A 576,716-nucleotide genomic window follows, 5' to 3' on the forward strand; every position below is an offset into this window, starting at 1 on the left:
TTCATTATTTTGATCTCCTCCGGGCAGGCCCGCAACCAGAGGGGGCTAGAGGGGGCCTGGCCTCCTAAATTTTTCGTGGCCCTCCAGACCTCCATACAAAATGCAATTATTAACACAAAAAACACAATTTAGATATTTGTACGAGAACTTTTAATGACTTGGCCCCCCTAACATATTCATGGCCTCTCAAACCTCTGTTGCTGGTTTCGGGCCTGCCTCAGGGTGGTGGTGGTGCGTCCCCAATAAAACATATCTGAAAGGAACGCTGGTGTCTGGACAACCCGAGGAAAATTTGTGGTGAACCAGTGGGTTTCTCTAAACACGGAAGTTACAAAATCACACGTTAGTGAAATTCTTCGCACAATACTAATCACAGTTGGTGGATGTTAAATTACTTTTCTTTATTAAAACAAACTGGCAATATTGTTTGTGTTCAAGATGGCCTCTATGCGATGAATGTTTTGTATGTTAGGTAAATATTATCGTTATTTTTTATGTTTTGCTTTGAAGTGTGATTTTGATAATGACACATCTGCTTATGTTTTACATAATAGATACCGGATGCTATTTTTTACTGTATGATATATTAACGTTTGTTAACGAGACCAGGTAGTATCTGGTGGCTTAGGGTGTTCACCTCTGTATGTAACGTAGCTAATGAATATAATTGCTCTTTTCCTCTACTTTTTTTGTGCTTTAAATGCAGAACAAGTTTGTAGTATATAAAACTTGTCCGAAAGTATTCAAGATATAAAACGTATCTCTGTAAATGAATGTAGGAAAGTTTGAATACCGTGTTGAATTAATAGGAGACATGTTTTAATATTTTCTTACGTACAATTAAATAGTAATGAAAGTATGTAAGAGAGGCAGGAAGAGAAACGCCGGAAAGAAATATTTTGACTGGGTTGCATTGGTTGCGTAAATATATCCAGATTCTGTGTATATCTTGACAACCATTGTATCAGGCACAATGTTTCACCTGTCAAGAAGTGTCAGGGGAGTGGCGTTTTAGTTACAGTGCGATAATACGGAATTTCGCTTTAGTTTTCTGAAATCTATTTTAAAATTAGTTTAAAGTTCCAGGTACAGGACTATATGCGTTGTACTGACAAGTGTCACCCTAAATGAAACACGATTGTCGGATAACAAATTTAAATTAAAGAAACAAACATTGCTAATACATCTTCCACTGCTGTTTGAGTACCGTACTATAGGACTGTGCGAACGAGCAGTAACAGAAGCAATAACGAAATTTCTAGTTAGGTTAGTTGAATTTCATTAGAGATTTTCGTTTGCTAGTTGAATTTCATTAGAGATTTTCGTTTGCTAGTTGTTAATCCACTACTAGGGTTAGGTTCCAAAGTTGGTCGTGGGCCACGTAAATTCAACCAAAATTTTGGGGAAATTTAACCCACTATCTCAGATTTGGATTAAATTTGGTATCGTTATAAAACTTTCTATGCTAGTTGCAAGTATGTAAATTTTATTGAAATTGATCAGCGGTTTTGAAGTTATTGCATTTCAAAGATGTAAAGAAAATCCAGTAAATGTTTAGCAGACAGGGTCCACAAACACGTAAAAAATACAAAATTTACGGGAGGAATGGAAGATTCAAGTACTTAAACGTAATATAACCTAACCAAATCTAACATAAACTAAACTGAACTAACTTAAATTAACCTGAACTAACCTAATATTAATAAAAATAAGCAAAATTCTATCTTTTTTTCGAAAATTATACCGGACTTCTACACTAATATAATCTAACATAAAGTAACCTAACCTAATCGAAAGTGGCCTAAACTAGCCTAATATGAGCAGAAACTACCAAAATTATAACAGTTTTTAGAAAAAATATCTGGACCCCTTCTGCTAAACATTGTCCGAAAATCCATGATTAGCGGTCGCGACATGATATTTTCCCGGTTTGGAAGAACACTAAAACAATCATATTTCGGTTCATATTAATGCCAGAAACATTTTTTTTTTTTTTAATTCAAATTGTCTTGAAATTCTTTACAATCAAAAACATGGAAAGTTTCCTTAGAGCTGATAGAAAATTTATAGTCATTTGAAAGGTAACATTAAAAAAAAAAAAAATTATTGTCCGTTTACCGTAGCTTGGCGCTGTGTTTTGACACAAAACCTGGCCAGCGAATCTTAGCAGTCCTTCCCCTACTTTCCCCTTATAGCAGTGGTAACAGTGGCACTAACTCATCAATTTTAGCATAGTAGGGTTTGGTATTTGCAAGTTGCGTAAATTTCGAAAGAGTTTACTTTTTCTCTAATCAGGACCGTAACTTGTGTGGGGCAGGGGAAGGGCAACTGCTTCACAGGGAGGTTACCCGCCGTTCGAAGGGGCCCATTTGGAGACAAAATTTTCTTAATCCATATACAATACGAACATGAAATTATAAATGAAGCATCAAACAGTTTCACTACATTACATAAAGCAGCGCACAAAAGGTAAATAAAACGAAAGTGAGCCGTGGGCCCTCTTCAGTAAGAAACGTCTATTATTAGGGGCCCTAGAAATAACATTTATTCGCATGGCTTTGAGATTTGTCAATATTGCCCCCTTAATTAATTTGTCATGTATGGAACGGGCCCAGGGGCGTAAGTAACGGCCCCGCAGACCTTGCCGTGAGGGAGGGCCCACAGGCTCCGGGGGCATAAATAGTAAGAGAAAGATAGGAAGAGGGGACCCAAGAATGAGAAAAACAACTTTTTCTAGGAGGCCCAAATACACGTATTAATGCTGTCCCCCCCCCCAAAAAAAAAAAAATAAAATCTAAGTTACGGTGCTGTCTCTAATGTGAATTTATTGGGACAATTCTGCTAATAGTTAACTATATCAGGTTGGTCTCTTTAAACCTTGGGCCGTGGAGAGAAACAATCTTACAGGAGGATAGTGTTGAAATTTTAAGAAGGTGGGGAAAGGAGAGCGAGGATGAGAAAGATGAGAAGAAAGAAAGAAAGAGAATCGAAGAAACACTTCTACATTTACTTCATAATGAATTTAAGCACATATAAACGAAAAAGGGATATTGGAAATTGTGGAAATGTTGGCAACATAATATTCTGAAGGAATATATTTCCCGCCAATTCTGGGGCCTCAGTGTTTGGCCCAATTCTGGCCTTACAGCAGTGGCGGATCCAGGGGGCGATCGTGGCGATTGCACCCCCAGGAAAGGAAACTTACTCATTTTATATATTTAAATAAAACCCAATCCCAGAGTTTGGAGTTCTTAAAAGTAGCTCTAAGTAGCAGTATTAAAACCCACCGTCCCCCCCCCCCCAGGACTCCGTCCTGGATCCGCCCCTGCCTTACAGAAGCTACCATCTAGGCATTCACCTCGTGGGACTGAGGAAAACCTTAATAAGGAATACCGGCTATAGCCGGGTTCATGCCCACGCTCGATCTACCTATTTTAATGACCTTTTTCTGTGTGTGTGTGTGTGTTGCACAGTGTCTAGTAAGGGCACCCAAACAGGGCAAATGTATACAGCTTTAAAATGTTTAAGTGTTAAAATTCGCTTTATACTGTACTTTGAACACGTAATTCAATGGTATTATATTCTTCTTACAGCAGCATGGTTTATTTCCTAATACTTTAAGTCTATGGTCATGGGCGGCGATTAGGGGGGGCAAAGGGAGGCAGTTGCCCCCCCACTTTTTTGAAGTAACCCATCAATGTATATAGTTTCACTTAGAAATGTAAAGTTTTTGTATGTTTACTGGTTCATAGAAAAAATGGGGCCATATATTTGCCATTTCGTGAGTAGGTATTTATTGTCTTCCCGTGGAGTAAAGAAAACTACAGGAATTGCGTTTTAATTGCCACAGAAAATAACCCCAAAATTAACCTATTGGAGCACAACAATTTCAGCATACTTTCACTTCTTACAAGGGCTCGATATATTAGTCAGCCGCTTTGAAACTAATTCAGAGAGCATTTCGCAAAAGAAAAAAGTCTTTCACAAGTTATTTTTTAATTGCACAAAAATTGACAGCTCCTAAAATGTCTTTTCTTTCTAAAGTAAGGGGGAAAAAGCGTAATAAGAAACAACTACTACCTTTTCCATTGTTTTGTAGTGTAATGTATGAATGAAGTGGTGTGTTAGAGGTGTACGAGTGTATATACAATAAAATTTAGTAAATTCAACATAATTCTAGGTTTTAGTGTTATTTTGTAGAACTGGAGTATGGAGTGATTCTGAGTATTGTGTTTTGATGTGCTCCAAGAAAAGTTAAAACTGCACCTAATGGCGAAGAACATGTTTCGGGAAGTTCCAAAAGCAAATATTTCTTTAAATGTCGTAGCATATACTTGTAGTATTTACTCTCTTTCATTTTCTAAGAGTAATAATATACATTTAATAGCATGTGTGGAATTAAAAATTAAGTTGTACATAATCCCTGTTTCAATATTACTTTTGCAAAACAAACATCATTATTAGCGGCACGAGTTGTTCGCATTGCGCGACAAAATGAAATGCGTCAGAATTAAGTAATTTTCAGTTGCTTGGCGTTTTGTGATATTCTATGTGTATTTTCATTGTTTTCTGTTGCGCGATAAAACGCGAAATTTCTAACAATTCGCGATATAATGCGAAATTTTAAACATACGTTTTCATTAATTTGGAAACGCCACTTTTCCGCTGTCGGAACGATAGAACGTGGCATGAACGGTGCATTTTGGGTAATTCGGATAGAGAACATGTTGCAGGGCCTCTTTGGTGGAAAAACTAAAGCACACTTACGTTTGTTACGAAGTGAAAAGGGGCTAGTGTTGTATGTGACTTTTAAAAAATGTGCATAAAGATCATCCTTGAAGCTTTCTTCGCAAAGAGAAGACTCCCAAACTACAGAAATATTTGATGCTTTGGGAAAGCTATTTGATCCTTCTGTAATTGCATGTGGTAGTGAACCAAACGTTGTTGCGTTAACGAAGTTTTTTTTTTTTTTAAAGCTTGGCCTTCATTTAAAAAAATGAAAGCATCTGTTTATGAAGTATTGGAGTTTTGCATTTGGAGTTTTACAAAGTACCCTATGAACTCTTTGACAAGTGATTCGTCTGGAAAGTACAGTGTAATGAATATTTTGCATGGACGAAAGTTCTGAAGTGATGATTGTTTGAAGTTTGTTGTAAACGCACTTACATATGTACGTGTGGCTTCCAACAGGCAATGTCAATTGTGAGAGTTTTCTTTCCCCAAGTATGGACTGGTGATAAGTGGCAAACGTACAACAATGAAGGAAAATGTGGAAATGTGTAACATGCTTATGTTTAATGCTTAAATGTAATTTGTCCTTATGTGTTTCATAAAACAGCAAAACTTTCCTACTCATAGTAAGTTTAGTTACTTATTTACTTTCATTTGATTTAAAAAAATATATAATTTTCTATAAGTGAAATTTACAATGTCAAGTGCAATATTCAGTGTATTTTGTTTTTAGGTTATTAATGGTTTATTTCTGTAGTGATCTATGAATAGAAGGAACAATTATAAAAATGTCGGGGAATATCTTTTTCACAAGAGCTAAAAAATGCAGAAGTTATTTGGAAAATGCGACAAAACGCGAAATATGAAAAACGAAACGCGAAATTTTCAAATTCTTAGTGCGAAAAACTAGTAGGCCTATCCCTAATCATTATTTATTACTATGATTAATATTATCCTTTCCATTTATTTGTTTTGCAAATTTGTTATTCAATAATCTGATTACACAATTTTCCAGACAGAATTTTAAGATGTTCATGAGCAAGGAATCAAATCTCTTCTTACACTTTCGTTGTTTAAGAGTACAAATGGATACTTCCTACTGGCGTTGCTCTTGTCAATTTACTAAATAAAATATAAAATATTATATACGGTATTTTAACTGAAAAAGATAGTATCCTATTAGTTATACAACCTTTCGTCAAACAAAATATTAGAAACAAGCAGGAAAACTAACATTTATATGCAAATATTCAGATCATGTCTTGCCCCCCCACTTTTAACGTCCAACCGCCGCCACTGTCTATGGTTGTTAGTATTTATAATTATTGCATCATACTAATCCTTCTCAAAGTTCAATTAGTATGAAATTCTAGACTTAACAGTTTGCAACATTGCAAATCTTCACCAACAGGCAATATATGGCGAGAATATTTTCACCTATACTCGCATCGAAATTCCCAACCCTTGTTTACAATCAGTACAATATGTTTTTGTCGCCTTATCATGAAAACAATGCTGTCCAGCGAACCTAACGGTCTTCGTTTCCTCTGTTTATTGTTTACAACACAAACTGCCATCTTCCAATATTGCCGGGCGTACAAGGTTTTCGCACACTTTCGAACAAGAACATTTGTACAAAATTGAGTGTGCATTATATGTAAGATTGTATTACATAATAACTAACTCGATTTGTCATAACGTTAATATCTCAGTCATCTCAAAAGCAGCAATTTATGTAGTAATAGCACTTGGTCCATGACTGTGCAGAAATAGGTACATTCAGTTCGGCGATTCATGTGCCTGGCAACCATGAATTAACCATGTAGGGGTGAGAAGCAAGGTTTAGACGCTCGCACTACAATTGTTGTTTGTAAACAATTTTCCATCCTAGAGTGAACGGACAATACATCTAGTTTCACATATACAAAAATTGTGATGGGCCATCCAAGCACTAAGGATATATCCCAGTCATTGTTGCCAACTGATTGCGAAATAAACATTTTCCAATAACTTCCATACGATTTAACATATCCACCCCAAAATTGGTATAAGTGCTCTTCGGTATCCTAGAAACACGTCTGTGAGCATTACCACTCCTCCCAAGGAACCCAGCTATTAGGTTGCCAACCAATTTCAGGGTTCCCTGTCACAGCGTTAGACGTGTCTGTGCCACATTTTGCAGTAACCTTATCACATCTATTTTCAGTATACAAAAATTGTAATGGGCCATCCAAGCCCGGACGAGAAAATTTACAGGTGAGGAGAAAAATACAACAATGTGAACACTATGGGCATTGGCATTTTTAAATGTTAATCAGAATAACTGCCAAAGGAGCAAATATAATAAAGCTTGATAGTATTATAGGCCTACATGTTATGGCACATAAAATAAATCTTCGGATTTGCTGTAATTAAATATTAACATAAAGTACTTTCTGTAAACGTTTTCCACACTGAAGTAACTACTTGCAGAGACTTCGGAGGTAACTGGTACGTTCTGCCAGTAGCAGTTGATATATCAACTTTACATACGATGTGAGTAAACGGAACACAACAGGAATTATTTTTAGCCCAATAATGTTAGGGAGATGGACCATGGAGATGTAGAATATTTACTGATGCATCACCTTCATTGCTATTGACTAACTAAAATCTTCATGCAGACCTGTATGCTTCGCTCCAATCATAATGGACCAGATTTTTCAAAACAATGCACTGCACGTGTTCCCGGAATAGTTTTTGCTCTCAGATATGTTTGTTGAAGTGTGGCACAAACGACAGCCATTTCTTTGTACACAAACAAAAATATGGTGCTAATGATGTTTTCTTCACATCAATGAGACATAAGGGCACATGTATTTATTTGATCAGACAATGGTCTCTGAAAGGGGAACCGACAGAATGGCAGGAGGACGAAACGGCAGGGTTCAAAATGGCAAGAGGACATAAAGGAAAAAAGTATAATTAGAATTCTCGGGTTTTAAACTATTTTTTTCTTGGTAAATGAAGGTTTCAACATAAATTTTCGATTTATTCATTATGTTCCAAAATTCGAACTGCTAATAATATTTCAATTCTGAAGTAAGAATTAAGAGAGTGCCTCCAAGATTTTCGCCGGAAGTTTGGAATGCTCATGCGGCAACTCTAACAATCCTCGCACAAATAACTTATGTGAGGGGTGGAATCATAAGTTTTTCCATTTGGTTGAACACAACCACCTAACGGTATGGAAACTCATACAAAGCCTACAGAAATAGAATTCCCCGTTCAGTCTACCATTTCCTAGTGCGAAAGAGGACAATACCCCGTTAAGGAAACTAAAAAAGTTTATGTTGATCTGCACCATAGATTGAGGAACCTATGTGTGGATTATGACAAACAAAAGATCTCGTGGGGAATTGCTCACAATTTGAAATTAACGACAATGTAAGTAACTAGTCATTCTTATGACTGCAGATTGTTTTTGTAGTCTATTTTCCGGTATATTTTATTATATAAAATTAACGACCGTATAAATAATTAGCCATTCTTTTCTTAAGACTGCAGACTGTTTTTATAGCATATTCTAGGATATGTGTTATAGGATGTTCACGACGCTGTAAGGAACTAGTCATTCTTACGACTGCAAAGTGTGGTTATAGTCTATATTATGATATATTTTATTATATAAAATTAACGACTATGTTGTAGTCATTCTTACGAGCGCAGAGGGTTTTTACTAGTGCTGTCGAAATCGGTTTTTAAAAAACCCAAAACCGCAAATGTCACAAAAATTCGACAGCACTAGTTTCTACAGTATATTCTAGGATATGTGTTATAGGATGTTCACGACACTGTAAGTAACTAGTCGTTCTTACGACTGCAGTGTATTTATAGTCTATATTACGATATATCCTTCCTAACTATATATAAAACTACATGAGCTGACATAAATCATTGAGCACTTCCTGTAGGGCTACAATGATCAGATTTGGCATGATTGTAGGTTTCCGAAACTAATCCACAGGAAAATTGCCAAAAGTGAATATTTTTAATTTTTAGAGGGTCTAAATGGAGATGAAGATATTTCCATTTTATTTAAACGGACGTTTTCTTGGGATGCAAAATCGTATCTTTTAGATAGTTGAAATAGGAAAAGAAACGATAGAATTATGGGTTTAAGAGATGCGAGGTAGGCCGAGCAAAGACTGTGTGGGGACGAAACCCCCGGATGGGGCGATTCAGGAAATACGAAGAGCAAGTTCACGAAATTCATTGTTGATGCAAAGGTCAATAGATAAGAAATGCGAGGCCGTAGGCTGAGCAGACCTGGGGGTCTGGGGGTGGAGCCCCCAGCTAGCCAAAGGCTAGTTTTGTTATATAAAATTAATGACGATGTAAGTAATTGGTCATTCTGACGACGGCAGAGTGTTCCTTATAGTCTGTTCGACGATATCCGTTATTATTGAGAATTAAGAAAGATGTACGTAATTAGTCATTCTTCCAACTACAATCTGTTGTTATAATTTAAAGGATATGTTATAGGAAATTAGAAAAAAAAACTTTGTCATTCCTGTAACTGTAAATGAATTTTATACGTCTTTGCTATGATATGTATTAGTATTGAAGAATAAATAGTAACCATTCTTTCAGTTTTGTACTTACCTTGTTTGCTTTCAACCTATATTTTATTGTAGTTAGAATTGTTATTAGTCCACCAGCGAACGAGTGCGGGCGGCCGATTTTGGAACTAAAATACAAACAACAATGTTTCTAACCGGATCACTTGTAATTAATCTATCACAGTTGTTTTTGCCCTGTTCATAATAAACCACTTCACGCATATGTTCAAGTTAAGACAAACACAATTTCAAAAGTTATGGAAGTTATTTTCAGAACATTTTAAGGGACTGCAAAAAAAAAAAAAAAAAAAAAAAAAAAAAAAAAAAAAAAAAAAAAAGTACATACACTCTCCATATTAATATGACAATAACTTGCGAATAAACTAACCTCAGTGTTGTATAAAGGAACACTGAGGAACTTCGTAGCATTAGAGTGTAAGGAATTCCTAATTCATCTGTTAACGAAACCTCGAAGTTCATCTTTGTGAATCAAAGTTATACTTTGGCAACTGCGCTTTCATTGTTTAAAGCAAGTTCTATTGTGTAGTTTTGAGATAAGGCGTCTTCGAAATTGCTACCAATTTGGACCATGTGATCGATCGATTGACAGTACCTTCAGTAACAAATTTGCATTGAGATCATTTTCGGATGTGCTGCAAAAGATTGGTGAGAGAGAAACTGATAATCTAACCGCCTCCGAAGGAGATTTGGATCCGCCCCTAATTAAGAAGGTAGATAAAGATAACTTTCTCTGATATCTAACGTGTCATTATTTAGCATGGTTTGGTAATTTAAAAATCCAGTATTTCTACCATATTTTGAAAAAAAAAATATTTAAAAGAAATAAACCCAATGTTACATTGAGGCGGTAGGGGAGCGATTAAAATTTAAAGTGGGGAGCCTGACAATTGATTTCTTATAGCTCGTGAAATTCAGAAAAAATGAACTTCATATTAAAAAAGAAATACAAAATACATTTTCAGGGTAACTCTTACATTCATTATGTTGTTATAAAGTTAATGGTACTTTTGAAATTGATTAGAGTGAATAGATATGTATTTAAGTAACAAAACCACTTGCGTAAGTTTTTCAAAATATCAAGTTAGAAGAACGAAGTTTGTCTTCCACTGCTATCTCATAGCTCAAAGATACCGGCGATGAAACAATTGGCCGGAAATCTACGTAGCACATTTTAGTACTTACACTTGAAATAAAAATATAGCTGTTTAAAGACGATTGATTACCTTTGTCTTTGAATTTCATATGTGCACACAGGATTTGTTAAACAAGACCGTACATCTGATATGTTTAAACTATATGCAACTTATGCTCACGGGCTAAACTTAGTCTTCTGAAGTCAATCGACAAATGATTATGTATTACAGACACAAAGACAACACTAGGCTCCCAAGTTTCAAAATTATATTGTGTATGAAAACAGATAATAGAATTAATTCTTTGTCACAAGAGACCTAGGGTCTGAAAGAAATTCAGAGGGAGTTCAAAGGGAATTTCTATACTCATAAATAAAAGTTGTGAATTTATTGTGTATTGAACCAACGATATTTATGCTTACATTACCCATACGCTGATGTTTTATCGATACTTTTATTTCACATTTACCAAAAGGCTGGATTACGATTATAATCCAGAAAGAAAGATACATTGTAATCAGGTTTTACAAGGCAATCCCGAAAGACAAGCTATCCAATCCCGTAGCCCTTTAAAAAATTAATGAAAATTTATTCTGCACTTCCTTTTCCCTCAAAGGGTTCACATTCATCGAAACAATGAAATTAAATTTCTTTAGTTTAACGTCCCATGATTATGCTCTTTATGCTAGAGGAGACAGATGATTAATGAAAGTGAAACATTATAAAATTAATTGTTGGGCTCTCACAGAACCACGTACAACAAAGACACATGGGCTAGCCAATAGACCAACGGAGAGAACTTCCACAGTTCTCGAGTGGAAACGTATCGGAATTCTTTCTTGGCTACAACTCAAGAAAATAATTTAGTTGTCAATCGATAGACCTACATTAAAACAAATACAAGCATCGCGAGCCCTAACTTGATTTAAACTTAGTTACAAAATATTGCGCAAGTATGTAAGCTACCAACCCATAATTAATATTTTAGTCATTACATCTTATTACTGAGTTTTACAGGTTTCTACTGTTTTATAATGAAATCAAATAAAACGTAATCAATTTTTTAAATATAATCTGCTTAATACACGGTAGAAACTCACTTGTATGCTATCTTGTTCTTAAATTGTTAATTTCCATGCATATGCCACTATCCACAATACATCTGCATTACTGCAGGAATAACCCTTACTGCATTCAATAACAACTACCGGTATATAATTTATGGAGTTCTTTATTAAGCGAAACAGATTAGGCTACTTATAACATGTAAACTGCAACTTTTGAAAATCGTTGGATACACTGTAGAGTGACGCTCTCCGTTCCCCTGTCCCACCGCGCTTACCTAGAAACTGATGTAAACACTACGCTAGCGCCCTCCACGAAAAACCGCACTAATATCCTGGTCAGATAATATAAGACCAAGATATCAATTGGAAGATGGTTAGAAAGAAATAAATTTAATAAAAAAGTTAAGATTTGCTAAGTTAAGTTTTAAATTAAGTCTGGATAACCGATATTTGCCTTTTTTACGCTCTTGGTTCAATTTAGCTGTATTTATATGCTTTGGACATTCGAGGTAGAAATGACTAAATCGAGAACCGTTACCTACTAACAAATACAATAGGTGAAACCTTAAAATACCAGCCCTAGGAGTTATGATCTTTGCCAAATTAACTTCCTGCCATTTCGTCCGCTGCCAATTTGTCCTTCTGCCATTCCGTCCGTTGCCATTTTATCCTCCTGTCATTCTGTCCGTTGCCATTTTGTCCTCCTGCCATTCTGTCCTAAATTCTCTCTGAAGGCTAGCTTTTGTCACAACCCAGTTAAAAGCCCCACCAATTCCATCGCATGGGGACTTTCCAAGGCTGGTAGCAAAAAAAAAAAAAAAAAAAAAAAGACCATTTTGCCACCATACCATGGAAATCACTTGCGTGGAAGTATAGATTTAAGAAAGAAGGCTTTGCAGTTTTTATATTGGGCTCCACACCCATCAGTGAAATATTCCACTTTTGTTACGCGAGGAAAATTTTGTTTTAAATCCGACATTACCAGTTTCTGTGTTTGAAAGACGGTTGGTACGTCATGTTCCATATCATCTGAAAGAGTGCAGTAACGTTTGTGATGAATAGCCATAATTAAATGGGGAATCACATTGGAATACAATAATTTCCTTAATTCTAACAATAACTATACTACGTTAGAATAATAGCATAAGACTTTACTTGTTATAGATATACTAGCTGATTCGCCCTCCGTTGTGCGGGGTGGGCAATATTTGGAAAATCTTCATAAATATTCACTAACTCTGACTTTCGGAAGAATTTAGAGCGTTGAACCATGTAGTATTTTTTGTAGTGTCATGGACATTTTCAAAGAAAGAAAGAAAAAGACGAATTTCGCTATTTGAAAATGAGAGCAGAGTGAATACGGGTTTTTTGAGTCCTACGTACAGGTTAGTAGGGTGTCGAACACAGTGTTCTGTATTAATTGAATATATATATTATTTTTTTACGAAATCGGTAGTTCAATAATTAGGGGTATTTGGTCCACACGATTTCGTATATTTGTAATGTCGCACGTAATAATGCAAAGAATGGGCACATACGTCTAACGCTGTGACATTAGTTGGCAACCCTGACAGCTGGGTTGCTTGGGAGGAGTGGTAATGCTCACAGACGTATTTCTAGGATACTGAAGAGTACTTATACCAATTTTGGGGTGGATATGTTAAATCGTATGGAAGTTATTGGAAAATGTTTATTTCGCAATCAGTTGGCAACACTTACTGGGATATCTCCTCAGTGTTTTGGATGGCCCATCACAATTTTTGTATATGTGGAACTAGATGTAATAAGCTTTCAAACAAAAACAAATTCGTTGAAATCCATGATGGGGATTTTGAAATATAAAAGTTTGAAATTTACAAAATGGCGTTCTAGCTTTTTTCTCAAAATGTTACATTTCAAATGACTTTATAAGTTTTCTATCAGCTCTGAGGAAAGTTTTCATGCTTTTAATGGTAAACAACTTCAAGACAATCTGAATTAAAAAACAAATCATGTTTCTGGTATTAATAAGAACCAAAATATGATTGTTTTAGTGTTCTTCCATACGGAGAAATATCGTGTCGGGACTGTTAAAAATAATTTTCTTCTCATTTTTGAAATGCAATAACTTCTGAACCACTGATGCTATTGCAATAAAATTTACACACTTGTAATCAGCATAAAAAGTTTTATAACACTACAAAATTTCATACAAATCCGAGATAGTGGGTTAAAAGCCTTGGTGGAACTGACGTGGAATGACCCTCGTCCGTTTCTTGCAAAATTTACCGGGAAGAAAGGAATAATTTGCTTGTTTGTGTGCTTGGTAATGTATAAGGAGAGCAAAAATTGTGTTTAATTTCTTATATAAATGATTCTAAACATTGCACTATTTGGCCAGCGGAGGGAACTACTTGGCGCAAGGTTACTTCATGGTAGGATTACATGGGAATGTAATGAGGATTTGTTTTTTAAACATGACTGGTAGTAATGAGGAAAATCTATTAAAAGTCATGGCTTGATAAATCTAAAAATAAACTGTAGAAATTGCGGTAAGCAAATAACTGTAAACCAACTTGCAGAAAGTTATACTTTTCAATGTAATGTAACATAACCAACAATGCGGCAAGCTTCTAGAACACAGGTCCCTCTTCCCATTTAGCTGTAATAAAGACAGAAAACAACGTGCCCTGTGGGGCTCTAACCCGCCTTCACTCGCTAATACTCGCTCGGCAATATTATGTTATGGTTGGTGTAAAGGGACAAGCTTTGCCGATAGATGTGACTACAGTCTTGATATCTCTCTCGTGTATTTTTTACCTTTCGCGAAAATTCACGATTTCTCTTACAAATTTCAACGTAGAGACTTCAGATTTTTAGAGAAGGAACTTCTTAACCTATCGAATGCAAAAATCCGTGTCGATTTTTTATTTAGAATGTTTTTCATTGTTGAATGGCTTGATTGCTGAAATGGATATTCAAACCTTCAATAATATAAGATTGCTTCACACCAACCTTAAGTAAATACTAAAATTTGGTACAGAAAGAGAGAATTTATCACACATTTTGCCAAAAACTGGGCGGACGACCAACTTCGGAATAAACGCCTACTACTATGCTCATAGTAAATATTTGCCTAAAAAATTAGTTTGAACTAAAAGAAGTTTGCAAGAATGCTATGTGACGTACTTCAGTTTTGGGAACTTGTCATAGCTCCTACATAGTTATTTTACCAAGCAGATCCAAATCACAGATTAAGGACAATGTTTAGCAGAAGGGGTCCAGCTATTTTTTTTTTTTTTTTTTAAAGAAAATGTTACAATTTCGTTAGTTTCTGTTCACATTAGATTAGTTTAGTTCAGTTAGGTTTAGGTTACTTTGTGAGATTATATAAATATAGAATTTCGTTTATTCCTATTAATATTAGGTTACATTTGGTTAGGTTATGTTAGGTCAAAGTACTTGCATCTTCATTTCTCCCGTAAATTGTGTATTTTTTACGTACTTCTGGACGTCTTCTGCTAAAGATTTACCCAGATTAATAAAGGTCATGTAGCACTTAGTAGGGGTTAACTCCTGTACCGTTGGACCAATTTTACAAAATTTACCAGATGAATTGGAAAATTTATTTTGGTTTGTGAGGTAGAGTGAGTGAAAGTCAGATGAGGGGAATAGCTGAAGTTAAGAAAATATTTATTGTTAGTTGTTTTTGATGTTGTAAGCGGCACTTTATGTAGAGGCGGAAGGGACTATTTGGCAGAGAGGCACACTTGTTGTGATTTTTGGGAAAGGCAATGTGGAAATGGTGCGTAAATAACGAGATTACTACATATCGTGTTGAGTTTATCAAGTCATACAAAACTACGGAGTGTCAGTTGTCGAAATTGTGTGATATTCATTTTGTGCTAAACAGGCGAACAGTTTATCATAACGAATGGAAACTACAGAGAAACAGAATATCTCACCAAATCTAAACTAATCTAACCTAATTTAGTACATGTTGGTACTTTTTTGGATGGCATTTAGTATCTCCCCCAAAACTGTGCAATACATAAAACACGCATTTTATAACATATAAAGTGTTTTTCCACTATCTTCGTTTATGCGTATATCCACTACCGATGACACGCCTGCTCCCTACGGACGCACTCCGTCGCTACCGCTCGGGCCCCTGCTGCTCTCCTGCCCTAACTCGGTTAGATAGCGTTCGTGCTTTTCTGTTTCCACCTAACACAAGTTGGTTCGTGTTCTATGCAGTAGTTTTTATGCCATATGTCCACACTATATTTCGAACAATAATTACTACGAAGTGTGCCAGGTCACAACCTAGTATTTTGAGGGAGAAACTAAATAAGGTTCTTTTTATTTATTTATTTTCTTCTGGTGCGGCTATGCAGCAGTAATGGCCTTAGTAGAACAACAGACTCAGTTCAACATTAGATGGATAACAGAACCATAGTTCAATGTGATTGAGTTTATTTTGGCGGAGGACATTGACGTGTTCCTGTAATCCAGCTCTTGAAACCGAGGTGGCATGTTAATGAACGGTTTATATTGTGAGAAATGTTCTTCCATGGTGATCTGTGCACCTGTCAACTGCACTCGATCAACTTGAATATAGTTCGGTTCCGCTCATCATAACCTTGGTGTTACATAAGAACCCAAACACGAACTAAAACTCTAGTTCGTTAGGATTACGCTAGTGGGTCTTATAAGATTTGTACGGTTAGTGTACGTTCGTCCATTACTTGACACCATAACTCTTGAAATCAGAGTTTGATTTATTTTTTTAAAATTTACTTTATTTTTATTTATTTATTTATTTTACAATAGCTAGAGCAACTGTCCCGGTAGAATTTCTTAATGAAGCCAATCCGTTAATATCTTAACGAGTAACGATAACTTTAATAACGTTGCAATTCATATCCCGACTCGAGGTTACACATCGCACCTGAATATGGCAGCACATCTTCCAGCAATTGACATCTACCGGACGAAATTGAAATTTCTATCTTGTGATCCTTTTTCCTGTCCTTAACAGAGTTTGTATGAATTAATCAAAAAATAGGAAAACCATATTCTGATATGGACTCCCAAATACATATTTATGTTTAAGCTATAGGGTAGTGTGGGGTAATTATGGCAGAGGCCTATAATTTCTGTGTACCGGTACTTTGGTTTTATAGCTCAATCCAGTAGTATAGCAGCTACACATGACAAGCATAATTGTTTAAAAATACTGGTTTGAGTTCCTGTTATAAAATACTACTTTCATCCGCCCCACTGAAATTTCATAACATGGTGTTAGTTTTTAAGCTTGCCATTTTTTTAATATTATGTTTCCAGTCATGTAGGTGGTTTTATCATGTTCCAAAGCACTATAAAAAATGATCACTTAAGTTTTTGTAATATAATTTACCAAGGGTGCTATAATTACTCTATTTTGTTCTGCTATGGGTCAGTCATGAAAAAAGGGGGCAATTATGAGAGCTTTTTCTTTTAGCAAGAATATAACATTTGAAGAAGAAGAAAATATGTCAAAACAATACTTATTAGAACTCTGTTTAAGGTCTGCTGAATTTCGATGTCTTTATAAACGTCTGTGACTTAGCTAGATACCTACATTACAACTGGTTTTTCCAGGTTGATGTAGGGACATGGATTTTTTTCATCGTCTTACCCTAAATAGACATGAACTAGGTCTATTTATAGTAGGAGAGAGTAAAACGGCAGGGAAAATATAGAAATGAGTTTGTAGATATAAAAATTAACTTTTCCTAGTCGTTCCAGACTTAGATTTTCATTGATAAGTCTCTAGTTACGTTATAGTTTTAGTAAGTCTCGTAATATAGCTGACAACATAGGGTTGTATATTGTCCAAAGTATGTGGGGATTGTAAATGTTTAAATGAATTGAGACAAGGTCTGTTTGAGAGTTTTCAAAGATAAATTATTCTTAATTGTTTCTTCAGAATAAAAAAGAATGTAATGGTCGTTTTTATTTTCTGGCGGTTTTAGTGTAATTTCCTTATAAATAAAGAAGAAAACATTTTAAAGCAATGTTTGAAATGGCTAAAACAGGCTACGGTATGATTGCCCAAAAGTCTGTGCAATATAAATACAATAGAAGCTACGAGGCTTTGCCATAACTCCCCCAGAGTTGATCCATTTTTGACAGTTGGGAGTTCAAGAAATAAATCGCACACTTCTCTTACAGAGGTTTGAAATTATTCTTCTTAATTTATGCAAATAATATAGAAGTAGCATAGAATAATTATGATATTTGTCAAAATTAGAACAGAAGGTATTATTTTGGGGTATAAGCAGTTAAGGTTTACGTTTACCTGCCATAATTGCCCCATATCATTCTACATACAGAAGATCATTTACAAAGAGTCATATTTCATCTTCTCTATAAATGATATGATGAATCCGAAGAGTTCAAAAGAGATTGGGGAATTTTAAATACCCCCAAGGGTTTCTACAGAAAATCTCTTTCTCTTATTGCAGAAGTGTGTGATGTTGCAGAAGTAATTTTTGTTCCTTTAAAAGTGATGCTGTTTTAAAAGTAACGATTATTAATCTTTACTATATAATTTTATCGTAATTTATGAACCACATTATAGATCTCTGTGTCTATTCACACTCTTTAATCATATATCCAATTTGTATAAGAAGTGTTAAACAAAATTGTCTTCTTTAATTTTACCCCTAAATGTATTTCGCACAATATAGCAATATGGTCATAAAAAAAAAAAAAAAAAAAAAAAAAAAAAAAAAAAAAAAAACCTATTTTACGGTAAGCGGTGGCCATGTTCATGAGACAGAAGCACATTCGTTCTACGGTTTTGAACTCTATGCATAATCTGATTGTAATTGTGATTTAATCTGTAAAAGTTCTTTTTTACGTAGATGTTAACTTAGCGGACATGGAGATAATCTTTGTCAGAATGTTTCTGCCTTAACTTTGGAATTATGTATAACTTAAATAAAAACAAAATCTGACCCAATCATACACAGATTAGTAATAATAAGTATTTGGTTTGGAGATTTTAATTTTATTTATGATTTTGATGTTTGATGCCAGACTGAATATCTTTACATGTTTAGCGCAAAATTGATGTAAGAAGTATGTATGTGATGTCTTAAGTGACATTTTCTTTATTGATATTTCTATATATGATAACCAACATCGATTACCCGCTTCGCTGGACTAAAATAAACATTTTAAATGCACAACTTCTTATCTCATGTGTTCAGTACTCGTGAAATATGCTATTTTTGTTTTTAGTGGCATGGATTTAAACGGCATTGGAAGTATCGCTGTTCATCGTAGCGATCCTGAAAACTATGGATTCGACACGAAAACCGATCGTTTTCGATCATTGATATATATATATATATATTCCCCCCCTCCTAAGTTGCATGGTTGACATTTTATTTAAACGGCATCGGAAATGTCACTGTTCATCTCAGTGATCCCGAAAATTATGGATTCGGCACAAATATCGGACATTTTTTTTTTATCATTTTTAAATATCTCCCTTTCTTCTAAGTTCCACCGTCAAAGTGAAATGATAAAAATTATCCCAGGCCCGAACTTCATCTATGTTGAAAACTTGATCGAGATCGGTCGGGTGGTTCAAGCGGTGCGAAGTCACAAACAATGTCACTCTCAATTTTATGATATGTATTGCGTATTTTTTTAAAATTTGTGTAGGACTTTTGTTACACTTGCGGCACAGAGTACGTGGGTATAGTTCCTACTGTTCTTCCTTTAGACTGCTGAAAGTATTCGAGATCTAATTCTAACAAGTTTTAGAATAAAATTCAATGAAATAAGTCATTTAAGCAACAAGTTGAAGAAAATGTGAATGAGACTTAGCTCTTTGAACAGTTATATACAATTATTCTTTCCATTTCGATTTACCAATTCATGTATTAATTTGTGAAATCTAAAAATCGCATCATTTGATTATATTACGTGTTTAGAGGAATGGTGACAGCCATGTAGTTAAGTTTATTACAGTAAAATCGTACGTGATTGTACGGAGAGTACGCATAAATAAAGTTTGGTGAAAAATATGAAAAGACTTAACTGTACGATGCTTTTGTCGGAACTACATAATGTATTTAATCATTGTGTTCCTTTTAATATTCATTATTTACTCTATGTGTCCTTACGCCTATCTCACACACACTTATCCACTACGGTAGATGTTTTTCCTGTTTATATAGAAAAAGGACGTCCTATCTAAAGTTATCTCTCTGCTAAAAGACAATATTATTCATGGTTGCATTAATATATAATTTCAGTAGCCTACTGTACTTATTAATTAACACCTATGGCAGATAAATTAAATATGAGCACCGATCTTAAGAGTGAAGATGTACAGCTAATTACAAAGAGGGTAGTAGTTCGCGCACCGCTAATGTAAGTCGACCCGGGCTAGCATCTCGACCCTGTCGCATACTTATCACATTTTCAGTTTCATTGAATTCGCACCGATATGACTGGCTATGAGAAAAATCATGTTGGTTTCTCTGCTTATCATATAAATAATGTACTTTGCAGGGTTAGCAAAAACCATGGTTTTTATTGAAAAAGTCAAAAAACCTTTTTTTTTTTGTTTAAACCAGTTTTTTTTGGTTTAAATAATTTGCTCTGCATATTTATATTACATATGGACAGAAATAAGTTTGTTTCGTCTTGGTATTATTATGCAACTGCAGGGTTATGCTGGAAGGGGTCACACAAGCCTAAAGCGGAATCCAAACCGCTTCCTTCCATTTGGACTCGAAGCCGGGACTAATTGACCACAAATGCGATGAGTCTGTCGATTCACTGCACGAAGGACTCCTGATAAAAATACGTTATACTGATCTTTACATATTTGTTAATATAATTGTCAAGAGTCATTTCAGAACAAAAAGATAAACAGTTGCACAAGTGAAACCATTATACAGAATTATATAAATCGACGAACTCCCGCCTTAGTCATTGAGAAAAGCCTGTTATTACTTTAAATGCAAAGCAAATCCCGTTATTGCTTTGCATGTAAAATTTTAAGGTCAACGTATCATAATCGTATGCTAAAACAGATATTAAATTACAAATTTAGTATGTAATTATCATTCTATAAAATTAAAACAAAGTCCAATCCAAGCTAATGTTGCAAGCTTCGTAGGCAGTCGATAAATTCTGCCAGTGTCTATCAATATATTTAAGATATATTTGCTTCTTTATAAAACAACAGGCATTCAAATTTCAAGCAAGCAGAAATATACAATTTCTCTTCGTTTCATATGTTTAGGCGTAACATCTTTACGTAATATCGAAGTTATCAAGGAGAATACTTTCGCTTAAAGTGACATCCGAACTGCTGCTTAGGATGTCCCTTATGCATATCCAAAAAACGAAATTCGAGATAATCACTGGGCCACCTCTTATATTTTTTCCTTTCCATATAAAATGAATTTGAGCAAAATTTCAGTTTGATACGATAATAATTAGAGGTCGCTCAAGCTCAACAAAGTTTATTAGCTTTTTTCCATTATAAGCCATTCATACAATTACAAAAGAGCCTTACCTGCGCAGGTCTACGTAACCGAATGGAAGAAAACATTTTATTCGTAACACATTTGGTGTAAATACCACTTTTTACACATACACACATTATATACAATACATAATTACACACACTCATACATCCCTAGTGATTTTCTTTACTAAGAGTTTCTGTCTTGCAGTTGGGGAAATTTCGTCTGTGTCTGGGGAAGTTTGTCCCAAAATTGTTGTAATGTCTCGAACAATGCGACTTTGGGCCCAGTCGTTGCACTACCATAAACGCAAATTTTAAATACATTAGCAAGCTTTAATTCCAAAATGTGATGGCGACATGGTAAGTTAAGAAGTTTTTTTCTTTAAAAGACGCTGTAAGTGCGTGCAGGTACCCGATACGTTCCCTGTATTACTCGCAGTTGTGTCAAAACACAGTGCAGTTACTCTGTCGGCAATTTTCCAGTCCTTTAACAATTCAACAACTGCTGTAGCTTGTGCAAGACCAGTGGTTCTTTCTAATTTTGCGGCTCCTAGCACTTTGTCTTCAGTTTTACCAGACAAGTCCCTAACAACCACAGGTAAACGTTCTGTTTTCTTATTGTTGTACTCGTCATCCATTAGTTTGCTGTCCCACTCAACCTGAAGTGGCCCCTCAGGTTGAAATTTGGCTTTCAACATTTCCGCTGATGCTTTACGATGATGTTGCCGACTACGTGAAACTGTTGAGCGGTTTATAGCTAGTTTAGTTGTATCATGTCCTAAGCTCTGTGCAGTAGCAGTTATTAAATACGTTGCTTTCTTACGCTCACTTTAGTTCTATCTAATGTTGCAAACAATTCAGAAGTAAACACACCCTGTCTTGCTCGTTTCTTTGGTGTTACCTTCTGTAGAGTTGGTTGAAAGTTGTGAGTAAAAGTGTCATTAGAAATTGCATTTGATCGTCACCTTCGATTTCATCAGAACAAATACTTGCATCGAAAGTCACCACTGTGTCCTTGCTTTGACGTTCGAGTTCTTTCTGTTTCATTTTGTTAAATTTTTCCTGTCTATCTCTAGATCTCGACTCTCTCACGGCAAGTGTTTTATCCACACCACCCATTGTTCCTGGACGGCCAGGTTGTCGCTGCGCTATGAGGAAGTCTTTGCCTTCTTTATTCTTCATCACATCCAAAGCATTAGCACAAGCGATATCAAACATTTTTTCTAATTCACCTACAAACTGTTTTTCATTATTCACTTGTGTATTAGTTTTCCTACTGGCATTTTTCTTTAATTTGCACCACTTCTCAAATAACTGTTTAACTTTGGTGACCGTGTGCCTCCTCGCACGAATTGGGATGCGTGCTCTTTCCCAAAATTCCTCAACTTCTTGCATTACACAGTGTGAGCTTCTCGTACAGTATTTTTCAATACTGTGATGATAGAGAAACAATTTCAGGACCTGTTTATTGGAAGGGAGTTTGCTACCTAGTATCACGTGGTCTGTGCTGCCCAGCAAGTAAATTTTACTATTATTCCTAGTCGAGTAGGAGGTTTTCTTTTTCTGTTCCATTTCTCACTCAAAGTTAATGCACCGAGATCCTCTCAAAGGTCTTACTGATTGATGGTACACCAAACACCACGATTTACTAACGCATGAGATACAGTAAAGAGAGCCAACGCTTCCTTAACCAAGTTTAAATTCCCAGCTTGCACCTATACGACAACGGTAGTTTGGTTATTTAATAAGAGAAAGACCTTAAAATTGATCTTTAAATATAAATTGGAACAAAATCCTGAACACAGATTAACAAGACGTTAAACAGCAAGGCAATTTGTGCACATCGCACAAGAAATTATTGTCAATGGCTCTTTTCTTTTGTTACAATAGTGCTGCTATCTGTTAGTCATCTCGTGAAGTATATACGAATAGCAACATTCTGTATACCTGATTTCAAAAGGCTTGAGCGACCAGTAAATATTTGAATATTAAAGAAATTTTTGATGTGTAATCTATTCTAACGAAAAAGAAAAGAAATAACGGGTGGCCCGATGATTTTTCCAATTTTCGAAAATAAGGGACACCCTACGCTGCTTTGTTTACACTTGAAAGAAGGGTTGTGGTTCGACCGAGAATTGAACATGGGACACTTTGATTAAAAAGTGAAAAGGAGATAAAACTAATGCAGATTGTTTGATATATGGAAATGTCACCATGAAGTTCACACGATTTAAAGCATTTTTTGTGTGTGTTTAAACTTTTTTTTTTAAAAAAAAAAACAGCTGGTTTAAACCAGCCAACCCTGGTATTTTGTATTATTAATTTTGGTAATTAGCATTACACCTAAGTGAAAAAGTGATGAAATGTATTTTATTTATTTTTATATGTTTATTTACGTGTTTCAAACCACACTTAATTACCTTTTAATTCACTGTTTTTACCTTTCATTAGTCATCATACATATGAAGCTGTGGGAAAATTTCGCTAATAAAGATTTTAAAAAAAAATGCATCTAACATATTTACGAAATAGGAGTATTATTCTTTCAGTCTTCCACCCTGAAGCTTATAGAAATAATCTCATATGCTTAAAGTGTCACAACTTTCATTCATAAGGTTTCAATCGATAAGAAAACTTGATCTCTAGAAAAAAGCTTCGTCATGAATGAGAACATTGTTTTGTTTCAACATTGCTTTGTAAGACTGCAAAATAATATCGATATAATAATCATCATTATTTTCAATAAATGGAAAATGCCAATAAGTGCATAATTTATTTACAGTATAGTTTCTATTTGTAAAGGTACTCAAAATCGTTAAAAGAAGTTTTAGAAAATACATTAAACAAAATTTAAAAAAAAAATGAAAAACGCTGCTTGTCACACATGATTTCATCCAGTTTTTCACTTTTCTTTTTAACCTTAGCTAATACTAATCTACTGTTAAATAAATAAATAAATAAACACGACCTTAGTATGATTACTATTTAATCGTAGGTGGTAAAAAGAGTTCAGAGTGGGGAGACATGTTAGGTCTTACCAACATGTCTTCTTAATTTTAAAATTTCAATTTAAATTAACCAATTTGCAATTTAGAAATACTTAGAATGTCCAAATCACCCTTGCAGTTCTCGCATTTAACCCTTAGAATTAATGGGTATTTTAGGCGAAAAATCAGTATTTTTACCTAGGCAAGTATATTTTGGTTCATAATTGTAATAGGACAATAATTTATACGTCAGTTGATTCGTTTGGGAACATTCTTTCATATTCCGTAAAAATCAAGACTCATATGAGGGTCTCTTAAGGAAGCAATGTTGCCAAAAGTAGGGAAAATTGGCGTATTGTTACGAAAGAATAATGTAAAAAACAAATGACTTTCATGCTGTAGAAAAATAATGGAAAATGTTTGCTGGACTATTGCTAATATATCCTGCAAGTATTGCAAAATTCTAGCAAACATGTACTAAGAAAAAAAAAATAATAATACGTGAAACCGTGATATTATAGGGTTATTTTCGCACATAAATTACGTTGCAATGAATGCTTACGTGTAACTCGAGATATTGTAGCAGGGTAATAATTGATACCTTATTGGATTCGGCAAGTACCATGCTTTCATATTCCGTAACATCGAGACTCATATGAGGTCTCTGAGGAAAGCAGTGTTGCCAAAAGTAGCGAAAAATCACCTATCGTTACGAAAAAACATACATAAAACAAATGGCTGGCAACACTGCAATTACTTATTTCACAGCTTGATAACACTGAAAATAGAAGATAAACATCGCTGTATCGTAAAACGAGTGCTAACTAACTGAAAGTCCTCATGTGTTTTCCTGCTTTGTTTTGCGTAAAAGCTTGTGTGTAAGTAATGAGTCACAGGTTTATTTTTACCTAATCAACAATGACCTTTTTGGCCTGGTGAACCACAAATTCAGGGGGGGGGGGGAGGAGACGGTGGGTACTTGGAATCAAGAGTGATAATGTGTTCCTGCCCGTGAAGGCGAACAAAGAAGGTCTCTTTCCTTCCTTACTTGTTTGTTTTCTATTCGCAAGTGAGAAGGGAGAAAAATAAATTACTTTACACATGTTTTTTCTAAAACCTTCCTTCGACAGATAAGGTTATAGAAGAACTGTAATGGGTTTCTTCTCTTTCGTAGATGAAAGCCAACCACAGGATTTCACGAAAAAATACACATAATATGAATCTAAACACAAATGCATTCAACCTTTGTTGTGAAAAATATCACTACAATTATTTTTTGGGGAGGATAAATTCGTATACCTGGCAACACTGCGCAGAATACTGAAATAGAAGTGCAAGAAAAAATCTACACGTTGACAGAAACCTATTTGATAAGAAGAAACCAACGAAACGTTCGTCCTGCCGTTACAACGTGTGCAAAAAATTCTAGAGTCCATGTCTTCATTTTTTAGACATATTAATTCTGAGGGTTAACAACTAAGAAACACAAATAAAATACACATATAATGTGTGATACACAAAAATGTAGAAAAGTGTACGATTGTAACGTGACTCAGACCCGTGATCTTCGACGTACTGTGTCGATGCGTTAACCACTACGCTACCCAGTTCGCTCCCTGAACAGCTACACATTCCCTCATTCTTGAAATCAGTATTCATTCGCTCAGTGCACATGGTTTGTACAATTCCTCTTGTGCTTATCCACTGTCCACAGTCAGAACACCTCTGATGGTTGGTTGTATTTTACATTACATTGATAAACGGAAGAAACAACCGAATTTAATACATCCAATTCCTCTATAGTTGCGGTTAGGAAATCTTACTTCACAATTCTGAGTGTAGAGGAAACCCTTCATTTAAAAAAAAATAAATAAATAAATAAAAAATAAAAATAAATAAAAAATTAAAAAAAAGTTATCTTCGTTTCTTATTTAAAATGTCAACTTAGCAGTATTTTGCACTAATTAGATACATTATATGAAGAACACATCTTTACTAGAAACGTACCGTACACTGACCTTATAATTTATGTTTCTTTGTAGAAGCTGTATTTTTTAAATGTAATTGTGTATTTAAGGTGCTTTATGCATTCTTTTTCATGGAGTTGATGCGAGGATTTTGTTGGAGAAATTTTTTTTTATATATATTTATATTGCAATGGATACTTTCTCACTAAATTACAGCAATTATTTGCTTTTCTGTTATAAGTACGCATACTTATATTTAAGATAGACCACTGTTTTGTTTAAAATACACTCACTTGAAATTATGTCAATTTTGATTATTGTTTACTATCTTCCATTGCTTTTCAATATTGTTAGCTTGGTGCATATATCCTTAAAATATGACTTAATACAATATATGTACGTGAAGCAATGTCATATTAGAGATTCCAGAGAAACTAATGCAGCCATTTGAGGTTTATCTAAACATTTACAAACTCATAACATAAACGAAGCGCGTACTTAAATTATATTTAAGCAAAAAATCTAGGATTAAATTAATAGAAAAGCCATTTAGTTTATATAAATAGTCAAATCTATAAAAAAAAAAAAAAATCCACCATAACATTTTGTTGTTTTTATTGATGTTTAATGTCCCTTTTCAGAATGGAGGCTATATGAGACGTGACCCTACAGTTTATGATGGGACCTGGACCACTGTAATGCGTTCAAATTTTCATGACATTTTATTTCTGCATCAGCTGATTCATTGACCTACAATTGACAACATTAAAAAATAATTGAAGATGATAATAATGGCCACAATTATAAATAAACGTATTTAAAATAAAATGTGATCTGCTTAAATACTTAAACAGAAAAGTAAGTGATCATTACAGAGAAAACTATATTGCTCATTGCATTAAGACAACTAAGTAACCTTGTGTACGGGAGAATATAATTTAACAATTTATACACAAGTGAAATTTTATGTATTGTGTATCAGGACCGAGTGATTTAGTGACAAAGAATCTTTTAGTAGTATGAGTAAGAAGAGTCGATTATAAATAAAAATTAATTGCAAAATTGATTCTTCTTCCTGCTTCTTATTTCACTAATTATTTGGCCATTCATAAACTTCATAAAGTAACTTACATTCCATTTACTTTTGCAGATGTTTTTGGACTTATCTTTATCCTGGAGAATGTAATTTGTGTCTGTTATCACAAACAAGAGTATGGAAAAGGAGAGGCAGAGGTAAGAAATATACCAACTTCACTGTTGAGATTTTTTTTTTTTTAAACAAAACGATAGAAAAGTAAAAGTGTTTGAGACGTACTGTATATTGTTGAGCAGTTAATCGGTGAAACGTATGAGGTTGTAATCGATTTCTGGCAATTGGAATATCCTAGCGATTTTTAAATATTTCATAAATGCAATTTCGTATGTACTACAAAATTACCCGGAGAAGTTTTAATATTGATCATTCGAATATTTTTTTACGAATATATGCAAAAGTGGGTGGAGAAGTGATAGACACTCTTGATGAAGCATAGTAACAAATTAGGTTCACATATAAAGGGTCATAAAGGTGTTTATTATTTCGGACTGGATGATAAAAAAAAATCTATGGCTTTCTTCATTCGTATTATGTTACTAGTAAATAAATCAAATGTATGTAAATCAAATTACAGTAAGAATAACGGTTTAGTTGCTAATGTTATAAAGATATAGTTTGAATAAGGGCGTCTATCGGTCTTAAAAGAAAAAGTCCAGAAATTACAGAAAGGTCGCGAGAATCAAGAGAAATTCACTTGCGCTCTTGAGATCACGAATTTTTCATTCGTAGAATACAAATCGAGTGAGTTTACAGTCGAGCACATGCCCAATGAAAATCAGTTATATCAGTAAAATACGACTTAAATCTATGATAAACGTCAGTAGATAACCAATCAAATAGAAGGTGACCAAAAAAAGTTCTTGCCATTTTAGAGCAGTGATAAATAAAGAGCACTACAGTGGATTGTACGTACCTTTAGGTTTCGAAGTAATCTCCATCAGCATACAACATGCTTTGCCAACGTTCCTCCATCTGCACAATATCTTAGTGATAAAACTCACTCGAGTGCTCGTGCATGCAAAGAAGTTCGTGAGTGCATTCCGTAGATCTCCTTCATTTGCGAAGGATCTCTCACGAGAGTGTCGTCGAGGAAATGAAACAAGTGTTAATCTGTTGAGGCAAGGCCCAGTGAATATGGTACATGGCACAATGTCCCCCAACCAAGTTGCTGAAGGGTTTTCTGCGTCCTCTTTTCAACATGCGGCTTGGCATGGTCGTGCAGGAACACACAGGTACGTCCTTCTGCAATACATGGTGCACCCTTCTGAACTGCTGAAAGTAGAGGTCAGCATTGGTGGTCTGACCAGATGGAAGGAGCTCATAATGCACCACTTATCGCCATTTCCACCATATAGAGAGCAGAACCTTTCGTGGCTGTAGAGGTGGTCTTGTGTGAGGAACAGAGTTACGTGGCGATAACCAATATCTGGTACGCTTGGGAGTGCCATAGAGGACCCATTTTTCGACGCCAGTGAGCAAGCAATAAAAAGTGGGTGTGTTCAGGTGCCGAGTAAGCAAGGACAAACAGGCTGTCACTCGTTCGTTATTGACTGCCGAGAATATGTGGGGTACTTACTTGCTTAACTTGTATGACATCCCTATCCCATGCAGGTGCAGTCTGTTTCAGCTCGGAAACATGGAATTTCTCTGCAAGTTCATCACACGTTAAACCACTGTCCTCCTCCTCGATGGCAGCTTTCAGGGCCTGATCATCTAACACATGTAGTTGTTAACTGCGAGGTTCATCCGAAAGGCTTACATCTCACATCTGAATCTCCTGAACAAAATTTCTGGGACCAATACCTGGTGGTTCGTTCGTTCACGGCATTCTCCCTTAATGCCTGGAATATGAGGTGAGTTAATGCGGCAGCTGACGGGTCCACTTTAGAAAATCATACAAAAAACACACGTGAACAAGCTGCTTCGATACTTCCATTTCTTTTCGACACTGGACGAGCTATGAATACTGTATGTGCACAGCGTATCTGTATTACTGAAGGTCGATGGTCAGACTAACTCCTGATCGCTCAGACTAACTCCCGATCGCTTGGCAGGCGCGTGCTCATTTCGTTTCCTTTCTGTGAGCGCATGATTAGTGGGACGTCAAAAACGGCAGTAAGTTTTTTTTTTTTTTTTTTTTTTTTTGTAATTAATTCGAATACAATGTGATTAAACAATGGTATTTCTATTTACAAAGGAGGTTATCATTGTAGCATATACGTTTTATGTTGAACATTTGAAGCCGAGCAATGTCGATTTGAAGTATCAACTAGCCAAAATAGTTGGAGCTCTTAGTGTGCCAGCTTGTTTACATCCCTAGTGACTCCGCGTAGAAGGTAGCACAGATCGCTTGAGTACTTGACGTGAAAAAGTTATACCTTAGTGAATCAGTTCATTCTGTTAGCTACGCACATAATTTATGCAGTTGTCAGGTAACCACATAACATGAATCTGGAAAAATTACAAAAAGTGGATAAAAAGTAATGGCAACATTGTTATAAGTCATATCTGGCTTTATACGCAGAAAAACACCTGTTAGATTCCTTCGTTGTACTCGCCTACCATCTCTTATCATCTTCCGCCACAGTGTGGAAGGCTTCTGTCATCGTCAGCGCATCAATCTTTGTCAGTTTCATAATCCTTCCCTCTAAGTGGTTTCTTCAATTTTGATCAACTCATATTGCTATTCTTTCCGAAATATATTGTTATGGCGCTTCTACTTTCCTCCTGTATTTTACAACACTGCTGATTTTGACTGAATAACACACTGCCGTTACCACTCGCCACACTTTCCTTATCAGCTATGGAAATCTTTTAATGTTGAGACACTGTCTTCTGATGTGAGAACAGTGTCGTCAACACTTTTTATCCAACGTATATATTATTCGAGCATACTTGCTTGATGAACAAAAGTAGAGCACAAAGGTGGCTATAGTAGCCCGAAACATATAAAGGACTTTTCAAGTGAATGCAATAAGTACAAGAACAGCTCAGAAGAGTTCAGAAAATTTTCATCGGGACGGGAATCCTTGGAAGATAAATTTAAAACAGAATGACTATTAACAATTAACAGTGATGTCTTAGAAGCAGCGATTGAAGCTGATGCAAGTCATTGTTGCCAGGAACTTGCAAGAAGCTGTAAGATAACTGCTGAAGCTATCTAGTTGCACTTACATCGAATTGGTAAGTGTGGAAGCCGTCCACTTCAACAAATCCATCATGGACAAAATGTTCCTCTTTATTATCCCGTTGCAGTAGAGTTTTATTTCTTTCTTTTTGTAACGATGAGAAATGTGTGTTGCGCTCTAATTCGAAGAGGTAGTATCAGTGGTTGACGTCAAGGAAACCAGCACTATTCACTGTGTTGAGTGGGCAGGTGCCGAAACTGTCCACTATGAACTGCTAACCTATCAATAATTGATTAACGCGGATGAACGCTGTTCCCAGCTATAACGGTTGAGGATATACATCAACAAAGGCAACTTCCACTGGTAAAAAGAAGAGGTATTCTTCGTCTGTAGATCAGTGCTCGCCCTCATACGGCGCGGATGTCTCTGGGAAAGATTGATAATATTGGTAACTTTTAACCCATCCTCCTAATTTTCATATCTCTAGACAGCAATATGTGAGGCAAAGGATTCAGAAACTGGGGTGATCTCGTGAACAGATTTGTACCTTCTTACTCTCCAAATACTCTTCATTCTATCGGAGGAGTATTAAGATAATTGGCAGAAGGTTGTAGACTTCGGGATTGCAATTGCTTCCAATGAATAAATCTGCTGTTGTCACCAAAGTAAACGTGTTTATGTCTCTCTTTCAAACAGGTCTTTTTTTTGGGGGGGGGGGGGTGGGAGGGATGATACTACGAACCATTTTCTCTTTCCACTTTACTGGTTGATGCTTTATATATATAGTTATTGTTGCATCAGCAATATAGCAGTTGTACTACTTTTCATTTCAGACAAGCTGAGAGGGAAACAAAACAAAGTTCCCTTCTCCCCATTTCTTTACAGAAGGGGAATTAAGTTGCTAAATTGGACAAAGAGGGCGCTTCTTTACAGATACAATATCGTGTACAATCTAAATTTTTACCCCAATTCGCATGTACCCGATGCTGGTGAAGGCATTACTTTTCCTTTTTAACCGGTATCACTTCTCTACCAGCAGCTACTCTTTCTAATTTTTGTCTTTAAAAGGTGTAATGATCATTATTTATGTCTAACGGTTAGACTTTAGTCGTATTTCTTAAATAAAATTTCTAGAAATAACAGCTCATTCGTTATAAAGTTAATTTGCGTGATTTTTTTTATTTAAGAGTCGAGAGAGGTTGTGAATCAAACAAATTCTGTTGCAATTTTAGTTTTATTTTTCACTTCTTTTAATGTATGAACGAACATCGGTTTACCAAAGGACCAGACGAGGCAAGTCTTTGGTTTTCTTATCGCTACAAGTTTCACCCTTACTATGTAAGCGCTCTGATACTTTTCCAGTGCTGATTGTATTTGATCTTGAATTGCCTATTAATATGAAATTATTGTATGAATACAGTAAACACCCACTCAATTTCTGACTCTGTCTGTCATCTAACTTACAATTGCAATATCATTTCACAAACCCGACTATACCAAGAAAATGAAACTGCTTATTTAAATTTATTATTTACTAGAAGATGTGTTATTTATCTCACTAATACAGATAAATAAAGTGATGTAGAACTATTATGAAAGTTATAATTAAATCTTCAGATTTATTTAGGTACATTTTGCCTCCGCATGCAGAGGTTGATGCTTGAAAGAGAACCACCAAAATTCACGTTTATCAGATCACGTAGCGTGAGCGTGGTGAGGAGAAACTTGTTTTCATCTATCAGTTTATCTAGATTAATCATAAACAACTGTTTGCAGACAAGGGAGACATGATGAATAAAGATGGTTCTTTTCAAAAATTGGTTATAGTTTTTATAGAAATGGCTGAATACCAATGAGATATTTTGTGTTATTCTTTATTACTTTATACCTTAAAATATATTGTTTCTTTCTTTTATGAGTTTTCTCTCATTCTATTCCATCCAATTTTTGTTGAACTTCCCCTAAAATTTCCCAGTACATTCGGTAAAAAACTTTCTCTAAATAAGGAAATAATACACGCATACTTTATTTTTTAACTTTGTCCTAATTACTGAAAATAAGCTAGTGCCATTCCTCCTCTCAATTCAAACTATTTCTTCCCAGCTTTCTCTTTTGCTCAACTATACTTATTCAATATTCAAAGTTAATTTTTTTGTTGTGTGGAAATATGGAACTAACAGTTACACGTTCTTGCATTTGGTTTTGGAACCAATACTTACCAAATTGTTTTGCCACTCTCCCTTTCCGTATATTGGTTTACTAATTTGACTTTTTTTGTCTTTCATATCCACGTATTAGTAATAAATAGAACCGATATATTACTTGCCTTCCCGTTCTTCATTTCACTGAAAGCCAGTGTTGACTGGTTTAAACCTTGTTTTAAGTGTAAGTGTTCGTAAAATCTTGATGAACACACATTTATGGGTTATCACGTTTCACTCCCGTATATTATTCGTATTATATTCAGACCTAAATTTCCCATTCATTACTCAAAGAGATTATACTACAAAAGCAACTTTTGATTTTTTTTAATGAGTTTATGAATGTTTTTCTGTGATTTTTTTGTATTTTGTTATTATTGTTATACAATTGTAATCAAAGAAAAATTCTAAATATTGTTTCGTTTTAACAATGTTTACTATTAATAAAATATATCGAAATACCGTACTTTTTTGGGGGGAGGGGTCATACAAACCCCACGAGAGGCATTTATTGAAATCAGAAGTATCTTTGGTATCTATGTATAAATAGGTCAGAGCCAAAGTGGACTCAAATCTTTATTCACTTTTCTTACTGATACGCAAGTTAAGTTGTTGTATTTCTTTTACTTGGACTAGTAAAAGTCGTCGTGAACAAACTTGGACCAATACAGTATTTTGAAATTATCCACATAAAATTCTTTATAATGGCTTCAATTGTGCAACTGTTTATCTTTTTGTCCTTCTAAAACGACTCTTGACAATTATATTAACAAGTATGTAAAGATCTGTACAACGTATTTTTATCATGTGTCCGTGAGTGAGTCGGCAGACGTATCGCATTTGTGGCCAATTAGTCCCGGTTTCGAGTTCAAATGAAGGACAATTTCTCTCGGATGTAAGCCGAGAAGCGGTTTGGATTCCGCTTTAAGCTTATGTGACCCCTTCCAACATAACCCGGTTGTTGCATAATAACACCAAGGCGAAACAAACATATATCTGTCCATATGTGATATAAATACATAGAGCAAATTATTTATTAAAAAAAAAAAAAAAATGGTTTCAACAAGAAAACGGGTTTTTGGTTTTTTCAATTTTTTTCATTTTTTTTTTTTTTTTTTTTTTGCCAACCATGCTGAAAGCTCGTTCAGATTAACTCCTCAATATCTCCCATTTTATTTGTTATTGTCATTTACTCTGTTCTCTTTTTAATGGACTTTTTCTTCGTTGACTCATATGCATGTATAGCTTCCGAATGTGTCTGGAGTCCAAAGTAAACGGTATAGGATGTAGGAATAACCTAAGAAAGGACCGAATGTCCTTTATAAAATGAAATAACATGGTGAAAGAATAGATATAGGAAGTTTTCTTTGTGAAAAGAAGTTAGTGTAAAAAGTGCTTGTTTACAGTGAAACTGTAAAAACAGAGAAAGAATGGAAGGAAGGAATAGAGAAAGAAAAACAGAATAAAAAAGAGAAAGTATACTTCCTATATAAGTTCATGGAAATCTTCAAATGGAAAGTTGTATCGTGTGTAAGAAGACTAGCAATTCATAGTAGAGTATAAGGAGTAGAACGGAGCTAACGGTGACATGCAATTTTATTGTATGGTACCTAAGTTTAGTAGTAATATCAGAACAGAATCTAAATTTTAGTAGCAGTAATATTAAAATGATTTTTCCAGCAGTATTCATTCCTAAATTCTTCATTCGCACGCTAATGTTCTGTTCATTGTTTGCTTTCTTTTCGGAACTTTCTTTCTATCTCCACCAGGGTTGGCTGGTTTAAACCAAAAAACGAAAAATGTTCGTCAAAGTGTAAGTTTTCGTAAAATCGTAATGAACAAACATTTGTGGGTTATCACGTTTCACTCCCGTATATTATTCGTATTATATTCAGACCTAAATTCCTCACTCATTACTCAAAAAGATTACACTACAAAAGCAACTTTTTTAAATATAAGTTTATGAATGTTTCTTTTGTGAGTTTTTAGTTTGTTATTGTTGTTATGCAATAGCAATCAAAGGAAAATTCTAATTATTGTTTCGTTTTAATAATGTTTATTGTTGGTAAAATACATCAGAATGCCGTTCTTTTTTTGGGGGGGGGGGGTCATACAAACCCCACGAGAGGCATTTATTGAAATCAGAAGTATCTTTGGTATCTATTTATGTATAAATAGGTCAGAGCCAAAGTGGGTTCAATTAATTCGTACCTTTATTCACTTTTCTTACTGATATGCAAATTAAGTCGTTGTATTTCTTTAACTTGGACTAAATTAAAGCCTGTGACAAACATCTTGGCATTTCAGTTAAACGAATAAGACGCAAGCTCTGACGCGATGTTGCCGAGTGCTAAGGGATGTGGCTATGGCTAAGCAAACGAACTACAGCGCGATCAGGTGCCAGAGGATAGACGTGGATGTGTACAAAATAAACGTGGCAATACCGCTGGACTCTTTTGTTAGCAGCATTTAAAGGGAACTTGGAGCGCCGCCTTCAAATGCCAAGATGTTTGTCACGCCGTTTAGTTCTTCTGTACACTGCAGTATTTTGAAATTGTCAATATGTAATTCTGTATAATGGTTTCACTTGTGCAACCGTTTATCTTTTTGTCCTTCTTAAATGATTCTTAACAATTATATTAACAAGTAGTCCTATGTAAAGATCAGTACAACTTTTTATCAAGCAACAAGATCAGTACGTATTTTTATCAGGAGTCCTTTCTGAGTGCGTCGGCAGACGTATCGTATTTGTGGGCAATTAGTCCCGGTTTCGAGTTCAAGTGGAGGACAATTTCTCTCGGATGTAAGCCGAGAAGCGGTTTGGATTCCGCTTTAAGCTTATGTGACCCCTTCCAGCATAACCTGGTTGTTGTATAATAACACCAAGGCGAAACAAACTTATTTCTGTCCATATGTGATATAAATAATAGAGCAAATTATTTAAACCAATAAAACCTGGTTTAAACAAAAAAAAAAAAAAAAAAAAAAAAAAAAACCGGGTTTAAACAAAAAGAAAAAACGTTTCTTTTTTGTTTTTTCAATAAAAACTATGGTTTTTGCCAACCCTGGTCTCCACTGATTTCATTCCTGATTTATTTCTCTTTCTCTACTCCTAATCCTTTTGTATCTCACGTATGCGTGAAGTACTCTAAATCATTTTGGTATAGGTCTTTTTCCTTCTTTCATTCAACTTTGTTTCCACATTTTCCTTTCCCTTATATTGCTCAGTATTATTTATTTATTTATTTATTTATTTATTTTTTAATTTTTTTTTTACTGTAACTCATTTTTACTCTAGCCTTCTGTCTTTACGATACCATATAGTTTTTTTTTTCTTCAGTTTGCTGCATTCAAAGCTTGAAATGCTTCTTTTAATCATTACTTGCTTCTCAACTTAGATATTTTTGTAGTTCACCAAAGAGTTATTTATTTATTCTCATTGTTTCAACCATTCAGTATTCAATATCTTATATCGTGTTTTTTCTCCTGGCTACATTTCTCAGTACGACAATGACTTTGACTAGCACAGAATTGTGTTCTATGAAGATATAATGGTGTAGTCTATTTCATCTTTTCATTCAAACGAGATTTTAAAATAATCTATTGTGCTGTTATCTTAAGCGAGTTCTGTTGGAAAAAGTGAATTAGTTTCTGTCTTGTCTTGTCTTCCGCAAATCATATTTACCATCCTGTCCTTTCTCACTAGAGCATTCAAAACATCCTTAGCAACTACGCTACGCCCCTTTCTTATATTTATACTCTATTTCTTTTGTCACATATATTTTTTTCCAGTTCTTTCGTGTGCGTAGTGTTTGTATCAAACGAGATTTTTTTTCATGGTTCACACTAACCTTAAAAGTCAAATAAGGTCAGGTGAAGTCAGGGAAATGCCTTAGAATATATTGAAAATCAGGGAAATGTGCTATATTTCATTGAAGAGCGAAGGAATCTTTTTAACTGTCCACAGAAAATATAAAGAGTATCTAAAAGAATTAAAATATTCAAAAATAAGATTACAAGAAAAATGCTTAAAGAATATCTTTAGAAATGAAGAAGTTTGAGAACACCGAAATATATATTAAAACTTCAAGCTTTGAAAGAACAGCAATAAATTAAATCAAAAATTCAAATGCTACAAAATAAACTAGGTTTGTTGGTTGTAGTAATCTAAGAGATAGATTAAATTGATATATATTTACTGGTTTACACGTTTAAAGCCCATATATTAAAGATCTCATTAGTGTATAAATATTGTTTGATACTAGTGTTCTTTTGTATTCCAAATACAGAAAGTTTGATTCAAAATTAGTATTTACACTAAGAAAGTAATTTTGTACTGTTTTTAATAAGTTAAAAGGAGAGCGTTGGACGACTGGGATATTTTTCTAACCTTAACCATAAATGAAATGTTTGCGGTGTTGCGAGTCAGGGAAAATTTACTTTCTCACTCGTGGTAAGTCAGGGAAATCAATATCAAAGTTTTAGTGAGAACTGTGTTCACATTTTCCATCTGCTCCATCATTAATACCCTTCGTCTGTAAATTTCACTGTCCCCTTGTACTCTTTTAGTCAATTTCTTGGATCTCTCTTACACCATTTCGTCCGATTTGTTCTTGAATGGATCAAAACACACTATAGTTTAAGCTTTATACTTTCCCATCTGATTCTATATATTCATGTCAAATATAAATTATTTGCTTCATTTCTGCTTTAAGACTATTTTTTCTTATAACATGGTTTACATTCTGTGGCCCTATTCTCAATCTTGTACTTTTATCCTAATAATTAATGAAACATAATAAAGAAATCGAAAAATTGTGAATTTGTATTAATACATTTGATTGAATTTAGCTTTCCATAGATTCCTATTTCATTTTGTGGGTATAATTTAGCATTTACGAGCAATTATAAGAGAAGGTATTAAGAACAGGTCCGCATAATATGAGTAAAATTATTTTATTTCGTTTTCTTTCCAGGATAAAGTCTGACCTTCGCAATGGTGAACAAAAGTCTCAGGAACATAAGGTAAATGGAACATCTTCCGCGGTTCCGTCCAAACGGAAGAAGCACCGAGAAGGGAAGAGGTGTTCATATCTACAGGACTGGTTAGAAAAATCATACATGTTTCAGCAAGCCGATGATGCTTCTCCAGGTTTTGATCTTGAAACTGCATCAGGAGATACTCAGGAGAAGATTCTTGGACAATCAAAACCTCACCAGTGGTGGCCACGACCATCTGGGTCCTTCGTTGGACAGAGACTGTTTAGTGCACTTTCCGAACCGTCTGGATTACAGAAACACGTTCCTGTATGTGGATACAGCTCGTATCAACCGTCCAGTTCTCCAAATCAACCCCCTTACAATGATATTCCAATGACACATTCCTATTCTTGTAACCCTTATACTTACCCTGTGGAATCTGTTTCTCTTCCTTTTTATCCAATGTATCCTAACCCATCAATGATGGTACAGAACCCATACAAATCATTCCGAACGGGAAATGGTAGTTTACCTATAAATAAGGGTAAGGCGTGGAGGTCTCAGAAGGTATATCCGTTTGTCTTCCCACCATCATGTGAAAGCTCTCAAGTATCGTCTGCTACAAGAAATGTTATGAACTCCATCCAACATAGTGCCTTACAAAGTAACAAGGAACTTCAACATAAAGTGCCTCCGCTGAACGGCATTTCAGAAAAGCAATCTCAAAATAATTCAGCTTCTTCTGCTAGTGGTGCAGCAAACAGTCAAGATTTTACTAGTTTGCCACCAATCTTCATGCCAGCACCTGTTGCTCCAAAACCAGCTCAGCGTCGATTCAGTGACCCAGGTTTGGTTTCAGCGCATGCACCTGTGTCACTTGATTGGCCAAAATATGTTACAAATAAGACTGGATTTCATGGTATGCCATATGAAAGGAAAGTAAGTACAAAATCATCTCTCCCTGAAAATGTCTTAGATATGAGTGATCTAAGTGAAAGAGAAGGAGAGGACTCGAGTAGTGAAAGTTCCAGCACCACTGTTCATTTGGAGGAACAGAATCGTTTGGTCATGGGTTTGTTGGAAGAGATGAATCACTTAAAAGAAATGAACAGAAAACTTTTCCGAGAACTTCACGAAACGCGAACAGAGTTGGAAACACTGAGGCTTCAGACTGCAGGATGGAAACATTTAGGACCTGATTATGAACCTGGAATGCTCACAGGTAAATACCTATAGTTTCGTTATTAAAAACTTAGGATATGTTGGTGTTCTGGTGATCATTTCGAATACCAAGCTCAATGTGTTCTTTACTGTTTTCTTCTTAAAGGAGCAGTTCGACTTACAAATGCATTTTTTTACAATTTATTTCCATTTGTAGAGTTGAAAATTCTAAAAGGAATGACGTTTGTTTGATCGCGATACGTTCAGTCGTTAGCGAGTAACAGAGGAAGAAAGATTTTGTGATGACGTCATAGGTGGTCAAGGAGCGAGAGCAGGCTTACATACTACACAGTGCCAAGCATTTCGTTTGTGAGAGGTGCGGTGGCACGTTCTAAGTGCGGTTTCCTTTTCCAGAATTAATTGCAAAGACTTACAAATATCATCTGCATGTAGAAAATGATATCTGATGGTGGGCTGAACAAACGTTTTTATAATATTATAAAAGTATCCTATAAAGCATAAGTTCAGCGTTATATATATAATAAAAAAAATAAAAAAAAAACTAATATCATGTAAATAGGTGGCAGACCAGATTGCTGCAACACCTAAGTACCTTTTCTTTAATCATTCTTCCGATTCCCAAACATAAGTATGTTCATTTTCACGTTTTGTTGCAATTTTTAACGCTGACCCTATAATTTTGTGCTTCAAGGTATGTACAGGAGCGCAACATATAAGACAAAAATGAAATAACATCTGTAAAGTTTGCCAGAATACGAAAAACACTTCACCGGTTAAATTTCTTTTATTCGCATAGCTGTCCGCGGAACAACTCTCATCACCCGTTTCATCATCATTGTCACATGATACAGAGAAATTAAACGATGAATCAATGTCTTGAGGAACAGTCATCGTCACTGATTCATTCTACAAGCCGGTATATTTCACTCCCTAATTCACATTGTATAGCTTATTTCTAAAGCAGTATCTTCAGAATCATGAGTGACATCGTCTCTATTACCCTCTAATACCTCGTCTTGACTACAACCGTCAATTGCGTCTTGTATGATATTTGTACGTTGGAACTGGACATAGATCGGTGCTTGCTCAATGGCTCGGATTTTAAACCTTTCAATAATGTACTTGGAACAGCATTCTTTCTCAGTTTGCGTGTAAATAATTCTCCTGGCATTAGCCAGAAGTGGATCTAGACGGTAAAAACTCAGGGGGAAGGGGAGTCAGAACCCAGACTATGATAGGTATATCATGTTTACTAAAAACTTTCAGAAATATCTAAATAATAGCTTAAATCAATTTTGTCATTCAAAAACTGGGGGTCCTAGGCCCCCGGCCCAAGCCTTCTCGAAGGCAGGCTCTTCAAGATGCTTGGAACACGAGTACGATTTGGTACATTTTTTCCCCATTGATTTTCTTGAGCCATAATTTATATCGATTTGGTGATTTCTCACGACTTGGAAACGTAAAAAAAGATACTTTATGTTCTCAGCTTTAATTGCACAAGAATTACAACCGAAAACACAGCAGGTGTTAGGCATTTCTACTTCACTTCACAGACACAGCACGCGCTGTAGTAACACGGGGGGGGGGGGGGGACACATTCGGAGAGGCACATTATTTTTACACAGTACTATTATATTTATTATATTGTAGACGTATTGTTTTGGTCTCCTCCGGGGAAATCTCTCAGAGCTCCGGGAGAAAGTGCCACCCTAAAAACATGTCTGGAAGAAACACTGTTTCGCACAACAAACGTAATTACTGCTTTCTCTCTACTCTTTTTTATGCAAATGCTGTAGGAAAAACAACTAACAAAAACGTCCCTCAAGAATTCAACACAGAGCAAGACTGGTAACAAATAATAGCTATCTCTAAGCTATGCACAAATCCAAAACACAATCTATTAAATCCAATGCACTATTAAAGGTTTATCAGCTGCGTACAAGGGATTGGTTGCTGACTCATATTGAGTTTCTCGTGTATCCCACCCGTGACGTCAGCATTTACGATTCATCAAAAACAAATGCCTGTAGAAGCTGAATGAGACGGCCTATCAAGATATAAAAAATACGAGTCTCTTATTTTTTGTTACTCTTTCTATTGCACCAAACTTGTTTTTAACTCGAACTGCTCCTTTAATATAATATCTATGAAGGAAAACAGGATGGGTTGAGTTTCAAATTGGAAGTATACGAACAAACACGTAGAAACCTAAAGACTCAATATAAATGTTGAAGATTGATTAATTTTTCTTTACACTTAAAATTATTGAGAGAATTTTTTTTTTTTTTTAGTAGTGTTTCGAGGGAGAGAAAAAAATATAGAATCGAATAAGCACTCTCCTTGTCGCCGTTGAGTAGGCACATACAGGGGTTTGACAAAAAAATATAAAACGTTTGCAAAAGTGAAAATCATACCTAGTATGGTGTGGAGCCTCCTTTTGCGTCCAAAACAGCTCGGATCCGACGTGGAATGGACGTATACAGCTCCTGAATCGTGGTGTGTGGAATTTTGTATCATTGTTCCTCAAAAACATGCTCCAGTTCCTTAAGGGATGCTGGTGGAGGGTAATGAGACCGGACATGCCTTTCTAACTCAGACCACAATGGCTCAATGATGTTCAGATCTGGTGATTGTAGGACCCAGGGGAGATGTGATAGCTCCTGGTCATGCTCCTCAAACCATGATTTCACCGTTTTTGCTGCGGGACAGGGTGACAAATCATCTTGGTAGATTCATCTTAGCATTCATCATTCCATGCAGGGCTATGATGGGACCTGCAGAAAACCACGATATCATTGCCCATACTGTAACAGAACCACCCCCATGCTTTACAGTTGGGAGCAGACAGTCTGTATCATAGGCCTGCGACGGTGCTCTCCATGCGTAAACACGACCGGTTGTTGGAAGCAAGGTGAAGGTCGATTCATCGAACCACATTACGTGCTTCCACTGCTCATGAGTCCACACCTTGTGGTCCTTGCACCACTGGATACGCCTCTTCGCATTTACTGCTGTGACCAGGGGTTTGGCGATAGCGGCCCTGCCATGAATTTTCATTTTATGAAGTTCCCGTCGCACTGTTTTCGATGAAACCGAGTTCTGTAGGCCGGAATTGAGTTCAGACTTAATTTTCATTGCAGTGGTCTTCTTTTTAGCTGCTACAATCCGTTTTAATGCCCTCTGGTCCCTATCTGACAGGATTGTCTTTCGACCACTGTTGTGCTTTGCAGACGTCATTTGCCCATGAATTGTGTATGCTCTCGTGACATTGGACACAGTGCCTTTCGATAGCCCCACAGCATCATTGAACCAACAAGATCATTGAAAGTGGAGTTCCGCCGTATGGTGTCGCTACTCTCAATTGATAGTAAGCGACATATTATGTAACAGGTTTTGTACACGTTACCATTGTTTGCAATTTCATATTCGTGTTTAAATAACTGGGTGAATTGGGGAAAAACATTTAAGTATTAAATTAGTTCTAAACAAATTTCATTCAGAAGGTCCTATCATAATTATTTTAAAATTGAGTACATGTTTAAATTGCAGAATTTGTAGCTTTGCATTCGTTGAAGAATTTGGTTCTTAAGACAAGCAATATTCACTGATGCGAGCCGCCGAAACCAGTGATAGGAGGATTTTCCCACTTTGTATAGGTAGTTACTGATGTCAGTTAGGGCACCACAATGTGCTCACTCAGTTAAGTGTAGTGGGAAAGACATCACAATGTTTTGAACTCCAAAATTTTGCACGTATAAATAATATGTAGCAATTGTGAAATTAAATGTGCTAAAGATAATCGTAAAATTCTAGCAACATGTTTCTGATTTTCGCAAAATAGAAAAGATCGTAGTATCTGTTTAATTCTTGTTTTAAAACTACATGCAGAAATAAAATATTAAGAAAAGGCAATTATAATAATAATAGTAATAAAATAATTGATACATGTATTAAAGTAAATTACAACGTACGAAACCAGGCAGTCGACAAAATTCCATCATTCTTTCCGCTCTTCCGGCGGCGTTGTCGGATCTCACTCTTGTTTAATGTTAACCACCAGTTAAAATGACAAAGACGTCAGTTTCATGTTTATCGCTACGCGAATCAAGGCAGTTGTATTATATAATAGAAAAGACAATACTAATACAAAAGTACATTTTGATATAATTTTACATTTTGTTGTATTTCGGGTAGCATTTTTTCTCCATACATTCCGTCGTGTCCAGTTACGCGATTTTTATCATTATAGAACATAATTTAATTTGTACCATTACGTATTAAGCAAGAAAATAGTTGAAATGTAATTTCAGCTACATTAGTCCCAAAGCTTGATTTTATATTTGAAATGAATGATTCTTTAATAATTTCACAAATGGGAGAAAAATAAAGAAAAAAACAAGATAATTGCTCTTCCTAGTGGTAGGAGTATTACTACTAAAGACATATAATATATCGAAAACTGGTGAGGGGTACCCGGAATATCCTTCCAGAGAGGTAAAAACTCCGAGTACTGATTTGGAGTCCTTTTCACCATATGTTATTATTCATTACGGAGAACACATGCTATACTATGAGGGCAAAGGCTTCCCTCAATACACTGACTACAATACCGTGGGCAGACGGTAGGTTAATGCTAAAGCGCTGCTGCTGTCTGCTGGTGATTCAGTCTTAGATCATGTGAGTTTACGGCCGCAAACATCGTGTCCAGTGGCGTAAATAGGGGATAGGGGTCTCGATCCCATTCCCCAAGCTTAAGACATAATCTTGTGAATTTGGTGATTATTAAACTAAATTTTGGTAGATGTAAGGTTGGTTTCCTCTTCAGGCCCCTTCCTCAAACAGGATTACCACTAGGCTACTGATCAGGCTTTCTTCCAGAAAATTTTATCCGAGGGAGCAAAATCAAAATGTAAGGGGGCTGTAGATGAACACTTTGATATATTGGCAATTGCAACCATCCGTGTGGGTGGTTGATCTGCTCTGGGGGTGAAAGTGAGGGGGCAAAGTTCTCCTGAAAGTGTGCGTAAAAAAACATTGCTACTGATGGTAGCCGTGGCTTTTCTTGGGATTCTCGTTTCCATCCACTTCCTTCACTCCACCAATTCCTTCATCATCACTGGCTTAGTTATTTGAACTTAGTATAAACCTAAAATTTATATAAGAAAAATGCTTATTATATAACAAGTGAGAAAGGAGATTTGATATATAGTCTAAACCTGCACTTACGTTAAAATGATTCTAATGGTTCCACTCCTAAATCATCGTATTCTTCATATTCCTCACTATCAAGATTAATAATTAACGAGCCATTCACTTCTTCCATTAGACCATATTGCTCTCTGTTCCACATATTGCTCTCTATTTTCTGGATATGACTTACATAAGTCTTCCAGTCTTCCTGAATCACTAATTCAATATCTTCCTTCTTAACAAACACACATATCTTTGAGATTAAACGTTTCATTTTTAACTCTCAGTATGATTTTTTTTACTTTACTCCAAATCAGTACGATTGGGTTTACTTCACAATGGTATGGAGGCAGTCACATTTCATGACCGACAGATTTAGAAAGTTCATCTAATTTATAAATATTTTCATCCAGCATTGAATTTCGTTCTTGCTGCTGCTCTTCGTGGGAAGTTTTTCACTTCTTTCACTGTGGTAGCTCGCGTTATCGAATACAATCAGTGAATGTGGCTGGATGCTGGGAAGCAGTCTTTCAGTAAGCTCTATACTCTAGTATCCATTTCTTCGTGATGATCTATATTTCTTTAGCCGTAAAAAAATCAGTCTAGCATTGAGAACGAAACCGTTTTCGGAACCAACATACCTGGGGCTTTTACACCTGTAGAAAGTTCTTCTTGTTTACTTTGATAAGCTGATTTTATGCGAGTGTCAGTCCGTGCCTTAGATTTTGTGTCCTTTGTTGACCCAGGTTTCATCAGTGTACACGACTGATCTTCCTTGTTCTTTAGCTTTTCTGATAAGATGCAAGTATTTATGCCTTCTTGCAGTGATGTCTTCTCTATCAATAAGTAGAGAACTTCTTTGCAGTCTCATATAAGCGAACTCCCTATTTATTTATTTTTTTATTTTATTTATTTATTTATTTTTTTTCATAATACAGCATGAAGGCAACTTGACCCTGAGGCAGTTCGTGATCATCCTTTAGAACACATAAAATTCTATCGATAGTTGGAAGTTCATTCATCTTGAAGAAAGCATGGACATGTCTTTGAACCGTAGCGCGACAAAAATCGTTATGAATGTCCATCCTTGACATGACATTAGGTCTTGTTTCTCAGGGAATTTTAAAATTTCCGCTGAATCTGATGTACTGTCTTTTTATTTGTCGTATAGCTGAAACGTGAACGAGTGTTGCATCAGTTGTCAACTGAAGTGTTTCACTAATCGAGATCAATTTTGGTCCATTACAGGATCAAAAATATGAATATACATTTAAAACAATTTATCGTTCTCCACTACGTAATATGCCATTTTTATTCATGACACTATGATCTCCGTTGAAAACGCGCTTATAAAGCACTCGCCATAGCGTTAATATAATGTAGTATGCAGATATACCTAGCTATATGCAAAATACTTAAAGAGTTTCTGATAGTTATTTACAAAAGCACTAGAATCACTTCGAAATTATATATATATATATATATATATATATATATATATATATATATATATATATATATATATATATATATATACACTTAGATTTAATACATACCATCACTTACAAATAAATATATACACTAGCATCACATATAAAGAGTTCACACATTCAAAACGAAATGAAATCAATAAATATGCAAACACAACAATTAACAGTGTTCGCAGAGACGATCTCCAATCAGCCAAACACTGTATTTACGAATATTGACCAACTGTATTGTCTTTCATTTAATAGAAAGTTGACAACATAGGGATCCTCTGCTTATAACTAGGTGGGCTCTGTAGAAGTTTCCGACCTTTGCAGGAAAATATTTTAAATGATAGCATTAAAATAATAATGTTAAGTTAAAAATCTAAGCAAGTAGTTCTTGTTGAGTTTGTGAACAACTCTTTCAATTAAGGAGAAAGAGAATCAGATCCGAATAATCTGTGGTTAATCAGATTCGAATAATTAATTATATGTTTTCTAACGTTCCTTTAGGTAAATGGAGGGTATTTTTGACTATATAAAAATGAAATTTTTGTTATGTTGTTGTTCAGCAATACTCAGCGGAGAATGGACTCTGAAGTTCCATTAGGCGGTTAGGCTTTGACATTTATATATTTATTTAGAAAAGATCTGAGTGGGATGGGGAGGGAATAAAAAATCGGCAGCATTTTATGTATATTCTGTAATTAATTACGATAAATATTCAGAAATGCATGTACAAAGCTGTTTTAATTTTCTTAAAAATTATATATATATATTGATGATGTCATATAAAAGATGAAATCATCCGGAAGTTATAATGAAATATGAGTAGGATAGTTATAAAACTATCACAGTATCAAGAAAGTGATTTACAAAAATTAACTAACATTCTAAGCGCTCTAAACTTAATTATTACACAAGGTTCATATATTCATAGGCTCGTAGTTCATTTGTAGCTACTAAGCTATTCAAAAACACAAGCATTCTAAGCATGATGATAATCATAGAAACAATTTTTTTTCTCTCATTTGGACAAAGATAAACATTTCACATTGTACATTTTGAGTGTCTGTGACTCCTTTCTTATAGCACAGAATTCACATCTTACTCTCTTTTCTATAAATTTAGGGCAATGCGCACCGTTAGTCTGCTGCTTGGTACCCTTGCTAAGAGAAAATGAGGACTTCCTCCTCTTTATGGGTTGACTTGTAGTAGGAGATAAGTCTTGCTTTAGTCTCCGTCGTTTTGGTGCTGATGTCTTGCCAGTCGTTAGTAACCCCTCCACCACTTGGCTCTTGAATTGAAAAAGTGGTACCGTTTCGTATAGATCATTGTAGATTATATAAGAGTTCACCAGTATCATTTTAATAAGTGCAAAAAATAGACGATGTCACCCGTTTCTGCTATTTCGATCACCATCATAGATCGAACGCAATATATGAGCTTTGTGTACTCCCCATGTTCATGTTGTAATCTTTCACTACCGTTGGTGCTGACATAGAAACTTTCGTACCATCCTTTTTTTGTACGCTGCATAGTTGTTTCTGTACCATGATAATTGAACAATAAATGGACACATTTGCTATCCTTCTTTTTAAAGTCAGTCAGTCCCTTATCCGAATTTCTGAGATCAAACTCACTTTTCTTCAAAATTTTGTTAGAAGTTAATTTTAGCAGTCTTGAACTATCAGGACATACAGTTCCATATGCGTAGACTTTATTACAGAAGGTTGTTCGCTTTATACCCGGCCATTTTTGACGGGTACTTACTTTAAGAGATATTGTGTCACCAACACCAATCGTGTTCTGTTGGATCCTCAGCATTGAGGACTATCACACGGCATCTCAGCTTTCATTGCAGCAAGCTCCGGCGTAGGACAGGCATGGGAATTTTATCCTACTTCTCGCTGCACACTTTCTATAGATCATTTAGGGTGCGCGGGCGTTGATATTAAAAACTTCGTTTCAACAGTCCAAATGCGAAAAATCCATTGAATTGGCATCTGGGCTTTTCACAGGAATGTCTTCAAACGGATTGACACGAATTCCTAATTCCTCTGCTATTTCCTGATAAAAACGTATTGATGTTCTGGTATGATTCGAAGCCTTGTCCATATGGATCATTACCTGGTTCGCGTCCATTCTATACAATTGTGGGATGTCTTACCGATAGATAGGTGTCAGAATGGATTCTTGAAAGTATCTTTCATTCACGTTCACGTTTTTGTCCACGTTACGTATCAGCAATTTACCCTCATATCCGAATCCCGTAACAGCCATAAAACCACGACGAACAAAGTTGCTGCGGCCTTTGCCGTCAATGTCACGGTATATGGTCGCGCGAATGTAACCATCACCAATGAGATGGACATATTATCCATCCATTGTGACAACTTTCTTCCATTTGGAACCCGCCAGGGACTTTTCATACAGTTTCCTGCAATTCGTCTCACGTTCGGTAATGTGACGCGGCAGCAGATGGTGTACACGGGCCTTCCGCATGGGCCTTCAACCTGAGGCTCTTGCGAATTGTTTTGTTCACAGTTAACGGTGCGAGGTGGAATATGTGGCTCATATCACGTTGTGCGGGGAATTTTCTTGGCACGCCAATCGACGGACCCCTCTTATCACTTCAGATGTCACTTCGTGCAGCCCTTCTTCTTGTGATTTTTTAAATAAGTGAATATTTCGCAAGGGGAGCCTGTTGTGTGTAACGGGGCACCATAGCTTTCGCAGTAGTCACTTGGAGTGTTAACTCATTTTCCCGACACTGTTTCACAATGCGCAGATATGAAAATTTAGTATGGGGAAGGACCATTACATAATCCTCCCAATACCGTTTGATTTTCGGCGCCATTTGATAACACTCACGCAGCTACAAGGTCAAACACAACACTGCTCCCGCCAGCAAACTTATAGTTCCAGCATGATATGCCAGGTGGCAGCAGCGAATCGAAAATGGTCGGATATACAGCGAATAACCTTCTGTAATCTTTAAAAATGAAATGAAATTTTTGAGTTTTACGTTCCACGGTTATGCCGGTTAGGCTAAAGGAGACTGTGATAATGAGAGATGAATGAATGGTGGAATGAAGAAAGTGGGAGGAAACGGGAGAACCCGAGAAAACCCACGCACACGGTGTTTGTCCACCACAAAGTTCACTTGGCGGGAGCAGGGTTTGAACCCGGGACCCTAAACACCAGAAGTGAACGCTCTACCACTGAGCTACCGCGGCCCCTCTGTAATCTTTAGGTGCTCGAAAAGTTCTAACGATGAAAAGTAATTGTCCATTATAATAATGTAATTATTATTATTAAGAAATGAACTCAGATTTTGAACTACGGTGTCCCCTTAAAAAAAATAAATAAAAAAGTGTTTCGTTTTGATTTGTTGTCCAAATTTTGCCTGATAAATGTCAAATTCGTATATATACACACCTGGACATATCGCATTTACACCAAATTTTTTGACCTTTTTATAAGTTTCATCGAATTGTACGGTTTTTACACAGGAGAAACAGTACAATTTCGTTAGTAGGTGAAAATAATCTGAATTCCCTACTGGATACGAAACAAGGACAGAAGCTTGAGAGAACATCCATATTCATAGGGTTTCTGATATTTTTATATCGAAGAATTAATACTTTCATCGTCATTTTCTCGCACCTATAGTCAATAAAGGCATACTTGTGAACTATTTAATATATATCTGTAAAGTATATAATTGACAGACGTACAGATTTCTTGTTTCATGTTTCTAATTTTTACATATGAAGAAGAAAGTATACGCATAATAATACTCAAATAATATGTCGAGTTTGATAAGTAGTGGTGCTTGTGAAAATTTATAAATCGATTTGAAAGCATGAATTGACATTTAAATTAACAAATAAACTGAAACAATAATTTTGTAATGATACTAAACATATACGAATTGGCTACTTGACTGGTGAAATTAGTACAGACATTTCTGTCATGTCATAACGTGTCATATACGCAATATTCTGTTTTAGCCAAGAAAGCAAGACAAGGAAAACTAACCGGGACTAATGGAACTTGAACAAAGAGCTAAATTCTTGAAATATTTACGCTTATGAACTTATTTCTTTATTAGACCTTAGGAAGCATATGAAACGCAATATTTTCGAAGTTCTGCAATAGTTTTGGCAACTATATACATCCAGAACACTATTTCGTGTGATTGAATTGTTGAAAAGAAGAATTTGGTTTAAAGTCTCAAAATAAATATTTCTGCTAAGTTAGAATTCCAATATCCCTCTTGCCCAAAGTCCCGATGGGAGAGCACAATAATAATAATAATAATAATAATAATAATAATCTATCTATTTAAATGCTACAGTAGCAATTAAGAGCGATGAGCTCCAACCTATAACTTTAGCTTTCAAACCTTTGATTTACGGTTATTTGTGATTTCACGTTTATAACAAAGACAAATATTTTTAAAAAGGTGTACTTTAAATAAATTACTTAAAGAGATCTTTTTCACAATGTTTATCCTTTTAAATTATTGTTCAAAGACTTTGCATGTTAATAAGCCTTCTCAGAAATAAATGCAAATAAATTGTGCTGCCATCTCTGGAGTTTTTTAAACTATACGTTTGTAAACGTTTATATGTTTGTGGCAAATCCTTTCGACAGAGATCTCGGAAACTACAGGCTCTAGAAAGATGACGTTTTCACTGATCGATTGCAAATGTTGCGTAGATTGTTCAGCTCTAACTCAATATTTTTAAAAAAAAAACATGGCCATTATTTATTTATTACATTTTTACGGGTACACTGGAAATGTTGACATTAAAAAAAAAAAAAAAAAAAAAAAAACTAAAGCATCATATCCTACCTATCCTACATTCCAACACCATATAATTGTATATAGGAACTGCATATCTCTCAGGTGTTTGTTTCATGGCCAAATTATAATGAAAAACGAAGGATAACCATTTCTCCATCTAATTTGAATCTTTATTGTTTGGAGTGTCTTGCCCAATGAGCACCATATATCACTGACATTCTAATTGTTTGTATGTGTAATGTATTAGCTTATTTTAAAATGTATAAAACGATAATCATGCCTGTTGTTCTGTATGGTTGCGAAATATGGTCTCTTACTCGGAACGAAGAACATAGATTGAAAGTATTTGAGAACAAGATCTGAGACGAATATTCGGAACCAAGAGAAACGGGAATAGGGAATGGCGAAATCTTCATAACGAGGAACTACATAATTTATACGGTTTATCCAACATTGTTAGGGTCATCAAATCTATGAGGCTCAGGTGGGCAGGTCATGTAGCCAGGATGGAAAAAGGAACGAACGCTTTCAAAATCTTAACCGGAAGACCAGCCGGAAAACGACCATTAGGAAGACCTAGGTGCAGATGGGAGTACAATATTAAGATAAATTTCGCAGAAATAGAAATACAAAGTAGAAACTGGATCCAATTGGCTAAGGATAGAAGTTAGTGGAGAGCTTTTGTGAACGCGGCATTGAACCTCTGGGTTCCATAGGCCATAGAGTTACTTAGTTTATGTATTTGCTTATTACATACTGCATGCAAGAAGAAAGAAAACAGATCATACATGAATTAAAAACTGCAACCGGAAGTAGGCTAAAATCTTGCAAACGGTACGAGATATTGAAAAAGTAATCGAAAAAAATCTTCTCTTTACGGTATCTCTTGCCGATTTTTACCAAGACTTCTTTCACTTGTGTCTGCAAAGGGACATGTACAGATGTGAGGAATAACAAGGAGATTCATGCTCATATATGAATGATACGCTGTGTATAGAGCGCAGATTCAGCTAGTAATACAGTAAATAATTTCAATTGTAATACACCACTTTTCAGTTGAGATTACGGTTATTTAATTGCTTAATTTGTTTATTTAAGTTTGAAGTTGCAGTTTATGTTTATTACTTCAACTGTTTGAAAGTGATATTAATACTTCGGACGTTAGTTCGTATCTTTGGAAATCAATTTCAGACAAAGTGGAAAAAGAAGGAAACAATATATAAACACTTCAATTTATAGTAGAAATTTGTGGGTGCATTTAAAACGTCTAAAATTAAGTTTCCAGTGAATAAATCCATCTGACTGCTGTGGATTGTTTGTTTGGAAGGATTAAATCATAAAACTGGAACTTTTAAATCGTAAGTATTGCTGAAATTTAGAAATAATTTTATTTGTTTTTCTTCCTGAAACGATTGTTTGGATATTTGTAAACAGTCATGTCTGTAAGTGTATAACTTAGGAGCTTCATCCCTTTCGTCAACAACTCCGGGAAACAATATCTTAAAAGTTATGTAATATTAAGAAATTTAATTATCACATCAAAATGTGCTCTTTTCCTTTTAAATTCATAGCTGATACCATCAAAGATTAAATTAACACGTAATTAGGGTTATGTGAAACGAATCGATACAGACTTCGGCATTTTGGATGTATTTCATACTAAATAGTGATGTTTGATTATTTCTGTAGCGAGCGTACAAGTATGTTATGCACCATAATGAGTTGTTAAGGTTGTACGAAATAAAAACAACTGCCTTTCAATTAAATCTTCATTATGAGTAAAGTATGCAAGATTTATTCAAAGGCAATAGCATGATGTTATCTTTGTTGAAGTTTGCACGATGTTCGATACCTGGAAGAAGAGCAAATTAAAAATGTATATTAAACGGCATGACAAACATCTTGGCATTTGAAGGTGGCGCTCCAAGTTCCCTTTAAATGATGCTAGCAAATGAGAGGTCTGTGGTATTGCCACGTTTATTTTGTACACATTCACTTCAGTCTATTCCCTGCTACCTGATCGCGCTGTAGTTCGTCTAGTCGCACCCGTTTACCACTTGGCAACGTCGCGTCAGAACTTGCGTTTTATTCGTTTAGCTGAAATGCCAAGATGTTTGTCACATACTTTAGTTTACAAGTTATTTGAATCGCATCACGACGTAATGAATTAAGTAATAAATAAATACGTAATTAAATTTATTAATGTATATTGATGTAAGTTATAAATAATGAATATTAATTTAACAGAAGTGAAGAAAATATATGATGATGGCCTTTGCAAGTTCCACTGAAGTGATTCAATCCTGTCGATTCTGCTTTATTGACTTTATACGAGGGCGAGTCAAAAATTATCTACACTTTTGTCATAACTTTTCTTACATTGCGCACTTTGTCTTCTGTTCTCGCATATTTTATTGTTATACTGTTGTGGTAATGCTGTCAAAGTGTGATCTTAATTCCTCCATTTTTCTTCCTTCTGTTGCAGATATATCATGGCTGCTCCATTAGAAGTTTGCACCAAAGAGGAACAACGAGCAGTGATCCAATTCCTCTGGTCGGAGGGTGTCAAAGGGTCAGGCATTCATCGCTGACTATCATCGCAATATGGGAGAAGTGCACTATCACGTAAAACTTTGTTTTTATGGGTCAAGAAGTTTAAAAGTGGTCGAACAAGTGTAACGCATGAAGAGTGAGCAGGACGACCATCAACCTCCACTACAGATGACAACATTCAGCAAGCTCGAGAGATGGTTCTGGCGAATAGGCAAATCACTATCGATGAGGTAACAGCTGCTTTGAACGTCAGTCATGGCTCTGCCCATCAAATCATCCACGACGAGCTCGGTTTTCGTACTCGTAAAGTCAGATTTAGACGTGCAAAATGCGGTACAAGAGTAGCTTCACGACCAACCAAAAACCTTTTATTTGGAAGGAATACGTAAGCTCGTTGACCGTTGGGCCAAGTGCATTGATAAGGAGGGAGATTACGTAGAAAGATGATGTGCATAGTGTAACCCTAGCTTTATGTAAATAATAACAGATACGCTAAAATTCTGTTATTCTATTTTTTTATTTAGAAATTCTATCAACTAGCTATATTCTACGACACTGTAAGCCAACTCTAATATGTAGAGCTTAATTCAGCAAGCTGTATGTGCCTTACTATCGCATAGAAACTAAACATGCATTGTATCTACTAAACTATTGCATGTAAATAAGGAGCCTGCCTATTATGTTAGAGCAGTTACTATTTTACAAAACAATCAACTATGGAAAATCTACCCTACTACTGTTCTAAAGTACAAGAGTAAATACAATGTACAAGCTAAATTACTTCTACTCCAGAAACTACTACTACTCTCTACTTTGATAATTCTATCTATCTATAAAACTACGATGTATCCATACAACAGTCTACTTACCTCTGACGTCCGTTGAAGGCTGGATCACTCCTTGATTCTTCGGTGTCTCTGGTTTTCGTCTGTAAATAGTAAATATTCTTAATCAGACGTATAATGTTCAATGCTATTTTTGTAAATGTATTATGTTTGAATATGTTAATACAATTGTTCTATTTCAGGAATTTCTATCACAGTTAACTCTTTTATTTATTGTTAATGCTATTTTTTTTTTTTTTTTTTTGGCTCGTTTATACTGTGTTTGTTATATATAATCTCATATTGTTTACAATGGATTTGCGTCTGCTGGTCTGCTGATATTTCGCGCCTTCGCTTACATTATTATGTTTTGTTCAATCACTTCTCATACGACTCGTATTTATTGCTATTCTGCCGACCGGGCGTTATGACCAGACAGTTTCCATTGTGTCAAGCTAGTGCCTAGTAGACATGGATGGCGTTATGGTAGAATTTTGAGACATCTCGATGGCAGTCACGGCTACTCCAGTTCTACGACGCTCGCCTGGTTGCTTGTCACGGGACTGTAACATTATTCATCACACCAAAACGTGGAGCGTTACAAAACCATTCACTTTCGTTAATCATCCATCTCTTTTAGCCTAAAGGATATAACCTTGGATTTTTTTTTTAAGTTAATTTCTCCTGTTCATACTTTTTCGGCGGCTAAAATCTTCGTAATACGTGCCTGCTTCCATTCATTATCGCTATAAGGGAAAAGTATATGGGTACCAGTAAGACGCGAATTTTGGTTACTGGGAGCTGATTTTTTAAAATCAAAAGAAAGTAAGTTATATTCGTAGTGCTAATATGGTGCTCTAATATTTGCAGTCTGGATTATTTGATCTAAAGTAATGTTGTAGTTAGCCCTACAATACTTACCGGCTTATGTAGTACTTTTTAGAAATTCTTGCATAAAATAAAAGATAACTTCTGACCAAAGCATGTACTACTCAATAAATAGTAGTGTTACAGTTTCGGAAATTATGAAGCCAAGGATAATTTGCCGAAACTATAACGCTCTTATTTATTAGATAGTATTGACTTTGGTCAGAAGTTGTCTTTTATCTTATAGTTTAGAAAATTGTAATATATGACAGTGTCAAGCATTGTGAGTAATTATGTTACACCATACATGTATGGTATGTAAAACGTTAACTCTTTACACTAATATACTTTAATATTTGTAGATCTGATTCGCGAAGTGCGAGAAGCTGCGAGGATTCGCGAAGAAGCTTTACTGTCAAGAGTGCGGCTAATGGTTGGCGCGTCTGATGAAGGACGAGGCTCACCGCGCGGTGTGCAGAATTCTCAGCGTTGGGGACACAGTCCACGCCACCAGCAACCACATGAGACAGAGCAGCTGAATGACAATCACAGCGATACTGTAAGTAATACCAGTTACATTTCTGATTATTTAAGTATATATTAGTTTAATTCACTAGTGTGCTAAAACAAATTACACTAGAAGAAAACAGTATTATTAACATTGGTCCGAATTTCAAAACAGGTATGTGATTGTTTCAGTAGTATTTCAGTCTGTTTCATCGTGAGTTAAATGCTGTTTACTTATTGATGTAATTACGTATTAGCTTATAATCCCAAATATTGAATACAGATGTAGGTCCATGTTTATAGAAACGATGTGGAACGCCCGCTAGGAGTGCTGTATTCTCATGGTGAGAATCCGAAGCAGAGCACTCAGGTGGTGAAGGCAGGTGGGTGAAGACTAGCAGACAGTGAAGTGCTTCTATCGTAAAATGCCTTCAAAAGTCACCCCATTCTGGGAGGGTTACGTCTCAGCACTTCCGACATGATACAGCTATAGTGAAATTGCAAAACAGTGTTTCGGTGCAGGGCTTCACCATTTTCAAGAAGGGATTGCCAATGTAATGAAATGCAATAAACGTGCAGCCCCAGAGGAAGTAGGTGTTCGCACAGAGGCAAGAAAACAACATATCCGTCCCAAATGGACAATGGATGCGATTCACCAAGTGCAGCAGATGATCACACATGAGAATCCACCGATACAAAGAGCCGTTGCTAGGACAGTAGGGAGCTCGAAAACAACTGAGGATAATTGCCCAGGATTTACGGCGTAAAGTGAAGTTTAAGCCACATATTCACACACTCACAGCCAAACACATCTGTGAACTCAGGATACATTGGAAACTGCTTTAGGAACGGTTATTTAGCGGGTGACAAGTGGAAATGTGTGGTAATCTTAGATGAGGCCTGGATCTATTTCTCAACTTCCATGTGGGTCCGAACCATGTACTAGCATGCAAAGGATGTAAAGGACTGGGCAAGTTGGGTCCGCCCTTGTTGGGAAATTTTTCCGCGGGGTTTCGTGATGGTTGCCAGTTTTTGCCGCAAAGGAAAACTTCCACTGCAGTAAATTGCGCATAATGTGAAAATTAACGCAGCGTACTATCAACAGCATATTCTAGAGCCATTATATCGGCGGGATATCCCTTTTTTATATGGTGCTGAGATGTCAAAGGTCTTCGTTAAGACAAAGCGTCCAGCCATACGGCTTGTACAACCATGGCGTACATGACTTGCCAAGCGTGTGATACTGGTATCCATGGTATCCGTGCTATCCCATATTCTGATATCCCTGTCAATAGACTTCTGTGCCTTTGGGTTATTCAGCGAGCTGCTTCCTACTGTCATCCGCGCACAGTGCAAGAATTGTGGAAAGTTTGCAAGGGTGAGTGGTTAAAAGTAGATAAGATGTCTCTCAATAGAAGACTTCTCCAATGTAAACTCCTGTATCGGGTAAGCATATATTGCACAACCGTTGGTAAAAACATTGCTTTATACCCTATGGTGACAGTTCCAAAATCGTTTTCATAAACTTGGATCTCTACTTAAAAATTTAGTCAAATGTTTCGGATCTTATATTCTGGAATTTCTTTTTCTCCAGTATGTTTTCCCGAGAAAGTTCTTTATCGGTAACAAATTTAAATAAACTATCCTTAAAAGTCGTATATAAAGCTACATAAAATAAAATGTTGATAGTAAATTAAAAGAATGAAAAGTGCTACTGGACTGAGAATCAAATCAAATATCCGGATTACAGTGCCGGAATGCTCAACCGCTATGCTACTCAGTCCACTTTCTGACCAGCCACAAACACTCATTCTTGAGATACATGGTTAGCCACTCGAATTGCATGGACTGTGCCACAACTTTCAGTGTTAAAGCGCTCACTTTTGGTGCGAGGGTTCTTAATTCGATCCCTTGTCATATCAGATGGATTTTCTCGGGATTCTCTCGTTTCTTGTCAAATTCTTATTCGACCTCTTCTCATTTGTTTACACCTTTGACTTCCATTAATTCTCTGTCTCCTTAAGCTTAAAGAGCGTATTCGTGGTAAATAAATCTGAAAATTTCCATTTTATTTGTATCAGCTTCTATTATGCATAGACAATCCAGTTCCTAAAGTAGTGAAAAACTGTGACGTTGAATTAACTATTATATGACTGATGGAGTAAATAATCCTTTTTTCTCACAGCATATCCTTTATAGATGCGAATTGAATGAAATTCAAAGATTAAATAATGTACGGCTGAATTGTGATTTGAACTATGGTTAACTTGTCAGTACGCGAACTGCTTCACTGTCCAAATTAAGAACTTATAAAAGCTGTTGGACTTCATGGATGAAGAAACGAATTGGAAGAAACAAAATTCTAAACTATTGTCGGTGCTGCAGTTGATGTATATGTTGAATTTTAAAACGAAACTAAAGTTTATTTACTTGTATTTTTGTTACCTTTGTTTTATTATTATGATAAACTTACAAACTAGCTATCACAAAATTTTTATTTGTATTTTTAGAGTTAAAAATATTTCAGTACTCGAAGTACGAACTATGCACGAAATGCTTTGTTTTTGTATTATCAGATATTTAAGCAAGAAATGCAAAAGAAATTGCTAGTATCGTAGTTGTGTTTGTGCTAGTATTGTAGTGTTTTTTCATCAGTTTCAGAGAATCAAACTTAACTCGTTCCTTCGACTGGGATAATAGGATACAAACCAAACCTAGAAAAGCATTTTTTTTTTTTTTTTTTGTTCGAACTAGGTTATAGTTAGATATGTCACGTTATGTTTTATCCGTATGTTTTTCTTCATATTCTTAACTACTTATTCACAATATTACTTCATTTCGTCCTTTTCATGTGTCTTACGAAGTGGTACTCGTATTGCTAGGTTGATGTGACTTTGTTATCCTTACTCTTAAATTTGTTATGCAGCGCTCGAACAGTTTTCTTCTGACCCAAGCGCAAATTCTGAAAACCGTGTGCCCACACATGTTTTGATATTAAATTAGCTAGGCGCAAGACTCGTATTTCCAGTTTAGGGGCCGCGGTGGCTCAGTGGTAGAGCGTTCATCCCTGGTGCTTGGGGTCCCGGGTTCGATCCCAGCCCCCGCCAAGTGAACTTTGTGGTGGATAAACACCGTGTGCGTGGGTTTTCTCGGGGTTCTCCCGTTTCCTCCCACTTTCTTCATTCCACCATTTCATTCATTACTCATCATCACCGTCTCCTTTAGCCTAACCGGCATAACCGTGGACGTAAAACTCAAAGATTTCATTTTTTCGTATTTCCAGTTTCTATGGCGATCAGGTGCTCGGGATTTTTTAAGCCCTGCCCGTATGTATATGGAAAACTCGTGTTGAAGTGAGTAAAGCTCTCAATCAGTGGGTGTGCATCCAATCCCCGATTCTCATTTTTAGATCGGATTTCTGATATTAACAAAATATATTCCTAATACATTTCCTTATGCTTTTTCAAACTAGAGGTGCAGCTTTAAATCAGGATAAGATATTGGTAAAAAAAACTTGATTCACTTTAGAGTTGTATATACATATAAATATAAGAAATTAAGAGGTACTAACCACACTACCACCACTCCAAAAGACATTCGAGAACGGGATAATAAGGCAGGAGTTATCAGTTTAACCTTATACACAAACCAGTGGAAAAGAATCTAGATGATTTCACTTGCTTCCACTATCCCGCTTATTCTTTATACAAATTTGTTGTACTCCCTTGAAGTTTTATTTGGGCAATTAAGAACAGGGAGTGTAACTGCTAAGTATACAAGCTTGCTTTCCATTTTCAACCAAGGAAGAAGTCTGTCAAGATTAGTTTGGATCTTGCAGAAATTGTGCAATCGGTTCTTGCAGTTTTAAAACGTAAATATCCAGTTCTTTTGCACTCTTTGGGCATAGTTATCTTACAACTTTCTCAAGCTTTTTTTTCTTTTCTGTATGTGTAATTTACTCACGTTTTTGTGCTTCTATATGTTTACGTAGCATACTAAGATTCACATTCGTGTTACTTATGTATCTTCCTACTAAAATCTTAAAAAAATCCCATAGATCATCGAAATTTACTGAAGTTTACAAGATCGTGTAACTATCCAGAGGAAAGAAAGAAGGAAAAAACTAAAGAGAGGAAAAAGGGAGACATGAAAAAGTTCTTTCACATTGAAAATAATCGGTTTGAAAATAGTAACACTGTTAAAAAAATGAAGTTTGTCTCCTTTTGACAACCACCTCGTTCGAACATGAAGATGATGATTGATGATTGATTGGAGCATAAGATCCCTAGCACTGAGGCCATATGAAATGGAACCTTAAATTGGAATCCAAACTGCTTCTTGATGTTTTTATCCGAGGCTTGCATACTGGAAATCGAACCCGGACCACTCGTACAGAAAGCATGCGCTTTGTTCACTCGATCGTGTACGAATACTGATATGATTATAATGATGCAAGACTGTAAACTCATGAAATGATTTTAATAATGTGGAAATGGAGTGCAGTTACGACTTTCATTTATGATTTTCAAGTGAACTAGAAAGTTTCTCTGGATGCCTCTGGGAGCAATACAGTACATGTATAATATATATATATATATATATATATATATATATATATGTATGTATGTATGTATGTATGTATCTATTTTTAAATCTTCAAAGTGATGCTCAGTTACACTTGAGACATCATCTGTACATACACCAATATATGCGCCTCAATCTAAGCCATATGCCATCATATACATATTCAATATTTTTTCAGCAGTGCGACTAGTAAGTCAAGATAGTACAGATAAAAGTTCTTCCTTTAAGTCACTACCGTTTTCATATCTCATAAAATAATTGAATAGCTTGACTCTGGCTTCAGTTGACTCATGAAGTTCAATGATAAAAGAAACAAAAAAAATCTTACCATAGAATTTTCCAGACCTCTTACTTCAACATTATCTGCCATTTCAGTAGTTCTTTTCAGTATGATATTGCCCGACATAGGAATTTGTTTCATTTTCTATGCAGTTTGAGCTTTTAAATTTTCACTGACGATATATAGTGCGAGGCTATTTCATACCAACTTTTCATCAACTGGGAACAATTTACATAGAAGAAACTGTATTGTACTTCTATTTTTTTTTTTCATGTACCTTCGTGTTGAAATTATTTCAAAACTTTATTGTGTTTAGGTGAAAATTGTTAAGAATTTTGATACATACCCGGATGTTAGTTTATTGATGTAGATAGTGTGCGCAAGTAGACCTAAAATTGGATCTTAGATCCAGGATGACCTAAGTGATTTAGTTAGATATATGGAAGTGACATTAAATGTCAGATATATATTTAGGAGATACATTAGTTGTGCGAGGAACTCATATGAAGTGATGTTGATGGTCAGATGAATAGATAAAATGTGTGACATTAGTTGTCTCATAGTTTTAATAGTGTTTTATATTTATCAGACTTTCATACTAGAAGCACAAGATCACAATATAATTTCTTGCTCTCCATACCCAGTCACAAATCTGATTCATACTCAAAATCGTTCATAGTAAGTACTACACGCCTCTGGAACAGTTTACCTCAATTAATACACAACGTTTTCACAGTTGCCAAATTTTAAAAAAATCTGTAAATTCCCTTCTCTTAAGTAAAGATAAGGATACTGGTAGTACATGAGACATCTTCGTTTCACCAAATTATTAATAACCCATATATGAACACACAACCAATAAGTAACCTATGTTAATTTGTACAGCTTATATATTCATACTTCTAGTACCGCTATATGCAATATGCAATTTAGGTTTCTCCATGTTATTTTGTTTCCTCTATTGTATATTATTTTCAACTTTTGTTTTGAAGTGTTTAACTATTTTTTTTTACTTAAGTAGTATACTCTTTTTTATGTGGTTCAATACTTTTCTTTTGTAATTGTTAATATTTTCTATGTATTGGTCTTTTATTTATGTATGCACGTGGTTAAGTGCTCGAAGAAGGCTGCAGAGCCTTAACTTCGCCACGTAAAATAAGTCATAAATAAATAAATCAACTCTTGATACGTTTGTTAACAATGTAACTTATGAAGAGATTACACCCTGTTTCATAATTTCGTTCAGTTATCTTCAATGATCGTATGACTTGGGCTGCTTTTCCTTCCAGAGAATGTCGAGTGAATCGTCTATAATTGAACGGTATCCTTATTGTGTAATAACGCGTAAAAAATTTAAAATGGCAGACTTCCATCATTATGTACAGAGAATTAAGAAGATTAATTCTTAGTAACAATTACTTTGAAGTGATCGGATGTTATACAGTCTTCACTATAGTCTCTGCTCTCAGAACTAATTTAAAATACATGTTTTCAAATTATTCTCTTATCCAAATATCTCGACGTAATTGTCCTGATCTCTGTAATATTTTAGTTTTTACTTGTTGCATCAAACTTATATTTTTGTCATATCCCGTTATCATATCTTAAATTTAGCGAGAGTGTGCTTGCTTTTCCGAAAAATTATGCTTTAATAATGGTGCTTGGAACTTCTCAACAATACGAAACTAATACTTTTGTCAGTAATGATCTTACAACTTCATGAACGAGATTCTACAATGCATTACTATGTCATTCGTTACTATTGTCTTATATCCGGCCTGCAAAAGGATCATTTTATGCTGTATGAGCTCGAAAGAGCAAGCAATGAATTGCTTTAGCATACAGTACACTGTATATGTATTTATTACTTCATTATTATAATTCGTATTGGAATCATATATATATATATATATATATATATATATATATATATATGAAAAGTTAACTATTTAATTCAACATTTGCATGAACGTTGTGTTTCTAATGACCTTGTCTTCCAGCATAGTGTTAAAAAAAAAAAAAAAAAAAAAAGGAACTCCCGTGCTACTAGGTAGGTGTATGTACACATACACAAATGATTTGATTACAGCAAATTTATCTTTTTTAACACCTGTTCAACAGTAACTTATATTACATTTACCTAATGTGTATTGTGAGGCACTGTGTAATCGTACAGTCCCTTAAAGATCTTTCTTGTAGCTATATAGTTAGCGAATACGCCTTTGACACGGAAGATATGGATTTGGTTTCTAATGGAACCTCATGTTCGGATTCCACATTAAGCTTTACATCAATGTGTGATGTACGTGGTCTCGGTGAAGAAGAAGAAAAAAAAAACTTTACATGCTAAAGAAACCTATTGTCTGCTACACAAAAACAGTTTTCCTAACCAATGCGTGAAACTACTGTTGCTAAATGACTTTGACAGATGTTTAAATTATAACATATCAGTGCATGTAGTGCTGAAGGGGCTGAAATGCTTCCTTAGTCATTAGAAAACACGAACAGCCAAATAAAAAGAAATTCGTTTATAGAACCTGAGATTAATGTAGACTTCCCTTGATACAAGAGCTAAACTGAAGAGATGTAATCGCGAGGCGTAAACTTAAGTACAACATTCTTAATCGAAACATCAGTTTAAATGCACTAAACTGTTCGAGTTGCCGTTAAAATTAATTATATCACAGTTTTTTCTCTGCTCTTTAATTTTGATCTTATTTTGTCCCTGATAAATGAAGATACATTAGTACATTCACCACCTTACGTATTGTAATAGAATGCAAAAATAAAATTAGAAAACAAAGAGAAAATAACAAGTAACGCATTATCTATTTATAACACTTCTTAAAGCATTTCTTGTATTAAATGATTACTCAACAAAACACTTTGCAATTACTTGAATAATTGGGATGTCTTATAAAAATATAATTTCCATAGTTTTTCGAAAAGAAAGTAGCGGAGCACGAATATGTACACGTATTGCATTTGTTCTCAGAAATGTTCTTGCTCATTTCGTTCACACTGCCACAGAATCATTTTCTACATATTAAAGTACAATCGATTTCCATGATATATATGATATCCCATTCTTTCATAATAAATCTACAATTGTGGGATTTGCTTTACATATAATATCGATACCTCTTGTTTTCCAGCAAGTGTTTTATTTCTTGGAGGATTTGCCTGACGTTGACGACCAAGATATTCTTGAAATACCCTTGTGCACACTTAATTGAAAGTAGAATCCACCGGTAAATCTTAAGTATTATTTTAAAAATGTTATCACGAAGAGCACCACAAATTTTAGCACAAAACACTAAGAAAATTGCATTTATCAGCAGAATGTTTTGTGCACAGAATTTTCTGACACAGTCATCGAAATATGTGCTTACTTGTTATTACAAAGTAAAGATTTAAACGGATTTTTCAAGTGTCTGCTTACGAAAATATCTAATTTCAAGCTCGAATTATTTTGATCTGGTGCTTGCAGCCAATGATGATTTCAGGAGGGGGAGATGAAAGTAGTGGTGCAAGAAAAACTGGTAACCCATGTTGAGCACGATCGGAAATGTGCCTCATGCTCATGGGAGTATTTCGAAGCTCTGAAAGGAATTTGTCCTGCAATCATCACTGCCTGTAACTGTCACTGCATGATATATTAATGCACTAACCGATCACATTTTGCTCTGCAGTGAATAGATCAATATTGTCTTCCTTATTTGCTTTTTGAAACAATTCAGCACAATTTCATCTAAGAATTAACTGTAAAGAATGCATTCTAAATACTTGAATCATTTGGTTACGATTTTATCTTAAAATATTAACACTGGTGTGTTTTTTAATACTCAGTTATAATGGTGAAAAATAACGTGTCGAATGACAGACACATTGTGGTAACCAATAGATATTTAAGAAGACAAACTTTTAATATTATTTTTTTAATCTAAATATAAAATAGTTGCAAGTGTTAATAGCTTAAATAGGGTTGCAGTTTCTCATTTACTTCCATCATATTCACTAGAGTTAAGTATGTAAATTTAAATAAATAGTTAATTTAAATACTAGAAACAAGAAAGTGCAATAATATTACAAAGTGTGCACTATACTCAGGAATACACGAGCCACTCTAATTCGAGATGTTTCAATGAAACGTAAACAAGATTTAACAGAAATGCCTATTTTCATACATTGGACCCAAGAATTAGTGTACTTCTGTTTGTTCTTTGCACTCCTGACAATTAATTAGCTGAAAGGAAAGGAAGTAGAAATTACATCATTGAGAAATGCCATACTGTTCTTACCACACACTATAATAGTTACATAGGTTCCTTATCATTGCTAGGAATTGAAGACTCTGTGTTGTCATTAAATAATATGGACTGTATTATCTTCATAAAGCTTCGTATTGTTCAGCCATTCTTAAGAGTATGGTTATCAGAAACCTGTTAAGAGTATGGCCATCACAGACCATGTTAGCATTTTTTCTAAATGTTTTAAAAATGTATCTATCAAAGGTTAATATCTAGTATGAGGATAAGTAATATTTAAAAGAAAAAAAGAAAGAAAGAAAGAAAAAGTATATAAACCATAAGTGAAGTTTTTTGTAAAAAGTAGTTTTTCAGTGCATCTAAACTGTTGTGTGATTGTACTATACTGTTTCGATAAACATTTTAACTTCCGTTGGTAGCTCAGGGCAATTAACGTTTGACCCTTGTCTCTTCTCAAGAGTGACATCTTGCATTGATAACGTGTGCCCAATTAATCAGGTATGAGTTAAAACTTCTATCTGTTTTCGACTGATTTTCCCCAGTATTCCAGTTTTCATTTTATATCTTCTTTGAAGTAATTTACCATCAAACTGATTCACTGATTTACAATTTTATTGAACTTAGGAAGTAATTATTAACAAGTTAAAATTTGACATAAATGTTGGTAAAAATTATTTAAATGACATACTAAAATCCCACAACTTCTCCGTTCGCCATATTGGAAAATGTCCAAATGTCCGAAGTAATTGAAAGATAATATTTTGTTAAGTGAAATACAAAATTTGGACTGGGCTAAATGTTTGAGAAAGTGTCAATGCAGTCGATCCGAAATCAATTGCGGTCAATGCTGTTGAGAGGGGCGAAACATTATGACGTGTTTAAGGTTGTCGTTCGCCATCTTGGAATCAATTTGTTTATTTTAAATAGCAGAATGGTCGTGTGACATATTAAACATCATCCTCGTTCGAAGAGTAACTCAACGGTAAGGTTATTTTTTAAAAACCTGCAACAGTTTTGAAGTTTGAAATAGATTTAGGATATGTTATGTGTGAAATGCTGTGTGAAGTTTCGAATTAAAGGATAAAGAAAAGAAAAAAGTTTTGTAACATCACACATTACGTATCCTTTAATAACCAGGAAAGGAGAGACCTAACATATAAAAGACAAATACAATCACATGACATGTTCAGCATGCCCACCGTTCTGTTCTACGCATATCCTTAACTGTGAGACCAGTGCTTGTGTACTCTGTGAAGCATAGTTGGTGATATTTGTACATAGGTTGTAATGATTCTCCTTTTCTGGTAGACAATAGCTTTAAAGTGCCCCCAAAGATAGAAATCCAACTGAGTTAGATCGGGGGATCTTGCTGGCCACTCAACTGGTCCATGCCGACCTATCCAGCAACAGGGAAAATGTTCATTCAGCCATCGATTACATTATGGCCATAATGCGGTGGTGCCCCATCTTGTTGCTAATATTGATGTAATCAGCGATGAAATCAACCTTCCTCGTTCAACAAAAGTGGCATAACAGTGTTTTCCAGTATATCTCCATATTATGCAGCATCCAAGCTCCCATCAATGAAAACAGGTCCAATAAGTTTTTCGCCCCATATTCCACACCACACCATTACCTTAGCTGCACCTTACATCTTTAATGCATGTATGCAATTAAGATTTGTATTAGGTCAGTACCGGATATTTTGGTTATTAACCTCACCTGTTACATAGAAATTTGCCTCATCACTAAAAAAAAGTGTTATGAGGAAAGACTTGGTCACGAGCTATCTGGAAAAACGCCTACTCACAAAATTTACTCAACTGTAATTTTAAGGGTGCCACTTTTTCCTTTTTAATATTCTTTGAACACTATTGACTGTAACATTAAGATCACTCGATAGGCGTCGCACACTCTTCGTAGGACTTTTCACCAATACACCCAACACAGCTGCTGATGTGTCTGGTTCAGTTGCATTTCGTGGTCGTCCTAATCAAGGTGAATCATTATTTCCCGTTGCCCTGAATTTGCGGATTAGTTTTCGTACTGCGCTGTCTGTCACCGGTTCGCGATTAGGATGTCGCTCCTCGAAGACGGCTGTTATTATTGCTGAACTGCGTCCTCCAGCCCAAAGGATAATTTCGATTCTTTCCTCTCGAGTTAGCACCCTGTCTTACCTCCAAGAAAAAAAAGTAAAGACAGTCGATTTCTGCCTGTACAATGTTCCACACATAACAAAATTTAAGTCTAAATGATAACATAATCTATTCTAAATCCAATCACAACTTCAAAACCGTTGCAGATTTAAAAAAAAAAAAAAAAAAAAATACCGTAGGATTTCTTGGTACTGGACAAAATGTTCGGTACTAGGCTAATACAAATCTTAATTAGATAGATGCATCAAAGATGTGAGATGCTGGTTAAGGTAATGGTGAGGTGTGGAATATGGGGCGAAAAACTTACTGGATCTGTTTTCATTCATGAGACCTATTGGACCTATTTTTATTGATGGAACCTTGGATGCTGCACAATATGGAGGTACACTTCAAAACACTTTTATACCACTTTTGTTGAACGAGGAAGGGCGATTTCATCAATATTGGCAAGATGAGGCACGGACGCATTATGGTCGAAATATAATCGGTGGCTTAATGAACACTCCCGGTTGCTGGATAGGTCGGCATGGAGCAGTTGAGTGGCCAGCAAAGTCCCCCGACCTAACTCAGTTGGATTTCTATCTTTGGGGCACTTTAAAGCTATTGTTTACCAGTGTAAAATTAATGACATTGGCTACTGAAAAGGAGAATCGTTACGGCCTGTGAACAAATATCACCAACTAAGCTTCGCAGAGTGCACAAACACTGATCTCATGTTTAAGGATATGCATAGAACAGAACGGTGGGCATGTTTTAACATGTCATGTGATTGTAATTTTCTTATGTGTGTTAGCTCTGTCTTTTTCTGGTTATTAAAGAATACGTAATATGAGATGTTACAAAGCTTTTTTTTTTTTTTTTTTTAATTTATACTTTATCCTTTAATTCGAAACTTCGCACAGCATTTCTCACATAATATATAAATCTATTCAAAACTTCAAAACAGTTGTAAGTTTTGGAAAAATAACCTTACCGTTGAGTTTCTCTTCGAACGAGGATGATGTTTAATATGTCACACGACCATTTTGCTATTTAAAATAAACAAATTGATTCCAAGATGGCAGACGACCACCTTAAACACGTCATAATGTTTCGCCCCTCCCAACAGCATTGATCGCAATTGATTTCGGATCGACTGCATTGGCAGTTCCTCAAATATTTAGTCCAAGTCCAGATTTTGTATTTCACTTAACAAAATATTATCTTTCAATTACTTCGGACATTTGGTCATTTTCCAATATGCTGAACGAAGAAGTTGTGGGATTTTAGTATGTCATTTGAATAATTTTTACCAACATTTATGTCAAATTTTAACTTGTTAATAATTACTTCCTAAGTTCAATAAAATTGTAAATCAGTGAATCAGTTTGACGGTAAATTTCGGAATTTTAGAATTTATAGCTAAATATTTCTAAAAGTATGCATTTTATAAAAAAATGTTTCTCTATAAAAAATATTGTGTTATCTATGTTGTATAAAACGACACTAATGCCGTGTGAAAAAGATACAAGTGCGCATTTGAAGTATGCGTCTTTCCGGAACTGATGTCAAAAGGTCCAAGTTCACAAGTCTGCGAGTGTATAGTGCGTAGTGTATGAGGATGTACACTACGTTAGCATACGTGTGTACTTAAAATGGCAGTTCCTCGGAGTAGGAACAATGATAATATCATACCAATAACATTTTAAAAGGAATATTGTATTTTTGTTGAGAATAATTTTGTGAGCTGATCGTATAATAATTTTACTTTATAAATATACAAACTAGTGATTTTATAAGTGCAATATCAAAGTGTTACAAAAATAACAAACGTATTTATGTCATGTTCTCTGAATATCCAATGAAATTTAAAATAGTATAGGAAAAGAAACGAAATATTTTCTTTAATAATGCTATAAAGACATTTTTGCGTAAAGTATTATATGATTTATGCAGCTTAAGTGTGATAATTAGATTATCTGTAATGCAGCTTTTTGCACGTTAATTATAAACTTTAATAGCGTATGAGTTGTAATTTTAAGCTTTAGCATAGAATAATGAATACCTAGATTATTCGTTAGTCTATGGCTACAGTTATAGCTGCAAATGTTAATTCGTAGGTAGATAGGCCTAATTTTCTAGTTTTGATTTTAAATAAACATATATTTTTTTCAAAGCTACAATATTTCCTTGCACTTGGTCTGTGTGACAGATCGCAATATGTCAATTACCGTACATTTTGCATTTTTAACAGCTGACCAAAAGTGAAATATAGGTAAAAGGTTTCTTTCTACACATTTAACAGAGATTTCACAAAGTCCTCTTAATCCATATAATCAAATTACTGTACACACTATGAAACGATTATAAACAAGTAATTCCATCCGTGTTGTTGAACAATGAAAGCCATTACATAACCTACATACTGTATTTTTTTTTTATAAAGCCGTCTCTTAATTTTCAAAAAAAATCTTATTATGATAATAGTTTATTGCGGCTAAACTACCTCAGCTGGCGGCCCTGGATAAGACCCACACGAGCCTCTTTTTCAACGTTGTATTACTACTTATTTGTTCTTTCTTCAGTGACGGTCATTCACTTTGGGTATCTTTTAGTTTCTCTGCCAACCTTGCACAAGTAAGATATCCAGCGTTACTTCGCAAAATCTGGTTGAGCGAGCGAAGGGGGTAAGAAGCCCCGCAGGGCTCGCGGTTCTTTAGGGCTCATGAGCGATGATCACAATTTAGACAAAAGCAAGGTACTCGGTTCTGGAGCCATGAAACGAGTTGGGAAAGATTCGAAATGTCATCTTTCACTTTTTAAAATTCTCATGCCGACATTTCGTCTGATTCTGTTGATTTTCCCGTAAATTCGGGCCGTCATCTGCGTAAGTTAATTTTTTTTTTTTTTTTTAATGGTTCCGGTTACACTTGGATGAGAGGATTTGTTTAATAACTGAGTAACCATTTTCTCAGTGGGAAGCATGTGGGAGAGAGAGCGGTTGTACATCAAGAGAGATGTAGGGCGCCGAAAGCGCGGTGAAGTCATTGCAAGTATACCCTATTGGAATGTATACAATGTATAGGACTTCATTTAAGCAGGATTATATGATAGTAATCTTATTTTTTTATTTATTTATTTATTTATTTTTTTTTGCTATTTTTACCCTATTAATTAGCGTTATCCACCTTGAGTATATGTGATCCTTTTACGTTGATATTTCATAGTGACATAATAGCTTTTTCCTGTACAGTTTCATCCTCATGTTCAACTGCACCACTTATTTCGTTGCCATCCTTGTAAGTAAGATTATGAATATGGAGACACTATTTCGAAGATTTACAGGTAAAATCTATAGATTCACAAAGAAAGAGTAACGTGTAAGGATGTTAATTACTAGCGCAATATGGTAGAAATAGTTCAGTCAGTATGCCTGTAACTGAAGCAATACAGTAGAACTAGCACAATTACAGTGTTATTGTTGTATTATCTGCCGTACAGCAGGCAATTATACACAATATGAGCTATCTAAGATCTGATACATTATGTATTTCCCAAAGTAGTTTTGCGCCAATTATTGTCAATAACGCCCTCCTCAGTACCTTTGGTGTCCTAACGCTCTTGCAAGTTGTCTGCTTTCGTTTGCAATGAAATTCCTAAGTTGTTTTTAGGGACTGAGAAATTAAGTCGCATTGCTTGGAAACTTGGTCCTTTCGTACTAAAGTACTATTTCAAAATAAGGGATAGAAACCGATCTGGCTCATACGCAACAGAGTCACAAGCGCCCTAACCACCAGTGCTACTCTCGTCCCGGTGGATTAATAAATATTCCCTCGCGCAAGTATGCATAATAACAGAATATCGCCTATAGTTTAGTGTTTTCTATGCTGTTTCGAGTTTATTGTGCACATAACACAATATTATATAGTTATTTCCTTTACGCTCCGCTCATGTTAATCTGCGTTTGAAAGATCCGCAATGACAAATATTTGCAGGCACGGCAAAGCTGAAACTGTTGGCATATATGGAAGAAGTACTTAAGTCATTTTATGGTTGCCCCATATTTTCAATCTCTACGATATATTAATCTTTAATATAAATGGAAAATCATTCATCTAAAATATAAATATATAAAGCACTAGTTTATTTTTTCTAGCACGCGAAATGTTCCTTTCGTTTGTTACCTATGTTTCACTGTCTACTACAATCAGGCGCTGAGATCAAGTGTAGATAAAAAGCCAATTTGATGAAGTGTACACTGTCTAGTGTGCACTCCGTTTGTAGTCTTCGATTGTGCATACTCGAAGAGTGCACTTTGAACTTTTGGACAAGGCCTAAGTTTATCTCTTTATGTTCAACCATAACGAAGATATTGCTATTTTTATCTGAGTATTGTTCATTTGGCACTTCCGGCAGCCATTTTCCAATATGGTGGCGAAGGTCACATGGGATTTCAGGAGACTTTTAGTATGTTATTTAGAACATCATTCTCAACATCTGTACCAAGTTTCAGCTTGTTACTAATTTGTTCCTTACTTTTTGGTAATTTGACTGCACTAAAAGTAGTTCTAAAATAAAATTTCAAGTAAATATTCTAAATATTCTTCCAGTCTCCAACAGTCATCTAAATATTCTTCCACTTTTAACGTTCGCTCAAAACTAACACTTTGTGTGAATAAAGTATAAAAAGGAAAGTTTGTATTAATTAACATGGGAGTTTGGTGATGGACTTTGAACGATCGAACCTTGTATCTTGTAACTCCGTTGTTTGCAACGTATAGTTTTGATGACTGTGGCTGTATGTGAAAATGTACGAGTGTAGATACCACTTCGGTGATGGACTGTGAATACTCAAGTTTTGGTGACTGGCTGTACTTGAAGTTGAACGAGTATAGGTACCACTTCGCTGATGGACTGTGAATACTCAGGTCTGAAAAATTACAATTAAATTTGCGTTTGTTATGAGAAGGGCCCCATTGGAGTTCATCGTTGGCTGCAAGTCACGTTTTCCCGATTACCAGAGTCTATGGTGGCAATACAGTTGCATAACGAGGATTATTGCGTTTATGTAAAGTTGGTGTCCCAGCAGATAAACGATTCGTTTTCTACGTACAGCAAATGAATCGTACGATATTTACCTTACAGACGGAATCATTAATTAGTTCAAGTGCCACTTCTGATATAACCGGAGTAAAGATTTTGTGATCTCCCAGTGGAAGTAGCAGATTAAGTGTTACAGCGTGTTCTAGCTGTATGTGAAGTGATACATGATATGGAAAGGGAAAAGTAGCTAGCTCAGTTTTCATTTGTAGTGGAAAATGGAATACGTCTGTATAAAGTGAATTATAAAAGATAGAAACCAATCTCCTACCGGTATTTTTCTGCCGATCGTCTTACTAGGGACTGTCGTTATTGTTAGCATCCATTTGTGGAGACATATATAACCGTGGAGCGTCCTTAAATGACGACTATCTATCAAGAACTTTTACCCTGAACACCGAACTACACATTAGAGTCAGTTGATCATGCGACATTTTACAACGATGAAGACGAAACGTCATTCATGCCCTTTAACAAGTGATAATGAATGTGCATTTCTGAGGGGGGAAAAATCCCATCCTGTTACGGACAATATGTATTAACCGCAATTCAGCTTCAGTGATGACTAGTGTAGAGATCGTTTCCAATAATAAGTGTCGTTTGACTGATCTCACTTTGTCAGGTGCGAAGAATATTACTAGTGATAGAAAATAGGAGCAGGTTGACACAGATTTGAGTGTCGTTCCCTCTTCCCCAATCTATGTATTACGATATCTGTTACCAGTGATATAGAAATGGGTCAGGTTGTGGACTTATATGTTGAGAAACAGTCGCCTTTCCAAAATGAAGAAAAAGATAAAGCTGACTTCGAATTTAGATTATGTGACGAGTGAGTCTATATGGAGAGAAGACGATGTAAAAGTTAATGTGACAGTTGGTTCTAGTACTGAAAGTGTAGAGGAATATTAAAGCGAGTGCAGTTTTCATAGTCCATTGATGTTTAGTCTTTGCAAGTGTTACTGAGGCTGCCCACATTGTTGTCTGTTTTGGTGTTCCTGTTTATTTCATAATGGGTGGTAAAGTTTTTTTGAACTTGTCTGATTTGGAATGTGTAGGGGCAGGTGTGTTAATTTATTTGCCTGTAAAAAAAGTATCAGCTTTTCTCATGTGACACGACTCCTAAGTAGCAAAAGTATTGGTTTGTATATAGATTCCGTTTATTTGCTTAATATATATGCGCTCGCATAGAATCGGCAGAGAAGTCAATAATTTTATCGTAGTGACAGTGTAGCACTCTTTACTAATGAGCCTGATCATCTTATTATACCTAGGGACTTAACTGTGTGTTACACGCAAGAGTCACTAAAAGTCAGTTTCACCCTTGCAGTAGAGCTCAGAGTGTTATTGAACGTTTAGGATTTCATGGTCCATGATGGTGGCAGTGGGATTATTCGATGTTTCACTATAAATCTCAGGATCATCAGATCCGTCTTGCTCGTTGGTATCTGCCGCGAGCATATTTAGATCAGGCCGTCGATATCGATAGTAAGAGAACTGACTTTTAGTGATCATGTGCGGTCTTTCTGATGTTAAAATACGTGCAAGGTATCAGTGTGACTATTGCCCAAAGTACTGGAAACTGAATTTAAGTTTGGTTGGAGAACCGTGTGTTCAAGACGTTTTTCAAGAGAAATAGAACTAGTGGTTCCGGAAAGAGAGGTATTATGCGTCTCTTAATCAGTAGTGGGTGAAATAATTGAAACTGCAGATTTATATATATATATATATATATAAATCATGAGGTGAGACGTGAGAGGCACGAAAAGTTGAAATTATATTATCAGACTTTAAACGAATTATGAACTTAACCTAGTTCTTCTCGAAACATGACGAACATTCATTGTACTAAAGCTAAACTTAACCAATTACAGCAACAGGATATCGCTAGAGTTATCTTGCTAATAAGCGAATGTTCTTCCATCATTATCATCACACACAATGACGCAAGTCATGTTATATTTCTCATATACGGGACAGTCATAATAGTGATAGTACTGATGTACGAGATATTTTACAAGTTTTTTGTGATCAATATCGCCAAGATTTAGCTAGCTACACGTTGGATCCTGTTCCGTTGCAGTGGGAGGCTGATAGTATTCGTGAGGAGCTTAAAATTCCTCAGGGAAATTTTTACGTAACGTTAGAAGTGTATTTCTGTTACTTTTACTTTAACTACTTACGTATGCTTCAAGGATCACGAACTCCCTATAGATTTTACTTTCTCATGTAAGGATGACCAAAATTTAAAAACACATCTTATTTCAGGTCTGTTAAAAGGTTAGAAAAAAATGTAACACAAAATGACAGCTCTAAGAATTTTATTCGAAAGGAAAAGTGATACTCCTCGGCACGTCTTTGAATTGTCTTTCTTAAAGAACCAAAATTTTAACACAGATACATGATGTTACATAGAAGTGGAGAGGAAGAATTAAAAAAAAAGAAAGAAAGAAAAATAAATAAATAAATAAAAGGAATAATAAAATCATGATTAGAATTGCGGTTACTACGTGTAAGATAAAATATTCATAGCTTCCACAGAAGCTCACATCGCTTTACGATAGGCATTCTAACACTATGAGAGAAGGTGTTCTACCACAGCTTCGGCCGTAGTGTATTTGTTCTTTTGTATATAATAATGAAATGATTCTGCTGTTTCGAATTTAATCACGTTACGAAGGCTCCAGGTAAAAGATGAAAGTTAGATATTGGAAATGTAGGAGTTAGAACTGCAAGTGAAGTGCAGCATTTATTTTGCTGCAGTGAAAACTTCCATCCCTATTCACTGAGATTTATGGTTCATTTCCTTTAGCTTACAGGACATAACCACAGAACTGAAACTAAAAATCCACTTCATTTCATTTCAAGGAGCTTTACTATGGAAATACGTTGTCTAATGTAATTAGACAATGTGTCTAATGTTCTTATTAGTCTTTAAAAGATGTAATATTAAAAGAACTTCATATTAAGTATGTAGATAACTCAGATATGTAACTCATACGCTTTTTCTGAACTGTGTATGAATAATGTCTTTTTCTTGTCGGTTTCAGTTCAATGAGGAGTTGTTAGTTGATTATTTTGACTATTGGAAAAGAAGCTCACGATATTAAATATTTAAAAATGCAGTGAAAAGTTTGTTACAAAGGTATAAAAGTTAGGTCAGGTATATTGTGTAAAGTTTGTTCATTAATTTCAAATCAAATTCAATATTTGGGGGAAAAAATGTATGAATCTTAAAATTATGATCATTGGAAACAGTTTTACAAGCAGAAAATGATTTCTTTCTTTTTTTCTTTTCCTATAATAGTTTAATTTTATATTCAGTTATGTTCAGTACAGAGTTTGACTGGAAGCAATATAAGCAGAACATGATACAAATTGGCTATAGTCTTGACACTAGAAAAATTGCTTCCAGGCATCAAGTAATATTATAACAGCCATAAACAGTCAAAACCTTACCTAATAGTAAACTGTTTATATCGGCATTCTTCTGTTCTCTGTAGTTCTGTATGTCGTAAGTTCTATTTTGGTAGTGTATGTGCAACTGTTTCGTCGCAATTCTCTATGTAAAGAATGTAACTGGAAGGTTGAAAGGAAGTTACTTAGATACTCACTGTTGGTAAGCATGAACATTTAGTTGAAACCTGCACTAGTTTCGGTATAATTACTCGTACTATACCACAATTTTCAAGCTCACTTCAACATCAGATTTTGGAGATGTCAGTGGCACATAGCTTTAAAAGGACGTTTCTTGACTCGTGTGTAGTAGAAGTTTTACGTTTATTTGAAACAACCACTTTCCCAAGTGTGTAAATACAAATATAAAATATGTGGATGGTTGGAACATAGTAATTCTAAAAACAAGCATGGAAAGCGATGGAGAGGAAATTACGTACTAGAAAATTGTACAAGCATTTTCAAGCAACTCTAATGTAAAGTATAAATATTTTCACTAAATACGTCAGAAAATAGGGCGGGGAAGAAGTAGGAAGAAAACAAAATTGAAGGGCAGAAGAATAACTGAGATAGTACCCAGTGAGATGCTTGAGTTTTTTTCTCTGTGTTTCGATTTTTAAAATCTGTTTTAAATTTCTGAAATACACATATTTCCTTCTTGGGCCAGCAATATCTTGATTTCGTTCTTCTTTTCAAAATAGTCTTCCGTTTTGCTCCCACCACGTTCATCACACTGTCATTCGATACCCTATTAATCCATCCAATTTTCGATATTCTTCTATAGAACAAAATCTTGAAGGTTTTTTAACAGTTCATGCTCCACATCTATAGAACGCCACACTCCATATGCTTGTATGTCTGTTTAGTTCTTTGTCGATGAGCCTAGTCAGGAGTTTTTAATTTTATTCAATTTATTTAATTTTAATTTTATTCAATGTTATTCTGAATGTTATACCTTTTTTCTCACTTGCTTATCAATGCTTGTTTATTTTTAGCTTCCGAGCAGAATTCCTTTTTCACCATTTCGATTTTCGTTTGTTTTTCTTTCTTTCTTTCGTTCTTTTCTTACACATCTCGTAACTTGTGTTGTGTTCTTGTTGATGTGCAGATTGCTGCTAAGGATCTCGAGCATTCCATTTATGCCAAACTTCTAACTTGTTTCTTAGCCATCTGATAACAGCACGATGTCGTCTGCAAATATAAACGTGTATATTTTTGTCCATGAATAATTAATCTATAGGTAGGCTGTCAGTATACTTAATTTCTTTTGTTACTTCGCCAATGTAAAAATTATACGAAATGGGTGACAGTTTGCTTTCATGCATAACTCCTTTCTGATGTTTTGTTTTAACTCTCCCTCCTACTTTAGGTGTTGCCTTTTTTCTTTGTGCAAGTTATATAGTATTCTTCGCTTGTTACAGTTCATTCCTGGTTTCTTCAGAATTATGAACAATGAAGCACATTCTTCACAAATACTGCGTAACTTCCAGCTCTTTCATCAGTCAATTCTCGTAATTAGATGTTATTTCATTCTTTCTGGTATTCTTTCTGAGACAAAACCTAGTCTTCTGCTAGCACTTTTACTACATAATTCTACTTTGGCTTTCAAAGTTACAGCAGGTGTTTGGCTTCCAGTTTCGTATAACTTGTATCTGTTAAGATTTTTGAAGTATGCATAACTAAACGTATTATTCTGTAATTCTGACATTTCTCAGGACCTGCTGTTTTCTGTATTGGCACTATCGTGCTCTTCTGGAAATCTGGGAACACCTTCCCTTCGTAAGTGTTGTTAATTACATAGGAGTGTGTTGGTTTCGCTTTTATAAAGTACTCCTGAAATATTACCTTGGAATTATAATACATGTGTATAAATGAACAATATAGTTCGAGTAGCTAAAACAAATCTCAGAGACTGAGTAAGGCTATGATTTGATTGCTCTGTCGAAAGAGAAGTGAATGTTTGTTCTTGCCTGATCAGGTTTTGTGCCATTTGAACTGGCTTGGGAAGAAGGCGCAACATTCTGTATTTGAAGTGAATCAACCAATTGAAAACAGATATAAAAATTAATTGGATACGCCCTCCTAGCAGTTGAATATTTTAAATTGTAGAAGTGTGTTGCGTCACACTTTCTCAATATTTCAAATGATATAATACCTTATATTCATTTATTTATTTACTTTTAAATCAATGTAACTCATTATTATTCGAAATAATGGTGGGTGCTTGACAAAAACTAAATAAATAAAAGAAATAACAGTATAACAGATAGTGACAATAAAAATAATGCTTTAGAATAATTGAGCCATCATAGACTATGGGGGTGCACTTTGCGCAATCCGTCTCTTTCTGTGGGACATTAAGAAATCTGGGGGAAGGATTTTTAGAATACTTGCGTGGATTATTTGGTTGAATGTACTGTCATGATGGGCTGTGTGATTTTGGATGTTGTAAATGGTGAATCTGTGTGCAGTAGAAAGAAAATAGACTGAACAGTGGTTTCTTGAAGGGGGTGAGAAAAACGGAACTACCAACAGTTTCTGTGAGGGTACAGGATATCTTAAGGACTCAATTGTCGTAACTAGGTTTGAAAGTAGATAAACCTTCAGCAAACTGAGGCGAATGGAAAAAGTCTTCCTTATATTCGGAGAATTGAGGGTGGGGCAAGTAGATTCATCAAGTTCTAAGTTATTTATTTATTGCATTAATTCGAGTTTTACGGTGGAGGTTATCGAACGCTGTGATAAAGCAGATGTAGATTCTTTAAATGGATAAGAAGTACACCGAAAGGAACATGTGATAAGAGTAGAAACTCTCGAAAAGAAGATATTACATATTATAGATTATGTAAATGTGTACATCAAATCCGGTTTTCAAATCATGACGTCCTCAGTTAGTGAAGTGGCGATTTGGGTGGAGAAGAACGAGGTGAATTTGATGAGCAACTTACTGTTCTGGCTAGCAGAAGTAGTTTTATTGCATGTTATCTATAGATTCTTTTTACGAAAATGTCACGTATCAATTGCATACAGATGAAAGGCAATGAAGAGCAAGGAGGATTTTTCCATGTATCTCTTGATAGGATACATGTAAGGAGTAGCTATTTTACAATGTGAAGTTGTTCATAGCTAGGACGAACTGAGTTGGTTCGATTAGGATGTGTTGAGACTTGCAGATTTGGGAGAGTTTGATATTGTAGTTTTCTTTGAAAGTATTTGGGAAATAGGGTCAACAATTTGTTTGGAAATGAAAGGTAGATTTCCAAGGGTTGGTGATAAGTAAGGGAAAGCTCTTAATGTGAACATTATAACCTGGCGATAGAGAGTAACAGAAAGGACAGGACTTTCAAGATAGATTGGACTTCAGTAAAATTGGGGTAGGTATGGCCTGTGTGGGATCTTAAGGATTATTGAGGCAAGCACATGATACTGAATTGCCAAAAAGTATAGGTGGCAAGACGAGACAGGAAAACACACAGTAGGATCACATGGAATTAAGCCTTTGGGAGCCATTCTCAGTCTATAGAAAAGCATATCTTTCAATGTGTGAGAAAGATATTATGTAGTTTTAAGAGTATTTGTGCTAAAACGGAAAAACCAGAACCTCATCTATACTTTATTCGGGACCTGTATGTGAGTAGTGCAAAGGTGAAATGTTGATATTAAATGATAAACAGAAATAAAGGTAAAACTTCATTAAAATGAAGGTTAGAAATTAAGTAAAAATATGAATAAAAATCAGAGCAAAAATTGTAAAAACGCCAAAGATTGAAATAATCCAAAGATGAAATACAGACATTAAATATATATATATATATATATATATATATATATATATATATATATATATATATATATATATAAATGAAAGTGACTATGTTTGTAACTTAATAACTCTTGAACTACCTGACCAATCTCGATCAAATTTTCAACATAGATGAGGTTCGAGCCTGGGATGGTCTTTATCATTTTACTTAGATGGTGCAACTTGGGGTAGGGGAAGATATATAAAAAGGATGGAAAATTCATTTAAAATCGGAGAATATCACAAAGGACAGACAAGGTGATAGATATTTCTGAACATGTGCTTGGGAGAAAGAAATTCCGAAGCGAGCATGGAAAACAATCAAATAGGAAAATGAAAACATGAACACAATAATAAAAGTAGCTATTAGCTTCTTCGGTGGTACTTTATCACACAAGGAGCGAAAGAAATCGGGAGAAGTAAATAAAAACCCCATTAAATAAAATACTTCATTTCGAATTTTCTTCTGATTATGATCGTGGTCACCATTTTCTGCAGAAAATAATGACTCTTGCTTATTCTATACCCGCTACCTTACTAAAAACTAAAGATTATTCCAATCCATGCGGAAATTGTTCATTGAGAACCTTCATACCTTCATTAGGAGAGATGGCATTTGCAAACCCTACGATAACTACTCTGCGATTCTACTGAAGAAATGCCTGAAACTAGGTGCGAAATGCCTGTATTCCAGATAAGTCTGACTTACATTCCACAGAAAGATAACACATATGTTTTATCATCAAGATAATAGTGATTTGCACTCACTGTCCAGCCTTCATTTTTCTTTGGCCGATCGTAGGTATCTCAGTAACGTTGAACTTCCCCACCTACCTTGAGCGCGGAGTTCGTAATTTCCATGTAACTATTTCAGAATCATTCCCTTAGTCTCTTTTACGTCACTCAGAATAAGATACTCTGTATATTTTTATCGTCCAGGTCAGCTTTTTCTCCGTTTTTTACTTTTTCTATTTTCACCTTGCCTCTTTATCTCCCTATTTGATAAATAAAACCCGGAATTAATGACAAAATGCCACATAGCTGCCATGCCACATAGGTATTTTCAGGAACAGTGCAATTTCACAGTTTAGAAGCAACTTCATGCCATTTTCCATTTTTCTCTTCCGCTGTCATTCCACCCATGAATGATAGCATATCAAAGATATGGCTCGCTGTTATCTGTCCAAATGATCGAAGTGTGGTAATAAATGTACTCTGTTATCGTTGGAATGTGACATGCGGAGTTGGGGATGCTAAGGTGTCTTCAGTTCTTGGAATTTTGAATGACAAAGATAAAGATGATGCTTACTTTAAAGAAATAGTCATGTATGGGCAGTTGTTGTGGGTCGCTGCCGCGCGTGACACATAGCTGCTGGTGGTGTTCATTTCCGTGTTTCAGAATGCCGAAAGTAGGCCTTTCCAGGAAAAAGAAATGGAAAATATTTGAGTTTGGGATAATTTGTTTTCAGCAGATGGTTCTGTACTGTGTTGCAAGTTATGTGTAACTGTGATTCCCCCTGAGAAGCGCTGTTTTGTCACACACCATATAAGCACTGCAAAACACAAATCTGGAAGGACAATGCATATCAGCTAGTAAACATGTTTAAAATCTTGAAATATTCATGAATTTCGCTTCACGTACTAACAGTTTTGCAAATGATTTGTGTGAAGCTCTAATTAACGCGGACATTCCTTTATGGAAGTTAGAAAATATTTCCTTTAGAAATATTCTCGAGAAATACACAAAACAAAAGTTCCAAATAAATCGTCTTTGAGAAAGACTTATATTGATAGCGCTTGCAACGGAACTATCTGCGATATCCGTAAAAGTGTAGGCCGTTCCATTGCCAATGTTGTAATTGGAACTTTGGAAAGGGGAGAAAGCCCACAAACGTAGTTGATTGCATTAGAAGTTCTGAAAAAAGTAAATGGTATGGCAATTACAGAGCTTTTTACAAAATCGCTACTATTCTGTGGCTAGAATGCGTTAAACACGATAGGATACATGAAAAGCGCAGCAAAAGCACTTCAAGTTCTATTCCCGAGTATGCTACATGTTACTTGTCTTGCACATGCACTACATAGAATTGCAGAGGGAGTACTTTCTGATTTTCCCGACGTTGATCTCGAGTCAAATATGAAAATGTATTTCTGTAAGCTCTCTTGCGAATCAGTACCTTTCGTGATTTTTCCCCTTAACTTCCATCACAGCCCGTCTTAACGAGATGAGTGTAGATCTCCATTGTACTAAGAGCTTCGAGTTGATGAGTTGATTTTGAGTTTAACGTCCCGTTCAGCAGCAAGGCTATATGAGACGGGACTAAGAGCTTCGAGTCGATCGCAGGAATCATTGATATTTTTTATGAGAATGATGCGTCTTCAATTAAGGTTACTTAAAGTTTTCTTAACCTATTAGTGCTCACAAACATGTTTAACTCATATTGCTGTAATAAGCCAATATGTGTTTCATGGTGTCTAAATACACTACAAAATGATGTTTTTATTGAAATGACTTCATCCGTAACACAGTGATGGGCTGCCTACAAATATGGGCAATGAACACAAATGAGTAGGTGTTTACCTGTCAGGAAATGTGGGCAAAATGCGATTATATGCGAATGTTTACCTGATACAAATATTGGTAGTGAACAGTGGATTGTGTTATATCGAATATATTTACATAAGAATCAGATACATAAACAATTCAAAAGGAGAAAGCATAATGTCAGTTATATTGAATATAGAAATTTTAAACATAATGCCAAATCAATATTATGAAATAGAAACATTAAGGCAAATAACTTGCCTATATATATATATATATATATATATATATATATATAAAGGGAGAGAAAATATTATATACGTATAAACTTTAATAACTGACGATCTGATAAAGCATTTCGAACATTTTCACATGGAAAAGTAGAAATATAATATATTATATATATATATATATATTTACTATAGTAATATTATACCATATAATAGTGAAAAACAAAGTGCAAGTCTCAGGTTCTACTTTCTACTTTTCCATGTGGAAATGTTCGAAACACTTGATCAGATCTACGTAAATGACTACAACTAGAGAACTAAATGTGCGTCGATGCAAACTTCCAGTTCCTGCAGGTCCTGCACTGGAGTCGTGTATACTACATCCTTCACAAAGCCGCAAAGAAAAAATCTAGTGAGGTGAGGGTCCGGAGACCTTAAATGTCAGGCAATGAGTCGTCCTCAACAATCCAGATACCTGGAAATAATATCGTCCAAAGCTCTCGCGGCAAGGTTTCAGGTTGCAGGTGTATGATCTATGGAAATGCAAACTGTTCCAACATTCCAGATAAATAGTCGCGGTGATTGACACCTCTGAAAAAAAAAAAAAAAAAAAAAAAAAAAAAAAAAAAAAAAAACACGTGGTCATGAAGTAGACCACACCACGCGTTTACTTTTGGACAGTTTCACGGCTTATTTGGGATTTCTCTGAGCCTTATATCCTCATATTGTGTCGATTTACTATCCTGCACAAATGAAAGCACGCTTTGTCCGAGAACATCACATTTGTCAGAAAGTTTGGGTCCTCGTCGATGCGACTCAATCTCAATTGCAAATATTTTGCGCTTTGGCCTGTCGGCAGGTTGAAGCGCATGCAGCAGCTGCAACTTATTCGGCTCCGGAGAAATGGTTGTTGGACCCGTTCCACACTCGTTTTCTTGAACCTCGTGTACCACTGCTGGATGGTCGAACGTGAGAAAGGTGTGCGTCTGTAGCGCGTTCGTAAGTTCCGCTGGACCTAGGTGACAGACCTGGTCTTTATCCATCATTCCACACATTGTGCCATCTCCTGGTGGACGGCCATTTTTGTCAACACCTCATCTGCAAAGATAAAAAAGAAAGAAATTAGATAAGAAAGATTTGTTGGAAATGTTATAGAACAAAGCTTGAGGTGTGTGTGTGTAAACATTATGCTGCAAAACGTATCTTTCGATCTATCCCCATTTCTGACTTACACGGGATCAAAATTGAAAAGATCATTTTGAAACACCCTGTACTATTTAGTAAAGATTATTTATTCTTGTATTTTATTAATTATAATACTGAATATATTTACTGTTAACAGAAGCTATACAACACATGAAATTTAGCTCCGAACTTTCAATAATGAACGAATATCTCGAAAGAATTTTCCCTAGCCATTTGTGCCCATTGCCAACAAATGTGGGCAATGGAAAATAAGCGAGTGCTACAAAATTACTATTAATATGAAATATTTTCTGTTTATGTAAAAATGAAGACTGGTTCTAGTATAATTAAAAAAGTATGTGACACAAGTTCAATAGAAATCTAAGGTGACAATATATTAACTTACCTTTTGCAACTATCCATTGTTCTTTGCTCTTTGACTTCGACATGTCCTAATGAGCAAACATGAAATTCCGCCACGAAAGCAACATGATACGATGAATGTGACCAGGTCCGTGCTGTGTAGTGTAAAAATATTTCTTTTAATAAGTTATGTAATTTAGGATATGAATAACAACCGCCAACAAATTTGGGCAGCGAGCTCTAATGGGTTAAGAAAAATTCCTTGAAAAAGGACCTAGCTTTCATTGTAACACATTTTGCAAAGTTACCGGATACTGTTACCAAGCTTGATGAAAAAAGAAAAAGAAATTGTGACCCTAATTCTGTCGTGAATTGTGTCATATATGCCCTGATTCTAAATATTTATGCAATACACGAGATTATCTGAGATAATTCAACGCAGTAATGCATTTCAAATATATATTATTATCCTTGAACGTATAACTTGTTCGACACTTTAAAATATTGTACATTCAGCTTACTTAAGATGGTTCCTCGTTACATCTATATCTTTCTAGTTACTATAGCAGCAACATTAAAACAAGTAAACAAAACGTCATAGCAACGATAACAAAAGCTGGATATAATACAAAATATTTAAATTATTTCTTTATATAATTTCTTCTTTTTCGTGATAGCTTGTGTCTTTTTAAATAGCTCATTTTTCCCGTAAATACAAATAATACTTAAAAGTACATAAGAACTATACATTATCGTTATAAAATGAAGACTTTATCTACCTCTGTTAAAAACTTCAGTGATCTAAGTGTTGTATCTAGTGACAATTGCGTACAGATTCGGCGAAAGTGTGAACGTGTTGTAAGTGCTAATCCAGTTTTGAAAAAATTGAAAAACTTTGCCAATGTTATGGAAGGTGATGCTAATGTAACTATTGACAGTAATATGAATTCTTTCCAAATTACTTGTTTCCAGCATGCTCCAGTGACATATGTAGATGTGGAAAGATAATTTTCACATTCAAAGCAAATTCTTTCTGACAGGAAACAAAATTTTTCCGTTTAAATATTTTTAAGAAGTTAATAATTTCAGAGAACAAAAATATGAAATAACTTTCTTAAGTGAAAATAAATTGCTAGTGTAGTATAAACCTACTTCATTTTAGTATTTCTTGTTAACTGCTGACGAAACTTCGTGTGAATAAACTGTGATAATATTTTTGCATGTATAGTTTGTTTTATTGTTAGTATTGAAGAATGAAGGATATATTGTTAAATGTCGTCCCTTACGGGTTGCGCAATTAGTAATTTCCAGAAATTTTAAATTGTAAGTACTAAACTGCAAAATGAAACATATCTTCGTAGGATTCATATTTTTTATTCGATTAGTAAACCAATTTACAGGCTATTATAGTTTTTAAATATTTTAGTACCAATTTTTCCCAAAGCCGTTGTTTGTTTTATTTTGCCATTTTACTTACCATTTCTGGGTTTATATTTCTCAATTTTGCCAATTATTTTGGCCTTTTTTATTTTGTCATTTATTGGGACTCTACTGATAAAGCGCTTAGCGAGAGTCAAGGAAATATTGGAATTACATATTGAATGCTAGTTTGAGGTGATGAGCTAGCATAACTGGTTGCTTGCCTCTGGTTTTCTTATGACTTAAGACCTTAACATCATTCATCTGAAGATAGATTGAATAATCAAGATATGCCTTGTTCACGAAACTAGTAACTGGTATGGTAGTGAGCATGAAAATATTAGTGAAAAATCGCACATGTCTAATCACTTGTTAAATCTTTTGAAGCAAGATGAGGAAGATTATTTTGCTCATCTGATAACTCTGGACGAATGTTGAATTTATATATATGATCCTGAGACAAAAGAGACGAGCAAGCAGTGGCGGCTAATGATAGTGTTGCAGCGTTGCGCAACAACCAAAGTTTTTCAAGAAAAAAATATTATTAGCAATAGTAGTAAAGAAATTAAGAATTTTACGTTTTATCACTCCTTTACATACTTAACTTTTCGGGGCCGCGGTGGCTCAGTGGTAGAGCGTTCACCTCTGGTGCATGGGGTCTCGGGTTCAAACCCTGCTCCCGCCAAGTGAACTTTGTGGTGGACAAACACCGTGTGCGTGGGTTTTCTCGGGGTTCTCCCGTTTCCTCTCACTTTCTTCATTCCACCATTACATTCATTTTTCATAATCACCGTCTCCTTTAGCCTAACCGGCATAACCGTGGGACGTAAAACTCAAAGATTTCATTTCATTTCATTTAATTAACTTTTCTTTACTTCTATAGCTGTAAAATCCATTAATCCGTTTTAAAAAACGAGAAAAAATCCGTCAGTCTCAAATGTATGTTGCGTTGCAGCGAGCATACAACGACCAGGTTTCTACAGCACGGACAATTGGAGCGAGTGTTAAGTCTCGTTTCCCCTATCTCCGAAGTTAAAGACCCTGGTCGTTGCAGTGTTCGTGCAACGCGGCACGGTCTCCAGTGAACGAGAAGCCTGTTCGCGCTAGATAAAATTTCTGAATTTTATTTTACTATCAATTAACAAATGAAATTGATTTGTATAATTCATAATTGTATTTAAATTACGGGACTGTGCTGAAGCAAACCAATATAGTAATACAAATTAAAAAAAAAAAAAAGTGACCACAGAATTACAAAATGAGGAGGAAAATATGTAGAACTGCAGAAAATAAATGAAAATAAACACGCATTTACAAGTTCATTATTAGCTTATACAGATAATGAAGGCTTCTTCCACAGTAATTTGTGAAAGAAATAATAATATGTGAATATACAGGGTGAGTCAAAATAAGTGTTACAAGCCAATATCTCGCGAATTATACATCATATAAGAAAAATATTAAGAGACAATGTACAATACAGAGGGGCCTATGGGGGGAGGGGGTAAACGTGAAATTTTCATATGGGAACATAGGTCGAGTGATACCTCGTTCGAAAGAGCTTGAAAAATTGAACAATTTTTGTAGGAAACAATTTTTTATATGGGGCACGGTTTTCAAGATAGACCCCAAAATTGGTCCTGTAGCAGATAAAATTTCCAGTACAATTCAAAATTCCAGTAATCGGAAACGGCTAAGTAGAAAAACATGAAACAAAAAATGAAAAAGGTAAACGCCATAGGCAACGTGGAATGGTGTTGTCGTGGTGCCCCAGGGCCCCATCATGGGGCCCCGGGACCAATTTTAAAATTTCAAATCTGAATATAGGTCGAGTGATACCTTGTTTGATAGATTATGGAAAACCAAACAGCTTAGCAAAAAACTTGTTTTGATTTCGGGCAAGCCTGTTGCAAAATGGCCGCCGGAAATGGTTCCACATTCAGATAGTTAGTGCAGTGTTCAAACTGAGTGTTACAAGCCAATATCCCGCGAATTATTGCATCAAATAAAAAGTGTTAAGAGTCAATGTACAATACAGAAGGCCTAAAAATATGTCGAACACGAGGTTCCATCATCATACTGTAAGTGAATAACAAGTAAAATGTTCAGGGGCAAAATCGACCTATAAGGGTTAACGTAATAATAATAATAATAAGGATACTACTACGAAAAATAATAATAGAACTAGTAATAATAATAATAATAATAATAATAATAATATGAATGAAAATAATAAGACAATGAATAATACTAATACGTATGCGCAAAGAGACGTCGTTCCTCAATCACTACAATCCTATGAGAAAGGGATAGGAAGGTACCTATTAGGCCCTACTTGTAGGCAACATCTCAACATGTGCCCAGTTAGAGTAAGGAAAGCCCGTCAACGTCATTGCCTGGGGAATGGAACCGATGGCCTTCGGAACATAGTACAACGATAACGTTGTATATTGCATTCACACAGGGTACGGGGAATGTGATTTTCATTGTTCTACTGAGAACATTTGAATGTACCTGTGTGTTGTTTGTTCATGCAGTGTGAATAGTATAGTATTTTTTTTTTCTTGTTGAGTAGTAGTGTTCAACGTAAAATCATCATCGATGTTACATTGCCTAGCTGTTAGTGAGTGTGTTAGTGACTTAAAGAAAGTGGCAGTGTGGATATTGTAGGCAGGGGCTGTAGTTGTGTGTTGAACGGTTCAAAAGCGTAGAAAGAACGGATTATCAACTTTGGTGATAAGTTTTCCGTACAAGGAAACGAACGCTATCGCATTAATATTATTAGTTTGGGTAGCGTTTGAATAGAGCAATGGCGGTGTTTGATCATTGTGTAGATATGTTGCTGGTGTTGGGCGAATGTAGATGAAACTATCGTAACGCGGCACGAATGTATGCAATGCGCTATCCCCAACGCCAACAAACATCTCACATGGCATTTCTGCGATTGGAGAGACGTTTGCGGCAACATGGTAGTCTTGTCCGGGGACGAGGTATGGTTCGTTACCGCTCTGCAACCAATGAAGAACGTGCAACAGGAATATTGGCAGCAGTGCATGTAGACCCACATGTTACCACGAGACACCTCGCTCAGGCCACTGGAGTTAGCCAAAGATCTGTAGTGCGCATTTTGCACGAGTACATGTTTCATCCGTATCACATCATCTTACATCAGGAACTATCTGGCAATGATTTTCATGCCAGATTGCAATTTTGTCTATGGTTGGAAGGTATGGAAAACAGACAGCGCAACTTCATATCCACCATCTTGTTTAGCGATGAAGCTACATTTACAAACATAGGACACGTAAACCGACATAATATGCATGATTGGGCTAGGGAAAATCCACTATGGCAGAGACAAGTTGCTCATCAGCATCGGTGGTCTCTTAATGTATGGTGTGGCATCCTTGGTAACCATATCATTGGGCCATATTTTTTTGATGGACGTCTTACTGATGATACCTATGCCGCATTTATCAGTGATGTACTATACCCGGAGTTGTTAGAGAATATTCCTTTCGCTGAACGTATAAGAATGTGGTATCAACATGATGGTGCTCCAGCACACAACGCACGCCAGGTCAGAGCCTTATTGGACCACCGTATGGCGAATAAATGGATTGGGCGTCGAGGTCCTATTCACTGGCCTCCACGATCTCCTGACCTAACCCCACTTGATTTTTTCCTCTGGGGATATGTTAAGGATCGGGTAATGTCCAACGTACCAACAACTACTGATGATATGAAGGCGCGTATCCAAGGTGTGTGTGCATCTATCACCCCAGAGATGCTACATGATGTACGAACATCCCTATGCCGCCGCTTACGGAGGTGTGTGGAGCAGGATGGAGGACATATCGAGCATCATTTGTAACATGGTAAGTGTTGAAATTATTTGCTTTACAGTGATAGAAATTACAATTTTTAACATCGCACATACCCGTAGAATTACTAAACGTTATTCTACTACTTTACAGGATATTAGGTTGTGATAATGCTGTTGTGACAGGCTTGCCTGAAATCAAAACAACTTTTGTAGTAAGCTGTTTGGTATTTCACGATCTATCAAAGAGGTATCACTCGCCCTATGTTGCGATTTGAAAATTCCATGTACACCCCTCCATACAAAAGCGGGGCGAGGGAACTTCTTTAACACAAATTTCAGACTTTCTGTATTGTACATTGACTCTTAACACTTTTCTTATTTGATGCGTAGTTCGGTTGATATTGGCGTGTAATACTCAATTTGAACACTGCACTTTCTATCTGAATGTGGAACCATTTTTGGCGGCCATTTTGAAACAGGCTTGCCCAAAATGAAAACAAACGTTGTACGAAGCTGTTTGGCTTTCCACGATCTATCAAACAAGGTATCACTCAACCTATATTCCCATTTGAAATTTTGAAATGGTCCCGGGGCCCCATGATTAGGGCCCTGGGGACACCACAACATCATCATTCCACATTGCCTATGATGCTTTCGTTTTTCATTTTTTGTTTAATCGTTTCCTACTCATACGTTTCCGATTTATAAGTACTAGAAATTTTATCTGCTACAGGACCAATTTTGGGGTCTATTTTGAAAACGGTGCCCCATATCAAAAATTGTTTCCTACAAAAATTGTTCAATTTTTCAAGCTCTTTCGAACGAGGTATCACTCGACCTATGTTCCCATATGAAAATTTCACGTTTACCCCCCTCCCCCCAAAATGGGGGGCGGGGAAACCTAATGTTTGACTCATTTCTTAGGCCCCTCTGTATTGTACATTGTCTCTTAATATTTTTCTTATATGATGTATAGTTCGCGAGATATTGGCTTGTAACACTTATTTTGACACCCTGTAGAATATCATATTTGAAGAATTACTAATACGATTTCTTAATTTCCAAAGACAGCGAAATACGTTGAACAGCTACCATGCGTGCTTTTGCTTCTGACTAGAAAAAAATCTAGTAAACCTTAGAACCTGAGTTAATGTAATGAAAAATTATATTTCTCATTATCAGAATAAACATTTATGTTAAAAATTGTATATCATCTCCCACTCTTTAGATAGTGTTTTACTATATATATGTAGGCTATATCTTTTATAAAATAAATGTATCATATACTTTTGATAACTTTCCATATGGGACATTGTAGCTCAGTGGTAGAGAGCTTACCTATAGCGCGTCGGTCTCTGGTTCAGTTCCCGCCAAAGTAAGTTTGTGATGTACAATGTATTCGTGGGTTTTCCTGGGATACTCAGTTTCCCTCACATTCTCATTCCACCATCATTCACTTTCCTAAATCATCCGTCTCTCTTAGCCTAAAGGGCATAATCGTCGGATGTTAAACTCAAATATTTAACTTTCCATATAAAATTGTGTGATGGGAAACGCCACAATGAATATGGGACTAGTTAGCAATGCTACTTATTTTGACGTTCTTTGACTTTTGGTTCCTATTACATGCTGTCCCTACATTTTGCAGGTTCCAAAGTTTGATTTACAGAACTATGACATCGATATTCGCCTCATGAAGTATTATGTTCATAGTGCATTGGTTACAACCAAGAGCGATGATTTGGAATGTAGTTTTCCTTTCGCGCACTCGTGCGTGAATATATATGTGGCATTTGTGATCTATGTATTACCTGACCAGGATATTAGTGCGGTTTTTCGTGGAGGGCGCTAGTTTAGTGTTTACATCAGTTTCTAGGTAAGCGCGGTGGGACAGGGGAACGGAGAGCGTCACTCTACAGTGTATCCAACGATTTTCAAAAGTTGCAGTTTACATGTTATAAGTAGCCTAATCTGTTTCGCTTAATAAAGAACTCCATAAATTATATAGTTGTTATTGAATGCAGTAATGGTTATTCCTGCAGTAATGCAGATGTATTGTGGATAATGGCATATGCATGGAAATTAACAATTTAAGAACAAGATAGCATACAAGTGAGTTTCTACCGTGTATTAAGCAGATTATATAAAAAAAAATGATTACGTTTTATTTGATTTCATTATAAAACAGTAGAAACCAGTAAAACTCAGTAATAAGATGTAATGACTAAAATATTAATTATGGGTTGGTAGCTTAGATACTTGCGCAATATCTTGTAACTGTAAGTTTAAATCAAGTTAAGGCTCGCGATGCTTGTATTTGTTTTAATGTAGGTCTATCGATTGACAACTAAATTATTTTCTTGAGTTGTAGCCAAGAAAGAATTCCGATACGTTTCCACTCGAGAACTGTGGAAGTTCTCTCCGTTGGTCTATTGGCTAGCCCATGTGTCTTTGTTGAACGTGGTTCTGTGAGAGCCCAACAATTAATTTTACAATGTTTCACTTTCATTAATCATCTGTCTCCCCTAGCATAAAGAGCATAATCATGGGACGTTAAACTAAAGAAATTTCATTTCATTGTTTCGATTAATGTAAACCCTTTGGGGGAAAAGGAAGTGAAGAAGAAATTTTCCTTAATTTTCCAAAGGGCTACGGGATTGGATAGCTTGTCTTTCGGGATTGCCTTGTAAAACCTGATTACAATGTATCTTTCTTTTAGGATTATAATCGTAATCCAGCCTTTTGGTAAATGTGAAATAAAAGTATCGATAAAACATCAGCGTATGGGTAATGTAAGCATAAATATCGTTGGTTCAATACACAATAAATTCACAACTTTTATTTATGAGTATAGAAATTCCCTTTGAACTCCCTCTGAATTTCTTTCAGACCCTAGGTCTCTTGTGACAAAGAATTAATTCTATTATCTGTTTTCATACACAATATAATTTTGAAACTTGGGAGCCTAGTGTTGTCTTTGTGTCTGTAATACGTAATCATTTGTCGATTGACTTCAGAAGACTGAGTTTAGCCCGTGAGCATAAGTTGCATATAGTTCAAACATATCAGATGTACGGTCTTGTTTAACAAATCCTGTGTGTACATATGAAATTCAAAGACAAAGGTAATCAATCGTCTTTAAACAGCTGTATTTTTATTTCAAGGTAAGTACTAAAATGTGCTACGTAGATTTCCGGCCAATTGTTTCATCGCCGGTATCTTTGAGCAATGAGATAGCAGTGGAATACAAACTTCGTTCTTCTAACTTGATATTTTGAAAAACTTACGCAAGCGGTTTTGTTTCTTAAATACATATCTATTCACTCTAATCAATTTCAAAAGTACCATTAACTTTATAATAACATAATGAATGTCAGAGTTACCCTGAAAATGTATTTTGTATTTCTTTTTTAATATGAAATTAATTTTTTCTGAATTTCACGAGCTATAAGAAATCAATTGTCAGGCTCCCCAGTTTAAATTTTAATCGCTCCCCTACCGCCTCAATGTAACATTGGGTTTATTTCTTATAAATATTTTATTTTTCAAAATATGGTAGAAATACTGGATTTTTAAATTACCAAACCATGCTAAATAATGACAGGTTAGATATCAGAGAAAGTTATCTTTATCTACCTTCTTAATTAGGGGCGGATCCAAATCTCTTTCGGAGGCGGTTAGATTATCAGTTTCTCTCTCACCAGTCTTTTGCAGCACATCCGAAAATGATCTCAATGCAAATTTGTTACTGAAGGTACTGTCAATCGATCGATCACATGGTCCAAATTGGTAGCAATTTCGAAGACGCCTTATCTCAAAACTACACAATAGAACTTGCTTTAAACAATGAAAGCGCAGTTGCCAAAGTATAACTTTGATTCACAAAGATGAACTTCGAGGGTTCGTTAACAGATGAATTAGGAATTCCTTACACACTAATGCTACGAAGTTCTTAGTGTTTCTTTGTACAACACTGAGGTTGGTTTATTCGCAAGTTATTGTCATATTAATATGGAGGGTGTATGTACTTTTTTTTTCAGTCCCTTAAAATGTTCTGAAAATAACTTCCATAACTTTTGAAATTGTGTTTGTCTTAACTTGAACATATGCGTGAAGTGGTTTATTATGAACAGGGCAAAAACAACTGTGATAGATTAATTACAAGTGATCTGGTTAGAAACACTGTTGTTTGTATTTTAGTTCCAAAATCGGCCGCCCGCACTAGTTCGCTGGTGGACTTATACCTCTCGAGTGTGTTTTGAATCAATGTTTTGCTTTTTAGTTGTTAAACTTGCGTTGTGTGTGTTCTAATTCCGTTTCTTACAAATTCTGAATTAATTCTGTAAATAATTCCAAAAGGAGCCATTTTCCCAGCTCTCCGCTGAGGAAAAAAATTTGCAATTAAGGAACTTGGAAGGCCATTGCCTGACTTACACAAGAGTGGCATGTAATTGCAATTTAATTTATCTCAGCTCTGGAGAAGGGCATCAGTTGGTCAGCTCCGGCATTGGAAGAAGCACTTTGAACATGTAAGGACTACAGGCATACTGTAGAACTGCAGAAATGGTGACATCAAGCAGAAAATTGCAGATACGTTGTTATGTTAATTACACTGGGGTTATCATTACACTTGCAATATTAGAAAAGCCAGAGGAGGAATAGAAGCGCAGAGCAGTGTTGCCAACAACCTCTGAAGAAAATAGGCTAGACGACCTTCAGAAATAAGCTTTTTTACGCAAAAATGGCTAGATTTTGAACTGCTAACCTATAATCCATATTGTAGATTTTAAACCCCTTTTTTGTGTGTAGGATTATAAGTGAGTTAGTAAAATTTGAAATGTTGAATTTTATTCCCTGAAGACTAACAAGTAACATATATGACTTTAAATTACAATAAAATCCATCAATAACTCATCTGAGTTCTCAAAGTCAACAGGCATATTATCAGTTGAATTGAAATAAGTCATCATCGATGACGTCTCAGCTAGCCGAGGCGCTGGATCTGGATGCACCATCGTTGGATTGTGGATTGGGTGTGTAGATTGTAATTGTCCCAATTTTCAGTAGTATTTCTTTCGGCAGGACATAGGCCTTACAACGCTTCTAATTTCTCCGTACACCCACACGAATCGTCATGATTGTATTGAGTGTTTTCAAGCTAATTAGATGTCCTATTTTTTTCCTTTAATAAACTAAAACAATTTCCGTGGCTTGAAGAACCGATCAGTTACTAAATTTGTATTAGAAAACTCTCATTCTTGAAACGAAATGCGAAAATTAAAATAATTAAAAAGTAGCAAACGGGGCCGTTACGGAAGCGACATTAAAATTATTTCTGAGTCAACAAACATTAAGTATCTTTAAATTTGTGGGTGGAGAGAAAAGAAGAAGAAGAAGAAACAATAGTTTGTTGCGTAATGAAACACCTTCAGTCAAGAAAAACCAATAATACGGGTCGTATAACGACAAATAGTCTAATATTTTTAAAAAAATTCACACTTGATTTTTTTAAAAAAAAAGTAATTTTGTAATTAATTTAACGGCTAACAAACAAGGCCAAAGTGGCAAAAGTGTTTCATAAAATAAGCTATATTTAAGGCTATAAGCATTTCGTAGATTTGTATGGCTGAGTGCTAGGCTAGATTAAAAGGCTAGATTTAGCCAAAAATAGGCTAAATTGGCATCACTGGCGCAGAGGTTGAAATGAAATGTACACAACAAGCAAAGATTGTATCATTTACCAGGTTACTTCTTTTCTTGGAGCTGAAGAAAAGTAAGCATTTGCTATAGTCAAAAAATGTGTGATTTCTTAGCATTTTCGAGATAGACAGACAAAGAGAAAAAAAGATTTAAAAAATGGGTGGTTCCTGGTGAAAGCAGGTTACCTGGAAACCCGAAGTATCTAGGAGCAAGATTATTTTCTAGATTATCACCCAAGAGTAACAGAATAATATTACATTTTTTGAAATCAAAAATAAGTTTTCATTGTAAAAACATAATCATTCTCAAAATATTCTTTTTGAAAGAGTACGTAAGATTTCTTTTCTTATTTTGTATATTGTTGTAAAGTATTTCGTCTAGAAAAATAATCATAAATTCATATTGACTTACATTGTTTTTATGTGCACATTACCAAATTCCTGGATATCTATGTATATAAAGTTAGTTGCGTATTGTGCTTTACAATATGACAAAATAATAACAGAGAAGTTTTACTGTTTTTGTTGGTCCGGATTTCTTTTTATTAACCGTCAAAGGAAGACATTAAACGTTCTTTCTGTGTACATCATGTATTGTTTCCTACAGTATACAGAGTAGGAAAAAATCAACAACATACGATAGTGCGGACATACAATCGTGATACGTTTTGTGTGACTAAATGGCTGTTATGCGACAAAATGGTTCCGTCACAAGGTCGGGCTTATACACGTTAACTAGGGTTTAGTACCAATGCAATTCATCTCCTGTATGCTCTGGGCAAACAACACTATGTTTGCTTTGCCGAAGCATGTGATTTATCACAGAGCTTTCAATGTAGATTCATGCACACGGTCCAATGGATGAGTGTCTCATTGCACGTATACACACATACAAACGCATGCACACGTATGGGGAGAGAGAGAGAAAAAGAAAGAACTAGGGAGGGAGAGAAACACACACAGGTACAGGGACTGTATATGCGTGACCATGATAGTAGTAGTAGTGGTTGATCTATTAAATTATCATTGTGTAAAATTCAAATTTTGTGCACTAGAATTTAACAGACCAGTGAACAGGTAAATGATTTTATGTTTAGAGTTCATTGTTACCTGCTTGACGTATCTAAATACCGAAAGAAAGAATTTCTGGAAGCTTAGTACTGCATTCCAATTATGTTCAAAGCTCGGAAAGCATTCGCGGCAACATTGTGATTAAAATCAGGCTTGTTCAAATCAGATTCATGAAAAAAGAAAAAGTCTTTACCGAAATCTATTTTGTGAGAGACAGTATTCAATCTGGTTTAAATTATCAACTGTTCATGTAGTAGTAGTTCTGTTTGATCTTTATGCGAAATTAATTTTGAAATAAACTCGCATTAGTTTTAATAATTCTTGGAGAATTCTCAGATTTCTACCATCTTTTAATAAGGACTGACGAAGGAGATGTATTGAAACGAAATAAGAGAGTTTGGTGTATGTTACTTATCCTTGTTACTACTTAGTCAAAAAATTATGTAAAGTGGTTTCTGTTGCCATTGGTACATTTTTCTCTGTTCAGAATATGTAGTTTAACGGTAATGACACCACATTTATTCACATTTATTTAAATAATATTAAATCACGTTGAATAAAGATAGATATTGAATAACCTGAAGGATAAAAAAAAAAATAACATCCTGCATGGTACACTCTTACTCACAAAAGCCTAGACGGTCTTCAGGAGTTTAAGCTCAAAAAATTGTTTTTGCCAGTTACCTTTGCCAATTCCCTCAGGTCTCCGCACGGAAAAATGCATTTTCCCTTCACTCTGTCACAGAGAGTATACGTAAAAGGAATCGACTTTCTAGTTGTTTACATTAAACAAATATATAATTCATATATAAAGAACAGTCATAAGAAAAGACAGGCAAATGTGTTACGAATATCCAAGCCTGTAGAGCAGACATTTCCAGCTAGTTGTTATATGCCGTAGGAACATCTTTACTATCGGAGAAAGAATAGAGATAACAGGTTTAGTGAAAGAAGGAAAGAGACAAGATAGGGAAATGGAATTAAACAAGTGTTAGAAGTGCATAAATGTTTTTGTATTCAGGACTAGGTTTCTGCAAAACCATCAACCACACCATCGATATTATTTTTTGCCTATCATCACTGTCTTTTACATCTTCAGTTTTTCTGTCTCCTATTGTTGTCTTATTGTTGTTTGCTGAAATGGAAGCGATAAACTGAGACTTTAGAGAGCATCCAGTTGAAAATAACTATTGTAGAGGGGACAGGATCAAGGTTGCAAGAAAGAGAGATAAAACCCAATTAAAACATATTATTATAAGGTATAACTAAGTCATAGAAGGTACCTAAATTAAGTATGGAAATTATATCACCGGATGGTCGTTTGTAAGATATTTTAATATTTCCACTTAAATATTCTTTGTAGGCAGCGCATTTACAGGTTTACTTCTATAAATACCAATATAATTCTTCATTTAGAAAATACTCATTTTTATGAGTTCCATAAATTCATTTCCTAAGTGAGAATTTTGCAGCGTTTTGAAAACACAAAATTCGAATGATTATATCATATTGCGTTTGTTATGAACTATTTTTTGAGAGTAGACTAAATAATGTACGTATATGTAAAAGAGATAAAAATGAACTCAAATTGTTAAATACGAGTTACATTGAATATATTCAGGAGGGGGTCTGATAATTTGCGAACGTATCGTAAGAATATTTTGGGCGAATCTTAATGACGTCATATTGGTTTGTTTTTCATAGTCTTCGTTTGATGATGATTTTCTCTGGTATCGAACATAGTAGGTCTATGCAGTGGGATCTAGAGCAGGATATTATTTAATGAGAAAACTAACAGTAACGAGATTTGAATCCCGGACCAACAACAACCGTTATTTCTTGATTTTCTACCGTCTAATGCAAGACAATATTATCACATAGTAAACTGAAGGTACATATTTAAAAGTGTTGAAAAAATATTCCATTTTTGAAGTGCTGAAAATCTCTATGCGTGTTTTTGTACTATTAGTAGTTAGTCAGGATGGAGGGGGGGGGGATGATTTGCGAAGATTTCACTAAGTTCAAACCCCAATTTTGATGACATAATACGGGGAAAAAAGTCGGGACAGGAAACTATTTCACTTGCGCACTAAGCCTCTTAATATATATCAATCACAATTTTAACTCTTTTTTTTTTTTTTAAATTTTTAAAGTACATATTCCGTATGTATGGCTATAGTAAGTTCCCTATAACGGAAAAATCGTCTTTGTATGATTTTAGCAAATCTTTTACAATTAGCCAATCGACCGCAATTATAATTTTTTCTTCCTTCCCAAATTCGAGTTACTTCAAACCCCAACTTTGATGACGCAAAACGTAGGAACCAAAGGTCTGTACAGTAAAATATTTAACAATTTAACGTGTTTACTATATATATTGCGAAGAGTTTGCTTGATATTAAAATTAGCGTTTTAGGATTAATTAGTCTATCTCGTAGAGAAACTGTTTGATTGTATCTACGGGTATACTTTACGGTACTTATATAAATAAAGAATTAAAAATCTTCGTCAGCGTTTTAGTCATCGCAGAATGTTATATGGGATAGTTCGTAATAAAATCTACTGAATAAAAAAACTACCTCTAAAATATGTTCTGAATCATCGAACTATTGGAAGTAATATGATTTTGCTTGTTGCAAAATTTTTCTTCTTTTTTTTTCCAGTTAATATTCAGCATATCCTTAATTCCCGTGTTTGAAGGTAATACAAAAGAATGTTGCCATTGTGTTATCATCATTAAAAAAGGAGGAGGATTGTATGGATCTTAATTGCTTGTATTCGTAAAAATTGCAATTCTTACATAAAATCAAATTTCTCATATCGAAGGTAGTTCAGTTTTATATCGAACCGATTCTAAAGGAAACTCGGGTATAAAAGATTTTAAAAATCTCTTGTCGCCACTACCGACTTTGTATTATTGGACTACCGCCCGACATCGAAGTTTTCATTGAAACAAACTCCGATTCCATCTCTGCCTGAAGGCTTAGTACAGGTTTGTAATGGTGCGCGGATGCCGGTGGTAGTGACTTTTCAATAGATCAGAGCCGCAGATATCCTTTGGATAGGCATCAGGACTTTTCACAGGAATGTCTTGAAATTGAATATAACGAATTCCTAACTCTTGTTCTATTTTCTGATAAATACCGCATATACGTTCTGGCTGTATGGCTTGAAGCCTTGTCTATGGGTCCGCACAAGTGAGGGTATCAATAGAAGATGTCGATCCGAAAAATGGGTAAGATCCCACATAAATCAATCCCGTAACAACCATAAACCCATGCGGGGAACTTCCCTGGCAGTGGGGAGCAAAGTTGCAGTTACCCTTGGCATCACTGTTACGGTATGTCAGAGTGAGGTAGATGTATGCTTTTTCGTTATGATGAGTATCTGCAATTTGGATCCCGTCAGGTGCTTTCCTGAAGACCGTTGTACGTTCTGCAATGTCTCACGGCCACGGGTGGAATACGCGAGTCTTACGAACACACTTCAGGAGTCGCCGCTTACGAAAGGCTCAGAACTGGTCTTTCCCGATTCCGAAAATTGTAGGCCTAACTTAATCTCATTCATGAATATCATTACTTTTTTTTTTTTTTTTTTTTAAACGAATTACCTGAAAGTCGCTCATAAATGTGTTCTTCTGAAATCAAGGCTTATGTAAATTTCTTCCTCTTCCTCCCCAACGATAGATTAATGCCATTGCTCGAAAACCTTACTGCACATTTGCCAAGTTAAATTTATAACAAAATGGTCTTCAAACGTAAACGAAAGTGAACAGTAATTGCTTGAATGCTTAATTGTAAGTGTTATGTGGATTTGGTAATAGTAATATGTAACTAATTTATTTTTTAAGCTGTATAAGAACTGGACAGAGCAGTATGGTACGACAATTCGTAGTAGATTGTCTTATGGTTGGACAGCCAGGGCATTAGGTCCCAGTCGCTATTATGTACGCCTTTCAAGCCTGTAGTCGGTAATATGTAATGAAAGTAACCTTGTTATTGTCTCACAGTATTGGATCAATATCAAAATATGTAGATTTGTTTCCAAATGGAGAATCGTTCAGAAAATAAGTTATTTATTTAACTGTAGGGATCTTATTGTAAGCAGAATTATTACATTCGAAACAAATATCGAACTATACTCTGTTCAAAATAAGAAACGAATTGACATCTAGAGAAAAACTGTTACTCTGTTACCACATCATGAGTACGCCGCTAAGGCTTCCTCTATAACTTTACCGTCTCTAATGAAAAGTTGTTGTAGAGGACACTTCAGCGGCATACTCATTATGAAGCAGCAGAGTAACAGGTTTTGTCTAAATGTCAATTTGTTTCTTATTTTGAAGAGAGTATAGTTATGAATATAAATTAACAGGACTGTAGTTGAGCAATCTTGGTTATTTTGTGTATCGGACAGTTTTGGTAGGCTTTGAGTTTGTAAATTTTAACTCCTGTATATTTTAGTAACCAATGGTACAAAATTATTTTTGGTGTTTCATTCATTAATGGTGAAAGTATTTTAGGAATATTGTAGAGTACGCGTTAATGTGTAGTCTTTCTTGGATATTACAAGAAATCAACTTCCGTCACGATTTTTGGCTAATAAAGTAATATCGAACATAGATAAAACTAAATGTACCTGTAATCCTTTATATCTTGTAGAAACGCCTCAAACAACTGTGAGTGTAGAATTTCTGAGTTTGTCTATTCAGTATCAATTGATATGTAATTGATATATGTTGATCCAATTGATTTATAAAATCATGTTTTCTGTTAGTTTGTATACTGTCTATATAGGTACACTCATATCCAAAATGATTGTCGCATATCTATAACTGTCTTCTTGTAAGAATACAATTTGATAATGATTTTGCAGGGTACTTTTAATACTGATACTATGTGCATAATGGGGATGTGTATATTTGTGGTAAATTTCATAGGAAAAGAATTATAAATACGAAAATTAGAGTGAGTAAAACAAAATGTTGCTAAATGGATACGAAAGTTTTATTTTCGTCTTATTGTTCTTATTTACTGCTCTTTTCACATGCAATTTGCTACATACATGTCTTAGCTGATTATACACATACTAACATTGTAAGACATAGCGGGCGAATTCGTTATCAAGTTATATTCCTACAACAACATATTTATAGAAATGCGACATTAATTTTGGAAATGAGTATACATTTAAATACTATTATCTGTGCGAGTACTTTTTAAATATAGAAACAGGTGAGAGCTTGTTATCGATATATTTGCCCTTTTAAAAATATATTTCGTACACATCTAACACAATTCATTATAACTTGGATACATAATACCACCGTCTAGAGCCAACACTGTCGTCAGCGTTCTCCATCAAAACAGTGCAAAATTTATATGATACGTTTCGCCAACCTATCTCCAACATCCACTCCCGTTATTTAATAATAATAATAATAATAATAATAATAATAATAATAATAATAATAATAATAATAATAATAATAATAATAAACTTTTCTGAAATGTAACATCTTCGTCCTCACTGAGATCAACCCTCCTTGCTTACCCTAGTTGCTGCTGCGTTTGCGTACACTTACGCTGATACAACGAGAGTTAGCTTTCCCTTTAAATTCCTAGCCTCCTGGCTTCTGTATCTCGTAATTGCTTATCTTCTTTGGATAAAATTCCATTATCATCTTTCTCTTTTTCTTCGAATTCTCCACATTACATTTGTCTGTGAAGTAACTTCTTTTTCCTCAAAAGATTCCTCGACACTCTTCACTAATAGTTTTCCATATGGACTGACCTTTGCATTATTTTTACTATATTCTTGATTCCAGGGCTTGTTCTACTGAGATTTCTCATGTTGCCAACATGTTTCAAGTACGAATAATGTCGTTTCTGAATATCATACTGTTAATGGCTTGAAAGCTGTTAATTCCTCCACGAAAATAAAATCAAAATTTATAGACCAAATAAAAATTACAAATCTTACGAACGTTTTATGCCGATTAGTAAACGTAAACAAAAGTACTTCTTGGTCATGATTTTAGCAGTTTTGTTAAAAATTACAAATACGAACGTTTTATGCCGATTAGTAAACGTAATGTACAAAAGTACTTCTTGGTCATGATTTTAGCAGTTTTGTAAAAAGACAATAACAGCTTTCAGATATAAAAAACTGGCACAAATTTTCAGACTGTAGATACTTTCTAAACTTAGTAAATATAAAGAGTAAATATAATTCGTTGAAGTAAATGTTGATAGTAAATATAAAGAGTAACTTCTTAAAATAACAATTTGATGATTTCATTACACCGAATACAATAACTTTGGATACATAATAGCGTACCGTCAGCGTCCTTTATAAACACAGTACAAAATTCATGTGATAATTTCCGCCAGCCTATCTCCAACAAATTTGAATATACTTGGCCTTATTAAACAAATATAAAATCAGTAACTTAATCAGTCAATCATATTCAATATCTTTGAAAGATTGAGGTTTGTTGTCTTTTGACATGAAGTAAAGTGACACATTTACATTTGGCATGCAGTGCAAGTATCATTCCATTCCATTAAGAAGACTATCAGTAGCATCCATCTTCGAGAACTGATGATTATTTTAATTAGCCAAACAAAATATTTTGACACTTCTTGTTTCCTTATATTAGAATTCATATCCTCAATACGTAAGCGAAAGGAACTCCGTATTATAACTTGGCCTGAGAAAGGGATACCTGATTGATACTCCAAGCGGTCAGAATTATGAAAAAAGAAGGAAGAAAAATAACGATTATACTACGTGTATATGTGCTTCAGAGAACTCTGAAGGAGTTCGCAAAGTTTTTGAAGCTTCTGAAAATAATCGGAAACTAAATCACTTGCTTTGGCTCTGAGGTAGTTTCCTTCCAAGAAAGTATAAAGTAAAATTCTCACATGGTTAGATGATTAGTGTTACCGTCTTTAGTGTAGGGGCTCGGGTTCATTCCTGGTGTGAGCCATGTAATTCAGATCCCATTTTAAACTGAACGAAGACCGTTCACGTCTCATAGCCTCGAAATTGAAAAGACTTTAACCAAACCCAAAAGCAACAAACTAATAAAATCATAAAACGAACGTTGTTATTCTTTGTAATGACTCATGTATCCTAATTTTGTATGTTGTGAAGCACGTATACGAGAGTTATTCGTATAATCCCGCACTGTTTTTCTTTCCTCAAAAAAAGCGTCAATTGTAGCTCGGAAACTTCACCGCAGATACATGTGACAATATATATAACACTGGTTTTGGTGCCAAGAAACTGATAATTGTTTAGAACTTAGGATCAGATACTGAGTACAGGAGTGGAAAAAATGTGCAGTGCCTACGTACAGTTTTCGAGATTTTTCGAAATGTAAGAAAACATCAAATTTACAGAAGAAACAGTATTTATGACATTCGTATGGGCTAATAGTCCAAAGTCTCGATCCTATTTCCTTAGATTAACTTAGGATAGGTTAGTTTAGGTCCCGATAGTAACTTAACTAATCTAATCTTACTTACAGGGACCTCAACATGTTAAACTATGTTAGGTTAGGAGACGACGGGATAGAAACTTCGAAAGTTAACCCTTCTTATGTACATAAAAACTTTCTTTTCCGCGACTTTCGTGAATGATGTTTAGTGGGACAATCACGTTGCATTCCCCAGCAGTAGTCAGCTATCATATGTCGATTCCAGCGGCCTTGGTACCTCTCTTCCATTGTTTTTAGGTCCTGGTGGAACCACTCGCCTTGTTCCTCGCTATATGATCCAAGATTCTCTGGGAATTGGTCAAGATGACTGTGGAGGTAGTGCACTTTGATGGATGTATGAAATCCTAAGTTTTTAAAATTCTCTAGGATGTCGTCTACAATTGCAGAGTAGTTAATGGACTTATGATTGCCGAGAAAGTTTTTAGTAACGGTAACAAACGAAGTCCACGCAGGGCGTTCCAAATCGTTCATTGAACCTGAAAAATCAGGATCGTTCATTCATGTTCCTATTTGTGGCCCATCGAAAATTCCCGCTTTTATCTTTTTTATGCTCAGACCAGGAAATTGTGGCATTAGATACGAAAAACAGTAGCCATTTTTATCTAGCGCTTTAACAAATTGTTTCATTAGCCCTAACTTGATGTGCAAGGGGGGCCAATATAATTTTATCTCTTGAAACCAAAGCTGGATTTATGATATTCTGCTTTCCGACTTCCATCGTCTCACGTATGGGCCAATCTTTTTTTTTTTCAGTGTTGCAGCGTAGCACGGCTGTCTCTCAGACAATAAAAACATGGGTATTTTGTGTATTCACTTTGCTGTCCTAATAAGACGTGTACCATTTTTAGATCGACGCAAATGCTCCATTGGTGTTGGTGGTATTTGATTTTGTCCAGCACAAATGCAATATTTTGATATTGTTCCGTTAATTTTGTGGAATGGGCAATGGGAACAGAACAATATCTGTTGCCATTGTGTAAAGGGACACACTTAAGGCTACGTTTAGAGCTATCTATGAACAGACGCCATTCATTTGACTGGTATTCTGCAAGACCCATTTTCAGCATAAGGCCTTCCACATCTGAACAAAAAACAAGATCATTTTCCGAGTGAAAAAACGGTAGCAAATCTTGCTCTCTTGTGCGATAGAATGTCACTTTTGTATCTAATCTCAGCAATTTTTTTCTTCTAATCGGGAAGCCAATACCTCTGCTGATTCTTTAGGTAGTTCAAAATCCCTTATCAAATCATTTAATTCTTCTTGGGTAAAAGGTCTTGCTCTGTAGATGCTATTACTTCGAAATCACTGTCACTACTCACGTCCTGAACGATTTCTTCGCATGATGGTTGCAGGATAGGACAACATGTTGGAATCGATACTTTCTCGGAATGTGGTAGGGGTCTCCTAGCCGATTCTAAGTCGGGATAAATCATTTTTTTCAGGTTAACGCCACGTACCTTAACACAACAGAAGTAATAGTCGTTGACGTGATTTTTAGGTTCTCTCCATTGCATTTGTACTCCGAAGTCATACGGCTTCTTTTACCACTCACCCACTGTCTCAAGTGTTCACAGCACAATTTACAAACACTTTGGGGTATCCACGGCTTGTATTCACTCACAATTTCCAACTTAAAGTACGCAAAATAAGCATAAAAAAAATACAAAATCTGTTATTGGTTTTCTGTACTTTTAAACTGTATATTCCCCAGAAATGTAACAAAACACATTGGGCTCATTCAGACAACTTCTTCGGGATATAGACATGATATTACAATCACTTTCTTCATAGCAATGTTTCCATCAGATAAGAATGCACGCACACGAACGTCCTGATTCCAGCTAACCCGAAAAGAAAGTATTAATCCCAAACTGCACGTAGTAAAAAAGAAAAAAAAAACAAAAAAAAAACGACCATTGTCATTGTTGCCAAGGAACGCCTACAACAAAACCACTAACACTACCTTGGCACCAAAACATTATGTTTCATTTGTTGACCAGTAATGATGTCACAGTGTCATTGCTCACGTAAGTTAGGTGATGATGTGCGAGACGCAATTGAGGTCGCTCATGTTGTGCGATCCATATCGGATTGTAAAATGGTTAATTGAAAGTAGTGATGTCAACCGGCTCAGCTCGAGCCCTGAGCCACCGGCTCCATTGGAATGAGCCAGTGGCTCCGTTCGGTTCGCTCAGGTGAGCCATCGGATCGAGTCGGCTCAGTTGCGTTGAAGCATCAAGCTCAGTTCGGCTTGGCTCAGATGAAACATCCTCTCGAGCCGGTTTGGTTGAGGTGCGCCATCGGCTCGGTAGACGTCATATATGAGCAGTCTTTCTGAGCTCGTCTCTGTGGTGAACAAACCGTGAGCCGACCCATTTAAACGAAATGCACCATTAGAGCAGGCACGTTTCATTCAACACATTCAAATAAATCAAGTTTGGTCGCTAGAGGTTAGATCAGATGTCACTTTTATGGAAGTGACTGTATTTCCGGTTTAGTGGATCTTTCTGTATCTGGTCTCTCCCTAACGAAATCCTTGGTTCGGCTGTGAAGAGGACTCTTACGAAACAAAGTTCTTGTAAAGTCAGGTGTAAATTTCCAACTCGATAAATTTCTTGTATAGCTATCTTGAAGAATTAATGGATTTAAGCAAATGTTTAGTAGTTTTCATCGGTTCAGGTGAGTAGGGCCATCGTTTCCTTGCACCTTCTTTGGTTATGATCCGAGAACTGTAAATCATATCCATAACTTCAAGAGCTTTCTAAGCATACAGAAAACCAACTAAAAAAGTAATGAATTTCCTGGTACCGCTTGTTGAAATCGAGGTAAGCAAGTAGGTATGTCAACCGGCTCGGTTCAACTGAGCCAACAGTTCGAGCTAGCTCGATTGGAATGGGCAATTGGCTCGGTTCGGTTCAGGTGAGCCATCGACTCGGTTCGGCTTGGCTCAGGTGAGAAAACGGCTCGGTTCAGCTCGGCTCAGGCGAGCCATCGGCTTGGGTTGGCTCGGCTCGGTGGTAACAGCCGTGAGCTGAGCCGCTCGAGCTGTTGACAACACTTGAAAAAAAGTTTGTTTAAACTTTGGAAAACGGTTACAGAGCTATGAAATGGCAAGCAGTCTTTATTTTGGTAAATCAACGAAGCAAGCAACAACCTTTTAGTGGTTTGCACGTTCGTTTCCAAGCTGGAAGAATGTCCTTGGAGGATGATGTCCGTCCCAGTCGCCCGTCGGTGAGTCGGAATGAGAAGAATATTACCCATTCCCGTTCATTTATGAAATTTGATCGTCAAACTGGCAGCGCTTGAAATTGCGGGGGAGAGAACCATTTCACTTAATCTTACACGAAGACCTAGAGATGTGCCGTGTATTGGTGAAATTCGTTCCGAGGATTCTGACACAGGACCAGAACAACACTCATGTCACGATCAGCAGGGAACTGGAGGAAATAGCCGCAAACAATCCAATATACCTAGACAGAATGAGTCATGGGTTACGGGTACGACCTCTCTTCAAATTTAGAAATATGTACTCATAGAGTTGTCTCCATTTTGAAGTTTTTGAGAAGAGCAATTATGTACGTGAATACCCACCTTTTCTGTCTATTGTGCAGCATAAACACTGCTCATTAATCTATTTTCTGGGTGCAAATATTTCATCTTCCCTGAAAATTTGACTAAGTAGAAGTAGCTGTTTGGTTTCAGAACCATCTTTCCGGGAGGAATAGAGTAACTAAAGCTGAATCCAAGTATGGCATCAAAATCTAATATTATGTTTTGCATCGTGAATATTGAATGAATTTTATGTGGTAGAAGTTCGTTTAGACAAAAGTGTTGATAATTGCAATATTATAGTAATATGATAGTGATTTAAGATTATATATATATATATATTGCCGAGAAACACATAGGCCAAAATTATAAAATTGATTTGTTGTTAATGCAACATAGTAACGTCGGTCTATAAGTAGTAACTATTCTTTTCAATCCTAATGAGCTAAAAGAAACAAAATATTGAAATAATACACAGTAGAATAATTATATAAATAAACGAAACAATAAAAATGCCATCTAATTCTGTTAACAGATCACGCACTTTTGCGACCTGTTGACAACTGTACACATCAGCTAGATTAGGTGTTAGCACAAAGCAAGAGAATTGTGAGTGCACAAGGCTATCTGTACCAATCAACCACACAAAACTCCGCAAATACGCACACACACATATGCATACACACACATAGTTCCCCCAGCACAGATACACAAATGCAGGAGATGAGCCCTGGATATTGACTGAGGTCTCTTGTTCACACAGTGCCGGTCCAATTACGCAACCACACGGCCACCATCAGTGCTCACATAGCGAATGAGAATACTCATCAGTAACCAGTCTTTGAACATCATACTAGAAATTAAAAGAGTAGTAATTAAAGGAAATTTTGTTTAATATTGAACTAAATAATAATCACCAGTACCTCGAACAATTTCTTCCTGACAATACTTTTCTTTTATCACCATTTGTTTTATCTATTAAACCATCATTATGTAAAACGTCATTCTTTTACTTTGTGTTAATTTCGTGTGTGAAATTAATCGGAGAGAATGATAAATAGCATTTATTTGTTTAAACTTCGCAAATAGAGAAATTAGTTTAATTTGTTACTAACTGGTAAAGTCCAATCAGAAGTTGCATTAAAAAAGTCCGAATGGAATACAAATGTCCATACACCACTAGCTAAAAATATTTTATGGATTTAGAAACGTACAGGTTAATCGCCTTCTCCCTCCACCTCCCACAAAAATTATTGATCCTATTCTCTGCTTTGTTATTCCGATCGCGATTGTTATCTATTATATGTGCACTACGTTTTAATTTTAAGAGCCATTTAACAGGACGACGCCAGAAGGGGGACAAGGAAGTTCTTTATTATGAATTTTAATTTCCAACAGTATGATTAGGCACCATTCTTTTTTGAAGAATTGGCTACACTGTAGATCCGATTCAGTTGAAAACAGAGCTTTCATTGTGCCTAGCGAACAAAATATTAGAGTTGGTTGACCTGTTTTCTTTTGATTGGATCAAGTTCTAATAGAAACAAAGGTAAAACAATGTATATACGTGAATAACCAGTTAAAATATCTGGAGACTGCTCCTCGCACCACTTTTCATAGCACTACCCTAATTAGATCCAAAAGGGCGTCCTTTCAAGTGTTATTTGAGTTTGGGGAATAAGTAATAAAGGAAACTAAATCTGGGGAATAAGGATGATAATCTAAATACTGAAATCCTAGATCATGTAATGCCAGTTGTCTTTGTAGTGCTTCCATGCATTCTCCTGAAGATATATATATATATATATATATATATATATATATATATATATATATATATATATATATATATATATATATATATATATATATATATATATATTGGTCTAGGAATTAATTCGTGCGGGTGGACAAGAGATGGCGCAACGAACGGAGCGTCCCACAGTTCCGTGTATCCACACATGTGTTGCAAACCCCTGTCATCGCGTATCGTTAGTAGTATAGGGCAGTGGATTAAAGCGTCAACAACACCAGTTTGTAGTTAAGTGAACATGGCGCAATTTGTGCCTGATAAAGTGTTTTTGCGGGGTGTCCTGCTGCATTACTTTAACATGCAGAAAAGTGCGACTGAACAGCCAAGGACTTTCACGAGTTTTATTTCTCCGTCCAGAGATGGAGTTAGCATCGCAGTCGGTCTTGCCTCCGCTCGCAAAAACGTGTGTGAGAATGTTTGTTGTTTAATTCGATGTTGCCATCTCAATAATGAAAAAGTGTTAAATACAGTCAAATCAGTTGACAAATAATGAACATAAAGAACATAATTGTTTTATATATACACAATTCTTCTGTATATTTATACGTGTATGTTTGTGTGTATTGGTAAAATAAGTCATAGTTTTCGTCTAATAATAAGAAAACAGTCTATAACATGTCATGAAATCTCAAACACCCTCCAATCGCCCCTTTTTGTTCCAAGCCTCGTTTAGAAAGGAAAACGCCTGTGTGGGCGTTAAGCCATTGTTAAGAACCAGTGATCGAAATAATGAAAATAATTTCAAGATTCTCATCATTATTCGGACCGCCTTGAAGTCTCAGAAAAAGGAAAAAAAAGTACTGAAAGTTTTTGATAAATGGGAATTTCTTGTTTTATCTTCATTCTTGTACATTTTCAGAATACGAAATACCAGTAAATTAAATACATTTAAGTAGAGAAAAGGAAGAAATGAAATGATTACTTGTTCTGTATTGCTTGGTATATAATGTGTTTCTATGGAGTATCTGATACGTTTTATTATTATTATTATTATTATTATTATTATTATTATTATTATTATTTCTCTGTGCACGAAAACGCGTACTAATGAATGCAATATCGCGCTAATACACTTACGTTATTTTTATTTTTGTAAGTAACCCTTTAACTTCTTCCTTCTGTTCCCAATATTTATATATTTTCAACCCATCAAGTCTTTTCTTCTGTTACGAAATAAAATACTAATGTATTTAAAAACAGATTTTGTTCGATTTAGAGATGGAAATTGTACAGTAATTTGGCTGTCCGCAGATGTACATCAAAACCCGATTACCGTACGAAAAAGTGCGATAATTTTAAATCTTGAGCTCTTATTCCTCAATATAGTCCTAAAAACTATTACTGTTTGTAATAAAACGGTAATACTACTTTTTAAAGAAGGAAAACGTTCCGTTTAGCTGATTTTGAGGAAAAAAGAAAACACTACTCAGCCGAGTAAGGAAGTTTAAAATGTCGGGGGAAACCTATTTTATTACGCTTCCCTAACAGATAGATAAAGGAAGTAAGGCATATGTTTACATCTCCCGTGAGTGCAATATTACATAGAATTATTTATTCTTTTATTCATGTTTATTTATACATTATGTTTGGAGGGTTCATTTCACATATACAGTACAAAGAAAATTTATATAGTAACTACTTTATGTACAAAAAGATTCTACCGAAGGCGGACCGTAGTCAGTCAGCGCCGACAAAAGAAATAACTAATATACTTACTTTTTTGTTTGTAATATTGCCTCCTTTTTGTTTTATTGAGGGCTGCAAAATGAATCTTATGTACCTTTGACGCCCCTCAAACTCTATCAGAATTGAGGGAGGGGCACCTCTCTCTTGGTCCTTCATCTTGTTACGCCACTTATCCTGCTGGACAAAATATTTTCTATTTATGTCACTGAATACTTGTCAGAATCATTTTATTGAATAGTTTATTTCCCAATAGTATATGCCACACATAGGCGTAAATTGCGCCCCCACAAGCCTTGCGGCCCAGGGGGCACATAACCAAGGGCTATGGGGACTCTGAGGCTTCAAGTTACGCTACTGTTGCCACATATGTTATAACGTTTAAAATATGGTGGTATGTTTTTAGCTGAATCTAATATAATATCTTATAAATCAGAAAACAATCTTAACAAATCATGAAACTGTTATTCAAAAGAGTACAGTAATGTTAAATATGCCTATATAAAATTTTGTTTATATTATTTATTACGTGAAACCGAATTCAGATATAGTCTTCACCAGAGACGTACGCAGGAATTTATGTCGGGAGGGGTCGAAAGATTTTGGGCGGGTTCAAATACAATTTGAGGCTAAATTATATTAAACTTTGTATTGCCCCTAAAATTAGACTAAATTTACATAAATGTCGGGATATTGGGGGATCCGGACCCACTCCCTGAGTACGTCCCTTGTCTTCACAATCCTGATGTGATGTGATGTGAAATTGGTCATCTCAAAATTTTATCTTGTAGAACACGTTATGCTCTCCTGGTCTGTAGTTTGAATACATGTATCAAGTTCGGATACATGAGAACTTATTTGATTTGATGGGAATTTAATCACTATATATTAAGCACTTATCCAGGTTTTCTTTTCGCGGAGGGGTGACAAGGGGAAGTCTCGTAAGCACGTAATTCTAATGTTTTAAAATATCAATTTGTTTTCAAAATAATAATAATAATAATAATAATATAATGCAACAGTTCTATTCTTGCTTAAACTTTTCCTTACTTTTCATTATAAGAACCAGTTTAGTTTGAACGAACTGTATTGTGGCACAAAGAAAGTCAAACAAATATTTCCGAGAGATATGTAACTAAGGAAAATGTCTGCGATAGCATATAACAAGAATAACAAGAAAACACTGAGTGTATACTTCTATTACATTTAAAGTTGTAAACAGAACAGAAACGAAATTTTAATCCTATTTAAAAGTGTTCTTTTTTATTCCACCAAGGGGCAATGGTATCACGGTATGTTCTTGGACTTAAAAGAAGACAACAACACATTGACCAAAATTTTGACAGACTCGAAGTAATTTGAAACAAAAGAATCTCAAAAACGTAAAAGTATGTTTATTAAAAACGTGCTTCAGTTTCGGAGGGGACATGAGCCCCCAGGTCCCACCTGGATACGTGCCTGTTATATATACTTGCTGTGGTGGAAGCTTCACGTTGATCTGTTTCAATAGTTTGAATGGTTGTTGCCATAATTCATCGATCGATACAGAGAAAAATACATAGCCTTTCATATCACCCCTAAAGATAAAGTATCTGTATGTGCCTCAGAGACGTACGCAGGAATTTATTGTGGAAGGGGTCCAAATCATTTCGGAAGGTCCGAAAACAATTTAAGGTTAAATTATATTAAAATGTGTAAAATTACCCCTAAAGTTAGACTAAATTTAGGAAAAAGTCGGTATTTCGGGGGGGGGGGTCCGGGCCCCCAGTACCCAACCTCTTCGTACGTCCCTGGATAAATGTATGAAGAAATGTTAGAAACTTTAATTGAAAATTCCAGGGGTACCCTGTAGAGATAGTCAATTCTGAAATAGCCCTCGATCAAGCCATGAAAAGTATTTTTTGGAGAAGGTGTACTTGTTAGAAAATGTTTTTTCTGCCTTATTTTATCACACATGTAATTTCGTTTACGTTATGTTGTTCCTCCATGCATCAATATCCAAACTCCCCCAGCAAAAATACAGAATCCGAGACAAAATTCTGGGAAAACCCCTGGTTGGGGCCGGTGCAGGGCCATACACCGTCGTCTGGTTACTCTGGTTTTATATATATCATTTGTTATTTATCAAATTTAATAAAATTTTGAAACGACAATATAACAAAAAAAAAAAAAAAAAAAAAAAAAAAAGCCATAGAAACCTCTTCTGTCGCCTTGAAATACAAAAGCATCAAATACGAATTGAAAGGATGGGATTTCAAGGAAAAAGAATGGCCCAAAAACTTGTCTTGAGAACCAAGTAATTAGAAGAACATGTTTGGTAGCAGCAGTCTATATCTATAGCACTAACCGTGGCGGGGGAGTTCTTTCAATGGTGGTATGCCCATCCTTCTTCTGTTCAACGCGCGATCAGTAACCCTCCCCGTGTAGAAGCTGTCACTCACTCCAAAAAACTCGTCCTATAGAGCGGAGATGTTCATTCTTCCCTGACGTACTTCGCGCTCACTGACCCTACTGGTCGATCTCCCCTTCACACTTCTATCCTCTCTACATAAAGATATACACAAAATACAAATGACAGGAAAAGCAATCGGCAACTGAAGCTCAGCATTCACCGGGCTTGTGACCGCCAAGAATGTGTAACACAGTGATTCTCAAACAATTTACCTCTAGACCCGCTTTAGAAGTCAGTAAAAGTTACGACGTCTCCTCTTTGTATAATACTAATGTCACAAAGTCATTTACGAATGAATATTTTTAAACTTACAAACTCCTTGATATTTTACCGATTTTGGGAGTTGTTACCAAACAGTTTGAGAAACACTGGTACAATGTCTTCTTGGCTGCTTTCCCAGTTACCTGGGGCTAGTCAGACTAGCGATTTCTTTATTTATACTAAAATACAAATAATGGTATGATTGTTTGGTTATTCAGCGCAAGAATACAGTTACTACATTATAAACTACATTTAAAAACTTGGAACTTGGAAATAATGTTAAGTGGTTATTTGAGAGTAACATAAGTACATAAGAGTCTATGTGAATAAAAAATATGTAACAGAATATTTGAGTAAAAATAAAGTGTTGCAATGATAATTTTCATTTTATAAATTATTTACACTATTTAGATCATTCTTAGTTCTCTATTTTGAGTCTTTATATCATATAATAATACCCTAAGTTACTTTATTCAATATTAACAAGTACATCAACATGAACAAATTCAAATACATACACAGCTTAACTATAATACAAAAACAACAAATAAACACACATGGTTATATTTCCTAACCATGATCCAGTAAATCATGGCATTTTCCAGCATTTCGAATAACACGATACAAGCAGTATTATAAAAAATTACAAGAGTAATTAACGAACTGCAAATATACAATAATAGTAACAATAATTATATACACATGCTAAACACGATTATTTAGAACACAAATTCGTTGCAGTAAGTATGTACATTATTACACCTATTTCATCTTTGCTCGATCATTGTCTTTTTTCTTGGCGATCTTGCTTTGAGCACTTAGGATATATTCCGGGTCTCTGCAGGGCATCCCACGTTGTACCATAGAATCTACTATCTCAGGAAGAATACACTCTTTAAAAAACCGTATAAGTTTCGGTAGCATAACATTTTCCCATAATTCTTCATCTCTTCTTACCTCCACAATGTGTAAAGGTGACTTATCATCAATGTATAAAACTAAAAAGCATTTGTCTAATTTTGTAATATTCAACTGGCCCTGAATTTGGTAGTAGTAGTCGCTGTTAGTATTTAGTCCTATAGTTCCGTCTGGAAGGGCTCTAAGAAAAAATGCCCCTTTCTTTTTCTTTATCTCTTCAGTGACATCCTTATTTCTGAGTGAAGGAACACACTTTACTTCCACTAACGCATCATCTTCTACTACATATCCTGAAATATGATTAGGAGGGAATTAATTGATAGACTAGAATGAAAAGATTTTTTTTTTAAAGTAATATAATAATCTGTCTGTCCCTTTTCCATAAACAAAAAGGAAGTGGTTTGGTTTCGTTCAGATTCAGTTAATGCCTCTAATTATAGCACACTGAACAAACAGTACTTATTAGAGTTAAACAATTATTATATTATATCAACAAAGAAGTTGAAAAATATTTCTTACCATCTGGACTAGTAGCTAAGAAACTATACTTAGAATCAATATATAATCCTCGTTTCTCTACTGTCACATTCTTCTCCTCCGCAAACTTTCGTAGAGCAACACCTTCATGATTTCTTCCGTATTCTATTGATGGTGTCGATAGATTTCTCTTGTGTAAAATGTCTTTCACCAACACATGGTACGAAGTGTGATCTTTACGTTTCACAACTTTACCGAACGTGGATGACGTTAGACGGTTGCGGCGATGTTCTTCATAAATCGAATTCCCATGCTGTCCGCGGGAGGATACTTCAATAAAGTACTTTCATCTGAACTGACCTAATATGAAAAATAATGTAAAGTATTCTTGAAACAGGACAGGGTGAACTGAAATTTGTAAGCGATATTGTAAGCACAAATAGCTACTTTTCCTACAAATATTAAAAGGAATGTTTATTAAACATATCCTTCAAAATTATCTTTGTCGAGGTAAAAATATGTTTGCGGAATATGTAAAAACGAAGTTTCGAGACAACCTGGAATCGTAGAGTTGAAACATATTTTATAATTACATGAATCCACAAAACTGATAGGCTCCCAGAAATTCTCGTAATTTTCTCTACTTCTCAATGTGTATCCAACCACACATAAATTATAAGAATTTTAAAAGAATTTCGCTTGACTTCAATTAGTGGAGCATGACAAATCAATTCTGCGATTGACGATTGTCTCTGAAAGAAGAAACAAGTGAGTATCGTTCCACAGTGTGAAACTACGGTAGACTTCCAAACTATACAAATTACATAGTAAAACTGAAAATAGTAGAGACCGGAAGTAGTTGATTTCTACCACTTTTGGTTTAAATAGAAGATTGTTGAAGGAGATTGTACCTATTCTTGGAACGATGAATCGATTCTCAGAAACCTCTTGTCGATACCTCTTACCGTTTTTGAGTTACGACAAATACTGTTGAAACCGGAATTGGCCGATTTGTATAGCTTCCGTTTTAACTTGAAGATTGGTGAAGGAGATAGGACATATTCTTAGGATGCTGAATCGATTTCTGAAAACTGCTTGTCGATAACTCTTACAGTTTTATGTCAATGAAAATCAATATTGAAACCGGAAGTAGTAGTGAATTTCTACCACTTCCGGTTTTAGTGGAAATACAGAAGTCGAAGTGTTTTGTTTCCTTCACACCTTGAATCGATTTCTGAGAACCGTTTGACGCTAGATATTATCGTTTCTGGGTTATGACTATTACTGTTGAAACAGGAAGTGGTAAAAATCGACCACTTTCGGTTTAAGTAGGAGGTTTTTGAAGGAGATGGAATCTGTTCCTGGGATGCTGAATCGATTCCCGAAAACCACTTGTCGATAGTTTTTACCGCTTAAATTGTATGAAAATAGCTCTTACCGTTTTTGCTGTGATACCTGTTGACAGATAGACAGACGGACGGACACAGCCGTTCTAAAGGACTTCAATTTCTTATGCATAGCATAGTTTGGAAATCTAAAATTAATCCAGAAGTTTCAGAGGCATCATTGTGATACAATGATAGCTACGTGATATATATAGAGACGTGCAGATGGACGGGGGTCTTACCCAACCCATCCCAGAAAATTCTGAGCAAATGAAAAAAAAAATACTCCTATTGAAAAATAAATAGCAAATTCCACATTTTAGAAGTTGGAAAAGTCGGATCTCACTGAGGAACGAATTTTTTCTTCTATCATACCACTTTTGTGATGCAATAATCATCAAAGCTGGTAATTGCGCGTCATTTTTTTTTTTTTTTTTTGTTTTGCGAATCACGTTTTTGGACGTTCAAAATTCTCAGCAATTACATTATTTTTTAGTTTCTACCAGGAACGTAGCCAGAGTTCTGATTTGGGGGGGGGGGCATATATACTAAACTAGTAGTATAAATAGCAAACTAGTATTTATATACTAGTTTAAATATTTGGAAGGCAAGTCAAGATTTGGACCCCGTGCTCCCCCTAGCTACATCCTTGGTTTCTACACAACTTTTTTCCGCTGTAGAATTAAATAGTAGCCAGTACCCAAGTGAATTAAATAGCTGCATAAATTGCTTGCTATAGTACAACATGTAAATAAATTCTAGAGAAAAAAATCATTCAAGTCATAGCCTACGATGCGGGAGCTTGCGAATATGATTCCCGACTGGCGTTTTTACCATGCCTTGCAAGAAAGAAAGCGAAACAGATACCCTACTATGGCACCTGAAATGCCCGCGGCTGAGTCAACACTTACAAGTTAGAAACATTTTGGCGGAACAAGACAGGAAAACCAATCCGGCAGGAGGGGGAGTAGAAATGACATGCCAATTCCAATGTGAAAACCCTCTGTGCAGCACAAATGAAAAAAAAAGTCTTATCAGATCCCCTCGTTTGCTTGCTTGCTTCTCAATTCTTGGAATTCTAACCCGAAGCTAGTCAGTCACGTGATGTGCAAAGCAGAGAAATTCTTCGTTCATCTCTTCCCCACCGTACCGTTTACGAGATAGGATGTACTCATAACTGATAGATGACACTTATTATTATTATTATTATTATTATTATTATTATTATTATTATTATTATTCAAACTAATGAAATAAGGAACTTCACACTTACCCGTCCGATTTTCAGATTTTTCACCTCAAATCGTTAGTTTAGGTTAGTTGAAAAAATTATTATTTTCGAAAGAGTTCTTTTATACTAGAAATAATTTAGAGAGAGGAGGGATAGTGTGAAGTTGTCCACCCATGAACAATATCCATATAGTTATACTGCATTATATAACTAGTTGCTCATCAGTTTACGCAGTTCTGAAGCTGCCTATCTCAGTTTTGCAAAAGTAAATATTTTATTTGACAAATATGTTTGAGGACCAAGTGGCATGTAATTATAATCGTACTTCTTCTCTTTAATCAACATCATATTCGTATACATCGCTCATTGTCATGATATGTATCATCATAATTAATTCCACATAATCTCTAGTCCATTAACAATAAATTATTATTATATTGTGCTAAAGATCGAACAAAATGACATGCACAAATTTTATACGTACCATGGAATATTTCAGAACGAAAATGATTCTCACATGTGAATATTATTATATTATTTAATCGTCAACATTATTTATATCTTGCTTACTGTCCGATCCTAATTGACAAATATTATACCTACGTAAACCAAGATTTCGAAGATAGACCCCCCCCCTGGTATGGCGTACGGTTCACGGGTATCCTTGCGAGCCACTGTTCTTAGCACTCTAATTTATTGAAATAACTTACAGTACAATGGTACCCTTATTTGGTTCACAGTGAGAGAGTATTAAATGTAATACAATATTCCGTCCCAGTCTAAATAGTGAGTCAATATATTAGATTGTATATAGAAACTGGTAGGTACTGAGAACAGATGCTAAACAACGAAAACAAAACATAATTAAAAACCAGAGACAAAAATAATGTAAATATACATTAAATAATAAGTAAAACGAATATAAAGAGTTATCTACTAACATACTCCAGTAACACGAAGCTTTATATATATATATATATATATATATATATATATATATATATATATATATATATATATATATATATATATATATATATATATATATATATATATATATATAATCTTACCTTTCATCATGCTGTCTTGAATCTTCAGCGGTTCCTTGTTCTTGATAACATGGAAAAGAATCATCAACAGAAACAACAACTTCAGTTTTGCGACGTTTAGCTGCAGCTCGAGCAGATTTTGAGCGCTTATTTCGTTTTCTGGTTTTTGATAAAGGTCGTTTACGAGCCATTATGTATTTGCAGTATATCAGCTCACGCCTGATTGGTAACACCTTCAACTCGTTAGCTACACTGCGAAATAGGTGATAGTAGGACCTTGTAGTTGTAGAACATCCCGTCGAAAATGCGAGTGGCGCTAGCGTACAGATGTTCCTTTTAAAATATTAACACTTTGTGCATTTATTCTCGAAATACATAAAGTACGTTGGTAGTACATGATGAAGTATAATATCGAGAGGAAGAAGACACTTCAGTGTTTAGAACGATATATAAATGTTGAAGATCGCTGGCCTCTTTCGACAAATATAAGTGATCAAAAAACGGATTTGCGCTGTGGTGTGCAGTTTAGTTGCATTTTTTCATTCTAATATCTAGTTCTTAAGATAATTAAAAACAAATCAAGCTTCAAGAAAAATTTAATACCATTTCATTCTAATCAATAATAATCAGGGAATAACATATTCAAGTTTTGGAACGAAATTTTTATTAATTATTGCTCTAAATTGGAACAAATTTTAATTAATTATTAATTAATTATATAAGCGCATATTGATTATATCAACATAAAATTAATCATTACTACTTTTAAATATATTGCTATAATGTTATATACTCAGATCATTTCGATAAATTGCGTTTTTTAGTAATTCTGAGCAGAGTGCCAACGCCCTGAAAGTCATCGTATTTTGGTGGAAGTGTATGGTGACCATGCTCTAGCTGAGCGAACGTGTCAGAAGTGGTTTGCACGGTTTAGAAGTGGTGATTTCGGCTTGGCAGACCAAGAGCGAGCTGGACAGCCAAAAAAATTTCAAGACGAAGAATTGACAGCATTGTTCGAGCAGGATTCGTGTCAAACGCAGGAACAACTTGCAGCAGCATTAGGCGTTGATCAAACAACAGTCTCCAAACGCTTGAAAGCCATGGGAATGATTCAAAAGATGTCACATTGGGTTCCACATGAATTGAAAGACAGAGACGTTGAAAGACGAAAAACCATTTGCGAATTGCTGCTTCAACGACAGAGCAGAAAGGGGTTTCTGCATCGAATTATTACGGGTGATGAGAAGTGGATCCATTACGAGAACCCTAAACGAAAAAAGGCCTGGGTGAAACCAGGTGAACCAGGTCCATCACAACCAAAACGAGATATTCACTGTGCAAAGGTTATGCTGTGCATATGGTGGGATATGAAAGGTGTGGTGTACTATGACCTGCTGCAACCGGATGAAACTATGAATGGAGAACGTTATCGACGACAATTAATGCGTTTGAAGCAAGCTCTGGCCAGAACACGACCAGAATGGGAGAACAGACATGATAAACTTATTGTTCAACATGATAACGCTCGCCCACATGTCGCAAAACCGGTCAAAACCTGTTTAGAAAATGTCGGATGGGAAGTTTTACCCCACCCGCCGTATTCACCAGACGTTGCTCCTTCGGACTACTACTTGTTCGATTGCATGAACAACGATTTGATTGGACAGCGGTTTACTTCTTCAGAAGATATCGAAACATGGGTCTCTGACTGGATCGCTTCCAAGGATGAGGACTTCTTTCGCCACGGAATCCGTACATTGCCTGACAGATGGGCGAAAGTGGTGGCTAGCGATGGACAATATTTTTCTTAAGGTATTTATGTATTTTGTGTTTGTACTACAGCTTCAATGTGTGCGTACCAACCGCACGAATTAATTCCTAGACCAAATATATATATATATATATATATATATATATATATATATATATATATATATATATATATATATATATCTGGTAAATGTGCCAGTCTTCGATCACCTAACTCATTTTCATATGGTCATAAATCGTTGTTCACTAAATGGAACAACTTAGGAGGATACAACTTGCTCGCATGTGTTCCTAAAGCTATGTTTTATCTATATTTTATTCAAAACTGAGACAACTTATACCATTTATGTAATATTAGTTGGAGAAACACCAATGACTGATTTTTTAGTGTCCGACCACTTTTCGTTAATGTTCGACCGCATACTGTTGAGTCATCGACCACTACTCGGTTAATGTGTTTTTATTTACAGTAGGTAGGCTAATCTTTGTTAATTTACTTATAATACAAAAAGCAGGTGCTTTATTTATTTCCTCTTTACTTTCTGTTCTTATCTTTTTTTTCTGAAGTAAGCAGAAAATGTACTATTACATAAATTTAACATCACACAGACAATACGAGAAATACAATATTCGTATCACATAATATGAAAACATATCCAACTTAATACTAACATTAACATTGACAACTACGAAAGAAAATATACTAAAGTTGAAACCACAATATAGAAGCAAACATATATTACTACTACTCTACGTGCACGTTTCTTATTTTATTGCTGTTACTTTCTCCATGTTATGCTTATTGTTGTGTTACACTTCTAGTAAGATATCTACCATGTGCACAGTTGACCTGGCAACTATTAAATAATGTAAATTTTCATATTCAGTTGATGGTCTTTCCCCTTGTGAAACATTGGTTTCTCCCCTGTCTTTGGTTTCTCGAAGGGCGCCGATTTATCTGTAAATTTGGGGGGACCCATTCAAATGCAGAATGCATATATATGACGATTTTAAGACAAATTGCACTCAAATTATGCCAAATATTGTATATTCATAAAGAAAATAGGGGGCCCACATGAGCTTTGGGGAGGGGACAGGATTGGCGCCCTTGGGTTTCTCCCCTGTTTCTTATTCTATTATGGCTTCTCTCTCTTACAAGCAACAACTTTGACGTTGTATGAACTTAGACCTAGCAAGAACTTACATACATATAAGAGGCAAATCTGAACATTTTTTGTTAAACCCGGGTACAGTGTTCACAAGTAAAATAGGATTGCTCGACCTCATCGTATGCAAGCCCAGCAAGATAAGTACATTTCAGATGGTACCAACGCATACATGAATCGGAGCCCACAGGCTTGTCCTGGTCATCATTGGTAAAGTTATTTATTATTATTATTTCACCATTGTCAGAGCATGGTGCTCCATCACCATAGTCCACTGCTGTAGTCTCAGTTTGGACACTGAAGGTTGGCTCTACTTAATTTTCATCTTTTGCCCTTTTATTGTCTTTTCCTTTCTTTCTCTCCCCTTTCTCGTTTCTTCTTTGTTGTTCTGTTTTTTTATTTCTTCTGTCTTGGCCAGTTGTTCTTTTTCTCGGAGATATGTTCTGAATTCGTCAGAGCTGATGGCTGAAAAGTCTCTCTGCTGTCCACTAGGGTATCAAGGTCTCTTCTTATCTGTGGGGCTTTTTGGCCAAGGTAGATGCTTCCTTAACGTTGGTGTTGTGAAAACATCGGGATATTTTTTTTATGACGTCACTTTCTTGGTGGCTGATTGATCACTAGTTGATGGAGCGAGATCAGTAGTTACAGTGAGACTGTAATTTAGAGGATTTCCTGCAACCGTTGGTGTGAGAGAGTGACTGCTTGTATTTGGAGATGAAGCAAATTCGTAGAATGTTTCACTTCGCATCCAGCCGCTATCTGACCTGCCTATAAAAATCTCTGAAGGAACTGCACTGATGATGTCTTTGGAGGATATATTACATGCGGATATACGACCATCAGGGAGACAATTTCTCCTGCTGCGGAAAAAGTGCAAAGCACTGTTAATGTTTCTTCTTGTCGTGTCATTGCCCTTCACGTTGTACACATTTTTCCATCATTTGGGCCCCAACACTTTTCCTGATTTAGGACACAGTTGAAAGCTGGATTCGTCAGCATTAAATATTCCCTCAGAATCATTCAGGATATTAGATTGCCTCGTTTCTTTCAAGTATTTCTCAAGGTCCTGAAACCACAAGCGAATGTTTTCCTCGGTTACAGCGTATCGCGCCTTCTTCAAAGTTTCGTGAGTTTGGGAAACGATTTGTCTTCTCATATAAGCTCGTACCAGGTTTCACCAGGTCGATTGTCTTTGAACGGCGTTTTACGTTTTCCTGCATCGACAATCTTTTAAACACTGTTCAGAAGATCGTGTTTCTTCTGTGGAAAGTCCCTTTTATTCATATTAATGAGCCAGTTTGCTATTCCGTCTTCTTCTTTCTGTATTAGGTATGGTTCTGGACCCTTCTTCGCTCTTCGGAACTGCGACCATGAAGTTTATCCATCAGCGTTACCCGAGGAACTCCATAGATTGCTAATGCCTTTCGTATGGAGTGCTCTTTTTTTGCGACAAGCCTCCAGAGCTTTTTGTAGATCCTCGTTTGAATAAGCTGGCAGTTTAAGCTTACAAGAGAAGAGAGGGAGATTATATATCGAAGTGGAAGATGGTTTATATATCAATCGAAAACACTAATGACGCCTGTTGCGAAACTAATAAAATTTTTCCGAATACATATACTGTGCGAGTTATATGAATATATAGGGTGTCCAGAAAATCCGTTTCCACCCTTAGAAATCGCAAACGATGATACAGATGCCAAAACAGGAAAACACGTGTTTAATCATTTTAAAAGTACAACGTATCAAAGCAAAAATGTTGTCCCAGGGCCACTCGTAGGGTCCTAGGCGGGATTCAATTCAAAAATTGCAAAATGTAAGGGGATCAAGGAGCATATTGTTGGAAACCTGTTGGGAAATGAAAGAAGACGGAACAAGTATCGACTCTCTAAAATTACCCTGTGCAAAATGGCCTCCGTTCAAAATGTCAGCGAAAACGTAATTGTAAAGTCTATGGCCACCCCAAAGAAACCTGAAACGGTGAGACATGTTAAAACAGGAAAACACGTTTGTCATCATTTCGAAAGTACAATGATTGAAAGTAAAAATATTTGTCCCAGAATCCTCCACAGGGTTCCAGACGGGGTCCTACTCAAAATTTTCAAATGGCAAGCGGGAGTTAAAGTAGCACATCGTTTAAAGCTGTTGTTCAATGAAAGCAGATGGAACAAGTCTGGACGCTCTACAATAACACTGTGCAAACATCTTGCGTTTTAGTTCTTTCCGTAGCCGGGGTTTAGTTCATTTTCACTTTCATTATTGTACTCAACGGAAAGAAAATGCCCGTACTGTGAGATTCTGCTCTTTGGGCCCAGTAATGTCTAAATAAATAAAAAATCTAATAAAAACAAATTAAAAAATAAAGAAAAGAACAGAAAAGACATAACATTTGACATCTTTGAGTATAGAACTGACTAGTTAACATATAATGTACAACCACGAACATAAATAAATAGAGGTTGGAGCCATAAGAAATAAAGACTCTTACCTCTATTTATCTATGTTTATGACTGTACAATAGTGGTACTTATGCTCGTTGTCTGGATTATCAATTATAAAATGATTCAAACAAAAAACAAATCTTGCAGCAGGAACAGTGAATACGTGCAAATGTCTCACAATGTAAACAAGTGCCGATTGCAAAATGGAAAGTGAATGCGCTCAGAGAATCGAAATGAAGATGTACATTTTGACCGATCGCCATTTTGCACAGGGTAATTTTAGAGAGTCGATACTTGTTCCATCTTCTTTCATTTCCCAACAGGTTTCCAACGATATGCTACTTGATCCCGTTACATTTTGCAATTTTTGAGTTGGACCCCGCCTGGTACCCTACGGGTGGCCCTGGAACAACACCTTTCGCTTTGATACATTGTACTTTTAAAATGATCAAACACGTGTTTTCTTGTTTTGGCATTTGTCTCATCGTTTGCGATTTCTAGGGGTGGAAACAGATTTTCTGGACACCCTGTATATTCATATAACTCGCACAGTATATGCATTCGGAAAATTTTTATTACAGTTTCGTAATAGGCGTCATTAGTTCTTTCGATTGGCATATAAACCATCTTCCACTTCGATATATAATCTCCCTCTCTTCCCTTGTTAGGGCTACACAGATTCATTATCTCTGAAAGAAAAAAAAAAAATCTTAAGGAGTTGCAAAGAAAACAGGCGTATTCCAGACGTAAGCTGACAGCAACTATTCCGCTAACAATATTTGAATGCAGTTCCACGACGAAGCGAGAATGGTGTAGTTCAGTATTAATAGTCAGTTACTTGAATTTGAATTTATTTTATGGCCTTTAGATTATGGCTAAAGTTCCGTCCGGGATAGAGTGGGGGAGAGGATGTTGGAAGACAGACGGCCATAGCTTATTTTGTAGGTAACATCCCAGCATTTACTTGCTGTAACTGAGGAAAAACCTCAATCAGGATTGTCGGTCGCTGGGATCAAACCTAGGACCTCCGGAATGCTAAGCCAACGCTCTACGATTTTCTTTTAATGTTTGTCTCAACCGAGACATTCAACCTTAAGGTTCCTCGCGCCAGTTTGGCGTAATTTAATCACGACAGGGACACGAACACAGAAATATCGAGAACAGTTTAAAACGCCCTTGCTCTCCAGAGGGATTCGAACTAAAAGTGGATTGTCGCCTCATGATCCGAAGCCTGACCCCTGAGACTGCTCCATTGAGTGACGGCCATTCGGTAAATATTAGGTTACTAACGGTCAGATTCAGCAGATGCTTATACAAATGTAAATTGATCACTGAATTAATGCTTGACTCAAGGAGTTCTGCGAAAAAATACAAACGCAAAGTATGGTCGGACGCTGAAAAAAAAAGTTAATCCTCGACCAGTACAAATGTATTACCAAAAATAGTGGTCGAACACTAGTAAATGCTTTTGTAAATCATTATAACTTCAGAATTGGTAGCTAGGAACTCATCTTATGAGACGAATCGAAAGTTGTCGTTATTGACGTTTCTACAATTTTTCAGTAGCACTAGTTAACAAAGGATATTTCATAAGTCATTGTCTGACCATTACATTTTATCGATTTATTCTTGAAATCTTACAATTATCACTGAAATGTTATTACTAAAATGTGCTCTACAGTTCCATGCAACAGAATAGTATGTGCATTTCTTACCTGGCGCGATAAAACTACGGAGAAGCACGAAAAACAAGGCGCTGTCGTTCCCATTTGCAACAAATTAAAGCTATCGAAAACTCAGGGAGTCTTCTGTAAGCATACATTTGATTGGCTATTACTAAATGCACGTGCAATATATTTTGAAAGTATCTTTGGAATTGGTTCAGAATAAGCTGCGTTTCAATTACAACGAAAAATCATGCCGTTTTATTGGAAAATAAGCCTAATACACAGTTTTAAAGTGAAAAGTGGTCGGCAACTAGGGGTTGGTCGAAGACTGGCACATCCACCCTATATATATATATATATAGTGTTTTTCGTGGCATTGCTTTCAATTTGTCTTTAAGTTTTGTGAGTAATGTAGAGATTTTCCATTTAATGTCTGATCCTTGGGCAGCTAGTCTATGACTCCCAGAAGAATGTTGCAAACACTTCCAGCAGACTTCTGTCTCTTGAACTTCTTAGGGCGAGGAGAAAATGAATGTTGCCATTCCATTGACTCTTTTTTTCGTTTCAGCATCGTAATGATACAACCATGTTTCGTCTATGATTTTTATTCGTTACAGAAATTGATCGGCATTGCGGTAAAAATGGGAGAAGTCTTCCCTTGATGCCGTCAATCTTTCACTCTTTTGATTTCCTGACAGATTTTTGGAAATCATTGTGCCGGAAGTGCACATATCTAACAGTAAGTCGTTATGAATTATGTTAACGATGTGTTCCAGAGAAATGCCCGCAATCCTTTGCACACGTTTTGCTGAAATTCTGCAAATTTCAAGAGTAATGTCATGAATTTCATCCATGATTTCGGGGACTGCTATTGCTTTTGGACATCCTGGACGTAAAGCATCATCTGTTGAGAAATCATCATGTGTAAACTATGTCACTCACTTCACCACTGCATATGACTGAGGAGAGTGTCGTAGTATTTCACTGATTTCCTCATGAATTTAGATAGGAGTTTAGTGTCTTTCTCAGCACTGAGACTATATAAAATGCAAACAAAGCATTTAACGTGGAATTCGAATCACTGAAATGGGTTCAGATGTCAATATCTCATACTGGGAATCGAATATTTCATATGTAGACGTTACCTTATTTGCTAGTTGCAAATTTTACTTGAAATAAGTTTAATTTGATAATGTGAAAACAACAAAATAATACACGTTGTACTGTAATGTAAGTCAAACATCATATATTATTTTTTTATGCAAAAATACCCGCCCCCCGAAAAATTGCCTCTGCCCCTCCTTTGCCTCCCTAAGAAATTAAAGCTGGCGTCGTCATTGCATCTTAATGCAAGGATAATCCTTGCTTATTCTTCCTAATCTATCCATAGGTCTACTCTATAAGTTTTCCAGCTAAGACTAGATGTAACCCGTGGTGTTTTCCATGCAGCAAAATAGGCTGCCCATCTTAAGCAACTCAATCGGACGGGTGTATATTGGGGTGTTCACGTTGCGTTTTCTCCACATGTCCGTGTGTTTAATTTGTATTGAATCAAATATTTTCTTACCAACAAATTCACGTATTAATTAGTATTCTAATTGTGAATGTTTTGCTAGTTTTATTGTACTAACGAGAAGTTAAAGACATAACACAGACAAAAGAGCATTTTGCATAAATTAGCAGATCGAACATGATATCAAACATTCTTCAATCAGTCGAAATACTTTAACCAGCAATATTATAGTTCTAAATTATAATACTCTGAACATAATATCTTAAGGTGATGCTTACACAGTCAATATAGGAAGCTTCTGTATTATATCAAGAGTCATGAAGCTTCTGTATTATATCAAGAGTCCAGTTTTAAGTAATATATTAGACATTTTAATTAACACACTAATTCATATCTAGAACTAAATGAATAGCCTGAAGGACTGTTGCAATTAAAAGTATTTTCAGCTAAACATTTTTGATGTCAAGATCTAGATTAATCTTTTGTGTTGATTTAGATTTCCTGACTGTTCCAGTGCAAATCAATTTCGACATTCTTGCTTTTTACTTTGCTTCAGCTACAAATAATCCTCAAATCTGACCTAATAGTGAGAGCATGACTTTGTTGTGTGTGGCCTTGGATTTGATTCTCAATATAAGCCAGTTTCGTTGTTCATTATATTGCGGGACATTTTTTCTTTGCTGCTAGCAGCTGACTTTTCATGTCGTAGAGTAAGGTGATAGAAACTCTTTGTGTATGGGAGCATTTTTAACCTTTTCAGGACGGGCAGGGATTTCAAGAAAATCGTAGACCTTTACTTTGGCGGCCCTAGCACCCCTCCTAATTCTTCCATGGGTATGAATTATACCTTGTTGGAAAGCTTATGAAACAAAGATTCTAGTAAGATAACATTTGAGGCTACTGTACCCAACCCGTAGAAGAAGAAGAAGAAGAAAGAAAGAGAAAAAGTGAAAAAAATATTTTTTTCGAAATTTGTGAGAGTCTGGCAACACTGTTTCTAGTCGTACGCTAGAAAAAATATTCTGACCTGTAGTCCAGACATTGATAATAATTATACCAAAAAATGAAGGGCAAAGGTAGAATAGCTAGGTAGAAAAAAAATCGGAAGATAGAATCTAGGTGAATCATCCTGTCCCTATTTTCCCGAGAAATTTTCGTCTACCCTTACGTTGGCAGGCTTGGCGACGCCCCTAAATGTCACACATAAACAAACCATACCTCGTTGGAAACCTTATAGAACAGACATTTCAGCAAAGTAACTTTCGTGTCTCTCGGACCAAACTAGTAAAAGAAGAAGAAGACGAAAAACATTTTTTTTTTCAAAAATACAATTCTTCAGATTTTGTCAGACTGTGGCAACGCTGATATATACCGTACGCAAGCAAAAAAAAATCTCAGATTTACGCCAGACACTGGAAACAATGATATCAAAAAATGAAGGGTTTAGATTCAATAGGAATGAAGGGAAAAATTCTGAACACCGAGCCTACGTGAATCATCCTGTATTTTTTCGATAGATTGTGGTATACGCTAACATTGGCAAGTCTGGTGATGCCCCTAATTGTCACAAGCATATCAGCTATACCTCGTTGGAAACCTTATGAGACACCCATTTCAACAGGGTAACTTTCGTGTCTCTCGAACCAAACTAGTAAAAGAAGAAGACGACGAAAATCAAAATTTTTGCGAAAAAATCTATTTTTTCCGAATTTGTCCGACTATGGCAACACTGGTATCTGTCGTACGCAAGGAAAAAAATTCTTACATTTACGCCAGACATTGGGAACAATGATATTAAAAAATGAAGGGTTTATTTACAATAGGAATGGAGGAAAAAATTCGGAACCCCGAACCTACGTGAATCATCCTGTATTTTGTTCGAGAGATTGTGGTATACGCTAACATTGGCAGGCTTGGCCACGCTCTTAATTGTCACAAACATATCAGCTATACCTCGTTGGAATCCGTATAACACACACATTCCAACAAGGCAAGTTTCGTGTCTCTTGGGCTAAATTAGTAAAAGAAGAAGAAGACGAAAATCAAAATTTTGGTTGGAAAATCCATTTTTTAAAAATTTGTCGTACTATGGCAACGCTGTTATTTCTCGTACGCAAGAAAAAAAAATCTCACATTTACGCCAGACATTGGGGACAATGATATAAAAAAATGAATGGTGTAGGTGCAATAGAAATGGAGGAAAAAATTTGGAGCACCGAATCTGCGTGGATCATCCTGTATTTTTTTTTCGATAGATTGTGGTATACGCTAATATCGGCAGGCTTGGCCACGCTCCTAATTGTCACAAACATATCAGCTGTACCTCGTTGGAAAGCTTATGGAACAAACATTCCAACAAGATAACTTTCGTGTCTGTCGGGCCAAACTAGTAAAGGAAAAAGAAGACAAAAATGAAAATTTTGGGTGGAAAATCAAGTTTTTCGAAATTTGTCGAGCTATGGCAACACTGTTTTTTGTCGTATGCAAGAAAAATAATTCTCACATTTACCCCCGTTATTGTGAATAATTGTGCAAAAAATAAACCGTGTAAGTGCAGTAGGAATGCACTCTTACTAACGGCAGAGAATAAACTCGCATTGGTTCACCTAATATTGTTCGTCGCAAGATCATTGCTTTTCTTTCCTTTTGCTTCGTCAGGAAGATTTTTTTCTAAAACTAAATAACTTGTCAAAGGAGGGAGTTGAAAGAAATGCATATTTACGAACCTTAGATTCAACTGATAGCTACAGCTGACTCTGACCAGGCTAAAAATAGAACGGTGCGTTCTGAGGTGATAACTGTTTTCCTTTCGATCTCTCTCTCTCTCTCTCTCTCTCTCTCTCTCTGTGTGTGTGTGTGTGTATGTCTGTTCAATAAGTTATCTTGTTGGAATGTCTGTTCTATAAGCTTTCCAACGAGATATAGCTGATATGTTTTTGACAATTAGAAGCGTGGCCAAGTCTGCCAATTTTAGCTTATACCACAATCTTTCGAAAACATACAGGATGATTCACGTAGGGTCGGCGTTCCGAATTTTTTTCTTCACTCCTATTCCACCTAAACCCTTCATTTTTCTACATCGTTGTTTCCAATGTCTGGCGCAAATGTGAGAATTATTTTCCTTGCGTACGATAAATAACAGTGTTGCCATAATCCGACAAATTTCGAAAAATTTTAATTTCCCCCAAAAATTTTGACTTTCGTCTTCTTCTTCTTTTACTGGTTTGGCCCGAGACACACAAAAGTTACCTTGTTCAAATGTTTGTTCCATAAGCTTTCCAACGAGGTATAGCTGATATGCTTGTGACAATTAGGAGCGTGGCCAAGCCTGCCGATATTAGCGTATACCACAATCTATCGAAAAAATACAGGATGATTCACGTATGTTCGAGGTTCCGAATTTTTTTCTTCACTCCTATTGAACCTACACCATTCATTTTTTTATATCATTGTTCCCAATGTCTGGCGTAAATGTGAGATTTTTTTTCCTTGCGTACGACAAATAATAGCGTTGCCAAAGTCCGACAAATTTCGAAAAATTTGATTTTCCACCCAAAATTTTGACTTTCGTCGTCTTCCTTTTTTACTGGTTTGGCCCGAGACACACAAAAGTTACCTTGTTCAAATGTTTGTTCCATAAGCTTTCCAACGAGGTATAGCTGATATGCTTGTGACAATTAGGAGCGTCGCCAAGCCTGCCGATATTAGCTTATACCACAATCTATCGAAAAAAATAGAGGATGATTCACGTAGGTTCGAGGTTCCGAATTTTTTTCTTCACTCCTATTGCGCATACACCATTCATTTTTTTATATCGTTGTTCCCAATGTCTGGCCTAAATGTGAGATTTTTTTTCCTTGCGTACGAAAAATAACAGAGTTGCCATAGTCCGACAAATTTCGAAAAATCTGATTTTCCACCCAAAATTTTGACTTTCGTCTTCTTCTTCTTTTACTGGTTTGGCCCGAGACACACAAAAGTTACATTGTTGGAATGGCTAATCTATAAGGTTTTCAACGAGGTATGGTTTGTGTGTCTGTGATAATTACGAATGTCGCTAGGGCTATCAACGTTAGAGTACATTACAGTGGATATTGAATAATATACAGGATGTATCACGTAGGTGTGGGGTTCTGAATTTCTTTTTCCATTTGTATTGAACCGATAGGTTTGACTTTTGTGTATCATTGTCCCAAATATCTGTCGTAAATGTGAGATTTTTTTTTCTTGCGTACGATGAATAACAATGTTGCCAGAGTTCCTCAAATTTGAAATATATTTTTTTGTCTTTATAAGAAAATATACAATAAGAAAAAGGGTAAATTTAATACCCCTTCTATTCACCCCTCTCAAACCCAAAAGTCATGGACTGGGTATGGCTATTTAGTATGTCCATTTGTCTCTATGGATGCCATTTTTTATCCTTGTAGCTCCATCAGGGGGTGTACCTCCCCCCAAATTCTGAAGGGAGAGGGGGAACACTATAAACACCCAACTTTGCCCCCCTCCCCCTTCACGGAGGGACCCATTACATCAATGATATACACAGGATTAGAAAGTTCCATCCTTTCTGAAGAGATACATACCAAAATCATATCTCTAGGTTAATTAGGAGCTGAGCTAGAGAGGTTTGAATTGCTGGCTCAAGGGTTGAGCCGTTCGTCCTGAAAAGGTTAATTAATGTAACAATTAAGATTCCGTCTTGAAAAACTAATTTCGTTTCCCGTCCGAATCATGTCAAGACGAATTTCGGTCTTGAAAGCGAAAAGTAACGTATTTGAAAACCAGTGGGTTGATCACACGTCACCTAGTGGAATTTACTCCACTTAGCCAACTATAATCCTTTGAAGTCTGTAGTAGAGTAGTGAAATTTCTAGAATTGGTTTGCTTCATTTCAGCAACTTATACCGCAGAATGTGATGTTTTGCAGTCCTTTTTTTTTTATTTTTTATTAGGTTACTTTTCTGTTTGTGAAATTTCGTACAGATTGCTGCTCATTCTAGCTTTGGAATTATATAGGTATAACTTAAATAAAAATCTGACCAAAACAAACACTAATTACTAATCAGTGTTATTGTGTAATTGTCTTCATCAGACACATTATGAAAGTACAATCTAAGTATAAAGCGTATATATTTCAGAAAATCAGAAGTTGCTTCTAGCAATCAATAAGGGTCACCCTTTCAGTTTAACAGTTATAAAGTTTTAATTACGTACATTCAACTTATAATTAGGTTCACTTTTTAAAACGTTAACTTTTAATTAGACACACATCTGCTTTACCTTTCGCTCAGATCCTATTACATTACACTGTATTTGGGTCTTTTTGTCTTATTTTCTGTCTTATCTAATGTCTAGTGAAGGCAATGATATGCTGCCGAAAGTGTAACACAATTAGTAATAACATGTGTTTACTTCGATCACATCTTATTTTTAAGTTATATGTAGTTCAGAGCTAGGAGGAGCAGCAATCTTACGAAATTTCAAGAACAGAAAAGTAGCCTAATAAAAAGTTGCAAAATATTGCAGGAAAGAAAAATCAAACATTCTGTGCTTCAAACTGCTGACACGAACTATACCGATTTTGGAAATTTGACTTTACTATGGACCTCGAAAGATTGTAGTTGACCAACTTCAACTAGGTGATGTGATCAAGGCACTGGCTCCCAAATACGTTTCTTTTCACTTTCAAGACCGGAATTTGGACGCCAAACAGGAGACGAAATTCGTCTTTCAAGACAGAATCTTAATTGTTGCACTAATTGTAAAATGCTACGACAATACAATATTTTCACACAATTTTTCCAGTAGCTTATTGTTCTACTATAATTATCAAGTGCCTGCTGCGTATACAACCCAGGCCGTCACAGAAGTGTGGTTGGTTGTAGGCGACTAGGTGTTCTGCTGACTTCATACCAATAAGTTTATATTCCCATTTTTATATCATTTTGTAAAAAAAAAAAAAAAAAAAAAAAAAAAAAAAAAAAAAAAAAGTAGGTCTACTAAAATAAAAAGCCCAACACAGAAGTAATACAGGGCTGTTAAGGAAGGTGGAAATAAAGAATGAATTGCAGGATATTGAATAAAAAATTGAAAATAAAACAAAAATTTTCTTAAACAAGTCTTTTATAAATACACTAAAAAGGAGAAAATAATAAAATGCATTATTATTAACATTTAAAGTAAAATCAAACTATACTAGAAATGTTGGACGGTAGCTCTCGACCTAAGAAGAGCGTCCAGTGATTTTTTTCTTATGTTTCTCCGTTGAACTCCCTCTCCACAAACATACAAAAATCTCTTTTTTTAGTATATTTTATTATTATTATTATTATTATTATTATTATTATTATTATTATTATTATTATTATTATTATTATTATTATTATTATTATTATTATGTTAAACCCAAATCGTTTACATAAATGTAAACTAACTGTTCATTTATTTGTAGGAAAATATTTTATTTATAATTAGTTTGATCTGGATATAACTAAAAAAACGTATTCATTCATTCTGGTTAGATTTAGTGTATGGATGTAGGAAACGTTGAGAATAAAATGAACACCCACTTATGTTTTCAATTTGCTTGTTTCTTCGTTGAAACATTACGAAAGCACATCGTAAGTTCATCAACTTCAGAATTTTGACTGCTTGTGATTTTCCTGCTATGCTGTCAGCAGTTATGTATATAAACAGATTTAACTTGTAGCAGATTTCTAGACTGAAATGTTTGAAATCGTTTATGTTGATTTCGAGAAAAGCTTTTGATAAGTGCACCATTAAGAATGCTGTTTCATGATTACTTCAGTGTTTTCAGGGGTGAAATTTGGTATGATGGCAATATGAGAGTACCGTTTGTACAAGTAAGCTAAAATAGGAAAATGTATGCTTAGGTATAGCACTTTTTTAAAATCTTTGTTTTCCTTCGCTAAAGTTTTGTTTGCATATTCATTTGCGTGCTAAGATACTAGGCGCAGTTTGAAGCGCAAGCTTAGGCGTAAAAGGAATAAAAAGCAAAAGAAATTTGCTTACGTCATTTTCTGCCATGGATCTATAGCGTGTGCTGTGCGCTTTGTAAGTCTTGTCATGCTGAACTTTTACATATTGCCTGAAGTAGCTTGCAAGAGTTAAATATTGACAGGGTGCGGAAGCGTCTTCCCTTTCTGTGTCCGTGCTGTAGGCGCGGATCGGAACGGAACTAATTAAAATTTACAACTTCATTAACATCCATCCCAGAACGTTTCCCTTCCGGCCGCTGTCATAACACACTAAGCCATTTCATCCTCTGCTTGTGGATGTCGAATTGAGAACACGCGAAGCTACTTGGGATATGAGAATGTTGTCATAGCTTATGTATATTTGGGATGATTTTATTACTTCTTTTTGTTATTACATTTGTTCCATTTCAAATTAAAATTTTGTCAATTTTCCTCAACGTCTGTTAATAGAAAATTTCTAGGTAATAGAAGACATTTAGAAACATAAAAAGTTAACTACTGAGGCTTGCGGCGTACTTATGTGGACGGTTAAGTACCACCTACTCGGCACTTGGATGTCAAGTGGTATGGAAATTCTATAAGACCTATTAATGGATTTTTCTGTTCTTGGTTAAAAACGTAGGTTTTAAGTACACTTTTAATTAACATATTGTGCGACGAGTGAGTCATAATGAAGTATCCTTTGAAAGGAATTCTGAAATATTACTCAATGAAAACCTCCAGTTGCAGTTGCAGGCAGCTGGACATGGATGGTTGGTTTTGTTGTTTTCGTCCTTCATTTGAGTTTCCTCAAAAGGAGAAAATTTTCTCAAGTTATAAATCCTTATAATTGGTGTTCGGATTTTTTCCCCGAAACTTTGATTAATTGAACAACAATTAGAGTAAATACACGGAACAGATACGATAAACGCTAAGTAAATACAGTGTTTACATATAGTAAAAAAATAGCGTCTATTCTCGCTTCGCTGGGTTTTACTATCAGAGCTTGGAAAATCTTGCTTGCAAGTACTAGCTAGACCATTTTGCAGTCACAGTGCCAAATGTAAAAAAAGTACTGGCGAGTGGGTTTTTCAAGCCCTATATATATTCCCTCTTAAGATGCACCATCAAAGACAAATCATAAAAACCATTTCAGGGCTGAACCTCATTTATGTTGAAAATTTGATCGAGGTCTGTCCGGTGGTTCAAGAGTGATTAAGTCAGACATGGTCTTTGTCATTTTTATATATAGGCCTATATATTTGCTAAAAAATCAAAGGAGGACGATTTTGTTTTCCGTAGTCGTCAAACTAATTAATAATAAACTTTATAGACTTAAAATGTGTTTCTAGAGACCATTAACTACACTTAAAACAATAGCCGTACAATCAGATTACGTGAAAACCTAATCAATGGCGAAATGCTAGAATTTAATTTATGGATGTGAACATTGGCATGAAGTAAATAAATAATCTAAACTCCCATTTTTGATGCAATAATATCGGCTGAGTTTTTCATAAAATTCCTGGAGCTATAATCGTAAACTATGTATATGAAGTAAACTGCGGCCAAGTACAGAAACATTCTGAGATATACTACTGTCCAGCTGCAAAGTACAATGCAAGATTCATACTTTCGATTATTTATTATCCATTATTTTCAAGAAAGCCATCTTGTATATGCCTAATAAGACATGTAAGGCCAGTTTGCATCTAATTCCTGAGTTCAGGGATCAGCTCACCAACTACTGGCCACTATTCGTATTCTAACAAGCAACGTACAGAACAAGGCACGATCAGATCCGACTCAAACTTCGCCCAGAGAACATATAATAGAAAAGAAGAAAAAATGCCAAATTAGAGCTGCCCCCATCCAGAAACACCGGAGATATGCTCCGCAACATAACGCACCACGCGACAATATGATATAAGGTAAACGTCGCAAGATACCCGTTTATGTCGGAAACGGAAATGATGGCCTGTTTTAGCTTACATTTCTTTACGAATGTATCTTTTCCTTTGCACGGTTTGCTACACTGTTTCACGACGGTCCCAAACAGTCACAATATCAGAGAAAGGCACCAATATCCTCGGAAGGCATAATCTGTCAAAGCGGATGCATTTCCATGCACAGACACTGTTGCAGTTACTTGTCGCGTACCATTTATCGTGGGGTCTTGCCCTATTATTCTGCCCTTCGAATACACGTTTGTTTTGCCCGAGTCTTCTACACTTCGTCCCGTCCATACCATTACACATATGTTTTTCGCGGTTACATCATTGGTTTTCCTTTTGCATTTTACCTTACATTGATATATCATACACCCCGCTTCTCATTTCAATACCTTACGCTATATCCAAGATGACGGCTTTCAAGATGGCCGCCAAGTCAGTGTTATAGCATATCAAATATCTTGATATCCTGGTGCTGCCCATCTTTTCCGTTTCCAACATTAACTGGTATTTTGCGATGTTTACCTTATATCATATTGTCGCGTGGTGCGTTATGTTGCGGAGCATATCTCCGGTGTTTCTGGATGGGTGCAGCTCTAATTTGGCATTTTTTCTTCTTATCTATTATGTGTTCTCTGGGCGAAGTTTGAGTCGGATCTGATCGTGCCTTGTTCTGTACATTGCTTGTAAGTAAAACTCCTCGGCTGGTTGGTTAAAATTTATCTTCGGTCTAAATCCGACAATACATAGGTTCATTTCATTCAAGTTGGAATCACATTGATTACCGTAAACATTTAAATTGGGATTTGAACCTAGTAAAGCGACATGAAAGGAAAGTCGATAACCTGCTGCCTCGCAATAGTGCAGATCGTGTCAGAAACAATGTAAAGCTGTATTAACGCTGCCTTGGGTCTTATTCTGTACTAGCTTTCGCAAAACGCAAAAATCAAGTATAAACGTTATACTTATTATCGCAAACTAAAATGTGTGTTTTGCGTTGCGTGACGCAGACTGTTACGGAAAGAACATCTCTGGCCCTTGAAAAGTGAAGATGTGTTGCTACGTTAGAAGTGACTCAATTTACCAAATCAAAAATATCAGTCGTCTATAGCAATTTTGTAATTCAGGTCTGCAATAATATTCGATTCAGTTGCAATATTAACCTTTTAATTGTCCTCAAAGAAATGATTGGCATGCGAGAAATTTTCGAACTTTTTGGACATCTCTAAAGAAGTTACATAAATCTATAGTCACCTAGAAAAGTAAATCGAATAGAGTTAAGAATATATTTCTATGTAAAATGTATTAATTTCCTTTCTCGATATCTGTAACAGCGGCAGATGTGTTATAATCAAAGAATTAAATAAGCCCAAGTGGGAATAGTTGCCATGTGCATACTGATATTTTAATAATTTAGAGAAAAAACGAAAGACAGGGAAGTTATTTCATCTTGCTTATTAAAAAAAAAAAAAATAATAATGGGGATGAACAGTCATTTCTCATTTTTGTACTGATACGAAAGTTTTTTTAAAGAAAAAAAATGCCTGTAAGCCTTGGCATTTCTTTTTATAAGATTTCTTGTTATGGTTTGATATTCGCAGTTTGAGTTCAAGTAGATATTTTATAATTAAAAGATTACAACTACTAAAACAGCTTTTCATTTACACACACCATAAGCTTCCTAACATAAATTACATATGGAAGGAATTGCGTTTAGCTTGAAATCGTGTAGTTAATTGAAATATTAATATGTATAGCAAGATAACTAAGTTCTTAATCAATGTTTAAGACATCAAAAGTTTTAAAATTGTAATACAAAATTTTATTTATATGGTAGGTAAAATCAATGAAATATGAAATAGTGATTCATGTTAACCGCGTCAGTAGTTATGTTACATTAAAAGAATCGTCTTTGAACTTTGTCAAATTCCATATCTTTTCGCAGTATCATCAAATATACTGAATAGGGTTTCCTAATCATGTATTAATTTGAGGAGTTGGGAAAGCTCTAAAATATATACCTATGTTCTATATTTAATCACGTCAAATAGTTGGTAATTTATGACGACGAGAGCGAATCAACATCATTCATTACTTGAACAGCAGTTCGCGTGAGGATATGTGATCAAAGTTCAATTTTTCTTTGCTTTTTAAGATCGTGCGTGTTTCCCCCGTCCCTCGTCATATTCTCTCTTTACTTGTGTGTCTGTCTCTTCACATTTGGTGTGACAGTTCTGAACACATGTACTGATCCCATTCAGCATTTATGATAGACATTATTTTTTCATTTCAAACCGTCACGGAAAGCACGGTTTGAAGTGAAAGAGAATTGAAAAGTATAGTTAAACATGAAAAACTAAATTTTCAGAGTAATCCAAGAAACATTCTAAAAGGAAAGGACAGTTTTTCTATTGAAGGTTATATATTATATGGAAAGCATATTTTCAAATTTAGCTTTGTATTGTGATTTCTGAAGCTGTAAACCAGTAATCCTAATCATCATTAAAATTCAACTTTGAGTTGAAATCTTTGTGGAAAACTCCTTTATGATGGAAGAAATAGGGATGATTTCGATAAAATCAGTTGATGCATACAATGTGCTCAATAATATTATTTTAGTAATAATAATGTTCTGAAATAAAACATATAATGTTGATATTTTTCTTATTTCTAAATAAAGACATAGGCGAAAGTTATCACATAAAGAAAGAAAGACCAGGTAAATGTGTTTGTTCATTGCAAATAACAACGCAATGATGGAGACACTGTTGACAAATTACAGTGCTTCATGACGTCCGTTGTCTTCAATTTGTCACATTTATTACAGTCAGCTATGAACTCACATGGCCTGGGATCAAATCTCCGACTTCTAATACGAGATGAAAGCGTTCTGCAAATGGGCAATCTTGATTTCCTATAGGTTTGTTGCTAGTAGGCTGCGAATATTTAGGCATTTCAAAAAGGAAACATAGAAAAAAATAGTAAAACAACAACTAAAAAAAGACATATGAAATAGCCAAAATAGACGTAACATACATCAAAAGTACTCAAGAACTATAACATTTGTATATGGTTACTGAGAAAGAAAAGAAGTTAATCACTGAAGAGAAATTAATTGAGTGGAAGGAGTATTACGTTACAGCAACAGTAAGTTGACGATGGCTACTTTAGACAGTTTTCATCTTTATCGAAATATCATTGTAAACTGTAGCGGTTTTGTGAAAAGTCCGGTCATCTTCACGGTACAATACCTTACGGCTGATTCTAAGAATTCCAACACTTTGCACATCTTCAACTACCAGTTGTTAATAATACCGGACCCGCTGCGACTGATACACTTTGAAATTTGGAACACCAACGCCATCTCATGCGCAAAAGGCTAACCACATTTTATACTACGTGATATTTTGTTGCGGTTTTCACTAATGTAATGAGCAATTCTCAAGGAAGGCTGTAACTTATATATTTTAAAAAAAAAATAAGTAATTATTACGCATGTTTCATAGGGAGACACATTTTATAGGTAGTTTGTCTTACCTTTAGTTCAGTTACCTAACTAAATCAGTGGGTAACGATAAAACAAAATAAAAATTTAGGAGAAAAATAACTGACTTCAAAAACATACTAAAAAGCAGAAAATGTTTTTTAAAAAAGGAAACCGATTTCAAAAAAGCTCCAAAAAGCAAACAAATAATAAAGAACTTTTAAAAGAATATGAACCGACTTCAAAAAAGGCACTAAAAGATAAAAAAGTAATAAAAGCGCTAAAAAACAGACGATAATAAATAATACTAATAATAGCGCTTAAAAGCAGAAAATAATTTATAAATATTATCTAAAAATGTTTGAAGTCGTGCCAAGCCAAACGTTAATGACTCGTAAATTTACCATCGAAATATTTTTATATTAGACAATAGTTTGTTTGGCTTGGCCCGACTTCAAAAAATTTATATAGATAATATTCATAAAGTATTTTCTGCTTTCTAGTGCTTTAATTATTTATTTTGCCTTTTAGTGCCTTTTTTGAAGTCGGTTCATTTTTTTTTAAAGGTTCAGTTTTTGATTGAGAGTCCATTTTGTATAGGCGTGTGTACCTATTTTGAACTTTACAAACGTTTGCAGTAAAACTATATAGTTCTGTTATTTTTGAAGATATTCATTTGAAGTAAAAATAATTTGAAAAACAATTGAATATACAACACTTTATGTCCAATACATGTTTAAGCCTCCTACACTACGAATACCTTTGAAAACATTGTTGAAGTTTGGAAAACCGAAATTTACATTTTTAAAATTAAATTTTAAAAGAAAAAATAGACTTATGGTTATTTTTTTCCTAGAGATCCGTAGTGGTATCCTACTTCCTAAAAAGTTACATACCTGAGAACCTGATCCTTTTCTGAGTTTTCAAACATTGAGATTTTTCAAAAATCGGTTATGTTGAACCTGAAATATCTCAAACGGGACACACTGGAAAAATCTCAAATTTTCTCCAAACAGTTGTTATTTGCGTAATAATAAGTGGTTAAAATCTTATCACTGCGACTTGACTAGATTTTGAGTTACGGTTTTCTTTTTTTTTATGTGGCGATATTCGGTTTATTAGCAGTTAAATTATAACTGAACTGATAATTCATTCCGCAACTAAACTACGTATGTGTGTTAGGTATTAGAACATTCTGTTTTATTGTTTATATATATATATATATATATATATATATATATATATATATATATATATATATATATTAATAATATTTTGCTGGGGTAAATTGTTAATAATGTTTTAAAGGAAATAATTAAATCGGTCATTGCAGAAAGGGCACATGTGCTATACTAATCATACAGAACATGTGCTCTTTATGCAATGACCGATTCAATTAAAAAATAAACGATGTTTATATTTATGACAAGAATGATCGATCAGAAAAACGGAAGGACAAATGAGGAAAAGAACATTGTTCTTGTTCACTTGGTCTCCAAATACCCCCAAAACTTGTCTCCAAACCTCAAAAAATTACAAAGTTTGAGGACCACTTAATAAAGTACTAAGGAAACTATCACCAATAGAGTCCACAACTACTACCAATCGAAGTTTCAATAGCAGCGAAAAACTACTGTATATACAGAAAGCAGTCATTTTCTTTCAGCAATGACATTCCAAGAACATAAAAAGACAAGAATTAACAGTTTCATGTATTGGCTTAAAGTGTGAACTGTATAACTAATAACAGGATACTGGGATAGTGTTACTAATGTATTATTTTAATTTAGAAGATAGTTTTTTTTTTTTTTTTTTTTTTTTGAAAATCATTTTTGCACAACACACCACTACTTGTGATTTCGCCACATAAAAAAAAAAAAACTTTAAAACTAGTTAAATCTCAGTGATCAAATTTTAGGTACTTATTACTACGCAAATAAGGACTGTTTTATGAAAATTTGAATTGTTTTTCAAGTATGTCCCTTTAGAAGTATTTGAAGTTGAACATAAGCGATATTCAAAAAATCGCAATGTTTGAGAGCCCATAACAAAAAAGAATCAAGCTCTCAAGTATTTAACTTTTTTAGGAAGTAGTATGCTACGATGCATATCTAAAAAAAAAAAAAAAAAAAAAAAAAGTATCCATAAGTCTAATATTTCTTTTAAAATTTAATTCCAAAAATGACAATTTCAGTTTTTCAAACTTTGACAATGTTTTCAAAGGTATTTATAGTGTAGTAGGCGTAAATGTGCACTGGATATAAAATGTACATTTAATTCTCTTTCAAATGGCGTTTGTTTGGAATCAGTATCTCTAAAAAGATTACGGATCTACAGTGTTTACAGCATTTTCTTTTCTAATGTTACGTAGGCTTAGGCATCTATGCCAAATGTTCGCTCAAAAAATATATTCTTGTTTTCAACTCTCTAAATACAGTATAACTTTGTGTACAAAAGTTAAAATATAATACATTTTGTCAGCAGCCTCTTGATGTGAAATTGGGTGATTTAAAATGGAATGACCCAAAAGCAAAATTATTATTATTATTGGTACAACCCCGAATAACTAATTTTTCCAGTATCTCAAATAAAGTTTTAAGTATAAGGATGTAACAAAATATGTAGCAGGTATAATGATTACAGAAAACTGCACCTAAATACAGAGAATATATACATTATTTTGCATACAGATAGTTTAAATACCATTCAAACAGTTTCTTTTCTTTCTTCTTCCCTTCATTTTAACTTTGAACATCTTTAAACAAACATTCATGTTGTGTTCTTTGTATTTAGAGTGTCATAAGTTTTTACAATTTGGCTTCATTCTTGCTTAAACTTAGACTGGTCTTCTAAAAATGGTCCAATGAAGTCTGTTTGTACGTATTGTTAACGGTATTCCTTACCAAAATCGGGTGGCGGCTTTCAAGTAAAATGATCTTACAAGATTTTATTTGCTCTAGTTCGTATATTATCAAAATATTCTTCCGTATTTCCACCAAAATGGAAAATTATATAGTGGTGGTAATAAAATTTCAAATATTTAAAATTCAAGATTATTTTGTTACTTAAAACTTAACATTTACATAGAGATTTGTCGAAAAAATTAGGATATATTTGATCGGTGCGATTATAATGTCCAATCTTACGTCTGATAGGAAACCATATTTTATAGCGCAACCAATGGATGGAAACAGGTTACAAGCTCCGTAAAATATACTTCTACAGAAAACTGACTGGAGTATCCAGTAAGTCAGGAGGCGATGTTGAACAGGGTCGTTTGAAAATACACCACGGAGAACATGTAATTTCGATTGACTTTTCTTTATGGGTTGAAATTGGGAGATTCTGGACATCTAGCCGCGGAGAAACATCATCAGTATATTTGGGTTAGTGAATGAATTATACTATATCCCGGGGGCCGCGGTGGCTCAGTGGTAGAGCGTTCACCTCTGGTGTTTGGGGTCCCGGGTTCGATCCCAGCCCCCGCCGACAAACACCGTGTGCGTGGGTTTTCTCGGGGTTCTCCCGTTTCCTCCCACTTTCTTCATTCCACCATTTCATTCATCACTCATCATCACCGTCTCCTTTAGCCTAACCGGCATAACCGTGGGACGTAAAACTTAAAGATTTCATTTCATTTATACTATATCCCATTAGTTTGTGGCATTTCGTGCCCATGACACAACGTTGAAAAACCGACCAACAGCTTATTTCTAATAAGTATAGTCCGTGTACCTATGTGCTATGTGTACACAAATGTAATCCTACTATAAGATGTTTCTTGTAACGTTTATAACTCGAGAACGTTACAGAACAAATGTTAGTTTGTATATTTTAATTTAAGTTTTGAAACTGTAGTAGGGAATATTGGCACTTTTAATTGTTAATAATGCATTAAACCTTCAATAACTTTCTGCTAATATTATTGATGATTTAATGCGGAGATGGTCAGAACATGGTTTTTGCACCTCAAACCACTCATACAATTCCAATGGCTGAGTTCAAAAATTTTGTTGAGCTAGGCTAAGTTAATGGATCTTCAATCGAGATATTATTTTTGTGCCATACTATATTTACGACATTTTCTACTGTATTATGTTATCTCACGAGTGTAAATAAATAAAATACATCTTGGGTTAACATTACGCAGAATCCTTCGCACCAAAAGTGAGCGCTCCATTACTACGACACAATATATCTCCTCATCTTACGAATGTACTTTAATGAGGAGCATTGCTGTTTATCTTGTACATTATATTTTGAAGGAAATACAGACCATATTATGACCATTTTCTTTTATTTTAAAACTTACGTGAAAATATTTTCGTAATATTAAATTATCTTTGTTTTATCACCAGGTATCATCGAGTGATAGAGCAGGACGAGGCTCACGTGATTTGGAGGATCTGAAAGTAAGTTTGTTCTGAATTTTAATTGCTTAATTTTCTTTGTACTTCTACTGTAATTTAACAATAGTTTTGGGTAGTAGAAATACAAAGAATGTCTGGTTTTTAGGGGTGAAATTTATATATAAAGAAAAGCGGTATGTGTATTTACTTCTGGATGAATTATCAAATTTCTCAAATTGACTTGCATTGTTCCCCCTTCAAGAGTGAAGTTATGCAACCCAATTATCACTAGTGTTATTTTGGTTGCCTAACACTCTTTAAGTGTATAAGTTATTTATTTGTGTTGCCTAAATTCTGCATTAAGTTATAGTTTTCTATATTGTCTAAATTCAAACTATCAGGCAAGAAGAAACTATTAAACCAAGAAACTACAAAAGTACGACTACATCTAGTTTTTGTTCGGGAAACATCTTACTCAGAAGTTAAGATATTTTGTTAGAATCTTATATTTGTTTTGTTTTATTTGGAATTTAGCGTTCCGTTCATCACCGAGGCTGTATAAGACATGGACCTACTGCTTGACCAAATTTGAACCCCGTGATCACCAACTCGAGTCCCGCGCCCCGAAGGTGTGTACGCTAATCATCCACGAGGAAGTTGTAGAACTTCGGGAATCCCTCTTTGCGCTTCTGTTGGGGCTTTTTGCATTTGTTGTGTCTTTGTAAACTTTTGATTCCACCCACAGCAATGTTTTACCACGTTCATGAGATATTCAATTGTAGGATTCTTTTCCAAATTGTAATCAGTTCTTTTCGAAAACACATTTATTTTTTTTATTAAAAAAACATTTTAAATTGATGAGAGTTATCCAATGAGCTAATTGACCCTTCGTACTACGTTGGCATTTCGTGAGGTTCCCGTGAAAACGACTCAACAGATTTGTTCATGTTTCATAAATAAGCATCTTATTAATGTTACTAGATTTAATATATATAAATAGTATTCCGGAAAATTTGAGAAAAATTGTTTTACTGTTGTAGACAAATTTTGTTTTTATAATTTTCTTCAAATTTGTTGTAACGATTTCTTATAAATAGTTAATGTCCGTATAATAATCACAGGTCGTCACTATTATTAGAAAATTGTAAAATGTAAACGTATACCGAAAACCAATTTTTCGTACGAATGTTTCGAAAAGAAATTAATATGAACTGAAGTGGTCGATATCTAGTTTTACTCAAGATTTACGTTATTCAAGGTCGTATTGGATCAGATATTATCGGAAACTAAGCTAATACATTATGATAATTTGCGATAAACTAGGCTTTCCTTAGAAATGAGGATTCACAAGTGATAACAGAGAAAAAATCGAAAGAAAAACTATGAATATGAAAAGTTGGAATAGAAAAGTAAAAGGCGAAGGATTTTTTAAAAAAGGAAAACTGAAATCTGTAAAAAAAATGCGTTTTTTAGTGAAACGGGAAATGTAATTTTTTTTTCTCGGAAACAAAAAAAAAAAGTTCCGAAAATGGCTGTCCCTCATTAGAACTTCATGAAAATTCAATGGATTTGTACCTTTATTTAGCCATTGATATTTTGATCCAATTACTGTATTCCTCACTTCTGCAAGTAAATCAGTCTCACAGCAATTTTGATTTTATACTTGAGCTTGTTATGATGATCAAGAAATGTAAACAGTGTTTCTTAGACCATGATGTACCAAGTACCTACCACCTTTCACTGTGAATATAATTGATGCCATATTTCTTCATCGCCTTGCCCTTCTAACAAGCTCAGTTGTAAAGTGGCCTACATCGTCAAGTGTTTGTGAACGTGCACATGTTTTTCGAAGACCTTTCCGTTCAGTCAGCGTAGACGAAAAATGTTTACTGAGCTGAAGACATTTTCTTGGAACAGGGCATAGCGTGACTACCTAGACGAAAGGAAAAAGGTGTGTTTGGTGGGCGCCGCAGCGCAAACACACCTGATGTTCATACGCTAAGTGAAGCAGGCTATATATATATATATATATATATATATATATATATATATATATATATATATATATATATATATATATAATATATTCATCTTCCTCTGTTTCTGTCTTTCTCTCACGCTCATACACATATTATACTTATCATTGAGCTTTGCTGGAGAAAAATTCTTTCCTGTAACTTGATATATCATCTTTTGTAAACGTAGATGCCTTTCAAGGTAGTTCTCATATTCCTCAGTTTATTTTGGTTACCTACATCATTGAAATAAAAGAAACAAAAGTTCTTCTTTTTATTATGATTGTAACTCCGTTGGTCGAGCTTTGAAGAAGGCGCGTTTTGGGTTCTATTCATGAACATTTAAACTAAAAATAGCAGGTATTTTTTCTTTGTAAATACTTGGGTGGAATCGGATCTTTTCGACATTAAGTTATCAGTTAATCAAAATACCTGTATTTAAAGAGGATTGCATGGTCTGACTAAACTTCAAGTTATTTCTTATTTGCTTATTTAAAAATAAAATAAAAAAATAAAAAAGAGTTGCCATATTGATAGAGATGAAAAAAGAGGTAACTTTAGTTTATTAGTAATATATATATATAGAGAGAGAGATTGAAGTCAGTAAATGTTCTATTGAATTTAAGGTCTTTTTATCTATATTTTTGTTCAGCAACGAGGCTATCAACACCTTAACGTGGAATTTGAACCGATTCGTTCAGTGTACTTTCACCGAGGATGAAATCTAAAACCGGCACTACACACAAAAGTATACTTACTACCAACTTCTTTTTACTTACTTAAAAACTCGTTTCAGTGGTTTAGAGAGTATCAAATTTTTTGATAATCATTGTGCAATAAAAATACTGTCCTAACGTAGAATTAAAAACAAAGTAGCACGTAACTGAATGAAAAATCAATGAACGCTTAAAATACGTAGATAATAAGTTGGGAATATCTCTGTATGGCATGGAAGGCTTATTTGGTGTATATCATCGCATTGCTTTGTATGGGAATATTGAACTTTCATTTCCAGTCTTTTCGAAAGTAAATCGCACCTACCTTGTATTATCCCGAGCCGCTCATAAATAGAATTACGTACTTTACGTCTGATCACAGAATATTATCCGTGCGTACAGATAAACATCTACACTACTATAGTAGATAAGCACAACTACAGGACATGATTTTTTCCCTGTGGACATGCAATGCATATTTACGTACACTGGTCAGACTTTTTATTAAATGTAATTTCAGTAAGTGAATTCGTAATTGGAAATAATAACATATCTGAGATCTGATACTTAATACTTAGCAGTTGTATAAATTTAAAAAGAAATAGCTAAATTTTGTAGTACACACAGTTTTGGCTAAATCTGTCAGAATATTTGGTTCATGACGGGCTTTTAGTTATAACCATCTTAGCTTTTCAAATATATGAAGCAATAGAATCGTAATATCTTGAGTTTAAAATAAACCATACGCAAGAATTTTAAGCTCGTTGCAATTTATTTCGTAAATTTTCAGTAATCTCAATTTAAACAATGTCACGGTGATCAAAGTGAGGATACTTCATAGAGTTGAAGACAGTACAATTACAAGGTTTCAAAGCATATTGTAGCTGTTTGTGAATATATTAAATGTGATTGTTCCAATTGAGATAATTATGCATATTAAAGCGTAATTTTTACATTGATTGAGGAGATTATAGTATTACGCCATTTGGCGGTTTTTGAGGGAAGTCACATCGGTAAAAAGTATAATTTTATTGCTACAAGCTAGGGAGAGAGAACTTACAAGAATAAACTTTCTTTCCTTAGCTTATAGCAATATTTTATTTTATTTAGCGATGTAACTTTTCTTAAAAGAGTCGCTAATCCGGTATGTGACTTTGAAAAGAACTCTTAGAACCTGTAAAAAGTAAGATTCAATTTCTTTGGGTCCATTTTCAGCTCATTTACCAATTGGAAATAAATCGAAAAAAGATCAGTTTATATGCTAGTTCTCACTGGCCTTTGAGTGTAGTTTCGTAATAGAATCAGCAACATTGCGTAATTCGGTGGAGATACTGTAGATTTTAGTCAGAAATATCAGATCCTCGCAGCGTAAGCGATCATTGTCAATATAATAGTTATCTCTTAACAACAATAATAGCTGTCATTTTAACATTTTGTGTTTGTCGTTGCAAACAGAGAAAATAGAGTAGGAAATTATTGTAAACACTATCTTTTAAAAGTGTGAATTTTGAGAGCTGTCGAATGTGTCATTAAATGCATTGTACACAATGTTGAATATTTCACACTATTATAGTATCTAAAACTACAATTTGATCAACTGAAATCAAAGCTTTTATTCATCCATTCAAAGTGAAAACTAGCCAGTGTACTGCAATTGGTGTTGTGGTATCTAAATATTTGAACGTGTTGAGAAGGATGTTAATAAATCATTGATGACATTAGACCTCATTTCAAAATGAATGATTCGTGAAGCCGAATAATGCATAGATGGTACTTTATCAGCAGACCACAAGAACCTTAATTATACCCTACATCAGTGACAAGCACTTTCCCAACAGATCGTTAGACAACTTTTCTCACACGTCTTTGTGAAAAGGCATGTGATCACGTGAATATATCATCAAGTTTGCAAACAAAGTATCTTTACGTGTGGGCTGAAACCTCTCTTTCTTTCTTTCTTCCTTTTTTTTTATTCGTGATAATGAAAAGCTAGCTCTTTATGTACGATCCTCTTGCTTGCCCTCTTGATCTCTTCGTCTACCTGTGTACACAAAATAAACGAGACGCCAATATTTGCTAACCGACGTGAACGTCTTCAAATTATTTTTCGTCTATCGCATTTAAATATTAGCGGAAGAAACTAAGCAAATTTGTTTTTTTCCTCTTCCTCCCGTCTCTTGTAAACGTTCCTCTCTCTCTCTCGTTTGCCTTCGTGAAGAGAGGAAAATGTGACCAGATAAAAAGGGAGGCGTTCAGAGACGATCGACCGAAGAACTCTTGCTATGTACTTCCGCATTATTGGTAAAAGTTGAGTAAATTTGTACAGCCGATAACTCGTTATGTGGCCCTTCTAACAGCAGGGGCAGAGAGCAAATTTAGTCTTCATGGAATCTTTCTCTGTGTATAGACATTAGCCAACAGGACGTGTGCGGCTATCAACCACATGAATTGAGCTCTTTCTCTCTCTATCTCACTCACAAAGTTTTCCACTCTACCACCACCCGACGCCAGAACAGAATCGACAGTTCAGAAAATATTTGCGTTGAAGATGTATTTAGTCATGTGGATACAGTATCCTTATATAACGGTGCAGAAAAGCTGCGTGGGGCACAGTGGTAGATAGTTCAGTCGTGTTGTGAGTACTGCATATCCATCTATATAATCAAATGTGCATTTTAAAATCATATCATTTCTACATAGTGAGTGTAAAAAATCCCGTTATTAAGTTTATAAAAATTAACATCATGAAGACATTATCTAACTCGCCACAACTTCAATTACTTGTGGGTAAGCTTGTAAACAATATTTCCAGTGGGTCTATATATTTTGTGCTTGTGTGTTTCTGATTGATTCTGTTTTCAGTTTTAAATTGTGGTTTGATGAGCTTATAATGCGTATCGCCAGAGGACTCGTGTGTTGCAAAAATGGTGGCTTTGTATACATGAAGATCTAAGTTTGATTCATATACTTTCCAGTTGTGACTACTTTCACTGGATTTGACATACATTGCCATGTAATTCTTTTGCGTGTGATGCCTTTTCGGAAAAGATATCTTTTTCGTGCGATTATATGAGTGTTAAAATTTATTTTGCCATGTCTTATTTGAGAAAGTATATTCCATCGAACATAATCTGTTATCTACTGAGGATGGTCTTGGTTACAAGATTAGGACCTTGGAATTCTGTAAAAGTAGTTGTCACTTTTTATTGTTTTACTACATGCGAACTGACAAGAATGATAACTTGATAATTAATGAATAGAAAGTAATAATCGTATTTTTTATTAGATCCTGGTAAGATCATATCTTGCAAGGAATATGAAGTGTACGTGGTTATTGTTATTTGTTGAAGTGTAGCGTCCCTTGTTAGCACCGAGGCTATATAAGACGTGGAGATCATGAGTGAGCTGGAGTTTAAGGTGAAATGTGAACTACCGTAATATGTTCAGATTTCAGTACTGTCCTACCAGGAATTGAACTGTGAACAGCATGTACAAAAAAACACGTGCTTTAGCCGCTAGAGCAGAGGGCAGGCCAGAGTGTATGTGGCAGATCAGTACTTCGGGATTTTAGGTATTTTGGTTTAGCATTAAGAAGTTCTGTTAATAGCGAACTTCCTCGTAGAGTAGAATCAAATAGAGAATTCAGAAAAAAAAGATGAGATGGTCAAGAATTCGTTTTTTGAGTGTTATTAAACATATTTCAAGATTTTAAGAAAGCTTTTCGTAATTACGAGTCGTCGTCTTGTATTATCTGTTATAATAGAAAATGAATGTTTTTCGTAGGATAGCATCTTTCGCCCCTTGTAGCAGTGGAACATATGAGAAAATCTAAATGTGACATTATTAAAACTTTTAAAGCTGTGAATTTTAGTAAAATAATAAAATATATTACGTTTGCTAGTGCAGTGTACGCAGCATGTACCTCAAATAGTGTAATAAGTAGGGAAAACAAGAACTGTTATAAATCCCACACAATAAAAATATAAAAATCAGTTGAAAGTTTAAAGTTAATCAAGGAGTGTAGCACGTGAATGGGTATCGTTCTTAACTACCAGTTATTGTGCCCGTGTTCGAATCTTCTTCAAGTATGTTTTTTTTTTTTCCCCTCGGAGGAATAGCTATAAAGTAATATTACAGTTTTGGATCTGGTTTCACCTGTTAGTTATTTTTCGTTCTTTTTTTCTACTCGGACATAGCAACAAACATGATTCTGGATCAAAAGTAAGGGTATTCTAGATTTTTCTTCCTTTAATAAAATATGGAAATAAGCTTAAGTCCGACACCAAATATACACTTAATTAAAAAGAAGGTAACACGTTTTTGCCATTTAACTCAATCAGCATTTGTGTCTGTTCGTCCGTCTGTCTGTTTCGTCACAACTCTCGTAAAACTTACTCGATTTTAATGAAACTTTGTAAATGGTTTCCTCCAGTCTTTGTTGCAAGAATCCATAAAAAATACCCGTGTTGCAAGTCTTCACACACAGAAAACCATTTTATGATAGGAACTACGTAAATGTTATTTGAATTCGATAGAACGTGGTGCATACTTTCTTTAGGATATCCCAATCATTTTCAGTGGTTTCGGTTGAAACTGGTTAATGATAAGTTGGTAAAAGGGGTTAAACTAGCCGAATTACGAAATTTCATTATTGAAATAATGAGATATTAAAATAATTTTCTTTGGTAACTTCACATTTTCTTTAATAACTTTACAAAATTATTCGATTTTGATCCAATATGACGTATATAAAATATGATTTTGTAGTAACATAACTAATATTTCCTCTGAGCTTTCCATGATTGCATCTGGATACAGTTAAAATCAATAAAGAATGAATAATAGGGATGAATTTACCTTACCGATCAAGAAACATGTTTCACGTAACTTTCGTAAACAAATGTTCGGTTTTTGTGGAATATAGAATATGTGTATCTAACGCTTTCCAGTAATCTCCAGCGCTTGGGTATAAAATCAGTGGAGGATAAGAGAACGCATTTAATTCCCTTCCTGTGATTTAAAAAAATTGTTTTACAAAAGCTGTCGTACAAATAATTAGATTTTCATAGTATATCTATAATGAACGTGGACATCTCATGGTTTGATATAAAATGAGTCCAGCTGCAATAAGCCGTAGCATTACTGTCCCGTGTGAATATGTTAATTCAACTGCTTTGTCTTTGAAGACAGATCGGTGACGCAAAGGATGATTCCCTACTTCTTCAATCAGAACTTGATCTTGGGCTGCGGATGTTGCCTGCGATCTTCCACTACCAGGTTTTGACCTAATTCATTCTGTCTCCCTGCTTCGTGTGACGATCCAGCTACTTCCTCACAGTTCTAGAATCACAACCAATATCCAATGTGAGACAACTTCTCACACTTGGTAGCACAATCAATAATTTCGGCTTTTTTGAGTTAAATCTAACGGGACCAGAATCCAGTTTTAGTCGTTGTTCCGTTTCTTCTAATCCTAAATGTCCCATTTTGAAGCAAAAGTGAAGTATCCCGTAAGGGTTATTTAAAATATAAACCATCAGAGCAAATTGTAAATCTCTTTCGTTAAAATGACTATCTAGAGCTATTTTTCGTACTAACACTCATTGAGAATTTTTAAGTCATACAATCCTCCTTGCTTGTCTAGTGGCTAGAGCGTGTGCCTTTGGTGCACGTGGTCTCAGGGTCGATTCCCGAAGCAAAGAACAAAAGTAAATTCTACAATCATTTACTTTCATTAAGCATCTGTCTCCTTGAAACTAATACACATAACAGTGGGATATTAAACTAAAAAGTTCATTCATTTTAGGATATACCTGGAACTTTAAAATGCTCCTGACTTCTTAGAACTTTTGAATGCGTCGCTTGTGTGCTTTGTAACTTGAGTACGTTGCTGGCCACCAATACAATCTAAGAATCAGAGGTTGACTGACCCCCTCCCTCCGAGTCATATGCGTCCCTTTTTTGCAAATTAAAATTCTGATCACCTTAAAAGAGCTTCTAATTTTAGACAACTTTGTTGACACCAATTATACTAGACGAAATACTCCACTGAATGAATGAATGTGAAGACGTGTTAAGATTAAAGTAAGATTTCATATTGATTTTTTTTGTTGAATCATGTCTCATTGTTGTGGGTTTCATTAATTTTATTTCTGTAAAAAAAAAATTACTACTTATATAAATATATTTATTTTTTTCCTTACAAGATGAGAGAGCAAAGCGATATTATCTAAGGCCTTTGAAATGTGTGTCTAACGTGTTTTAACTGTGAACATATTAAAAAAAAACTGGTATGCATTATGTTATTAAAATACTGGTCTGTGAGGAAACAGGGGGAAAATTATTAATTATATTCTATTCGCGTGGCGCTATTACATCTTTCAGTATGTTGAATAAAGAAGTCATGTTCACTATTTACCCTGAATATGATTAATAAACTAGCGTTATTATCGAATGGAAAGAGAGTATGTATCCTGGAACTTTATATTCTATTTGGAAACATTCGTGTGAGATTCGAAAGAAATGTATCTTTTAAGATGGATCACTAGGTGTTCTCAGTGCTATGCTAAACGATGTTTGAATAGTGTGGCGTTGCCAGATAGTGTCGAGTGTTTGCTGATGCCAGATAATAAAGGAAGTAATCATGGAATTCTGCTTGGATACTTACTAGAGAAATTAGTTTTCGACCCTTACCGCAATTCCGCTTCTCGAACTGCAACGCTAGAATCCAGGAATTTTCTTATTGTGACTACTACAGTAAACGTACAAATTTGGCAACAACGCATTATGGCGTTCTGCGCAAGTTTCGTCTCTAAATCTATTTTCTTAAATGTAAATTAATATTTAAATAAAATATGAAACATAACACGAAAAACGGTCAAACAATATATCTATTTCGTAATCAGATCGTTACTTTAAAATACTTTACACATACAAAGAAACATTTCGTAAAACTGATTACTTCTAGTAAGATCTTACAGCACATGCCATCTTGTGTGCTTATTGTAAAACGAATCAAATATTTTCTTTTATTTGTTACATTTTTCGATACCAGGAGACACAGCCAAATGAATCAGTGTCTTGTGCTCTACCTGAAACATTACTCTTATCTTATAGTACAATATTTATAATATGTAACGTTTCATTGCGCAGTAGTTAAGGCAATGAGCTAAACTATGTGCTGACTTCCGGGTGGTGATCCACCTTAACATTTTATGGTTACGAGTTGAGTTGATTTTTAGTTTAGCGTCCCTTTCAGCAGCGAGGCTATATGAGACGTGGACCTACTGATTAACGTGGAATCCGAACCACATGATTTATGGTTACGAGATATAAGCTAAGGAAAATAATGACAATTTGAGAATCAACTTAAAAATAATTGTTACAACGAAGAAGAGGGAAAAATCGAACTACTCAGTCGTAGAGCTGCATGCGGAAGATCTGAGTTGGATTCACAGAAAGTGCTCATTTGGTTCGGGATCCCAAATTAAGCTGTCAGTTCATGTCCGTATAGCTTTAACCCTTTGGGTATCCCATGGTACAACCTGTACCATACGGGGTGTTTCATGGTACATTGCGTTATAACTCTCCTATTTGAGCTTTTTCGTCCGTTTTTTTTTTCAAGTCCAGAGGCATTGTAGATGACATTACGTATGGTTTCACACCTTCCTGCGTCGAGACATAGGAGGTGATGACGTCATAATTCTAAAATATATATTTTCGTGTAATATTTTTTTTGGGGGGGTATGTAAAGTATTTTTGGCGGGCTTATTTTTGCACGTAGAAGATTGAAATTTTGCACAAACATTCAGTCCACCGAGTAGTATTTACCAGATTTTTTTTCAGATTTCTGCGTTAAAACAGGGGGGAACCAGAGGGGCTAAAATTTGACAAAAGGGATATTTTTACCCAAAAAATCCCGTTTTTCTTCATTTTCCCGCCTTAGATACATGATGGAGACACGTGAGTCATACCGTCTGAAAGGCAGTTCTATTCTGAAGAGAATGATGTGCGACAAATGGCCCTAGGGTAATTAGGAAAGTGTCAGGGAATTTTTATCAAAATATACTTCTGTATAAGGGAATTTTAGACATTTTCGGTATAATTTTTTTGCGGACTTATTTTTGCACCTAGAAGATTGAAGTTGTGCAAAAACATTCAGTCCACCGAGTAGTATTTACCAGATCTTTTTCAGATTTCTGCGTTAAAACAAGGGGGTACAGAGGGGCTAAACGTTGAAAGAGGGAAATTTTTACCAAAAATCCCTTTCACGGGATTTTCCCGCCTTGGATACATGATGGTGACAAGTGAATGGTACCGCCTGAAAGGCAGTTCTATTTTGAAGAGAATGATAGGCGACACATGACCCTAGGGTAATTAGGTATGTCTCAGGGAATGTTTAAAAATTTCCCTCTGTATAATGGAATTTGGGACATTGTCGGTATATTTTTTTTGGCGGGCTTACTTTTGCACCTGGAAAATTAGAATTCTGCATAAACATTCAGCCCACCGGGTAGTATTTACCAGATTTTTTCAGATCTCTGCAATAAAACAGGGGGGTCCAGGGGGGGCTAAAAGTTGAAAAAAGGATATTTTTACCCCAAAAATCCCGTTTTCCTCATTTTGCCGCCTTAGATACATGATGGAGACATCTGAGTCATACCGCCTGAAAGGCAGTTCTATTCTGAAGAGAATGATGGGCGAAAGATGACCCTAAGGTAATTAGGGATGCCTCAGGAATTTTTTTTACCTGAGATCATGGTGTTTGACGGTAATTTGGGGCATGGTGGGAATTCCTGATAAAATTTCTCCCGCTCTTGGTATTCAGGATAGAAACTTGAAATTTGGCACACACATTGAGTATACGAAGTACTATTTATCAGATTTTTTCAGATGGCTACGTTCACACCGGGCCGCTCCAGAGGGGCCCAAAGTGCGAGGGAAAAAATTCCCTCCGAAATTTTCCTTTTAACATCACTTTTCCCGCTCTTGGTATATGGTATGATCATGCAAGTGGTACCATTTGAAAGCCAGCTCTATTCTGAAGAGAATGAGGTATGAACCATGATCCTAGGATAAATAGTGACGATGCAGTAGCTGCTTGACTGAAAGTCTAAAAAATAGCCCAAAAACCCCGGATCCGGAAAGTGTTAATGCTGAAAGGAACGCGAAACTCTCAAGCAACCAACCCGTCAATCGTAGAGCTTGTAAGATTGAGGTAAGATGATTGTTTTTCGCTCCGTGAAGGGTTGCAGTTAATCTAAAAACATGCATTGATCAATTTCCACGTAAATCCAAAAATTGATTGAAGTCTCAATTGTGAGTATAAATTTTGACCTCGCAGAACCGTCGTGACCCATAATTAAAATTGGTGGTTTGAGCTTCTAAAAAGTGTGCCTCAAAGTTCCTAATGTAGGCTCGAAAAATCCTTAAGTATATTCTAAAAATCATGAATTAGAATTAACAATTCCCTTAAAAATATTTAATGGGTAAATTTTTAAAAGCAAAATGCAAACTACTGTAGTTGAAATTTCCGTACTGCACAGAAGTTTATGGAAATATTGTTTGCGAAATGCATAAACCCCTTCCCCCAATAGGATACGCATTTCAATCATAGTGAATGATAAAAACCGAAATCAATTCAAATGCTTACTATGTCCAAGATTCATTGTAAACAATTAAAACGTATCCTCGCTTTGGCCATTTTATGAATACAAAATGGGAAATGAAAATATTGTAGCAATTGCCCTTTTCTCCCGTAGAGGCGGAATTTTCGAAAATAGTGGTCACACTTTTTTTTTTTTTTTTTTTTTTTTTTTTTTTTTTTTTTTAGTGAGTTGATATGTCGAGTTCCATTTTGTTATGAAAGGTTCGTGAGATACTCTACTTTTGGCGTAAATCTTTAATCCTCCTTCCCTCGCGTAGGATATGCATTGTAATGACAGTACCATGATAAAAATCCGGCCCAAAGTAACTAAGAAATGATCAGCTGGTGCCTGTTGGCAAACTTGACCACTATTTAGAGAATTGTCAACTGTGCCTAAGTACACAATTTCAGGTGGAAGTGCAACACGAGGGGAAGTTACGGAGTTTGAAGTGAAGTTTGTCATTGAAAATCAACGACAAACAAATTTTGATGCAGCCTTAATCGGCCAGCAACAACTACAGTACAGCTGAGCAGTTTAGAAACACGTAAGAAATAGCCGGGTTGTTTCGGTGAATAATTTGTTAATCAGATGTTCATATCTTCAACCCTGTAAGAAAATTCTTTTTTCGCTTGGGTGCATCAAATTCTGTTTCTCATTACTTCCAATGCTAAACTTCGTATCTTCATTACTGCTTTCTCCATGTACACTTCCACCTGTAATTTTATATTTAGGCTTAGCTGATCAACCTCTAAATTATTGCCAGATTTGGTCAGATTTCTATTGGGCGTCAGCTGACAGTTTCCTTGTAAGTACTAAATATGTTCAAAATTCGTCTCACACGGTTTACCCGTTTTCCTGTTATGATCAGACAGATAACCTTGATGTCACTTCTTTATATTGACCAAGTAATTGTAACTTGGGCACTTTTCTTAAAAGCGGAATTTTTAAAGAGAGTGGAACATGTGTTCACTTTTTAATTTTTTTAAAGTAAAGTTTTATATACACATTCCACCTCCAACATAAGACTAGTGAGATATTCGATTTTTGGCATATCTTTAAATCCCTCTTCCCGCATGATTCACATGTTAATAAATGTAACATGGTAAAAACCCGACTAGAACCAAATGCTAAATACACCGTTACAAAATTAATTGCAAGCGGTTCATCCGTTTTGCTGTGATGATGAAACATAGGTATAATCTCGATGTCATTTTTAAATATTGAGCAAAAGTTATAGAAATTGCCCCTTTTTCCCCTTTAAAGGCGGAAATGATTGTCTTGTACAAAAGTAATAACGCAGGTAAGACGAATGGGGCAGTTCACATCCAAAGTATTTTAGTATCGAATACTACGGCCATTAATTAATATTTCAACAACTAGAGACAAAATTGCAATTAATTTTTTTTTGTTTCAAAACTCTTTATTTCGAAAAATTATTCTAACAAGTATCGCAGCCAATTGCGTAGATGATTTCCAGTAAAAATCATAGTGCATTTTGCAGCAAGTGAATACCTCAAATTGTTACGGATATATGAACAAAATGGTAAAGATTGCTACATTGCTTAAAGTGGCGTATTTTTAGGAACTTTCAAAAATAATTACTTTGCTTCTATAACATTGCAACAACACTTTTTGACTTGTGTAATTTCAACAAGTTGTCGGAGTTTCATAATTTTAAGTAGTGTTCCAGACTTTCCCAGAATTTGTTGTAGAGCTCCAGAACGGTTAGAGATATCAAATTGCTGTAAACAGCATTATGATATTGACAGATATTGAAAATCATCTGTGTGATTGAGTGAGATACTTATGTAAGCAGGTTTTCAAAATAAATGCTTTTGAAAAAAAGAGATTTTTAATCCCTTGTTACTTTGTTCCTATTCAATCGAAATTCGTCATATGATAATAACAGTATTACATATGTACGGCCGTATTGTATAGTACGGCCAACAAGAGATGGTCTCTGACGTTTCTTACCACATGCGGTGCGACATTGCAGCCCCTACTTTGATACCAAGTGTTATCAACCACGATCACTCTGTCTTATACCATTAATTAAATTGCCACTACAGTTGCACTGGAAAAAACCTTGACACGCAAGTAGTGGCAATGTCACTGCGAGCTGTCAGAGACGTTCTCTTACTGGACGCACTTTAAAGTACTTTAGATGTACGTTGTCCAGTTTATCTTACTTGCGTTGTTACTGCTGAGATGCATAGGCGGAACTAGAGGGGGGCCAGGGGAGCCGGCCCTACCCAGAAACAGACCTGCCCCCCCTAGAATTTTTCTACTGGTCGAAAATAATGTTACTAATTTATCTCAATTTTACACATAACAATTTTAGTGATGCTTGCGTTCGACATATTTAATAGTGTCTATATTCGGCCGCCCATCGATTTTTTAAAATATGGTCTGGTGTCTGGATGTAATAAAATCCCTGAACCAATGTGATAGTAAGCAGTATAGCGATCTTTCAAGTTGCACAATATGCGTTTTATTATTATTATTATTATTATTATTATTATTATTATTATTATTCGATAGCTTCATTAATATAAATTACTTTTGTATTGTTTCTAGTAATTAACATTATTGATGTACTAAGATTTTCTTGTTTATATATGTATGATAGACAAGTCTTATTTTATTTATAGGATAGTAATATTTGAATAATTAAGATTCTCAGAGCAAATTATTAAGGTACACTAAAAAAACAACAGAAAGGAAAAGAAGAAGCCGAATTCTTGAACTGCTAAACTCAAGCGATTGTTGCCTTTTCCATTCATGCATGTAATACCCATTCAAAAGTCACTATTCAATATCATTTTTTTGCTTTTCCCTATTTATTATTATTATTTATGAACTGAAGTTTGTGGTTAGATTCTTAAGGTATAAACTGTAACCAGGTGCGCACCCAGAAATTTTTGTTTAAAGTGTCTAAAGTTGGGAGGGGCATAATATTGCAGACACGACGTTATTCTGCACCCGAGGAAACGATAACTAATTTCCAATAGCGGAAGTCATGCACACCACGAACACTTTTTTTTTTTTTTTAATTTTGCTTTTGAGAAATGAGTAGTATATTAGTGTTATGCTAAAGAAAAAAAAAATCTTCCTAATAACCTGATATTTTAGTAGCTACTGTAAAAGTGACATGGATATCGCAGCAATAAAAAAAGGCAGAGCAATTTTAACCGAGTAAGTCATGTCGTCTCTTTGTACGGGGTGGGCATGTACCAAGGGACTTAAATTATTATACCTAGGGACAACCATAAATCTGATGATTGTTAAATTAAACAATGATAAGTACAATACAGAAACCATAGCTTGCTTCTTTATTCTCCAATAGAATAAGAACTTTGTAAATATAAGAAATATGTATAATGTTATATACAACAAATAATATTGCAGTTTTATCACATTATTTGCTAAAATAGCATGCAATGAGTGTGGAACTAGGCATATTGGTTAAAAAAAAAATGTAAGTTTATTAGGGCTACATCAAATAGCTATCATCATATGCAAAGTATTGCCCCTTGATGCATGAAAATTTGTGTCCCTTGGTATTTGCATCTTCCTATTTATAAATAAAAGTAAATTTAACGAAAGGAGTACATAATAAATTAAGGTCATCAGAATGTAGAAGCAATACATAGGTACCTTAAATATGATGGAGCATTTACTTGTTATTTCCACTTATGGGCAGCAAGAAAACTCTCCAAATATCAGCAAGAAAAAAATACTTTGATATATGAAAAACATATAGGGCCTTATGCAGGGTCTTTTTGACGTATGATTAGCGTCATACTAAAGGTCTGACTACAGCAGGAAACATATGTTAGTCGAACTCTTTAGTATGGCACTAATCACGAGTCAAAACGACTCTTCATAAGGCCCATATTGTCTTCCAGTTCACTTGTTTCTCTTTATATGCAATTACTTTATGTTGCCAAAATGAAGTATAGAAAACTGAATTCAATGATAGGAAGATAAAATTGGTACGAAATTCAGGAGGACTGTAGGTGTCATGCCACCTAATACATTGTGCCCTCGAACGCACGACTTTCCCTACTTCACCTATATTCGCAGAACAAAATTAAAGAACTAGATTGTTTTTTATATATAAAAAAGGAAAGAATACAGATATAGTGTAAGATCAAATCTTTAATCCACATTAATAATTTCACTGTTAAAGCAAGAATACATTTTTATTTAAAAAGTGCACAAATGTCTGTCAAGTTGCTAAGATTGCATGCTGTCCAGATCGGATGGACTTTCATGAGTGTGCCCCGGTACAAACAAAACACAATCATTAAAAAAAAAAAAAAATTCTGAGCGTCCGGATCCAGTGGACCCCTCCGTGGGTGCCCTCTGGCTGTAACCATATTTTCCGATGGTTGATACTAACGATCCAACTATAACAGTACGCTAAGAGGCTCATATGTAATCCAGGAATATACAAGAGTTGTCTTATATATGCTGCAAAACGTTGAATATATTGCTTATAAAATCACAAAAATGTGTAGCTAACTGGAATTTAAGCAATTCAGAAATATTAATATTTAAAAATGTTGCAGTGTATGAATGCGTAGCTTAGATTTTATATAGTTAATTATTTTTTATATTTTGAGGTTGTAGACAACACCCACTTAGAATCTTTAAGGGAACTAATTTTAATTTAGACTTTGTTTATATAAGACATGTAGATTTTTAATAGACATGTAAATTATGGTATGTAATAGAAATGTGTACATACTACCAATCTTAGAAATGTTGCTTTTGATAAACGTGGTCTTTCACTACAAATTTAATGTGATTGCTATTGCTGTAGATTTGAAATGTATGATAACCTGACGTAGTGCCATTTGAAAAAAAAAATACTTTATATTGGGTTGACAACACTGTTAACCTGATGATATCGCAGAATATGCCAATGTCCCCCTGTCGATGTTTGTGTGGTACAAAATTTCATCGTTCTTTTCTCTATTACTTTAAAAGTTAAAACGTGTATCAAGATAAATGGTCGACTATATATATATTTAAGTTCAACAGTAAAATTTAAGTTCATAAAGGTTTACTTAACGCATTACTTCGGGGATACTGGGGAATAAAGTTGGCAGGATACTGTATTGCCGTCTGTAAGCCGTATATCTATTCGTAGAGACACGTATTTTGTATTTTCGTATTTTGTTTGATGGGTGAAACGTTAAACTTAAAAAAGAAAGAAAGAAAGAAAAAAGGAATCTTGAACCAAATATAGTTCTTATCGAGAGAATTTTATTTTCGCCTTACACTCATCTTTACCCCCAACCAGGATACTATGAATGAACAGTTAACCGCTCTCGAGCAAAATAAGGAAATAATCAATACAATCCATTTTTACTTCCATTATGAGACCAATCTAGAAAGTCAAAGTAAGGAATGGGAGACGATGAACTTAATAACTGACTCCATAATCCAAGTGGTTTAATTACAGTTGCAGTGTTGTTTATGAAATGGTAAATAATACCAAAATTAGATTTACTTTGAGGTAAAAAATATACATATATGTTATTCATTTACCTTATTTTTCTTGCTGAGTCAACAGTCTTTCGATTGGTTTGACATTGCTCGCTGTTCTGTTTACATTCCTTATAGTTTTTCTTCCTTATATCTTGTATTATTTGGTCGGACTTGGATCCTTTGAAGAAACAGGAAAATAGTTTTTTTTAAATAGTTTTCAAATAACTTTTAGTTAGAGAAATAGGTTTGAGGTCTACATACACTTTAGATTTAACGTTCCCCTGAGCCAGATGTGCTTCCATCAGAAATATTGAAATAAAAGTGGTTGAAATTCGATTATTTGAAGAGAATAATTGTTTGAATATTCGAAAATAATTTTTAACTTAATCAAATAAAGGAATTATGAATAGTTATTCGAACAACTATTTGAAAAACAAATACATTTATAAGACTAATTTCAATATGTTTCAGTTCTTTGATTTTTCTTGTGCTTTTGTGGACAAAAATATGATGAGAAACGAATGTTTTATGTTAATCTGCAACCATTACTTATAATGGCATCTATGTGTACTGAAAATAATGAATTTTCATGTGCGATGTCTGCTAGAGATTGGTATTCACCAAGACGAAGAAAATGTATTACAAAATACTACATCTTATTTAATCTTTCCCAATTTCTCAAAATGGAAACCAATCCTAATTACCTAAAATTTGGATTGTTTTTCAAAAAATACAAATAGCCAAACAATAAATAAATCGTTCCAAGGGTCTTTGCGTAAGTCGAATTTTTACCATATATACCGGGTACCGTCTAATTCGTACAGCTGTAAGTAATTTTCATATATTTAACAATAGTTCTTCGTACATTCCCCACCACTTTTAAAAAAATGATTTTATTGAATAATTTTAAAACAATAAAGAATGTCAAAATTTAGAAAGTAAGATGTAGTTACCATTTGGTATTAAACGAATGGATAATTGCTTCTAGGTTCGTGCTTATAAGGTAAAATCCTAAGTACATAGTTCATGATGCAATCATTATGGGCCACTCAAATTTCTGCCCTATATGAAATGTCTTAAAACAAACAGTTCGTTTAATTAATAGAGTGGGCCGTTTTTTTTTTTTTTTTTTTTTTTTTTTTTAAGAATTTCGATTGGCCGGGTTGCGGAAAACTTGTCTCGTGTTAGTTGTAGTTTACACAGAAAATTTGGATTTTTTTTTTGGTCAACCCCCTCCTTTGCCACACGGGACTTGGATATTTTTATAGCTCCGGCTGTGCAACCCACACCACATTACGAGAAAATTGTTGCACAGCTATAACCTTTGGTTCTTTTTCCTACTGAAGCAATCTGAGACTGAAAATAAAACGCAAGAGAAAAGTGAAATACTATATTGTTCCTATGTGGTTAAAAAGTATAATCAATTAGACGAAGAAATTATATTTATATTTTCAAAACACATTATAAATATACAATAGGTCATGAAAAATTGATGATAAAACTTCCCTTACAGCTCTTAGCTCGTTTCAGCACATACAGTCCGAAACTTAGCAGAACCCAGAACGAGGAGATGGCTGCAAAGCGAGTTCCACTCTCCCACCCACTTGCTTAAGTTTTTTTTTTTTTTTTTTTTTTGTCTTATTTACATTTGATAGTCCTGCTTAGGGTCAAACTTTTGCACTTTTCTTCAATTTGTTCTCTAATTTTGCACTGATAAAGCTCTTTCTTCGATCCGCTTCACACACTAATACTGAAGCTTCTGTAACTACTTTTATCATCCTCTGTACTGCTTGCGTATGGTACGGAAAACATCGAATTTCCTCAGAAGCTGTAGCCGCCGTTCTAATATTTTCTTCTATCTGGCTCGAAGAAAGTTCTCTTCTTAATGGTGGCTCGGTGACATCCGTTGAGAACCAATCGATCATCTCATGATATTTACGTACTTGGGTCTTAGTTTACTTCCGGGACACCGAATTCACGTGTACTTGATCTCTTTCGCTTCTGACACTATTTTATTCTTCTCCATCCTAAAACTTGCATGTCCTGGCTCCTGTCGGTTATCATTGGCAACAATATTTTCCAGATGAGCAAAGTAAGCGTTAAAACTCATCACAATATGCACGATTCTTCTTAATTCCTCTGGAACAAAGGATGCAGATCGATCTAGTAGCCAAAAGTGTCGCGTCCCGTTGGTGAGAGAGGAATTTCGCTTTATTTCAAACCAAACTCGTTCATATACTTTGCTAATATACTATGCAAGCCAACGAAGTGCTTCTTCGGGATTTTCGGTGCTAATATATAATCAGAGAATGCGAGAAACTGTCGTCATCCATCGTGACATGACAATTTGTCCAGGATTTTTGTTCAGAAAGTCTGGTAGACACAAAGCTTCTGAAACGGCTCGGCAAATGTCCGGAAGATATTGCTGATCGTTATTGGACTGTGTATAAAATTACAGTGTTTCCGACTTCTTATAAAACAATACTTTACGTATTATTACTGTCGTTGAATTGAGTTGATTTTAGTTTAGCGTCCCTTTCAGCAGCGAGGCTATATGAGACGTGGATCTACTAATTAACGTGGAATCCGAGGTAAATATATATTTTCGATTATTGCAGAACCGATTTCAAAATTACTTGATATCAGATTACTTGATTAAAATGTTCTGTATAATATAAACGGGTCTAAAAGAAATTGTTCACGATATGCGTGAAAAAAGTTGCAATGTAAAGTTGACAACGTAGTTTTCACGCTATATATGAAGAACATGAACTGAAACATATAAATACAGTTTTTCGTCTAATTGATTACAACTTTTAACCACATAGGAACAATTTCGCGTCTCAGTTTTCTCTGCGTTTTATTTTCAGTCTGAGAATGCTTCAGTGTGGAAAATAATCAAAGGTTGTAGCTGCGCAGCACAATTTTCTGTGTAATGTCGTGCAGGTTGCAACCTGTAGTTATAAAAGTGTTCAAGTCCCATGAGGTTGACCAAAAAATCCAAATTTTCTGTGTAGACTACCACCGACACGAGGCGTTTCCCGCAATCCGGCCAATCGAAATTCAAATCAAAAATAGCTGTGCAGCACAATTTTCTTCGTAGTGTCATGCGGGTTGTATAGCCGCAGCTATAAAAATATTCAAATCCCATGAGGCAAAGAAAGGACTTGACAAGAAAAAAAATCCATTTTTTTGTGTAAGCTACCACTGATACGATGCAACTTTTCCGCAACCCAGTCAATCGAAATTAAAAAAAAAAAAAATCGGCCCACCCTATTAAATTATTACCAATTAATATTCCATACTGGCTCATTTATAAACGTCTGTTTTTAAAACATAAAATACAAGAATAACCTATAATTTTGAGTATTTCAAAGTCTAATAAAGCACCTAATACGGAATATTGCAATTGAACACTGTAGTAATTAATGACATTTATTTATTTCTGTGTTTTAAACAAAGATTAGGTCATTTACCAAACAGAATTTCTAAGAGAAGAAAGAATAATGAGAAAAAAAAAACATATGTAGTTTCCCTTTAGTACTCCCTGTTTGAAGCTAAAATTAGAATAAAGTGGTAGAAAATGAACGTCCCGTATTGTTGTGATCTGTTAAAATTTATTTTATGAACTCTGCGCTTACATGCATGTTATGATAGCTACTAACACTAGATTTTTTTTCCGATTTTTTAAAAATAAACTACCATTTTGCATTACTGAGAGACGGTTTTTTTTTTTTTTTAAATTAAAAGTAAGGAGGTTTTTCTTTCTTGTATTGAACAGTTTCCAATCGACACAGCTTAAGTCGTAAGATTATGTGAAAATTTACGGGAGCGTAACACTTTTTCAAGAAGTACAGTTTTCCACTGAGGTTAGGTTCCAGTATTTGGATACATACAAAACACCAAAATTTCTTACAGAGAAGAACTTTTAGTGAGCATTATTACAGTGTATATATTCATCATGAATGAACGGTTGTATTAGGTTGTCTCTCTTCAAAGCGAGAGTTGACACGTAATTTAAATAGAGTGATATTTATATGTTCACTGCATTTTGAACTAATATTTTGTTGTGTGATGAAGCCAGTTCAAAGTTCCATCATAAAATTTTATTTTATTTTACTATGAGTTATCGAGGTTAGATATAATTATAAGGCCAGCTGCAATTCAAAACAATTATCAATGAAAAATTAGTTATAATTTTGGAAAGAAGTATATCATTGCGTATACCTAAATATACTGTGTCTGTTTGGCGACATGAAACTGAAGATTTTACAGATTGACCAGTTTCGAAATTCAAATAATACGGAAATTACGAGGCGAGAGCGCTAGCAATTTACCCATACCAGTATTAGTTACTTAGATTGGTTCAGTTTAAACTAAAATTTCGAAAGATAAAATAACACAAGCATAGTACTAATTATAAGGGTACACATTTTTTATAACTCCATATTAGTAGTCTTTTCGAAACACTTTCCTATTCTGCAAAACTCATGGGGGGGATGCTATAAACAGTCTTATATTGCTCATCCCAAGTATGAGATTATTCTCTGAAATTTTCAGTTTTAATAGATTGATGAAAAGTATTTCACTTGATTTTTCTGTTTATCTACACGGTTTTGTGGGTCAAATGTTACATGGCTTGGTATTTGTGGTTTATCTCCGGTACTGTGTTTCAGCAGTTCCGACCAAGGCTCTGTAACGGCATTAATTACGTCAAAATTTTGTAAATCACGGATTCATAAATTGTTATTTAAATAGTTCTCATTGTCAATACAAGATATCACCACAAGGGGGCACGGTGATTCAGTAGTAAAGTACTTACCTCTCATACGCAGAGTCTCTGGTTCGATTCCAGGTCATGTGAGTTCATGACAGCGTCGTGCTTGTGGGTTTTCTTGAGGTCCCCACATTATCATTCCACCAATTCTTTCGTAATCATTTACTTCCATTAATCATCCATCGATTTTATCGTAAAAGGTATAATCAAGGAATATTAGAGATTTCATTTCACTTTTGTCTATTTATTTAGGTTCAGTAGCTTTCACTCAGATGTCAATCGAAGAACTTTCATTCTGAAATATGCCATGATTAACTTTAAAAATATACTACGAGTGGGGTGGACAAAAAATATTCAGGTAATTGCATACAACTAGAAAAATGTGTAATCAGTGACAGATAGTTTTACAATCAATGATACTCAAAACGTGAAAAAAACTAACCTTTTAATGCGCTTTCGAATAGATTATATCAACTTGTATATTGTTCCATATCTTCGGAAATATTTTATATGTATTATTAAAACAAAACTGACCAAATCACTAAATAGGAGCTATATATAAAGTAGTCCATGAAAATCAGTTTATCCAAGTTTTATTAATATATAGTTAGTGCTTTGGTCAGTTTGGTTTTAATAATACATGTAGATTATAGTACTTAAACGTATTTTATAGTTTATTTTTTTATTGGGGACAGTGCTCTAGCCACAGTGCTCTACAATTATCATGAGATTATTGAAGTGGAACAGTATCGGAATTGCTGGTATTTAGATGAATAATTGCTAAGGAAAACAAGATAGGTTGGCAGTGTGTTCACTCAGCATTATGAGGATAATTGGAGAATAGTTGAAAGTAGTGTTGTTCACATTTCATGACATTTTCATTTTTTTAATCCAATATATATGAAAATTATTTTCAGTTTCAGAAACCAAAATTGATTTTTCGGTTTCAAAAATCAAAATTTAATTTCGATTTTGAAATAAGCTACCAAAATGCTTTCAAAACCCAAAAATAGCTGGCGATTTTGATCTTCTCTGTTACTAAAATACTTTCGCACAAATCAGAGTGCTTGAATTAGGAGGGACGGTATTTCCTTTCTTTTTCATTCAATTAAGATTATCATTCTTCTAGCTTTCGAAATATATAACCAGTGTTCGAAACGAGAAATGCGAAGTACCATCCCCAATGTGTTTTGCTTGTAAAGATTCAAGTATATCATCCAGTTGAAAACGTCAGTGTTCAATCATTACATAGATATTTTCTATAACCTTGTTTCTAATTTATTCCTTCTGTATTTGTTTAAGCTAGTTCAAGTGAAAACACATGAAAAGCAATAATCGAAATGTTAACGTCGATTTCAGCTGACATAAATAATAATAATAATAATGTTGCCATATTGTACGTATAGAACAGAACAACAAGATTACAAACTATGATTGTTTTTAGGCGGTAAGGAGGCTGCTAAAATTTTGAAAGGGGCATTTGCGTTGAATGCGCTTGGCTAAATAATGTGAAGAATAACACACACACACACACATACATCTTATATATATATATATATATATATATATATATATATATATATATATATATATATATATATATATATATATATATATATATATATATATATGAGAGAGAGTTGTTGTAGTTCTGTTAAATACATCATTGAAAGGTTGAAAGGTTTAAGTTGAAATAAATAAATCAACTTACTGAACAAATTGGCCAGATGTGCAGGCACTACTTCCACACCAAACAGACTATGTATGGTGGGAGACAGAAAAAAACGTAAATTCATAGGAGGGAGAAAAGGGGTTGCAAGCAACCACGCACAGAGAAGTCATGTAAATTTATTAATAAGTCAATTTCATAATATCAGGTGCCAGTTCGCTTTCAAAGCCTGATTTGTTTCTGTTAAATAGTCTTAATTGTCCTCCGTATGTTAAACAACATCGGGTGGAAATTTCGCCACGACTTAAAGACTCTATCAGGGTTGTCAACATATGATAGTTCCACAAATTTGGAAGCTTTAACATTTTTTAAAGATAAATCACTTCATACTCCAGGGTCCGAAATCCTTGGGGAATTGTGATAAATCACTCTCAGTTTATTTTTGAAATAAAATTCTCCCAGTAAGTTACTGTAGTACTTCAAGTGACACTTTGCAAACTAATTACAATAATTCATACGTAATTAATATTATTTTATATGTAATATAACCTCTTTAAATTTTTCTGTACATTACATTACCGTCTATAACATATATTGATGGTATCCTTAATTCGACATATTTTAATAGTTTTGTATGTTCTACTGTGTTGTCACAATCTAGTGCGAATAGTTTTTTTCTTTTTTAATCTACTCTCCTCCCACCCCCTTTGACTGCGATGGTTTCGCAAACTGCCATACCTCTTCCCCGTTTTCCTCCATCAATGTAATTTTCCGTTATCCCCATATTTCCGCTTGAATACATATTTATGTCATATTTCGGTAGATTGTGGAATATTGAGCAACCTGTACTTTCACAAATGTGTGTAGCATTTGCTGTTAATACATATTTTAATACCTTAGAAACTGAATATTTCTTTTTCTTTTTTTAAATCTTAAATTTTTGCTGGTTTTGTTCTTGGTCAAGTATATGTATCCAAGTTTATTTTTATATGTATCCCAAAGTTGAATGCAAGCAATGAAGTGATAACACATTCCTCTTTCTCGCTGAGAAATGATGAATGCAGTGTCACTCCCGATAGTTGGTGATAGCTGAATCATACATAGAAAGTAGTGCTGCATTATCATGCGGGAAATAATAGGAAGAAACACATGATAAGAAGAACAAAACTAGTACTTTTATACAGAGGCAATAACTGACACTTAAAAACTGGGACTCATGGTGCCCCTTGACAGAAGGAGTAAAATTATCTTGATAAGTGTATGTGATTACCACGGACAGCGATGCGTTCTCTGCAACGTACTCCTACGCTGCTCACCAAGTTAGTAATGAACTGTTGTAGTATGGAGTTCCGTTACTCCGCCTGCGTTGTTGATACTGCTGGATGATCCTTGGTGCATCTGGACGTGCTGTCAGATGTCTCTTCATAGCATCCGAAACGTGTGTGATGGGATTCAGGTTGGAGAAGAAGACAGGCCAGTCCGTCCATCGAATATCCTGTACTCCCAAGAGCACTACCCCCTGCGCTGTTCGATGCAATCGCGAAGTATCATCCTTGATAAAAGTTAGCACGATTGCACCTCTGAAAAGACACGTAGAGAAGAGTACAGCGTCAAAGTAACGTTGACCGGTGAGTATACCGTTTTCAAAAATTGGTAGGTCGGTGCTATCCAACATTATACCTTCCCATACAAGAACACCAGATCATCAAAATGATCATGTATTCCTGGGCTCATTGCATGCTTACATCTCCCGCCAGATGAATGTACGTCTAGAATCGCTACTCAAAATGAATTTGCTCTAATCGGAAAAGAGAACGCGATTTCACTCCTCCGCGATCCAGTCCTGATGCTCTTGGCACCACCGCAAACGGTGCCGTCGATATGTGGGTGTCAACGAAATACATTGTAATGGCTATCAGACAAAGAGACCACCCGCATGCAACGACTGCCACTGTGGAGCTAGTCAGCTGTTCAATGTGAAGCACATTTGCTACCAAATTGAATCATTAGTGCTAGCCCGGGAAAACTGTGTTTTTTCAAACACCATTGTACTACAAAACTGTTGTTTTGCCGCGTGATATTTTAACAATTTACATTTTTTCTAGTCTTTAGATCTTAAAAGGAGAAGGCAGACTTTGGTAAGTGAACTTCAGGGCCATTTTTTGCGAAGTGATAGTGCACATTTAAAGAGTTAATATTACAAACTGGGACAGCGCAATGGCTAAAAATAACTGAGAAAAACCGTCTTAAAATTTTCTACTCGCCGCATATATCGTACGAAGCACAAACTTATCAAGTGACGGCGTGGTAGAGTGAGGAAAATATGCGACTCATATGCAAAAGGTCCCGGGTTCGATTCCCGTTCGAGTCAAACTTTGTTTTGCTTTTTACTTCAACCAATAAAGTAGCCATTTGTTTTTTTTTACTTCAACCAATAAAGTAGTCATTTGTAACTATAAATAAATATTAATTCACCATATGCTTATAATGAATAAAACAATAGAAATTTTGAAATCACTTGTAAAATCTTTCAATGTTCCATGTTAACTAGCAAGAAAATTTAATCTATTCCGTAAATATACTGACATCACGAGTTATATTATGGTTACGACAGTCGTGTAATAAATGTTCTTGACGCTTCGTGTCTACATCTGTTAACAGTGTGCGAATTACAAAGCAGCTGAGGGGAAAATTCCCTTTGCTAATACTGGATGTTGCTATAACCAAAGGAGATTTCCCCCTAATTCCTCTTGTAATTCGCACACTGTCAACAGATGTAGATACGAGGCGTCAAGAACATTTTTTACACGACGACTGTGGTAACAATAATATTTACGGAATATATTAAATTTTGTTCGTAGTTAACATGGAACATTGAAAGATTTTACAAGTGATTGAAAATTTCTATTGTTTTAATTCATTATAAACATATGATGAATTAATATTTTACTTATAGTTACAAATGACTACTTTATTCGTTGAAGCAAAAAACAAGAAAATTGACTCGAACGGGAATTGAACCGAGGACCCTTTGCACTTGAGCCGCAGATTCTTCTCGCTCTGCCATGCAGTCACCTGATAAAATTGCGCGTCGTACGATATATATGCTCGAGTAGAAAACTTAAGACAGTTTTTCTCCATTATTTTTGGCCATTGCGCTGTCCCAGTTTGTAATATTAACTCTTTAAATGTGCATTATCACCTCCAAAAAATGGTCCCGAAGTTCATTTACCAAAATCTGCCTTCTCGTTGTTACTTTGTTCATTGAAATTTATAGAGACTAGGTTTGTATGAAATGTGGACTTACAGTTTAAGGTGAAATCATAACAGTCATAATGCGTTTAAATTTCAAGGCTTTCCCACCGCTAATCGAACCCAAGACCACGTGCTCAAAAGGTGCTCGGAGAGCGAGTAGACCAGCAGGACAGCTCTACTTAAATTACCTAGGACAGTACGTAACCTAAACTTTTAAAGTGAACTTCTATCATAATGTAAAGAATTTGGATAAGACTCCTGTTATTTGACTAAGGTCGTCTGTGCCAGCGAAGTGCTAATTTTATTGATTTAAAATATATAACAAAAGAGGAAACTTTTGTGCTGGATTTCCTTTTTTGTATTAATCCTTAAGATACGTTTATTAATTTGATAGTACTGAAACTTCGATAAAATATTAATAGGATAGTGTCTACTGTGGATAATATTAGCTGGTTTTACACTAGAAAAGTCTCTCTCTCTCTCTTTTTTTTTTTAATAAACATAAATAACAGCTTGGTATATTCATAACTAAATCTGTTCCAAGTATTCCTGTATTGTATAACAGCAACTGTATTTCTAAAGTTCCATGATTTTGTAACAGTTACTACTCATAGTAATACACAATACAAAATTTAATTAACAGAAAGCGTTAGTCTTAATGACATGAAAATAAACTTACTGACGTGTCTTTAAGTGAAACATCTCACGCATAAATACAACTTTCCAATTTTTATACATTTTGATGCAAACGTTTATTTTTTATGTTACAAATCTTTTCTGTATTCTAAACCGTTTAGGTTTTTATTTAGATAAGTTGATATCTCAGATTGTATTTTAAAGAAAAGATAAATTCAGTAGAAAATTAATAATGAAGAGAAAATGTTAGTGTAAAATTGTGGCTATCGTACGTCTCTCTGAAGTGCAATGTCTCAAATTCGAGAAACAAATTTTAGATTGGACTCAACAGCGTGAGGCAGTTTATAACGATGATGATCCTGCGGCGAGGACACCAAATTTATATAACAGCATAACTTGTTATATACAGGTCCTCAGTCATATTTTTATCTATATTACATCACTAAATTCACTCAAAAATAATTTATATTGTATTTATCTTTCCGTACTTTATGGTGGCACACAATTATTGAAATAAAAATACACTTCTATGATTGCACATACATACTTTATATGATGGTTCGTGAAGTATTATATCGTTTATTTATAAAACGTTGTTATGACAACTCATCAAATTAACATATTAGAATCAATCTTGATTCTATTTCTTTTTTTCGTATCATCTTGTTCTTCTAACTAGTTAGTGCATAATTTAAAATCACACATTGCCCAGAAGTATAATAAAAGATATTTAGAATTATGCTGAAAATACAAAGATATCGTTACATATGTCGCCCGAAATATAGGACTTTCTTTTATGGAATTTACAAAATAAAAGAATCCTGGACCGTTAAATAATACATATATTAATCACTCGAGTTTCCGAATGCACCTCATATATATGAAAATTACAATTCATATAAATATACATATATCATATTTATTTTTATAACAATATTATTATCATATTTATTTTAAATTTTATCACTGACTTCATTGATTTATACATTTCAACTATGATAAAACACATTCAAAATTTGATTTACAAGTTATTTAATTTTAAGTCCTTTTCGGGTCCATTAAATACTTATTACAAGTTAATAATTATTTACTTGGGCATAATGAAGAAGGTTTTTGAAAAAGATGTATTTGTGATATTCATATGGTTCTTTGTACGAGAAAGGATGAAATATAGAATATAGTTAAACAAAATATAGATTAAGATTGAAATATCGATAATAATCAGAACATAACATAATAATTAACTTCTTATTAAGATCATAAATGTACGAATTGTTCCATTCGTTAATTCATTGAATTATCTTCATAGAATTCAAATGAAGTACAAATAACAAACAAAATAATAATGATATTTTAAAGCGAAATAAAGCAAAAATCAATTAAATACGGTTTTCAAGGACGTTGTAACTTTAGCTTAAGTTACATGACCAACAAATTCATTCAAGTTGCATTGAAAGTCACAAATCGGAATACAGTCTTGCACACCACTTACTTCTACAGTTCTTTGTTTCTTACTTTGAGTATTTGTACCATCTATGAAATGTCTACGAAATCCAATTCGAAAGAAATTAAATCTAATGATTACATGCTTCTTAAGTGTAAGTAATCGTACTACACTTGAATTAGGTTCAGTTACACGATCACTATTACTGTTACTACTAAGGTTAGGTTATGATCTCTTACCGGTAAAATTAGATTCAGTTCTCATTCGTTTTACTGGTGGCGAGATGTCGTGTCTCCTAACATATCTGTACCTATTCTTTACACGATATCCACGGTAGTCTGTCCTGCCACGGTTTCTGTTTCCTCTGTAATTAGGTTTGGTAACATTGCCGGTATACATGAAGTTAACATCACCTCTTACATTGAGATCACACTTAAATTTCACATGGACACTTCGAATTTGATTTCGATTAAGGTTGGTTTGATTCAAGTTAGTACTGTATTGCAACATTGATGGATTTTCAAAATTTTGCAATGTTATGCCGAGATGATTGAAGTTAACGCACTGCACCGCATTCGGTAAAAGCACCATCAGATTGTTCACTATTATCGTTTTGGTCTTTTCATTGAATGAACAATTCAATAAATTCAACTCAGTCGGCCAATCATTACAAACATTGGTAAAAACACGTTTTCTTTCTGAATTTCACGAATACTGGAACAACTTTCCTCCTGCTACATGAACCATTGTCTTGTACAGCGGGGGACACTTCTAAATGGTACACCTTAGCCGTAAATCTCCATATGGCTGTACCATTTAGAAGTGTCCCCCGCTGTACATATCACCAAACGGTTCTATTACCATTACTTCATATCCGGGATTAATATCATGTTGAATATATCGTGAGTACAAGCAATCAATAGCGTTCACTGGACGAAAATAACCACAACTTTTCGCACATTGATGCATACTAAAATCTTCATTACACGCAGTATCAGTAAGACAATCAAAGACATTCGAAGGAAGAGAGAAATTGGGATAATCTGATCCAACCGCAGTATGGTTTTGCGAAAACTCAGTAAATTTCAATGCAAATTCAGGATCTGTATTCTCTACAGTTTCTGTGGAAGGTTCAGGTTCACTTAACGCATTCATGCTAACATGTGATGAAATTTCTTCGGGAACTGACAGATTTTCTTGTAAAACCTTACTGTAATTATTATGTTCAGAGATTACAGTTCCGACAACTTCTGTAGAATTTTGATGTAAACTTTGCTTCCGTTCTTGCTTCCATTGTTTCCATTCGCTGATCCATTTTACTGATTTGTTGATCCATTCGATCAATAATTTTATCCATTTGTTCACCAAGACATCTAATAAAGTCAGCTAGGTCATCCCTATTACCACTTGCTTCAGATATATTTCCACCACTAGAAAGACTCGTTTTGATATTTCTAAAAAAAATTGTGCCACTCCTTATCAATGTATATCCGTATTGATATTTCTTTTATCAAAACTATGTAACCTTAAAGTCAATCTGTACACTTAAATTTTATTGCTTATCAGATTGTCTACTGAACTTCGACGAATCTCCTAAAAGGTCCTTGGCGGCAACCACCAAATTATATAACGATGGTGATCCTGCGCCGAGAACCACCAAATTTACATTACAGCATAACTTGTTATATACAGGTCCTCAGTCATATTTTTATCAATATTATATCACTAAATTCACTCAAAAATAATTTATATTGTATTTATCTTTCCGTACTTTATGGTGGCACACAATTATTGAAATAAAATACACTCCTATGATTGCGCATACATACTTTATATGATAGTTCGTAAACTATTATATCGTTTATTTATAAAACGTTGTTCTGACAACTCATCAAATTAACATATTAGAATCAATTTTGATTCTGTTTCTTTTTTTTCGTATCATCTTCTTCTGACTAGTTAGTGCATAATTTAAAATCACACATTGCCCAGAAATATAATAAAAGATATTTAGAATAACGCTGAAAGTACAAAGATATCGTAACAAGTTGAGGAGCTACATGAATTAGGAGAAAGCCAATTGGATTAAAATTGGGAGATGATGTAATTTCTGTTTATCACCAAAAGTTCTAACCGGCCAGAATTCTTCATAGGCTGTAAAGAGAAAGAATTTAGTTGGTACGTGTTACTTAGCTATTTGTTTTTCGTGATCGAGTAATGTAAAATATAATTACAGGGTGTCCAATATACAATGCAACCCGGAGTTTGGGATAGTAGAACTTTTGAACCTGAAGTGATACACGAATAATGGTTATACCAAAATGAATCCTTGTTCATGCATATATATTTTAAACTAGGAAGCAACGATTGAAGTACACTAGGAACTACACAATGTTACCAAATGTAATCGAAGGTGTTTTTTTTTTTTTTTTTTTTTGCAAAACATGTAAATTGACTCATAACTCATACATATGGATGTTCTGTCGTTAATTTTCAGTTTGTTTAGTTGGAGTAGCTTGGAAAGTATGGAGCAGAAAAAAGAATTTTTCGTTTGCACCGATAACTAATCGGATGAGGCTTATGTAAGGGGGAACTAGGGAAATCGTAGTTTTCATAAATTAACACTCTAAATTGGCAACTTTGCTGATGTTTCAGTGCATCAAAAGGTGTGTTAAGAATCTGTCTACATTATGCAATTCCTGAAAACAATGAAAAACAAACTTTGAAATTACCATGATAAAACGTTTATTTACACGAACCCGGCAACACTGCGACTATCAGAAATGAGTTACCAGCTCTACCACGGATGCTGGGAGTATCCCCTGTTTTGATTCGAACACAGGTTCACACGTTTTACCAGGTTGGCAGCAACTTTACGAAGATTAGAAGTTTTAATGTTCTCAATGGCACTGCTAATGTTCGTTTCCAGGTCTTGAATAGTTCGAGAATTGTTCTTGTATACCTCTTGCTTTAAGTAGCCCCATAGAAATCAATAGCAGTGTTGCCGGGTGCATGTAAGTAAACATTTTATCATGATAATTTCAAAGTTGTTTTTCATTGTTTTCAGGAATTGCATAATGTAGACAGATCCTTAACACACCTTTTGCTGCACTAAAACATCAGCAAAGTTGCCAATTCAGAGTGTTAATTTATGAAAACTACGATTTCCTAGTTCCCCCTTACAGAAGCCTCATCCGATTAGTTATCGGTGGAAACGAAGAATTCTTTTTTCTGCTCCATACTTTTCAAGCTACTCCAACTAAACAAACTGAAAATTAACGACAGAACATCCATACGTATGAGTTATGAGTCAGTTTACATGTTTTGCAAAAAAATTGATTTACCTCTTCGGTTACATCTGGCAACAGTGTGTGGTTCCTAGTGTACTTCAATGGTTGCTTCCTAGTTTAAAAATATATGCATAAACAAGGACTCATTTTGGTATAACCATTATTTGTGTATCACTTCAGGTTCAAAAGTTCTACTATCCCAAACTCCGGGTTGCATTGTATATTGGACACCCTGTATTTTAACGTAAAAACAATAATAAGTCTAGTGTTGTGATACATGACAAGAGTCGAGACGAGAAGTGCATTTTCAAATTCAAGACTGGAAACGTCACAATTTCTCGAGTCATGTGAGCAACACTAGTTCACCCAAGGCGTAAATCTCAAACATTGTTTTAATGTTACGTGATTCACAGTTTAAAAAGAAGTAATTTAAAAGAATTCAAACGATTGTATGAACACACTGAAGAACATTTATCAACGTTTAAAGATACGGAAATTATTATACAATATCCTTTAATAGTAAATATAATTTAAATGTTTGTTTGTCATACTCTTCGTGAACATATCCTGACACGGAAGAATTCTGATAACCCCTCGGTAAAATTAAGAAGAAAATCAGGACGTAAATTTTATACATAAACTTATAAGACGAGAAAATATTTCCAAGAATTGACACGAAATGAAACTTACATATATATATATGAGACGAGACGAGACAATCTTTTTTGTCTCTTTTAGTGGGCAACACTTAAAAAAACCTTATAGAGCATCAGTATGTAAATGTTTTAGTTTATTCTCTCTCTCTCTCTCTCTCTCTCTCTCTCTCTACCGTAATTAGTTTGTCAAGATTAGAACGACAAAGAGAAACTTCGTTTGCTCATGCAAGTAGAATATTTTTTAAGGGGGGGAAAATGGAAAGAGAACAAATTAAAAGAAAAAAGAATACTTGATTAATTCGCAATATTCATAAAGTGGTGTACCTTTCGTTTTCGTGGATCCATTTAATAAAATTGAACAATACATTAAGCAGATTGATATTAGGACGTGAAAAAGTTCTGTCTGTTAATTGAAGAGAATTTTCATTTGCAAAATTGCCTGTTCGGGCAATTGAACTTTAAACAGCAAATTAAAAGATTCTTTTTTTTTTTTTTTTCGAAGCGCAATTTCAGTGGCAGTAGAAAAATTAAGAATCAGATTGGACTTCACTCTCTTTTCCTTTTTTTTTTTTTTTAATCTTTTCCAGTTTGCTTTTTTCTAAATAGAAGTCTGGTTAGTTCACTTTATTAGCCCAGTGAGGTCCGTGTAAATGAAAGAGAAAACGTTGGTGATCCATCACAAGGGGAAACTCGGGGCGGTGAGATTTTGTGTAGTGGGTGGGAAGGCTCATGTTACCACCCTGCAGTCTATTGGCCGCCTCCCTCTGTCAATATTGGTCCATGTAAGTGGATGGATTCATCAGCAATATGGCGGCGATCAGGTTTCGTTGCCTCCATCTCTATCTACTCCTCCTCCTCTTTCCCTTCTTTCTAGGCCTCGATTACTCTCCATTAGCCCCATTCCTGGTTCGTGTTTGCAGACAGTGGGAAGCGGTCAGCCACGACCCACTTCTCTGGACCAAGTAACTCTCTAAACCGACACTGGCGTCGCTAAGGTCTTGTACTGTGACTTCCGGCTATTTTAAGTTACGTTTGTTTTGAGGCTTTCATGTAGTTAGGATGAATATAAAGTCCAAACACTTAATGTAAATTAGTGTGCTCTATTTTACCCTTTAAAAATGTTACACATAGGAGCAAATAAATAGTCATAAAGTAATAAGAATATAAATAGTATATATTAATTTTGTTGATAATCCAATGAGAATCTTATACTTTTGCGTGTCAGTTTTCATTTTTTTCCCCACTCTGTTCAAATTATGTTACGAGATTAATTCCAAAAGTAAGTTTTTTTAAGCAATAGGAATAAATGTTTATTTTCAGAATGTGTACATCATGTTAAATCTTGAACATTTATCTATTTTTATACATAATTACTATATCGATCAATTCATTTTCATAGGGGCTGTGACAGTTTATGTGCGTCCATGTCATACCAAGTCGCCGCCATGTGTTTGAGGAAGCGTTGGACCCCATCTTTCATCTAGTTGTCGATATTGAAACGCTTTTCGGTCAGATGTTCTCAATGGCGGTTTCAAGGTAGCGACCATCAACATCACGTCTCCTAAAAGTTTTCTCCTCACCTTTACTACTAATCTACAGTGTTACTTTTGGAATCTTCATTCCACCATTTCATTCATTTCTCATCACCGTCTTCTTTAGCCTAGCCGGCATAATCGTGGGACGTAAAACTCAAAGATTTCATTTTATTTTTCTTTTGAAATCCTGCCTTTTATTTGGGTGTTTCCACACTTTTGTACCACCCTGTATAATCTGATTGAAATTTACTCGCTTTGGTATTCAAATTACCCAAATTGTTGTGTTTCGGATCCTACCTTAAACTGTAGATCCATGTATAGCCTCAGTGCTTTAAAGGAATGGTAGACTTCAAGGAACAAAGAAGCATCGGTTTTATATATAGGCATTTGTGGAATTTCTTTGTTTAATCATGTTTCATTGCCTGTGTTACATGTAAAAGATATCGAAGAATAATGGTTCAAGCAATAATGAAGATGATCCATTTCTTACTTGTAACTGATCAATTATTTCAATAATATAGGTGGAAACACTTGTATTCCGTCCTGTGGTGAGTTTCCTTCATTTTGTTGAATTAAACCATTCGTCATTTTTTGTATGTTTTTAGTTTTTTTTTTTTTTTTTTTTTGGTACGAGAGTTAAGTGGAAATAAAACTAGTGGTCTACTCTCTCTATCGTTATCTTCAATGCAGTTTTAATTAACGAGTAACTACATTTACAGGGTAAATCACTTATAGTCTGAGCGAGAGAGAAATACTCCCATTCTAAATCTATAATCAAAGGAAAGAGACAATTGAAAAACGTGCTGTTTCGAATGTACGTTCATCTCTCCCTGCACAAACTGAAATCATGGGACAGGAACTATTGCCTGTGTCCTTTGTCTTTGTGTTTGCAGAGGGAGCTTTCTGCTGTGAGAAAAAATACATGTGGGATTCTGGAGTGTTTGTTGTGCTATATCGAGTTGCGCTCATCAATTTTAGACCTACCCGACCTTTTCATTGCCGTATTCAGAATAGAATGGAACACATCATGAGAGAAAGAAAAGAAAGAAATGCCCTGTTTTGACTGAACTCCCAGCCAGGTTGAAATTTGAAACGAGTTACCGTGGTTCGTTGTTCCATTTGTGAGTTTCCAAAAAGCGTGACTTGCAAATAGAGCTTTCAGCTTTTGCCTTCGAAACTAACAGTGTATTAATCCTGAAAACCTGACGGCTGGATAAAAGTCGAAGAAGGGCTATTCTAGTTTAGTAATAGAAAAAAAAAAAAATGTTTTCAGCAAAGATCGAAAATGGTTTATGTCATTTCAAAAACATCCTAAATCTACAGAAGAAAATAAGGTTTAACCTTTTCTTTTAATATGTGTAGAGAAATTTGCCTCTCAATTTGGACATATTTGTTGTAAGTTTAGAATCTGAATTACAAAAGATCACATACATAGTTGAGTAGATAGAAAGCAGAAATCCTTTTCCGTCATGTTAGCGAGTACAATATTGTTTTTCCTCTTTCCCTGAACATCTTTCATATTGAATTGTTACGAGTGAATAGTATTTTCATATTCTCTGATGCAAATACATCTTACACTGATTTCGTGACTGTATGACCAACGGTTCAATATGAATAATAATGTTTCTCCTTCCCCCTCACCTTGTTCTTTTCTCCATATTGAGCTAATGAGTGAGATATTTACTTGTTTTTAGCAGGCATTATTTATATTTCAAATTTTGTTCCTGAATATTACTGTTTTTTTTTTAAAGTAGTAATAATCATATTTACCCCCCTTTCCTTCGGGATGGAATTTCAAAAAATTCTAGATTGTGGAAACCTGTTCCACGTGATGATTTGTCATGACACTAGAATTCACAACTTTTCAATTTCACCTTTTCTTTCGGGTTGAAAGAAAATTATATACAATATAAACCATCCTTTAAAAAAAAATCACGATCCATATAGTATATTTGCGTGATATGCAGTTTCAAAATTTTAATGTGTAAAACTTTTATTTTTATATAGGCTGTGATAAATTTGGCTGATTTCAAACTGTTTATGTTGCTTCTTAGCTATTGGAAGTAGAGAAAATAAGAGCTTAGCCCACTTCAGGCATCACACTTCCATTTATTTTTATGTAGAACTATTTAAATTTATAAACTTAAAACGGATTTACACCGAGAGTAATATTATTAATAACACGTGTTATTAATAGTGTTCCTAATAAAATTTCAAATTCATGTTAAAATGTTAATAGCATTTATGTTCAGATTTTTCGTCTCCGGCGATTCACTGTTCTTCCATCATACTGTCCATCTGTGAAGTCTCTGTTAGTGAACTTTTATTTCTCAGGTACAGCGTGACCAATACAAATCAAGATTGGCGTATGAATACCACAACTATATACTTAGGAGGTTTGCCAAATTGAGTTCAGTTTGGTCGATCAAAACTGAAACCGACAATATCTCAAAAGTAGTGCCCTGATTTGAAAATAGGAGTGGAGGGTAATAGTTCGCAGCAGTATTGATACGAATACATAAACGGGCAACGGGTTCAATCAACAATGTATATGACCACCTTCGAAATAATCGAGCTATTTGCCGGACAATTCTGAACAATCGCTGGATTCCTTTCGACGGATAGAAAACCCGCACATCAGGCAAGACCAGTTCTAAAATGTTAAATCACGAGAACTTGGATAATGTAGGACTCAACAAATGTGGTGTCAATCCGATGATTCTTTCCTGGTATTGCATTTTGAACAGTGTATTTTGATATTAAATATGGATGGTGTCCTGTAGCTACGATAAAATTCCACCTGTACATATTTTGTAAGTGAACACGAAGTATACAGAGAGAACGTATGCTCTTAATATAGCCCGTAAACAGATTTTTCAACTGCAAAGCTTTCTGCTAGTCTGCAGACTTTCGTATATATGATTTCTCCAAAAGGTACTAAATCTCTAAACGCGATTTTCTTAAACTCTGACTTTAACATTGTATGACTAAGTGGTATTTATATGGTGTTAATGTTAAATATGCACTGGTAGAAACGCGTTTAAAATCATCCAGTAGAATTTGATGGATATGACCCAAAGTTGATGCACAAGATGATAATCCCAATGTGACAACTGTGTCTGTATATTTTATATTGTGTTCAAAAACACAGGGTATTCACTTTAGTAGCATGTGTATCAGGCAGCCACATCAGCAACTTTCGAGAAGAGTCTCAGTATACAGTTGTTTAATATATCTCTGAAATACGATATACCATGCTTCTTGTATATATTCGAATAGACGGTCGATGACCGTTACTGGAGCCTGTCTAGCTGTCAGGCCCAGTCACACCATGTTCCACACGTGTTCAACAGCTAGCCAGGGTAGAAGATATATTGCGAGTAGAACATTGAGTTGCTCTGGTGATATGGGGACGTGCATTATCCAGCTAGAAAATAGTGTCTCGTAAAGTTTCCAGATAAGATTCGAGAACAAGATTGACGACATTATTCAATGTTGATACATAAGCTATACTCCCGTGAATTAAGACCATAGGTAAGTAAAATGTAGCATAATGTCCCCCATACTGGAATGTCAGAGGTGGATTCTGTATGCCGACTGTATATTCTATACATCCTATATTTCCTCCCTTATCTCAACGTCTGTGGATGTGCAGAGGTCCGCAACTGAATGCAAGATAAACATGATTCCCATCGTTGGACATCGTCGTTCTCCATTAGCCTTATCTCTCCAGACACCATCAAAGACGTTCTTGGCGATGAGCAGATGCAGGATAAGGGGATTAGAGGGCGCGGGGATATAGACTTGCCAATTGATTGTTTAGTGTTCGTAAGGACACGAAGATTGATTGCATTGTCAGTTACTCCTTCCGTAAGATGACCCCATCAATTTTCCTATCTAGACACATGGACATGTCTGCTGTAGGAACTCATTGCCTTCGATTGTGTACACCAGGGATGAACTACTGACACGCCAAGATGCACACGAGCGACAGTTTCTGCTCAATGACACCCTGCGTGTGGTAGTCCTACTATACAACCATGTGTTCGAAGTCACTTCATTCCACAATGGGTGTTCGCTGAAATCTTTCAGAGTTACAGACAGATTTGATCTACACATAGTGGGTCCACACACACAGGTATGCTCGTCGTTTTGTCTGCCGATCTACCGAGCAGCGTGTTATGTACAGACGCACGCTCATATTATGTGGTACTAACTTCATATGAACGGATCAGTGTATGTAAGAGATCTTAATATACTTTTCGAATAGTGTAATATTATAATCAAAGATGTTGAAGTACGTACTAAGGATGGGCTAAACCGGAAGTGTGGACCTTTACGTTTGGGAGATTTTTTTTTTTATTTTTCCCCATCACTTTGTGTGCCGCTTCAAATCATATAATATAACTGATTCTTAATGTAATTGATTCTTAATTCAAAATTCATTGTATTTATTATTATTGCAGGAAGTTGAAAAGTGTGATGATGAATCCTCATAATCAAAAATTGTATCGAAGGTAGAAATTAAACATAGTCCATAATGCTACGTTGATTAATCCTAATAATTCTAGCAGAAAACTAGTTTGCGTAATTTAGTAATGATCAGTATTTACATAGATATGTTAACATAATACTGTATGAGTTATTGAAGATATGATTTTTCACTTTGTCGTTCGTGAAAACCGTCTCGCCTATATAGACTCAATATTGTAAAAAGTCGAAAAGATGTCAAGCAGTCGCAAGAGACTTGAAAGTAGCTGTTTTAGAGCAAGAATCTTAAACATCGTGCTCTATCCCCTGAACACTTCAGTCATTGTCGTACACTGTGTAGCTACTAATAATGTCTATATAACACATGAACACTAGACACACATACTACGTCTGCAAACTTTCGGAGCGTTAGGGAAAATGTGCATCGTCTTTATATATTGTTGTATAGACAAGGATTTTTCCGAAGGGTACCTGAACACTTTAAGTGATTTTATCGTTACAATAAGAATCTTCTTGAAATATGTACTTATCCCCCTCTACCATGTAAACTAATGATCCTATAAAAAAATGTATAGGACTATTTTCGTAGGAAATTTAATGTAGTTTAATTTTGTACTTAATCTTTTTGCTACATCCCATAGTTTTCCAGAATTTAATAAAAATATATATATATATAAGGCCGCCCTCCACCACCCGCCGACTCCTCATCCTCAAGAAATTCTAGCATGTCGTTGAGGCACTTCTGCTCCCTTCAACACACACAAATGTGCCGAATTCCAAAAATCACAATGTTCTTTTCTAATTAGCGGTTTTTTCTTCGTTGACTGGATTACAGGTGTAGGCCTCTTCATAGAAAGTGTTATATTATGTATGCATTGCTTTCTCTTAATGACTAACTTCCAAATACGAAGGGAAGAGGGGAGAAATGCGAATGAAAGGATAAAATATCTATTACAATCACTATGTTTGTAATGTAACTCATATGATTTGTTTCGCCATTTAGAGAAAGTGAAGATCATACACTACATTAGCATATAGAAATATTTCATACTGCTTAAAAAAGTACAATGTGTAATACACGGAAGACTGATAATCCACTGACAAATGCATATATATACTTGGGTGTGAAATTTCCATTTTATAGCTTTATTTTCTGTAGTTAATGGCAAGAGAAAAATAACAAAAGCAGACCATAATTTTCCCTCACTATAAAGATGGATTTGCAATTGCATGCAATAAAAGACTATTAATGTTAAACATGCATATAGAGTAAGTTTTGTGCTGTGAAAATGGTTTCGCTATGTGCATTTTTGCGGAAAGTTACCGTGTGAAATGCAAATGCTACTTTTGGATTTTTTAAAAATTAAAATCGTTTGAAATGGGCAGTTTACTCGTTGAACACTTAGTTCCCTTCCCATTTTTTTTATATATATAGTAGTGTCGTAAATTTTTGATTGTTTGCTAGTCAGAAGTTCAGTGGCTTCAAAAAAATTGCTGTTCACTATTCTGCTCCTGCAAAGTACTTGTGCAAAGGAAGAGAGATAGAGAAAAGGGGGCAAAAAGAGTTTGTGAAGCAGCCATGCAATTTTTATTTCCGAATTTCACGAGAGAAAGAGGGAATGAGAGAAACGAGGAATGTAGCAGAGATAATTTCTGCGTTAATGCGAGCGGGGAAAAGCAAATATTTGAACTGGTTATTACTCGCCCAGTTCCGAGGTGATGGCTGTTGTAGCCCCCATCCCTTTCTTGAAGCCTCATCCCTCATACGTGCCTGCATACAGCTGTGCCAGCTGATATGTGCATCCAATAGTGCGAGATTTCAAATTCCCCAACTGTATTTGGGGCCCTCTTTCATTTTTTCCATTCTGGTATATGTGTATGTTCGTATACATGTGTATGATGTTGAGAGCTGCAAAACAACACAGCTTAATTCACACGATCCAATCTTGTATACTGTGTTCCCTAAGCAAATCTTGAATGTTGATTTTACTTTAAAAATGTACACATTGGTTTCGTTACTTTTCTCTTTTTCCCATTTTTCTCATATAGCAATTCATAGAAGCATTGAATGAAGACGAGAAAATTACTGAAACGAAATATTTAAATTCATATTTTTACTTGTCAAAATGTGGAAAATATCCAAACCAGATGTAATAATATTTCAACCGGTTAAATTATTTAGTGTGTTTCTTTGCTCACCTCGTATGGTTTTCAATGTTTATGATAATTTTCAGTGACTGCGTAAGGGTGCATGAACGTAAAAAGCTTTGAAAGTTATGTTTTCTAAATACTAACAGAAAAGACCAGTAGTATATACAGGATTTTATTTTCAATTGAGTAAAGTTTAGTTTTACTTTAAAATAATATTGAAAAACACTGCTACTAATAGTTTATATTCCAACTTTCATCCATATATTCATTTCGGAATTTCATTCATGAGAGGCTCGAATCCATGAACCATCTTCCAGGTACACACCTGAGAAAGTATTGTATCATTATTCAGTGTAGCGATTAAACACTTATAATATGTACTACTAGTTCTGATTGCCTCCACACAAACTACTGTCGAAGATCATAGTATTTAGCAGGTACAAGTTTTAAATCTTGTGAGATTTAAGAGTTAATATTAGGAATTTGTCGCGGGAAGCCATTGAACAGTTATGACTTTCGAAATTCTGCTTTCATGCATATGAAATTCCGAATATAAGAATGTAGCCTCTAATACCAATAAATAAGTACTCGCCGATAATTACAAAGAACATTGTAACATGTGAAGAATAGTCAAATTTAACGTATCGAATCGAATTGAATTGAAGAGTATGAACGTATACAACAACATGTGAATCGTGTTTCAAATTGGACTTCATTGTTGTTGAGAATACATGGACAAAAGTATAATTTTCGATTGATTTCAATAGCTTACGTTGCAAAAATGTATTAACATCTTAAAATTATTGACTTTTTTTTAGGTCGTTTTATTTCTACTTCCTCGAAAGGTGTAAAAAGTGTCTTGTTGTTCCGTAATTTTATTTCGTTTTAATATGAAAATATAGTAGAAATCTCAGGAAATTAACATTCAGAACAAAGTAGTTAATATCAGACTGTGCCCACGTATTAATAATAATAATAATAATAATACATTATATTTAATCTCTTAGATATGTTAGATATTCCAGTGTGAACTAGCGTTTAGCTGTATCTGGAATTATGTTCGTAAATATAATGTAATATTTTTCAAAGTACTGATGTACAAGTATTAAAACAGTCCTCACCCGCGAAGAGAACAGCCTGCACTTAGAAGTGTTGTATGCTACATTCGTTGATAACAAAATGGCATCCGATTCGGCGAAGGCTTCTATGATTATCAGTACCTTTAATTCCAGTGGTTTTCATCAAAGTTATTGAAAATATCTATTAAAAAATCCAGTGTAAATTTTCAACTGTTCAGGTGAACAAAAATAGTAAGAATCGAGAAGGAAGTAGGGCAGGAATACAATTTATCGAAAATCATTTCACTCGTCTTTGTTTCGTTATGACATTCTCCTCTTTGAAATATTAGTATATAGAATCTCAAGATACGTTAGAAGTTCGTAATTTGAAGAGAAAGTAAATCGGATTGAGAATTTACTGCAAAGGACTTCAATGACATGAACTACAAAGGAAGCATAAACGATGTAGATTAGAACTACTCGCAAATATAGATAAATAATTACACGGAGGAGTAAGATGACAGTAGTTTATATACATATATGTACAAAAAAGCTGAAATTTTGTACCATGCAAATATCGGTAGGGGGACATTGTTTGCCATACTATGTGATACTACAGGGTTAACAGTGTTGCCAACACAACATAAAGTTGTATTTTTTCAAATGGCACTGCATCAAGTTATTACAAATTTCAAATCTACTGTATGTGTAAAACTAAATCATACAATACCACACATATCATTCAATGTTGCAACGTAAGAACGTTACAGTATCACAAACATCGAAAACTACCCTATTTTGGAGAGGTGTAATAGTAATGCAAGTGAGATAGACGGGATGATGCCATTTAAAGTATCTTAATGTTCAATACTATGATCATTATATGAGGTACTTCGAACAAACAGAAACAGTTACAGGGAATTAAAAAATTTACTTTTTCTAAACGACTTTATTTCGAAATGTGTTCAGGTAAGTATGATATCGAATTACATACATGATTTCCAATATATCATAAAGCCGTTTACATCAATTTAATATCTCAGACTGTTTGGGAGGTATAAAAAGAATGATAAAATTTAATATATTGGCTCTCAGACTGTTTGGGAGATATAAAAAAATGATAAAATTTGATATATTGGCTAAAATGGCGTAATTGTCGGAACTTTCAAAAACTTACTTTTGTATTTACTTTGCTTCTATAACATTGAAACAATACTTTTTCGTAGCTGTAATTATTTCTATAACATTACAACAGTACCTTTTGGTAGGTCTAATTACGAGTTGTCAGAATTGTGTAACTTTAAGCATTGTTGCAAACTTTAACAGTTTTTTCTATATATCCAGAATAGTTTGAGATATCAAATTGCTGTAAACGGCATTGTGATCTTCACATCCATTGGAAATCACCTTTTCAATTAGATTAGGGGGGCGCGGTGGCTCAATGGCAGAGCGTTCACCTCTGGTGCATGGGGTCCCGGGTTCAAACCCTGCTCCCGCCAAGTGAACTTTGTGGTGGACAAACACCGTGTGTGTGGGTTTTCTCAGGGTTCTCCTGTTTCCTTCCACTTTCTTCATTCCACCATTTCATTCATTTCTCATAATCACCGTCTCATTTCTCGTAACATTAGCCTAGCCGGCATAACCGTGGGACGTAAAACTAAAAAAAAACTCATTTCAATTAGATGAGTTACTTATCTAAGCACTTTTCGAAATAAAGGCTTTTGAAAAAAAGTCAAGTTTTCAATCCTGCGTAACTTTGTTCGTATTCATTCTTATTTTTATTATATTTATTATTTTAACCCTTTTTGGTTTCCATTTTTATTTTGCAGCAATTTTCTTGTTTCTTATATTTTTAATGTTCGTTTTAGCATCAGGGCAGTCCATGTTAGAATAGTCTTATTGATCATGACGGGGACAAATAGCCTTCCTGCTGACATTCCCATTCAACTTTACTCTTTCATTTCTTCATTCAGGTATCTTGTTTAGATATATTAATTTCTGACAAATTTGTTTTAAATTTACTAGAAACATAACGACTGAATAAAACTCATTTTGAGGTAAACAGTCTTTTCCAAATTTTCCAAAGAAAATGAATGTACTCTTTATATTACTATATTATAAAATTGTTAACGAATTTTATATTTGTGAAATGTGAATAGTATTATAGATATTTATCAAAAGTTTGTCCAAAATAGAACTCACCTTAGCTCACCAAACCTTTTTCTTTGTAACTTTCGAGAAAATTGTTGTGCCCATTTGTAATCTCAACAGTAAACTACACCTAAATTTTCACAAGAAAAAATATTTATACCATGTTGTAGTTTTTATGAGAGAGTTATTTTAAAACTGTGACAGAATTGTCTGGATCTTTGAGAAAATTGTCCAAACAAAACCCTCTCTCGACAGTTTACACTTTGTGAAATTTTGTGAATGTTTTATTTACGAAATACGAAAAAACTAGCGAGATCTGTTTTCACGAATTCTAGTAAGAAAACAAACCAATTTCAGATTGTTCCAACGAAAGTTGTCTATCATATTGTGAGGTTATTAATAGAATGTTGCTCGTTTTTGAAGTAGAAACAAAATCGCACACTTTCCTCGGGAAAATAGTATCTAAGAAAGTAATAATAATAATACAATAAATTATGAGATGCATGTTTTTAAAAAAAGGCGATATTTTACGGGGGGTTGGCAACACTGATGAAGGTGAGCATGCCCTAGTATTCTGTGATTTAACAAAGATAGAATCTTCCGAGTGGAGTTTAGGGGTGTTCGATAAGGCTGAGGACCTATCGAACTTCGGGACTGAAAATTTATCGAGTTGTCATCGGTTACTCGAAACCTTTCGAGTATTTGAAATTATCGAAGTTTCGGGTATTATCGAAATTTCGAGTATTATCGAAGTTTCGGGTATTATCGAAATTTCGAGTATTATCGAAGTTTCGGGTATTATTGAAATTTCGAGTATTATCGAAATTTCGAGTATTATCGAAGTTTCGGGAATTATCGAAATTTCGAGTATTATCGAAGTTTCGGGTATTATCAAAAGTAGTGATGGACAGTTCGGTTCCTTCACCTCTCCAATGATTCCTTCTTTCAGCCAAACTAGTCAAACAACTTTTTTTTTTTATCTGATAAGTTATTGCAAAGTTGTACTTGTGAGGAGAAAGGAAAGCGTGCACAAAAGGATTGCTTTTTGGTCCCCCCCCCCCACACACAGAAAGCGTTCATTTTTCCCTGAATTTTATCTCTTGTTTGTTATTTGCTAACAACTAGTGTATTAGTGTTGCCAGAGATACGGTCTTAAACGTACAAATAGGGTAATTTGCTCTTTATACGATATAGTATACGCCCAACACCTCAACCATATTAATCACGCACGGTGTTGCTAAAATGTTATAGCAAAATTTTATTTTTAAGCCAAATGTATTATCTTCTGTCGTGTTTGCTTTCTCTTAATGGTCACTAGTTCACACATTGTCGCAATCAGATATGATGATGCTTTGGGCGCAAACTCCTCCTTTAGCCTTTCAGTAAAATAAATGTTAGTCAAATCAGTGGTGATTTCAGGGGTTGTTTAGGAGGAATATTTCCCCACAAACATATCTCTGATCATGTTCACCGTGGCTTACCAGTATTTTTGCTACTTTCACCCTCCGTATATTCAAAATCTCCCGGGGTAGGATTACCATAATTTCTGGATATTTTATAGAATGGTGTGTGTGTTTATTGAGAAGTTAAGAAAAGTCTAATCTTAACTTCCTAAAATGCTTATGCTCATTTTCTATACTTAAAATATATTTTTTTTATATTATTGTCTTAATTATCTTCCTGAGTAAAGTATTCTTGCGAAGAACACCGTATCGTTATTGATTTTTTCATAAATATCAGCACAATACAGAATTGCAAGCCAAGCAATTGACCAAACATAGCGAAATTTCCCAGTCTTCCATTTTCCCTAAAATTTCGGGCATTAGTTAATCCCAGACAATTTTCCGGATCGGGCTTGAATCTAGGACGTATGATAAGACTACGCGGGGGAAACCTTGAAATCATCACTAAGTTTAATGAAGGTGAAAAACGGAAATAAATCTATTTCCTCGACAGTGAATATACAGTGTAGCATATGTTCTATACAGTTGGTTTTTACATTATGATGAATCCACACACTAGCGGATCCAGAAGCGTCGTTTGGTGGAGGCAGATTGCTTCCTGGACGAATAATGTAGGTTTTAAAAACGTAAGAGTTTTGCATCAATTTAGAATAACGTAGGGCATTATTTTATATAGAGTGTTTCAAAACAACACCGCCAACGTTTGGGTTCCCACATTACCTAATTTTAGCGGATACCACCAGATTTTCAGATCTTATATTCGTCCCCCGCTTAATCATCTCTTAATCACGAAAAACCACCCGCTTTTTCGGATTGGAGAAAAATCTAAGACGACTTTGTTGATAAAGTGTTGTTATGTTCAACGTAAACCGCTACATTTCTGTGTCAATCTCAATCGCGAATGGACAGATGACAGAAACAAGATGAACGCAAAAACTGTCAAATTATTACTACTGGTTTTGTACAATATGAAAGACGTATCATGCGTAGAATTTTATGATAAGATTTTATGCCATCGAGATTTTTTAAAGGAAGTTAAAGGGAATGAAAAATGTAAAAAAAAAAAGTTGGCATAATCATACACATTTTGGTTCAACCCATGAATACTAATGTATGATCGCATGGGTGCGTATTTCTTTGATAACATTCTGTCCAGTTCAACTGAACACGTCTATGTTGTTACGTAATCTATATGTTCAACTAGTATTTATATATTCAGAAATGATTGCAAATTGAACCTATGGATCCTTAGCATATTGTTTAGATTAGATTCATTATTAGTATTTTTTCTTTTAAAATGTTTATACTGTATTTCATATATTGTGAAACTGTGGCATTTTCGTATGTTAGTATGATTTCAAGTAGAAATCTTTGAAAATGATCAGAAATTTTATACCAAGACTCCTAAATATGTTTTAGCTTTCATACGATAAAAGTTTAGAAATTATTTTGTATTCCTTAGAGAGAAAACCGTATGAACAACATCTGCCATATAGCGTTTTTTTTTTTTTTTTTTTTGAAAACTTGTCTTAGAGAAATCCTTATTAGAGATATTTTACTGTAATACTTATTTAATACTTACTTTACAACTCGAGACTTACATTTGTTAAACTTAATAAAACATTAAAGGCAGAAACTAAATTTTCTTTACTTTAGTTTTGTTAGAAAAGTACATTGAAAGTGTCACTTAACAAAGGAATCACTAAAAAATGGTCAGAAGGATCGTCAGTATTTCTAATACACAAATTCACATCAGCACTTACGGTTTAGAATCCCCCGCTTTTCTAATTTCAAAATATGGCAACCCTATCCTGAGACCAAGATAAAACAAAAAGTATAGACCAACCTGGGTGCACAAATGCTTCCTTTTGGAGTTATAGGATGCCGAAAACATGAATAAATGAACTTTATAGGTCCATAGCTCCAATACTATAGGATCTACCGTAGTCCGGTTAAGATTTTATTTAGGAACTAGTATGTGTCCTATCCAAATATCCAAGTTTCAGAATGATCCAAATATCCCATATGATCTTTTCGCTGACATTTTCACTTGAGTAACTTGAACACACTTTCCAGTTTCAGCTTGAATTAGCAGTATAACCTTGTTTCCCATGGAAAAATCTGATTACAACCGAAGTGCAATGTAATCGTAATGGGTTTTAAAGACATTGGCTTCTTCTTTCTTAAAAGAAAGAAACAATGATAAGTAGTCTATTGTATGCAGGACACAACAGGAGAGATAGGATCTAATATTTCTTTCAACAACTGCAAAGCAAGTAACTGCACGACCATCTTTCTTTGAAAGTACGTTTGTAACAATATACGAAGCAGCTGAGAGAACTCTTGAGGAAATAATGTTTTCTATTTTTCCTTAAGAAGTGATCGGAAGTTATTTTAATTTGATATGGAAATTGAATCAGAGCCATTGAAATGTAAGTCAGAGGATGTGTTTTTCTCCCCTTTCCCCTTCATCCCTTTTGTCCCTCCCTGGTTCGATCCCCGACCAGGTAAGTTTGTGGTGGACAACATCGTGTCCGTGGGTTTTCTCGGTGTACTCCCGTTTCCTTCCACATTCCCATTCCACCAATTATTTCATCATCATTCACTTGCCTTAATCATACTTCTCCCTTAGCCTAACAGACATAATAGTAGGTCATTAAACTGGAAGATTTCACTTCATTTCATTTTCCTTTAGTCTTCGTTCTGTCATATGTAAAGTTCTCCCTTGTGCATAGCATCATGCCATGAGGGCATGTAGGGAGTGTGCCCTCAGTCGTAGATGAATGTGGTGGTGTCGGCACCACGCTTCGGCCGCATCCGCCCCTCCCAGGTACGCATTGAATCTGAGGTTGGTAAGGCCCAGAGCCGCACGGCATCTTATGCACAAAATCAAATATCGTAAAGTAACCAAGAGCAACAGATACCTGACATATGCATTTAGACCAATCCTCTTTAAAATCGGATAATTCATTCGAAAGTTATCGTAGCTTTCACACGCCTGCGCCCAAAGTAAGAACAAATACTTCAATTCGGGAAAAATCCCCTTGTGGTATGGCAACCAAAACAATAGGTGTCTGGTGAAAGCAAAAGAGAGCATTTTAAAATGAGTTCCATCAAAATCGGACAATCCGTTCGAAAGTTATCGTCGGATGCCACATGCAAACAGACAGACAGGACGGCCTGTAATAGGGAACTTCGCACCCAAAATTCTCAAGGTTTGTTTCACGACAATCTCAAATACTCGAAGGCATTCGAGCGCCGGAGAGTAAATTTTCGAAACGGAAGTTTGATAAGTCTTCAGCCTTATCGAATTTCCTTACCTCTACCTATATCAGTAGTTGTCTCTATACAGAACTTTAAATTAAACCCTCGAAATCATATTAAAATTATTTTTCTGCCTGCTCCGCTATTGGCGCAATCGGCAAAGTGACTATTACTAGACTAATGGTGTCTTGGATTCCAATTCCATTCAGGTGATGCATGTTTTCTCTTCCTCTTTCTCTCTTCTGACAGAATGCTTAAAGCTTATACAGATCTGTGGGGGGAAAAAACTTTTCCTTCACTCCATTGCTAAGGAGAGAAGTTTTAAAATAAACACTCTGCATATATGTAATACATATTATATACAACTATGATAACCTCGAATTCATTGTTTCTTCCGAACACTCCGATAATCCCGAACTTTTCAAAATATTCAAGCGACTCGACAAATGCGATCATATTGATATATTTCTGTATTTGCTGCTTTCAAACAATTCGAGACTCTCGAAGAGTTCGAGTGTCTCGAAGTTGTCTAATGTTTCTTACATTTCGAGTGCCTCGAACACTTCGAGAGTCTCGAACATTTTGGGAGTCCCAAACATTTCAAGAGTCTCGAACATTTCGAGTGTCTCGATCATTTCGGGAGTCTCGAACATTTCGGGAGTCTCAAACATTTCGAGAGTCTCAAACATTTCGGGAGTCTCGATCATTTCGAGAGTCTCGAACATTTCGGGAGTCTCGAAAGTTCGATAATTCGATAAAATTAAAATTCTTTATCGATGAAACGGTTTTGAAATTTTATCGAATTGTTATCGATTACTCGATTATCGGAACAGCCCTAGTGGAGTTTCGCACGTGCGAGTAGCAGTAAGGTGAAATGACGCTCGTAATACAAAATCCCGCCAAATGTAAAGAGAGATTTGTCAATGCGATTTCTGAACGTCAAAGGACAGAATGCAATTGACATCGATCGGGAATTATGTGCAATTTACGGACCGACAGTAATGAGTGAAGGGAAGATCAGGCAATAGGTGCAGAGAGTTTCGGGAAGGACTTTCAGATATTCATGACAATGATCGTAGCGGATGGCCTAGCGTTCAGACAGACGATCTGGTAGAACGCATTAACGAGAAAGTGCGGTCCAATCGCCGGTTTAAAATATTTGAACTCACAGAAGAGTTTCCTGAGTGTCTGCGAAAACAGTGCAACGAATTTTAACTAACAAGCTGAGTTATCACAAACTATGTGCGAGTTGGGTGTCAAAAATGCTACACTGTTACAGTGACGCTTACAAAGAGCAAAGAATGACAACAGCAGGGGTCTAAGCAGCAGTCAGTGCAATGGCGACACTGGTTTCTCCTAAAGAGAAGAAATTCAAACAAACATCAGTTCATAGGATCATGACAAAGTTGTTTTGAGACCGAAAGGTTGTGATTCGTGTGGAATTCTTGGAATCAGGAGAAACAATTACAGCAGATGTGTATTGCCATACACTCAGTGGCGGCGATTGGGCATTAAAAGTGTGTGTGTGTGTGGGGGGGGACAAGACATGATCTGAATATTTGTATATCAATGTTAATATACAAATTTCCCTGGTCGAAACTACATACATTAATAGGCCATTTCAGAAAAGTGGGGGGTAACTGCCCCCCTAATCGCCGCCCATGCATACACTGAATAATCTGCGACGTGCAATCCAAAATTGGCGGAAAGGAGTGCTACGCTCTGCAATTCTTCTGATCCATGACAACACCCAATCACACACAGCTTTCACATTGTTAAGACAGAGATTTGTATGGAAACTATTCAGTTATTTCCTTTACATCCCCAACCTTGTCCCCAGCGATTTCTTGTTTACCTCACTTGATATCGAAGCACTTCAGCGTCAGTGGAGTACTCAAGACATCAGAAATGTCTGGGGGTTCATGGTAATTACGTTGAAGAATATCCAAGTTACGTACTTGTAAATCAATCACAATAAAGTTCTTCTGTCATTTTCTTTTTTTAAAATATCGTATTTATTTAGTTATTTACATATGTCACCTATTGCTCAAAAGTAGATTCCTACTGCTGTGTTTTTCTACCAGGTAACCAAGAAAGTTCGTGCGGTTTCAGTACAAAAAAGAAAAGTTTTTTTTTTTTTAAATGCCGTTTACCTTATGTTTATTCCGCAAAATATCCATCATCCACTTCTACAACCTTCTCCCATCGTTTTACAAGTCTGTAGATGTCATGTTTGTAGGAATCTTTGTGTTGGGACTCGAAAAATTACACCACCGCGTTTTCAACCTCTTCTCGAGTTTTGAATTGTCGATTGCGCATATGGTTGTCCATAGACAAAAAAGATGGTAGTTTAATGTTGCAGTACCTGGTGAATACGTTGGATGTGGCAGAAGTTCCCAGCCGAGAGAAGAAATCACCTCAAGGGTCATATTTGCTGTATGAGGTCTAGCGTTGTCTTGGTGGACAAGAACACCCTTCCTATTCACTAGTGCAGGTTGTTTCTTTGCAAGCTGTTCGGCTGCTCTTTACAATTGTGCTGAGTACACCTCTTTGGTTATGGTTTTACCACTATCCAAGAACTCATTATGCACAATCCCAGCAGTAGTCCACCATACACACAGCATCACCTTCCGCTGATGAAGAGCATGTTTTGCACTTAAAGGCATGGAGTCATTTGACAATAGCCAATGGTACGAGAGTTTTTTTTGTATCGTACATTACCCACTTTTCATCACACGTCAAAATGCGGTCATTGGACAGTTGTTCCTAGTCAGCAAGGAAGAGCAAATTTTCAGTCGTTAGAGACGGTTCGCGGCAGTCAGCACGTGAGGTACCCACTTACTCAGTTTCCACGATTTTCCAAGCTCATGCAAATGCACACGAATGGTTTCATCGCTTACCCCAAATCGTTGAGCGAATTCTTGACACGTTTGACTTAAATCCTCTTCAATTGCTGCCTTGAGTTAGTCCAAATCGAGAGATTTTGGTCTGTCCGATCGAGGTTTCTCGTTAAGTGTCTCATCGCCGGTCGAAAAGGTCTGAAACCACTTTTGAGCTGTCCGTTCATTAATTGTACCTTCTCCAAACGCTGCACATATTTTTCTTGCTGCTTCTGCACCTTTTGTGCCCAACTTAAACTCATACAGTAAAAAAAAGCCCTGATTACTGGGTCCGACACAGACATGGTTCACTGCGAATACTTGGTCTCGAACTGTCGAATGCGACCTGTTATCTACATTAGTCGACGTGCCAATGATTCAGCTTTCAGAAACTGTCACATACTGGTACCCATGACAGCAGAAATGATTACTACCCCACGAAGAATAGCGACAGGTGTAAAAACCGCACGAACTTTCTTGGTTGCCTGGTAAATGAAATGACTTTCGCTACATTATGTGGTTCCTAATGAAATATATATTTATTAAACATGAACAAAATCGTTACAGCCGGTTTTAAGATAATTGTAAAAAAAAAAAAAAAAAAAAAAAAAAAAAAAAAAAAAAAAAAAAAAACCGTCTGAGACAAAGTTCATTCTTACCGGTGAAGTGTCCTTTCTAGATTTTTCCGAGATATGCTGTTGAAAAAATCAAAAAATCCTAATTAGTTCGCTTCGAGAACTCTTTTTTTTTTTTTTTTTTTTTTTTTTTTAAAAAAAGGAGTACTTATTTCCACCAATAAATTCTCTCTTCAGGTTCCTTTCCGTAGGAGTCAATGATCATACTTGGGAGATATTAATTGAATATTTGTGCATGCAATATAAATAAAATTGAATCATTTTTATTTTCACCTTTTTCACCTCCGGTGAAATACCCTTATTTTTTAATGTAGAGACAAAATCGAAATCTCTAGTAAAATCTCATAAACCAAGTTTAAAACAATCTTGATATGTCACCTCTAGGTCTCAGCACAAATATGGATGAATGAGCAGACGGACATATATCTAAAGACATTTTCAGCTTGTGAGAAAATTGTATCCTTTGAATTTCAAATTTGATCATTGTCACGATCAGAAGACTACGTGTAATCGTCGCTCAACAGTAAAAGTACAATGACTTCTGAGCCGAGAAATGACAGCTTTGTTGTACTGCGAAGAAATAAAATAAAAAGAAAAAAGAAATAATGGAGGTGCATAGGACTTCAAAATTGTGGTCGTCTTTTAGTGTATTTACTTATGAATAAATACATGCATGTATTGAAAGCCATTTTCATAATATTTCTGTACCGCATAAATAAACTATTTTTTTGAAGTAATGAAAAGATCAAATTATTTTACTGTAATTCATAAGAATTAAACTGATGTTGTGTCGTAAAATAGGTTCCTCCAAATGAATGCGAATGTGAGAAACAAGTAAAAGTGAATGTTAGAGAAGTAATTCCGTTCTAATTTGATTATTTTAACCTTGAAAATCTTAATTCTGCTTATTCAAAATAAATGAAGTAGAAGACATTATTTTCATGTAGATAGTTCTGAGCTTTTGCACTGAGCTTTTGCATTTTGCACTAAATGATCATATTGAGAACGAATTGTATTCTAAAACGTAGTTATGTTTGAAACGTAAAAGAGAAAACCCTTTGTTTAGTTATGGTTCGAAACGGTTTTAAATTATCTACAAATACTTTATTAGTGTTTGAACTGCAATGCCTGTTTTTATTGCTGGCATCACATGAGCAAAATTGTCTTCAATTATATCACACAAGGTTATATAATCAGACATCATAATGTATTTATTCATTTATTTATATTTTTTATTTTTTTTTATTTGCAGAACCAGCTTCAGCAAGCTTTGGCAGAAAAGAGCCGTACCAATGAACGCTTGGGAAAAGTTGAGGCACAGCTTCAGAATTTAAGGCTTCAGCAAAGGTAAGATGTTTTAATGTCTTATGTACTTATCGATTCAGTAATATGCGAAATGGTGCAGTCTTGAATTATGAAATATAGCTTAAGTTTAATGAAACTTACCTCATTTTCTCTTTCTCCCTTGTTTAATCGAAGTAGCTCTAAAACAAAAAGCAGAATGAAAATATGACGATATAACGCTGTAAAACGTACAAACGAGCGAGATAATTTTTTAACAAAATTCAGTCCTTGCCCCTGATCAATTTTAACGTCAAATACTAAAGAAGATCGATATATCTCAAAGAAAATATTAGCTAGGTTTAATGAAAATCGTCTAATTTTTACAAGAGTTACAGTGGAAGAACGTCTCGGATCACGTTATGTGTATATGCAGAATTTCCTAATTGATTTGAGATTGAATTTACCTCATTTTATCCCTTATCTTTGATTTCAGCCACAAGCAATGGGCTTGATTAGGGAGCCCCAAACTAAATACATACCAAGTTAAAACAAATAGGTTATTTTGTTTACGATTGTAAAATATTCGCACCCCTACCCCGTATGCTATGTGCTAATATTCACACAAAGTTATGCTATGTGATAGAAACTTGCTTACATTCATTTCGATGAAATGGAGTGGTAATTGTTCTGGATATTGTTCTTTATCTGTACCCAATATCTCACAAAGCTCACAAAGCTTGTAGTACTTTCTGAGTTCTATGGCAGCATTCTGAGTTTTCTAAATGTATTTTAGTTTTAAATGTTTTGAAAGAAAAAAATGTTGCTACAGGTTTTATTTTGAATACCTGTGGAACAAGAGTCCCAGAATTTTCGTGACAAGATACGGGACGAGGCTGATTTTTTCCTAATGAAAAGCACATACACTTTTCGATACCAGACACCATTTTCACGACGTCTTTTCGAGAGAAGACAATCTGAACTCCTTGTCTCATAGGCACCCCTACTTTCGAGAAGATATCGTGATATCTACAGTGTATGTTAATGACGAAGCTACAATCGGTAATAGGTGCCTTGTAGTATGCAACTTCTAGTGTGTATTTAAATTAATTAGAGTGTCAGAAATTGACCGGATGATATCTAAAATTCGAAATTGTGAATTTTAAGAAATAGCATATTAATAGGAACAAGGTGTTCGGTAAGTCATATTTTTAAACTCAAAACATTATTATTATTATCACCAATACACTGCAGGTACAAAACGTATACGATATAGTTACCCATAACATCAAGAAATTAATAAGTACCTGCATAGATATCTATGTATTACATTTTTTTTAAATCATGAAGCATCGATTGATTAATAGAGCATTGATGATGTCAGCATTGATGCTGTTTGCCCCTCCATCATAAGCTGGGCCATTAGATACGACAAAGTACCAACTAATGCGTTGAGATTGCGGTGTCTTGAACTACGGAATCAAAGATAATAAATGCAGAAGATGTTAATTAATTTAGACTTTGTTGCAGTGGAGGAATAAGACCGATATCAATGAGGAATTAAGGAGACAAATTTTTGTTTGCGTCATGGTTTCCTTTCCCTTTGCTTGTTATTTTTATCGAACACTCTTGTCATTGTTATCGATACTGTTGTCGAAGTAATTAAAACTTAATGAGAGTGTAATTTTCTTTGTCATACTATGAAAGTTTGTGCTAACTCGCGGAAAATATTTAAAAAAAAAAAAGAGTTTTGAGAGAAATATTTAGTTTAAAAATGACTAACAAATGGAACTTCAGTAGATAATTATACAGTTAGCGGTATTGAAAGTTCGAGACATCTTAAGTAGGCGGGATCCGTCACTGAAATGGGAAATACTCACAGGTATAAATGTTTCTAGATAGGAAAACCATCGGAAAAATAACTTTAGGAAGATCACCAAGAAGTAGAAGAATAATATAAAGAGATCGGAGGAGAATAGAAAAGGTCTATATTGATTGAAATTGCTTAGCACTGGATAGGAATCAATGACAAACTTTTATGTTTTGGGTATGAACCTTCACGTTTTTTAAGTCGAAGAATATGTGGGCTAATTTGAGACAAAGAATGCACTACAAAAAATGGAACTTAGATGGTAATAGTGAAATAAATTATACCATAAAATTATGACGTAGTAATTTTAACCTTTTAGAGTCGGACAACTTCTAGAGAGACGAAAATTTTCTGCAAATACTGCACAATATGTGTGAAAACAATTACTTCGTCGTTGTAACAAATTATTTCTGATAAAGTGTTTTAATCTATATTTGTTCTGTTCTATGGCTCTAACTCAGGCAAGTTGTATCATAGATACATTTAAGCTGACGTTTTCAGTATAAGTAGCTGATTGTTGCAGAAATTAATCAAAACAGGAATTATCTGAACAGAATATATGTTCAAAAAAAAAAAAAAGCTACCTGTTTAGGTTCAAACAAGCACAAAAAACTAGGGGTAAAGTCAGAACTGCATGAGAGGTGATTAAAAAGTTCCCATCGAAAATTTTGAATTGTCTCAACAATACTTGTCATGAATCAGAAAAATTCCAGACCGCAACATTCTTTTCGCCGATTTTGGATTGCATGTCGCAGATAAGACAATGTTTAACAATACACATCTGCTTTGATATCAGCTGCATTCTGCCCTCTTGTATTGAGTAATCGGATCACTGGTCTCACCTCTCATCTCGCGTTTTTCCTAGCAGGACAGTGATTTCAACTTACTGCTACTGCCAGGTACGCAAGTTCACGCTGATAATTGTATCTCTTATCTAGACACATAGTACTAGAGCATGCTTCCCCCCCACGCGCAGCTGCATCAGTGTTGTCAGTTCCACGTTGAAGCAAAACAACTTAAAAAAAAAAAACTCCATCTTGTATGTTGAAAACTAAGTTGGATATCCATGAAAGAGTAAACTGTTGTAACGTCTGCCACAAATCACTAAAGCAACTGTAGGCATAATTGTAGTAAAAATGGTTAAAAGGAAGGCAAAGATTGTGCCTTTCAAAACAAACCAATGAAGAGCGAAATTGTATTTGGTTGAAGATAAAATTCCTGAAAGTTCTCATAAATTTCTGTTATTCAGAAAGGAAGTTTTTGAGTTTCTTTTGAAAAAATGTGCTGGGAGCACGTTGGTTCAGTGGTACAGAGCGCTTACCTCTGGTGCGTGAGGTCCCGGCCTAGTAAGATTGTGTTGGACAACACCGTGTCCGTGGGGTTTTTCGTGTACTCTCGTTTCCTCCCACATTCTCATTCCATTAATTATTCCGTTATCATTCACTTGTCTTAATCACCCGTCTTCCTTAGCCTAACGGCATAAACATGTGACGTTGAACTGAAGAATTCATTTAAAGAATTTCTTGAGGATATGTGGTTCGGGTGGAGAACTAGAATAATTGGGAATGCGGCGTAGGATCGAAACTGCGTAGCATCGAAACTGCGTACGATCGAAAAATTCAGCTCAAAACCTGTTTCGATCCTACGCAGTTTCGATCGTACGCAGTTTCGACCGTACGCAGTTTCGATCCTACGCAGTTTCGATCCTACGCAGTTGCCCTGAAATAATTTAAGTTTTAATCATGCGCTCAAAAAATATATTTCTTTTTTCTCTCTCTTTAATTTGTTTAACCTGTGCAGCTATAAATTAGGGTTATATTCATGGACTCCACACGACCTAAACTGCGTAGGATCGAAACTGCGTACGGTCGAAACTGCGTAGCGTCGAAACTGCGTAGGATCGAAACTGCGTAGCGTCGAAACTGCGTACGGTCGAAACTGCGTAGCGTCGAAACTGCGTACGATCGAAACTGCGTACGGTCGAAACTGCGTAGCGTCGAAACTGCGTAGGATCGAAACTGCGTAGGATCCACACTGCAGGTAGGATGGACAAGTTACAGGCGTATGGATTGAGAATCAATTATGATTTGTAATGATGACTATGTCAGAAGTGTAATACTAACTTTGAAACAGCTTCGACGGAATATAATGTAAAATAGTTATGTAATATGAAGAATTTAAAGTAATGAAGAATATGATGTATAATGAATATTGAAGGATAAGAATAATAATAATGTTTAACGAATATTTCGATTGTAAAGATATTATTTCTAAAGGCTATCAGAAAGTTAGAGAAACAAAAGTCAGATAAAGATTCATATGCTGTTCTGTGTGTACTTGTCTGCGTAATATGAATGAAAATTTATATGATTTTATGTACAGCTTAACGACCTAATCACCAGTTATTCATATGTATGTCAACAACGTTACAATATTGTACTTCGCTTTGGGAGTTTCTCATTTGTACGCTGAACCTCAAATCGATTTATAATTGGAACACGTACCCGTGGGGGTAGGAGCATTTCAATGTATTCCGTTACATTTCACAAAAATATTTTTAACCGTAAAAGATTCGAAATTAAACTACTATTCAAATAGAGAATAAAATTACGAAAGTTTACAATTATTACTGGAAATCAATGCTGTCATCCATTTTGAACATTTTAAAAGAACATAGTTTCTAATGTATTGAAATTTCATTTCTTATGAATAGTTTGAAACGTTGTAAATAGTTGTAAAGAACCTGCAGAAAATTCGTCAAAATCCTCCTACAATGGGGAAGCCGTGTTAGACATGGAGTTAGTGGATGCAGATGGTGGCATTGGAGTTTTGGGCGCGGGTTCTTTCTATACGCCTATTAAACATGGAATTGTATGTGGGTGGGTGGTGAAGTTTTTAAATGTTCGGGTCGTCTGAGCACAGTGTTAACGTCAGAAATTGGGCCCTTGTCTCAAAGGTCCAAAAATGGTGTCCCGAAATTTTGAGCTTGGCTTCATTATATTTTTCTTTTAAGCATGGAGTTATTGGATACATATTGTGGTGTTGGAAAGCTCCGGGACCTGAGACTCCAGAAATGAGATCCCAAAAGTTTGGGTTCAGGTCTCTTTTATTTGCCTATTTAACATGGTGTTGTACTATAGTGTTAGCGTTTGAAAGGTCGGGGTCGATTAACGAAAGCGGTAATGTCAGAAATTGGGCCCTGGCCTCGAAGCTCCAGAAAATGTGGTTCCGAAATGTTGGGCTTGAGTCCACTCTATTTCTCGTTTCAGCATGGAGTTGTTGCATACAGATGGTGACGTTGGAAAGATCCGATTCCCCTCAGCACAGTGGTGGTCAGGAACCGGGCCCCCAACATGGGGCCCCAGAAATGGAGTCCCAATGTTTTGGGCATGAGCCCCTTCTATACGCCTATTAAACATGAATTGTTGTACGAAGGTGAAAAACTTGTATCTTCGTAAAAAAAAAAAAAAAAAAAAAGAAAAGAAAAAAAGAAAAAAAAAACTTGTATCTTCCTTATAATTATTAGATAATAATCTCAGCTCCTAAACACGTATAAAAGATACCGAAGTTATATTTCAGCAAAAAACAATTACCATAAAACATCTCTTTGCATGTGTAATGACTGAAATGTATTATACTTTGCTTTCCTCCCAAATAAATAAATAAATAAATAAACGATTACAGTCGATAAGCGTAAATCTGGCAGAACCTATTTTCCGAAATCTAAAACAAATCACGCAGATTGTTTATTGCTTGTTCGAGATTGTCCACATTACATTTTCGGTCGCGATTGTCCACATCACATTTTCGGTTTTTCATTGTATGTAATTAACTATACCATAACAGAAATTCCCGCTACGAACAAATTACACGTTAGGTATACGCCTATGTGTCTCGTCTCGAGGACTTCCGGGCCGCAGTGGCTTAGTGGCAGAGGGTTCACACATGCTGCGGGGCCCTGGTTCTATACCAACTTGCGCAAAGTGGGGTTTGTGGTGAACAAACACCGTGTATGAGGGTTTTCTCAGAGTTTCCCTTTCCCACAACTCTTTCATTTCACCATTCCATTTATTCTCATCATCGGGGGAAGAGATCGAAGGTGTCCCGTATTATCATGGAAAAAATATGGCAGGCTTTATATATATATATATATATATATATATATATATATATATATATATATATATATATAATTATAAAGTACTATATGAATGAAATTGAGTCGTATATTGTAATGTATGAATGAAAAAGGATATTAAAGTAATTTTTATATAGGGGAAAGTGGGATAGAAATGGGTAACTAAGGTTTGATGTGTTGTCAAAGTCAAGATTGGCAACAAAATGAAATGATGATCAGAACAATTACTCTTGACTTATAATTCGTGAATACTACAAAAATGTGATAGGTTCTGTCTATTCTTTTGCATATATGTTTTTCACAAAAAAGCAAATCACCCGGAAGTACCCTAATGGTGGGGTAAGACCAGGTGTACATGCTAATCGGGTTTCACCCCACATGTATCGAGTATGAAAAACGTGGCATCGCTAAACTAATACAATTTTATGTATGTATTAGTATGTTCATTTGTGTTACGTAAGTCCTCATGAAATGTGCAACAAGGAGTAATAATTACCTATTCAGTCACTAACAATCATTGCAATCCCGTCGACCACTGAAAGAAAAACTACAGTAAACACGATACAAGACGCTGACGGTTGTAGCAACGGAGCGAAATGGCAGTTCCTTCTTTACGTGTTAAAGGCTGCCGAAAACATGAAAAAATGAATTCTAAAGGTCCATAGCTCCAAAACTATGGGATCTACTGTTGTCGAGTCAAGACTTCACTAAGGAACTAGTATGTGCTCTATCCAAAAATACGTGTTTTAGATTCCTAAGGTACTCACGCAACAATTTTTATGGAGGTAGTTGGAGAATACTTTATATCATAGGCCCGTAGTTAAACTCCCTCTATAAAAATTGTTGTGGAAGCACCTCAGGATTCTGACACACGCATTTTTGGATAGGGCACATACTAGTTCTTAAGTTAAGTCTTGACCCGACTGCGGTAGGTCCCATAGTTTTGGAGCTATGGACCTTTAAAATTCCTTTTTTCATGTTTTTGGCAGCCTATAACACGTAAACCGTAGCTTGTAGAGGGATAAATTCTTAAGGTCTTTTGAATTTGGCTAATCAGAGTGCTCCTTTAACCCGCGTATATTCGACGATAACCGTTCGGGATAAAATCTGCTCGCCATGTAGACCTAATTTTATTACAAAATGACGACTGTCTATTTACTTTATTTTATAGTTCTTCCATATTCACTTTCAAATGATCGGCGCCAGTTGCCATCTAATAAAGTTGATGCGTTTGTTGCTTCTAGTACACAACCGCTTTGAAAAAGAAGCAATAAATGCATCAAATGTGGGAGATGAATTTAGAACACCAAAATGGTACATGCCTAGCACATCTTGTGCTGTTAGGGTTTCTTCAGAAACATTTTGTAAAACAATTGAAAACACATCGCGCGGTTTGTATTTTGAAATTTTGCGTATACTTGGATTTGTTTAAGTATTTCTTTCTACTGTGTTTGCCTGTAGCTTCAGTTCATAAGCCTTTATAATTAGATACCCAACATATTTGACAATCACGCAGAAAACAACACCGAAGATTCTACACTTGTGTTAACACACAGGCTGTGTGTCATTTCAACTAGCGGCATTTGACACACAACTCCAAACGGAGAGTGAGTTGTTCTAACCACTTGTTTGTGTTATATTTTAACACAATCGTGCTAACACATAGGCATGTCGTTGAAATAATACAACGATTTTTTACAGTATAGGCACTTCCAGTAGAACTACAAGGATTAAATTTGGCAAAGTTTTTATCCTCCTGGGACTATATAGAAAATTTCCAAAAGTGAATATTTTCCATTTTTAGCAGCTTTAAAGAGACAAAAAACTGTGTAATTTAAATAGACTTTTTGGATGTACAAAATCTCATATTTTAGGTACCGTAATTGAAATCGGAATAAAAACTAGGAATTTTGGTATGTTGGTAGGTTTATGAGGCGCGAGGCCGTAGGATGAGAAATTTTGTATCTGGCGACAAATTCCCACCTACTTAAAACTAAACTGATTATATAAACATTCAATTTTGCCAATTGCCAAGTTCATAAAGAAATTGAAAATCACAGCAACTGGGTAAGTAAGAAAATGCTAATCCAAATGTCAATTGAAAGAAACGGAAGTCTTTTAAGTAAATATTGGCAGCAACGCATTCTAATTTTCCAACTTGGTCAAAAGTTAGCAGGGTTGGAAAAAATACAGTTTTTTAAAAAAAATAACAAAACGCGTGTTTAAAACATGAAAAAAGTGTTTAAAATGTTTTAAAAAACACACAAAAAAGTACATGTTTTAAACATTTTGAACAGTTTAAAATATTATTTTAAACATATTTCAAAATCGTGTAATCACGTATTTATTAAGACTTTTTGCTCTTTCAACCGATCTTTTCATTTATTTTATTCTCATTAAGACTACACAGCAGCGTTTCCCAACCTTTTTTCAACTTGCGGCACACTATGAGTGTAACTTGAATTCTCGCGGCACACTCATAGATTTTATTATATTTCAATATAAAGTACCATGATATCCTTTTCTGTGATTACTGATCTCCTCACAGAGAAGAAAGATTCATCACTGGTTTTCCACCATGGTAAATCATTATGCTTATTTTTTATTCTAATTTTAAAATAGAAAACAATTGCAATGAAATATTGGACTTAGCTTTTTGAAAATACAGGAAGATCACTAAATAACGAACGAACAAACTTTTTTTTTTTTACTTTTAAAACACAAATGTAGGTGTTTGTTTTGTCGAAAGGATTGCATATTTTAAAATTTGAAGTTGCAAAATAGTCTGCAACAATAAAGAAGCAATAATGCTCATAACGTCATAACAATGATAACAAATACCTTTTTCAATATTAAAAATGTACAGAAAAGTAACGCGGGATGAAATTTAAAATTGTAGATTCATATTAGAGGTTCATAGTAATGTGAAATACAAATATACATTTTTCCCTATGTCCTGCAATTTAATTGCTATAAAATTAATAATTGTGTATCGATTTACTCGCGGCACACCAGCGGCCCATTCACGGCACACCAATGTGCCGCGGCACACCGGTTGGGAAACGCTGCTACACAGTGTTGGGTACAGAACATTTCCGTATAGATTAGTAATTTTCAACTTATTTCATATAATGACCCCCTTTATTACACCCTCTTGCCAGTGACTCTCATACAGTAAGTATTTTCTTGGATATAGTAAGCTTTTAAGGTAGATTTTAAAATTTACCAACTATAGAGGTTTCACACAATCTATCAATATACATGGCAAAACAAAAGTCCTCACCATCCTTGTGCGTTGACAACGGGTTGAGGGAGAATGATGAATCTTGGAAGTGGTCTGACACATCAGATGGTGCTATCAAGCATCATGGCGAACATCTGTGCTTAGTATTCGAAATTTCAAATGCAAATGGTGTCATGTTACATGAGGGCTAGAATTTTACCAGAAATGCTGTTGTGCGGTTATTTTAACCATAAAGAAAATCATTTCGAGTTACCGCTTCTAAAAGTTTTGTAGTTATGCCTTTAGGGGCTAAGCTAGCGTTTCGTGGAGGCGGGTGAGATTTTTGTTGCAAAATTTGATTACTATTTCATAACACTGGTGCTAATAAAATTATTTTATAATAATAGGGCTACGTTTTCGAAAAGTAATGTTTGAAGCACACTTCATATTGTGCTAACTTTATATTTTCTGCAAGTCTATGTAATTGGTTGTTTTTTGAGTCAAAAATTTATTGACGAAAGGTAATATTTGGGGCGTTCAGAGCACAATAGATCCAAATCCATTTTCAATAAACTTCAGTTTTCCTCAGCAAATGAATTCTATTTCAAAAAATAATACTTCGCAGTCAAGAATCCAAAACAAATGTAACTAAAACCATGCGAAAAGGCGTGGGATAGTTTCATATGACAGCCGCTAGTAAGGGCGTCAGTGGAACAGGAGGGCAACCATCCTCATCCGCACTCTGCATTTCAGATTTTGGGGACGGTAAGACAGTTTTAGAAATCTTTTGATAAGCAAAGTCCAACAGAATAAGCCTGAGGTAATTACACCGAATAAATACGAAGAACATACAGATGATTAAAACTGGGAAGTTGCTTAGGTCCAATTTCCTGAATTTTAAGCAGGCCCGAAACTCGAAAGTAGAGCCACCTTTGAAATCCTTGGGTAAAAAAAAATATACAAGAAAGCAATATAGGCCTATAGCTCCTTACGGCCAATGATCAAAATCCGTATTTATTCGGTGCAAGGACTTCAATTTTTAAATGTTGGACTTTGCTAAGCAAAATGTTTCTAAATCTGCATTACTGCCCCAAAAATCTGAAATTCAGGGTAGAAGACGGATGATTTCTAAACGAACGCCCCTATCTAGCGGCAATCATACAAAATTCTAGATTCCTTTTTTTCAGGTAGTTTTTCTTTCTTTCATCTCGGATTCGTGGTTGTGAAAATATGACATTTTACGTCGATGTATTCTTTTGGACACATTCTGCATTTATGTAACGTAATTATGCATCATTGACTATGACATTCGGAGCTTGACTTGTTAATCATTCCAACGCTGCAACGTACACAATACAAGTATAATGTTAATATCTTAAATGTATGAGCAAGGAGGGGGAAGGGAAAATTAGCCCTCCTCCCCATTCCGTCAACGCCCTTGTCTAGCGGTTGTCCTATGAAACTCTGGTCCACACGCTTTCCCGTGTTTTTTGTTTCATTTATTTCATACCCTATGCTACGAAGATATTACGTTTGCTGAGCAAAAGTGAACCTTTCTGAAAATGAACTTGGATCCCTTGTGCTCTAAATGTTGAGTTGAAGCCAAATTTATCCTGCAACCCAAGTTTGTTCGAAACATATAAAATTAGTTTGTTTAGTTTGATTGATTACATCTTGCATCAGTAGCAAGGCTATATTAGACAGGGCTTTTTGTTTAAAGTGGGATCTGACCCACTAATTTTGAAATTTTACGTGGGATCGCAGTCAAAATCTATACAGCAAATTCCGACGCCTCGTGTCTCTATCCTCAAAAATTAATGTTAAAAGACTGAATATTGCACCCTGTAGCGTGGTACATACATACAAACAAACAAATTGAGATCAAATTGTCCCAGACCTTGACGTTCAGCACTAACGTTATAATAAGTATCACACTTGGTTAGTTACACGATCGACTGCCATACCTTGCGTTTCTCACCTGGTCTCTTCATACAAGCTATGCCAAGTTGTAAAGTTTCAAAGAAAATTTAGAACTGTGGTGGGGAAGAGGTACGAAATAAAATTTTCATAATCTAATGAAAAAGATATTGTTGATACAAAATTAGTTGTTACCTGAAGTTTCCAGTTGCATCTCAGCAACACCACTGACGTTAGATTCATCAGAAGCAATTTTCGGATCAACATTTTTACCATTTGTTTGGGTTTCCATTTTTACCAAGCATTGCATTTTTAATAATGATTTTCGTTCTTGGAACTAAACCACCCATTTCTTTCTTACACGTTTTGTGACAAACTCGTTTGATCGTTTACTTACCTGATTGAGTTTGAGTTACTCTAATAAATTTGTATCAAATCATGTCCTTCTTTTCTTCAAGCATAATCCATGTTAAACGATTCCATGTTGTACGGAGACAGAACTAACATGTACTGTACAAACGAATGCTTGCGATATTTTAATTTCAGAACCTCAACGTCGCAATGAATACAACACAACAGTTTGTTTCCGTGATAATTATTTTATTTATTTTTTAATATCAGCTCTATAAGTAGTCCAACCTTCGACTACGACACTTTCTCGCAAGTTAACTGAGAAGCATTTAAACAATACAATATACGTTAAAAATAAGGGGGAAAAGAGACAAAATAAATTGTAGATCACCACATTGACCTGCTGTAGCCACGAGAAATCAAACCATTCACATGGGAAGAAAATAGTCTTCTGATTGGGGAGCACTTTTGGACAGTTCTCTTGCTCTGGAAGATTTCTTTTTTTTTTTACGAACATAAAATAAAATGCAAATAAACATATGTTTAAGACAAGTCTTCAAAATAAACGTGTTTAAAACAAAATGTTTAAAACATAAACAAAATTTGTTTTAAACAAAATCAATTGTTAAAAAAAGTTTTAATCATTTGTTTTAAATATTTTGTTTTAAACAAAACAACCCTGGAAGTTAGTAAATTTGGGACGAAGCCCAAAATAGCAAAAACTTGAACTAATTACATGAACCTTCGATTGTGCCACCTGCAAAGTCTATAAAAGAAGTGACAATTCACAGCAACTAGGTAACTAAGAAAATGTTAAGCTAAGTCAATTGAACTTAACGGCAATCTTCTGAACAAGGAATTTGCCAACTTGATCAGAAGTAATGGCTTTTGGGGGGAGGATTCTCCTTTCTCCCTGCTGAGACAAGACTTAGCTTTTTTGGTCCTCCTGAATAAGTCATAGTCCCCCAAGAAAAACTTCCTGGGTACACCCCTGTATGATTATTTAATTATATTTGTCACTATTTTATTTCTCAGTTTCGTATCTATGCACTTTCGATCGTACGCAGTTTCGACCGTACGCAGTTTCGATCGTACGCAGTTTCGACGCTACGCAGTTTCGACCGTACGCAGTTTCGATCGTACGCAGTTTCGACGCTACGCAGTTTCGATCCTACGCAGTTTCGACGCTACGCAGTTTCGGTCGTATACAGTTTTGATCCTACTCCGATTTTTCCCTATATAACTTCAAAAAAAATACTATTACTTAATATTCTGTGATTATAAAATAATTGTTTTTTTATTGTTCGATCATAAGACCTTATCTGTTTTCGATCCTACGCCGGTTTTAGTTTCGATCGTACGCAGTTTCGATTGTACGCAGTTTCGATTGTACGCAGTTTCGATCGTACGCAGTTTCGATCGTACGCAGTTTCGGTCGTACGCAGTTTCGATCGTACGCAGTTTCGATGCTACGCAGTTTCGATCCTACGCATGTAACCCGAATAATTAAGGTTATAAACGTTGAAATTAAATTCATTTTATAATTGTATCGTAGGCTTTAGATTATTCGTCACAGAAGGATCTATTTCTCATATGATCAGAGTGTTCATTTAACGTGTTGAACTATAATAGCATATCCTCAAAGTGCTTGAAATAAATACTGGAGCTGTTATGTAATGGAAAAATCATTGTAAGAGTAGCATACTGCTGATAAAAGGCGGACACGTAGAAAATAAACTGTCAAAAACATGTTTATGAAACAGTTGGACGTATGTTAGTCACGTTCTGTTTTTCAGTAGAATGAAATCATCTTGCAAATAATAATCTTTAAAAGTCAATGTAGAATATATACAAACAGGTTGCTATGCATTACATGTTCATTACAAATTGTGTTCATATTTTGAGAACAAGAAGTTTTCATTTGAAAATAAGAATAGTGGATTGTTAAAAGCACTCCAGTTCCATCAAAATAAGTGCCACCGTAAGTTTTAAACTACTTAATAAGCAAACTTAAAGTTTCGTATAACTGTCAATTCCCGTGTTGTTATGCAACCCACCATACTTTGTAACCGGTTGGGTTGCAGTACACCCAATGAAATTGACCATAGTCGAACTGTTCTGGTCTATATATATATATATATTGTTTTACTATTCCTTTGTCGTGAAAACTACGAGACAGTAAATGGAATATCCAAAATAGTTACGAAATAAGATGGATTAACGAAGGTGCAGTATATTTTCCTTGTTAGCTCCGGCGTAGGCGTATGGGAGCTTTTAATTTCACTCCAGGTGTGTGTGTGTGTGTGTATTAGGGATGGGCAGAGCGGATTCCTGAAATATTCGGTTTCCGGGTAATAAATTATCTGTACTTATTCTGTTCTCCGTTCTAGATCCGGGTACACGGTTCCCGGTTCCGACTCAGGTACCTGATTCTCGGTTCTGGAACTGGGTATCTGATTCTAAGTTCTAGAATCCTCTTGGGTTTTTATCATGACAAGAAATTCCCTTTCATGATTTTCCTGTCTGAAGCCTTAATTAAATGTTAGCCTCGTTGACTTCTGTGCATTTAGGCTGCTAAAACTACCACTAAAAACATCGCCCTTACTGCCTGTAGGAAATTGCACTGACGAATGGGATGGAATTCTATTCCTCTGCTCCAACGTACTTTGTTGCCTTCGAAATTGTGGTTTCGGGCGATGGTCCAGGATACTGTGCTTCCAATAGAACACGCACTGATGGCAAGCCTTAATTAAATGTTAGCCTCGTTGACTTCTGTGCATTTAGGCTGCTAAAACTACCACTAAAAACATCGCCCTTACTGCCTGTAGGAAATTGCACTGACGAATGGGATGGAATTCTATTCCTCTGCTCCAACGTACTTTGTTGCCTTGGAAATTGTGGTTTCGGGCGATGGTCCAGGATACTGTGCTTCCAATAGAACACGCACTGATGGCGGGTAAGTTTATCCTAAGGTGAATACCCTTCAAAATCGGTCTAATATAAAATAAACAACCGCCTGGAGTACGCACCAATTTCACAGCACAAAAAGTCGCGTTCACGTAGGTAACCTGTGGTCAGTTTGAAAATCGTCTGTTTACATTGCGCCCCTTGGCTTTGAGGAAACCAGTGACACTCCCTGATTGATATCATATGTTCAGAAACCTTGTGCCGTTTCTAGTCCTTGATAAAATGGAGCAAGTTCCTTAGAACTTCGGGTGCGAATTACTCGGAAATCAAATTCAGTGGTTTTCTTTTTCCATGTGCAGCTCGGCTCTGTTAGCTTTATCGAATGGACACTAACTTACTTCACTGCACTTTTTAAAATTCTAGCTTCCTGCTTTCTTGGTTTGTTACAATTATTACCGATGTTAATGTTTTTTCTTCTTCTTTTTGTAGAGGTCCTATTAAAGCTTCCTATTTTATTATGTATTCATGAAAGTTAGAATTTAGGACAAAATCATGAGAATATTATTTACCTATACATAGTTTATTTTCCTATTTAGAAAGAAGGACGTTGAAAGAAATTTTATTTATATATATTGTTTAATGAAACTGTCTTTTTAATCTAACGAACTCTGTTTGAACATACTTGTAGCTGAAGTAGTTTAGTAATTTAAAAAATCACAAACTATTATTATCGTTGAATAAGAGAAGATTTATTACTAAAGACCTGATGTTAGGCAAAATGCCTATTCTTTAATATTAAAGATATGGTCAAAAATAACGTTTTAATGTTTATATAGGGGGTTATAGTATCAATTTAAATCAATTTTATTTTTCCTATCCGCCCATCCCTGTCTAAATAATTGCTTTAGTGCCTAATGTTGCCTATTGTATACATTTTCATCAAAGTAAGACTTTATTGGGGGGAAATATTTAATGTGTATTACAAAAAAGGGTTTTACCTCTTTTGAGAAATTTAAGTGTTGTTGGTAGTGATAACATTTCATAAAACTTTTGACTGATATGTGTACTGATAAAGTGTAAAACTGGACTACTGTGTGTATTGATAAAGTGTATAGCATTTGGGCTGTTATGTTTAGTGATAAAATGCTGTTGAGAATGTATTTACCAAATATACATGGAATACATGTTTTCGTTTTTACATATTCAGTAGAAGAAATACAGTACAAACAGGTATGTTTCTGTATTAAAACATTATCAATGACTTGAATTTATTTTGTGATATTGAGTATTTATCGTCACTATTTCAACGAATTACGACGAATTTCAACGAATTTTACTGCCTGTTTTTAAATTTTAAGTTCCTATTTGCCTGTCTATTTTCCAGGTCTTTAATGCCTAAACATTCGGGCTCTACTTATTACTATTATTTTCCTTGAACTTAAAAAAAAAGGTTCATGTTTTGCCCTTCTCTATTAAACATACCACACATACAAAAAAAAATCTTGGTAACTACAACAAAATAATATCTCATTCTGAGATACGTGTGATATTAAGGTCTCTTATATTATACGATTTGTATACGAAATGTAGAAAGTGAGCTAGGTAGTATCTACAGAATACTATTAACAATATTTGTTGAAAAACCTTTTCTTATGAACCAGAAATTTGGCCGCACACTTTATGATGTCATAATTGTTGAATGTTTAAATTTATACGAAAGGTTTTGAGCAATTATTAGTTCATGTAATAGTATTTTGCAAATACTATCTAGCTTACATTCTACGTGTTTGATGTTCTTCATTGGAGTTATTGAATAAATTTTTAAAAATTGAGTGAGCATAGCGAAGGTCCTTATATACAATATTTCCAGGAGTTGTAACATTTTCTCCATCAACATCAAGTAGTGAAATGGAGTATCATATCTTTGGTTTGTTGAACCCATACAAGGAAGATTTGTTGGAAGTTGTGTAAATATAAACGTAGATAAGCACGACTGAGTAGCGTATGTATTACTGTTGATAAGAGAGTATTAGCCTGAGTACTTCGGATAATCTGTAGCTTGCTATTGATATTGTGATATCAACTAAATGTTTTCCTGTGAAATATCATACTGCTCTTTTTTTATGGCGGTTTACCAACTTAAAGTCCTTTATATATATACTAGCATATATTACCCGCTTCGCTGGGTTGAAATGAAAATTTAAATGCACAACTCCATATCTCATGTGTTTAATACCCGTGAAATATGCTTGCAGTAAATGTTAACATTATATCGCCTGTCATTTATGTTAACCCGCCGAGTGACACGGTCATGCGGGTTGCATATAAATACGTTTATTTTTATACCTATGATGAACTAACAAAGGATTTGTACGTATGGACACTTGAATGGTCAATTATCTCAAGACACTGGTAATTAAAAATTAAAGTGATATGATAAAAACCATCTAGGGTCCAAATCCTAATAACCCCCCAAAAATAAAAGAAATTGGTTCAGCCGTATTAGCGTGATGAGGGAACAAAGGATTTGTACGTTCTCTTTTATAATATAGATATATCTTTGCCTAAGACGTAAAATGTCGGATGTCACAAAAGTCAATATTTAGAGGATTAAGGTCGGTAATCCTTTCCGACCTTTTACTCTAAATCTTGAAAATACTACAAACATTATACTACTTTGTATTTGTTGAATTATTGGTAGATGGACTACAAACCTTTTACTACTAAAAGGCCATGTTCTTTGGTCCGATATATGGCCTTCCTTCAATTTGCACCAAAAGTGGACAACCGGCATCTTACGTCTCAGGCTGATATATATATATATATATATATATATATATATATATATATATATATATATATATATATATATATATATATATATATATATATATATATATACTGTCCGTCCATTCGGAAGACACTTTCAAGAACTATTTGATGGATCAGTAGTTCATGGATGGCTCCATTTTGACCAGAATATGGAGGGATCAAAAGTTACGAATCGTGATTGTTGCTGGAGGTGATTCATCTAGTTAATTCTCACATATTTCCATAGACGGTTATTTTAGATGAATTGCCCCTTGGCAAAAACAACCCAGTTATACTTAAAGGTCATGTTGGCTTCATACTGTTCAATTATTTTCAATATTCTAATCTAATTTGTTCATGTGATGTACATGTGACACTGTTACTTTTTCAAACTGAAGTGCGTGGTAAGTAGTGAGAGATAGTATTTGGTGTGTGGTACCATCGTAAGTCTGTGCGTGTGAATTAAATTTTGTTTTGTTTAACTGTGGTCTTGTGCTGAATAAAAATTTTTTAAGTATTAATTCTTATACCGCTGCACGGGCCGAATCACGAGAATACGACTCACCTCAAATGTCAATATTTTGTCATCGCAGATGAAATATCAAACTATCTTAAGAGAATGACAATAATAGCAACTTCAACCGATACAAGCATACTGTACAGGATGGCCCAAAAGTGGGTATACGCCCCCGTATTAATCAAGTATAACATTCTAGTTTATGGATTTATTTACTTCGATTGTTCCGGGTTTAAGTTATAAATAAGAAGACGTTAAGAACAAATAATAAAAATACTAGGTCTGCCTGTTTCATAACAATAAGAAATGATATAAAATACAGTGAGCTTATACCTACTTTTGGGCCACCCTGTATATTAGATTATAATGTTCTGATGGGCCCATAATATAGCAGAAACTGAAAAGATTTGATCCCAGTGTTATATTCTTTAATATTTGTACTTCGAACTTTATTTTATGTGAAATGCCTGGTTTGAAAGTATATCTGCTACTGAAAACTTACGCGTTAGACTATTATCGTGGGTGGGATTATGAAATACCAACAAGTAACACTTATGAAGTTAAAAGGTGTTCAATACGAAATAATTTATTTTTTATTATTTAAGAACTACAAACGAAAGACTGTGAATCAATACGACATAATTTACTGTCGACTTGTTTAGGTGCCACCTACTTCGAAATGTTTACGTAGAAATAATCTTGAATATAGTGAATAAACACTTCCTTTTTGTTTATCACATGAAACCTTCAATTTGCGAGTACAAACAGTGGAGAATATGGGAGGAACCTTTTCTTAAAGTTTTTAGTCCTAGGTTCTTCACCACTATATGGCATTTTATGTAATAGAAGAGAACGCTTACATTCTGCAGATGTATAATAAGATGATTCAGTATCTAAACTAAGTTTAATCTCGTATGTCGTGGGCAACACAGGAACTTCACACAAATGCCGAAACCTTCTGAGATTATCCCAAACAGCATCTGGATGTATTTTCAGTGGAATCTTGAATCGTACTTGAACGTCTACATAGCAATCAGATTCCTCTCTGGTACTAGGTACCATATAACCAAAGGTGTATACCCCATTTCTAAACCGTATTCTCCTATTTGAAAATACCGAATCTGATTCAGCTGCAAGGTTCTGAGTTCGCTGACTGCAGAAGTATTTGTGATTGCTCAAGCAAACGAGAAGCCCTAAAACTTGTACAACGTTACTGAAATGTTTCGTACACTTCGTTGTGGCAACGTGATGACTTCCAGTGAATACTATGTAGACGTCCTGTAACCTGAAATTGTAAACTAGTTCACATACTTCGTTCTCTACGTATGTTTCTGTGTGCGTCTCGGCATTTAAACAACAGTTGAGAATATCAACTACGTCCATTGGAAAATTTCTTTCGCTTCCTAGATGACTTAATATGGTTTCCAAATTCATGATTAGTTTTTCATTCAACTGATTAATTCGCTTTAAACTAACAAGCCTTATAATCTTTCCCTCCAATCTTCTGCTTTTGTAAAGATGAAGTACCTGGTAGAATTGCCCCAATAGTTCAGCAATGAAAAATGTGCTGAATTCAAGTGTGCTGTACTTCCAGTAAATAGCTTTGGTAGTTTTGTATTCTGACTCCAAAGCCTCCAGAAAACTATGGTATTGGACGTATTCATCATCATTCAGTTGTTTTGTATCGCTGACAGAACAGGTAGTGCATTCTTCAAGTAGTCGAATTTGCTTTTGAAGATGATGCTCAATTTTTTTAAAGAAAAGTTTGAAGAGATTCACGGCCACTTTATTTAATCGGTGGCAGACTTGTCTAATTTTGCTGATTTCTCGAAAACTCATCTTGCTTAAAATAGCTTCTAGAAGTTCGTCTGGCAGACATAGAATGTTGTTTTTATCCAACAATAATGATGTTGTACCGTGGTCGGTGGTGAATGTAATCTTGGTGTCGATATCCATCCTAATATGTGTGTTTTATGAAGATAATGAGATGAAAAAATATTTAGTATTCTTATTTCAGACGTTTTAAATCAAATATGTTAAACCGTGGTTGTTTGTGTTAAAGTATTTCGCTTTTGTTTAAGAGCCAACGTATCTTCCTGTCTATATGGAAAGAATCAATCACAGCTCTAAATATTAATTACCACAGATACTGCAAAGTATTGTCAACTATTAATTCATATTGTTTAAAATATGTTCTTAATAGCATTAATAGCATTCTCATGTATATTGTAAAATCAGAAGACTTCTTCAAAACTGATATACAGTAGAGCGTCGATTATCCGAAGTAATTGGGGGACATGGGTGTTCGGAAAACTGGTTTGTTCGGATAATCGAACTGTACTGTACTGTACTGTACTGCACTGTACTAGACTGTACTTCTACAGCCAGTGCCAAACCGACAGAAGTGTGCTGATTGTTGAAACACAGCGATTGGCGGCTTCGCCGGTCAGCAGCGCCTTATGAAGACCCCATTAGAAGCAATGTTCCGCCAGCGGTGGCTCAGTGCGGCGACTACTGTGGGAAACTTGGTTTGGGAGTGAGGGGGATGATGGACGGTAGGGTGGGAGATTAACAGGTGCGAGCGAGTACACAGTTCGGTTAAGCGGTCGTTCGGTTGACCGACGTTCGGATAATCGATGCTCTACTGTATATACAAAGGGTACTATAGCAAGACACGGATGACGTGATATCTGAACTCCAATTTCAGTGGTGGCGCTAGGAGCAACTAGGCGGTCAGAATACCCTCCGCTTTCTGTTTGGGAAGTCGCTGTTGCCACGTTTTCACTCTACTCCTCTTCCGCGCCCCTTCCCTCTTCTTTTTACCTAAACGTCAAAAAGTAGAAGGACGAAAAAGTCTTTTTGCTCAGGATTACAATATTGTGTTGGTAATGGATACAAAATTTGCTTATTTTGTTAAACTATTTTCAGACTACCACGTGTGTGTTAGTATCTAGCTTCCGTGTAGGCATTTGTATGAGTTCTTAACTCGTTTTAGGCCTATATATCGGCACGTTTTCGTTTAGGTACGCATTCTGCCGTTCCATTATTATAATTGATTTACGTAAAATTTCTTGCACTTCGTTAAACGGAAGATAAAAGACTACCAAAGACACTCTATAATGATGCAATAGACTAGGCTTCCTCAATCTATTTATTTTATATATCTGCCCCCTTTTATCTCACCTTCTTGCCTGCGAGTCTCACAATTAATTTCCTGTTTCTAAGTTGTTGTTTTTTTTTTTTTAATTGTTGTTCATCGCTTACGGTAAGTTCTATTTGTATTTTTCTTGTATTTAAATCTGCAAATTTTAACGAATTTCATTCCTCTTTTATTCCAATTGGTTTTAAAACGATCCTCGAAGCTAATTTCTCAATATGCTTTTTTTGTATTTCGAAACAAGTCTACAAATAAAAATATGTCTTATCAAAAGAAGTAGTTAAAAATATTAAAAAAAAATATATATTTTTCCGCTACTAAACCCTAATTACATTTATCATCTACATTTCCCTTCGCACCCTCATATCGGGCCGCGGTGGCTCAGTGGTAAGCAGGTGGCAATAGCCGAGTGGTCTCGGGCGTTCGGCTTCGGATCATAAGGCGCAGTCCACTGGGAGTCCCTCTCAAGAGCATAGTCAGATTTTTAACTGTCCTGGACCTTTCTGTGTCCGTGCCCCTGTAGTGTTTGCATTACGCAGAAATTGCACGAACTGTCCATGGCGAACACTATCCCGGTTGGGACGAACTGTAAAAAAGAAAAAAAAGTGTTAGAGCGTTCACCTATGTGCATGGGGTCCTTGGTTCAATCGCAGCTCGGGCCAAGTGAGCTTTGTGGTAGAAACATCGTGTGCATGTGTCTCCTTGAGGTTCTCTCGACCATTATATATAGCTCCCCCCTCCTACTTCATTCCACCATTTCTCATCATCACCGTCTCATTTAGTCTAGCCGGCATGATCGTAAGTCGTAAACTTAAGATTTCATTTTTTCAACCCTCATATTCTAGCGAGTTCAACGTTGAGAAACCGCGCAATAGACAAAGTGGACAATTTATTATGAAAAAAATGTTCCATGACTGTGTCCTTTAGGCTAAATGAAACGGATGATCAATAAAAGTGAATTATAAAATTACATGTACTTTTGTGCTTTCACTGGAAATCGAACCCGGGACTATGTGCAACAAAGCCACACGCGGTAGCTACTAGACCAGAGCGAAGAGCTATTTTAATATCGAATAATAGGAGTCTATAGTGAAATATGCATGTGACATAATACTCACTAAAGGCGGGATTTTCAAAAAATGTCAACATACTTATTACACTGTTAGAAGGCAATGATGATGAGATTGGGGGAACGAATATTATGTACCGTACATCAAGTAAGTTTTTCGCCATGGTTATTTTTCTTTATTCAATAATAATAATTGTATTTTAATTACGTGTTCATTTGTATCTTACCGACATTTACTCACATAACCATAGTACAGTAATATATATATTCATTCTTTGCAATAACTTATTTATAGTTACGGAGTTCCTTTCTTTCCCCTCTCTTTCTTTGTTGAGAAGGACAAAATGAATCGTACACGTTAAAGGCAAACGTGTCATCTGAGCGCCACGGACTTCGAAGAGAACTGAGAAACACACCACGCACATGGTTTGTTCTTTCGTCGGCAGCCGTCCCGTGTAGGGTATCTTTATGTTAAATGTGGCAATTCATCTCTGTTGATAGTCGTGTTGGGGGTGGGTGGTGTGTTTGCAACTCCTATTGGTTGTCACTTTCTTGTAGTCTGAAAAATAGTGTTGCAAAGTTGAGAACATTTCTCTACGTTGACGGACAATATTATAAAGCAAGCTTACTCTGAATTTCAGAACATATTTGGAGCATTGCATGTCTTTTAAGAAAACATAGCATTTACAAATAATCTTTAAGAATCGAAAAAAGACGATTATTTTCAACAACTATTTTAATTTCATACAAATTTACTACATACAGTATGAGGCATTTCAAATAGTAAGGACAAACTCAATATCTGGCCAACTTTTTTTATTTACCCAAAGTATAATAATCACAACAGAAATTTCAACAATAATAATAACTAATTGAAAGAACGTTTTGTAGAGTTCTTCATTGTGAAGAAAATTTAAATTGCGTCTTTCCCAGAGTAACTCTTTGTTGAGTTCACCATTATCACCCGTAATGCTTCATTAAAATAGTGTATATTGAGCATGTATTGAACGCTAACCAACTTCCTGATACAGCCTGAGACGCCAATTTATACTGAAAACAGAAACAATCAATAACAATATAAGACGAAGTTGAAGGAAGCTGGCCAGTGTCTACACTGAAAAATATCATTTATTTGCTTGATGGAACTTGAGGAAAGCATCTGGAGAAACCTCAGACAGGATAAATAGTCCTCGTAGGGATGGTACCGAGACCGAGACGGCCTTTTATATACCGAGACGAGACCGAGACGGACTTTTATTTACCGAGACGAGACCGAGACCGAGACGGAGCTTTATAAATCGAGACGAGACTTAGGTCAGTATCCAAAGTCTCGGTCTCGTCTCGAATATTGATATAGACAACTATTAAGATTGACATTTACTCAAAATTTCTTTCGTTGCTGTAATAGGTAATATGGGAACAGTTGACTAATATTAAGTGGCGTATTTAGGGGATGGCTATCGGACTGAAGCCCCTCCCGAAATAGATTTGTGATCATTTTTTCGCATTGCACGTACAACACAAATATTTCTTACTCGTTCTCAAACTTCTCCCGAAACAAAATCCACTGCTGATGTGTATAGTCATCTCTGTCTCTCTCTGAATACATACATACATACACACACACACACACACACACACACACATATATATATATATATATATATATATATATATATATATATATATATATATATATATATATATATATATATATATATATATATAGACCAGCGGATCCAGGATATGATCGAGGGAGGGGCTAAACCATAGTTTGACATTTTATCCAGTGTGAAGAAAGAAGTAGGATTGAAGCCCATTTTATACAGTATATAGCTGAGCGTCAAGGGGAGGTATAACCCCTTTAACACTCCCCTTGGATCCTCGCCGTATATCATATCTAATACAGTGAAACCTCTACTAACGGACACCTCTATAAAGCGGACACCTCCCGTAACGGACATATTTTGTAATCCCCAAACACTGTAATAGGAAAAATCATATTGGTAAACCTCTCTAAAACGGACACTCTCTAGTACGGACACGGACAGTATTTTCTGTCTTTTATATGTATTATTTACCTCTGTGTTACGGACACTTTCTCTAGAAACAAGTTCAAAAATATAGTAAAAATACATTTTTAGTAATTCATACATGTGTCATCAAGGAAGCATTGTGACAACATTTTGCCGCCTCAACTGTCTACTCAGCAATCCAGACGAAGCATTATCTGTTTAAGAACATCCTCATGTTCTTTGGTTGCATTTCACTCCCACTCAACCTGGTTTAGATACAAAAGTGATTGACAGTTGCCTGCCGTTTGCGATGACACGTTATTCTACTGTCCTTCTGGAATCTCTGACCAAGGAGAAGAGAAATTTAGTATCTTCTCCCCTCGGGTACGCATATTGTCTAAAAACAGACACTACTGGACTGCAATTAATCCACAAATTGAAGGAACATACTGTAAACGTAGTAAGTAGTGATAAGTGTAAAGTGCAGAAAACTGTAACATCTTATTTCCATGTTGTGTCTAGAACATAGAGTATTGAATGGCAGAGGATAATGCAGGTTCATTATCATTTTGGTAATATTCGTAAATACATGATTCATGCAATTATTTTTTCTAATTGGATATTACATTGTTTATTAATTTACGAAAGGAAATATTGACACCTCTCTAAGGCGGACACCTCTCTATAGCGGACGATTTTTGATTCCCCACGGCTGTCCGCTTTAGAGAGGTTTCACTGTATAAGTAAAAGAAAGAGTTTGTTTGTCTGTGTGTCTGCGTGCCTGTCTTTCTGATTGCCTGTGTGCGGCCTGGGGACTAGACGAGAGTCCAAGAGTTACGAAATTTGGGTGACAACTATCATGTCCCAGGCCTCAGACCAAGAAGAAGCGTTTTTTTTTAATTTTTTTTTTTAATCAGGAGGGGCGTTTACCGGGACATGTAAAAATAGTAGAAAATGACCGATATTAGTGTCGAATACATAGTTATCGCAGTCGCTGAGATCAATGATGATACTTCCATTAGCGATGACTTTCAAAGTCAGCTAGCTACCAGTGCATGCGGGCCGTGGTTCACTTGCGGGGGAGGGGAGTACCGAGACGTAAAAATAATAGAAAATGACCGATATTAGTGTCAAATAGTTTTCGCGTTTTCTAAGATCAATGGTGAAACTCCGATCGCATTAACCTCCAAATTCACCCCCATTCAGCTGTGGGCCGGAATTAACAGGAGGGATACCGAGACATGTAAAAGTAATCCAAAATGGCCGATATTAGTGTCAAATGTATAGTTTTTGCGGTCGCTGAGATCAATGGTGTCACTTCCATTAGCGATGACTTTCAAATTCAGTTACCAGTGCATGCGGGCTGGGGTTCACCTGCTGGGGAGGGGGTACCGATTCATGTAAAAATAATAGAAAATGACCGATATTAGTGTCAAATACATAGTTTTCGTGGTTGCTGAGATAGTGATACTCCCACAGGCCTTGACTTCCAAATACTGGTCCCATGCGAAAAATGGGTATTTCATCAAGTTATATATAATAGTCATATATATTAAAAATGCTGAATTTTTTTAACATGCTGTGTGAAATGTGGAAGGGGAAATTCTTCTAGATACTCTGCAATACCACTAGATAAACACGCAATGTTGCCAACGCAACATAAAGTTGTAAATTCTCAAATTGCACTACGTTTGATACTACATATTTCTGTTCAGTTAATTTAGTTTAGTGCATGGGTTTTCTCGGGGTTCTCCCGTTTCCTCCCACTTTCTTCATTCCACCATTTCATTCATCTCTCATCATCACAGTCTCCTTTAGCCTAACCGGCATAACCGTGGGACGTAAAACTCAAAAATTTCATTTAATTTTTTAATTGAGTTTAACGCCTCTTTCAGCAGGGAGGTTATATGAGACTGAACCTACTGATTAACGTTGAATCTAAACCACATGAGCTCCCGCCAGGAATCTAACGCCATAGGCTAACTGCTTAGCCACGAAAGAGCTCTTCATATTTCTAATTTAGATATTAAATAAAACCATAATACCACATACATTATTCAGTGTAACAAAGGACAATACATATCACTAACATCAACATTTTGGAGATCTCTAATAACTCAAATGGCAGGAACATTATAACATTAGTGTTTAGTAGTTTTAATTACAACAAGTCTCAGTTACATTATTTTAAGCAGTGTTGCGAACTTAAATAAATTGCTAAATATTATTATAAATATAGTGCAAATAACGTAGCTAAAGTGCAAAATGTTTTAAAATTACTCGTAATTTGTTTTATGGTGCAAGAATGTTTTCAAAACACGATGTTTTTCATGGTCTTTGGGCTACTTATAATGTTAATGTCAAAGTTTTCGTTCCAGCAATACATGTAAAAGCAAATTGTATTTGAAATTAAATGCAATTGATAACTTTTCAGTAGCACTAGTTGTTCTCCCTAAGCCTTAAGCCTGGTGTATTTTTTTTTAGATTAAAACACTGCTTTATTAAAATTTTAATTACACCCTAACTGCATTTCATTTGTTATAGTTTGACCACCGACTACCTCAAACTCGATCCATACCACATAGCTATATGCAATTATTCAAAGACTTACAGTTAGTAATACACATTGTGTTGATTTTTGGTTTGTTTTGTTTTAGTTTAACGTCTCACGATTATGCTAAGGCGGCTAAAGGAGACGTGGAGTTACTAATCATAGTGGAATCCGACAAACTTCGGTCGTTGAACATTACCGCCACCGGGAATCGAACTCGGGACCATGCGAACCAAACTCAAGCGTACTAGCCATTACAGCAAATGGGGGTTCTTACATTGTGTTGATTTAAATAATTGAGTCAGTGTTGCCAGATCCGAAGATCAAAAAGGATCGTGTCTGTGCTCCAAAAGTAGAGGATATGAACTATTTGTAGCCCAAATATATAGAAATGAATTATTTGGCAACTAATAACTGGTACTAATGAAATAATGTTTAAAATAGACCGAAATATGTGATGGACATATTGCAAGACGAAATTATGATCGATAGACGAAAACAATTTTAGATTGGATACCACGTAACAAAATCAGGAACCACTGGGGAGTAACCTGGAAAAGAATTACTCAAGATAGATAGTTGTAGAGAAATCTTGGGCAGACTTCATCCAGCAGTGGATTGATGATGCTTGATTATGATGATGGTGATGATTTTATATCGAGATCTCAGAGGTAAACTAAACCAAGTCATAATTTCGTAATTTTACAGGAGAAGCGAAAAACCGATTCCTTAACTAACAAGGCAGGGTACCCAGGTGTAACACACCGATTGTGATAAGATTGCACAGATATAAAGAATATTGAAAAAGAAGCGACACGTATTTTTTTATATCGGCCAACAAGCACATTGAAAGGGTCAAATAGGGGCATAAAAATGGGGTCAAAATGAGATTATGTGGAATATAGCGAGAACGAGAAGAGATATCAGAAAAGTTTGAATGTACGAAATACTACCCATGGTCGACGCAATTCAATGAGGTAGAATGCACCCATGAGAAGAGAGCAGACAGCGTTTGCATCCTTCCTGCGTGTTATCCCATCTTCGTGCATTGAGATAAATCTGCGTCTCTTTCGCATACGGTCAACATATGCATCCAAACAATTTTCTGTTTTCGTTTATTCTTTCTTCCTGCTCCTTATCACCCTTTTTGCTCATTTCCGTAACACATTGTGACAATGTTGTACACTTGATTGGTCCATTTTCGGATATTCTGCTCTCTTCTCATGGGTGCGTTCTACCTCATTGAATTGCGTCGACTATGGGTAGTATTTCGTACATTTAAACTTTTCCGATATCTCTTCTCGTTCTCGCTATATTCCACATAATCTCATTTTGACCCCATTTTTATGCCCCTATTTGACCCTTTCAATGTGCTTGTTGGCCGATATAAAAAAATACGTGTCGCTTCTTTTTCGATGTTCTTTATGTCTGTGCAATCTTATCACAATCGGGCTGTTACACCTGGGTACCCTGCCTTGTAAGATCTATAATATTGTTTTTCAAACTATACTAACCATAAGTAGTTACAAAGTAGTAAGATGGCTTTAGACTTACATTATTACACCACTAGAAAGAACATAGTGTATAAATTTACTAGGTAAGTTAGGGTAAAATTGGATCCAAAATTTAACGAAAGTCATACAGCGAAAAAAAATATTTTTGACTATTTAATACTTCATGTTGCTGCAAAACTACGAAAATGAATACAAAAGAAAACTAGAATATTAAGAATCACTTGTTTTGGCGAGAGAGAGAAAATAGATACAGCTAGCTCGAATTATCTATATACTTATATAATATGTATGTTCATGTTTCGCAAGTAATTTTCAATCAATATAAAATTTCAACGTAATGAACGCACGATTGGTTTTCTCGAATAAAGATCACATGCACCGCTAAGAGCTCAGGAATAAGCTTATTCTATGTTACGGCAGTGGATATACGTATGCGTATGAAACGCATTACAACTTTAGTAACTTGTATAAGAAACAGAATGTACTTAAATTTAGACGCGAACTAAATGACAGTCAAAACAGAATGTATTGGATAATAAATGAGAAATTGTAAAATTTCAATTTCGGTACGATTAAGTACATTCATGCTGCTATGTGTTGCGTTATCCGTTAGAATGTATTGATCAATTCTTGTTCTAAGGAAGGAAATAAACTACTGTATAGTACTGAAGTTAATTTAATAGAGTTTAATTGTATAGGCAGTACTGAGGCCATATAAGAAAGTCTTTTACTGAAAGTGAAATATGGGTTACTATTAGAATTTTATCCCAGATATGATATACCCACTGATGATTGAAACTAGAACCCACGCATGGAAGGCATCAGCATTAGCAAATTAGCTCTGAAGAAGTACAACATACTATAATTCTAAGTCAAGAATAAGGCCGAAAATAAGAAGCAGAAACGACAAACTTTACAATAATAACACTTTTACAATTTTAATTTCACCTATTTTTTTCGAGACTTTCGAGACGAGACCGAGACCGAGATCGAGACAAGCATTTGTTGACCGAGACGAGACCGAGACGGCGATTTTTGACTCGAGACGAGACCGAGACTGAGACAGCTATTTTAAAACCGAGACGAGACCGAGACTTACAAAGTCTCGTCTCGTCTCGTCTCGATACCATCCCTAAGTCCTCGGATTTGTACCTGGGATCATCACATTAAGAAAGAAGATCGCTAACACTAGCCTATATTTTTGATTGATTTCTTTTAATTTGATGTTTAGCGTCTCTTTCAGCAGCGAGACAATATGGGACGTGGACTGCAGGTTAATGAGGAATCCGAACTACATGTGTTCCCACCGATAACCAGTGTTTCCCCCCCCCCTCCCGGAGCTCTGCGAGTGCCTCCCCGGAGGAGACCAAAATAATACGTCTACAATATAATAATAAATAGAAAAGTACCAGCAGTGCCCCCCGGAATACTAAGTGTGCCCCCCCCGGAACATTTTTTTTGAAAGAACGACTGCCGATAACCTCTTAGGCATGAGGTAGCTACTACCCTACATTTGTTCGATAAGCATTTCCCTTTTAAAATCTCGGGTTTTCCTTGCATTCCTGCGAGTAGCATGTTTCCAAGCAGGTTTTCTTAAGGGGAATTCGAAGGAACGAACAAAATCTCGTATAATTATTACAGTTCTATTTTGAAATAAGGATTCATATGCTCATATATATTATTTTAATGAAAAATCATATTTTCGTTGTGAGTGCAGATTGTGGGTAACCCTTTATTATGTAGGACATTCTTTCATTTTAACTTACAAAACCAATAAAAAACAGAGTGGAAGATACATAGCTACTCAGAAACACGAAATTCAAATCAACTTCAATCTTAAATTACTATAAACAGCGTCTTGATTTTGACATAATAAAATCCTATTGTTCGCAAAATCATTCAATTGATGTGTAATATCATGCACTTACTTAAATAACTATTCCAGAGAAGCAATATACTCCATCATGACTAAATGATTGTCTTCTCACATTGTTTAAATAGGTAATGGGTTGACTCGCTGTGGGAGCTTATGTTTTCAATCGTAAGTTAAGCTGCCTCATAATACTAGCTTGCCTTCCCTTGCTATAACGCTCGCTCAGTTCCTCCTTTAGCTAGAAAACAGATCTTGTTGAATCATACTAAGTGAAAATAAAACGTTACCTATAGATTAAGAGGGTTAAAAAAAAGTTTAGGAATCAGTTTTATTCATAACTCACTGTAGAGCACCCTTGTGTTTATGTGGATAGTGTACGCGCCTGCGGCGCGGGAGACCCTGATTCGAATCCCGGCAGGAGCTCACGTGGTTCGGATTAAGTTGTAGGTCTACGTCCCACATGCTCTTGCTGCTGAAACGGACGCTAAACTCAAATAAAAAATCATATCATAACCAATTGTATTTATATTCATTATATATAGATCTCCTCATTGTTCAGCTGACAAAGAAAAGGATATATTTCTCGAGTACGACGCGACTCGACAAAGAAAGGGAAAGAAATAACATGAACACAAGATTTTTTCTTTCTGCATTAATAGCACAATATAATTCTTATAACAACAGTAACTACTAGAGTTCATAAATTTGCAACACTATTTTTAGTTCGCATATTTTCCGTCTTGTCATCTGTGGCGCACTATAAGAAAGTTTTGCAATAAAGTTTTATTTATTTATTTATTTTTCAAAATAATTTCCATTACATTCAATACACCCCTATTCTCCGAAACCAATCGTTAAATCAGATTTGCCCAGCCAAGTTTCACTAGGGTGTAAGGCGCACTCGTTGTCCCAAGCCCTCAGAAGATCGTCATCACTGAAAAGCGCACCTCTTTCAGTCTCATTTTCACATACAGGGACAGTGCAGTCACAGAGAGCAAGGTCTGAACTGTAAGAAGGATGTTCAAGAAATTTCAGTCCTGTAATGGTCAAATATTCGGTGCAGGCTTTCGCACAGTGAGCTGGAACATTGTCATGATGAAGGAAGCAGGTGTCTATTCTTGAATTTGGTCATAGGTTCTTCATAGGTTCGATAACTTTAGGGAGGCACTGTTCAGTGTACTGCTTAGCTGTGACTGTCTTTTGTTGATTTTAACGTCCCGTTCAGCAGCGAGGCTATGAGACGGGGACCTGCTGATGAACGCGGAATCCAAACCACATGATCTCCCGCCGGGAATCGAACCCGGGTCTCTCACACCAAAGGCGCATACGCAAATCACCTAGCCACGAAGGAGCTCGTGACTGTCTTGTGTGTTCAAAACGACACGCTCCACTCTTCCACTCTATTTGAAAAATACAGCTATCATTTTCTTTTTACTGATCTGGATTTTCTGACAGTTACAGGTGTATCCTTATCATCAAAGACCCACACTTTGTTCTGGGTCTTGGTCACCACACCATAATAGTACAGCCGAGTCTCGTTACCTGTCACGATGTTATTTACACATCGAGGTTGTCTCTTATCAAACATTTCCAGTATCTCCCGGCACCATGTCACACGTCGTGTCATCTGTCTTTTAGTCAGACTATGCGGCACCCAGAGACAACAAAGTTTCTTCACGTGCAAATGATCATGCATAATCGAACGATTCATTTAGGTGTAAGGTATCCTCAGTCTGGTGGTTGGTCACTCGCCTGTCTTTGTCAAGTATTTTCCTAACAGCGGTAATGTTTTCCTCCGTAACTTACGTTCGTGGCCTTCTCGCCCTTTCAGCGTCCTCCAGAGTGAAATTTCTCCTTCGGAATTCTCTGTACTACGTGAAAATAGTCGTACGATGTGGACAGATATCACTCAATGCAAGTCATTTCTTCTAAGCATTGGACTACGTTTTAAACTACTCTCGAAGTTACACCACAAAACTGCTCGTATCTCATTTCATGACCAAGATGTCATAGCAAGCACTTTAGACTATCACTGCTAATGAATAACTCAGCCCACCGACTTGGCGCAGCGGTTACTGTGCAAGTATGAACATGTCTCAGCATGCACCAAGAAGCAGATTCCTGCGACACATGGTTGCATCGTATTGCAAAACTTTCCTAGTACCCTTCGTATTACTGATCGTTTACAGGATTATTGAAAAAGAATGGTGCAAAACTAAAGCGTATTTGTTTTGTACTGAAAGCGAGATACAAGAGCAAAATTAGTCGGAAAGAAGAAAAAAGAAGAAGGTCGGATTTTATATTTTTATAGATATTGCAAATGTTAGACGTCCAATCGATAATTCAGTTATTGCCAGACGCATCCCAACATATCTTGGTTACCTGCTCCACTGCATTAGAGGTGGGTCATCTCAAATCTCCTTTTGTACAGAACACCATCTAATAGTTTATGTCACAGTGAGTTCTTTACCAGCTCACTGTCAGGTTGTGGGTTTTTTTCTCGTCTCTTTCCAATGCAGCACAAATTCTATTCACCGTTTTCCTTGATACTTTTGATCCTGTGTCCCTGTGGTCGCCTTTTACATTAACTGTTTAGTAGTAACAGTGTTTACACAATTAGCACTTATAGCAGCTTTGAAGCAAACTACAAACACAGGCTATAAAACTGACAGCCTTCCTTTCTTCTGTCTGACTATTTTGTTTTGTATGTCGTATCAGTACAAAATAAATATGATTTCGTTGTGGACTATTCTTTTTAATACCTCCCCTGTCTTCCATGGAATCACATTGTATTTTCGTTCTATACAGGTTTCCGCCTAATGCAGATTAAACTATAGTGTTAAAACCGAAGTCTAAAAATTATTATATTCTTGGCACATAGACACAGCCAATTTGTTACTCTCTCTTCAGTATCGTGTATTGTTCGTAAAACTTATTCTTATGGGAAGGTTATGTTTTCCTACAGACTATGGCCGCAAGTAAGTGTGTCCTAGTTCACATCCCGAAAACAGAATAATATGTTTAAATGTGTATAATCAGATATTCGTGACAGTTCGTGTGCCAGCTACAGTAAAAAACAAATCAGGGCAAATAAGTTAACAAAATATGGATAGTTCTTTTGTCACTTAGTAAAAGTGACAAGTAGCGTACGTGCAGGAGACCTGAATTCCATTTCCAGTCGGTGGTCATGTGGTTCGAATCTACATAAAGTTGAGGTACGCTCATGCCCAAAATGATTGTCGCATATCTATAACTGCCTTCTTGTAAGAATATAATTTGATAATGATTTTGCAGAGTACTTTTAATACTGATAATATGTGTATAATCGGGAAATGTATATTTGTGGTAAATTTCATGGGAAAAGAATTATAAATACGAAAATAGAATGAGTAAAATAAAATGTTGCTAAATGGACAAGAAAGTTTTATTTTCGTTTTATTGTTCTTATTTACTGCTCTTTTGACATGAAATTTACCATATCCATCTCTTTGCCGATTATACACATACTAACATTGTAAGAAATACCGGATGAATTCGTTATCAAATTATATTCCTACAACAGCATATTTATAGACATGCGACAATAATTTTGGACATGAGTGTACATGTCTCATATCGTCTCGCCGCTAAACAGGGCGCAAAACTCCAAATCAGTCATCTAAAAGCGACAGTTTCGTATGTTTGACAAATGAATTTCGTGATATTTTTACAATAAAAATGTCATGTGTTATGATCTTCTCTTCATAAACTTTCATCTGTTCATTAGCACTTCGATTTACGTAAATAAAGACCAGAAAATGGCTATTACATAGTTAAAATATCTGGGAGGATTCTGGTTCACCACGAAAATCGGTACGTGAGAGTTTCCTCCATCAGAGAATAGAGATACAGAGAACAGAGAATTTCCCCCATCAGAGAATAGAGAGAATGGCATATGCAGGGGAAGGGTGACCATTTTATTCAATCATTGAATGTACAGGCATGGAATTTACTGTATGATACACAAAACACCAACATCTTAAGTCTGAAGAAGTAAAGTACTGTATATAAAATAAAGATTTATTATTATTATTTTACAAGTAGTTCCCTTCCATAAACCATAATAATCACCGAACCTACTCATACAATTTGAATAATTCGTTCATTAGTGGTATAGATCTCATCTCTGGTTCTTGGGGTTCCTAATACAACGATACTTGTATTTTAACATCTTTATTATATCTTTATTTTTATTTATGAGCAAAATGTACTTTTAAAATATGCACAAGCTGTTCAAGAAAGGAAGAAGAAGAATATGAAAAGAGAAATAGAAGTAATTTCTTTTCTGTCGTTATGCGATGATATTTTGTTATGATAGTGATTCGACGATGTGAGTTTAGTTGTCATAGCAACGAAAAGTAAATAATGCATAAGAAAGGATCCATCTCGTGAAAACTACGTGTATAATTTTTTTAAGGTGTGTACGAGTTTAATTTGTTACATACTATAATAAAAAGGTGATATCACCATACAGTGTTTATACGAATTTTGATAAATCAGTAACCTTGTTTATATAAGTGTACAAACTGAGGACCTTGCGTTACGTTATACTAATTCAATCCCAGACCGTTATTATTTAGTGAACAAAGTGATGTCTTTGAGTTTTATTGGAGCTGTCCCGTTTTTCCCCGACATTGTCACTCCACCAATTCTTGCATAATCATCCATTTCTTGTACCTTAAAGATCTAATCTGTTGGACGTAAAACTACAGATTACATTTCATTTCCTGCATTAGTGGAATGATTCGTATTATTATAATTATTATTATTCGGGTGGTTATATCTTCTTGTTATCACTCTTGTACTCCAAGCAAGATGTGCAGAAAACTGATAATTTTGGATCTATCATTATTATTGTTTTTCAAGCATTGTGTTTAAATGTATCAAATTTGATGTTTAGCAGTTCCTTCCATCAGAGAATACAAATATATAATTTACTTTCTCAAATTCAGTATGGTGGATGCAGGAGACGGATGAAAATTTCTGGATATTTAGTCACGAAATGTAAATCGTTAAGGACTGTTTGATACACAAAGTACCAATACATCATTTTCTGCATGAGTTTCAGAAAGTCCGCTATATAATAAAAAAAAAAAAAAAAGGAGAGAGAGAGAGAATAGGAGAATACCTTGATATATTCAAAAGTTAGTGCAGAGTACATTTAATCTACTTCCACGAATTATGAAAATCGAACTCAGGAACAGATGAAGAAAGTCTATTATTTAATTTCTTTGCATGTAAGGTAAAACAAAAATAAACTCTAGTAGACAGTAAAAAGGAACACACACTAGGAATTTCAGTTTCATCCAGTAGATGACATCCGCTGGAGAACTTTTTTGCCATTTAACGGTGAGATATGTACCTTCTGCTACTTTCTAAAAAACATAATTCAAAAAGTAGATTTCGTTCAAAAGTAATTTTGTGGTTACCCGTTAAGATGTTAACGGATTATCTCCTGATCGAACTCGGCTGCCATCTATTGATGAAAAAATAGAATTCGAAAATTCGCTTCCGTTATCGTGTGCACTAACATACAGACGTAAGTCACCGTTACTCGTTAAGATGTTAACGGATTGACTCTCTTAAGGAAATATCTCGAGATAATTGCTTCAGCTATCTATTCCAGAAATAGAATTCATAAATTCTCGTTTATTCAAGAGTTACCGTTTGAAGTAACGGACTGATATAACTTACAGTTACTCGTTAGGATGTTAACGGATTGATTTCGCTAACGAACTCAGCTAAGTTATTGCTGTAGCTATTTATTGCAAGAACAGTATTCACAAATTCGCTTCGGTTCAAAAGTTATCGTGAGGAGTAACAAACGTACATACTGACATTACAGTAAGTCTCACTTGCGTGATCCTAATAAATAAATAAATAAATAACTACTTGGTAAGTTTCTTTTCAAACATCTCTGGCTAACAGAGAGGAGAACATAATTCAAGCACACATGTATGTATACGAATTTTAATGTGTCAAGCCTTATTGATATAGAGAGTGTGATCTCCCCATTCCCGAATTTCAAAAGTTTTTCCCGAAAAATGGGAAAAATTTCACTAGTGTTTTGTCTTCAACTGTTGTGTATAAAGATACAAAAGTTGCTATATTGGTGCGAAAGGAAAATAGGTAACTCAAATATGAAATTAATTCATTTGCACGACTTCCTGAAATTCCATCCAGAAGGATTGCCAAAGTTAATATGGCAGCTGAAGGAAAATAGGAAGACACCTGCTCCTTATAAGGTCCGAAATTTGATATAAGATGGAATTTTATTACTCAGAATACGATTATCTCATCATCTTGCAATGGCAAATTGCATTTTGGAAGCATGTGAATGTTCGTTTATGTTCAACAGTTGGGTGTTAAGTCATAGACGATTTGTTGCTTGAGAGGTCACAAGTCTAAGATTCACTTTCAAGTGAAGGTTCCACTTGATAGAAGAAAAAAATAATTCTATTATTTCAGTTTTCTTTTGAAGGCTCAAAAATGATATATGGAAACTTCTTGATTCAGATATGGTGAATCTCTCATCCACTTGGAGGAATTTAATGTGGAGAACATGTGGGCGAGGGATGTGGCGGAAAATATCGACCCTCGGTATTCTGGTTCATTTTCTATCATAGTTAATTGAGTAAGTGCAACTTATAAATATTTGCACTTAAATTCCGTCAAAAAATTTGATTAACTTCTTATACCTGTTCGTTTCAAGAAACGCGGGTATAAGAAGACCTCTATTAAAAGATTTTTATTCCAGCTCGTATTTTTCACTGTTTCTACATGAAATTTTGGATCTTCCAACAAAAGGCTCAAAATTCAAATGGCATTATTAAAGTTTAATTGCCAAGCTATTTTTAAAGATATCAGAATAATTTAAAAAACCAGTGTGTTCAGCATGAAATGAACTTCAGGTAGGGCCTATACATTGTTTTTTCTATCATGCAAGAGAGTCAGTCAAACTCTTTACTGTAAAAACTCGGAAAAATGTTAATTCAAATCGTTAATTTTGAAGACCATTAATTTTATGAAGGAAAGGAGACTCACAAATGATACGTTATTTCTGTGTTGAATACTTATGCTACCTGCAGTATAAGTTTTAGTCCTGAGAATGCACTGCTTTTTTTTTTTTTTTTTTTTTTTCCTAGAGGTTTTCCAAAATAGCCGAAAGCCTTTTAACGTCAATTTTCTCAGGTCAATGTCTAAAACGGGACTGAATGAAAACAATTGAAAATTTTACAGAATGTTCTTTATACAAATAAGAATATCTCACAGAAATATTATGACTGAGATTAAACTACGTTTCGAGTAATAGAGCAATGAATTTCAGTAAAAACTCTACCCTTCTACATGCTTGTACAGTGCAAGGTAGCAAACTAAGCTTAAATTATTACAATTGACATTGGTCGAATGATATTTAAATCATTACAGACTATAAATGATCGAATATTTCTACTTTTAAATAACAATGGGCAGTGCTAACAATAGGTGAGAGTTCAAATTCTTAAACGTAGCTTGCTGATACATTTTACTGTACTACACTTGCGTACAGTATACACACAATAACGTTTTTTCTATGTATTTATATTTAAAACTTCTTGCGAGCTGCGATTTTCATTAGAGAGTTAAACAAACACGATTTGCGTAGTTAATTTGTGTTGTGTTATGTTGTGTGTTCTACCAGAAGCTGTTGCGAATTCCAATGGAGTCACTTTCGTACTATTTCCTTTGCAGGCATCCAAGCAGTATTATTTTTGGAAAGTTGAAGGGCAGTTCTTGGTCCAGAAGGGTGAAAGAAATGCATCAAAACATCATTGGGATAGGCACAACAACAAAACGAGAAGTTCCCGAGCTTCTCTTCAACGACGTTACACAGAACAGATTCTGACTCCGCAAGATATGTTCAAATACTGTCGAGAGAATATTAGTGGAGTTAAATGTATATTTGTTGTTTTCAGCTGAAATTGAACGAATGGAATCAAAAGTGACTGAGAGCTTTGAATGTTGTTTATCAGTGAAAGGAACAAGAAGCTATCATAGATATGTACCCATATGTGACGATCAAAAAAGATGTTTTGTTACTTCCAAAGGCTCAAACTTTGATAATAATCTTACCTCAATACTTTTCACACGTATCATCTTTTACAAATAATGACTTTGGTGCTTGTATATGTGATGAGAATTGGTGGCTTAGAAAAATTGAAGACATAAGTGAAGATAACAGTGATGTTTTGGTAGATTTCTTTTGCCCTCCTGAAACAAGAACTGCCTTTCAACTTACCATAAATTATACTTCTTGGGTGCCTGCAAAGGAAATAGTACGAAAAGTGACTCGATTGGAACTCTCAACAGTGTCTGGTAGAACACACAACATAACTAATAAACTGTGCAATGAAATATCTTGTTTGTGTGTATACTGTACGCAAGTGTAGTAAAGTAAAATGTATCGGTAAGCTACGTTTAAGAATTAGAACTCTCACCTATTGTTAACACTGCCCATTGTTATTTAAAAGTAGAAATATTTGATCATTTATTGCCTGTAATGATTTAAACATAATTCGACCAATGTCAATTGTAATAATTTCAAGCTTAGTTTGCTACCTTGGCACTGCACGAGCGTGTAGAAGGGTAGAGTTTTTACTGAAATTCACTGCTCTATTACTCAAAATGTAGTTGAGTCTCAGTCATAATTTTTCCGTGAGATATTCATAATTGTAAAAAGAACATTCTGTAAAATTTTCGGTTGTTTTCATTCAGTCCCTTTTTAGATATTGACCTGAGAAAATTGACGTTAAAAGGCTTTCGGCTATTTTGGAAAACCTCTAGAAAAAAGAGAAGTGCATTCTCAGGACTAAAACTTATACTGCAGGTAGCATAAGTATTTAACACAGAAATAATATATCATTAGTGAGTGTCCTTTCCTTCATAAAATTAATGGTCTTCAAAACTAACGATTTGAATTAACATTTTTCCGAGTTTTTACAGTAAATTTCCCAATCGCCATTTTAAAAATAACTGCCAGGAAACATATGGCATATAATTTTTCAGTGTTTTGTGACTTTCTACCTATAGGGAACTCATGACAATAATAATAATAATAATAATAATAATAGCCCTAATAATAATAATAATAATAATAATAAAAAAATGTTAAGCAACAATTTGTTTAAATTAGGCGATTCGAAATGGATTGACCCACATGTAAAACGAAAGCAAACAAGCTACCACTGTCTACCAGTGTTGCAAACTAACACCACTACAGCATCACGAATATAAAAGGCATTCACTGCAGTAAACGTTCCGCTTCTTCAATTTGTTCCATTGCATTATCAAATAAAATGTTCAAATCACTGGCTTCTGCATCAAAACCTAACATTTATTTCCATTTCCTTATCTTCGAGTTCACAACCTTCTACTATATCAGATTCATTTAAAAGTTCTTTCTCAATTGAATTTTCGCGAAGAACACTATTTGCCATTCTTCCAATGCTGCTGCAGATTTCTACAAACCGTCACAGAATAACAAACTGTCAGTTTCCTTAGCTTTGCAGGCATAAGCATGGAACGTTAAACTAAATCAAATCAAACCTATCAAATATGCGTCTTCAGTCAGTGTTGCAGGCGGCTGCTGCTCGAAAATCTACAATTAACATTACTTGATACAGAGTTGCAACAGCGTAGTTCTTTTCCATTACTATTGAAACATGATTTCTCTCTCTCTCTCTCTGTCTGTCTGTGTGTGTGATTATAATATAAAGTAGCATATTTAGGTGTTAACAGGTTTGAAAGAATAAACTAATAAAAGATAAAATACTTAGGTACCAAGGAAATAATCAGAAAAAATAAATACTAATTACTCATAGTGTATAGTTGGTAACACTGCATCACTAATTTCAATGCAGAGTGACCTTGCATGATGTAATACCAAAATTGTTTCAAAGGAAAATAAAATAAATAGTCAAAACACTCGAATGTAACAGCGTATCCATTGAATAGCCCTTAGTACTGCTAAGGAGGGATCTCTGAAGCCCATAACGTTTTGTTTATTTATAAATAGAAAAACGAAACACACACAAAAAAACTAAGGAAGTACGTTTTATGACGCATGGAGTCAAGCCTAACAATATATTTTTTTATTTTTTTTTTATAAAATTACAAATGTTACAAAATGTAAATAATAATAATAATCATAATGTGGTCCTCTCAGCTCTCCCCTTGGTGTTTCTGGGGTTAATTAAATATAAACAAATTTCTGTTCTTGTGAAGACGAAGATACGGCCTTATGTGCATATTTGAACTATATTTTAGCTTTAGGTTATATTTGAACTCAAAGTGATATAAAAGCGTATTTTTGGTGATACTTTAGGTGAGTTTCATATACTGCTAAGAAATACATTTGCCAATATTGGCAACGAGGTTATGGGAACTTCCTTAGAAATGTTTGATTTTGTGTAACATTCGAAGCTGTAACGATAATTGATCCAGCGTAGCATCAACTACTTTGAAAAAGAAAATTGCCACCTCAGCCTGTGTCTGCCTGAATTTCTTTATTGTATGTTGTGTCGGTACCGTATGAGTATTTGCACACTTTACTACTTTTCATGCTAAAATAAACGCTGTTTTTCTGTGTATGGAGTAACACTCTGCTGTGATTGATACTTCAGAGCTTAAAGATAATTTTTCAGAACCAAACATTTTGTAAACGTTTTAATAAATTGCTTATCTTAGGAATTTTTGTTAACTGTCTGTGTGTTAACCGTTAGGAAAAGGTAAACAGTGGTCTGCTAGTTAACTATATTTTGCTACTTACAAAGTACATAGATAAGAATTTCTTCCAGCAAAATAAAAACTGTCAATTATAATTAACAGTAATAATTATTACTGATAACGAATGGCATACTGTTTGGAGCAGTATAAATTAGTTTTTGACGAAAGCTGCGAATGAGAATTTATCTTCAAACTAGTGGAATAGCAATCCTATTATAACTTATTGTATTATTCACTAAGTTATTATTATGCTGTATTATTCACCATGCGAACCGACTTGTTTTCTGACAACAGTTACGGATTTTAAAAAAGAAACTATTGGTTAAATGCAAATCACCTTTTATCGTTCATAATTATAGGATCTTACTTTGAGAATGCTACTGTGCATGCAGTTACCAGGGAATTCATCGCCCTTTGTTCATATCTTTAAAAAAGATAAAATGTGTTATGAGACACCTTAAGATTTTCACTGAATATTGTGGGTAAATATTGAAGAATAGGGAATATTGAAATCTCGTATATTTCATCCAGCGCCTCCTACGCGATATTTGGAGCTCAGAACAAGGCTGGGAAGAGACAGCTCTAATTCTTGTAACCATGCTGGGCAGTAAAATTTTAGTGTTTTTAAAATGAAATAAGTTTCGACATTATATTTTTCAATTATAAATATATAGTTTGTTTTCATTTATTATATTAAGTCAGTAAAGTAATATTTTTTAAACTTCTTTTTAATGTATTCGTAATTGCCTAACATTCTGCGTAATTTAATTTGTCTTTCTTTGTAACAAATATATTGTTTTTATAATGTTACTTTAATTGTTTTTTTATTTCTTAATTCCAGTCCACAAGAATCATGTGCCGGCAGTGTGGATAACAGTAGTCCAGGTAAGTGAAATCAATTTACTACAAACCTTTTAATAAAAAAATATGTATAAAACCAGTTTTGTCGTACGTACCGGTACATTCGGTTTTTCAGTACATCACAAATAACGAAGACAATGATATCAAAGATTGCTCATCGGAAACGAGGACTTTGAAACGTAATGAAAGTCTGTTAGTTTAATTGGTATATAATGAAGGGCGCTCAACACAAGACTTATTACTTGACCAACTTACATTCCGATAAGCCTGAGAAGGGATTCCTTAAATTATCGTCAGAGGTACAAAAACGATAAGACATTTAAACAAATGTCATTATTATTAGCTTCAATCTATAACTAAGTAGCCTTGCGATAACACATCACTGAGCAAATCCATCGATCTTTCTTTAAAACATAATAGTCGATCCCTCGATTGACATAATACAAACATTACTTTAAGATATCAATTTAGTAATAGCATGAAAAAAAAAAAAAAACAGTGGCATCTCTTGACATAATTTTTCGGTAGTTCACAGTCGTTAGAAAATTCTATTCTAGAATTCTTTCAGTATTCTAAATAAGAAAAATTATTAAAAAATCAATGAAAGTAGCCAGATATATATATCGGGTGTTGCAAAATAAGTGTTACAACTCTTGGGAGGTGACTCCTGCCACTGAGACAAGAAAAAAAGTTCTCTTCAACTTTCTGCTATCGGACATAGTTTCAGATCTACAAGGTGCCGAAAGCGTGGGAAAATGACTTTCGGACGCCAATAGTTCGGAAACTATCCAACATAAAGAGAGCGGGTAAAAAATTCACTGAAGAAGTCATACCTGCTCTATTGAATTTTCCATGTTTCACAATCCTACCGTGCACGCGCAAGGGATTCCCCAAAGGAAGGTAGGGAGTCCCGGATAATCTGCCAATTGAAACTTGGTTAAATGTATATGAATTAATAGGCTTTCTACCAGGTAACAATAATTCGTTTGTCTTAAGTCGATATCTGGAACAAATACAAAACGGCGGACACCTTCATGCCCGTTGTGTGTGGTTGCATAATCGCCAGATACGGAAGCTGGCCAACAGTGACGTTCTGAGTATTAATTGTAGCGAATTTGTACTCAAATGCTCTAGAAAGACATCTGGAGTATCGGTAGAGCATAACAGATGAAGTAGGGTGATTCACATGTGTGGAAACACTTAACGAAAAATGCCCAGAAATGCACTCATACTCAATAAACGTGAGTTCAAAGCGTCGGAAATGTAAGGATTAGCGTCAAGAACATGAAAGCCATTGCCAATTCACCAATAATATTCCTTCAAACCGATGCAATATGATGTGCAAGGTTGCATACCAATAAGGATGCAACAAGTGAGGCCAAGTTGAAATTGTAAAATGGACTCACAAAGAAACTGGGTAAACTAAAGGAATGTCACTAGTGGGATCGCATGATCGATATTGAAATGTGGCCAATGTGTGTGTTGATATCAACATGTAGCTAATGAGCAAATGTAAACATGTCGCACTACTGCTGGTACACCATCTTACGTGCGAAAACTAGGAAAATAACGTTGTACATTCTGCTATTACATCTGGTGCACCATTTGGTAGAACGTAACTAGAACACAATTGTATCAATGTCCCTCTTTGTTTGGGACATTGTCCCACAGTCGACACATATGAAAAGAAATCTCTTAATGCATGGTTCAAATTCTGATAGAGTGTGAAAATAACAAACTCGTATCATTTCCCACGTCTTCTGAGACATATGAAGTACTCAAAATATAGGAAAATAACTCCAGAAATTCGTATCTTACACACAGTGCACATGCCAAGGCAAAGACGGAAATGAACCGATTTGGCACATTTAACACTACAGCTGGAACACCATACATATGGAAAATAAAACGACATGAGAAATAGGAAGAAACGTCTTAAAGCTCTGATTGTTTACAACTGTGCAGTAGGAGTAACAAAATGAAACACACAAGTATGTCGGGAGGCTGTACAAGATTGCTTGCCAAACAAAGTGGGTACTCCTCAAAGAAATGAATACAGAGAAAGTGAGGCTCCTTCGAACCTCAGGGCTCGAGCGCTCGCTTTTGCTCGCGTGGTCGCAGTTTCCAATCCTACTTGGGAGCCCACGGCCTCAGATTCAAGACCCGAGTAGTTATTTTCCTATTTTTTGCACGTGGGACGATGTCCCGGCAGTAGTGGGACATGTTGACATTTGCTCATTAGCTACATGTTGATATCAACACACACATTGGCCACATTTCAATATCGATCATACGATCCCACTAGTGACATTCATTTAGTTTACCCAGTTTCTTACTGAGTCCATTGCACAATTTCAACTTGGCCTCAGTTGTTGCATCCTTATTGGTATGCAACCGTGCACATCATATTGCATCTGTTTGAAGGAATATTATTGGTGAATTGGCAATGGCTTTCATGTTCTTTACGCTAATCCTTACATTTCCGACGCTTTGAACTCACGTTTATTGAGTATGAGTGCATCTCTGGGCATTTTTCGTTAAGTGTTTCCACACATGTGAATCACCCTACTTCATCTGTTATGCTCTACCGATACTCCAGATGTCTTTCTAGAGCATTTGAGTACAAATTCGCTACAATTAATACTCAGAACGTCACTGTTGGCCAGCTTCCGTATCTGGCGATTATGCAACCACACACAACGGGCATAAAGGTGTCCGCCGTTTTGTATTTGTTCCAGATATCGACTTAAGACAAACGAATTATTGTTACCTGGTAGAAAGCCTATTAATTCATATGCATTTAACCAAGTTTCATTTGGCAGATTATCCGGGACTCCCTACGTTCCTTTGGGGAATCCCTTGCGCGTGCACGGTAGGATTGTGAAACATGGAAAATTCAATAGAGCAGGTATGACTTCTTCAGTGAATTTTTTACCCGCCCTCTTATGTTGGATAGTTTCCGAACTATTGGCGTCCGAAAGTCATTTTCCCACGCTTTCGGCACCTTGTAGATCTGAAACTATGTCCGATAGCAGAAAATCGAAGAGAACTTTTTTTCTTGTCTCAGTGGCAGGAGTCACCTCCCAAGAGTTGTAACACTTATTTTGCAACACCCGATATATATATACACACACATAATGAAAAGTACCAATTTATAAACAAATGCTCTATTTCATTCGTATATGAAAGTACTTTTCGTATTCTTCTGGGCAATCAACTTGTCAGTAACTCTTCTGAAGTTTATTTATTCATTTTTTTTCCATCTGTTGATACTATAGCTAATGCACTGAGACTATTTTGAGCTACGGTACTTCTTTAAATGCTTTCCTATTCTTTAATATGGTAACTCAACTTTCAAGTTTCTGAAGTCAACTTCGGATTATTTGCTATGATTTTCACGAATTTTCTTGTATGTCATTCTCTTTCTACAGACCCACCATCAATTTCACAATATACTAAATGTAATCTCCATTAGTATCAAGACTGCGAACGTTTGTTATCTCGTATATTTGAAGAGCTCCTTCGTGGCTAAGCGGTAAGCGTAAGTGCCTTTGGTATGGGAGGCTCGGGTTCGATTCTCGGAGGGAGCTTATGTGGTTCGGATTCCACGTTAATCAATAGGTCCCGTCTCATTTAGCCTCGCTGCTGAAAGGGGCGTTAATCTCAAAATCAATTCAACTCGTATATTTGAATTGCCATGTATGCTCTTTAGTAAACTGTTAACAGTATGCACGAAACGTGCAATGTATCAAATTATTATGATACAGGGTTTGTATGATAAGTAATGAGACCAGGTCTGGAAACATTGTTTTATTGATCTGATCTGTACAGGGACTTAAAAGCTTTCGAAGTACTCTCCTCTTGCGTCGATGCACTTCTGCAATCGATGTTTCCACGCTGCAAACGCCCCCTGGAAGTCAGCAGCCGGCATGTCCTTTAGAAATGTGGTCACGGCTGCTTGGATGGCTGTGACGTCTGCAAAACGGGTTCCTTTCAAGCGTGGCTTCAGCTTCGGGAAGAGGAAGAAGTCGGCCGGGCTCACATCTGGGCTGTAGGGTGGTTGTGGAAGGACTTCCACCCCAATCCGGGTCAAAAAGGAGGTCACTAAGAAGGCGGTGTGGGCAGGGGCATTGTCGTGATGCAACTTCCACCGGCTAGCGATCGCCGGTATTTTCCGCTTGACGCTCCTGTGCAGTCTCTCAAGGACTTGTTTGTAGAAGGCGGCGTTGACGGCTTGTCCTTGGGGTACAAACTCCTTGTGGACCACCCCCACATTGTCAAAAAAAACAATCAACATTGTTTTCACCTTTGACTTCGACATTCTGGCCTTCTTGGGGCGCGGGGACTCAGGAGTGTGCCACTCCGCGCTTTGACGTTTCGTTTCAGGGTCGTACTGGAACACCCACGACTCGTCACCTGTTATGACGTCATCTTCAAAGTTAGGGTCACTGTTCATGAGGTTCAACAGTTCCTGACAACAATCAACACGTCGTTGCTTTTGTTCGTCAGTCAACACTCGCGGCACCAGTTTCGCACAGATTTTTCTCATTCCCAATTGTTCCGTCACAATCTTGTGCACTGTTGTGTGGTTCATATCGAGTTCATCAGCAATCAATCTCAACGATAATCGACGGTCTGAGTTCAGGAGATCCCTCACTTTTGCCACAGTTTCGTCCGTAGTTACTGTTGTCGGGCGTCCAGCCCTCTCCAGATCCTCAACGCTTTCCCGGCCGTTCCGGAACGCACTGTGCCAACGAAACACCTGGGCTTTGGATAGGGCTTCCTCTTTGTAGGCCTCCGTGATGAGAGAAAGCGTCTGAGTAGCCGTTTTCCCCAGGCGAACGCAAAATTTGATCGCATAACGCTGTTCGATGGAACCCTCCATGTTTGTTGATTTTCCGCCGTGACAAGAATGTTCACAAGGGCTTTGTCCAAGGCTTGTCCGCGCTCCACTAAGGCTCGGAGCCAACTGACGCGCGGTGCGTTGCTTTGCTCGGACCCCCCCTACATCCTCCATCACCGACAAACCCGCTCCAGCGACACGCACGCCGCGGCGCGGCGAGTCTCATTACTTATCATACAGACCTTGTAGTTGCAGAGGCACCTTTAATTAGGAACGCTTTGTCCATGTACTTTTGCGTTGTTATCTCAAGACACTTCATTACTGTTCCGCCCCTCCAAAGAAAAAAACCTTTCCGTTACAGCTGAACGTGCGTTACTGCAAATCTCAATACTCGCCTTTTTCTATTTTGCATGTGTTAAAGATGAATGTTGGAAAAAATCCATTCCAAAATTTCCATCAGGTTCCCACAATACAGAAGGTAAGATTTTACTATTGTAGCGATATTACCAAGTACAGCATGTTTTGATAAACTATTCGCTTTTCTTACAAACAGTTAGTTTATTTAGATAGAAAAAGCCATAGCCTAAAGAAAAATCAGAGATTATACATATTTAAAAAGTCTTGAAAATAAATTAAAATTTAATTTTATTCTGCATTAACTTAAAAATATCTGGGGAAGGGTTATAAATCTTCCTTCCCCTTGGTACGACCTCGGAAAGCCGTAAGTTTGTTTGTTCCATTAGAGTATTTTCATTACGAGAAATTGAGATGAAAAGAAATGTAGACAACTAAGTGAAAGAATGAGTTATATAATATTACTATATTCTTCTATATAGTTTAAGTTGCAGTTCATTGTTCGATTCTGTTAAAGCGTCACGTTACTGAAAATAAGTCAGCAACAGTGCGGTCAACCAGGGCAGTATTTGTGGGAAGGCAGGGGACAGCTGCCCACAGGGAATCTCCCAACCGTTCTCGGGGGGCCCATTTTAAAACAAAATTTTCTTACTCAATATACGATGCGAACATGAAATTATAAATGAAGCACCAAATAGGTTCACATTTCATAAACAAAACAGCACACACAAGGTAAATAAAACAAAAATGAGTTGTGGGAACATTTCAGAAAAAAAGAAAGAAAAAGAAAAATGTCTACTTTTAGGGGCCCTAGAAATAATATTTATTCGTTTGGCTTTGTGATATGTCTATATTGTCCCCTAAATTCATTTGTCACGTATGGAACGGGCCCAGAGGCGTAACTAACGGCCCCGCAGACCTTGACGTGCGGGAGGGCTCACAGGCTCCAGGGGGCCCATAAAAAGAAAGATTGAAAGAGGGGGCCCAAAAATTAGTAAAAACTTTTCTAGGGGGCTCAAATACGTGTACTAATGCTTGCCCCTCTCAAAGAAAAATCTGTTACGGCGCTGCTGTCAATGCTGCTCGTGCAAATCTTGATTTGAACATCAGGAAACCGCAGTTTCTCCCCACAACTGACCGCGTTTCTCTTGTGTACTACACAGAGCAGCTTATCACGCTCGCTGCTCTGTTGTGAACGTGGTGTGATGATGGAATGCATATACGCAAGGGGTAGAGCAAGCGAAGAATAGAAACGAAACGAGAGTATAAAGATATTCTAAATATTATTAAATATCTTAAGGAGCAACAAACAACCCACGATACTAGGTGGTTCACGTGCTCTTGCGAACTGCGCAAGGCGACACCACTGACAACAACTAAATACTTTTAACACTTTGCCTGATTATTACCAACAAATTTTGTTTAAATACACTTATTCCCCCTCTTATCGTAAACATTGTTTTCTTCGCATATTAATTAGTTTAAATAGCATTATAAGATGTATCCTGAAATCGTAAATTATTCAAATTTAGATAATTAAGCTACGATGGAAATTCCTTAATCTCTGCATACCTTTATGCGAATAGTTGAAAAGCCCAAAGAAGATGGCTGCCGAGCGAGCCACAATCCTTATGTTGCTAGAGAAGCTTGAAACGGCTTTGTATAATATCATCATTAATTTCACATGATAATCAAATTTCTGTCGGAGACTGCTGAGGCTCAGTGGTAGAGTGTTCACCTCTGGTGCATGGGGCCATTGGTTCGATCCCAGCTCGCGCCAAGTGAGCTTTATGGTGGACAAACACCTTGTGCGTGGGTTTTATCGGGATTCTCGCATTTCCTCCCATTTTCTTCATTCCACTATTTCATTCATTTCTCATCCTGACCGTCTCCTATAGCTTAGCTGGCATTACCATGGGACGTAAAACTTAAATATATCATTTCATTTTTGTCTAAAGTACTAGCATTAATCCTAGAGCTTTAGTTTTAGTCAACCTTGCGACGTTGCTGATACACAACACATGATACTGAAAACTGCTGAATAAATAGAGAATGCTGAATTAGAATTTGACATTCTTTTTCCATAGCTCTTTTCGTTCTCGAGACAGAATCAAAGTCTATGAAATACAGGCCACAAAATTGAAAATTAAGAAGTTGTGGTCTGATTCTGAATTTGAAGTTGAATAGCTCTTTTCGTTCTGAAATAAAACCGAGACCATCTCCAGAATAGATTTTCATCGACACCAGTAACAAGTTGGTCATAATTGTAAAAACGGACAGGCAAATCAATGAGTGCCGCAAACATATCGTAAATTGAGACTGCTGACTCCGTCATTTCATTTGAACCTGATTTTTATTTGTCGAAAGCTTTCTTTGTTCTCGAGGTATAGATCGGTTACAGACACTATAAATGATTAAAGTAAAATGCACAAAGTAGATTCTGACGACGCAGCTGACAAGCAGGTCACGACTGTAAAAACAGACGTACACACAGCGAGTGCTGATTCTAAATCTAAACATACCATTACGGACATAAAAGCGAACGTAAAAACAGCTATTTCCATTCCCTGGTGACACCACCGACTGACAGACTACGATATTAAAAATAGAATGAAAATCAAGGGATTCTATTCAATTGTCCATCTCTTTTTCCGTTTTCTGGATCCAAGATCTACGATGAGAGACAAACAGAGTAAATGTAAAGCAACTTTTTTCCATATTGAGCTGGTAAAATGGAGTCATCACTCAAAACAATAAACATGATTTAAAATTTGAAAAACATGTGATATACAGGATGGACCATTTATCTTAAAGCACCGTTTAATTTTTAAAACTAATTGACAGATGTCGATCAAGTATTGAATATCCAAATACCAACAAAATTACATGTAAATTTATATTGACTCTGCAATACCACCCGTTGTCAACCCAACTGTTAGGTTTTTAAATAGGACTGCGTCAGATTATTACGTATTTCAAGTCTACATGCTAAACGAAAACATGCAACACTAAACTTGTTATTCATTATTACAAATATTTGATTTGAGAAAGTGCTTAGATAAGTATCACAACTAATTACACAGATGATTTACAATAAACGTAAAGATTATAATGTCGTTTGTAGCAATTTTATATCTCAACCCATTCCGGATATATGAAAAACATGGGTCGAGATTGCTATATTGCTTAAAATGACGCAGTTGTGGAAAATTGATTTAAAAGTGTTGCTTTTGTTTCCTTCTATAACATCGCAGCAATAGTTTTTGGTAGTTGTAATTACGACAAGTTTTTGCATTTTCCTAATTTTAAGTAGTATTGCGAACTTCAGTAATGGTCATATCTCTGTCTGCTGGAACGAGTTGAGATGACAAGTTGTAAACAACATTGGAAACTATCTACGGGATTGTATGTAATACTTACGTTAGCACTTTTTATCGAAATTAATTTTTTGAAGAGAGTCAAATTTGCATCCAAATACATTATATCATAGTATTCGGCATTAAATATTTCAGATGTGCTTTGACATGTTCTCCCACATACGTTATTACCGTTGTAAATGCCTCCAAAATTTGGATGTTTACGGATGTTTGTGATACTGTAACACTCTTGGTTCGTAACACTGAATAACAAGTGGACTAGTGTTTGTTTTCATTTAACATGGAAATTTTACATGTCATACCGTGACGTAGTGCCATTTTAAACATATATAATTTTATGTTGGGTTGACATTGTTAATCGGTGCTATTGAGGCTACGGTGGCTCAGTGGTAGAGCGTTCACCTCTTGTGTATGGAGTCCTTGGTTCGATCCCAGTTCGCGCCAAGTGAGCTTTGTGGTGGACAAACACCGTGTGCGTTGGTTCTCTCGGGGTTCTCCCGTTTCCTCCCACATTCTTCATTCCAACATTTCATTCATTTCTCATCTCTGTTTCCTTTAGCCTAACCGGTATAATCATGGGACGTAGATCAAAGATTTCATTTCATTTTCGGGTGGTATTGCGGAGCATGTTAAACAATATCTCTGTCAATTTTTGTATTTTACAAAATTTGATAAATTTCTATCAATTAGTTTGAAAGTTACAAGGGCATTTGATTATAAATGGTCCACCCTGTATATATCATAGTCTACCTTTGTCCATCCATTGCTGGATGAAGATCTCTTCAACTCTTCTCCACAACCATCTATCTTGGCCGAATGTTTTCCGCTTTACTCCACATTGCGTCTTGATTTTCTCATATAAGGACAGTTTCCTACCGTTTTATTGTCTCTAGATATCGAGTCAAGAATTGCTTTTGTTTATCGATCATCATTTCTTCTTGCAATATGTCCATCCCACTGCCACTTCAGTGCCTTTATTTTCGTTATAACATCTTTCCCGCCTGTCACCTTTCTGATCCATGTTATTTTTTTCCCCTATCTCTGCGGGTGGGTCCTAACATACATCTCTTCATGCCTCGGCGTAGTCTGCAGATAATGAATGATTTGTTAAGTGTGCACGACTCCAATCCATATGCCAAACAGACAGAATACATTTATTGAAAACTTTACACTCTAGACACATTGATATTTGTTTTTCAGTATCAAGCTATTCCTGTCGAATGCACTCCAGCCTAACTTAATACGTCGTTTTTTTCCCTTTAATTTTGCCATCCATGGATATTGAGATAGACGTAGGAATTTACTTGTTTTAATCCAATATATCAACTTCAGTCCTTACTTCTTGCAAAGTTAATGAACAACACCTTAGCTTTTTTTTTAAGTTTAATTTGCACGAACACTCTGAAGTGTGCAGAAACTAGTAAAGAACAGTATTAGCACTCTGTGTGCGAAAGTTAGATCCAGATGACAAAATACGGTATAACTACGGCGAATCTTTTGAAATACAATGATCAGTGGTTAAATGATGATGCAAGTCTCGATTTAGGAATACATAAAGTAACGTCATGTTCACTGCAACAGGATGCAGGTGATTCATCCAGCAACAACAGTCGTGGATGTCCACAGAAACGTTTTGCAGAATCAAGTGCAAGACCCAAGAGAAGGAAAGTGAAAACTCTTGAGAAAGAGAGATCACATGAAGAAATAGTGGCTGCAGCCCAGAAAAAAGGATTCAGGATACATGATTCAGGAAAAAAAAGGACGTTGCCAGCATAGTGGGAGAGGTGTCATTTGCCTCCACAACGTGCAACGAAGCTCAAAAAAGCACGAAAATTATTCGTGCAAAGTAAATCTGGTATGTCATCTGATGAAGCTCTCTTTCTGATGACAGATTTACAACTGACCTCTAACCATCATAAGGAATTACGTGATAATGCAAGGGCGTACGAAAGTAACCTGTATCCACCATATTGTTTACCGCTTCAAAGTAAAGAGAACTGCCATCCAGGTAACATTACCGTTTCAGATATATCCGCAGCAGTACCTCTACAAGATCTACTTGATCATACAGTTAAACGTTTGTGTAAAGCTCAACAAGACATTTTGACGAGTTTGCCACATTAACGATATAACCTATTAACTAAGTGAAATTGTGATGGTAGTTCCGATCAAAGCCGCTATAAACAAAAATTCATGGTAGGCGAGCGACGAATCTTTGTTTAGCATTTCTCTTGCGCCACTCAAGCTTGTTGCCATTGACAACGAAAAAAGTAGTAGTTTGGCAGAATCCTAGACCTTCATCAGTTCGCTACTATCTACCCCCCCCCACACACACACATATATATATATATATATATATATATATATATATATATATATATCCAAATTTGAAATCGAAATTACCGGAGGAAATCCACGGCTGCAGCATCTGTTGGCCTCAGTGTGTCCCCCGTGTGTCTTGTCAGTAGCCGTGTGGCAGTAGCCGTTGTCCAGTGCAACTTCAATTGTAGAAGACAAACTAAACAAGCACATGCATGAAAATCTGTCAGTTCCTGTTTACAGGCTTTCCACAGGCCCCAAGGAGTGGTAACATGTGCAAGTAAAGTGCTTTCCTCAGTAGATCAGACTGACAGAAGTCCATGGAGTTGGCATCTGGAGGTATGTCCTTAAATGGAATGACCTTGATATCGGTGATTCATTTAGAAATATGTGCATACAAGGAAATGTATGTGACGATGCCTTGTCGTGGTGCAAACACACTTGATTTATTGTATTTGCATATAAATAATAACACATTTTAAGAATAAATAGATGTCAGTATGTGTTACTGATAATACGCAGAGTCAATTTTATAGTTTTTAGGCACCTGATGAATAGTGAAACTTTCATTACAACAGTATCCCTCGATACCCATAAATCCTTTCAAGAAAGTTGTTTTGCAATGGGGTGAATTCTAGACGAGTCGCAATTTTTCGTCGGCTAAAATGTAAGCTATGGCATAAATTTTACCACAATTGGATAGACAATGCAAGCATTATCCAACGTAGCGACGAACTTCCAGTTGTCTTTGCATAAATAGTGTTTGTAGAGGCGTCTGCACTTGGTGTTTCTCTCCTAACGATAGTCATTATTTAGGTAATGCCGTCGGCACCCTCCGGAGATTTCACTTGTCGCGCAGGAGGATTCACAGTTCTCTGAGACCATCACACGTTGTTTAGGGGGTTTTCCTATAGGGCCATTCGATGTAATTTCTGAGACAATAGCTGGAACCTCTGGGGTTTTATAACGCTTAATTATGTTGTTGGTGGTAATCAATTCTGTGGTACATCAGTTTTCTTTGCACTGTTTCTTGAATTTTAAACGTAGTATTAATAAAATGAAACGTTATACATATGTCACATAATGTGTCTGGTGAAGGCGATGCTACATTGCTGGAACTGTTACACAAATATATATTTGTTAATATATATATTTGGTGCTTTGGTCAGTTTTGTTTTATTAATAGTGTGTAATATTTCCAAAGTTACACAGATTCCAGAAAACTTAGCGTGAAACCTGTTACTTTAGTAGCCATGATGCACACACTATACACTTATAGCAAAACAGTACTTCAAGCTCGTAGCTATCTGTTGACCTTTAAAGAAGTCGGTGCAATCGATACTGTTAGCATGGGCGGAAATTGAAATTTGAACACAAATATATGTCTCAATCTTTTGTGTATCGGTAATGATATTTTTTAAAACTTATGTCTCTCGTTTTTTTAAAAGATTCCAAAAGAAATCGTTCTTTGAGCATTTACTTAGGGATGATATAATTTCCTTTAGAACATATGACCCAATAGTGAAATGATAACCAAATCAAATTATAATTGAAAGGAAATATATAATGGGTATCTATATTTAAAATATTGACAGAAAATATGTAAAAATGTATGTTTAAAAACCTTTTGATTAATTTACATTTTTATTAAATGCTGTTATTCAGTTTTCATATTTGGCATTTCTAGAATTACCACTTCCATAGAAAGAAAAGAAAGAAATACGAAGCATGTTCATTTTCTGTCACACATTATAGTGAAGCTAAGAACATTGCTAGTCAATTTTTTCTTTTTTTTTTTTTTTTAATCTTTTGGATCCTATAATAGAAGTGTCAAATTTAAAAGACATTTTTTTTCTGACAAACATTTGTTTTCGCAGCCCAAGAGGATGACCGTCCATTATCAGATCAGGTTCTCGAGTTGGAGAAGGAGAAGCTGCAGCTACGAAGAGAGCTTCAGGAGGCTATTGCAGGCAGACAAGAAACAGAAATGCATGCTTCCAAGTAAGTATGACAATTCTTTTTTGTGTACTAACAAGTGCGTACGATGAAATATCCAATTTCTGTTGTCCCTCTCTCTCTCTCTTTTTTTTTTTTTCTCTGTCTCCCTGGAGAAGTGTTCGTGGGTCTCATTTCGTACAGGTTTGAGTCAATTCAACACAAAATGTGCGTTTTAGTTTGGATACGGCCGTAACTTGTGAAGGGGGCAGGAGGGGCAACTGCCCTCCCAGGGAAGCTCCCCGCCGTTTGAAGGGGGCCCATTTTAAGACAAAATTTTCTTACTAGATATACAATATGAACATGGAATTATAAATGAAGCATCAAACAAGTTCACTACATTACATAAACAAAACAGCACACAAAAGATAAATAAAATAAGTTGTGGGCTCATTTCAGTAAAAAAAATGTCTACTATTGGGTGTCCTAGAAATAATATTTATTCGTATAGCTTTGAGGTTTGTCAATATTGTCTCCTTAATTAAATTGTCATGTATGGAATGGAGCCAGGGGCGTACTAACGGCCCAGCAGACCTTGCGGTGCGGGAGTACCCTCAGGCTCCGGGGGGGGGCATAAAGTGTAACATAAAGATGGAAAGAGGGGGCCCAAGAATTAGAAAAACAATTTTTCTAGGGGGCCCAAATACGCGTATTAATGATCTCCCCCCCCCCCCCCGAAAAAATCTAAGTTACGGCGCTGTATGATACTGATTGATAGAATTGGATTTGAAGATAGAATTGCATTCCTTTTCTATCAAGGAGTGTGTAAGAAAATTGAATGTTAGAAGGGTGTAGAATCTGAAGGGAATTATAAACAACTAAAATTGCAAGGCTATCTGTTTATTAAAAGAAAGAAAAGGCGAATTTCAGCTTTCTAAGTTGAGTGGCTAGTGAAATACTTTTTTTTTTCTTTCTTGGTATAGTGTCATAATCAAAGCAATATGATAACAATCTCAATTGGCATTGAGGTCTAATACAAACCGAAAATCTTTTCATTCTACTTTGCCATTTGGCCATACAGAAAATTGTATTACACACACTATTAAGTTATTTAATTAAAGATACTGTTATAAATATCGACATAAAGGGACTTGTGTCATTCACTTCCCACTTGTTCCACAAATAGAGGCAACCGTAGCCTTGTTGTACGAGACTATATGCACATGTTTTTAATCTTTTCTGACAGAAAAGTGCACTTTTTGCTACTGGCTACACTGGTTTGACGCGTCTGACGTATTTCCGTTTTATATTCTTCATAAGGTGAAACAGAGAATAGAAGGGAGAGACATACGGGGCTTGCCGTTCGCCATATCTACCAAACTGTCATGTGTAGAAGCTTAAACTTTCGCATAAAGTTGTTGCATCCTAGGCTCAAGATTAGACTGGATGTTGCAGATATAAATCCAATAAATTATTTTATTTTATTTTCTTCTGATATTTTCGCCAGATCTCGAGAAACCTATTGATCTCAAATCATGAAATTGTGTTACTTGCATTCAGTATTGAAGAAGGGAAAAAATAAAACAGAGACAGGAAGAGATCAGAAATATTATGCACGGTAAGACAGTGCATAGGCTTAGATAAATTTCCATTTTGCTAAGACACCTCTGATGTGATCGAGAAAAACTGATTTCATTTTTGTTATAATTAATTCTGATCTACTCGAATAGTCTTTTGCTGAGTGAGTCTTTCTTTATTTGTAGTTTAATTAGGCCAGTTGGTATTTAATCCCTAGTTAGTTCAATGGGAACAATCGTACTGCATAGCAGAGCCCTTTCATTTCCTGAATATATTTTCCCAGTATTTTATCTTCGAGATTCTTGTCTTGAGCATGGATAAGCGGCCAATACAAGACTCAAAATGCGTTTGATTTTCCCACTACAAAGATAGAGACTATCTCGGAAAGGTTGTGTTATTTCTATTAGTATTGCCCACGTGGTTTGGGATAGTCTTACCTGGTAAAGATGCCTTGAAAGTGCTGTCTCGTGTCGTAACTCATCAACGAAAATTTTGACTCGTCTCTTCTCGTGGGCAACACTTAATTTCTATGCAATCAATGCAAAAAAGAAATTAAAAAGAACAGTGATTAAGACATATTTGTTATATTTGTTGTAGTGTCAGCATAATCTCTGTAATTTGTCTCCTTGCAATGTTGCAGAAGTAAAAGTGGAAAATATATTAAACATGCTGTATAAATTTCAGTTGTGACAATTAATAAGAATTTTCATCCAACTTTCTTGCATTAGGCTTAAGCCACCATGTTGGAGAGAGTTATTAACGAGCAGACGCGGGACTCGCCTTGAGGGTTGACCGGGGTAATAAAGTAGTCATCTGAATATTACGCGTCCTTTATGACTATAGCAGAAGCGCTGCGCAGATATTGGGTCTCGGCTGATTAATCTCTGATGTTTGCCTTCCATATTAGTTCCGCGAGGCTCAAGAGAGAAGAAGGACAAAGCTCTTATACCGAATTCCCCTCGGCCAAAAGAGGCGAACCAGTCGGAACTCAATTCAGCTTGGGAATTAGAGCAAGTGCTTCGTTTGAAGAGCGTCAGATTGGAACCGACCGTGGGAGACTCAGTTTTCCTACTTGCGTTGGGATTTTTATTCATTACAACAATTTGTAAGAGCTTAATAGTCTTATAAAAGAAAATACACGAAAAAAATTCGATTTATAAATTCTTAATTGATTTGTGTAGCGAACAATGACTGGTTCCATAGATGTGTACTTTTTTTTTTATTTTATTGGAGATAGGAAAGAATAAAAAAAGTCTATCATTGCAATATCTAGAAATGAAAACACCATAGGAAATATGAGTAGACAATATAACTTCTAAATCAACTAATATAATAATTCAGTTACATTAAAGTTACATGAAGAAAAACATCCCGAAGAATGCAATCTTCCTAAGATTGTTCATTACCAGATTAAATTCTCGCAGCTAAAGAACAGTTTTTTTGCCTGTAATACTAGGAGAGCTAATTCAATTTTCGGTAAGAGTAGATATGGTTCTAATCACGTGTTAAACTACTCCTGCTTCTTATATAACCTCAGTGCTTTTAGAAAACATTAAACGAATAAATATAGTCGGATACCGCCTTAAACTGTCGGTCCACGTCTCATATAACCTCGGTACTGAAAAGAGATGCAACACTTCAAACAAAGCAAAACCAAAAGCACAAAATATTGAAAATAGCGTATGGTTTAAAAGTTTTTCATACTTTATATCCGAGTGAATTGAATATTTTCTGCTTATTTATTATAAAAACATAGTTAAACTATAGATATTCTGGACACAGGATATGCGAATAATATTTATACGGGAATTAGTTGAAAAAGTTATCGTGTATTCTTCTGATGCGTCATTGTATGTGGATTTTATTTATTTATTTATTACGGCTGCCAGTTGTGTGAAGTTCTGTTTCTTCTGAATGTCACTGATTGCGGAAGATGTCAATTCTTCACTACATGTTAACCATTCCGCTGATCTGTATATTCTGATTTTTCTATGTATGATCATGAAGGGTTATGAGAGAGAAACTCAGTGACTAGTTTTTGAATAAGGAATGTTGCTTATAATTGCATAACGGTGACAGTGCTAACTGCAAGAGAGGATTACATTTATTTTCTTTGAAATAATAATTTAATACTTCCGTCTGTCTTCATGTGTAGATGTGTTACTGATATGCGTATTTCTGTTTTATTTAGTTATTTATCTTAATTTCCGCTCACCTGTTTTATATCTCCTTTCTTCCATAAAATAAAAATAGGCTTAATAAATCTAAACGTTAGACATTTTTGCAACCATGGAAATTGACAAAGAATGAGAAATGAAAATGAGATTAAAGATAAAATACAAATGCATTTATTTATTCAAAAGAAAGTAAATTCTTATATCTTGATTTATTTGACTTTGGAAGCCTATATTTTCAGATTGCGCCTTTTTTTCCTAAAAAGTGTCTATTATTCGTGAGGAAATAATTTTATATTATAACTATCTGAATTTGAATTTTGTATGAGAGAATACCGCAAACGTTGCATTTGTTTTTTATCGTAAAGCGTCATTATTGTGCCTGAAAAGAGACATGTGATTGGTTTGGTTCTGAGTTTAACACCTCTCTTAGGCACTAAGGCTATCTGATACGTGAGTGTGCACTTCGGATTCGAACCACATGAATCTCATCGGGAATTGAATGCTAGTCATATAACCACATGGTAGATGTTCCAGTGTCTAAATACATATTACATTCAACTAAGTTATTAATAACTACCCTATCTGGCCAAAAGTATCCGGACATCCAGTGATACGAAGTCGGAGAGTCCTGAGGCAGATATTAATAGGGTGTTGGTCCTCCTTTTGCATCTATGACAGCCTGCTTACATCTAGGAAGACTTTCCACAAGTTTTTGATATGAGGCAATATGAATGGACGTCCAGTCGTCCATCATAGCTAAAGTTAGTTCTTGTTGGGAAGATGGTTGTCTTGGCTGCCTACGTAATTTGCATTCCAACTCGTCCCAAAAGGCCTCTATGGGATTGAGATCGGGGCTCTGAGAGGACCAGTCCAATTTTTGAATGCCCCTTTCTCAAACTATGGCTGTACAAGTGTCGATGTGTGACGGGGGCAGTTATCCTGCAAGAGAAATGGGCCCTCCCAGAAATATTGCCATAGAGTTGGGCGAGCAGCATTGTCCAGATACTTCTTAGAGTCCATGTTTCCCACAACACGAACTAAGAGACCCAGTCCAAACCATGAAAAACACCCCTACACCATGACGCTACCACCACCAAACTTTATAGTCGGCACAATGCAGTCATTGCAGAAGTGCTTGCCGGGCATCCGCCACATCCAGACCCGTCCATCGGACTGCCAGATTTCATACCAGGATTTGTCACTCCACAGAACACGTTTCCACATGTCCAACGTCCAATGTCGAGGAGTTTTGCACCATTGCAACCGACGCTTCGCATTTTGGGGACTGATATTTGGCTTGCGCGCGGCTGCACAAGCATGGAATCCCAGGTCTTGTAATTCGCGACGAAAAGTCCTGCTTCTAGCACTAACGACCGATGCACTTTGAAACTCCTGTGTGATTTCTACCAACGAGGACGTGCGATTTTGTTTCACTACACGTTTGAGCGTTCTTTCACTGCGTTGAGTAAATATTTTCGGTCTGCCACTTCGTTTGTTGTTCGTTTCATTGCCTCGACGTTTCCACTTCAAAATTACATCTCCTACGGTGGATTTTGGCCTCAGTAGCATGTCCGCAATTTGACGAACAGATTTTCCACTACGGTGGCATCGTACTTAGCTTTGTAGACTTACTCATTGTAGCATGATCGCATCACTGTGAACTCTCCCACTACTACCGATACTATTCTCGCTTTCAGTCACGCGCCACTTGACGTCACCGACCTGATCTACTTCTTCGGAGGGGTGCTCGGATACTTTTGGCCAGATAGGGTATTATGTGTTCTTCCTTTCAGGACACAACATTTAATGCATTTTATGCAATAACACAAGTACCTGTTACCACAATTTTTTTTTATTTAGTATGTAATGCGTCAAACTTCCGTTGGCCCACACTATATCTAGTGGGGGCGTATGTTCTAAAAACAATCTATCTGGCACGTGGGTCGGATAAAGATGTATATGTACTGAATTTTGTGTCTCTCAATGATAATGCTGTCTATAGTCTTCAGATCTGTCGTTCTAGGTTAATGCTTTTTGTATAATTCATTGGATTGATGTCTTCAGAATTTAATCCTTGTTTATTTTTTGCTAAATTTTATGTACCTACGTTAGATTTCGTAGCAAATATACAGTTTCTTAGACGTAAATAAAGGGTGATCCAGGTTGTCTAGAGCGCCAATAGTGAAAATGCACTGACGCAGATTACTGGGACAGGCAATGTCAGTAGCCCTGCTGACGTCGCCAAGAGCTTTTGCCAGCAAAACCTGTATGAACATGATTCTTTTGTAGGAGACACTCAAACAACTTTTACTCAGAAATTCCATCAACTTTTTTGCGAATGTATGCTGAGACCCAAGTACAACGGAAGTGGAGGCTCATACTTTACGCTTCCCCAACATGAAATGTTCAGCATGACTATTTGACTGACAGATAGGACTTACCGATGCGATGATGTAGTACCTAACAACAGCTGTCGGAAGAAATACTTCCACTCTGCAGAAACGGATAACTCCTCACAACCAGGAGGAAATGATCCTTTGAACTGAAAGGCACTGTGTTGAACAAGTTTTTTGCTCAGGATTGAAGGAGCGCGAAGTAGTGCACGGGCCTCTTCGTCTGAGTTTGACTTGCTTCCGAAATAACCTGTCGAGCTGTCTGAGAGCACATTAGAAAGACTCTATCACGAACGCCCTTTTCTTCTCGTAACTCAGGAAAGTGATCAAGCACCTTTTCCTTCAGACGTGTACGATTAACTGTTATTTGTACATCTTGTAGTGAGATCCTGTAGAGCAAAAATTTTACATCCTGCAGCGATTTCCTCCCATATGAATTCCAAGAGTTCATTTTCAGCTACAACTTCCATATTTGTGACCGCTGGTATTGTAGCTTCCTTCTTTCGTTCCAACTCGTTGTATCGGCGGTTAAATATTATGTAACAATTTCGGTGGTACTTTGCTTCAATTGCAACAAGATCGCTTTCAACAAGACAGGCGACAATTCTGTCTTCACCCAACGCAACTGCTTTGTCATGAATTTCGGTGGTAAGGCTGAGTTTTTGAAAAGAATGATCTAATTTTGCTGTTTCCGCACCACAAAACATACACACATTAGCGTCGCGAAGTGCACTTTCCCGCTTTTTTATTATTATTATTATTATTATTATTATTATTATTATTATTATTATTATTATTTTCATTTTCGGAGCCGATAAACCTTTCAGGTGTCTTTTCTTTGCACGTTCTAGAGCAGATGCTTTGTATAGTACACGACACGTTTGGTGCCATGATGCACGGGTTGCTAGCATTTCAGATGCACTTGGCAATTCCAGGTTTGGATAAGATTCGCTGCCGTAATCTTTGAACTCCTGAACTAGGCGTACAAGTTCTACATACGGTAACTGGGTTGTCCATGGGACAAACCAGTTTCTCTCCTGTGTCTTGACGACATAGCACACATACCTCGCTCTCTTCCATCATTTGCCGTGTATTTTTTCTGTTAAAATATTTTTCATTAAAATATATATATTCTGTTAAAATATGTATACTCCAATATAATACGCTTCAAGACAACCTACAGGTTTTACGCCTAATTATCATTCTTACATTTCCGAACGCTTTTATTTATTCTTCAAAACTTCGATTTAGTTTACATTTCTTGCTAATTTTGAAACACATATGTGCTTATAAAATAAAAGTAACGATTCTATTCTGCTGAAACTGACAATTTAAACAGCTGCTAAACAGCTACGTATCTTCCAATGTGAAAAAAGTAACACTTTACAAAAACTTGAAATGACCAGTACCCTTGTCCCTTGTAAAAAGAAAAATATATTTTCAATTCGATTTGATCAAAAGTTTACTTTTTGATCACGTTTAAGATATAGGTCCATATATAAATTTCAGTCCGAGTGGACAAAGATGATCTCTTGAGGGGGAAGGCGTTTTGGAACTAGCAAAAATATTAAAATGCTTCTAGCACTTTCCGAAAAGGGGGCTAGACCCCTATACCCAGAGAGACCCTTGAGGGATGATCATTTTTCACTCAGACTGAAGTTGTCATTTGGAGCCAAGACTTTAGTATAAAGCCAAAAATGTCTTTAAAATAGACAAAAAATTCGAAAACTACAAGAATATTAATATTTTTGCCTTTTCCGAAAAGGGGGCGTAGCCCTGTATACCCACAGAGACCCTCGAGGGATGATCGTTGTCTACTTGGACTGAAATTGTCATTTGGAGCCAAAACTTTAGTATTAAGCCAAAATATAAACTTTTACACTAATTTGAAATGACTGGGTTCTGGGCCCCCCCACTATAATGCGAACCGAGTAGTGGTTCGGATCCCACTTTAAGCTTAGGATTTATCAGATTTTTCATAGAGAAAAAGTAAGATCTTACGACTTTTATTTCATTAAAAAGCAATTGTAACACACAAAACATAATTACATTTCCGAATAAAATTATGGAATACAGAGTACGAAAGGAATACCATAAGATACCGGTCCATAACGGTAATGTTTAATGGCAAGAATTATTCTTCTGAACGTGTACCATGTACAAGGTAACCAGAAAAGTTCGTCACGTTCTAGAGCAGTGAAGAAAAAGCAATATAGTGGATAGTACGTATCTTTTGGTTTCGAAATAGTCTCAATCAGCATCTAACACCTTTTGCCAACATTCTCGTAGCTGCACAATACCCAACTGATAAAACTAGGCGGTCGTGGATGCAAAAAAGTCTGAATTCGTTCTGTAGGTCTCCCTCACTTGCAAGGATCTCCTAGGAAGGTGGTTGTCGAGGAAATGAAACAGGTGGTATTATTTTTTGCATAAGGTCCGGTGAATATGGTGCATGGCACAATATGTCTAGCCAAGTTTGCATAAGAGATTCTCAGGTCCTCTTCTCACATGTGGCTTGGCATTGTCGTGCAGAAACAGCACACCCTTGCGATTCACTAATGCCGGCTCCTTCCGCCTCAATGCAGAGTGCACTCTTTGCAACTGTTGAGAGTAGACGTCAGCAGAGATAGTATATAAATCTTTCATCTCTCTTCTAATCGTATTAAAATTTTCCTTATCATAAGCTATTATATTGTTTCAGCAAAATCCACAATGATACACTTTTACATGATGCATAATAGTACTTGTAAAAAGAAGTGACTGTCATCATAGATACTCTATCATTATTAATAGATCATTTAGCGAGACTGAGAAGGTTTTCATACACTATGGACCTCAGCCAACTAACCTCTTGAGTTTTAACACGGGTCATCAAATGGAGTCCTTCGTCTCTTTTCATTCGCCTATTGCCTTCATGATACAGTCCTCTCTGAGCTAATGTCCCAACACTTTCTCTTCTACATACCAAATTTAAGTTCTTTTTTCTTCTCCACCTTTCCAAAGGTTCTTGATTCGATTTCCCTTCTACCTATCTAAGTCTTACCATTCTTCTTCACACCTAAATTTGCAACCTTGTATTAGTTTTCATTGCATTTGGTTAATGTTTATGTTTCTGCCCACACGGAACAATTTATTATCTTTTTCCATTTATCCAAATGACATAAAATGTTTCTTCTTCTTCATTGTTTTTTTGCTATTCTTGTTAGCATTTTTTTTAACGTTATCACTACTATATATGTATTATGGTTTTCAATAAGTCATTTATAAAAAAGGGACTTCCGAAATCATACACATCATTTATTAGTATCAGAATTTTCCCATGAAGCTCTCTCTGAATGTTATGCAGCAGAACACAATTTTATACATCTCAATTCCATATTGCTGTAGGATATGAAGGAAAAAGAAGGCAATTATTTTTCCGTACAACAAAAGATACAATATTAAATAGTTCATACAAAAGTTCGTGCGAATGACAGTATCAACTCGAATAGTATTTTTTTAAAAAAAACTTACTTAGATCAAATATATTCTGACTTTCACTGCAATTATGCATTATTTACGTGTTAAGATTTTCAAAATCATAAAGAAAAGATATCCATCCAGGTTGCATTCAATTATCTAACTAATAAAGCGTCGACATAAGACAACAATAATGTAATCAAAACAAAGAAAATACCATCAGCATAATCGCTACATATCATGAACAAAAAATTTTTATCTTCAACTTATGATCCTTCGTATATGTGATTCAGCAGATGGCATCCTGAAATGTATCATATACGAAAATTTTTGTTCACTTCCATGATTCAGAATTACATTATATAAAATTAAACCTCTAACCTCCAACAATTCTTGAGAGGCTGGCCAGATTCTGTCATTTGTAAATAACTATTTCTTATGAGTCCGCTAAATCGTCATTATTTTTGGCTTTCTAGTTTATAATTCATGAAACTATCCGTGAGAATATCAAAACCTAAGAAGTCAGTATTTTTAGTAATCCTAATATTTAACTGGAGCGCTTATAGATGTTACGGGCGCCGGTGAATAACTGTTTCCTCCTGTCTTGTCAGTACTTACTATATTCACTGTCAAGTAATTTTCTGATGTGTAAGGCCAGTAATGCATGTTTTTACATGTGTTACATGCATTATTACTTTCTCCGTGGCGCTGAAATATGTCACTAACATGAGGTAACATCCAAACAGGTCAAAGAGTTGTCAAATCCATTAGTATATAATCCAATATTTCATAATATCACCCTTTACATTTGTTTCTGTAATAAGTGAAAATTCTTCACCCAGACGATATAGTGGAAGGTAACTTATAAGACGCTGATAAAGTACCTCATATATTCAGTAAACATCTATCGTAATTGTGGTGATAGTAATTGTGATAAAAGGCATACAGTGGTGAAAATGTCTAAGAAATACAAACAAATGTTCAAGACAGGTAAGTGTACACCAGATCGCAGTCCAAAGGCTTAAGAAGTATTATAGACGCTAAAGAGACCGATATATCATCAAATGTGATCGATATAGGGATGGCCACAAAGTTCTGGTTCCACGAGAAACTGGTTCTCAGAAGAGATCCGGATTTCAGAACCGTTTCCAGACCTGGATCCGAAAACCCGGTTCCAGAACCGGATGTTAGGAACCGTTTCCAGACCTGGATCGGAAAACCCGGTTCCGGAACCGGATCTTCTAGAACCGAATCCGTTCAGAATCAAAAACCGGTTCCACCAGGAACCGGTTCCGAGCATCCTTAGATCGATACGTAAATCCAGTACTAATATAATATACGAAGATGATTAAGTAAGAGAAAATAATCAGTGGCATTCTATGATAATAACAGATGATAAGTACAGGAAAGGTAAATGATGAAGACACATGACTCCCACATTTTCATTTTTTTTTTATTACTAAATCTGTAAGGCGAAAAATCCAAGATCGATTTGTGGCGAAAGGTTCATAGCTTCAGTGTTGAAACGGGACGTTAAGGGCTTTGTGCAGAGTCGTTTTGACGTACGATTAGCGTCATACTAAAGGCCTGAGTACTGTAGGAAACATATGTTAGTCGAACTCTTTAGTATGGCATTAATCACGTGTCAGAACGACTCTGTATAAAGCCCTAAAAGTCTAAACAAGTCATACTTACATAAAGTCAGTGGAGCTATATGGCTTTCGGCGCGGGAGATCCCTGGTTTGAATTCCTGTGGGTCAAACCTCGGTGGGTCTCGTATAACCTCGATGGTGTTCTAAATTTCGCGCAATTCATTGTTATACACAACCCAAACCCACTCAAATACACCTAAAGTCACCCGAGGTATATGCTTAACACGTAGGCTTTCGGCGCGGGAAACCTCTGGTTTGATTCCCAGTGGGGTTCATGTGATTGGAATCTCTTGTCTCGTATAACCTCGATGCTACAAGGGATCAAACTATGCAATTCATACTCAAATTAACTTCAAGTTCACCGGCGGCGATGGGGATCTGGGTTCGACTCCTGGTACAATCCCACGTTACTATTAAGTCCATGACTGCAATAACCTCGCTGATTGGAAGAAGGCACGCTAAGTTCAATCCAATCCAATTCTGTTTCTAAAGCACAAGTTCTCAGGTGTAGGTGTTTATGAATAACAACCCTAATCATTCAACACTTATTCAGTAAGTACCTTGAAGGCATAATTGTACGACGATAAACTCAAAGATACAAACATACGCCACTTCATCCACTTATAGTTCTGTAGATATCTCTCCAATTCAACACAAATTAGTTGTTTAGTTCATAGTAAAAGCTTATCCTAACTGTACGTACACTGATATGTATTATCATTGTTTAATCACACACAAAATTACATACACAACATAATTTTATCACAGTATCCCACCAACTTATTCCCACATATAGTAGCCGATACAAAAAAAAAAAAAAAAGTTGTGCTGAAAGAAAAGACTTAAAGACTTATGCCACGTGTAACTTTGAAGGTAGTACACATAAACAAACTTTCTTTCTTTAAAGAGTACAAAAAACAAAATCAATCCTTCACACTGTTACATAATTATATCTTCATTTTCACAATATGTATAAAGCACCGAATTTCAAACCTATATTAATTGTCCGGGAAGTAATCCGCCCACCACCTAATGACCCTTCTGGACCCACTAGTTTGTTGGACTCGAGCTTGTGAACCTGTCTTATACATATTTCGTAACTTTCAAATAGAAAACAAATTTCATAAAATAATGAGACTATTAGAGCTAATCTATTGCTTAGTAATGCTGACTGAACCCATAATTTGTGCACTTATTAATTAGAGGATTCTTAGCAAACCTGGAACGGAAAGTAGTTCCAACAACAGTTGTCTTGTATAATCTTCTTTGTGATAGACGTTTCGGAGGAAACAGTTAATTACTAATTAGAAGCATAACAGAAGAAAGTCAATAAAGAAACCAAGGAATATAGTATTTTCATAAAAACATAAAAGAGTTTCATATAAATGACAAAATATTATGTATTATTTATAAAACAATACAAGCTAGCAAACTAATAATGTTTTGTACAGAGACGTATTTGAAGAATAAATAAATACATAACAAACAATTACGCAGTGGGACATGCTAATGCATACGTTTTAATAAGTATTAGTAGTTACTTATCTTTAAGAATGACGGAAATAAAATTATAAAACAATTTTAAAATCGTTTAATTATTTAACGGGTGAAACCATCTAGGATAAGATTTTATTTAGGGCACAAAATTAAACTTTGCAATGTTTTCTCCTATACTCAACAGGTTTAATTGGACAAGAAGTCGTTCTGTAATTTTCTGTACCAGATTTGCAGCTTCTAAATTTCGTGTCATCAATTAAGCAATATGACAAACTTGTACTTATAAAAAGGAGGAGATCTTTTTACCTCACAGTTTTATTGGATATTAATTTCGTTTTGCCACTTACAGAAGTCATGCTTTATACGATCACAAATACAGCAGATACTCATTATTATAAGTACTATACCTTCAGAAGATAATGATATAATAATAGATTTGTTTTAAAGTAAATAGAAGTAAATTACGCAGAAACCATTAAATGAAACGGACGAATACTGACCTTAATATTACGTAAACTGATCTAATACCTTTGAATTAAAGGTATAGTGTGAATATGAAAGTAACATAAAATGCAATTGAGGAGTTCGATGTAATAAAGGCGTAAGTGAGTTTACGCTCTTTTTGCATCAAACGCATTTGTGGCTTTTGCCATGGTTGTTAGTCTCCTGCTAACATTTCAATTCAATATCGGAATAAAATGCTGCATATTACATTGTTTTATGTAAGAAAAACACTATTTAAATTTTCAGCATCGTTTTTCTCCAACTGCATGATTCAGACTTGCATCAAACTCCTCAGTTGTTGGTTTCGGTACAAAATCTCGCCAGGCCAGAACCTCGCGTCCCAAAATCTCGCCATACCCAAAACCTCGCGGTCCTGATCTCACAACACAGAATCTCACCTGGGAAGAAATGTCGCCAATATAAAACCACATCACGACGATTTCTAAGATGTAGAATGTTCTATATACCGTTATATGTATATATTTAGTAATAACACATACCAGTAATTGCATTAGAACTTTTCTTGTCATTATTTTAACGCGTGCTTTGGAAATCTATATACAAGGTGGCCCAAAAGTAGATATACACCCCTGCACTGATCAAGTATAACATTCTAGATTATAGGTGTATTTGCTTCGGCTGTTCCGAGCTTAAAATGTAAGTAAAAAGACATTAAGAACAAATAATGAAGAAACTATGTCTACCTGGTGGATAACAATAAGAAATAATATAAAAAGCAATGTGTTGATCAGTACAGGATTGTATACCTACTTTTGAGCCACCCTGTATATAAAAATGAAAATGACTATGTTTGTGACATCATACCTCTTGAGCCACCCGACTGATTTCGATAAAAAATTTTCAACATAGATTAGGTTCAGGCCTGGGATGTTTTTTTTATAATTTCACTTAGATGATCAGGATGAAGGAAATGCGGGAATGAAGAAAGTGGGAAGAAACGGGAATATCCCCGAGAAAACCCTCACGATGTTTTGTCTCCTCCTCCTTCTTCTCTTCTTCTTATTATTATTATTTGCAATGTGGAATTGCATATTAAGAAACTCATTGGGTAAATTTTAAGGAGAGTGTTCATCCTGCAAGGTTTTGACCAAGTGAGATTTTGGCCCACTTGGTTTTGGGCGGCGACGTTTTGGCCACGCAAGGTTTTGGGCGGCGATGTTTCGGCCGCGAGATTTTGTCGTATCCCGCAATTGTGACCTATCACAAGGAGAAAATATAAAATTTTCTTCTTGTATTATTACATAACACACACTAAGCTAATCTAGCCAAACTATATTTTTTTAACGTTAACGTAGCTAATAAGAAAGACAATAAGACCACTCAGCTTGCATACGTTACTAAGGCTGGAGTCATGGAATTGTACAAAAATCTCAATATGGACAATGTACGTTTATCTTTACCACACGTTTCCTACAGGAAAATGACCTAGTAATGGATATACAGATGGTTATGACCTAGTAATGGAAAACTAAAGTACCTCAAGAAAATCCAACTTAACTTGATTAATACGTTATGGAACAACGATTAACTGTAAAACAGCTCTGATTTGTCGTGGAATTGAAGCATGTAAGTCATGAATGGTTTCCATAGATTCCATTCATATTATTCCTCATACAGCAAGCACAGCACTCAGTTGTTCAGCCTATTGCGACACAGTTCAATACGAATTTTATAACTTGAGCATCTGCGGTTGGGTTGCAATTTCTACGTCGTTGATCACCACCAACAACGCTTTAGCGCGAAGAAAATGGTACCGAGAACATGCAAAATGTATCACTTATGATTAGAAATATGGAATATAGTACGATGAGCCCTCTCTCATCTTATTTCCAACATCATATGTGTATCGGACCCTCAAAGAAGCGTATGCTTCATGTAGTCTCCTTCCTGTCGTTTGTGTTGACTACGAGACGAGGCAAGTTTCGTAACGAGATGCACCTTCCGAGATGAGACAACTTCAATTCTTGTCTCGTAGGCAACCGTACCTACCATGAAACAGAAAGTGGTGGTGGCTCTGTGATGCTATGTCCTGCAATTTCTGGGTATTCCGTAGATTCTGTGTTCACTCTCACAGAACGCGTTATTGTCGTTGTGTATGTGGATATTTTATGTGACCACATACATCCTGTAGTAAAGATGTTTCCTGCCAATAATGTAATTTTTCAAGATGACAATCTACCGATGCACACTACTGGAGTTGCTAACAAACTGTTTCATGAACATTGAGATAAACTACGTTTCCCTGACATTTTTAATCACCAGACCTCAATATTATTGAACACTAGTGATCATGTCTGGCGCTCAGATTTTGGCGAATGAAACTGAGTACTGTATTGTGTGAGGAATGGTATGTACAATGTTTATCTGGAAACAATTCACAACTTACATGCATCTATTCCACAACTAATCAGATCTTCTCTGCGGGTTAACAGTGGTCTCACGTCGTATTAATCAGGTAAGTTACATTTTCTTCGGATGAATTATTATTATTATTACAAGGTCATTTGCTTTTCGAACGCTTGCATTTTAGCTGGTTCTGTGGTTAGTGACAGAGCTTTAGAAATTGTATAATTAGTTATGGATTCTCAGAAGATGCTTTTTAGTTTATTTTCCTTTCAATCTTCGTTATGTTGCCGTGTGATATATTTCTGGACTTGCAGTAGCATTCTTCAAAGTAAGTACCGCAATAAAATGTTTGAAGAAGTCGGTAAGGTTTTCAATGTAATGTCATATCCAAAGAAATAAAGTACAAATGATGAAACGACACGATACAGGGATGTTTTATGTAACATGTGAATTTTCAGAGAACCAATGACTACGTATTATATATGTTGCCTAATCGTTTCAAGAAAATGGGATGCAGCACTTGTCTATCATGTTCCAAATTAGTCATTAATCACTCTTTTTGGTTATTGGATTTTAATTATCCATTAAAAATACTGACCTACTAGGTGTTAAGAATTAGAGTGCATTGCATAACATGTATACACAACCATATATTTATATTTTGTTTGTATCTTTTTGATAATTAGATCTACTTTATACTCGTTCAAAATAGAAAATTCTGTATCGATTAATCTTAGTCATACATGCGTCCAACTGTTTTGCGCATCTTGGTAGTATTTTTTTTTTAATGGAATCAAACATTATTATGTACCCTATGTTATAGTTGGAACACTTGGAACGAAGTAGTGCAAGCAGTTATGCATTAGAAAGATTCCCGACCTGCAGTTCCGTTTACTCAGACATTTGTTACTTACTCAGGCCTAGCTTTGAGTGCACTTGTTAAAGAATTCGTTTCATAAGAGAGGGAATATTTTTCAAATCTGTATATATGTTTTAAGAGACAGTATAATTTCTATTGCTTATATCGAGAAATATGAAAGTTAGAATTTGTTATTTCATTGTTACAGGCTGGAACGATTGGTTGGAATTTTGCGAAAGAAAATCAATACCATGAATGGTCTCTCCATTGACAGCGTTTCTGAGCACCAAGAAGACATGGTTATCAATCAAAACAAAGAAGTAAGTTCTAGGGAATCGGAGACAAACGCTGTTTCCCTTGAGCCGAGCTCTTTGGACAATACAAGTGAGTCGCTCGCAAGTGTTGGCAGCAGTAGTACCAGCACTGATACCAAATCTCCTGGTTCACCTCAGGTGACTATTTTAGGTCCTGTTACAGATCTGTAAATGTTACTGTTGCAAGAGTCATTTCTTGTTAATACAATGCTCTATGAATAGCGTATATGTTACAAGGTTGTCCATTTTTAGCAATGCCATTTCATTTTTTAATTAAATGATTGTAAAATATTTAATGCATTTTGACTTGTTTTTAGATGTACGAGCAAACATATGTCCAATATACCAAAGGTTTGATATTGCAATATGAAATACATTTGTGTATGAATATGCAACGGTGCTTTTAGATCATATAAACCTTGTATAATTACAGGAGTAGACGTAACAGGGTACTGTTAGAAATTTATAATTTAATTAGGCTCATAATGCTGTACGTGTACATTATTCATGACGTTTTTTAAAAAATAATATGTTAATTAATAGTCGAGAATGTGGAGGAGTTATTTATAAATATTTTTTGTCTATTAGTGTCATCGGTGAAGGTTTTGCTTGTGTGTTTTAATCACGCAATTGTGTGTTCTTCGATTGTTTTTACAGGGATTTCGGAAGACTGAATTTCGTTTAATACATTGGGCAATCAGATCATAAAAGATTTGCATTGTTTTATATTTGCAGATGTTCTGACTTCTTAACTCCGGGGTGTATGTTGTATGGTCAGTGTGGCAATATGAAATACATTTGTATATATACTGAAGCCATTTGTAAATTTCAGGAGTGGTAACTATGTTCATATGGTCAGTAACTTGACTTCTAATAATTATTGTGTACGTTACGTATGATTTTATATGTACTTTTCGTGTGCCATAAATATCCATGATATCCAGTTTGTAAACAGTCCACATCAATGAGAATAGACATGAGGAGTAAAAACCAAATTCGCAGTTCATTACTGCATTATAAGAGAGAATTAACAAAGTATATCTTAGCCAAATGATTTTCGAAGTTTGGAAAGATGTTTATGACACATGTGTTTCTTTATAACGAAAAGAACATTGCAGCTGTTTTGTAATGTAATGGAATTCGGTGTAGCTTATTGCGAATATAAAGTATATGAGTAGACTTATTGTCTAAGTGTCAAATTGTGAATGTAGTATGTTCATGAGAGCTGTACTGATAACTGAGAGTATATCCATCAATTGTTCAAAGAATCTGGATGTGCATGCAGCATACACAGACAAATCAATCGCTGCATATGAGGATCAGATTTTATTCTTACATTTTTTACGAGTCGGTGAAATCCTATTCGATAATCTAGATTGGTAGATATTTTACATAATTTTGTGTTCTTTTTATGTAATTATCCTTGTTGCGATATGAGGTAACTAATGAGAATATCGCCACCAATTCAAAATATTGAATATAAGTCATTCATTTTTCAACAACAAAGGAAATGTGAATAATATATTAACTACCTAGGATCTTGTACTAAAATGGTCACCACCTGAATATTCAATTTCAAAAACAGCTACAGTTTATTAATGCTTTTGTTACAGTAGGTAAAACGGCGATATTGCAAGTACTTCAAGCTAATATCCTAGGATTTACAAAATGGAAGCACACGTTTGAGTGGTAGGTTTCTAACCTAGTGTAAGAACAAATATAATCGATAACACAATAAAGAAATCTGCAGCAAATAATAATACACAATCAGGCGTAAGTTTAATAAATATGTTCAGTAAGTATTTAAAACAATGGGCCTATTCTGTGAATTCGCATAACGCAGATGTCCTGTAGAAAAAAAAATTTAAAAAAAAAAATATTAATCGTCCAACAGTGCAAAGCCGTTGTCACGTTTATGGCAAACTCCAACCATTGATATACACACTTCCATGATTGTTTTCATGAAATCACGTTTTGCATTCCACACGTTGAATCCAAAATTTCTTCTCTTGTTGTTGGTAATAAAACTATCTACAATCACCACAAAAATGTCTTTCTTGATGGTACACTTATGTCCAAAATTATTGTCGCATGTCTATAAATATGTTGTTGTAGAAATATAATTTGATAATGAATTCACCCGGTATTTCTTATAATGTTAGTATGTGTATAATCGGCAAAGACATGTATGTGGCAAATTTCAAGTCAAAAGAGCAGTAAATAAGAACAATAAAACGAAAATAAAACTTTCTTGTCCATTTAGCAACATTTTGTTTTACTCATTCTAATTCTCTTCCTATGAAATTTACCACAAATATACTTTTTCCGATTATACGTATATAATCAGTATTAAAAGTACCCTGCAAAATAATTATCAAATTATATTCTTACAAGAAGACAGTTATAGATATGCGACAATCATTTTGGACATGAGTGTACTTCTTCGTAATAGGCTAATTTCTACTCACTCATGACTTCGTTGACGAACATCCCGCTCAGCTTGTTTGGTTCGTACAGCCATATTTGATCTGTCTTCGTGATTTTCATTAATGATTATGATTTGTCTTTGTCTTTGAAATTCTACTAACAATTTCCGTTTCAAAATAACTGTTCTGCTATTAAATTAATTTCTGCAAACATTTGGACGCTGAAGCTGTGATGTTTTTCAAAATCTCAGCCACACTTCTTCGTATGGAAAGTTGCAATCTAAAGTTTGTATGATTGTGATGTCCATCATAATGTGTAAGATTCTGGTCTGCAGACATATCTGACGAAATGGAATATAAATTCTTTATGAGTTACAGGCTTGTGTACATCGTTTGATCTCTCTGAGATTAAACTAGGAGCAAATGACACACTTAGGTCATAGAGACTGATTTCTGTAGCCTTAAAGCCCTGCCCACTGATCAAATGGCTATGCATTGGCCTTTGGTGCACATAGTCCTGGGTTTGGTTCCCGGTGAGAGAGCAAAATTAATTTCACAGTCATTCACTTTCATTAATCATCCTCCTTCTTCTTTAGCCTTAAGGACATAGCCGTGGAACGCTCAGCTAATAATAATAATTTTTCTATTGTTTTAAACCTTGAAATAGCGTTTTGAGGACTTGCGAGCTTGTACAATTCGGAGCAAAAAACCTGCAACATGAGCATGTAAGTTTATTGTAAAACTACTCCTAACAGCCAAGGGAATCAACAAAACGTCTAAGTGGTACGAATCACGCCAGGAGAAACCTCGGCGTCCTCCCCTGCACTTTATTATGGAGCAGAAGACTTCGTAGTTTCACAGTAAACTTACATGCTCATGTTGCAGGTTTTTTTTTTTTTTTTTCTGCGAACTGTACAATCCTCGAGCAAAAACTTTAAGAAACTGTTTGCTCTGTTTATATAATTCCCAGGATACATGGAAATCAGAAGTGGTCACATATAGACACTTCAAGATGACAAAAGGAAAAGCACAACACACACACAAAAGGCTAAGGAATAAATTCATACTTATCAACAAAACAGTAGAAATTATTGCTTTACGTTTCTTATAACTACGATTCTCCTCATTTGTTAAAATTATAAAACTTGAAACATCCTTCGAATCAATTTATATCGTCTGTAGTAGTTCTATACCAATTTCTGGACACATGCAAACAAACAGAATATTAAACGCAAATTTTAATGTAACTACAATGAAGACAATATCGCTAGATGATGGTATTGCTATTGCTAACGAGCATATATGGGCAGATTGTCTATTTACATTATTTTAGTTATTCATTACTATACTCGATACTTAAAAAAGGAAACTTTTTTATCACTTGCAATGAGCTAAAGTCTTATGTGACAATAGATATTGGAGACATGTGTAAGGAGAACAGGGAATACTTTCCAAAACGTTTCTGAGAAAATTGACTATGTTTCTGTTCCTTCAGATATCACATCGTGTCTTCTTTCACAAGGCCTCGGGTGAACTAACGGAAATCATATTTCTCGAAAACGTGCTATAGCGCACGCAGAATACCAATAAATGTCCCCATGCCATAAGCGTCGGTGGACCACCGATGGGCAACTAGCGACATCTCGCTAAAAATTGGCGACCCTGCAGCGACGATCCGCGATGACCCCACTTTCGTTTTGAAAATTATACCACCAGCGGCAGAGATGCGACGAAACGCCAATCAATCACAAAATAACTCCGGTAAAATATGTTAAATCGCCCATATGTGTGATTTGTTAACGTTAAGGTGAGTCTAAAAAGCACAAAAAGAGTACAGCGGGCTGGGCGCGAACCACCAACCTTATGATTACCGGGCGCGTTTTCTTTCGACTTCGCCACGGAGGCGATGAATAAAACCTCGCTTGTAGAGGGATAAATCGTTGAGGTCTTTTTAATTTGGCCGATCAGAGTGCTCCTTTAACAGTGTATATTCGACAATAACAGTTTGAGTTTATTTTAAAACAAAATGACGCGCGTCTATTTACTTTATTTCATAGTTCTCCCATATTCACTTTCTAATGATCGGCGACAGTTGCCATCTAAATGCATACAATATACGTACTCATCCCAAGATTTTTTCACTTATGATGTAGAGGCAGGGATTACTCTTGATCCCCGGATTTTACTTTAGGAACTATTCGTCAGGAAAATATATATATATATATATATATATATATATATATATATATATATATATATATAATAATAACTGCACTCACATGACTGGCGATAGTTCATGTTGGTTCCTTCGCGATTCTCCGCGACGAATCGAGGGAGCGCGGACTAACATGAAGCCCTCGCTTCTGCGCGTGGTAACTTCAGCACCTCGACTCTAGATATCTGTTTCGACTCGACGAAACTCTGCCGCCAGTTTCACACTAGTGCCAATCCTTCGACGCATCACTGTATCGACGATCGGCATTTACCAGCAAATGGACCACTAGTGTTGGCGACATTTACAGCATCGGGGTTCCCACAAAAACAGCTCGTTAATTTTTGATTTGATTTGAGTTCAACATCCCTTTCAGTAGCGAGTGTATACAAAACGTGAACCTACAGCTTAACGTGGAATCTGAACCACATGAGCTCCCACTGGGAATCTAATCCGCGTCTCCCGCGCCTAAGGCGCGTTTGCTAACCGCTTATCCACGAGAGAGCTCTGAAAGAGCTCTTCAGCAGTATTAGTAGCTTCTTAAACTAAATTATGCACTTCATCAGCGTATTGTTGACATGGCGGTATTCACATCAGTTACCCCAAATATTATTAATATATTCGAAAGCTATATTGTAGCAGCTAATCTGTATTTCAATTGCCTTCCCTTTCATTCTGCCGTTAATCGTGGAAGAATTAATATATATGGTTCACAGATGATCAGCGTTCTAGTGCATCCCGCGAAAATTAAAAGTTACTAATTTTCCTCATACCTTCGAATTCTTTCGCAATTTCTCTTTTATCTGCATTCTTATAACCAGGTTTGCCTTAAATTATTGTCACTAGAATAAAAAGACAGTGTAACGACATTCACCATTTTTGTAATTGGATAAATACCAGTTGGTATTGCACCAGTTCTGTTATTTTGGACAAAACTCAGTATTAAAACGAAACAATATGTGTTCATAAAACATTAATGGAAAGAAACTTTTAGAGAACATGAACATTATGCGAAGTCACAAAATAGTAATTTTCTGCATTAATCTGTCAATAGACGTACCATTCCGTGTTTTAAGAAAAGATAGAACAAATTCTGGAAAGAAAAATACTAAAACAATTCAAAATGAGAATTGTTCATGGAGACCAGTTTTATTAATATACACATAGCATTCATCCTTAAGGAAACCTAAGACAGAAAACAACAACAGCATCAAAAATTACAGTCGTGCTTGCTGTAATGAAGTTTTGTATATGAATCTCAGATCTAACATGGGTGTTCATAATCACATTCTAGCATAATTATGAAAAAGCAGTAATATGAAACCGAAGTTGTGTGTGTATATATATATATATGTGTGTGTTAAGTTCGTTAAATATTTCAAGGACCAATTGCATTCTAAATTATCTTCTAAAATTTTGTGTAATTATAAACAAGAGAGTGGAAGAAGTTGTATATATTTTATTAGTACTATTGCTACTATTATTATTATGAAACAGCGTAAAATTGAGTCCGTGTTTAGTTACAGTAATTTCGAAAAACATTACCTACGATTATAACGATTGGTATTTTCTTAAATTGTAAATGAGAAAATTAAGTTAGCACTTACTTTCGGTTCAAACTGCTTTCCAGCTAACACCTAGTGATGACCATGAATTAGTTTTAACATTGAATATTATGTAATAAGTTTTAACAAAGTCATTTTGCTTCACAAGTTTGTTTATTAATAGGTGATTGTGTTGAAATTTAAGTTCAATCTTCACACAAAAGTCTTATCCTCCATGTTTTACTCGGGAACTCTTAGTGCGTAGGTAGTATAGAATAAAAATATGCGTAGGTCATGACTTTACTGTGTACTTGTGTGTTAAAATATTCGATCTAGGATTCAGATCTGAAGTTTTGAAAGGAAACTATTTTAAAACAAAATTGTAATTCCAATATATAAAATCAGGATTTATTATTCTTGCAATAGATTTCCATCAAATAGCCTACATTTTATCCATTTAGAATTGTACTGCATTTAAAGGTAAGTTGTAAGTTCAAGATAAAGCATCTGTGTACAGTGGCGAAGGTTTTTATTATTATTATTATTAATTTATACAATATTGTCGGAAACTGTCGTTCAGTCGTCCATTAAAGTAGTAATTTAATTTTATAAAAGTACATTGCTCTGCAGTGCTTTACCTGAACAGTTAATCTTTATGCTGTTATTATGGTATTATTATGGATTTATTATGGTATTGAAAGATGTATGTGAAACATTAAAAACTTATAAGAAATGATTTCGTCATATTCTAATTAAAGAAATTGAATCCGTGTATTTTCATTCTAGTAATAGTTTTGTCAGTTCTCTTGATAAATACGAAATCTAGTTTTTTTTTCTTTATATTGTTCATGTGCACCGTCATTGACTTTGAAAAGGACTAAAAGAAATATATACTTTTTTAAAATAAGGAATTTTTAGAAATTTTAGAAACCGGTTATTTGTGAAAATTCAAAATTGGATTAAATGCATTCTTCTCTTTAATTGTAAAGCATGTGTTGTCTTCTAATTTGCGTGGGGTGGTGTACGGTGATGTGTATATTGTTACAGTTAACATTATCAAAAGAATTGTATGTATGGTTGTTGTGTAATTAGTTATTATCTTTAGAACAAGAGGAAATCCCAGTATTAGTAATGTAGTATCTAACTCAGTTCGAGGATTTATGTAAATATGTCTTGTGAATACTACATAGTATTTTGTTACATTTTTAAAGAATTTATTTACCTGTATTTCTTTATATATATATTAGAGTATCTTGGTATTTTTCAGTGTATGATCTTTATTGAACTCCGATTACTCACATTTTTATATGTAATTTTAAAATAAAGACAATGGGTAATTGGAGTATATTCATGTAACTCGTGTTTTATTGATTATGCATTTAGGAAATAATAGTCCTCAACAGTCGCATACCAGAAGAGGAGGTCAGCAGTTGACCCCATACAATATTATTTACAATATCTCTATTATTAATTTTTGCAACAGGTTTGACCATTTAAGACATTTATTTTTGAAGGTATATTTCACCTGGTGGTAACTGTATTAATTATTAATTTGGCATGGCCAAAATAATTTTATCAAAAATATGAATAAATTGATTCATAAACATTACGCTGATCACATAATATTTTTTTTTATTATTACAAGAAGGAAGAACAGATGATACAAAGAACCTGCATGAAGTGCAGCACTGAATAACTACAGGAAAGGCAATGGGCCAACAAAAAGAACCTGATTATGGTGTATTTTTTTTAACTGTACCTTATTTTTAGTTATTTTATTGGCATTTTATTTTAGGGTTGTTTGTTTTTGCAGAAACTAGAAATGAAGTCATCGTGCATTATTTGGCGTCATATTTCATCCAGCCTTTCATTTTAAACTTAATTTAAATATTTGCAGCGTTAGCAAACATATTCACGTTCGTTTCCGTATTGAAATAAAATGGGGTCAATAACTGACTCCCGCCATTGGTATATACTAATATAAAAATTAGCATTAGTACGCGACTGTTAAAAATACATTTCGTTCTTTATCAGTATCAGTCGAAAATACCTTTTAATTCCGAGTATGTGTGATGCTTAGATAATTGTAAGTTATAGTTCGCCTATCTACGAGATTTAATTCACGAAGTATTTCACTTTATCTTCCTCAAGCACGCTTTTTATTGTATCTAATATGCTGACAGTGAGTAAAATTGAATTAGGATATACTGTTATTATAATTGTAATTTTTTTGAAATAAACGGCTTTTGATTATTATTTATAAAATGTGCTGCCAAAAATATATGCCAAGCATACCTGTTCTACTTACGTATGTTAGTGTAATCTTACTTTTCTGTAGAATTATTTTCGCAGTAAATATATATAAGTAAAGTAAGATGCAAGTGCCAGAGTCAATTATGCAACATGGAAGGAAACTGTTTAGAATATTTCAATTGTACTATTTTGCGCGTAAATCTTCAGTTTATTTCACTAATCATGGTGATACTTATGACTCAAGAAATTTCCAAATTCGTAATTCTCTTTCCTAAGGGAGTTACTGTTTCTATATGAAACTATTTATTAGTACGTTGAAAATTTAATTAAGTATTCTCTGTATACAAGCTAACTGCAAATGTACGAACTTGTCGGCTACTACAAGCACCTCAGCCTGTTAGTGCATAAAATTTATTTCGAAATTTTAAAGTATACTTTTGGTATAAATTGTCATTCAGAAACTCAAATTGTAAAAATAATGTGCTAGGTTACGTTTAACCTGCTTAGGAGGGGATGGAGAGAATGTCTAATATCTTGGGTAACCTAATACTTGTATCTGCAAAGACCATGATATTACAAAAATGAAATTCATTATAATCGTATGAGCTCTCTGAGCTTCGAACTCAAAGATAATATGAATATAACATAACAAATAATAATAATACTTATAGCATTTTACTTATACCGTGGAAGTCACAACTAAACTGCAGAAATTCAGTTTCTCTTCTTCCCATTCGTTAACCAACATATTGTCACAACATGTGACGAATGAAGTTCCCTCGGGTTTTAGGATTAGGTTTGAATGAATGGACACGCCTAATTTTTTTTTTTTTTTTTTTATGAGTTAACGTGTCATTTCTGAGCGTCCAATATATTGGACGGTATGCACTAAAGGGTTAAAATATTGAGTTCAAAAATCTATACAATGTCTTTTCCTTAAGACTGAACAGACATATATCGTTCACTATAAAAATTAAATACTGACTAAGTTTCAATTACAGTTTGTAATTTGCTTTTCTCACAAACCAGTGAAATATTAAAGATGTCATTTATTTCGTCTGCTGTTGGATATTTGATGAATCGATGTGAAAGCATCGTCGTTTGAATTATTTTGAAATCATATTTGACCTTTTTAAAACATTGTTTCTGTTATTCTTGTATTCTTACTGCTTTGTATTAGAAAAATAACCTTATATGTGGATAATGAAGTGTTCAGGGACATGTCAGTTTTTTCTCGAGTTGGGGTAACAGGACGGAAAATCCTTTTTATTATTTAAAAAAAAAAGAAGACTGGAAAACGATCGATATCGTTCCGGGTTGACCTTGCGAATGAGTAGCGAATTGAACAATACTGACTTATATATTCAAAAAATTTGAAATGAAATGAAATGAAATCTTTAAGTTTTACGTCCCACGATTATGCCGGTAAGGCTAAAGGAGACGGTGATGATGAGAGATGAGTGAAATGGTGGAATGAAGAAAGTGGGAGAAAACGGGAGAACCCCGGGAAAACCCACGAGCACGATGTTTGTCCACCACAAAGTCCACACGGCGCGAGCTGGGATCGAACCAGGGACCCCAAGCACCGGAGGTGAACGCTCTATCACTTTTATTTATTTTTTTTCAATTCATTTTCTCACCAAGAATAGTTTTTTTTTTTTTTTTTTTAAGTTTAACGTCCTATGATTAACCGAAACGGTGAGGACAATAGTGAATGAAATGATGGAATGAAAAAAGTGGAAGGACAGAAAAATTCCGAGAAAACTCACGCACACGGTATTTCTCCACCACAAAGTCCAAAAGCATGTCTGATGCTTTTTACTGCTTTCTTTGTTAAAGAAAAAAGTTGAGGTACAATTATGGCCTCAAATTCATTTTGAATTCTATTTATTTGAATATCCCAACTATAAATCTCTTGCTGTCTGCAGCAAATAAATGTTAATCCTAGCGTTTGTGGACTGTAATAACTGAGGTCTTCGTTTCTTATTAAATAGAACTATGGTGTTTCATATTCAATAATTACTAAAAGAATCGTTTACAACATATTTGTAATCCCGAAGTTCGAATTTTAAATCTGAGTGCTTTTTTCTGTTTATATTATAAAAATGGTTTGTATTATTGACATTCTCTTCTGGTACTTATACTTTGGTGTTATAAGAAATTATGAATAATATTTTATGCAAAGTTATGTTACCTCCAATATTTCAGGAATAAGTAAAACAGAATATGCTTCAGAAATTATTAAGTTTATTTAACCTTTAATGATGTCAATTGTCTACTACTAGAAGTCAATTGCAGTAGAATAAATGAGAATATTGACAGCTTCAGTATTACTGATGCTTGTTTGCCTTTAATGGTGTTGCTTACAAATTTTCTGCAATTATTGTTTCTTTCAGGTCAGCTATTGATTGATAACTCAAAATTGTCACATAGTATATGGGCTCTTAAAATTGAAGTATCTGATATATACTTCGTTAAAGTATTTAAAGAATTGTTTGACTCCAAAAGAAACTTTTTCTTTCCCTCATTTATTAAGTTATTACTACTAAAAAACTAAACCAAGTGCATAGAATGTGTCATTTTTTGGTTGTTACAATCTTCAAGGAAAAATGCTTTTTACTTTTTTTTTTTTTTTTTTTTTTTTTTTTGTTAAGCTTTGTAGCTTCGGTGAGTATTAAAGCCTTACGAACTATACACTCCATATATATATATATATTATCCTTCAGAAATTGCATACAAGTATTGCTGATGATAGAAATGGGATTTGGCTTGGGAAAACATGGTAATATTGATTATAATATTGATTGTAATATAAATAATAATAGCTGTATTTATAATGTATTTTAACTTCTATAAATCCATATTCTGTCTTCTGTAGACATAAAACTCCTTTTATTAGCAAACTAATTTCATAATTTAATGATAATTGTATAGCAAGTTGATAGTTCATACAAGGAACAATCACGTAGTTATACTGAAATTTGGGTACCTTATAACTTTCGTTAAATGTAATTAGATCTTATTCTTGTGTTTTTTGAGGGGAGAATTTGTAATGTCTTAAAAGAATTCTTTACTGGAGATCAAAAGGAATAGAAATGCAGTCTCACATAATATTCTTTTCTAATTCACATAAAAGTAGTAATATTTATTGAAATCTAAGGATATCTATATATATAAAAGAGAACGTACAAATCCTTTGTCCGCTCATCACGCTAATACGGCTGAACCAATTTCTTTTATTTTTGGGGGGTTATTAGGATTTGGACCCTAGATGGTTTTTATCATATCACTTTAATTTTCAATTACCAGTGTCTTGAGATAATTGACCATTCAGGTGTCCATTACGTACAAATCCTTTGTTAGTTCATCATAGGTATAAAAATAAACGTATGTATATGCAACCCGCATGACCGTGTCACTCGGCGGGTTAACATAAATGACAGGCGTTATAATGGTTTTTATCATATCACTTGAAAGCGAAAAAGTAAAAATTATCTAAGTAACAAAGTTTATTGCGTTCGGGGGTGACCGCAGCGAAGCCGGGCGGGTTAACATAAATGACAGGCGATATAATGTTAACATTTACTGCAATCTTCTATGGTTTTTATCATATCACTTGAAAGCGAAAAAGTAAAAATTATCTAAGTAACAAAGTTTATTGCGTTCCGGGGTGACCGCAGCGAAGCGGGGTGAACGCTGCTAGTTATAAATATATTATTTCTAATGCCATAAACTTTTTTCTGCTAACTACAGTTAATTGTTTTGTAGTGTGATATTTGGTCATGTACTAGAATTTACATTACATATGCATAATAAGTAATTCTAATTCTTAACAGACATAAGCAGCATGCATTTGAAATAATTTGAAATTTCCGTCTTGTTTTTGCAGCAATAAAAATTATTTTAATTATTCAACAATGACATAGTAACAAAAAGAAATTCTTGTAAATCTTTATGAGGTTAAGAGTAAAATGTTATTATTTAGATACACTAACTGCATTGTTATTAATATTCATGCTCTTGTAACACACACATACGTAATTGTATAAACATGTCAGTTTGTATGCTCTCTTGATTTATATACTATAAATTCTAGTTCTATATGTATGGAGTAACGTTTTCGAGCACTTGAAGAAATACAAATAATTGAATATTACTAGTTAATATTTAATGTACGTATGTCTTCTTGTAATAACCTAGTATAAAACTTGTACAAAATTTGGTGAGAATCTCAAAAGGTTAATGAATATACTTTGTAAAATATGTAACACTGGTAGCCTTAGTTAAGTGCCTTTTGCATATTGTATTTAAAACTGCACTTGACAATCGTGTTTCTTATGTTATAGAACTAATAAATTTTTCTAAAATAATGTATTGCGTTTTCCTTTTATTATATCTATGAGTGTCACTCAAAATACTATTTACGCGTATCTATGATTAATATTACCAACTGCTATAGTATTAGTACCGTTTACGTACAAAACAAGGATTATTACTTTAATGATAAAGTCGATTTCTTCCCGTCTAATTTAAGCTTAACTGGTATGGTGATTTTGTGTCACATAACTGGTATGGTATGGCTCAGAAAGATCCAGATATTTTTATTAATTTTCTATAATCCAGAGTAACAAACGAGACCCACAATACATTTCCTCATTCTTTATTATTTACTAAACATGAAAAGAAAATATTATTACACACTATATAGGGGATACACAAAAAAATCTAAAAACACTGCATACAGGACACGTAAGTTTGGCCCTCCACTGTACAACACGTCTTGCTGTTGCCGTTCATTTTTTGTTTTCAATGTGTCATGTCGACCTTACTCTTCCGTCAGCAGTAACCAGTTCACCTGTGGGTGTCGTGGTGTGAAAGTGGTGCGGTAAAATGGGCGACCTGACAGACTTCCAAAGAGGCATGATCGTTGGTGTCCGTCTGGTTGGAGCTTCAGTGGCAACAGTGGCGAACATTGTGGGAGTATCGAAAGGCACTGTGTCCAATGTCACGAGGGCATACACAATTCATGGGTAAACGACGTCTGCAAATCACAATAGTGGTCGAAAGACAATCCTGTCAGATAGAGACCGGAGGGCATCAAAACGGATTGTAGCAGCTAAAAAGACCACTGCGATGAAAATTACGTCTGAACTCAATTCCGGCCTACAGAACCCGGTTTCATCGCAAACAGTGCGACGGGAACTTCATAAAATGAAATTCATAGCAGGATCGCTATCGCCAAACCCCTGGTCACAGCATAAATGCGAAGAGGCGTATCCAGTGGTGCAAGGACCACAAGACGTGGACTCATGAGCAGTGGAAACACGTAATGTGGTCCGATGCATCGACCTTCACCATGTTTCCAACAACCGGTCGTGTTTACGTACGGAGAATACCGTCGCAGACCTATGATACAGACTGTCTGCTCCTAACTGTAAAGCATGGGGGTGGTTCTGTTACAGTATGGGCAGTGATATCGTGGTTTTTTGCAGGTCCCAACATAGCCCTGCATGGAATGACGAATGCTAAGGCGTATGAGGCCATTTTGGGGGACCAGGTTTTATCTATGGCCCAAATATTGTTCCCTGGTGGTAATGGCATCTACCAAGATGGTTTGGCACCGTCACGCTGCAAAAACGGTGAAATCATGGTTTGAGGAGCATGACCAGGAGCTATCACACCTCCCTGGGTCCCACAATTACCAGATCTGAACATCATTGAGCCATTGTGGTCTGAGTTTAAAAGGCGTGTTCGGTCTCATTACCCTCCACCAACATCCCTTAAGGAACTGGAGCATGTTTTGGAGGAACAATGGTACAAAATTCCACACACCACGATTCAGGAGCTGTATACGTCCATTCCACGTCGGTTCCAATCTGTTTTGGACACAAAAGGAGGCCCCATACCATACTAGGTATGATCTTCACACTTTTGCAAACTAGATTTTTTTTGTCCAACTCCTGTATATATATATACGAGGGGTAACTGAAAAGTTTTAAGCCTTGAGGAAACTATAAGAACTACAGATTTGGTAATACCTTTATTTTTCAACATAATCCCATTGGACAGCAACACACTTGCTCCAACCGCGCTGCAGTGCTCTTATCCCAGTAGAAAAAAGTTCCTTAGGTTGTGACCACAGAAACTCCCTTCACGGCTGTCATGACGTCATTATCGCTTGCAAAACGTCGTCCTGCAAGAGCCTTTTTTAGATTAGGGAACAAGTGGAAGCCTGAGGGGCCAGATCTGGAGAATAGAGTGGATAAGGAACGAGTTCAAAGCCGTATTCATAAATAGTAGCCATGTCAACTACTGATGTGTGGCCGGGAGCATTGTCATGATGGTAGAGAACGCCTCTGGAGAGCATTTGCGGCCCTTTTTCTTGAATTTGGACTCGAAGTTTTTTTCGAAAGTCACTATAGTATTGTCCTGTGATGGTATGACCCGTTTGCAGGTAATCAATGCATATCACACCTTGGGAATCCCAAAGAATAGAGGCCATCACTTTGTCAGCAAAGGGATCACCTTTGCCTTCTTTGGGGTAGAGGAGGAGTGCTTCCATTGTTTGGATTGTTGTTTTGTTTCTGGGTGTAATGGTGTACCCAACACTCGTCCATAGTGACGAATCGACAGAGAAAGTCGTCCACATCACGTTCTAATAGTTTCAAATTGTCCACGGATAGGAGGTACCGAGTGCGTTTTTGTTCTTGAGTCAGAAGACATTTGAAGATTTGAAAATTACATTTTATTTGTAAAACGGGTAAAGGGATGAAAAACAAAAACACGTTAACTGACACCGGGAGGAAGTAGACATTTATTTGAGGGTATGCTTATCATGGTCGCCATCTTGAAGTTGGTCATCTTGTCTCTCTATCGACTTTTAAAATAGGAAGAGGGTCACGTAATGTTTCAAATATTCGAAGATCTTGAAAAGAATTCAAGTCATTAAAACCTAATGTTCGCTAATGAGAATACTGTAGGTAGCTACTTACGAAAGGTATAATCAGCTTGAAATCATTATCGACTGCAGACAAAATGAAATGGTGATGAGACGACTACAAACCTCAAGGAACTGATGGAAGATGGATGACATATTTTCGATTGGATTATTCGAGTTAGAAGACAAACCTTCATAAGCAGCCACCTATTCATTATGCACTACTATAAAAATAATATACATTTGGTTTTCCTGACTTGATTTAAAAAAAAATAAAATCACGGGATTTTTCGCAGGAGAGGGCAAAGTTTGTCCTCTGGATTTGTATTTTTAATATAGCTATAATAAGCACTGGCGCAAATTGCGGGGGGATGAGGAGGACATGTCCCCCAATCTTGGAACTGGGGGACTGTCCCGCCCAATAATCCGATTTGAAATGTGTTTTTTGGACAGAAATGTGATAATTTGTGTCCGACTGCCATAAAGGAAAGTGAGATGAATTTGAATTCAATGTCCCCCCAGAATAAGCCTCTGCCAGCCTCCCAATGTTGAAGGCAACTCTGCTTCCCTAATTTCCCACAGCATTGTTTTTCAACTTCATAAATATTTTGAACATCGCTATAAAAAAAAATAATAATAATAATAAAAAAAAAACGGAACAGTCTTACCCGTCTCCCTCAATGTTGAAGACAGATTTGCGCCGCTGAAATAAAAGAAAGGATATGCAAAGAAGTCGCACTGAGGCTGATTTATTTGATACCATCTCGGTATTTGCGGTAGTATCACATTACATAATCAGTAAGAACGCCAGGAACTTTTACTTAGTGGGGTGTTCAAAATAAAAGAGGTGTGCACCCAGTATAATGATTATACGTTTTTACACAAACTCAAAGAAAACAATATTTTTATGCCCAGGGGTGTATGTAAGGAAATTTGGGCGGTGTTGGGAGTTTGAACAATACTCCCTGGACGTAATATATATTTCTACAATAGAAGTTGTAAAAAAATATAAACTACTGCAGCAATAAATTCAGAAAACTTTTGCTTATGCCTGGAAACTTAATACAAACTATTCATTTCCTTGTTAGGGAGAGGCCATACCCTCCCTTCTGGAGTCTATGGATGTACTTGTATTGTAATATGCTGTTGTGTGTACTTAACAACTGAGAGTAGCAGAGCCATCTTAACGGTATAATAGCTCTTGGCTGGGGACCCCACAAGCATTGGAGGTTCCACGAGCATAATGGCATGTATTAGGAGCAAAACTTAGTAATGGAGACCACGACATACTTGTTTGCTCTGGAAACTAATATGCTGTTAAAACGGCACTGGTAAATAGATTAAACTGGACAGCAGAGTCAGGGCCGGCCTTAAGCCGATTGGACCGATTTCTCCCAATCGGGCCCCGCGCCTAAGGGGGCCCCGTGCTTGTGCCGTCTAATCTACTCTCCAGTACCATTTTAACAGTATATTAGGCCCCAAAGCAAACAATTGTATTGTGGTCCCTATGTCTATATTTTGCTCCTAATGTATCTAATTAATACATGTCATTCTGGTCGTGAAGCCCCCAATGATTGCGGGGCTCCCGGCCAAGTGGCTATGGGACCGTTAAGATGGCTCTGTTACTCTCGGTTGTCAAGTACATACAACAACATATGGCAATACAGGTACATCCATGGAATACACAAGGGAGACTATGGCCTCTCCCTAGCAAGTAAATGAGTAGTTTGTATTAAGTTTCCGGGCATAAGCAAATATTTTCTGAATTTAATGCTGCAGTAGTTTATTTATTTTTCTTTTACGCTTACAACTTCTGTTGTAAAAATATACATTATATCCAGGGAGTATTCTGCACATTCCCAACACCCTTAATAGTCCCCAAATTTCCTTACACACACCCCTGGGCGTGAAAGTATTGTTTTATTTGAGTTTGTGTAAAAATGTATATCATTATTCTGGGTGCACACCCTCTTTTATTTTGAACACTCCACTAAGTAAAAGTTTCTGGCATTCTTACTGTTTGTCATGTGAATACCGAGATGGTATTAAATAAATCAGCCTCAGTGCGACTTCTTTGCATATCCTTTCTCCTATTATAGCTATATTAAGAATACAAATAAAGAGGACAAACTTTGCCGTCTCCTGCGAAAAATCCCGTGGATGTATTCTTTTTTAATCAAGTCACGAAAACTGAAAGTATATTAGTGCGTACTGGATAGGTGGCTGCTTATGAAGGTTTTTCTTCTAACTTGAATAATCCAATGGAAAATATGTCATTCATCTTCCATCATTTTCTTAAGGTTTATGATCGTCTCATCACAATTTCATTTTGTTTGCAGTCGATAACGATTTCAAGCTGATATACCGGGTGGCGCACGAAAAACCGGCTCGCCACAGACAGCCAGACTCCACATTATCGTCTGTTGTTGCAACAACGTTTGTGTAGTGTGTTGTCAGTTTTCAGTACGAAGGCCGTGAAGACTTTGTTAAGACATATGAGGTAAATCTCAGCGAGATGGATTCTCTACAAGAAAGAATCGCAATAGAATGGAGGCGTACGTGTCTACCGGTTCGTTTAAGGAAACGCAGAACATTTTTGTAAGAAAGTTTCCTGACATTTCTGTACCGACAAAGAGCAGTATACAGGATTTGGTGAAGAAGTGGCGTACTACAGGTGCAGTGCGGAACAAAAAAAAAATCGAGCTCCATCTGTTCATACACCTGTTGTGATCGCAGATATTCAGGTAAGAATGATCCCAAGAGTCCAAAGAAGTCGACACGGAAATTGTCGCAAGTGAATAGGTCTTGCCAACGTGTCTTAAAAGATCTATGGATGAAACCGTAAAAAGTGACATGTGTCCAAGAACTGGGGGAGGAAGATAAGTAAAACCGTGTGAATTACTGCACGTGGTTACTTGAAATGATTCATAATGGAATGTTGGATCCATGCTGTGTCTTCTCTCAACAGGATAAGGCGAACTGTAACACCATGCCAGTCACTACTACGAATTCATGGAAGATTCGCAGAAGAAATTACTGTCAGCAAAGGATTGTGGCCTCCGCGTTCGACGGACCTCACTTGTGACTTTTATTTGTGGGGTAATCTAAAGGTAAAAGTATACACAAATAATCCAAAAACATTAGAAGACTTGAAGGAAAATATTCGTAACAAGATTTTGGCAATTGATGCGGCACAGTTGGGTAAAGTGTACAATAACATGTTAGTGTGCGCACAAAAATGCATTGACTAAGCGGTTAGCGTACGCGCATTTGGCGCGGGAGACCCGGGTTCGATTCTCGGCGGGAACTCATGTGGTTCGGATTCCACGTTAATCAGTAGGTCCACGTCTCATATAGCCTCGCTGCTGAACGGGACGATAAACTCAAAATCAACTCAACTCAAAAATGCATTGAAACACAAAACGGTCATTCTCAACATCTAATGAAAAAGACAAGACAAGATCACTTCAATAAATGAAGTAAGTACAGTAAATGTATTTCACTAACCAAAACTTTGCGCTTTGTATGTATTTTTGTATATGCTCGTGGCGTGCCGGGCCCGTTTTTCGTGTGCCACCCCGTATCTTTCATAAGTAGCTACCTCGATGTTCTCACTAGCGTACAGTAGGTTTTCCTGACTTCAATTCTTTTCAAAAAGATACAACTGTTAAGAAATCTTTGAACCAACGAATTCATATCAATGTGCATTTCATTATGTCTTACAAATATAAACTTATGGAAACATAGATTTCACCATTGTATTTCTCGTAAAATTCAAACCCAATTTGATATATTACATGAACCCCTTCCTATTTAAAAGAGTCCAGCGAGATACAAGATGACTGATGACTTCAAGATAACGGTCATGATACATACCCTCAAATAGATGTCTACTTCCGCCCGGTGTAGGTTAATGTTTTTTTTTTTTTTAATCCCTTTACGTGCTTTACAAATCAAGTGAAATTTTCCAACTTGAAATACGTTGTTATGGCTTATTCTGATCAATCAGATTTTTGGCTAAAGCGGCCGTTTTTATGGACTGAAGCACTTTAAATTTTGCTTACGCTTGTTTCTTGATATTCCACACTTCTCTGCCAAGTTTTTTCAAGAAACTAGATTTCGACATCGATAGGTTTACTTGTAAGACAAGAAAACTAGGCTATGAAATACTGGTACAGAATCTTCTTGAAAAACTGCGAGGCACAAGGGTGAAATATGTATTTTGAAATTCATTCACTGTCTGCATTTCCATTTGAGTTATTTCTCTAAAAAAAAAAAAAAATAGCTGTTATAAGCAATAAGCAAGGTAAGTGTTTCCACCAGAACATTTTGCAGATAGAAAAACGTTATAAAGAGAAATGGGTATAATCACTAGACCAGCAGGGAGAGCGCAATATTATATATATATATATATATATATATATATATATATATATATATATATATATATATATATATATATATATATCCTACAGACCTTAGTGCAAGTTAGTTGTAAACCTGGGGCCCCGTAAAATGTTCCCAATCGGGCCCCGCACCACCTAAGGCCGGCCCTGAGCAGAGTAGACGGCACTAGCGCGGGGCCCGATTGGGAGAAATCGGTCCAATCGGCTTAAAGCCGGCCCTGCTCGGGAGTCCTCTTCAAGGTGTGATACCAATCCCATCTGGAGCATGTCAAGATACGAGTACCCTGTTACACATTTCTGCAAAGAAAATTGTGTTATAAAGTTTCATTCTGCACATGACAGCAAAAACGTTCAACTTTGCCAAACTCTATCCGCTGTTTCCTCTGAATGTGAAGGACAGCCATTGCTTTTGCCTTTGTATAGGCAGCCTATCTCCATGTATTGTATAATGCCAACATTTAATGGAATTCTTGCCGAGTGAATTGACCCCAAACTGTGGTCGAAAGTTGCGCTGAACTTGGAGTATCTAATAGCGAACCTTGTGACTGATACCTCTCTCTACACACTGGGCACGTAGAAAAAGGTAAAGAAAAGGACACAATCTTTTCCGGACACCCTGTAAATAGCAGACACTGTGAAATATTTATATGATTTGAGTTATACAATATATCACATCATGTGATTATTATATCCTGTGGTTAATAAAATATCTAAATTCGATGTAACCTGCATTAAGTGGAAACTCGCATTATCAACATGAGATTGGTAGTCTGTAAGATTTAGTTAATCACGGATTTTCTCTTTGTTTTATGCGGTATATTATAAAAGACGCTAATTTAAGTAGCTAAAAAGTAGTTTATTTCAGAAAATCAAAACTGCTATTTCTCAACATAATCATCTCCCATTTCAACATATTTATTGCAGCAGCCAACAATCATATACAATAATTACCTACATTTTGTTTATAATGATAATGTTCTTGGGAAACTCCTCTTGCCCAGTGCTGTAACTTTGCAAAAATTTATTACATTGAATTCAACTGATTCATTTTAAGTGCCATCAAGCCATTTTTTATTTCCAGGATTGATCGGAAGCAATTGAGTAACTATATGGCTGGTATTGATGTCTTCAACTGTAGTAAGTTTATACACACTGTATTTTCATAAATCTTTAATTTTCATATAAAGAGAACAAGAATAATACTAGGAATAATATCTACTAGAAAAAAATGAGAAGTAGTCCTTTAAGTATTGCTATGCTATAAACTAGCGTTTTTAAAAATCAAGGTTTGAATCTATAAGGCAGAATGAGAAAATTCCCTTCTTTCGTAGATCATATCAGAGTGATTTTAACCATTACCGTACGTAGAAGATAAGCCTGTTCTATCTTTCAGGTAAAGAGAGATAATGACACTGATAAAGGAAGAACGCATAAAACAATCCGTCGAGTAGGATCTGGCGGTTGCAGTGTGGTCGCAGAGGATTACCACAGGAATAATTCTGGTCGGGAAAACTAATACACATGACATTGTAGCCAAGCTGATGGCCAAATTCAAGATGGAAGTGTGGAACATCGATCAAAGATCAGTAAACTGTGGACTTCAACAGATGAGGCAAAGTAGACAATAGTGTTTGCAGTAGTGAGTACAAAGAAGATAAACAGCCGATTTCAACTGTGTCAATCAGTAATGTTCACATTATGCAGCGCAACAAAGGACAAGTGTATATATGGTTGCCATATTACCAGATTTTAGTGGGTACCACCCGATTTTTAGGTCCTATATTTGTCCCCCGCTTAATTATCTCTTAATCACGGAAAACCACCCGCTTTTTTGGATTGGAGAAAAATTTAAGATGACTTTGTTGATAAAGTATTGTTATATTCAATGTAAACCGCTACATTTCTGTGTCAATCGCGATTGAGTTAAATTTGGACTTGCGCTCAGGCTCAGGCTATGAGGTAGTTGTCCAGTGCGCGTGCGCAGAGCCATTTGCTAATAAGAGATTTGCTCTAATTAACAGTGTTTTACCTTTCTTATGATAAAAATTTAGAGATTATTTTGTGTTTCTTAGAGAGAAAACCGTATGAACAATATCTGCGTATATCACTTGCTTTTTTGAAAACTTTCCTTACAGATAGCTATGTTATTGTAGTACTTACTTTTCAATTCGAGACTCACATTTGTTGAACTTAATAAAACATTAATGGCAAAAACTAAATTTGATTTACTTTACTTTCGTTAGAAAAGTTTCGAAGTGTCACTTAACAAAACATTCAGGGAAAAAAATAGTCGGAAGGATTCCAGGTCGTATTTGTAATACACAAGTTCACATCAATACTTACTATTTAGAAAATTTTCTAATTTTAAAATATGGCAACCCTAAGTGTATACTACTCGCAACTCCTGTATCTCCTTAGTGATGATGATTCAATTAATTGAATGGAATTCTGTAAGTATTGCTATGCTGAAAATGAACTAAAAAAAAAAAAAAAGATTTGGATCAATCAATAGTGAATAAGTTCAGCTGTATTTCCGTGATGATCCCAATTTTTCCTATACTTTCCTGTTCATCAATGGTGCAAACCACCATTGTTGAGATCCATCACCAATATTTGTATATGGGAGTGATACAATTTTCCGTTTAACCGATCCTTCCGAAACTCAAGTTATGAAGGAGTGATACTCTGGTTGTGGGATTTGGAAAACCAAAGTCATTGTCGCCATAAGACCTACGGCACCTTAATCGCAGAGACGTGCCAGACATGCTTCAGGATATTGTTATGCCCGTAGTGTGTCCCGTCCGCCAGTTACTAGTTGATGGCCGACACGCTTCCCGAACTTACCATCGATGAATATTTGTTCGTGGGATAATTTGAAGACGATCGTTCATCAGAAGATAATTAGACGTTCATCAGACGTTGACCATTTGCAATATTGTATTCTTGATGAAAGTCTCAGTCAGATTGGGCCAGAAATCCATATTTTGTAAATAGACGTACCTTAACTTTTAAATCCTTCTGAATGACTATCTTCTACTCACTCTCTACATATAATTGGATTTTAGTAAAAGGCTAGTTAAATATTTTCCCTGCATTCTTTTCCTAATTATTTAATGAATACATATCTAATACAAAATCTCATATGTTGAAAATTGTGTTAGGTAAGTCGTACAGTTAAAAACATGTAATAGTAAAAGGGTGTAAGAAGAATATTTTTTATACAGATGAATGTTTGACAAGAACTATATCATCCCTAAAGAACTATAGCACTTTTTAAAGATACGAAACTTTATAATGAACTATTAATAAATGAATGTATTTTGTATTAGAAAACTAGGAACGGATCCTGTTCCTTTGTAAAGAAAGAAACTAAACGGTGAAAGAAAACAAAAAAATAAACGAAGAAAATAATACGCAATGTAGAGGAGAGGAGTCGCTAACATTAATTCTCTTTAACGAGGACGATTACGAAAGATCACTTACTGATTGAAATCATGATTATTCTCCAATAAAGTAACTTCCAATAAATCTTTTGTTATGGTTAATTATTCCATATCGGACTCCCGAAGAAAACTCATCTAAACAACTTATTGACCGTGCCAATAGCGACTACTCTCAATCATGACTCCGTTTTCTTTCAATTAGAAATAGGAAAGAAAGAGAAGAAAATAGAAGGGTAAGAGAAGGAGGTAGGAAAAGAAGAAAGAAAAGAAATAGGGTATTTTAATAAGAAAACAGATTACTGGATGATTCCGGAATTATAGTAAGAAGTCGAGAAAGTCGTTGAAAGATGAATCATTCTAAATGTTATTAACAACTAATCAATTTTGGAATGCTTCGGAATAGACACATGTTCCCTCATACCACCCAGACCTAGCTCCAGGCACCACGATCGTGGGGTTGCCCAGGCCTAGACCTGGAAACGAGAAAGGTGAAATTTAATTCTTTGTAATGTTATTCCAACCGGTGATTGATAACTATCCAGCATCTGAACTCTGTCCTCTAGGATCGACCACACATATGAATTAGCCAAGAGGAAAAAAAAAATCAAACTTATAAACTCAATATAAATTTATGTATCGTATCAATAAGAATCTCAACTTCCTGGAAGAAAGATGTCGTATTTAGGCTTATTCTTGCTATTTTTGCTTCACTCCTCGAGCCGATTTAAACCGTTAGTGACGGTCCTTCATAACCTAGGTTATTTACCTTAACACATATATTAAAACATGACACATATATTACAGATGTTAATATGACAAAGGATATCACTAAAATTACCTAAATTAAATCTATCATGCATTCACACGCTCACTCACTCAGGACAGTGTATATATGTTTAAAGGAAAATCAACTAGCTACAAGGGTACAAATAGTTTATTACATTCATAGTGAAAAGAAAAGACAAACAAATAATCATGAAAAAAAAATATTAAAAGCACAAATTCTTAGTTATATATTAATAGAGTACATAGTGTTATATTCTAGTAAATTTTTATATATTCAATCATATTGACAAATGAAAAAGAAAGAAAGAAAAAAAATAATTACATGTATCATATCTTAGGCATGCTAAAGCAAAATGATGATTTGCGACATACGCAAAAAAAAACTTATTTCACTTAAAAAAAAATTGGACAAAGAGGAAAGAAAAAAAAACTTTTTGGTGTATTAGAACTTATATGAGTCTCTACCTCACGTCGAGATATTAAAATATTAATAATTTCGAGCGTCCAAATCACAACTCACGCACTAGTCGTAGTGTCCAAGACGTTTCGCTCCATTTAACTTAGTTTGTGGTCATTTATATATATCTCTATATGTATATATATATATCTATTGGTTTACAAAACCCTTCGTCGTCTATATTTGGTTTGTAACTGGTAACAGTTTATATCTGCAATCGCACACTGCTACGTCTATACCCATCTAGGGATTTCGAGAAAATAACTTTCACTAGAGGAAGTTTCTCCTCTTAGACGGTCTATTTCCAAATTTATTAATCGAATAATTTCAAGTTATTTATCCAACACTGGGACACTTCACGAGACCTTTCATTAGGATCACTTTCGTATATGTTTATACATGGTTCGGATTAAAAAAAAAAATGATCTTCCACAGGTGTACGGAGTATGATGGTTCAAATTGAGGATAAAAAAAACTGGTCAAGTCACAGGATACATATGAAGGTGAGACGGATTCAAGGTACACTTTCCACAATGGTTTTAGGTTAATTGTTCAGGGATAATATTTGTTATGATGTGGGTTACGTTTAGACCTGCCGATATTTTTTCAATGCATGCCATTATATAAGTACAGAGGTTATCACTTACATTGATTCAGAAGAAAAGGAAAATTACTTAAGTGCACGGCGGTATTCTTAACAACATCTACATCCTTAAATTCGTCGGAAGACTTCTGGTAAACTATAGCAACCAATACACGTCTAGGGGGACAGACACGAGCGCTCTTACATATATTCATAATACATTTAATATCATACTTTTACTTTAAAATCATATTCACATACTAATTACATATACATTTCGACGTATTCATTTCTCTATATATATATATTTATTTATAATCAATGCGCACACATTTAAATTAATCACCCCTACAATAAATTCTAAAAAGGTTGCAACATTGTCCAAGAAAACAAATGACTTCCAACATTACATTTGGAAACAAATTAAATTTTATCTGATACCGCGCGTCTATAAATTTTTAACTTTTATATAATCAATTCGTGTTTAAATCATGAAGGAAAAAAAAACTGTGAGGCAGGCACGTAACACAGAGCATTTCTAGATATAACTAGGTAAATCAAAATACAATTTCTGGGCCCAGGTTAACTAAAAAGTAATTGAAAACCAAAACAGAAAGGAAAGTGACCAACGGATTAAAAAAAAACTTAAGACGAACGACGGTGAAAGAACGTAATCGAAGTGTCGTCAAATACTAAGTCTTTGTTCATTTCAGCGATAGGTCAAAATGTGATGGAGGACCCAATCATTATCTACTCCATTCATGAATCGTGTCTTGCAACGTCTCAGCTGGTAATTTCAGATCAGAGTTGTAAGTTAAATAAATTGTAAGTAACAAGTTCAAAATCTTGGGGGGGGGAGGTTGAAAAAAATTAAAAAAAAAACTTGAAGAAATGAAGACAGAGAGAGAGATAGAGAAGAAGGAAGACGAAGAATAGGGGCGCCAAAGACTTAAGTGAGAAATAACTAACGCTACAAAGTTAGAAGTCGAATTTCGCTCTCAACAAAATCCATAGCCAAAATATTCTTAACATGCCAAAAAGGGTGGTCTACTCAAATACGTAGACTCAAGGGGCGCCCTGCTGCCAAGGATGCAAGTTCTGTGTCCATCAGATCCCAATCCCACAAGAGTTTGCTTGTAAGATTGAAATCCGATCCCCGTATCCGGCCCAGACCAGCAGGATAAAAGGAGAGGGGGAAAGGGACCAGGTAACTGCGTCCCCAATTTTGAAATCTCTAAGAAAAAAAAAAGAAAAAAATATTCGACCCCTTAGAAAAACTAAGAAGGTTCGAGGACAGTAATGAAACTAGAATAGAAGTATTATCTAAGATATCCCTAACTAATGATTTGCCGAAATAAAAAAAAAATTAAATAAACTGAATTTTGGATCGGTGATTTCTATGCCAAACCTCACCGATAGCTACCCTGCGCAGACACGCCACAGTCTGGGATGTCGTTAATTTCCCTCGTCTAATTAAACTAAGAAAAGAAATGAAAATACTTAAAGGGACTAGGGGTCGACATCCGGGTACGCGAAAATAAATTTCAATAACTAATTGTTTTGATTCTGTACCCTATCAGAACTGTCGCCTCCATGAACATTGTAAGCTAGCCCGAGTAGGTAACGTGGGAAAAAAAAAATCTCACGGAGTGGTACATTCTATTTTTAAAACCGACCAGAAAATATAATTCACTACAGCCCTGTTGTATAACTACCACTGTCTTTTCACAATTTATTATTCAATATGTCTAGTCAGCGATTATATGATGCTACCCATTCTATCAGATGGTATTACTATGGTTGATTATTATTATGACACATAAAACTACAAAGTACTACCATAGTCCGACTATATATCGCCCTCCGGTCCGCGTGATATTATGGTGCAGGGGTCAGAACCCGAGATGTTTGTAGCTACACGTATCTATTCAATATCTATATATCAACACGCGACGAAGTATTCACTGGGCTACTATATATTTAACTATATGGGTGTCCTATCTACTATATTCATTTACTATAATATTTATATACTTCATATTCATATTCATAATAATATTCATATAATATTCGTATCATCATTCTTTTCATTCACTACGACGCTATATCTTACGAACACCCTGTTTCCTCTATTTACGCCCAGCCTATATACACATTTCATCATAACACTTTAAAATCTATAATCACTACAAACATTTTCCCATTCCGATCACCGCACGACAACCTCACTCGAACCCAAGACTCTTTTACCACACACACAATACTATGTAATACTTGGTAGCTTTATTAAGAACGAAAGAAAAAAAAATCCTATGTATGTTCACTGAAAATAGAATTATCTGCGATAATGTCTAATGTTTATAAAATTCTGCATCAACAATGAAATTCTACAGCCACGAAGAAAAATGGACATTTAATATATTTTCAAAGCGAAGAACTAGCATCATATCGCCCGACTTCTGTTAAAAATTTACGTATTGTTTATTTATTTAAATATTTCAGGTTCTAGACTATGCAGAATGTTGAAACTTTCAGAATATATTAATTTTGGGTCACTTGACCTAACTGTACATTCATATGGGCTGTGAATTATACCTTCTAGGTTTTATTTCGGAAAGAAAGGTCAATTTCATGAAAACTAAATCACTAAGCACCTCGACGGAAGAATGGCGGTTAGTACTGACTTTTGACACTAGGGCTAGCGACGATATAATCAACCCTTGAACAACGGAATGTGACCTTGTACACGGAATTATTATACTATATTACGTTCACTATTAAATATCGTGTATGAGTTCACTTAATGACGGAATAATAAAGAATTTATCGCATAGTAAATACTACACTGTCCAACACACTCTTTCATCACTTAATTATCACTATCACTGATACTACATTACAAATATACACATACTACTCGAACTACAAGACACATCATGCCACATTCATACTACACACTACATTAATACATGTTATACTAATAAATATACACAGAAATCATTCAGATTTTACCATGTTAAATCGGCTCTATGAAAGGTAACGAAAGGAAAAGAAATGAACAGGGCCAACTGGCCCTTATATTTACTAAATCATATTCTTTTCTCGACCTATTTAATCGATGCCCTGAGGGGACATATCGGAGTATTAGCTAGCAATAGGACCCCTGCCCTGAAGGGGCAGGAACCCGGAACAAACTACATGTTCAACTCATCCCGCTGGAAGCCGGACTCCCAATTTGGGAGTCAGATAGGAGCCCTTACTGAAATTTACACGTGCATTGTGATTACTGGACTGACTACCACAAAATTAAATACCGCCATGTTACTAATAAATAAATACAAAAAGAAATCACATCCACTACATACACGAACACAAACGGTAGTGAGGCAGGCCTTACGTAACTAGAAAAGGAATAATTTTAAGGATAAGAATATTTTAAGGGAGAAAACACCACTCCTCCGAAACTGTTTATAGATTCCTAAGAAAACTCGCAAACTGATGCACTTTACAAACCCTGTCCATAACTAACAATATCTGCACAACATGGCGTCATCTATTTTTTATTTCTTCAGTCCGGTTTTTACTATGAAAAACTAACAAATTATGGCTCCGTAGCTTCCTGCTTGGTAGTTATTCGACTATTATATTAGTTTTACCTTTTACTGCAGTTTTTCTAGCTCATTTTTATCTTTCTGAGCTGGAGATCCGAATCTGGCTGTTGTCAGTGAGATTTTCCGGCGTAGAATGGAATAATTGCGCCCTAATATCATCGCGTGGGTTTATCAGCCAATCAAAACTAAGCATTTTGGCGGTGGGGCTTTGAAGCGAATAAAATTTGGTAAAATCTGGATCAAACTAGATTTTAGAAGGACCTAGGTATCTAAAAGAGAGGTGAAGGGTGGTCCTGAAAATTCTGTCGAATTTTAGATTGGTTATTTGATCTGGAAAGTTCCGTCCAATAGTGGATCTATATTTTCGGATAGCACTGACACCGTAAGAATTGTAATAATCCATTTACATATCCATATACAAAACTTATAACTAATTTAAAATATAAATAAAGGTATTAATTCCCAAAACTATAATTCCTAATGAATTTTTTTTACAGTTCTCCATGCTAATTCGAAATAGAAATAACAAATAAAATTACGGATTATATGAACAGCCAGAAATTTTTTGTTAAACGTCAAGTACAGTCGGTGCAAAAAATTTCGGGCACCCTCCTATTAAAAACATAATTTCACTAGACTGTAATGGCATATTACAACGGAATGTGTTCATTTTATGAAAAGGAGAATGTTTTAGGAGCGAAGCTTTCCGACCACTAAGTAAAATACGATACAACTAGGAATTTATGCTGTACATTGTTTAACATTCAATGCGTGATGTTAAAATAAGCAATTTTGGGATAAAGGCCATACTTAAAATACATCGTAATTTACAAGAATGTAATTTAAAATATATCGTAAATTACAAGAATGTAGTAAACATTTACATAAGCGTTTTCTCAAAACAATATTTTAAAAGGATATTAAACTAGTGCAGCGCATGTGCAAATCCTAATTTCAATAAATTTCAATATGCCATTCGAATTATTTTCCTTTATGCATCATGCACTGAAAAGGTAGAGATGGACGCATTGGAGAAGCATAATGTAACAGACGTAAACTACAGTTCAATACGATTCGTTTGACGGGATACTCCAACCCATCACAAAATATCCTTCAAAGAGTAGGGGGAAGCAAGATATGCACGCGTGCAACTGTCTGTCACTCATGAGCCATCCACCCACGCGTGCATACAATGACATGTCCTTGTCCTGTCATATGACATTTTTTTTAATTGTTCGTGCTGTTTGTGCAGCTGGTATAGAAGACGGTGGATCATTACTAGAACGGGGAAAGTAGCGGAGCTGGAATCCCTTTTTCCCCAGGCACGCTTAGCTCTGTCTCTCCATTAGCTAAATGCGAGGGATTTTTTGTCTCTCTCTTCCTTTGGTACTGAGGACGATAACGGTGGAAAGAACTAACAATGTATGATGGCAAGAAACTTGAAACTCCTCGCGTTCCACCGACGGAGACAATGTGCAAACAATGCATTACCTTCTGCTGAATTAATTATGCTCTACTTACACACTATTTCTCAACTTGGAAACGATGAAACACGAGAGACCAAGATCGAAAAAATAAAAAAATAAAATCTTTTCCTGAAAAATTTATCAAATTTTTAAACCAGATTTTATATATATATATATATCTGTTTTAAGTTGTTACGACTTGGTACAGCACTCTTTTGCTTGGATTCTAATCAACATCTATATGCAAAGTATCCCCCCCCTTATGATATTAGTTCATTAGTTAACTAGCCTTATTTCAAGATGAGAGGAGCAAAAGAAAAATATTTGAAGAATCACTCCAAACGCCGAGTTTAAAATTCGGTTTTAACTTTTTTGAGTGAAGCGATTATGACTATTTAATCTTGTAAAAAATAATAATAAGTTCATTTTTTTCGTTGAAAGTAGAGTTTCGGTGGTAGCTATGGCATTATTACTTATGATATAAGGTGCAACTAAGAGATGAAAGGAAGAATATAAATAGATTTTTAAATTCTAAGATGAAAGGCGTTTTGTGCAAATGTTGAAAATGAAATTGATTTTTTCTCATTCCACGATTATGCCTTTTAGGCTAAGGGAGACAATGATTAAGGCAAATGGAAATGATGGAAGAATTTGTGGAATGACAATGTGCAAGGAAACGAGAGGAAACGGACACGATGTTGTCCACCTAAACTTAATTGCGCGGGGATCAAACACTGACTCTACGCAACAGAGGTAAACGCTCTACCACTGAGTCAACATGACTTCATTGGGTTAAATGGGACAGATGGTTAATGAATGATTATATGAAAGACGTGGGGAAATGAGAATGTAGGAGGAAAACGATATTCTCTGTCCCATGGATATAATATTCTCTGTCACAAACTTACATGGCCTTTGATTGAACCAGAAGTCTCTCACACCAGTAGGGTGCTGTAGCACTTAAGTCACCATGCTCCCATATGGAATATTGAATAAGAACTAAGATATGCATCACATGTGACATGTGAGAGTACTCTACTCTCTACGAAGCAGAAATATGATCACCTATGCAAAAGAACGGAAAGGTGATTGGAATTTTGAAGATGTAGTTGTGAATAAAATTACTTGGATAGAACAGAAAGGTAGTTAGGAAGTATAACAGAGCTGAAAATTATTAGAGACCTTTGGGGGAGAAACAAGGAGAAACTGGTTAAGGTATTGCTCGAGAAAAAAAAATATTCTTTGGTATGTACTGAAAGATGTGGAAAGAAAGTGAAAGAGAAGAAGTAAGATATTACCGGTACAATTGATAGACGATATTAGAGGATAATTCTGACAATAATACGAAGGAGTTTACGAGAGACTGCGGTGTGTGAGAAAGCATTTACATTTGCATGTATTAGAAAATATCTGCCAATTTGGACAGAACATGTATAATGAAAAGACTTCCTTCAATCTTATAGTTCTTTAAAACTAAAAGCAGTGTTAATTTTTATTTGGAGGCGAACCAGTGATTGCCATGGTTCTTTTGTATAATTCGTTCAAAGGTGTTTCCTAAGATGAAGTTATGTATTGAGGAGAAGCGCTAAGAAGTTGATCTGAATTGGGTACCCAAACCAAGTTAAGAAATAAACATTGGAGCTATGTATTTTTTTATTATATTGCGAATGGTACTATAAAATTCCATTGAACTCTACTTCAATAAATTTACCTCTTGAGACTTTCTTGCGATCCAATTGCTTTCACACATGCAATTATGTTTATTGTAAATTGTGCACGAGAAAGGACGGTTTTATTCGTACTAGCTGAAGTGCTTCGTCTCTCGTACGGGAAGAATAAAATTTATCGAACATAATTCAAATATATATATATATATATATATATATATATATATATATATATATATGGTTTTAAGATTCTTGTTAATGCATGTTCGAATTTACTGGAGTTACGTAAATTCACTCACAGTTGCTCCCAAATAACTTCTTAGGAAAATGTCAAATCGTTTTCAAGAAATCCCAATGCGGTGAATGAATCCCAAATCATTATCCAAGCTCCTCATCACTCTATTTGTTTTTCGTTGAGATAACGTTAAGACAATTTCCTACATCCGAAATTAGAAGACTCCCCCAGATTTTTTAAATGAAATTGTTACACAAAATTCTTATATCCCAAAATGAATTTTCCGAAAGTTTCCCAGAGTGTATCTTGCCAATCTCAAAATCAGCCAAATCGATTTGTCGCATGGAATATTCATGTGAACAGGAAGTCCCTTTACTTCCGAACTAAATGCGTGTAACAATGTAAGATGTTAAGATATTTAAAATTTTAACCTATCCTGCTCATGGATATGACAACAATGCTCCTCACGTGAATTGTCACTTGATTGTCCCGTAACTGCCACATGACTACCCACGGAGGAAGGAGAATAAAGTCTATGCATTGACTACTTTTTGTCTCGCCTTTCTGTGTTTAGTGAACAGTGGAAGATACCAGTGACTTCACTTTGGAGAATCTGCTTCTGGTAAGTGTTTGGGTTCATGAACAGAAGTACAACGAAAGTATGCTGCAGACGGTTTCGCAGACGGTTCGGTAAGTAACTACTAAGTCATGAGACTTTGATCACGTGGGAGAAGAAAGTTTTTCGTTTGGGAAGTGTTTCGGATGCCCCACGTTCTGGTCGTCCATCAACCCGAAACGAAACGTGTGCTGAAGTTAGTGCGTCAGTGGTGCGTTCACCCTGCAAGCCGATCAGAAAGCGTTCTGCAGGACGTGGAATTGCAAGAAGCTCATGCAGGTACACATGAAAATGGACTTAGGCCTGCACACATTCAAGCCAATGTCCAACAATGAACTAAACGACAATGACTTATACCGATGGCAGGAAGCATGCAGGATATTGTTGGAGGCCTTCCCCACCATTTCTGTTCGCAAGTGCGTTTTTTCTCAGATCAATGTGCTATTTATCAGAGTTCGCGAGATAGGAACGTCTTCATATAAACAAAGAAAACCCCATAATATTTTATAAAAAAAAGTGGAGAACAATCCTCCGCACGTCATGCTTTGGGGTACAATGACTGAACAACACATCTTTAGTCCGTACTGCTTTGAGGGTTCCGTGACCCAGGTTACTTATCTGAAGATGTTGCATGACTAGGTTCTTCCACGACTGCAGAATCTGGACATCAACAACAAGGTTGTTTACCAACACGATGAAGCTCCCGCGCACTTTTCACTTACTGTTCGTGAACTTCTGGACGCACTTTGACCTGATCAGTGGAGTCCCAAATTCAACAGCTTCTTATCCTTGCCCGCCTCGAAGTCTGGACCTTACAATACAATTCCCGTGGTGTATCATCAAATCAGGAAGAAGTGGTACGTAGAAAGTGATGCTCTGCGGACAAATGTGCTTGAAGTCTTACAGTTTGTAGCGCCGCAGCTGCTAAAGCAAATGAGTAGGAGGACATGGAGATGTAGGGATAATGGGGTGCACATACGAACGAACGTTTTGGACAAATAACAAGTATTATTGAGTATTAATAATGTAGGGATGAAGGGAAGTGCAGGTATAAAGGAACTTTCTGGGCACTCTGTAGTAAACAAATTCCATGGTCATTTCCTCAGCTTTTCCGAAGAAATTGGTAATACTAATGGAAAATATTTTACTCTTCCTACTTACTGTTCGAAGTACTAAGTCTTAAAACTCCGTTTAACCTTTATGTTTAGCCGTTCAGGGCTTATAGAAAATTCAGCTTTCTAGAATGGAAAAAACATTTAAGTGCCCTTTCCATCTAACTGGTATTACATGTTAAGTTTCACAAAATCCCATCTTATTTATTCTATAGTCTGAGAACATTGTATGCAAAATTTCAATTTTCTAAACCCAACGGTTTCAGAGATATGATGAAGAGTAAAAATAGTACAAATTCCTCCGACTAACAGTTTCAGAGATCTGATGAATGGCAAAATATAATCTCAAGCCTCTTCCCTCACTTTCTTAGGAGTCGCATTTCCTAAAACTCCGCCTTATTGCCATCTTAGAGTTCAATAACAACTTTTGAACGAAATTTCAAACTTCTATGCCCAAAAGTTTCGAAGATCTGAAGGGTGAGAAGAAAGGCGCAGTCCATCTTTTATCCCGTCTGGCGAGGTAACAATAGTTCGCGATACATGATATTAGCGCAATGATTGTTTGGAGTAGGTGGTGACAATTAATGAACACTATAACATGGAATATCGTAAAGAATTCACTTGTCATCTCACGTTCTTCACTGTACAGAAACAAATTCTTTCCATAATACAGGTATTTGCTTATCTTGCTTTCTGAGCCGTACTCAACTGATGTGCACCTATCGCTCTATTTTATTCCATTTTCCAAGATGGTACAGATATTGGTGAATGCTTCCTGCATTGCAATTGAATTCCTCTCTGAATATATCCTTTGTTTGACCATTGTTATGCTTTATAACTGCCTTGAATGCTCTATTGTTCCAATAACATACTTATGTTGTTGTTGCTCGAGATGTTGATTGCTTTGTCACCAAATTACGAAAATGTGTTGTGTGGTAAATTAAGTGATGTAATGCTGATTGAAGTGTGAAATTCCCAAATTAGGTTTGTAGGGATACATTATTAAAAGATAACGTTCATTTAGGTGATTGTATGTTTATTAGCAGACACACTTGAATGAATTTTCAACAGCGCCAAAATGCCAATAGTTCTCTTTGAAAAACCTTGCAGAGTTGCAAATTTATATTTCATATCACATATTAAATAGTTCGTTGTATCTATTAGGGAGCGAATATACACACAAAGAACTTTCAGTAAGTCTCACACATGTGTGTATAATATTTTTATTAGTTGCAATGTGATTATGAAATTTTAGGTTAATATACGTTGACCCTTTGGCTTCAAAATAGTAATAATTATTGTTTCCTATTGTTCACAGGTAAGCCACAATGGACACTGAAGTAAACATTAGGACCCAACAACTTAGGCTCCATAATTAACAAGGAGCGTTACTGTTTGTCACTGGATAAGGTACGAGGTGCTCTCCAGACCTAAAGATCGGAGCTGCAAAGTAAGGTAATCGAACTACATCATGGCAATGCAAAGTCATACATAGCCATCATGACATAGCAGAAATTCATGAAAATGGGATGGGAAGCCGTCGCTCAGCCTTCCTATAATCCGAACTTGGCTCCTTCAGATTCCTTCCTGTTTGATCGTCTAAAGGTCTACCTGCAAGGAAAAACAATCGACAGTGACAAGGACTTCATTTCTTGTGTGAAACAATGTTGTAAAAGCCAGCCACCTGAATTTTACCAAAGTGCATTCAGGGGGAGGAAAGAACGTTGGATGGGATGCGTCAGAGCAGATGGAGGCTACATTGAGTGACATGGTCTTGTAGCCAAAGGATCAAGTATGTTCACCTAAAATTGCATCATCTTATTGCAACCATTAACTATATTATAACCATCTGTGCAAAACTTATTGAACCTTCCTTATATATATAGAAGGGCGGTTCAATAAGTTTTGCACAGATCATTATATATATTGGACCCACAAATTTTGATGAGAGCAGTAGTCAAATTGTGCTTCCATCTCTGGTATTACTTGTACGTACACACACAATAAATACCATAGTCACAATAAATATTTCAAATCCAAGTGACACTAGTTTAGTGCTGTGATAAAGCAGTTATTTTCTGGTGCATGTATTTATTTCTTCAACTCTTTGTGGTCTTCAAAAGAAAATGCTGAAAATTAGAATTTTTGCAGGACTTACTACCAGACCATGAGTGATTCCTTTTACCAGAATGCTACGAGTGGATAAAATATACTCCACAAAACTGAAACTACCCCACAACTTCATGCTTACCGAGTATGATGCGATTGACTCGCCGAATCATCATAATTTTTAAAGAGATGTTTAAAATCTAAGATATTATGAATTTCACATTTCTAAAATAATATGTTTTGAATGATTTCTAAAATGTGAAGTGAATTGGAAAATATATTGTACTTTCCATATTGATTTTCAATAGTTCGTGAATGCCACAAAATACTTATTATATAAAATCAACTACCCATTTTGGTTGATCATAACCACTGGCAACTCTTATTATCCATAGTCCTATTAGGTTCCCAATAGTAGTTACTGACTCGATTTCTTCCTAAGGTAGTCAGCGCTTCACAACACAGACATCCTTACGTGATAAAAGGAAACTTTTTTTATTTTTAAATCAGCACCCAAAAATACGTAGGAATTTGTGGTCAACCCTTAGAAAACATTCCAAAAGTTAAAATTCGCAGGCCTGTGTAGCTAATCGTTAAATCTATTTTCGCGAAGATAGCAATTTTCAATTTCCACTTAGCTTAAGTTACGGTATTCTTACAAGTACAGGGTGATCCGGAAGTGGGCGTACCCTCCCTTTAGATTTAGCAGTATAGTGTTAGTTATGGTAGAATGTCTGTACACAGTTACCTTGAAGTCTTAAGAGTCTCAAACATCGGTATGATCATCATCCATGTCGTAAAACAGCTGAATTCTGCGCCAAGTTCTCGCAGATGTTTTGCGGAGATACTCCGGATCACGAGGGTGAAGCGTGTTCCACAGCTGCTCGTAATTCCTGCGTTGTGTGATATCGAATTTTTCTTACTTGTTGCTTTATGAAACCCCAAAGAACATTGTCTGGTGTCTTCAGATCAAGACTTCTTGGAGGCCAGACAAAGGGAGCTGGTGAAGATGCACAACCTCTTCCAATCCAGCGGCCTGGAAACGTCTGATTTAGGTAATTGCGCACGTGAATCACCAAGTGCGCTGGTGTTCCATCCTGAACATGGATAGCAATGTTATCAGACAATGCCAAGCAATGTTACCAGACAATGCCAAGCAATGTTACGAAACAAATGCTGGTAAAACCTAAAACCGTCAGAAAACACCAATTAGGAGTACGCCCACTTACGGACCACCCTGTAGATTGTGCATAAAGGAGTGTGTGTCACCGTTAGGAAAAGATACGATCTATTAACAGTGTAATTTGCTAATACATAGTAGGCCTACATAAATTATACTTTCTTCCAGTAAAATAAAAACTTTCGATTAATACTGCAACAAACGATATACATTTTAGCGCCAGAAAAATGTCTTTATTATTATTATTATTATTATTATTATTATTATTATTATTATTATTATTATTATTATTATTATTATTATTATTATTATTATCTCGAAACCTACATAATGAAGATATACTCACGAGCCTGTTATTTCGCTCTGCTCGGTAGCACCTATTGAATCATATGTCTTATCTTTGAACAATGTTTTAAACATAAATTTTCACAATTATACTTTGCGTATATCAATTAACCATACTAGGTATTATTGCCGTGCTAATGTTCTAATGCAGTGGTTCTTAAACTTTCCGATAACGCGGACCCCCTGTTCATTCTAAAAGTGATCTGCGGACCCCCCTTGCAATGCTATCTGAAACTTCACATGGTATTAAAAAAAAAAACTAATTAGAATTCCACTGACAAGAAAAAGATAAAGAAAAATAATGGAATAAGTAATTTATTATAAAGGTACATAATTGTTTCCTAGCAAACGACATTTCAATTGAAAACAGTAACTTTCAAGACTGATTGTTTTTTCTGAAAGAAAATCCACTTGATAAACAATGTTCTCAAATGTGAGGTCACTAATGTGAGGAACGCCGACAACGTTTGGGAGGTGATTCCTGACACCAAGATAAGACAAAAAGTATAGATCAACCTGGATGCGCAAATGCTTCCTTTCGGAGTTATAGGTTGCCGAAAGCATGAAAAAAAAAAATACTTTTAAAGGTCCATAGCTACAAAACTATGGAAACTACCGTAATTGGATCAAGACTTTACTTAGGGACTAATATGTTCCCTATCCAAAAATACATGTTTCAGAATCCTAAGGTACTCACGCAACAATTTTTATAGAGGGAGTTTCGCTAGGGGCATATCATTTGAAGTATTCGGCAACTACCTCTATAAAAAATGTTTTGGAAGTACCACAGGATTGTGAAAAATGGTTATTTCGATAGGGCACATACTAGTTCCTCAGTAAAATTTTGACCCGACTACGGTAGGTCCCATAGGTTTGGAGCTATGGACTTTTAAAGTTCATTTTTTCGTGTATTCGGGGGCCTATAACTCCGAAAGGAAGCATTTGTGCACCCAGGTTGGCCTATACTTTTTGTCTTATCTTGGTGTCAGGAATCACCTCCCAAACATTGTCGGTGTTGTTTTGAAACACCCTGTATATATAATTGCATTGAAATCTGGAATAAGTTTTGTTACCATCAATCTTAGGTCCGATTCCACATTAAGACGGTTTCGCTTTTTAAGGTTTTAATACTGCAAAGAGCAGAAAAGGTCTGCCCACATAAGTAAGTGGTAGGGAAAGGCATCAAATGTTGGAATGCCTTTTTAGACAACTCTTCATACTCACAACATACACGCAATCAAAAGCTATAAAGTTTACTTTCTTTGAAAACGTTTTTCCATGAAGTATCGCAGGGTATTTCCAATAGCTGTTCTTGTTCTGTGTTAAAGAGATTCATACCTTGTATGTCATGGATTTGGAACACGAAAATATTCTCGAAAACTTGCAGCTAATGCTTTCAAGTGTCTTACAAGTGTTTTGTGCATTTCAGCAGAGAGCTTTTAATCTGAAGAATCAATGAAACCCTTGAGCACTGAAAATGATGAATAGTTATTGTTTTTTACTCGTACTATATACCCATAGCTGCAAATCTTAATCTTAAAACTACTTCTTGCATAACAGCTGAGAGTTCCATTTTATTACTTCACATTTCAAATTTTAGGTGTCGCAGACACCCCTGGCTAAGTCCCGCGGATCCCCAGGTATCCGCTGATCCTACTTTGAAAACCACTGTTCTAATGAAAACCATAATGAGGTCATATTTCAGTATCAGTTTCACTTTAATGAGTGGCATGGTTATCGTACAGCAGCATTTTTTTTAATTACAGAGAAATTCGTTTCCCTCTATGTTCCCAATAAGTTCTTTCAAAATAACACCATCATTTTTTGCTGTGTGTAACTGATTTGCTATTTTGAGAGTGCAAGTTATATATATTTATTAGCAATGATAAATAATTTTACTTATTTAAATTCTCATGAAACCAAGTGAATCAACACAAAAGATCTTATTAGGGAAGTGTTACATCTTAATATCTTAGCGTTACATTTCAGTTCCGGCAGCTAAATTAGTTTCCGTTATGTACTTACTGGTAGTGCTGTTAAAATTTGAATAATCCATTATTCTAAGAATTATTAGGCTAACAAATAATTATTCGAACAATTTTTCGGATAACGAGTAATTACTTGACAATTATTCGAATAACGAATAAATATTCAAATGGTTATTCGGATAACGAATAAATATTCAAATGGTTATTCGGATAACGAATAAATATTCAAATGGTTATTCGGATAACGAATAAATATTCAAATGGTTATTCGGATAACGAATAAATATTCAAATGGTTATTCGGATAACGAATAAATATTCAAATGGTTATTCGGATAACGAATAAATATTCAAATGGTTATTCGGATAACGAATAAATATTCAAATAGTTATTCGGATAGTGAATAAATATTCAAATGATTATTCGGATAACGAACAATTATTCGGAAGAGCGACTGAACATTTATTCGAATAATGAATAATGATGGGGGCATTTATTCGGTTAACAAATAATTATTGGAACAATTATCCAGATAACGAATAACTATTAGAACAATTATCTGAGTAACGAGTGATAATTCGAATTTTGAAAATTAATGTTCGGATATTTGAATATTCGAATAAAACCAGAAAAATATTGGAATAACGAATAACTTTAGCAGTACTAATGCATACTACTTTTTTCCCACCTGCTATGGAAAAAGTTACTATTTTCACCTGCTGCCATCTATCGGCTAGTATTTTCTGTACAAAAACAAAGAAAGACAGAAAGAAAGAGAAATGGAGGTTCTTTTTTCTTTCTTTCTTTGTCAATGAAGACTTCCTTAATTTTTTCTTTCTTTCTCTTTCTATCTTTCTTATTTTTACGACAATGCCGCTTTCCTTTAGCTTTGTGTACACAGAGATCTTTCCCCATGAAAAATTGATATTTACAGAACAAACGTCCTCACTCAATTCGTACAAGAAAACTAAAAGAACGGGAAGTTAACCGAAGGATTTCCTGGAAGTGAATGGTTCTAAGACGATGAAAGGAAAAAAATAAGGCGTTTCTAAGTATTATCCAAAAGGAAGAGCTAGAAGACAAGATAACAGATTTCATGATAATTCTTAACTTCGTTTTATTTATTGCATTATCATGTCAACACCTGTATAACTATGTTGGTTTTCCGTATCATTCACTAAGAGAATACTGACTCTTTGTAGTCATCTAATAGTTAATCACGAGATGCGCAATTTAAAATACACGAAGTTTTTTGAATATACGTGATATGTTTTATATGTTCCTGAAACGGTCTTAACGTGTGTTTATAAATAATAGATAATGAATAATAAAAATTATTATTACTATCCAAACTTTACTACATGAACTCACCTTCTGACATAAAATAACGGGTATTTCCGGTTGACGTGGAAAGTTGAAATTTGGCATTATTGTAGCTTTTCGGGACTAACCCACAGAAAAATTGCCACAAGTGAATATTTTAATATTTAGGGGGTCTAAAAGGGGGATGAAGAAATGACCCGTGTTATTTAAATGAACGTTTTTGGACCTATAATCTCATGTTTTAGATACTTGAAGTTGAAATTAAAACATGAAATTCGATATGTTTGTACGTTTTCTATAGGATTATTTAGCAAAATCACTAAAAATAAAATAAAATAAACTTTAGAGTGGTTTTATGGGGAACTTGAAAAATCTTTCCCATGTTATTTGTATGGGATATCCTCTATACCCCAAAATTATTGGACACTTCTTGTAGGGCTACAATGATGAAATTGGGCATGATTGTATACTTCCGGGAGTAACCAACAAGAAACTGGCCAAAACTGAATATTTGTAGCTTTTAGGGGGTTTAAAGGCGAAATGAAAAATCTCCATATTTTCTTGGGCGTTTTCTTGGGATACATCATCTTATATTTTAGGTAGCTGAAATTCGAAAAGAAACTCGAAATTTGGTAGAATTGTGGGCTTAAGAGGTGCGAGACCGTAGGCCGAGCAAACACGGGGATCTAGGGGGCGGATTCTCCTGCTAGCCAAAGGCTAGTTATATAATATAAAAGGTGAGGCTCATTACTTTTAATAAAAAGTAAATTTTTGTACGAGATACTTAATCCCGTAATGAATCCTTAGATATTATTACAGCAGTAATTTTAATACCTGACAAAGCGCCATTGATTTTATGTTTACCTTATTTTCTACCTGACATCACTGTAATGTTTTTTTTTTTTTTTTTTAAATACTGTGACTCTGGTTAAGCAACTTTATGTTGACGAAATATTTTAATGTAATTTTTTAAGAAGACTTTTTTTTTTTTTTTAATGTGGGAGCCATTCAAGTACATTGGAGTAAATATAACATAACTGTTGGCTGGCATGCAGTATCCATTATCACTGATGGATTTCTGAAGAGGTCCTTCGAAGTTGACATCCACTCTTCCCATTTTGGCAACTTCCACGTCAATACAATCCTTCAGGTCGTACAACGTACAGACCCTATGTTTATATAAACGTTCTTTGAGATAATACATAAAAACAATCACACTTGGACAGGTCATGAAACCGAGGCCGATGAATGCCCCTAAATCTGAAAATAAGATGATCAGGGAAGAGAGGGTGAAGAACAGCATGGATGCCCTAACTGTATAGACTGTTGCCCCATTCTGTTGAAATTACACAAGGCAAATGGGAATACGTTTTCGTCATAATTTAGGTAAGAAGAGATTGTTGTTCATCTCGATATAGAGCTCCGATTTCACGGTAACAGCATTTTTGTTACCATTGTCGAAAAAATAAGAACCTGTAGCATACCAAACCATCACTTTAGAGCTGTGCATCGGTCTTTCGTGTAATCTTTTGGCATTTTTGGAAGCCCAATAATGGCATTCTGTTGATTCTTAATGCCACCGAGATGAGAAAGGGCTTCATTACTCATGAACAAATGGAAGTTGTCATTTTCCTCAAAAATTGCTTCTATCTCAAGTTCAGTCAGTATGCGTAATCCCCGGGCTAATGGCCAATTTATATAGGTGGAAATGTAGGTAAAATATGCCTGACCGTACGAATTCTAATGCCAAGGTCAAACGCATGCCTCCGATCAGATCGATACAGACTTCACAGTACGACTTTTCTGACTTTTTCTAAATTTTTGGAGGTACGTCTCATTCATATAGTCCCTGGCGGTTTTTTTGTTCACTAGTGTACCTCGTGTACGAAGTGCTTTAACTCAACGAAGTTTCGAGTTGGAATAGCTTGACTTCTGTGAATATTGAAGTGGTGACAAAACTCACGCTGAACTGCAATGATAGACTTGTTATTTTTGAAGAAACTCTCATAGGTTAAAACATGGTGTTCTATCGTCCACAGCTCCATGACTTAATCTGAAAAGAAAAGAAATTATAGAAATAAAATAAAATAACAAACAATGAAATGTTTAGAGTTCACGAACCTAATGGTAAGTTTCGCACCTGTCTGTCGCTCACCTAGTGAAGAGTTTAACCATTTCAAAAATGTCCGTCCTGTGTGCAAGCTATGTTAAAAAAAAAAAAAAAAAAAAGGAATACCAGAAGAACCCTTTTTATTTTCTTTATGAACCCTTGTATTGTCTTTATTTATAAATGACCTACGTAAAATTAGGTATTCAAATATACTTTTATACGCAGATGATATTAAATTGTTTAATGTAGTTCATAACGAGTTTGCCCGCCAAGTGGACTTTGTGGTGGACAAACACCGTGTGCGTGGGTTTCCTCGGGTTTCCCCGTTTCCTCCCACTTTCTTCATTCCACCATTTCATTCATTACTCATCATCACCGTCTCCTTTAGCCTAACCGGCATAACCGTGGGACGTAAAACTCAAAGATTTCATTTCATTTTTACATAACGAGTTTGAAAAATGCTTGTTACAACAAGACTTGAATATAGTAAATACGTGGTGTAAAAATAATTTACTAACATTCAAAATTTATGATGCGGATAAAGAAGATTACAATATTTTGTTAGTAAACATTATGTTTATTGTGTAAAAATAGATATATTCGAGATCCGAGATCCGGGAATCACATTTGACAGACAGTTAAAAATTTTTGTCAACACGTAAATTCTATTATATAAGTTGCAAGAAGAACAATACTTTTTTTTTTTTTTAATTTTTAAGTAATTGCTTGTATTTCGAAATAGTATACTAGGAAGACCTAGATTAGAATTCGGATTTGTAACATGGAATAATATTTCTATAACTATAACAAACAGATTTAAATTTATGCAAAAGTGGTTTACCAGATAATTAAAGTTATGCAAAATGTTTTATCAGATTATTAAATTTTAAATTGAAAATGGGTATATTCAAGGCCTTTAAAGATTACTTTAGTAGATACATATTGTTATAATTAGAAACAAATTAAGCTTAATTCAACTGAATTGATTAGATTTAATTAGAGTTAACGTCTATATGAGAAGAGACTTTCATTACTGGTGCTGTATGAGAAGATACCAACCACTTAAAGCAGAACACAAACAGTATCCTGGTTTTTACCCCAAGCATGTATCTTCATCTGGGATCAATCGATTGATTAATTGAGGGTTTAGTGAGGACTAATTAATTGAACACAAACACGTGATGCAATAACAGTAGGCATACACGTGAATCGTAAAAGGCATTGGTGTTCGTAGGTGCACGGCTACACGTGAATTGAATTGCATGAACATTCGCTGTCTGTTTCTGTCCAACACGAGAATCTGAAGAAGTGCCAATTTTAATGATAGAACGAACACGCCTCTGTCCCGGCGGGAGACTCTTCTGGAAGGACTTCTGTACACGAGCCGCCGTTCCGCAGTAGGACGCACCTCCTCAATGGAAAGAATGTAAGTTTGTCCTTCTGGAAGAACGGAAGTCTTCCGGCAGTACGCATTTTAAAATATACAATAAACAATATAAAAGTAGGTTTAGTGTTACTAAAATACTTGATATATTTTAATATTTTGATTGTAAAAGTGAATTGTAGGTATGTCATACACATAATAGATATTAAGTCCATAATTAATAATAATAATAATAATAATAATAATAATAATAATAATAATAATAATAATAATAATAATAATAATAATAATAATAATAATAATAATAATAATAATAATAATAATTATTATTATTATTATTATTATTATTATTATTATTATTATTATTATTATTATTATTATTATTATTATTATTATTATTATTATTATTTTGTTAACATAATTCTTTTTTGCGCTATAACTAGAGCTTATGCTCTTTCCTCCTAGTGAACTTTCTGTCCTACTGGACGTATACAAAGTACTCTAATAGATAAACATGGTAGGGGTTAGGTCCTTACGTCCTGCTGGAAGGACGTTGGTACGTTCTAAGATTAAGAATTGGTGCATTCAGAGCACAAGGCAATCAAATCTAATTAGCAAAGCTGTAAAGGAAAAGAAATATAAAGTTTGTTCGATACGCTTAAGCAGTGGCGGCGATTGGACGTTAAGTGGGGGGGCAAGACATGATCTGAATATTTGTATATCAATGTTAATATACGAATTTCCCTGGTTGAAACTATATACATTAATAGGCCATTTCAGAAAAGTGGGGGGCAACTGCCCTCCTTTGCCCCCCTAATCGCCGCCCATGCGCTTAAGTACAAGATATGATCAAAAGTACGGCGAATGTAGTTGTACAGTGCTATCTATCGATTTTGTATCCATTTCAGCTAGTAAGCCTGGCAACCTAAACCTTTGGTACAGTGAGTGTCGAGTTTGAACGAGTTGTGACATGTTAGTTGGGTTCCAACGGCAGAAGAGTGAAGACGTGTTAAGAGTGTCTGTCGCGCGTTAACATTAAGTTTCGTTCTGAGCTGCAAAAACGTGCCAAAGAACTCACGAAATTCAAAATCAGTGTATGACGATGAAACGGTGGCATTGAAGACTGTTTACAAGCGATATGAGCGATTCAAAAGCGGCAAGGAATCAGTTGAAAACGAGCAACGATAGAGACGTCCTTCAACGTCAAAAGCAGATGAAAACGTGCAAAAAGTGGTACAAATGATTTGTTTAAACAGGCAAATGACTTTTCGAGAGCTTTCCGAAGAACTAAACATCTCGTATGGATCACCTTGCTTTGATCCGCAAGTTTTTAGCCGAAAAAATATTTCTGTCTTTTTACATTCGCTGTGCTCTCCAAATATAGCACCATACGACTTCTGACTCTTTCCAAAAATTAGAACTATGCTTAAAGGTAAATGTTTTCACACCATTCCTGACATTGAGAGGGCCACGACAGAGAAGCTGAACGCCGTTGTAAAAGAAGCCTTCCAGAAATGCTTCGAGTCATAAATTCAACGTTGAGATAAGTGCATTGCTAGCCAAAGACAGTATTTTGAAGAAGATTAAATCATTTTTCATGTAATGTTCTTACTTTGTTTCTGATAAAATTATATTCACCATATTTTTTGATCATACCTCGTATATGGAAAAATTAACTTTTTTTTTACATTATAAGAGTACAATTTCTGGACATAAATATTTTAAGCTCTGAAAGGATCCTCAGATAGGAATTTTAGAGATAAGCTATGACCTAAATGACCAAAAAGGGTATTTATTCCCTTGTGCATTCAAGCACCAATTATAAAACTCATTCTCAAAGAAAAGGAAAAAAGAAAACAAAGCAAGTAAAGAAAACGCATAGAAACAAAGGCAAAAAAGGAAATGAAATCTTTCAGTTTAACGTCCCACAATTATACCCTTTAGGCTAAGGAAGACGAATAATTAAGGCGAGTGAATGATACAAGAATTGGTGGGGAAATAATGTGGGAGGAAACGATAGTACCTTGAGAAAACTCACAGACATGATGTTGTCCACCATTAGAAGCGAAAGAAAAACTGATGAAAGGAAAAGAAAATTAGGAAGGGCTTGCTTGGGTAAAATTTCATCCTTGATTGAACATTCAAATAATGAATTTAACTATTTCAGTCACTCTAAGTAGATCTCGAAGCATCTTCTGTATTTGTTTACCGTAGTAACTGCGAAACAGAATTTTAACATGAATAGAACTTGAAAAATAATATGAAATACAATGGCTAGAAGTGTTTGCATATAATGTAGTACTGAGGAATGCATCACAATCATGTTGTGGCATGTTAATAATATTGGACACATTTGTCACATACTGTAAAAATACAGGGTGATTTTTTTTTAAACTCACGGATTTCATTTGAGTCTAGAATTTCTAACAGAAGTCCAATTTTCATGCAGTTTTTGGCAAATGATCAAGGAAGGATGGGAGAGTTATGGGATCATGTTTACTGGTTTAAATTCATCCTAAGTAATATCGGCCACGCCTCAAAAAAAAAAAAAAAAAAAAATCGCCAGTGTATCTTTCAGTTGGAATCAAGTGCGGTGCGGTATGAAGATTTGAATTTTCTTCGTATATGGAAACCTCGTCAAGGTCAATAAGAATAAGAAATAAGAAAATGGGCCATTGTATTGGGAATTGCGCTGTACAATTCTGTGCTATTGTGTGAATATAATTAGGACACAGTGAGAATAGTTTACTCTTTGGAACAACATGAGTTTATCGTTAAAAGTTTTTGATAAATAGAATCTGTTGTTGCTTTTCAAAGAGCATTTAGAAACAAATTCGCTTCACGTTAAGCCCCAGATAGGAACATAATATACCGTACCTATGGTCGCTAGTGAATAAATTGGAAAAAACAGGATCGCTTCTGAGTGAAACAGGAAAGCATCGGACCCTATAGACAGCTCTTGTGGAAAATGTAATTTATCGACTCCTTAGGTCGCCCCAGAAATATCTCCGTTGTTTGTCGCAAGAAATCGGCTGTAGCTATTCAACATGGGATTTTTGGGTGTTACCGCTAACACTTAATTTGTATTCTCACTAACATTAATATGTATTCTGCAATTTCGCTTCAAAAATTCAAAACCTCATTTCAATTGCAAGGTACACTGGCGAATATTTGCTGTTTTTATTGAGGCGTGGACGACATTACCCCGGATGAATTTAAACCAGTAAACATAGTCCCATAAATCTCCCATCCTTCCTTGATCATTTGCCACAAACGACACGAAAATCGGACCTCAGCTAGATATTCTAGACCCAAATGAAATCCGTGAGTTTTAAAAGAATCACTCTGTATAATATTATCTCACAGTATTATTCTGTAACTATTGGCTGATTCAAGTTTAGCGTTCTTTTTTAGGACAGAGACTATGAGATGTAGAACTACAGTGTAAGGTGAATATGAACCACCGTAATACGTAGAAATTTCAAGGATATCCCACCAGGAAGCTAACCCGGAACATCCTGCGCAAAAGATGCGCTCGCTAGCCACTCAGTGCCGTGCCGTGGAAAATCAGCGCCCGGGGCGAGAGTATACGACGGCGCCCCCATACATATATTCCAGGTAATTTTCCCTTTCTTTTGCCCCTTTTCTCCCGTTTTTCGCCCCCTTACTTCGGCGCCCGAGGCCGTCGCCCCGCTCGCCCCCCCCCCACGGCACGGCCATGTAGCCACTAGACCAGTGAGGAGAGAATTCTAGACAAATTATAAAACTCCCAGTCAAAATTATTACGTCGTATAACAGACAGTCGAATTGCGCAGTGATAAAAAAAAATCTTAAAGATACTGGCAATACATTATTTTATGGTCCTTCTTAAGTATTAGATGACTATGATCATAGATATTTCCATGGGTGATACATAAGTTATCACGGGTACCTCTTGTTTGATTCAACTGAGATATAAATTTGGCCGAATCCACTAATTCTTCTAAATCGTGCAAAGTGATCTAATCAAAATGGGATGTTTTACTATTCGACAGTGGAAGTATGAGCCGGTATGGCATGCCAATAGTAAATTAAGACGCCAAAAATCCAATAGTACAAATTTAGCAAAGAGCAGTGTCACAGTGAAGAGCACGTGGAGTTCCGTTTGATTAACAAACCACCCTGTAGCTGTGTATGGATATCATGCCAGTGTTGGGTAAGTTACTTGTAAAAATGTAACGCGTTACAAGTTACTTTACTTCCTCTTAAAATGTAACGCGTTAGTAACGCGTTACTTGCTCCCAAAAAGTAACTGTTACTTTACTTCGAAAGTAACGCGTTACTAACGCGTTACTTTTAGGTCCGAAATTTTAAAAATTGAAAAAAATTGACTTCAATTTTCCATACTACTATTACTACCGCTATTATTATTATTATTATTATTATTATTATTATTATTATTATTATTATTATTATTATTATTATTATTATTATTATTATTATTATTATTGCACTTTCTGAATTGCTTTATGTAAATGCAAAGACAAATTTTTACTAGATATATGAACATTTTCATATAATGTAACATTGATAAAATGCCATACTGCGTTACTCGTCTGTAGGGATGGACGCGAGCGAGTTTTCTTTGACACTCGATTCGACTAGAAAGAGACATCTTTGACCTCGACCCGAGAACTCGACTCGAAAAATTTCCTCCAACTTAACTCGAATTGGAGCCGAGTTTCGAGTCGACTAGAGCCAAATCCGGTGTGTAGTTTCGAGTACATTCTTCAAGTGTATTACATAAACAGTATAATTATCAATGACACTACTACAACTTATTATTATTATTATTATTATTATTATTATTATTATTATTATTATTATTATTATTATTATTATTATTATTATTATTATTATTATTATTATTATTATTATTATTATTAATTATAACAACACTGTATATAAAATGAAAGATAGGCGGTTTGTATTTGAATACTAAAAAGCTAGTTGATTGCCAACATCGGTAGTCGTGAAGTCTAGGAGTCAAGGACATTGTTCACGAGCTTCTGAATTTGGGTTGAGGGTCTAGGTTGAGTATTCGGGCTCGAGCCGAACACTGTTAAAAGTTACAGGGCACTGGCCAAATATCTTCAAATCTGCTCGGCCCGGATTTAGAATTGTCAACGACTCGAGCAGCTCGGCTCACAGCTCATTCACTATCGACCAGAACCGAGAAGTGAGCCGAACCGAGCAAATGGCTCATCCCTACCGAGCCAGCTCGAGCCATCTTCTCAGTTGAGCCGAGCCGAGCTGAGCTTGTTATAAAAAATCTCTTGTGGTCTCGCTATCGAGACGAGACGAGATGCAAGCAGTGTCCCATCTCGTGAGCAACACTAAACGTATTCCATATTACTGTTTAGCTTACATTGCTCATGGCTTTCGTTTTCCAGTGTAATCAGGCCATGATTTCAAGACGACTTAAAACGAATGAGCCATTTATAAAACTCGACTGGACTCGAAACTCGACACGAAAAACTGAATCGGCTCGGAACTCGACTCGAGGATATTACCCTTGACTTGACTCGAAACTCGACTTGAATTCGAGTCGAGTCGAATTTTAGCTTGACTCGTGCTTATCCCTATGCGTTAAAAAATTGTTGCTTATAATTATTCTGCTAAACTAATTATATAATAATAATAATGTTGTTATGTAAAATTAAAAATAAAGAATACAGAGAAACATTACACTACTCTATAATCAACGGGACTCTAGTATAAGCAAACTGATCTGAAAGAACTCCAATATTATATACCATCAGCAAACTATTGTCTAGTAATAAATCAGTTCTCATCAAAACAGTTTATTCATATTAACCCCTTACTGTAAATCGTTAATTATGGCACCCTAGTTGTTGATAAATATTTTCCGCCGGGCACTTCAGACACTTTACTTTTAAATTCTGTCCACCATCATCCTCAGCTCTTAAGAAAAAAATATTCTTTCAAATGTTCGAACAGTAAAATATTTTCGTTCTCTATCTTTATAAAAACAACACCAATCAAAGTAAAATAGACTACCGGTATCATTGCACTCCTAGTTCATTCACTAAATGTATTGATTTGGAGCTGTCAAAATCTACGACAAAATCTTCCAGGTGCTTGCGATCAGTACACGTGATTTCCCAAAGGCTGTCCTCATCTTCAAAAAACAGCAAGTGGCACTACGAACTTATCTGTTTCTCTGTGTGTCTGTGACTGTCGGTCACTGACATACGTAATTCATGCTCGATTGTTTCATTCTGAGAAATTCATTTACAGGAAAGAAACATTTGTTTCCGAAAAAATATATATATACATATATTGTAGTTACTCATCCGAAATGTAACGCAAAATTTGTAACGCGTTACCGTTACAGTTACTTTGGAAAAAATGTAACGCGTTACTAGGAAACGTTACTTCAAAAGTAACGCGTTACAAGTAACGCGTTAGTTGCGTTACGTTACTTCCCAACACTGTATCATGCAACCAACATTACTCCACTGATATGTGGGTTGCTGACAGGGTGTGTTTCGGAGCACCATAAGAATACATGGGGAACCGATTTTAATGATATCTTGGGATCAACAGGATAGGTCACCTCCATTAACGGTTCCTAACTTTTGACCGTCTACATCAACTTTAGCATACTTTATGGTAATCCATTAAATGATTCTTAAGATTTTTTGTCTCGTGGATGGACATACGGACAGAGTAAATATATAAAGGTGCTTTTAGTCAACCAAACTCTAAAACTAAGCTCTAATACTTTGAAACATACTTGAACCATGCCTATGCATAAGAGTATACTGTTAAGCCAGCTATACACTGTGAGACAAATCCTAGGAAATATCTTAGGATTTATCTTCGGAAAAATGTTACGACATATCTCGTAGGAAATCCTACCTTTTTGTGCCATACACGTGAAGAGTTTTCCTGTCTGATCGAATGACGTTTTTCAATATCATGAAATAGTTCTATTTAATAAAAATACAAAATTGGTGAATTCCTATGCTAACTACACTTCACATCCTACTGATATTGATACCAGGCGCTATTGTTAAATTGCACACACCTAAAAAAAAAAGCATAAAAATCAGAAGATAAATTAGTAAAATGTACATAAGTTGCTTGTTTTCACTTGTTTTATTTTCATTTTATCTCACCTGATATCACTTAAATCGCAATCTTACGAATTTTCTTTCCAAAATAGAGCGTGCTCTGAAGAAGAGAAATTTCATAGGATCGTTTAGAACATAGGAAATGACATGCGATCTGATGCCATACACGTTGAGATTTTGTCTCTAGGACATATCGTAAGAGATTTCCTAGGATTTATCCTATAGTGTATAATAGGCCTTCTTCACACCTGAGCAATGATCTAGTGGTGCATAAATATATCTAAATAAAATCTTGAAAATAAATAGATGTGTATGAAATTTTGTGTCAAAAACGTCTAAACGATCTTTTTATAATTGTTGAATCTCCTATGTGAAAAAATATAGCAAACAGACTGTCTATTGATAACCTTAAGTTCTAGGGAACTATCTTCACTGCTTTACTCAACTTTAAACATATTTTAAACCGTGCTATCTTATTTTAGGTATACATACATTATTTCATCAAGAAAGGCACTCCCTTATAAATTATGTATTGTAGGAGGAAATGCATTCCTGGGTGCTCTTCGTGCAGAATTATTTTACGAGTGTTAAACTCTTATGGGTATAGTAGTATGTTCAGAGTTCGGCCATATGTAGCAAAAACTACAGTGTAAAAAAATTCCAGTCAATCTGCGCTAGGTTGCCACTGAAAAGCGCAAATTTCAAATAATCCAGTCAGCTCAAGGGGCAGAAAAGACGGGTCCACATATCAGCGCGAAGGTGGTTCCCACAGGCGCGTCAGTGACGGTGGGTATACGCGTAAACGAGAATATCACCAAAAAAATTAGCTTTATATACTAGGCGCATCCAGAAAATAAGTTTCCCACGCTTCCCATGGCTAGGAAACCATATGTTGCGCGAAGAGACTGCGTGTACGTGAGGCAGTAAGGTCCTAACATGGCATATGCGCCAGCAGAACTTCCCTAATTCTCTCAGTAGCGTCGTGGCAGTGATTGGAGATTGGCGTTCCTATTCCAGCTCCCGCCGCGTGTGCAGTGCGAGCAGTGATAAAGTTTTTGAATGCACAAGGCATAGCACCGATTGAAATCCATCGTAGAGGGCGCGGTGGCTCAGTGGTAGAGCGTTCACCTCCGGTGCTTGGGGTTCCTGGCTCGATCCCAGATCGCGCCATGTGGACTTTATGGTGGACAAATATCGTGCTCGTGAGTTTTCTCGGAGTTCTCCCGTTTCCTCCCACTTTCTTCATTCCACCATTTCACTCATCTCTCAACATCACCGTCTCCTTTAGCATAACCGGCATAATCGTGGGACGTAAAACTTAAAGATTTCATTTCATTTTTGAAATCCATCGTCAGGTGTATCGTTGAAAAAATGTCAATGCTGACCCTGTGTGCCTTGCTTTGTGCTCTAGGGTCAGTTGCTTCAACACAAAACTTGATCAACAGGCACTCCATGACAGTGGTGTGCAATAAGGAGCGGGAAATCTGCAGGAACTGCTTGCTCATGCTGTTAGGCCCATGGACCTGGCACAGCTAACGATGGATTTCGATTGGTGCTATGTCCTGTGCATTCAAAAACTTTATCACTGCTCGCACTGCACACGCGGCGGGAGCTGGAATAGGAACGTCCATCTTGAACCACTGCCACGATACTACTTTGAGCACTAGGGAAGTTCCGCTAGTGCATGTGCCATGCTAGGACCTTACTCTTTGACGTACAAGTAGTCGCTTCACGCAACATAGCGTTTCCTAGCTATGGGACGTGTGGGAAACTTACTTTCTGGATGTGCCTCGTATATTTCTTCTGTACATTTTAAAAATCTATTCTCGTATGTAAGAAGCAACTACGAAGTTACCTAGCACTGGAACATTGCCTTACATAGCAATTGAGTTCATCATGGCTTTCCATGGGCGGAGTTATGGGGGCATGGGGGCATTGCCCCAACTTTTTGACAAAAATAAAATTCCACCTATAAGATGGCCACCTACCAAGACCTCCGAGATCGACCAAAAGGTCTGCCCCTACTGTTCCCCCAGCTGACAATTCCTAGCTCCGCCTATGTGGCTTCCTTATGCGATGGTTAGAAGTATGCACTTTGGATTGAATTTTGGAGCATTATTTCGCATGTCAGAAGTAAGATTTCCGTGTATTTGATTACTTACACATTATTGTTGTGAAAATGCATAAGATATTTCTGTAAAATTTTACAAATTTGTGTATATGATACCCAAACTAGGATAGCACCTTTTAAGCAACAAACGTCAATTTCCATTATGCTCATTCAATAATGTTATTGCTGGGCAAATGACAGCTCTGTTTTTTTGCGTAGTATTAGCAGATAACAACCTGAGATGTATTTGACTATTACATCCTTCGTGTTCCATAGATACAAATATTTGCAAATGTTAAGATGGAGCTAGGCCTATTTAAGTTTTTTTCTCGAATTGATAGAATAGCCGGACATTTTCATTGTGGTTAAAAATTCGCGCAGAGCGTCATCCGTATTGGTCTTCGCAAAAATTAGCGAATCGCAACGCAACGGAAATAAGCAAGCAATTATACCAACAATGAAGGTTATCGCAGAGTAAAACGCAAATTTTTAGTTGTGTTAGTATAAACTACTATGGAATAGTGTTCCAACACTATTCTCTTCCTCTTTAAACAAGAGGACATCTAGGTCAAAGAGGGGACAAAGTATGTTGTTTATACGGACTTAAAAGTTTTATTAATTTGAAATATTGCAGGATACCAACAACTTAAATTTTAACGAGTCTAGGGGGGTCATTCTTTACCAGTCTTCGCAAAATTATGCGTGCGACAACGCAATACAATAAATAAATAAAATAAAATAAAACGTAATTATAAATATTAAGCCGATTGTCCCAAACTAAATAGCAAATTTTGCGTTAGTAACGCAAATCGTTACGGAATGTGTCCGTAAATATATAAAGCTCATCTGAAAATTTTAAGACAAGTTACAATGTTGAATTTCATTGGAAAGGATACTATAAGCCTACATGAAATCTACTTTTATATGAAATCTAAACCATAGTTGTCTTGAGTCTGAGACTATGCAAATCAACTTTTAATTTCGTTCTTTGTTTGATTATTTTGAAAAGTATATTTAAGAGTAAAGACAATAGCGAACCCAAAAATTTTTCAAAGACGGGCGTTGTAATATGTAGATCTCTGGCTCAACAGAACAAAAAGAAGAAAAAGCAAATATTCGAACTGTCCACCAAAACATCTACGTTCGAAGGCGTGTTAACTTCTACTCTAACTGATTTTGACAAGAAAGACAAACTATCTTCAACTAAACTTTATTTTGACGTTTCTTGTTCCTGACAAACTTAGTAGCAAACTATCCACTTTCTTTTCCGTAGACTATGGTGAGACGTGTTTCTAACAAAGACTACGGTGCTTACTTACAAGTTTACCACTTTCTCCTTCATTATTACAAGTTGCTTCTCTGCAAGAACACAATGGAGTGCTTCCTACTACTTTGCGCACGTGTCCACTTTGTCTATTATAAGAAATACTTAAGTTCTTTTATTATTTCAGCACTTACGGTTGCAGGTGTTTTTTTTTTTCGAAGAAGTTCGTTACAATTTCACTTTCACAAATATGCAACATTCTCATATTTTTGTATTATGTGAAATAATAATAATAATAATAATAATAATAATAATAATAATAATAATAATAATAATAATAATAATAATAATAATAATAATAATAATAATTATTATTATTATTATTATTATTATTATTATTATTATTATTATTCCGTGTGCGTGGGTCTTCTCGCAGTTTTCCCGTTTCCTCCCACTTTTTTCGTTCCACTATTTTATTCATTTCTCATCACCACCGTCTCCTTTAGCCTGGGTGGCATAACGTGGGACGTAAAACTTAAAGATTTAATTTCATTTATTATTATTATTATTATTATTATTATTATTATTATTATTATTATTATTATTATTATTATTATTATTATTATATTTTCTGTCTTCTAGGTCGTTACTGCTAATTAGTGTTGTATTTAAATAATATTATACATTATATATAATTATATGGAGCATAGTTCATTTTTAAAATCGAAAATTGCCATGCTGGATAGATATTTCAGTGACTATTTTTGAGGAACAACATCCACTTATTTTATTTTGATTTCCTAGCAGGGTTGTCCATTCTTCGCTCGGAAAGAACAAAAGATAATAAATATAAAAGTGAAGATTTGAATATTCTATAAATTGACCCTCCTTTTCCCTTTAGAAGAGGAATTATCGAAAGACATGTTTGGTCATTGTTATTCTTATTGAACAGATAGTGTATCGAATGTCTCAGCTTTAACTTAAGATAATCGCCATACTGGGCACTTTCTTAATAAATAAAAAAAGAAAATTAAATATTACAGAAATTTTTCTTCTCCTTTTTCTTCTTAAGAATTGAATTTTAGAAATCCCTTGAAACATGTATTCAATTATTTCTATTTAAGAGTTTATATACGGAATTTCACATCTGCAACAAATTCACAAGTTGGTCATTTACTGAACTAAAAAAAAAATAAATAAATGGAAACTAGCATTTTACGAATTCCCCCTTAGAAAGAAAGATGAGACACATATGCCCCATTTTTAAGTAAAAGTTAATATACAGCATTTCACATCTTCAACTTAAATGATCCTACATTTAGCACTTCCTAACCAAAGAAAAAGAAATTCGAATATTATAGAATGACCCCCTTTCTCCCAGTAAGAGTGAATTTTTAAATGAAACACATATTCTCTTATTTTTAATTAAGAGTTTATAAACTGAACTTCATACCTATAACTTCAACGAATCATCACATTCACCACTTTCTGAATAAAAAACAGGGAGATTTTAATATTAGAGAAATGATATTCAGTTTTCCTCTTGGGACTGAGATTTTAAGCAACTCTGAAACATGTATTTCTAATTAAGAGGGTGGTCCAAAAGTGTGGAAACACCCAAAGCAAATCCAAACTATTCAGAATTAGGGAAAAAAGGGGGAAATGATGATAACAGAAGAGGGGAAAAATCTTTTAAGACATATGACACCAGACTCCATCTTGAAATCCGCCATTTTGAAATGGCAGGAACTTTTTAAAATGGGAACCCTACCGTATGACACATCAAATAGGATTGAACATTTTCCAGGAATTCAATGGTGAAATGTTTTGGCTCTAGGGCCAACCGTTAACCAATTTTCTGCACTTACCTGGAGATAACACTGCGGGTAATGTGTGGCCCACTGACCAATGTTACAGCAATTGTTAAATGTGCCGTCCCTCCTGAGCAATCGTTAAATGTATCTGCTGCTGCCAGTCATCCATTACCTTGCCCAGCATGTCCTCAGGAATGCTTTCACACTATACATTATTCGGCGTAAGCTCTAAACTGCGATAAACAAAGCCACGTGAAACTAAATCTCGCTGATTTGCTGTTGTCCTACCGACGCTTGTACTCCTACGCAAAATAGTTCATGTGATTGCATTATTACTTTTACTATGAAGCTTCATATAAAACTGCTATATTATTATAAATGACAAAAAATATAATACGGATTATCTAATACTACTGCAATCGAGTGTGGCTAATGAAACAATAGAAATAAACAGTAAGCAAGCGCAGTAATTATGGCGCCAACTCAACTGTGGACGGGTGTTCTGCTTTTAAAGTCTGAAAGATGACTGGCATGAATCCCGGTTCCGTGAGTGTTGTGGTGAAACACTAACACGGCAAACCTTTACTCACTAAGCAACAATTGTTTACGAGCGAAATTCAAATACTTTTTTTTTTAATCTTTCGAGTTTCTTTTCTTTCTTTTCTGCTGCTGCTGTAAGTATCTGGATAACACGAGACAGTATTGTCAAAATGCACGTGTATAATTTGCTCCTCCCCGTGGGGAGTGGAGTGATACATCACTAGCCAATCGTATTTGTGACAAGCGGAAGGATACAAATATTTTGTTTATCGGAGTTTAGAGCTTACGCTGAACAATGTATAGTCAATAATCCTGCGTTGAAGGTGGTTAATGTCCCTGATCTTGATAGCACACATAACGGATTTCACGTAGTCGCACAGACAAAAATTCCAATGGAGTGAGGTCTGGATAATGCGGTGGCCATTCCACAGGTCCTTGTCTGCCTATCGATGTCTGTGGGAATTGCTCATCGAGGTACTCACGAGCACATAATCTGAAATTAGGTAGTTCCCTATCATGTTGATAGAACAAAGAGAAAGAGCCCCCTCTAATGCGACGGACGGCAGGATCTCCTACTCAAGCATGTTACGGTAGGTAATTGCATTTAAATTGTTCTCTATGAAGAATGCACCACCACACGGGTACCTCACACACCGCACCACACCATTACTTTGTCAGATCCAACAGGCCGAGAATCGTCGTATCAGTGTGGATTGTTGTGACACGAATATCGGTGATTTAGATTTTGTTTGTTCAACTCGCTTGAAAAAAAAAAGTATCGTTCGAGAACAGCGTGTTATAGGCAAATCGAGGATTCTGCTGATTTGTTCCGCGGTCCACTCACAGAATACGACTCGGCGGTCTGAATCATCCTCAGTTAGATGTTGGAATAGCTGTATCTTGTATGGGTGCCACTTATGCACTGATACGATACGCAAGATGGACGTACGGAATACGCCATCTTTTTGGTCTAGGCGATGGGTACTGCGGGTGGGACTTTTCGCAAATGATGCCAACACAGCAGGGTATGTCACTTCATCCGTCACTGTGCGAAGCTCTCCTGCTTTTGGTTTGTTTTCCACCGACTCGGTTTCCTCAAATTTTGCTATAACATTCCATACTGCACTATTTTCTAGAAAAGAGAGACTGGGTTTGGGAAGATAGATTAGGAGAGTGATGGGAATACCTTCATTACGACGTCTGGGTGTAAAGCTGTCACTCGTCGAAGATCAGGTCTTATACCCAAAGGCTCGGCTCCTTACTCCCTCAAGAACCCTTGTCCGCTTGTCTCGAACCGTTGTCGAAGTTCCCTCTTGTGCATCAGGCTCTTCCACTGGCTAGATGAAACAGCCATCCGCCAGCTCGCTGTCCAACTCTCGCTGCTATTTGATGTATCACACGATAGAGTTCCTATTTAAAAAAAAGTTCCCGCCATTTCAAGATGACGGATTTCAAGATGACGACCGATGGTCCCATATGTCCGAAAATATTTCCCCTTTGTCTGTTATCATCGCTTTTTTCCCTTTTTTCTCAAATTCTGAACGGTTTGGATTTTATTTGGGTGTTTCCACACTTTTGGACCACCCTGTACATACATCGAGTTTAACATCTCCAAATAAAATAAGCCTTTACATTAGACACTTTCTAAATTACGAAGTTGAAAGAAGAATTTGAATGATCCCCCTCTAGCAGCAATATTTTCGAGAATACTTCATTTAGAATGTATTTACCAGATTTCAAATCTCCAAACGAATTCTCGCGTTTGACATTTCCTGAATATAGAAACGGAAATTTGAGTAATATAAAACTGTCCCCACTTTTCCTTTTAAAAGTAGAATTTTGTGAAAATAATAAGACACGTTTTCTTTTCTTTTAAATTTAGAATTATATATATATATATATATATATATATATATATATATATATATATATATATATATATATATATATATATATATATATATATATATATATATAGCGCGAGAGAGAGAGAGAGTATTTCAAAACATCACCCACAACTTTTGGGAGGTGAATCCTGACACCAAAATAAGACAAAACCTGGGTGCACAAATGTTCCCTTTCGGAGTTGTAGGCTGCGGGAAACATGAAAAAATGAACTTTGAAGGTCCATAGTTCCAATAAGTTACTATGAACCTACTGTAGTTGGGTCGAGACTTCACTTAGGAACTAATATAACCGTTATTCAAAACTACATGTTTCATAATCCTAAGGTACAATTTTTACAGAAGCAATTTGACTGTAGGCATATAATTTGAAATACTAACCAGCTACCTCTATAAAAATTGTTGCGGAAGTACCACAGGATTCTGAAACATGAATATTTGGACTACGGTAGGTCCCATAATATTCGAGATGTGGACTTTTAAAATTCATTTTTTCATGTTTTCGGCAGCCTATAACTCCGAAAGGAAGCATTTGTGCACTAAGGTTGGTCTATAGTTTTCGTCTTATTTTGGTATCAGGAATCATCTCCCAAACGTTGTCGATGTTGTTTTACAACACCCTATATATATATATATATATATATATATATATATATATATATATATATATATATATATATATATATATATATATATATATATATATATATATATATATATATATATATACTCGTATTTCTGAATTTCACAGTTCCAGCTTAAACGAATCCTCTTAATAAACAAAAGAAAATTTTAATATTATAGAAATATCCCTTTTTCTCCTCCTTAGAAATTATATTTTCGAAAGGGCTGAATTTCGTGTTTTTTTTTATTTTTAATTTTACTGTTACATACAGAATTTCACACCTCCAATTTGAGTGAATTCTCACATTCGGAACTTTCTGAATAAGGAAATTGAAATTTGATTATTTTCAAGTTACCCCCTTAGAAGCGAAATTTTTGATAAACGCTTCAATACTTATTTCTTTATTTTAATTTATAGTACATAAATGTTCTGAATTTCTCTCCTCCAATTTAAAGAAATCCTCACATTCAGCATTTTACGATAGAAGAAGGTGAAATTTAAATATAAGAGAAATGTCTCTGGTTTCTTCCCTGGGAGTGGAATTTCGGAAAACGTTGAAAGATTTGTTGTTCTACTTTTAATGGAGAATATGTAAACCAAATTTCATACCCCCGTCTCAAATAAATTCTTAAATTCAGCATTTTCTGAATAAGGAAAGAGAAATTTTCTATTATATAAATACTTCCCCTTCACATTATTTTCTCTTAGGGTGAGAATTTTCGAAAACCCTAAAATACGTATTTTTAATGACGAATTTATATGTCCATTTTCATCTCTCTAACTTCTGGGACTCATAAGATACACAATTCTTGGAAGGAAATTTGAGCCCCATTATGATACTTCTTTCAAAGGAAATAATTTCTTATTTCTTGCCTTGGCGACGAAGAAAGTATCTGTCCACGTTTCTTCTTTCTACCTATTGTAGTATGACCTGGGCAATGATAAGGGAATCACTTCTACTATTTTATATAATGGTATGAGACCAGGGCCGTGTAGCTAAAGTTCATATGCTAAACATGTAACATGAAGACGCTCTCTATGTTATTGTTTTATAACGTTATCAATCATCTTTCATTATTATTATTATTATTCTACAACTGATACCTCGAAATGTGGTGTTAAATGAAAATCAAGAAAAAATGGACGAACAGAGTAACAAACGAAGATGTTTTGAAATAGGAGAAAAAGGAACGCTTTTAGCTAGTATCCACAGGAGAAAGACCAATTGCATTGTAAATATCTTGCGAAGAAATTGTCTTCATCATAACGCCACAGAAGGAAATATCAGATGAAAGTAAGGGGGAGGAAGAGGAAGAACACAACTATTTCATTATTGAAGGATAGTAGATAATATTGAGGCTTAAAGAGGGAAACATGAGGGAAACGGGAGGATTGAGGAACGTGAAATTTCCTAATTCTACTCTAAATAATAATAATAATCCCATTCATCCGAGCATTTGCCAACAGCAGAATGCTTTAATAATAATAATAATAATAATAATAATAATAATAATAATAATAATAATAATAATAATAATAATAATAATAATAATAATAATAATAATAATATTAATAATAATAATATTAATAATAATAATAATAATAATAATAATAATAATAATAATAATAATAATAATAATAATAATAATAATAATAATAATAACAACTTCGTAATAAACATGCAAATCAACACTACTTCATTCTCGGCTGTGTACATTCCCAAATCTGGGCTACCCTAGTCTTATTTATACTTCCTGATACCAACAATTTGAATTTGAATGTTTGTGTTTTACGTCTTTAATGCAACTCAGAGATTATGAAGGACTGGAGTTATTATTATCAGAAGCTCGAATTCGATGCAGATTTCGGGTGCGCAGCGCATCATGTACAATATACCTTTGCAGTATAGTTCGTTCGCACTACTCTAGCTCGCATCCAAGAGAGCTGGATTATAGCACCACGAAGCTGCTCCCGTCCCCAACAATATGAAACTTGTGTATTCACGTAGATGTGTACCTAGGTAAATACACATGTGTACCTAGGTAAACACAAGGGCAGATCCTGGGTGGGGGGTGATCGCCCCCCTAGAAGAGGAGACTTTCTTGTTTTATATATATAAACAAAATCCATCCCAGTGTTTGGAGCCCTTAAAAGTAGCATTATGACAACCCACCGCCCCCTCCAGAAGTCGGTCCTGGATCCCCTGATACAACACTATAAAATAAATTGTGACCAAATTAAATTATTCTTGTACATCAACTTCAACACTGCAGATATGTGTTTTAAATGTGAAGGAGATTAATCATGAGAGGAAATTAAACGTTTATTGGCTTGAAAAAGTAACAGAAAATGTTAGAAGGCAGGAAGAAACAGGGACATGCTTCGGTGGTTGGTTGATTAAAGTTTAAGGAAAATGTAGACTAAAGCTACAAAAAGTTTATTTGTGTGGTAAGAGATAACATTGCTTTGGCCTTATTTTCGCAATATAAATTAATATGTGCGAGCAATTGCTAGTAACTTCTATGAATACTAAATTGTGTTTTTCACTCTCAGTTTATTTGAAGATAATGGTGTACCCAACAATTAGACCGTTCGGATTTTTGAGATGTTTCCTCGTTGAGTTCAACTAATTGTTGCTGAATTTCAATAATGCCTCCTGTTTATAGTTTGTTCTAGGACTCTGAAAGTCTGGAATTTAATACAGAACCAAGTAATCTATGAATCTCAACGTGACACGATGTTCAATGCTTATGCTGTAGGACGAATTCAATTACTCCTCAGGATTTTATACAGGGAGCATAGTGCGGGAGTATTTTGTCAGGAGGGATTCCTGAAAGCTTGTAATATGAACTAACAGGATATATACTGTATTCGAGTTGAGTTGATTTTGAGTTTAATATCCCTTTCAGCAGCGAGGCTATATGAGATGGGACCTACTGATTAACGTGGAATCCGAACCACATGAGCTCCCACCGGGAATCGAACCCGGGTCTCTATACTGTATTCGTAGCAACAGATGAAGGAAAATCATAATTTGCTATTTGTGTTTGTTATTATAAGTCCAAGTTGAATAAGACTGTTCTTCCCTGCCTGTCTTTCTGCAAAACATGAAACATTAGGTAGTTTAGAAAGTATTGAACCTTTTGAGAACGAGATGGCGTTAGTGTTCGACATATCAGGATGTATGGGTCGCAGCGGGTCAAGACTAACATAACTTGACAGATGACAGTTGTATCTAGTATCTTTGTAAAAATGTTGAGATTCTTAAAATCATACTGTTAGATGTTACACCGTGAAGATGAGTGAAACTACACTACATTTTACTATTTTGTTTTCGATAAAGGCACATATGCTGCAGAGATCCATGAAGAAACTTGTACTGTATATGAACAAGATACGTTATCAAAAGCAACTGCCAACAGATGGTTCGGTCGGTTTCATTCTGAAAGTTTCGATATGCAAGATACAGTGAGGCACCAATCACAGCTAAAGTGGATGTTATTCTGGCAGACGTTAAGGAAGACTAGCATCTAAACACTCATGACATTGTCGATAACTTCATCACCAAACAATGATAAGCCATTTGGAGAAAGTTGATTACAAAAGCAGCTCGAGGTTTGGGTGTCACATGATCTGAATCAAAAATAGTTACTCGATTATATTTCTATCTGTAAGTGTCTACTGAAACTTGAAGCTGTTGATACGAGTGATGAAAAGTGGGTAACCCACGACTGTGCGAAGCTCCAGAATCTGTGCCAAAGCCCACATTGTCTCCCAGGAAAGTTATGTTGTGCGTTTGGTAGGATTGGAAGGGCATTGTACATTACGAGCTGCTGCCGTTGGGCAAAACAATAAACTTGAATCTGTACTTTCAATAATAAGCGCGAGTGTATCTAGCGATTCAAAATAGCCGGAACTGGTGAACAGAAAAGAGTCATATACCACGCTGACAATGCCAGACTGCAAACACATTTAACAATCCGGCAGAAATTGCGAGAACTTGGATGGAAGGCTTTAGAACATTCGCCATATAACCCGGATCTGTTACCTTTAGACTATCACTTGTTTCGATCTCTGTATAACTCCCTGAATAAGGCCAAATTAGTTACGAAAGAAGCCTTTGAAAAGTATGTGTCGCAACTTTTCGACTAGAAACCACAGACTTTTTATAACGACGCAGTTATGGTGTTGCCAGACTAATGGAAGAAAGTTGTTCAATAAAATGATGCAATGTTGTTTCATAATGTTATATTCAAGTAACAATAAATGTATTCTCAATTTTGACCTTCAAAGGCTCAATCCTTTCTAGATAACCTGATATAAACTTATGTGATGATGATAATGTGAAATTAAAATTTGTTGCACGTATTTTTTATTTTTTTTTTTTAAGAAAATTTTTAAAATGCTAAAAGTTCAAAGCTTCAGCTTTGTATATCTAGAGACACTTATTAAAAGGTGAAAATTGTGAAATACCAATGCAGATACGGGAGTAAGTCAGTTTATTGAAGACAAATAATAAACTGCAAAAATAGAGAACAATGCCCACTTTATTTTTCCACATTAAAAACAAGGGCATTGAAGTATTTCTGATACAGCTTTACAAGATTGAAAAATCCGTCTTGGAAATTGTTTGCCCTGCGTACGGAAAACTCCTTCACGCTGTCTTCAATTTATCACTGGTTCCAAAGTGCCTTCCTCTGAGAGTTTTCTTTAATACCAGAAAGAGATGGTAGTTGCTAGACGCGAGACGAGATTTCTCGGCGGATGGGCAAGGCGCTTCCAACCAAAGGTAGTAAAAAGGTTTTGTGTTGCCGATTCGCATTATCGTCCGAAAGAAGAATGGGAGTTATCAGAAGGCGATGGCGGCTCCTCCGAATAACACATTTCACTCTTCTCACCGGCTGACAATACCGCTGATTATTGATTCTTCCATCCACCATACTTGCCGGACACAGATTGGGCCACTCATCCGAACTTTCTGCTGGCATTACGATAGCACCTGTGCAGGTGCGCCACCAAATGATGATTCTCGAATTGAATCAATGTCTTGTTCGTCCCATTGTTATACGTACTGATTCCAACACATGGGGAAAATCTCATTTTGTGGGAATTTTTGATATTAATAGCTTGAGAAGGGATTAAGGGAATTTTCGTCGAATTTGGCAACACATATATGATTTTTCATATGTACGCTCCATCGACAACAGTAAAATTGTTATGAGCGGGAAGTACACTACTGTACTGAATTGTAAATATGCTTGGAATCACTGTTCTCAAATTTTGTTACCGAAAAAATGCGTACTAGTGCAGAAGTATCTTAACATAAGGCCTATTAGAAACTTAAATAATGCTCTGGTATTTTTCAAAAGAAGATAATTCACGGAAAAGAAGTAAAATGCGAAATGAGAAAGAAACAACTTGGAAAACGTTCCACACAAAATCACTGAAGTATGATGTAAATACTAAATCCTGATAACAAGCTGTACTTGTTTTTCTCATTTTTTTCAATTGACTCTTTGAATTAAGGAAAATACTTATTCATAAACTATTTGATAAACGTGGAAGATCGAAGTTTATGGATGGTTCACGCATATATTGAAGGAAGTGAGTGATATAAAATAGTTTCATTTTTCATATGTTAAAGTTCTCTCTCTCTCTCTCTCTTCAATTTTGTAATAAGTATAGTATAACGTGGAAAATTCAAGAGCAAAATGGGAAATTCTGTCTCTAGAAATGGAATTTTATGTTTTCAGGCTGGCATCACTAGTTGTACGATTTCTCAGAAGAAAAAGGAGAGAAAATTTGTTTTTCTGATTTTATTTCGTATAAAGTTTATTTTAACTGTTAAAGCGAAATGTTATTTATACCAGAGGAACAATATGTTTCACGTTCAATTATTTTTCCAATTTTATAATAAGTATAATGTGAGAAATTGAAGAGTAAAATGGAAAAATCTGCCTCTAGAAATGGGATTTTATAACGTTTCAGGTTGGTATCACTCGTTGTACGATTTCTTAGAAGAAAAAGAAGAGGAAACTTGTTTTCCGATTTCACCTCGTATAAAGTTTCTTTTAACTAGGTTAAAGCGAAATCTTGTTCATACCAGAGGAACAAAGAATGTTTCACGTTCAATTATTTTGATTGTACCTATTTCATGTACATATTTAGTAGAAATATGTTTTGGAAATGCTGCAATAGTATAAGTGTACTATGAAAAAAAAATGTTCACAGAGGAAACATAGATCAATCGACCTGAACAAAATGAGAAGTTGGGGTAAATCCTGATGCGTAATCGATAAGAAAAGTCAATTTTTATGACGTTAAAAAATACTAGTATATCTCAATCTTGGCTAACAAAATCCCGTTCTTGGCTCAACTACTGATCGCCTTACTGACGCAACTTCTTAAGATGAAACTGGAACTAAAATATACGTTCCTTGATCGTTTCGTTGTGATACTAGCTAGGCAACACTATGTTTAATTAGATATAATAATCTACAACTACCATTAACTCTTAAATTTGAATTTAAATATCTATGAATTAACATTTGCAGATGTGTGCGTATTTTTTGTAATGATTGTTGCAGGGTTCTATTAATGACATTTTCTAAAAAAAGAAAAGAAGGTTCTTTTTTCTTTAACGTTTGAAAGAAGTTACCTGTCATCCCGAATAGCACAGGAGGAAAAGAAAAAAAAAGATAGAAACGAGTATCGTATCCGTGTGTACTAGTTGTGGTTTTGACGTTTCAATCAAGAAGAGTAGTTTAAAAAGAGGAAAATATTCATTAGCAACTTCTTAAGTGAATGTTTGTTTTAGATAGTGGCTTTGGCTTGTTCACTTTCGGGCCACCAGGCCACCAGACATTAAGTGGCTACAAGTTGTCATTCCATTTCAACGTAGTTTTTTTTCTCCTCTACTGTTTTTTTATTATTATTTTATTCCTTTTACACACTGAACACTAATTTTATAATAGATGAAGGAGTACTTTATTATCGGTCATTTACGATATTTCTTTTTATACCTACTTAGTTTGTGTGTCTTAAAATCTCTCACTTTGGAAATCTTGCTATGGTATTTTATTTATAGTTTTTTTTTTAAACACTATTTTTTAGCTTCTATGTGTTTTCATCACGGAATACAAGCTGTCTATAAATTTCCGAACTTCTACGTGGCAAAGCTAATCATACTAGGATTTATTGATGTGACAAAGGTAACCGTGTTGCATAGTTTTCCCTAATGTGTGACTAGTATAGAATTTTTCATGAGCTTGCATATGACATGCAATTTGTTTCAGGGAGACTTCAGGAACAGGGCAGGACTAATGAAAGATCTTTCTTCACTAGTGGTTCCATTTTGACTAATTGGTAAACTTGCTCAATTAGAAAGCTATCAAACGCAGACTTGGTTAGTGGATTCTTTTTTTTTTTTTTTTTTTTTAACTTGAACCTATACTAACCTATCTATGCAAACGAATGTAAACAAATTAGGTAATTTTCACACATGAAATTAATTCAAATATATTTTTATAACTAAAAACCCGAAATTTATGCCATTATCAATGACTAACTATTTTTATATTTCTATAACAAGAACATCGATTTAGTGTTTTTAAGCAATAGCTCCTTTTCCTCCCTTCTTTTATCCTTTTTAATTACGGTTGAATACTGCTAAATTTCAATTCAAAAAAAAAAAAAAAAAAAAAGAGCTAGCATGTCGATAGGTATTTTCTCGAGGTTCTCCGTTTCCTCCCATATTCTTATTTCATAATCGGTCACTTTGATAAATCATCCGTTTCCTGTAGCCTAAAGGGTATAACCGTGGATTAAAACTTAAAATTTCATTTAAAAATAGAATTATAGATGGTGATCAATGATAGCTCGTTATTCACAATGTTCAAATTGATAATTACTTGGTCATAGCATGTAGTAACAATGTTTATTATTTGAAATATGCGTTGCAATATTAAAAAGTTTCAGAACTTTTAAAAAATTGACAATATATATTTATATTTTTAACTGGAAGTTATAGTGATATGCTATTCCATAACCAGAAGCGTGCCCTCTGTCGTTTTCAGCAGCTGGCACCAATAACTATGTGTACAAAGGAGCAAATCTCTGGCGTCTGACAGCACCTTATCGCTGTCTTCATGGGATCACATCAATAAGCACAGATTCTCATAAAGAATCCACTCCTTGAGCGAATAGAAAAATATGCATTCAATTCTGACTTAGGAAACTTTTGAATGACCTGTTTTCAAACTGAATTCATGTTGGTGTATGAACCGTCCCCCAATCACGTAGTAATACCTGGCGGCGAAAATCTGTCTTCAACATTGGGGGTACGGATAAGACCGTTCCCATAATCTTTTTTGTTAAAAAGTGATTTTCAAAATATTTATGAAGTTGAAAACCAATTCTGTGGAGGATCAGTTGAGCAAAGTTGTCTTCAACATTGGGAGGCTGGCAGATTTGAGGCTTATTCTGGGAGACATCAATTTCATCTCACTTTCCTTTGTGGCAATCGGACACAAATCATCACATTTCCCCCCCCCCCCAAAAAAAAAACATTTCAAATCGGATTGAGAGGACAGTCTCCCTCAGTTTCAAGATTGAAATGGACATGTCCATCTCATCCCTCCCCGGGATTTGCGCCGGTGGTAATACCGTGTAAAGCAGACAGCGCGCATGTCGTTGGCTGCGAATGACTTCATGTTCTTGAAAACACTCGGCTGTTGCTACGTTAGTAAACAAGGCCATAGGCACAAGTGAATAAGTGACTGGCGAAGTTCAGAGGTACACTAAATGATAACACAGCATAAACTCTACATGCTTTCTAGTTAGCGCGGGTAAACCCAAGTGGGTAGGGCCAAGTCGGCAGTAACAGCATCGTGACTTTTATTGTTAACATTGTTAATTGCTGTCAATTGATAGAATATTCATCATGCGGCGCTCTGATCGGCCTGGATACTGTTTTCCTAGTAGTTAGTAGATGGCAGGAAGGTTTTATCACTTGTGGTGCTATCGTACCAAAGTAAGGAATTCTATTAGGATAAAAATTAGTCGATCTTCGAAAAGCTATACCTTGCTCAACCAGTTTTGTTTAGGTATCAAGAGATTTTGTGAGTATCGCTGGATGAGAAATCTTGAGAGCAAATGTATAAGAAACCTTAACCATTTATCCTTCAAGTACAGATATATCCGCATATTCTTAAATTCAAAATAACACAAATAATTTTGCAATTAAAAATTCTTCACAAAGTCTTTTATTTTATTTTTACTTTTATAAAGTATATTCTCAAACTACAATAGTTTTACGAAAAAAGGGAAAATAGAGTTGTCAAATTAACAATGTGCAAGATGTTTCGGGAAAGTAATTCAGAGATACGGCAGAGCTGTAGTTTCTCTTGACTTAACATTTGTAAATTCCATTGCCTGAAGTTATTAGGCGAATCTCGAATAGGCGAAAGTTGAAGTCACTAACACGATTATAACTAATATCAGTGAGATTTGAAGCAGTGTCCCGGTGGGAATTCTCCCCCTCGAGCTACGAAATTCTCTCCAGTGCGTTTCTGCGAGGGTGATCAACAAGAGTTATCTGTGTTTTCACAGTATTACTTTCATCCCTTGTATATTAGCATTTCCTCCGGGAGAAATCGATTGAAATCATCACTGGCTAATACCTATTGTGCAAGTAAGTGCTTCGGGATTGAGAGAGACCGAGTGGTCATTTTATTTTATTTCTTGAAGGTATGTGCAATGACATGTCAGTAATTCATCGGTGTTATGGAAATCAGAAGATTCCTAGCAGATATGCTTACTCTTCCTCAGTGCCCTTGCGAGTCACCGTGGAATGCGTGGATAAAACGATAATTTGGGAAGCTTTAGCTGCGTGACAACTTGAGTCCATGTGGGAGCACGAATACTAACCAAACAGGATTACAGTTCCGGGTTCTCTTGCACGATCACCTGACACTTGCTCATTACCGAGAATGAATTCGGTGGTGTCAGAACATGAGACGTACAGAGGATGATAGTATTGACCATAACAAATCATTTCTGTCTAGACATAGTGACAGCCGTGGTGTATCCATATACTGTACATGTGCTTGTGTTCGCACTCTCCATGCAGTGCTTCTAGTAGTAATTCAGCGAAATGGGAGTAGTGCATTGTAAATTCGTGACATTTAATCCTGCCCTCCGGCCATATCAGGAAACTTTGCAGAAACCATCTTATAGCACGATAAATCGTGTTTCCATACTGCTAGGTCAACAACGCTTTTTGTTCTTCCCTGCTAGGTTTCTGGACTTATCAAGCACATGTAGGATATAGTGACAGGCAGCCAAGTACCGTTGACAGCCATCGGCGAGCTACATTAAGATCTACAAGTATTGTTTAAAAAATATATATATATACTCCTTGTAGACATTCACCATCTGTACGATCGGTCTTCTTCCTAAAGAGCTACTTATGTGCACGTCTGGAGTTGTTTCATGTAATATTAAGGTGAATACTCTGTTTTAACACCCTGTACAACATGTTTTGGATATTATTTGAGCACCACCCTGGAATCGGTACCATGTTGTTCTTGAATACCAACTTCACATTAGATCCGGGAAAGCCTACAGAGTCTTCTTAATGAATTGCCACCAGTACATATCCTAACTAACTGCTAAATCACAGAATACCACATATGATTCAAAATAAACTTTAAAAATATCGATAAGTACAGAAAGAAATTGGTATTAAGTAAATTAATCATTCCTCGCTTCTACTGTATATCCTCAGGAAAATAAACAAGAAAGAGGAAAAGAAACATCAGAAAATATTCTTATTTTGTAGAAATATTTGCAAAATCTGTATTAGTTAAAGAGCACCAAAAAATAAACGACGAGTTTTCGTGATGTTGAAGTGTATAATATACAGGGTGTTTCAAAACAACACTGACAACGTTGGGAGGTGACTCCTGACACCAAGATAAGACAAAAAGTATAGACTAACCTGGGTGCACAAATGCTTCCTTTTGGAGTTATAGGCTGCCGAAAACATGTAAAAATGAACTTTTAAGGTCCATAGCACCAAAATTATGGGACCTACCGTAGTCGGGTCAATACTTCACTTAAGAACTAATATATGAACAATCCAAAAATACATGTTTCAGAATCCTGCGACACTCATGTAACAATTTTTATAGAAATAGTTTGGCTACGGGCATGTCACTTGAAGTACTCGCCAACTAACTTTATAAAAGTTGTTGCGGAAGTACCACAGGATTCTGAAACATGGATATTTGGATAGGGCATATACTAGTTCCTAAATGAAGTCTTGACACGACTACGGTAGATCCCATAGTATTGAAACTATGGACATTTAATGTTCATTTTTTCATGTTTTCGGCAGCCTATAACTCCGAAAGGAAGCATTTGTGCACCCAGGTTGGTCTATACTTTTCGTCTTATCCTGGTGTCAGGAATCATCTCCCAAACGTTGTCGGTGTTGTTTTGAAACACCCTGTATATCACATTAGCTATATCTGCATCTTCAATGATAAATTATAGCAAGTCTGACTTTGTATTGTTTAAAACTTTCTTCAAACTCAAAACGAACGCACATCGGATTCTAATATTTTCTGCTACTACTATAAGATATAAGCAACTCACATATACCCATATAAGCGACTAAAGCGTACTAACTTACATTTAACTTTAAAAAAATTTAAAAAAAACTGATTTAGAGTTCTTTTCCTCTGAGGTTTAAATATAAAGTAGGTAAGTTTTTATTTTCAAAACTCGTTTTTTTTTTTTTATTTTATTGAATCAATTTTGGATCTCTCTCTCTCTCTCTCTACGCTATAATTTATTTTTTAATCTGACAAATTCTATATATCAATATAGGGTTGCGTATGAGATAGGAGTTGAAGCTGTGTCCTAAAAATGAATTCTTACCTTGGGAAGTGTATCAGTTTCTAATGGAGGACTTGTGTGTTATCTCATATTGCAACATCTTGTATTTTCAGTGTACTTTTAAATATCTTTTCTTATATTTCGGGCAATGTATGATTTTAAAATATGCACTAACCAGTTTGAAGAAGAAGAAAATACGAAAAAGAAAGAGAATCAAAATTGATTCTAATATGATGATCTTGATGAGTTTTTGTTTTAAGGTTGTCATAACAACGTTTTGTAAAATAAATTAGATAATTCAGAAACCATCATATAAATGGATGTATACCTAATCATAAAGGTGTGTATTTGTTTCTATAATTGTGTGCCACAATAAAAGCACGGAAAGCTAAACGTAATCTAGAATGTTTTAAGTGATTTTAGTGATATAATCTAGTTATAATTATGACTGAGGACCTGCGTATAACGAGTTACGTTATAATATTTCACCTTCCAAAAGTCTGTCTCGATTCGTCCGTTAAGTCTGTCGGGGAGGCGGTAATTTTGTCATCAAATATTAACATGAAGGTAATTTCGTCACCGGAAATTATCATGATAATTTCATCACCGGTGTCTTATAGAACATAACACAAATACAACGAACGGATTCGAAAAAGATTTTGAAATTGCTCTCCTTAATCTTCAAGTGAAGCAAAACTACGCAGCAAAATCGACAAAATTACCTACATGCTAATATTTTGGTGACGAAATTAGGATGTCGAAATTTCCGGTGAGGAAATTACCTACATGGTAATATTTTGGTGACAAAATTACCGGTGACGAATTTGCCGTGACAAAATTTCCGGTGAAGAAATTACCTAAGTTTATCTATCGCACTGTACGTCTTTGGATACCAAATTCTGCAATAAAAAATCCTAACTTTATACAAAACTATATGAACGGTAACTACTTTCAGTTGATATGGAAAGTTGAAATTTGGTGTGATTGTAGTTTTCCGGGACTAACTTACAGGAAATTTGCCAAAATTGATTTTTTTTTATTTCTAGGGATTCTAGAGGGGGAATGAAGAAATTCCCGAAGTTTTTAAATTGAACTTTTTTTGAGCTATAATCTGATGTTTTAGGTACTTGGAATTGGAATAAAAACTTGAAATTCGGTATACTTGTACATTTTCGTTAGCATTACCTAAGTAAATCATCAAAAATTTAAATTTCCAACTTTAATGGCGTTTTATGGACAATTGAAAAAAAATCTTCGTCATGATATTTATATGGGATATCTTGTACATCCCAAAATTATTGGACACTTACTGTAGGGCTACAATGATTAAATTTGGCATGATTGTAGCTTTTCGAGACTAACCCACACGGAAATTGCCAGAAGTGAATATTTTTAATTTTTAGAGTGTGTAGCAAGAGTTCAAAATTACGATTAATTCCTGAACTTAAAATTTTTATTAAAACTATAAAATATTGTGGTTGGAAATGAAAGACATTTATCAATCGATAGAACACAACGAGTTGAATAAAATTCTGTGAGTAGTTTTCGGGAAAAAACGAATTTTTATGCCTCTAAAAACTCAATCTCGTTTGTAGCTCATAATAATCGATAGTTTTTTATTTATTGTACTGTAACAGAATATTTATTTAATTCCATACTACCATTATCGAGCAGATTATTGTTAGTCTTTTTTTAACGGCGACACACATAAATCTAAGAATGACACTGCACTAGATGCGCACTCAGAATATTTTGTTGGGGGGAAGGGGGTCTAATACTACAAGCCACTACGTCTATGTAGTATTCAACGGGTATTATTCTGCACCCAAAAAGACGATCAATAATTGTAAAATACTTCCACCTATATTTACCGGAAATATGACAGAATTAGATTGTTTTTATAAGAGAAAGAGTACAGATGAAGTGTAAGATCAAATTTTCTTGCTACATCAATCATTTCCCTGTTAAACAAGTATACACTGAGAAAAAAATGTAGGTGGCGTACTTAAAAAGGTAGGTTACATGCGTAATTCCTTTACTTGAAAAGGTAGGTTACATGCGTAATTCCTTTAGTTTTTGGTCTTAACGTACAGCAGACGTATAACTGAAAACGCATGTTTTATAGTACTTTCCGTATAAGTGTTCCATCTATACATACTTTCTGTATGAAACAATACAGACGGTCAGGATCTCACATACAAATGGGCGTATATAACAAATAGCTGAGGAATGTAACATAAGTATACGCATGTGATATACGGAAAACTGTTAGATGTCAGACATCCTGCAACGGCATGACGTAACACCTAAGGGCCGTGCGTATGTAGCGTATGGATAACGTATGCTCTATACTGATTTCAGTAGTACGCAAGAGGATTCTATATATTTGCACAATATACCGCTGTCCGGAGAACATTTTTCTCAGTGTAGTTTTATCTAGAAAGTGTATAAATGTAGTATGTTGAGTTACGAAGTTCTTTTGGGAGGCCCTCCTGCACAGCACTGACAGTAATGCACATACAATTTGTCTATGTACGAATTCTATTTTGAAACTCTCTCTTATAAAAAATGTACCTGAATTATTTGAACAGTTACTTGGCCTTACTACTTTGTATGGCTAAAATAACTAAGTCTACTGTTACCCACAGAGACGAGAAGTTTTACAAATCTCGTGCATAACACTATTTCACTCAAGTCTTATCTCAAACACTGTTTTAGTGTTACATGGTTCATAGTGTAAAAAACTAAAACATTGGTAAAGTGATTGTTTACGAAGGCAATTGAAGAGCATTTTATCAACGCGCAAAGATACTCAAATCATTATACAATATACTTTAGTAATAAATATGATTTAAACTTTGTTATACCACACCCTTCGTGAGCCTCTTGTAATGCGGAAGAATTCTGATATCTTTTTAAAAAAATTAAGCAAACGAACCAAAAAAAAAAAAAAAAGCATAAGTTTTATACATACGAGGCGAGAGAGGATTCTACGAGAACCTTACTTCTCGTCTCATGCGCAGCAGTAAGTGTTCCAATTTCTCTAATTAGAAGATAAAATTTAATATTATTATGGTAAATTATGTACAGATTGACAATCAGAGGATTCTCAGCTTCCTCTCAGCCAGAGACACTCCCACGAGGAGCTCCACCGGGTCTGGACTGTCCAAAACTTCTCAATAAAAATGTATTTGTTTAACAGAGACATGATTGATGTAGCATGAAAATTTGACCTCACACTTTATCTTTATTCTTTCTTCTATAAAAACAATCTGGTTCTATCATTTTTTCTGAAAATATATGTGGAAGTATTTTAGAATTACTTTTTGTCTTTTCGGGTGCAGAATAATACCCGTTCAATACTACACAGACGTAGTGGTTTGTAGTATTGAACCTCTGTTCCCAAAGCCTGACCCCCCCACACCAACAAAAAATTCTGGGTGCGTACATGCTCTCAGCTAGAAAATCAAAATTTTGTTCTGGTTTGCTTGAAATTACCAGCATTGGACATCTACTTCTAAATTATAAGATTAACAGAATGGGAGCACAAAGAGCATCCTACATCTTTTTTTCTAAAATTAAATGGCAAATTCAATGTACAAAGGAATCAAGTCCACTTTTGGTCTTTTTTTTCTTTATTTATATCGCATCTTTAAGGTTTCTATTTGAAGCTCCTTTCAGAGCTTAAAAGAATCATGACCTGATTATAAATAACCTGCCGTACGTCTTATAATGTAAAAAAAAAAAAAAAAAAAAAAAAAAAAACAACGTTAACTTTTCCATACAATACAAACTTTATATCTCTTTTTCACACAATTTTGGTAATTGCCCTTGATTCCCTGAAAGACCCAAATCTTTATCCGAATGTGGATAAAATTTTCAGAATGAAAGGGGCAAAAACCTTAAGGAAGATACTATATACGCTTCTCACACAGTATGTTCAGTTGAAAAGAAAAAATAAATTGACCTTCGAATTAATTAAAAAATAATCATACAGTACTTCATGCCACTTCCGTCTTGGCTACCTTTTTCTGCATGCATTTGCGGATCACCAGAGTAAAAATTCCCGTTAAAATGGCTTTCACAAGGTATCAATTTTCATTTTAGAAAGAAGACGAATCATGTTACCAACTCTTTAAAAATTTTTCCTTGCTTTTTTCTTTCTCTTTGTCTCTTTTTTTTTCACCATGTCTCTCAATTTCCAATCTTGAAGCTTTCCTATCGATTGAGAAGTAGTAGAAAAAATTTCTCTTTAAAAGCATTCCTTCATACATTTTCCCACCTTAAAGGAGCTAGTTTCTTTTTCACCAATCTAACACAAGGTGGTGCTAGCATAGTAGAAGCACATTCACGAGCGAAGAAAAAAAAAGAAAAAAATGCATTACGGCCGGGACCTACTTATCCACATTATACACTGAGAGAGGGAGAGGGAGAGAGAGAGAGAGAGAGAGAGAGACTAGAAGTTGGTCCGACCGCTGATTGGCTGTTCTGTGATGTGTGCCGCTTATGTTTTGTCGTATTAACCGTAGTTGAAGTGCTTGCTGGCTGATGCAGGTAAATATTTAGATAAGTCAGGACTCGTAATGGCAATCTGCTGGGACACGCTTGTTGACGAAGGTGTGGCTAAAGTCCTGTCTTCTCTTCCCCAATGTTTGCTAAGGAAACACAGGCTAATGGGAAAACAATTCAAAATACGAGTGTTAGAGCCAGTGAAGTGGACCTGGGAATTATGGTAGAAGGTTGTAGGCCGGCATGAAGACGTACGGAGGTTATTATGTTCGTAATTGATCAGAAGGGACACCTTCCTTTCTTATTATTTTCTTTCTAAAAAGAAAATTTTCTATTCACGTGATTCTCCCCTCCTGCAAAGCGCGAATTGCAAAATCATCATAATCGGACATTTTCGAAGGTCATTCCTGCCTCCGCTCCACTCGCTTTTTTCAATTAAGACAAGAACGCAATAACAGGAAGGAATCGTGTCAGTGTTCTATTTAATCAAGCTAATTTCTCGGTCAAATCTGTTGATTGCGTCTCCCTGCCTAATGACAAACGCGCTCCAAATTTAAACCTACTTCACTTGATTGCTTGAACAAGTAAAGAGTTGTAGGCTTTGTCGATTAACTCACTTTCCACCCCCATCCCTACCGAGCCCGCCATTCTGAGCGAACCTTTTCTTTGAACTTATCCTCCCTTGTTTGTAAGACGATAATTGATTGTTGACAATATTGGAAATCCGAAAAAGATTTCTTTCCCACAATCTCACACAGCGCGATGAGAATTTGCGTGGTTGCTTCTATGAGATGTTCGATCTGCATTTCTTTCCTTATGTGTCAGGTGGACCTTATTGAAACAATGTTAATTAGACACCTCGATCATGTAAACGATCCGTTTAAGAAATCATAGCAGTAGAATTTCATATAACCTTATTGTCAATAACTGTTATACAATTCTATCGATCTCGAATAGTCAAGAATATATCTGTCCCTTTTCTTTAGGGTGAATACCTTTTTCTTTTTTTGGATCAAAGGATTAAAAATATTACAATAAAAAATTTCCTTATATCTTCAGAACTACATATAGTGTAGCCAAACCCAAACTATCACTTTCAGTATGATGTGCTTATTCCGTAGAAAAAACGAAAACTTGATTTTGGGGTCGTTCAAAAATTTTGTGGCCTCTTATCCAAAAACTAATTATTGGACAAGACTGCAATCTTTTGATACATTTTTTGATCATTCCTAAAATTCTTGGCCAAGATCACAATCTTTTGATTCACTGTTTTTGGATCATTCCTAAAATTCCTGTCTTTTCTTTCTTCGAAAAGTCCAAACTACAGGTAATTGCTAATGAATTCTGGTAATCTTCAGCAGTGGTGGTTGCAGGACATTTCCTCCGTTGTGAACTTTGAATAAATCGGGGTTGAACATACATTCTGCGAAAACATTGGTAACCCACATTAAACATCGGAGATTTGGTCCCAGGAAAAATTTCGTAGTTTCGAGGAAGGAAGTAGAATTTCAAGTGAGACTCCCACCAAAAATTATCATTGATCTTTAAGTCATGTTTATTCGAACTTTTTAACGTCATTTAGTGACTAAGTACAAAATCTCAAGTTCATAAATAAAGAAAATAAAATAGCTCAAAACTCTTAAAGATAATGTACTGTCTCAGGATAATCCTTTTAAAAAATTCACAACATTATAGTTCACACAGAAATCACAGAAGAAGCCAATCTACGACATTGACTCTATTGGCAAATAACAATCTTGAAAGACTATTAATTTAATTATTTCTTATTTTTATACTTTTTGTGAAATATTGGAAAAATGAAATAAAGAAAATTCCTTTCTATGTTGTTTTCAAGTACACTCATTCATCAACTCTATGGACTTGGAATTTAACGGATCGAGAACAACGGAGAAAATGTATAACCTGTCCATAAATCCTAATTTTAAACTAAAAATGTTGACTCTTCTATACTTGTATTTGCTTCATTTGAATAAAGTACTGTATTTTCCCTCTTTCATAATGTATTGTGGATAGTCTATTAGCCATTAGAGACAAAGTGTCAGAAAGATGTTGAATATAATATGAATAGCTATTATTCAAGTGCTCTCCATTGTCAGGAACTATACATGAAGCAAAATTAGAAATACCGTCCAAACCCACGATAAAATTTTTGTTAATAAGGGAATCTCTGTCACAGGGCTATTATTAAGATCATGGAGAGAGGGGCCAATCATAAACGACAGGTAGTTACAAGTTGAGATTTCTGTAAAAATAGACAACAACTTTACAATGTTGTCACTTTGTAATGCATGTCTAGAAATGTTTGCCAATTGAGGTGGAAGAGGCATAGCAGATACCAGCGGAACACTTACGACGTGCCAACAAGGCAATACTGCTCCTCCAAATGTCAATTCATTTCTTATTTTGTTCTGGCTTATGTCTGTGGAGGAATGGGATCTCAAATTCCTATAGATCGGGGCATAACTTGACATGGTCTTCGTATGGCTTGTAGTCAGGCGCCGTCCCACTATGTCTAACACACGTTCGATATGGATTAGGTCCAGAGACTTAGCAGGTCAGAATAAAAGGTGTATATCAAATTTCGCTCTCTGGGTTGCCCTTGTGGTATTTAAATAAGGTAGGTATAATATTTCCGTTGTAAAGGGTCAAGAGTAATATAAAAGATGACATGATTACTAATGTAATAATCAATACGTTTATATTGATTGAAATTTAAATAATTATTCTAAGATTTCATGTAGAACATTGGGGGAAAACTGTCGAGTTTATATATAGATACTATGCGAGCTATAAAATAATTCTGCAGCAAGCTTAATTTTTTCTGTTTATTAAATACTCTACTCATAGATAGGGGAAGGTCGTCTGGTATCGGACACCATAGCTTTTTTCAGTTTGTCATTCTGAAAATTAGCTATATCAAATTATTTAATGCACAAAATGATACCTTGGTATCTTACACACAACGTGTTAAAGGTGATTTGACAGGTAAAAACTAATAATATATATTTTTGTAAAAAATCAAAGGTAATACAAATTAGCATTCTTAAAAAGTGGAGGGTGGTATCGGACAAACATAAAACTATAGAGAATTGGTCTTTTGAGGTAATTTCATAACAGAATTAATTGCAAATATAAGCTGTTTACTTGCAAGAGTTCTTACACTTAAAATAGAGTTTTATTACGCTTTGAAATACAGCCTAAAATAAGAGTAAAAAATAGATCTTAAAATTCTTAGTCTCATCAAGAGATGTTATTTTTTATTCTGACACAAATCACAATGATAAAACAGTCTGCCTTCAAAATTTTCACATTGTTCAAGTCACATTAGACCAAGTCTTTACACATATTGCGCTGTATCCAATCATCAAAAGACTCCCCGCAGATTATAATGTTTTTCAGCAAGTTTGTAAACCAGTTTTAAAAAATTCTGGTATTCTTAGTGACATTAGACTAGTTAACTATACAAAGCCTTTACATGATCGTATAGTACTTCTTCTTGGTCATATTCTACTAAATGTGCCTTTGTTATCCGAGCAGCGAGACTTAGCTGTTACCTCTTTCCCTTCCGACAGTTTTTGACACGATCTCCTAATGTACTCTAAGGAACACCATATCTAGCACTGGCCACACGTGCTTCTTTGGAAATAAGTTTGTAAATGACCAACTTTATACTTTCTTCATCGCAATTGCCACGTATTTTCCCCATGGTTTTCTGAAAAAGCCAGAAACCATTAAAAAACGTCAAGTTTACTTACCAGTGTTTTGTCCGATACCACCCGATTCCCTTTTGTCCGATACCAGCCGAAAGATTTGCAACTTATGAATGGCTATCTACCGGCTTGTAACAACACGAAGGCAACTATACGCCTAAATTATAATATATACACACCCTAATAAATACTATGATTGCAATAATATATCGATACATTTACTTTGTGACAAGTTGCAGGCATACAAATCTATCTCCGTGCACCTCATTACTCGCAAAAATACAAAAACTTTGAAGCATGAGATACACCGTTCATCGAACAAATCCACTATGGCGTGGGCTTGGCTAGTTCATTTTGATCAACTCACTGTATGCTTGACATGTGCCGCCTTAAGCAGGAAATAACGAAAACTGCTTTTGTCCGATACCACCCGCTGTCCGATACCAGACGACTTTCCCCTAGTATTATGGTGAATCGGCGAAATAGACTATTCCCTGTCGGGCAATATTGTCGCTTGCAAGGTTTTTGTTTCACGTATTTAAAGTGCATTAGTTATAGGTGTATGAAAAACAAAAACATTTTTATGGTAGATACTAGAAATATCAAGCTCCTTAATGCGATCATTATATTTATCGTATTACTGTTCAAGATTTTACAGTAATTGTTCAAATCTTAGCATATCGAAATTGCGCACATCTTCCAATTATTTTTGAAGTTGCATTCTATGTCTGTATTGGTGGCTTTTTAATAGTCTTTGTGTAGAGGCACCACAATGAAAGAAGGTGCCTGCTCCTCCCCTTCTAACTAACGAAAACACTGAGTAAATATTGAGTCATCGTGGTTTGTCTTAACAAGTCTTTTAATTTCACACGCTGTTCTATATATACAAAATTATGAAAGGGTCGAAACTGTTAGCTGAAAAGCATATAGAAAAGCCTAAAACAACATGAACCCAATAGAGACAAAAAATTATAAATGCTTAAGATTTGATGAATGAAAAGACAAGTTACCAATAATGAGAAAACAGATTAGGATTAGGAATTGGATTTCTAAGCTTTCGGTATTCATGGTCATGATAGTCTGTCACACATATAATTAATTATGTCCCTTGGCGATTACACTGCCCAGAGAGGAAGAAAAGAATGGGGAAGGAAGGATATGGCGTGGACCTATTATGTTAGGTGCTATTTTGACATTTGTCTGGTGTGAATAAGAAAAAAACCAGGAGAAACCTCACTCAGAATGGTTGGCCTGAAATTTTTTTTATATCTTTTCGACCGAGTGTCCCTACCGGGAATTGAACCCAGGACCGTTCGTACCAAAGGCGAGAGTTGAGTTGATCTTGAGTTTAATTCCTTTCAGCAGCGAGGCTATATGAGACGGGACCTACAGATTAACGTGGAATCCGAACCACATGAGCTCCCGCCGGGAATCGAACCCAGTTCTTCCACGCCAAAGGCGTGTACGTTAACCGCTTATCCACGAATGAGCTCCAAAGGCGAGAGCGTTAGCAACTACGATAATCCAGTAATGGGAAAACGAAAGCAGTCCGCCGGATGGATTAGCAGTAGGCATTATAATAATTATGTTTGAAATCAGGATCAATTAGACACGAATTATGTTCCCCACGAGAGAAGAATTAAAGTTGTTTCGCCTCGAAAATATATCGTGAAATTGATATCTCGGTCTTGGGAAGCGTATCTGTTTCTAATGGAAAAGCTTTGTCTCATCTTCTTTCATGAACAGTCGTAGATATTAACCTATAGCATAATGTGGGATTCAACTGACAAATTCACACTTAAAATTCAACTGTAATTTTCATCAAATGTGAGAACGCTTTATATTTGGCCTTGATAGATATACAACCTTTAATGTGTAAGGTATTACGCATAGTGGGATCCCAGAAACTATTCTATGTTGAATTATCTTTGAATCAACCTTGAATCAGCAAGAGAGGAATGTATACATGTTTATAGAAATCGTGGTATATTAGAATCGTTATGACACACAATAGTTCAACACTATAACTCTTATTTAAGCTATGCTATCTATTTTCTATAAGCTTCTATAATTTGCTAAAATATTCTTTGTTTTTTAAAAGTGTTAATGTAATCAGTTTTAGCATGGAAACATATTTGTTTCTTCCATATTGTAGACTTATAACATTAAATGGTGACAAATACATTTTTCAGTTGGCAAAATTGCAAAAAGTTTACAAAGTTGTAACTGTAAGATGTCTGTGAAGTTCATTATAATATTATACGAGTGTAATGATTGTGATAGCAGTTAAAGTCTAGTAGTAAAACAAAATTGTGACATCACTAACTTTTCTCCTTCCCATTTCTTGTATTAAGTGATGCTACACTCAAGCTGCATGAATGATCTGTTTATGAAATATGAAGAAAATTATAATATTCGTTTTCGAGAAACTTAAAAGAAAACTCACTCTCAAGAGTGACCTATTGCTTGTTTATTTTATCATGAAACATGATTTATGCCGTATTATAGAGTAGTTATTGATATACTCATTTATGGAACAAAATAACTTGAGAAGTTTTTGAGAAAATCGTTCAGAAAGAACTTACTTCAAGAATAAACTACACGTCCTGAACTTTACTTACAAAAACAACTTACGCCGTATTATGCTGTTGCTAACGGAATATTGAGTTATCAATTATAAACAAAATCGTTGGAGCGGTTTTTGAAGAATGAACAAAGTTTGGATGTCACCCTCCAGTAAAAAAACTCTTTTTGGAAAGTAGGGACAATCTTTGTTTTTTTTAAAAAAAAAAAAAGCTGGAGAATCTTACAAAAACTTTAAAAATTTAGTCTCCCTATGTTGAATGGTATGTCCTCTAGGCAACTGTACTTACATCCGAAAGAACGGACGGCCACAGAGACATTTAAAAATCACTCTTTCAGAATGCAGGGGGTAATGAAACGTGTAATTCTGTTGAAATCTTGAATTTGTTTTTTCACAATCACCACTTTCTTCCCTCCTTTTGTGGCACGAAAGTAAAAAGAAATTCATGTTTTGGTTTTAATATGTACTAGCTATGCAATAATTGCGAATTTCGAACGAAGCGATCGACCTTCATTGATTATTCATAGAATTGTTTAGTGCATCAATTGTTTTCGTGAACGAACACGACATGCAAATAGTTGAATTGGGCATATCAGCGAAAAAACATAATAGCTTTGAAAATTTGTGTTAGTAGAACAAAACTAAAAGGGCTTTATCCTATTTCTAATGCTGAACATTCTATTTTCTTTTGTTTAGAATGAGAATTTGCGCTCTTGTTGCTTTTGGAATAATCCCGTTTTTCGTTGATTACTCCTCAATGGTATATCCAATCGGGATATGTTACCACTTATGACACTCAGCGCTTACTCTCGAATCACTATGACAAGTTTGGTTAAGAACGGATCAGGCATTTTGGAGTAGTATCCGCATAAAAGAACGCCTACGTCGAGTAAAGAGGAGTTTCGCTTCAATTAATGATGTTTTGTAAATATTTAGTTATCTGTATGTAATATATAAATATTTAAACTATTGCATTACATTTGACGTTTATTATGTGAGCTTTTTTTCATTAGGCACTGGAATAGACCCTATAGAAACTGCTACATTATGTTGGGTCAATTCATACAAAGTGATCCAGTAATCCAAGTATTGCATAATCATTTTTCCCTTACTATTACCATATTTGTTGCCAGCACAGAACTGGTTTTTAAAAATATTAATCCCATTCCGTTTGTAAGTGGCGGCCATTTTGTTGAGCTCCGAGTGGAATTATTGACTGCAGACGTTAGCGTATATTGGTATCTTATAACTAAATTATAATGAAGCTGAAATTTATAATGAAGTGGTGAAATATCAAAGTTAATTTTAAAAAATATAATTATAGTGATAATATATTCATTAAGGCTAGTGTAACAACACTGATGAGTGTTCTTACACTTTTTATTATTTTTTAAAAATTTGATTTTTAAATTTTTTTTGCAAAGTTTGAAGGATACCTCTGATGGGATATGGAATAAAAAGTTATTTTTTTCTGACAGAGTATATATTCATATGAGATAAAACTATAGTAAAAATTTCAGCTTTGATATTTGTCTTGAACAAAGTTTTTTTCAAAATGTGAATGAAAAACACATGTTTTCACTACTTCGAGCTACTTGTTTCTTAACTAAATACTTTACCAACTCGAATCATAGAACACATTGTTTTAATTTGTTATTTGTATTTTAACGTTGAATGACTTACACTTTAGAATAAACTTAACAACATTCAAATAAAATTAAATAAAGTTGATAAATATTCAAAAATGAAATATTAATTACCATATGAAGTTCGAAGTGTTTGGGACTGGGAAGGAGCTATTCTTCCTTTCTGCTGCCAGACGAAACCAACGTGTAAATCCAGTTCCTAATTCTAAATTCATACATTACATTCATGTTATTTATGAATCTGCAGAGAAAGGAAATTAATGAATGAGATCGATGCTGTTATTGAAATTATGTTGATAGTCCTGATATTATTTCATGTAATTATTCAAAATTAATTTATCGAAAGTCTTTACAATCAACTGGAGTGATTACAAGAGAACGGAGTACTGGTACAAATAACCTTGATATGAGCGTATTTCATAATAGCGAGGCAATAAAACAAGTATTTACGTATAAAATAAAATTTTGTAGTATTGTTATTTAAGAATATAATTGGCTACGCAAATAGTTTAAATAATATTACTAAATTATCAAAATACACACTTACCTATTTTAGAGATCTTACCTGTTTTCCGAAGATCCAACTTGACAGCCCTTCTCAAGAACTTCACATGACGCTGATAAATAGAACCTCAAAAGAAAATTAAATATATTATATATTAAACAGTAATTTGTTAAAATAATAACTAAAGTGAAACTTATCTAAAAGAATACTGTAGATCCTATGTCTGTTCATATGTAGTTTGCCAATGTTAATATCACATTTGAACACAATATACCGGTATGTTTCATCTAAAGTTCTGTTTCAGCATAATTGTATTTGTATAATTTTCACATGTTTTTTTTTTTTTTTTTTTTGCAGAATATTGTGTATTTTATTTTATTTTGTATTCTGATATTAATTTTTTATATTGTAATTGGTGGTTGTAAACTAATAATCAATTTAATCCTTATATGGGGAAAGATACTTGTTCTTAATCGCTGAACCCTGTTTTGTCATTATTGAAATATATCTCTCTGTCATTTGTAGGGTTACCACCTTTCCTCTGGAGAAATCCAGGACATATCGAGCATTGAAGTCAAGTTAAAAGATAGAGATGCAAAACTAGTCACAATGCATCCCTTTTACACACCCACATGCAAGAGTAGATTCTCAATACTAAAGCATGTTTTTCTTTGTTATTAGCGTAACAAAGTAAAGAGAATAAATGAGAAATTGCACTTTTAAAGAGTGTTTCTCGAGTTGCACTGGAAAAGGAAAAAAAAAAAGGTCATAAATGCTTCTTTTCAAGAGAGCAATTATTTCTTTGTTGAAAAGATTTTTTTCTTATTCCCTTTTAGCATGCAACCTCAGATTTGCTTTCGACCATCTCTTTTACGTATTCTTTTTTTACTTTGTGAATCCAGTTTATCGAAATTAGACATGTATCATACATAAGATGAGATTCAGTTACGTTACACATACACATTGTATGATACATCACTAACGTGCTTACCAACTAACTTCAAATATGATATCAAAGCTCATATTAGTACTTATAAGGTTAACTGCCATTTAAGTTTGCTTATACTAAAATGAATACTTTCTGTTACATTTCGCAGCTTCAAGAAGCAAGTGTTTTGTCATTAAATAGTCATAAACCTTCGAATAAAGTAAAAAACAGTTCATTAATTTAAAAAAAAAACACACACACACAGCGATATTTAAAATTTCTGAAGAAGGAAATTAATGGACAAGAATTATGAAAATATTCGGTAGTGCTTGTTTGAACCACTATGGCTTATGTACTTATTATAATACAGATATGAAATGTATAGTTTTCATATTCCTGGACATTTGGCGTCCGGAGTAGATGTTGGCCCGGACTCCGGACGAATTGTTTAATTTCTGGAATTTCCGGGTCAAAACCCGGACGGCTGTTAACCCTAGTCATTTCCTCCCCTATTCTAACACTTATTGCTTCACATATAAGTTTCTTATGAGTCTTCGAACGGTTTGCAGATGATGTGGTGCTTGTGGCGGAATCTGAAAAGAAAATTTATAAGGTGTTAGAAAACTTGCTGTGAAGAATGTGGGATGAAAATAAATATTAGAAAGACAAAAGCAATGATGATTAGAACGATGCGGTCGGTGTCAAGTATAGAAATAGGAGGAGAGCGAATAGAACAGATTTCTAGTTTTCGATACGTGAGTAGTATTATTAGTGATGATATGAAGTGCGAACGTGAAATAAAAGCAAGAATAAAAATGGCGAAAAAAGGCTTTCGGAGGAAGAAAAGTCCACTTAGTGGGACCTTGAATAAAGAGTTGAGAAAACTACTTATACAATTCTTCGTGTGTAGTATTGTGCTGTATGGAGCAGAAACATGGACATTAGGCAAAAAGGATGCAAAGCGACTGGAACCTTTCGAAATGTAGATGTGGAGAAGAATGGAGAGAATTAGCTGGATCAAGCGGGAAACGAATGAAAGGATGTTAGAAATGGTGGTAAATAAAAGAACAATTTTAAGTATTGCTCAGAAGAGAAAAAGAAACTACTTGCGAAATTGGCTAAGAGAGAACTATATCATGAGGGACGTGTTAGAGGGTATGATGGCAGGATAGATAGGAAGAAGGCGAAGGAGGCTACAATTTTTTTTTTTTGATTGCTCAGACGCGCCTCTTCGGTTTCGGCACCTGAAGATCTAAACCGAAACGGGCTATCATCATTGCAATCTTCTTTCTTTATTTCATCATTCATTTTCCTTTTTTTTTTTTAGAGCGGGGACAAGGACAAGGACAAGGACAAGGACAAGGACGAGGGCGAACCACAACACATTGAACAAAGAAAACAATCAAAACAAAACAAAATAAAATTTAAAGAAAAAAAAACAGCAAATCCTTACTACTAACTACTATTCTCGAATGATTATCAAGTCTTCTTTATCTAATCAAACTTATCTACTCTACGTTCTGTCTCAAGTCGAGCTTAACATTCATCCTATCATAAATATCATCATTCATTGCTTTTTGCCTATACTTATCTCATCCATGCAGTATTCCCTCTTCTTCTTTGTTTCATTTCGTTCAGGTTTCCCTGTATGATTAGGTTTTTCACCTTGTACATAATTTGATTCTCTCCTGTATGTTTTTTATTAATTTACCACACTCTCCTACAAAATCACTAGACACACACTTCACTTATCACTATTAAGCACTGTCCACACTGGTATTTATAATATTGCACTAATACACTATCACACTCCTGTGTGTGAAACACATTTTAACGACTAATTCCACTACACGCATTACACTTGTTTCGTTCCTTTTGTGCATTCGTTAAATATTGTCTATCTCATGTAGGATGATTTTGTTTTCGATATATGTTCCTCGGTTGTTTTACGCATGTCCACGGTCCCCAATACAACGGCTTGGGGTCCAGGACCCACTCGGAGCACTTAGTGCGGGCCCTGGTCAGTTGTGTCCCACCGCCGTGTGCACCGGAACCGAAAGCGGCGCGTACGCAACATGATCGCGGACGGTCACTGTTTTCTTTTACCCGAGTTCATTTGTCTCATTTCTTAATTCTATGAGATATTAATGTGCTGTATATTAGAATGCACGATACAAAACGATACAAAAGGAGGCTACAATTAATGAACGATATCAAAACAAAAATATCGTAGTGAAGACGAAGAGCTTAGCTGAATGCCGTGGAGCATAGAAGCTTCTCAGTTGTGGCAAGTGACCTGCCAATAAATGTAAGAATACCTCTGCTGATGATGATTACACGTACTTCGTTCAAGATCTCAGATCTGGATGGCAACATCCATCTTGGAGACAAGCAACATTCCTTGATGTGTGTTGATATCGAATGCATCATCACAGGACAGGATTTAATAATCGTGCGCCAAACAATAACCAATATATGATATATTTACATGAAATATACCTTATGGAACGAGAATTTGAAAGCGATGCGGAAAGGAGGCGTTGTATGACAACCTTTTGACAACTTTATTGTAGAAAGGTTAAACACAGTAACTGTAATTGGCAGACGCATATATAATGCTATTATTAGACTTCTTGACAATATTGACAAATTATCTCTTTATGAGGCTAAGGACGTTTTTATTTTACTAGGTCTATGTATCTACAATACAACACAAAGTTCTCCTGGTAGCCTTGGAGCTAGATCATAACACTCCTAAACGCAATTGTCTGTATGTTCACACATAACTTTTACAAATGTACACGTTTCTGATTCTTTCTCTTCCTTATCTATTGATAAGTTACAGCTTCTTATTTTCCGCCTACACTGAGAAAAATCCGTTCTCGGAGCAGCGGTATATTTTACAAATATACGAAATCCTCTTGCTTACTACAGAAATCGGTATGGAGCATACGTTATCCATATGCTGCATACGCACTGCCGTTAGATGTCACGTCATGCCGTTGAAGGATGTCTGACATCTAACAGTTTTCCATATATCACATGCTTATATTTATGTTACATTCCTCAGCTATATGTTATATACGTCCATTTGTATGTGAGATCCTGACCGCCTATATTGTTTCATACGGAAAGTACGCATAGATGGAACACTTATACGGAAATTATTATAAAACGTGCGTTTTCAGTTATACGTCCACTGCACCTTAAGTCCAATTGCGCATGTAACCTACCTTTATAAGTACGCCACCTACATTTTTTCTCAGTGTAAGACTATATTATCCGTACAATTACGTCGTATGTTGGAATGTAAGAATTGTTGTATCAGGTTATGTTCTACCCTGGAATTAATAATTGTTACATTAGATTAGTATTCTACAGTCTAGAATAATGTAAGAACTTTACTTCACATTCTATGTTAAAATGTAAGCGCTGTTGCATTAAATTATATTCTACACTACCTGAAATACACGTTCCTAGCACGTGGAGGATAAGGTTTAGGCAATACATGATATTTGAAGTACATAAATTAGTGGAATAAATAAATAAGGAAAAGTAACGCCTTCTGCGTTGCTCCTGTCTATATCAGTAAAATATATAAATAAAGAAGAGTAACGCCTTAGGTCTTGCACCTGTCAATATGAGTCTAATAAGTAAATAAATCTCGAAGAGCAACGTCTTCGTCGTTGTCACTGTAAATTACCGAATCGGCTGCCATGTCTCTTCTTGACTAAACTTGCAGTCAATGTAATCGGAATGTCACTAATCAGCTTAGCGATCCCGAAAACTCGATTCGATTTGATTTAATTTAATTTTAACTTTAGTGTCCCATTCAGCTGCGAGGCTGTATGAGACGTCGACTTGAAACTTAACGTGGGATCCGAACCACATGAGCTCCCGCCGGGAATCGAATCCGGATCTTCCACGCCAAAGGGGCGTACGTTAACCATTTAGCCACGAGGAAGCACAACTATGGATTCGACACTAATATCGGTCATTTTGAGCATATTGTTTTATACATCCTCAACCTTCAAGACGGTAATGACTAAGGCTGAAGTTGAAAAAGCGTTGGAAGTTTTACTATTCATCTCTCGACCACGAAAACTTTGAGTTTGGCCTAATATTAAGTGTCCAAGGTATAAATCGTCTCCCATTATGTAGTATATATATTTTGACCTCCATGATTATGCCCCCGTGCCGAAATTAAAAAAAAATCTTCGTGTAGGATTAGATCAAGTAAATGTCTTTCGACGTACCAAATTTTGTGGCTCTAGGTCACTCTTTTTTTTATAAGAAAAACTGATGACAGATAGACATATGCACAAACACATACATTATTTATTAGTAATACAGATTTGAATATAAGAACGCTGTTTTTACATTATGGTTTTAATAGGTGTTTTTCTCAGTATGATTCGTATTACTTAGAGTAGTTGTTGAATTTACAGACTTCATCACGCGCTATAAACTTCTCAGAAATTTCGATTGACCTTTCGCAGAGAAAATAAAATCATGCCTAATATTTGAGAACCTGCATGAATTCGTTTTACCGTGTGAAATTAATTTAATTTCTGCTCAGGTATTACATTTTGTATAACAATCTGCTGAGCCAATAAATTCAAAAATTCACGGTTAAGTTATAATACCAGCAGCATTATAATTCTTTTTCGACATAACGTAACGTAACGCCTTGCATAACTATAATGATGAATGAGATTTGAATAAGTAAATGATAGATAGAAAGAGAGAGGATCGGAAAGTAAATGTAATTTTGTGTTGATAATGTTCTAAATCATTTACTTTGGAATGTTTCAATGTGGATTATCATCAATCCTTGTGGGATATATATATATATATATATATATATATATATATATATATATATATATATATAGAGAGAGAGAGAGAGAGAGAGAGACTTTTTCTTTGAAATCACTGTGAAGAAGGAATGATAAATCGTCCAAGAGGAGCAAAGTAAAGAAAATGCTGTTGCGTCTTCCGTATCTTCTAGCAGTCACTGAGAAGACAAAATTTTTTGTCTAAACAACCTAATCGCGACCGAGCGTCGCTTGCAAAGAAGACAAAAGATGAACAAAAGTAAAGAAAAAAGTGAGAAAGTAAGCGAAGAGGAAACCATTTAACAAAGAGAGCAAAGAATTTGAAGAAAAGGAAGGAAAGGGTAAGTAGTGGGATAAAAAAAATTGAAGAGAGATAGAAAGACAGAGAGAGACGAAGAATTAAAAAAAAGAACGCCCTGCTTGTTCTTTAAATTTTGCTGCCTTCCAAGTTTCCCCAAGGAACGGAGTAATGAGTTGTAACTCAATTCTATACCACGTGACTTGACTGCTCGGTAACGTCACAGAGAAAACGTGTCGTCCTTTTTTGTTCTTTTTGCCTTATTTTTCTTTTGTATTTCCTTTGGGGGCAAACTCGTTTATTGTGACTTTTCATGTTTTTTTTTTTCGCGGGAGAAGAAAAGTTTTAAAGGAAGTCATGAGTGTATAGTACGACGACGAATGTCAACTTTTCTTTGTACAGAGAAGAATTTTTCTCAAGATAAAATTAAATAATACGTTTTACATTTTTTATTAACTTTTGTCTTTTTTCTATGTTTTTTGGAATCATGTCTTCTTAAATATACTAAAATATCAATATTTAGAAACAAACTTAGCCTGTCTCACCTTTCTTAACCCTATATGGACGACGAAAACAAATTTGTAACGTTTCAACGCATTGTTGTATTGCAAGCCCGAGCATTTTTTTTCATTCGAATCGACGAACGTTTCATATCCGTTACGTTTCGAGGATTATATTTGACAAGTAGCGAAGCCTGGCGTCTTCAGTGTGGATCACAGCTTGATACCGAAAACAATTTTTTTCTTCAACAGGAAAATAATTCCGTCCATAAAGGGTTAAGAGAATTCGTGCCTTTGTGACAGTAGAAACAATATTTACTATAAAAATGTTTATAACCTGAGAGTAAAAATCTGCCCCCCTTTTTTTGTTTGATTAAACAGATAGATACACTCGAACTCATATTACGAACAATTTTATCCACAGAATTGATACGTATAGAGATACTTATAGTTATGTGCTGTTTTATTTTTTTAAAAAAAATTGTTTGATGATTGTTGCAAAATGTATTCATTAATCTAAAGAATCTTCTCCATCTGTGGTAATCGCACAGGTACCGGCGCTACGTACGACTTATGAGCCCCGGTTTCAATTACCGGTGGAAGTGCAGAAAAAATCAATTTCAAAATCATTCACTTTCATTAATTGGCTGATTGTTTAATAGATAGCTATACATTTATATTAAATTTGAACTACGCAGTGACAAATATATTAAACGATGATTATTTGTTATTATTATTGATCATTATTTTAAAACATATTCATTAATATTTTAACATCAGTCCGTTGCTTTCCTTGATCAAATTTAACAACTTCTGCTAGTACACACACATACTCATTCATATTGATGCCTGTACTTCATCTCAGAAATGTATTAAAATAATCAAAAAGGCAGAATTATTGAAGAAATGTCTATGTAGTTCTTTGATGTACCAAACGAGACGGATATCTTGTATGGAGATATGGAAGTACCGAAACCCTATCCGTAGCTGAACCATCAATACAGCTAGTCTACAGCTGTATTGCCTTTATCGAGATTATACATTTTACCGTAAATTTAGAAGGCGCGGTGGCTTAGTGGTAGAGCGTTCACCTCCGGTGCTTGGGGTCACTGGTTCGATCTCAGCTCGCGCTGTGTGAACTTTGTGGTGAACAAACACCGTGCTCGTGGGTTTTGTCGGGGTTCTCCCGTTTCCTCCTACTTTCTTCATTTCATTCATTTTTCATCATCACCGTTCTCTTTAGCCTAACCAACATAACCGAGGGACGTAAAACTTAAAGATTTCATTTTTTTACCCTAAATTTATACTTCCCTGAAAGGGTTTTAATCTTCGAAATTCAGAATTGTTACACGATGTGGAAAATGAAAGATAATAATGTACCCATATACCTATCCTTGTAGATTCACTTTATGTTAGAGCCGCGGTGTCTCAGTGGTAGAGCGTTCACCTCTGGTGCTTGGGGTCCCGGGTTCGATCCCAGCCTCTGCTAAGTGAACTTTGTGGTGGACAAACATCGTGTGCGTGGGTTTACCGGAGTTCTCCCGTTTCCTCCCACTTTCTTCATTCCACCATTTTCATTCATTTCTCATCTTCACCGTCTCCTTTAGCCTAACCGGCATAACCGTGGGACGTAAAACTCAAAGATTTCATTTCATTTTTCACTTTATACTACTATACGGAAACATCTTATAGAATTCATACTCAGGTTATATTCCTGGTCGATGGTCTGTAACATAAATGCAAAATAATCAATTCAAAGAAAAAGAGACAACAGCATATTTGAACACACTCTTCAGTTTGTGTATTACAGTATGATCATACAAAGTAACAGTGACATAGGGTTGTAAGTGAAAGCATTCATAACATACGTAATATAAGAACATCTTTCTGCATGTTTAGAGGATGATCTTAAACGTCATTGTTAAAACGAAAAGAATTATTAAAATTGAAATGAATTTCAATTTCGCGACAGCAATTGAGGTGTCTACGTAAATAGGGCACATAGGAGAAAACTATGTTCGAGTAAACGCTAAAAGAAAGGGGTAATATTGTGTGCTGTCGATAAAATAAGGTTACTGAGTTGGGAAGAACTACATACAAGATACATCCTTTACAATACGTAGTTTCCCGATAACACAGTGTTGTACTGGTATATTAATGAGTAATACTTAGAAATGTATAGTATGTTAAAATATTATGTTCCCTTTTTAAGCAAAACACTTTTGTAGTACAGAACGGTAATTGAAAGCCATTTTAAAGTTTCAAAAACTGTCTTTATTTCTCAAAGTATATGAAAGCTGAAAGTTATGGAGATTGTGAAATCAAATGTTCAAAAAGTCAATATTGTCCTGCTGTATAAAACGGTGCATACTTTTAACATGTTAGACTTTTAATTGATTCACATCGGGACAAAGACACCCTGTAATTCTTACGTTGCGAAAATCTTCAATTTTCTGAATAAGTTGTCAATAAGTAAACACATAAAACTGTCCAAGATAAGTTTTAGAACATAGCAAAGCACTACTGTGTAATGATTTGATGAAAACATATTTCATTAAAGTAAAGGGATCCTTCGTTTTTGAGACAGAGTTTTTATTTCTTCGAAAAGAAATTGTTTAGAAAAGGCTTCCAGTCATGTAAAAGCTATGAATTCGTAATAACTTCAAAGGTGATGGGGTTTCCCTACACTACACTATTGCAGTTAGATAAGGCTTTGGATTACCAATCACCTCCTTTTGTAAAATTTTCTTTCTCATCAGACCAAAGGTTCGGTCGCACTGGAGAAACTATGCCCTGTGACCGGAGAAATTTGAAGCACATCCTTTTAATAAACTCTTTGGAAACAAAAGGGTAAACTTAGTCATCAGAAATTTTCCATTTTGCCCGTTTGTAGCATCAAAAAGGTAACTATAAGTATTATGAAGGAAAGTGACTCTATGTACATGAAGTAAAGAGAATGTGCATAATTTATTTTGTTACATTTACCCTGTAATGGGTGATATTTCTGCAATAACAATAAGATATTAAACAATCTGTAACCTAAGTGTTGGTACTATGTTACATGTGATAACTACTAGTTTCCATTCCTAGCTTATTTCTATCTAGGAAACACTTTTCTGATTTAAACATATATAAAAAAAAAACATTTCTTGATATTTTCTTTTCTAAAACCATAATGTTACTACGATATTCAATATTTTGCTCTTAAGATAGCAATTAGTTGAGTGAATTTCTAAATTTTGTTGTTTTGGCGGAGAAGACATAGGTTGTTTCCTGTCAACGAAATGATTGACATCAAAATATTTTTACCGGATCAAAGATATTTTGTCAATCTTTCAAATGGAAAATTCAGTACTTCATGATATATATTTTTTTTTATCAGAAAGTATTTTTACTTTATCGACAGAATAAAGTCATTCTGACTATTACTAAGGTCTCATTAACACAAAGAACCCTATCACACTATGGTACTTAGCAAATTCATTTAGTTTGATAGTTTCTGGGGTGATTTTGTAAATAGTTATTATGTATCTAATATTAACGATAATAACAATACGTGATGTAGACATAAGTGGGAGTTATGATACATTGGAATTTTATAGGGTGCGAATAAAATTAAAACTTTAAACCAGATACCAACAAAGAAGTGGGTAAATAATAAAATAACAATGTTTCAAGAAAGGACGTGCCATGAGAGGAAAGAGTTGAACTGAAAGCAGCTGAAGAAGTTTAAAGACAGATATTATTATGATGATGAGAGACGGGTGAGAAGAATTTAATGAGGGATTTAATTTTAGACTGAATACATTAAATTATTATTTCTAATTTCTTTTCTGTTTTACTTCCGGACAACGAAAGGAAACAAGGAATTATGGTGATCATGAAATAAATAATAATAATTTAAGATTCGGGATTTACACGTTTCATGGCACTTATATACAGAAAAAGTAATTTCTGAATGTCTATCTTTTCGTCTCAGTGTATATATAGGCTTTTTAGATAACACACCGCTGAGTGTATCTGAACCAAAAATTAAATTTAGGGCTTTCATAAGATCAGGCACGTAGCCAGGATTTCGTGAAGGGGGGGGGGAGTCCGTGACATGACATACTGTGGTCATCACAACAAGGGCTCGATCATTCTAAACTATTTTACTGGAACACATATTCGTTCGTTTAGCCAAGATTTCGCAAGGGGGGAGGCGTGGCATGAATTTCTGAATGCAAAGGAGCTCGATCAATCTAAGCTACTTTACAGAGGACAATAAAATGAGCATATGTTGGTAAGTATTTTAATAACAAACTATGAGAAATCTCGAGCAAAATAATAATAAAAGAAAAGTTGCTGAAAAGATTTTAGTAGTAGGGACCGACGTATATTGCGCCGAGTCAGCAAAAATTTTCTCGATTCTGATTGGCTGAGAGAGGTCACGTGACGTTAGGCCCCGCCCACGCGGGAAATTCAAATTTTCAGGTCACGTGGTATGATGACCCTGCGGGGAAATCCCTCATTCTCTTTTATGACCGGGATTTTTGAAATTTGTTCCCTTTTACGGGTAAGATGTGTGATTCTGATTGGTTGATAGCTGTCACGTGATTTTAGACCCTGCGATATTTGAAATTCGTTCCCTTTTACGGGTAAGATGAGTGTTTATGATTGGCTGATAGAGGTCACGTGATCTTAGGCCCTGGGATTTTTAAAATTCGTTCCCTTTTATGGGTAAGATGAGTGGTTTGGTACCTTGAATTTGATTGGTTGATAGCGGTCACATGATCTTAGACCCTGTGTTTTGAAATTTGGGTATCCTCTTTGATGAGTGCTTTGGTACCTCGATTCTGATTGGTCGACAGAGGTTACATGATCTTAGACCCGCCACACGGTGAACAGGTCACATGGTATGACGTCATGTTTTACCCTTGCGGGGAAATCCATCACTAATTCGTTTCCTTTTACGGGTAAGATAAGTGCTTTGGTACCTTGATTCTGATTGGATGCTAGAGATCACGTGATTTTAGGTCCTAGGATTTTTGAAATTAGGGTATCCTTTCTGATGTATACTTTGGTATCTCGATTCTGATTGGTTGATAGAGGTCACATGATTTTAGACCCGCCACACAGTGAACAGGTTACATGGGAAAACCCCTTACTTATTTGTTTTATTTTATGTGTAAGATGCGTGTTTTGGTACCTCAATTTTGATTGGTGGATAGAAGTCACATGATCTTAGCCCCCCCAGTTCATGAGGGAAATACAGAGCGATATGACGGCGATCCATCCTAGACCGGGATCTTAGAATTTAGTTCCCTTTTTATGGTTATGTGTAAAGTTCCCATGAAGGGTTCAACCTCCTCCTTAAATAACCCTTTTTTGGTATCATGATATTGTACTGAAGTTTACATTAAATATTATCGTTCTCTTTGGCAGATAAGATGATTACCAGCTTTCTTACCTTGATGGAGATCCTGTCCTTGAATTAGTAGCCTATGTCTCTGGAAGTAACAATGGTGAAAGAGGGTTGTCGCTTGTAGATTTCTTATAACACATTGTTGTGAGTTTAAGCGATTTTTTAAACGCTCAGTAAGCGCTTCAATTATGGAAACAGTGTTGCCAGATTTTTCTTACCTAAACTGCTCCGATTCTTTTCGAAACGGTTCCGCAGAGTGCAAGAAATTTTAAACTAAAAATTTTTTCGAACTAAAAAAATTTTAAACAAAAATTTTCAAACAAAAAATTTTCGAACTAAAAATTTTGAAACAAAAAAGTTTCAAACAAAAAATTTTCGAACTAAAAGGAATTTAAAAAATTTTCGAACCCAAAAAAAATTCGAACTAAAAAAAATTAAAAATTTTTCGAAAAATATTTTAAACTAAAAACTTTCGAACTAAATTTTCAAATCAAAATTTTTCGAACTAAAAATTTAAACAAAAAATTTCGAACCAATTTTTAAAAACAAGTTTCGTACTAAAGTTGTAAACCACATTTGAAAGTTTTCAAATCCAAATTTTTTTCGAACTAAATTAAAAACCAAATTTTGGACACTAAAAAATTCTTTAATTATTTTTCGAACAAAATCATGTAAACCAAATCTTGGATATATTTTCCACCTTAAATTTTCAAGATTACCATTTATTTGAAAACAAGTGTTCAGGGTTTCAAGAAATAATAAAACATATTTTTTTTTTCAACTTGTTGTATTTTAACGAAAGGTATGTGCTCTTCTCATACAAGTTTATTAACATAATAAATACAGGATCTAGTTTAATGAATATGTTGGACGTGTCATCATCTTCGAATGTTGTAGACGTATCCTGTAAAGAAAAAGAAGAAACGACGGATTACTTTAAGAATTTCTTTTTTCTGAAACAATAAAAATGAGTCAATATTGATAAGAGAGAAATAAAACTTACTCGTAAATGATGGATCTGTTTAGGCTCATCTTCATCCTCGGGTACATTTCATCCACTGATGGATGTTTACGCACTTTTTCTGGGTACTGCATTTTTCTTGGTGTTGCAGCTTTATGGTCAAGGTTCCTCCTTCGGTACGAGATGACTGCATTTCTTCCACTGATGGTGATGTTGATGATTTATGAACTCTTGTGGGTACTTCATTTTCTTCTTGGTGTTGCTGCTTTGTGGTTAAGGAGTGGAAAAAAAGGAAAAGGAAAAAAGAAATGGCGGCCTTATTGGGTATTTACAGTTTTTTCTTCTTCATCTTCTTTTTCCAGTTCCATCTTCTGTTTTTTAACGTACCCGTACGGAACCGTATCATAAGAATTGAATTCTTTAAATCGACGTTTTGTGTACTGGATACTGTACATTTTTTCTTCTTTGCGTGTGACGATGGTATGGTCTTTGGTCCTGCATATCTTATGGGGGATAGTGATGGTGACTTGTCCACGGCATTGATTTGTAATCATTTCTTTTAGCGTATTGAAATTTAATTGTTGTCCTGCATTGTAATTTAATGTAAATCCTCTAATTTTGCATATGTAACTGGTGACGTTGGTATCCGGATTGTATATTTCTAGGCTGTAATTTTTTGGTCCTCCACTGACAAATGTTTTGATGTATGCTCGTGGTCCGTAAGACTCCATCTCATTCGATAAGCATCCCAAGTACGTTGAAGGTTCAATGGTTGGCTCCCCGGGCTTCTCTGTAAATATTACAGAATCCGTGTCGAAATATAAAACACGTTCCTGCAACATTTCCAGGTACTTGTACAGTTCCAGGCGTGCCTGACATGTTGTAAATGCACCTAACACGACATTGGTGTTTCGGTTTTGAACAGGCACATGTTCATTGTACTCCCAGAACGCATACAACATCGTATCATTGATGGGTACAATTTGATGGAGTTTAATGTCGGGGGAAGTGAGTTTTTCATAAAATTCTTCCGGCCGATCAATAATTGTGGTCTGGCTAAAGTTTGATCTTTGGCAAAGCTTTCCCCATAATGAGTTCAAACAGAGCTTAGATAAACTTCTTCGTGCAGGATTATTTTCAATTTTGGACGGATCCAATGCAATACCTTCACGCTCCAGGACGGTTTGTATGAATTTTGATTTGTCTTCTTCGCTGACACAGGAACTAGGCCAGCCAGACGCTTCCATTTTTGATTTCAAAAACGTATTGATATATTCCGTGAACAAGCCACCTGTTTTCGTGATGGGATCATATTGTTCAATGTCATAATCCCAAATTTCAAAAATTTCCACTGGTTGATATCCTAATTCTACTGCTTTCTGGATTTCATATGATACCCATGTTCCAGTGAGGCATCGCTCCTGGTCGTTGTGCGTACACGTTGCTGTAGGGTCTGGGTTCATTTCTTCGGCACACGCAGCACACAGTGGAAAGAGTAGTTTCTTGTTACATCGGTAAGGCAGGAGACCATGATAAAGATGGCGACTTGGTAATATCGACATTTTGATCAGACCATTGACTTTATTTATTGGTGGTATATTTTCATCACCCTGTAGATAAATTCGTGGATGGCCTACAGGGTATTTAGCACACTTATTTACATAAGGATAAAGCGAGACAATATCGAAATATTTTATTACTTCCCCCACTTTTTCATCGACTTGGTGGTACAATTTCACGCAATTGGTCCTTCCTCCAAAAAAGCTATCTCTTGGATTTAATGGTCTGCGGTTCATGTACGGGTGATTCTTTAGATACGTCGCCATTGCAGGATTTTGTTTTAAGAACTGATTAAATTCGCACTCCCACATTTCATGTACAATGTAGCCCAATTCACGCAGTCTTGCATTTTTGCGTTGCGTTCGTTCATAACGGAATTCCATGGTGTCTTCTGGATTGCTGTAGATGGGCTGATTACGGCCTGTAGTAAAACATACTTTACACCCGTGGTAAAAGCAGCCGGCATGCTCGTAGACGTGCTCCTCTAACGTCTCAGGATCTTGGTAGTAACCATCAACATGGAATCCCGCAATAAACACTTCTTTTTGTCGGGCCGCATGTAAGATTTGTTTTTCTTCGCTTTTTTCAATGTAGGCCAGCCATTGCATTGCAGCGATCGATTGGGTACTTCTCCATCGATATCCATGTGCCGGTAGAATTCCTATGGTGTTGGGTTTAAGGAAATTCCGGCGGAATACTAAATTGGAAGCACTGGCAATCGTGATCGTCTCCAAGAAGGGATTCACTTTGGTTTCTGTTTCAAATGACGTCATAAACGAAACGCATGCTTGCCGCAGTACATTGACATCTTGAATACAATACTTGATAATTTCTTTCTGAAAATCAAACGTATCATTACGATGATCGTTGTACCAATGCATGAACTTGTTTCTGTCTTCGACGGCCATTTCATCTGCACCATAATACTTTGTTTCCGGAAGTGGTCCAATATACGATTGATTCTCCTTGGTGTTGAAGAAATGTGGGAAGTAGCCTTTGGTTGCGGGTAAATTGAACGCTTTTGACAATTTACTTAATGCCATAGGTAGGAAGTTCAACGAGTCAATGAACGTCAGATTATTCAACGTTAAACTCAGTATCTTGGTCCCATTTAATATGACGTCAGGTCTCCATTGGCATTGTTCTACCATAGCCTTTAGGATGAAATGTCCATCGTATCCCTTCGAGTTGTGCGCGACACAGAAAATCCTATTTATATTGGGACGACGTTCCCGCAAGTACTGGAGAAAATCATAAACTGGATCCTCTCCTTGGAAAATATGCTGGCGCTGACCACACGTACTGCAAGACTGCTGGATATTATTGTTTTCAACACATGCATAACATACTTGTTGTGCAACCAATAAATTTGGAATGTGTACATACGTATTATCGCCAATATTCGTGTCCTGCATAGATTCTATATCATAGAATATCAACAAGGCTTTCTTTGCGTGCATGAGTGAAGGAACACCAGGTTTCAAGCATTGGCGATCAGGAAGCATAAAACATTGATGGGATCCCGGAACAATCTTCTTACAAACATTGCAAAAGATCTCATTGCAATCATGCATGCGTTGTCCACTTCGTACAAAGGAATATACTCTGTAACATCTAGTACATTGCTGCACCATTTTGCATACAGGTTCCCCACGATGATATACAATATTACGATGATTGTTAAAACATTCTTCGCCGTAAAATTGACGATTGCAGTCTTTGCATAATATCAGCGTTTGGTTCTTGTCGCATAGAGGTCTCTGTAGACATTTGGAGCATGTTACAGGACAATTTTTTACATGTCTGTTACGCTGATCATACTTTTTATGGCACGCCTCACAGTAGAAATTGGTTGCAAAACAAGCAGTTAAAGATTGAATGATGTCAAAATGGCCAGCCAAACAAAGCAAATTTATGGGAGTGCGATTTTCATCGTTGGGCCCCTCGTACATGATATCATGGCCTGTGAAACTGGTATACACTGTAATTTTATATTCTTTGAGGTATGCCTGGAATTGTCGAATTTCATTTACACTGGCACCATGATCCAAATTCACTCCTGCATTTGCACATAGCGCATCGACTTCTTGGTCCACAATACATTTTCTCTGATGTTGATACTGTGTATATCGTTTTACATCTACATTCTTGTATTTTTTCAGGCCAATAGCAATAACAAGGGCGTACGCCAGGCACCTTGAATCTTGATTTTTTACACGTACAATCCCTCGTTTGCAACGTAATAATTCTTCATTTTGAAGTACTCCTTGCCGCAAACCACCATAGCCACGTGGAATATCCACACGATGGAAATGAACGGTGAATGGTTCGTGCAGGAGAAATGCATTGTTACTTTGTAACACTCTTTCGAATGAGGCCCACATCGTTTCCAGTGTCAAGTTTCGTGCTTGGCGAAAACTCACCCAAAATGGTTTATTCGTGTTGCGTGGTGATATTACTGATAAACCAACCATCGCCTCATCGTCGACATTGGCTAACAAATGGTCCAGCATTGCTTGGAAACTGTTATGTACATACTGTATGATATCGGTTCCTACGGGCGGTGCATTAAATTGAATTTCGAGCATTCTGCCCTCAATGTTAAATCGTCTATAATGACGAGTGATTTCATTGCGAACAGTAAAACCCGATTCGGCCATGTTAATAATAGGAGAAAACAAACAAACAATTACGGTAAAACAAATATGTAATGGAAAAAAGGAATTGAGCAGCGTGAATTTACTACAAAAGAAAAGAAGAAAGAAAAATCTTAATCACCTGATAAACAGGAAATCATAACGTTTATGATAAATTCTTAACTAAACAATTCATGTAAAGGTCCTGAGTTTGATTCCCTGGCGATGGCGTTCAGAATCTCATTATGAAAGCATATGTACTAGAAATCAAAGTTTTTTAAAAAATAATTATGTTACTGAAATGAGTGTTTTATTGCTGTCAAACTCGAGAGCACTACATCAGCATGTAACTGACCTATCATTCTATAGTGATAAAAAGAATGCATGAAATGAATAAATGTTTCATCAGTACTGAGATGTTAGAAAGCACGCGTAAGCATTTTTTTTTTCCCCACTCACAACGACCTTTAAATGATGCGTTTGCAAGTTGAAGAGACTCATCAAACATTAACGATACACATACGTAATTGTCGAAACAAAATCTGTATAGCGTATTTTTTTTTTTTATTATTGTGACTAAGCGGTTAGCGTACATGGTTCGGACGTGGAAGGTCCTGGTTCAAGCCTCGGTGGGGTTTGCTTTTCACATCGGATCGCTGTCAAGCCTTTTTTGAAATTTAATATTCTCATGCGTTATCATACATTCCTGAGTTTGATTCCTGGCGGTGACGTTCAGAATCTCATTATGAAAGCACGTGTACTAGAAATCAAAGTTTTTTAAAAAATAATTATGTTACTGAAATGTGTATTTTATTGCTGTCAAACTCGAAACAATTACATCAGCATGTAACTGACCTACCATTCTATAGCGATAAAAAAAGAATGCATGAATGAATGTTTCAACAGTACTGAGATGTGATAAAGTACGCGTAAGCATTTTTTCTACTCACAACGACCTTTAAATGATGCGTTTGCAAGTTGAAGAGATTCACCAACCATTAACGTTATACATATGTAATTGTCAAAACAAAATCTGTATAGTGTAAATCTTTTAACCAAATATTCATGCACTCTTTTTTATTTAAGCGGTTAGCGTACATGCTTTCTAACGTGGAAGGCTCTGGTTCAATCCTCGGTGTGGTTTGCTTTCACACATCGGATCGCTGTCAAGCCTTTTCTGAAATTTAATATTCTCACGCGTTATCATACATTCTTTTCAAAACTAAGCTAAATGGTTGACGTACACGCCTCTGGCCTTGGTTCAATCCCAGGTGATTGCTCGAATATCACGTTAAGCTGAAGGGGACGTTAATGCTTTCAAAGGGTATCGAACCATATTATTCTCAGGCATAGTTTTTAATATTCTGTAATGCATTCTTTTCAAAACTAAGCGCACACATTTTTCTGGCCATGGCTCAATTCCCGACGGGCGCTCGCTGAAGGGACGCTAAACCATATCATTTATCGTGCTTACTTTTAATGTGTGGGGGTTCCTGATTCGTACTCCCACTTTCCCATTCCACTAATTTCTTCATAGTCTAAATATTTCGTACTAAAAGTAAAACAGTGTATTCGTGATCCGCCCACAAATATGAAATAAAAATGATTTTCGAATCTTGGGTGACAAATAAAATCTCACTGAACTTACCTCAATTCAATGAATAAAAAGTCGGAGCAATGAAGCTTAAATGAAAACACTTTTAAAAGGAGATCTTCTTCACTCGCTAGTTGAGAGCGATGTAGGATTTGAAAAATGAAATTTAGATTTTTATTTAGGTCGCTGTGAAAACGATGTCACCGTCAGCCAATCAGAAACGAGGAAATTTATAAAATGACATCACAACGAACCAATCAAAACGCTCGCTGCTTTTGTCATGAATCACGAACGAAAACGATGTGTAACAATCGATCGTGACGTCATTCAAGTTTCTCAATAGTTACATCATATAGTATCGCAGTTCTGAACCCAAATGCTTTCTGTCAGGATCATGTCACTACATGTCGTAACTGTGACGACATTTCATTTTCCTCATATTCCACACGTGAATGTCAATGTTTGCTTTTTTCATGAATCATGCTGACACGTTCGTAGTAAAACAAAAGTAATGCGATCCGCTGACGTTTGCATTTTTTCAATCATATGTGCTTCTATGTCGTCACACAAAGAAGTCTATCAGCATTTTATTTTAATCCACGAACGGAAGCGTTACACTGTCAGATTTATTTTCTTAAAGTATAAGTGTATCCTTTTCAAGGACCATGGTTCGAAACCCACCAAGCATGATTAAATCCGAATTCATTCATAGCTAAGCGGTTAGGATACACATCTTTGGTTTGAAAGACCTGAGTTCGATTCCTGGAGAAACATTTCTTAGGATTTTTCTAAAACTTGGTTTCAATTTCTAGTTCGAAAATTTTAAAAGTTTAGTTCGATAAAAAGTTTGATTTGAGAAGCGTTACACTGTCAGATTTATTTTCTTAAAGTATATGTGTATCCTTTTCAAGGACCATGGTTCGAAACCCACCAAGATCGATTAAAACCGAATTCATTTAAGCGGTTAGCATACACATCTTTGGTTTGAAAGACCTGAGTTCGATTCCTGAAAAAACATTTCTTAGGATTTTTTCTTAAACTTGGTTTAAATTTCTAGTTCGAAAATTTTAAAAGTTTAGTTCGATAAAAAGTTTGATTTGAAAATTTTTTAGATGTGATTTACATCTTTAGTTCGAAACTTTTGGTTTTAAAAAATGTTTTACTTCGACAAAATTTTGTTTCAATTTTTTTTAGTTCGAAATTTTTTTGGGTTCGAAAATTTTTTGTTTAAAACTTTTTTGTTTCAAAATTTTTTAGTTCGAAATTTTTTTTTGGGTTCGAAAATTTTTTGTTTGAAACTTTTTTGTTTCAAAATTTTTAGTTCGAAAATTTTTTGTTTGAAAATTTTTGTTTAAAATTTTTTTAGTTCGAAAAAATTTTTAGTTTAAAATTTCTTGCACTCTGCGGAACCGTTTCGAAAAGAATCGGAGCAGTTTAGGTAAGAAAAATCTGGCAACACTGTTTCCATAATTGAAGCGCTTACTGAGCGTTTAAAAAATCGCTTAAACTCACAACAATGTGTTATAAGAAATCTACAAGCGACAACCCTCTTTCACCATTGTTACTTCCAGAGACATAGGCTACTAATTCAAGGACAGGATCTCCATCAAGGTAAGAAAGCTGGTAATCATCTTATCTGCCAAAGAGAACGATAATATTTAATGTAAACTTCAGTACAATATCATGATACCAAAAAAGGGTTATTTAAGGAGGAGGTTGAACCCTTCATGGGAACTTTACACATAACCATAAAAAGGGAACTAAATTCTAAGATCCCGGTCTAGGATGGATCGCCGTCATATCGCTCTGTATTTCCCTCATGAACTGGGGGGGGGCTAAGATCATGTGACTTCTATCCACCAATCAAAATTGAGGTACCAAAACACGCATCTTACACATAAACAAATAAGTGAGAGGTTTTCCCATGTAACCTGTTCACTGTGTGGCGGGTCTAAAATCATGTGACCTCTATCAACCAATCAGAATCGAGATACCAAAGTATACATCAGAAAGGATACCCTAATTTCAAAAATCCTAGGACCTAAAATCACGTGATCTCTAGCATCCAATCAGAATCAAGGTACCAAAGCACTTATCTTACCCGTAAAAGGAAACGAATTAGTGATGGATTTCCCCGCAAGGGTAAAACATGACGTCATACCATGTGACCTGTTCACCGTGTGGCGGGTCTAAGATCATGTAACCTCTGTCGACCAATCAGAATCGAGGTACCAAAGCACTCATCAAAGAGGATACCCAAATTTCAAAACACAGGGTCTAAGATCATGTGACCGCTATCAACCAATCAAATTCAAGGTACCAAACCACTCATCTTACCCATAAAAGGGAACGAATTTTAAAAATCCCAGGGCCTAAGATCACGTGACCTCTATCAGCCAATCATAAACACTCATCTTACCCGTAAAAGGGAACGAATTTCAAATATCGCAGGGTCTAAAATCACGTGACAGCTATCAACCAATCAGAATCACACATCTTACCCGTAAAAGGGAACAAATTTCAAAAATCTTGGTGAGGGATTTCCCCGCAGGGTCATCATACCACGTGACCTGAAAATTTGAATTTCCCGCGTGGGCGGGGCCTAACGTCACGTGACCTCTCTCAGCCAATCAGAATCGAGAAAATTTTTGCTGACTCGGCGCAATATACGTCGGTCCCTACTACTATTTTACAATATTTACATCCTTCCTCTCTTCATCCAAATATAACAATTTTCCTTTCATTATGACTCCAACTATTATAAAAAGTACATATTCACTATTATAAAAAGTACATACTCAAGTCTTGTAAAATATATTACAATATCTGCGTTCCTTTCTCTGTTAAATCAAATGTTGACAGAACTTTCTTTCCATATAAATTTTTCGGCGTCGGAGACCCGGGTTCGATTCCCGGCGGGAGCTCATGTGGTTCGGATTCCACGTTAATCAGTAGGTCCACGTCTCATATAGCCTCGCTGCTGAAAGGGACGCTAAACTAAAATCAATCAATCAATCAAATCCATAGAATTTTTTGTTTTTATTATTCCGTCAACTACTGTCTGTTCCAATGACAGATTAAAAGAGCAGTAGAAAATTTGTTTCTGAAATAACATGTTTGATACTGCAAGGATGCGATGACGAAAATTTATGGTCAAAAATGTCCATGTTGTTACACAACGGTACTATACTTTCGGAAGCTTGAAATCTCCCTTGAAATCCCCCTGACTAATAGCAGAAATTCTGAGAATTCCGTAACTCTTCTAGAAATTCTGAGAATTCCGTAACTTTTCTAGAAATTTCAAATTCCCTGACTCTTCCAGGATATCCCGCTCAACCACCATGTATTTCAAGTAACACAAATCTCCTCATAAGAAAGAGTAACCAAAAGCTTCCTGATTTTTAAAAAAATTTTACGCGATACTTCTTTTTCTCATTTCATTTTTTCATCCTTCCTTATTTTTTTCCTTTCTGGTCTCGAAGGGGGGGGGTCCGGACTCTCCGGACCCCCCCTTGGCTACGTGCCTGATAAGATTCTCCAAATTGTCCCTCGAATTTTCTTCACATCTCTTCCAAAAGGGTAGTTCACTAGAAAGTGAAATAAAAATTGGAGATTTTTTTTTACAAAAATGACTCCAACAATTTTGATTACATTTCATAAATCGATACTTCATTAATAACGCTATAATATCGTAGAAGTAATTTTTCTGGCATAATGCTAGAAGAAAAAGGTTACTCTTGGTCAATTTTTTTTTCGATGATATTCTCAAAAATGGCTTAGACAACTTGAACCATATTTAATAAGTAAATGTTTCATTGAAAATTCTGTAATATGGTATAAGTTATTTCTTACAAGAAATCCACAAAAGATTGTTTACTCGTGTGGTGATAGTTGTTTGGCCAATTTCCTCAAAGTTCAGGTAATTTTGTTCATAATTCATATATAAATATTTCATAACAACGCTACAAGTAGTGTAAGTCATTTCCTCTTTTAAAAATCCACGAGAGATAGTTTACTCTTGGGAGTGAGTTTCTTTTCGGATGAACTACGGAAACGTTTAGTATAATTTTGTTCATATATCACTTAAAAAAGTTTCAGTAATCATTGTATCATAACATGATTTAATATTTTAATGAATTGGCAAAAAGAAACTTAAGTGCGTGGGGGGGAAGGGCCACCATTTAGTTGTATTAGCTTAAATAGCACAACCGTTTACTAGCCGCATTCCATGTCGCTGTTTCTAGTCCCCTGAACTACCAACCATACTAGAAAATATTGCTTTAAGTTATACCATGTTTTATTCGTATTTTGGCTTACATAATTAGTTCAAATTATATATGGACTTCGGAGTAACCTAATACTTAACACTCTCACTTCGAAACACACGATCCCGGGATGAAATCTAGTTCTTATTGACATACCGGACGAAGCGAAACAAATTCGAAGTACTGTATGAACAATATGCCGTCAAGCTTAATTTGGAATACTGTAGCATGATTGAAAATTTGGTAAAAGGAAAATTATTATTTATTTTATTATGCTCATAATATTTTGTAAAGACTCATAGCTTAAGTTTGAAAATAAGCTGGTGCTATAGGTCAATCACATAACATCTTGGCTAACGAGGAAGCTTAAACAGTTACATTTAAATTCTTTACACAAAAGAGATTCTTTGATCTAGGAAATGAGTCTCGATACGTCACATTATTGAGTCGGAAAATTAAGTCATCTTCCTACATTAACAGGGCCGCGGTGGCTCGGTTGTAGAACTTTCACCTCTGATGCATGGAGTCCTTGGTTTGATCCCAGCTCGCGCCAAGTGAACTTTGTAGTGGCAAACACCGTGTGCGTGAGTTTTCTAAGGGTTCTCTCGTGTCCTCCTACTTTCTTCATTCCACCATTTCATTCATTTCTCATAATTACTCTCTCTTTTAGCTTGGCCGGCATATGCGTGGGATGTAAAACTTAAAGATGTCATTATTCTTCCTACATTAATGTTACAAGAAATCAACCATTGCTAATTAAGCAAAAGAAATACATCAGACCATCGATATAGGAAGAGAAGATTCGTGGGCCGACACATGTAGAATTAGACTGAATCTGCTTAAGATTGTGGATAGGTTATAATCGAACTACTCCGATTGCGAAGACAGAGATGAGTACAAAACATATAATTTGACTGACAATAAAGTAACGAATAGTCCGATTCATCAGAATAACTTCTCAACTTATATACAATTCCAGAACTCCCAAGAACTTTGAGCACCAGATTTGGGTTGTAGCCTAATCTGACATTCCTTGTTTTATTTATGCTTTCTCGTTTTTATGTTCAATTAGTTTTCAATGTTACTAGACTTAGTAATTTCATGTTCAAGGGAGATACACTCTATCTGCTCCCATATTATAAGTAATTAACATAAATGATCTGACGTGCGAATGGGTTGTATAACACTACCATCTGATTTTTCTCATGTTTGAATAGTACTGTGTATAAGGTTTGCAACCCGAATTAAATTACTGTAATGGGGGTTGCATAACAACAGTGGTTTATAATATCAAGTAGGGCCAGAACCTGACAATTGCTACTAGGATAGTTTAATATCCGAGATAGGAGAGAACTCTTGAACGATTAACTAGACATTGCTCATGTGCTTATGTGTGTATAGATCCGGATTCATCTCATGCTAAAGTGTAGGTCTCATAAAGTATCCACTCTACAGAGATGTGCTAAATACAGGACTGAAAGTGAGACTTCTAAGTACTTAACAAATTTTTATTTTCTTTTACATGCAATAAACAATAAACGTAGTTTATTTGATGCGTGATTCTTTTTAATTCCTTGCACTTCAAATTACGTCAATTTATCTAAAATAACACAAAATAGATATCAACTCCAATATATATAAATTAGTTCATGCAAAGAGGGTTTCAGTTACTTATATGGCGAAATTGAGTTAACAACTGATCTTTGTTCCTATAGGGTACACCTATGTTTCTATGCATAATGGGTTTCACTAGTCTAACATGTCATATTTCATATACAGATGTCAACTTTGATTATCCTAGTACGCAGAATGAGCTTGTTATGCACTTTTTCTTTAGTTTCCTCAGAAGTAAGTTTGTTTGACTGAAGCTCTTTTTGCATTATCTGATTCATATTTTCTATCCATAATTAAAATTCAGAAACCTATCTTATTCAACTTCTTTTAACATATGGGAAACATAAACATGAGTGTTTGTACGTATACAATGATGAGAATTGTACTCAAACTTATCAATTTATTCCAAATTTATAGATAAAAGAATATTTAAAAAAAGATATATTGATAGTGATTTGTACTGTAGTCAGAAATATACAATTATGAGTACTTGATTTCTTTTATATTTAATTTATTCTTTTGAAAATAGTGTATACATAAATCCCAGAACACCCTTCTTAGAAACGGAGGAGATGTCAGTCACTTCGAGTCCAGTATTGTATAAAGTACATAGCGGTAGGAACTCTGTGTTTCCGGTTCATAACCGTCATCTTGAAATCCACAATATTGGATTGAGATCAAATTATTCAAGTGGAGACATGGTTTTATGAAGTACGAAATAATATTAGAAACCTCCCCTGACTTTAATTATATAATTAGATCTTACACACATGTTGTCATTTGAGAATTATGAGCACTGTCACTCAGCAATACTTTATTTTGTTACAGGTTAATAACGATGGCACTGATGAGAGACGAAAGAATAGAAGTGACCCTGATGTCTGAGATACTGAGTTGCCGTCCCATAGCTGCTAGAGATACAGAGCTGCCGTCCCATGGCTGCTATCTTTAACAACCACCATTCACGTAGGTCACCATTTTACATATTACTGTTACATCCCTAAAACTCGAATTCTGCGAAACGTAAATTGTTGAGAACAAGCGCCGTAGTGGAAGGCCTAAAACTAATGATAATGTGATAACATAAATAATTGTGTTGGAAACATCACAGACTCGAACGCACAGTAGAAGTTGTCTATCAGAACAATCAGGGGTCAACCAAACATCAATTGTACGAATTCTGATGCAAATTAGTGTCATCCATTTAAAATATAACTCCAGCATAAACTTTTAGGCAGAGACCTTAATAGAGATGTGCAGCCTTGTACATTGACTTCGGACCAATATGAAAGGGAACTCTAAGAGAATTCTATCTAGTGATGAATATATTTTTTTAATGTCAGTAGGGAAGTTAATCGTCAAAATCATACGTTAGAGTTTGTGGAGGGATGCCTTCAAATTATTTGTTTCAGACCACGCCTTTAGTGGAATAAAACACCCGTCTTATTAGACCTGTATGTTTCGATATCAGCATTGCTTCTGTCGGTATTTGGGAATGTTACAGGAAATAGTTTTTTTTCTTTCCTGCTAAATTAAAATGGAAACTTCCTGTGTTTCGTTGAATAGGGTGGGGTTCTACCATATTATAGTATGGAGGTTTATGAATGAGCCAATATGCATTTCCATGGGGATTGAATTTGGCATAAATAGAATGGTCACTTCGTCATCCAATCTCATTACCCTTGAATTTAGTGTCTGAGCACACCTTATAGTTATAAGGTTTAGGGCAATGTTTTCCAATCTTCCCTATGGCGACACCCTTCAGGTTGCATTTCTGCCCCCCCCCCACATATCAAACGTTCCGGCATAGGTTGTCCTTTATTGCTACAACACGTAAAATCCATTTTTAGCTATTCCTCACTATACAGTCTTATTTTCGCGTTCTTACATTAAGATCAGATGCATCTAGTGCTATTATTGGATGTTACATAAGATTGTAGAAATCGAACATCTCGATCACGCAATTAATACGCTGAATGAAAAGAAGAAAATTTAGTCTTATTTTTATCACAAGTTATTCATTCATTTAATATTTTGAATTTGTAACAATTTCGTGACATTCCTTCAAGCTACGATGATACACCCAAGTGGCAAACCTTAGGTGTAGAATTTGAAAGTTAGGTATATACACCTAATATACGTGTTATGGACGACGGACAAGACAATAAACACGTGATGTAACTGTACACGTACATACACTAGTGTTTATCCCGTATGTTTTCTGCGTAAAGACGTTTGGACAAGAACAGTGCAAATTCCATTGAGTATCAGTGCTCATATTCTGGAATGATAACATATATAAACCTGACTATATAAGTTTATAAGTTTATTCAGAGAAACTTGCAAGTGTTATTTGATCATGCCCCACATGATCCTCTTTTTGTTTAGAAAAATTGATCTTCATCCAATATGGTGGCCATGAATCAGACGTTTTCACAACTATAGAGCCTTTATCGCTATATATTATATAATGATGATCTCATTTCGTGGATTTTGCCCTTCATAGAGTTTCCCTTTCACAGCATTTGACCTTAATGATTTTCTACTCGTGGCTATTCCTCTAATTTAACAGTCTAAAAGCGATGAAATTGACTCTATCTGAATTGAAAAAAGCAAACAAGACGAAAAAGCTCAAAAATATATTTTTTTAAAATTCCTTTCTTAATCTTCAACTGAAACAATGATACTCCATAATCGAAAAATAGTGTATATATTATATTTTAGATATAGAGTTATATACATATGGTTATCTAAAAAGTATTGAGCCCTACAAAGCCAAAATTGAGAATACATTTATTGTAATTTGAAAATAATATGAGGAAACTACATACGCATTTTGTTCTTTAACCTTCTTTTATTTTTCCGGCAATACCATAACTCCGTCGGTTTAATACTTCGGTGGGTTCTGGTTTTTAAACAAAAGTGTCACGTGGTTTTCACAGGTTTTATTTGAAACTAACTTAATACAATTTAGGAAATCCTAAAAAGACTGAAACAAATGTAGTCTGACTTTTCCAGATCCGGGCTGTACAATGGGCTCATTAAAACCACACAGCCTAGTTCTCAGTTTCTGGCGGGTCGTTAAAAATATATGCGGTCTGGCGTTTTGAGCTTCGAATTTGACATCCTTTCTTTTGACTACTTCCAGCCGTTTTCTTTGAATTGTTAGGTGCACTCGCGGTGATAGTCAACAGTACAGCCCCGAGTCCATCGTTGCCTCCGGTAGCAGGAGCTTGTGATGCACGATACCCTTCTAATCCCACCAAATTTATAGTATAACCTTCCTGGAGTTCAGTGCGGCTTTTTTCTATATATGGTGATGCCTCTTTTCGCTTCAACGATGATCTTTATTTCTCGTGGTCAAAGGATTTAGAAATGACTTGAGTTCGTTACGTTTCAGTAAAGATTTGCAGATAAAGATTCGATCGATAAAATGTTTTTGGATCAGATCATTTGGCACTCAAACGTCGAGCTTATTGGGTGTATCATCGTAGCTTGAATGATGTCACGAAATTGTTACAAATTCAAAATATTAAATGAATGAATAACTTGTGATAAAAATAAGACTAAATTTTCTTCTTTTCATTCAGCGTATTAATTGCGTGATCGAGATGTTCGATTTCTACAATCTTATGTAACATCCAATAATAGCACTAGATGCATCTGATCTTAATGTAAGAACGCGAAAATAAGACTGTATAGTGAGGAATAGCTAAAAATGGATTTTACGTGTTGTAGCAATAAAGGACAACCTATGCCGGAACGTTTGATATGTGGGGGGGGGGGCAGAAATGCAACCTGAAGGGTGTCGCCATAGGGAAGATTGGAAAACATTGCCCTAAACCTTATAACTATAAGGTGTGCTCAGACACTAAATTCAAGGGTAATGAGATTGGATGACGAAGTGACCATTCTATTTATGCCAAATTCAATCCCCATGGAAATGCATATTGGCTCATTCATAAACCTCCATACTATAATATGGTAGAACCCCACCCTATTCAACGAAACACAGGAAGTTTCCATCTTAACTTAGCAGGAAAGAAAACACTATTTCCTGTAACATTCCCAAATACCGACAGAATCAATGCTGATATCGAAACATACCGGTCTAATAAGACGGGTGTTTTATTCCACTAAAGGCGTGGTCTGAAACAAACAATTTGTAGGCATCCCTCCACAAACTCTAACGTATGATTCTGACGACTAACTTCCCTACTGACATTAAAAAAATATATTCATCACTAGATAGAATTCTCTTAGAGTTCCCTTTCATATTGGTCCAAAGTCAATGTACAGGGCTGCACATCTCTATTAAGGTCTCTGCCTAAAAGTTTATGTTGGAGTTACATTTTAAGTGGATGACACTAATTTGCATCAGAATGCGTACAATTGATGTTTAATTGACCCCTGATTGTTCTGATAGACAACTTCTACTGTGCGTTTGAGTCTGTGATGTTTCCAATACAATTATTTATGTTATCACATTATCATTAGTTTTAGGCCTTCCACTACGACGCTTGTTCTCAACAATTTACGTTTCGCAGAATTCGAGTTTTAGGGATGCAACAGTACTATGTAAAATGGTGGCCTACGTGAATGGTGGTTGTTAAAGTTAGCAGCTATGGGACGGCAGCTCTGTATCTCTAGCAGCTATGGGACGGCAACTCAGTATCTCAGACATTAAGGTCATTTCTATTCTTTCGTCTCTCGCCATCGTTATTAACTTGTAACAAAGTAAAGTATTGCTGAGTGACAGTGCTCATAAGTCTCAAATGACAACATGTGTGTAAAATCTAATTATATAATTAAAGTCAGGGGAGGTTTCTAGTATTATTTTGTACTTCATAAAACCATGTATCCACTTGAATAATTTGATCTCAATCCAATATTGTAGATTTCAAGATGACGGTCATGAACCGGAAACACAGAGCTCCTACCGCTATGTACTTTATACAATACTGGACTCGAAGTGACTGACATCTCCTCCGTTTCTCGTCCGTAGCCATCTTTTTCTAAATGATCTAACATTGTTCGGTGCTGAATGTTTAGTCGTTGATGATGTCATGACTACTTACACGCCAATCTTGCTAGACTTTTGCCAGAATATCATTCACTTTTTCTGTGATTCGTCACCCACTACGAGGAACATCTTTCACATAGTAAGTTCCACAACGAAATCGACTATACCATCTTTTGGCTGTTGCTTGTTGATAACATATCTTTTGTAATGGGAACTTCGATGTGCAAGGTGCAGAAATTCTTTTATTGTAATTTTAAACAATATTTCAGAGTTTTGCTTTAGTTTCAATCCTTTTTTTAACTGTTTATGCATGACAAGTACTTCTACTGATATATACTGATATATCTGTATTCTATAAAATCTTAACTCATGTGAAATTCGTGCACATTCCAAGCTAAATGCGACATAAAAAATTACGTACATTTATTCATACTCATACACCATTTTGAACGAAATGAGTGATTTTGTCTAACACTAAGACGATGACATGCTTCAGTGCATCACTGTATATGGAAATTGTGCTACAGTTTCCAAACAGATCACTCAGTATTTCTAAAAGGACATGTCTAAACCTCATACTAGTATTGTAGCTTCTCGACTAGTAGTTTTGAAGATATTCAGATGCAAAATTATATTTTTTTTCACGTTTTCGATAGGCTACGTATTACTCTTAAAGTAAGCGATTTCAAGAATATGTTAACTAGAATTTTTTTCTTTTGCTGTGAATGGAGTCACCTCTCAAATGTTAAAAACACATTACTTTAAAAAACACTTTGCATATATGCTTTTATCAGCATTAGTTAAACAATGAAACTTTCACGCAAACTTATTTCCCTCATATAATCATATCAATAAGTTTTATACAAAAATTTAATTTAAAGAATTTCTGCGAAAGGATGTATTTCCTTTTTCTTTCTAATACATAGATCTTTTAGTTACTATTAGTATTTCGTACGCCCTTCCCCACCATATTACACTGAATCTGCTTCCCTGTCATCGAAGTCATTAGCTAAACTGTATATAAGTAAGAATAATAACATGCTTCAGTCCATCACTGTATATAGAAATTAGCGTATTACCACGTTAATTTGAGTTGAACATATTTACTATACGTTAAGTATATGTTTTATTTTCTGAATCACTGTTCCCTTTTTGAAACAATCAACTGTGCTACGGTTTCTAAACAGATCAGTCTGTACTTTTAAAAGGACATTTCTAAAGCTCATTTTCGGGGGGAAAGAAACTTCCTTAATTACTTTTCGTCATTTTCATTAAATTTCGTTGTACGTACAATTAAAACCTCCGTTCCTTTGTCATCCACTCATTTTCCTTTCTTTATTTTCTTGTTATTTCCACCCTCTTTTAACATTTTCTTTCCTTTTCAGCTTTTATCGTTAGTATTCCTTGCATCACTTCTTTGTAAGAAAAAAAAGCTTTAATTAACGACGTTGATATCTAGAGGCGGAAGAGCAAAAGGGTTTTATTTTCATTTGCTTGTTTCTCCGTCTTCATGTCTCCCAGTTACAGATATATCTTCTCTTTCTTTGTGTGACTTTAACAGAAGATTATTGCTTAATAATTATGATATGAAGTTATTATTATTATTATTATTATTATTATTATTATTATTATTATTATTATTATTATTATTATTATTATTATTATTATTATTATTATTATTACAAGTAGTATGTGCCTGCCTCATTGCTAAAAGTATGTCTGTCACTATTAGAAGTTGATGAACAACAGTGATTACAATCTCCTACTTAACAGTGCACCTTTTTGCATATTCAGCATAATTAAATAAAAATTTGTTCCTGTAGGATGTAAATTATAAATTCTTGCAATGAACGACATACATTTTATCGCCATATATATATATTTTTTTTCGATTTTCAATGTCATCTATCAGTTTAAACGAGATATATAGGGTTATTCAAAAAGAAAGAACGGATTTCAAACATTTATTTCTTCCAAACTACAAAAGACAGAAACATGATTCGAACGTTACTTGATTAAGAAAACTTTACAATTTAAACAGCCCGGATAAAAGTTCCAATCACGGCCGCATTGGCGCTGTTGTTTGTTGTTGTTTGTCTGTAGTGAAATGGCGGCGTCACCACAGGAGAAGTCTTTTTGTGTGCTACAATTGGCAAAACTTGAGTCCATTGTTGCAGTTCAGCGAGCATTTCGCCGTCAATTTAATAAACAACCGCCGCATCATAAGGAAATTTACAAGTGGCATCGAAAATTCGTAGAAGATGGTTGCATCTGCAAAGGGAAAAGCACGAGACGGCCACGCACATCGAACGAGAATGTCGAGCGTATTCGTACACTTTACGAAAGGAGCTCAAAGAAATCCACATCACGAGCAAGCAAAGAACTTAACATTCCTCAACCAACGGTATGGCGAGTTCTAAAACATCGTCTGCACATGAAGCCATACAAACTGTGAATTCGATAACTAGAGACCAGCTGATTCGTGTGTGGCAAGAAATGAGCCACCGTTTTGAAATTTGTCGTGTAAGACACGGTGCTCATATTGAATGCACACCATAATTACTAACAATAAATTGTAAACTTTTCTTAATCAAGTAACGTTCGAATCATGTTTCTATCTTTTGTGGTTTGAAAGAAATAAATGTTTGAAATCTGTTCTTTCTTTTTGAATAACCCTGTATGTATGTTTGAAGAAAACTTCAACATTTACCTTTCTTAGCACACGTCTCACAATAACATATGTTTATTAGATGTCAGAAAAAATGTCTGAAATGGGGACATTGTCTCTCGCATGGATGGATACACGGACAGACAGAATATGAGTTGAGTTGAGTTGATTTTGAGTTTAACGTCCCGTTCAGCAGCGAGGCTATACGAGACGTGGACCTACTGATTAACGTGGAATCCTAACCACAAGAACTCCCGCCGGGAATCGAACCCGGGTCAAAGACGCGTACGCTAACCACTTAGCCACGAATGAGCTCCAGACAGAATATATGATTCACAGAATATGCTGTCTGTACGTGTGTCCATCTGTCTGGGAGACAATCTCCCAATTTCAGAAATTTATTCTGTGACATCTAATAAATGTTATTGTGAGATATGTGCTAAGAAAAGTAAACTGTCAAAGTTTTCTTCAAACATGCGAGGGGTGATCCGAAAGTAAGGTTACAAAACCTACAGTGAAACGTGTATATATTATTTCATACAACCAATACAGCCAAGAGATTGTACATACATTAAGGTTGTTTTTCGACCTAGTCTTCATATCGGTTGAGGCACGTGACGCATCGTGAGTTGAGTTTGAAGATTCTGTCCCGGTAAAAATCCTATTCTTGCGTATTCAGCCATGTTGTCACGAAGCGTTTCACCTCCTTATCTAAAGCGAAGCAACGGCCTCCTAGGTGCTCCTTCAAGTCCGGGAACAGGTGAAAGTCCTCCGTGATTCTCCTATTGCCCTGAATCAGCTCCTCCATGTGAGCTGTTCAAATCTGTTAATGCTAGCTGGGTCGCCCACTGCCCTCCTCGTCGGTGATGTTTCCTCTACTCACTTTCATTTATAATTACTCACTTTTATTCATAGTCCTAAGTGTAAGAAACCTAACCACCAAACATTAATTTTAAACCTTTTTATTTAAAAAATACATCTGGTGGCAGTAAACAAGTGATCTTCCATGTTCGGCTTCAGATCGAGTCCCACTGAAAAGTACAGGCCGTTTTTAACTGCCGTCCAATTTTCTTTGCTCGTGTCCGTTCGGATTAGATCACGTAACCACTATAGAAGACTCACAAAGGGGAAAAAGCATGTAGCGTACGTAAAAACGTAGGTTACCTGCGTAAATCCTGTAGTTTCGGAGCTTAACATACAACCATAGGTAGTATCCTGAAGTAAACGTATAACTGAAAACGTATGCTTTATAATACTTTTCGTATAAGTGTTACTTCTAAACATAGTTTACGTATGAAACAAAGAAACGTATATAGGCGGTCAGGATCTCATCTACAGATAGACGTATATAACATATATCTGACGTATGTAATCTATGGAAGACTGTTAGATGCGAGACATTATGCAGCGTCATGGTGTAACATCTAAGCGGGTAAAAGGCAGTACGTATGTAGCATATGGATAACTTATGCTCCGTACATATTTTCGTAGTAAACTTATGGATGTCGTATATTTGTTCAATATACCGCTGTCCGGATAACGGATATTTTTCAGTACGATGAAATTTTTTTTTGGAGATAAGAGAGTTTTAGTTCAGGCGAATGCAAAATAATAATAATAATAATAATAATAATAATAATAATAATAATAATAATAATAATAATAATAATAATAATAATAATAAAAGAACCCGGAAATGAAAAATGTGGTAGAGCATTTAGCATTTTTCACAACTCGCCAGAAATCAAACTGACAATAGCATTCTTGCGACAGTTTAGTGACCAGCGCATTCAAGGCTTGGGTCCCATCCCATTTTTTCAATGGTTCAGAAATAGAAATAATGAATTTATTTGTGTAATATTCACACAAAACAATACTAAATAAACTAACCAATAACTAACTAACCAATAATAAACTAACCTTTTGAGATTGTCTTTGTCCTTGCTTAATGTATTATCTAAGCCAATGAAATTAAAATTGAATTGAAGACATTCTTTCAAAATGAGAAAGATATGGACAACTTGAAGTAATCCACTAAGTGGTATTTCTCATTATTAGATAATTAGGAGGAGAATTATTAGGATTAATTTCTGTTTTCGCAATATTTTAAAATTGTGCAAGATTACGAACGTTACCAATAAGTACCCAAATATTAAAAATTCAAACGACATAACGGATTAATTAACAGAACAGTCGAACAGTACAAAAAAAAAAAGCATTGCTTCATCGTCTGTACATTATCTTGTCCGAGTGTAGAGATGCGAACGAGTCAAATCGAGTCGATACTTAAGCCTGTTTCGACTCGTCTCGAGAAAATGTTGTCTGGACTCGTGTCTCGACTCGAAAATACGTTTCTGTCTCGACTCGTGTCTGGAATCGACAGTTTCTGTCTCGACTCGACTCGAATTCGAGATGAGACGTCTCGACTACCTACCTAATTGTCAACTACCTACCTAATTGTCAGTATGTCCACCTTTGGTACGGATAACAACCGCGACGCGTTTTGGCATGGACGCAATGATCCTTGGTAGGTCGCTGGAGAGAGTTGGCACCACATATGCACACACAGGTCACCTAATTCCCGTTAATTCCGGGGAGGGGCGATGCGCTCTGACGTCACGTTCAATCGCATCCCAGATGTGATCGATTGGGTTCAGATCAGGTGAGTTGGCGATCAGAACATTACTTGTAACTCGCCCCTGTGTTCCTCGAACCACTCTATCACACTCCTGGCCTTGTTACATGGTGAATTATCTTGTCGAAAAATGCCACTACCGTTGGGAAACATGGTCATCATGAAGGGGAGTACGTAGTCTGCAAACAGTGTGCAATACGCCTTGGCCGTCATGGTGCCTTGCTCGAGCTCCAATAGACACATGATGCTCACGTGAATGTTCCCCAGAGCATAATTAACCCGCCGCCAGCTTGTCTCCGTCCCGCAGTACAGGTGTCAAGGAGCTGTTCCCTTGGAACACGACGGATTCGCACCCTCCCATCGTCATGATGAAGAAGGTATAGGGAGTTCATCAGATAATGTAAAACTCTGCCACTACGCTAAGGTCCACGGGCAATGGTCGCGTGTTCATTTCGATCGTAGTTGTCAATGTCGTGAGGTTAACATTCGCATATGGATGGGTCGTCGGCTGCGGAGGCTCATCGTTAGAAGTGTTCAGTGCACTGTGTGTTCAAACACACCTGCACTTTGCCAGCATTGCAAGTTTGATGTTAGTTACGCCACAGTTCGCTGCCTGTCCTGTTTTACCAGTTTGCCCAGCCTAGGACGTTCGACATCTGTAATGAGGTGGGGAGCGCCCAACCCCTCGACGTTTGGACCTCGTTTTCCCTTGGTTTCGCCACTTGTTGAAGACACCCACCAAAGCAGCCTGCAGTTTCAGAAATTCTCGTGCCGTGTGTTTCTGAGTGAATACTTTCTTCAAAATAATATTAAAAATTATAGAAAGATTTTTCGAGACATTCGATTCGAGTCGAGATTTTTACGAGCAGTCTCGACTCGAAAATTCGAGTCGAGAAATACGTTTGTCTCGACTCGTCCCAAATTTTGCAAAGTGTGTCTCGACTCGTCCCGAATTTTGCAAAGTGTGTCTCGACTCGAATTCGAGTCGAGATATGTCTCGACTCGTGCGTATCCCTATCCGAGTGTGAGATTCTTTCATACACACAGGATGTCCAATATACAATGCAGCCCGGAGTCCAATATACATACACCCGGCAACATTGGTATTCATTACGAACTGAATTGTCAATTCTACGGTAGATTCTGGAAATGCCCTCGTTTTGATTTAATGAATAGCAATGTTGCCGGGTGCATGTAAGTAAAAGTTTTATCGTGATAATTTCAAAGTTTCTTTCTCATTGTTTTCAGGAATTGCATAATGTAGATAGATCCTTAGCACACCTTTTGATGCACTGAAACATCAGCACTGTTGCCAATTCAGAATGTTAATTTATGAAATCCACGTTTTCCCATGTAACCCCTGACAGAGGCCTCATCCGATTAGTTATCGGTGGAAATGAAAAATTCTTTTTTCCATTCCATAGTTTCCAAGGTACTCCAACTATACAAACTGAAAATTACAAAAGGAACATCCATACGTATATGAGTCAATAGACGTGACTTGTAAAAAAAAAAAAAAATGATTTACACCTTTGGTTACACACACACACACACACACACACACACACACATATATATATATATATATATATATATATATATACATACATACGGTGTCGGATTTAAGGAGATGCACCGGAGCACGTGCACCTCCCTTTGTTGTAAATGTACTCCATCTAAAATGAGACGCTAGCAATAGTTTAATTCGATTTTCTGAATGTTGAAGAAAAATGATTCACCAAACAAAACAATATAACATTTGTCAAGTAGATAAGAAAACAGAAACCAGGAGGAAAGAATATATTTTCCTCCATATCACTTACTGTACGTGCTTCTTTAAAATACTCGCCTCCGTTCTATGCATCAGCGTTGTCTGGGATAAAGAATATGTCACATGTCACTTTGAAGGGTTTCAGTGTAATGGGTTATTTTGTTAGTCATTGGTGTACCTCCTCTCAGAAAATCCTGAGTCCGGTCCTGTATATATATCCGGACCTCCTGTCGTGCGTAGTCCTAATGTGCATATGATATCCCCCCCCTTTTTTTTTTGGTGATTGTGTGGCCAACTTTAGACCCTTTGTAATAAAGTTCCAAATGAGTATTTTTTTAACGATCACAAACCGTTAAATCCTCTTTTATTTCTATTTTCTCTCAATGTATTTATTATTATTATTATTATTATTATTATTATTATTATTATTATTATTATTATTATTATTAATAATAATAATAATAATAATAATAATAATAATAATAATAATAATAATAATAATAATAATAATAATAATAGTACTAGTAGTACTTCAGATGTTTTGTTTACTTTCCAGGTGCTGCCTGGCGTGATTGAGGGGTCGAAGACATTGCTACGCTGGCGATCGCAAGATCTGTATACTGGGTTCAAATCTCACATAAAATAAGCAGGTTTAGGCCTGCTAATTTCTATAATATTTTATACATAAAATTCGGTTTAAACCTCCTGACGTTTAAGACCTTTCCTCTCTTTTTCACAACACCCTATGGAAGTTGGACGACATTGTCTAATAGTCAATGCTTGGGAGAAAATTATTTGCTTTCGAAAGTGTCTTTCGTTATATCTAGAATGTTAGCTTGTATTTAGGAGAAAAGAATTTTGATTTTAGTTTAGCGTCCTTTTCAGCAGCGAGGCTATATGAGACTTAGACCTACAGTTTAACATAGAACCCGAACCACATGAGTTCCCGCGGGAATCGTATCAGGCCAAAGTTGCGTACGCTAACCACTTCGCCACCTGGGAGCTCTTAGGGGAAAAGAAATTCGTTTCTAAATACATGTTGGAAAAAGCACAATTCTACGTACTGTGGTTCGTCATTTTATCATAATTTTGTTCCTTCGTATAGAAGTCAATCTTAAACAGTGTTTATTCTTCCATTTTCTTCGTTCGAAGAGTTTGGTTCGTTCTCCCATCTGTGTTTTACGAAAGAAATATTTCACGTCATACTCATACGCGAAATGACAAGGAATTCAACCATGTCGTACTTACACGCCATTGACTATCGCCAGACGTTAAGAAGTTTGAACCGCACTGTATATATTATATTTTATTATTTGATATGTATTTATATGAAGTGAATTTGAAATTGATTAACCCCTCGTATATATATATCCTTTCTAAATGCAGTTCAAATTTAATAAAAGTAAAAGCTTTTTCGTATGCAATCTTTTATTACAGAAAAAAGTTCTTTTTCTTTTAAAACTTTGAACAGAGCTGTATTATTATTTTCAGTAATGAAAGATGTGCGAAGTACAAAGTTGATTGCAGTTCGTTTAACTTGTCGTTTTTGAACTTTTCGTTTGATTTCTTTTTTCTACTTTTCCACTTCGTTTTTTCCTATATCGCTCTCTCTCTCTCTCTCTCTCTCTCTCTCTGTTTTGGTCCCTACTAACTGTTGTTACTGTGTCCTATTTCCACGGCTGCTCGTCCATTACAGAACACATAAATAACGAATCACATGGCGATTTGCTGTAGATGTACCGAGCGAGTTTCCTTTATTGTTGACTCTGGACAGTGGCGCCGCGCTGCGGTCAACCGAAAAATCATATCTCTGATTGAAATGATGGCTAATTCGTTTGCACAAGCAGTTGACCATGCCGTGTAAATCCATCGGTTGGTTCTCCTGCCTTGAATCTCTATGGAGGCGTTGCGTTCATTCTTTTTTCTTTTTTTCAGTTTTATTTCGTGTTTTTAGGGGAAAATAAAAAAAATAGATGGGGAAAAAGCAAAAGCGACGATTGAGAAGAAAGAAAAAAATATACAACGTGCTATGTAAAAAATGAAAAACGTAAAGCACAGTACTCGAATCAAGCGTGTAGTTTGGTCTGAACACAATATGGTTGAAAGGCAGAAAGGTTTCGATGTAAGCGAAGTAAATACTTTTTTTTTTTATTCTTCCAGCTAGTAACTGTTTACCGTTTATAGATTTTTACATACACGTATGACAAAAAGAAAGAAAGAAAGAAAAAAAGATTGGAAAACTCGGGGAAAGATTTCATACATTAAATAGAAACATTGGTGGTAGAATATAAGAGTGATAAAAAAAATACTGAAAACAGTTTCATTTCAATTTTTATAATTCCAAATGTACTTCATCCTACCATATTGCTTTCCAAGATCTAATAAAGTCATGTCTGCCCCGTTCTATTTTTTCTACATACTTTCAAACGTTTTTGAAATGAAAGGTCAACATTACAATTTTGTTGTAAAGTACCTATTCAGAAGCAGTGGCGTGCGTGACAAACCGTGCACATATAATATATAGAATATTGTAAACAATATACAGAGTTTTCAAAACAACACCGACAACGTTTGTGAGGTGATTCCTGACACCAAGATAAGACAAAAAGTATAGACCAACCTGGGTACACGAATGCTTCTTTTCGGACTTATAGGTTGCCGAAAACATGTAAAAATGAACTTTAAAGGTCTATAGCTCCAAAACTATGGGACCTACAATAGTCGGGTCAATACTTCACTTAAGAACTAATATGTGAACAATTAAAAAAAAATACATGTTTCAGAATCTTGCGGCACTCACGTAACATTTTTTATAGAGGTAGTTTGGCTACGGGCATATCATTTGAAGTACTGACCAACTACCTCTATAAAAGTTGTTCCGGAAGTACCACAGGATTTTGAAACATGTATTTTTGGATAGCGCACATATTAGTTCTTAAATAAAGTCTTGACCCGACTACGGTAGGTTTCATAGTATTGAAGCTATGGATCTTTAAAATTCATTTTTTGTTGTTTTTGGCAGCCTATAACTCCGAAAAGAAGTATTTGTGCACCGAGGTTGGTCTATACTTTTCGTCTTATGTTGGTGTCAGGAATCACACCCCAAACGTTGTAGATTGTTATTTTGAAACACCCTTTATAGCTTATAGACGCAAAGAAAGTATGTACTAATGAAATGTATGGCAAATTATGTATTTGTTTTTTTATTGTCATATATTTCCTGAACATCTTGGTGTTGAACCTATCAATAACACTAAATGATTTTAATATTTTCATTTTTTAAAAAAATCTACAATATTATTAGTGATATAACCATTAATAGATCTAATATAATCGAACTGAACAAAATGGTTGAAGTGAGTAAAAATCTTCATGCGTAGTTTTTGAGACAGTCGAGAACTTTTTTTGTAAACCTAAATATTGATAACCACGCCATCTATTAAGATTAAGCTGATTCTGAAGTATACTATGATTATGTTTTTTATTATGAGACTAGTAAGACTACAGTAGTCAGTATGGGGGAAAGAAATATAGTCCAAAATTCTTACTAACTATTTAAACTACTACAAGTGAAACTCGTATAATAGTGTCCAAAGATATGTGTTAATTCATAAATGATATTGAGCTGAAAGATATGAAAATGTGTGAGAATAAATTCGTGTGGCAGTCTCGCACCCAGAAATTTGTGTTAAGGAGTGTACGAAGTTTGGGGAGTTCGCCACTAGTAGTCACTATATGTAGGTAGTATTGAATTAGTATTGTTCTACACTCGATAAAACGGTCAGTAATTTTAAAGTATTGTCACCTATATTCTCAGCAAAAATAATAAAACAATTGTTTCTATTAAAAAAAGAGAGAGTACAGATATAATGTAGATTGAACCTCTTAAGGTACCAAATTTCACAGAAGTAAATCCTCACGTTAAGCGGGTTTGCATATCCAGATTCCTAACTATGAAAACATTTACGATCACTCCAACCCCAATCATTTCACAGATTAAACCTGTTGTATATATGTTATTACGACATAAAATTGAATATAATTTATAGAAAAAGACTTTTATGCATTGCAAGAGTTGTAGCGTCCAAATATTCACCACAAACGTATAGCGTATCGACATACACAACAACAACAACAACAACAACAACAACAACAACAACAACAACAACAACAACAACAACAACAACAACAACAACAACAACAACAACAACAAAATGCGTGGAGCAGGAAACCACTTTACATAAAAGTCGAAAGAGGCTCAGTGACGACATACGCACTGGTCGAGCGGTTTGGGTCACTAGCCTATCAATCAGAAGTTTATGTCTTCATACCCTGTAGGAAGTATTCGTTTTTTTAAGTGAGTTCCCACTTTCATAAGAAGATTGAGAACATTTCTTTGAATAAATCTTTGGCAACTACTTCTTTCTCAAATTCGATTAGAAGCGAACATAATATGAATTGCAAATCTAAAATCCACAGCTGAGAACAACATATTAAGTATGCTCAATATTTCATTATTATCCTTTGATTTGTAATGAAAAACTAATTACAAGCATTGATGATTTCAGAAGATTCTCCCTGGGGGATAGTCAATATATAAATGAGAGAAAACTGATAAAACATAATTAGTCCACTTTGAGCATGATCGAAGATAACTTATAGCCACGAAAGGGGAAATTTATGTCGACAGGGTCTCAAATCCTCCCACAGGTCATGCCCTGAAATCATCACTGTTTGAAAGGATTCCTGTAGGAATACTAATGGTTCCAAGTTAATCTGTGAAGTTGCCATATAGTGAAATTTTGATTCCCGTTTGTGGCTGAAAGAGGCTCCGAAGAGTATGCCATCATATACGATTTGTGTCATCCAAAAGCAAGGGCCTGATAACTACTATGATTTGCTGATACTACTCTAAGAACTTCCTACAATTTCGTACTTTAAAACAAACACATTTATCAATTCAAGGCTACAATTTGCATTGTGTCACGTATAAATACGCCTCTTTGTCGTATGTAATTTTACACTCTCATTACTCATAGGAAAGGATAAGGAGAAATTTTTATGAAATCTTGTAGTATCTCTTTCATTATATTTGACAAGATGTAGAACAACATATAAACCTGTGCGGTAACACTTCTCCATTGCTCATCGCCTGAAATGCAAATGAGCAAAATCAGAAGCTCAGGATTTTGAAACGCTTTTTTAACATTTCAACTAAATCATAAAAAATATGAAATTTTGTAAAAAGCAAATATCGACATAGGGACATTCTTTGATCTACTCTGCAATATCACCAGATTAACAATATTGCAAACCTTACACCTATACCACGAATTATGTAAATGAGTAGAAATGGGTGACTCATCTTCACCCAGGACATACTACTATAGGTACAAACGTGAAATTTTTAGAGAATACTTCTTTTGTCACGAAAGGAAGGGATAAGGCAATGTTTCTGAAAATAACCATTCTAAGGAAGGTTCAAAATTTCCCTCACGAATCCCTGGTGTTAGATAGATTAAACTCGGCATACGAACTCTTCATTACCAATAAGGAAAAACATGTTTCAGGCTTTTCGAAAATTCCGCCTCAAATGGGGAAAGGGATACATTTATAAAACACTAAGATTTTTCTTTGTTTAATTAGGAAGTATAATGTGAGCTACTTAAGTTGAAGTTGGGAAGTTCCTAAATAAACTCTTAAATAAAAATAATTGAATACACATTTCAGCGTTTGCGAAAAGTTACTTCTAAGGAAGGTAAAGGGGACATTAAAATTTCCTATTACGGGTATTTATTCATAAATTACTTAATGTAAGGATTCGCTTAGATGTGAGGGAAACACGTATTTAAGCTGTTTTGAAAGTTCCGTTTCTGGAAGGAGAAGGGGAATATGTACAATTATATAAAAGAGTGAGACAGATTCACTGAAAATTCAGACCATGTTAATATATCTAAAACATGCGATTTGAACAGAAAACTCCTTTCGATACGAGAACAACGGATAAAAAAGTTTTTTGTTTTTAAGTGGCTATGCTAAGAGAAGTAAAGGGGATTCAAATGTTTTGCTTAGAATACAGTATCTCTCAAATACCTGAAGGCAGGGAGATGAAACTCAGCATATAAACTTCTCATTGAAAAGTAAGCAGACAAGTCCCTTAGCGTTTTTATTTTTTTAAAGAGTTATTCTCTACTTCTTCCCTCCGCTATTGTCTGTTGTTTCTGATCGCATCGATGGAAGATAGCTGAAAACTTTTAAATGAATTTTAGAACATACTTAGCATCTATAGATAATAACCTCGTGTTAGATTTCAATTACCACTTTGATTAAAGGGCATATTCTAAATTAGTATGAGGTGCAAAATTAACGCGGAGAATAGAATATCAAGTTAGGAAGATGAAAATCTGAGTGTAAACTCATCATTATAAACAAGCGAACACATATCCCAGCATGTTCCAAAATTCCAATTTTAAGGGAAAGAAGGTGCAATTTGCATATTTTGGTCTAGGAATTAATTCGTGCGGTTGGTACGCACACATTGAAGCTGTAGTACAAACACAAAATACATAAATAGCTTAAGAAAAATATTGTCCATCGCTAGCCACCACTTTCGCCCATCTGTCAGGCAATGTACGGATTCCGTGGCGAAAGAAGTCCTCATCCTTGGAAGCGATCCAGTCAGAGACCCATGTTTCGATATCTTCTGAAGAAGTAAACCGCTGTCCAATCAAATCGTTGTTCATGCAATCGAACAAGTAGTAGTCCGAAGGAGCAACGTCTGGTGAATACGGCGGGTGGGGTAAAACTTCCCATCCGACATTTTCTAAATAGGTTTTGACCGGTTTTGCGACATGTGGGCGAGCGTTATCATATTGAACAATAAGTTTATCATGTCTGTTCTCCCATTCTGGTCTGTTCTGGCCAGAGCTTGCTTCAAACGCATTAATTGTCGATAACGTTCTCCATTCATAGTTTCACCCGGTTGCAGCAGCTTATAGTATACCACACCTTTCATATCCCACCATATGCACAGCATAACCTTTGCACAGTGAATATCTCGTTTTGGTTGTGATGGACCTGGTTCACCTGGTTTCACCCAGGCCTTTTTTCGTTTAGGGTTCTCGTAATGGATCCACTTCTCATCACCCGTAATAATTCGATGCAGAAACCCCTTTCTGCTCTGTCGTTGAAGCAGCAATTCGCAAATGGTTTTTCGTCTTTCAACGTCTCTGTCTTTCAATTCATGTGGAACCCAATGTGATATCTTTTGAATCACTCCCATGGCTTTCAATCGTTTGGAGACTGTTGTTTGATCAACGCCTAATGCTGCTGCAAGTTGTTCCTGCGTTTGACACGAATCCTGCTCGAGCAATGCTGTCAATTCTTCGTCTTGAAATTGTTTTGGCTGTCCAGCTCGCTCTTGGTCTGCCAAGCCGAAATCACCACTTCTAAACCGTGCAAACCACTTCTGACACGTTCGCTCAGCTAGAGCATGGTCACCATACACTTCCACCTAAATACGATGACTTTCAGTCGCACTTTTCTGCATGTTAAAGTAATGCAGCAGGACACCCCGCAAAAACACTTTATCAGGCACAAATTGCGCCATGTTCACTTAACTACAAACTGGTGTTGTTGACGCTTTAATCCACTGCCCTATACTACGAACGATACGCGATGACAGGGGTTTGCAACACATGTGTGGATACACGGAACTGTGGGACGCTCCGTTCGTTGCGCCATCTCTTGTCCACCCGCACGAATTAATTCCTAGACCAAATATTTCCCCCACATTTTAATAGACTATTTGTGGTTTGTGATCACATTATGGGAAACGACTCACTCCTTTGAGATTAATCGTGGAACATAGTTGGTTCCTACCTCAATATTTTTTTATCATGTCAGATTAAGGGGCGTATCCTACAGAGATAGAGGAGTTCAAAATTCATGGAAAAAAATGAGTTTTACAGAGGATGTTATGGGTTTTATAATTATACGTTTATCGCAATACGTATCATAAAGAGAGAAGGGGTTCAAATATTTCCCATAAACCTCTTCTCTTTGTGCGAAGAACGGCATTTCAGCTATAGTGCTGGAAAAATGTCTTGAGTCGTGGTTAAAATGCGGACTAAAGCTCACAACCTCGACACACCCACGCATTGAGCCAATAAGGATTGAGCTGTTGCTAATCGAGAGAGCGTTAGCGAAAGGGAGTGGAATTCCTTCAGTCGATAGCAGCTCTTGGAATGAAGACTAAGTGTCAAGTCAATGTGACATATCTATAGTATAGTTATGTTTATCCAATGCGTAGTACGCCAGGATTTCAAATCTACATATAATACGATAACTTACATTTTGTTATTCAGTGTTACAAACTAAAAACGCTACAGTTTCACAAATATCCAAAATTTGGAAGCCTCTACAACAGTAATAACACAACCGAGGTGGGTGGGGTAATGCATATCCAATGTACCTTAGTGACGAATACTATGATCATGATGTGATGTGATCATGATATAGTGAAACCTCTCAATAGCGGACACCAATGGGACATGAAGTTTTGTCCGTTACTGAGAGGTGTCCGTTATAGAGAGGCTACAGAAATTTAATTTCTCATAAGGGTAATTGAATGCAGTAATAGACAGTAAATATATTATGTATGGGCGTAAATACGTAAAATTCAATATGAAAATTGTCTAATTTAGTACAATTTGAATTACTGGGAGGGATGAAGGAGAAATTCATTTCTATTAAATCATAGCCTATTATTGCTGGGCAATGTTTAACGAAAAAGGCATGCTTTTTCCTCTACTACGGTAATAAAACTCATTAGCAAGTGTCCTCTAAAAATCCTCAGTACGATTGCAGAAGAAACATGTGTGTGTGTGTTTGTATACTGGTGCTGCATTTTCGTTGACAGAATGGATGAAAAGGCAAGCTATTGGGGGTGCATATTTATTGACCCAGGCCCAATCACAAAGAATATCCTTTTAGAGAAAATGAAAAATGAAGCCGGGAAAACTTCAACCCAAACTTGTTCCAGTATCATGAGTAAAAGAAAAATGTTCCTTTTCCAAAAAAGTAAGAGAGGTAGCATTGCTCGTTGAAAATGTTATTGTAAAACAAACAATGTTTGTTTTGTTATCTATGAAATTGTCGGTAAAGATGCAAGATCCAGACGAAAAGGATTAAATTTGTTAGGGAAGGGAAGATCTTTCGCATAGAATTCCTGGCCTTACGACTAACCCTGCATGAGTGTTATTGCTTATTGAAAATTTTCTAGGATTTACGCCAGAAAGCAGTTTATTGCGGAAAAAAGTTCAAGTTCAGCTGTTCTGTTTGATGGTTCACCAGGTCTGGATTCATGAGAGATACATATAGGGAAAATACTATTTTGTATACTGTAATATATCGCAGAACCGAGAACAATATCTCTCCGTTATGAAGAGGTTATTCAAACGTTTGGACGGAAAAGGACTGTCCGCGTCCGTATCTGAGAGTGTCCGTAAAAGGGAGGGTTTTTTTCCGTAAGAGAACATATATTTTTGCCGGGACAAAAAAATCTGTCCGTATTATAGAGGTGTCCGTTATTGAGAGGTGTCCGTTAAGGGAGGTTTCACTATACTGTTTTCTCTAGATGTTTTTTTTCAATATACGAAAAGATAACAATGGAGTTTACAGCAATGTAATATCGCAACCGGTTACGGAGATAAGAAACGTCGGTAAAGCTTGCAACACTGCTTAAAATTATGTAATTGGGAGAACTGTTTGTAATTATTATTATAAATCTCTTGCAAGGTATTATCATATAGTTGTAGACTTTAAGTTCATGTCATCTATGTCATTGGTAAGTGGCTAAGGAAAACGGTTATGATGATCATTAACAAAATTATAGAACGAAGAAAGTGTTAGTAAACGGGAGAACTCCGAGGAAACTAACGCACATAGTGCTTGTCTATCATGAAGCTCATTTGGCGCTAGCTGGGATCGAACCAAGAACCACGCATGATTTGGATTAATATATTTTTGAAATAGTTGATAGCTACAGAGAAGTTGTTACTAATAGAATTCAATATTATGTTGTTAATTAATTTGAAACTTTTAATATTTGGCGCTTCCTCAAAATCTTGTATCAGGGTCGCGTCGCATACGGACAAAATCTCGCGGCCGAAACATCGCCGCCCAAAATCTCGCCGTCCAAAACCTCGCGGGACAAAATCTCGCCGGGCCAAAACCTCGCGTGGCCAAAATCTCGCCGCCCAAAACCTCGCGTGGCCAAAACCTTGCGGGACAAAATCTCGCAGGGCCAAAACCTCGCCGCCCAAAACCTCGCGGGACAAAATCTCGCCAGGCCAAAACCTCGCCGCCCAAAATATCGCCGGACCAAAACCTCGCCACCCAAAACATCGCGTGGCCAAAACCTCGCCGCGAATGAAACTTTCCTTTAAAATTTACCCAATGAGTTTCTTAATATGCAATTCCATTACAAATAATAATAATAATAATAATAATAATAATAATAATAATCATCATCATCATCATCATCATCATAAGATACAAAACATCGTGTGCGTGGGCTTTCTCGGGTTATTCCCGTTTCCTTCCACTTTCTTTATTCGATCATTTCCTTCACCCTGGTCATCTACGTCTCCTTTAACCTACATGACATAATCAAGGGAAATCGTAAAAACTCACATATTATTTCATACTTTCATAAATATTATTAGATTTTTGTTAAAGTTTTTGGATGTTCTAAAGTTCACGAAACTACTTTCCTTATGCAGACTTTCTTTCCCTATAACCAGTTTAAAAACATCCCGTCGCCCTACCTTCACATTGAAATTCTCTAATACAGAAATAGAATTTTCATATGGTATCGCGGGACTTTGTCAAATACCCGTGATACTTCTGAAACAGCGTCTTTTATACCGTCACCCTTATCATCTGTTCGAACATTTACAATTTGGTCAGGCGAGATTTTGGGTATGGCGATATTTTGGGGCGCGAGGATTTGGAAGACGAGGTTTTGGCAAGGCGAGGTTTTGGCCCGGCGAGATTTTGGCCCGCGAGGTTTTGGGCGGCGAGGTTTTGGCCAGGTGGGGTTTCGGCCCGGAGAGATTTTGGGCCGCGAGGTTTTGGGAGGCGAGGTTTTGGCCAGGCGTGGTTTTGGTCCGCGAGGTTGTCGCCGCGAGGTTTTGTACCCAAACCGGGTCGCGTATCTCAAGTCCCAACCCATAAATACGACTTTATGTATAGCTATAATTAATCAAGGAATTATTATCAATTTGATGTTTGTATTTCACATCCCTCTATTTCATGTAGTATATTAAAATATACTAAATAAAAAGCTAAAATACGTATTATGTTTTACAGTTTACAATACAGACAGTTTTTTTTAAAAAAAATACACATTTTGTTTTGTAGCTTTTAGACATTTTAAAAAAAACTGTATTAACTCACATAACAAACATTTGAATTATCAAAGGAGTAATTAATATTTACCAGAGCACTGTTAGTGAGAGAGTGTCATGCAACTAGTAAAAGTGATAGGTTTATATTTATATACATACATACATACATCACAATTCTTTACATAGGGCAGGGGGGAGGAGAAAAAGAAGGAAAACAACATATAAATATGAGTGTCTGCATATACATATACACATCTGTACACATAATCTCTACAAAACAAACAATCTATTTAATGTAATAATTAATTACCGTAACTTGCCACTAAACGATCAACAGAGATTTCAAGTAGACAAAAACAGAAAAAACAACAAACTAAACAGTAACACGACGCAAGAGAGTAATAATAATAAACAAATAAATAAAACGCGGAGAGTAAAATATAAGAATATGAGAGAAAACTTGGGAACAAATATTTTAAAAAATAATCATATTTGATTGTATTATAGTCTCTTTTTATATATATAATGAATGAATAATATTTATTTCGTTGTTTAAGGAATAACATAGAACATTATTAGTCATAACTCAAATATAAGGGAATGTACACCAGAAGATAAGCAAGCAAAACTTTCCCTCAGTTCTTAATTGAGACGTACATACACTGTACTAACAGTATACCGTGTGTGTGTGGGCACTGGCACTTATACAGTACATAGATCATATAGCAAAGAAAGAAAGGTACAAAAAAGTACAAACATTTAGGTGTTGACACTATACATATATACTATATGGTAGGTCACACACACAACACCTTAAATAGAAGACAACACTCAATCGAATAATAAAAAAAGTTTCATATATATGTATGCATACATATTGAAATGCATGCACATGCCGTATATACATACTTACTTACTGGGGGAAGAGGGGAAAGAGGAGGAAAGAAATTTATTTGGCAAACATTGTGTTACGAAATACGCGAAATGGTACTTTTGATTTGTTTATCTTTTTTTTTAACTATACAGTTGATATTAGAGGAAAGGAGAGTGAAGGAGAGCGTTTACTTTGTAACATCAATTTGTCTGTTTGCTGGCTGTCTCCCTCCCCCGTCTCCTCATACTTTGTGGTTGACTTTAAGACCACTTGATCCAGTTGACTATATATATATATATATATATATATATATATATATATATATATATATATATATATATATATATATATACTATGAGGTACTTTTTTGCTAATAATTTCATAATATTTACTGCGAACACAGACATACACACTTCTACTTCACACATAATAATGTGGTGTATTATTTTAAATGTGAAGTGTTACAAAAAGAAACACTATAATATAGCTTTCTTAGAGATTAAACATGTAATACCGTAAAACGTGAACTTTGATTATGCTTCTTGAAATTAAAAAAAAATCTGTTTTGTAAAGTCGATTTAATTACAGGGAAGGCTAATTAATGTATAAATATTGAAGTCATGAAAAATGAATAACATGGACCTGAATTAAAATCCTCTTATAAGATTGTCAAAATGATCTATGAGAAAATACTGGATCAAGGTGCCGATTTTGCATGGTTGTTATTGAAATTGAATTATATGAGTAGATGAGGAGATGTAAGTGCATACGGCCTTCAAGTTCGAGATAGATTATTAACAATGACTTGCAGAGAATTGAAAGATTATCTAGCTACCCATCCTCCTAAAATCCCCAATACTGTTAGATCTTATTTGATTTATGTGCTTTTCAATTACCGATGTTACGAAAAAAGGTTCTACTATTTACGAGGACTCAGACCCACTCTGAATCACAGGATCACGCCATCGGTCCAATATTAGAGAATTCAATGTTCTGAAATTGCCTTTTACGTCGGACAACTTTCTATGTTCAACTTGTTTTTCTTCTGAAACTGAAGGAAATCTCTTGGATAGACCAACAGTTTATAGCAACTTTCTCTGTAGTTTGATTTCCTTGTTAAACCTTTTCCCCAGATTTTACTTCTACAATATTTAGAGTGCGTCGGGACCGTAATACGGCAAATTGTGGAGGCGTTAAAATATTAAATAATGCTTTTGATAAAGTGGATACTTTCAAATATTTAGGATCAATATTAACAGACGAAAATCATATTCACGAAGAAATTAAATGTCGACTAAAAGCAGGGAATTCGTGTTACTATTCGGTTCAAAATCTCTTGTCGTCGCGAATTCTGTCGAGGAATTTGAAGCTTAAAATATATAAAACGATAATCATGCCTGTTGTTCTGTATGGTTGCAAAACATGGTCGCTTACTCTGAGGGAAGAACATAGACTGAAAGTATTTGAGAACAGGATCCTGAGAAGAATATTCGGACCCAAGAGGAACGAGAATGGGGAATGGCGGAAGCTTCATAACGAGGAACTACATAGTTTATACGGTTTACCCAACATTGTTAGGGTCGTCAAGTCTAGGAGGCTTAGGTGGGCAGGTCATGTAGCTAGAATGGAAGAAAGTAGAAACGCTTTCAAAGTCTTGACTGGTAGACCCATAGGAAAACGACCATTAGGAAGACCTAGGCGCAGATGGGAGGACAATATTAAGATGGATCTCGCAGAGATAGGAATACAAAGTAGAAACTGGATGCAATTAGCTAAGGATAGAAGTCAGTGGAGAGCTTTTGTGAACGCGGCACTGAACCTCCGGGTTCCATAGGCCATAGAGTTAGTTAGTTAGTTAGTTATATTTAGATAAACCTCCTATTTAATACTGTCCTGTCCCTAGTCCCTTTCCCCACCCATTTAATTCTAATGACCATATAACGTAAGCAGAGGTTAATATGTATTTTCCATCATTACTAAATGGTCTGGCGAGAGTCTGGGGTATGTGATACGTACTCTTGGTTAGGAATTGCTGGGATAGTCTGTTAAGTATATATAAGTTTTATGCAAACAAGAAAGTCTGACAAAAACTTGAAATTTCGGGATGAGACTAGTAGCGGATTCTCGACGCAGAAGAGATTGTGTGAGTTTTGTAGCCATACAAGAATCTTCATTCTCGGAAAGAAAGCTTCAAATTCACTATGAAATGCGAAATGAAAATTATTTAGTATGCTTTTAAACTAGATTAGAGAAATGATTACTACTTTTCGGATATACCACTAGAAGAGTAGTTTATTAACTCAACATATTACAGTATACTTATTATATGCTTCTAGTTTTTTTTTTTTTTTTTTTACTTTTCCTGTTTCTTCCTTTTTATTTTTCGTGATTAGCAGCCGGCTTTCTCTTACCTCTTGTGATGTCGAGAGAAGCAGTGACAACAGCGTTACTTTTTCTCGACTGTACCTGAATCTTATTAGTCGTTCCTTACGGATCCCAAAGAATTCGAATTTTAATGGAGAATATAGGAAAAGATCACTATCATAACTAGAATATTTTACTGAGGGGGAGGAGGTTGGCCTTCTACTTCTGTGAAGTGACCTTTCAATGACCACAGTTTCAGAACATGGTCCAATGATACTCTACAGCAATATTCCGCTATTTATTTCTACTCGTGGCACAGCACGAATTATTTATGACAGTGCGACACACCAAAATGTATTATATGATATTATTAATATAAATGCATAATGAAATTAATCTAGCTCCATACATGAAGTTATTCTATCGTAGAAAATACACTTTTCTATTACTACTAAAATTAATCATTTTACTCATACTTTCAACGTGATACTTATGCCTACTTAACTACCAGAGTTGTTGGAATTTTCTCCAGCCCAAACTAATCCACTGTTTTTTTGCGAAGTAAAATCCACATTACAAAAAACACAATAAAATCTTTAAAAAACACCTTCAAAAACATACTTCAAAACGTGAATTAAAATGATAACCTTAATATGATTATAATTAACTTCTTCAATTGTGTTTCTCAGTACACTTCTAGTTTCAGAAAATTAGCTTTAAATACCTATTTATCAAAAGAAGATCTTCAACTAGAAAAAGTAAGAAAAAATGTTTGGAAATCATGCATAATAAATTTAGTTCTCGTTCGGTCAAATTCGCTGTAACGGTGTTGAGCTGGAATCTGGAACAAAAAGCAAATGCGACTACGTTCTCTTTGTTTTTGTAATACATACTCGCGTATTAGTGCAAATAAAATAATAAAATGTCTTTCTCCATGTGTCAGTTAATTACAAATCGAAAGTTCGTCACTTAAAAGAGGATTTCTCAATACTACATTGGGATAATTACCACATATAAACGAAAAAGAGTTGAATTAGAAGGGAAACAATATCTTCTTTTGTGATAATTACAATGCACAATTTATACTTTTTTTTTGTAATACTATAAATTGAATCAAAGATATAAACACTTCGCTTAAAAAAGAAAATTATTGAATGTCCACTTTTATTTTTTCTCGATACTAGACCTGGATAATTACACACAGTATCGAAAAGTGGTTCAATTAAAAAGGAGACTTAGAAACTTTCGAATTCTTCTTGCGCAGTGGTTCTCAACCTAATTCTTATCACGATCCCCATTTTATCATATCCTCTTGCCAGCAACCCCCTTATAATTTCTGGCTTGTGTAAGCTTGTGTAGGATTTTTAATATATCTATTGCGGTGATCTCACGATATCCATCTATTTCTATAATAGTAGAGTCAATTTCGTCTATATAATGAATACAGTAACAGTTATATATTCCCTACGATGAAAGTGCTGGTTCAAGATGAATATTGAACCCCTTCATTAAGGGAGCCATCAAAGTAGCTGATCTAAGCCCACAACTTCTTGACCAAGTAATACAGAATTATCGTGCGACAGGTCCTTGCAACTGGTTTTCTGTAACGAAGACTTGGACAAGTTCTGGCTGAAGAGGAAAGAAGAATATTCTGGTTTGGTATCTGCTGCTTTAACAATAATAATTCAATTTTCTACATCGTACCAGTGCAAAAGTGATTTTTATTTTATGGTAAGCAATAAAACAGAAATAAGAAATCGCTTATAAGTTGAAAATGACTTGCGTCACGATGGACATTGCCACACTAGTGAAATCACACCATGCTCAAGTTCCTCATTAGCTTTCAATTTTAATTGTATTTCAATATGCAGGTTTTGTCACATTTGTATTTTTCTAGTATTTCAATATGCAGTACTCATTAGTTTCATACCGTCTCTCTTTCATTTAAATTGATTAGTAAAAAACTCTGTTCCTGTTGAAAATGTTTATTAGATGTATTTTGTTGGTTTCTTAACAGTTTAAACATAAAAATATGCCTCTCACAACAATATTCAATATAATATTTAAAAATATTTTCCGGTATTAGATGCTAATTATATTTATCTCTTCCGCTTATCTTCACGATCCCCAGATTGAGAAACCCTGTTCTTGCGTATCTGGTGGAATATATGGCGTATAATACGATTATCGTATGTTACAAAAGTCCATTGATAGTAAAATATATTGTAAGACAGCAAATTGGAAACTGAAAATGAGATTTTAAAAAAATCCAAGATATCAATCCTTCAAAAAAACTTTTAATTTTTTATCGTTAATCCTTTTATTTTCTTTCATTTTTTTAAAATAAAAATGTTAGCATTCAGCTTAGTAATTACTGCTTCAGTACTATTTATCCAAGTATAGTTGATACGTCATTCTCTTCAAAGTAACGCAAGCTTTCAAATGGTATCATGTGGATGAGTGCATGATGTACGAAAAGAGAAATTTGGGATAAAATAGGGAAATTTCCCGCCAAAATTCCTTTTTAGAAATTTGGTGCTCTTTGGAGCGGCCTTGGCTACAGATACTCTAACATAATCTACCTTCAAAAACACTACGGTCTATACGTAACGCGTATACCAAGTTTCATTGTAATAGCTAGAATAGTTACGAGGAAAAAAATATTTCTCGTTCCTTTTTGACAATACAAATGAAATACTATCGAAGAATCGAACCCAGTAACAACAGTCTTATCCTTATAATATACTATGCATTACATACCAACTACACCACCCGATTACCATTCACTAATAAAAACGTAACAAACTCACATAAATAATAGCTGAAACAACAGTGATTTCCCTTGTTTGGCTCAGAACTAAACCATATAAAATTTTCTGGATGTAAGGAGGGGAATGGGGAGAAAGAGGAGAAGGAAAATGTTATAATATTTATTTCTTAATAGAGGTGCATGAACTTATAGATGTAAAGTATCGACAAACAATACTAATGAAGTTTCTGTCCCTTCAGGTTTTGTGAAGCAAAGACAGAAATGTTTTTACGACACAAGGCTTTGTTCCAAGCCCAAACTTAAAGGGACGTCATCATCCTATATCATCGAACGCACAGAGGGTAAAATACATTTTCGCATAACGTTATATCCTCTGAACATAAGATAATAATAATAATAATAATAATAATAATAATAATAATAATAATAATAATAATAATAATAATAATAATAATAATAATAATAATAATAATAATAATAATTTTGTAACAAGCATATAGGTTCTAGATTATGATAATTGATTATATATGTGCGTGGCTCATTGTTTGTGTCAAAAGGGTTAATAAAGCTACATTCCCTCATGTCAGGCTCCTGCCATGAGACCTTGAGGAAAGTTAAAGAAATCTTCAGTAGGACGACTGGCCTTTGAATCCTGAGTGAAAATTGAGTTTTTATTTTTTACTATATTATATTGAATTATCCACCTAAATCGAGATATAAGTGAGTACCAAGTGCAAAAGTATGACCCATGAAATGCGGATGAATCTTCACGGATTCTCTTTGTGCGCCAAGGGAATTCCATAGTTTCAGTGCAAACGTGTACAATAGAACATGATGATTAAGTGGTATTTTGAGGAATACGACTAAATGTACGTACAAAATTTAATAAAACCCAGTTTTGCCCAATAAAACCCACTAGACTGATTAAAAAGAAAAAATAGGTTTTTCACAACCCTGTTATCTGCACAGAAGCGACTGATCCGTGGAGGAATCGTTGACAATACAAGTTTCATCGACGGATTTGAGTCTTTCCCTTTTTGATGTTTTAATTTTAGTCAGCGTCGAGAAGCCCAGTTCACACAAATATGTAGTTGAAAATGACAATAACACATTAACTTCCATATCGGAGGTAGACTTGAGAAAAATGTTCAAATATTTTAGAAAGTCATGTCTGGCATCGAAAGAATTTTCAAACATGCAGCTACCATCACCTTTTGAAACTAGTTGTACGCGTTCTGCAGACTGCAATTGTCAAATATTTTGATAGGTCTCATGATTTTTGAGCTGTAGCACCGGACTACTGTGCTCCTCGTATATATTACGTTTCGAGTTGTCTGTAAGATAAGTTTCTTGGCGTTACAAAACACAAAGATGTTTTCATTAGGCGATGAGACTATTAGTTGTGCTTTCTTTACTTTTAAGATAGCATACAAACAGGGGCGCACCCACATGGGTGTTCAGCGGGTTCGGACTTTCCTCGAAAAAACTTTGTATTCGACATACATTTGTACACTTTCTTAATAAAAGTATACTTTTTTTTATAGCAGAAAAATTATTGGTGTAGCCTGTAATCTGAAGATTTTAACCTTATGTGCTCAGTATGCTTTTCATGTAAGAGCAATCTAGTTTTATCATTTTTTTCTGATCGTATAGATAGCAATACTTACTAATTACGTAGGGCCTATTGCATTTTCAGATGCAGAATAACATCTGTTCAATACTACATAAGTGTAGTATCTTTTAGTGTTAGACCCCATCTATACTTTGGACCAAGAGTGTTATAAAATAGAGGATCAGCCCATACAACAAAATCGTGAAGCCATACGTCACAGCTTCGCCACACCTACTCTGCCCACTCCGCGCCAATAAGATCACAATGTTTCGAGCCAACAATCATGGCAGAAACGAAAGTAGCCAATCAGACGTGCCAGTTTAGACGATGCTCAGTTGTTTTTTTTTAGCTTCATTGAGTTCATATGATGAAGATATGTATGGGCAGATCCTCTATTTTATAACATCCTTGCTTTGGACCTTTCCCAACAAAGACTTTTAGGTGCGTGGCTGCAAACAAATAATATTTATCCTTCAGATGCTCTCTAAAACAAAGTGTGTCGGGTTTGAGCAGATGTTTTCTTTTCTTTTGGATTTTTTCATTCAACTATTTAATACACATTTCTAAAAAAGTTCTTTTTGAGTGGTATTAAGATTAACATTATGAAATAATTCCCGCACTGAGCATGATCCTGTTTAATTTAATGACATTGCACGAAAGCTGTTTATAATAAGATTTTAAGATGTTTTTCAAAATTGCAAATGACAACTAGGGTAAGTAAATTAACGTCCATAGAATTGCTAGACACGTATGAATTATCTGTAATCTCTTATATGCTGTTAAGAGGAGCTACCTTGAAATAGGGAGTCACCCAGCGGAACAGAGGATCTGAAAATAAAACTAAGAAAGATGCAGTCAAAATTAAAAATTTGACATACTAAAATCATTAGTTTCTAGGGAAAATAATACAATAATTGAAAATCATGTTGAGTATCGCTCCTTTCCGAAGCTGATGACCTGCTAAAGCGTCTGTATCAAACTGTCCAATAACCAAGTAAGTGATATCCTTTTACTTCTATTACTGTATTACTAAAATGAATTTCTAGGCAAATATTACTGAAATATTACTGCCCTTATAACATTTATCTAGGGGAGAAAGGTTCTCAAACTTTTCACTGACGTATCACCATATGTAATACAGAGAGTGTTAGTATGTCAATAGTCAAAGTTATTCTGGAAAAGCATAATATCTTTATTCTAGGGGTAAAGTTACGCACCTATTGACTTATTTTGTAACTAAGAAGTTTTGGTTTTACCAAATGAAAGACGATGCCGGGAGAGTTCCTAGGCTGCATCTTTGACTCTGTCACACTTCTCATTTGTATTAGACACAAACAAGATAATATTTTCAACAGCTTTAGAGAAGTCATGCGTACACGGAGAAAAATGCATAATCTAGTCGGCATGTAAATGCTGTTTTTACCAGGTTACGCGCGTCACCACATTAAGTAATGTTGTTTCATCCGTAGTACGATCTACACCACCGTCCAGCGAAAATTTTGTATTGTGGGACCACCATTTCAAATCTAGAATTAACGCCATACCCATTCCGACGGTGGTAACTTAGGTATATAATGTTGTTACTACCTTCCAACGAGTGTCCCCTCTAGGTTCTTTCTAAATCTGTGACTCCCTACCTTACGAGAGTAAGTTTTTAACACGAAATCAATCATGTGAATAAAATTATCCAATCACAGCGAGTCTAGTTCGACGCCGAACCCCAGACTTGGCATGGTGTTCCCACCTGCTGTACTTTTATACATGAAATTACATTACTTAAGGAGCGCACCCGCGTAAATACGATGTATCCACACGGAAATCCTAGTCCTTTTTTTCTCAGTGTATCACCCAACAAGTGACTCGCGTACCGTAGGTTGAGAAATCATGATCTAGAGTATTAAAAATGATTATTCTAACATATCTTGATACTGAAGAGCTTGTGTTTTTTTGCGTTAATATATAACATCAAGGTTATTAAGAACGGGACCCCTACTATTAATGTGGCGGGGCCGAGTCCGGTGCGGTTGGCGAGAGCAAAATCAACTCTCACACTGCAACAGTGCAGGTTGCTCCCCACTACACCATCTCGCCTCCAAGAGAATTGGAATACAGGAACACGCCACCGTCCCCAGCTGCAGTAAGAACTTGTTTTGGAAAAGTAAGCTTTCAAAAAAATGTTTTTGAACATTTTATAAGAACTTTTTGGGGGAGAGGATAGTTGCAGTAATGATGAATTCATTTTCAAAAATTTAGGTAAACTTATTTGATTCAAGACGATACAACAGTAATACGATGCACCTTTTAAATTAAATGTTTAGAGATACACAGTTCTACCTCTTATTTTAGTGTATTTATTGCCAAATAAGGAGGCATTCATATAATTTATAAAATACTGTCGATCGAAGAAAGTCTTTCTTCTCTGATATATCTAAAAACAGCAGCACGAAAGAATAAAATTAAAAAAAAAAAATGGTTGTTATCTTCCACCGTTCATCATGCATCCTCTTCTCACATACATTTCACTTTCCACCCTCCTTCCAGCCCTTATAGAACAACACAAAAGCCCCATCTTCGTCTAACCAACCAGACTGTACGAGGCGATAACCCCGAACCGACTTTGATAATCTCGGCTAATTTGTCCTGCGTGGCAGCGAGGGAGAAGAGCTTATCTGCGCGCGCGCAAACGGAGCACTTGTCCTCTCCTCCATGATGGATTGTCCCTGGGTTGTCATGGTAGATGGTGTTTGCGGGGGTGAGAAGGGGAAGACACGAGGAAAATGGAACGAGAACTAAGTGAGTGGGAGAGTGCGAGTTGCTATGACAACATACAGCCAAAAGTTGTGACACAGACATTACCTGTGATAGTTTTGGTTCCGGAACAGTGCTCCGGATTAGATGATTCAGTGACTTACCTACTAAATACAGTACATAGGATAGTGTTTGTGTGATATATGTTGTGTAGATATGAAATATAATAAAGAGAGAGAGATTGTTGTAATATTCATAATTGTTCCGTACGAAGAGAGAGAGGGGGCGGACGTAAATAGAAACAACAAATAACAATCTGTTTATTTTTTAGATTAAGAATGACTATACACAATTTAATTTATTTGTATTTATGTACTTTTATTTCCCACGTTACAGCCTATAGAGTGGGTTAATGGACGAAGTGAAATGATGAAAATGTTAGCTCAGTGGTAGGGCGTTCATCACTAGTATGAAAAGTCTCTCGTTCGATCCTTGCCCAAACGAGTTTGTTACGGAAAGCATTGTGTTCGTTGATTCTCCAGTCTTCCCTCACTATCTTTTAAGCTTCACTTCATCTCTCTATGCAGCTCATTCATGGCTAAGCAGTTAGCGTACGCGCCTTTGGCATGGGAGATCGGGGTTCGATTCCCCTGCGGAAGCTCATGTGGTTCGAATTCCACGTTAATCAGTAGGCCCACGTCTCATATAGCCTCGCTGTTAAATGGTGTGTTAAACTCAAACTCAACTCAAATTAACTCTGTAATTATATAAGTTCTTTTATCATCCATTCTTTAACTTAGCCTATAGAACATAATGTGAGACTTTAACTAAAAAGAATTATTTTCTATACTAATATATATATATATATATATATATATATATATATATATATATATATATATATATATATATATATATACCAGTTAAATAATAAACACAGAAGCTACTTTATACGTTCTTTTATGATACAGGCTAATATTATTCACAAAACGAACTCAAATATTTTATGACACATAAAAATGGTATGCTACGCTTAAAGTAATTTAAGAAATAATATAACTCAAAAAGAAGACTGAATGGATGTTGGTTAGTACAGGACCATCTCGTCAATTTGAGGAGCCTCGGAAGAAAGTAAAGTGCCGGACCAACGATGCAGATGAGAATTGTGTATCCAGCACGAATAAATTACTTTCCTTCAATATTGACGTCTTCATGTGAATGATAGAGATATCCCTCTATGAATTCATTTCTCGTCGCAAAAATTCTTTCAAGATGACGATCCACCATCTATTTTTAATTTTTGAATGCCCAGAATGAAATGAAATCTTTCACTTTTTACGTCCCACGGTTATGCCAGCTAGGCTACTAAAGGAGACGGTGATGATGAGAAATGAATTAAATGGTGTAATGAAGAAAGTGGGATGAAACGGGAGAAACCCGAGAAAACCCACGCACACAATATTAGTCTACCACAAAGTTCACTTGGCGAGTGCTGGGATCGAACCAAGGTGAACGCTCTGCACCAGAGGTGAACGCTCTACCACTGAGCCACCGCGACTCCTCAATGCTAAGAATGAATTAGAAATAGTAAACTTGTTGCTTTTCCTCGCCCTTACATCCTATGGTAGGCTCAGGACGACGCTCTACTTGCTTCGCCCACTACACATTCCTGAATTAATGGTTGACGTTCGTTCTAAGCGATCAGGAATTTCCGGGTTCAAAACCCTCGGCATGCAATTCTGACCTAGAATTTTCTAGGCGTTTCCCCAGTATCACCAAGTAAATTTCTTTAGCCTCAGATTAACTTGTTTTTTCACTTCGGTTCCTATTATTCTTGCTGTTGTTATTCATTGCTATTTTTTATAGTCCGGTGTACTAATTTCACTTTGTAGGGTGTAGTCTGTGTGAAAGTTTTCTAAATAAGTGAATGTATCAAATGATGCTGATTTTTGTTGGTATTGTACAATTCCATTAAACTGATTAATGCATCTGTGTAGATCACTTCGATACATTTAAGTGTTTTAAGACTTTTTTTTTAAAAAAAAAATTAATTTGGTACCTAGAGTCAACTTAAACAGCAAAATTTCATAATTTTAACAATAGTGTCTATATTGTGACATATATAATATCCTGCATTGGTAATTGAAGTTTTCCTTTATTGGACTTAATGCTAGGTTGTTACTATGTAAATTCGCGCCTATTTTTGGTAATATTTTATACCTAATAAAAATATTTTCCAGATCTTTTGGATAAAGGTGATAATTGTAGAATTAGATTATATGCTTTTCATGATATGAAATGTGATTGTACTAATTCTTATTTATGCACCGTATTAAAAGTGCTGGACCATTTCACCTTAGAATACCCATTGGGGGATGAATTTGGACTTAAAGCGGCATCGAGAGTATCACTATTCATCTCAGCAACTCCGAAAACTATAAATTGGACAGTATTAAAGATCATTTTAAATTATTTTTGCATATCAAACCCTTCACACTTCACCGTTCATCTAAATGCAAATGGAATAGAATTTGGTCTTTAGTGACATCGGAAGTGTCACTATTCATTTCAGCAGCCCTGAAAACTGTGAACAAGATACAAATATAGATTATTTTTACATTTCAACCTTCCTACTCTCACAACCCATGCTGATGGTAGATGAATCTGGATTTAAATGACATTGGCAGCGTCACTATTTACCTCAGCAACCTCAAAAAGTATGGATTCGTTACTACTATCAGTCATTTTCGATCATTTTTACAAGTCATTCACTTTTCATCCTTAACTCTTACTCTTATGCCGATGAAGGGTATACTTAGACTTAAAAAGTATCGAGAGAGTCATTATTAATTTCAGCGACCTGGAGAACTATGGATTGAACACCTGGAGAACTATCAGTCCTTTTGTATCATATTTACACGTTACCTCTCTTCTCATTCCCCTTCTCCCTTTCTTGCCAAAAATTTGATAATAACCTAAATTATGCCAGGGTATACTCATGTACCAAAAAAAAAAAAAAAAAAAATCATCAAAATCAGCGGAGCAATCTAGGAGGACTTAACGACTAAGCATCTTCAAACTTATTTCTCCCTTCAAATTGTTCCACCTAACTTCGTCGCCCTCAATAGCTGGTTTGTCTTGTCCATTCTCTTCTATTTTCAAATGTTAATATCAATAATTATATTTTCTCTGTTCATCCGACTGTCACATTTAATCGTAGCGGTGGATTCGCTACTGTTAGCTCAGTTATCAGGTTGCTTATACAGGGTGTTTTAAAACAACACTGACAACGTTTGGGAGGTGATTCCTGAAACCAAGATAAGGCAAAATGTATAGACCAATCTGGGTGCACAAATGCTTCCTTTCGGAGTTATAAACTGCCGAAAACATGAAAAAATGAACTTTAAAGGTTCATAGCTCCAATACACTGTGGCCTACCATAGTCGAGTCAAGACTTTACAGAGAAACTAATATGTGCCCTATCCAAATATCCATGTTTCAGAGTCCTAAGATACTCACGCGAAAATTTTTAAGGAGGAAGCTTGGCTACGGGCATATAATTCGAAGTAATCGTCATCTACCTCTATAAAAAGTGTTGCGGAAGTACCTCAGGATTCTGAAACATGTATATTTGGATAGGGCACATATTAGTTCCTAAGTGAAGTCTTGACCCGACTACGGTAGGTCCCATAGTATTGGAGCTATGGACCTTTAAAGTTCATTTTTTCATGTTTTCGGCAGCCTATAACTCCCCAGATTTAACCCCTTATTAAAATAAATTTGGTGAATTATTTTAATAAGAAATCATGATTTCATTGCACAAAGTTAAAAGAATTTTGTATTATACAAATTAAGGTTTATTTAGTAATAAAAATTGATCTCTTTGTTCGAAATTCTAAAATGTTTTCTATATACAGGGTGACCCAAAACTTGGTATACAGTACCGTATTGCATTTTATATAATTTCTTATTGTTATCCATCAGGCAGACTTAGTTTCTTTATAATTTGTTCTTAATGTGTTTTTACTCACATCTTAAGCTCGGAAGAGCCGAAGCAAGTAAACGCATAAACTAGAATGTTATACTTGATCAATGCAGGGGTGTATACCTACTTTTGAGCCACCCTGTATATTGTACAAAGATTTTCAGAAGGAAAACACGAAATAGACATATACTTTATAAAACAGTACATATTTTATTATAATTCCCTGTCATAATTGTAAGTGGATATTAACATCTTAAATAAAACACTTAATAGCAAACTAACAGACAATAAAATGAACATAAATTGGATCAACATTTTAGGAAATCATTTAACATATACTATTGAAATTGGGGAAACGTTACTCCAAGGAGATGATTTATAACAGTCAGTGAAGAGCTGTTACACAGTGGCCATGTTCCTTTACATATATGAATTCATAGTTTAAAATAAAAAAAACAACAGATTCTCTCTGCCATTTACAGTCTATGAAGGCCCAGTAGTTCAATAACCATTTATAAGTATAAGTAACATGTCAAAATAATTTATGAAATTGGCTAAGTGTCTCTTATATAATACCTCCTATCCCAGCTTGGATGTACTAGAGTAGAATCACAGAATTGTAAAGTGTGTAATATGGCTGCCATTGTTTCGGATATGTACGCAGTTGAACAGTTTGCAGTCTCTGCTCAAAATCTGGAGAATCCCATGTTTGAGGTGCTTCCCGCCGACAATCTTTACTTCACGTACAACTGATTTGACATAACCACGTAGATAAAAGTCCAAGGGCCAGAAGGAAGGTGATCATGGTGCCCATTCCACTGGACACCGTTTTCGAATCAAAGATGCTTGAAATTATAAATTCATCCAGTGTTACATCTGATGAGCGTAATGTCAATGTCAAGTTTTTTTTATGGAAATGTCTATGTATGGAGATTTTAAAGCCATTTTATATACAAATAAATAGAGATAGAAAAAAAGAGAGAGAGGGTGGTTCAAACAGTGTTGGATTTGGTCCAACGAAAGATGGGTGACCGTTCGTACCTACCAAGTGGTGTTGGCATTGCGGCGTATACTCAGCGTCATGAGGGCAATTGGGTATCTACTTGGAAGAAAGAAGTAGCGGACTTCGTTCTAGAAAGCCAGCATTAATGGCGAGGAGACCCTATGTGCTGACTATACGTCACATAAAAGGCACTAATCACAATCAGGCAAATGGACCATCTGGTATATATATATATATATATATATATATATATATATATATATATATATATATATATATATATATATATATACAAGATAGTCCATTTGCGCCGTACAATAGTGAAATTCGACAACCAACCATACAGTGAAGTAAGCTGGGTTACCTAAATCCGAGGGTCACCTGTTTACAAAAGCACTTTGTCTTATAGAAAATATATCATACATTTAAGAATTATATTGGAGGTATCATGCGAGTCGCTTTCGCCGGCACCAAAGATAACAAACTATATTCATATAGCATATAAGACGTGGAAGTTGTTTAGAAATTATTACTGCTCTAAGAAACATATACATTTAACAACAATCTGCATTTACGATAAATGAGGTAAAAGAAAGAAAGAAAGAAAAAAAGGAAAATAACCCAAATGTCCGAGTCAAGAAAACTGCTAAGATAGATTACGTATTTCAACAACTACTCCATGACGAAAGATCTGTTACATCAATCGTGCGTTATTGTTCATAATTAAGTCTAGCCGAAATTCTGAATAATAAACTAGCAATTAGTAATCAAAGCACTGATCTAATTTCTTCAGTAATTAAACAAAAAATCTTATTTTAGACAATCTAAACTACACCTATAATTTCCTATTAGCAGACGACAGCGAGTTACCATCAAAACCATCACTTAATAAGATATCTTCCATCTAAAATAAATAACCTCTTTCTACATATCTAAATCTTCGATTTCAACTTAATCATGAAATCTCGTCTTTCATTTAACTGTCTTAATGCACATACTTTCCAGATAATAGCATCAAACACATCAGTATGAAAATTTGGAATACGATTAAGTCATATAGAAACCATGTTATCTATTTAAAAAATAAGGTTGCACGTTCGTTATTTGCTGAACGTTCTAAAGTAGCATGCACGCCGAAGAAAATTATAGAGAATACTAGCATACGAACATTTAGAAAATATTCTTAGTTGTTCATTTCCATTCCTTACTGCAAATTCCGTGTGTAGCTTATACCACCACCAACAACTTTATTTGAATCAGTGTTGTCATAGGCAACTGTCGAAATATCATACACAAGTGTCTAAAATTGTACGTTGTTTCATAGGTTGAATTTTAAATAATCTATACTATACTATGTTGAACATTTATGTTCATCCCATTGTAATTATACTAGTATGTGCATACGATATAGGAACTTAAACGATTTGTATTAACACAACGTAGGAAGACAATAAGTTATGCTAAATTACATAAAAATGCACAATATTAAGAATATAATACACAATGGTATTATAGAATAATATAATACACGCACCAAAATTGTATACCTGGACATTAACACAGACACAGACCTCAACGGAAAGCAGATGTTATATTCGTTGTGGCTCGTTTGCTAAGCATCGCTGTTGTCACAGAGACACATGCGTGAATAATTCTTTGTTGTAGAACCTCATAGTTTTCAGGTTCTGCTTTAAACCCTTCCTCCTTAACGTAGCCCGACAAGAAAAAGTCAACAAGCTTTAAATCTGGGGACCGTGTATCCACGCGATAGGACCCCCACAACCAATCCATTGTTCAAGATACACTGCTTCAAGATATTGTCTCATTGCGAGAATTTGATAAGGTAGTGTGTCGTCGTGTTGAAACCAATGATTGATAACCAACAACATCTTGCAACAAATTCTGCAGGTTCAACTCATTTTGAATCAAATTGAAACATAGTTTTCCCGCTAGTCTAGGTTTGAGAAAACCAGACCCAATGAGGTCATCTCCAAGTATACCACACCAAGCATTTACACCCGTCGGTGCTGCGTATTTTGCGCACTCACTCATTGCGGATTTTCAGGTGCCCAGTAATGAATTTTGTGCGTGTTAAGGTTGGAATCATTAGCAAAATAACTCTCATCAGTCCACAGAATATTATTGTATGAAGTCAAAAGTCTCGTCTCGAATATGTATAACTCTTCTACAGAAAGCAAGTCTTGTTCCAAAATCATTTGCATAGAGCTGTTGGTACAGAGAAGCTTCCAGCGTCTTTCTTTCAAAATTCTATGTACTGAAGCTTTACTAACTCCTAGAGTACGACTAGCTCTTCGTTGACTTGCGAAAAAATATAATAGAAACGATAAATTACAGAGCGAAACTAGTCACACGTTATCGTCATTTATACATGTGACATACTATAGATATAAACGTGTGTTCTCTGATGCAAAATTAAACTTCCAGCCAATGTTTTGAGTTTCGTAAATATACCTTACACGAATAAAATGAAGCGAAAAGCGAAAATAGTGAGAAATTGGCGATACTCTTATCTATCCATCACAGTGATTACTGATTGTTTTGTAATGAAGTAATTATAACGGTATCTTGTAATTTACACTCTAGCATGTACATCACGGTGTTGAATCCTACAACATTGCACGGCAAAGACCGTTGAAAGAATGATTCAAACTGATATTATTTATGGTGTTACATACGCTATTAAAAACATTAAACGTGGAAAAGTATCAGGAGAAGATGCAGTTAACATTAGACATACTAAAAGAAGCTAGTGAGAAAGTGAAAAAAAAAACCTAGCACGGCTTTATACTAAGAAGCAAGAAGGTAATGTCCCTGAAAAATGGAAACGTACCTTGATGATATTGTTGCACAAGAAAGGAGACACATATCTGCTGAATTACAGACCCACAATTCTCTTTCCGACAATAAAGTTGTTAGTAGTAGGAAATTAGTGTAGGAAGTTAGGTTAGAAATGTTTAAAAAATAGCACTAGCCAGAAGAAGAAAAGGAGGACGAGAGTTTTTGATGTGGTTAGAAACAGTTGTTGATTTTGAGTTTAGACAGATTGAAGTTTAGTTAATTGATAAATAATAAATGGAACTTGAAAGAAGTTAGATGTAGAGAGAAATTAGATAAAAGCGAATTAGCAGAAAAGAGAAATGATTGATAGAAGTGAAGTAAGGAGTTTGTAAGAGTTGTAATTGTACTTGTGTAAAAGTAACAATAAATAGCTGAAGGCAAGAAACTTATGGAGGCATTGGACGCTGGTATGTTATAAGAGATATGTTTGTAAACTATCTCAGGAGATAATAAATTAGTGGGAACCTAACCTAACAGTTGCTGTGTGAATTAGAGAACTTAACCTAAATAGGGATTAAAGATTATATAAAAGTTATTTACACCTTATCATTTGGCGCAGTCGGTATTAGAACATGGCTTCATTTAGTAATTTTGAGCCATTTGACGTGGAAACTGGACGCATTCAAGTTTACATAGAACGTTTTGAGCAAGTTGCTTTATCTTCGGCTTTACCGGAAGACAGAAAGCTTTCTGCATTTTTAGCGGTGATGGGTATGAAAGCATATGAAGAGCTACGGAATTTATGTACACCTGCAAGGCCAGCTCAGAAGTCGTATTCGAAGTTGAAGGAATTGATGTTATCCGGTGTACATTGATGCTACGGTGTCCAAACAAATGAATTAGCAGAACGTTTTAAATTTCACAATATTCGGCAGTAACCTCATCAGTCTGTAGCACAATTTGTATTAACGTTAAAGAATCAGGCTGCATATTGCAATTTCAATACTTGTCTCGATCATTCTTTACGAGATTAATTTGTGTTCGGCATGAAAAGCAATACCGCCAGAAGACAAATATTAACTTCCAGCAAACTTACATTTCAGCAAGTGCTTGACATAGCGACAGCAGTGGAAAACACAGAAGAGCAGATGTCCATATTTAATAGTTTACCAGATCAGATGACACACGACGTTAATGTACTACAACCTAGAGGGACCGGCAGTAGTAGGAAAATACAAGGAAGATCTACATATACTAATAACAAGGATATTTGGTCTAAGATTATTACGCGTTCACCAACATGTACATCAACATCTTCAGATTACCATTATGAAAACGAGGATAGGAAATTGCTGTGTCGGACTTGCTTGCGAAGGCACGACAAGGAAAAATGTCCAGCATTTGGAAAGAGATGTTTCAAATGTACTGGTTTGCATCATTTCGCTCATGCCTGTGTTGTTGAATCTACAGAGGAGGAGATGAAAAAACTTCAATTTCAAGATTCGGATGTTAAATTTGTTCAAGATGATCTAAGAACAACTCACGAAGACGTAAAGAGTTCAGCAATATTGGAACAAAATAATGTTCAAGATTTGTTTCAAGTATTGACGTTAGATACTTTATATTATCAAGAGCCAGTTAATAAGAATCATGACGTATTATCGGATAGAGTGCAAACTGAAGATAATGCAGAAGCATCTAAAGTTGAACCAGGAACGTCTACTGTTTCATCCAATAATCAAGATATAGCTCGAATGATTAAACTGGAAGTAAACGGTAAACGGAAGAAGAAAGTTTACAAACATAAGTCTAAAGAGAGACACCATCACACAAAGTTGGCTACAAGCAAAAATACTTACAACCGTATAGATGATCAAGAGTCTGAACCTGAGGACGTGAAATGTAACAACGGTAATTTTAGCGACGTAGAAGAAATAATTGATGGAATAAGAAGTAGAAGAGCAAGATGTAAGAAAAATATTACTACGAACAAGCCTGTAATGAATCCAGACCTTGATTTTTTGGAAGACCAAATATTGGGTTGGAAGGAGAATATTTTTAAATATCTTTGTGAAGATTTCGCCTGTTGGATGAACAAAATAAAAACATGGTATACGAGTATGTCACTAATTGAACGACAGATCAGGGAAATCAAGAAGAGACATGCTTCGAAAAGAAAAGAGGAAAATTATTTGGGAGCCCCGGGAAGTGGTGTAAATAACTTTTATATAATCTTTAATCCCTGTTTAGGTTAAGTTCTCTAATTCACACAACAACTGTTAGGTTAGGTTCCCACTAATTTATTATCTCCTGAGATAGTTTACAAACATATCTCTTATAACATACCAGCGTCCAATGCCTCCATAAGTTTCTTGCTTTCAGCTATTTATTGTTACTTTTACACAAGTACAATTACAACTCTTACAAACTCCTTACTTCACTTCTATCAATCATTTCTCTTTTCTGCTAATTCTCTTCTATCTATTTCCTCCCCACATCTAACTTCTTTCAAGTTCCATTTATTATTTATCAATTAACTAAACTTCAATCTGTCTAAACTCAAAATCAACAACTGTTTCTAACCACATCAAAAACTCTCGTCCTCCTTTTCTTCTTCTGGCTAGTGCTATTTTTTAAACATTTCTAACCTAACTTCCTACACTAATTTCCTACTACTAACAAAAGTATGAACAAAAGTACTGACGCGTCGACTAGAAAAACAGATAGACCTCGCCCTACCAAGAGAGCAGACCGGATTTAGAAGTTACCATTGCACAAGGGTCGATATCGAAATAGTAAGGGAACTGCTCCAAAGATCAGACGAGTATACGTTATCTCTATCAAAGTCGTTGCAAAGAGCTATGAAGAAGCCAGTGACACTTTCCTGTTATTTGATTCTACGAAGACTGTGCAAATTGAAAAGGAAATACGACAGGAAGATACAATTTCCCCCAAACTGTTTACAAACATACTTGAAAGTGTATTATGTTTTGATAATTGGGAAAACAAGAAAATAAATATTAATGGGGAATGTCAGATCCATCTACATTTCGCCTATGATATACTCTCTTATCTAACAGCAACACAGAACTTCAGGATATGATAAAAGAGCTAAATCTAAAGAAAGGAAGTTGGGTAAAAATTGATATGGAGAAAACGAAGAAGCTGTTTAACAAGTTCACAATGAAGTCAAAAATAGAAGTGGAAGACACGCAGTTAGAAAAATATAACACCTAACTTTACCTGAGGCAGAAGATCTTTATAGATGGAAAATTTACAGACCTATCAAACTAGATTGGAGTGCATTCGGAAGAAACAACTTTACATTGGAAAGTAAAATACAGATGTGCCTGAAACGGAAAATGTTTAAGGAATGTATTCTACTGTTTTCAAGTATAAATCGGAGATTTGGACACATAAAATCAGGCACTCACCGCCTATAGACTATATAAAGAAGCATGGAAAAACACATTCTCAGTATAACCCGGAAAAAGAGGAAAAGAAATACACGGATCAGAAGGATGACAGGAGTGACGGGTATAATCGCGAAAATAAGTGACCACATCAAATTCACCCAGTACGACAATATCTTGTTGCAATGTATCTTGAACTATGGATTGGTCGTGAGAGTCCTATCGCATGGATACCATGGTCCCCAAATTTAACAACTGTTGATATTTTTCTTGTGGGGCTACATTAAGGAGCAAGGGTTTAAAGCAGAACCTGAAAGCTATAAGGTTCTACAACAAAGAACTATTCACCCATGTGTCTCTGTGACACCAGCGATGCTTCGAAGAGTACATGTCAATAGACAGTCACGTTTAATTCAGTAGGCTTAACGGACAACCTTTTGAACACTTATATTACGAATAATGTCACAAAAAATTTTGTCTTGCTTTATTAGTTTCATTGGTACTTGTCTCTAGAAATAAACCTAAATTACAACTACAGACGTGCAAGTCACTGCAAGCTGGTAGACCCTATGAGATGGAATATAAGTGTCATACAAAAGTATGGCCATTTCTAATGTAGTTATTGTTATTTTAATTGCTGTAATGATTCACTGATATGATTTAACGATTGATTAGCAGTACACGAAACAATAGAATATGTAATTAAGTTTCGTAATTTTGACTTGGTTAGTAATTTGTCAGTGTGAAATGTTTTGTTAATTCAAAATATAGGTCTAAATTATTTTAAACACATTTGAATACACGTTTTGGAAGACAGTTAAATATATATATAGTATAGATATAGTGTTTTTATTCCTGAAGCTTTATTGAATGGTTTATCAGTCGCATTTACACCGAACCGAACAGTAGAGAAGATAAGCGAACGAGCCACAACGAATAAAAACATCTGCTTTCCGTTGAGGTGTGTGTCTGTGCTAATGTCCAGGCATACAATTTTGGTGCGTGTATGTATAATTCTATAATACCAAATTATGTGCATTTTTATGTTATTTAGCATAACTTATTGTCTTCCTACGTTGTGTTAATACAAATCGTTCCTATATCGTGTTCACATACTAGTATAATTACAATGGGATGAACATAAATGTTCAACATAGTATAGTATAGATTATTTAAAATTCAACCTATGAAACAACGTACAATTTTAGACACTTGTGTATGATATTTCGACAGTTGCCTATGACAACACTGATTCAAATAAAGTTGTTGGTGGTGGTATAAGCTACACACGGAATTTGCAGTAAGGAATGGAAATGAACAACTAAGAATATTTTCTAAATGTTCGTATGCTAGTATTCTCTATAATTTTCTTCGGCGTGCATGCTACTTTAGAACGTTCAGCAAATAACGAACGTGCAATCTTATTTTTTAAATAGATAACATGGTTTCTATATGACTTAATCGTATTCCAAATATTCATACTGATGTGTTTGATGCTATTATCTGGAAAGTATGTGGATTAAGACAGTTAAATGAAAGACGAGATTTCATGATTAAGTTGGAATCGAAGATTTAAATATGTAGAAAGCGACTCTCATGATACCTCCAATATAATTATACGTATATTTTTTATACGAAGACAAAGTGCTTTTGTAAGCAGTTGACCCTCGGATTTGGGCAACCCAGCTTACTTCACTGTATGGTTGGTTGTTCAATTTCATTATTGTACGGCGCAAATGGACCACCTGATATACATATACATAATGTTTTATTTCTAGCGGTACGCAACGGTACTAGGTACCAGCACCTTTTAATGAGAACTTCTGTCTTAAAAAGAGGTTTACGAGAAACTTCGAAAATATCAAATACTAAATATTTAATTTTATTGAAAATCAAATTTTTTATTGTTTCCTTTTTCCTTTTTTCTTTCTACGGAAAGTGTTGCAAATCTTTGTTCCTTCTTGAAGTCAGTTAATTGTATTCAGGAACTAGAAATATTTTATCCCTTATATCACTTGCTCTCTGGGACGTCATTGCTCCTACATTTTTTCATTCCTTTTTTGCACGGTAATACAAACCATAAAGGCTCTGAACCGACCAGATTTTTTTCCCTGAAAAGACTGACTTTTACTCAGTTTTCATTTAATGTATAAAATTAATTGTTTTTTATACGTTATTAGGAAGAGGATTAAGTGAAAACATCTCCCAGATTTTTTGCAAAGTGTATCCATTAATTTAGTAGAGGTTTGTAATTCATTTTGATAGCATGATTAGTATTCTGAAGAACATTGTGAATAATTTACCGTTGTATACGTGTTGTTATTGAAACTCAGTATTTGTAGAACTCTTGATGCTTTTTGAAAACAAACAATAGCAGCTTACTTTCGCCCGCTTACAAAAAGAAAAAAAGCAAAAAACAAATCACTAAGAAATATTGATTATTATTACTTTTATTGTATTATAAACTTATCATGTATGAATCATACATTTTAAAGCATCTTTATACAATATATATTGCACGTAAGAGTTTCCTTTTAATTACAAGACTGCAGTGATATGCTACTGAACATCATTATTATTATTGTTAATAATAATAATAATATTCAACTTTATCCTGAAATATATACAAGTTTTTAACCATTATCAATCTGAGATCCAGCGTACCGGCATCTTTATTTTTTGAAATAAAACACTATATATATATATATATATATATATATATATATATATATATATATATATATACTGGGACGGATCCAAGGGGGGCTAAAGGGGCTATAGCTCCCCTTGACGGTCAGGTATACAATGGATAAAGCGGCAAACTATGGTTTAGCCCCTCCCTTGGTCATATCCTATATCCGCCACTATATATATCTATATATAAAAGAGAACGTACAAATCCTTTGTTAGCTCATCACGCTAATACGGCTGAACCAATTTCTTTCATTTTTGGGGGGTTATTAAGATTTGGACCCTAGATGGTTTTTATCATATCACTTTAATTTTCAATTACCAGTGTCTTGAGATAATTGACCATTCAAGTGTCCATAACGTACAAATCCTTTGTTAGCTCATCATAGCTAAATCTAACCGTATTTATATGCAACCCACATGACCGTGTCACTCGGCGGGTTAACATAAATGACAGGCGATATAATGTTAACATTTACTCCATTCTTCTATGGTTTTTATCATATCACTTGAAAGCGAAAAAGTAAAAATTATCTAAGTAACAAAGTTTATTGCGTTCCGGGGTGACCCCAGCGAAGCGGGGTGAACGCTGCTAGTATATTATAATCCTAGATTATGTTGACATGAAAAATGATAAAAACCTAACAGTCTGAAAACCTAACAATTTGTTTATTTGTAGGTTGAATTCAAAAGTAGAAACTGGTAATTTCAGGGTTACTCATTTTGAGTTTCAACAATCTGCCAGATTGACATTTTAGACATGTATTTTTTTTTCGAATGTTCAATATTGGACTTTTGGATTCTAATTTCGTTGGCAAAAGCAACGGTTTTGTAGTTTAGTCATGTTTTGTAACTCACGGAATGCTTCTTCAGTAAGCATGAAGTTGAAATAATACGATTTAGCTTCGGTTCCCGTCTCCTCCCTGACGGCAGCATAACTCTCTCCTAGCTGTTTTGCAACCACTGTCTTTGACACCTTCCAGTTAAGTTGACGTTCTGCGACCCTCTTAATGGTTGATAGTTTCTGGAGTCAGCAGTGCGGAATCTTTTACACCTTGTGAATTCTTCTACGTAGGCAACCGTGTAACCTAGCTGGAATGCTATTTGATTCACTTACTAGTGACGTTTATTCCTTTCACTGAAAACAAGAAAACTTGTTATTGTTTATTATTACTATTACTATTATTATTTGTCACTTTGGCAGTGATTCGTGATGGAGAGAATGTTAAGAGAAGTTATTCATTCATAGGGGTCTCTCGTAGGACATAAAGTTAATGCAATAGGTAATACAAAATGCATATCGCTCTAGAACCTTAGTTTCCGTAAGGAAGGAATGAAGCAGACACCTATGTGGAGAAACCAGAAGTAAAATTAAGTATGAGAAATACGAAATTTATTGTTAAGAACAGTTTTGGTTTCGACTACCCACTTCTGTCTTTCTGACAATTTTGAGATGGTTCAGCACTTAGTAAGCTTTGATGGTAAGTGTTATTCAAGTATAGTTTCTAAGTTGAATTATTGTCAAACAGTACACCAAGATATTTTACGGTTTTAGTGAAATTTACTAATAATGTATTGAACGGTTGAATAGATTAGATAGATCTTGATATGTTTCTTCAGTAGTGGAAACTTTGACCTGTGTTTTCATGTTTTAAACTTAAAGCACTTTAACTGTTTCATTCATGAAAGAATTTATCACCGTGTCCTTGTTAATATTTAATTAATGGATCTTCTTTCCTGCGGAGAAAAATATAGAATTTGCACATTTACAAAATTAAGAAAACAGGAAGGTAATGGAAAATCTGCAAGAAACAGAATACTGTACATAGCGAAATACAGAAATCGTTAAAGCTATGCCAGAATGAAAAAATATGGTAAGTGAGAGAGTCGTCTTGGCACTATAGAAAAACTGAAGCTGTATCTGTAGTAAATGATCGAAATGTGAGGACTTATTAAATAATTAAAGCAGAACACCACGTGTCGTCAATAGTCTTTTTTTTTCAGATTAGATAGTACGGTAAGGGACACTTCTCGATGGTACACTTTTCCCGTAAATTTCTATATAGGTTAACATCCAGAAATGTCCCTTACTGTACAACATACGATTATTTCGAAGTATAATATAATTATTTCGTAATAATTATTTAAGTAAGAAGATGATCGTTGATGCGTAAAGTGCTACGAAGCTTGTATATAGGAAGTAAATAAGGTATGCAAAGTAAGCATATGACCTTTCCTTTAAAAGTATTCTCGAAGATTTAAATTGGGTGCAGCGATAAGAAGATACAGCATTTAGTTTCTCCGATTTTAGGAACCTAAGTACTTTAGATGTTTCCCACTGTGAGATTGTAAACCATCGACAAAGAATGAATATTAAGATCAAAAACCAGAGGTAAAGTAAAGTGTAAGAAGTTTCTCTGATATGTCTTTAAATAACGCTAGCTACATCTGGTGTGATACCTAGTGTATTTCGTTTATTATGGAAACCATTCTGTCTGGAATTGTTATTGATTCAGTTGAAAGTTAATTTTCAGATAAAATATGTGTCATGTTTTCTAGTAGATCAAGTGTCATGTTAGATTATCTATAGGTTAGGGTCGCCGATACCGATCATGAATAAGTGATGTGAAGATGTTTTCTTCATCCTGGTCATTATTATATATAGGTTAATTGTTGAACGGGCAGGTTGTATGAACCTATTTAAGAAGAGAGAGGTTTAGCTTTATCCCATTTCAAATCTATTGCATAAGCACATAATCAAAATTACATTCATCAATTTTTTCTTCTCGTCAGATATTTTGCTCACAGCTGTAACTTCAGCATACACGTCAAGTCATCTTTCGGTAGGCCGGAGATCATGCAACAAATTGATGCCAGTTTCTTCTGTAATAAATATTTAGTGAGTTTCATTGTGGAAAGTGGAACCAACATCACAAATAGAGAAATTTTGTATCACTGGGCAAGTTTGTCATGTATTAAAAACCAATAGGAATACGAAATTAACATTAGATTGCATTACGTCAATCATATCGCACACAGCTCACATGGCAACCCAGAATATTAAAAAAAAATGGGATAAATGATAGTGTCCCAACCTCCGTACAATCCCTTTTCAGACTTTTCCTGTTTGAAAATTTGGAAGTTATTCTACGTGATAAAGACACTTACGGGTAACAAGAACCCCATTACTTGTGTGAGAAAGTGGTGTGCGAAGCAATCCCTACAGTTTTACCATCGTACTTTCATGATCTTGAAGTAACATAGATAAACAAGCAGTGAAGCAGGTGAATCCTACTTCTTGTGTGATATGTTTCTGTGACTAAAGATCCAAAGTTCGATTACTTAAAATTCTATTATCTTATCAAATCGAACAAAATGTTATAGAAGATTGTGCGACTCGTTTTGGTCGAATTTGGATATTATTTGAGAAGAAATTGTCTTTTCAGGGGGAGTAATAAGGGTAAGAGAAGGATAATTGGGTTGGGTTTGAGTTTAGCATTTCGTTCGGCAGCGATGCTACATGAGACGTGAACCTAGAGTTTAACGTGGGATCCGAACAACATGAGCTCCTGCTGGGAATCAAGCCCGGGCCTCTCATACCAAAAGTGCGTACGTTATCCATATAGCCAAGAGGAAAGGAAGACTGCAATTGATGACATTACAACAAAGAGGTTAGAGAAGGACCTTAGTGAGTAGACAGACGATCTTAACTGCAGTAAGTGACATACAAATGTTATAACGAAAATGATTCGATACTGACACTATACCGATTTAAACTGAGATTAATAGTGTCTGAGGTAAAAATTTATTTTTCTAGTTTTGAGGGTTTTTAAAATCTAGTCGTTGTTAAGCTATGCCTAGAGATTGCATCAGAATAGGAGTATGAAAAGGAAATGGCCGTATCACAGTGTATATAGCGTGAACGAATTTGGTTTGTCACAGTCAAACTTCTTTTAAACAGAATAGATGTGTGCCTTAAATTTATGCAACCCACACAACTCTATCAGTAGAAAGGTTGCCTGACAGCCAGGGATTTACAGACACCCTTTCATAGAAACACTACTCTAGGAAAGATAGGCAAAATATAGGTGTCGTATCGGACTAATTAAATGAAAGCTGAATTTCTCAGTATTGGTATTTCAAACTAAGCCTTAAAACACTAAAAGTCCCCATCGATTCCACGCCGGCTTCACTTTCAAAATGGCGTCTAAAGATGGCGGCACAAGAATGCGTTACTCTTTCACATTTGTTTCTATAACTTGAACAAATATACATGGATTTTCATATTCTAAACGCCTAATTACGCAGAGTAAAATGGGTTATTTGATGTTAATTGTTAAATTAAGGTAAATTTTCAAAAGAAATTTTTATCGAGTAAAAATCTTTTATTTGTCCTCTTTTTTTGTTTGTAAATATAAATGTCATCTCAAAATTGTAAATAGTAAATTGTAATTTCAAGTACTTAAAAAAAAAAAAAACTGATATACTTATTCTGAATAGATTTATTTACAATAACGCAGGATGTATTATAAATTATTTAAGATAATAGTTCGTAATTGCATGGAGCTAGAAGTGTAGTTTTTAAGACATCGTCGACAACTTAATCTGGTTCATGAGAAATAACTTTTTGAGCATTAATCCAGGTCATTTCATTGCAGTTTTTGCAGAATTTAGCACAGAATAGCCCATTTTTGCCACTCTATCTCGAAGGTGTTAATCGAAAAACTCAAAAAATCTTATCCTCCCTTGACGTGAGATCTTTATTTAGGTTAGAACGTAGACTTTAAAATTAAGAAAAGGAAAATGAAAGTGAAAAATGTCTAGAAAATGAAAATCCATGTATATTTGTTCAAGATACAGGAATAAATGTGAGAGAGTAGTGCCGCTATCTTTAGATGCCATTTTGAGAGTGAAACCGGCGGGAGATCAGTGGGGACTTTTAGTATGTTTTAATGTTTAGTTTGAAATACCAATACTCAGAAATTCTGCTTTCATTTAATTAGTCCCATATCAAAGCATATCTTTCCTGGGCTACACATTGGGATACCGATTTTGATTGTCGGTATCTTGAAATCAACTGGATGGATCACCTCTACCAATGAACTTGGTTTATAATATTTCACCCACTAGACTTTGGCCAAAATTGATTGTAATACCTCAAGCAGTTCTCGAGATTTTGTGTCTAAAACCAAGTAAATGCAAATACTTTTACTCATTTATATGGTTACGACCTTCGTTTATCTTTTAACCTACCTCAAGTCTATAAGATGGGTAGAAAATACACAATATACAAGTAGGAAGAGAGAAAATAGAACAGATGACTAGCTTTTGGCACTTTAGTAGTGTTCTTTCTAAAAACGATCGTGATACCGATGGCTAAGAAATCGAACCCAAAGAGATGTGAGGATTATAGAACTATTAGTCTCATATCTCATGCAGCTAAAATTCTTCTCCGAATACTGAACAGACGGTTATATGAAAGAACAAATAAAGAAGTTGAGGAGGAGCAGTTCGGGTTCAGAAGAGGCAAGGGCACAAGAGATGCAATTGGATTATTAAGGGCGATCGGTGAAAGATTTATAGAAGAAGGGAAAGAGGTGTATGTTATATCTATTGATCTAGAAGAGGCTTTTGACCGCGTGAATTGGGAATTGTTGTTGGGAGTTCTAACGAAGATAGGGTTGGAATGGAAAGATAGAAGACTTATAAGAAACTTATACATGAACCAACAAGTAAGTGTTAGCATAGGGGAAAAACTGACGGAAGAGAGTACAATTGGAAGGGGAGTTCGACAAGGATGCTACCTATCGCCAACACTATTTAATGTCTATCTAGAAGAGATAGTGAAAAAGAGTTCACATGATGATGATGGTATTTCGGTAGGAGGTAGAATGATTAGATGCATAAGATTTGCAGATGATATGGCGCTTCTTGCAGAATCTGAAAAGAAAATCAATAAAATGTTAGAAAAAATGAGAAAGGGCTTTGAAGAACATGGGATGAAAATAAATGTTAGAAAGACAAAAGCCATGGTGATTAGAACGAAGGGGTCTGTGTCAAATATAAGAGTAGGAGGAGAGAAAATAGAACAAGTGAATAGTTTTCGATATCTGGGTAGTATTCTTAGTAATAACATGAAGTGCGAACGTGAAATAAAAGCAAGGATAGGAATGGCGAAAGAAGCCTTTAGGAAGAAGAAAAGTCTGTTTTGTGGGACCTTGAAGAAAGAGTTGAGAAAAAGACTCATAAAATGCTTCGTATGGAGTGTCGTACTGTATGGGGCGGAAACGTGGACATTACGTAAAGGTGATGAAAATTTGGAAGCCTTCGAAATGTGGGTGTGGAGAAGAATGGAAAGAATTAGTTGGGTCGAGCGCAAAACGAATGAGAGAGTGTTAGAAATGGTGGGTGAGAAAAGAATACTTTTAGATATTATTAGGAAGAGGAAGAGAAACTGGTTGGGACATTGCCTAAGAAGAGATTGTATCATGAGGGACGTCCTAGAGGGTATGGTGTCGGGAAAGAGAGGGAGGGGGCGAAGGAGACTACAATTAATGGATGATATAAAAACAGAAAGATCATACCCGAAGACGAAGAAGTTAGCGGAGGACCGTGGAGCATGGAAGCTTCTCAGCTGCGGCAAGTGACCTGCCAATAAAGGCAGAATACCTATGATGATGATGAGTAGTGTTCTTAGGAGAGACATGAAATGCAAACGTGAAATAAAAGCAAAGATAGGAATGGCGAAAGAAGTAGTTAAGAAGAAGATTTTCTACGTCTTTAAAAAAGTTCGAATTGAGAACGAAAGAAGTGTTAGGAATAGAAGGGAAGAAAAGAACAAATATAGATAGAAAGAAGAAGAGAAACTAGTTGAGAAGAGACTCTGCCATGAGGGATGTGATAGGGGATGAAGAGAGAATGGGAAAAGATGAAACAATTGATGGACACCAGAACAGAAAATTGTTACCTCAAGATGAAGAGATTGATTGAATATTGAATTGATTGAATTTTCCACTTTGCTGCAAGTGATGTGTCAGTAGTAGCAGAATGCCTATGACGATAATGATGATCAGCATATAAGGCTATAGATGAACATAGCCAATATATTACGCATTTAGTAATACTGTCGTGATGCCGATACTAAAACGATTGCAGATAATTACAAGTCACAACAACAGTTATATAAATCGCAATGAAGTTTTGCAAGGCTAATAGTTAATATGATAACTTACTTAAGATTCTTTGCTAACTTCAACCCCAAATTTTTAAGTCTTAGCTAATAACTTAAAGAACATGAATAGTATCAACAAAAGGTCTGGGCCACCGCACTGAACTTTCTCGCTCCAATTCCTTAAACTAAATTATGTTGTGGTGCAGTGCATGAAATATTTTCATATGAACTAGAAACAAAATTCTAAGGCGTTTCCAGAAAACTTCACCAAAAGAAAACTCCTCAAAAGTAACCCATTATAGCTACCCATTATAGATTTTTCCATAAGAAATAACTTGTGCCGTATATTAGGGTTATTAATGAAACATTTGCTTATAAAATAATAACAAATCGCATAAGTGGTATTTTTCAATTTGTCAAAAAAAAAAAAAAAAAAAAAAACTCTTCCCAAGAGTAGACTACTTCTTGTGGGTATTTTCATAGAAGCCATTTATGCAAGATTACAGTATAAGAATAACAATGAAATATTTATTTATGAAAGACGACCAAAATCGTCCATGTCATTTTCGAGACAGTAGTCTGAAAATAAACTACCCTTTGTGAATTTTTTCGTAATAAGTAATTTACACAATATTATAGTGTTATTAATGAAATATTTAAGAAATATGAACAAAATCACCAGAATAGTTTTTGAGAAAATCGTCAAAAAGGAAATATTACCAAGAATAATGTCTTTTCAGGACAAATGAATTATATCATATTGTCAGGTTATTAATAAAAATTTTATTTATGAAATATAAACAAAATCGCCTGAGTAGTTTTTGAGAAAATCATACGCAAGAAAACTTGCCCCCGAGAATAAACTATTATTTCTCGATTTTCCCAGAGAAATTACTTATACTACATGATGGGGTTGTTTTTGGAAAATTGATTTACGAAATATAAACAAAATCCTTCGATCTGTTTTTGGGAAAATCGCAAGTTTTTTTTTAAAAAAATTAACCTTAAGTGTAGTATTCTTATTTTTAGGAATAGGTAGAAAATTCTGAAAATCTCACTTGAGGATCACTTAAAATCTTAAGTTCAAAATTTGGTTGATATACGACCACCGATATGACCTCTGGGTGAGTGTACATCAGGACGAACGGATGAACAGACAGATGTCGGAAAATCACTTTTTCGGTATCTATGGGCCATGAAAGGGTAAATCCGTAGTAATCTCGAATTCGTTTTTTTTTTTTTTTTTGTACCATAACCGAACTTTTTCTCTGCTTTCGTCCCACGGAAATAAAAATGTAGAAAATGAACTATGTAGTATCTACAAAATGCTATTTATTAAACATTTGATAACTGTTTTCAATTCTTTTATAGACCAAAAATTTGAATGGGCAGTATTTGACAACATAATTGTTCGGCACCTGACTTATACATCCTGCAAAATGTCAATCGTTGGTGTACCACCATAGTATTTAGTACATCTTCACGAATTTCAAAATGTTCCAATCTGCGAGTAAAGACATGGTGTCCATACTGGGATACCCAAAGTGACATGCTCATTGACTCCTTAGAATAGGGAACTACGATAAACTCCAAACGTTATGTGCGAACGTTGGGTAGGCTCGACGCACGATTGCCTATTAGGAAGGATTTAGACCATATTCTGCAGCACAACAACGCCCGGCCGCACACGAGTCGCAAAACACAAGAAGAATTGTAGTGTCTAAAGTTCAAGGAGGTTCTACCGTACCCGCCCTACAGCACCTTGCATTTTGCACCTTGTGCCTTGCGACTTCCACCTCCTCCCAAAGATAAAAAGTCATCTTAAGGGGCATCACTTTCGTTCTGATGATGAGGTAAAAGTTGCCATTCAATCTTGGTGTCGACGCAGGAATTCTTCTTCGACGTGTTTGCGTGACCAGTCACGCATTGGTGCAATGAGAAAAATCCGTTATCCGGACAGCGGTATATTGTACAAATGTACGGAATCATCTTGCTTACTACAGAAATCAGTACGGAGCATACGTTATCCGTATGCTACATAGGCGCTGTCCTTAGATGTTACACCATGCCGTTGCAGTATGTCTGAAATCTAACAGTCTCCCTTATATTACATACATACGTATATGTATGTTACCTTCGTCAGCTATATGCTATATACGTCCATTTGTATGTGAGATGCTGACCGCCTATGTTGTTTCATACGGAAAGTACGTACAGATGGAACATTTATACAGAAAATATTATAAAACATGCGTTTACAATTATACGGTTGCTGTACGTTAAGTCCAAAAAAACTACAGGATTTGCAATTGTAACATACGATTTTACGTACGCCACATATATTTTTTTCTCAGTGTGCAGGTGCGTAGAAAGGGATGAGTACTATGTCAAAAAGTGAATAGTGCCTTACACAAAGGACAAACATACTTATCAGATACATAAAGAAGTTTGAAAATCGGTTAACAAATAAAAAAAAAATACAGCCATAGAAACATTATTGAACGTTAAACTAGAAATTTCGTTCCATTTCATTTTTTGTAGTTTTTCATCAAGTTTTCTAACATGAAGTTAGTTTCTGTTATAGATTCTGCAACACGATCTATATGATCTGTATAAGCCTTATGATGTTACCTCAGTCTCTTTTCTCAAAAGAAAGTACCTTAAATGCCCTCAAGCAAACCTTTCATTTTTAGCCTTGAATCTTGTTTCCCCATCTTTCCCTCAAGAAAATAAAATACGTCATATTATAAGAAGATATACTTCTGACGTATTTTGAAATAACGTAAATGAATTGGAATTAAGGAATATTTGTCTTAATAATATTTTTACATTACTATTGTGTATCAATCAGCTGGAAGCACACGGAGAACAATAAAGTAAGTGTGAAATATATCAATGTTACATTTTTTGTTTAGTTATTTTTTTGTTTTAAATATCACTACTACAAATATACGTCCGGTACACTTTGTAATCTCTACGTTTGGAACTGTGATTTCTGTAGTTCTGGAACAGTTCTACCCTAGTTTCACAGTTAGAAGCAAACAGGCAGTGATTTCAAGACACACACACACATATACACATTGAAAGAGAGGGAGAAAGCAATAGCATACGATTCGAGTAAAAGGGATGGCTACTATCTCGCTCGACCAAGCCATCGAGGGGTCCGTCCGTATCCAGTGCTGGGGGGGAGTCTAAATGAGGGAACGTGCCTGTACATACCGGGTGAAGATTTCGTATTCACATGGCATGGCACCACCACCGCATTCCAACTGCATATTGCATAACGCTAACGGTTGAAAAGCCACACAAACAGAACGCATCACTTACACATATCTACAGTATATCACACACACACACACACAAAATTGATATACATATATATAGTATTAAAAATAGCTACAATCATCTAATGTTCCTTTTCCCTTTAAAATACTTCCACATTTCGGGAAGTAACAAACTGGCCCGGCGGGAGGAAAAAAATATATATCAAATGTAATCCATTTTAACCGGAAAGAAAAGAGCGCTTATTTGAAATCAGATGTTAGTAGCCGAAAATAAATTAAGGGAAAAGGAAGCAGTTAGAAGTGGAATTAGTTATCCTGATTTATTTTACGTACGGTTCCTCTCAGCTATTTGAAGAGGAAATGAAAAAAAGGAGAGAGACGAAAAGAAAGAAACGGTCAGGAATAAATGGCTTGTTTTTGTTTGACAAACATAGAGTAAAAGAAATATATATACATAGAGAAAAAAGAGAGGGACAAAATGTGGAAGGAGGGAGGGATAGAAAACAGATGGATAATGTCTTTATATTCTTTTCTCATGAATATTAAGTAATGTAATGATGTTTCTCTGTCAAGAGAGTGTGAGAGAGATTTTTATTCTGCGTTTTGCTTTGTTTATTCAAAAAAGAGAGAGAAAATGATAAACTCTATTTATGTAGTTCTGGTTTTGAATAGAAATAGAGAAACAATTTCCTTCTCGTTTACAATCAATGATCGTTAGTTAAAAAAAAAAAAAAAAAAAAAAAGACGGTAATATTAGGGATATGTAGCATTATACAATCAACTATATAGTAAGGGACCCTCGTAAACCTTCATGCAGTTGAATTTTGGGTAAGTCAAATTTGTAAATTACTTAAGTACCAATTTGTAACAAAAGGCAATGTTTATTATTATATTATTATTATTATTATTATTATTATTATTATTATTATTATTATTATTATTATTATTATTATTATTATTATTATTATTACGAGGGCCGTTCGCAAAGTAACCTCCGATTGATTAAAAATGAAACACAAAGTAAATAGAAAGAATTTATTATATACATCTGAAAACTACTTATTGGTCTATTTTTCAACTTAGTTTCTTCAAACATTCAAGCACTTATCATGTCTCTGCACTTGTTTACAATTAGAAGTTCCATCAGCACAAAAAAATCTTCCGCCTGTGCCTTGAGTCAGCCTGTGACCGCATCTTTTAGCTCCTTATCATCACCAAATCGCTGAGATCCAAGACACAGTCTTGGATATTTGTGGAAATTCATCGAAAAGCTCCGAGATTGTAAAACGTTGATTTTCACAAACGTTTCCATCAATTTTCTGAACGAGTACATCAGAGACCACTGATAGCCTGGCCTGCCACTCCTCACTTCGTCATGAATGTTTGTTCATCCACTTTTAAATGAACGACCCCATTCATAAACAACTCCTTCACTCATTACACTTGTTCCATACACGGCACAAAGTTCCCGATAAATAGCTACTCCCGAATATTGTTTTACCGTAAGAAAACATATAACAACTTGTACCTTGCACTTGGCGGAGTTTTCTATTGCAGCACACATTTTGAAAGGCTACAAAACTGGAACTAATGATCAGACAATCTTTACTCTACTACGACTGGATGCAGACTGATCTACCGCGCACGTCTGTACAAAGATCGTACTGCTGCCTCCACTACTTCACGCACAGTGACCAATCGGAGCGTTACTTTCCGAACGCGCCTCATATTATTATTATTGTACATTATTTATACAGAAAAATATATATTACTATATCGTTGCATAGGCTTACTGCAATGGATATTAAAAAAAAAAAAAACAGCTAACGTATTCATACGCGCTAGTAGTTGTAATTTTCGAGATTCATAACGTAATTGTGAATTGATGGAAGTTGCGTATTACGTAAGTCGAGGATTACTGACTTAGTTTAGATACTCTTGTTTTAAATAGACTAAAATTATTATTTTTCTTATATTTGACATGTGGAGATGTATCTTATTTAACATACACGGCGTGTCATCGCAAATATTACTGCTAATTTACCCTATTCTAAGAATAATTTTGAGACATATGAGGCCCTATTACATATCTATTTTTGTCAACGCAATGCAAAATTTTCGTTTCAGTTTGCAATAACATGTATCACATAACTAACATACATTTTTGCGTTTTGCGTTCATCTTGCGTATTGATACACAAATTATCGTTTAGTACAACTGGACGGAGCGGAAGTTCCGTTTATTTTTTCATCACAAAGTCATCACCAAATGAATAACTTTGCGTTGCGATTGCAGATTTTGCGAAGACTAATACATATCGATGACCCTGACTGTAATTTATTCTTATTTGTTTAATGTATTTATCACTGTCTGAGAACGGGAGAAGACAGTCAAAGAAATGTTATGCAAGTTGTCTTATGGCACACACTGTATTTACTTTTAAGTCACCAATCCAGTTGAGGTATTGCGAAAGAACAAGAAATACCTGAGACAAAAATCAAAGGAGCTAATCAACGCATGAGAAGCAGAGGAACGTAACTCCATTTTCTTAGGTTTACAGGCGAGAGGACAAATATATATACACATGTTTCTAATATATATATATATATATATATATATATATATATATATATATATATATATATATATATATATATATATATATATATATATATATTAGAAACATGTGTTTTTAATAAGATCGTAATTGAGCTACTGGAAGCATGCGAGATTTCTGTTCTGATAAGATATGATGTCCCTCGACGATTACACTGCGCGGGGAGTAGGAGAGGAAGAAAGGAGTGGGGAAGCGGCTTGGGACCTTTATGTTAGGTACCATTCCGGTATTTGCCTGGTGTAAATGAAGAAAACCCACGATAAACCTCACTAAGGATGGCTGGCCTAAAAAAGCTGTTACACCTTTCTGACCGAGTCTTCCCACCGGGAATCGAACCCAGGACGCTTGCATCAAAGGAGAGATTGTTAGCCAAACTGTCAAAATGAGGAGCATTAGAGCTGTCTCTCATTGAGTGCTCTGAGATTTTTATCAAATTAATACGAATTAAAAAGAAATATTAAAGCGTTTCCGAATCAGAAAGGTGTGATGTGTGCTATAGGGTCTAAGAAGGGAAATGATCGATGCAGATCAAGAAAGGCTTAGAAAATCATAATTTAATCAGACACAAAAAATGTTTATACAGTACCACCTTTGACTATTATAACAACAGTTCCGTAAACCTAACTTACATAGGCGCCGACTTTGGGGGGGCAGGGCACTTTTGGCACCCCAATATTTAAAGGTGGGGTCCTCGCCCCCCCCCCCAATATAATCCAGCTGAGGAAGAATTATCAAAGAGGAGCAAGAATTTTTGTCGTAAATTACGTCGTGCCTTTAATTCAATATTAGGAACAGCCTTCTTATTCGATAAAAAGTACCGTTTTCAAATCGGCGTTTAACCTTTTTAGGATTTCCACTTTTTGAGGTAAATTTTAGACTTTCACTCAAACAGCTACTGCTTCCTTACTATTTATCGTAGGATCGTGGTTCATACCTCGTTTTTCTCAGGATAGATCATACTTTCCAACGGTATCACTGTCTTGTCCGTATTATACACCAGAAATAAGAAAATTGAAAAAAGAAACATTAGATTTTTCGAAAAAAATCGAAATTTTTGTGCCCCTCTGGCCCGGGTCTGGGTTCACGTAGGGATCTGAATCTTAAAAAAAAAAATCTTGTTATATACATAATACGTGCGCAAAATTTCGTTCTTGTATCTTGAAAACTGAGGTCGGGAGAAATGTTTGAAAGTCTGAAGATGACCCATCTTTTCATATATGTATATAAATAGAGGAAGTTCGGGTATTATGGAATGGTCGGATAATATGGAATACCTCATTAGCTCGCCTGTGATGTGGTGCTTCCAAGCGGAGAGGAAAGAAACTACTACCTCACGTCCCTATGGTGCTCTACAGTCAGTCTCCATGTGATTGTGACATTCGTTGTGTTGCTAGACGTGAAAATCTGATTTCTTATTCAGGAAAATTTTTACAGATAAGTGGTTTACAAACTGTATTTTCCTATTGAAATGTAATAGAACAACAATTCTTTATTTATTATGACGTTGGATATACAGAGTGGTAGTTTGATAAGCGCCATTATCCTATACGCCTTCGAATGCGTTTAACAGCTCTTTCGTTTCCAAGCTGGCGTGAAGGGCAATATGGAATACCCGCAAGAAAAGCATGGTATTCCGTATTCCGTATGGTATTCCGATTACAAAAATATCTATCGGTATTGGGCAAATAAACATACATTTATGATGACAACAATGCTAAGTGTATTTTTTATTACAGCAAATTGTCTCATGATACTAGGGATGAGCTTGGGTCCAACCTTCATCATGTTTAATGTGAGCACGCAATGACTGTGCCGATCCTGAAGCAAGGTATTATATTTATGACTTTTGCAAATAATCACAATCAGTTATGGCTTGGCATTCAGAATTTTCATATATTGTCACTGTATTCATTGTATGTTCAACAGAAAACTTTTTTCTTTTGCATATAGCATTTGTATTCCATATTACCCGTCTATTTCATATTACCCTCCAAAGTGGTTTCTTTACAAATTACAAATTTTACCCACCCTGTAACGAAACTTCTTTATCAAGATATACATAAATAAAGCCAAATATGTAAGGCGTATACTTGTTTTCCTTTTTGTTTCAATGCGTTATTATTAACTGAGTTACAAGCGAAACAAAAATGGTATTCCATAATACCCGAACTTCCTCTATATATACACCTAGGTATAAAATATTTTTTAAAAATGTACTGCGTCATTCCTATTTAGCCTAGAGTCATGGTTCAAACGCCATTTTCTTCAGTATAATAAGCCCCTTCCAACAGTATCACTCACGTGTCCGTATCATACACCTAAACCAGATAATTAGGGAAAAACTCGGAAGTATTTTTGCAAATCCAACCAAAACATTTTGCCCCTCTGGCCTAGGCCTGGGTTGACGTAGGGATCTCAATTTTTTCTAAAAATACATTGTTATGTACATAATACGCGTGCAAAATTCCAATCTTGTATCTTAAATACAAAGGGCAGAGAAATTGTTGAAAGTCTGAATTTAGGCTCTCTCTTTATACACACACATACGTATATACTTGTTATAAAAATTTACTGCGTCATTACTATTTAGGCTAGAGTCATGGCTTAAACTTTATTTTCTTTCGTATAACAAGCCCTATCCAACGGTGCCACACACATGTACGTATCGTATTCCTGAACCGGAAAAATCGGGAAAACTAAATTTTTTTCTGAAAAAATCAGCCCCTCGGAACATTTGCGGCCCTCGTGCCCGAACTCGGCTTCACATAGAGATCTCAGAAAAATTTGAGAATTATCCAAAGGTAGATACAATTCCAATTTGATATCGTGAAAACTACAGGCGTGAAAAATTTTTGAAATTTTGCCTTAAGAAAAAGTAAAAAGTCACGCCCTTCCGCACCCACTTGGCGCAGCCAAGTTGACCATCTAGTTCCAAAACGCATCTGGGGTGTTCTTTGGTCCATCCTTGACTTGACTAATAAAAGAACGACTTAAGTACCTGTTATAGAACCTAAATAAGAGGTCAAAGACCATAGTACGCCATGGTAACAAGTTACCAATAATCCTAAAATAGTTAATAGAGCACTGAAGCTTCAACAAACACTATGGTAACACTGATGTGAAAAGTGAAGATCAATGTGGTGCAGTGAAGTTCCCAGAGTTTGAACTTGAATTTGTTTTAATGCGTTTACACAAATTTTACTTGGGTCATGAATGTAGCAGCGGAGCGGATGCAGCAGACCGAGATCTGGGGGGAAGGGGGCCTTTATCCAGCAGTTGGTAGAAAACGGCTGAATATGATTATATATTTATTCATTGTTTTGGCCCCCTCAATATTTTCTTCAAGTCGGCGCCTATGGTTTTCTACATATTTAAAATTTTCTTAATGTAATTGGAGTGTCATTTTAATAAGCCTCTAGCGTTCATTCAAATCAACTAAGATTTTTTTCTGTGATATACTATATGCAGTGGTTCGCAAAGGTATATCCAAAATCGAGTAACTGCAAAGCTGTATCCTCTAAGAAAAGCAACAAAAAATCATATAGGCTATCAGTTTCTAAGAGATTCTGCACCGTTCCGGAGATATACACTGTATTCGGGATATTCTCTTGACGGCAGGCGCCCATCATGCAGATGGTGATAATTTTGAACACTTCTAATAACGTTGTGCCCAGTGTGGGCATGCCCCTGACTCCTCCCAAGAGGCGCGTGTTATTTCCAAGATTGCGTTATTTAAATGTTGCTCCTAGCAGTCGTTAAAATTATACCTCCTGCGCCAACCCCTTAACTATGCCTGCTGTGTGCTGATGACTGTTTCCACTGTTTCCAATTTGTTTTTCAGGACCACCGATGGTCTGTTCATCTCTACTATCGCGTCCTGCGACGTGTACCGTCTCTTGTAATTCATCCTGTATATCTATGAAACACACGTATGTGTTGATCATTGTAAACACACGTGTGTATAGACGTTTTCGTTGCCTGTCCCTAGAGGATTTATCTGCTGAAATTTGATATAGGTTTGTGAACAAACGTGTAGGTATATTTGACCGAATAGTTTAAAAAGCACTAGTGTAGCTTATACGTATCATTGAATAATGAGAAAGAATCTTTTCTATGCTACATGCTGTGGTATACATGATTATCTATGGACTTATCAAGGGCGTAAGAACGCTAATAATTAGAGAGGAAGGTGCAAAGAAAGTTTGAAGAATTTGCATTACGTAAAGGTGACTAAAATCGACTGGAAGCCTTCGAAATGTGGGTGTGGAGAAGAATGGAAAGAATTAGTTGGGTCGAGCGGGAAACGAATGAGAGTGTGTTAGAAATGGTGGGTGAGAAAAGAACACTTTTAGATGTTATTAGGAAGAGGAAGAGAAACTGGTTGGGACATTGCCTAAGAAGAGATTGTATCGTGAGAGACGTCCTAGAAGGTATGGTGGCGGGAAAGAGAGGGAGGGGGCGAAGGAGACTACAATTAATGGATGATATTAAAACAGAAAGATCATACGCGAAGACGAAAAGGTTAGCGGAGGACCGTGGAGCATGGAAGCTTCTCAGCTGCGGCAAGTGACCAGCCAATAAAAACAGAATACCTATGATGATGATGTAATAGGAGATCAAATGTGTAGTTATCGACAGTACAACTGGACTTGACGTCTGTTACATGTTGCATTATCTTTTAAAGGTGATTATTTGTTGTTGGATTGTAAAAAAAAAAAAAAAAAAATGCATCTATGATCAAACACTAATACATGAACACAACAGGTTATTACCAAGATAATATCTCGCCAACATATTTTTTTTTTTTTTTTAATTTTTGAGCAAAGATAGGTGATAAGAAAGTATGGTGACTGTGGAAAAAATCGAATTCAAGATTTTGACTACATGTTTCATGGCTCATAGATGCCGAAAAAGTAATTTTTTGACATCTTTCATTTTGACGTACAATTCTAGAGACCATACCGTTCAAGATAAATCAATCAAATTTTAAACTTAAAGTTTTTATGATTCTCCAGGGGAAGGGGTCGAATACAGTATTCTTCTTACCCCCAAAATGAGAATAGTTTATTTAAGTGTAAAAATAAAAAATGAGATTTCCTCAGAAACGGCTGTAGCAATTTTGTTTATATTTCATAAATCAATTTTTGAAAAACAACCTCATCATGTGGTGTAAGTCATTTCCATGTGAAAAATCGAGAAGGGGCAGTTTATTCTTCGGGATGAATTTTTTTGAACGATTTTCTCAAAAAATGATCCAAGCAATTTTGTTCATATTTCATAAATAGAAAGTACAGGCGAACGTACATCACTTTCTCTCTCCAATTCCTTAAACTTAATCATGTTGTATTACAGGTATTAATGCAACATTTTCTTGTGCAATACGAACAAAATTATGTCTTGTCGGAAAATTTCGCACAAAGAAAACTCATGCCAAGAGGTGGACTACCCCATGTAGGTTTTTCCATAATAAAATGATTTACGAAATATATTAGGGTTATTAATGAAATATTTGTATATAAAATAATAAAATTGCAAAAGTTGTGTTTTACAAAACTATCAAAAGACTCATGTCAAGAGTAAAGTACACTCTGTGGACAATCTTATGAAAGATATTTATGCAGATTTACAGGAATATTAATGAAATATTACCAAAATCGCGTGAGTCGTTTTCGAGAAAGTAGTTTGAAAAGAATCTCACCCCAAGAGTAAACTACCTCTTGTAAATGTATTCGTCAGTAGTAATTACGCAGCATTATAGAGTTCTTAATGAAATATTTATGTTATGAAATATGATCAAAATCTCCTGAGTGGTTTTTGGGAAAATCATTCGAAACATGACATATGAACACTATCGCCTGTGTTGTTTTTGAGAAAATGGTCCGAATAAAATCATCACTAAGAATAAACTTCCCCTCGTAACTTTTTCAGGAGAAATGAGTCATTCCATATTGTCAGGTTATTAATGAAATATTCATTTATGAAATATGAACAATACCCCCTAAGCCACACTGAGAAAAAAGTGTATGTGGCGTACGTAAAATCGTATGTTACATTTGTAAATCCTGTAGTTTTTGGACTTAATGTACAGCAAACGTATAATTGAAAACCCATGTTTTATAATACTTTCTGTATAAGTGTTCCATCTGTACGAAACAATATAGGCGGTCAGGATCTCACATACAAATGGACTATATAACATATAGCTGAAGAAGGTAACATACATATAATTATATAATATAAGGAAGACTGTTAGATATCAAACATCCTGCAACTGCATGATGTCACATCTAAGGGCAGTGCCTATGTAACATATGGATAACGTATGTTCCGTACTGATTTCTGTCGTAAGGAAGGGGATTCCGTATATTTATACAGGGACACTTCTGGATGGTACTCCCATATGGAAATTTACGGCAAAAGTGTACACCGCTGTCCGGAGAACGGATTCTTCTCAGTGCACTTTTGAGAAAGTAGTCCGAAAGAACTTCTCTCCAAGAAGAAACAACTAGTCATATATATATATATATATATATATATATATATATATATATATATATATATATATATATATATATATATATTAGGACAAATGAGTTATGCAACATTGGCAAGTTATGTATGAAATATGAACAAAATTGCCTGTGTCATTTTTGTGTAAATCGTCTGAAAAGAAAAACAAGAATAAACTACCTCTTGTACACTTTTTCAGGACAAATCAGTTACGCTATATTGTCTAGTCAGTAATGAAATGTTTATTTATGAAACATGAACGAATCGTTTTTTGAGAAAATCATCCGATAAAATCACTCCTCGATTTCTCCAAGAGATTTGGTTTGTACTGCTATTAAAAAATTGAGTTATGAAATATAAACAAAATTGTTAGAGCCGTTTTCGAGAAATTTTAATTTTCAGCCTTCAGTAGACTTCCCTTAATTATAGGAATAGGAAGAAAGTTCGAAAAAATCCCCTGAAGAATCATATAGCAATAAAAAAAATGGTATCAATACGTTGAACAGACTTCTAAGCAAACGTGCTTCAGGACGAATGGACGAACAGATGTCGAAAAATAACTTTTTTCAGCATGTATGGGACTCGAAACTATCATTAATAAACCATACAATATGGCATAACTCATTTATCCTAAGGCATTGTTTATTCTTGAGAGTGTTTTTTTTTTTTTTTTTTTTTGGAATGATTTTCTCAAAAACGACTGAGGCGTTTTGTTCATATTTCATAAATAAATATATTTTCATTAATAACTGTATAATGATGTGTAAAAAATTATTCCTTATGAAAAATTCACAAGAAATAGTTCACTCTTATGGATGAATTTGTTTTCAAGCTACTTTGTCAAAAACGACTTAGGTGATTTTAGTCATATTTTGTAAATAAATATTTCATTGTTATTCCTATAATGTATAAATCTTTTCCACGAGATAATTACTCTTGGAGTGAGTTTTTTCTTCACAATTTTTTTTAAATGTCGATAATGCGATTTTGTAATTTTATAGATAAATATTTCATTAGTAATTGTAACAAATGGTATAAGTTATTTTTATTGAAACATCTACAAGCGGTAATTTACTTTTGTGGTTGTTTCCTTTCGGTGAAGTTATAAGAAGAAAAGTCTTATACTTTTGTTCATATTTCATAAGAAAATTTTTCTCTAATAACTGCAGAACTACATGATTTAATTTATAGACTTGGAGCGAAAAAGTTTAGAGCGGTGGCCTGTACCTTTTATTTATTTATTTATTTATTTATTTATTTAACTTGTACCCTATCTTAAAATAATGTTTCGACACACTCGGTAAAAATACTATTCCATAATCAACCGGTGGAAGCTCATGTGGCTCGGATTCCACGTTAGTCAGTAGGTCGCGTCTGATTTAACTTCGCTGCTGAAATCGACGTTAAACTCAAAATCAACTCAACTATTCCATAATCAATATAGGTGAATATTATTTTAGATTCTTTATATGAAACTACTAGAGTAAAATGTTACGCTGTTAAACGAAGAGTTAAATTTTACGTATTTGAAACTATTCTAAGGGTTTTTGTCTTGTATAATTAGTCATTATTGCTCTTTATAATTGAGAACAAGTGTGATTTGTATCCTTATGTAACACCAATAGTTTGAAGCAGTGATGATTTCAGAACTTTTCCCTCGTGGTAGAGGGACTTCCATAAGAAGTGAAAGTAGTAGTGCGAAAATATTGACAAACCACATTGAGCACGCTCAGAGATATGCGTCGTGGGGGATTGTCCCTCCCCGGACTATCCCTTGAAATTGACGCTGGTTTGAAGGACAGAAAGTACTTTTAACCTCTGTTCCAAATCACGACCGGGGTTTGAATCTGTAGACCATGACATAAAATCAACTTTTAGGGTATATGTCGTTCCCCACCACACTATTTAGATTAAGAATAACGAAGATGTCAAAATAATAAAGTTACTAAAATAGTTAGACAAAATCAATTGGTTACAGTACAATTTTGCCATTACCATAAGTAGGAGAACACATGCAATGAATCTGTTATTTCTTTGCTTTTGTAATCCATCTAAATAGTATGTACATCTAGGTCTACATTCTCTCTATCGTAACACAGTCATGTAAAAAGATATAAAACCAATCAATCACTATTTCAAATACTATTAATGCTTTGTCCAATACAAAATTTATATTGTATAGGAATAAATCTGTGATCATGTTCAGTTAAGGAAGCTTTTAACATTATTTCGTGTTATTACAATATCCGTACATGACAGAAGACCTAAATGTTGTACACTCGATTCAATATTCTACGTATTACCTTACACAGGAGTTGGTTGTTCAATTTCACAAGTAATAGTGACTCAGCATTTTAACGCGAAATGTTCCCCCCTCCCCCCATGCATAGAGAATAGCAGAGGATTTAATAAGAATTCTCTCTTAGCATAGTATTTGTAATATGAGATGAACGAATACTGGATATGGATGAGGACAAAAGCGCAAAGAAGCAACGCATTCCATATTTCAATGATCAAACTGGCTGCTCCATCCGAAAAATCATTATGCACCACGCACTTCAAAAGTCCTTCTTGTACTGACTCAAGTACTTGATAGCTTCTGGAAAGATGACTACAGAGATTTCAAGTCTTGTGTAGGTAGGCCACGCGCGTTATGCAATCTATTTCAACGAAAAAGAAAGTAAATGCAGTTCAAAGAACATTTCCCAAGCACCATTGCGTACATATACATTGTTCTGAACCTAATTTCACTTATATATATATATATATATATATATATATATATATATATATATATATATATATATATATATATATATATATATATATATATATACACTGGTATATACCATTTGTAAACTATAAATGGGATATGGAGACAAGAAATGCATACACTTTAAAACATTGTGAAGTATTTACTCAGAAATATGTATAGGGATGTCTGAGGGGGGAACCAGACCACCCGCTGCGTTAAGGAATCTAAAAGACGTTGAAATTGGACATTTGATGGACAGACAGGACACTTGAGTATCACGTCACACGCCCCATAAAGCTGACCTCACACGTTACCAGTGAGCAGACAATGAAAATGGGACTTTCAAAGATGAATCGTTGAAGTATCTTTGTTAAGAGGATGAAAGAAGTGGGTTGGTTGGCATATATACATACGTGCCATATACATATAGAAAGAAAGCACAAAATATGAAGGAAAATGTGAAATAAAAATTCAGGTGCACGGTTAAATTTCACAACGTTTTAAAGCAAAAAGAAAACTCTATGCCTTTTGTGTTTGCGAATATATTATGGGAAATAAGGCAGCGTTTGTTTCTAGATTGACTGTCTCGCTTTTGTCTGTCAAAAATGTTGACAAAACACTTTCTGTGTCGTGAAGAATGTTTACCTTTGTAAGAGCGAAAAATAGAAAGAAAGAAAAAAAGAAGAGAGAAATAGTGGAAACAGTTTCAGAACGATTTCTCTATTAAGTTTCAGAATAATCACATTGAACTATTTAAAGATCAAAATACAGCAACAGTTACTACTATTTTATTGGTAAAATAGGTAAACATACATATACTTGATAAAAAAGAAAAGAATAAAAGAAAGGAATGAAATAAATTAAACTGTTCTTAATCTTCTTTTCCTAAACTTTTTCCCCAATTAGCTGGGATCGGTCTTTCGTATCACTGTCCTCCAACTGCTTCTATCTTACGCCATATCCACTATGGCACCACATTGCAGCATTAAGTTCTTCACATAATCGCACCACTTCTTCTTTGGCCGGCCTTGCGCTTGTCTCCCATTCAATTCTATAGCATCCACTCGTTAGTCATTATTTTTTTAATATAAAGTTCCAGATAAAATCATTAAGTAACATTATATGGTAAAGGTATATAATTTCGTAATAAAATTATGTTTTGGGGAAATATCTCTAACACAAACAATGTGCCACGTTAAATACTGTGTTCGAGCATAGCTAAATAAACAAACAGTTTATTAACGTGTATATTCACATCCTTTCTTATGCTAAAGTTATTACAAAAATATTTTGTGTAATATGTAGTAGAAAATGTCGTGATATTAGTCGGTAATTGCATGAGTTTGTTAGGAGGCTGATAATATTCTGTTCATACATCATTGATGCTGCGCAATAAGGTGTTCTGAAGTACGAACTGTACTTGTGGTATTATACCATTTATTTCCTATTCTTCACTGCAACATAACAGAATGCACATATGAAATTAATCACTGACAACAACGAAAGAGACATAATGTTAATCGAAAGCTTAATCGTGCAAGGAGTCCAAAGGATTATTACTAATTAATTAAACATTATTAAAATATAATAGGTTCTTGAGGAGGAGGGGACCTATTATGTAATATGTGTGGGTAAATCTAGGTTTCATTTAGTTAATAGTAATAGCTATTATTATTGTTATTTTAATAGTATTAGTTTGGCAAAATAGGTACCTTTTTCTTTTCGACTACTACACCACTGCTTGTATCCTACGAGTAGAGAATAAGTTCTTATCCTCTCCATTATGGAGATATGCTATAACCTAAAAATTTGCATACTGATAGATTGGTATCTCACTAATATGTGTACTAATTTGTTTCTTTACAGATCCTGTTGAATTGATCTTACAGCCAGAAAATTACATGGCGGCAATATATTGGACAAAATTTAATATCGAGCTATGATTAGGTTTCTCCATATTCCAGAAAGGTTGGCAGAAAGAATACATGAAGAGGTGGTAGCTCCATGTAGTGAGGAATACCCATTTTATGACAGTGAAGCGCTGAAAGATAAAATTCAAATATGATTGCAATTTTTACATGACGACCCAAAAGAAGATCATCTTTCAACGACTACACAGTTAAGTGTGGTGGCAGAAGTTAAGCAGCTAGTACCTGAAGATAGATGTGTGACTATTAATTGATTAGTTAGGAGGTGAACATTAATAGCGGGTCCATTCACACCATATTACATGACATGAAAAATGACAGCACGGTGGATTCCCCGACTGTTGACACCTTTTCAAAATCAACAATGAATGAATGCAATGTACAAAAAACATTTCGGATCTATCCGTAACGACAAGAATACTTTTGTAAACGATTAATAACTAAAGATGAATCTATAGTTACTAGTTCTCCTTTAATGAGAAACAAAGTAGAAATCTACATGCATTTCTTTCTTACCTTTCAAATCTACATTATTTTACTAGGGCTTATATTTAAGCAAAGCAATAGTTTATATATATATATACTGGAATACCGAGAAAGCTAATTAGATTAATTAAGGTATGTTTAAATTAATCCAAAAGTAAAGTCCGCGTAGGAAAATTTTTGTCTACGAGCTTTCACGTCGAGAATGGCCTGAAACAAGGAGATGCTTGTCGCCATTACGAATATCATTCAACTTTGTCCTGGAATACGCTATGAGGAAAATCAAAGATAGCAACCAGGGCCTAGAGTTGAACGGTGTTTACCAGGTTATGGCGTATGCTGATGATGTAAATATACTAGGGAGTGATAGGAGAAGAACAGAAAGAAATGCAGAGGTCTTATTAAACGCTTGCAGGGACATGGGTTTAGAAATAAATACAAAGAAAACTAAATACATGGAATGCGTCGGGACCGTAATACGGCAAATTATGGATGTGTTAATATATTAAATAATACTTTAGATAAAGTAGATACTTTCAAATATCTAGCATCAATATTAACAGACGAAAATAATATTCTCGAAGAAATTAAATGTCGACACGAAGCAGGGAATTATTATTCAGTTCAAAATCTCTTGTCGTGAATCCTATCGAGGAATTGGAAGCTTAAAATATATAATACGATAATCATGCCTGTTGTGCTGTATGGTTGCGAAACATAGTCGCTTACTCAGAGGGAGAACATAGATTGAAAGTATTTGAGAACAAGATCCTGAGATGAATCTTCAGACCCAAGAGGAAAAGGAATGGGGAATGGTGAAACTTCGTAACGAGGAACTACATAATTTATACGGTTTACCAAACAGTGTTAGGGTCATCAAATCTAGGAGGCTTAGGTGGGCAGGTCATGTAGCTAGGATGGAAGAAAGTAGAAACGCTTTCAAAGTCTTGACTGGAAGACCAATCGGAAAATGACCATTAGGAAGACCTAAACGCAGACGGGAGGACAATATTACGATGGATTTCTCAGAAATGGGAATACAAAGTAGAAACTCGATCCAGTTGGCTAAAGATAGAAGTCAGTGGAGAGTTTTTGTGAACGCGGCATTGAACCTCAGGTTCTATAGGTCATAGTGTTAGTTAGAGTTATATATAATATGCAGTTGAAGAGAACGAAATGTTCGCCTCTGGTTCGTTATTTCCAAAAGAAAAAAGAAAGAATAATGAAAACTACAATAATGGTAAACAAAATAGTCGCAGTCTGCAACCACGCGCTTGCCATCGCATAGACAACGATTGGATTCCGGGTCGAAAGAAATCTGAGTCTGCTATTCGTAGAAGTCCATGACTGCATGTTGCACCGTATATACTAGTCATCAGGAAAGTTTTCCCTGCCAAGAACTAATCGAGGTACCGGAAGAGGAGTTTATCAGTGAAAGAGATGACAGAAGAATATGGTGGGTGACAAAGGATTTCATGCTGCAATCAATTTATCGAAAGCCTATACCATCCTTTGCGAGACATGTGAACGTTTATTGTCGTCTACAGTGTGAGGACATTTCTGGATGCTTACGCGAAAAGTTGCAGAACATTTCATCGAGTTCAAGACTGAAACGATCTACATTGATGGTTTCACCTGAGAAAGATATGATGGGTCACTTGCACCATAGACAACCATACCAGTAATAACACCTTCTGTGGATGGACAGGTGGTTTAGGAAATGGTCCTGGATGTTGATGAAGGGTCAACCGTTGTCCTGAACACTTATGACTGTCATAGCAGATTCATTTTTCATCTGAAGCGATATTCGATGCGGGAAACGTTCACACTTATTTCTTACACTCAGAGAACTACACACTTATAGACAACATTCTTGTTAGCCACTGACAACTCACATAGCACCTATGAGTTCAATGCACGGCGTCGACAAACGACAGTAGTGGTGTACGTCTAACTCATCTGCGATTCCACTAACACTTTTCCAAGGGGGGTCTGTTTCACGGTGCTCTTGAGGAGCACATCCGAACATAATATTGGTCGGTACCCACGGGACTCTGTGATGTGTGCCACTGCAACGTGTCACTGCTGTGTCACTGGAACGAAATATCATAAACTAACGGCAAATGATGCTTTAATTCGCTATTCTTAGCGTTTTTTTTTTTTTTTTTTTTTGCTTCCTGTGCTTCCTTCAGAATATCTAGCTTGAATTTCTAAAGAAAAATCACTCGAAATTGTGTGTTCTGTATGCTTCACTTTCGTAGCGCCCTTTTCAACAATGCACTATTTCCTGACACACTGGATAATCCAGTCTGTTCCAATCTGTTTGCTGGACATGTACAGAGTTCGTGAATCCATTCCTGTGTATGTTGCTGAGGCGAATTTCTACCAAATGTCAAAATTAACATTCCATTCGCACCAACAAGACTTGGACCACATAAATATAAAAATCGAAATATAGGTCACATCACACACGGAAACCTCAAATCTACATTTAAATCACTTCAGGTTTTGTGTGTATATATACACCTTAAACTAGAGATGCAATAATAACAGTCTATATATTAAAATGCTAGGTTTATATGTTTGTGGTCAAGAAAAGTTTATATGTTTGTGGACGTATATATGTAGCCAATTCTTTTGAGAATGTTATCACGGAAACTACAAGCTCTAGAAAAATGCCGTTTTCACTTACTTTTTTTTTTTTTTTTTTTTTTTTGCAAAGTTTGTATAGATTGTTCAGTTCTAATTTAGTATTTAAGAAATGGCTGTTATTTCTTTATTACATTTTTTTAGAGATACACTGGAAGTATTGAAAAATTCAAAAAGTAAAACATCATATCCTACGAGTTATACATTCCAACACCACACATGTGTATACGGGGTTAGTATATCTCTCCAGCGTTTGTTTCATGGCCAAATGATAATGAAAAATAAAGGATAACCATTTCTCCGGTCTAAGATGAATCTTTATTGTTTGTAGTGTTTTGCACAATGAACACCATGTGTCACTGACATTATAGTTAATTGTATGTGTAATGTATTTGCTTATTACATACTGCATGCAAGATAAAAGAAAGCACTGATCATACATGAATTAGAAACTTCAACCGGAAGTAGGCTCAAATCTTGCAAACGGTGCGAGATATTGAAAAAAAAAATAATCGAAAAATCTCCCCTTTATGATACCCCTTGCCCAGTGGCGTAGCAGCTGCCCCCGCAACTCCCGCAGTGCGGGGGGGCCACGAAGTCTTGCGATGAATAAAGATTTAAAGAAGTAGAACTTCAACCTTACTTCTGTCGGCTTTACAGCTAGGGCCCCTTCTCTAAACTTTGCGGGGGGGGGGGGCGCAAAAGTGTGCTACGCCACTGCCCTTGCCGATTTTTATCAATACATTGTTCATTTGTGTCTGTAAAGGGACATGTACAGATGTGGTGAGGGATGACAAGGAGATTCATGCTCATATGTGAATGATGCGCTGTGTAGAAAGTCCAGGTTCACCTATTTTAATTATTAAAATACTAGGTTTATATGTTTCTGTTCAAGGAAAGATGCCGGTATATTTGTGTTCAATTTCGTTTACATGTTTGTGGCTAATTCTTTTCGACAATGAGATTTCGGAAACCACAAGCTCTAGAAACGTGTTGTTTTTACTGGTCGAGTGCTCTGTTTCAAATTTTGTGTAGACCTGCCAGTTCTTATTCAAATTTTCAAAATTATTGTTCTGTTATTGTTCTATCGTGCCGTTATTGTTCTGTTCAACATTTTAGGAGCTGTTTTGAGTCAGGGGCCGCGGTGGCGGTCAGAGTGGTAAAGCGTTCACCTCTGGTGCTTGAGGCCCCGGGTTCGATCCCAGCCCCTGCCAAGTGAACTTTGTGGTGGACAAACACCGTGTGTGTGGGTTTTCTCGGGGTTCTCCCGTTTCCTCCCACTTTCTTCATTCCACCATTTCATTCATTTTTCATCATCACCGTCTCCTTTTGCCTAGCAGGCATCACCGTGGAACGTAAAACTCAAAGATTTCATTTCATTTTTTTTTGAGTCAATATGATTAATATTGTAGCTAGGTCGAAGGTAAGGATAATATTGTTGTTAGGCAACCAGTAGAGGAGTTACGTACAGCGGGTTGACGGACATTGCAGGCATTTCGCTTAAATCTGAATGACAAAACCTACTGCATGCTGGCAACTTCAATGGCCTCAAGAGTTGCAATGAGGCGTACTTGTATGGTTGAGTTGATTTTGGGTTTAACGTCCCGTTCAGCAGGCTATATGAGACGTGGACCTACTGATTAACGTGGAATCCGAACCACATGAGCTCCCGCCGGGAATACGTACTTGGAGGGATATGGATTTATAAGAAAAGAATTTCCATTTGATATCATGTCACTTCTACAAATCTGCGAGAAAGTCACTTCAACTTCTATATATTAAATGCTATGTTTGTATGTTTGTTTATAGCAATTCACTCCTTTTGTCAGTTGTACTGTCCTATTCACTTGTGTGTGTAGGGAGATTCATGGTCATAAGAGAATAATGCGCTGAGTAGACAGCGTGGGTTCAGCTAGTAATACTATAAAATACGTTTTTCTACTGCTTTCTGCATGGAAAATTTTGGGCTATTTCCAAAATTTCAATTTAAATGAATAAATAACACATTTTTACCTCTGTTACTTCCTTCCATTATAACATGAAAAAAGAAATTAATGGATTTGATGAAAGAAATTGTCATTCTATAAGGAAGGAAAAGGACAAATGGTGAATGTTGTGGGTTTTCCAGTTCCAACGAGTGATTTGTACTTTCATGGTTTACAGAACGACCAAGTAACATTAAATGACAAAAAAAATCTTTAATTTAAAGGTTAATAACGTTAATAACAACTCTATTGAAAAAGGTAGAGGTTGGATTCTTTCCTTTACTAGACAGTTATTTACTATAGAAAGATAATCTGAAACTTCACTTAGCCAAATGTTTTGAGAAGTAAAATAACATTTTATGTGAAAGTGAAGGACAATTAAGTATTTATATCGCAATTGTAGAAGTCTTTAAAATGAGAAAGGAGAAAGTTGAGTTTTACACTATTTCCAAGGTTTCTATTTCAAATATATTGACTCGATACTACAGCGAAGAAACAAAAGGTTCTGTGAACATTATAATATTAAGTATCGTGCTAGACAGGTTGCCCAAAAGATGAGGCTAGACAGGATTTTCATGGCGATATAGGAGACGAGACACAGTTCTTCCAATGGAAATAGATATATTTTCATAGACTAACCGTCACTGTCAGGATATATTTTCGAGATGAGACAGTCTTAACTTTTGTCTCATGAGCAGGCCAAGTACTAGTTTTATAGCGTACCCAAAATAGAAATTTAGTGTTGCCCTCGAGACGAGACACAAGTTTTACAAATTTATGAGACAAAACGGGATGAGAAAACCTTATTTCTTCTCGTATGTAACACTATAACAATTCAATTCTTTATTTTTTGAGAATAGACAAGAAACATAACAATTCTTGTCTCGTTTCCGAAAGGAGAAATTTCAAGAAATTTCAGTTTAACGTCCCACGTTATACTCTTTGGGCTAAGGAAAGTGAATGATGATAGAAGAATTGGTGGAATGAGAAAGTTGAGGAAACGGCAGTACCTCGAGAAAACCCACGAACACGATGTTGGGCACCAGAGGTAAGCGGTAAACTAACTTGGCCGGGCATGGAACCAGGGACCGCACGCACCAGAGGTAAGCGCTTTACCACTGAAGCACCGTGTCCTCGATTTCATGAGTCCCGTAGAAACACTAGTTCATCAAAGCCTTAAATCTAAAACACTGTTTCAGTGTTTCATGATTCATAATACAAATACTATAAATTGATAAAAAGATTCTACGAGCACAATGAAGAGCATTTATCGATGTTTAAGCATAAAAAAGACATTACATAATGTGCGCTTCTCTTGACGCGGGAGGATTCTGAAAAACTTTAATGAAATTAAGGGAATATAAAGGCATCAATTTTGTATTTAAATTTACAAACCGAGACGAGAAAAGCATTTCAAAACTTTTGCAAACCTTTCAATTTAATGTCCGATGTCTATGCCCCTTCAGCTAAGGGAAACTGATGATTGAGGCATGTAAATGAAGGAAGAATCCGTCAAATGAGAGTGTGGAATTACCCCGAGATATTTAAAATTATGTTTTAAACTATTCAAAACGTTTAAAACATTTTATGTGTGTTTTAAAACATGTTTTAAGCATTTTGAACATCTTTTCCAAGTTTTAAACACATATTTTGTTCTTTCTTTAAAAAAAAAAAATGGTTTTTGAACCCTGCTTCATGCTTTATTGACATAACAGCCAAATTTGTCTTTAGTGGATCATTGTGGAACGCTAATACAATTTTTATTAGTTTCATTTTACTGAGAGAGCAATCACATGATGCAACAGATATGGAAGTGTAATGAAAATTAGAATTGGGGTTGTCAAACTCTTATTGGTTTTAAGACACACGGAAAATATGTATTTCAAGATGCCTTGTGGGAAAAATTTCAGCTATTCTTTAGCCTGCTGTCCGCATATTAGTGAATGAATGATAATCCTGGTATAATTCTCTAACGTCGAGATCATTGAGATACAGTGGTGTTAAATCAGAACATCATTCTTTCAGCCTTTCTTCACTTTCATCTGATTGCTGTTGGACCAAGTCGGCAGCAGAGATCGAGTGGATCAGTGGGTCAAGAATTGTGAGTGTTTCAGTGGGTCATGGGTAAACAAGACGTGACCCACTGCTACCCACCATCCACCTTGACCCACTATGACCCACTACGACCCACCGACTCACTCTGCTCAGTGCATTGTAGACAGAATCTTCTGAACACTGGTGAATTTGTCTACGTTTTACTTTCAAGGCCTTCATTTTTCTTCCTTTTTCATTTGTTTGTGTTTGCTTGCTTGAGATTAGTAGGCCTATATATAAGTGAAGAAAGAACTCTAGGTACTTCTGGATATTGATATTTGTAATTGTACAAGTAGCATAATAGGACATACTACTTGCCTTTCAAAACAGTCGAATTTTAGTTTTTTTTTTTTCTTTATGTTGATCTACTTTTACCTTGGTTTGAGACTTTTAAATTTCATCCTATTTTCCACTGAAAATTATTTAAATTGAAATTAATCGTAGCATGGCCCATGACAAACATTTTACCATATTATATCGTCAAGGTCAGATCCACTGGTATTATAACAAAGCGGTGCTTGAACGAGCAAACTTTGATCAGTGATAATTTCACAACCTTATCTTATTAAAGTGTTAACACTTTAGTCAGTGGAAAGGAGGGCGTGGATCATTTGCCAGAGTTGATGACGGTATGTTTTGGTAGGTCAGAGTGGATCACAGTGGGTGGTGGGTCATGATGGATGACGATGGGTCGTAGGTCATGATGGGTGGTGGATCATGGTTCAAGTTTTCATTGGCCCACACCATCTCTAGTCGCCAGCAGAACACAGGAGCCCAATCTATTATTTAGGTGTCGCGTCTGGGAGAAACGGCCGTACATTTATTGTCACATTTCATCTAGAACTTTATTGAAGAGCGCTTCATTTTAGCTTGTGAAATCAAATATTCAGCACCTACTTCTTCTCCAGGCATGTATCTTCTTCTACAGCGCACTCCTACTGTCACGTTACATTTTCTTCACCTTCCTTCTGCTGCATGTAGAATACGACGTGCTCCAACGGGTTGAGTTTTCAAATTTCAATTGTACTTGATGGGAAATCATATCCTTAGATTACATATATTTTTGGACCCGATCAATCTATTTGAGGACTTCAAACCAGAAATAAAGCATGGTAATGATGTTAAATGAATGGTTGCTTGAAAGAAGACCCACGTGTTATTGGGTATCAAGTGTCAGTCGAGGTGTCACATAGTTCTTCCAGTACATCAATAACATGATGCAATTGACTTGAAAGCACCTTCACAACTTCTGCTTTTGATTAGAAATTAGATTTCTGTGCTTTCGGCAGTTATGCCCATGTTAGCATGTCACTTTCCACTTGCCACTTGATTTGCAGTCAGAAAAGCATAGTTCGGGTTACAAGGGTATATACTAGGGTGGAGTGAAAAATTGAAGTTTGCACATCGGTATTCTAATAGTGCGGGATTATTGCTCCTTAGTAAGTATTTTAAAAATCAATATTTATTTTCGTTGAAATCTATTATCTTTGGGTGCCACCAGCATGGTTAACCTTTTCCTTCCGCAAAATTTTCCAACTTTTAGGTTGGCGAGCAAGGAGACTAGAGGAATGGTTGATATCCTGCCAAATAATTGTCTTAGAAACTTGAGCTAAAAGGAATTGAAATGGAGAGTATGTGTTTTTATTTTGCCAAAGCATTTTACAATACGTAGAGTGAACATATTTCAAATTTTCGTGCTACAAATACAAGGACTGCTATAAATACTGGCAGAAAGGGTGGAATAATACGACGTTTAGAAGAGTCTGTTCAGAGACTTTTGCAATGGTTGGTTTGTCTGCTGCACATAAATGAGCTCCCTTTAAGACATTTGCTAGAATCAATTAATGGTAAGATAACAGGTCCTCATGGATTTTCTGGACAGATTGGAAGATCATCATTAAATTGTGAAAACCAACCAGCTGTGGAATAACATGTAATTGAGAGCCATCTTTCAGCTTTCGTGAATTATAATGATCTCACTGCGGATCAGAAATATTTGTATGAGATTTTCCTGATTCTTTGGCAAAACGCTATTCAGGAAACATTTCGCACGTCAGGTGGGATCCTACAGCAAAAAAAAATTATTCGATTGTATGTAGCTACGCCAAACCCTTCAGAAGAATTAAAAGTGCTCTTTCAGTATGTTGTAAAAGTGTATGCGCCAGTTTGGTTCAGCATAAAACAGAAACGTTTTTGCACAGATGGATCAAGACATTTCTTCAAAATAATTCAGTTATCGCGCTTCCTTCCTGAAAAGTACAAGACTGTCATTGATCCTGTACTTCAAAGAAATGGATACTTTGCACATCCTGAAAACATTCTCCTCTCTATGATGACAGATGAGAAGAAACATATCACAGAACTGGACTTAAGACGAGTCGTTAAGGCAAAAACCTCGCAAATGCCTGGAATCAGAAATTACGACATTCCATTACTCAATTTTGAAGCTGAAGACTACACAGAACTCATAAACTGGACAGATTTGGCTATAACTTGTCCCCCCCCACACACACACACTTATTATGGATCTCACTGCTGCGAATGTTCATAGAATCATTCAAGGTGACACCATAAATATTGAAATTCCGAATATTCCATGCCTTAGCCAAGCTGTAGAACGATGTGTAAAATTGGTGACAGAAGGATCGTCTTGTGTTTGTGGTGTAAGTGCACGAGATGGATACATAAGGGCAAGACTCGAGTCCCGAAGACGTATGCCTGTCTTCAACACAAAGTGAGAGTTTTCTACAGTGTAATGTATGTTGACATGTATCTTCACATATTATTTTGATATGAAGTTTTCCTAGCTCATTTTCAAGAATAGAAAATAATGTATTTTGTCATGTTTTTACATATTATTTGTATATTAAGATTTCCTAGGTTATTTTCAAACTGAGATCAGAAATGTTCATGTCATTACATGACTAGATTTTCGAACTGATTTTCAAACTAAGATAAGAAACAAAAAAGTTGATGTTATGAAACTTGCGTAATATTTGTAATAATTATAAAGATGTTGTATTTGAATATAGCATTTATGTAAGATACCGTACTTAGTTTCATTTTTTCATTCAAATATAATGTAAAAAATATAACTACGTTACAACTAACTTTTCGAGCCCTCTATATCTATAATACTAAAAGGAACTGACTCAGACGAGTGAGGTTTCTGTGATACAATATTGTTATATAACGACTTTTCCGAACAGAAAAAAAATTCCTCATTTCACAATACTGTTAAAAATACATATTTCAGCCAAATTTCAAGTCCGAATAGCACCCAAAGGAAATGACTCAGGAGACTAATATTTCTGTGGCACAGTACTCTAATGGTAAGGCAACTTTTTCTCTCTATTAGAAAACAATAATACGGAAAAAATAATTTTGTCCCTTTTACCAATAGGGTTAAACATATTGGATTTCAGCCAAATTTCAAGTCCCGTGTGGCACCCAAAGGAATTAATTAACGAGACTAATATTTTTGTGATACAGTACTCTAATGGTAAGGCAACTTTTCCGCCCTATTAGAAAAATTAATTCGAAAAAAACTTTTTGACCACTATTTCACTCCACCCTAGTATATACCCCTAGACCTAAATCCAAAAATGGCATTTTCTGGTGTGGTTGATTTTCTCCAAGATTCATTCAGCAATTCTTTAAACTGCAACCTTATTTCTTTGCGGCCAGGGTTATTTATCATACATATTGCTACAACACTGTAAAAATAACTCTTCAATGGCTTAAAAAGCTACCAGCTTAAAAAGCTGAAGATAGTGGGCCGTGTGGTTTGACAGACATATCAATATGATCCCATTCATCTCTGCAAATTTCAACTCTGTACTAAGTTGCAGAGCGATGCATATCCATTTAATATAAGAATTACTTTTCTTCTGTCTTTCTAGGAGTGAAAGGCGTTCTCGGCCACACAGAGAACAGAGTTGCATGTATGTATGTTAACCTCCCAGACATGTAGGCAACTGCTCCTGAAAGCATCCCATCTTCGAACATTGTATCGAACAGTAAATGTTCTAGTTTCTTCTTTTTCTTAAGAAGTCACTACTGGAGCCCCTCTGTAACTTAATAATCTTAACTTCACACTAACAGTTTGATGTTACAAGATTTTTTCTTCGAAATTAAATTTTGTTCCATTACAGGTCCCATTTAATCTTAGCACTTCGCACAATTTGTTCAATTTAGTGAAATCAGCGCATTTTTCTATAACGGGAATTCTTGCAAACATAACCACACGTGAGCTTTCTACAATACTGTCTACGATGCTATGATTGCTTTCTGCATATATATGTATATTGCGGATTTATTTTCTCTTAATTTTGATAAGCCTATTTTGGAGCACCTTATACAAAATTTACTTCAAAATATAATTGAAATGTAAAAGTATTGTCAACGTACGCCTTAAAAACATGTTGCTCAACTCCCTCGGAAAATTATGAACAACTTTTCCCAAAACAAAAGCGATAGCGTTAGACAGAAGGGGAGAGTTAGAAAGATAGTGAGAGAGAGAGTTAGTAAGAAACATAATATGTACGTATCATATCTCAAAGAACAGATTTCCATTAATCGTATAACAAAAAATATTGCAATGCTGCTTACTGCTCTCTCCAGCTACAAAATAATTGACAAGTTTGAAAAGAGCACCGTTGAAAATTTTATTGTATATTTCGACACTTGTGCGCAGCAATTGACTATTGTACTAAAAGCTTCCCGCATATCGAGTTACACTCTAATCGAACTAATGCTGTGCAAATGAGAGTGATTGGCCATCTCTCCACTGGGTCATCTCACCCGGAATTACATTATGCTATATCGTTTACATATTACTTTTTTTATTTAGTGCATATCTTCCAAATAATAAAAGGGAAACGTTTCAGTCTGTGTGTCACGCTTATGCTAATAGTATAGTCAACAATAATGTATAATCCAATTAGATGTCGCCATTTAAATTATCGTTGCCTGTATAATAATTTTCTTAAAGAATTGCATAAATATGGCATGGCATGAAATTTGGTGAACAAATAATAGATATATTGTTTATATACAATATATATATATACAGGATGGTAATAACCTATTTGAACAAACTTCGGGAGCTGATTCCTGACACTGAAACCAGTGAAAAAGTCCTCTGGAACTTTGGTCATTGAGGGATATTTTCGGCTGTATGAGGTACCGAAAGCGTGGGAAAATGAACTTCAGAGGGCTGTAATTAAAAAAAAAAAAAACGCAATGTAGAGAGTGCGGTTTAGAACATTACACTCGAAGTCATACTTGCTCGATTGAAAAAAGTATGTTACAAACCTCCGCAATATGTGTGCAATGGATTCCCCAAAGGAACGTAGGGATTACTTGCCAGATTATAGAGAATATATATATCCAGGGTGGTCATGCATGAATGACGGAAAATTTGGGAGATGAATCTACAGTAAAAATAAGCAAAAAATGTCATATGAACATTGGGTGAATACGGCTTCATTTGGACGCTAGAGGCAACTGAAATGTCACCTTCCGAGGCGGCAATTTGCAATATCACAAGAACGGAGAGAAATATGAATGTCGGGTCAAAAGATATCAAAGGAAACCCCCTCCGAAGTATCCAATTATGCATAAGTGATGGCGAAACACTGGCGGCGCATGGGAGCTACAAAGAAACTGTTAAACACTCTTAGTGATGAAACGTGCAGATCGTACAAAACACGTGTGGAAGATGAGACCCAGTGTACTGTAAAAACAAGAGGTATTGTACTTACCGTGGTCAACATAATGTCGTCCTACAGAAGGCGTTCAATATGCTCTCCTTGTTCTTCGAGACAGACAGTTACATGATAGCGTAAGGATTCTCTGACTGCTGGTAATAACGCTGGCGTAGTGCAGTAGTGTGGCGAATGCAGTTCATACACGCTGGCGAAGAGTTTCAATGTCATGCACGGGCCGTGTATAAATAGGTACACTAGACTATTCACGTAAACCTACAGGGAAAAATCTAGGGTATTCAGGTCGGATGAACGTGGGGGCCATGCTGGTCTGCTACCACGATCTATCCACCTGCGTGGAAATGTTTCGTTCAGATATGCACGAATAGTGTGACATGAATGGGCAGGGACGCCATCATGCATAAACCACATAGACCCATACACTGTCGTGTCTTCAGTGGCATGTCTTCAAGCAGAATAGGTAGGCCCTGGGTCAGAGACTGGAGATACGACATTGATTGCGTTCAATCGCTGTGGTAAGAAATGTTGTCCTACAAGGTTGTCATCAGTAATACAAGCCCACACATGCAATTCTAAACGCTGATGATGCTCCGTCTCTACAATTGCATGTGGGTTGTTGGGTGCCCACCGATGGTTATTGTGGACATGTGTGATGCCATCCCGTATGAATGCCTCATCCGAGAACAACATCTGTGCTAGAACTTTTCTTCGCGTTCATTCACTTTGTTTGTGCCCCCTTGCGCCGCCACTGCTTTGCCATAACTTATGCATAAGTGGATTCTTCGGATGGGGTTTCTTTTGATGTCTTCTTACCCGACATTAATATTTCTCTCCGTTACACAGATACTGTATTCCTGCATTCCGCCTCCCACAGTATCCCGACAGCGTAGCCATTGTTGCCTTTGTTCATTAACATTTATTGCTGCGTGTTCCATGTATCATCCCCTCCTACAATTTTTCAGTGTAAATTGTTCGTTTTTTTTTACCACGTTTCATTCATTTTATTTTTGCCCCCCTCTGGCGCCGCCTCTGTTTCGCCATCACTTGTGCATAATTGGATTCTTCAGATGAAGTTTCCTTTGATATCTTTTGACTGGACATTCGTATTTCTCTCCGTTCTTGCAATATTGCATATTGCAGCCTTGGAAGATGACATTTCAGATGTCTCTAGCGTCCAAACGAAGCCGCATTCACCCAATGTTCATACGACATTTTTTGCTTATTTTTACCTGTAGATTCATCTCCCAAATTTTCCGTCATTGATGCACGGCCACCCTGTATATATATATATGCGGTTTTTTTATTTTTTAAAAATCGTAAATTGCTAATCAAATTGAATGCATCCCAATTTGTATGTTTTGTATCATATTTTTGGTAGTGCGGGAAATATTATAATAATATATTTTCCTATTTTAAGTGGGTAGGAAACAGACTCTCACCCAGAAAACTTTGTTAAGAGGTGTTGAAGCTTTGGGATGGTGAGCAATACTACGAGCCACTACGCCTATGTAATATTGAACGGATATTGTTCTGCACCCGAAAAGACGATAAGTAATTGTAAAATACGGTACTTCTACCTATATTTTCAGAAAAAAATATATAGAACTAGATTGTTTTTATAAGAGAAAGAGTACAGATGAAGTGTAAGATCGCATTTTCATGCTACATCAATTATTTCCATGTTAAAGAAGTTTTGTTGAGAAAGTGTACAAATATATGTTGAGTTAGGAAGTTTTGGGGGTCCAGACCCGTTGACCCCCCTCCATGGATGCGCCCGTGATAGGAAATAACAATCAATAATGGTAATAGAAAGCAACGCAACGGAAAAGCAATTATTATGTCAGCTATTTTTTAAGGTGTTAACTTTGTCCTATAGATTGTCTAAGCTGGTACCTAGTTTTGAATACGTCTGTATCGAATTTTCTAGATATTAAGTGCTGAGTCCGAAAATTAGAATTGAAAAAAAGTCCACAGTACGAACCTTCATTTTAACGATAAAGATGCAATAAGAAAATTTAATGACAAATATTCACTTCTTAACTAATGTAACCAAATCCTACTCGGATCCAGATAATTTCCCCCACTTTTTAAAAAGTTATAAACTGAAACATTACTTTTCTTTCTCCATTTTCAATGGAAAACAAGAGAGTTCAGTAAAAGGAATATTTCTGGACCAATGCTACGAAACAACTAGAGCTTCAAAAGACAGAATGGCAGAAAAATGGGTATTACTAAAGTTCCATTATCTTGCTAGTGATCTTGTTTCCGAAAAGTAAGATGGAATCTTGCAACTCGAAATACGATTAAGGCGCTCTGTTTTCAGATGCAATATAGTACCAAAGCACACAAGGTATTTTTGCAGTCATTCTTATGACCAGTAATATGGTGTGTAGTCCTTAGTGAATTTGTATTTTGAGAATCTAAAATACACAAAAAGGGAAATATTGAGTTCTCGAGTGAGGATAAATATATCAGTGAATACTTACTAGTGTATGTGACATCGAAAGTAAACCTCCCTTAAAGGAAAGACTGTTTTTTTGTTACAAAACAGCTCACTTCGGTAACGAATTATGATCGGAAATGTATTGCATTTTGCGATGGTATACGAGGGTCACTACGAAAGTTTTGAGATGTGAAATAACTTACATACTTGAAATCAATTTAACATTTACATTTTCTCAAAGTATTCACCATTACACTGTACACACTTTTGCATCCTCGAAAACCACTTTTGAAAGCAGTGTTGCCAGTCTTTTTCTTCAAGTGTTGAAAGTTCATTCTCGTAAGCCACTACAGATTCTTCAGGGCTGCAAAATCTCTTCCCAACCATGCGATCTTTGATTCTGGGGAACAGAAAAAAATCACACGGGGCCAGGTCAGGGCTATACGGCGGATGAGTCATAAGTTTGACCTTCGTAGATTCTAAAAACTGAATTGTGATTTGGCCGCGTGTGCGGACGCGTTGTCATGATGAAGCAGGATCCCACGCAATCCAGTTCTTGGACGCCGTTCCCGAAGCTTCTGGAACATTTTTGTTAGGCAAACAGTGGTGTACCATTGAGCAGTAACAGTCCTTTGTTCTTCAAGTGGAACACTTGCAACATGGCCAGATTTGGAGAAGAAAGTTTCGACCATCTTCTTCCCCACACTTCGCGGTCGCTTCACTTTAGTGGGCGGATTTTCGTCTGGAAAGATCCAAACTGTAGATTGGCGTTTATTTTCAGGGTCAAATTGATAGATCCAAGTCTCATCACCAGGAACAATGTCAGAGACGCGTCGAGAATTGTCTCCATCAAATCTTGCAAGCATTTCTTCACAGCATTACACACGTATGCGCTTCTGCTGTTCAGTCAAAGTGTGAGGTACCCAACGAGATGAAACCTTCCTGAACCGAAGATGATCATGAAGAATTTTTGTTACTGCTGACGATCCAATGTTCACTGTAGATTCAATGTCCTTGAAAGTTGTTCGAGGATTTTCTCGAATCATTTGTTCCACAGCGGCAATGTTTTTATCTGACACAGCTGTTGCCGGACGTCCAGCTCTCTCTTCATCTTTAAGCGATGTCCGGCCTCCTCTGAATTCACCAAACCACCGAAAAATTGTAGCACGGGAAGGAGCAAGGTCCCCAGATGCCCCCTGCAAACGGTCAAGGCTTTGTGTCTCGTTCAAACCACTTTTGAAATCATAAAGGATCATTGCCCGAAAATGTTCCCTTTCGAGCTCCATTCTAGATAGCTGAATACTGCTCACATCAACAAACAAGTGAAGGCGATACGGCCATGCCGATAAGCGAGGCGAGTTGAAACTTTCTTCGCTTCTTCGCTCTGGATACCACTACCGAACGCAATTGTTGGAATTCAAATACTGTGCCACAACAATGCGTATCTCAAAACTTTCGTAGTGACCCTCGTATTTCGTTTGCATTACATTTCTATGATTTTGAATCGGAAACTGCGATGCGATACCTCTTTTTATATATATATATATATATTAAGGAAACGCTGACATATGTATAAACAATTAGCATTTTTAATTAAGCATGATTTCAATTGGGACGAAGGCTCGGGTATAACAACTAGTATAATGCAAATCACCAATTTAAAATATTGAACATCACACAAATATCATACATTGTTTAAGTAACAGAACACAATTTATTACTTTAAAGAAAATAATTAGTCCATATTGAACGTGTGAAACTATAATAGAATCACAGGACCAGAGAAGGATAGGTCAAGGACACTTAACACATCTCTTACCCCGGAACGCACAATAAGTACGAGTAGATTTTAAAAAATGGAATTAAATTTACAACCCCTTGCAAAAATAGAAGAAAATGTAGTTTCCTTTCATAAACTGGTATTTTCTTTTACACAAATGAAAACTTTAAAAAAAAAAATGTGAAAAAACTCACCACACCCCTTTGAACTGCAATCATACCATAGTTAGCAAACTGTTCTTTAACAGGTGACCTTCTCTGGGATAGCTTTTACGTGTTCTTTCACGGTGGAGATATCTTTCCCTTCCCTTCCCATCCCAACATAGGCAGGAAAGAGAAAAGAGAAGTGACCAGAAAACGCATACACACAAGACGAAGAAGAAAAACAAAACACTTGAAGAAGCTTGAAAGAAGAATGGCGATCGTGCGCCAGTCAGGAGGAAAACGCTGTGGGTGGTCCCGTCTTGATTGTGAAGCTCCTGCGAAGGTTTTTAGACAGGGGCCAGGTGTCAACAAGGTAAAAGGTAGTAGGAAAAAAGACCTCCGAAACAGAAGTAGGGGTTGTTCCTTTTGCGCTCTTCACACTCCACCCTCAATTCAACAGAGGGCGCAAATATTTCGGATCCAGAAAGAATAGAAAAGGATATATTTGTGTGAGAAGAAAGAAAGAAAGAAAGAAAGACAGTTAACAACGTGGAAGACATATAAAATGCAAATAAACACTTCTACAAAAAGGGTACATGTGATTGATCATAAGTAACATCGTTATTCTCTACATATGAAGTGGTTAGCGTAATATATGTATACAGTGACAACAAAATAGAACCAAACAACGTAATGCTTCATGTGTCTTTCCTTTAAACATTCCTTACTGCTGTGGCAACTAATTGGACAATCTTATTCAATGAATGAAAATCCTTTCTGTCCATGCAGTGTGACAGTTAGTGGCATTGCAGTTTCTTTCTTTGGTAACAGGACGATGTCATGAAGACATTCGTTAAAAAAAAAAAATGACTTGTAGGTAGTATTGAATTGTTTCAGTTGATTCATAGTTCATAAAGAAAATCACTTTAAAGTTACCGTTCACACCACCATTGACATAAATTCATAGACTGAAGTGTAACACACCTTCCCAGCACCAATGCTAAATGAGACTTGCCCTACCCCTTATCTGGGAGTCATCAATTTTGGGTAGTTTTTATTGTAATTCCACTTATTCATGTTAATATGAATAATACAGTAACATAATTAAATTTCCGATGTTCGCACTATTGGGTCTAGGCATTAACTGAGACAGCAACACGGTCAGTGACACTGCAACAACTCAAATTCAACAAAAGTCTAGTGTTGTCAGATCTGGAAATTAAAAACAAGAATTAAACTAGTATGGAACATGTTAGTTTTGGCAAAACAATTGTTCATTGTGAATACAACGTTCAACAAACAAAACTTTTATCTATATATATAAAAGAGAACGTACAAAATCCTTTGTCCGCTCATCACGCTAATACGGCTGAACCAATTTCTTTCATTTTTGGGGGGTTATTAGGATTTGGACCCTAGATGGTTTTTATCATATCACTTTAATTTTTAATTACCAGTGTCTTGAGATAATTGACCATTCAAGTGTCCATAACGTACAAATCCTTTGTTATTAGTTCATCATAGGTAAAAATAAACGTATTTATATGCAACCCGCATGACCGTGTCACTCGGCGGGTTAACATAAATGACAGGCGATATACAGCGGAAAATAGCTTGAATCTTCTGTTTAAAATTTTTTAATTGATTTGCTTATTTTTACAGACACTTTTACAATATGCCAGCACCGGGATGACCGCAGCGAAGCGGGGCGGGTTAACATAAATGACAGGCGATATAATGTTAAGATTTACTGCAATCTTCTATGCGTTCCGGGGTGACCGCAGCGAAGCGGGGTGAACGCTGCTAGTTGTATATATTATATAAAACTAATAATTTGTGATTTCATATACAAAAATAAGGAAGTAGCTGATTTTTAAGAGTTATGGCCTGTAGATAATTAAAATTAGCCGAAAAAGAAGCGTGTCGCCCAATTCAAAATTTTGGTAGCGAGGACACTTAAAAAGTCGCTCAATTCGCTACTTGTAGCCCAATCTGGCAACATTTCTCCTTATATGATTGCACAGTGGGGGAACGCAAGGCAAGGCTTCCGGGTTTAAACCCCTCTGAGCAATATATTATGCAAAAATACAGTAATCATTACTATATTAATATATGTATACAAACACCTGAAATAAACTTGGGAGCTTGACCCTCTTGACGCAATTCTGTGTACGCCAGTGCAGTTGCCAACGACACGAAAAGTTTTTCGCTGAGCTCATTCCCACTACTTTTAATCTTAGGTAATAACTGAAGGACATTCGAAAGTGAGCCACTGCAAATAAACTAACTGGCTATACAAGGCTACAATATTTGTATAAATTTGAGCACAGAATAATTAATACGTCATAAACAGGATACCCAAATTTCTGATCAATAAGAAAATGTTAGGAAACGGTTATTACTTGAATAACAGTATATTGTAGGTACTGCTTGGTTCATCCTTTATATTTATTTTCTTAGTTATCTTTTTAGTATTCACTAGATTAAAAAAAAAATGAGCTTAGCGAAGAGCGTGAAAGCTCTCTCCTTTTGAGAAGGTGTCGTAAAACAGAGATGGCATGAGTCAATGAAAACTTGGCCCATAATCCACTCACCCACCACCCACCGTGACCATCAACCTGCCGTGACCCATTCTTATCCACCATGACCTACTCTGACTCACCACCCACCAAAACCCATCATCATCAATTGTGACCTATGATCGACGCAATCCTCTCCACTGACTAAAGAGTCTGTTCACCATCATTTGTAATAAATAAAACAAGGCTGTGAAATTTTCACTAATCGGAGTTTGAATTTCTATCATCAATCGCTCAAGCACTGCTCTGTTACATTACCGGTGGATCTGACTTTCACGATACAAAATGGTAGTGTTTATCATGGGCCATATTACGATGAATTTTAATTTAATTATCATATATAATCATTTCCTTGTTGAATTACAGACACTTATCATTGTAAAATAGGATGAAATTTGAAAGTCTCAATTCAGGTCCAAGTAGTAAGTCTTATTATTATTATTAAAATTACAAATATCAATATCCAAAAGTGCTTGAAGTTCTTTCGTTACTTAGATATACCCATCTCAGGTACGTAAATAGAAACAAATGAAAAAAGGAAGAAAATGGAGGCCTTGAAAGTAAGACGAAGACAAATTCACCAGTGTTCAGAAGATGCTCTGTACAGTGCACTGAACAGAGTGGGTTGATGGGTGATGGGTCAGAGTGTGTCAGAGTGGCTCGGTGAGTCATCGTGGGTAACGGTGGATGGTGGATTGCATTGGGTCACATCGTGTTGACCCACAAACAAATCTTGACCCACTTGACCCACGACGTACTGACCCACTCCATCTCTGTCGTAAAAGTTATGTCTCTCTTCTCTTGAAAAGGGTAGGCCTGTCCGGGTCTATTCTACGAGTTATGTTTTGTCTCGTATCTCGTCAGGAATAAACTATCTAGTCTCATGAGCTCCCTAACTGCTTATTTAAAGTGAGATCGGAATGGTTACTGCTTTCTTGTATCTGAGAAAATTTTCTTTGCTCTGATTCGAATCCGAAAAACACGTGCGTTAACAATCTGCCGATAAATAGACTTTATTAATATAATATTAGCACTCTTACGAGTGCTACAAGTCACATTTAAGTTCAGTATTTAGATTCTGTGTCAAGTATTCCATAACTAAATTATTAACTAAGCTCCCTTACACTCCAGTCTATGAAGAATTGTGGCGGACCAGTTGGTTTTTGGTTAGGTAATGTGGGTTCAGTTCACGGGCATCCGTGGTTATTGCTTTTCAAATAAATAAATAAATAAATAAATAAATAAATAAATAAATAAATAAATAGGCCTAAATAAAATAAAATAAAACATCTAGTCTGGAGCTGTCTCTCCTTTTATTCTCATAGCCATCGATACTCAACACAAAATTCAATGTTGCCAAAATGGTAAGCACGTTAATCTTAGTTATACACTGGAGCTTAAGGAAACCAGTAGATATAAGAAAAATGAAATATTTTAAGTTTTACGTCCTACTGTTATACCGGCTAGGCTAAAGTATCGGTGATAATGAGAAATGAATGAAATGGTGGAATGAAGAAAGAGGGAGGAAACAGGAGAACTCCAAGAAAACCCACGCACATGGTTTTTGTCCACCACAAAGCTCACGTGGCGCGCGCTGGGATCGAACCACAGACCCCATACGCCAGAGATGAACGCTCTACCACAGAGCCACAGAAGCACCCAGTAGATATAAAGAAAAGCACGCAACGATTTAAGGAATATCTCCAATTAATTCTTAAATTCATAACAGCTAGAAATTCATATAATTAGCTGTTAAATCTCTCACCCTATTCAGAGGAATTATATTGTAATATCTTGTGAAATGGGAAACTGGTATAGACAATACTTAACTTCCATTTCAACATAGTAGTTTCTTCTTTCGTTGTTTAATTGATTTATAGACGGAATCTATGTTTTAAGGTAGAATCCTTTCAAGTGTTGGTCAAGCCACATGGATTTTTTTTTTTTTTTTTTGTAAATCTCGTCTCGTCTTGGTTTTCAAAGAATTATTTCTTTCTCGTCTTGTACCGATTCTAGAAAAGTTTTCTCGTCATGTCTCGAAAATTAGGTACAACATTTATGTTCTTATTTTTTTTTCTTAATTTTATATAAAAGTTATCAGAATCCTTCGGTGTTACAAGATGTCCACGAAGGATGTGATATAATTATTAAAGTGTATTGTGTAATGATAGTATCTTTAAATGTTGATAATTCCCCTTTCATTGTGTTCATACAATCTCTTACCTATTTATAGTTTTTATACTATAATTCATCTAACATTAAAACAGTGTTCATGAAATTTTTCGTCTCGTCTCTATTATTAAAACATACTTCTCTTCTCGTGGACAAGACTATTTGTATCCGAAGTAAGCCTCCATCAAAGATCGAGACCGATATTCCTTGGAACACGTTAGAACATGACAAAGAATGTAGAATAATCAGAGTAATGCATTAAAATAACAATTTTCCATAAATAGAAAGTTTCACTGGCTGTAAATAATGAATTTGAATATAATGAATTGAAACAGAAAAGGAAACTATTGAAACCATCCATTGAAACAGAAAAGGAAACCAGTAAAGGAAGATTTGCATCATACTGTATACAATTAGGAAATTATGCACAAAATGTATTCATTAAGTACACATAATCCAGCAATAAACTGCATAAATATCATCAAATATATGACAGGGTTAAAGTACAGTGGTGTAAGTCTCTATTAAAAGAAAGATTAAGACACAGAAATAAGATATGAATCTGCAAATCGAAAACATGAAGTAAGTCAAAGCTTCATTTAACTACCAACAGATGGCAATGGAAATTCTAGTCATTAAGGAAAGTTCTCTTATTAGCGAAGTGCTGATAATGTTCTGATTAAATTAACCGTGTAAGCCATCTTTATACTTTCTATTTTGCTCTAACAATGAGTATGGTGACAAGTGACAACACTAATAACAGTGTTTTGGCGGGCAGATAATACATGACGACAGTGTATTTTTATCTGCTTTTATCTCAGGCTGGTTATTTTCTAGGTCTCAGATTTCTACATATTTATAGTAAAAAGAGTAGAATTATGTACCAGTAAATATTTACATAAACATTTAAAAGAAGTAATAATAATAATAATAATAATAATAATAATAATAATAATAATAATAATAATAATAATAATAATAATAATATACTGAAGTAATAATGATCCTAAGGAAGAACTTCAATTTCCTCAGTTCTCTACAATTTATATCATCGTCACCATTCATTGGTAACTATTCACTTTGACGTTTTATTTAAACATTTGCCATCATTATCCTGTTTGTCATAACTTATGTATCTTCATACTGAAAAGCAAAGGTTCAGATGAAGGTAGAAAAAAAACTTTATTTTTCTTTCTTGGCTGTATTCAGTATGTCAAAAGAAGTGCTCATGCAAATTTTCGCAACTCAACCGCCATTAGTTTTCACAGAAAATTGTACGCCTGTGTAAGTTTTAATAACTACGCCAGCAGTCTTGAGAACAAGTTCTATAGTTAATAATTTTGGCATTATTCAGCTCTAAAGTTAATTTATTTGGATATTCCGACGCTCTTAAATTCCTAACTATGGATTTCTAAAATATGTTATTTTTTTAAAAATTTTGTCATAAAGAATTATTTCGGAACTTTCTTGAATTGTTAAAACCCTGTATATATTCAGTGCATTATCATTATACTTTGTTTTTTCATTATCTGGTAATTATCTGGTTAGAATACGCACCTTTGGACCAGTCAAGCTTGTGTATTTCGGTTTCCATTTGAAGCTGAAGATCCATGTCTTCGGTCTAAAAAGGGATTTTAAATTCCAAACCAATCTATGTACAGGACTATAGAGTAAAACCTGTCTTCAACTTTATTAATCGAAAACTTATGTTAAACGGAAATATTTGACGATCCCATAAATTTGCTGACGAAACTCGTGTTAAATTCCTTTCATTAAACGGAAACTGTATTACTCGGACAACGAAAATTAAAATAAGCCTCTTAACGGAAAGTTTCAAGTTTTGAAGAGCAGCATTGAGAAATTTTTTAGACATCCTATGAGAGGTTAGATATATTTCAGCAAAATAGACAATGATGTGCAAACCGAAGCAAACACAACAGATATGCATGCTTTAATTGAGAATTATAATTATACGAAAATTTTGAAACGAGAAGAAAAAGTGGAGGAAGAAGAGAAATATGACATTGAGTTGAAAGAAGAGTGTAGACTAAATACTTATCAAGATTTCTGTCAAAAATTTTAATGAGTTGCAACATTTGCCTTACTTCGAAATGACACTGATATGCTTATTGAGTAGACAAGCAGCGATGTGTATAGAAAACCCTCTTTGACTACTGGAATATTTAAGTTAACGTGGGTACAGTATTTTTCTGTTCATTGTAAGTTTTGCTTGTATTAATTCATAATAGAAATAAATATGGAAATTGATTAAGATACGTACAGCATGCTGTTTTATTTCAGTATGTTCATTTTATGGATACATATATATACGTATATTTTGCATAGGTCAGTCTTCGTTAATCCGAAATTTATCCTTAACGGAAATTTTTGCGAGTTCCGTTCGATTCCGCTAAAGATAGGTTTTACTGTATATATATTGAGTAGTTTTGCAAATTTGCAAAGTGTTGGTAATCCTACGATGTAATTCTTGATTGGCAAATGTATCCTTTATATTCAACATCGGATAGAAACGTTGATATAATATTAAGTTAGTGAATGTAATAGAGAAAAGATTTACTAATTTCTGATTTAGGAATTTGGAATTCAAATTCGGCGTCCCAATTTCTGTCGATGCTTCATGGGTAGCAACAGGGGGAGAATATCTGTCACATGCTTTTTAAAATTTTAGTTTTACGTCACACGGTATGCCGGCTAGGCTAAAGAAGACAGTGATGATGAGACATAAATGAAGTGGGAGGAAACAGGAGAACACCGAGAAAACCCACGTACACGGTTTGTCCACCAAAGAGTTCATTTGGCGCGAGCTGGGATCGAGCCAGGAACCCCACACACCAGAGATGAGCGCTCTACCACTGAGCCACCAGGCCCCCACATGTTTTTTTAATAAAATTATACTACTAGACTAATATAAAAAAAGGCCAAACTATTATGTCAGTAGACAGTCTTTCCCCTCCTCCCCCGGCAAATTCTGAAATAACGCTACTGTGTAGCAAGCGAACAAATAAAGATCTTCGTCTTTTAACAGTAAAAAGTTATTTGCTGAAATTTTTAAAAGATAAAAACACGAGATGAAGTTCCTATATGACAATCTACGAGGCCTTTGATTTTTTTTTTTGGTCGTAAGAAAAAAAAATGAAAATGATTGCACTTCCGCTGTATATTTTTTATACCCTAGCTGACTTTAATAGTGTTGTATAGTATTGGGTTCAGTTGTTATATTTATTTGTCTGTCTCATTCTTCTTAACTTCTGTCTTTGATCTTTTAAACGCCCACCCAAGAAGAAAATGTGTTGATGGCCCTTTTTCTCCCTTGAATTTAGGTGTATTAATTCTAAAGATGGTGAAGTTTCTTTTAGAGTCAATTAGCTAAAAAGTGGCAATTTGTTAGTTCCCAACCACACCTGGTCTATGAAAGTTTTTTTACGTGAAAAAAAGAAAAAAAAACGATGTTTCCCTTTTCTTTTCATAAAATTCTGCAACAGCGAGGGAAAAGTTACGAAATCTTGAGATTTTTGCTAATTAACTATAAACCCTCTTTCTTTTTAAAAAATATTTGGGCAGGAAATGACCTATAGTATTACTGATTAGGTTTTCTATTAACATTTCTTGTTTAAGTTGGGAAAATGCGACAACAACAAGGTCAGCTACAAGAAAAGTACAGAGCCATAACAGAAAGCCAAAGGTATATATTTTTGAATACCCCAAACAGGCACGTAGCCAGGATTTCGTGAAGGGGGGGGTCCGTGACATGAAATACTGTGGTCATCACAAAAGGGACTCGATCACTTTAAACTATTTTACTGGAATATATATTGGTTCGTTTAGCCAGGATTTCGTAACGGCGGGGGGGGGGAGTGGCATGAAATTCTGAAGGCCCAGGAGCTCGATCAATCTAAACTACTTTACTATCAACATATATTGTTTTGTTAGGACAATAAAATGAGGATATGTTGGCAAGTATTTTAATAACAAACTATGAAGAAATTTCGAGCAAAATAATAAAAAAAAAAAAAGGATTGAAAAAGATTTTGCAATATTTACGACCTTCTCGTGTTTATTCAAATTTAACAATTTTCCTTTCGTTATGACCTCAATTATTATAAAAATACTGAATACTGTCATGTAAACTATCTTCTAATATAAATAAAATAAAGAGTTTGTTTGTGTGTTTGTCTGTCTGTCTGTCTGTCTGTTTGTGTTCGACCTGGGGACCAGGCGAGTGGACCGAGAGTTACCAAATTTTGGTCAGGGGTACCTTGGCCCAGGCCCCAGATCAAGACGAAGCGTTTTTTTTTTTAATTTTGAAACAGTGGGGTATAAGGTGGAGCGTTTACGGGAACCGGTTTGGGAACCAGACAAATTGTCCGAGAGTTACCAAATTTTAGTCACGAATACCTTGGTCCAGGCTCCAGACCAGAGTTAAACGTTTTCGTCCAAATTCAAACCAGGGGGGTCTCAGAGGGGCGTTTACCGGGACATGTAAAAGTAGTAGAAAATGACCGATATTTATTTAATTATTTAACAATCACCAGATACACCTCAGAGGTCATTTTACATTGAATATCCAACAACAATCACAATGGAAAGGATTTGGGAAGGTATCGACCGTATCGACCAGGGCCTGTTTAGTAGGTGCCATCCCGTCATTTGCCTGGTAGGACTGAGGGAAACTCTGGAAAACCTGTCAGGATGGTAGGCAGCGGGATTCGAAGCCACGACCTCCCGAATGCGAAGCCCAATATAAAGAAATAGCCCAAAATGACCGATATTAGTATCAAATACATAGTTTTCGCGGTCGCTGAGATCAATGGTGATACTCCCACAGGCGTTGACTTCCAAATACAGCCCCTGTGCGAAGCATGCGTATATTCAACTAGTTTTACAATATATGCGTTCCTTTCTCTGTTGAATCAAATGCTAACAAAACTTTCTTTCAACATATTTTTTGTTTTTATTATTCCGTCAACTACTGTCGGTTCCAAATGACAGGTTAAAGGATCAACAGAAAATTGTCCTTGAAATAACATGTTTGATACTGCAAGGATGCGATGACGAAAAGTTATGATTAAAAATGTCCACGCTGTTACACAACGGCACTTATGCTTTCGAAGGCTTGAAATCTCCCTGACTAGTAGCAGGAATTCTGAGAATTCTATAACTTTTCTTGAAATTTCAAATTCCCTGACTCTTCCAGAATACCTCGCTTACCTCGTCACCATATTGCAAGTAATACAAAGCTCCTCATAAGAAAGAGTAAGCAAAAGATTCCTGTAGTTTTCTTTTTAATTTTTAACGCTGATCCTTCTTTTTGTCATTTCATTTTGTTTTATCCTTCCTTAATTTTTTCATTTCTGGTCTCGAAGGGGGGGGTCCGGACCCCCCGGACCCCCCCCCTTGGCTACGTGCCTGCCCCAAAATATAGAGAGAAACATTTTTAACTAACAGAAATATCCAAAGTTCAATTTCCGAAAGCTATACAGTTATACTTTACATTATAACCAGTACTTTATATCACATTTCTTTCTAACTGACAAGTAAATCACCCACACAGCGCAGGGGCCATCAGCTCCTAGGGACTGGATTAGTGTTTCTTACGAGGTGAAAAACTTCTTATCTCGTCTCGAAAATTTGAGAATAGTTAACACTAGAACTACTGTTTCAAACTCGAGATGAGACGACAAAGTTCTCGACTCTCGTGGCCAACACTAGTTCACCCAAGTCTTAGATCTCATAGCACTGTTTTAATGTTTATATAATTCATAATATAAAAATATATAAACTATAAAGTGCTTGTACAAATATAGTAGAGAACATTATTAACGTTTAAAGATACGCAAAACTTTACACAAAATTCTTCAATAATTTCAATAATGAAGAACTTTGTGTAATTAATTTGATTAATAATTCTTCATTAATAAATAATTTTGATTTAAATGCTCTTACTTTCGTGAAGCAAGAGGATTCTGGTTAGGGGTGGGCACGAGCGAGTTCGAGCGAGTTTTCATTGAAACTCGACTCGATTCGAAACAGACATCTTTGAGCTTGACTCGAGAACTAGGCTCGAAAAATTTCATCCAACTCAGCTCGAATTTGACTCGAGTTTCGAGTCGAGTCGAGCCGAAACGAGCCAAATCGAGCTAAATGCTATGTGTAGTTTCAAGTACTTTCTTCAAGTATCCTACATAGACAATATAATTATTACCAATGATACTACTACTACTATAAAATAATAATAATAATAATAATAATAATAATAATAATAATAATAATAATAATAATAATAATAATAATAATAATAATAATAATAATAATAATAATTATTATTATTATTATTATTGTTATTATTATTATTATTATTATTATTATTATTATTATAACAACACCGTGTATAAACATGAAAGATAGGTGGTTTGTATCTGAATACTAAAAACTAGTTGACTGCTGACCTTGATAGTCGTAAAGTTTAGGAGGCAAGGACATCTTTCACGAAGTTCTGGGTTTGAGTTCCGGAGGAGCGAGTATCCGGGCTCGAACCAAAAATCATTAAAAGTTAGAGGGCGCCGGCCATATATTTCAAAACTGCTTGGTCCGGGTTTAGGGTTCTCAACGGCTCGGTTCACAGCTCATTCCCCATCGAGCCGAGCCAACAGCTCACCCATCCAAACCGACACGAGCCGAAACAAACCGAGTTGATGGCTCACCCCAACCGAGCCGGTTCGAGACGATGGCTCACCTGAACCGAGTCGGTGCCTCATCTCAACCAAGCTGGCTCGAGCTGTTCGCTCAGTTGAACCGAGGTAAGCCGGTTAACATCCCTACACGTTGGGCTTCTGCTTCGGCTAAAAACTTTCACTTCTCAGCCTTGGTGGTGAGAACTACAGTATATACTTATGTTAGTGCTCACGACATTTGAGGCTGTCTCGTTATAAAAATCCATTGTCGTCTTGTTAATCGAGACGAGGCGAGATGCGAGCAATGTCTCACCTCGTGAGCAACACTAAAAATATTCCACATTACTGCTTACATTTCTTATAGCTTTCACTTTCCAGTTTAATCAGGCAATGATTTCAAAACGAGTTAAAACGAGCTAAATTCGAGTTGAGTTTCGAGTCGAGTCAAAAGTAATTTTCTCGAGTCGAGTTCCGAGCCGAGTCACTGTTTTGAGGTCGAGTTTCGAGTCGAGTCGAGTTTTAGCTCGACTCGTGCCCATCCCTAATTCTGGTAACTTCTAGATCAGTGGTATGTATAATATATAATGAATTTCTAATAATGTATAATGAACGCGAGGACATAGCCGTGTTTACTAGTAGAATCGAGAGACGCAGTAACAATAATAACTTATCTGAAAAGTGACATGCCTATTTAATTTTGACAAATGAAGGTGACCAACAGCACTTTCGAATACTGGGGTGTACACATCTATTCCTCTTGTGCGAGCCGGAGAAAATGTAAGAAAGAACAATCCCCAAGGTAACTTATGAAGCGATTCTTAACAATCTTCAGGTGGAAAATACACTTTCAGACAAATAAGCACTACCAAATCTTGACATTATTTTTCGACCAAAATCACAAGGGAAAATGTTAGTTAGAAAGTAGCCTGAAGTAATCCTGACCTTCCTGACCTTCCTAACGTTATCTGAAAGAATGGATCAACCTAATCATCATAGAGTTCAAGCTGAGAGTTAGGTTCTTCTTCAATATCCATTGACAATAGATTGTCAAATCGTGTAAGTTTTTTTTAACTGTGTCAAAATTTGAGGATCTTGGATCAAATTCATTTATGATACCTCTATGTCAGTACAGAAGCCACTAAAATTCACATGCTTCTTCTTTAAACTCTAATGTCAGATGACTGAAACTTGAAATTGTGCTAATATATTATTATTTTTCTAAAGCACAGTAGAAATAATACAACTTCTTCTGGAATTCATTGATATGCTTGTATGGGGTCACAAACTAATTTGTCTCTTCCCTGTAATTTTCTGCTAATATCATTTAGACGTCCTGTTATATTTGTCGAGAATGCCAAGTGTAGAAGAAAGTAAGCGCTCCGAGCCTTCTCTTCTAGGTATGTGGTATCTGATGGAGCAAACTGATCAAGAAGCATAAGAGATATCTTTCCACAGGTAAAATATCTCTGAAGACAACGTCCTAAGATCATAAGAAGTGGACCCTTATGATTGTAATAGCTTTGACAAACCTTTTGAAGAGTTCGCTTGCTTTAATGATTTGCCATAAAGAGCTTCTGAATGAACAGTACAGTAAAATAAAGGGCAATTTATACCATTTTCTTTCAAAAGGCCCATTGATCCCTACTTCTCCCTTACATCATCTATCACAATTGATGAACATTTTTCAAAATCTTCAAATTTATCAAAATAATTTTCAACTGCTTTATAAATGTGCCGTGTCATAAAAAGGGTGCTCGTATAACGCCTCTTTACTTGAAAAATATTCCTGAGGCGTGTATTCCTCAATACACCAAAGAGGATATGAAATGATATCTTTAAGTTTTACGTCCCACGTTTATGCCGGCTAGGCTAAAGGAAACTGTGATGATGAGAAATGAATGAAATGGTAGAATGAAGAAAGTGGGAGGAAAGGGGAGAAACCCGAGAAAACCCTACACACGGTGTTTGTACACCACAAAGTTCACTTGACGCGAGCTGGGATCGAACCAAGGATCCCATGCACCAGAGGTGAACGCTCTACCACTGAGCCACAACGACCCTGCCACAAAAGAGAAGAAACGGCATTTATCAATTTTGATTTCCGCATTGTTTTTCCATTTGGATACAATTTCTAATATTCTTCTATGGTCAGTCCGATGAGAAAGCGACATACATTCAAAATGATTCGTTGTTTCTCCATCACCAAGTCCTTTGCTATTACTACTGCGCATTTCATTATAGTTCCACCCAGTGTTGGGTAAGTTACTTGTAAAAATGTAACGCGTTACAAGTTACTTTACTCTATCTTAAAATGTAACGCGTTAGTAACGCGTTACTTGCCCCCAAAAAGTAACTGTTACTTTACTTCAAAAGTAACGCGTTACTAACGCGTTACTTTTAGATCCGAAACTTTAAAAATGTGAAAAAAAAATTATGACTTCAATTTTCCGCACTACTATTACTATTGCTATTATTATTATTATTATTATTATTATTATTATTATTATTATTATTATTATTATTATTATTATTATTATTATTATTATTATTATTATTATTATTATTGCACGTTCTGAATCGCTATATGTAAATGCAAGGACAAATTTTTACTTGATATATGAACATTTTCATATAATGTAACTGATAAAATGCCATACTGCGTTACTCGTAGGGATGGACACGAGCGAGTTTTCTTTGACACTCGATTCTTCTAGAAACAGTCATCTTCGACCCGAAAAATTTCCTCCAACTCGACTCGAATTGGGGTCGAGTTCCGAGTCGACTCGAGCCAAATCCGGTGTGTAGTTTCGAGTACATTCTTCAAGTATATTACATAGACACTATAATTATTATCAATGACACTATTACTACTACAATTATTATTATTATTATTATTATTATTATTATTATTATTATTATTATTATTATTATTATTATTATTATTATTAATTATAACAACACTGTACATAAAAAGAGAGATAGGCGATTTGTATTTGAATACTAAAAACTAGTTGATTGCCAACTTCGGTAGTCGTGAAGTCTAGGAGTCAAGGACATTGTTCACGAGCTTCTGAATTTGGGTTGAGGGTCTAGGTTGAGTATTCGGGCTCGAGCCAAATACTGTTAAAAGTTATAGGGCACTGGCCAAATATCTTCAAAACTGCTCGGTCCGGGTTTAGAATTGTCAACGACTCGAGCGGCACGGCTCACAACTCATTCACTATCGACCCTAACAGAAAAGTGAGCCGAGCCAACAGTTCACCCAACCGACTCTGCTAGAGCCCTTGGCTTAGTTGAGCCGAACCGAGCAAATGGCTCATCCCTACCAGGTCAGTTCGAGCCGATGGTTCACCCCAAGTGAGCCAGCTCGAGCCATCTTCTCAGTTGAGCCGAGCCGAGCTAAGCTTGTTATAAAAAATCTCTTGTGGTCTCGTTATCGAGACGAGACGAGATGCAAGCAGTGTTCCCTCTCGGGAGCAACACTAAAACTATTCCATGGCTTTCATTTTCCAGTGTAATCAGGCCATGATTTCAAGACGACTTAAAACGAACGAGCCATTTATCAAACTTGACTGGACTCGAAACTTGATGCGAAAAACTGAATCGACTCGGAACTCGACTCGAGGATATTACCCTTGACTTGACTCGAAACTCGACTTGAATTCGAGTCGAGTCGAGTTTTAGCTTGACTCGTGTTCATCCCTATGCGTTAGAAAAAATGGTTGCTTATTATTATTCTGATAAACTAATTATATAATAATAACAATGTTTTATGTAAAATTAAAAATAAAGAATATAGAGAAACATTACACTACTCTATAATCAACGGGACTCTAGGATAAGCAAACTGATCTGAAAGAACTGCAATATTACATCCATCAACAAACTATTTTCTAGGAATAAAGTAGGCCTGCTCATCAAAACACAGTTTATTCATATTAACCCCTTACTGTAAATCGTTAATTATGGCACCCTAGTTGTTGATAAATATTTTCCGCCGGGGCACTTCAGACACTTTACTTTTAAATTCTGTCCACCATCATCTTCAGCTCTTAAGAAAAAAGTATTCTTTCAAATGTTCGAACGGTAAAATATTTTCGTTCTCCATCTTTATAAAAAGAACACCAATCAAAGTAAAATAGACTACTGGTATCATTGCACTCACAGTTCACTCACTGAAGATATTGATTTGGAGCTGTCAAAATCTACGACAAAATCTTCCAGGTGCTTGCAATCAGTATACGTGATTTCCCTAAGGCTGTCCTCATCTTCAGAAAACAGCAAGTGGCACTACGAACTTATCTGTTTCTCTGTGTGTCTGTGACTGTCGGTCATTGACATACGTAGTTCATGCTCGATTGTTTCATTCTGAGAAATTCACTTACAGGAAAGAAACGTTTTCGAAAAAAATATATATACATATATTGTAGTTACTCATCCGAAATGTAACGCGGAAAAAGTAACGCAAACTAGGTACGTTACTTAAAAATTTGTAACGCGTTACCGTTACAGTTACTTTGGAAAAAATGTAACGCGTTACTAGGAAACGTTACTTAAAAAGTAACGCGTTACAAGTAACGCGTTACTTGCGTTACGTTACTTCCCAACACTGGTTCCACCACCTGAATGGTTCTTTCGCTTCAGTAAGCTCCAGGGAAAAGTGCATACGAAACATGCAACGCGCAGGTTTCAACCATGTTAATTTTTCTAAACATGTTAGTTTGGTGTTTACATTTTTTTCTTCAAACTTTTAATTAACACTTTTCGAGCCTTGCCATTTTATTTATTGTATTTACTTTTATGTATAATTGAATAATGTATCTTCACATCATACTCCTTAGGCACAGATAAAATCAGGGATATAATGGGGTGTATACGGAAGTATACGGCGTATATCCACCTGAAACTTTTATAGTCCAGCATATACTCATCTTAAATTTACGAAAGAATGAGCGTATATTAGGTGCGTATACGGCAAGTAGTCTTACATATACGCTATACTTTTGAAAGCGACCAAGCGTATACCTACAAAAAATTCCAGCATTACACCACTGGATACAATGTAGATGCATTGTGTAACTTCCCATGTATTTGTGTGTGTGTGTGTGTGTTTGTATGTGAGAAAATATGATTTTCTCACCACTCCTCGCACTAGATTCTCATTTCGTTACCAATATATATATATATAAACTGGTACTAGTATATATAATATATATACCATATAATATATATAAACTGGTACTAGTAAGACAATGATAGTGGTGAGTGTAAATTCTACACATAGTTTCAAAGAAAACGAAGTTTAGTGTAAACTTAAAAATTGATTCTGTACGATAAGTACGCAATCCATCAAGATCATCAAGATGAAACTGGTACTGAAGTATACTCTGGTCACAGTTTTTCATTATGGATTACAGTGGAAGTGGACAGCATGGTTAATGATATATAGCTCAAAATCATATCATATTAACTCTTAAACTTTTTGTTTAACTATAATATGGTGGAAAAATGAGACATTGTAACTTTGTCCTCTAAACTCATTTCTCTTTAAATTAATAAATACAGTAATACACGTAAGTGACGATATTTCCGACAATAAACACTAGAACATTGATTGATTCACATTAAGTTGATTTTTGTACTGTCCTCTTTCTCTTGTAAGTCGTTTCCATTCAAGTAAATAATATATCCAGCGAGGGACATAGATACAACAAAACCTACAACAACAAAACGTATCTAGGCTACTATCGTGGTTTAGTGTCTAACATGCGGAAGTTTGGTACACAGTCTTGCGTTTGATTCCTGATGCGAACGCATTACCGTGGTTCATGTTCTACTTCAAAATGTGATTTGTGTCCACGTTTCATAAATAGACTCCATGCTGAAATATACGCTAAAACTTCAACCAACTTCATTTCCTCCCTTTTTTAAAAGGAATTCAATGTTTAAGTTACCTGAAACGGATGTTAGAAGAGAGGTTTCTCTATAAAATAATCAGTATATAATATTCGAGATACAGAGAGAAAGATCAAATGGCATAGGTATTCTCTAAGCTCTCCTAAAAAAAGGTATTGTCGCTTACGCCCTTTCGTTATAAAGGCGATGACATATCAATCGCCAGATTACATCGATTTGAACAAAATAACATTCTAGAGGGCAAATTATCATGTGTAGTTTAGTTCTAAGAACGCACAGGAAAATCGAGGAAAACGCACTTAAATGTCGCTAAAAGTTACATAGTTTGCTGTCAATAAAATATAATTGATATATATATATATATATATATATATATATATATATATATATATATATATATATATATCGGTATTTTCTCTGAAATTGGCCGTCCGCTTGGTTTTGGTCGACGAAAATGTAAAAATCATCAATTTTTAGGACCGCTTTAAAAGGTTATAATAGAGTAAGGTAGGGATAAGTAGGATATGATAGGGTCGGGTTAGCTTGGGGTTAGGGAAGTTTGGACGCATTTTGTTAAAATTAATATAGGGAACGTTCTCGTCCCTGCGTAAGGATACCAACTGGAGTGTCTCCTTACACCTGCAGCCATATTCAGAATACAAATGTTAGTTGCTTTCCGACAAACCAACCATGCGGTAACCTTACGTGAAGTAGTCTCCTCACACTTGGCTAATAGTTCCATGATTATATATCTGCTTATAATAAAATAAACACACGTTCCGCTCTCATTACATACTATCAAGCACACAAACGAGCAAATTATCAATTTCTTCCAGGTAAATTTGTTTTTCTAGAATCGGACGACCAACTTTGGAACCTAAGTTTTTTTTTTTCGTCTAATTGGAACAAGTCTTTTTATTTCTATAGCTACTGTGTATGCAGGAAAACATCATTGTTAATTAGCGGATTTTTATTTATTACTGTTTCTCTTCTATTGATGATACACAAGCTCCTAACATTGACACATTTACTACATGGAAGAAGTTGGATGAAAATGCCCTTACCTAGGTAGGATTTAAAGGGGATTATGTTGAGTACTAGTGCTTTAAACCATATTCACAAATAAAACTTTTTCAAATATTCAGAACAAATAAAGATAACATGAAAAGTATATTTATATGTGACAAAATTTAATTGAAATAAAATGGTTTTATCTGAAAAATCACTTCGATCACTTAATAATAATCTCTAACATAAATATGTGCATTTTCATGAATAAATTAAAAAAACAACTAATAAATGTTATTGTATGTTGATTTTAATTTACATTAAAAAAAACTGATTAATAGAATCATTACAGTCCTTGCTTTTTGTTTGCAGTGTAACAAAGCAATCATGTAATGAACTGGTAGAATTCAATTATTTAAATTATTATACGAATAAACCGCAGCTAATTCTATGTTGTGAAAGTAAACTTGTGCCACTGCAAACAGTTTGGCGGATTAAACAAATAAATGCTCCAATGATCGAAATAGCCATTCCGATCACTTGGTAATTGTTTAGAAATTTGTTTAGAATGGATAATTATGAAATGTGTTTTGAGAAATAAAGCACGGTTTAAAATCAAACAATAATAGTCATTGATCAAACTTCAGTACGTATGCATCAACAGTTTCATATATTATACGATACGCAGGATATCATGGGATTTGGTATCGTATTACGACATTATTAAAATTTGTTCTCATGAATTTTTATTTACATTTATTATGATTATTATTATTACTAGAGATACGAAAGCATTGTACAAACAAAGAGTCAACAAAGAGTTTATTATTATTGTTATTGAAGATTTTTCAATGCATTATTTATTACCAATTTCAGTGTCACCATAAAAATAGGATAATTTTTACGAAATTTTTAGGCGAAACATGTTTTAAATCACGCCTTCACTTCCTCTTATTGACTAATATTTAGCCAAAGTAGTGGGGATTCTGGAAGAGCCTCGTAGAACATATATACTATATTGTATCAAAATCACATATTTTAAAATGGAATCTGTGGTGGAACATATGCTCTGAAACGCGGGGAGAGGAGAGTAGAATGTAAATTCACTTTATAATTCACTATTGATTTTAAACCCATGATTAGGGACCTTCTGAGGCAAGCAAAACAATCCATTCGATGTACTCTCTGACATCCCATTCTTTGTTTCATTCTTTTATGTCCAGTCATTAGTGATTTATAACCATAGGAGTCTTATCTGAAACATTATATATATAGGATGGGCGGGAATTAACTAATTATTGAAAATTGTTTATAACTGTTTTAATATTTAACCAATTTTCATAAGCCAAAAAACGTTTTATTACTTATAATGGTAGAATTTATTACATGATTTCATTTATGAAATGAAATGAAATCTTTAAGTTTAACGTCCCACGTATCCCGGAATGAAGTATAACAGTCCGTGTTACAAGTATAGAGATGGTGCTAAAGTGTGAAAGGACGCCGTGCATCCGTAGATGCAAAGACCGTAAGAAATTGCCATTCGAGGTTAATGGACACAAGTTCTGTAGCAGATATTAGGAGACGTTATCGCCGCTCAACATCCAGGACAGAGGAAAATGTGCAAACGGTTAGGAAATGTTCACTCAAAGTCTCAGAAATAACAAAGTATCTCGTGAAAGTGGTTTGACACAACACACAATCTAAACTGTTCTGGAGGAAGAGTTGAATTTTCGTCCATGGAAATTACATTACTACTAGTAATTATCGCCAGAAGAGTGTGATTATCGGTCAGAATATGAGGAGATGATACTTGCTTGGTATGCACACTGGTTTGATCTTTTCGTTAATATCCTGTTGTTAGATGAAACCGTGTTTCATGTTGGAACGAAAGAAGAACTTTATCAGACGAAACAAAACACTCTTGATGAATTAGAATACTTAATTGGCCAAGTTCTTGTAAAGGTACTGCTGGAGCACCTACAGAAGTATGTCACAAACATTCCCAATTGCTTACGAAAAATAGTGGAAAATGGTGATGCTTGTGTGAAATTGTAGCAATACATAACAATTCTACAGGAATTAAATGGTTTTAGTTTCGTGAAAATTGGTTAAATATTTACCAAGTTAAAAGGGAGACCAGCACTACAGATTTCTGTGTTTGATTTTTGAAAGTATTTATGAAATTCGGTAAAGTTTCAAGTTTTCAAAATCCGAGCATAGATACAGACCATTACAGTTTTATAAGTAGTTTAGGAAAAACCGTCATATACATCATGAAAAAAATATCCATATTATTCCTTTTATCTTATAAATGTTCGACTCGGTGCCCTTGAATTTTAAACTGTGCGATTTTCTAACTAGGAAACAAGTAACTTTATTTTCTAAGTTATTTAGATGACTATTACTTAACAGTCAATTTACCTGCAATACAGTTTCTTTCTTCTTGTCACTATACAAATATTTCAAAAATAGCTGCTAATAATGATTAAGAATCGTTTTAGATAATATAATAGTAAATGATGACCTTTTTAAAAATGAAATATTAGAAAGAAAGAAAAGAAGAGAGAGATGCATTAGAGCAAAGTTTCGAAACATTTTCCAAAAGAGATTTTAAACATATCTAACCAAGAACGTAATTTGAACGTATTGAAAACTCTCAGAAAAATTTGCTTATTAATCTGAATAACAAATTCATAAAGACGAAAACCTAGCATGTTAAATTATAAAAGCACTAATTTGACGTACAGAAACCAAAATTATGATACTGTACTGTTTAATAAGCAATTAAAAACAGTTTGTAGTTCATTTCGCCTATGTTTCCCCAACATCTATGTTTCCATTCTCTTAGCTTATTGCAAAGAGCATGAGAATGATTTTACTATATCTGAATTCAATTGACAATAAACAACTTTCTTATAAAGTTAACCAAGGAAGTTCTGTCACTTTTCATCTATCACTTTCGAACATCGAAATGTCACCTAAGATGTACCTGGAAGATCAAAAATGGTCTCTATCAGCATCGACGGCCTTCTGCCAACGTTCTGGAAGACCATGGATTCCATCGCGGTAGAACTTGGTGGGCCGTGAAGCGAAGAAGGTATCAAGTGCATTTTGCACCTCTGCTAGGGATTTGAACTGGCGTCCTCTAAAGTGATTGTCCAAGGAATGAAACAGATGATAATCGGACGGTACAATGTCCGGGGAGTGTGGGGAATGCAATAGTGTTTCCCATCCAGGGTGTAGAAGTGTCCTTGGTTATACTAGCCACGTGGGGCTTAGCGTTGTCTTGTAATAGGAGGAGCCCTTTACGATTGAGAAGTGCTGGCTCCAGTTTTTCTTGAACACGGTTCAACTGCTGATAGCACACAGTTGCATTGATGCTCTGACCAGCTGGTAGCAGTTTCCGACTCACGATGCTGCGAGCAGTCTACCAAACACACAGGAGGACCTTCTTCTGGTGCAATGCTGGTTTCGGCTGTTTTGGAACCGGTTCATGGGAAGCTAAAAAGGATGACAGCGCCGTGGAGCTTCGTACAGGCCCACTTCTTATCATATGTCAACACCCTGTGCAGAAATGGCTTCTTCTTCAGACGAGACAGCAAAGAAACACAGATGTCTTTTCGCGTTATCTTCTGGTCCGTAGTCAAATCATGTGGGACCCAGCGACCCAACTTGTAGTGCTCCCCAAGTTGATAGAGGTGCTGCAGAATGGGTTCTTCACTCACACTGAATTGTAGTCCCAGCTCCTCACATATCTGGCCACTGTTCGCCTCAGTTGCTGCCTGAAAATCTTCATTTTGTACGTGTTGGTCTTCCATTACGTGGTGCGTCTTCGAGTGTTTCGTCACTGTCCTTAAACTTGTTAAACCACCGCTGCACTGTCCACGTAGTCACGACACCCTCACCAAAGGCCTGGCATATATTCTACCCCGCTGCAGCGACGTTTGGCCCCAGTTTGAACTCATACAGCATACACACCCTTATGACGCTCTGTGGAGGTCCCATGTTCACTCTATCTTTACGCAAGTTCACGGTGTAACTGAACTGTCACAACCGGGTAGTATGTTGGATATATCCACCCAACAACTGATCTTTGCCTTATCTCCATTCGTATTCAACTCAAGATGTGAGAGCAAATTGAACACAGACTTCCACAAAAAGCGACAGAACTTTCTTGGTACCTTTATAGATCTTTCGTGTTTCCTTTAAACTTATGGCATGGGATACTGCATCCAATTCTACTTGTTAATTATGACACAGAACATTGATCCAATTTTGAGAAGCAACTATATACTTTCAAACATATGAGCGGAGAGCATTCAATGCGTTACGATAGTTCGGAATCTACCTTAAATTGAAGGGGTTAGAGGATGAAGATGGTATGTAACCAATTGTATATACATTTCGAGAAAATTGAGAAAGATTTTACGATTGCATTTATTTGTGATCACTATACATATTAGAAATTTATGTTTCTTCATTCAGACGAGGAATCATTTAATGAGTGTTGTAGCAAGAATAACACATAACATTTTCATTCACCACTATAACACGTCTTTAAAAAAATATGCATGAAACTTTTATCGTCTAACTCCTTTAATTGTAAGTCCATGAGTCATGTAGTCTCGATGCTGAAAAGGGACAAAAAAAAAACTTCAGTAAACAAATTAGAACTTCAACAGGAGGAATTGATAGTTCATATTAAACAATTTAGTTGTTGTAACCACAAGAGATGTAAAAATGTTTTTATGATGACTCACGCAAATTCATTTAAGTCAATACAAATATGTTGTTTTGAAATCTTGGAAAAATATATGCGGAACAAAACACTTTCTACGAAGGTAAACCTTTAGCAGTAAATGTTTCTAGAAATGACTACACGAGTAACTTCTGTTCCCTTCAAAATAAATACTGCCATAGCATGCATTATTTATAGACAACACAATGTGTTAGTTTTTGGTCCACAAACAAGCTTCTAGTTTGTATCTACTATCACAGTCAAAATACTCTCTATTTAAATACAAGTTTTCTTACCTACTTTATTTTGACGAACAAGTTGGAATTTGTCAACAATTTTTGTTATTATGTTTCTTCGTTTATATATTTATTAAAACGTAATTCTGATCTTGAATCACAGGAGTCCTGGCCTCCAGTTTTCATTAACATTTCACAGCTTCTTTTGCACAGAGCATACTTCATATTACGCAAAAAATATTTTTAGAAACTGGAAGCTTTCGAAACGTAGGTGTAAAGAAGAATGAGTTGAGTTGATGTTGAGTTTAACGTCCCGTTCAGCAGCGAGGCTATATGAGACGTGGACCTACTGATTAACGTAGAATTCGAACCACATGAGCTCTAGCGGGGAATAGAACCCGAATCTCTAACCACTTAGCCACGAAGGAGCTCGTGGAGCAGAATGGAGAGAATTAGTTGGGTCGAGCGGAAAACAAATGAGAGGGTGTTAGAAATGGTGAGGGAGAAAAGAACACTTTTAGATATTATTGACAACATATACATGTCTATATAGTGTTTTAATTCAGAATTATTCAATATCTTCTAAACAGCCTTTTGCTTCAAATTAAATATTGTTAGATCGATATTCAGATATATCATCATCATATCCTTTACTTATTAATTCTATTATTTCGACATATTATCATTATAATACATAACTCGTAGAGGCTGTTATAATAAACTCCAAATTATCTTCTCAATAAATCTGGTTACTGATTTATCTACATTAAGATCACAAAACAAAGTATAAATACTTATACAACTGATTTAGTTGTGGTGTTAGATTCGGGATTTATATATTTAACAGGTTCGTATTTTATATAGATACGTTACCAATTAAAATCACAACACTAGGCTTGTGTATAGCCCGCTCCCCCAGTTCTTTGCCACCGGAACTGGAAGAGTCACTACTACTACTACTACTACTATTACTACTACTACTACTACTGCTACTACTGCTACTACTATTACTACTACTACTATTACTACTACTACTATTACTACTACTCCGACTACTATTACTACTTATATCGAGAACAGAACCCAACCAACCCCTGCGGGGCTTCTAACCCTTCCTACTACTACTTCTACTAGTATTGCTACCACTACTACTACTACTACTACTACTACTACTACTACTACTACTACTACTACTACTGCTACTACTGCTACTACTATTACTACTACTACTATTACTACTACTACTATTACTACTACTCCGACTACTATTACTACTTATATCGAGAACAGAACCCAACCAACCCCTGCGGGGCTTCTAACCCTTCCTACTACTACTTCTACTAGTATTGCTACCACTACTACTACTACTACTACTACTACTACTACTACTACTACTACTACTACTACCGCTACTACTACTTATACTAAAGTCTCCTTACCACAAGATTTACATCTTAAATCTTTATAACATGAGATTCCGATTCATTATGAACTAATATGAACCGTTAGAATCCTTATGATTCGTTAAAAATCACTGGGGGGAGCGGGCTATAGTCAATCCCAACACGATCTTCGTTTTATGTCTTTAACATTCAATTTTGACTTTCTGATATATTTAGTTTGTTTATTTTTTGGATTCGAAAAAGTTTGCACATTTTAAGATTTAGATCTTGGGGTGCGGACCAAAATCCCTATAGAACATATAGTGTAATGTGCTATAGTAGAGTCTACAGGTCTATAATAGCGGCGCATTACAGCTTTTTATTTGTTTTACTTACAGAAAAAAAATGTTTGAAAATAATGAGGATTTTATTTGAGAAAAAAATGAATCAAATGTTTCATGACATACGAAAATAACGTGTCACTCGGTGCTATACACGATCAAACTAGAGTTGAATGAAAAATTTGAGATCATACTGGATAGAAAAATCGAGTGTTTGCAGTTGCCTTTAGAATGCAATTTATTCTCAAACAATGCTCTAACAAGCTTTTTTTTCTGATTTTATCCTGTGTTTCAGTTAATATTGCTCTTTTCTCCCTCAATTCATATCAGTTCCCTATTGGTTTTCTGCTCTAATTTTCCCCATTCTTATCCATACAAAATTTTCAAACTTTTTTTTTTTTGTTTTGTTACATTAATATTTAAGCTTTGTGTAGTACAATATTCTACACGAAATATATGGAGCCTTTAGCAAACACTTTACTCACCTACTAAGAAAATGTCTATTCCTCTTTCTGAAAGTTTCTTTGACTGTTTATATCCTTGCTTATATTTCCGGTTCATATTTCGTACCTTCACTAACCTTACTATCAATATAACCTATAGCTAATTTCCCGTTCTACCTTTTCCTCTTGCACATTAACAGTTGACATAGTTAATTTTGCTTCAATTATCATCTACTTTCTAGTTTTATAATTTATCTTTGTCCTATGCTGTTCATAGCTCTTCCTCACGTTTCCTAATATATTCCATTAATACGAACAATTTCATCTGCTAAACTAACACATTTCACTCTTTTACTGCTTACTGCTATGTCATTTTCTCCGGTTAAATCCTTCTTTACTGTTGATTGTAAAGACCTTCCATCTGGTGTAATGCTAACTGCTCGTGGTTCTGGATTCGATTCCCAGTGGGAGAACTCGATACATTTAATTTCATTATAATTCACTTCCATTAATCATTAATCTTCTTTAACATTAAGGGTATAACTGTGGGGATGTTACACTAAAACAAAAGATTCATTTTCATTTTTTTGTTGATTGTAAGTATGTATTGAATTATATTGGTGGAGGACAATTCCTTGCCGAACTCCCCTTTCGATTTTACTTTCCTCTGTCACATCATCTTGTATTTCGACCCTTATTTCCTGATTCATATACAATCATATATTTGTCATCGATGTTTTCATTAAAGAATAATGAATTCTTTTTTTAAAAAAAATATTACTTTCTTTTTTTTCAATTGATTCATTTTATAAATTTTAAACGTTTAATAAGTAACAATCAGAGATTTTTATAATTTACTGTTTATACTGTATTTGAAAAATGTAAAAGTAGCCGCTTACATCTTATGTATTTAGTACTAATATCTTGTATTTCAAATTAATATATAAGATAGAAAAGTTCTTGTAGATACATTGCGTGATGTGAGGACTGTTAATGAAAGAAAAAAGTAAGAACACTGCTCCCACATACTGTATTTACACCTAAACACACACACACACATTTTAAGCTCCATATGCGTCATGATTATGTTTGTAAAGAAATGAAAGTTGAGAAGTTATTTCAAGATTATGAAAACAACTGAAGTGAAAACAAGCATCCATGCAACAGGAGGCATTCCAAACTAGAGGTCTGCACCGGCCGGGATTTTTAAACCGGACCCGACCCGGCATGTGAATTTATAATGTGAGGCCCGACCCGAGTTCGAAATACGTTTTAGTATTTAGGTCCGAGCTAGTGTAGTAATCAAATGAGTCCTAAATAAACCCGAATTACAGAAACTTAATAATTAATGCAAAACTTACAGCAATTAGAGATTTAATTTTGTAGTTGTGCTTTAAAAGTTCTCCAGAAAGAACGGTCCAATAAACATCGTTGTACAGTATATTTACAAAGTTAGGCCTGAAAAAACATGAGAAATATGATTGTATATTTGAAAATTTACGGCCCGAGCCCGGCCCGTGCCCGAAGTAATATCTACTTTGTAGGTCCGAGACCGGTCCACGGGCTCGGCCCGAGCCCGTGCAGACCTCTATTTCAAACACAGACTATCAGGATACTCTTCACTCAATATTTCTGTCTTCCACTTGAATCTTTTATTTATCTGTTACAAAATTTCTGTATAACTGTTGTTAGTCCAACTTTTTCTTCTCCTTGCAATAAAATAAAATAAAATAAAATAAAAAATAAAATAAAAATAAAATATAAATAGATAACATAATGGAAGGTGTTTTAAAGCAGGAAAATCTCTTCTAGCTCTTTACCTGGTGGTATGGTTCCCACTTTACCTGGTGGTATGGTTCCCAATGTAGAGGCTACATTACCTCTTTGTAGTGCCATACTTATTCTTTGAATTAGGAAGGTGCTTGCTCTACCGTCACCGGAAAAATGGGTGATGTGTTTATCTACTTCCTCTATAAAGTTGAAGCCTTCTTTACCCCACGATCCACTAGATTCAATGGTAATGGTTTACAAATCGGTACTTTCCCGTTAGCTTACGGTAGTTTTTCCTTTTTTTCCGTTTCTTTTCGACTTGCTACATTGCCCGCTTGGAGTGAGGAGAAAGGAAAATTGGAAGGAGCGAAAGTGGTTGTGCATGTTAAATCCCAAATCAATGATTTGCCTCTCTTCCAAGGTATTAAGGTCATCCCATCTGGTCTTTTACCATCTGTTCTACTACATCCATTTAGCTCTCTTATTGTTGGTATACCTGCTGAAATGAGTGCTCTCATTATAATATCATTGACACTTGAGTGTCGGGGATATCTTCCTGTACTTTTTATGCAAGAGAGTGCATGCAGTCCCTTTTTATTTATTGGATTCTTACATGCCTGACATTTAGGAGGTTCACAAATATTTGCTCCCAACCGTTACGCAATTGCTATTCGAAAATTCTCATTACTGAGATGAAGGCCTAGAGATAACGAAGGTAAAGCTTTAAGCCAAGCTCCTGCTTCTGTGGGTGATGCAACAATTAGTCTAGCCTTATCTTCTAGACTGTTCGAAGACTGTAGTAAGAAGTAGAAGTGTGATTTGAAAATAGGCTCTTCCTATGTGGATTCTTTGCTCTGGTACTAAATTCGGGTAATTCAGAGCCCACTAGTAATGACCAAGTGGACGAGCAATCTTTAACTTCAGAATCGATGTGGAAGCTTATATCCTGTTGGAGAAGTGATTGTATTAGACATCGGGAACCATAGAATGATGCCAAAAAGGTAGGAACAACCAAATCTATGGCTCGTCGGATGCCTGATCCACCAAAATCCACTGGCAGAGAAGCCTGAAGGAAGCAATCCTCAAGGAAGCAATTTAGAATAGATTCCAAACCATATTTTTCAGTGTTATCGAAGGTTCTAGTAAATTTCATTCTTCCATGAAGGTGAACTTCGCGGAAAATATAATAATCTTGAAATAGTAAGTGATGTTCTTAATAAATAAAAGGCAGAATGTGTTAGATTAGTAACAGACATGAGAAATACCCCTCCAGTTTGGTTATCTTCTCAATTAATAAAGTTTTTCTTGATTCTGTTGAGAGGACAGTTCCTAGGAAATAGGCATTTGAAGAAGACATTAATTGAATGCTCGGAGCTACTTCATTGTATAATGTGAAGAGTGTGTGCATTTGCGCTCTTTCTTGTACCAAGAAAGCTAACTTCATATTTCTAAAACTTAAGATGTAAATCAACTGTAATTGCCTATGTAAAGATCATTTTTAATGCATTTAATACAGTATCCGGATCTTCAGCTATGGTTCCATCATCTAAGTACCAAACATTCAAATCTGTATTGATGTTATTGACTATGGGCTGTAAAGTTATTGCGAATAATGCTGGACCTAAAGGATCTCCCTGCTGTACTCCTCTTTGTGAAAAATTAAGTGTTTACCATAATATAAATTGCTAGACTGAGCATAACTCTGATGTGCACAGGGATAGATCGAAGGGAAATTTTCTTTTACTTCTGATAGCATTGCGTTTCTGTCTATCGCATTAAAGGCATTCAATTTTTAAGAAACCTTTAGGTTTCTGATGAGGGCGAGAACAATATATGAGAGCCGTATGTGCTGCTGCTTCGGCTTCATATCGAATGTCTACTGCAAGTTGGTGTGGAGAGAGAAATTCAATTATAGATTGTTTAATTCTCCCACAAATTATTTTGGACGAAAGTCTTCTTCACATATTCCCTATTACAATAGGTCTAATACCTCCACTTTTCTTTGTCAGTGCTATTAGAGATGCTCCAAAGAATATTGGTCTTAATACTTTAGGCACATTCTCTGACAAAAACTCACATGCGATCTTAATTAGGCGATCTTTGGAATGTTGTATATTGTAAAGTATTAAATCTTTGAGAATTGAAGGGCGCATGCTGTCTATACCTCCTGTAGAACCTGAAGGAAAAGATTTAAGCACCTTTAGAAATTCATTGGATGTGACTCTATTAATATTAGTATTAAAATCTGCTGCGTCAGGTGGCGTAGAACCACAAGGATAAGAAGAATGTTTCTCCTTTAGAGCTTTCAATGAGGTGGCATCTATTGGGGCTAAGGTATCTTCGGAAATAAGAAGTCGAACTGCTCCATGTACATCTCCATCTGCAAGTTTATTTTCTATATGATTGATTAAGATGTAATTGGGTGATTTATTAGTACGAGGGCAATTCAAAAAATATCTATACTTTTCATTCTACAGTTTATTTACATGAAGCTAGGGTTATACTACACACATCATTTTTCTACGTAATCTCCCTCCTTATCAATGCACTTGGTCCAACGTTCAACGAGCTTACGTATTCCTTCCAAATAAAAGGTTTTCGGTTGGTTGTGAAGCCACTTTTGCACCGTATTTTGCACGTCTAAATCTGACGTTACGAGTATGAAAACCGAGTTCGTCGTGGATGATTTGATGGGCAGAGCCATGACTGATGTTCAAAGCAGGTGCTACCTCATCGATAGTGATTCGCCTATTCGCCAGAACCATCTCTCCAGCTTGCTGTACGTTGTCATCTGTAGTGGAGGTTGATGGCCGTCTTGCTCCCTCTTCTTGCGTTGCACTTGTTCGACCACTTTTAAACTTCTCGAGCCATAAAAACACAGTTTTACGTGATAGTGCACTTCTCCCATATTGCGATGATAGTCAGCGATGAATGCCTGATCCTTTGAAACCCTCCAACCAGAGGAATCGGATCACTGCTCGTCGTTCGTCTTTCGTGCAAACTTCTAATGGAGCAACCATGATATATCTGCAACAGAAGGAAGAAAAATGGAGGAATTAAGATCACACTTTCACAGCACTACCACAACAGTATAACAATCAAATATGCGAGGACAGAAGACAAAGTGCGCAATGTAAGAAAAGTTATGACAAAAGGGTAGATAATTCTTGACTCGCCCTCGTTGTATTGTTATGTTTGTATGTGTTTTTCTTCAAACTTGTTAGATTTGTTATATCATCACAATAACTATTTGACCATTGTTGGATTGTCTGTTTTACTCATGTAGTAAGATTGGTGGCTTTAACAGAAGGTGGAGGCATACAAAGTATTAAGTAGGGGAAGAATACAAGATTCATCCAAGATTCAAGATTATTAGATACGACTATGTTGAAGAATTTCATATAGCGCATCTGCCATAGCATGTCTTACTCCTCGCGGGACTCTTCGAACCATGGTTATTGACGATTCTAATCTTACTAAAATATTACATTAATGCGTTTTCATCGTTATCATTGTCTCTTGTGTTTAAGTCTTGCGTACTAGGAAATTGATTAGTATGGGCCACTTTTTTTTTATCTTTATTGGTATCATTGTGGTATTTGCTGTTGTGTATGGTTAATCCTCTAGAATTGAGAAAATATTTGTTACATACTGAAAAGAGGAAATCCTTGGAATTATTTCCACTATTTGTAGGGATGCTAGATGTACGTTTTGTTTGTATATTCATTGTTTTCTTATTAAAATTATTTTGTTTCACTCATTGTTATTGTTGAAAAATTCAAATATCCAATTTCAACGAACATTAACTGAAAAAAATGCGCTTTTTATTTTTCAGTTGCTCTAGATTTCATTGTTAAAAGAGTTCTGGGGTTAACTGCCGCAGATGGCGGCCCCGAAATACATAATTTACGGACAAATGAACAGAATAGGCCTTATGCAGAGTCCTTCTGACTCGTGATTAGTGCCATACTAAAGAGTTCCACTAATGTAGGCCTATGTTTCCAGAAGTAGTCAGACCTTTAGTATGGCGCTAATCATACGTCAAAACGACTCTGCATAAGGCCCAATAAGTTTAAGTGTGATAATGAGAGTAACAAACGATAGAAAGGTCATTATTGTAGGGTGATTAATGAGAGAAAACGTATGTTAAATTGTGGACTGTGTTCGCGGATTGATGCGCTATGAGGTGAGGTGGCAATAGAGCATAATCTGACAGTGTTTCAAACCCACTGCATTATTAACTAACTTAGGGTATGTAAGGTGCTGTATTATTATGGGGGTCAAGGTGAAACAAAAAGAGCCCTGCGGGGCTTCTAAACCCCTTCGCTTGCTGACGCTCTCTCAGCTATGTTTCGTAACATAAGTAAATAACTTTTCTTTAAAAAAAATCAATAAAGTTGTGTGTTTGTAAAGTGGACTTAATACCACGGACATTACATCATGCTCGGGTGGTGCAACCTCAATGTAAATTTAACCTCACCTTTTGGGAAGGCATGATATTGAATAGACCGCATTGTTTTAGTCATTAATGAGTGATGTTAGTTTGCAATACTTAAAAATTCCAAGGTACTAATTTTGCGCAGTGATACTATATTGTTGTATACAAATGTAGGAAGGAGCAAAATAAGCCTGAAAATAAGAAATATTTGTGATTAATACTGAATAGTGAAGGCCAGAAATGAAATAGGGGTAATTGTAGGTAAGATATATGAAAGTAAGAACAAGGTAAGTTGTAATACAACGTTGAAAACAGATTCATATTAGTTTTATCCGGAGCCGCCATATGTGGCAATTTAGCCGATTTCGGAATTATAAGGTTCATTAGGCCTATTTCTTTCATTTCTTTATAATAGCATAATGACAAAACCGATTTTAATACGGATTTCACCACTTTCATCTGGAAGACATCATGCACACCTACATATACTGTAACTCAAACTCGTCAATCAAAGATATTTCCTTACTTTCAGACAGAAACCACACAGAGAATATTTTTGAATCGCACATCGATCTCAACAATAACTCAACAACAACTACATAATACACGTTATGTAAACATGGGTTTTATTGCAGTTGAAATAAACAGGTTTCATCTTTCAATAAAAAGGACAACTCCTATTTTTATAAAGAACCCAGCAGTGAGCTCAATAGGCCACTACCAAACTGATGGTTTGGCCATACTGACCGTGCTGGTATTAAACATTTCCCCCGGCCTCCTATTCTCCTAACACTGTGGTCTGTGATCTTTTGTTATCTATACCAAAGATATAATTCAAGGCATCCTTACCAGTGATGTCATAGTAAAATTTTTGTTAGGTATATTCTCGATCGATTCCAAGAATATTGCATATAGCAACTAAAAAAAAATACATTTTATGTGTCATTTTATCTTCAACGAGTATTCTCGTAGCAATAGGCTAATTAGTATAAGCACACCCGCCACTTGAAATCCAGGTACAATCTGCGGTACAAGCTCATGTCACCCACTATAAATTGTAAAATGATGTATGATGATGTTAAATCAACTCAATTATTGTAGCATAGTTTAGTGGTCATAGCATGACTACCACTTTAGTATGTTACTTCAATAATAAATGTCCGGTGTTGCGGTTAACACAGGCCTAGAGTGACCGATTGGACACACAAACGATGTTGAGCGGTATTACAGAACCAAGTGAATGAACGAAGGAACACGGAAATAAGAATAGCGAAACAGTGATCTTTCTACACATCATGTATTGGTAATAGAAGGCCTGCTAGCATGATGACCATAGGCGACTAAGATACTAGCATTAATAACCGTGTTATTCGTCAGCGAAACTTTTCATCTGCTAGCTGTCCGGTATTACAGAACAGAGGTATTACAGCAGCATCAAAATCCTGTGTATAAGATATGCACCTACTGCAATTTTAAGCCGCTATATAGTCTTAAAGAATATCATAAATATCTAATGAAAAAATTACATAAGTAACTGACATCTAGGATTTGTATTAGGTTTTATGTCTTGGTATGAGCAAAGCTTTACGCTTGTATTTGATAATTAGACTTTGTACTAAGTGACGAATAACGTGTTATATTTCCTATAACCTGTCACGTAAATAGTTTCGATCTTTGTAGTATGCAACCAACTGTACATATGGGTCGAGTTAGTTGCATGCAGTTCAAACCAAACTCCTTTAAGTGACGTACATGTCCCACTAAAACTTGATTTCCTTTATTATAATGATCTTCAGAGAACATATTCGATTTTGGTTAAATTTCGCCATTTTGTTTTGATTAGAACCAGGAGGTAAAAGTGAGGAGGAACGCGGGGGGACGCCTTCTTCCCACCTCAAAAAATATGTAAGGCGTCCTCCAGTTTCTAAAAGATTACGATGGGCAAAGATAGGCAGAGGGAACGGCATGCCGCTACCGTCTCCCTACTTTTTCAGATCCACTTTTACCCCTGGTTAGAACTAAGTCATTTTTGCCTGGACTTGGAGTTAAAATCAGTCAACTATAAGATATTAAATCTTTCCGCAAACAAGTTATAATTACATTACATTACTCACTTTTATTATTCACAGACCTACTAGTTCTAATTTAATCTTCAGAGCTTCAGCAAGAGAAGTCGAGGGCCGCGGTGGCTCTGTGGTAGAGCATTCACCTCTGGTGCGTGGGGTTCGTGGTTCGATCCCAACTCGGGCCAAGTGAACTTTGTGGTGGAGAAACACTGTGTGCATGAGTTTTCTCGGAGTTCTCTCACTTTCTTCATTCCACTGTTTCATTCACTTCTCATTATCACCGCCTCCTTTGGCCTACCCGGCATAATCGTGGGACGTAAAACTGAAAGATTTCATTTCATTTCAAATAAAGCCGATTTGTAGTTCTTCTGGAATGTGAGTTATCTATCAACAAGATTTGTTTTAAAATATGAAACAGCGTAAATTACAAATAGAACAAAGAGGAAATCCACCTATCCTTTCTATATAGATTTGTCATCTGTCACTTTCTAATGACAGACTAATAGAACGAATATCAATAACGAATCGAACAGGCGAGCTACTCAAACACACGGAACTGCAAGGAAAAGAGAGGATAAAATTTAAAAAAAAAATACAAGATAAACAAGAAAAAGTGAAAGAGAAGCAGTATGAAGACTCAATAAAATTAGGGGGAATGGTAGAAGAAATAGTAGAAGAGAGAATGAGTTTCAGAAAAAAAAGTTCAAGAGTTTGACCGAAGAGGCAGGAAAATAAAAAATAAAAAAAAGGGGGAAGTAATGGAAAAATAAAGAAACTAACATACTCGTTACTGAGCTTGTTCAATTTATTTCTGATTCATTATCACTATGTTACAAGAAGACTTTCAAGAAAAGATACCAAAAAAAAAAAAAAAGTTTTTCTTGTTCCCCTGGAACCCTCCCTCGTACCCTAAAATGTCAACAAACAACCAACTTGTAGTAATAGCAGCTGATAGCAATAGTTGATGAAAGCCAGACAAGTACCTAGAGATACTAGCAATAAAAAAAGAAGAAAACACACAAATTAAATACGTAATAATAATAATAATAATAAAGTTGGCAGCGAGATCGGAATATTAATAACAGAAATGGTCACAGACAAAAGTAGTTAGTAAAAGAAAACATTATATACATATACATATATGACTCCTAAAAGAACTATGTATAATAAAACTCACGGAATGTGCCACCAAATTCACGGATGGATGGAGTACAAAGCATATATATATATATGATAACTGTATGTGTGTGTAAGAGAGTGAGTGAATGAGTGAGCGAGAGAGAGAGGCCCATAAAGAGAGAGAGAGAGATGTTTGAGGTAAGGATTGTACAATATTAAAATGATTGCTCTTCGGCAAATAACGTATCTGTTTGAATTATGGAGCGGGCAAATATAGAGAGAGCAAATATTTGCCCGCATGAGGTGGTTTGCACGCTGGAAATTAAAAGCACACAAGGAAAATAGACGAGTTATGTGGAAGGAGGAGGAAGTGGTGAGGCGAGGTGGGAGGAGGGACGAAATTGACGGGTTTTAGGAGGGACGAGAGTTACATTTTCACGGGGGGTTATAGGAGTTGTAGTTGTTGAAGTCAGGCGGGAGGGGGGTAACTGCTGTACAATCTTTCTCTCCATTTCTTTCTGTTTTTTCTTCAGTGTGGAGAGAAGGTATTTTATAGAAGAGGTTACTAATATACCAGAAAAAGTATGAAGAAAAAAGAAATTCGATATACTCACAAGACAGGTAAGTGAATTTGGTGAGGAGAATGATATCCAAATATGTCCATAAAAATAAAATGGTCTCGACTAAAGAGAAGTGAAATACTGCATATATATTTCTAGCATAGTTCACAATTATACAAAACTCTTGTTGATATGGTACGTGGATGGGTTTCAATAAACCTTTATAATTTAAAGTTGTCCGGAGAAGAGATAGAATTTCCAGAGAAGAGATAGATACGAGACGAGACAGAGTTCTTCTATAGAAAGATATACACTTTTCGAGATAAGACATCAAATTTTGACAACACAGTTTCAACACGACACAGACTCATCTCTTTATCCGTAGAGATCCGTATCTAGTGTTACTCACGAGACGAGACAACAAGGAGTTTTCATTATGAAATACGAGACGAGATAGAACTTTTTCAATAGAAATAAATATATTGTTGTCAATACGGGACAGGCCCAAATCTAGTCTCCCAGGCAACATTATTCCTATTGCCAGTGCTTTAATTGGAATCTCGGAATGAACACAGATTACGTCATCACTGTAAAGTTCCAGAATTCTGGCCAAAAGTGTAAAAATGCAATAATATTATATGAAAACTAAAGATTAATCCACTATACTTACAATTTATTGGTAACTTTCTTCACAACGTTGCTACAGAAAATAACATTATCATTATTGGTTATGTTGCAATTTCATTTATTGGCTTAAAGCCCTGAATGAATAAAAAACCTTGATATCTAAGTGCTTTTGATACGCGGGATACAAATATTATTTTCATTAGCTCAGGAAATTTTACTTCGAAGAAGTAGCTGACGGAGGAAAGACTTTATTGTTATTTTACATCTCATGGTTTTAGACTCCATTACTCTGGAGCTATCTGGCTGCTCCTAGCCAGGCAGGAGACCAGCCGACCTGTCTGGAACCTCTGATCCAGCTAGGATCTGCTGTCCTTAATTTCTCTCCTCGGTCACCGACCGGCATGCATACTTAACAGGTGGTTCTAAGGTAGTTCTCTACTCTATACCATGGTGCGGCAGCAGGCAGATCCACCGATGTGTTCGGGGGAGATAACATACTGAGACTCAGGGAGCAGGGTTTTCCTTTTATCCCTTGTCCGCCTTACGTCTCTCGCTACAAGCAGACAGCAGGCAATGCCTACCACTCCTCGACCCCAGTCTATCCCGGGTGGCGCAAATACAGAGACCTCTTACTTTGGCACCACATGAAGCTTCTGAATATCACTATGCAGTGTTTGGATACATGAAAACTAGTCTAACGTGCGCACCCAGAAGATGTTAACCAGAGAATCGACATCGACTCTGTCAGAGCCTGATAGGCACCACAGGAGTAGCTGCTGATAGCTTGTGAAGAGGTTCGCCTAATCCAAGCTGGATGCTGGTTCCTTAATCAGGGCTTCACTGAAGTCATCTCAGAAGTCACCTGATTATTCGAGACTACCAGCGATTCCGGATGAACCTATTGTGGGTTCTCAGATAGGCCCTGATACTGCATTTAAGCAATCCCCAGTCACCGAAAAGGCTGAGTTGTTAAGTGGCGATGGTGATTCATACAGCCCCATGTATCAAGAGCATCGTTTCCATGACATCACAGAAGCGGCCCTGAATGATGAGAAATTTATACCTAGACTTTCCTCATATCTTAAAGCCATATTCTCGTCACCTACGTAGGTCTCCATCATTTTTTTCTGTGGTGTAGATTCTCCCGACCAGGTCCTACCCAAAAGAAAGCAGCACAGGCAGGAGTACACCAAGTCCAGAAGCTCTTTCGAGAGAATAACTCTTGATCATTAAGGAAGTGTTAGATGGTCCCGAAGACCTCTCAAGGATGCGTTCTACATCGGCTCTGAAATAATTTTGCAGCTTAGGGAGGCATGTCAAACTGTTTCGTTTAATCGAGGTGTTTGACAGGGTGATCTCGTCTCTCTACAGCTATTCAATCTAGTGACCTACAGTGTGCTGCGTGATCTGAGTCGGCTCTGATCTCAACGCATCTGTAATAGTGAACACCCTAGTCTTTTCAGATGACTTGGTACTTATATTATCTACAGCATCAGGCTTACAGTTGCTGCTCGACTCTGCAGTGAAGATGCTTTGGAGGAACAGCCTTGAGCTTAACTTGAAGAAGAGCTCAGTACCTTCATTAATGCCAGACAGTAATTGGAAGAAGATGAAGATCATGACGGAGCCCTCTAGCATGCCTCATGATGTCTCCAAGACGTTGTTTCATGCACTGGTAAGAGAGGGTTTACTTGGTATTCTCGCCCTGACGTTGACCATCCCTATGCTGAGATTAAGGCGTTTCAGCAAGCTCCAGAACTTACTGCTTAAAGTTTTCTTCTCACCATTCATCCAGAACGAAGGTCACACGCCCGAGTTGAGGCCGGATACCTTTAAAATAAGGAGACAACTGATACTTAAGCTATGTAGTTCCAACGACGGTCATGAGCTCCGGGAATGTTCCCGAGCTTGAGCGTCATCTGCTCCCTTTCCCGGTGCAAACTATGCGAACTTTATTCATACAAGGGTCGATTGTCTATCGATATGGAATGTCCACTGAATACCAGGCCAATTGTGAAGTCAGTGAGACAACCGTGTATATGATCCAGAATTGTAGCAGGACTCTCGGAATTCGAGTCAGACGTCACGATCTTATCTGTGACGTGTTGTGCGATCTTACGGAGCAGGGCTGGTATATGGTTCGGGAGCTCAGCATTCCAACGTCGGAGGAACTTTGGAAGCCTGATATAGTCCCTTAGACTCCCTCTCAAGAGACAGTAATTGACTTGCAGGCCGTCTCCGGAACCACTGATCTGGTTGCTTCACATAATCTGAAACTCTCAAATACTCCCGAACCTACAAATTTGGGGGTTCATGAAATACCTTTCAGGACATTGGCTTTAGGTGACAACTTGCACTGTCTCGTGGAGGAGTATATGTTCGCCTCGTTGGCATCTGGTTATCATATGTCCCAATACTCTCGAGCATATTGCGATCTTGGCGCTACTGATAAGGGGGAACTCATTTCGACATACCGCCCCACCACGGTTCCGTATTTGGGTGGTATCCATAGACTCGTAGGACGTTGTTCTATCCATCCCAAGTCGGTATAAGCGGATGTAAAAAATCTACGTTTCTTCTGAACCGTTGAGATTCTTCGTGCCTTTGGAAGATACAGCTTCCTTTCCCAGTCGCAGCTTATGTGGTTAGAAGCCCATATCAAACTGATGATTCACAGATCCACATCTCATACACCATGGGTACTGAAAAGGAGCATACTTAATCCAAACCAAAGAACCGTAACCAATGTTTTGTATCGTTCGACATAATATCACGAAATTTCATATACGCACATACAATTTCGTACTCAGATTCATTCGCTTAGTTTATATTTTCGAAATTCCACCCCGAGGATTTGGGATAAGATGGATGAATTTATTATGACAGAATCAGGACGAATGGAAGGCTGGATTTGGAATACTGCTGAATTAAGAGATAATTGAGGTGGTAAAAGTCACAGAAAATTCACTTAATTCAAATCTGTGTCATCAATTTTTCCCAGTCTGAAAGCAGAAGTTTGCCCACAAAAGAAAGATGAATAAGGTAAAATTTGTAAAAAAAAAAAAAAAAAAAAAAAAATGAAAAAATGAAAAAAGAAAAATGTTCTTTCCTCTTTGGTTCAAAGATTGGTTCGTTGATTAGAGTTTCACGTTATTTTTCAACGCAGAAGCTATATTAGTCGAAATCTATTGTTAGAAAGTGGGATCCGAACTACGATTCGGGTTTGTAACCGAGACAAATATTAAGTTGCTAATATTAACCGAGACAAATATTAACGAAATGGATGTCAAGACAGGCAGGAGGTAGTACGCAGTTGAACAGGATTGTATGAAAGTACAGTATCTATTATGCAATTACGAGTGATGTTTTGTTTAAGAATTCAAACTGAGAACTCTGCAGAACAAGCCACAAAAATATTGGCATATATTTGAGCCAGGAGTGGAGAATGAACTCAACACTCATGGTAATGGTACTCATTTTCGAAGATAGTATTTCAAAATGAGATCCATGGGCACCGACCACCGTCATGTTCGAATGCGCTCCTCAGTTACATTGTAAAAGCACGCTCTCGGAAAAGGTGTTTGTAGCGTTAGTATCATTAGTGTTACTGTAGCATACATCATACACTATCATTTGACGATTCTGTGCAAATGGTAAGTGAAAAAGTTTGACTGATTGTTACCTCATAATTTGACACCGAGCAACAAGAATCACAAGCTGGATGTGCACAGTACTTCACACTGAAGTATAAGGAATAAACGGGATAGCCTTCCTGCATCGGGCTGCCACTTCAGATGAAAATTAGACCTGGTATGACAATCGTAGATGGTCAGGACCAAAGTTGGGTCCTTATCAACGTCCAGGACGGTTTCCTAAAACACTGCTCCAGTATCCACTCACAGAGAGTTTCGTTGTTTGTGTGGTGGTCTATGATGGAAGTGATCCATCATGTCCTTTTCAGGCAAGCTGGACCATCAATGTTCATCGTTATCAACCCCAAATATACCACAAACATGTCTGAAAGAATCCAGAAATGGTCAAGAAACATATTGCCCTTATGTTGGACAACAATACTCGCCTATATGTCATGGAAAGGATACTTAAGACTCTTCATGAATTTCAGTATGAAATCCTTCCTCACAGTATTCCTCTGATAACTCTCCCATTCACTACTATCTCTTCCGGCATTTCGGTCATTTCTTGGGGAAGGGAGTAGATATTTCCTGATGATCGAGTGGTGCAACGTGCGGTGGAGGACTACTTCGTATCGCAGACTCCAGACTTCTTTCGCCATGGAATCCAATCGTTGATGAACGATAGCAAAAGTCTGTGATTGCAGACTTTGACTATTTTGATTAATCAGGTATTGTTATCTAAGATTTTTTATATTACAAAGATAAGTCGTTAGTCTTATTATGTTCTGGAACAAAACATATATGTAATTATTACCGTACAATGAAAACATGTTAACATTCGAAGAGTACTCTCTTATATTGGACTATTTGCAGCCATCTTTCTAACAGTTCCTAGATACCACGTCGATACCACATATTGTCCTTAGAGCTAAAGAAGCCAGTCATTACTGTTTGCACGTCCTGCTGGTTGATAAAGCATCGTGATTTCAGAAAGTATTCCATGGGCCAAAACAGATATTGATCCATAGAGCAAGATCAGAACTACATGTCGGGTGTGGCATCAGTTTGATACCATCAAGTTCCTGAATTTTCTGTTGCTTTTGTCAATCCGAGTGTGGTTTTGCGTTATGCTGTTGCAACAAGACGCGCTTTCGATTTATCAATGCAGGATATTTTTTGTGTAGTGTAGAATAAATCTGATCCAACCATTCGGAATAAAGATTGGTATTGAAGATACGACCGTTAAAAATGAACTGAATTATCCCTTCCTAGTTCCATTAGACACAGAGTGTGACTTCATGTTTGAAATAACTCTGTTTAACGATCCGTTCTTGAAGCTGGCCCTTGCTCAACATCCGTTTTTGGACATTCAGTGTTTGAAAAAGAAAATTCATAGCTTCAGACAATCCGCTTTCAGCAAATGCATATCAAGCGAATTTTTACAGCAGTTGCTCACATCCACTATTCTTTGTATGCAACTCATGTGACACAATGCGGTAGCTTCTAATAGTTTTTCCGTATAAGTGAAGAAGAGGCAATATAGTGGACTGGGACATACTGAGTCAGTTTCACAATTGTCGTGTGCTGGTGAATGGACTTTTCGCAATGACGTGTCGTATAACCTCAGGATCTGTTACCCTGGGACGGCCGGCCCTTGGCTGATATTTGACATTTTCACTACCTGCATGAAATTTCTGGAACTAAACAAATTGCTGTACTGTGGTTCACTTCACTTTTTTGCATGACAAATGTTTTGGGATGCTGCTGCAACGTTGTGCCCGAGCTTGAACTCAGACAGTAACAGTTCACGCATCATACGTTATAGAGCACTCATTATCACTGCCACTAAAAGCTGACTTTAGATATTGACGGAGTGGCTGTTTACGTGTTAAAGAAGTCCGCTTGCTACACTACTGCGATCACGACTAAAGGAGGGAAAATTGTTGATACCTGAGACGACGTACTATTGGTACAGGCATCGTGAACAAGAATTTGCTGCTTTCTTTTCTGCAGAACAACATTCCGGAGTTAATACTACAATTAGAATCGATTGACTATGATCGATCCCAATGGAGACTTTTCATCGATGCTTTTAAGCGGAGTTTGAAATGTGTACTCCCACACAACGGAAACAAGCTAGCATCCACTCCAGTTGCTTATTCTGTTGTCATGAGGGAAAACTACGACAACCTTGATTTGATGTTGAACAAGATAAAGTACCACGAACATCAATGGCAAATATGTGAGGATTTTAAGGTCATCGGTCTTCTGTTGGGTCAACAGTCAGGCTATACCAAATCCCCATGCTTTCTGTGTGAGTGGGACAGTCAGGCAAGGGCAGTCTACTGGACTCAAAAGGAATGGCCAGATAGGCAGTGGAATGTTGGTTCGAGAAACTTAAAACGTGCCGGTCTTGTTAATGCACATGATATACTTTCACCTCCCCTTCACATTAAGCTTGGCTTAATAAAGCAGTTTGTAAAGCCTCTAAATACTGAAGGTGAATGCTTCAAATATCTGTGTCAAAAATTTCCTGGCATCAGTAATACAAAGATTAAAGAGAGCATCTTTGATGGGCCAGATATTAGGAAACCTTTTAGTGACGCAAATTTTGAAAATGTCATGGACCAGAACGAGCGATCAGCATGGCAAGCTTTCCGAGATGCAGGGAAAACTTTCTTGGCAACAGAAAGGATCCAAACTATAAAGACATGGTGGAAAGAATGCTACTGTGTTTTAAAGAATTGGGTTGTAACATGAGTTTGAAAGTGCATATGCTGTTTTCCCATTTGGACTATTTTCCAGACAATCTTGGAGTCGTGAGTGAGGAACAAGGAGAAAAATTTCATCAGGACCTCAAGGAACTCGAACGTCGTTATCAAGGAAAGTGGAATTGCAACAGGCTTGCAGACTACTGCTGGTTGTTGCAGAGAAAAGATTCTGTCACTAGTCACAAGCGGGCCGCGACAAGACGCAGTTTCTCAGGGAAGAGGCGTAAAACCCACTAGTGTGGATTTTTTGTGTGGCATGTCATGACCTATGGGTGCGTTATTTCCTCCTTTAAAATGGCGCAGATGAGAGCACAAATTCAAAAACACTATGTAGTTTACGTTTGCTTGGTTTAAGAGTCTTACTGTTTTATAGTGAATGCTTATCCATAAACATTGCTCTTTTTTTTCCGTTTTCTTTCCTTGTTTGTTTCTAATATCGTGATTACGAGTTAACTTACTGTCGCACACAGCGCTAGAAATACAAATATAAGATATTAATATTGTTTATATTAGTAAGTGTACCAGTATTCGTAGCATGTTATGAATAGCAATAAACCATTAGATACATTGATATGGCAATGTTAATCTGCAGTTTGCAAGAAAACCTGATGTGCAATGACTAAACCGAGTTTTGTTCTGAATTCTGTACACCCGAAATATGAAAGGTGGCATACTATACTTCATGCAATGATCCAAAAGTTAAAATTCGCAGGCTAGTGTAATTGGTAGCTTCTATTCTGCACCAATCAGGGGTAAAAGTGAGGGGGAACAGGGGCGGACGTCGTACTACACTTTCAAAAATATCTATGGCGTCCCCCACTTTCTAAAAAAAAAAATACAATGGGCAAAGATAGGCACGGGGGACGGCTTGATGTCAACCGTTCCCCTACCGTTCCAGATCCACTTTTACCCTTGGCACGAACAGATTGTTTATTTCTATAAAAGGAAAAGTACTATAAATTAGCAGACTGCATCTATTGTTAGGGCCAGTCCTAGGCAATTTGCTACCCAGTGCAATAGCATCATTTCTCGTGCCTCTTTCTTCAGAAAGAACAAGTCTTAAAATTCACGATTTTAAGTATGCTACCTCATATGAACAGCGAAGGGGAGGGAAAATACACTCGCACTCAGAAAGGCATATACACTACAAATACAATATCGTTGTGTCTGTTTTTCTTCTTTAAATAATAATCTATTATGTTAGTGAAAGATAAAGGAACACACATATAGCTGAAAGCTATTGTTTTTTTCTTTTGTTTGGAATTCAATATCAAACTTCAATCTCAATGTATCAGTTTGCAATTCCATAGCTCTATTATCTTTACTTCTTGATTTTCCTTCTACATTTGTTAAAAAAAAAGAAACTTGTTTCCACTTTGAATGATAAGGAACTTGTTTATGACAAAGAGAAGAATAGTTTTCATATCAAAATTTTGTGATAACTAATTAAATAGAATAGGTGTTCGTTACTGTCCAAGAATTGAGTTCTTGTATTTGATAACAATCAAGCAATTTATGCTGGGATTTGTTTGACCATTTGCTTTATCACTGTCCATGTGACCTTAAATTAATGTGACCTAAACATGATTTATAAATGTACTATTCAAATAGAAGGTCAGCTTAGTTAATTTAACTACCATCATCATGAAATCTGTTCCCAACAAGAAATATTTATTTTAAATGATATAGTTATGACAGATTTTGCTATCCCTCAAAACTTGCCGTCCCGTGCAAATGCAGGTGTTGCACATGTGGTAGAGCTCTCTGTCTATCCGAACTAGATGCCTTTGTTTTACAAGTTGCACACCAATTTCTATATAGAAGTACCCGAACGCATTAAGGGGGAAACTTATTGGTCTCTACTTGTGCAACAATTCATCCAATCGTTTGTTTGATAATTATTTTCTCAGAATTTCCTCACATTTTAAATGGCATCTCTTGTGTGGAAGATTCGGGTTTGATTTCTGTTACGGTTCGGATGTGATTAAGGTCTCACTGTTAAATGTAGATCCACGTGTTATAAAGCTCCGTAGTTGGGAATGAAGATTGATCTGCTCAAACGACTTACCGGCACAACTTGGGGACTCAAAGCACCCGTTGTTCTCAACACATACAAAGCTTTCCTTCGACCCATTCTCACATATGGTTTTCCGGCATGGATCTTCGCTTCTTCCTCATACTACCAGAAACTGGCTATTTTAGAAAGACATGCATTCCGCATTGCCTTCCGCATTTCTCTCCCCAGCCCAACCCGTGATTTATATTCCTTAATATCATTTCCTATACTGAACTACCATCTTGAAAGTCTCCGCTTAAAATTCATCACTCAACGCTACACTCATCACCATCCTCTTCTGTTTGAAACTATGCACCATCTTGCACTTCACTCATCACCTGCACGCTATCATAATACTCCACTTCATCTTCTCTTTACACTATATTGTTATACAGTACCTCCCGACCATCTCGATCTCCAGATCCTCGAAGACTATCGTTTGCATGTCCATCTTCCCCATCTTTTTCCATCCTATGCACAGTGATTCCATTTCACTAACAGGGTTCACCACGTCTCCATTAGCCTAGAGCTACCCCTAGGCAGAAGATAACCTCATTCGTCTTTCTAACAAACTTGTGTTGTGGCGCCAAGTGCACTTCACCTCATCACTCATTTTCATCAAGCTTTATATTTCTCTTTCTTTGCTTTTGTCTCTTGTATTAAATTTCTCACACTTGTTATATTCTGTTTTCTCCTCTCACTGTTTATGAATATGTTTTCTATCTTGTCAATGTGTATGTGATTGTGATTATATATGAATGTGTTTCTCCATGTATTTCTGTATTATTAACCCTGTTGTATTTATGCTCATGTATATACCTTGTTTATGTTCCAGGATAACCGCCAATATGTTTATGATCGTAAAGATCATAAAGACCTTTCCACCAGAATGATGAAGATGATAATAAAGTTTAATAAATAAATAACACAGCCCATAGCCCAACAACCAATCCTTCACTACCATAGTGATCCTCTCAAATCCCTTCCCTAAAAGAGGGTGTAGCCCTCTTAGAGGTTGCTAGCCCATGGCTAGCGTTAAAAAAAAAAAAATGAAGATTGACATTTTTGCTGCTATGCTTATATGTCTATGCAAATTCCAGCGCCCAGGCAGTTTAACCATTTTTAAAAAAAACGTATATCAGGGTAATATATATATATATATATATATATATATAGCGAAATACATACAAACACAATAGAGAGAGTAATTATATTATAGAATAACAATATAAGTGAAATATTTTTACAAGATACCAAAGGAAAGAGAAAGACAGAAATTATTCAATGGAAATTGAATAAATCCAAATTTCCTTTAGTTACATTGTTCTTCATCTTTGTCTAAAGAAAATCGGAATTCCAGATTTCCTGTAGTTGAGTTTATTTCATTTTGAGTTTAACGCCCTTTCAGTAGCGAGGCTGTATGAGACGGAACCTACTGATTAACATGGAATTCGAACCACATGAGCTCCCGCCGGGAATAGAACACGGGTCTTCCACGCCAAAGGTGTGTACGCTAATCGCTTAGCCACATATTTCCTGTAGTGTTCAACATGCCCGGTACTCTAAGCATGATAGGGCTTCATATTCCCAAAAGTCCCATTTCCCAGTTCCGGGTAGTGTAACTCACAACGTTAATTCAAATATTTGAATTTGTATTAGAAATAAATGCTCACATAAAGTGATGCTTGTTGTCAGTCGGTTCCTTAAGTCAGCTAATTAATATATTTACATAAATTATGTTCGGCGTTACTTTGGCAATATATATATATATATATATATATATATATATATATATATATATATATATATATATATATATATATATATATATATATATATATATAATGTCATATTTTCTACCCATTGTGAAATTAAACACTTGTAGATTTTCATATTTCTCTCATCTTTTACTCGAATTGGTAATTTATTGTAAATTTTTGTAGCTATATAGTGAGTCTCGTATTGTGTTATGGGTCTAGTTTTTCTTCGTATTATGAATGTTTTTGTGTTACATTTCTAGTTGTGTATACATGATCAATTGCTTCCCATTGATTTATATTATTTTTCAGATAAATTAAAACAGATTTCATGTACAATTTATTAACAAATAATACTAAAAATTCCTTCCTTTATTTCTCCTCCACTCTTTACTCTTCCACCTAGGGGCAAAAGTGAGGGGGAACCGGTGTATACAGTCCCCGACCTCGAAAAAATATATACGCGTTCCCCCAGTTCCTAAAAAATTACAATGGGCAAAGATAGCAGGAGGACGGCGTAACGTCATGCCGCTACCTACCGTCCCCGTACCTTTTAAGATCCACTTTTACCCTTGCGTTCAACAGACTTGTGTCATTCTTCTAATTATTGCTCTAAATTGCAATTAGTGAATCTTTTAGAGAAAATTTAACTAACTTCATGCCCAAATTGAATGACCAACTACTTCGACGCCAAAAACCTTCAAAAGAAAATATTTCATATGCACATTAACCAAGTCAAGGTCATGCTATGACAGGGTGAATTCTGTAAGAGATGGAACGCGATGGGATGTCATTCCTCCATTTCCAGAAAATATTTATAACGTCCCTCCACTTCCTAAAAAATACAATGGAAAAGACAGGCAAGGGGGCAGTGTGACGTCATGCGTCTAAGTCTTCCTACCTTTTCAGATCCACTTTTACTCCTATTTGTGACAGATATTTCTTTTCGAAAGATCAAATGAAAGCAGGGGGAAACGCGGGAGGACGCCGTTACCCCACTTCCGCAAAGTATCTATGGCATCTTTCTACTTTCTAAAAAAAAAAATTCAATGGGTAAAGATAGACACGGGAGACGGCATGATGTCATCCGTTCCCCTACCTTTTCAGATCCACTTTTACCCCTGCTTTAACCTAGTCGTACTCTCAAAATATTATTTTGCTGTACAATTATTGGTTTTAAGTGTGATTCATCTTCGACCAAATATACAACAAAAACAGTAAACTATGGATTAACAGCCAAAAACAGTAAACTGTGGATTAACTGCTGTCTTCTTTTCCATTTCTTCTTCTTCTTCTTCTTCTTCTTCTTCTTCTTTTGAGACAATAAGTTACGGTATTAAAATAAAATCTATAACCGTAGATTTACTTATGAAATTACGCCCACGTTAGAATAATGATTTAATATGAAAATATAAAGCAGCTGATATTTTTTGTATAAAAAAGTAAATCAACAAACTTGTAAGTACATAAAACTTTTAGGTCATAGTTATATCTGTAGGTTTCCTATTGTGGATAAAATGTGTTCAAAAGTTTTTTCTTCTAGATTTGTCCTTTTGTGAACTTCCACAGAATTCATTTATTCGTTATTGCCACGCCCCTAATTCCACGGATAATCGGGAGTTTACTGTTCAGTGTATGTTTTTGTTTGAAACTTAAGACTTACCTATGTTGTTTGAGACAAAGGTTAATGTTAATATTAATTCGCTTAATCTCTTAAAAACTCGTGTTTAACGATAATTTCCTTAAATGTTATCAAATTTTCATGGAACATTGTTTCTGGTTTTATTCTTTCTTCTCAAAGGGACCATTGCAGTGGCATATCTACGGGACGAGCGGTAGAGGCGACCGCTTTCTTCCAAAAACTACCATTTTTTTTAATAGACCTAATGCACTAATTTATTCTGATTTGATATAAAACTTCGAATTTCAAGCCTACATTTACCGACCAGGAAACGATCCGCCTCTTTCAAATAACACTTCTGGACTCGGCATTGGACCTTTAGTTATCCTTGGCCACAAACCTGAGAATTGATTGGGACAGGACTTCAAACAGTAAAATCCCTTTCGTGTGAAAACTCGGTGTCGCAAAGAATTGTTAAACTCCAGTCAATTGCAGGGTGAGTTCTCTGTTCTATTAAAATTAAATGTGAAATGTTGATGTATATTAAAAAAAAAAAAAAAAAAGAGTAATTTTCTGACATTCTTAAAAAATTAGAACTTTAGAAATTTCCAATAACTGACTGGTTCATACTAGCTTTGCTATTTTAAGTAACTTAAACTATAAATATACATCACTGAACAAAGCAACTTTATTCAAAAATTATAAATGTGTAACAGTTTCGCCAACTACTGAACATATTGGCTCCATGAGACACTGTCCAAATTTTAGTATCTGTCAGACACTGTCCTATACTGTTCAGAAACATCCGTATTTTAGTTGAGCACCTTCTTAAATTAGAATTTATCATTTTCTCCCAATCCAGATAGTTATTTACTCTTTTGTTTGATAGTGGGTGGCAATTTTATATAGGGGTCTATATCAAAGTTTCGAACTCACCTCACCTTTATAAAAGGAGATGCTTACTATTGTTTTATTTGGAAAGTTTTCAATTTGTTTTTCAGAGTTCTTCTATTTAGTCCATTCTGTACCTCTTTTTCTTTTTTTCAGATAGGTTCTCAATTGTTCTCATGTGGGTGGCTAAATAACACACTACACCAGCTATCGTGTTCTCACCAGCAGTCACTCGTTGAAATACTGAATATGTTCCACTTTGATTGATTTCATGCACTGAGAAAAATCCGTTTTCGCGACACCGTTATATTGTACAAATATACGGATTCCTCTTTCTTACTACATAAATCAGTACGGAGCATACGTTATCCGTATGCTACATAGGTACTGCCCTTAGATGTTACATCATGCCGTTGCACGATGTCTGATATATAACAGTCTTCCTTATATTACATACATCATGTATGTTACCTTCGTCAGGTATATGCTATATACATCCATTTGTATGTGAGATCCTGACTGCCTATATTATTTCATACGGAAAGTACGTACAGATGGAACACTTATACAGAAAGTATTATAAAACACGCGTTTTCAGTTGTACGTTTGCGTACGTTCAGTCCAAAAACTACAGGATTTACAAATGTTTAACATACTTTTTTACGTACGTCGCATACAATTTTTTCTCAGTGTGATTTCATGAGAACCTATAGATTCGTGTAGCTACAGCATTAAGCAAATATTCTTCATTTTGAGCGGAATAGTTGACTATCTTTACTTGATTCAGCCTTCGTTATATACAGCTGCTTTCATCATAATTTGTTTGCGCGGGTGTAGTAATCTCAAACTACTTGAGATTTCAAGTAACCCTGCACTTATATATTATTATGTACACTTATTCCACTTTGATTAATAACAAGTATCATTGCTTACTTAAGAGTATTGCTATAGAAAGAAAAAGATGAAGTAAGAGAATGTTTAATTTTTGTATCTCCATCAGCAAAATGCTGTCAATATTGAAGCGGATCTTGAAATTATCACAGAGTAATCAAGATAAAGTAATAATTTTCTAATTTCTTACTAGCTTTATCAGTTTGAAATCAAATTGTAGTTTTCTTTTACCTCTTCTGCTAATAATCTTTTAGCAATATCATTACATTTAACATGGAAGCTTTTCTTCACGAAAAAAAAAAATATTATTTCAATATTGACACTGTACTTTAAAACATTGTGCGAATTAGCTATTGACATCAGGGGGGAGGAGTCAACAAAACAGAAAGATCTAAAGGCGCAATAATTCAAGGTGTGGCAATGAGGCTCTCTTCTCCAAACACACACACACACACGCACTCACTAATATGATTATCTGTCAACAGTAATAAATAAATAAAAAAATAAATCAATGAACTAAGAAACGATAACAAAATTAACTATAGACATATATTGCAGACTGAGATATCCGCATCTAACATACCGAATGTGTTTGAGTATAAGATTGAAAATACCTTACAATGCGTATGTCAATGTAAGACGTTTGCAAATCCATGCATGACTTCGATACGTACTTAGTATAACGTCAACATCCAAATTCACCCCCGACAACGAATTTAACGGTTTGAGGATAATTGTATTGTAGTGACAATTATAGCCACAATCAAATAGTTAATCTGGGCGACATAGTTTTCAGCAAGCCAAAAATGAATAGTTTACACTTTTCATTTCGGAATATAGCTAACATTAAAATTAAGGACAAAAACCAATGAAATTTGACTTTTTATCACTAAACATGGCTTGAACTGGAGAGGAGGCAAGCATCCCCGACAGGGATACTTCAGTTATTTTCTTTGGAGTATCAAACTGTAATTGAGGGGGAAAGTCCATCTCACTTCCTGCTTTGAAATCCTTAATTTGACTAACATTCCTTTCTTAGAAAACGCTTAAATCGTACAAGTGGCAAACTTTGAAGGTTAATGTAACACCACGCTGCCATAGACCAGAGATACGGTATGTTTATGCATAAATCTACAGGTGGACAATTAAATGGCTACTGGCTAAGCTGCAGAGATGACAATTTTTGTAGTTACAGTATATCAAACGAGAAATGAAATGAATACTTGTTAGTTGGTTGTAATTTTAACGTTTCTTTTCAGCACAGAGGCTATGTGATACACTTTCTACTGTTTAAAGTGAAATCTTAACTAGCTACTACTTAGGTTTCTATCCGAGGCAAGTACTTACTCCTACCAGACATCGAACTTGGGAATATATGCTCCACAAGAAGTACGCCAGTTATCTACTAGTCCATAAGAAGGCTTTACCAAACATTGAAAAATTAAATCTTCAATTTAACGTCCCATAATTCTGTATGTCCTATAAAGTAAAGAGGACAGATAATTCCTGAAAGATGATAAGAAAAATTGGCAGAATGAGAATGTGAGAGAAGACGGGGCTAGTCTATAGAGACATGATGAGCATCACAAACTCACTTGGCATAAAATAAAACTAGGGGTCTCTAGTACCAATAGTATGCGCTCTTCCACTAACACCACGTATTAGATATTAACTCTGGTAAAACACACTGGGATCTGTTGAAACCAAGCCATATTGTAAATTTACCAGACTGATGGAGGACAATTATTGTAAACTTTCAAATGATCTCAAGAGTTACTCTGGACAATATTTCCCCTTCTTCCTTCTGCACCTTTAATATAGAATTGGACTGAACTCGAGGTCTCATAAAATATTCCCACCCCTTTTTCTACTTACTCTTTTCTTATATTCTAGAACAAATATAAATAAACAATCAAAGAAGTGTTTAATTATTTTAAATGAAGGCTTCAAACACTAAATTTCATGTCGCTAATATTAATGAATCCTGATATATAGATATGTTATTATAATATTTGCAACCACCATCTCTCATTCTTCCCAACCTCTTTTCTTCCCTTTTAGGATAAAAATATCAATAAACGCTAAAACACGTGTTTAGTTATTTTAAATAAAAAGTGGAAATACCAAATTTCATGTCTGTAACGTTAAGAGATTCCGACATATGGACATTTTATTATAATAATTGTAATCTCTACCCTTTCTTCTTCCTATTCATTTTCTCCTCTTCTTGGTCAAATATTAAAAAAAAAATGTTGAAAAATGTGTCTTATTATGTTAAATGAGAAATATATCAAATTTATTGTCTCCAAGCTTTAGGAGATATGGTCATTTTAATATTATAATTGCCATCCCTATTTCCCCTCTCCTCCTACAATTTCCAAAAATTCTTCCTCAGTGGTACCTTAACGTCATAGCTGCCATGCCCTGTCCAACTTTCATGCTTCTAGCTTAAGCAGTTTGGCCTAGGCGATGATCAATCAATCAGTCACTCACTTTCTCTGGTACTACTTCTTTTATATGGAGAGATTCAGTTCCCAAAATCAGCTTCCGAAAACATTATTCACACTTTCTGTATTATGTTAAATATTTCCAAAAGTACGACTGTAAATGTTCCGACCAACATGTCTACTCACAAATTATATCTTCTGCAGTACAACTGATCTCCAATGGTAGACCTACTTTGCTATCATCTACGCTAGAAGTTCACTTTACTATTCTGCAAAACAAAAGCTTATTTATTATCTTCTTTCATTAAAGCATATTCCAGTCACATAGTTACATTTCCTTATATTTATTAATCCAAGACGACTCCCCAATTTTAAGGAGTTTGGTTTACCAAAGCTTCTTTATATGTTTACCTTATCCGTATATCCATCCGCCCAGAAGATAAAAAAAATCTAAAGAATTAATTGATGAATCACTCACCAAATTTTGTCAAGATGGAGAGGATCAGGATCAAGAATCAAGTTCGTTAACGGAGACGATATTCAAGCCGAAACTGGTAGAGATAAACAATTTTCGTTTTTTTTTCTTTGTTAATCTCTACAAAAGCAGTCTTCTGCAATCTATTAACGTCTCAAGAATACATTTCACCTCTAGTCTTAACTCTCTATCGAAACCGGAATAGGCAGAGATCAACCACTTCCGGTTTCAACGTTGATCATTATATAGTAAACACGGTAATAGATAGCGAAATCGGTTTTCTACAATTAACTAAACATCAAAATAATATATTCCATCTCCACTCTAATTTCTCTACTGAAGCCAGAAGGGGTAAAAATCTACTAGCAGTTCTGGTTTCAAGATTAATTGAGAAAATATTACGACATACAAACCAAACTCTTTCATGTGGTGTACACGTGACACTGCTGATTGTTTTAATAAAGAATTACAAAAAATACCTTTACAGCACATACTAAGTTCTTTTCAAAACTTACTGCAAAAGCACACAAAAAATCAAATCAAATTCAGACCTCCCTTAGTCTTACGCACTGAAAGGGTAAGGTTAAAGCGGTAGGCGAGGAAAAGGTAACTTTAGAGCTCAATGAAAGCTCGTATTTCTGTTCAGTAAAGAAAAATTCAACATTATATACTGCGTAATCAAGGCGATGCCATATTTTTAGGGACGATGTTGTGGCAAAGAAACCTCACCTTGGAATCAGAAATATACAGTAATTACCTTCAAAATTTTATGTAAAATTATGTAAATTCTCTCAAATCTGCCACCCACCACTGTATACTTTGTTGTTTCAATAAAGCACCACACAAAATGATTCAGACCCTATCTTAAGCGTCTCGAAATTCACATTAAATAGTTATTAGCCCTGTGAAATCCAATTATACGTATTTATTAGTTCAGGACGCAATCTTTGATATGAACAAATCCAGATGATGCGGAAAATCGTCCAAAAAGGTATTTTTCCGAGACAAAAATCGTAATTGTATGATGAAAAGGTAGATGTAGTGTATGCGTATCGACTCACGGGAAAATGGCTGAATCATTTGAAATGAATTTTAGAATATTTTTCGTCGAAATGGGCTTTTTATCATGTCGCTTTAACTATTTTTGAAAGGGGAATAAGTATAAGGGAGGTCAAATTGTAGTATCTCATGAGCCCATCAAGTTAGATAGATGAAACTTGGTACAAAAACTCATTAAAAATAAATTGACAAGCAAAGCGACGTTATTTGTTGTTTGTGATCTCATCACAGAAAATCAATTAAACAGTTTGAAGTGAATTTTGGAACATAATTTGTACGTATCTCGAACCAGCGGCGAAACAGCCCGTGGCCCTAGGCCCCCACAGTTTTTTGAGTGACAGAAATAATCTTTTTCGAATAGAGGTTCACAGGACACTTCTAAGATAACATTAATAGTGTTATAGCATTAATGTTATAACACTCTAACAATAATAATATATTTAACATTTGTTTTCTCCTACAATTTCTAACTTGAGTGTCAATTACATTTTTTGCCATATAAGACGCAGTGTCTTGTGACTAAGCTGATTAGTACCTGTAAATTTCTACAATTTATTAATTGCTAATTCGTAGTTTATATCTAAATATAACTGGTGAAAGGAATTATTCATTTTGTTATTCCTAGTTCCTGTTAACTAAGTGCGTAAACGGATTTCAAACTAAAATAATTTGCTTAAACTCATGATACACCTATCATGATCTGGATTCTTGCTGCCCTCCCCCAGTTTTAACCTTCTATATTCACCACTGCTTCGAACTGGGTTTTTATCATGTCACTTGGATTAACATTTCTATTTTCAAATATTTTTGTAAACCTATTCTCTCTGTGCGAAGAACGGACATTATAGCTAATCTATACATAAAATTGTGCAAAGCAACCACTTATAGTTACTAATCTGTAATACAACTTCAGTATTATATCGCTGTCTTCAACAGACGTATTATGTAAGTACAATCTAAGGATAAAGCGTATATATATGTATATATCACAAAATGAGAGGTAGGTTGTAGCAAACAATAAAATTCTTCCCCTTTCAGTTTAACAGTTGAAAATTTTATAACTCAAATCATAACAGACCTCGTAAGTTCAAACTTTCACTTTTTAAAATCTTAACTTTTAATTTGGCACACATCTGCTTAGCTTTAATTACACTACCGGAGATGGAGTGGGTCGTGGATCAAGTGGGTCAAGATTTGTGAGTGGGTCAGTGTGTTGTGGGTCAACATCACATGACGTACCATCCACCGTGATCCTCTCTGACCCAACAACTTACTACGACCCACCGATCTACTCTGCTTAGTGCATTGTAGAGAGCATATTCTGAACACTAGTGAATTTGTCTACGTTTTACTTTTAAGGGCTCCATTTTTTTTCTTTTATCATTGGTTTCTATATACTTACCTAAGATGAGCATATCTAAGTGAAAAGAGAACTTGCCACTTTTGGATATTGGTATTTGTAATTGTAATAATAGCAATAGGACTTACTACTTGGCTTTTGAGGAGACACAGTCGAATTTTACAGTTTATTTTTATTTTTATTTTTAATTTAATTTAATTTTATTTTATTTATTTATTTATTTTGCTTTATAGTGGCCTGCTTTACCTTGATTTGCGACTTCAAAATTTTCTACTGACAAGTATCTGTAATTCAAAAAATAAATAAATAAATAAATAAATAATAAAAAAAATAAAAAATAAAATAAAATAAATGATTATGTATGATTATTACATTGAAATTCATTGCAATATGGTACCCAAACAAACACTTTACCATCTTATAGATCAGATCCACTGGTATTGTAACAGAGCAGTGCTGGAGCGACTGACCATAGAAATTCAAGTTCCGATTAGTGATAATTTCAAGCCTTGTATTATTACAAGTGTAAATTCTAGTCAATGGAGAAGAGGATATGGATGATGAGTCAAATTTTCATTGACCCTCGTCATCTCTGTACACTACACTGTATTTGTTTCTTTTTGTATTCTTTTCTGTTTTATCTCATGTCTGATGAAGGCAGTGATATATTGCAGAATCTGTATCACAGATTAGCAGAAGCGGAACTAAAAGGTAAAAACTGGGGGTGGGCAACCAGAACCCAGATTATGATACGTATATCTTAAGTTTACTATAAACTTTCAAAAGTATATAATAGATTCAATTAGTTTTGTCGCTCAACAAACTGGAGGGGGGAGCTAGGCCCCAGTGGCCTCGGGCTAGATCCACCACTGCATATTAGCACAGACAAAGTAATTGCTTTGATCAGATTTTATATGTAACGAAAATGTATTTTTTTTTACTTCCTGTTATCAATGCAGATGATAGAGGTTCGTATAATTGAATATATATACATAAGACGAATCTGTTTTAATTTTGTCCATGATCATGGAAATTGTAAACATTTTTATATACATATGTGTGTACCCCTTCCGATACAAGACTTCACTAGCGCATATACAAATATAAAGTACTACTTATATACGTATCAAATATGTGAGTGAGTGAATATATTTTGAGTGTGTTCGTATTGTTTTCTCTCGGAGCACGAAGTCAGCGTTTTCATTTGTTTTCTTCTCTCTTCACCCAGTGGAAGAAATACAGTGGCGCCGTGGAATCATACGTAACAATTCTTTGAATAAATAATGCAAAATGAAAGGTGAGGAGGTCGACCAGCGTGCGTGAATACAGTTGCTATTACGTATACTACTCTCCACTACACTACAAGTACACACATAATGTACGATACGTATGCGGGTGCAAACCATGTTAAGGTTGGTTTGGTTGGTGTGGAAAGGGGAAGAGATCTCCTGCTCTTTGAATTCGCTGCACCACCATGCGTAATTTTCAGCAATTATTAATGAATCATTTATGAAACAGCGCACGAAAACCTCCTCTTTCGGTATGGTTCTCCCCATTCCCTCCTCCTTTTAGAACAACCATTCTTTCTGTCATTTACCGACTACCTGGTGTTATTGCAGTATCACGCTATTTGAGAATAAAGTGCTCTGGTCTGAAAGTCAATTAACAGAAGGCTGAGTGACAAAAGAAGAAGAAGAAGAAAACGTGAAGAAGAACGAAAATATTGAGCATTAATTTTTCAACCGCTACAACAACGCTATGGTTATATACTTTGTAATAAAATCAATCTTGCCAATATTATCCCGTTTCTGGAAATTGTTTATTCAATGTTTCGCCTGTATTCTACTGCCCTGTTCGCGAAGTAAGAATGAGCTTTCAGAGGGTGTGGTGAATCTAGTGATATATATATATATATATATATATATATATATATATATATATATATATATATATATATATATATATATAGCACTATCAAAGTAAGAGAATATTATTGTTTTCACATTATTTAATATTTCTACCTACTTTATCCATCTATTTTGGTGTTCTAATGTTCTAGTAAGTAGAACTTTCCAACTGGGAAATGCATTCCTAGGAAGTTTTTCTTACAGGCTTAGTCCCCCATTCCCCTTTGAAATTAAAATGAATTAAATTTCGATTACAGTTAATACCAATACAGTTCCTCACACTTTGGTTTCTCTTCCCCTCTTCCCCCCGTACAAACTTAAAAAAAAAAACCTGCTCCCGAGAAGAGCATCAATTCAAAGCCATTTGAGGGGGCGCAAGATATTGAAAAAAACATTAACTGTAATTCTATTCAATACATTCCTACCTGAATTCAAACCCGAGTTGTCAGAAACTAGAGTGAACTAACTACATTTTCGTGTTGTGGAAAATTAGACCACCTTAGACCTTAGACCACCCACACTATTCTACTCTATTGCAGGTTGCATAATATTCAGCCCATACAAGGAAGAGTACTTCTGCTAGTATTTTGCAAAGGATAATTTTGCAAGTAGTATGTGTGCCAGTGTTAAGTCTATGTACAATGCTGTTCAGAGTATATGTGCCACAGTTAGGTGAAGATAAACAATAGATATAGCATGTTACTGAAGTATTTAGTATTTTACACATATTTTCTACAGTACAAACTTATAAATGAATAAACAATTTGCTCCAGCGAAAGTAAAACTCCAAATTATTGATAACAGTGAACGGCATACTATTTTAGGGCCATAAAAGTTCGTTTTTCTCTATTAGCTCGAAACTGTGCAATCATGTCATGTTTCCAGCTCGATTATCTTTGGGTCATTCTACAGTTAGACAAAGTTTAAAGTTTAAGAGTTAATTATAACTTTGAGCTGTACTATCTCATTAATCACAATGGGTAATGTCGTTTTGCTAGTGTCAGAATGTAAAGCTACCTGAAGATATACTTTAGTATAAGTTTAATCATAACGGATGGCGCTGTTATCTTACACCATAAATTTTTAGGTTTACCGAGAAATAACTTTTCTCGAAAATTACGCGGGAAAATTTATAGACACTCATATCATTTAGTTTAGATCTATTAAAGTAGAACTATCAACTAATATATGTATTATCTTAGGATAGCATTTTCTTCCGATAACCACTAATAATATTGTAGAATTTAAAAGTAAGCTTTGGAAACATTAAAATCATTTTGTGTTATCCATATATATCAGACATTAAGCCTGCATAAAACGAATGACAAAATAAATAAATAGATGTCATACAGGCGTGAGGATTTACATTCATTCATATGATTTAGTTAAGCTTGATGATATCTATTGATTAGTATTTCTCTCTTTCTCTCTCACATACTCGTTTTTTTCGTCAAACGCTAATCGTTTTGTAGAATTTTGTCAAATATTTAGAATTAAGAATGTTGAGTGTATTCCCTGACAAGAAACATACTATAATGGGCTAAATATCATTCTGAATTTCTTTGTGGATGTTTCACTACCAAATCATGTATATATATATATATATATATATATATATATATATATATATATATATATATACAGTGGCGGATCCAGGATATGATCAAGGGAGGGGCTAAACCATAATTTGCCGTTTTATCCAGTGTAAAGCAGAATTAAAGCCCATTTTATCCAGTGTAAACCTGAGCGTCAGGGGGGGGGGGCTATTGCCCCTTGTATATATATATATATATATATATATATATATATATATATATATATATATATATATATATATAATATATATATATATATATATATATATATATATATATCTTTTTAAAGTAAATATAACCTGTTTCTACATTACCTGACACAAAAATACTACTTTTTTTATTTGCGTATAATAGCAGAGAAGGACATTATTTTCTTTAGGAATAGACCGCATTATCATGATAAGTAGATCGTGTTTTGACATCACTGGCAGGCGACTTGCCGCAGTCTGACGACTTTGCATTCACCAGTATTCTGGTCTCTAAGACCAGATCACTTTTTTTTAAGGAATAACTTTTCTTCTTGTTTTCATTTATCTACTTATTATTCTATTTTGATTTGATTTTTTAGTTTAGCGTCCGTCTGAGCAGCGAGGGTATATGAGACGTAGACCCAGCTTAACGTGAAATCCGAACCACATGAGCTCCCGCTGTCAATCGAACCAGTTCTCCCACGCCAAAGTTGTTTATGTTAACCACTTAGCCACGAGGGAGCTCTACTTATTATTATTCTATTCCGTTACAGTGTTGGTATTCTGTAAGTTTGAGAGATTATCGAAGGCGTGGACAACTGTCAATGTCCTTTCGAATTTGTTTTATTAAAACGCTTTCATTAGGACAGTTTCCTGTTTGCTTGTTTCTTACAGTCAATTCTTGCAGCTTAAATTTCACGCACTTCCATACTCTGAAGTTTCGTACCAATGCATAAACCCAGTGACAGTACGATATTTTCACATAATTTTCGTTTTAGCTTATCGTTGTAATGTTAGATTGCATAAACAAGGTCAGTTAATTGAGCATTACTTTCGTAGATGGCCGTAGTTCAAGTGCAGGTCCTATACCTTCATACAGGCTGTTTCAAAACAACACCGACAACGTTTGGGAGGTGATTCCTGACACCAATATAAGCCAAAAAACTATAGACCAACCTGGGTGCACAAATGCTTCCTTTCGGAGTTATAGGCTGCCGATAACATGAAAAAAAAATGAATTTTAAAGGTCCATAGCTCCAATACTATGGGACCTTTCGTGGTCGGTTCAAGATTTCACTTAAGAACTAGTATGTGCCCACTGAGACACTGAGCTACCACGCCCCCTAGATATAGAAGGAATATTGAAGAAGAAATTCAACTCAAGAAGCTTAATCAAAATAGTTATATTATTTTTATTACTTACTATTTAAGTACATTTAATTTCAATTTCTTTTACTGCTCTAAAGACATATCTATAACAGACCATTTATGTGTTCCCTCTAAGTGCTTTTCAACATCGCAACAGCCAGATCTAAGTTCATTGACTACCACTGTTCAATGACAAAATTTTATTACAAACCTTTTATGCCAAAATCGTGCACGGTCTAAATATTTTTTCTATATGACTCAAACTTTATAATCTCTGGTTCCTTTGTTTTCATTCTTTCCTGGCCCCTTATTGACAGCTACACCTGAATAGAATAAAAGGCATGTTGCATACATTGAAATATGAGCATTGTTCCCATAACAAGGGCAAGTTAATGAGGCGTGAAGCAGTTAGTATGAAGAAAGTGTTAGATTGTTTTACCCTGTTATGCTTATGGTCAACTCTTCCCTTAAAAGTGTTACCAACTGTGAGATAATGTTCGTTTCTAACTGAGTGCAGCGAAACTAAAAGGAGAGTAGCTTTATTAAAAAAATATTATGTATATGGATTCTTTACCTACATGTGGAATCCAAATGGGATAACTGTGTGCGAAAATACTACTTGATATTTGACAATGTAACATTCAGTATGTCGGACAAGAAATATTTTTATAACACATAATCATCAAATGCAACTGAAACATTGTATGAAGGAGCTTGCCTACTGGTCCAGTGGCTACCGCGTGTTTCGGGATTCAGTTCTCCGATGGAGAGCAGGAAACATTAATTTCATAGCCATTCACTTTTATTAATCACATCCTTCAGCCAAAAGGCATAACCGTGGGACGTTAAACTAAACATTTCTTTCTTTCTTTTCATTTTGTGAGGGGTAAGAAGAAATGAAAGGATGTTTCATAAGTATTCTAAATTTTTTTACTTTTTAGATATATTGTTATATGTAACAAAAGAAACAGACAAAAAATTATTAAGGATTTCTTGTGTAAAATATTCTTGAAAAAGTGTGAAGAACGATGGATTAAGTGGTTCTACATATTTTAGAAAATTTTCCGTAAAGCAGACTTATTCGTAAGCAGCCACTTTTGGATACTTTTAGGATGCTGATCACGAAAATATCAATGAAAAAAGCGAGTTTGTTCTCATATTGAAGTTACAGAGGGAAAACATCCTAGAATAATAGGAAATTAATGTATTATTGTGATTTTCATGATGAAACTTCATACCTCAAATTCTATATTTTCATTTTCATGAACATGTATACTAGGAGCTTCACACTGCTTTCATGAATAAATTTTACACGCCATTTTATTTCATGGAAAATAGGAGAACTTACGATAATAAGAAAGAAAGCGGAAATATTTCTGAACCTATGCCGTAATCGGTAATTTTTGCGATTTTTATGCTGAAACTTCCAATGTTCAGAAATTCTATATTTGTCATAGTCACATATGCTAGGACATAATATCTCTTAGACCGTCGAATGTAACTGGTTTTCGATATAATACCTAAATCTTTTACCGCACAAAAGGCGTAACTTTCTAACGGCTGCTACCTCTTGGCTGGCATAAGTAACAAGATAGAAATACATACTTTATGCACAAAGCTTATGGTACTTTATTCGATGGGAAATGGGAAAATTTACGAAAATACAAGGAAAAAAGTAGTAATCCGCCAACATTGCAGGATTTACTTTCCTTTGTTACGCTTTTCAGTTGTTACCATGTCCTAATGAAATCGCTCACCCTGTTCATCATTAAAATCAGCTCAACTCAAGGGAAATATATCAAATTGAGAATGGAGATATGTAGTTTAAGGGACACCCTGCAATTCACTTTCTGGCATGTTGTTATAAGTTCGTTAGCAAGCTGTTGGAAATTCTGGCTCTGGGTATTTCCTAACAGACCACTTGTCACGTTTCTGAAAACCTTCCAGTCTTCTTTTCTTGCTAATAGAAGTGGTGATAGTCAGTGGGAGAAATATCAGGGGAATACGATGTATAACTAAAGGTTTCATATTGCAATTCATGGAGAGCCTGCACCACCCTTTGAACGGCATGTGGGCAAGCATTGTCGTCTAATATAAGGGCATTATGTCTGTTCATAATTACTGGATATTTGCGGAGATGTTTGCGTTGCATTTCATTGAGTTCAGCACTCCAACGATCTATATTCCTTGTTTCACCTCGCTTCAGATTGACATGGTGGATCATTTTTACCATAGACCACCCTATCTACAACACCTTCTGTAGATGGAGAGGTGGTTAAGGATAGTGGAGGGGTGGCTGGACGTTGATCATGATTCAACCATTGTCCTGACCACTTAAAATTGAAGACTTTGGGGCAAAAACCCGTCAAGTCCAAAAAGGGAAAATGTAAAGGAGATAGCTTCACAAGGGTTTCTCGTCATCCGATTTTCTTCAAACTTAACACATATTACTAGACTGAAAATAAATCGACATATATTTTTTGTTTCTTTCGGAAAATAGGTTAATGAGGGCAAATTGTCCTTTTTCAAAAAAGGGTCCCCTTGATTAAAAGGACACATTAAAGAAACGAAACTCTGTCGATGCAAAGATGACTTCAAAGTAGGAAATATGGGTTTTGTTGTTTATGCGAGAAAAGGATTGCAGGGGCAATAGCCCCTTCGAAATGACAAAGGACCCCGCACAATCCTTACAGAACTTGGATTTCGGTGACATTACTTGAAACTGTGATATGTTGTAGATATTGTGTTTCTGAGAAAAAGTCTCAATGGGCACAACCACAAATCACTGACCGTTTGGCCCCTACGAGGTTACATTTTAGAAAGCAACCGAAGATAGTGATATGCTGAATTTCGGTCAAAATTACAGAAACCATGATATGTTGTAGACATTGTCACCCTGAGAAAAAGTCTCAATGGACACAACCACAAATCACTAATCGTTTGGTCATTACAGGGCTACTTTCTTGAAAAGAGCCGAGTATAACGATGTTCTGGATTCCGGTAAGATTGAGTAAAACTAAAGTATGTTGAAGATCATCTCATTATGGTAAAAAAGTATTAATGGACACAATCATCGAATTATGACCATCTGGTCACTACAGGTCCAGATTTTTTTAAAGCAGCCGGGTATAACGATATTTTTGATTTCGGAGTAAATGATTGAAATTGCGATATGTTGTAGATGTGATTCTGAGAAAAATTTTGTAGGGCTTTCCAGGATTTTCCTTTTTTCGCAAGATGAACATCTGAATGTGGTCTATGCTTACAGTAAATGCCACTACTCTCTCCATCCCTTTTCCGGGTTGTGGGATAGGACTTTTCAGGGTTTCATACAATTCTACTAAAATTCCAGAGTATCCTTACCTTCTGCTGTTTTAAAAAATGTGGCCCTGTAGTTGCCAAATGGTGACTGATGGGTAGTTGTGTCCATTGAGACTTTTTCTCAGGATCACAATGTCTACAACATATCTCAGTTTGAAGCAATTACACCGAAATCCAGAATACCGTTACCTTCTGCTGTTTTAAAAAAATGCGGCCCTGTAGTGGCCAAACGGTTAGTGATTAGTGGTTGTGCTTGTTGAGACTTTGTCTCAGGATTACAATACCTACAATATATCACAGTTTCAGCCATTTTAATCGAAATCTAGAATATCACTATCTTCGGCTGCTTTCTAAAAAGTGGCCTCGTAGGGGCCAAACGATCAGTGATTAGTGGTTATGCCTATTGAGACTTCTTCTCAGAAACATAATATCTACAACATATCACGGTTTCAAGCAATACCATCGAAATTCAATTTCCGTAAGGATTGTGCGCGGTCCTTTGTCATTTCGAAGGGGGCATTGCTCCTGCCAGAGTTGGCGTGGGTCAATGAAAACTTGACCCACAACCCACTGACCCACCACCCATCATGACCCACTCTGACCCACCATGACCCACCACCCACCGTGACCCAGTCTGAACCACCACCCACCAAAAACCACTCTCATCCACTGTGACCTACTCTGACTCACCAAAATTCATCGCCATCAACTCACACATGATCCACGGCTTCTTCTCTACTGACTAAAGAGTTTACACTTGTAATAAAACAAGACTGTGAAATTGTCACTAATCGGAGTTTGAATCTCTACGGTCAATCGCTCAAGTACCACTCTGTTACAATAACGGTGGATCTGACCTTTACGATATAAAATGGTAAAGTGTTTGTCAGTGTGGAAATTGAAGCACTTCAAGGTGGAGGAAAATTATTGTGTGCCTAAAATATACTTGTACTAAGAGAGCATTCTTGCAAGGGTTAATTTCTCAACGCATTCCAAAAGAAACTCCTACTCGCAGGAAAATACCCCTGTACAATATGGAAAAGGTTATGATTTCTCAGTTCAGTATTTTTCTCACAAAAGACTTGAAAAATCAGTTTTTCATAGTTTATAAGTGTGCTCGGGTACCCTCTGTGAGAGCACCTCTACAGAGTATGCTCACAATTGTAATTTGTGTAATCACTAAAACACCACGTTAAATTAAATTACAAATATGCATAATTACAATTATTATGAATATTTATTTAATAGTTTACCTTCTAGTTTATAAAAAAAAAACAGAGAAGAGACTTATTAAAAATTAGGTGCAATGTTGAATAACAAAAATAAGCCATTAGTAATACAAGTATATATTTTCCATAACTCGTAATTTGCCAACTTAAAACAAATCTGAAATCGGGTTTATTTCCTGTTGGCCTCCAGAACTTTTTCGTGGTGTATCATCCGCAGCGGAATGATGTCCATCCTTCAGCCAAGAAATAACTAGCTCGTCTATTTTGAGCATGTCTAGCGGTGGGCCATTAACATTGATGAACAACAAGTTAATGTTTGAGCACTTAGTCTTTTTGTAATATCAGTCATCTTTAAATTCATCAGGAGAAATTTACGTTCGTATTCTGTCGTGGAAATCGATAATATTTCTACCCGACGTAGAAATTTCTGCAACTCCTCATCGACAACCTGCTTGTTAGACTTAAGCCTGATAACGATATTTCTTGGTCAGTTTTGAAATACTCAGCAAGAAGTATCACTTCTTTATCACCATATATCATTTCCATATCGATCATGTCAGTTGGCAATGTCGACTCATAGAGAACAGACACTTCATCTACCACACCTTCGATAGGGAATCTTGCGCATAATTTATCAATTAAAGCCTGATAAATTGATGATTTCTTATTTGTTTATAAATTTAATTTTTGTAATTACACATGAAATTTTGATGTCATTACCATGTTCCCTCCCCCCTAGAAAGCAAAAGGGAACGAGGTTCTGGGGAAGTGTTCAGAGGTGCCCATTCTTCCCCTTCAATTGCCACACTTGTCTGTCATGGGCCAAATTACGACGAATTTCAATTAAATTATCATAGTATAATTATTTCGTTCTTGAATTACAGATACTTTTCAGTGGAAAAAAGGATGAAATTTGAAAGTCCCAAATCAAGGTAAGTAGACCAGCGTAAAGGAAAAAAATGTGTAAAATTTTCCATCTAGTTATGCGTACAATCCGAACTTAAAATTTCCGTGTAATTAAGCTTACAGTACAAATTTTATGTCTATTTTTCTCACAACTTTATGGGTTGATTGCCCTATGCTGTAAGCGCTCCACATAATAAACATAGCGCTTCTTCAATTATTATAGTAGAAAGCAATGGATATATGAAGCGAAGCACTGTATTTTTTGTTGTTGCACTTTTCTTAACTAATATCGATCGTTTTCGATCATTTTTAAAAACCAACTCAATACTAATTTTCCATATATAGAAAGTGCTTCCCCTTTCCCCATAAAGGAGAATTTTAAAAAATGCTAGGATCCATTCTGTGTATTTTCAATAAAGAGTTAATATACTGAATTTCAGCTCCGTAAGAGAAGAAAAAAGTGCGGTAAGTACCCTTTGTTATAGCTAAAAATAGTTGCTGAAGTGCACGTAAGTCGTGGTTAATAAGTAGCTACGGAAGTTATTTTTCTGAAACCGGGCAGAAAACATGAAGACAGGTTATGCCATGAACCGACATGAGTCAAATGCGGTTGGAGACACAAGGTGTGTAGATAAGGGATTATGCATCTTGAACCGGTGAATATGACAGACGTCTAGAAGAGTGCAAGATGCCTATAATGTGTCTGAGTTCCATGCTGTAGCACAAGATGCCCAGGACAGTAGAAAATGCAAGAGAAGTATGTGAATACTTGCACATTGATATAAATATCAAAGCTGAGCTGACACTTGCTTCTCTCCTTTGATATAGACGATTGTACTACTGCCAATAGTGACTAAATATGCACTTTTTTCTTTGCAGACAATGCCACGGGTATATCAACGAATGTCACAACGAGCGGAGTGGTCGGAAGAAAGCTTGCAATTAGCAATAGAACAAATACGAGAGGAGAGATGAATGCATTCCAGGCATTACAATTTTACTAAATTCTGTACAGGATTCTTCAAAGACGCATGCAGAAAGGAGACCTAACGAAACGCGCTTGGGCCCGCAGGTAAAAGCATGCAAAATTTGGATTACATATGCTTTCCTGTCTTCAGGAGGCTTGGCAGAAGTCTGCAATAATTGGGAACAACGTCGAGATTTGAAACCTGTGGAATTTTTCCTTTTAATCCTTCACGACTTCCTGATGATGCTTTCTCGATATCTGACAGAATTGGCTGAAGAAACTAACTTCTTCTCTACTCGTGCTGAAGTAGAACCGTAACTGGGGTCTTCTCGCCTTCCTCAGTACGGACGAAGAACTACAAACACACTTAGATCGATGAAGACATCGACTGACCAGCTTTCACGTCAAGATACGCGAACAAGCTCTGCTTCTTCTGATCGGTCTTCGACCAGTGGAGAGTTGACTGCTGCAATTCAAGTCTCCGCAAGTATCTTTCAATGATATAATAGTCCTATACCAGTTCTCCTACCACGAAACGTCCGACGTCAATGACAGGCGACTATGTTAAATTTGGATGTCCCAAACACGTCTGGGTAATAATCTTCCACCAAAATCACCAACACCAAGGGAAGAAGGAAAAATACTTGTGCTGTACAATCAGGTAACCATTGAAGTGTTTGTGGGTTGTATTATTTTGTTCCAGGAGCTCCTCCATGGCTAAGCGGTTAGAGTACGCACCTTTGGCGTGGGACGCCCGGGTTCGATTCCCGGCGGGAGCTCATGTGGTTCGGATTCCACGTTAATCAGTAGGTCCAACTCTCATATAACCTCGCAGCTGAACGGGACGTTCAAATCAAGTCAAAAGTATTTTGTTCCAGATGGTCCTAAAGTAGATTGGATAAGGTGCATTGCCTGTCTGAAATGGTTTCATGCTACATGTTCTGAAGATCTTGCTAAGTACCCTAGTAATTTCTAATCATATAGGCTAAGGACATCTTAGACCCTACTTGTTTTTGCTTACAGGTTAAGGAGCACATAAGATCGTACTCATGTCAAACTATGTTCCATAATAATGCACAAGTTACGTTTAAAAATGCCTATTTGTACGTTATAGTCTTTTGAAATTAATAGTGACTAACCAGTAGCGTACGCAGGAATTTATTTAGGAGGGGGTCCAAACTCAATATGAAACTATTTTTTTTATTGAAATTCCTAAAATTGCCCCTAAAATTATTCTAACATTATACAAAAGTCGAAATTTCGGGAGGAGTCCGGCCCCCCAGGACCCACCCCCTGCTTATGTCCCTATGACTAACGACTTAAAATTCCTGATATTATAATCATTGTGCAAAGATTTATTGTACTTTCTGGTATTGCCTTAATGTTTACTTAATCTATTATAACTGTATCAAAATAATTTTCTTTTCGTCATAAAGGTACGATTTCCTTTATGTTTGATGGTGTTTCCTTCAGTGTGTTGAGTGTTGTATTATTTGCATGCATTTCATAAAGTTTATTTGTGTATATTAGACTCAGCCGCGTTCATTAGACCTGACAATAAGAATAAATCGTTTAATTTCCGAACGTTACGGTAATAGCCATGCCAAAAAGGTATGGCATCTTACCCACATAAAATAGGCATCTTACACCGACAGTGTCGGAAAGATGCCTAATTTTAGATGTTTACTTATCCGCCCCTTTACCACTTAGTCTGTCTGTCTAGTTCTTTCACGACCATCACACAGGGACTAGCGCAAAGACTAAACTGCTTATCCTGTAAGTTTCAGTCTTCAACTCTGCTATTGTCTTACTTGTATGATTAAAAACTATGGCATCTTCCCCCGCACTAGCATGACTGTCTAGGTACCTCAACCTGTTTGCTGAACGTATATAGAGTTCGTGATGTTAAACGCGTGGTCTTGTAGTTGTATTGCTGAGATAAGTTTTGCATCAGATGTCAAAGCTTACATTTCATTCACACAAACCTAATAGTAATTAAAATTCAAGCCAATGCTTGATATGTCTCCCCCGGTTCCGAAAGTTGGCCCTTTAACATAGTGTCCATCGCAGAAGGCTCTTTTGGAGAACTGTGAGAGGGATCTTGCTCAATTTCGAGTTCTTGTTCAATTTAATTGTCGAGTTCGTATTGACATCGTTAGAACCATATAGGCGCGGATCCAAGGGGGAGGCTATAGGGGCTATAGCTCCCCTTGACGCGCAGATATACACTGGATAAAATGGGCTTCAATCCTGCTTTACACTGCATAAAGCCGCAAACTATGGTTTAGCCCCTAGCTTGATCATATCCTGGATCCGCCTTGAAAGAAATGTTCCATTTTAATTCAAAATTTAGTTCATTGGTCAAGCTTTCTGGTATTAACCTACGTAGTTGACGAGTATTCTTACTAGTGTATTAAATATTTCCTTCATTTTTAAGTAAAAAAAAAAAGAAAAGAAAAGAAAGAAAGAAAAGAAAAAGAAAAGAAAAAGAAAGAAAGAAAAACACCAAGGTTAAAAGAGTGTTAGGTAGATAGTTTGCGCTGTTCTTTACAATCATGGAATCTCGGATTCAAATCATGAAATCTCGGATTTAAATTTATTTTCATTATTTGAAAACAAGACAAATTCAATGAGATAAACAATCTTCTTTTAAAAGCCATTCGACGTAGAACTGATGTCATGCTACACATTTGATAAATAAATGTAAAATACGCAAAAGACGTTAGACCTATTGAGCTTTATCGAACGTAGTATTCTAGAACATGGGAACTACTAAGAAGTAGAACAGTAAGAGTTTTGATAGACGTGATAAATTTATGAGATCATAACATTATTACCCAGATTTCTCAAATAAAAATACCATGTCCTAAGTTTATATTACTAGGGCCGAATTTCCAATTTGCGCGCCTTTTGGTCTAATCAAAACATTGCGTCTCTTCTTTCGAAATTCAGCAAAGCATTATAGAATATATTTGTATTATGTACTCTATTTAAGACTATTATTAAAAACAAATCATGCTAAATATGCAATAATAAATAATTTGTATTTCACATTTCCGTCTAGTAGACTTTGAGAAGCCAGGTGATAAGTTAAATTGTGATTCGGAATAGCAAGTCATAATCATATGCAGATTTGTCTAGCATCTTTAATGCAATTTTCTGATGAACTCATGTTTAATAGTAAGCACAGCTAAATGCAAGGCGTTGCTAAGCTTCAGTTAAGCGTGTTTCTGACCATCAAAATAAATAAATAAATAAATAAAATAATAGCTTGCCGTTATAGTTCCGGATGCATAAGACTCAAGTCTAGGTCAGGCTTTAAAAATTACTCCATTTCGTAGTACTTGTATTCTAAACCAGTGTCTCTAAGCTGTGGTCCGCGGACTTCCCAGAGAGCCGCGAGACATTGAAAGGGGATCCGCGAAACATTTTACTTTTATCAAACTTTATCTTATTATGTTCTCTCACCTGGGAAACTTGTAATAAACAATAAGCATTTTTAGACAAAACTTTCCGTTTGATTTTGTTTCGTGTTTCCCTCAATGATGTTACCATGCTCTTACAGAGGATCTCCTCAAAACAGATTTGAAATTTTCTCCAATTATAATTTTGAATATTCTTAACTTCAATCTTCTAGGTACACTCATGTCCAAAATGATTGTCACATATCTATAACTGTCTTCTTGTAAGAATATAATTTGATAATGATTTTGCAGGGTATTTTAATACTGATACTATGTGTATAATCGGGAAATGTATATTTGTGGTAAATTTTATAGGAAAAGAATTTTAAATACGAAAATTAGAATGAGTAAAACAAAATGTTGCTAAATGGACGAGAAAGATTTATTTCCGTTTTATTGTTCTTATTTACTGCTCTTTTGATATGAAATTTGCTACATACATTTCTTTGCCGATTATACAGATACTAACATTATAAGAAATACTGGGCGAATTCATTATCGGACTATATTCCTACAACAATATATTTATAGACATGAGACAATAATTTTGGACATGATTAAGACATGTGTAAGACAATATAGGGACAATGTATAGTTTTTGACGCTGGAGACCCGGGTTGAATTCCCTTCGGGAGCCATATGGTTTGCATCATACCTTAAGCTATAGGTTCACGTCTCATACAGCCTCGCTGATGAAAAGGGCGCTAAACTGTAATCTAAGATAAGAACAACAGTCAAGAAGCTAAATTTGTGATGCAATCGTTTGGAGAAAGAAAAAGCATGATTCCTTTTGCACATTAGCAAGTAAGTGATTTCATTGATATCAGTAAAAACCTCTTTCTAATGATTGTTGAACGCATGATTGAAAATATAAAATAATTGGCGTATTTTCTGATTTGTCTTGAAAAAAATCATTGAATGGAATGATGACCCTTTCCAGACTCCCTTTCTAGACTCGGAATTTGAACTTCCTACTGACGAAGAGGAACATATCGAGTTGTCTTGTGATTCAAGGTAAAAAATGTTGTTTCCTTCGTTAGTGTTATGGACTTTTATTTTCAGTCCAAGGCTGCTTATCCTGAAAATTCGAAGTGCTGTTAAACCTATATTACCATACATCACTACATATCTGTGCGAACAACATTTTCTCATCTCATGCGTATGAAAATCAAATACAGAAACAAATTTAACGTGGAATTATATCTGTATCTGAAATTATCCAGTTTTGATTCAGACATACAGAAGTTGACATCTCAAAAACAGCGTCAACTAGCATATTAGTTGAGCGTTGAATTCATAATAAGACCTAACTGGTAAGCAGTGGCAAATCTAGAAGGTAAAAACTGAGGGGGGGGGGGCACCCAGAACTCAGACTATAGTAGGTATATCATAAGTTTACTATAAACTTTCAAAAATATATAAAGAATAGTTTAAATTATTTTTTTCACTCAAAAAAACTGGGGGGGGGGGCTAGGCTCCCCGGTCCTAGCCTAGATCCACCACTGCTGGTAAGATCTATTTTCCGAATATTTATATTTACAACAGTATTGCATTGTCATAAATGCGTTGTATTGTCGATGCAGTTGTAGAAGTTTAGGTATAAAAATCGTGTGCTCCTATGAAATTTGTCTAGTAATAGAAATGTAGAAATCTTCTTGTGAAATAGGTAGCGTCACTTCAGATTTTGCCAGGGGAAGCAAGATTGTCATTTACATAAGAGTATAGGTTTATGACTAATATACTACCTAGGTAGTATGCAGTTAATTAGAAAATATGCATTTCTCAAACTCGGGGGGGGCAATTAGACCTCTACCCTCCCCAAATAGGGATGCGCACGAGTCGAGACATGTCTCGAATCTCGACTCGACTCGACTCGAATTCGAGTCGAGATTCGAGTCGAGACACACTTTGTAAAATTCGAGACGAGTCGAGACAAACGTATTTCACTACTCGAATTTTCGAGTCGAGACTCGAGTCGAGTCCAGACAGCTGCTAAAAATCTCGACTCGACTCGAATGTCTCGAAAATTTTTCTATAATTTTTAATATTATATTGAAGAAAGTGCTCGCTCAGAAACACTCGGCACGAGTATTTCGGAAACTGCATGACTTGTCAGGTGTTCGAGGAGTGCTGTGGTGATTGTCTTCAGCAAGTGGCGAAACCAAGGGGAAAAGACGTCCAAATGTCGAGGGGTTGGGTGCCCCCACCTCATTACAGATGTCGAACGTTCTAGTCTGGGCAGATTGGTAAAACAGAACAGGCGGCGAACTGCGTCGGAACTAAGATCAGAGTTTAATGCTGGGCAAAGTACAAGTGTATCTGAACTAGTTTTGTCAAATTTCCGGAAATTTTGAACCTGTTTTTTAAAAAAACGTTTTTTTTCGATTTTCTGGAAAAATTTAAAAAAATAAATATGTTTGTATTAGGTTAATTTTACTAGTAATGATATCTTTTTTTTTTCAAACACGGGAAAAATTTAAGTTCAAAAATTTCAATATTGCGAATATTAAAAAATAGCACTCGAAAATACAATTATTCCAATTATTATCTATATATTAAAATACCGGTACTAGATTTACGCGTATATGTTTCTCCTCACAGAAAAGTTTATATGTTTGTCTCCAATCCTTTCAACAATAAGACCTCGAACCCACAAGTGCTAGAAACGTGCCGTTTTCATTTGTCGATTCCAAATTTTATGTAAACTGTCCAGTTTTAATTGAATATTTTTGTAAAAAAAAAAAAAAAAAAAAAACATGGCCATTAGTTCTTTATTGCATTTATAGGGGTACACAAGAAGTACTGTGGGGGCGCGGTGGCTCAGTGGTAGGACGTTCACCTCCGGTGCATGTGGTCCCTGGTTTGATCCCAGATCGCGCCGTGTGGACTTTGTGGTGGACAAACACCATGCTCGTGGGTTTTCTCGGGGTTCTCCCGTTTCCTCCCACTTTCTTCATTCCACCATTTCATTCATTTCTCATCATCACCGTCTCCTTTAGCCTAACCGGCATAACCGTAGGACGTAAAACTAAAGATTTCATTTCACTAGAAGTACTGAAATTTTTGAAAAAGTAAAGCATCATACCCTACGAGTTATATATTCCAACATCACATAGTTGTATATAGGGGTTGTATATATGTCAGGCGTTTGTTTCATGGCCAAATGATAATGAAAACGAAGGATATCCATTTCTCCAGTCTAAGATTAACCTTCATTGTTTGGAGAGGTTTTTTTTTCAATAAACACCGTTTATCACTGACATAATTAATTGTGTGTGTACTTTATTTACTTATTAAATAATGCATGCAGATGCATGCATACACGATATGGGCATTCAGTATATGGGAAAATTTGAACTCAATTATCTATACAAGCCGGCTACGAGTCTTTTGTTAGCCGGCTACGGGTGCAGTGCAAACTACTCTTTGGATTGAGCTTCTTACCGGATGTGTAGCCTACCGAAAGACCACACAGATGTTATCGAAACTATTGTGCTTTGTGTTTTTTTGTATGCTTTGGCAGAAAGTTCTGTAGATATCGAAGCCCGCCAGTGAAGCCATATCTAGCATCTTGGTGCTAGATCTAGCATAATTCACTCCCATCTAGCATCTAGCATCTTGACTTTAGCATCTTGGCAAAATCTCATTCTTTCCTCTGGAGAACAGAAAAAGGACGAAAATTTAGATGGCTCACTGAGCGTTGGGAATTACCCTTAGTTGAAGCGATGGTTGGAGTAATAAAACCAGTTAGTATTTCCGCTGTTGTATTGTTGAATTCACAGAAATGTTCAAAAATAAGCAAAACGTGACTCTGTACAAGATGTTTACTTACCCATAGTTTTATTATTGTCAACTGAACCCTGAGTGTCTGGGATGTTTCTGTCCCTTCTCACTTTACAACTTGAGAGGGGAGGGGGGTATGACCGCTAAAAGAAATGCTTCAGTGCTGCGTCGGAAGCGGCATGTTTTGTATATATTTCTTCCCCTGATTCTCTTTCCAATACAGAGAACCGACTCTTTAAATGAAGAAAGAACCCTGAACCCTCCCGAAAATGCAAAAATGAATGATGCGTACAAATAACAAATCTATGGATGAATCAAATAATGCAGATACATGAGAAGATGATGACGTGTGTCTTGTAATTGTTATATTAATATCCACTGGATTAAGTGGAAGTATAAAATGGATTTGATGACTGCCAAATTGACGTCACCTTGGTAAGTCATTATTTTTTAATATTTAGTAATATTAAATTAGATTATAGTTTTGCGTCGTTTTCAGGAGCAAAGCTCTACAAGACGTGAACGTACAGTTTAAAGTCGGATTTGAAACACATGAGCTCCTACCATGAATCAAACCTCGTTCGAGAAAGGCGCATACGCTAACCACATAGCAACGGGGAGCTCAACATTTAGTGATATGTATATTAAGTTGTAAAATTATATTCATTTAATTTTCACTAATATAATCTTCACAATGTAAAGCATTCGCTAGGCACGTTAACTTGTTTAAAAATAAAAAGCCTATCTCTTACGTTTCCGTCTCGGGGTTGGATTGCGGGATGATAGAAATCCGAAAGAGATGTTTTTATTATATTTTGTGCAGTAGATCTGCTCCTTCATAATCTCCGTGTTTGATAAGAATGAATCTCCCTGGCTCACGAAAATGTACACGTAATATAACAAATAATGCACATTAAATGCCAGACTAATATAGCAAACATTGAAGATGCCTCCCTAGAAAATTTTCTTCGGCCGCCCATGTCTGGAGGTACACAATTTCGCAACTTAGTGGATACGATGTGGATGTATTCAAAGTCTACTGATTTACCCATAAAATTTAAATTTTATAACAATATTCTCAGTGAATACTATTTATATTATGGAGAACTATTTTTTTAATTCGATCGCTAATTTTTTTTTTTTTTTTTTTTTTTTGTTCACCAGGTCTCGGTAATCCTCTGGCACGAAAAATGAAGTTTCTACAAGTGTTTCTCCAGCATTTTTTTTTAGAAAGGGGTCCTCCAGGAGCTTTATTGAGGGTGTAATTCCTACGTTTGTTATATACATATATAGATATAGATAGATATAAATATAGAGATACTGCGTATATATATATATATATATATATATATATATATAAAGATAAGTAGGAGCGGGTCTTTAAAATTAGTTCGGAAAGATAATATGAAAATCTGGCATAATTTGCAAGAATCTATCTAGTCTAATATATATAAAATAAATAGTTTGTCTGTTTGTATGCGGCCTGGGGACCAGACGAGTGGACCGAGAGTTACCAAATTTTAGTCAGGCGTACCCTGGCCCAGGCCCCAGATCAAGACGAATCATTTTTTTTAAAATTCGGATCAGGAGGTCTCAGGGGGCGCTTACAGGGACATGTAAAAGTGGTAGAAAATGGCCGATATTACTGTCGAATTCGTAGTTTTCGCGTTCGCTGAAAACTCTGATCACATTAACTTACAAATTCACCCTATTCGGGCCGGGGGTCACCGGGGGGATCGGATACCGAGACAAGTAAAAGTAATCCAAAATGACCGATATTAGTGTCAAATCCATAGTTTTCGCAGTCGCTGAAATCAATGGTGACAATTCCATTAGCGATGATATGCAAATTCAGCTATAATTGTATGCGGACCGGGAAAAATCTTTAAGTTTCTACGTCCCACGGTTATGCCGCTTAGGCTAAAGGAGACGGTGATGATGAGAGATGAGTGAAAGGGTGGAATGAAGAAAGTGGGAGGAAACGGGACAACCCCGAGAAAACCCACGCACACGGTGTTTGTACACCACAAAGTTCACTTGGCAGGGGCTGGAATCGAACCCGGGACCCCAAACACCAGAGGTGAACGCTTTACCACTGAGCCACCGCGGCCCCCAATGAGGTTGGAAGCTGGTCAGTCATGGCGGGAGGTGGCACATGCCATAGGAGTGGCACAAAGTGTGATTTCCCGATTGTGGAATCGATTTCAAACAACTGGAAGTGTTCGAAGAATACAAGGACAGGGCCGTCCACTAGCAACTAAAGCCAGAGACGATCGTTATCTGTTGTTAACAGCCCGTCGAAACCAGAATACAACTCTGCTACCGCGAGCCTTCCGAACAACTACAGGACGCATAATATCTACTCAAACGGTCCGCAATCGCCTTCGAGAAGGTGGTCTCTACGCACGTAGGTCTATGGTGTGTGTCCTATTAACTGCATGACACCGTGTTGATCGAAGAGCGTAGGCGGAGGAACATCGTGGGTGAGGACGCAATGAATGGGGCAATGTTTTGTTCTCTGACGAGTCTCGATTCAGTGTAGAGCCTAATAATCGACGTGTTTTCATCTGGAAAGAGTGTGGAACACGACACAATTCCATGTTTGTGCGAGAAAGATCCCAGTATCATAGTGGTGGACTGATGGTGTAGGCAGGAATCAGCATTGGTGAGCGTACTGAGCTCCACATCATCCGAAATGGCTCTTTGACGGCTCTCAGATATAGGGATGAGATCATGAAAACTCTTGTTCTTCCTTATGCTGGTGCCATTGGTGATTCGTTCCTTTTTATGGATGACAATACTTGTCCTCACAGAACTCGGTTAGTGGATGAGATGCTGAGGGTATCGCTCGGATGAAGTGGCTAGCATGCTCTCCGGATCTCGTTCCAGTTGAGCATGTCTGGGATATGCTTGGCAGACGAATTGCCGCTAGGCCAGTAAATCCAACAACCATTCCAGAGCTGGAAGTCGCTCTTCTGGATGAGTGGCACAACATCCCCCAAGAACTCATCGATAATCTGATTGAATCCATGCCACGCAGGTGCGAGGCTCTGTTGGCTATTCGAAGTGATCATATGACATATTAGGGAATAATTAGTGTTGTTGCTTTGCCTGTTTATGGGCAGTTCGAGAGATGCACACATAACCGTCTTGTGTCATGAGCCATGTGAACAAGGTTTTCCGTGCCCCAACACCAGTATGTGCCCCATTTTTCTAGTGTATCTTAAAGCATTCCTTCTTGTATGACATATATGAGTCAAACACAAGCTTATTCATACACTATCTTAAGGTCGTGTGTGATATTTCAGCTGAACCCCTAATTTTTTTGAGCATTATATACAGTATATATATATATATATAGTGGCGGATTCAGGATATGATCAAGGGAGGGGCTAAACCATAGTTTGCAGTTTTATCCAGTGTAAAGCAGGATTGAAGCCCATTTTATGCAGTGTATACTTGTGTGTGAAGGGGGGGCTATAGCCCCCTTGGATCCGCCTCTGTATATATATATATATACATGATCGAAAATGGCCTCGAATCCATACTCGCTGAGATGAGCAGAAGATGCCGTTTAAATCCACAAATTCAGCCCCATTAGTACTCTAAGGAGGACGGTGACATGTAAAGATAATTGAAAATTATCGATATTAATGTCAAATTCATAGTTTTGGGGCTCCACAAGTTCATTAGTGACAGTTTTGGTGCCCTTTGTGTCCAAAATGAAACGTATTCTCCCCGTGCGAAGAATGGATATTCTGCTAGTCTGTGATAATAACTAACGGAAGTTTCATTTAATATATTTCTCGCTGCTCAAATTTACTCACTTGTGCGGTATATGTGTGTAAAGTAGAATTAAAACCTGTTGCTTTAAGTATTTTTCCGTTAGCGAAATACATTGTATATACAGTAGGACGTCGATAATCCTAACGTCCAAAATCCGAATGCGGTCCCTAGAAGCTTTTTACATGTTGTCTTAACGCTAGCGATAAACAAACAATAGCGTGTCCATCGACGTTATGTGAAGTCAGTGTTTTTACAAAAGTTCATTTATATGTAATTGTTTGTCATGTATTTTTATTTTTATTTTTTCTTAGGCCTATAAGTTTTAAGTGTGACTTACAAGAACAGTGTTATTTAGAGTACAAGCAAGTTATTCAGAAACATGAAATGTAAGTAGCCTTACGTACGGTATTGTAATTACTGTATGTACTGAATAACCACTGTATCGATAGAAGAACCTACCGTACAGTATGTAAGCCTAAATTGCATTTTCTTGGTCATTTTCGAAAATCCGAACAATTTGAAAATCCGAATACCTGTGGTCCCAATTAGTTCGGAAGTTTTGACTTCCCACTGTATATGTTGCAGACATGTTACAGCAAGTAAGATTACTAGCATCAGGCTAACAAATAGTTTTTAAACTACATTTTCCTGTTTTTGCCAATATTTCCGAACAAACGATTTTTTCTAATGGTTTCAAAATTTCCGGAATTTTACATAGAACAATCAAGATATCTCTATGACATATATGTTTGATTTAACATATTAACTAAAATGATTCTGTGATTAAATGATGATTCTGATGATACCCAAATTTTCCGTTTTTTCCCCAGCTCGGAAAAACAGTAAAAACACTGTTTTTTAAACCCAAAATTTCCGTTTTTTTCACAGGCCTTCACAACACTAGTCTGAACACACACTCCTAAGGATGGCGAATGTTAACACCACGACATCGGCAACTATAACTAAAATGAACACGTGACCATCGCCACTAGACCTTGGCACAATGGCAGAGCGTTGCATTGTCTGATGAATCCCGATATCTTCTTCATCATGACGATGTGAGGGTGCGAATCCGTAGTGTTCATAGGGAACAGCTCCTTGACATCTGTACTGCGGGACGGAGACAAACTGGCTGCGGCTTAATTATTATCTGGGGAACATTCAGGTGAGCATCTATGTGTCTAGTGGAGCTTGAGCAAGGCACCATGAAGGCCGAGTTATCGCACGCTGCTTGCAGACTACGTACACCCCTTCATGACGGCCATGTTTCCCATCGGTAGTGGCATTTTTCGACAAGATAATGCACCATGCCGCAAGGCCAGGAGTGTGATGGAGTGGTTCGAGGAACACAGGAGCGAGTTCCAAGTGATGTGCTGGCCCCCAAACTCTCCGGATCTGAACCCAATCGATCACATCTGGGATGTGATTGAACGTGACGTGAGGGTGCATCATCCCCTCCCCGGAATTTACGGGAATTAGATGACCTGTGTGTGCATATGTGGTGCCAACTCTCTCCAGCGACCCACCAAGGAACATTGCGACCATGCCAAGACGCGCTGCCGTTGTTATTCATGCCAAAAGGTGGATATACTAACAATTAGGTAGGTAGTCATAACGGTCTGGCTGATGTGTGTGTATATTTTAACTCGTATATTTTGTCTCGACTCGAATTTCGAGACGTCTCGACTCGAATTCGAGTCGAGTCGAGACAGAGACTGTCGAGTCGAGACATCAACATAATTTCGAGTCGAGACACGAGTCGAGACAACATTTTCTCGAGTCGAGTCGAGACAGGCTTAAATCTCGACTCGACTCGACTCGAACGCATCCCTATCCCCAAACGACACCTGGGCTTATTTTTTCAAAGTCTCTCGTGTTGTAACACTAGATTTAAACACTTTTAAAAAAAGGAAAAATGAACTACGTACAGTACTGAACTTAGTGATCTTTCCACGTCTTTTCCTGGTCCAGGGTTTGATTCTCAATGGAAGATCCAGCCTGCACTAATCTAGATGAAATATGTAAGATATGAAAACAATAAATATAATACTACAACGTATGTGTAATCGCATAAAAAAAATCGTAACAATGGTGGAAGAGTACTTATCTGCTAAAACTGTATGTATATACACTATACTATTTAATTAAGAGCTTCCAAATGATGGTTACAACAAACTAAAATTATTGTTAATTATTTATTATTAATGTTTTAATGCAACATAGCGTGTACTGATGACACCTGACAGTTTGCAACACTTCCTGTGTTACGTGAAATGATCAAAGGCGACACGGCTCTTGGATTCAACAATACTTCCTGTCTTTTCCACTCGACAATACAAGAACAAGAGAATAGAAGTAACAAATGAGCATCTGCCCTCCGACCCTTCCAGTGGCACGTGCACGCCACCTAGGGTCAAGCGAACTCTCAGATGTGCAGCCAACCTGTGAACTATGGGGTTCCATTCCACCCCCAATCGTTGCTTCTTCAACACACACACACGTAAGTGCATCCCATTATCGTTACTTTTTATTTTATCTTGCTTCCGGTCGCGTGGTTGATGTGACGTCATCATTCTAACATCCTTCCTTCCGGTATTGACACCTGAACAAAAGGTTAAAAAAAGTAAATCAATTCTGTCATGTCAATTTTAATAGGAGACAATATCAAAAGTACTTTTACAATGTCATATAATATGCTATTATTATTAACCAGCTCTGAGGCTTAAGAAATCCAAAGTACAACGCCACAGAAACAAACTTTCTATTATCTATCAATTCAATTCAATTATGATTATTATTTCATTACAGGGGCGGATCAAGGACCGACTTCTGAGGGGGCGGTGCGTTGTAATACTGCTTCTTAGAGCTACTTTTAAGAGCTCTAAACTTTGGGATGGGTTTCATTTATATATAAAATAAAATAAGTTTCCTCTTCTGGGGGGGATCGTCCCCTGGAACCGCCACTGTTTCATTATTACCCATCTTAGACCAAAAATGGGCATTTTCCTAACTGTATGAATGTATGAATAAAGTTAGCCATTGTATTAAGCAAGACTAATGTTCAACATTTCAAATAAGAAAAAATATTAAGATTGATGAAATCATGAACAAAAGTAGATCTTGACTGACGACAGAAAGGGGAAGACATACATACACAAGGGGGGATTCAGGATTTAACCCCCACTTGAGCAAGACATTATGGAAAAATAGACATGAACTACATTAAGATAAATATGCTTGTCCTCTAAGAATATGGAATTAACTACTTAAATCCCCTTCGATTAAATTGTGTGTACGCCACTGACTGATGATGAGGAACACCAAGAACAATGTCAACTCCTTAATGGTGTTGAATACCTGCGTCATCTTTGGTTTCAGCCCATTTATTTATATATAGAATTATTTTTCTGTTTCTTTGAAATGCATTGGATTTTACTGATTTTCTCTGACAATCTTTCTGACAATTTATGGTTGCTTTTTAAGTTTAGTTCAACTTTCTCTTGCGAATACAATTGCTATTCCTCACCGTTATCGTGGAAAGCAGCTCATCTGTGAGACGTAGAATTTAATGCTCCTTTCCGGAGGGGATGAATCATTGCTAACCAACAAATACATGGAAATGAACAACTAGTGCTGCTTTGAACTCCAATGTTGTAACAGGCTTCAAATATGATCCTGTCACATCGATAGATGATGAACAACCATCTTCAGGTCTCAAACGCACCTAAAGAAACAGAGACACAACTTGTATAGTATGTAGACAATGTAAAGGTAGTGCTGCAACAAAAAATTGAACTTTGTGTTGTATGAGATGACTGCTTCATCAGGTGCTAAAGTATAGTTTACCAAATATGAACCGAATTTGTTTTATATTTAATATTGTTTTTGATCATGGTATGTAATATCGTATCTCTTTTGATGCTAATAATTCTATGGTTTGTAATTTTCTTTCTCTTCCTTTGTCTTAGTATGTTCTGGTTACTGATACTTTCAGTCGTATTTCTGAACTAGTCAAATATCCGTTCTTCGCAAGAGCGGAGAATACATTTTATTTTGGACATAAAGGGCTGCATTTGGATTTAAACGGCATCGGAAGTGTCACTGTTCATCTCAGCGACCCCGAAAACTATGGATTCGACACTAACATCGGGCAATTTCGGTCATTTTTAAATATCTCCCCTCCTCCTCCACCCCTAAGTTACACCGTCAAAGTGAAAAGATAAAAATCATCCCAGGCCCGAACCTCATCTGTGTTGAAAATTTGATCGAGATCGGACTGGTGGTTCAAGAAGTATGAAGACACAAACATAGTTACTTTCATTTTCATATACATACGTAGATTAGTTATTTTCAATCCTTCAGAAGATTAGTATATTTAATGTGAGCTTTTGCTAAATTAATGACATAAAATACAATGAATATGCCTAGGTATTATATTCATTTCTACAATATAAATTGACATTTTAAAAATATTTGGCCATTTTGAGTGCCATTTTTTGTGTTTTATTTTGCAACTAGCGACCGGTCTTTGTAATTTTAAACACAAGTAACTAAAACATTATCTTAAACGGTTAAAGCAAATACCCAAAGAATAATGTGTGTTTGTGTTACATTTAATTTTTAATTAACAATTCGAAAGGAATACTTACACAATTTATCGTAATTTATGGAAAGAAACACACATAGTTATAATCAAAATCAGATCCAAACTAAATGATTTTTTTTTTTTTTTTTTGTTAATCTTTGCCAACTGTTATTTCCGTTTATAGAATAGTAAACATATGTAAGTACTGGCTAATACAATACAATACGAATGTTATGGACACTGGATGTTCCGTAATTACTACTTTATTCAATATATTTTCACAAACAAACCAATTAAAAAAACTTCAATTCCAATACCAATTATATAGATATGCGTAAAGCACCATTTCATTTGCAAGTGGACATTGGTGAATGATTAAATGGGGGAGTCTCCAGCCGGCTGTTCTTCGCGACATAATTACAAAAGTTTTTCTCCATGGTTCTTTAGCTACTGTGAAACCATGTATGGGAACGATTCCAGATGTTCCATTTTCCTCTTCCTTCCTCTCCATGCATTACACAGAAGCCCCTATCGCGGTTACTGGTTATTATGAAGGCGTGGAGACATGTGTGTGAGTTGGTGTGTTTATGTGTATGTGTGGAAGGGATAGAGGCATGTCGAAACGAAATACCGATGCACCACGAGAATTCCCAGCATGCCTAACAGATGTTTCTATTGTTGCGTGTTCACGATGGGCAATCTCGGTCGACCAATTAAGAGGATGATCAAGGAATTATGGTCTGCTTTGTGATTACCGAACACTCGCTCTTTTTTTTTCCCCTCTCCTTTTCTCTGATTTTTAATTCTTGTCAATTTTTACGCCTTTCATTTATATTTTAATCTTAGGTTATCTTTTCCCTTTTAATCTTTGTTTTATACTTCCTTTTTTCACGTATCTTTTAACGAAGTAAAATGTACCCTGTACAGAAAAGGTTTTATACCAAGAAATCGACAACAATAAAGTGTCTTAAGTTTAATTTTTTTTACCGAACCAATTTTCCAATAAATTGTACCATAGTCATTGTATGCTGATGCTGTATTTCTATTTAATACAGTAAGAAAGATGCAGTAGAGTAGTTAGTAAGGCCACTGTCTAATTGAGTGGCATGAGGTCGATTCCCGGTAGATAGTGTTTTCCACGTGACGAAACAAGACGGGAATTAAGGTCTTCTTATCTCGTCTCATCTTAATTCTCAAAAAACTTGTCTAGTCTCTTTCTGTACATTTATGTGCAAAATATTTGCCCTGGATTTTTCTAGAAACAAACAGAATTCATCTAGAAATTAACAGAATTATTCTGCATCACGAGAGGTTCACGAAAGGGATAGTATAACAACATTAGGATTAAGATTAGGAATGAGATTTTTTGGCTTTCGGCATCTATGGCCATGTTAGCCCATCACGTATGAGGGATGATGGCCCTCAGCGATCACACTATCCGGGAAATTGGGGGCTAAGAAAGGAAGCGACCTGAGACCTGTATTGTTAGGTACCATCCCGATATTTGCCTAGGGTCAATGAGGAAAATTCTGGAAAACGTCACTCAGGACGACTGGACTGAAAAAGCATTTACACTTTTTCGATCGAGTATCTTTACCGGCAATCGAACCTGAAACTGCTCGCACCAAAGGCGAGAGTGTTAGTGACTATAACAACATATAAACGATATTTCGTATTAGAGTATATCGTGTAATGACTTTGTATCTTTAACAATCGTTGATAAATTATCTTCACTGTGCTCGCACAATCATATTACAAATTTATAGTTTTTAAACTATAAAACAAGAAACATTAAAGTAGTGCTTGAGCCTAAAGCTTGAGTGAATTAGTGTTGCCCACTGAAAAACTCCTATGCTCCACGGTCTTCCGCTAACCACTTCGTCTTCAGGTACGATTTTTCAATTTTGATATTGTCAATTAATTGTAGACTTCTTTGCAACCTCACTCTCTTTTCTGCCACCATACCCTCAAGCATGTCCCTCGTGAAACATTTCCTTCTTAGCCAATGTCCCATCCCAACCAGTTCCTCTTCCTCTTCTTAATAATATCTAAAATTGCTCTTTTCTCCTCCACCATTTCTAACACAAACTCATTTCCGTTCGACCCACCTAATTCTCTTCATTCTTCTCCACACCCACATTTCGAAAACTTCCATCCGTTTTTCATAATTTTTGCCTAATGTCTATGTTTCTGACTCATACAGTACAATACTCCATACGAACCACTTTATAGGTCTTTTTCTTAAGTCTTTGTTTAAGGTAGAGACCTGAACGGGCCGAATTTTTCGGCCCGAGCCCAATACAACCCGGATGTACGTAGGCCCGGCCCAGCCCGGGCCAGAAAAGTTTTGAAAATTTTCGGCCCGAGTCCGGCCCGGCCCGATAAGTTTTTTTAAAATTAATGGCCCAAGCCCGGCCCGGGCCCGATAAATTTTCGAAGTTTCATTTTGTAACATTTTTCACGGGCACACTTCTTCAACGTTTGCCTTTATTCTAATTATCGTTTAACGAATGTTAATAATTATTAAAGAATTGCAATTAATCGGCCCCAGCCCGGCCCGACCTGAAGAAAAATCAGTGTCGGGCCGGGCCGCGCTTCGGGCCTCGGGCCAGGCCCGGTCCGTGCAGGTCTCTAGTTCAAGGTCCAAGAAATAGTATTTTCTTCCTCCTAAATGCTTATTTCGCCATTCGTATCTTTGCTTTTATTTCACGTTCACACTTCGTATCATGACAAAAAATACTACCCAGGTATCGAAAACTAGTCGCCTGTTCTGTTTTCTCCCTTTCTACTTCTATATTTGACACCGACCCCTTCGTTCCAATCACCATGGCTTTTGTCTTTCTAATATTTATTTTCATCCCATATTCTTCACAATCGTTCCTAAAATTTTCTAAAATCTTATTGGTCTTCTTTTCAGACTCCACAACAGGCGCCGTATCATCTGTAAACCGTATACACCTAATCATTCTACCTTCTACTGAAATGCCGTCTCTATTTTGTAGGCTCCTTTTCATTATACCTTCTAGATAGATATTAAATATTGTTGGTAAGACACACCATCCCAGTCGAAATCCCCTTCCAATTGCAGTCTCCTCTGTCATTTCCTCTTCTATTCTAACACTTGTTAGTTCATATATAAGTTTCTTATGAGTCCTCAATCTTTCCATTCCAACACAACCTTCTTTAGAACATCCAATAACAATTCCCAATTCACGCGGTCAAAGGCCTTTTCTAGATCAATAAATACCATATATATATATTTCCCTTTTTCTGTAAACCTTACACTGGTCACTCTTAATAATCTAATTGCATCTCTTGTGCCCTCTGAACCCGAACTGTTCAGCTGCAACTTTTTCATTCGTTCGTCTAATACTTTTGTTCAGAATTCGAAGCAAAATTTTTCGTTTTGCTTCATTATATATAGACTAATAATTCTGTAATTCTCACTCCTCTCTGGGTTCTATTTACTATCCATCAGGAAGTCTCATGACCATTCTTCTGTTTCATATATTTCATTGGACAATGGGAATATTTTTTCTTGTCTTTGTCTTTCATATTCTTAATGAATTGGATTGGTATATTATCTTTCCAGATTGCCTTTCCATTCTTAATCTGTTTGTCGGAGAGAATTGATTTGTAGGGAAAATATTTTCCTGTTTCCTTTGAAATGAACCGAACCGGAATGGTAACAATGGGATTTTGCTGATTTCTTCTTCAACTCTAGCTAAATGTTCCTTGCTATTTTTTAGAATGAATTTTCATTTTTTAATAAATTTAATGTTAATTAAATTATATTTAATTATTAAATATAAAATGTTATATATAAAACTATATTTAACTTTATCGAACTAATATACAGTTAAATTGATTTGATGAAATAAATCATTAAAATTTCAGTGTTCATTTCAAAGAAAACATAAAGAATATTTTTTCATATACATCAATAAGCTAAAAAGTAAAGATGAAGCGAGTGTTTTAACATTGCTAACCAATTTGGCGATTAGTAGGTCTTACAAATCAATGTAAAATGACTGTTTTTTTTTTTCGTAATAATACTCGTCAAAGAACTTTAGATACTCAGTAAAAAGTTAGAATTTTTGTTTCTTTTTTTGTTTGTTTGTTTACTCTGGCAAACGATGCAAGAACGTTAATTGATATTATATTGTGTTTAATACATGAGGATTTAACTAACTAACTAACTAACTCTATGGCCTATGGAACCCGGAGGTTCAATGCCGCGTTCACAAAAGCTCTCCACTGACTTCTATCCTTAGTCAATTGGATACAGTTTCTACTTTGTATTTCTATTTCTGCGAGACCCATCTTAATATTATCCTCCCATCTGCGCCTAGGTCTTCCTATTGGTCGTTTTCTGATTGGTCTTCCAGTCAAGACTTTGAAAGCGTTTCTACTTTCTTCCATTCTAGCTACATGACCTGCCCACCTAAGCCTCCTGGACTTTACGACCCTAACAATGTTAGGTAAACCATATAAATTATGTAGTTCCTCGTTATGAAGTTTCCGCCATTCCCCATTCTCGTTCCTCTTGGGTCCGAATATTCGTCTCAGGATCTTGTTCTCTAATACTTTCAGTCTATGTTCTTCCCTCAGAGTACGCGACCATGTTTCGCAACCATACAGAACAACAGGCATGATTATCGTTTTGTATATTTTAAGCTTCAAATTCCTCGACAGAATTCGCGACGACAAGAGATTTTGAACCGAATAGTAACACGAATTCCCTGCTTTTAGTCGACATTTAATTTCTTCGTGAATATGATTTTCACATGAGGATTTACTTTGTACAAAACTACAACTTAAAATTAGACATCTACTGCAGATAATTTAAGTGCGTGATTTTCAATGTTAAATCGCAGAAATTATTTTTAGCAGTTCATGTACTGAAATGAGATTTCGATCATCAAATAAAATAAAATATTCTATCAATTATATTTTGTTTTACATCAAGTAGTCAAACAACTTTTCTGTATATCACAATAATTATTTACATATATGCAGCAGGTATGCCAGAAGCTGCTCTTCCAACGCCACGCTCCTACCCCCCCCCCCCCAAAAAAAATTAAGTCTTGTTTGTGGGTTAGAGGACACAAAGAAGTGGAAAACTGTTCGGTTTACAGGATTTTGAAACGATTGAGACGATTCTGTTTTAAGTGAAAACCAGCTTTGTAAATTTAATAACGACTTACATATTAAAATATTGAAAAACTTCAATGTAAGTGGACTTGTTACGAAAATTTTCCCAGTAATCTCATTAGTGTATAAAATAAATCTTTGAAGTTAAGTAAATGTGTTGATAAAAACGAAAACAGAGTTAAACGATTAACTGAGTTTGTCTGTAATATTTATGTATAAAATGATATTAATGGAGAGACGTGCTTCATTTTAGTTGCATACATTTTTATTTTTTTAATGATTATTATTCCCGACTAATTCCATATTTACATGTCATTTTTTTCTCAGCTCTCATTTTCTCGATTTTTTCGCCAATGCATAATTTATGTTAGCATGTATCTATTGTTAAATAATCACAGCAAACTGGAAAACTCTTTATTGCAACATTTTCCCCTTCCTTTTTTTCCCATTCGTATCTAACACACATATAAATACATACTCGTTCAACACATGAACATATGTGCACTTGAATCCATATATATATATATATATATATATATATATATATATATATATATATATATATATATATATATATATATATATATCGTGTGTGTGTGTGTGAACGTTTGTGGGTCTCGGAAGTGTGTCCCAAGGGAACACTCAATGTCGCATGATTACTACGACGCTTGCATGTTCTGTCGACCTCCAACGAAACCTAATGCCCTCGCTCGTTCGCTTGGTTGCTCTCACCCTCCTACACATACACACTTAATACAGACACACATACACACACACAGACATACACATACATATATACAACACTCATGGTGAATGACGCTGTCGTATTTCTCATCAATTATTCATGTCGGTCAAATGCAACAGAATTATTCACCTTACACAAGAGGCATTTCCGCCGCTTCTATTATTTTCTCCAACAGGTATTCATTCATCCACCCTTTTTCCAATTTCTGTCCAATACAACTACATATGATTTTTTTCTTACATACTCCAAATTAACTCTACCTACTTTAGAATACCTATCGCTCTAACAAAACATAAGTTATAGTTTCACCTTTTATAATACAGCTTGCATACAGGAATACGAAGATTTAAAAGTAGAATATGAGGTAATTTTGAATGCTGCTGATAATTGGTAGACTAATGCGTTAGGCTCAGGGGCGGACCAAGAGCTGGGCAATCCAGGCAACTGCCCGGGGTGCCACAGCCAGGGGGCGCGAAAACCAGCTTCAAAAAGTAAATTTTATAAGTATTTACTACTGAGTTCATTAGTTGATATTCTTGTAAAGTAGCGTCAATTACATCATCTTTTTCCATTCCGCCATGGAAAAAGAGTTTCATAGTACTAGGGGAGGCTGTATCGGCAAATGGAGACATGGCATGTAGAAGAAAGAGTGGAGAAGGAGTTGGTAATGTAAAATATAGGCTTGGACTAGGGGGTGCAAAAGTCACTTTGCTCGGGTGAAAATGTTGCCTTGGTCCGTCCAGAGAATATCAATAATATTTAAACTGATTAGTATATTGGTTAAAGGAAACGATTTCCTGAAGTTGAAATTACAATGTATAATTATTTAAAAAGAAATATGGTCTAATCAAAAATGAAGAAATTGAAAATTCAGGAGAAGAATATGTCAAAAATTCTATTAATTTATAGATGTCTTGAATGAAGTACAATTGTTTAATTAGATTCTAAAGACGGATTTTCATCTTTAAGCTCAAGAGAGACATATATTGACAATAAAACTTAAGCGATACCTAACTTCAAGGAAAAACTCTTTTGTAAAGTAAGAGCAAGTCTTGTAAGTGTCAGGGATATTGAAAATCAGTAATCATAAGGAGCATTTTTTTTTCTTTTTTACACTGAGTGCTAATTGAATTGCGACGACCTACCTAATATTTTGTTGATCCACTTTTTGCTCACGGGACTGCCTGGACAAGGCGTGCCATGGAATCTAACAGTTGCTGATATGTTCCCACGTGAATCTGAAACTATATTTTCCCAATGGCGTCCCACAATGAGTCTACATATGTTGGTGCAGGAGTCACTGTGCGAAGAGCTCGTTTCGCAACGTCCCATAAATGTTCTATAGTATTAAGATCCGGTCACTTAGGGGGCCAATTCATACGCTGCAGCTCCGTGGAATGTTCCTTAAGCCAAACAAGTACAGTCCTTTCTTGGTGGCGCCGTGCATTGTTGTCCTGGAAAATGCCGTCCTCGTGTGAGTAGAAGTGTTGCATTGTATGGTGTATGTGATCCTGTAACACCCTCAGGTACTCAATGGATGTCTCATTGTAGTCCATACACACCAACGGTTCAAGTCCATAACAACAGCAGTATCTTCAAACCATATAGCTGCCTCCACCTGCCTGTACAGTACACCTTTTCCCATCAACCGCGGTCCAATTAGCGTGTTCCTATGCCCAAGCGCGACGAAGTCGGCGGTGACGAGTCGTAAAAGTATGTGACGAGTGGGTCGTCTGCTGTGGAACTTTACGTGGCCCAGTGTACGTCATGTAGTTTAGTGGAAAAGGGTGTTCTGCACCCACCATTGTATTGGCCACGTAATTCACGGACCTGATGATCCCTTTAGCTGTCACGAGCTGTTTGACGCGATGCTTGCCCTGTTTTGAACTTCGGTAAGCCCCTGCAATTACATCTCTAGGAGTGCGTTACTCAACTTTCTTCCCACTACTTGTATGAGCACCATTACACAGGAAAGGGCGCATCCAACAAGAATCTCTGTCTGGGTTATTGACGCAACTATTGCTCGGGTAACCGGAATCATTTCCTATTGGAATACTGATAAATCCTTCCCACCTTCGATTACACTAGCCTGCGAATTTTAACTTTCGGATCATTGCATGAGGTATAGTATGCCACGTTTCATATTTCGGGTGTACCGAATTCAGAACAAAAGTCGGTTTAGTTATTGCACATGAGGTTTTCTTGCAAATTGCATATTAACATTGCCAATATCAATGTATCTAATGGTTTATTGCTATTCATAACACTGCTGCGAATACGGTACACTTACTAATATAAACAATATTAACATCTATTTTTTTAAAACTAATTTCCAATTTATTCACACAAGTTAAGTTTACAAATATTTATGAATAACGAAACAATAACAGGAAATACAGGAAACAATAATGTCAAAATACATATGATGATCTCTACAATTGCATTTTAATGCTTCATTTTATATTAATATTTTATAACAAGAACAACAATGAAATTTAAACATGATTTCTAAGGAGCAAACGCAATTTGAATATATATTATGTTACAGGGGGATGGATCAACATCTATTATTTGTATTTCTAGTGCTGTATGCGACAGTAAGTTAACTCGTAATCACGATATTAGAAACACAAGGCAAGAAAATGGGGAGAAAAAGAAGCAATGTTTATGGATAAGCATCCACTATAAAACAGTAAGACTCTTAAAGCAAGCAAATGTAAACTCCATAGTGTTTTTGAATTTGTGCTCTCATCTGCGCCATTTTAAATGAGGAAATAACACACCCATAGGTCATGACGTGCAGCACAACTATCCACACTAGTGGGTTTTTACGCCTCTTCCCTGAGAAACTGAGTCTTGTCGCGGCACGCTTGTGACTAGTGGCACAATCTCTGCAACAACTATCAGTAGTCTGCAAGCATGTTGCAATTTCACTTTCCTTGATAACGACGTTCGAGTTCCTTGAGGTCCTGATGAAATTTCTCTCCTTGTTCCTCACTCACGACTCCAAGATTGTCTGGAAAATAGTCCAAATGGGAAAACAGCATATGCACTTTCAAACTCATGTTACAACCCAATTCTTTACAACACAGTGGCATTCTCTCCACCATGTCTTTATAGTTTGGATCCTTTCTGTTGCCAAGAAAGTTTTTCGCTACATCTCGGAAAGCTTGCCATGATGAACGCTCGTCCCGGTTCATGACATTTTCAAAATTTGAGCCACCAAAAAGTTTGGACCATCGAAGATGCCCTCTAATTTTTGCATTACTGATGCCAGGAAATTTTTGACACAGATATTTGAGGCACTCACCTTCAGTATCTAGAGCTTTTACGAATGCTTCAAGTCAAGCTTAATGTGAAGGGGAGGTAACAGTATATCATGTGCATTAACAAGACTTGCGCGTTGTAAGTTTTTCGAACCAACATTCCACTGCCTATCTGGCCATTCCTTTTGAGTCCAGTGGACTGCCCTGCCTGACTGTCCCACTCACACAGAAAACATGGGAATTTGGTATAGCCTGGGAATTTGGGACTTTTGACCCAACAGAAGGCCGATGACTTTAAAATCCCCACATATTTGCCATTGATGTTCGTGGTACTTTATCTTGCTCAATATCAAATCAAGGTTGTTGTAGCTTTCCCTCATGACAACAGAATAAGCAACTGGAACGGATGCTGGCTTGTTTCCGTTGTGTGGTAGTACACAATTCAAACTCCGCTTGGAAGCATCGATGAAAAGTCTCCATTGGGATCGATCATAGTCAGGCGATCCTAATTCTAGTATTAACTCCGTAATTTTGTTGGAAAATACTATATTATCTTCTTCAGAAACGAAAGCAGCAAATTCTTGTTCACGATGCCTGTACCAATAGTACGTCGTCTCAGGCATCAACAGGTTTCTCTCCTTTAGTTGTGATCCCAGTAGTTCGACAGATTCCTTTATGAGACCAAGGTCACGAACTAAATCATTTAAACCGCTCTGTCCGAAAAGTATAGGCTCTGTTGATTCTTGTGGGTCAAAGTCCGAATCGTCATTGTTGTCAATAGGAGATTCGGAAGAGGCTTCGATTAATTGGTTTGGTGGCTGTGGGACAAGTATGTCAGGACCATGGGATACTGGTAGACTGACGGATGGAATTGTAGTTGGGTAAGCAATTTTAGCCCTGTTCCTACTGTTGAAACCTTTCACATTCACAGAACAAAAGTAACAATTGGTGCTATGGTCAGTAGGCTCACGCCACACAGTGGAGATTCCAAACGGCAATGCTCGTCTGTCACATTTCATCCATTGCCACAGTTGTTCGACAAAACTTGTGGTGCCCAAGACTTGTCCTGATCTCCCAATGCTATACCAAAATACGCAAGATAAGTCTTTCGCACAAAGGAGGTTACATTGCGCCGTTGTTTCATGGGCACAAATGTCCCATATATAGAATAGAATATATCTGGATTATTCTTACAATTACGACGCTGCATTTCGAAAAATGCGAACAAGCACTTCACTTTCGTCAATAAATACTAAGCACACACCACGATATTAGGGACTTCAAAGCACTGAGCACAATTAGGTAGTTTACAACGAAACTGTGTGAATCATTCGCAGGAAAAGCAATATACTAAACAAATCAATGCCGCTAGGTATTACTATCGTACCGTACCGCTAGGCGGACACGATAAGCTGCTGTTTAGCTACTGCTACAACATTTCAAACCATGAGAGTAATAGCATTTCAGCCAATCAGAATGTTTAGTTCTCCTGGCTTGAGACGCATATGAATGAATAGGTAAAATGATTATATCGATTTTGTCACAAAATGTGATGTGATGAGACAAAACTAACTTCACTTTTAGGCTTAGGTGGTAATCACCACATCACAGAAATATATTGCACTTATGCAATAAAATCATCGCAGGCTAGTGTTATTATAGTGTGCTGTCTGCCAACACGTAGCCTCAAGTGTATTCTTTATCTGCAATACTACCAGGCGGGGTGGTCATGTAATCAGCTGCCGGCCACACTTTCTTGTGTGGGGGGATGGTCGCAATTCAGTGTATATCATAGGTAATTGAACTGTTATTTATACAATATACCTAATAAAACTGTGAGAATTTCTCACAAAATGTTTTGTTGCAAACATACGCATATGTACTCATGTCCAAAATTATTGTCGCATATCTATAACTGTCTTCTTGTAAGAATATAATTTCATGGTGATTTTTCAGGATAATTTTAATACTGATACTATGTGTATAATCATGTATATTTGGGAAATGTATATTTGTGGTAAATTTCATAGGAAAAGAATTATAAATACGAAGATTAGAGTGAGTAAAACAAAATATTGCTAAATGGACAAGAAAGTTTTATTTTCGTTGGATGCTAAAATAAAGATTTCATATCACTTCAAGTCATATCATTTTATTATTACTTTCTTCCACCTTACAACGCAGATGCAGATGAAAATACTGAGTTCAAAGAAATATTCGAAACAATACTGTTTCCTATGCCTTCGGCGTATCGAAACATTAAAAGAGCCATTTTCTTGTTAATTTAAAAGGGTTACATTTATCCTCCCTAATTGCATATTGTCCAGCAGGCAGTTGGATGAAACCAGAAGTTGTGCTGTTATATATATACTTTCCAGCATGGAGATCATCATTTTTATAAATTTCCTAGAAGTTTCCCAAATGAAAGAAGCTTTGAACTGTGATAAAATCATCAGGTAGTATCCATAACATAGTAAATCTAAACTGAATTCCCAATTATCTTGAAACGAGGAGGCTTAATGAGACAGAAGAATACATACAAAAGACGTAAGCAGTACGATCACCTTTTATATTTTTACAGATGTTAATTTTAATGGAGAAATTTTACTTTTTCTTCTTTATATTTATTACTTCTCAAAACACAACAGCAATAAGAGATATTCTGCAAGGGCTTTGTAAAAAAAAAAAAAAAAAAAAAAAAAATCACGTATACTATTGAGTGTTTAGAATATACGGATGTAAATATGAAATTAACAACAGAAGAATAACATTGTTGGCGAGTTGCAAGATAAATAGATGCCTGCGTTACAGAGAAAGAAATAATGCATATCGTACTGGAAAATGCAGATTTTACCAAAAAAAAAAAAAAAAAAAGAAAGTAAGACAAGGAGATAACTGACAGAGGTGGCAAAGTTAGCACGTTTACTATATTATAATTTTACAACTATTCTTTAGAAAATTATGCCTAAAAATTTGAATGAATACGTACATATGTTACAAAATGGCTGGAGAAACAAGAGAGAACTAATATGGGTTTATGATTTCTTAGTAGAATTATGAAAATCAGTGACAAAAATGGTACCATTAGAGATTAAAATAGTCCCTTTTTGGAAGTGAACAGAAGTGTTCCCTTTTTTTTTAAAGTTTGGCTTTTATGACTCTCTTATTCAAGTTTCACTTTTGTTTCCAAGTATTTGATTTTATAATTAGGAAAGTGCGTAGAACATTCAGTGCTTTTGAATCCTATGTTCAGTTCGGGGTTGCTGTCTTTGATGGTTTTCAAACTGGCATTGCATTGGTTGCCAGTAGGTGTAAGTTCTGCAACCTCTCATATCGCAGATGTCATTTTGGTTGCTTAACCATCTTATCAAGTGCCTAGAAGTTATGCATCTTCATATCTGTGTTTTATTAATTGCTTAAATAGAATTTGGCAAAGAAAAAAGAATAGCACAAAATAAGTAGTTTGAGTTCAGTTGAGTTTGAATTTAACGTCTCATATAGCAGCAAAGCTATATGAGACGTGCACCTACTGATTGACATGGAATCCGAACCACGTGAGCTCCCGCCGGGTATCAAACCCTGGTCTCCTACGCCATAGGCGCGTATACTAACCTCTTAGCGACGAAGAAGCTCATACTACAAACCAAGAAACATATATAAAACAATTTTTGTTTTGGTAAAAATTTTGCTTACATCTGATTCTCCGTTCAGGAAATGCTTTATCCTGGGCTTCAGATATCATATTAGAGATTGAGTTCAATTTACAGAATAAAAGTTATAAAGGGCTATTTTGTGAATGATGTAAGCTTAACACGGAAAGCTTATTCACAGAGTCTCCTCCTTCTTTACTGCTGTATCCTGTCAAAAGGTTTGGAATAAAAAACTTGTGAGTAGCGTTTTGTACACTACATTTCTCGAATTTAAACATGGTTAATAAATGTTATATATAGTTGCAGTAAAGTTTTAGTTCATTCATACAATTTAAATGACAATTTTGTTCACGAAATATGCTACTTCTTCAGAATAGTTATATTTGGTAACATTTTTTTTTGGACTAAAACATTTATGCCATTAAACGATAACCTAATATCTCTAGAAACAACTCGCTGGAGTTAAGAAATAAAATAAAATTAAAATTAAAAATAAAACAAATAATAAAAACAAACGGCCGATTTGCACTTTTTTCTTATCAAATGAATTAAAGAAAAACAAAATTTCTCAGACAATAAAAAAAGCCATGCAAATACTAGCTCCTTCTTTTTACTAAAAGATATTAAAAAAAAAAAAAAAAACAATCATTGCATTTTCAAACTTCCAGACTATAGAAGTATGCTACGCGTAAGTATCCGAAATCTTATGCATGTCTTTGTTCGCCCATCCGTCCGTCCGTATGTTGAAAGATGTCAGAGCAAAAACTAACTCGTAAGAGAAATCGAGATGCGTTTTGTTTTGTTTTTTCAATCTATTCAGCACTAGAAAGATAGGTTCCATTTCATCCACTAACTCTCTATTCAAACCAGAAGTAGTCAAAAAAATTATTGCCGATTTTAACGTTTACCCTATAGAACGAAAACAAATAACAATAAGTTTATTTTTTCTTGTAAACGATTCAACGTCAACATATCATTACTATCCACAACCTCGACCGAAACCGAAAGTGGTTCAAATTTACTATTGTTTCCTGTTTCAATACTGATTTTTGTGGAGGAAAAACAGTAAATGCTATCAAGATGTGGTTTTTTGCATTCGATTCAGCGTCGTAACAATAGGTTTCATCTACTCCTTTGAAGCCTATTCAAACCGGAAGTGGTTAAAATTAGCCATTTTGTTTATCACCATATAACAACACGGTAATAGGTAGTAAGAAGTTTTTTTTTTCTTTTTTTGTAAACGATTCAGCGTCTCAAGATAACATGTCGGCATAGAACAAAAGCAATAAGAGACTTTTTGTATAGATTCAACATCCTAGGAACACTTGCACGTCATAAGCCATTTATGATTGGTCTACCCTCTGTTCCATGCCTGTTCTAGATCTTTAAGTGGCGTTTCTAGATGAATAGTAAGAAACCATTTCTTTCCACGAGTGTATTTCTATATGTACTGCAAAAAGTTTTGAATGAACTGTTTGTTGTAAGTCGTGTAAAATGTTAAACCGATTGAACTGAATTATGGTGAACAATGTTATATAAAAGAATAGAAATACAGACCTTACAGACAAAAGAAGTGATTCTTTTTGGATCATAAGATCGAATATATTTCAGGCAAAACTTTTTTTGTAGACCTTATATCCTATCTGGAGAATTACATATAGTGTAGCCAAACTCAAACTATCACTTAACTCAGTGTGATGTGGTCATTCCGTAAAAAATAAGAAAACTCGATTTAGGGGCCGTTCAAAAATGTTGTGTCCCCTGATCCAAAAAAAATCCAATATATTTCATTCAATCAAAATATTTCTTGCCCGTTTTGTACCTGGAGAACTACATATAGTGTAGCCAAACCGAAACTATCACTTAACTCAGTATGATGCAGGGGCGTAAATAAGGGCCCCGTAGACCCCGTATTGCGTGGGGGGGCCCAAGCCATCAAGGGGTTCCCAAATCGTGATGTAGGGCGTAGAGAAGGGGCCCCATTCCATGTTGTTTGCGGGGTGGCCCCCAAGCCCTTAGTTATGCCACTGGTATGATGTGCTTATTCCGTTAAAAAAAAAAAAAGCGATTTAGGGCCCGTTCAAAAATTTTGTGGTCCAGGATCCAAAAACTAATTATTGGCCAAGATAGCAATCTTTAAATGCATTTTTGGATCATTCCTAAACTTCTTGTTAGAAAGTTACCTCCCAATAAAGATAGAGATAGTTCCTGTTGTCTGGAAGAAGTTTTGTAATATGGAATTTCAACAGGTTTTTATTTGAGATGTTAATTTTTCGTAGCCATAATTTTACACAAACAACAAAATTTGAAATAAAATTTAGACATACAGCACAGTTCTATAGGAGTTATATATAGGAGACAAATTGTCAAAAATCGTGCATTGTTTAAACAACTTTTATAAAATAAAATTTACTTCTTTAGTTCTAATAGGGCAAAAAGTTTTCGCAGGCGTGTAACAATACACAGAAAGAAAGAAAATCAAAATCGGATAGCATCTTCAGTTAGTGCATTGACGTGAAAATCTCGCCAAATTGTCAAAAAAAAAAAAAAAAAAAAAAGTACAATTTTTGACAATTAGTTGAAATTTTGACCTCGATGGGATAACTGAAGATATTGCCCGATTTTTAAAAAATTACAGTTACAAGTTTCGATAGACGGTGCAACTTTTTCGCACTATTAGAATTTGATTTGAAATTAAAATCATCCCCCTACTGTCCATACATTGTGTTTATCATAATACGTGTTTCTGATAGTACTGTATTCTTTTTAAGAAAATGAATGTATTCTATGTGGATAAATTAATCAAATAAGCCTAAATTTAGACATAAGGGTTCAATTTAAAAGTAATTTATTTAAATAAAAATAGAATTTATCGTATAAGAAATGTTCAGAACTTTATTGTATTCTGTAGTTACAGGCTACCAGCGAGTCGGAAGCTTAGGATCAAGTCCCAGTATCAGGGGCGTCATTTAGGGGGGCAGGGAGGGGCAATTGCCCCCCCCTGAGTTTGAGATTTATATAGGTTTTATCAAAAGAATAGTAGTAAATCAGTGGAAAACAAGAAATTTTACTTAAATCAAGGGGTCTTGCCCCCCCCCCAAGGAAAATCTGAAATGACGCTCCTGCCCAGTATCCGTTACCTATACTGGTGGTCTGATAGAAGTTTTAACTTTTGAAAATATAAGTCAATTTTTTCAATGATTATACACCAACAGTTAGTCATCCCACTGGGTAATGAAGTACAGATGCTCTTCTGCACACTATACTTTATAGACCTAATACTACAGTAAAATATAATTTCAATATGGTTTGAAGGCTATTGTTGAAAGGGCAAATACAATGATTTTCCATATTCTGTGTTTCTTCTTTTCGTCATTGCCATATAATAACTTATACTTCTTCTTTGAAAGGAATAAAGAAAAATTGATATTATTTTTACTATGTGAATAATTTTAAAGCTCAGCTCATAACATTATTAGGAGTAAGTTGTTTAAACAAAGTACGATTTTTGACAATTTGTCTCCTATATATACCTCCTATAGAATTGTGCTGTATGTCTAAATTTTATTTCAAATTTTGTTGTTTGTGTAAAATTATGGCTATGTAAAATTAACATCTTAAATAAAAATCTGTTGAAATTCCATATTATAAAACTCGTTGTTGGGGGCACATTAAAAAGTTGTTGGGGGCACAAGGTGGCTCACTGGTAGAGCGCTTCCCATGGTGCGTGGGATTCTTGGTTCGATCCCCGCCCAAGTAAGTTTTCCCGGGGCACCTACCATTTCATCCCACAATGTCCTTCCACCAATTCCTCGCCCGGTCATTTACTTGCTTTACTCTTCCGTCTCCCTTAGCCTAAAGAGCTAATTCTTGGACGTTAAACTTAAAGGTTTAATTTCATTTGTTATTTCTTTTTCTTTCTTTCTTTTAGTAAATTACATTCTCTGAGAAGGAAGAACATAGGATATTAAAACCATTAGCAACAAATACTAAACAGAATGTCATTGTTGTTAATTGATAAGAATTCTTGTCTTGTGTGAGAATTCATAAGGGTTCAGATTTTACGTCAATATGTAGAATCATGTGTGAAATAGTTTCGTACGAGATGTTAGGCTAGCAAGTACCCAGTGAGCAACAATTGTTAGCATAATGGATACCAATAGTTTATATTATAGCGCGATGATATAGCACGAATACTGTATGTGTGTGTTCAATTATTTTTGACAATCCTGATTTTACCCACAAATCGAAAAATACATAACTATGGGGAAACAGTTTGTTAGTTTTCTTTGATAAATTCAAATTTTCTTTCTTTCTTACACAAAAAGTGGTCACAAAATCAAATTATTAGGTTTATTATTCATCAGTATAAGGATAATCTTCAAAAGTTTTGCAATTGTGTGTACAGTTCACAAGTTTGGGGAATGGATCCGGACGCGCTGTCTCCTCATTAGTGTTCGGCTCTACTAAGGAAGCATAGAAGCATAGTCTTTCTTCAAAATTCTAAAATATTATTAGCTTTTAGCGGAAACAAATTCTAAATATGAGATGCCAATCGATAGTTCTAATTAAGCTGGGCAAAATGATATGCATACGTACAGTGCTGTAGTCCTAAAATTTTCAGGTGATATACGCTGTTTTGTGATCATGTAATGAACGATGTAAAACGCACATATTAATTCAATTAAAATATATAAAAGATACATTCCTGTTTTATAGTCTTAAAGTATTTCATGCTATTTTCTTGATCACACTTCTTATTTAAATCACCACTTCTCAAGACTTCCATCAACCATTCACGGCAGCATTCCATCCATTCCTGCTGGGTGCGAGTGCACTTCATTCCTCCGTCCCATGGTTCCGGGTCCGGGCGCCTTAAAACCACAAATGTATTCATTTATCATAAACAGGCCATAGCAAGGTTGGCATCCAAAACAATAAGTGCACTGTGCTCGATTGTAGGTTTTAAATGCCGGATGATCTGCCTGGCACAACCCCAAACCTGGAGGACCAGTGGTTGTCTTCAGTTCCGAAGAACCTGCACATCCCGACGCTAGGTTATCATTGGAGTCATGACCCAATTAAATAAATATAAAAGAAACAAAAGTAGAAAGTACTATACGCTTTGAAGCAGAAAGTACACTCTAATGACTAAGATTAAGCAGAGAGTATACGGCGTGTACCGCCGTGTACCCTCGACTACAGCCCTGCATATGGATAAAAGTTTACTGCAATCTGCGAGAAAATGGAGAAAAAACCAACTTTTTTGTAAACCTAAAAATTGATATACGAGAACCATGGCACTTATTGAGATGATATAATGATACTGGAATATACCCTCACTCAACTCTTCATTATGACACTAGTAAGACGGCAATACATCGTATGGTTAATGAGATATCTGTCTCAACATTATTAACATTTGTTGTGTAAAGATATAAAGATGAGAAATACATGAATTCAAAGGATTGCATTGAACTGAACAAAAATCACATACTTGAAGGTAAATTTTCATGAGTAATTTTCGAGAAAATCGACGAAAAAACTATGTCGGTCATTGCTAATAGTAATAATAACTGACAGTTTCTATTCCACTGAAAGATAGGATTGATATTGAATTACATAATGTAGCAAAATGCACTGTTCACATTATAGGCCTATCTGTTGTTATATGTCTTTTCCGAACGGACACACACACACACATACACACACACACACACACACACACACAGCTCGAGTTTACAATTCAACTGTGTCATACACCTACTTTCTTAGTTTCTGATATTATTCCTCATTTGTTGATTAAAGCCACTCCGATTCAGTGGCACTCATCGTTTAAGTTCCAGAAAATGAAAATGAACAGTCTCTCAATTACACAGGATAACTGAATGACATCTTCAGTCGATCAATAGGCGCGGGAAGATCCGAGTTCGATTTCTGGTTGGACTACATTTGGATCGGACCCCCGTTAAGCTGTAGGCTCACGTCTCATACACTGTATAAGCTTGCTGCTGAAAGCGACGCTGAATTAAAATCAAACCAAACCAAACCAAACCAAATCAATAATAATAATAATAATAATAATAATAATAATAATAATAATAATAATAATAATAATAATAATAATAATAATAATAATAATAATAATAATGTTTTTTTTTTCGAGAATAAGATCAGGTCTTATATTCACTTATGACTCAAATACAAGTATACAGTATCTATCCTAAGTTTATTATATGTAAATTAGCCAGTTTCGAGTTTTGTAACTACTGGAGCTTATTTTCTCATTATAATGTATCTTATTTTTGGAGGAGGGCTTAGTTTCTGGTTGGTTATTATTTCCAGAGAGACACGGTAATAGAAAGAAGAAGAATGCTTACTTAACTTTCTAAATAAAGCCCGAAGACAGTGCCACGTAGGGGCACTTCGTTTTCGGAAGTTGGTACTTATAGTTTATACAGTTATCTAAATAAGTTACGCATAATCAACATATATAAAGATTTACTACTTAATAGTCTAAAATGGGTACCGCTTAGAGACCTGTACGGGGCGAATTTTTCGGCCCGAGCCCAATCCAGCCCGAATATACCTAGGCCCGGCCCAGTCCGGGCCCGAAAAGTTTTGGAGATTTTCTTCCCGAGCCCGGCCCGCCCGATAAGTTTTTTTAAAATTCTTGACCCAAGCCCGGCCCGGGCCCTATAAATCTTAAAAGTTTCATTTTGTAACATTTTTCACGGGCACACTTCTTCAACGTTTGCCTCTATTCTAATTATCGTTTAACGAAAATCAATAATTATTAAAGAATTGCAATTAATCGGCCCCAGCCCGATCCAACCTCAAGAGAAATCAGTGTCGGCCCGCTCAAGCCCGACCCGACCCAAAGAAATAACAGAGCCGGCCCGTGCAGGTCTCTAGTACCGCTTTATTTGCAGTGTAGGAAATTATAATATTTAAATATACACTATATGTTTCGTAACCTTGCATGCTATTAAAACTATTTTTTTTAAAAAAAAAAAATATGGCTGCATTAGTTAGGCTGCAGTATTTGGCAACTATAAGGAACATGCTGTGAGGAGAATTTCAGCATTTAGTGAAGCATGACCAAGCACAACCACTTTACGAATAATCATCGATATGATATGCGTAGGGTACGAGACGATACTGCAGTGGGTGTCAGGGTACGAGATGCATCGATTTGTTGTCAATACAGTATTTGCTGTGATACGAAATAAGAAGATACGATATAGAGTCTGACAAGGAACGGACATGAACCTGACATCAGAACATCCGAATCAAAACTAGTCCATTAGATAAACATTACAAAGATATGTTCATGCACAAAAAAGAAAAAAAAGTGCCATGAACAACGGAGTAAGTCCCTGGGGCCTATTAACCCTGTTAATATAAAGAAAATCGGGAGGCCAAGAAAAATTGGGAGAATTCCGGGAAAATTCCCTCCAGAAATCCCTTCCATCAACTTCGGACCCCTCTGGAGGAACACACAATCCAAATGTATCTCAGAAAATACTATAGGGGATAAGAAATGTGTGTACGAAGTTTTGTATTGATAGAATAGGTATGAAGGGAAAGTGTGTATTGGTATTTCCCCTGTTCAGGTACGTTATGGGCTCCAATACATAGCACCTTTGAAAAGCTTGTTTCATGGTGAAGAGAATGAACTATAAACTATGACTTTCCAATGAATAGTGTTCATGCAATAGCTGTACTAACAGGGTTAATAGGCTCCAGGAACTTACTCTTTTGTCCATGACACCTAATTTTTTGTGCATGAACGTATCTTTGTAATGTTTATCGAATGGACTAGGTTTGATTTGGATGTCCGGAAGGCAGTATACATATTCTTATAACACATTACATACCCATATTATTGTGGCTTAATAGTAGTATTTGATTCCTTAGAAATTTTGATTTTCTTTCATTTTTGTGGTCTCTCAAATTTTTCAAATCGCTCATACTATTGTAGAATTTTCAAGATCAATGTTTTGTCACTCTCCTTAACTTGCAAGTTTGCCACCGCATGAGAGTTTAAAAAATATTTTTTTTTTGTATTAAAAGGCGTTCTGGTCGAATATCTTGAGGTATCATATTAATCACGCGAAGTGTTGAGTCACTCCTTAACCTGATGGCGGGTGGTCACGTGTCCTGAAATGTTACGTGCTTCCTATGAATTATTAAGGAGCCATCTGTTAGGATTTTGCAGAGAGCGATTAAGCTTTCACATAAGCTATCTGCTGTCACACGATACAAAGCAAAGAAAGGAGAGCTCCGACTGCTCAATCAATACATTTAAATAATAGAAAAGAGAGAAAAACCAACCACATTGATCATTCAGAAAGAGACTTCATTTATGAGAAATAACGATATTTGGGTTTCAGTCCACTTCTTGTTGAGAAACCTTGCTTTTGTGGACGGAAATTAATTTCGTTGAAATCGCAATGCAATTGCTAAATGAAGATATTAAACTTCGATTTGTTTTGTTGTTATTCTGCTAGTCGAATGCATGATCTTTGAAATTTTTACTTGTCTCCGCAACAATTACTCCACACTTTAAAATTTAAATCCTTAACAGTTGATCCATACACAAATAAATAAAAAATGAATTTAAAAAACTCAATTGTTTAGTATGCCAGTGTAGCCTAGTCGAGTGGTGGTTGATGAGTGTGGCGAATCCTATGTAGGATAAGTCCCTCTGACATTATTATTATTATTATTATTATTATTATTATTATTATTATTATTATTATTATTATTATTATTATTATTATTATTATTATTATTATTATTATTATTATTATTATATATTCTGTTTTTTGGCAGGTTCTGAGACTATTTTTTTTTATTTGGGCCTGGAAATATTTCTTCCACGTTTCTCGATCTTCACTTTTCTCTTTTAACTCCCCAATATTTTCTTCTATTTCTCAAATCATCGATCAATTGTGTTCTTTTTTTCCTACTCCTCGCTTCCTTTCCACTGCATATTTTTTAACTGCCATCGAAGTTTCTGTGTTTGTGTCCATGCATTGTATTAACTGAAAACGTGAATAAGATTTCTTAAAAGTTTATTGAATAAATGTTCCGCTTAAGGCAAAGTAAATAATAATAATAATAATAATAACGCTCATCTCTGCTACAAGGACAATGTTGCATCTTATGGAGACAGGACAACTGCCCACCATTTAATCTTCATGAGGTTCGAAAGGGGCCCACATTAAGATAAAACTTCCTTACTCCATATGATACAATATGAGCGTGAATGTATAAATTAGGGATGGTCAAAATTTTACGGAATCCGGATACCGGAAAATTTATTTTCCGAAATCGGAAATTTCACTTTCTAGATCTCGGAAAAAATCTGAATTTCGGAAAAAATTCCTGAATTTTTCTGAATTCTGGAATTTTTCGAAATCCGATTTTTGAAAATTCCAGAATTTTTCCAAATTAAAAAATTTCCGAAACCTGGATTTTTCCGAATTAAAATTTTTTAGAAATCTGAAATTTCTCTGGTTTTATTTTCCCGATTCCGAAAAGTAAAAGTTCCGGAATTTGCCATTCCTAGTAAAAATGAAGCACGAAATAGGTTCATCACGTGTCAAAAACTAAATGTCTACTGATACAGAAGTAATATATGTTTTGCAAGGCTTTGAGTTGTGTCAAATACAATCCTATCAACTTAACTTGTAAACTTGCTATGTACCCACCATACTGTTTTGAAAAGAACTAAAAATAATTGAAGATGCTGCTGCTGCCACATCATCTGAATAAAATATATTTCCCTAAGACAAAGCGTAAGTGTAATCTGGCACTACTTCAGTAACTCTTCAGCTGGGGTCCCTAGAAGTAATAATAGTGTCTAGTGTCTATTAAGATTTCAAATTCTAAGGAGGGGGTGCACATTCCATATTTCATATTTTTCTAGAGGGCCCTAAATATTAATGTTTGTCCCCTAGGAAAAGTTTCAAGTTACGATGTTATGCAAGGGATTCTTGATTCCAACCCTGACCACGTGAGTTTGTGGTGCATGAATAAACAACTTAGTTTGCTGTGAATAAACATATGGTTACCAAGGGAAATAAAATTATATATTTTATATTTAAACTATATTTTAAAAAAAATTTTGGTGCACACTGAAACCTTCTTGCAACTACCTAGCAAGTTTTCCTTGGAGGCCACATCCCTTTTCAGGGAGCTGGATTTTTACATACATACTAAAAGCAAACTGAATGTTCTATTTCAGAATGTGGAAGCATTAACAACTCATCATGCATAGGCCGTATATCTATATCTATATCTATATCTATATCTATATCTATATCTATATCTATATCTATATCTATATCTATATCTATATCTATATTTATATTTATATCTATCTATCCATATGACATTATTATTATTATTATTATTATTATTATTATTATTATTATTATTATTATTATTATTATTATTATTATATACAGTTGAAACGGGTTTTGACACCGTGCAAAATTAGAATCCCAGGTTGTAAGAAAAGTGAATTCAATCGAAATAAACTTAAAACAAGTGAGTTTTGTTTCACAGTGTGAAACTATGGTAGACTTCCAAATATGTGAATTTCATACTCAAACTTGAAGTAGTACATGTATAACTAGAAGAATAAGCTGAAATATAGATTCTTTTACTCAAACACTGAATTTTATATCAAAAAGCCATTACTCGCTATCTCTATCTTGCACTGTTTTTACTCTTGGAGGATTAACATTAAAACCGATGCTAGTAGTTGATGTCCATCACTTTTGGTTGCAATAAGCGAATATTCTTGATACTGAATCCATATCAAGAAATCTATTTGTCATTAAGGTGGATCACTACCCGGAAGTCAGTACATAGTTTAGTTCATTCACTTAACTACTGCGCAATGAAACGTTACATATTTTAAATATTATACTATAAGATAGAGGTATGTTTCAGTTACAGCACAAGACACTGATTTATTTGGTTGTGTCACCTGATATCGAAAAGGATAACAAATAAAAGAAAATATTTGATTCGTTTTACAATGAGCACACAAGATGGCACTAGTTTTATGAAATGGTTGTTTGTATGCGCAAAGTATTTTAAAGTAACGATCCTATTACGAAACAGATATATTGTTTGACCGTTTTTCGTGTTATGTTTCACATTTTATTTAAATATTAATTTACATTTAAGGAAATGGATTTTGAGAAGAAACTCGCGCAGAACGCCATAATGCGTTGTTGTCAAATTTGTACGTTTACTGTGGTAGTGACAATAATAAGATTCCTGGACTTTAGCGTTACAGTTTGAGAAGCGAAACGTAACTGTGTAATGCGGTAAGGGTCGAAAACTAATTTCTCCAGTAAGTATCCAAGCAGAATTCCATGATTACTTCCTTTATTAACTGGCACCAGTAAAAAGTCGAAACTATCTGGCAACGCCGAAGTATTCAAGCAGCGTTTAGCATAGCATCGGGAACACCTAGTGATCCACCTTAACTATTTCCGTTTTATCCACTATGCGATTAGTGTTGTAATCGAATAAACGCAGCTTTTCATCACTTTCGGTTTCAAGAGATACATAAAAGCCGAATCAAAACTCATTTATTGGGCTCTGAACTTGGGTCAAAATCATTTCCAGATATCCCTGATCGTTTATGGTGTACGTAAATAAATATTGAAACCGAAAATATTTGTAAATTACATCCACTTCCGGTTTTGGTCGAGTGTTGGAGTTCTCTTGCGAGGTTGAATCAATTGCTGAAATCCGTTTGTCGTTATTCATAACATTTTTTGTTCTATGGCAATCAACGTTGAAACCGGAAACAGTTGATTTCAACCACTTCCAAGTTGAGTAGAGGGTTAATTGAAAATTGAGGACCTATTCTTAGGAAGCTGAATCGACAGCAGAAAACAACTTCTCGATATCTCTAACCGTTTATTCAATATGAAAATCAATATTGAAACCGAAAATACTAGAAAATTTCAACCATTTCCGGTTTCGGTAGTGTAATGCATATATGCAGGTGCTGATGGTATATTCTATAAAGACGCTCAACCGATTGTAAAAAAAGGCTTATCTCTATTATTTTTTCTGATCTGCAGAGATGAACAGTGTGCGAATTAGATTATCTATATTGAGGGGGGGGGGGATGAAATGAGGCCAACAGGACTAAAGTCTGAAGGTGCAAATTTCAAAATGAGACAATAATGCCTTACCCTTCCCCCTTCCACACACACACACGTATATATATGCACAATATAAATTTAATAAATCTACCGACAATAGCTATGTACGTATCTATTGTCTGACATGCACACTCCTTTCTGAACGTGTTTAAATGTTGTACTCACTCTTGTCCCCGTAGCGCTCTAAGGTTTATTTACTTAATAATTCGGCCCGAGCGATAGCCATGATCACAAGCATATGTTAATTTATCCACTCATATTGAAATCTTCCACTTCGCGTTATTACACACAGCTTGCAAAAGAAAACCTACTTCAGTATTATGAAAACCACTCAAATTATGAGTTAAACCGGACATAAAGAAAATCTAGATATTAGCCTATCATACGAGAAATGGATTGTTGCTGGTCCCGATTTCTGCAATCAAGGTCAAATCGAAGGACAAATATTTAAAAACTCTCAATTCAAATTTCGAGCTTGTACTTCTACTCCCCGCTAAAGCTGCGCTCTTCACGCTTTTTCCCCCTCCAAATATCGATTCCGTGATGGAACTCAGGAAGTCATCATTTACAATTACTTTACTGTTAAGTTACAGATGAGTTGATTCACTATTTGCTACGTTATTCAAATAAAGTAAAACATTACATTGAAATTTTTCAGACAATATTATTAGCGTGGACAGCAAACTGTACAGCGAAAAGAAAGATGGAAAAATGAAGGGTTAACTTTAAAAAGCCCGCTCCAGTTGCTACAGCCACGAACAATGACACGGAGAACCAGTCGTATTAACAAATACTGAAACAAATCTTCAATTATGCGCTTGTTCACCATCACTAACGTGTCTGCTCACTAGGAGCGCATCCCCAGCATGTTCGTTAACATATAGTAGCGGAGAGGGAATATCCTTATATCGAGTGAAATCGCGCACTTGGTGACAAGTTTTTGTAATTTTGCATGGTGTTAGGTATAGACATAAGGTTTTCAGAAAGCACCGCAAACAAGCTGAGGCTGACCTCTGTTGGCCTGTTTGTGTAAAAACAAAATGGCCACCGGCGGACTACTCCTCTCTAGATTTAAAGTGGTATAACTTCTACAAATTTTTAATTGAGAATTTTGTGATTGAGTGAATATTTAAGTAACATATTGGACATTTCATTTTACTACGGTATATTGCCATAGCGATGCCATCTTTTGAATATGGCATCCTTAAATCCCAGAATTAGGTATTTTCAATCCATTTTCTTTGTATTTAAAGGAAAATAACTTTTTCATTATCACATGCAGACAAAACTACCCTGACATGAACGTTGTTGGACAGTTCAATAACTTTCCAACGAGGTATGTGCCATTTTTGTATCTTTAAAATTAGCGGAACTAACCTATTTTTTTGTGATCTTAAGTGTAGTACTTTATGACTTTAACAGAGCCAGAAAAATTTGTCTGAAACCTGCCTTTATAAGTTCGTGGGTTTTTGCTTGAAGACATGTTGCGTGTAGGGAGAAAATATCTTCATTAGAAGCTATCTAATCATGTGGTATCAGGTGTCAAGTCGAAGAATGTGGTAGTGGCCCGGGAGGGGAAGGGGGAACAAAATGGCCGCCGGCGGAATTCGTTTCTCTAGCTTTAAAGTGCAAGTTTTTTTTGCAATCTGGCATCGAAGGAAGTTTATCTTTACCTGATGGTGTGCAGATAAGACTGTCTGAAGTTGCATGGTTTGACCATGTTTACAAGATCTTAGTTGAAAAACGATGGAAAACTACAAGAAATTCCAGTGACTTACTCAGGTTACTTTTCCTTCTATCATGATTCAGAAGATATTGTCCCGAAAGCAACGGTTGGAGTACTCCCTACATTCTATGAAAAAGCATCCTCAATGGCCATGCAAAAGCATGCCATGCTCATAGCAAAGAAAGCAATAGAATTTGTAAATCCAGGTCAAATTGCAGTGATTGTAGGTGACTGCCCACTATATGCCCAGCAAAAGAAATGTCAATGGAAGTACCCTGATGAGATTGGAGAATCGAAGATGGTGTGCCTCATGGGTTTCCTCCATATTGAGATGATAGCGCAAGAATGCGGAGGAAAGTTGTTGGCCGGATCTGGTTGGGATAAGATGTTCTCACAACCAAAGATATTTATTTCTGGAATTGCAGAGTCACTGCTTAAAGGCAAACATGTCAAACGTACCAGACATGCCTACCAGCTTACCTTTACTTTGTTTCACGTGCTCAGGAATGAAGCACATAATCACTATCGGTTAGAATGCAATGGTCCCCACGAATCCATGGAGATGTGGGAAAAGAGACTGATTACTACTGCTCCAACTGTCAGTTACTGGGCAACAGTTAGGAAATATCTACTAGGGGACAAAATGTGATTGAGGTGGAAAATCCCCTCAACTCCCCTGTAATTCGCACCCTGGAAATAAACGTTGAAACTGGAAATTGTTGATTTTTGTCACTTCTGGTGTGAATAGAGAATCAAAGAAAGAAAAAGAACTTATTCTTGGGACACTGAATTGATTACAATTAATTACTTCTCGATGTCATTAACAATTTTTGATCTATGGAAATCAGTAATATAACATGTACTGGTAAATTTCAACCACTTCTGGTTTCGGTAATGTAAGTTGGTAGTGACAGTATGGTCTCTTAAGACAGCGTTTCCCAACCCTTTTCAACTTGTGGCACACTACGGGTGTTACTTGGATTCTCGCGGCACACTTATAAATATTATTATTTGTAAATATAAAATACAGTGGTATTTTTTCTGTGATTATTGATCTTTTCATAGAGAAGAAGCTCTATCACTGATTTTTCCCCGTGGTAAATCATTATGCTTATTTTTCATTCTAATTTAAAAATAGAAAACAACTGTAATGGAATATTGGACTCAGGTTTTTAAAAATACGTTTTATTTTTAAAAACTGTATCCAACCTTTTACTAAGAAGGAAGATCACTAAATAACGAACGAACAAAGAAATCTCTTTTATTTTTAAGACACAAATGTAGGTAATTTGTGGGAAAGGATTGAATGATATTTTAAATTTTCAAGTTACGAAATAGTCTGCAACAATAAAGAAGCAATAATGGTTATAAGAATGATTACAAATACTTTTTTTCAACATTAGAAATGTACAGAACAGTAGCACCGTATGAAACTTAAAATTGTAAATTCATAATAGAGGTTCATAGTAATGTGAAATA

General features: G+C 35.6%; 2 protein-coding genes across 4 annotated transcripts; one reads left to right on the top strand and one right to left on the bottom strand.

Moving 5' to 3' along the window:
• Positions 1-308: 308 nt before the first annotated feature.
• LOC145664359 (uncharacterized) lies at positions 309-303,255 on the top strand. 3 transcript variants are annotated; one of them, XM_081730996.1, is made up of 9 exons: positions 309-472; positions 27,178-27,260; positions 37,429-38,654; positions 54,696-54,892; positions 142,452-142,505; positions 196,926-197,020; positions 238,512-238,555; positions 251,302-251,425; positions 303,232-303,255. In XM_081730996.1, exons 2-9 carry the CDS (start codon positions 27,241-27,243, stop codon positions 303,233-303,235), a joined length of 1,764 nt encoding a protein of 587 aa, XP_081587122.1. In that variant the 5' UTR covers positions 309-472; positions 27,178-27,240; the 3' UTR covers positions 303,236-303,255. The 3 variants fall into 3 exon arrangements, with proteins under 3 accessions (XP_081587122.1, XP_081587119.1, XP_081587121.1); XM_081730993.1 differs by lacking the exon at positions 303,232-303,255 and adding an exon at positions 268,054-279,883 and having other exon boundaries at positions 312-472; XM_081730995.1 differs by lacking the exons at positions 309-472; positions 303,232-303,255 and adding exons at positions 508-609; positions 268,054-279,883.
• Positions 303,256-365,368: 62,113 nt separating this feature from the next.
• LOC145663647 (uncharacterized) lies at positions 365,369-367,977 on the bottom strand. The gene is made up of 2 exons (XM_081729752.1): positions 365,596-367,977; positions 365,369-365,496 (listed from the first exon to the last, which is right to left on the bottom strand). Exon 1 carries the CDS (start codon positions 367,884-367,886, stop codon positions 365,871-365,873), a length of 2,016 nt encoding a protein of 671 aa, XP_081585878.1. The 5' UTR covers positions 367,887-367,977; the 3' UTR covers positions 365,369-365,496; positions 365,596-365,870.
• Between the last annotated feature and the right edge of the window lie 208,739 nt (positions 367,978-576,716).

Source organism: Thermobia domestica, chromosome 11, assembly GCF_964235325.1.
Source record: "Thermobia domestica chromosome 11, izTheDome1.hap1.1, whole genome shotgun sequence".
NCBI lineage: Eukaryota > Metazoa > Arthropoda > Insecta > Zygentoma > Lepismatidae > Thermobia > Thermobia domestica.

Excerpts from the sequence above, each read along its gene's own strand:
- LOC145664359 (XM_081730993.1), top strand. The coding sequence starts at position 27,241 with ATGGAAAAGGAGAGGCAGAG. Across the intron at positions 197,021-238,511 it reads AATTTAAGGCTTCAGCAAAG|TCCACAAGAATCATGTGCCG; the intron begins GTAAGATGTTTT and ends TCTTAATTCCAG. Across the intron at positions 251,426-268,053 it reads ACAGAAATGCATGCTTCCAA|GCTGGAACGATTGGTTGGAA; the intron begins GTAAGTATGACA and ends TCATTGTTACAG.
- LOC145663647 (XM_081729752.1), bottom strand. The coding sequence starts at position 367,886 with ATGACGTCATTTGAAACAGAAACCAAAGTGAATCCCTTCTTGGAGACG.